Genomic DNA, 448,768 nt, shown 5'->3' on the forward strand with positions numbered 1-448,768 from the left:
ACTCGCGCGGTTACGCGTAATGTTTTGCGTTTTCTGTTATAAAAAAACTCTACGTATATATTGCACTTGTGGGGACACATCTAAAGGCGCAACATACTACCATTCTAAATATATATATATATACTTGAAAAGAAGTTTCATACAATCTAGGAAGGAATTATACAGTAATATGTTTATAAGCATTTAATTTGTGGACTTAATGAATACAGTTTTACGAAAATAACATTACTGAGTAGTTAAAATGATATGTACTCTCTTGTATATTATGTACTATAATATGTTTCCCCCCTTTCATCATTTTGTCAAAATGGACCGTGATCTCCTATTTCATTGGAGATCCTAATACCCTCATAAGGAGGGTCGACCAAAGCGTTTGGATAAAATAGTACAAAAGAAGCTCTACAATGGACCTCACGCAGTAAATTATTTTTTTTTAAAAAAGAGATATGTTACACCTATTGAATATATCCTACCAATTCATTATTCCTTTTTCACTGGTATTAGGACCACCAATGAAGTAGATCGCGACGCATTTTGACAAAATGACGAAAGAGGGGAACATATTATAGTACATATGCAAGAGATATATATATCGTTTTAACTACTTACTAATGCAATTTTCGTAAAACTGTTTTCGTTGAGTCCACAAATTAAATGCTTATAAACATAATAGTGTATAACACGGTGTAATAGACAGGTGTTCCGACTCAGCACCTTTACCCCAGCGATTTTGAGTGCCGATTTCTGTGTGGTTGCTCTGGCCGTCGCGAGAGGCGTCGTGATAAGAAATCTATGTATGCATGCATTTATGGGATTGTAGTAAGTAGTGGAGCTCTTGGTCGTATTTTGCGCAAAAAGTCAGCCTTTTCTCCTTGAGCGCCAATCTAGCGGCCGCCAGAAGAATTAGGACGAAAAAGTCACACATTCTGAACAGGAGTCAGAACACCTGTCTATTACATCGTGGTGTATAATTCCTTCCTTCACTGCGTTCCATATAAGAGCGTACCAACGCCCCTACCGATTTGCGACCGATCTGCGGAGCTCCCACGGATCTGACACTCGCAATTGGTCGTAGCACTTTCCCTGCCGGTTTACTACCAATCAACAGTGTATTCCTGCGCGAAACGAGTACGCTCTAATGTGGAACGCAGTGTAGATTGTATGAAACTTCTTTTTAAGTATACACATATTTATAATGGTAGTATTTTGAGCCTTCAGATGTACTCCCACAACTGCATTAAGGTGAATGTCCCAATTTCTGCTCATTTCGTATTTTTCTTATTATTATATGCGTTAAGTTTGTACTACAGTTGCAACAAAATAATTCTAAATTACTTAAACATTTACACGAGTCTTGCACGAGTTTGGGGCAATACATACATCGCTATTTTTCATGAGCAGAAACACGGACATTTAGAGCATTGTATATTTAATTACAAGTTACTAATAGTTAAACATCTTGAAATATCTTTGATAAATAGTTTTTGAATTGGTTGATTTATTATTAAAGAATTAATCAATTACTCTGCAAATTTTGATCACAAATTTTTTACACCATCTTTATGACGAATTACCTCATAAATGAACAGAAATTGGGACATTCACCTTATATACGTAGAACTTTTTATAACAGAAAACGTAAAACAATACTTTACGCGGAACACCGCGCGAGTGACTTACACCATTATGAATCTCGGCCCCCCAAATATTCCATGAATAGTAAAGGTATAAAACAAGCGAAACGACAAAATAACTTGTATTAACATTTTAAATACGTATAAATATTTTAAGTTTATATTATCATAATGCTTACACAAAGTAGTATACAAAATCAACTGGTTCTTAATATTACTGTTTTAACTGTACATAAGAATCCAATTAGTAGGATGATTATATGCCAATAATATTGGACTGTGTAGCAATAATGAAATATTATCTTCGTTAACAGTATTTGATATTATCATCCACTGTTCAAGCCAATTTCGCATACTTTCTATCGACATATTTGAAGGATTTAGACCTCTAAATGAAAGTGCCTAAAACATTGTATAATTGAAAGGTATAATAATTATAATATAATATATAGACATATTTAAATACGTGATCACTTTTAGAAGTAAAAATTATCAGTAAGTGATGTTTCTCATATGCATACCCAACGCATTGCATCATTAGGTATTTTTGTAATTCCACCTTCTCTTTGTATTGCTTGATCCATTCGTTTTATTAGCAAACCTCTTTCTATCAATTTCAGTTTTCTAAAGGGTTTCAAAGAAGGCATGCCATGTATAGCAAGTAATTCCTTCTAAAATGTAATCCAGAATTATTGTGGCTATTAGTTTTTTAATGTATTGTGTCAGAAACTAATGCAACTTATAATTATGTTAATGCATAGCCTATGTTCTTTACAAACTCCAACCATTATAAGCATAGAAGATTCCAGAAATAATAGAATGATACATAATAGAAATTACAATGTGTTCAACATACTATATGTCTCCTTTTAAGATTATACAACGCATATGGTTCGTCTGCAAATAATTCAGAGCAGGTAATAATATCTTTTGCATGAGGGTGTGTACCACTACCGATGCATGCGATAATATCGTTCCACTTTGCTTTCAGTGTTTGATTTTTTATATTGTGAAGCTCTGCCTGCAGACACCTGAATAATGGCCTGTTATGTTTTAATCGTTTCTTATGGTCTATCAGCATAAAATCAAGTCTTTGTTGTAGTGTCCAAAAATGTGAAGTTAAAAGGTGCCTTGGAAAATAATATGCCACGGGAAAGACGACATAGTTTGTGAAAGGGATGGCAGATATCAGTAAAACTGGGAATATTTTCACTAAATCTTTGGGCATTGTATAACTTAACTGCAGCTCTTCCCTTGTTAAACTAACAAAACCATAAATACTAATTTTTTTCATTACTAATAAGTATTCCTTTACTTCCCAGATAAAGTCTTTAGTGCCGATACTAAACACACGATACACGTGCATTGTTCGTGGAAAATTCTTCTCCAATACTCTCTCATAGTTTTTAATATAATCTATATATCTGTTGAACCAATATTTCTTGATGCTCGATACTCTGCTTTTCTCCTCCTTTTTCCCCACTTGTGTTTGGCATCGTTGTACACACATATACGTGAAAGGCAATGCATTTTGGTTTCGATAAATGAATCTTTGAGATAATAATTTATACATCTTCACAGCTTTGCTATTGTCATATTAATTGTGGTTATGTTTTATATCGTCACTTAATTCTTTGAATAACCATATCGTGATATTAAGTTCGATATATTTAAGAAGCAATTACAAAGTACTTTATAACTTTGTTGTATTATTTATGTCAATATACTCATTACTGTTATGTTCGTGTGAATGTGCTCCTTAGAGATGATAGAGGCTTTTGTAGTAGAATACATTGGGATATTCCAAAAACTACATTAAACTTATGTAATTTGTAGATCATGAGTGAAACTATTCTTAATATCTCATATGAAAATCGGTAAGTACATACATTGTAGTATTTGTAGTACACCGTGCGAAATGAATGAAAATGAATCTCGGACCGGCTCGCACTCACACAGTGAGAGAGGCACGAATTGCGACATTCCCATCTATAATGCGATGTTCTGTGGCATAAGAATCCTTACTAGAGCAGTGATTCCCAACCAGTGGGTCGCGAAGTTGTTATTACCGTGTGATAATAAATACATAAGTAAACATACGTCTTGCTTGATAAGAGTCAGAATTTATAACAACAAAAGTCAATGTACAATTAATGAACATAAAACTATTGAAGCAAATCAATATTTATAAAATAAAAGAACATTCAAATAAAATAACTCTGACAATCAAATTCACATCTTCCTTAACCCCTACAGCACTGGAACCCAGACAGCATAGGGCATTTGACGTCCATTTTGATTTGTGAGAATGGACGTCTTTAAGACGTCTTGGTTAGGTCCGAAGCAGGCGTTTTAAAGTCGTTTTTAAGACGTTCGCCGGTACTGGTTCGATTTAATAAAAATTTAAGGATGTAAATGGTTTTCAAAATAAGATCAAACTCGATAACAATTTATTTCATTTATTTAATTCAGAAATAATGTAGAATATATGCACTTACAATAGATACAAGAACACGTTAGTACGAGGTACAGAATATACAAACTATGCAGGATATACACTTAAAATAAACATGGATGTGTACTAGGGTGAAACGGTACCGTATAGGCGAAAATTTAAATTTGAATTTTCAGTCGGCCTGGTGCGGGATAGTTGTCTTTTGATTAACCAAACACAACTGTAAAAAAATTTGAAAAAAATATTCATGTCTGCAGGTTTCTTTTTCTCCTAAAAATGATTATATGATTATAGTATAATGTATATATGTAGTATTGCTCCGCCCTAATGTAAATAAATACTACATATTACTAACAAAAGTAATTGCAAATAAATATTATCAACACAGAACTTCTATACAGAAATATAACAACAGTGCTATCTCTTCAGCCGAGCGTCGCACTCGAAAAAAATTCACAAAATATAGCTTTGCAAATTTTTGCAGATCGATCGTGGGATTAAAAAAAAACTAAAAAGTCTATACTTTCCGTACATTCAACCCTTGTTGCGTGGAACGACGTGGAACATATAGTAAAACACTGTTTTAATAGCCAATTTATGTTAGGTGAGTCAACTGTGTCTCGAAATTTTTTTAAAACTCCACAGAAAACTCAGAAATTACAGGAATAAACATAATGTTGCAACTGATAATTATAGTTAAAGTACAATACTGTCGTTTTGTTCTTTTTCCTTTATTGAATTAGTCATATTTTTATTTTATTGATATTTTTAGTGAAATAATAAGCTGTGGTACGAATCAGGTTCGTTTCTAACAATTTGAACCCCATATAAACCCAATACCGCGAAAAAATAATTTTGTCCAGCTAGCATGTAGTATGCTCGAACCACTGTGCGACGTGGCGACGAGGCCCTCGCAACGTCGCAACATTGTAGAACGACAATTTACTGTAGCCAATATTCTTTCAAAAACGTTTTTTATTTGAATAATAACAGAAATATTAAAAAAAAAAAAACAGAAAGATAACAAAATTAAACAACAATTTTTTTATTGAATCGCCTTCGCGAATTGGCGACCCGGGCGGTCGCCTGCTTCACCCATATCGTCGCTGGAGTAGGCTAAACCCCACACAGAAGTAACATCCTTAACGAGCCTGGATAAGCGGCAACATCGCAAATAAGCCAGCTCCGCCCCAGGTTTTAACTCTCGAAAATCAAACTTCAAAAATACAGTGGAAGAATTAAACAATTAGAAATTGCTTTAGTAATTTGGGTAACAAAGGGTCCAGGTAAGCATAATGAAAAGTGCCCCCACACCTTAAAGAAAACTATTTCCGCCAAATATCAATCCGATACCCCTACTACTAGGATAGTTACGGGGTGATACGTAATTTGCAGCTTAAGCTCCATTACTTTTGTTCTAGTGAATAGAAACTTATAAAATAAATTAGAGACATTTTACTCATTGCTGTACATGTCTGTGATTTTTTTCGGAATTTTCACCTGCAAAACCGAATTTTAAAAAATTAAAAAATATACAATTTAGGATACATGTGATTTAGGACACATACAATTTAGGACACAGAATATAGTGCACATACAATTTAGAACACATGCAATTTAACGCACATTTTTTTAGTGCACATCAGGATAGAACACAGCAAGATTTCATGCACTACCGACTGTTTCATAGCCGACAGTATTAGTATTGGTTGGGGCTAGATTAGGGCGGGGGGTACGCGCCCGCTCCCGGGCGCGTAAAGTATGGTAGCGAACCGATGTGGGTATGTGTTAAACTCGGTAATTCTAATGTTAAGTTATGTTTTATGCGAATACCTCGTAAACCAAAGCCGACCACCAAAAAGTTTAAACGGAAATGTTCAGAATTATGACCTTGACAACAATAGCGATATTGACCCCATCGCGCGATACTTGTAACCGCAGTCTCATTTTGAACATCTCCAAAGTCACATCGGTTCGCTACCATGCTTTACGCGCCCGCGAGCGGGTGCGCGCCCCTGACCCTAATCTAGCCCTAACCAATACTAATTCCATCGGCTGTGAAACAGCCGACGGCAACGAGAAGATTGTTGTTCTGATGTGCACTAAAAAAATGTGCGTTAAATTGTATGTATTCTAAATTGTATATGCACTATATCCTGTGTCTTAAATCGCATGTGTCCTAAATTGTATGTGTCCTAAATCGCATGTGCCCTAAATGGTATGTGTCCTAAATCGTATGTGTCCTAAATTGTAGGTGCACTCTAAATCCCATGTGTTCTAAATTGTATGTGCACTATTCTGATGTGTCCTAAATTGCATGTGTATTATTGTAATGTGTAGTTTTGATATGGAGCCGTAGTAGCAGACGGCAGAAATATATATACATTGAGACATCGCGCTTGCAAATTTACTAATTTTCACGGGTGGCCTTGCCTGTTGAAAAAGATAACTACCTGCCAAAGGTCTACGCCAGGAATGGCAGGCCCAAAGGCTGAACAATTCTTTTCCGCCAGAAATGCTACTGAGGTAGGTACATCTGCGGTATCAAGAAGCGCACCGTTACTTTTATTTCGCACTTGCTTCAACGCTCGGATTGCCGGTTCTTTTGGGAGGGATGCAAGTTCAATTGGTTAGGTTAGGAGGTATGAAAGTTGCTAGACTAAATTTCAACCATAGGGAGCAGATTGTATCAGAAGCAATCGGATTTGCATCCCTCCCAAAAGAACCGGCCATCCGAGCGTAGAAGCAAGTGCGAAATAAAAGTAACGGTGCGCTTCTCGATACCGCCAGATGTACCTACCTAAGTAGCATCTCTGACGGAAAAGAATTGTCCAGCCTTTGGGCCTGCCATCCCTGGCGTAGATCTTTGGCAGGTAGGTATCCATTTCAACAGGCAGTGCCACCCGTGGCACCAGTAAGACCGTTCCCGGTCCTTGCTATTTCAGAGGGTTTTCTTCCAGTGAAAATCAGTAATTTTGCAAGCGCTATATCTTAAAAACCAGTGTAAATAAAGTGTATACATTAAAGCTTATTGAATTTGTCTTGGAACGCACTATCAACTCAGGTCTTGAAAAAAAGTAGTTCCATTTGAAAAACCGAACTTGACCATCGTATCTTTTAAAATAATAATCGAAAAAAAATCGTCTCGGCTAATAAATTAGCCCCATTGAACCATTCAATTACATATTTTTTTAAATTTTTTATCTCCAGTACTTTAGAAGATATCCAGTTGTCCAGTCTACACGCGGACACCTACCGCGCATGCGATAAATAATGCTATATATATTATTTATCGCATGCGCGGTATACCTGTGCCACTCCTTTGCGTACAGAAGGTAGGAAATATCAGTTTTTAATTTTTGTAACTGCGCCCTTTCGGAAAATCTGATACAATTACACATTAATAAGCATACAAAGACGCTAAAACTGTAAAAATATAAATGTGTTGCCTTATAATTTAAATATGAAATCGGCATTTTTAATGTTTAAATTTTTTAAAATTCAGTTTTGCAACAGACAATTCTGAAAAAATTCACAGATATGTACAGTAATGGGTAGAATGTCTCGGATTTGTTTTATAAGTTTCTATTCATTAGAACAAAAGTAATGGAGTTTAAATTGCATATTACGTTTCAACCCATAACTACCCTATATAATCATAGGTATATCGGGTTGATACTTGGCAGAAATAGTCTTCTTTGAGGAACCTACTGATTGCTGTGCACCAAGTTTAATTTGGTTTGCGGTCACTTTTCACTATGCTTACCTGACTAGACCCTTTATTGATTATAGTCTTCTATGTATAGCAACGACATATTTAAAAAAAAATAACATTGTAAAAACTACATATGTGGAATGCAAACTAACGGGGGCATATAGCGTGTTTGCCACCATCTACTAATAGACTGACACCTGTAATAAAACTAGCGGCGTCACTTGCCAAGAATGCAATTGCGTTTGCAATCTCTATAGGGTCTCCTGGTCTACCAAGTGCATGAGTCTTTTTAGCGTTCTCATAAAATGCCTCTACTTCTTTGTCTGTCATTCCACCACTCTTAAATAGTTGTGTTACTATCACACCAGGGTTTACAGCATTTACTCGTACCTATAAGTTGAAAAACAAGAAGGATAAAATTTGCGCCCAGTCTGTTAGTGGAATTAGTAACCCACAGTATTGTCTCTACCACTTTTGTCTACAAAACATACTTGTTTGGGTGCAAGTTCAAGGCACGTGCAACGTGTGAATTGGTCAACCGCAGATTTACTCATACAGTATGCTAGGATATTTGGGAATGATCGTATGCCAACAACACTCGACACATTTACAATGTTACCTTTCGTCTTCACTATATGTGGACAAGCCAACATTGTCATATAATAAAGTGAACGTACATTAACATTGAATATCCTATAATATTTAAATATGTTGATAAGCTCTTTCTTGCGAATTTTGTAATTCAAGTTTTATAAACAAACAATTCATACCTATCATATTGCTCTAAGGATGTGTTCTCGATGGTTCCGTGTTCGAATATACCAGCATTATTAACCAAAACATCTAATCTATTGTACTGTTTAATAGTAGACTCAAGAATATTTTTTACATCAGCTGGGTTAGTCATGTCTCCGCCCACAACAAATGTTTTATCAGGTTTACATTTTTCGACAACTGCATTGAAATTTTGTCCAGAACGGTCTGTTAATGCCAACGAGGCCCCCAGTTGAGAAAAATTTATAGCAGTCGCTGCTCCAATACCAACACTAGCTCCTGTTATTAAAACAACTTTTCCTGCAAATGCCATCTGAAATAAACGTACAACTGCTTTTAAGATTGTTTATAGTTTGTTATACTTTCAAAAAATTGTCTTCAATATGTTTTCATCAGAAAGACAGTATAAAACAGCGCTTTCCAGAGTAGGGGCCCCTCACACGTCTGCTCCCCCCTTCCAACCGGTCCTTCCCCGAAAAGTATGTATCGCGAGGATAAGTAGCATTGACTCGCTATGGCAACGTGTCACTAATGCACACGTAATGTGTAACGCAAGGCTGAGCAGTCGGGACCCGACGTGCGTACGCCTATGCATCATGCTACGAGCCTGTATGTTCCGCGTGCGGTTGTTACCCGGGTCCCAGAACCTAAGGAGGACTTTCTTCGGCTTCCGACTGGCCGGGCCTGATGTAGCGTCTGAACTAGAGGTGCACAAAAAGCTGCTCGGAGTCGGAGAAATCTTTGTGATTCTGGATACTGGGTCACAGCCGAGCGTAGAGTTGAGCAACGTAACATCTCCACGCTCGGCTGTGACCCAGTATCCAGAATCACAAAGATTTCTCCGACTCCGAGCGGCTCTTTGTGCACCTCTAGTTCAGACGCTATTATATTTCTAACTATTGAAACAGCAAAAAAATGTTTCATATGAAATGTTTTTTGATTTGATGGAGGAGACATAATAGAACATTAGGATTCGCGTTTGAGCTATTATTTGTAGAGATTTCAATATCAATGTAATTTTTTTTAATACAACTATATATTTTTATTATTGCCACTTTATTATGCATTTCAAGACGAGTTCAACGATGTGTATGAAGCGTATGTTTGAACAATAATTTACCATATATTTATGAATAGTCGCGGCAAATTTCAAGTCCGATTAGTGTCTTTTACTTATAACGTGTGATCTGCGAAACGAGAAACAATGGAATTTAGTCACATCTACAGGGTGTTACTCAACCTATAGTCGATACTCTGGGAGTGATTCTACAAGCGAATATAAGACGAAAAACAAGAGTGACGAAATTGTGGTAAATGTTTCATTTATTAATTACCGATGGTTAAAGTTTGGCGTCCGTAACGCCTGAATCACGGCAACTCCACGGACAACGGGACTCGCGCGGCGGGAGGCAGGCCAATCAAGGTGCGTGCATTGGCGGTACGTAAACGCATGACCAAAGTTAGGAGCGATGGGGCCGCAGTGAATGGAAGGGGGAAGCACCTACAGGAGTGGTGGTCATGCATGCACGAACTGCGCCTGCGTCAGGCAGGTACACATTACCACCACTCCTGTAGGTGTTTCCCCCTCCATCACTGCGGCCACATCGCTCCTAACTCTGCGCATGACACATTTACCTAACCCAGGCCATGTAGAGCTCATACTTACTCACTTATTTATCGGCGCGGTACTGTCCACTTTCTCTTTAATAGTAAATGGCATTATCACTAAATATCTCTCACCTCTTACTTCAATGATTAACCTGCTAAGAAATTCTTTCCTTTATTACTAAATCGCGCACGGTTCGCGCGTATCCCTGACAACGCGCCCAAGAGTTGGAACACCCCAGAGTAACCGCGGGACTTGCCTTGGACAGCCTTATTTTATAGTATAAAATCTTATCAATATAGAACTTAATACCTCAAGTGAAGAGTCAACACTATAACAATATGTTTCAATAGTTTTGGTACAATGTACTTAGTTATTATACTTCCTGTTGTTCTTATTAACGTATTACATAAAGCCAGTACTTCCCAACCACATTAGCTGGGTATAATTATTTCGAATCCACTATAGGAGCGTTATAAACAGTGTTGCCAGGGAACAAGGGGTGCGTTCCGATTCATGCATTGAGTTCATAGTTCATATATTCATATCATTCCGTTTCTTACGGAAGTTTCGTTATTGCGGTCACGGCCGTCTCTAGTAACGGGCCGGAGCACAGTGAACTTGGCAACGCTGTCATCAGTCCTATTGGAATTTTCATGAAGCCTTTCGCGCGTTTTGATCGGACCACGATGGCCGTCTCTGCTACCGGCCGGAACATAGGGTGCGCCCAAATCGCCCGCGCCCACGATCGCAGGAACTTCCCGTTCCACTTGCTTATAAGCTGTTGTGAGCGTCGCGGGCGAAAAGTATAGTGAAACGGGGTTCGTAAACGTCAGTAGGAAAGGGCGATTCTACTCGATTCTTTTTCTGAAGAGGGCGAATTCCACTTACGTCCAAATCGCCTGTTAGTTTTATTAGGTTGGGTTTCCGCATACGCGACTGGACGAATCGTCACGAATTTCAGAGTCGATTTTCTCGAAAATGAAGCGCAATATCAACAAATTGTATTCCTTTTTCTCGACTTATGTACTTGTTATAAGTCGAAAAGAATGAGTAAGTTTTTTTAATATCGCTCTTTATTTCCGAGAAAATCGACTTTGTAAATCTTGAAGTTGCGTCTAGTCGCGTACAGGGAAACCTAGCTTAACGAAAATCATGGGCGATTTAGGTGTAAGTGGAATTCGCTCAAAGTTGATTACTTTACCGATTATTAATTGTTTAGTGTAGTCGTAATTCTTTATCTTGATTGAATTATTTTTTATAAAATACTTCAATAGCTTGTGTTACAGTCAAAGCGTGTTAAATCAGCGAGTATATAATACTATGCATTCATAAATAGTCAATGTATGCACGCACTGATTTGATTGGCTGAAGTATTCACATATACATTATACTTTTTAATTAAAGTGAAGAAATATTCGTTAATTTAAATAGATCAAGAACGATTACATTGGTTCAAAATATACAACTGAGATTCTATAAGAATAGTGACGACTTGAGAATGTTTTGAGAGGAATTAGAAATTGGGGTTATGTGGGGCGTGCAAGGAGCAGGTATTCTCTCCACCAATCAGAAGCGATCAGGAAAATCGCAGTTTTCTTCAGGAGGATGAAAGATTGATATAAAATATCGCAAACGAACCCTGTACTTTAACGGAACGATTGTCTCTCACAATTAATAATCGACGTATATTGTGTTTAATTTTTTAGCAACAGAATGGGACCCATAACCGGATATGTAAATTTTAATGGAATCATCTACAACCGGCAGAATATTTTTTTGGTGTCCAATTTTTATGAGGAATAGTAACCATTTATTTTGTCTGCACTTCCTCATATTTGGGACATAAAAATATAGAATTGTAATTATTATGTTTTAAAGTACTATCGTAATTTCTCTTGCAATTGGGGTACAGCAACGCCGTGGCATTATTAATGAATATATGAAATTTATAAAAAAATATATGTAAAACAAAATGTCCAAAATTGCTGTAGATTATATTAAATAAATGTGCTACACACGCTAATAAGGATCTGTAGAATTAATATAAATAAATAAAACACCTGAATTATTGCCCCTTTTCTAATATTTAGAGGACTTCAGTACAGTAAATCCTCGTTATAATCCCGTTTTTACCATGCGTAGTACGCTCGGTGAGTATCCCCACCATTTCTTGGAATCCTTCGGTCAAGAGTGAGAGAACCCGAAAACGAGCGCGAGGGAACGAAAGAGTCGATGACAACTTCGTGTCAACTGCTTCGTTCCCTCTCGCTCGCTTTTGGGTTTTGTCACTCGCGGCAGTGGCCTTACGCGTCGTACGCCCGCCGCTAGCTCCGTTCGTCGGGTTTAATACGAGTGTTTACTGTACTACATTAATATAAATATTTGAAAAATAGACGGGAAACCGAAAGGCCAGTAGAGGGAGACTGTGCAGCCGGGAGTCCGGTGGGTAGTGAGAGGCTGGGACATGGACCTAAGAATTAAGGGCGCTATTCTCAGTCGCTTCTTATTCTTAAGCAAATGCTTAAGCATTCAGCATCCTTTACTAGCTACTCGGTTAGTAGAGGATGCCACATGCTTAAGAATAAGTAGCGACTGAGAATACCGCACTTAATGGCATTTTTAAATAATAGTAGTTCACGACGCGACCGCCAGGCGGCGACCGGGTGAGCGCTTCTTGCTTGCGAAATAGCACCGCGGCGGGAATAAGTGGCCGAGGGCTCGGTCATTCAGGGCTCTCTAGTACCGCTCGCATTTGCCGACATTTCACTGCGCAGTATATGTTTGGTGTACCCGTCTCTAAAGGCTGTATTATCAGTCGTTGCTTAAGACTAAGATCGTCTTCAGCATGCGGCATCCTCTACTAGTCTAGTAAGTTAGTAAAGGATGCCGAATGCTTAAGACGATCTTAAGAATAAGCAACGACTGATAATACCGCCCTAAGATGACTGAATGACAATAGTTTATCATTAATTCTTTTATATTTGGAAGAACTGTCTTTAAAAGTTTAAATAATTATTTTGAGCCTCCCTGGCACTCAATTGACTAACAACCTGCTAAGTAAAATATTAAAAATGTTATAATACCCGTCTAAATACATGGTTTTCCAACTTTTCTTTCTTCCATAAAATATGGTAAGAATTAGATCTTTCAAGTCGGTCTTATAAACGTGTTCTATATATTATTTACGCTTAAGACTTTCGGACTGTTTTTAAATCTATACTATTATATAAAATTGCCTAGTATGTCCGCATTAAACTATGGTTTTGCGTTCAGATTCTGACATCAGGCTCTGCTTGATTTCTGCCGCCAATCTGCGGTCGGTTTTTGTCAGCAAGATCTGATCGAAATCTGATATCCATTTGCGGTCAGACCACGGCAGCAGGATCTGCTCGGTATCTCCCGTCAATCTGATGTCAGATCCTAACATCAGGCTCTGCCCACAAAACCATAGTTAAATGCGGACATAGTAGGTCCCGAATCTGACGTCAGGATCTCCTCGAATCTGCTGGCATATTGTGGTCAGTTTGTTTACTGGGTGTCTGCGGCAGTGTTACTCCTCTATTATATTCCTCCACCCTTTTTCATACCCCTTTTTTTCACCACTGGCACCACCACTCCTATCCTCCACTCTTCCAGCCACCCATCCCCTTTCCATACCCTATTGCATACCTCCTCCCCCAACCATTCCTCCCCTCCATACTTCCAAACCTCATTTGGTATTCCGTCCCCTCCCACCGCCTTCCCGTCTTTCAACCCCCTCGGCACCCTTTAAGAAGGTTAAGATAAGTCTCCTCTTTTCTATATCCCCCTTCGCATCCTCACCTCTCCTTCTTTCTACTCCCTTTCTTACCCCCCACTCCACTCCCCCTAGCAACTCCCTGAAATATTCGTCCCATTCCTCCATTTTGATCCCCTCATTTATCTTTCTCACCCTTTTAACACCTTCCACACTTGCCCCTCCGTTCTTATCCCCTCCACCTCCTTCTCCCACCTTTCCACCTCCTTTTTCTTCTTTTCGTCACACATCCTCATGTACTCCTTTTTTCCATCTCCTCCTTCCTTTCTCCACCTCCTTAGCTCTCTCCTCAAGCTCCTTTTCTCCTCGCTGCACTCTTTGTCCCACCATCCCTCTTTCTTCCCCCTCTGCTCCCCTTCACCACCCCCTTTTACTCTTTTCTTCAATTCCGCCCATTCCTCCTCTATTCCTCTCCTTTCCCCTCCTCTTTTACCAAATTTCTTTACGAACTCCTCCCTGCCCTCCACCGTCCAGTTTCCTCACCCCCTCTCCATTCTTCCCCCTTTCCTCCTGATCCCCCTTCACCCCTCAGCCAGACTATGTTTTAGGTAAACGGTATAATGGTTGATAAATAGATGACAAAAGATTGTGTAAAATATTTTTTAATTCTGATTATAGTGTTATTGTTATAGTACCTTATCATTATGAGATTTGGAAACTGAAAGGAGCAAATTTCTTATATTTTTCCATAATATATACATATAATATATAGTTAATGAAATCACAATTTACTACCTACTAATTAACAAACCTGAAGGCACATGTAACAACACTTTATAGGAATGTAATACAAATTCTATAAATACACGTGGAAACTACACATTTGATACTATGCTGAAAAATATAATTGATTACTTGCAAAACGCATACAGAGATACAATAAATAAATATTTCAGAGTATATACAATGAAAGTTGCAAATGAAATTTACATGTAAAATTTCAAGTTCTATAATAAACTTTGAACGTTATTAATCTGATTTTACTATTTGCTTTGCATATAGGTATATTAAACATAGAAAAGGAATCTGTAATATTTAACTCTTACTCAGCGGATACCACGCCCGTTTGGTCAAACTACTTGATTTACAATCGAGAGAATATAACAACATAAACAAATAAAAGGCACGTAACAGATACTTAAAACATATTTATAACACATACACAATAAAGATATCAAATATCTTATATATTTTGTTCAAATTCACTTATCTGAATTTTGCAAATATACACTCTTGTCCTCTTAATTATTACTTATTTGTATTGCTTATCGAAACAACAATTTGCAAACATAAACAGACCAAACATTGGTAATAAATGTTTATTCTGGGACATGTATGTATAAAATTATGCGGAATCAAAATGGACATTGTATTCGCAATGCAGTTAACTAATAATAATATCCGTAACAATATAATCTAGCAAAAGTTTCTTATAAACATGTTACATACAATAGACTGCTTTATTACGTTGGAAAGGATTAAATTTACTGAAAATTCATAATTTCAAAGGAAAATGTAAAAAATTATCTTGCTTTTAGTTTGAAAACTTTTTAATTTCATCATTTAGTATACTTTTAAAATAGACTGTATGAATATGTATAGTATGTACTTGATATAAAAATATCTAAAAAGATTGTTAACCTTTAGACATATTTAATAAGTTTGAAGTTAAAGTTCAAAGTGTTGAGAATGGCACATATTTAGTAAACTAATCAATACGTTTAACATAGGGTACTGATATCAGCCTTTGAATCGGGGCTCAAGGAGCTCCAATGAGTATTAATACATTTTCGTAATTTTAGTTTTGTATCAATGTCATCATTAAAATTACACATTTGGTCAATCTCATAATGTTCCTGCACTAATTTATCTATCCATTGATCCAAATTAGAATCAAATTTATTCTCGTAATCCGTAATGTGCGCAGTTTGTTTGCGAATATTTACAGAGCTCAATAAATGTGACCATTTTTTAGTAATTTCCTCTGTAATATGGTAACTATCGTCAGATGCATTATTCACTTCTTTAGCCTTTTCTGCATCAATCTTTTTATTCTTCCAATACCCTAAAGGAGTTACTAGAAAATTCGTTTTAGCTACTAACAAAGAATTAGCAGCTAGAAACAAATGCCATGTACCCACAACCAGGTGTTCACTGAACTGTGGTTTAACATGCCCGGTCTGAAAACAAGGAATGAATTAATTATTGACAAGAATTTTGAATACAGGAAATACACTCCTCACATTAATTAAAGGATCACCTCTCCAGGAGCCCGAAAAATAGCGGCAAGTTCACATTGTCATAACTCCGGTAAAAATAGTGGTATCGATATTTTGAAAATATTGTTTGAAAGCGTGAAATCTCTACTTTCAGCCCCCTTTTTTTAAATTTTAGATGCATTGCTTTTCGGCAAACATATAGCAATATAAAGAGCACTTGATCAATTTTAAAAAAATTTCTTCAACTTTGCAATGTTCCACGGGGAGTATGATTTTTTTACACAAATTCCATTCACAGCAATCGAAAGCGGCTACTGTCCTGTGTAAGAAGAGAGTAACAAATTTCTTGTGCGATTTTTTTTGGCTGAGTTATTCAACTTTGAAGTAAAGCCCGTTTTTTTATTTTAATTGCTTCTAGTAAGCGAACGAATCATCGTAGAACGTTAATGAAAAAAACAATAGAAAGATCAGTCTTTTCTCTTTAAGACGCATCTTCGACTTTTTCGATTCTTTTAAAATTTCGGTCTCTGATGTCCTTTCCAAAATATTCTTAAAAATTGCACAAATTCCATTTTATCTTCATCTCGCTGTATCTTCGCCGACGAATGATCGGAACATCAATGTCTTCAGTTCATTTTAAAGCGGAGAGTCTGCCGATTCATTTGAGTGCCACCAGAACTCGCTGCGATAATTTCTTACCTGTGGCCTTTAAGTTTGAATTTATCGTCGCGAAGATATAGCGAGATGAAGAGAAAATGGAATTTGTGCAATTTTTAAGCATATTGATGCGTCTTAAAGAGAAAAGACTGATCTTTCTATTGCTTTTTTCATGAACGTTCTACGATGATTCGTTCGCTTACTAGAAGCAATTAAAAAAAAACGGGCTTTACTACAAAGTTGAATAACTCGGCCAAAAAAATCGCACAAGAAATTTGTTACTCTCTTCTTACACAGGAAAGTAGCCGCTTTCGATTGCTGTGAATGGAATTTGTGTAAAAAAATTCATACTCCCCGTGGAACATTGCAAAGTTGAAGAAAATTTTTTAAAATTGACCAAGTGCTCTTTATATTGCTATAAGTTTGCCGAAAAGCAATGCATCTAAAATTTAAAAAGGGGGCTGAAAGTAGAGATTCCACGCTTTCAAACAATATTTTCAAAATATCGATACCACTATTTTTACCGGAGTTATGACCATGTGAACTTGCCGCTATTTTTCGGGCTCCTGGAGAGGTGATCCTTTAATTAATGTGAGGAGTGTAGTCGATTGGAAGGTTCATATAATTACCAATGACACATCTTCAAGTTGTATGTAGTTAACATCAGCTAATCGACCATACGGATCCACCCATAGTATCGATAGGTTTTGTGGTACTGTGATTGCAGTATCAAATTCATATGATAAAATTGGATACGAGTATGGTCCTACACTTCCCATTAAATTTCTAAATATTTTCTCCTTTTGATCGTAATCAGTGTTAATAAACAAACTTTGTATCTTCCCCAACCATTCTCTGCTAGTAGAAAAGTTATGTCTTAAATATACCAAAACTTCAATTCGTTCCACGCGTTCTCGTTGAAGTAATGGCTCTTGTACTATAGCTTCTGTAAGAATTAATATCCCAATAAACTGGTTCTGTCTGAAATAGGCAGTTGTCTCCAAAACATTAACATTCTTGTAGTTTATCTGCAGTTTACGGAAACTCAATCTTGCTAAAGAGTTTGAAACAGTTAGTTGCGCATCGTCAACCAAAGGACTTAAATCCGCTGCGTGATATAAACTTTGCCAATATGCATCATAACCGTTCGCTGTAATAGTTTTATTCATTCTTTCAGGGTACAACCATTCCTCTACCCTGTCTATAATTCTTTGGTCAATTATAGATTCGAACTTTCTAGCGAAAAATAAATTCCGGTCCACTGTATTTCGAATTCTGCTAAAATTTTCAAGCTTGAAGTCATTTGGACTGCAACCGCACCAATCCACTACAGCTTTATACTGGCATTTACAACCTAACTTTCTTTTCCAGTTAGTAACATGTAAATTGTTATCTATGTAAGTGTTGCAAAACCTTGAATTGCGTAAAACTGTATGAAAAAAGGATTCAACGGGCAGTAAGGTATATTCAAATACTCTTAATAGATCAGTCACTAACGCATCTGGATTTGGGTCAGCAACATATTCCACAAATTCTCTGCTTAAGGCTACCCAATCACTGCCACCATCTATTTGAATACCTGTAAATAATTATGGGTTTTACTCAAGATACTTTGAATCACTTTAGAGCAGGCCTGCCCTTTACGGTGCAAATACTTCCTGAAGTTCTGGGACCCAGGCAACAGCCGAGCGCGGGATTGTTCTAATGTTACCCGTTGCGAGAGATGCGGGAGAACTGCATGAGTGTGCATCCATGTAGGCTCGTATCCCACGAGTGTCTACTCGTGGTACGAGCCTACATGGACGCACACTCGTGCAGTTCTCCTGCAGCCCATCCTGTGGTTAGCAACGTAACAGTCCCGCGCTCGGCTGTTGCCCGGGTCCCAGAACTTCAGGAGGTATTTGCACCGTAAAGGGCAGGCCTGCTTTAGAGTTTAGAACCACCAGAAAAGAGAAAATTTACCATCTGGTAATTTGCGGTCCCCGATTCTCCACATACGAGTCTCACATTCTACGAAAGTTTTATCCAAACCTTGTTTGGTGATAAATCGTTGGACTTCTCTTCCATGTGATTTTACAAAATTCATACCTTTGTTTAGGCCAAGAAACTGAGTTAATTGCATATTGCTTTTAATAGGAAAGTCAGATTCTGATAAATTGACAAGAAAATCCCAATGATGATTATGCGCGAGCATTTGCTGCGCAGACTTTAAGAAAGTTGTTAAAAGACTTGCACCTCCCCAAATACTTGCATGTCGCAAACCTTCCCCTCTTGCCACTTTAATATTGTTCGTTTTACAAGACTTTTCTAATTCTAACATTTCTCGGTAAAGATAATCTTGTCGCTAGAAAAATTTACAATAAATATATTATTGAGAAATACTTATATGATAAACTGGGAAAGAAAATTATTTAATTACCGCATCGACGTGAATGTAAAATAAATGTGAAGGATGGTAAAGAATCCTGATGAGTCGTTTCACTTGCCGACTAGCTCTGCCATTTACTGTTAATAGGTAAGCTATTCGAGCAGGCTTTCCTTTTTCAGTCTCTGTACTTGTATTTCGAGCTTCCTGTGCTTTGAATCCTATTACGAAAGACGTACAATTTGTCTAAATTTATAATCGTCAGATGTCATAAATGTATATACAGTAGTGTCTCGTTAGCTGACCGTCGCTATCCTTACGAGTTCTTACAATTAGAAAGCCGAAGATCCACCTGGAAGTTAAGCTAAGCTATGCTTTACTATGTTATGCTATATCTGGCTGTGCTATAAAACATAACTTACAAGGGAACATCCCGAACCCGGAAATTCGAAAAATTCTGAAACTTTGTGAATATGTAGAGAATTTCCTCCTCATTACAACGCAATTTTTGTGTGTTGCCCAAATTCACTCTAAGGGGGTGTAATTGACCCCTGAAAATCCGGTTATTTTCCGATTTTGTGTTATAACTCGTGAACTGTGAAATATTTTTTTCACCAAATGATAGATCTAATTAAAAGAAGTAACATTTGTATTGAAAATTTTTTCCTATCTCTTACAGATTGCGAGTTACAAAATAAAATCGGAAAATAGCCGAATTTTCAGGGGTTAATTCCACCCCCGTGGAGTGAATTTGGGCAGCAAACAAAAATTGCGCTGTAATTAGGAGGAAATCCCACATAAATTCACAAAGTTTCAGAATTTTTTTAATTTTCGGGATAGGGATTTTCCCTTGTTAGCTGTTGGTTGAAACGGTTTCATGAGGTTGCATTGAAGCTAATTTTTTAAAACTTAGTATAGCATAGCATAGCGTAGCATAGCTTAATTTAGCTCTTACGTGAATTCCTGGCTGAACGGAGCTAGCTTATCCCGATGCCCAGGCATGTTTGTTTTAACAACCTACCGGCTTAAGACATCGCTATCACGTACCGGGTGTCGGTATCTCACTCCGAATGTTTCTAAATCAGTCACTCGAATTCTTGGAACTCTACCTTCCCAGATAGACGTCCGGACATGATCACGGACCCCGGCCAGCTAACGGGGCACTATTGTATTGTAAACAAGTGAACTAATGTGTTTACTTCCTTACTCTGAATTCCAGTCCAAAACACATTAATAGTCAAATATCCACCACAAGAATATTTTGGATTACCAGAACATTTCATATTACAACTAGAATCTGGTAACCGCTTTAGTTGCGATGGTTTTTCCATTCCACAGAAGCATTCAACACTGAAATTAAACATTTATCTGATATACATATTCGGTATAATACATTTCAAAATATAAGTGCTATATATTCCAGTGGTAACTATGCGAATTCAAACTAGTTATTATGGTATCTTAATTGTAACACATAAGGAAAGTCATACAAGAGTTCTGTTTAACAAATTGAAAGGCAGATTGAAATATTATGAAAAAAAATTCCTTTCCTTTCTTATCAATAATAACAATATGTATTGCTTGAACTTTCATTATCATGTTGACTGGCGCACTGCCATTGGATAAAATGATTCCGAATACTAATCTTTACCCAGGACAAGTCCAAGGAGAAGGTATACTAAGAGGCGACACTCTGACGATGAAACTAGTTTTAGAGAGAGACGAAATGCACAACCAATTTAAATGTCCATTCGGTAGTCGGAAAGAAGAGGGATTAACAAGAGGCGATAGTAAGACGAAGATATACAGCTGCCAATATAACCAATTTAAAGGGACAAGCCAACGAAGAACTTCAAAGATACCGCTCGGAGTGTCGCCTCTTGTTAGTATATAGTGCCTACCCGAGATATAGTGACTTAGGTGTGAAGTCCCTTAGCGGGGACTCACCCGACACCCTGCTGGGTACTGGCCGCTAAACGTGCCCCCCTACTACCTCCTGCAGGACTGTATTTAGAGAATACCAGGACAAAACCGGGGCCCTAACAGTAAATAAAACAGAAATTGATGATACGGTTTATCATTATTAAAAGACATAAATTAAGCTTTGCTACTGGCTATTAAAAATTGTCTCATATTAAATACAAATACATTTTAGTAAGGTATATGTACTGCATTAGAACAGTAGTGGAGAATTTATGAACCAATATAATAATTAATCAAAGCTTAATTGATGTCTTTTAATAATGATAAACCGTATCTTCAATTTCTGTTTTATTTTTTGTTAGGGTCCCGGTTTTGTCCTGGTCTTCTCTAAATACAGTCCTGAAAGAGGTAGTCTGATAGGTAGGTAAGACCCCGCTGAGGGACTTCACACCTAAGTCACTATATCTCGGATAGGCACTATACCTTCTCTTTGACAAGTCTGTCCTTACAAGATAACTCATAAGTAGCGTCTGTGAACAGATTGTCAGCTACACGTTAACTTGTACTTCCCTGATAGCCAGATCTGGGCGGCAGAATCTGACATCAGAACCGTAGTCGTCTGTGTCCGCAGATGGCTGCGTTCTGAAGTGCAGAGCCTAATGTCAGTGCTTGATGTCAGATCGGCAGCAAATCCGCAGCAGATTCTGCCGTTTGCTACGGTTCTGACGTCAGACTCTGCGCTCTCATGCTAGAGCCAGACCCTGCTACCAGTCTGATGTCAGACTGGAGACTGCTGGTTATCAGGGTTAGCAGTCAACTTGTTAATCAGCGCAATAGTGGCCTTACCCACAATTTTGGGTGGATTGACATTTCATTGTCAGTCTAAACCACCTCTTATACAGCAACATTTTAATTCTATAGTGGCCTAAGCAACCTTCCAAAAACATCTACAAAATGGCAGGTCAAAAATGTGTTTTTGCACCGAGCATTTTGTTAATCTACGTCACGCAATAGTAATTCTCCAATATTCATACATTTACAGTTATATACTAATAATACACACCTTAGCAATTATATTTTTTAAAAAATCACACTTATGTGCCTAAAAATAGAAATTAAAGCAACGACTTTAGAACGTTAATAATTTCATTAGGCGCAATTTCAAAACAAAAGTTTTGGGTTTACGCCACTATTGCGCTGATAGTCACAAGTAATTGTATGTTTAAAGGTTCAAGACCAGTTTATATGCACGCGTGTGAAGAATAATTCATAATAATTTTCAAGTGCTTATGTATCATAATAAAAGTTTTTAAGTAATTAGGTTAGCTTCATACTATAAGTAATGCGGTTTTTCTGAGAGCTGAGTTTAGTCAATGGAATTAGTCGCGACCGTAAATAGGAACCTTTAGAAAATCTTTCATCCAAAATCCGCGAGTGCAGATTAAATGTTATTACAAACGTTTAAAATGCAAGTGACGAAAGGACATATTCGGCATGTTATTTTACATGAGTTTAATAAAGAAAATAATGCGACTATAGTAGTGAAAGACATATTTGAGTTATGTAGACAGATTATATTAGTGCAAGCCAGTAGTTAAAGATGGATTAAGAACTTTCGAGCTGGGGACTAGAGTCTAGAAGATGAACCTCGTGCCGGGAGCCCTGAAGAGTTCCATGAAACCGTTTTACGGGTTACTGTTGAACGAAATTCAATAATAATTAGTGACGAATTAGCCCAGATGTTGAATTCGACTCATTCTAGGGTATTTGTTTATTTCACTTATGGGACTATTACCCGCATTACTTATGAGATGACCTAATATATATATATAGAGCGTCCCAAAATTTAGGGACTTCCCGGAACATGCAATATTCTGAGACAAGAAGACATCGAAAAATCCTTTACCGTTTTTGGGTCCGAGGCTTCATTCTCGAGATATTAACAGTTGAATATTAGCAGCGGAATATCCTAGTCGCGCAGGAGACGCGTGTAGATACAGGTTCACACATAAAACTGCCGCACTGGACATTTTCACGGTTTGAACCAACATAGTGGGCTGTGCGTGGGTCTGTATCTACACGCGCCACCTGCGTGCGCTTGTCAACGTACGCTACCGCGTGCTCACCTGACTCGGCTTTAAACTTCCAGGCCCAGATGTTCAGCCTCTAATAATTCAGCTGTTAATATCTCGAGAACGAAGCCTCGGATCCCAAAAAGAGTGAAGGGCTTTTCGATGTCTCCTTGCATCAGGATATTGCATGTTCCGGGAAGTCCCTGAAGTTTGGGACACCCTGTATGCAGGATGAGGCATCTAAAACCGGTCATAACTCACCTGCTTTTAGCGCTAGAAAAAAATCCATCAGACCAATCTTACTTGGTTTCAAGGGGGGCATAATTTGATGTCAATAGTTTTTTATAGGTGGAGGTGTAGAGGAGATGCGAAGGTTATTTTTATTTTTTTTTAATGAAATAATATGTTTTTTTTAAATTACCTTCCAATAGAACGTTTTTAGATACATACAATGTATCTAATGCTAATGTGTCAATGTATGTAATCTTGAAGGTCCTTAACTACGATGGAAAAGATAAGTAGAAGATAAGTAAAAAAGCATATCATTCCACTTAAAAAAACAAAGTTGACCTTTCGCATCTCATCTGCACCTACACCTGCGGAAAAACTATTGACATCAAATTATGTCAAAAGCAGGCGAGTTATTCAGGTAGCCTGTTTTAGATGTCACCATACTCAACAGGGAAAGAGGAACATGTTTCTCAATTGTCTCGCATATTAATGATTAATAAATACACAGAGTGGAGCAATAATTTTTTCCACTTAGAACATCTCCGTTATTTTGATATATATGAAAAAATATTACTTACGAAAGTTGTATGATAGCAAGGGAATCATAATATAGCAGTAATAATTTTCTTATGGATGTAAGTGTATCAAAGGTTTTAGGGTCATCTCCATTTTTTTAGTTGGCATGCCATACTTTTTTATCCTTAATGCAACAGTAAGTGTTTAGATGATTTTAACAATGTATAGCATATGGTCGTTCTACGTTAAAGGAAAACGTAAAATAATGATTCTCAGATTATACGGAGTGCTCGACGCGACGTCCAATAACATTACCAATGTAATTATCAAATTATTGAAGCATATACACTTATCATTTCTGGAATGTGTAAACTTGTCGCATAGCACCCCCCTCATGGATTCCAATGACCTTGAAATATGTTGTCAAGGTCAACATTCTGAACAGCTTTTCCCTATACATATTTCCGCCACTCAGTCTTAGTTTCCGAAATATTCTCAAAAATATTTTTTAAATTTCTTGCTTTGGTTTTATAATTTGAGTTAGTTTTGGGTTAGATTTGCTAGATTCGTTAGACATAACTGCAAATACAGAACAGACTCGTGAAATATCTCGTCTCTGGTTGTATACAAATGGCACAGTGTCGCCGGATTGTACTATTATGGCTCAGTATCTTACGAGATATCGGTATAGGTATAGAGCTAGATTTGGGAGGGCGCTAATATGTGTATGTATATACCCAGTGGCGGATTCAAGAAAAGTGGCCCAGGTGGCAAACGTTCTGAGGGGCCCATTTTTTGGGAAAATGAAGAAGTACCTAGTTTACTAAAAATGGGCCAAGTGTAGTAGTACGAAAAAAATGTGGTGTTTGGATACCTATACCTAATCATAATATTTTTTGGGAGATGGGGCCCTGGGGGGGTCTCCTGGGCAGGGGCCCAGGCGGCAACTGCTCATCAGCATCCCTGTTAAATCCGCCACTGTATATACCATTCCATATAAGAGTAGACCTACGTGCCCGCTGATTTGCAACCGATCTGCGCAGCTCCCACTACTTCCTGCGCACGCGATTGGTCGTAGCGCTTTCTCTCCCGATTTTCTACTAATCAACAGCCTCCTCAGAGTCATCGTTGTGCGGAACGAGTCTACTCTTAAGTGTAATTCACTATAGTGTTGACTTTTTTTTTAATTACTCACGCGTCGCCGCGGTCTCACCCCAAATCTAGCTCCATACCTGTACCGATATCTAGGAAAAGATAAACACAGATGTACCTGATTCCGAATACCAAAATATTTTTATGAATATCTCGAAAACTAAAGCCGACCGCCGTTTATATGTATAGGAAAAAATTTGGCTGTGCTTCCGAAAGGGACCGGTGGCCGATCGAGATGAAACTTGGTGGGTATTACAAGGGGTGTGGAAAGACTTCAAATATAAAATTTTAGCTTCGGTAATTAATGCGTTCAAAAGATACAGGGGTAATTGTGCATAAAAGGGTACACCTCGCCGATCTTTTTTAATCACTTTATCACGGTCCCTCCTCTTAACAATATTTCTGTTGACTTAGATCGACACAACGCATTTCACTTTCCAACTTGTCCCGGGTATTAGTATTGGTTGGGGCAAGATTGGTCCGGGCGATGCGCGCCCGCGAGCGGGCGCGTAAAGCATGGGGTAGCGACCCGATGTGGGTTTGGCGATGCTTAAAATGACTGTGATTAGAAGCATCGCGCGGCGGCGTGCAACATGCAACAATTGTTGCTTGAAGAAACGCGAGACAGTGGCGGATTTAACAGGGCGGCCGATGAGCAGTTGCCGCCTGTGCCCCCGCCTAAAAGGCTCCCCACCCAGGGCCCCATCCTTAACCCTTTGACTACGAAAGGCGTATATATACGCTCTCACAAGTTTATCAATATATACGAAAGAAAAACTGAATATTTTTAATTTATTTGCAATTATTTATTTTTTTAACCCCTAAGAATGGTATCAAATCTCCGGGTGCCGTTTTAGTCAGTAGGTAGTCAGTGGATAACCAGTCGCAGCGACTGATATACGAATATCGCGCCGTCTGTATTGATGGTTCTCGCCGAGAGTGCGGCGCAGTCAAAAGGTGAAAAAAAAATTATGATTTTATCCAAACTATATTTTTTCTGTACTACTACACTAAGACTGTTTTTAGTAAACTAACTCTTCATTTTCTTGGAAAAATATATATTTTTTTATATTTTTTTTCAGTAATACTACCCTTAGCCCGCTTTTAGTAAACTATCTTTTCATTTTCCCGAAAAAATGGGCCCCAGAACGTTTGCAACCTGGGCCTTTTTCCTTAAATCCGCCACTGGCGAGACAGTTCGAATTGTATCGTGAAGCGTGCACTACCGTTTATTCGATCGTTCTAATGGCGTTAACAGACCTAAATAACTCTCTTGAGAGAAATTGGAATTTAGAAAGCCTTGTTTCAGAAGTATTAGTGTCGCGAGAGGGGTGTATCTTATGGTGTCAAAGCGTTGGACTATTACCATTCAGGCAAAAGTGCCCGAACGTAGTAACGAACTGATGTGAGTTTGGCGATGCTAAAAACGAGACTGTGGTTACAAAATTTCAAATACAAAAAATTTGGGATGCGAGGGTTCTCGGGTAAGGGGGGCCTGCACCAACATTAAAAAAAAATTTTTAAAAAAAATTAACAAAATTTTGTATTAATATTTCGGAAACTAATAAATACCCCAAGCTACAATTTTAGATTTAGGGTCCACACCTCCTCCCCCCCCTTCCCAAAAACCTCAGTCTCGATCAGTCATAGGTCCCTTTCGGAATAATATCCCCATGTTTTCCTCTCTGCTGCAAACAGCTAGACACAGCAAAGCAATTAGTAAAACAGGCACTGTCTATCAAGAAAAGCTGACCATATCAGAAAATACAGGCACTGAATCATTACAGCATGCACTGCTATGACCATCTTGGTACCACACAACTTTTGTAAGCAACATTCTTCTTAATACATCTAAAAACAGCGGAGATGTTCCAAGTGGACAAAGCTATTGCCCCGGCTTGTATATGTTTAAACTGATAATACTTACGAATATTCTGTACCAGCGTACGAATATCCTGATTGCAGGCATAGGAGCGCACAACGCTCTGGAGAATTGTTCCCTTTAAAGACATGATAATAACCAGAGAGTATTCTTACTGTTTTATCGTCTTTAAAACATCCTAAACTGACAGGCTTGTCTATAAATCCTGAAGAATGGGGGCACAGAGACTGTATTCTTTCTGGATACAATAATCCCTGTTGGTTAAGGCAAGTCACATTGACAATGCATTGTTTGCATACTTGGCTTTGTGCACGTGTCACAGCACTCACTGCTTCTCTGCCGGTAAATTCACAAGATGGTATAAAGTTTAATGATTTACGATCTAACTTTATTCTAGTAGTGTGGTTTCGCTGAGATTGTAAAACCTTATTCACATTAGTTTGTTTGTCTGGTGGAAGCTTCAATTGACGTAAGCCTTTCGGTAGACCTTTGTCTTCTTCAGGTTGCGGCGCATCATCCTGTGTAAAGCAAATAAGTTCGATGACACTACCGCCGATTAAAATTTAGAGTGTAATAAAAATTTCAACGGAACTTACTTCTTCCGAAGATAATCGGCTAGATTTCCGACTCCGAATTTCCCAGCCAAAAAACATATGAGCTAAATAAATTTGTACGCATAGTACGGTGATGCCGAATACGAATAGCATTCGATACTTTCGTAAGCAATTCGATGATCGAGTTATTGAATGATTCTTGGTTATAACCATTTCTATTGTTTCAATTTATATTAATCGTATTTTTTGAATTTTGTTCAACTTCGTACTTGTCATAACCAAAATCAAAACGTAATCTTTCATAGGAGAAGAAACACAACTACTCATACGTTATATACACGTATGGCATTATATCCAATAGTATATTCGCTGCCACATGTTTATTTATATATAAATATATGTACACGTTTGTACGTATGCAAACTTATATACAGGATTCAAATACTGAGTTATCGAAGGAACATAACACTTTACGGTTAAAGTGCAAGCTCATTAAAGTACTTCGGTGGAAATATTCAATGGCATTGCTAACACGTGCTTATCAGCTTTTCAGTTGAGTAAGGAATTACGGCATAAAAGATTGAAAAAATAATCACGCGAGAAATATTCAGGCGTGATTTTAATTGATAATATCTATTGCTATAAATTAATATGTTAAATACATATATCTATGCAAGTCACATTCTATTGCGCTCCCTAAATTCATGTGTGTAAAATACACATTCAGAAATACAGATTTATGTAGTGGTGGAGAACTATCGATGGTTTATTTTCACTATCGATAGTTATCGGTATTGAAAATTGTGGGTTGATATCCGTGCAGTTCTGATCACTTAGCTTAAGAACTACTTCTAAAGCTGATAAAGCATTAAACTTGAAAAATAATTTTTATCCTAAAGAAATGATTTCTACTCAGCATAATGATAACCAAAAACATCGAAAAACATTCATTCGATCTTTAAATATCGATTATAAAAACATCGATGTATCGTTATCATGTTGCGTACCGCTGTTGCGATTCTCGCTCTAGCGGCGTTTAGCGCAAGCTCTTGGAGCGCGAAGTTCGAACTTTAAAGAGTTAAGGATGAAGTTTATTACATTTTAAATTTGTCTTCGCCTCCTTCCTTATCGCTCGAAAACAATGCATTGATTTTAAAAGAGGAACGAACGTATGAAGAAGCCTGTTTCTTCGCCTCGCAATTCATCACCGACGTTGTAAAAGCACGGACGTGTTATAATAAAGCCCAACCTTTGATCAATCTTTAAATATCTTTGTTCGTTTCTTAATAGTTCTGGTTAATATTCAATAATTAAATTCAGTTCAGTTCAATAATCTTTATTTGGTTCAAAGTTATTCGTTACTAGTTGTCTTGTTCAATCAACTTCGCACGATTCGCGAGCAGAACCCTTTTGGGTTCCACGGACACCGGACTACATCGAGATTCCCATAAAAAATTAGAATTCCCAGCCGGCCCCGCAACACCGCGCAATCTCGAGTTGGTAACAATGCGTTTTCCACTATAAGAAAGACTTGGGGCTTCTGCTAGAAGGTTGTCTGCCATGATGATTAGCCAGAGTTTAAATTCGACTCTTTTTCTAATAAGAATGCAAATTGTATATATGAAGACGTTTTAATTATGTTCAATTTATATTTATTAAGATGCGTTAGGTTATTGTATTATTATTTATAATTCTTGTACGAGTCGTATATGTAATCATAGTGAAGCCAGCAACATGTTTGAACTTCGACTTTTGCATAACATGTATGGAAGCCGCTCCATGTACTAGCTTTTGTCACTTTCACCGTAGAAACGCAAAATAACGACTCTAAAAATCACCACTTCAATCCTGTCTGTACTAGCGATAGCAAGTTTATTTCTGAGCTCAGTTACAATTCATATTTCCATCTTTAAGTTATTGAGAACTACAATAAAACAGTTAAAATTACAAGAATACTGATTATTTGTACAATTGAAGTTCAATTTATTTAAACACGAACGCGCAACTCCGAGTAGAGCGATTCTGCGCTCTACGGGCATCGACCCAGCCCCTAGGACCAATCCCCCGGCTGCAGGACCACGCAACACATCACTATCGATGACTATCGATAACTATCGATAACTATCGATGACTATCGATAACTATCGATGACTATCGATAACTATCGATGTCTATCGATAACTATCGATGGTTGATAGTCCAACTATCGGAAACTATCGATGGTCGATAGTCCAACTATCGGAAACTATCAATAGTCGATAGTCCAACTATCGGAAACTATCAATAGTCGATAGTCCAACTATCGGAAACTATCAATAGTGCCGACTGTCGATAGTTCTACACCACTACAATTATGCAGGGTTCGGACCGATTATTCTGCAGTCACAGCCGACTCTAGTACTAGCCTAGTAGTCATGGCGGGGACAAACATAAAAAAAAATACATACGGGTCGAATCTGTATATAACCCAGATAGCACACGTCGTCTATAAGCCGTCTTTACGACGTCTTTCAGACTTTCAAGACGTCTTAAAGACGGCTTATAGACAACGTGTGCTATCTGAGACCTCCTCCTCTTTGAAGTCGGTTAAAAACGGCATTCCCGTCTATAACACAAGGTTCTATGGCGCGGACTGCAGCGCCACTGAGCGCCACGCGGTCGGTCTGTCATCTGTCAGTACTCGATTCGTTTGAATTTCTGACATCTGTTCTATCCAAATTTCTTCGACTTTTATATCAATGTTGATAATAATGTCAATGCAAATATGATGATAATGTGAATATAATACTATGAACAATATTCATAAACTACAAATACTCCTTGATTAGAAAATGTTGATTAGTAATTTTCAAACTGTACACAAATCATTTAGAATACTGTCGTATATTAAGATTAATTTATATAAATACATAAGTCTAATAATCCTGTTCAACGAAGATATATAGATCGAGTACAAAACAGAAACCTTCGCGTTTCTGTAGAATAATGTAACACGATCTCTAATCAACGATAAAAGTAAAATAAAGCATTTCGATATTTATATTTGACTTCATGTATGTACGTACACATAATTGCAATTTTCCTTTTAATTTTATACTTACGATGATTGCACGATTACGATACCTGATAACTCGAATAAGCTGCTTTATCTTTCAATTATGTACTTGTAAGATAAATTGAATAAATATTTTGGACCATTTATCGTAAAAACTGAAGGTACAATGTTGTAATCATATTTTTAAGATTTCTGTATAATCCTCCGTATGTCAGAACGAGAATGAAAAACGGAGAAACATAGAGAGAGAGGTATTGAGGAGGCGAGATAGAAAGAGATGAACGGTCGGGTTGGAGGGGGGGGGGGACAAAATGTCCGCGGGTCTCAATATGTTTACTAGCAAACGTTTACATGCAACGTGACATGGTTAACATTGCTCAAGAAATGATTGATGAAACGGTAGAAAAACCGAGGCGTAATGGCCGTATCTTTTAATCGATACCTGATTTTACCGGAAATTGAAAAAAGTGAGTTCAAAGTATCTCAAGAAAACAAATATAAATATACGGATGAGCATACTACAAGAATTTCGTCTAATGAACAAAAAACCTCCGTGACACCGGCAACCGTCCCCCTATGTGTCTTGGGCGACGTTCAGTTGCGCTTCCTCTGCCCCGATGACCTGGAGGAAGTACGGGCTCTCTGTCAGGATTGGTTCCCTATTGGTACGATGCTTTCCGTGAATATGAAATTAAATCTTAAAATTTACACCGTATAAGAAACTGCGGGTAAACTTCTCATCCGGGAAACCTTTTTTTTCACCGAACAATTTATATGGATCGAAAGCACGTACCAAACAACTTGCGAAAATAACAATTTTGAGTTTAGGAATCTATTCAGTGAAAAGTTATTAATTAAAAGGGACTGCGAAATTTTTACGAAAATATTCTAACCCCTAATGTGACTAACTATTATGCTTCAATTCGAAAGGATACTTTTTCTTAACCAATACTATACAACAGTAGGCCCAAACTCACATCGGTTCGCTACCATGCTTTACCTGCCCAAGTGGGCCCCTCCATCCCACTAATCAGGCCCCAACCAATACTAATACCCTGGACAAATTAGAAAGTGGAATGCGCACAATATACTTTATCGCTTTGTCATAAGTAGACTGCGGATGTTCATGCAAATGCATATTTTTATAGGCAAAAAGTAAAATAATGGGACGTAGACAGAAACTTGTTTTGTCATTAGAGAAATCCAAAATTGTACTTTTTATTTTGCATATCATGCATATTGCATGTTTTGCATAATGCATATTTTGTGCATATTGCATATTCTTTGTGTAGTATTTGCACATTTCTTACATATTTCTCATATGTTTTGTGGACACGCGGCTGACTTTGCATTACGTGCTGAATATAGGCACAAAAAAATTGATAAACGTTCATGGCGGAGTCAATAATTTTGTATATATGTATCCCACGCTACACGGAACTTCTGGTCAATTAGATCACGAGGGTCGCATGTATGTTGCATATATGTTGCATAAGTGTTGCATATATCTTGCATATTAAAACATATTATACATGCACAAACATCCGGAGTCTATTCATAAGGTAGGGGAGACCGGGGCTAGTTGATACGTTTTTCTGTTTTCAATGTTTTTCATTTTCGTTTGAATTAATTACTTGATAACAAATATGCTACAATATACTTTGGTCCTTCCTCTTTAATATATAGTAAGCATAAACTTGAGGAAATACATACAAAATGAATGAAAAAATGTTACTTGGACAATCAATTTGTATGTATCAAAACTATTTACTTTTTCTCTATATAAAAGAAAACAGTTAAGAAACATAGGAAAGAATTGAACAACAATCTTCACATATCTCGCTCAAATGGAGCTACATATATACGGTGTCGAGATAATTCGTCTGTATCAACTAGCCCTGGTCTCCCCTAATTGAACATCTTCAAAGAAAGAATCTACAGTTTCAGCAAACTGACGACACTTGATTTTCCCTCTTAAACAAATGAAACGTCCAGCACCATGCTGACCTGTTTCAAATAACTTCATCGGTTTGCGATGAACACCACAATTCTTACTAATTCTCAGCAACCCTTGCTGCTGCAACCGTACTAGAGCACTTTCTTCAGACTGTGATAACGAACACAAGTTCTACGTTACCATTTTAAATATATGTAATTACTTTATTTCTTTTTTAGCCTAACAAGGAACACTATTCAATTGATGATGGAATGGCGCAGATTTTTTATATACAGTGGCTCTTTAAAATCGCATAACATTTTTAAAATTGGTCCAAACGACTTGAGTTTTTTTGAGAAGCTAGAAGGATTAGTTTGCTAAGTGACGTGATTCGTCGTTTTGAAAAAAAATGCATTTGGTGGGAATAGCAAAAAAATTAGAAAAGATCGTTTTTTCAACTTTTTTTTGTGAGCCTGTAAGGAAAATTCAAAAAACCCGTTTGTAGATTTAAATAAGTTGTATATGTGTCTATAATTTCATCAAAATCGGTTAACGTTGCTCTGAGTTATAAACGCTTAAAGATTGCAGGAAATTCCCAAAATCAGCGATTCTCGACCTTATTCTGCGATCTTTAAGCGTTCATACCTCAGAGCAACGTTAACCGATTTTCATGAAATTTTAGACACGTATACAACTTACTTCGATCTACAAACGGAATTTTTTAATTTTCATTACAGGCTCACAAAAAAAAAGTTAAAAAAACGACCTTTTCTATTTTTTTGCTATTCCGACCAAATGCATTGTTGTTTCAAAACGACGAATCACGTCACTTAGCAAACTAATCCTTCTAGCTTCTAAAAAAAACTCAAGTCGTTTGGATTAATTTTAAAAAAGTTATGCAATTTTAAAGAGTGTACGATTATGGCAGTGAGCCATTGTAGATCGAAAGTATATGTCACAAAGGTCATAAAAGTGTAAACTAAAGATGCTCCCAAAAGCTGGTCTGACCTTGAAAAATCGACAAAGGTGGAACCGGGGAAAGAAGAAAAATGTGGGAAAGAGAATGACAAATCCGTGTGTTCAAATTTAATTGTCTCTATTATATGAAAATACATTATAGTAAATGAATGATAATAGATTAATGATAGATAGTAATTAGAAAAAATTAATGATAATAAATGATAATACTAATGAAATCACAACAGCGGGTAACCATTACATTTATGATAATCTTGTCGACAAGAGGGTTTAAAAAAGTGATTGAAGCAACAGTAAATTTCACAATGACTGCAACGAGCGAACACTATTTCTTTCATAGCTTTATCAACGAGACAGTTTAAACATGTCACTGACATTATTTATTATCATTAATTTTTCTAATTATTATCTATCATTAATGAATTATCATTAATTTACTATATTGTATTTTCATATAATAGAGATATTTAAAGAGTGACCAAAAAAATAGCCTCTTTTTGGTGCCACGATTTTCGAACTGAATTTTATACGAAACGATACCTTATGATGAGACATCAATCATGCAAAATTTTCAAGTTGAGGTGACAATTAGTTTCTGAGATATGGGAGGTCAAAGAAGTGAAAATTCGTTAACGCGTCAACCCATACGCTTCGATGTACGGACTTTTATGTCAGTCCGATAATTTAAACAGTTATTTCCAGGGGTTTTGCTGACTACTAACAACGAATTTGAACTTAGATTTTCAAAATTCACGAAAAAAAAATAAAAATCAAGAAATATAGATGTCTGTGTAGTGGGTGTTTTTTTTTAAATATATCGTCCACCATATTGAATCGACCATTGTGAGTTTTACTGACTGCTAACAATGAATTTGAACTTAGAATTTCATTTTTGGGTCACTCTTTGAACAGACAGATTTGTCATTCTCTTTCCCTCATTTTTCTTTTTTTCCCTTTTCCACCTTTGATGATTTTTCAAGGTCAGATCAGCCGTTGGGAGCATCTTTACTTTATATTTTTGTGACCTTTGTGACACATACTTTCGATCTATGTAAAGAAATCTGCGTGATTCCATCATCACTTGAACAGTGTTCCTTGTAAGTATTTTATGTTCTCGAAATCCCTCAATGTAACCGTTTGGAAAAACAAAGAAACTAGAAAATATATCAAAATTTTGTCAAAAGGCGTAGAAAATTGGTCAAAATTTTGCAACTTTTTCGCCTCGTAACTTTTCAACGAATAGATTCCTAAACTGAAAATTGTTGTTTTTGCATGTTGTTTGATACGTGCTTTCAATCCATATAAATTTTTGATGAAAAAAAGGTTTCCCAGAGGTAAAGTTCACATGAAACTACTTACACTTTCCTTTTCGATATAATTAATCCTTTCTGGTTCTATGTTCAGTGTCTTTGAAATTAATCTAAGATTTCACTGTTCTGTTTATGTCATTTCGGCTTCTTAAACGTTAAATTTATTTCAAAGTAATCCGATCTCAAGGAGGTATTATAGTAGGCGTTTGAGAAGATGAATCGTGGAAAAAAGGATAACGGATAATGATGTAAGATCCTCTGAGTGTTATTCGAAAGAAGAGAAAACAAACAGAAGTCGATTACTTTTTTATTGAAACATTTGTTATAAATACTCGCTGCTACATGTTCATGTATTGGTCAAACATGTTTAGGCAGAGAGGTTCCAAAATGCAGTTTCCAGATTTCAATGTATGCTGGCACATTAATGAGACTCGAAGTATTAAAACCAGTGATACTTGGTTTCGGGGGTATATGGCCAACTAGCTGTACCCAGGCCACGCGTTGCTGTGGATCACAAGGGAAGATCCCGAACCCGAAAATTCAAAAAATTCTGAAACTTTGTGAATATGTAGGGAATTTCCTCCTGATTACAACGCAATTTTTGTTTTCTGCCCAAATTCACTCTAAGGGGGTGTAATTGACCCCTGAAAATCCAGTTATTTTTCGATTTTGTGTTATAACTCGTGAACTGTAAAATAATTTTTGTTACCAAATGGTAGATCTAATTGAAAGAAGTAACTTTTGTCTGGAAACTTTTTTTCTATCTCTTATAGTTTGCAAGTTATAACACAAAATCGGAAAATAGCCGAATTTTCAGGGGTTAATTTTACTCCCTTCGAGTGAATTTGGGCAGCAAACAAAAATTGCATAGTAATCAGAAGGAAATCCCCTACGTATTCACAAAGTTTCAGAATTCTTTGAATTCTCGGGTTCAGGATGTTCCCTTGTCAGTCTGGTTAAATGGAAAAGAAAGAAAAGAGAAAGCGCACGTTTCTAATATGTTTAATTTCACAATGCTTGGTATATAAAAACGCGCGTATTCGACTGCAACGTTGTGTAAAAATTTCAAAGCAATCGGTGAAGAACTTTCGGAGATTTAAGATTTTGAACAAACGCACATGTACATTTTTATTTATATAGATTGTTTACAAGATATGTAAAGTTTTAAGGGGGTTTTTATTTTCCCTGGCAGAAGCAATGTTAGCAATTAAATGCGTGACGGTTACTCGGTGATTGATAAGCTCCTCGTAGAACGCTGTCCCTCTTGTGGCTGAATTTATCACTAAATGAAACAGTTTCTAATGGATACAATTTTGCGTCGCATATTTTTTAGAGTATAAAGCCGGGAATCCACCGGGAAGGTAAGCTAAACTATGCTATGCGATGCTATGTTTTAACGTAGCTTTTCGAGGAAACGGTTCCATAAGAATGTATTGAAGCTAATTTTTTTAAAACGTAGCATGGTATAACGTAGCATCACATAGGTTAGCTTAGCTTCCCGGTGGATTCCCGGCTTTACGATTATCTTCACTTAATACAGTAAATTTCGTGAATCCATAAATTACATTTAATTACTATTTTTATTAGTTTATTCAGATAAGTTGAGTAAGAGGAGTGTCCCAATTTCTGCTCATTTAAGGGGACTAGGCAGCCAGATCGCTCGAAAATCAAGTATTTTTTGCGAATTAATTACAAGGAGATGAATACAAATTGTGACTGGTACTTTTGGGTAATGTTTGTTAATACTATAAACAGTAAAAAAAAAATTATTTGAATAATATATGCATATGTATGACAGCGTTACAGTTGCCTGATATAAAGGTGTTTTTTTTTTGGAGCCGCTGTAATTTTGCAGTGATTCTGGCCGTAAGAAATTGAATTGTGAAATATCCTCTGAAAATGATACTTTACCCTGACTTCCATTCTGCCCTGAACCTATTGAAAAAGAAAAAAAAATCAAAATTTAAAAAATGGCGGCTGTAAAACGGCAAATTTTAAAGAAACTTGATTTTTCGCCAGGGAAAAAAGCTATTTTATTTTTTTTTGTCAAAACAGAAGTTTTCACAGACTTACGCTTAGGTTCAGGTCGCAACTAGACATGTTTCACATATACTGTTTTTTTTTTTTCAAATCGACTTCTACCTCCGTTTTTTTCGCAATCACTGCAAAACGAAGAGGAAATATGATTCCGAGAAAAACGCGTTTAAAGTTTCGAAAGAGGAATTAGTCTACTTCCGTGCGCGTAGAAATGGTTTGTGACGCGCTCGACCTTTTCGGCTGTAAAATCCTTAATTTTGCGAATTTTATCATAAACCAAACGGCATTTTACTCGGGAAGGGTGGTACTTTCGAAAAATACAAAAAATCGAGTTTCTGACTGCCTAGTCCCCTTAAGAGGTTACTCGTCAGAAAGAAGGTGTAAAAAATTTGTTTGTGATCAAAATTTGCAGAGTAATTGATTAATAATAAATCAACCAGAAAATCGAAAACTATTTAAGAAAGATATTTTAAGATGTTTAGCTACTAGTAATTAAATATAATGCTTTAAATGTCCGTATTTCTGCTCACGAAAAAATAGCGATGTACGTATTTCTACTCACCATTTGTACCAATTTCTGCTCACGTAATATGTTGCATTTTCAGGTTAAAATAAGTTACATCTTTTATGGAGATGTTTTATAACACAACAGCAAAGCATAAGATAATGATAAACAAAAAATAAAATGCCTTCGAATAGAAATAGAGGTTACAGCATGTATTGAATTGTGGGGTTATGTTATTAAAATTTTGGTGAGTAGAAATGCGGACATAACGGTGATTCAGTTGACCCTAAATCAAATCACCTGTTTTCTATTTAAAACAATTAAAAATAGTAAAAAAAATCTACACCCAGAGCACAATACGGTGTCTGGTTTTGTTATTGAATAAGAACTTTTACTGCAAAAACTATTTTCTGCCCAATTATCAAATACCAATAGTGAAGCTGTTACTTAGCACAACCAGCTAAAACAGAGTTGAAAAATCATGAGTCTCTCATTTTAAAAGTTTTTCGTTGCTTATGCTGCACTTTGATTAGCCCCAAGCTTGTACAACACTCGTGTAGATATTCTAATAATTTAGAATTACTTTGTTGCACCTATAATACAAACATAACGCTTATAATAATAAGAAAAACACGAAATGAGCAGAAATGGGGACATGAGCAGAAATTGGGACATTCACCTTAATTAGCACTTATGTATTCCTATATCCAAGGAAACTTAACTCATACGTGTTCCTATATCCAAAAAGTATCTGTTTTAAATGTCCGTAAATAAATGGTTAAATGTCTGCTCTAAAAACCATAGAGGAAGTGCAGTATATTTGGAATGCCAGTTTGATTAAGACGAATAAAAAATTACAGCAGAGGATGGGAACAAATAAAACTGCATAATATCATAGGAAAACTAATAAACTTTTATATTTTAAACTCTCAGTAATAATAAAAAACAAAAAGTAACTGAAACTTTGATCTAAATGAAAAATGACAGGAAGTATCGATTTCGTTAAGGTGCAGGTAATTTGGAATATCGCTATTCCAATTTACCTTCACTATATAAACTTAAAAAAAAACATGTAGATAATGAAATTATTTTCTTTCATGATATAATCAGGCTGAAAAATCACAATATAGGAACAATTTTAAATAAATAAAATACATAAAATGTAATATTTAAGTTAAACGATTTCATTTAAAATTTAGTAAAAACTAAAAAATGTAGTGTATTTTAAATAAAATCGTTTAAGTTCAATTTTTTTATGTATTTTTTTATTACTTACTTTTTAGGGTCGAAGTTTTATTTGTCGTTATAGGCTGATTTCAAGTCGTTTGGATTTGTGGGTATGGGTTATATTTATTGATGACCGGGTAATTTTTAAACCACTTGGGGTTATTTTTCATAATTTTGTATTGTCATCTACAGTGGCTCACAGCCATAAAATCGTGCACTCTTTAAAATCGCATAACTTTTTTAACATTAATCTAAACGACTTGAGTTTTTTTTAGAAGCTAGAAGGATTAGTTTGCTAAGTGATGTGATTCGCCGTTTTGAAAAAAATGCACTTGCTCGGAGTAGCAAAAAAATAGAATAGGTCGTTTTTTCAACTTTTTTTTGTGAGCCTGTAATGAAAATTCAAAAAACCTGTTTGTAGATTTAAGTAAGTTATATACGTGTCTAAAATTTCATGAAAATCGGTCAACGTTGCTCTGAGCTATAAACGCTTAAAGGTCGCAGGAAATTCTCAAAATCAGCGATTCTCGACCTTATTCTGCGATCTTTAAGCGCTCATAGCTCAGAACAACGTTAACCGATTTTCATGAAATTTTAGATACGTATACAACTTACTTCGATCTATAAACGGAATTTTTTAATTTTCATTACAAGCTCACAAAAAAAAGTTGAAAAAACGACCTTTTCTATTTTTTTTTTGCTATTCCGACCAAGTGCATTTTTGTTCAAAACGACGAATCACGTCACTTTGCAAACTAATTCTTCTAGCTTCTAAAAAAAACTCAAGTCGTTTGGATTAATTTAAAAAAAGTTATGCGATTTTAAAGAGTGTACTATTATGGCTGTGAGCCACTGTAAACTATGCACGCCTGCAAAGTTTCGAGCCTATTGGATAGTTGGAAGTGGGTTAAAAACCCACTTAAAATTGGGTTTTTAGATTTGAACCAAACAAACATAAAAACAAACAAACAAACAAGCAGATGATCGAAGCTGAATAAAATTGTTTAAAAATCGTTTAGGCGGTAGGCGTTACTCGTGAAACAAAAGCATTGCTAATTGTAAGCTTTGGAATATTCCAAATTACCTTCACCTTCGGTATTCCGAATTATTAGCAACACGGCATTGAAACCTAAAATTTCATGTCACACTTTGTTTTCTCGAAATTATCGTAAAACTTACAAGCAACCATAGAAGGAACATGCAGATGAGTAGATTAAGTGTTTAACTCTAAAGTTTCGACATATTTTAACCATGATTGAAACGATTGAATACTTGCTGAAAAAGTTTTGCACATTGACGTTTTCTTATTCTGCAGGTTAAGTCGAAAATGTTAAAATGCCGGTTCATCCACAAATGTTATTAGTTAACAGGTCATTAGCCCCTATTATCTACGGTGTTACAAATTAGATAGCGTCAGTGGCGGATTTAGAGGGGGGGGGGGCGCCCCTCCCTCAAGGAAAAAATACTTATTTTAATTCGCAAAATACTTATTTTAATTCGCAAAATACTTATTTTAATTCGCAAAATACTTATTTTAATTCGCAAAATACTTATTTTAATTCGCAAAATACTTATTTTAATTCGCAAAATACTTATTTTAATTCGCAAAATACTTATTTTAATTCGCAAAATACTTATTTTAACTTAGTAATATGAGAGAAAATATGATAAATTGATACAAAAAAAAAACACTTTCATTTAGCTGGAAAATATTATCGGGAAGGTCCCTGGTTTATTTCTCAGACTTACGCCTCCCCTCCTCAAGGAAATCATGGATTCGCCCCCCCCCCCTCCCGAAAATCTCAAATCCGCCCCTGGATAGCGTTAGTAGTTTATTAGATATTTCTGTATTCAAAATTACCAACAGTATTCAAAATATGCTGCACTTCCTCTACTGGGAAATTCTGGAGGAAATCTAAATAGTTTACCAGTACATTCTAGAGTTAATTTTAAACTTAAAATGTCACCATATGTCTGATTCTCAGTGGTTATCGAGATATGTGTATCCTGACATTTGGTTTCAGAAATATTGGATATTATTCCGAAAGGAACCGGTGGTTGATGGAGATGAGGTTTGGGGGGAGAGGTGGGGAGGGGGTGTGGACCCTAAATTTAAAATTGTAGCTTCGGGTATTTATTAGTTTCCGAAATATTAATAAAAAAAATATTGTTAATTTTTTTTTGAAAATTTTTTTGGACGTTGGGTACATGCTCCCCTATCCGGGAACCGTCCTGCCATTTTTTATTTTTGAAATTTTGTGACCACAGTCTCATTTTTAGCATCGCCAACCTCACATCGGTTCGCTACCACGCTTTACGCGACCTCCGCACTAATCTAGGCCCAACCAAAACTAATACCCGGGACATGTTGGAAAGTGGAATGCGTTGTGTCGGTATAAGTCAACAGAAATGTTGTTAAAAGGGGGGGGGCGTGGTAAAGTGATTAAAAAAAATCGGTAAGGTGTACCCTTTTATGCACAATTACCCCTGTATCTTTTAAACGCATTAATTACCGAAGCTAAAATTTTATATTTGAAGTCTTTCCACACCCCTCGTAATACCCACCAAGTTTCATCTCGATCGGCCACCGGTCCCTTTCGGAAGTACAGCCGAAATATTTAACAACAAATTTCATGTGATTATTTATTAATCTCTGAAGTAAATGTATATAAATTGTACTAAAATTTTCTTAAAATGGCTACGTTGCAAAATGGCTTCCATACATGCTGCAAGACGTCCAACTTTAGAGTTTTGGTAACAGGATTAGAAGCAATTCATTTTTAAAGGTGCATGCCTTATATATTTGAACTATCAATTTTCTCTTTGGTATCTGGTAGATACTATGTAAATGATACACCTGCTTGTTCACTAACCTCGCACAGAGAATACATGAGATAGGTGCAAGGTTCACATAGATAAACAACAGATTGATACTTCACATATAATAGGCCTGTATTTTCTTAGAAATGATTTTGTACAATTCTATATATATTGTGAAATGTAATTTTATATGGCGTTATGGTCTAAACTACAAATGTCACTGATTCATCACCGTCTAGCCCAAACCACTGAACCTAGTAGGTACTGGATAAGACGGGATTTTTTTAAATTCCATCCCCAAGAGGGTGCAAAAGGGGTAAAGTGTGTTTTCATGGACTCCTTAATATCTCTTAGGTCCAATTAGTTGTCAACTTGGTTTTTACTTCAAAAGATTACCCACATAAATGCCTAAAAACCAATTTCAGGATTTTACCCGAATCTACCCCTGAGGGGGTGGTGAAAAGGGGTGAAATGTGTTTTCATAGAGTCCTTAATATTTCTTAGGCCCGAAGTGAAGTGCGGGGGTATTTTGCTAGTTTAATATATAGTTCGAAATTTAGTATATGTTTACATCAAATATGTCATCCAATATTTCTTGAATCAAATGTTAAGATGTCCACATTTTGATAACTATTGATAATCAGACATATGTTAATACGATTTTTTCAGTTTAAAAGTAGCTCTAGAATCTACTGGCAAAGTATTTATGTTTCCTACTACAACACTCTTGTGTACATCATTAGTATTAATATTTCGAATCTTATAGTACTGTGCAAAAGTCTGTTAGAATTTGAAAGTTGCACTTTGTTATTTCTTATTAAATCCATAACATTTTGCTTTCTTCTAAATTATATTATGTTATTCCATAATATTGGTATCTATGGAATGAGAAACATTTAATGAACATGTTACTTTTACAATTTATAATTATATACGATGCAATATTTTTGTAAATTATTTAATATAAAAAATAGTGTATAAATTTTGCTTAGGTTGTGTAGATTGTTTCACTGTGATATTAATAGTACAGTGATTTACTATGATACACTAGTGATATTCTTTGCTGTATTAAATATAGGAGTTAACAAACTTCTATACCTTCGTATTTTTAATAAAGTATTTAATATGATTCTATATAAGTATTTGTAATTTGATTTAATGTTATGTAGTTAATTATTTCTGAAAATGATCATTCAACCTTTGTAATTACATCCTAAAAGGATTTCAATGTATTTGCTACGTAGGTTTTCATATTGTAGTTATTCATCACATGGTATAAGACAACTATAACGTGAAGCAATTACTGTTAAAAGGTAGATTAGGAGGATAGTAGTATATTCTTAAGTTCTAATGTAATAATCACTTAAGGGGAGAGCCTTGTCTAACTAGCTGAAAATCGAGGTTTTTCGAGATTTTTTTAAAAAAAAAAGTATTTAATCGATCTGTCTGAAACTTTCAGGATACTGTATAGTCAAATTAAGGTGAATAAATTTTTTTTATTAAAGAAAAGAACGACAAATAAATAATACAGTCTGCTGTATTCATGTGAGACCAAAAATGCAAAAAAAAAATTGTTTAGTTTATGCGTCCGCGCACAAAAGCAACCTGTTTGTAGGTTAAAAGATGCAAAATTTAACAAGTGGAGGTCACTTGAAAAAAAGTTTACTCTTACCAAAGAAATTTTGCCTTAAATGTGCAAAAAAGCTATTTATTTAAACAATATCATTATACCAACGAAAAAAATGTTTTCTATAAAGAAAATGTTCACAAATATGTCTGCACAAGGTAAAGTCGATTGATTGAATATTTTTTTAGTTATATTGCCCGCCAATTGAAAAAGTGTCTTTTTGAGAAAAACGCGTTAAAAGTTTTCTAGTTAAACCCGCGTCACCTCCGCAGCAAAACCGGTTATAGTCGCTTTAATTTTTCGAATTTCGTTCCGTGGCTTTGGGACTATATTTTCGTGATGTTCAAATATTAATTTGTGCAAAAAAAATTATTTTTTCGACCCACAACACCAGGCTACCCCCTTAAGAAGCTTCTGTTATGCATACATTTTCTTATTTGAGTAGATGTCCCATCCGATCTATGTTTATGTTACCAGAAAAGATTTCATTGATATTATGTATTCCATTTTTTCCTTCAGATTTTGTATTATACACATAGGATATTTTAAACCACGATTGACTAACTGGTGGCTCGCGAGCTACCAGGGGCACCCCCGCTTTGCTGCCACGCTAAAAGGCCCCCCTCTATACCGACCAGACTCTGACGATCGCAGTGGATTTCTCTTTCTTTCCTTCTCTTTTCGACTGCGATCGTCAGAGCCTGGTATTTATGGAGGGGGCAGTTCAGCGTAGCATCAAGGCGGAGACAGTGAACGGCGGAAAATACAGGAATGATCAAACTATTTCGCAGAGGGGGAATAACCAATCAACGCCAAGGTGGGAAACGAACGGCGTCACCGTCGAGCCAGACCAAGCTAGCCAAGCGGGGAAGGTGTTGTCGACGCTGGTAGTAGAGATCCCTATTTCACGTGTATTTAAATACACGTGTACACGTGTATTAAACGTATCTGTCCCTGAATCCGTGTATCTTTTAGTACATGGGTACCCGTGCACTATTTCACGTGTATTTAAATACACGTGAATTTAGATACTCGTGTATTTATAAATACACGTATATTAACGTATCCGTATTTTGATTCGTCTGATTTTTAATATCTATAGATATCCCAGAACTCTGGGGGATTGCAAAATTCATAAAAGAATTAATGTATTTAAAAATATTTACTAGAATAATATGCGGAAAGTATGGTTTTACAAATTTTCAGATTGTAACTAATAACACAATTATAAAATTAACAAGATTTATTTAATCGATTACCTATTTTGATACAAAAAATTAAGGCATTACTGGTAATAAGCGAGCTTCTTTTTAGACGCAACGACAATCCTTAAAATTGAAAAACATCACTCGGTTTTATTACACTTATTGCTTAAGTGACCGCCATTGCCCATTCTCCCGTAGTTAATGCCCAATTCTGATGAAAATACACAAATACGTTGATACACGTGTATTTAAATACACGTGAAATAGTGCACGGGTACCCGTGTACTAAAAGCTACACGGATCGAGGTACGGATATATGTAATACACGTGTACCCGTGTACACGTGTCTTTTTACTACACGTATGGTCTCTAGCTGGTAGGCTACGGCCTCATTTCCCTTGGCTAGCTTGGTTTGCGGCATAGACATATATAGACGGAGCAGAAGCTGGGACTGTTGGCGAGGGAAACGGTAGGCTTGGAGGGGAAAAGGCAGAGGTCCGATACAGGCACGTCGGGTTAGCTTCGGAAGCGTTCGGCATGCATAACCACTGCGTTACCCGATTTGCCTGTATCGCTCCCCTTACCGCGAATCTTACACCCCCCTCAGCTTACGCCCTGTCTACATATGTCTATGGTTTGCGGTGATGATGCCATGATGGGAATCGAAAGCGTGGCGTCACTTGCCTTGGCTTGGCTTGACGGTGGCGCCGTTTCGTTTCCCATCATGGTGTCATTACCGCAAACTATGGACATAGAAATATAGGGACGGAGGAATAGTGCGACTTTAGGCGGGGGAAGTGATATGCATTTGAGGGGGGGGGGTGGGGCACTACATCTGCCTGAATTTGATTGGTTGCATTCTACGCGTGCTCTGTACCGCTAATTATGAAAAAGTGTTTGCTACAGATTAGTACATACATACGTCTAATTGTAAGTATATACTAATGGAGTGATTATTCACAAATATAAATTGTAAAAATAATGAAAATTGAAGAGAAATATGCATCTATAATTATTAAAATATATCAGGCGAATTAGAGCAGAGATACTGACGTAACATCATTTATTGTTCCATTGTTCTTAATAACCTTTTCTTTAACACGCTACTGTATACCACACTCCGAGACGCGCTTCAAATATGGCTGCCACTATCCCTGCTTGCGACGCGACAAACGTTCATCATTACACATCACTGCGCTTGTGCGAAGCAGCAGCCAATAGAAAGAAGGCGTATGTTACCTCGTCGCCCCTCCCGCAAAGATATCACCCCCCGCAACTATTCCTCCGTCCCTACATTCCTATGTCCGTGCCGCAAACCAAGCTAGCCAAGGGAAATGAGGCTGTAGCCTACTAGCGTCGACAACACCTTCCCCGCTTGGCTAGCTTGGTCTGGCTCGACGGTGGCGCCGTTCGTTTCCCACCTTGGCGTTGATTGGTTATTCCCCCTCCGCGAAATAGTTTGATCATTCCTGTATTTTTCGCCGTTCACTGTCTCCGCCTTACTGCTACGCTGAACTGCCCCCCTCCATAAATACCAGGCTGTGAAGATCGCAGTCGAAAAGAGAAGGAAAGAAGGAGAAATCCACTGCGATCGTCAGAGTCTGGTAGGTATGGAGGGGGGCCGTTCAGCGTAGTAGCATGGCAGAAGAGCCCCCGGTGGCTCGCGAGCCACTAGCAACCCGCGGTTGCTCTTCGCAAGAGCAAAAGTTGGACGAGCCTGGTATAGGCATTAGGCTTAAGTACAATGTAACATAAATAGCTAAAAGTAAGGATTTAAGAACCAAACAACCTCCTTCGTACAGTAATCGCCCGTTATGAGTCCGTCGAACTAGGCTGGCGGCGGACTCATAGTGGCTTGCGGACATGATTCCGCGCGGCCAGTGGCTGTGTCGACCCTTTCGTTTCGTCTCGCTCGTTGCCCGGTTCTCTCACTGTCGTCCGTAGGCTTCCACGAAATGGTGGGGATAGTCGTGGGGCTGTCAACGGGAGGTAAAAACGGGCTCATAACGGGGATTTACTGTATAGAATTATACAATGGTCCCCGGATTATTGACATGCTTTTTTCCCCGGATCATCGGGAAAGACCTACCCTCAAATGTAGTTCTCGCTTTTGAAAATAGTGTAAGGGAAATGTACCTAAATACGAAAGCTACGTTTTTGTTTCAACTATAAAAAAAAATTTCCCGTATTCCGATTATATTCGATTAAAATCACTGGTCTTTCAATTTGCAGGGTAAACCAACCAGTGAATGACCGAATTGTTGAATTTGTGGACCTTTGACATTAATACTTGAATACATTTATGTATAACAACAAAACAACTGTTTTGGAATTGCTTTTAAATTTATTTTTCTTGAAATTTCAATAAAAATAATTATTTATTCTTATCGTAATTTTTAAAAAATCAATTATGAAATGCAAAATGTGTAGAAGTCCAGTAACTGACCGCATACACCCATTAAATGACCGGGTATGAGCTAGTGAATAACCGATCAGCTGAAATAATAAATTAGGAATCAAATATAATGCAATAATTACAGAAATATTTTTAAATTAAAATTATAGGTAATTATTAATTGCAACAATTTTTTTCTAAAACTTGGCTAAAGTTTTTATTTTAAGAAAATATTTTTACTTGAGCTTTCAAATCATACAATTTAAGTCTCGAAATTAAACAGCAGTAGTACCTACTTAGGATTTATTGCACATTAGTTTAATATTATTCGGATATGTAGTATACATGTCTCGAACTAAACAAATCGCTTTTAAAGGAAGACCACTGATTTGAAAGCATTAGTATGTGTATTGTTATAAACTTAAATTATTAAATTTAACTTTAATTACAATAATAAGTCGCTTGCATATAATGAAAAGTAAACAAACTAAAATCAGTTAACGCATTATACCTATATCACATTACTTTTACACAAACTATTAATACTTAGTTTAAACTTTTATAATCTCAAATATTATGAATAATAATACTTTTTCAGTCTTTATAAACGATAATGAAAATAAAATTTAATGACTAGAAAGACATTGAAAACTGTTATTGTTCAATATTATTTCTTTCATTTAGGTGATAATACTGGAGTTTGTAATATTTTTTAATACTCTTCTTCTTTTGGTATGAGCAATATTAGCAGCATTATTTTGTAAATTCAGAGGATCAGTCTTCTTCTTTTGAAGCAATTCTCTTTTAGCCTTTTTCTTTTTTTTATAATTTGCATTTCTGCTTGCTTTTTTAATTTTAACTCTTTTTTAGCTTTTCGTCCTTTTTTCTTAATTTCCTGTTCTTCTTGCTTGACTTTTCTCTTAGTTTCTCTTTCCAATTTTCGTAGCTGTTTCTGATTTTGTTGCTATTCTTCCATCAGTTTTTCTGCATGTTGCTTTTTCCATTCTTCAGATGTAATCGCGTAAACTTTAGGCTTTATATTTCTACCTTTTTTTTTTTAAGTTTCTATACGAGGAAAGCATAACTTTTTTAGAATTCGTCTAAACGACATGAGTTTTTTTGAGAAGCTAGAAGGATTAGTTTTCTAAGTAACGTGTTTCGTAGTTTTGAAAAAAAAAATGGAATTGATCGGAATAGCAAAAAAATAATAAAGGTAGTTTTTTAAACAATTTTTGTGAGGCTGTAATGAAAATTAAAAAAAAAACCGTTTGTGGATTTCGGGAATTTTGCGATTTTCGATCTTATTTTGCGATCGTTAAGCGTTTATAGCTCAGAGTAACGTTATCCGATTTTCATGAAATTTCAGGCACGTATACCGATAAGTTATTTCAACCTACAAACGGTTTTTCTTAATTTTCATTACGGGCTTACAAAAAAAAAATTTAAAAACGACCTTTATTATTTTTTTTACTATTCTAACCAATTGCCTTTTTTCAAAACGACGAAACACGTCACTTAAGTCGTAAACTAATCCTTCTAGCTTCTAAAAAAAAAACATGTCGTTTGGACCAATTCTAAAAAAATTATGCGATTTTAAAAATGTCCAAATACTTTTTGTACTAACTGTAAATTATAATTTATAAATGTACCTATAACCTTAAAAACGTGCTCAGCAAGGCCAGCAGGCCTCTCAGTCATTTAGTGGTTGTAATAAATTTCTAACCTGCCAATTTTTGGACCAGTCGGTCACTTACTGGCAAAACACTTGTGTTTTCAATACCAAAGAATGTCCGACAGAAAGTTTAAAACAAAGAATATTTATAATTATTTTTACTATACATAAAATTAATTTTAATAAATAACAAGATTTTCTTTTCATTGTCATTTAGTTTATAAATAAAAACACTAAATATTATTAGCACAATAGTTTTCGAGATTATGTATTTACTGCTTTCTTTCTCGAATGAGTGGCTACGGGATAAATTTTAGAAATACTTTTAATAAGAATTGTACTTATTAATGTTTGCTTGATACGCGTAACTAAAAATATGGGATATTAAATGTGCGACCGACTACACTCCATTTATAAACATACAATAATTTTTTAATTTATAATTTACATTTCTTTGCCTAACGGTCATTCATTGGTATGCGGTCAATTACTGGATGGTTTACCCTATCAAGTTTTTTTTTTCTTTGAACACCATCACTAATTATATAGGAACTTCAATTTTATAGATGAATATAAGTCGAACTGTCTTATTATCTAACCCACGAACAGCAGTGATATCATGCGTTATCTCAGTTCTTACATCGCAGAAGCCCCGCCTTTTTTTCGCTAAATTCGTATCGGAAATTAAGGTGCAATTGCCAAGTCTATTCTTACAAAGTGTGCTCACTGAGAGGATATGGGTTTGCTTCAATGCTATTCAGAGGCTAATTGAAGTGCAGCAATTGTCTAAATATAATTTAAAAATTTGATTCTTCGGTGTCGCAACAGACAAATGCATAACAATACCAGATGAGAAATCAAGATTACACTTTGGGCACGTTTTCTCTCCAATGTGTAACGAAAAACTAAAGAAAATCCGATTTGCTAGCACGACTGAATATTTTAAATCTCTATTTGTGAGGATTATTCGGCACATATTTTTTTTATACCATGCTTTCCTGCAAAATAAAAAATGGAAACAGTTTGTGCATCATAAATTTATAGTTCAATCAGTTACCTCTGAATGCAATCATCATTTATTATCACAACGTTATTATCTTGAGGACTGATGTTGCGTATGCGGAACGCTGATATTGAAGAAATTCCACCAGCTAGATTACATTATCTTTTTCTACAAAAATGACATTAAAAGAAACCTTGACATTTTCTTCTTCTAATAGACTTTTTTTTTTAATATTTTTACAATCTTTTCTTTTAATTATGTGTTTTACAAACAGCTTATACGCGACATTGAGCCAGAGATGGGCAAAAAATTATTTTAAATGAAAATTTGTGTACGAAACGTTTATTTAAAATAATTTTTTGCCCGTCTCTACATTGAGCGTGAAAGGGTTAACTTTTTTTTACATATGTTTCGCGTTTACAGCTAATCAAATATCACAAATACATACAATGAGTCCTCCGCTTTTTCGAAAATGCCCTCTCGTTCCATCTGTTGTTGTTTTCTAACTGTTCTGGCATATTTCATTGCTTTGGAGGTATATATTACAGAGTTTCTCGGCTTAAGGGGACCTTTCGGTCTAGGGCCCAAAAAATAGGTGATATTTAGGAATTAATTAAAGGAAAACTACTATATATAATTTAATGGGAGTTGTTGCATTGTGTTAAGGATGCCTTAAGCTACAGAAATATATTTTTTGTGTTATAATTAATCATTGCAGATGGCACTGGGGAGTCGTTAAATCAAGGCGTCAAAAAATTGGATCCAAATCGGTGGGACCTGTATCTCCAAAAGTTATTACCCGATTCGACTGAAACTTTTTTCATTTTGAAGAATATAGTTCTGGCTAGAACTAACTAGAACCAGAAAAAAAATACAAAAATGTTATTTTTTTTTAGAAAATAACGACACTTGAAGTGTGAAATCACTTTTTCCCAACAGTTTTCATCCTTTCAACGCTTTCGAAAATTATAAATTTTCAATTTTTTGTATTTATTTCTGGTATCCCCCCTAGCTAAAAGTATATTCTTCAAATAAAAAAAGTTTCAGTCGAATCGGATAATAACTTTTGGAAATACAGGTCCCACTGTTTTGAGAACACTGTTTCGAGAAAAACGCATTTAACGTTTCACGCGAGTGCCGAGTGGCCGGGTGTTACCCATTAGGGCGGAGCGGAAAATTTAAATTTGAATTTTCAGTTGGCCTGAGTGCGGGATAGTTGTCTTTTCATTAACCAAACACAACTGTAAAAAAAAATGGAAAAATATTCATGTCTGCAGGTTCATTTTTCTCCTAAAAATAATCATGTAATCATACTATATAGGCGAAATTTTAAATTTGAATTTTCAGTTGGCCTGGGTTCGGGATAGTCGTCTTTTGATTAACCAAGCACAACTGTAAAAAAAATTTGGAAAAATATTTTCTCCTAAAAATGATTATATGATTATATAATCATTTTTAGGAGAAAATATTTTTCCATGATTATATGATTATATAATCATTTTTAGGAGAAAAAGGAACCTGCAGATATGAATATTTTTCCAAAAAAATTTTACAGTTGTGTTTGGTTAATCAAAAGACAACTATCCCGCACCCAAGCCAACTGAAATTCAAATTTAAATATTCCCCTATATGTATAGTATCGCTCCGCCCTAACGCTCATACTATAATTATTCCAATATTAAAATTGAAATATCTATATTTTCTATTATATGTTCACGATAGTACCAATGGAAGGGCAAGGTTTTCTCGATGAAGATTATTCCAAAAACTTTTAATTATTAATTTAATTTTAATACTTAATATTATTTCACTTTTATACTTTTAAATTAAAGTTATCACACAATTATATTTTTAATTATTAATTTAATTTTAATACTTAAAATTATTCCAATATTTTTAATTATTTATACGTAATTCAAATTATGCGTGAATTTCGTAGACCAATTGTGTGATGGAAAATAATCCAAGGTGGAATTCAAACAGGTTTCGATCAGGATTTCCATTCATGAAGATCTAATAGCAGATACAGAAATTAAATTCTTCATTACTATTTGACTCATTGTAGAAGTGTCGCACAGGCGACGAAGTGCCAAGTGAATTCAGAGCTCGTGCGACTAAAATGAATTCTATTTTCAGAGTTAACATGCGAAGACCCTCGGCGTGAAAACTCGTCAACGCCACTCAAAGTGTTAAGGCATTATTTTAAGTCACCAACCTTTCCCAATTACTTGTCATCCCTATAAACTATAAACGTTTCGTGCAAACTGCTTCTAATAGTTTTCTAAGATATTTAAATCAGACAAGGACGCTAGCCAAGCTAATGTAAAAGTGGAATATTCTTGAAGTATATTCCTGAACAACTATAGTAGTATGAATGGTGCTATTATCTTGTAATATGAAGTTTGTCTGGACAGTATGCACTGCATTCTCCCTAATTTGTTTTTCTATTAACCCTTAACTGGTATCCTGGGGTCGCTCATGACCCCAAGCACCCAAAGTTCGATGTACAATTTTCGGTTGTCTAAGTTGGTAAACTGAATTTCTAATTAATTTTATAATAATAGTTTAACTTTCTACGCTTATATTATTTTCTACATTACCTAAGAACAAAATATTTATAGTGGTTGCTCTAGTGTCGACTTTACAAATTTCTGTGCCCTTTTTTATTTGGGGTCTGCCACGACCCCAGTATACCAGTCACGTTTGCCAAAAACAGTATACCAGTTAAGGGTTAAGTAAGGTGGTGTTGTTTTTTGGTCTTGAATGAATGTAATATTAATTTTTCCACCATAATCAACCAACCCCCCTTCCCGCAATTATAAGGCTGCCTTTATCCACTTGGTAACACATTTTTCTTATTTTCTCCTGTTTTACACAATAATGTATACAATAAACAAAACTGGCAGGACCATTCAAATTTTTTCTCTCCGTACAAAACAACGTTTCACGTAAAGTAGTGCCTGCATCTAGTGTTCCTGATTTCTCCATATTTTTTATTTCTCGAGAAATCAGAAATCAGATCATATTTCTTGAGAATTCTCGCGAATTGAAAAAAATATTGCAAAAATTATATCTTTGGAATAATGTTGATAATATTTATCAAAAACACAAGAAAACTTTAACTAAATGATTATTCCTGTCTAATTTATACAAAACTTGTGTAAATGAAAAAATAGATATTAAATATAATTGGTAAATTTATTTATTTAATACAAAATTTGTACAAAGCGAAACATTACTTTTTGGTTTTAAAATTTATTTTTAAATAGCACAATGCGTCTAATGTAGCGTCAGCGAATCTATTTCTTTTTGTGGCAAAATCTGTTACTGTTATATTTTCACGTTTTATATATATCTACCTTGGCTGTTAAATGAAAAAAATGCGTCTTTTGACCCTTTTGGAAGAAATTCTGGATCATGCAAAAATTGTATACGGGATACAATAGTCTTATCTCCTCTTTTCTATACTTCTTCTATAATAGCCACAGAAAACTCATTAGGTACTTAATTGAGTATACAATTTTTCTAAATTTTTAAATAAGAATTAAGAGCACCTTCAGCAGTGAATAATATCGAATCTTCTGTATTGTGATTTTCTATTGGAATTCATATAGGTTCTAATGTTATTAATAAGATGTATTATAAATTGTAGGTGTGTTTATACGTTCGCGATTAACTAGTAATACATTCATTTACGAAAATAAATAAGATTTATAATATTTTTCCTAGACTTAAGTTTCTCGAGAAATTATAGTATTTCTCGAGAAATAAGAGATAAGCAATTATAAAATTTCTCGAGAAGGAACACTACCTGCATCTTTTACGAGCAGATACTGTGGTAAACCATCAGCTATTCTTTTTTCACCGTAATTGTTAACGACCCCCAACAAATTGTAAATACTTTTCAACTCTCCTTGGCAGATACTACGACGTTGGAGATTGATAAAATTTGCTTCTTTAATACCAGACTTGTGGGAACCACGTCGCTGCTTAACTTTTTTCCACGTATCATCTTATCGATTGCCTCTAATGTCACCGTAGCATATCTACGCAACTCGACATGGAAGTAGATACTAAGAACGTTGTAAGGAAAGTTTAAGTGTGCTATCATTTTGCCTTCTCAAATTCGCGATTTTTTTTATAGGTACAAAAGATAACCGCAGGGCTCCAGTTTGCGAGCGTATATTGTGCTACTGCTATATAATATACAGTTTATATATTGATGTTTATATACAATTCAATGGATTTAACGAATTCCGAGTACATGTATCGCTGATGGACTTAAGGGGACCTTCCGGTCTAGGGCCCAAAAAATAGGTGATATTTAGGAATTATTTAAAGGAAAACTACTGTATATAATTTAATGGGACTTTTTGCATCGTTTTAAGGATGCCTTAAGCTACAGAAATATATTTTTTGTTTTATAATTAATCATTGCAGACGGCACTGGGGAGTCGTTAAAGTCGAGGCGTCAAAAAATTGATCCAAATCGGTGGGACGTATATCTCCAAAAATTATTATCCGATTCGACTGAAACTTTTTTCATTTTGAAGAATATAGTTCTGGCTAGAACTAGCTACAACCAGAAAAAATTACAAAAATGCTATTTTTTTGTAGAAAATAACGACACTTGAAGTGTGAAATCACTTTTTCCCTATATTTTTCATTCTTTCAATGCCTTTGAAAATTATAAATTTTCAATTTTTTGTATTTTTTTTCTGGTATCCCCCTAGCCAAAAGTATATTTTTCAAAATAAAAAAAGTTTCAGTCGAATCGGATAATAACTTTTGGAAATACAGGTCCCACCACAGGTCCCACATAACTTCGGGAATTTTACGAATTTCAAAAAATCCTTTTAAACACGTATTCCTAAAAGGTTGAACATTCGAAAACTGAAATGAAAAAAAAATCGACTTTTAGACCGGAACCTCCCCTTAATGATAGTACACACGTGCTATTGTACCTTTGCCCAGCCGTGTATAGGAACGGTAACAAGTAACAGTGAAATTCTTAGCACAATCTTTGGAATTGTGGCAACTTGAAAGATCGGACCATAAAGGATTAATGAGTACACGTTTGATAAATTGTTTCTTTGCGGGTAATAAAAGAGCTACTTGAGATGGGCCTAGAATCGTTTATATGTGTGGTTATATGTTGTCTTTGTAAATTACTTATCTGTAATAAAAATATTAATTTATTTTGTCGTAGATTACCCTTATACGTGGTATGAAGATATAACAAGTTCCTCACGGTTTTATGCACTCGCAGCTGTATACGGTGGAGTAATAATTGGACTTATTGTCGCAGAAATAAAGCCTTATGCCAAATTGAACACAGAGGACCGTGGTATTTTGTGTTCAAGTTTAGGAAAAGATTGTTTAGTGGGCTATATCCTTAGTTTAGGAGTGCGTCGTGCGTATAGGAGAAATGGGATTGCTTCATTGTTATTGGAACAATTGTTAGCGCATGTCACTGCTCCAGAACGTTCTTCCGTAAAAGCAGTCTTCCTACACGTATTGTCTAGCAATGCACCAGCTATTTTGTTTTATCAGAGATGTCATTTTCGATTGCATAGTTTTCTACCATATTACTACTCGATCCGGGGCAAATGTAAAGATGGGTTTACGTATGTCCTTTATGTCAATGGAGGGCATGCACCATGGGGTATATGGGACTGGTTGCGTCACATAGCAAGTGCAATGGCTAGTCTAGGACCATGCAGAGTTCCACGTTGGATCTGGCAACGACTTCTTTGGGCTACTACTATTCTTTCATATCATAGATGATACATCTTGACAAATACCAATGTTAAACCAAATACTTGTTTTTTATTCGTTTCTTAAAATATGCATGTATCTGCCAATTTAGATGTTACGTCTTGTTCGGGTAATAAATTGTAATTACTAGTTTCGCAATTGGTTCTCAAAGTTTTGCGAATTAAGTTGCAGAAATGTAATTCGTCACTGTAATGGCAATACTCGAACCAACAAGGGTCAACGCGCATTCAGTTGGTAATAATACTAGTGAACAGTTCTAACGTATTTAATCTAATCGGAAACTGTAAATCTGAAGCTTTGTAATTCTTTCACCATGGATCATATCACTAGCTAACTAATTCAATACGTAAGGTAAACAATAGAGATATTAAATATAAAACATTTAACTGCCAGAGCATTTGATCAGTTCAAAGTAGTCGTGTCTGACAAAATTCTCTTGAGTATGATACATGCATAATGAAAGGATTTATACTTTGTTGATTATATATGTAAACGTTCGTAAGGAATAGAATGTACTGTAAAAGTAAAACGAAACATCGGTGACAGGCTAAAATTTCTTTGAGATGCGTGGCTTCAAGAATGTCGTCCACTGTCCTGGTCTTTTCTCTCTGCAGTCGTGGAGCTTGTACTCTGTTGTTTGCTAAATACCACCGACGTATATTATTGACTACTGAACAGCCTCAGTGAATCTAACATTCTGAAACTTACAGCTACCGATGTAGCAGAATCTGCTGCAGGGGTGGCCTTAATACTTCCTGTTTTCACCCTTCTTTACTGCTTCTATTATCACTTCTTCTTTAACTAATGTGCCATAGTCTAGACAAGCCCCTGAACAGTTTTTTCTTTTACGTTAGTTATTAATATCTTCTTTGTCTTTTAAGAAATTTTTTTATAGATATGCCCTATGACAAGTTTGCAGTGCTACTTTTTTTTTATCTGTTTCATGCCTTCCTTTTCCACCTTGGCTTCACTACTTATTTGAATCTTAATGGAACACAATTTCTTCCAGTTTCCACCACTTGTGTTCTGCTCCTTAAACAATGTCTGATTTGCCGCTCTCTTAATAAGTGTTGATTTTAGTGGTTACATGACTATTAGGGAATCCTGCAGAATAACCCGAAAAGCTTAAGCACTGAACTTCCATATGCGGTAGGGAAGTATCAAGGAGAAAACAATGTTCAGGCTTTACAGGTGATGCTGCGAAAATGAATTCACCCCCACGAAATCACACAAATTACTCGCTATCGACTTAGACACTGCCTCTGTACACGCTGTGTAAATTCATTGGATTCGTTACTACCAATTTTGATGAAGAGGATGCACAGTTGCGATGGTATTTGATACATAGATGCTGGAATTGGTGTCACTCGCTCAAATTTTCTCGCTGTTTATCCATCAAGCAATTATTGGTGGCACAGTAATGTCGGTTTAATTGTCGTTAAACTACCCCCGCTATATTATTTTTGCAACCGCTCGAACGAGTCTTCGCATTATCTACTACTCATGATGATCCACCAGTGAAATGAGAAAAGTGAAATTTTTATATTTTTCACTTTATATCTATGAGATTTTTTTTGCTTGTATTGCTGAGGTTTTTGCGATGAAACTGATGCCAAACAGGGTCGTATCTAAATGCTTTTGGGTTACCCGGGCAATATGTAACTAACGAAACACCAGGTGGTGTGTATGTAATAGACGTTATGTTACAAAGGCTCTGCTAATTAGGTTTTACTGCCTCAAGTTCTCGTTCAGTTGCAACTCAAGTCGCTTCACGTCGCTTCGCATAACAAAAGCGCAAAGTTCCCTATTAATAAAGTCAATAATGGTTTTCACCTTTGTGTACTATTTCCTTGGAATAATAAAGAAATTTCTTAGAAATAGTGTTCGAAGTCCTAACATTTTTACTCAAGTTGCAAATGTGAACAATTTCTTCTTAGATTGTTATCGCAAAACGGCCACTCTAAACAGTAGTTACCTCCTCGCTTAATTGTCGCAGTTCGGTCGCGGTATGCAACAATTAGGTGGGCACTACTGTAATTGGAAGTGGCCATCGCCTTATCCGAGACAAACAGCTTTTGTTAAATGGCACTGGCGTGTTTAAGCTTTGTTTTTACTATTCTGAAAATAGGGACTCGTTAAATGCCTGGCCTATTTCTCCACCGGCGATCATAGTATGTAGGGTACGCTTTGTGGGAGCTGACTTCATGCTTCTGCCATGCCGAACGCAAGAGCGAGAGGATATAGCAGCGTGTCGAGGGGACTGAAGGGGACAGATGAAATATGAATAATAGGGTGTGTCAATTTTAGGGGTAAATTTAAAATTTTTTAAAAATTTAGAACGACTGGTGACAAAGTAATGCTGTTTTCAATCCTGAATCTGGAACTACTTTCAGAAATTGATTTCAGTGAGGTTTAACTACTTCAAGTCACAGTTGAAAAACGTGAAAATTAAGTAAGATTTAACTACAAACTACATATTCATATGCTGCTTAAAGTGAGTCTTGCTTACATAAAAGCATGGAAATGAAAATAAAATATGTGGAAATTAGTGTTTATTACATTCACATGAGAATGTATGGAAATGTGTATTTATTACAAAATGAAAATATTTGTAACTTTAGCAACAGCTCTAGCCATATGTCATTTATGTAGTAAATTTAATGCTATTCAACAAAGTCCACCAAAGAAGCGACATCTTGTTTGCTTCTGTTGCGGTTCATAACCTCAATTATTAATTTTTTTTTAATAATTTTAATAATTTTCGTATTTTTCTATAATTTCAAATGAAATTCCAACTAGGTAAATAATGTATTACACAAAATCTAAAGGTAGTGGTTAATTTTAAACCTGAAATTGTATCGTTTTCTCACTAGTCGTTCTTAAAATTAAAACATTCAAAAAATTGACACACCCTAATGAATAATATGATACATTGTCTCACTCAGTTTTTGGAGCACCTGCCATTCTGTTCTTCGCTTACTCGGTCCGTGTGCAAGCCTATATAGGGTCAACGTTTTATCCTGCAGCCCGCGCTCGCGCGAACAGGTAAAGTGGCAACAGCGCCTCACGGACGCATTCCACTACAATCATGCACCGTCCCGGCGTTCGGAGAGCTGCCAGCGATCGCTGGACAGCAGTGATGCCCGAGCTCCGAAAATTTTAGAATGGTCTCTTTTAAATTAACGTCGCAAAGAACTATTCAGAATTTCCCGGCCCAGGTTGAAAAATTTGGGGCCTTTTTCGTATAACTTTTGAACTATAAATAATTTTAAATATTTTACATTTACTTAATTTTTTTTCTATCAATGTTTTAACCATAAGTGTTGTGAAAAGCTTTTGCAAACTGTTTATTTGATACTGTATTTTAATGCTGTTTTTAAAATTCGTGGTGTTGGTAAACAATAGGCTAGTTGTTTCTGTATCATTACTTTCAGAAATTGAGAAATTAAATTTTTATTCAATTATGTGTTAGTTTTGCAGATCTCAGAATCTATTATTCTGGTTTTCTTTTTTATGATTTTATCCTTAATGCAGTGCATATAATGGGACGTGTCTTTGATTGTAGCGGTGTTTGAATTTTTTTCTACAATTTTTGTGTCTGAATGTTTTAGCTACTCAAGGCCACGCCTATACCAGCTTCCGTTAATGCCATTTTTTGGAACGATGCATCATTATTGTGGCTTTTACACGCAGGTGGCGAAAAATCTCTCCGTACAAGGGTATAGCGCCGCGGTCAACCCTGCTGCAGCCAAAAATTTTTAAATTGAGATGGGTACGAGATCAGTGGACATTATTTTCAAACCTCATTACAGTAATCTGGGGTGCGAGTGGTAAAGCAATCATAAAAAGCGGAGTGCGCGGTTCGATTACCTGGGCCGGGAAGTTCCCAATAGCTCTTTGCGACGTTGATTTGAAAGAGATCATTCTAAAATTTTTGAAGCTCGGGCATCACTGCTGTCCAGGCAGCTGGCAGCTCTCCGCTGGGCCGGTGCATGGTTGTAGTGGAATGCGTTCGTGAGGCGCTGTTGCCATTTTACAAGTTCGCGCGAGCACGGGTTGCAGTGTAAAACGCTGACCCTGTATGTATATGAAAAGCGCCGCTTGTCGCTAAAAGTTTGCCTCGCACTTCTCGCGTCGCAACTATTGGGGTGATTCCAGACTAGAGCGTAGCCCTGAGGCCGACACCAATTCTGATCCCATAATGCCACGTTCCTACATACAGTGGGCCAAATAAGTTTCCGTACACTTTGCTTGAACTAATTTATTACACTATAGGTTTAAAATATAACACAAATGAGTAAAAATTCTTTTGAATGTCTTTTAAAGTAACGTATTACGTGTTGATATAATAACGATAAAGAATCTTTGACAAATAATTAACATAGAAATAAAAAATAAATTACAACTGAACAAAAGTTAAACCAGAATTGTATTCTCCGTACACATTAATAAATTTAACTTAAACGGTCATAGTTTCGCAATTTTGATTACAGTTAATGATCCGTGGGTCCTCCTTTGGCCTTAAAGCCTAGTTTAGATTTGCCAAGTAAACGGTACAGTAGAGTGGCGAGTGGGAAAAAGCATATCTAACTCGACTAGTGTAAACAGTTGGTTGAGTAAAAAAGTCGAGTAAACGGGCGAGTAATAGCCGAGTCGAGTGGTAGAGCAAAGTTCACTAGGCCGAGTTACTTGACTAATGTGAACAAGGCTAAACTGCCAAAAATTCAAAGTCACTTCCAACTTTAATTGTGGCGGAATTGCATCCCTCATGTGTGTGTCCTGTTTCTGTATTTTTGCACCGACCGTACCCAAAAGAGTGGTAAATTGGTGCGGAGACATTCTTAAGCACATTCTGTACTCCTTAACGTTCTCAGCTGCAAGCTCTTTGAGCAGAAGCGCAGAGGCACCTAATCGGTTTCTCCTTCCTATCCAGGCACGTACCCACAATCGTTTTCTTCTGCTTTTTTCTTCTTCAATCAGATCACGAACCTCATTCAATAAAACATTATACACTCTTAATAAACAATTTTTGCGCAGTGTAAAAAGCCGACGACGTTGAACCGCACTCGCCATTTCTGCTACTGTCATACTAAACTAGCATCGTGTAAATACCTACACAAAAATCGAGGGCGAGTCGAGTACTGGGCTCAGTTCACTAGGCTGAGTTACTTGACTAATGTAAACTAGGCTTAAGCACTTCTCTCATAGGTTTTTTCATGGAAGCAACCAATTTTTCTGTCGATGGAGGTTCAACGTTGCTCCACTCTTCTAATGAGCTCTTGCAAAATCCACCGTTTCTTCTTATTTACTTTACTAATGCAAGGCTTTTTCCAAGCTACGCGACCATTATACCCTGTTTTTCTAATGACAGTACGAACTGTTGCAGGCACAACTTTGGCACCATAATCAGTTTCGATTGTGTTAGCCAATTTTGGAGTACTTGTTTGTAGTTCAACCCTGTCGTTCGTAAAAATGCATGTCTACGGAGAGCTTCCAGTTTTTGTGGCCGACCGCTACGTGTTTGATCTTCGAAAGGTTCCTTCGATCTTCCTTGTACCTTCAAATGATGTATTGAATCGTAGACTGGGATTTTTTACTAGGTACATCAGCAGTTTCTCAAGCTGACTTTCCTTCTTCTGTCAACTTCTCTGTCAGTTGAGTTCGCGTACCATAGGGATAGGAATTTCCTTTTTTAGAATTAATTTTACGTTTAATTAGTCTTAGATCTACTTCCTTCGTTTACGAAAAGAATGCTGACTCCAAACGAAACGACGCGTTGCTCCATTGTTTTCATATACTGTTTCTTGCGTTTATAGTTGGTGTACACAAACTTTTTTTACCTTGATTCTATGCAGTTCATCTTAAACGCTCATTTACCAGTTAACTATTAATAAAATCATAATAGTTTTTATATAATTTATAATTAAACATATACGAATACAAATAATGTAAATAAAATATCATTGCTAACTAATGCTTAAAAAAATACAGCTTCAAAATTTTTAAACTGCACCGTACGGAGACTTATTTGACCCATTGTACGTGTGAAACGTACATTTCTACAGATTTTCGCAAAATAAACAGGGTCCTGTGTGATAAAAAACAGGCATTAGCCGTGCTCGGGTTGGGGTTCGGCTCTACCTTGTTCGAACCAGAGTTGCCAGGGAAATCCTTACGCGTGGGAAGACATGATGTCACATAGACTTATGGGACTTTCTTAACACTTTGCATGCGGGCGCGATTTTCCACGTTTTTGAACGTGTTAGTGTGCAAATTCAATTTTTTCGCGTGCTAAGGTCGGCATCAGATACATTGGCCGGTGAGTTTCGGGAGGGGTATTTTCCCACTATACCGTTTGCCTGCCTCGGTGCTCCTTTTCTCGACGTTTTCTGGATCGTTCTCGCCTTCGCAGAACAAGAGTGAGCCAGAAGTGGTGGGGATAGCGCCGAGCTTCTGACGTATAAGCCAAACCGAGTTCTTTGCGTAGAAATACATACTATTACTGCGCGGAAAGAAGACTCCTGGCGGGCGGTCACGAGCGATGTAGTCCGACACTCATAAAGACAGAGCACTGTCAGAGCCTGTTACATTGTAGTAAGTAGATGTGGCCGATTCTGCCAATAACAAAAATACGTGTGCCCTATCTTTATGAGTGTGCCAGGAACCTTCCCTCCGCGCAGCAACAGCAACCGAGATTACAGTCCCCCGCTTTCAACGTTTGTTCTTTTCCGGACTGTGATCACAGTCTCCCGCCTGCAATGTGCAGTGGCGGATTTAAGAAAAAAGGCCCAGGTGCCAAACGTTCTGAGGAGCCCATTTTTTCGGGAAAATGAAGAGGTAGTTAGTAAAAAGCGGGCTATGGGTAGTATTACTGAAAAAAAAAGTTTGGATAAAATCGATTTTTTTAAGGATGGGCCCTAGGTGGCCTTCTGGAGGAGCCCATTTTTCCAAGAAAATGAAGAGTTAGTTTACTAAAAACAGTCTTAGTGTAGTAGTACAGAAAAAATATAGTTTGGATAAAATCATAATTTTTTTTAACCTTTTGACTGCGCCGCACTCTCGGCGAGCACCATCAATACAGTCAAAACAGTAAAAAAAAATAATTGCAAATAAATTAAAAATATTCAATTTTTCTTTCGTATATATTGATAAACTTGTGAGAGCGTATATATACGCCTTTCGAATTTATTGATAGACTTGTGAGAGCGTATATATACGCCTTTCGCAGTCAAAGGGTTAAGGGTAGTTTCTGGGCGGGGGCCCAGGCGGCAACTGCTCATCGGCCGCCTTTTAAATCCGCCACTGGCAATATGCTAAATTACCTAAGGCTTTTTGTGACGGGAGGGGGTCGCGTATTTCTTAAATTTTCGTATTAGGGAGAAAGGGAGTCAGGTAGCGTCCTACGTAATATTTTTTTAACCAATTTTGCAATATGAGTAGTCTAAAAAACGATGTTTTATCGCACACACGAAACGGAGTTAAATGAATTATATAAACCTTTAAAAGAATTTTAATAGTTGTAAAATGCAATGTAAAACATATTACGTAAGAAACTGTGATGGAGGAGGTTGAAATATCAAACCGTACGAATTTTTATACTGGGAATAGGAGGGGGTAAAGAAATCGCGAAAAGTTTCCCTTAAATTTCAGGACGGCCCCTATTAGAGTAATCGACTTGTGCACGCCATGAGCGAATTTTGGTGCAGTACACTCTCGCTATAGGCGCGTGCTTGGGGCTGGCACCAAACGCTCATCAAGAAAAAGTGTCTTGATTTCTCTCTTTCGTAGCCAAGGGTAACGTCGTGTCGACTCTTTCGCCCCCTCCCGCTCGCTCTCGGGTTCTCTCCTCTCGAAGGATTCCAAGGAATGGTGGGAATAGCGACGCGCGTTTAACGCATAGTTGAAATGCGCTCATAGCGAGTGTTTACTGTACGTCACCGCGTCACCAACACAAATATACCGTTATTGCTGTAGGTGCTCCCCTCCTACTACTCCGTACGTCGTTACGTCTTCATCCGTAGTTCCACGCGCGCGGCCAGCAATCGGTAGCCAAGAGGGTGAATCAAGCATGGTACTCTAAATCATTTTTAGTAATATGTCGAAGGAACCTGGTTTTTGGCTCAAAATAAGATGATCGTTATCCCCTCCACTTCTTCTATTGTTATCGCGGGAAACGAAGCAGACTGCAAACGGAAAAGACTTCCTATGTACTAATCTAAATTTGTATACTATAGAAAAATGAAATTGTCTACGTTTTCTGTTTCATTTTTGTCACAGTCTCATATTTATGAAAGTTTCCCAATGAAAAGGATGCGCTGAGCGAGTTGCAATATACAATGCGAAGTGAGCTTTCAGCGAACAAGTACACGCTTTTTCGTATAAGCTCGCACGTGAACCCAGTATACGAGTATGCTTGCGTTTGACTCGTACTGCAATCGGCCCTAATGACTACGAACGAGAGATGCAAAGCATACTAGCGTGTACAAGAGCAAATCAGTATCTATTTTATCTTAAAGAGAAAGTTTCTGTTGGATTATCGAGATCTTATAAGAATAAATCCAAGCACGGGTTCAATTAGACTAGATTTTCAGTTAAATCATATTATACTGCCGTAGTTTTCGTATGAATCTTAATACAGTAAATTCTCGTTGTAAGTTCACCACTCGGGACCGGGCAAAGACTTAAACCGTGAACAGCACGAGCGATTATTTAGCTCCTCATTTCGGCTCGAGCTGGTGTTTATTATGTTTTGCCGATAGCGGCAGTCCCCGACAGTCGAAGAAATGGACACCGAGTGAGAAAGAGTGAGAGCGAATGAGAAAAAATCGTCGGTTTTTACGCTTGACAGGTTCCGACGGTGGAGCCCCCTAGTTAGGGGGGATAGACATGATCATACAACGAACAAAGTCTGGCGATCTTACAACGAGAATTGACTGTAACTCAAAATGATTCAATCGAGACTCGAGAATTTGCTAATCCATGAAAAACTCTTTCAGTAAGATGAAGACAATTTTAGAAATTCCAGTTTTTATACATAAGAGTGCTGATTCATCGTTCGTCGATTCTGAGCGTCAAGTGCAGCTGACCCGGGGGTCACTCGCTTGAAGCAGTCCCACGAAGTGGCGAGTCTAACACCTGCGCAACTAACGGGTCCGCACGCAAGTAACGAGTCTCTACTATACTCTCTCGTTGTAAAGAGCACTCATACTTCGCCGAAAAAATGTAGCCGAATTATTTCGTATTCTGGGTCTTTATAGATATTTTACGAGAATAATTTATTACAATTGTGTTAATACTAATGATAAATAAAGTTATCATTGCTGTCCATAGAAAAGTTTTGTGTTCTATGCGTTTAAATTCGACGTTGTTATTGCTGTGCAACTTTTGCAAATATCGACCATTTTAGTCGAATTATGAATCCACTTTCAGCAGTCGACAAGTGTAGCAAATACCATTCGAAATTTTGGAGGCAGTGTTTTATACGGGTTTAGTACCTAACCTAACTACGAAATTAAAGTTAGTTGCTCCCCTGAGATGTAACGGTATGTCGTTGCATGTCATCTTTTTCTGTTTAATGATTGTTACGCTAAATACTATGTTACAAGTGTATAGAGTTATATTCATTTTATCCTCAGAAGCTTTGAAACCAGCATATTAATGATATTATATTTTAATATGAAGGTATGATTGCTCCTCTTGCAGTGAATGTTCAATCAGTTGAAAATCTTCTGAATATTAAGTGTACTAACGTGGGTGGGATTTAGTCACAGCTCAAGTAGATTGTTTATAGCGCCTAGGAAAGTGAAACAGATAAATCGTGCAGGATATTGTCCAAGTCTGATTGAATTCTTATTTTAGCCTGAAAGTATTTAACGCTTATTTATATGAACATTTTTATTAAATTAATCATTTGGGATTTTCTGGATAGTACGTATATACTAATTTACATATAATAAAAAAATGAAATTATAATAATAAGTAATATGTAAATATTTGTAATATTTTTCAATTAAGAAGCACTTGCTAATTCTCCTTGTTTTTCGACCGTTTATGACCAAATTATGTCTTCTTTTGATATTATGTATACCAGGAAAGTATTTAAAAAGATAAATTTAGATGTATTTATAGCCTTTAAATATCTTTGATAATACTGTCTTTTTTTGATGATTGTACTTTATAGTTCCAAAATAGATAAAAAAAAACGTTATTAGACATTAAACAAGGTTGGATGACATACAACATGTTTTATAATTCATCAAATTATATTATAATTCTGTATAAACAAATCTATTATAAGTAAATTGTAATGTGCAGTGTGTGCATATAATTCAATATAAATGTTGTAAAAGGTGTTATTTTTGTGTGAGAAGCTGAAGACAATTTACATAGAGACGTTAGGCCAAAGCTTTACAAGTTAAAATTCAGGAAGGAACTTAGTTTGAATGAAAGCTATATAGAAATTACAGTATTTTCCATGGTGATAGAAAAAATTGAAGTACACTTGCTTCGGTTTAAGGCTGTGCATGTATTCTTTAATTGATAATAACAGTATGTAACACCTTGTTTGCGTTTCATCTTTATCAATCTTTCAAAACCGATAGCATTGTTTACATGTTACAACATATATTCACATAAAAAAAAGCTTTTGTATTGATATATATATAAGTATATGAATGTGAGCCATGAATGTGTGTGCATATTATTTATATATAATGTACATATATATAAAATGTATCAGAGTAGTTGTACATACTAATATAATGTATTGACTTTGTTTGTAATAAATTGACATGTTATAATCTTCGTCTGCTATTTGTCATCATTTTTATTGAATACTATGAAGACTTATAAATAGGGATGGAGTGCAAAATCACTAACAGTGATTTATCACAGTGATCGCAGAATCACGATCACGGTCGTGAATGAAGTTAAATCGCGACCGTGATCGTGATTTTTTTAACTTCAGTGAATTGTTTACTGTGATCGTAATTCTTGATCTTGATTGAATTATTTTTTATAAAATACTTCAATACAGCTTGTGTTACAGTCAAAGCGTGCTAATTCAGCGAATATATACTTAGTATGTACACTAGGCGTGAAAACATCTTCCCTTCGGAAATTTGGCAACGTTGCATGTCACTAGAACCGCTGATTTATACCTAGTGACATGCAGTGTTGCCAAATTTCCGAAGGGAAGCCGATTCTGGCGCCTAGTGTACATTAGGGGTGTTCGATTCACTTCAAAGAATCGATTCAAAATCGAATTATAAGAATCGGCCCTTCTAAAAAATCCGAACCAAAGAATCGATTCTGGAAGAATCGAGATGAAAAGAATCGCTGTAAAACTTTTTTTCCAAAATTAGTACATATACATAGAAGTTGGATTTGAATAATTTTGAAAGAATCGATATAAAATATACTTTTACAAGGAACAATTTGGGATAGTTGTTGAAAGGCATTGTATTGAATGGAAGAAATATTTTGCTATTCATTTTAAAAATTTTATTCATCGTGTAATTGCCATTATTTCATTGATAAGGAATTTAAGAACAATAATTGCTGTAAATTTTCAGGTGATAAACTATTTCTCAAATAATACACAAATACACAAGGAAGGAAGAAGGAAGAATGGTAAAGAAAGATCCAGAACCGTCCAGAATTATCCAGAACATAAGAATCGTTTATAAATTTGGCGCGAATCCTGTATAAATTTCGCGGGTATCGTGTATAAATGGCGGGAAACGTATAAGACCGGGAAAACCTACGCAAAAAGCAGTTTGATTGGTCCTTTCACTAGTGGCAATTAATTCCCCCAGACGACAAAAAGTCGATTGTCGATTCTTACATCAAAGAATCGATTCTGGGGAAAGTCGGATACCAAAGAATCGATTCAAAAGATCGATCTTTTAACCAAAAGAATCGATTTTTTGAAGAATCGAATCGAAATCGAACACCCCTAGTGTACATTAAGAAATAGTCAATGTGTGCACGCACTGATTTGATTGGCTAAAGTATTCACATATACATTATACTTTTTAACTGAAGTGAAGAAATATTCTACTGAGATTCTATATGCACAGTGAGGACTTGAGAATGTTTCAAGAGAAATTAGAAATTGGGGTTATGTGGCGCGTGCAAAGAGCAGTTATGCTTTCCACCAATCAGATCACGAAAATCGTGAATCACTATTCTGCCTGCACCAGTCAGAAGCGATCACGAAAATCACGGATCACTGTGAAAAGTGACCGTGATTGGGAATGAACGTGATCGGATCACTCGTGATTCACAAACCACGGTTCTAGCCAACACTACTCATGATACGTGCAGCAACTACAGAAAATCAAACCATAGGCAGCTAATGCACATTTTGCGCGCATGCGTATTTGTCGCTTTACGTGTGCTTCTGTACTTCGAATTCGAATACTGCACACAGAGAAAATCAGGGTAATTCCGGCTACATAAGCAAGAAACGCTATAAAATTTTAGCAATTTACACATTTGCTATTTTTTTATATGAATTGATAGTTTGAAGTGTCTAATTTTTATTAGTATGACCGAGAAAACAAATTTACGTTGCAACAAAGTTGGAAGCAGTAACACAAAAATGTCCATTTGACTGAAATTACGGAATTAACGTGGGGTAATTCCGGCCATGATTTTTCTTTATAAAAGAAGTGGGAAAACTGTTAAATTAATAAAAAAAAATATAAAAAGTTCACAACTGTAGCGTAAATGAACGAAATATCAAACAAACATTTATTTTCATGTAGTATGTAAGTTATATTTTCTGTCACTTCGAGGACAGAAAATCCGCTCCTCGAAGTGGCAGAAAATATAACCTATATACTACACCCGATTTCATAAAGATACCGTTGTGGCGTAATAATAATATTTTGGAAGGATGTTAAGTCATAAAAAGTTGACAAATGTAGCGTAAAAGAACGAAATATCCAACAAACATTTATTGTCATGTAGCATATATGTAGGTTAGGTTTATTCTTTTTCTTGGTATAAATATACATTTTCCTTTACACCAAAAATGGCATTTTAAGAGTTTTCTTACATAGCCCAACGAACTCTAGTCCTATCATCTCTTCTCACTTTTTCCAGTCCTTATCTCTCTTACCTCACACATTCATCCATACATCCAAATTTCCTTAACTTTATCTTGTACCACATGATATTTGTACTTTTGAAATGTAAATGAACACACATTATAACCTATGATAAAGTAATTAGTAATAAAATAATGAACATTAAAATATAAACTCTTTTTCTCAGGACTATCCTAATCTTATATCTACTTAAACTACATTTTACTATATCACATATCAGGTACCAAATCGTACTTCAAGCGTCTGCTCATTTCACTCCTCCACTCACCACGTCGTCTTCGTGACACGTTTTAGGTACATTTTCAATTCTCCTCCTCCGCTTCCATCTCCGTCTTCCACTCCTCTTTTCCGTTTCCTCCTTAATTCTTCTCCTCGCTCTCCTCCCCTCCTTCTTCTCTTCTCCATCTTCTTCCCCATCCTATCTATCTCCTTCTTTCAGTGTTTTCCCTTCTTAAATGTCTTTCCTAATCCTTTTTAAATATTTCGTTATTATTTTCGTGTCTTCTTTCTCCTGTGATTACCTCCGCTATGTCCTCTCCCTCTCTTACTCCTAACTTTTTTAAGTCCATTTGTATTCCTCCTCTTTCACCTATATACTTGTCACAGTTCCAGAATATATAGTTTATATCCTCTCTTCCTCTTCCATATTCACACTCCGGTGAGTCTATGTAGGTTGTATTTTCTGTCACTTTGAGGAGGGGACCACATAATTTGGTGTGTTTTTCAAAGCTACGTAAAGAGTACGTTCATGCGCTAGAACTGGGAGAATTCTAGAGAATCTTATTGGTAATCCTCTAGATAGTGATCGGAAAATATGTCCGCGTTTTCTATTGGTCGACGCCATTGCTCTCCTAAACCGGAAATGGAGCAAGTAAATAAGATCTACCAATTGGATTCCACAGCATTAAGCGAAACGTGGGATCAGTAGCAAACTTCATTTAATACTGAGGCGTGTGATCTTTGAACTAAGGAGGACAGTATTCTTTTGAAATATGCCCGCCGATTTGTGAGTTCGGCTATAGGACAAAATGGTGGACCCATGTTCCGATCACTACCTAGAGGATCACTAAATCCTATGTGCCACCAACGCCACCAATGCACGCATAGGCCGGTATTCATAGATCACTACTTATTCTTAAGCAAATGCTTAAGCATTCGGCATCCTTTACTAGCTACTATGTTAGTAGAGGATACCGCACTATGAATATGGGCTTTAGACTGAAACGGAATGGTTTTCTCTGCAGTCTATGCGCATAATGCGTGAATTGAAACACACCCTGCATGTTTCGGATTGTCCCTCAATTCTGGGACACCCTGTATAGTGCAGTTGGCAACCCTCAGGGTCGAAGCGAGGATGGTTGGCACCCTTATGCAAGAAAAGTTTTGGCACCACACGGAGTACAAAAAAAAAGAAGAAGAATTACATTTATATTTTGTTTATGTGGGAGTTGGATTCCTTTATTATTAGGCTTGCGATATTGTTTTTTAGCGCCCTCTTCGGCTGGCACCCTTACGCAGCGCATAACTTGCGTAATGCGTTCCGCCGGCCCTGGCAACCCTACGTATTGAATATACTTAATCATGTATATTCAAAATGATCACAATTTAGGTATACTTTGTATTTAATTTTGAAAACGGAAGATAGTTGCTCCTTCCTACTTTCTTAGTTTGTTCTGAGTGCCTTCTCTACATCTAAAAAAACGGAGTCAAAAATCAGAGCACAGTTCGTGACATAAATATAATAGATAAATACGGTTCGTGACTTTCCCTTGTCAGTTACAGATGCATACAACACATACCTGTCCCCGTGGTCATGAAAGTTACCAAATTTTGAACAATTCAAAAGTTGACTTAAAAAGTTTAAACAGAGATTTAGAATTGTGTTTCTTGTGTTATATTGCGTCGTTGTCTTTTGATTAAGAAGTATACGTATATAAAAGTTTTCTTGTTTGAATTACAATGCTAACGCGCAGGTCACACAAGGTATCCGGTACTAATGATTCTAGAGAGGTTAATGTATGTAATTATTTATACTGTATTTGTTTACTACTTTAGCGCAGTTACACATGGTTTAATATTTTTAGCATGCAATAGAGGTTAAGGAGCGATTTACGCGGCGGTCACCTAGGAATCTTCCAGTACCATTAGAGGTTTGCTAACAAACAATTGTTACTTACAGTTTACTTCCGGACAAAAGTTACGATAATTACGAAGTATCTAGAGATGAGAGTATTTCCATTTTTACATTAAGTATACATACTTACATAACATACACATACTTATAAATTCAAGTAATTCATGTGCTGCAAAAGAAATGCAAAAGTTATATTCAGAGAGGAAACAAAAATTTTCTTTAAACTATATTTATTTCATTCAAAAACAATACATTACATTGTACAGTCTCTTCCACCTAAAAGTACCCACCTAATTCTTTTTTCTAGTTGTAACCATACAGAAAAATGGTTTAAATATAATTTTGAATGGTTCTATAATAGGGCGGAGCGATACTTTAAATTTGAATTTTCAGTTGGCCTAGGTGCAGGATAGTTATCTTTTGATTAATCAAACACAACTGTAAACAAATTTTGGAAAAATATTCATGTCCGCAGGTTCCTTTTTGTCCTAAAAATGATTATATGATTATACGATTATATACTCATTTTTAGGAGAAAAAGGAACCTGCGGACATGAATATTTATCCAAAATTTGTTTACAGTTGTGTTTGGTTAATCAAAAGATAACTATCCTGCACCCAGGCCAACTGAAAATTTAAAATTAAATTTTCCGCTCCCCCTTATTCTGTAGGGAGAATTTGGGTAGGAACCAATTTTCTTTCCAATCTTAGTTTTCTCAAAAACTTTCAAAGTCACCAATATTTTGTTTCATGTAAATATGTACTTCTTTCTTTTGCATTTTATACTTGACATTATTATACAATCATAACATTATGACCATGAAGTAACCTAGAACTCCAAAATTTGAAATCGTACGTCATGGATGTTTCATAACAAGTGTTCAAAAGGATATCTTTCGACAATGATTGATTATAGGTGTTTCAATAATATTTGGTGTAATAATAATAATAGCTAGTCATTTGTCCTTCCATGTTTTCTGAAATTGTTAATCCAATTGCTTCCTTTGCACACGTCATATTTTGCACTTTAAATGAAAATCACATTCTACCCCTTTGATTAATAAATTGTGAAACAATAATGGATGCACTGATAAGTGGCAGACTTTTTAGATATCTATAATGTGATAATATACATATTTGCTTACATTGACAAATTATATTTCCATTTTCATTAAAACATAGAAGCTTAAAGAAAATACTAATGATTTGATGTTTAAATTTAAATTCACAGTATTCAGGTCATTTTATGGCTATTATCAGTGCCGGCTTTGGGGGGGGGGGGGCAGGCAGGGCGACTGCCCGGGGTGCTACATATGTAGGGCCGCCGCTGTATGCATTTATTCATTTATATCCGTTCTGCTAATTGATTTTAGTGCCCTTGGAGGGTTGCCATGATAATCTTGCCCAAGGTGCGAAGTATGCTAAAGCCGCCCCTGGCTATTATTATACTCTTTGCATGGATATGAATGACAAGTACAACATACAAGAAAGAAAGATAAAATATCACAGAGAAATGGCATTCAAACAAAAATTCGGTAATTATTTAGAACTTTTCCGTCCTCACCGATTTCAGTGATTTTTGGATATGTTGTCGGGGACACAATTCTGAACAACTTTTTCCTATACTTGTTACCGCCGCTCGACCTTCGTTTCCGAGATATTTGCGAAAAACTTCTTTTGATTTATTCCGACGCAATGCATTCCTCCTTCCAACTTGTCCCGGGTATTAGTATTGGTTGGGGCTAGAACAGTGCGGGGGGCGCGCGCCCGCTCGCGGGCGCGTAAAGCATGCTAGCGAACCGATATGAGTTGGGGTGTTAACGGGCATCTGCAAGTTTCTGGTTCAAATCTCTAAACTCACACCAGTTCGTTATGATGCTTTACGCGCCCCCCGCACTAATCTAGCCCCAACCAATACTAATACTCGGGACAACTTGGAAAGTGGAATGCGTTGCGTCGGAATAAATCAACAGAAGTTTTTCACAAATATCTCGGAAACGAAGGTCGTCCGGCGGTAACATGTATAGAAAAAAGTTGTTCAGAATCTTGATCTTGATAACATATCCAAAAATCATTGAAATCGGTGAGGACGGAAAACTTATAAACAATTACCAAAAATTCTTGCAAGACATGTATCTCTTAAAACCATTTGAATTATGAGTGAGACATTTCTTCGTATTGTCACAACTAAATGAGAAAATTACGTGATGGCTGTGTCGAATGGGACCATCACATCTAATAGATACAAGGAAATTAAATTTAGACTGATTTTCACTTGATAAGTTTTAATTTTACATTCTTCTGTAATTGTGTATCTTCTCAATATTTTCGCTTCTTGCTCCAAATCAGGTAATAAGATTTAAATCTCGACTTCGAATAGGTAATATACCATACTCAGTCTGTTTCCATAATAATATATTCTTTAGATTACCGTAAATTTGTAAATTTTTCATATAAAATATTTAAATATTTTATTTCATATAAAGTACTATTAATAAATATCAAATCCTTATCTACATTTTCCAGCTACACAATGCAATACAAACATAAATGCTCTTGTGTGTTTCATATATTTTCAATAAAATTCCAAACTTTGTATCACCTATATTCTATAACATAGTCCAGCAATAATGTAGGGAGTAATGTTTATAAAATCAATTCATTACATATTTACATATGATTTAACTAATGAAAGAGTTCCGTCAACATACTCAACCATGAAAGTTGTTTTTCTTGACAGATTATTACATGTTGCGCGACGTATTTTTGTTGAAATTTCTTCCTGTATTATATCAGCGTCTTCATAATCTATTACTAATAAATTCGGTTATCGTGTCTGCAATTTTCCAAATGAATTATTGTTATATTTAATTATTGATCTATATCTAAAACCAATAAAAGGATTTTCCTTTGCTATGTAATTTTCAAATCAATTCTATTACTGTACTTTACAGTATTTCTTCCTCCACTTATTGATATAGACCACGGTGTAATAGACAGGTGTTCCGAATCTGTACCTTTTACCCCAGCGATTTTGTGTGCTGATTTCTGTTTAGTTCCCCTGGCCGCCGCGAGAGGCGCCGTGACTTAGAAGGCATTAGTGATCTTCTAGGGAGTGATCGGTATATCCACAGCCATCTTGGAGCAAAATCGGAAATAAACATATCTATCTTTTTCTATCAGTATTTCTGTTTCATTCTTCTTTACAGTTTCTTTCTCTGGGCGGTATTCTCAGTCGCTACTTATTCTTAAGCAAATGCTTAAACATTCGGCATCCTTTACTAGCTACTAGGTTAGTAGAGGATGCTGCATGCTTAAACATTTGCTTAAGAATAATTAGCGACTGAGAATACCGCCCTCTGTCTACTTCCGCTTTTGCTTCAAAATCGCGACAACCAATCAGCGACGATACACGTTGTTCCGATCACTTCCTAGAGGATCACTATAGTCTGATTTTCGAGAGTTGAAACCTGAGGCGAGTCCCTCGGACGGAGCGTGGTTAAGGAGGAACCAATGGGACGCTATGCCGCACGCAATCTGTAGCGTACCATTAGTTCCTCCTTAACCACGCTCCGTCCGAGGGACCCGCCTCAGGTCTCAACTCTCAAAAAGAGAGATATTTTAATGACATTACTGGGCTTGCCAGAAAAATTAAAGCACTAAGGCGGTGAGTATGCGCATCCGCCATATTGGGTCCTCTGGAGAGAAAAGATTATTGAGTACCCGCCTTTTTGAGTATTATCAAATTCGTTTTATAAACCAAATATAAACTTAAATGTAATAAAATACTCTAATAATGTGTCGTGCTACTATGCATCAATATCAACAACGCATATTTTGTTTATAAAGTGAATCCGACAATACCCATAAAGGCGAGAACTCAATAATCTTCTTTCTGTGGAGGACTCACCAGCGGCCGTAGCCGTGATGGAAAACACCGGTTCTCATTAGATCACCGAAGTTAAGCATCACGGGGCGGTGTACTGGGGAAAGATGGGAGACCACCTTTCTCCCGGTGTGCTGCTGCTGCTGGGACCCGAAGGAGAGAGGAGGGAAAAAATGAATGACTAATGTTCGTTGGGCAATATAAGCAAAAATGCTTGAAACGCCATCCTGTGTAAAAACACAGGAAAAACAAAAATACAAATACAAATTCTGGAGGACTCAATATGGTGAATGCGCATACTCACCTCTTTAGTACTCTAGAAAAATCCTACGCGTAATGGAGGGGTAACATGCCACGCATGCGCGTGACGACGCTGTCATTTGATTGAACCTTGGCGTCGATTGGTTGACGTCACGGGGTTATCATGCGCATGCGTGGCGTGTTCCCCTTCCACAAGTAGGAATTCCATACCAGGCCTGTATATATATGTAAATGCCTTTACAAAAGCCACGAAATCTGTCGGCCGCCAGAAAAACTAGGACGAAAAAGTCACATTCTGGAGGGGAGTCGTAACACCTGTCTATTACACCGTGATATAGACTAAACAGCAAATTTTAAAAAACAAAGCAGATAATTACCTTCAAATTATTTGCTCTGTTTTATTTTGAAATAAAATAAGTAAAATTTAAAAATATAGGTAACATGTAACCAGGCCCGGCGCGTGGTGCTTGTCTTCTGTGTGCGATGAATGTATAGCACCTTTCCGAAAAAGAATTTTCCCGGATAAATTGCAAATAAACCGAGCATCCTCAGAATCGTGTCTCACTTTCGATATATTGCCGCGATCCGGTACCGGCAATATATCGAGAGAAGACTATACATATAAATCATATTTGTAGCATCATAACACGCCATTCATTTTTAATTTAAAAATTTGTCTAATATTTTTTGGGGTCTTTTAGGCGCTATTTCTTTTGCGGCGCCTGTGTGCATCGTGCACTGTGCACACGCAACCCGCCGGGTCTGCATGTAAGTTACCTGCTTACCACCTTAATACTTCTCTCACATTTTACTTGCGAAGTAAAATTTTGTAAAAGATCAAAATTTGTAAAAGTCAATTAGCATTAAAAGTCTTTAAGGTACGAAAAAAAACTTTTGCAATTTTTAATATGTGACGAACATGTTTTATAATTTTACACCATTAAGCATACTTTATCAAGACCTAAATATTTAATAGGTCAAATGTATTTACTGCTAATGATAATATTTAAGCAGGAAAAGTGTAAAAAGGAATCTACTAGAGAAAAAGACGTGGATATTTCTCTTTTACCACCAATCACATTCAATGGACACATTAATTATGTCACCGAGTTTAATGATTGTGCTATGATCTGTGATGACATAATGTAAGATGTACACCATTCAAATTAAAGAGGAACGCGATATGGGGCCGTCCTTAAATCACGTAAGGGTAATTTTGGCGATTTCTTACCCCCTCCCTCCCCCAGTATAAAAATTCGTAAGATTTAATATTCCACCCTGCACCCCCCCCCCACCGCCCTTACGTAATATTTTTTACATTGCATTTTTTCAGTTATTAAAATTCTTTTAAAGGTTTATATAATTAATTTAACTCGGTTTCAGGTGTGCGATGAAACAGATTGTTTTTTGAGCCACTCATATTTAAAATTAAATGAAACAATATTACATAAGACGCTACCTGACTCACCCCTTCTTAGAAAACGTAAGAAAATCACGACCCCCCCCCCCCCAAGGCCTTGCGTAATTTAAGGACGACCCCTATGCAGATTTACATATTTATCCATTTTTAAAATCGTTTCATTATTGCTTCAGAAGAGAGGTTGAAAATTTTCAAAGTAACGTTGTACCAATAGGATTCGATTTAGAGTGGCCTTTCAATTTTCAAACGGGAAGTGGAAAAACTGCTTTAGCACAAATTTGTCTAAAGAACACTGTCTGTCATTTATTGCATATATATTCGCTGAAAAAGTTACCCGCTGCATTTGTAATACTTTTAAGTCATCCAAAGGTAAAACTTGTTGGAGTGAATATAAAGAAGTAAGTCAAATATAATATTACGCTGATAGTAAAACGCAGCAACGATATATGTTTTATGCGAAGAATACCTTTTTAATTTATAGCGACATTTGGAAGCTTGGTAGAGATTTCAAAGAATTCCCAGCTCAGAAGGTTGTGGAAAATAATTGTGTAGATAGCGGTACATTTGCAAATCGAGTATTAAATCGATCTTGTCGTTGGAGTTTAGAGAAATTAACTGCATATCTGGTTAGTTCTGGGCAAATTTCAGCTTAGAATGCAAAATTATAGTACAACTGAGTAACAAAGTGACATTAAAATACATATATATTTTTCTTTCTTATTTTAGTTAAAGAAAAGGATTAATAAAAATCCGCAAGTAAGAAGGAGTAAATGGCAAATATATCCCTTAAATCGAGAGCAAAAATTGTATGCTGCAACAGATGCCTATGTATGTCTTTCATTGTTGATTGATATATTGATTTAATTTTGATTATTAGGTTTAATCTCACTTACCATATTTTCTTGTTAGGTTTCGTGGCTCCTACACAATATTATACAGGAGAAAAATACTGAAAAAGAACTGAATTGCGAGAGTTAAAGTTACATGAATGTGTGGAGATACAAGAGACTGCGCACAAAAGAATTGTAATTACAAAAAACATATCCAGTTGATATATTTGAAGTCATAATACATTATTATGACTTCAAAAGTAGTCTATGTTTTATGGGCAGGCCGATTAAATTACGGTACTGGATTGAGATTGCAAAAAATATTGGCCAGCCAACATCATCAACAGTTAGAAACAGATACCTGTAATACATTAGTACTACTTGAACACGATCCAGTGTTTACTGTTGGTATAAGAGATAAGAGTTACACAATGCAAGATGAAGAGAAACTAAAGAGTTTGGGTGCTGAATTTTTTAGGACAAATCGCGGAGGTCTGATAACTTTTCATGGACATGGTCAGTTAGTGGCATATCCTATATTGAATTTGAAACAGTTTAAAAGTAGCGTTAAATGGTACGTCTGTCAAATAGAACAGATGATTATTCGTTTATGCGCGGAATTTGGTATTAAAGGCGAAACATCTCCAAATACCGGTGTATGGGTAAATGATAAAAAAATTTGTGCAATCGGCATTCATGGAAGTCGCTATATAACAACGCACGGTTTAGCTCTAAATTGTAATACAGACCTGAGTTGGTTCGAACATATCGTGCCTTGTGGCGTCGAAGGGAAGGGTGTAACTAGTATTAGCAAAGAACTTAACACAAATGTCACGATTCAAGATGTACTACCAAAATTTCAAACTGCTTTCCAAGATCAGTTTGAATGTTCATTAATTGAGTATCCAATAGGAGAATCTTCAGAATTACTTAGGAGTGCCAATCGAATTAATGTCTGAGATACCTGTATAAATCAATTTAAATATGTAAAGTGGTGATTTTAATAAAGCGATGTTACCTTTTAATGGGCATTTAGAGCATTTATTCTTGTATAATATAATAATTAAATTATACCTGCTTTTTTTAAAAATAGCCGCATATTAGGCACAATCAGAATGCAATGATTTAATACAGTTATTAATTAAACAGTAATGTATTAGGTTTTTTTTTAGTTTTTTTTAACTAACAAATAAATATTTTATTGAATAATGTTGCATTATAACATTTACAATGATGAAATCTTATTTTCTTTTAATGAATCCAGAAGAAAAATAAAGAAACAAATGCGGAATATTTGTACTAATTCATACTTTTTACAACAGTATTTGAAATTACAAGTTTGGTAAACGCAACATATAACATTTTAAAAGTTGTACGTTCAGATCCATTTATGCATATATTTTGTTACAATGCTTTAAATATCTATACAGTACTTATATAAAATATTTTTAAAATATTTCAATTTTGTTCTGTGATATATTTGGATAGAATAATACATAATATTAATAGGTAATACAAGAGTACGCCTCTAGTCAGTTTATATTCACAAACACAACAATATCATATTATTCTGGCCTTCGAATAAAATCTAAAGAAAATTCTGATTATTAAATGAAAGTGCAATTTAAGTTGAAAGTAGTCACTCACTTGGTTGAGTTCTCAGGGAACAGGGTGGCTAGGCAACATTTTCTTGGGCAAACTTATTTGGGAGGTGGAACACCTATAGGAGTGGTGGTAATGTGTGCGTGAGACGCAACAATTGGAGACGACCCGACTCCAGCGCCACGGCCAACCAGCGTCGACAACATATTTCCCGGCGATGCTGGTTGGCTAGCTTGGCTTGACTTGACGGTGGCGCCGTTTCATTTTGGCGTTGATTGGTTTGACGTCACTGCCAAACAGGATAAGATAGAGTAGAAGCAAAAATATGCGATGCAAGCGAAACCTGTCTGTTCAGGCTCAATATTATTCAGTTTGCGGGTAGCAGAGTGGGAGGTAAAGGAGCCAAGCCAAGCCAAACTGCCAAAGACACCTGTTTGTAGCCATTGGTAGCCATTTGTAGCTGTTTGTAGTGGGCTTGGGATATTCGTTGATTTAAAGGTGAAGAAAGTGTAAAAAATGGTTCGTTATCACGTTAAAGGATGCCATAGATCACAAGCCAAAGACAAAAATCACCACTTTTCTCAGAACCTGCAAATTTAATGATGTACGTATCATGATTTCAAGCAATGACCTAACTTTCAATGTTATTAAATAATGAAGTTTATGAAATTAGTATCAATAAAGAAATCTCTTCTCACCTTCAATTACTTCCTTATACTTATACTTTATGTATAATTTAAAAAATTAATTTAATTTTATTTATTATGTTTTATTTATATATGTATATGTAATGCAATATATGTATGTAATATGTCTGTAATATTCCAAATGTAATTCGCCCTTAATAAATTTTAACATAATATGAAATGTACAGTTCTTTTCATTATTTCTTCTTTAATTAATATTTTATTTCATTCATTTCTAACTTTAAAATCTTTAAATATTGCCGCTTTTAACGAAATTTCGAGGGCCTGAAGCACCAGAGGGCGCTGAATCTCGTATATTATTTTTTAACACGGGCTCTTATGGGATGCTTCCACTCTGTCTTATCGTCTTTGGTCACGCGTCATCGCGCGCATATCATAGACATATATAGACGGAGCGTGTGCTGAGGAGGGTTGCAAGGTTCGCGGTAAGGGGATGGTGATACAGGCAAATCGGGTAACTCCGTTCCTCCTCGGTGCTATTCGGAAATACAATGACGTTATATATCTATGAGGGATACTTACAAGGGAAGATCCCGAACCCGAAAATTCAAAAAATTCTGAAACTTTGTGAATATATAGGGGGTTTCCTCCTGATTACAACGCAATTTTTGGTTGCTGCCCAAATTCACTCTAAGCGGGTGGAATTAACCCCTGAAAATTCGGCTATTTTCCGATATTATTTTGTATCTCGCAATCTGTAAGAGATAGGAAAAAATTTTCAAGACAAAAGTTACTTCTTTTAATTAGATCTATCATTTGGTGAAAAAATTATTTTACAGTTCACGAGTTATAACACAAAATCGCAAAATAACCGGATTTTCAGCGGTCAATTACACCCCCTTAGAGTGAATTTGGGCAACAAACAAAAATGCGTTGTAATGAGGTGGAAATTCTCTACATATTCACAAAGTTTCAGAATTTCCGGGTTCGGGATGTTCCCTTGTTAGTCGAAAAGGTTAGGTATATTTATACATACATTAAAAATTTCGTATATCATGTAGAAAGTTATATATATTTAACAAAATTAGTAAATAGAATGAAGCTTTTTTTAAACTAAATCGTATTTATAGATATTTGCAATAATAGTTATATTTTTAATGATTTAAAAAGCTTAAAAAGAATGTAATGAAAATTGCTGATATAAATTCGTGCATACATAAACATAATTAGTATGCATAAATAATTATATAGTAAAATAGTATATATATATATATATATATATATATATTGCTGATATAAATTCGTGCATACATAAACATAATTAGTATGCATAAATAATTATATAGTAAAATAGTATATATATATATATATATATATATATATATATATATATATATATATATATATATATCATTATTTATATTTTCTTTCTCCAACTGTTCGTAGTTTTTATTTTTCCTGCGATGTGCACAACCGCTTACTACGTAATAAGTCATTGTTACACTCAGTTAATGTATGATTATTATATACCACGACCACTACGACAGCAACAGTGGTTATGTTTCGAACACAGCCATTAACAGCCATTAATGCTGAACCGACACGAACCGAATGCATCCGAAGCTAACCACCGAACTGCCTGTATGGTTTCTGCCTTTCTCTCCTTTCTGCCCCTCTGATCTTATGTTCCCCTCGCCCACCGTCCTCTCTTCCGCTCCGTCTATATAAGTCTATGGCCTCTTCGAGCTCGACCAGCATGCACGCCTACAATGTATCGGCGCTTTACGTATTTATAATATTGGTTCGCAACGCACCTTGCGCTTCGTTGTAATGCGTTTCGCGATAGCAGAGTGTATAGATTCGTTACCCCTTAAGCAAAGTTGTACAATGCTTCCCCGTTGCATGGGTCTGTGTAGAGTTACTGATTGAAAAACCAATGAAGAAATTGTAATTTTTATATGAACTTTTTTCAATTATTTCACCTCTTGAATATGCTGCATTAATTTGGCAGTGGGACGCCCTGTATTTAAATTCTCACCGCTGTTATAACTTTCATTCCTATCACTTGTAATGCTGCACACTTATTTCACGTTTAGTCGCTAACGTTGGATGGGACACGGAAATGGTAATGAGAGCTCATGAGCCCCAAAACCGTGGGACAGTAAATAGCGCTGGGTGACAGGTCTATTCTACACCTCGTCTGTAATAAAATCAATGTCGACTAGATTTGTATAAAACTAACTAATTTATTTAAACTTACGTGTATAAGCAAGAAAACACGTTTCATATTTGTGTAATAAAAAGTAATACACTGTACAAAATTAGAACATTAATTATTCAGTTAAAACGTGCAAATATCTTTGATTATATAGTTCCGTTGTGAGTACACCTATAACCATTACTGCATTATGTATTGAATTAGCAGAATCTCTGATTAATCGAATTGAACGTTCTATGTCTCCTTTAAGCCCCACGTATTGCTTGTTTAATAAAAGTCCTTCCAAAGTTTGCATAGCTTTAACGGCTTCTGTATTAGGTCGGATTTCCATTGTATCTGAATCAGTCGTTCTTAAAGGTGCTACCCCAGGTGAATGTGGAGTATATCTCACTAACTGCTGCTCTGACTTCGATTCAGGCAGTTGTGCCAAGCAGTATACACCTAATGCACGACTTAAGAATTTACACCTACATAAATGTGAAATACAAACTTTATAGTAAATATAGTAAGATATCATATACTAAATCTTAATGTTCATCTTATGCAAAATGTATAGATTGTGGAATAGATATAGCGACGTCTTTGGGCCATATTCAAGTGGAATATATAAAGTACTACTCTTGAGCTGAAATTTTCAATGCGCGGCGGCCGGCGGTGGTCCCACTAGTGCAGGGGAGAAAGAGATGCATACTTCTCTCTTGCACTAGCGGGACCGCCGCCAGCCGCGCATTGGAAATCCCAGCTTTAGGAATACATACCGCGAGATGTTCTTATTTACTACCTACTACTGGACCTTACAGACTTAAGACGCACACCCACCTCAGTGTTCTTAATGTTTTAACCCAAGAGGCATCAGTCTGTACTGACAATTATATGTTTATACCCATTGTCAAAAAAGAGGCAGATTGCCAATTTTAGGCACTTTCTAATATATTAAGATACTACAATATGTTACAGTTTCTAATATCTAAGGGGTAGGCTACACATACGATAGTGGTGTCGTTTATGCCAGGACGTACATAACACATGGAGGCGCGCACACAGAGACAACAGGACAACGATCAGTCAGTCAGTCGGCGGGCACCTGTGACTGCTTCGGATTTTTAAGTCGGTCGACTGTCGATGGTCAATGCATTGTATATGGGTTTGGGCACACAACCAACAAAGTGTCGTTCTGTCGTTCTGAAAGTCAGTAGGTCTGTGACGTTGAAGAGAAGCAGACATGGATTACGTTTCTCTAGCTGCGTTTTGTGCGCTTGCCATTCGACTTAAAATCACAGGGAAGAAAAATATAAAACTGAGATACAGTGAAAAACTTCAAAAAGGAAAATTATATTCTATGTTCGAAACATTAAAAAAATATCCACACAAATGCTTTGCTTACTATAGAATGAGCGTACAAAGTTACGACGAACTTTTGAGCTCGTTGTGGCCCTATATCTGGGCTCTCCAAGGTCGGTCCCGCGGGAGCTTGGGATTCTCTCACTCTCGTCCGCGTTGTCAGGGAAACCGCGCGGCGCTAACCGCGAAGACGCTAGCCGGGCTAGCCCATCATGGCAGCCTTCGTAGCGTCGCGCGGTCTCCTTGACAACGGAAGGCACGCTGCGCCAGAGGAAGATTGGAAGGGGAAGCAGGCGCGTGAGGGGCCCCTACGCTAGAGAGCCCTGCCCTATATTACTTGTCAAAACACACAAATGAGACTCGCAATCCTCCCAGAAGAAATATTAGCAACGATAGAATGTCGGCGCATCCAGCGACAAAACAGTTGAGTGGTAATGTCGGATCGACTGTCACAGGATTTTCGCAGGACTGTCGTATGTGTAGTCTAGCCTTAAATGTAATGCTGAACACATCCTTGCATTATTAACTCCTGACACCCCCTCCCCCCCCGCCAAACGCTCTAACAATGTCGCTATATCTGTTCAATCAAGTAATAGGTTCCATTGCAGATAAGAAAATTTTAAATTATAAATTATATTTTAGAAGTTAAAATAAATATAAAAACTATTATATTTAATACTCATATCAACGTTTAGGTAACACAGATGAGAATAGTAATGGAACTGTCAATGTTATATGTAACAGTAAGTACTATTAGAAATAAATTATTAAATTAATTTTCAAATCTTCGTTGTGTAGAATAAATGAATTCAAATCTGAACCACTATAATTGAAACAAGATACTGGAGTTATACATTAAGGCCTCAGATATACGGGCGCGTTGAGCGCCGCGTATGGCGTAAAACCACGCAGTGTGTAAAACGCCCGTGTAGTCAGTTGCATTAGAACACACAGTTCCTGTGAAAACACGGTGTGCAACACGGTGCATTTAAAATGCCCGTGTATCTGAGGCCTAAATAATAAAGTTTAAAACAAACGTATGTAAAATACTATTTTCAGTATACAACACTAAAGTGAATTCAAAGTTAGTTACCCATAATATTGTAATAATAGATTTTAATATTGTGATAACAATTCTCAACTTACTTAATGGAAAGTTGAGAACATTTTTTGAGGCCAATAGCTCCTAGTATACCCCAACCTTGTCCTCCATCATCAGCTACTGTCAACAAGGTGCGTGCTAAACCTTTAAGAGCTCTAGCAGCAATTATAGTATTTTCACTATATTGACACTGTCTGTATGCTAATTCGCAGGTTTTGGCCCACAGGAGAGGCAGTTTTTCTTCATTTATATCTCTAGATAAAGTATACATATATCAGGCAAGGTGATAACAAATTTTTTAACTATCAATTCTATAAGCGAGAACAATGAAAACAGTTTATACAGACATATGTCGGATGATTATTTGTTTCTTAGCAATACAAGCAAAAGTGCATACAGAATTGTAACTCGACTTATCGCTCAGATAGCAATACTAAAGAGTTTAATATTATTGTTAAAAGTGCGTGTGCTAAGTATGAGGATGATAGACCAACTAATGAATAGTACCACAGTTGCACTGTTAATTATTTTTCTTGAGTATTTTGGAGAATATTGAACAGCATATAATTGAAAAATTTGGGTATAAATACCGGATATATGTGTATATGAACTTTTATCATTGTTTTTGCATCCCCCATCCACCGCTGCAGTTGGTTCCATGTGTTATGAAACTCAGAGTTGGGTGTTATTCAAATAAATCGACGAATAAAAGTAGGACGCTAAACAGGTAATCTGCTAAATATTAATTAAAACACTATTGAAATTGTCGTCCTGGTTGTCGAATACAAATTGTTGCTGCATTATGATAACCGAAAATAACGTTTTGTATCGGGTACCCTTGTTTGTACCCAGTGGCGGATTTAACAGGGCGGCCGATGGGCAGTTGCTACCTGGGCCCATTGCCCAGAAGGCCCCATTCTTAAAAAAAATTATGATTTTATCCAAGCAATATATTTTTTTTCTACACTTTTCTGTACACTTATCCCCTTTTAGTAAACTACCTCCTCATTTTCCCGAAAAATGGGCCCCTCAGAACGTTTGCCACCTGGGCTTTTTTTCTTAAATCCGTCACTGTTTGTAACAACCAAACACAAACAGTCTGTCCTCAATGGTCGGCCTGGTCGGCCACTATCTCGAGAAGCGTATGAGCGTTCTCCTGACTGTCACGCCGCTTTATTACATTTATTCGTCGCCGAGTTCTCTCGAATGACGAATAAATCTGGCTCGAATAACGCTACAGAATTATTCGTTATTCACGAATAACGCTACAGATTTATTCGTTATTCGTGAATAACGCTACAGATTTATTCGTTATTCGCAAATAACGCTACAGATTTATTCGTTATTCGCGAATAACGCTACAGATTTATTCGTTATTCACGAATAACTCTATTCTCCTTGTCATATAAGAAGGAACCCGTTTCACGCATGTAAAATGAGCTCACTGGCTCTAGGGTTTGTCGGTGTTTAAAAACCGGTTTTTATTTATGACTTTGTAAAATTGAAAAACCGGGTTTTAAATTTAAAAAACCGGTTTTATATAGTAGAATTAATATACAGAAACGAATTAATTATTTAATTAGAAACGTTAACATTTTGACTTGAAACTCGCCTCGGACACAAGCATATTGTTATATGTAACAGTTAATTCATTACTGTAAAACTGTATTCATGAGTACATATTTTCTGAAGAAAAATACTAAATGGAATAAAGATTTATAATTTGGTACCACTGTAAAAAATTTATATTTTGTGCGGATTTTAGGTTTTTTTTTCATTTCGTTTGGTATGCAGTCTATTTTATTTTGTTATATTATATTAATTCCATAGATATTAAAGAACTGAACATTTTTAAAATAGGTACAAATATTTATTTACTATTTTAATTATATATTTTTGTGAAAATCCGAAAACCAGTATAACTGGTGTTTTGGGAATAGTAGAATTCAAAAACCGGTTTTTGTATAAACCCTAATTAGCTCCAAGGGAGCATTGGTTGGGGTATAACCAATAGTAGCTTGTTCCGGCACCAATGAGCGCCAACATGCGCAGAACAAGGCTGAACTCGTCGGTCGGCGGGTTCCTCCTTATATGACAAGGAGAATACAGATTATTCACGAATAACTCTACAGATTTATTCGAAATAAAGTTTGCCCAACTCTGATGAAACTCCCTGTATATGTTAATATAGAAAGTTCTATAATGTATCACTTACGTTGGCCTTATAGCAGAGATCCAGTCAACTAAATTTATGAGGAGCATTCCTTCTTCTCTGATATCTCGGCACGTTGGAAGTCGCTTTAGTAAAGTAGCGTACAGAGCAAGAAGCCTTCCTTCAGAAACTAAAACTAATTGTAACGGTGGCTGTCGAGGTATCACTGATTGCAAAATGGTCAACACTGAAGCCCATGTTGGTTGAACTTTATCTAATACTGTAACACATAAACATAACCACAAGTATCGTTAACACATTCTGCATAAATGAGTATTAGTAAACATTATACAAGTAACTGTAAAAAGTTCGAAAGATAAGCGGTTTAATTTTGGGATCTAATTCTACTGAACTTGACAATAATAAAAGGTTATATAATTCGACATTTTTTACGTATGATAGTGTTTTACATCTTACTTTGCAACTAAATACCGATTAACTTTTTTTTTGTACGCGTAGACTCGTTCTGGCGAGAATAGGTTCTGTTTTTGTTTATTATTAACTCGAAGAAAAATTATAATAGTATCTGCATCCCTAACATTTTCAGGCATCTTTCCGGAATTCTACCACAGGCCAAAGGCATTTAAACTAAAAATGAAACATTTTCGAACATATGGCCATATATAACTCTTTCATGCGCAAGTGTGAGAATGAGCTACCGAAGTTTGACAGCTTACTGTTAAGATACCTTTGTAATACTGTAATTATGCTTACATATACAAAGTGTATATTACTACGTAGCATTTTCAATTAAATAAATTAGTGACAGGTATGCAATAATAACACAGTTCGACAGCCATCTGGACTTGTACCATTCAATAGCCGTTTCTTATACGTTTTCGTGCGCTGCAAACGAATCCGCAAACCGTTTGTCGCCATCACCTTCAGTTTTTGAGAAATTCGATTTTGAAAAAAACTGCAAATTTTCAACTTTGAACATTTTTTGTGTCGAAACAACGATACAAGTGAATGTTGCATTATGGCCATTTAAATATGTTTAAACAACGATCAAAGGAAAAAGGACACCCGAAATGCCCCCTTCTTTGAAGACATCTTTCAATTTATTTCCAAAACTAAGCGTCTAGGAGAAAATCTGACCATTCCACGCGATGCAGCAGACATTTTTCCTTCGGAAAGCATCAACAAAAGTGGTAAGTCACGTTTTGTTTTTAATACAGAAGCGAAATAGTTTGGCGAAACGTGCGGCGTCGACAGTGGTAGTCAACCGGGGCGCGTGATCCACTGCGGCTCAGCGTAACACAATCGTTTAAGGCGGCAGACCACTGTAAAAATCGGAAAAATTGATTTTTTCTTTTCACACTTTCCGAAAGACGTATGCTTCAAGAATACTGTCTCCAAATTTTATGAAGAAATTCGCAAAATTGACGGAGATATAGTATTTCCCGTGAAGCGGTGTCAAGCGCGCGACTAAGCCGAGCGGAACTTTGAGCGCGTTTTCCTCGAAATTACATTTTTCAACCGCGTTGACGGTTTACAGAGAAAACTATACATCCAATTGACATGAGCAAAGGCATTTATTGTACGATAAACCCGTTGCTATTACGTAACGATCAGTTTTTTTCAATTAACGACCTGCTTCTATTGTTTTTATCAACATTTCCCCAATTTTGTACCCCGAAAACATGATTTTTTTCAGTGGTCCGCCATTTTGTATTTTTTTTGCGATTTAGACTTTTTTGATCGTCATGTAATAGGCGTAGGCTTCTAGTTCCTAAATATTCTTGTCTTTTTAAATTCGGATTAACCATATGGCCTGGGCACTGTCAACGCGATAAGCACGATTTTGCCGCAGCGCACATTTTGACGAAGAGTATACAGGAAACGGATTTACGAATTTGATTGAAAAAAATTTTTTCTTACCCTTCGATATGTACATTATTAACTATACTAAGCAATACATTGATTTACTTGCGTTGTTTGGTTAAAATAAATTCCCGAAAACACCCTTACATTTCGGACCGTTACAGTGGTCTGCCCCCTTATCGCGTGACTACCACTGTCGTCGCCGCACGTTTTGCCAAACTATTTCGCCTTTGAACTGAAAGCAGAACGTGACTTACCACTTCTGTTAATGCTTTCTTCAGGAAAAATGTCTGCTGCATTGCATGGAGTATTCCGAATTTCTCCTAAACCCTTAGTTTTGGAAATAAATTGAAAGATATCTGTAAAAATGGGTGCATTTCGGGTGATTCTTTTCCCTTTGATCGTTTTGTCTAAACATATTTAAACGAAAACCTACAAGAAACGGCTACTGAAATTTTGTCGAACTCTGGAATGTAGAAGGGAAACATTTTCATTATGATGACGCTATTGTTGTAGTCGATTTAGTCGATTTAGTTGCGACCTATAGCGGAGGGAGCATGCGGCACGTGCCGGGGTCCCGGGCGTCACTCGGGCCATGCGGCCAGTGAGTGTACAAACAATCGGAGAGCGGGAGTTCCCCCAGGGCTGACCGCGCCGCCCGGTGTGGCTGCATCTCTTTCCCCTGCGCTGTCACGGGGTCCAAGAGCCTCCCTTCAACGGCCGGGGCCGAGCAGGGATGGACGACTTGCCACCTGGTCCGGAGGACCACACCATCTACCTTGCACGGCCCAGGAAGATGGGCCTCCTCCCAAAGGAGGAGGAAATGGCTTTGGATAGCCGCCTCCTCATGGTACGCATTAACCCGCCAGGATTCTACCCCGTTTCTCGGGTACGCGTCCGCTTTTTATAGGCCCGGGCTAGCTTGCGGACGGACCGTACTCACGGGGGTGACCATCGACGAGGGTGGGCGATCCCTACCTAAGGCGCACGCGTAGGTGCGCCGGAGTCATTATGCGTTGCGCAAGCCACCCTCTCCGGCCTTGGCGGTACCAGCCCGTCACTAAATGAATTCGCGGTATATGAAACCGTGTCTCGACGCCGCTTTACCAGATCTCCTATCCACCCCGTGAGCTCGTCTTTACACATCGTCCTGAACCCGAAGTTGCCGGGTCCACTTCACGTCCCCGCTAAAAGCCTTCGGATTGCGCGAGCACACGCGTACGATGCCTCTGGCCTGATGGGGTGACGGCTTGTTTACCCTCATAAGGATATCTGTCCCTCCCTCTCTACCCATTGACTCGACTCTCTGGCACTCCCTCCTTTTGTTCCTGTTTCTTGAGACTTCCCACAGCTACTCTATATTGCAACTCTGCCCCATTGCCCCCCCCCCGCTATTGTTGTAGAGCTAGCGTTATTGTTTATTTAAAAACAATTTATGAGTAGCATATTATACCTATTGGAATTTGTCATATAAAATTTTATGTTACGCACCATTAAATTTAAAGTATGCTTCCAGGGCAGCCTCCATTAATTCTCCAAGTATAGATGGCGAAGTAATTGCTGTAGACATGACTTTAAGTAAACCTACGAGAAGCGGACTTGTAGCCGTCCTTTTTAGAAGCCATGATGTCCAACTAGTGCGAAGATGTTCCATAAGGAGTCCACTTTGATTCATTGCATGAAGCAGTTCAGTGATTAATAAACTTGCTTCTGTAACTTGTTGTGGTTCCGAAACAGCTAAAAAGTTTTGCTATTTTCATTAGAAATTTTATCATTCGGAATAATGTGTGGAATATAAAATGCATCGTGCTTACTATTCGTGATAACAGCTTCCATATCGTCTAACATTTTCAACAATGTATTAGTAAATGCTTTTGGATTTGTAGACAGCAGAGATTTGTACCGTGTTGTACAACTGATCAACAGTTTTACCGAAGAACGAATGTACATTTGTCGTTTCTTTAACGTAGTCGGGTGAAAGTGATTTATTACAGGGTCATAGCCTGCCGATACCTTTAATAAACTGTAGAGCAGAATTTATCAGAAAACATGTAATAAGCGTTTATAATTTTTAGACGTAAACTAATATAATGAAATTATATTTACTTATTCACAGCTGTGTCTAGAGGGTGATATTGATCGTTGTCGACGCAAAGAATAACTCTTGGATCACAACTCATCACGTGCCAATTAATTATTTGATCGTAAGCATTTGCGTCTAGCAAATGCCAAGAAAACTTTTCAGCCTCCGTTGCTAATTGAATCGCTTTATGATTCTGGAATAAACACACACTTTTAAATTTCAAGCAGTTTTAAAACTATTTTAGAATTCCAATTTAAAAACTCTTAGAAGCTCTTAGTATATTGCACAAAAAGTTAATAGAGCTGAAAAAAGTTTGTTCTGCACGAATGTATGTACTTTCAATTTACCTGTCTAACATTTGGTTCGTTGGATAACTTTACCAATAAATTTAACAAACAAACGTGCATTCTTGCTGCAACAGGCAATGGCTGTGTTGCTAGAAAATCATTTATCCAAATTGACCAATTCACATATATAAATACACTGCCGAGAAATAAATGACTATCTGGTAGGTATTGATCAATTACTTTTATCATAAATTCTACATCATTTACGCCCGGATAAAAACGGTCCCATGGTAATGATAAAAGATTGCCATGAATGACATTTAAGATATGTTCCTTAACTGAAGCGTGTGCAAAATTAGTGACGTAAAACTGCCAGACGAAGCAGAGGATCTTGCTGGATGCTGGTAATGTATCGATAATAAAACGGATACATTCAACGAACATTGCTACAATTTTGTTAGCATAAAGGCCGTCTGTAATGATCCACGGTAACAAAACGGATCTATCATCTGTAAGTTGTTGAATCCATGCGGCGGTTGGCTCCCTTAAATTTCGCGTCCAATACGGTGTAATCCAAGGTGCATACATTTCACTTAAGACAGGCCATATTTTCTCGCATACTTTAAGTGAGACAATAAAATTATTACGCGCACAAGAATCATATATAAAACGTAATATCTGTTTCATAAACTTACACTGATCGCCTAAAGAACCCCTATCAGTTTGAAGAGTGAGCACAACAAGGGTATGACCCACCATACCAAGAAATATAGTTATCGGTTCATTGTAAACTCTGTATTTTGGATATAATCCATAAAGACCATACTGTAAACGCTCTTGCATAAAATGTCTACTCAATAATATAGCAGTATCGTGCATCTGCAATGAAGTGCAAACCATATAAATTCGCGTTCAAGTTACTTACAAGGGAAGTAACGCTTTGCGAAAGAAACACAAGCAAGTAGACAAACCTCTTGCCGAGAAAGAAGCCTTTGCTCAGTAGCATAGTGGCGAATGTCGTCTCTGACTTTAGCAAATTGAATTACAAACGCATTCTTTGGTTTACCACTGAGCGTTCCTAATAAATCTCGCCAGACATCTAGTGATAAGTTTTGACTTTCACTACTTTTTAATACAGCACTTAAAACTTCGCCATAGTGTTCGGGAAATTCATGTAGCAAAACCAGTCGTAAATGATTTCTAAACAACTACGGGGAAACGTATATTATGTGAAGAGGTATTGAAAAGGGATATTATTCAAACGTTTGTAGGCTTCTGATACTGACTCAACTGAATTAAAAGTGCTTAGTCAACATATTCACAAATAAACCCTTTCATAGGAATTAGCGATCTCCATCATGCTGATTCGTCCTTTGCAGTATAAAAACAAATTATCAGAGATTGCATGGAATTATTTTATTCCTCTGCTATTTCAATTTGTTATAAAACGCATTCTATATGCAATCTTTCCATTTCAACACACATTTGATATTCTCATACTACCGAATTTTGTTTTCACGTTTGACGTCATGCCGCCGAGACGATTTAAGATCCCGATAGTACTTTAAAAACTAATGATAACATTAAATTGTAATATACAGATATTAGAACGTAATATTAGAACGTGTTAAGTGATCATTCTGGTAATCACGCCGCTAAATTCGGCAACATTCAGGCTTTTTTTTCTCAGTGAATACAATGAATAACAATGTTGAACTTTTTTTCATTTATTAAGCTACTTGTAATGTATACGGAACAATTTTTTAAATACACTTTTAGCTGTGTTTTTTCAATGTTATTTGGAGTTCAAAATCGCGTCTTTGAAAAGAAATACCTCCCTGGCGGGAGTGATTTAAGCTCACAGACTCATCTGAAACAAAAAACCAAGCTGATTCTTAATCATTATGAGTACTGCTATCACAGGTGCTAGAATTAGCCACGTAAGTCAAAATTTAACAAAATTGCGCGCATTCAAATTTCAAGTTTCGAAATTTTCCATTCTTACTTGAAATTTGAATGCGCGCAATTTTGTTAAATTTTGACTTACGTGGCTCATTCTGGCACCTGTGATAGCGGTACTCATAATGATTAAGAATCAGTTTGGTATTTTTGTTTCAGAGGAGTCTTTGAGCTGAAATCACTTCAGCCGTCTTTTCAATGGCGCGATTTTTAACTCCAGATAACATTGAAAAAACACAATTAAAAGTGTATTTAAACAATTGTTCCGTATACATTATATGTAGCTTAATAAATGAAAAAAAAGTTTGACATTGTTCTTCATTGTATTCACTGAAGTTTTACACAAAAACCTGCATGTTGCCGAATTTTGCGGCGTGATTACCAGAATGACCCCTTGAGGGAATCTTCTGGTGTAGAGCCCCAAAAAATAGGTAATCTTTATGAATTAATTAAAGGAAAACTACTGTATATAATTTAATGGGACTTTTTGTATTGTATTAAGGATGTTTTAAATTATAGAAACATATATTTTTGTTTTATAATTAATCATTGCAGACGGCACTGGGGAGTGGATAAAGTCAAGACGTCAACAAATTGATCCAAATCGGTGGGAGCTGTATCTTCAAAAGCTATTATCCGATTTGACTGAAACTTTTTTTATTTTGAAGAATATACTTCTGACTAGGAGGCATATCGGAAAAAAATACAAAAAATTGAAAATTTATAATTTTCTAAGGCGTTGAAAGGATGAAAACTATAGGGAAAAAGTGATTTCAAACTTCAAGTGTCGTTGGTTTCTAAACAAATGTCATTTTTGTAATTTTTTCTGGTTTCCCCCCTAGCCAGAAGTATATTCTTCAAAATAAGAAACGTTTCAGTCGAATCGGATAATAACTTTTGGAGGTACAGGTCCCACCGATTTGGATCAATTTTTTGACGCCTTGACTTTAACGACTCCCCAGTGCCATCTGCAATAATTAATTATAAAACAAAAAATATATTTCTCTAGTTTAAGACATCCTTAATACAATGCGACAAGTCGCATTAAATTATATATAGTAGTTTTCCTTCAATTAATTCCTAAAAAATCACCTATTTTGGGGGCTCTAGACTGGAAATTCCCCTTAAGTATCTTCACAAAAAAAAAGTTTGACGAGTCTAACTAAATCAACAGACGAGAGTGACAACGCGCAATTGGATCTGCTGTCCTATTCAATTTTCATCATAAATTTGATTTAGATATTACCTGAAAATAAGTGTAAAATAACGAGGCGGTCCAAAATACTGACACCTTTTTCCAAATGTATATTTTATAAAAGTACCAGTAAACGATGAGCAGTGGAAATAATACTCAAAAAGGATTGATTTATCAACATATGTCGATTAAGCATTTCTGATTAAGTCTAGTGAGTATTTCAACCCTGCCAAATTTTCAACCATTCTGTATGTATGGAAATTTGAACATTGAAAATGAAATCTGTCGTACATCAAGTACACAAATACCTCGTGTAAAATTAATTTCTCCTCGTCCGGATTAAGGCCTATGTTGCATAGAGCTGTAGATACTAAGTCTATGAATCTCGATCGCTCGCTCAACTTTGGACGTCTGTAATTTAACCAGCTCCCAATATCAAACTAAAATCAAAGTGAAAATACAATACTGTAAATATATACGTACTACAAAGCCCAAAAATATTTGAAAAATTACACGTCGATGTAACGTGTAAAATGTACTCCAAATAACTCACCTTTGATAGCAATACGAAGCACAGATCAACGTTAGTGCCAGTAGATAATTCGACAACAGTTTGATACATCTGTAAGAATGTTGAAGCACCACCAGCGACAGGTGTGAAATATGGCCCGAGTAAACCGCCAAGGTTTGGCCTTTGCAGTATGGTGTTTAATAAATGTGGGCCTTGACTTTCCTCGCCACTAATAAATAACTTGTAGAACGTTCGCATTAATAATGTGCCAATTAAAAGTATCCTTATGGAATCTCTATGATTATACTTACTTGCCCTAATTTTTCTAAACAAGTAGTAATAAGTTGTTTTGTTGGCAGACACAGTGCTGCTTCTTCCGAATAACATTCTATGAGGTAATAAAATAATTTAACGCCGCTTTCTTGAACTTTGTGTAATATCGTAGTATTCTCACTAGTTCGACTTATAGTTACTTCATGCTCTATCATTCTGCAAGGTATCAAAATAACAGTTAAATTCACATCGACGTCCATAAATCACTGAGACAACTGTTGTTACACATACGCAATTAAATGATCTATAAAAACACATCCTTGAGTGACTTTACTAGGTGGTGGCTGACTAGCTCTTACTAATAAATTTTCATATTCTGCTCTATTTTCAGCTATCATGAGATCGACACCATCGCTAACATGAGCTTCAGCTATCTAAATATTAAAATACCGAGTAAATAATTCAGAGTAGTTACGATATAAATTTCCTTCGTTCAAAACAAGAAAGATACAAAACTCTTACCTTAATCCTGATTACTGCTGGGCCAGCGCAATGAACGGTAGGCGGTGTTCCTGGCCGAGATCGTTTTTGATTCGCAGGTGCTGAATCGCACAGTGCGTGCAACGTTATATGATTTTCAATCTCTCGATAGAGTGTTGGCGCCAATTCCAAAAAGGTACAATCTACCGCTGTATGCTCAGAAATCATTAAATTATGTGTTTGTGCATAATCCAGTATTATCTTTAGATGTGGCTTAATTAAATTGATGGTTGCGTTAAAATTGTATAAATCCTCCCTAGGTATACAATTAAGAATTCGTTGATTTCGATTTAAGGATGGCGGTGGAGCAGGGCGTTCGTATGTAGTCAATCTTTTAAAAATTCTTCGTAATGGATCGGCTATTTCGAACAATGCGATGGAAGTGTTTGTTCCCTTTTGGCATTGAGTTTCCCGATCCCTATAACATGTACGTTCCCACTCTTGCACTGCCTTTATTTGGTTCTGTTGAGCTATCCAAAAATCAACATATTCTAACCACGGAGTCTGCTTAAACAAATATTATGAAACACGTTACTCTAACGTCTTCTGGGTACGAATGAACCACGAATGCAAGAACCTTACCCAATCATCTTGAACAAGTAGCACTAATTTCTGTGACATATATTGCGGAGGTAATGCAGGTAGATAAAGACCAGGTTCTTGTAATCTCGGTTCCTCAAGCCACAAACTTAACGTCTTATAAAATCTGCAAAGATATCATTTCTAATATGTTTCCTTCAAAATTCACGTATCGTTTATAGACTAATAATACGCACTTTGCTGCATTAAAATAAAAGGTTCGCCTTTCGTCAGTAATTGGTTTTCCATCGTCCAAATCTTTTTCTCCTTTCATTTGAAAGTACATGGTGGTATCGTGCAATCGTTTCTTCAATTTCTTTAAGTAACTTAAATTAATCATGCCCTCGAAAAACTTTTCACCAATTCCACCGTAATTAATCACTCTGAAAAGATGACAGAAGTGGCATGTAGGGGCAGGCATGTGAAACATGTACGATTATGTGACACGCAAAACAAACCCCGATATGGACGGAACTCTAGCAAGAAACAGAGCAAAAAAATTTTGCCACAAAAGAGGAAGAATAGGATGATCCATGGGGGCATCTAGTGCTTGTTGAGACCAACGATAAATAGATAATCCATTGGTCCCAAATGGTTGTATTTTCACTGCGGCACAAGCTCTCTAAAACATATATACCGCATAAAAAAAATGTATAGGTAATGTGTAATAAAAAAATAGGATTAATATATTATATTATATGCGACATACCTTGACGGCGGCATCTAATGATATTTTAGGATTTATTGACAAGTCTCGTAAGATTTCACGCCACAGCCCGGTTTTAATTTCTTTGTTATACTGTTCAATTGACAATATTTCATAAGCAACCCAAATTGATTGAGTGGATCCTCCTAAAAGACTGCTTGAATTTGAAGAACCTGTTGCCCAATTTAAAAATGATCCGAATGATGCTACTACGTTCCGGTTAGATGTTGTATTCTGAAAATGATCGTAATCAAATTTGAAAATATTTTTACACGAAAGTGTATTATGTCGTATAAATAAGACTATTGTTATAAAAACTATTATTTTCAAAAGATTTAAGAAGAACGAGAGAAACAAGGGAAATAAATATATCTTCTCTGTGAAACTTTTTGCGATGTCAATGGCATCGCCAATTTTAACTAAATTATTTCTGATAAATCTAGAGTGCTTCAATCCCGACTGATTGAAAGGAAAGAATGTATTGCACGTTGAGAAGACACGGAGCGTACTAGATTCAGAATCGACTGGTTCATGTGTTCTAATATCTAATGATATATTTTCTTCTTCATTTTAAATACTATTTCTTTAAATAATTATGGATACTAATTGTTATAGTGGTTTCCCAAATGTTAATACTGATTATATATATGCAAAAGGGTCATTTCACAAAAATCCTGGTTACATTGTTGAAATTTAAAAAGATCTTCTTAAAATATAAGAAAATTTGCTACTTTTTAGAAGATATACGTACAAAAACACTTTTTCTATGATATATTCTCCTTTTTCAGATTTTTAAAATCGCGCCCGATGTTAAAAACTTGCATTTGTTTAAAATAATTGCACAAAAATGGTTAAAAAAAATTTAAACTGAAATAATTTTTTCTTAAAACTTCAATGTCTTCTCTATAAGCACCATAAAGCTTATCTCCATCCGTTTACTATTTCCATAGTTATAATGTATTGAAAAAAAGTTAGCACTTAACTTCAAACAGCTGTAAAATCGACATTTTTCAAATTTTTGAAAAATCCTTTGAGGTACGTTTTAATATCACTAAAGACAACAAGATATTCAAATTTCAGCAATCTACGAAAACTTACTCCGAAATCTGTCCGAGTTCGCATGGAATAACTATTAAATTTATGCCAATTATACATTTTAATTATCGACAAAGATTATATGATTTCATAGTTATAGAAATCTGTAAAATATTGTTTAAGTTTTACAACAAAGACATAAACTTTTGAGTAAAAAAAAGTGCTATAGAAACTCATTCATTAGTTTATGATCAATTTTCTACTCACTAATTTTAAGTATAAAAAACGGTGTTTCTGCAAAGCAGCAGTCTGTATAAAATGTTCTTATTATTGGAGATAATTTGGTTGCCGAGTTTACTTCAGAATAGTAGCAAAAACATGATTATTAAAATAAATATTTACAACTAGCCTTGCATTCCATTATATCAGCGAAGGCCAGCTTGAGCCATTTGGGAGCCCGGGCTCCATGATGTTTACCACAGCTGCGTGGAAGGGGAGCTCGAAAGCCAATGATAACGTGGGCGCGCCACGGATAGGGAAAACTGTAAGAGTGTAACTAGTAGTGTGCGGTGCAGACTCGTACCCCTAGGCTGAAATAACTGGCCCTCTTAGGAGCCCCAGTGGCAGCGATTACTGAGGCCCTCAAGAATCCCAGTCATTCAAGCCTATCGTACGGGTATTAGGCAGCACCGCACACTACTTCAGTTTTCCCCATCCGTGGCGCGCCCACGTTATCATTGGCTTTCGAGCTCCCCTTCCACGCGGCTCCGGAAAACATCATGGAGACCGGGCTCCCAATGGCTCGAACTGGCCTTCGCTGCATTATATGTTTCGAACTGCTATAACAAACTTTTAGTATCATGACATTGCTGTATATAAATAAGTAGTAATCTTTAGAGATTATAATAATGTTAAGGGACGAAGTTTATTAAATAAAGGGTATTTAAATTTAAAAAAAAAAACTTAAAAAACTGGCCTCAGTAGGGATTTGAAATTGTATCACAAAAAGTATGACACTTTGTTTATTTTCGCTCAAGATTTAGGAGAGATATTTGGTTGAAATCAACGAAATTACTGCTGCGAACTCGCTTTGTTTGGATATTATCACAGTAATTCGTAAAAATTAATTCTAAGTAGATGCAGCTTTTATAATAATGCTGCAAAAATATATTATTATAATCTTAACAATTAATGCAATCTTGATCGTAGTAAAACATGTAAATTTAATTTGTTCTTACGGAAAAAAGACTCTGAAACATGTTGTCCACTGTTGTTTTCGCTTCCGCATGGAAAAATGCTGCACTGATCACTGTATCCATTAAATATAATACGCTTTGGTCTTTGTTCCAATCTGGTACAAGTACGAGTACATTTAGCCACAGATAAACAAAATTCTTTGGAGTTTGTAAACAATACCTACAATAGTAAATAAATGGATTTTTATTCTATAAGAGGTCTAAAACAAGCGTGATCATTTACCTCTTAAAATTATATAAATGTGAGTGTATCATGTTTGAAAACTGTTTCAGTATTGTTCCAGGAAATTCTGTGGCTATGAGACTTTTAGCGACCTTCATGTACGATCTATCAGCCGTAATTAAAGAAATAATCAGAGCAATAAATTTGTCATTTTTAACCAACGAATCAACGCAATCCAAGAATAACGGTAGAATATGATGTAAACATGTAAGCACATGCTCGTATTTGTAATAACATTGCAATATTTGTAATTGACTGAAACCTTTCGAGCATATCAATGGTATAGAGTGGCCCCATAATGTCATAACTGTTGCTACATAGCACGCGATTGGTTGCTTTTCTCGTGCTCCATTTACTAATGTCTCCAAATGGTCATCGGAATCCATGTCAGGTATATGAGCAAATGCATCCGCAAGATTCGTAAGTGCGTGACGGCACACTACGTCAGTCTGATCGAGTACATGTAATCGAAGTCTAGAAATCATTTCCCATGCCCATATCAAAAAGACATGTTCAGCATTTTGAGGCCGTATCATTGACGAAACCTGTAAATTTCAATTTAATGTAAGAACATGAAAAGAATCATTGCACGAAGAAAGCATTGAGATAATATTATAAAATCATGCCTGTTTAACACCTTCTGCTAATAAAGATGCAGTTTGAACAGGAGTATCAGGTACATACTTCATAGTAAGTTCAACAATTAATAATGCTATGCGTCTATGTAAATCAATGGGAAGGTATAAACTACCATTCCTGTAGTAAATACATAAATTAAATCCTTATTATATTAAATACACATATACATGTTTACATCGATATAACTGGTAAAATAGAGATAAATTCAGGAATGCGTTCTTACTCATCAAAATTCCAATTCAAGTGGGTAAGAACTAATCGAGCTAGATGATTCTCGGTCGATGTTAACGGATATTGATGTAGCCATCCCGAAAGAATTGCTATGTCTTCTTTGTGTGGAACCCACTTGTCAATCTTCAATTCAGTAAATAAATACAGGCTTAGCTGAAAATAATTATAGGTGAAACTAGATGTTTACTATTTATAAACGAATGTGCGTATGATAGAATTGTTATTTGTACCTTTCCAACCGATACAAAGTTGGCTTTTAGTTTATGCAAAATATCTGACAGAAGCGAGGGATATTTATTTGTTAAGTTTGACAGAAGAGATCGCGCATCTTTTGAGCAGGAATCTTGTGTCTTTTCACTGAGAAATCCAATCTATAAATTATGATTATAATTAGATAGTCATAACTCAAAAGTAATTACAAAAGATGACGCGTACTTGAAATAAATCAATCGTTGCTGCTTTCACAAAGTCATAATCTTTATCAGCTCTTGCCATAGCCATATTAGCAAATGTTGTCAGAAGGAAATACGATTCATCTCCTGGCATGCTGCTCAATTTCTCTTCAAATTGTTTACGCAGTTGTGCACAGTTTAGTTCGCTTTCCCAATCTTTAATATTATCACGATATAAAAGACCCGTGTTATTTACTGTTCACTTTCGATATCTTTTTTAACTTCTCTTAAGAGTCCTCCAGACGCTGATGCATGTTGCAGTGAAACGTTGATACATGCATCATGATGCAGTAAACAAACTGACCGCAGTATGCCAGCAGATTGGCAGCAAATTCGAGGAGATCCTGACGTCAGATATCGGGACCTACTATGTCCGCATTTAACTATGGGGTTTTGTGGTCAGAGCCTGATGTCAGGATCTGACATCAGCTTGACAGCAGATACCGAGCAGATCCTGCTGCCGTGGTCTGACCGCAGATTGGGAGCAGAAATCGAGCAGATCCTGACGTCAGATTCGGGGCCTACTATGTCCGCATTAAGCTATGGTGTTGGGGTCAGATCCTGATGTTAGGCTCTGATCGCAAAACCATAATTCAATGCGGACATAGTAGACAATTTTATATAATAGTATAGATTTAAAAACAGTCCGAAAGTCTTAAGCGTAAATAACATATAGAACACGTTTATAAGACCGACTTGAAAGATCTGATTCTTACCATATTTTATGGAAGAAACAAAAGTTGGAAAACCATGTATTTTTAGACGGGTATTATAACATTTTTAATATTTTACTTAGCAGGTTGTTGTTGGTCAATTGAATGCCAGGGAGGCTCAAAATAATTATTTAAACTTTTAAAGACAGTTCTTCCAAATATAAAAGAATTAAGGCCGTCACCCATTACGCCGTAGCGAAGCGCGGCGACCAAAGCGAAATGTTCGTTGCTGCTCTTCTGTTATATGATGCGTGGTCGCGGCGCATCGCTTCGCCGCGCTTCAGCCTAGTGGACGACGACCTTTAATGATAACTATTCCATTCAGTCATCTTAGGGCGGTATTATCATCAGTCGTTGCTTAAAACTAAGATCGCCTTAAGCATATGGCATCCTCTACTAGTCTAGTAGATTAGTAAAGGATGACGGATGCTTAAGACGATCTTAGTCTTAAGCAACGACTGATAATTTCGCCCTTAGAGACGGGTATACCAAATATATACTCCGCAGTGAAATGCCGGCAAATGCGAGCGTAACTCGAGAGCCCTGAATGATCGAGCCCTGGACCACTTATTCCCACCGCGGTGCTATTTCGCAAGCGAGAAGCGCTCGCGTCGTGAACTACTATTATTTAAAAATGCCATTAAATTGTATCAGCAGACACTCCTTACTTTCTACCGCCATTCTGCTGTCAGATCCTGCGCAGGGTCTGCTTGATTTCTGTCATTAAATTGTACCAGCAGATTCTCCGCAGTTATTGCCGCCAAACTGCTCGCAGGTTATGTCAACAGGATCTACTTGATTTCTGCTGTCTATTTGCCCCCAAATCGCTTTGTACAGAATCTGATCGATTTCTGCCATTAAATTGTACCAGCAGACCCTGCCGCCAATCTGCTCGCAGGTTAAGACAGCACAATCTGTTGGCTTTCTGCTGTCAGTCTGCTTTCATCATCGAATATAACAAATCCTGTATCAAATCTGTAGTCTTCCTGTCACAAACATTTGTACTCAGGTGTTGCGCGAAATCTACAAAACGGACGTGGCTGACTGGGTATGTTGCTACGTCTGTGGATCGGTTTCCGTGTTTCAGCATCAGAAGCGGAACTGGCATCTTGCTGATCAGCTAGACGCGTGAGCAAGATGCAAGAGTCATGAAACCTGCATCATGATGCATGCATCGGTGTTTCACTGCAGCATGTATCAGCGTCTGGATGTCCCTTTATCGTGTAACTATACTTACTTTGTACATTTATACCAGGACTGTGTATATCTGTTTGCGCCGAGTCAGTATGTAAAATATAAAATATCTGCCACAAAGTATTGGAAGATATTAAATGATATGGGATAGTAGCTAAATATTGCCATGCACCTAAGCGACGTGAAGAAAATATACAGAGAGTCGATCTAAGAAAGAAACAGTCAAATTCAACTTGAAGTTTCACTAACACTGATCCGTCAGTAACCTGTAAAAGAAAAATTAAATTTTTTTAATTAAATAGGTTTACCATTATATCACAATATTATCAAATACAACCCGATATTACCTGACTTCTATCAAATTCCTCCCACTGATCACTAGCATACTGCACGATATCTCTAATTAATGCGCATAGCCGCTTAGCTAATTGTCTATATCTTGGGGAGTCGTATGTTTTTAAGCCTTGCTTTAGAATTTTAACAATCACTGTAAAGAATGCAAACATTCGTAACATGTGATGATGAGTAATATAATTTTTGTTTTGGTAATATCCATGATTCTGATACTGGATATACAAGACATGTTCAAACACTTTATCAAAAGGAATTTGATGTAGTAAAGAAATAAGATCATTTTCATATAAGTGCGCTGGAGCATTAGCTATATCTTCATCTTCCTCTCCATCTTCATCCAACATTACCCAAACTGTATCGCTGAGGGTACATGCTGTATCTTGTAATGATATTTGTACCTAATTAACATAATAAACTTTATTGTATTCGTTAATAATGATTATTTACTTATTAAGTCTCTGAGGAAGTTCTGTTGTTTACTTTATCCTAACTGTTTGATCAGCTAAATTATCCCTGTAAATAAATCCGATGCTCATAGTGTATACAATGTCGCAAATACGCTTTGTCAAGGGGCATCTTCTAGGGTTTACACAAAAACCGACTTTTGAAAAAACCGGTTTTCGAATTCCACTATTCCCCATAAACTGGTTGAGCCGGTTTTCGAATTTTCACGAAAAATATAATTAAAATAGAAAATAAATTTGTACTTTAAAAATGTTCAGTTTTTTTAATATTTATGGAATTATAAAAATATATCAAAATAAAATATACTCTATCTATACCAAACCAAATAAATAAAAAAACTGAAATAACTAAAATCCGTACAAAATATAAATTAGAAATCATTATTTCATTTAGTATTTTTCTTCCGAAAATATAAACTCGTGAAGATTAGTTTTACAGTAAACTGTTACCTACTACAATATGCTTGTGTCCCAGGCGATTTCAAGTCAAAATGTTAACGTTCTTAATTAAATAATTAATTCATTTTTACATATTAATTCAAGTATATAAAATCGATATTTTTTTTTAAATTTAAAAACCGGTTTTCGAATTTTACAAACTTATAAAAGAAAATCGTTTTTTAAACACGGTTTTTAAAACCCGACAACCCCTAGCATCTTCATTCTACGACATTTCACAAAAAATTCCTTCTTTAAGGAGTTAGATTATTTTATACTTTAAGTTGTACACACAAAACTGGGATGAAACGATCTATGAACCAAAACAACAGAACTTCCCCACAGGATTAATATACATTGCAGTAGCAGAAGAAATACCTGTTCAAGAAATTGCTCCCTCTCCTTTATTGGTAATAAAATAACAGCCAATGTAGTTATTATGTGATCCAAATACTCATCATTCAATGGAGATGTACTTAATTTATTAAACTGTTGTGGTACTGGCATTTGAACATAACTTCGGGCCCAATTCATTATACCGCCTGGACATCTTAGAATATGATTCAGCAGGAATAAATGATCTTGCCAGGTTGCCACTCTTAATAAAATCGCCACTAGTTTCGTAAGCCATTCTCTAGTATCTGTTACAAACTTTCCATCTCTTAATACTTTCCTTTGAAAATTAAATAATATAGTTATACACATTCTAATTTCCACTAGTTGCGGTATCGTTTGGGAGGACATATAGACTGGCAATAGATTTACAGGTGCATTTTGAGAGAGATTTGTGAATTCCTTGCAACAAACACATACTCTTTGAATGTAATGCTCAATTTGCAATCTTAATAGCTCAGCTTCATAACAATACAGCGCTTGGGTATTGTGCAACATTTCTTTTATTGCCGATAAGTTTCGCGACAGGGTCACTAATGCCTGTTGATTAAAATGGGCGATAGAATATTCATGCGTAGCGGTAACTGGATTCCCATCCTGACACTCTCCTGTCTCTGTAATGCAGGTTTTGTCTAAGCACCATAATTGCTTTTGCGTTTCTCTACAAGCTTTCTTTAGAGTTTCCAACTCGTGTGAATTTGTAATGAAATGATTTCTTATGCGAAGATAATTCATTAAAAGCTCATGCAATCTATGCTGCTGCCTAGTTGTGGTACTTCTAAGTTGAGTTTCTGTAAATTCCGAAATGAACATATCAGCCAATGCTAATTCTTGGTTGTTATATAATGACGTTAATTGGCTCTCCGTAAATGGTATAACGTCTTTAAACGTAGTAGATATATCAGCTTCATTCTTTGCACACTCTGATTGTTTTTTTGCTTGCTTGTCATATACATTTTTTATGTCTTGCGTACTCAATGTAGATTGCTGTGCATTTAATGTCACAGTTTCATTATTACATTCAAGAGTATCAGGCACACTATTTACCACCTGCATCGCAGAGGCCAATGCTTTAACTTTTTCCATACTGATTGATGGATTGAAATTGAGGCCTTGATTGCTGAGGTCCTTGGCCTTTCCCATACTTTTCTCCAAGGTTTTTTCCGGCGGCGTATTAATATTTATAGTATCATCATCAATTTCATCCTATAATTTATTTAAAAATATTTGTCACTATTATTTACACCCAAATAATGGTAAAATAATCCGTAAATTTACACACCCACATGAATATTTTTGTGTAGCAGTTACAAATGGTATTATTAAAGTCATATAAATATTATTCTATTTAACTGATTTTTCAAGAATATCAAATTGTATCCTTTGCATCTTTAAGTGGAATTTTGTTCTTGTATGACAACAGTTACTATTAAAGTGAATCCCTAACTATTAACATACCGATTTGACAACAAAAATTTAGAGAAAGATGAGAATTAATATTAATTTTTCACGTAACAAGATGAAGGTAACACATTTATTACAAACAAATGGGTTTTCGCATAAAACAGATTGTATGCTACATTTTAGATATTTTATCTATGAACAATAAAATCATGGTCTTTCTAATTTCAGACTAACCATAAGTATAGAAATAAATTTCCACTTCATAGTATGATAAAAAAAATCGTCTAATTTCGTGCTGTTTTGAGCGTCTCAGGGTGGTGTAATTTCTTAAGTGTTTTCATTCTGAATTTGCTTATCTTTTACATTATGTTATAGTTTGTATGCTTCTTTCTAATTACATTCGCCGTTTGTCAATGGCGAATAAAGTATCGCTTATTTCATAGAAATAAGCATGGCCTTGGTAGTTTCATTTACTTCATCTTAAATTTAACAATATATATGACTAGTTTTACTACCCGGCTTTGCCCGGAATTTAGATTCTAATTTTATAAAAAAAAGGTTTTTGTGAAAATAGTGACATTCATCTGGATAGGCCAGGCATAATGAGCTGAGGCACCTTTCATGACTCCTGAGTTGACCGTTTGAAAATTTTTAGCCAACAAACACACAAACATATAAACTTTCTGCTTTATCTATTATTAGGATTGTATCTATGCTAGTTCATGTGACATAAATTCCTTGTAGAAAGTTATACTAGTATTATAATACATATATCGTAAAAGAGCCTGCCCAACTAGGAAATGTGCACTAAGGACACACAGTTTGAAAACCCAAGTACATGATACAATGACAAAAACTAGGAATGCAAATGGGTATTTCTACAAACAGAGGGCTAACAAAGAAAGATTCTGAACCCAGAAATTAAAAAAATTCTGAGACTTTGAGTATGTAGAGGATTTCCTCCTGATTACAACGCAATTTTTGTTTGCTGCCCAAATTCACTCTAAAGAGGTGAAATTGACCCCTTAAATTCCGGCTATTTTCTGATTTTGTGTTATAACTCGCGAACTGTAAGATCTGTAAGTTACCAAATGACAGTCCTAATTAAAAGAAGTAACTTTTGTCTTGGAACTTTGTTTCTATCTCTTCTGTAAGAGACAATCTGTATTGCGAGTTACAAAATAAAATCGGAAAATAGCTGAATTTTCAGGGGTTAATTTCACGCCTTAGGGTGAATTTAAGCAGCAAACAAAAATTGCGTTGTAATCAGGAGGAAATCCCCTATATATTCACAAAGTTTCAAATATTTTTGAATTTTCGTGTTCGGTATCTATCCTTGTATAAAAGCCACAAAGAACAAGTACTGCAAGTCACTACATCAAAGTATTCAATTAATATATTAGATGATTGAATCAGAAGTCATCACAAACGTAAACTGAATTAGGAAAAAATCAATAGGAGTAACTCTAAAGAGGTGGTTTATACAAGTTTGACAGGAGTTGACAGGTTAGCGAACCCTGAAAACAAAGTAAAATATTTTAGTAGGCAGGGAAACATGAATTCGACAGTGTCTGGAGAAACGTTTTGAAGATAGACCAGCCTAAGATGTATGCATTCAAATGTAAAAGACATGTTTTCATCCGTGGAAAGCTACGTGAGAAATTACTTCCTGCACATATTACACATGCAATCAAAGTTGCAAACTATTCTGTGACGATTTCGGGTTGTGTTAATGAAAACGCAATTGTGATAGCTTTTTTAGAAACAACAATATTTAACTTTTATGCAGTAGCAACCTGTTCTAATCACAGAACAACTTATATGGTATAACATTTCTTTTATGCAAGATATTGATAAGATGCATAGTGCGAACATTATTCAAAATAGTTACACGATAGCGAGCTCTAAGGTAGTGCTCCATAACTGGTGTGCCACGAGATGATGCTAAGTGTGCCACGGCACAATGCCTCCAAGAGGAGAGAAGCACAAGTCTTTCTTTCAACAAAGTTTTTCATAAATAAATAAATGTAATTTCTGTGTATACACTTTGTGTTCCAACTTCCATGTGTTTTATATATTTTTACTTGTGGTATAACGTGGAATTCTGGGAAGGTCTTAGGTGTGCCTTGGACGAGAAAAAGTTGCGGCGGACTGCTCTAAAGTATGTATAGTACCCGCAGAGGATATTATTCTGAAAGGGACCGGTGGCCGATCGAAATGAGGTTTGCAGGGGGGAGGGGGTGGAGCCTAAATCTAAAATTGTAGCTTCGGGTATTTATTAGTTTCCGAAATATTAATAAAAAGTTATTGTTAATTTTATTTTTGTAATTTTTTTTAACGTTGGTGCAGGCCCCTCTACCAGGGTTGCCACCTCTCCGGTTTTCGCCCGAAGACGTCGGGTTTTGAAGCAAATCTTCGGGCTCTGGTTTTATTGGAATAATCTCCGGGTTGTAGGAAAAAATGAGATAATATGAAATTGTGGTATTATACAATGCTTCAAATTTAATATACAATAGAAGTTATTAATTAAAAAACAGATTCTTTTAAATTCTGAATTGTTTGAGCTTAAAAGAATTGCACATTTGTTTTCCGAATATTCGGGAACAATTTTTTTTTGCTTTTTTTATCTCCGGGTTTATATTCGAATCTCCGGGTTGAAATGTGTGGCACTCCGGGATTTATATGGTGATAAGGTGGCAACCCTGCCACTTACCCGGGAACCCTCCCGTCCTGCCAATTTTTTATTTTTGAAATTTTGTAACCACAGTCTCATCTTTAGCATCGCCAAACTCACATCGGTTCGCTACCATGCTTTATGCGCGCCTCCGGACTAATCTAGCCCCAACCAATACTAATACCCGGGACAAGTTGGAACGTGGAATGCGTTGCGTCGGTATAAGTCAACAGAAATATTGTTTAGGGGGGGGGGGGGGTAAAGTGATTAAAAAAATCGGTAAGGTGTACCCTTTTATGCACAATTACCCCTGTGTCTCTTGAACGCATTAATTGCCGAAGCTAAAATTTTATATTTGGGGTCTTTCCACACCCCTCCTAATACCCACCGAGTTTCATCTCAATCGGCCACCGGTCCCTTTCGGAAGTACAGTGACTAACAGCCATAATCGTACACTCTTTAAAATCGCATAACTTTTTTAAAATTAATCCAAACGACTTGAGTTTTTTTTAGAAGCTAGAAGGATTAGTTTGCTAAGTGACGTGATTCGTCGTTTTGAAAAAAATGCACTTGGTTGGAATAGCAAAAAAAAATAGAAAAGGAAAAATAGAAAATGAAGTAAGATGTATACGTGTCTAAAATTTCATGAAAATCGCTTAAAGATCGCAGAATAAGGTCGAGAATCGCTGATTTTGGGAATTTCCGCGATTCTCGACCTTATTCTGCGATATTTAAGCGTTTATAGCTCAGAGCAACGTTAACCGATTTTCATGAAATTTTAGACACGTATACAACTTACTTTAATTTACAAACAGGCTTTTTGAATTTTCATTACAGGCTCACAAAAAAAAGTTGAAAAAACGACCTTTTCTATTTTTTTTTTGCTACTCCGACCAAGTGCATTTTTTTCAAAACGACGAATCACGACACTTAGCAAACTAATCCTTCTAGCTTCTAAAAAAAGCTTAAGTCGTTTGGATTAATTTTAAAAAAGTTATGTGATTTTAAAGAGTGTACGATTATGGCTGTGAGCCACTGTACAGCCCCCGCAGAGATATAGAAAGATCATAAATGAAACACTCGAGCAGCAGCGGTCTTTGAGGCCCCGGCACCCAGGGTCGTAGGTCTGGGTTAGGAGTGCTGTTGCAAGAATATCGGTAGGCTCTGAGTTTCAAGCCGCGTACCCGAGAGCCCTGATTCTGGCCCTGAGTAAGGCCAGTGCCCCTTCTCTGCCCATACATCTGCTGATTCGCTTGTTCCGACTCTCGAAACATGTAAACAGACAGCGCTTCCGCTTTTATGACCTAGCTATATCTCTGTGGGTACTATAATGACCTGCACCATCAGTAAACAGAAAAATGAGGGGTACAGGGTCATCCGCTAAAACTGCAACCTACGCGCGCGCGAACAGACGAAAATGGCAACACTGCCTCACGGATGCATTCCACTACAACCATTCACCGGCCCGGCACTCGGAGGGTTGCCAGCGACCGCTGGACAGCATGATGCCCACTGCCCAAACTTCGAAGTTTTTAGGATAGTCTCTTTCAAATTAACGTCGCAAAGAGCTATTCGATATTTCTCGAGCTGGGTTGAAGAATTTGGGGCATTTTTCGTATAACTTTTGAACTATAAAAGATATCGGAATGCAATTTGCGCCGAAAAATGAGGAAAAATTATTCCCTCTTAATGATGGATAATTTAAAATATTTTACGTTTATTTAATTTTTCTATTATTAATTTTTTAACCATAATTGTTGTGAAAAGCTTTTGGAAACTGTTTATTTGATACTGTATTTCAGAGTTGACTAACTGGTGACTCGCGAGCCACCGAGGGCTCCTACGCCTTGCTGCTACTCTGAATGGCCCGCCTCCATACCTACCAGACTGACGATCGCAGTGGATTCGTCCTTCTTTCCTTCTCTTTTCGACTACGATCGTCAGAGTCTGGTAGGTATGGAGGGGGCCGTTCAGCGTGGCAGCAAGACAGAGGTGCCCCCCGTGGCCCGTGAGCCACCAGTTGATGACCCGTGAGAGTTAGTTGACCCTGCTGTATTTTATTCTCTTTCATAAATTGAGAAATTAAATTTTTATTCAATTATGTGTTAGTTCTGCAAACTTCAGAATCTATTGTTCTGGTTTTCTTTTTTATAATTCTATCCTTAATGCAGTGCATGCATAGATTGGACGTAACGGGTAACTAATGGGACGTATCTTTGATTGTAGCGGTGTTTGAATTTTTTTCTACAATTTTTGTGTCTGAATGTTTTAGCTACTCAACGCCAAGCCTATACCGGCTTCCGTTAATGTCATTCATTGGAAGAATGCGCCATTATTGTGGCTTTTACTCGCAAGTGGCGAAAAATCTCTCCATACAAGGGTATAGCGCCGCGATCAACCCTGTTGTGGCTTAAATTTTTTAAATTGAGATGGCTACGAGACCAGTCGACATTGCTTTCAAACCTTATTACAGTAATCTGGGGTGCGAGTTAGTAAACTGATCATAAAAGCGGAGCGCACGCCTCGATTACCTAGATCGGGAAATTCCCAATAGCTCTTTGCGACGTTAATTTGAAAGAGACCATCCGAAAATTCTCGAAGCTCGGGCATCACTGCTGTCCAGCGGTCGCTGGCAGCTCTCCGAACGTGAAGCCGGTGCATGGTTGTAGTGGAATGCGTCTGTAAGGCGCTGTTGCCATTATATGTTGAAATTCAGGAGAATCATGAGAAGAAAGTTATGAAAACACAATTAAAAAGCCTTCTTATGCTATACTATAAAAACAATTCTTTATTCACTTAATGGTAATGTTATTAATGCGTAATACAACGTAATCCTTCTACAATGTACAGAATATTAATAAATATTGTTTTTGTTTGATAATGCCAATTAGTTGCCTATACTTACTCAATATATGGTGATTCATGGATGATAACACAAAAGATAGTCGTATTAGAAATTTTAAACGAAACAATGTAAATACCTTATACTCTGCTGCTCGTGTAATCTCTTCAGCAGTTCGTTGTTCATAAATCTGAGTGTCGATCGAGGCAGAATGTAATTCGCTCTCCACATTCTCGATGCTTTCGCCCTTCGGATAACTTGTAGGAGATTCTCCGAGCAGGCATTCAAATTCTTCCAGCGTCGGAACATCTGGTATTTGTTGTTCTATGGTACGATGCTTGGATTTACCTTTCCGTTTCTGGAAATAAATATACAGATGCGTTATTATGCTGTGACCGAATTTGCGAGTAATGAAAATAGAAATGCTAATAGTAAATGTGTGTGCCACCAGATACGCATAATTTAATCAGCATCATATGAGATACAAGTGAGATGAAACTTGACATTCATGCAAATGTGGAAATTCTTTGCGCGAATATAATTGTGTTGGACGACAAACAATGAATTAATGGATAACACTTATCGTAAGTTAAATGAAAAAGGAAAAACGCAGAAAATAAGTTTTCACCTGTCGTTGCTTTGGTATTTCCATATTTGATAAATACAGGTATAGAAATAGAAAATAAAGTATTTCCCAATGTTCCTTACATATGAACTTCCAATTTATTACGCAGCTTTTAAATATGAAACACAAACACAAAAAAAAACTATATCTATCTCGCAACAACAAATGTCTGTAATGCCATACTATATATTAACATTGTAGATATTCAGAAATCTATTGCCGTTCTTTCTATAGTCTACTACATATCAAGGTATATTGAATTCAAAATTTATTGACTCTCATATTGTCAAACACCACGAAATTATCTCGTTCCGCAACTGTTTAATCGAATAATATACGTCCACTGACGAGGTACAAAATAGACCTGTCACCTTATAGACTGTTATAGACTTTTGTGTCTCACGTTCTGAAATACGTTGTTACACTATCGCGTGAACGTGGCTAGAGAATTGTATGCAATCGATATGTAATGTAGGCACGAAACTTAAAGCACGGAAGCGCCTACGCGCCACCTTCATGCACAAGCGTGCAGTGTCGCGCCTGGCGCAATTTTATACCTGTGCACACGGAAAGATGCCAGCACCGTAAAAGCCGGTGCTGGGCCCATTCACGGCGCTGTTCAGTGTTGCGGTTTCCGCTGGTTAAATTGTGTGATTGCGTGAAGTTAGCTATATGACATAGAGATATTGAAACTAGATGTAGAGCGAAATTCAAAATCCTTTGTAGCGAAAATAAATATTATAGACATGTGGGTTCGAAACGAACAACACATCTGGAAGGTTTTAAACGAGATTGAAACGGAGGACGAGGAAGACTTTATTGCCAGGACTCGTAAACACGTAGAGCGCGTTGTGCTTCTCAAGGGTTTTTCCAAGACAGTTTTTCGAACGTGCTCATACAATATTAGTAGGATACCTGAACTCAGAAGGCGTACGAGAATCTGCGATAGCATTCAGTAATTTTCAAAACTACAGTTAGGCCAAGCGAGGATAATAAATAGCTTAACTTTTCCTTGCACATCTGCGTGCCAAATTTCGACGAGCAGGCAGCTGCTCGTCTCGTAAAACGACTTAAAATTCTGCCCTCGCTTTCAATAATTGCCGATGTCCTGTTAGGGTAAAAACTCAGCTCGGAAAAGTCATAAAGTCATAAACTTTGCTCCGGCGACGTCGTCTTGACCCTAAGGGTTGCTCTTACCTATCTGCTAGATATGTATGTAATGTAAATAGACTACGTAAACGGAAAGCGTACCTCGACCACCAGCCGAGAGTGGAGGGAAGCGCGAAGGAAGGGCCAAGGACGGAGAGATGGCTGAAGGACAACCCCCCGACGAAGTTTGAGGGACCACACCACCTTGATTGGACGAAAGGATCCAGGGAAGGAGACAGAGGAACACGCCGAAATTGGAGGAGTAGGGCGCTCGGAGGTTACAAACGAGGAGTGATTTTGTAAAAACATCAGATCGAACTTGTTAGCAATACAGCCAACATCTAGCTATCGATTAAAATCCAATCTTAGGAATTATCCAGAAAGTGTTTTATTTCATTTCTTTCGTTCATTGAAATTCCCGTGCAACTCGCGAGCTGAGTGCTTCAGCGCTCCACGGGCACGGACCAACCGCCTATATAGAAATCTCCAGCAGACCGCGCAACAGCCGGTGCTGGGCCCATTCACGGCGCTGTTCAGCACCAAAAGCATTCACAATGGTGCTCAGCACCGAAAATATCGATGCTGAGCACCGTTCACAACGGTGTTCTTGATGAACGCGCACTGAAATCATCGATGCATTGCTATCTTAAATCTTTGTATTCTATGTTTGCTATTGCAGACTTAAAAATGTGTTTTCTTCAAAAGAAACTGATAAAGGAGTATAATTAAACACTATTAATAATGTTGAGTCAAGTATTGTACTCAATTGAAGCACAAAAGTAGCTCAAATTTGTAGGAGTATTGTTATAGGATATAATAATTGATTATGTATTCATTTGGCAATATCAATTTTTTTAAACCTAAATAGATTTTACTGTTGCGAGTTGCGATTCTCGCTCTAGCGGCGTTCAACACAAACTTTAGAAGCGCGAAGTTCAAAACGGATCATACGAGTGTAATAGGAAAGGGAAACAAAGCGAAGTTCGCACAAGCCCGAGGGGTTTGAAAATAGTTAGAGATTCTTTTAATGAGAAAACTTCAAGATTATAAATTAATCAATACCCGCTTGGAAACGGGTGTTTGAATAAATGAACTGCACTTTAATCCCTTCTCCTAGATGTAATTCCAGAGCAATGTTGTTAAACGCTTGATTCTAAAAATCAATAACTGTGAAGGAAATAGATTCACCAATGAGAATTTAGTTAGTAAATATTTTATTGGCTCTTAGATTTTAAGGACATCTTGTAAAGAACAAAAGATGTAAAAGCGTTTGCGTTTGAAAGGTCACTTGAACCCCGAGAGCGAAAGTGAACGGACGTGCAATTATAAACCTAGCGAAATTCTTATTTGTATTGTTTAAATTCGTTGAGTTCATTAAATTTATTAATTGTTTGTGTTCAAATAGTTTCCTTACATTATTATTTTATCTCTAAAAATCCGCGTCCAGGGAGCAGAACGCCTTAGCGTTCCACGGACGTTGTCCCGCGCCTGAATTCCCCACCAGAAGGCTACTAGTCCCCTAAGGCCACGCAACAGTATTGTACTCAATTGAAGCACAAAAGTAGCTCAAATTTGTAGGAGTATTGTTATAGGATATAATACTTGATTATGTATACATTTGGCAATATCAATTTTTTGAAACCTAAATAGATTTTACATAAACTAATATTTATCTAACAAGCAGATAAAATTAAAATATCTATGTTATTAAACCTTATCACTCAAATTAAATATCATTAAATATCTATATTACTAAAATAGTAACTTTTCATGATTAATAAAGATTAATAAATATACTTAGATATGCATCACGGTATACTGGGTATTCAAGAAAGTGTATGTGTGCATATACGTACATGGATAGACCTCATAAATTATTATGATATTAAAAGTTTAAAAATGATATGAATATAGGTTAGATATAGGATATAGGTTTGCATTCGAAATTCACATTTGTTAAAAGCATATTCGGAACTGTTTTTTAGCCAGATTATAATGTGGCTTATTCTTAGCTTATTAATTGAAATATTAATATAAAGCCAACCAGATAGATGCATTAAATTTCATACACGAACTCAACGGTGTAAACCTTATTCCGTGTACCATGCGCGTGCATGCGCGTTTCGAAAACGACGAATGGCGAACATGGAAAACAAAGATGTAAGATAGCAATGCATCGATGATTTCAGTGCGCGTTCATCAAGAACACCGTTGTGAACGGTGCTCAGCCAAAGAGGAGATATAATAAGAGGCGTCACTCGACAAGGACAGAAATAATCTGGGGAAATCACTAAGACAACCAATTTAAATGCCCATTCGGCAATGATCGGTAAACTTCAATATAGCTTGTGTTACAGTCAAAGCGTGCTAATTCAGCGAATATATACCTAGTATATACATTCATAAATAGTCAATGTGTGCACGCACTGATTTGATTGGCAAAAGTATTCACATATACATTATACTTTTTAAGTAAAGTGAAGAAATATTCGTTAATTTAAATAGATCAAGAACGATTACATTGGTTCAAAATATACAACTGAGATTCTATAAGCACAGTGAGGACTTGAGAATGTTTCAAGAGAAATTAGAAATTAGGGTTATGTGGCGCGTGCAAAGAGCAGTTATGCTTTCCACCAATCAGAAACGACCACGAAAATTGCGGTTTTCTTCAGAAAGACCCCAGACAGCACAGGGCGTCTTCAAGACGTCCATTTTACGTCCACTTTAGGTCCGAACGCCTGTCGGCTTGATTTGTGAAAATGGACGTCTTAAAGACGTATTTTGCAGACGTCTTCAAGACGTCCAGAACACGCCCTGGTTACGCCCGAAACAGATGTTCAAAAGAGGCTGTGCGCCATCTAAGAAACGTGTATAGATGAGGATACATTAGTTCAAGGAAACCATGGAATTGTAACCGCTGTCTAACCCAAATCATCCACAAAAAATGGATAGATTGCACAGGTAAACCCTAATTAGATCTACATATATGTATATAAGTATACTTATATTAATGCAATTACCCAGATAACACTGCTATCTGGGTAGTTATGTTAATTACATTTCGCTGTTATTAATTATGTTGCAAATAAAAACATATTGAAAAACTGATTTTTTTATTCCTAAGTTCATTGGGCAAGTAATGTTTTGACCCGTAAAAAGTACATAGATGTTCTTTTACATTAAATATTTATAAAAAATATATTTATAACTCAATCGTGAAAATATGATGAAGAGTTTAATAATGTAATACAAAGAAATAGGCACACAGATAACCATCTGTCTGCAGTCTGACATCAGATTGGTAGCAGGGTCTGGCATGAGAGCGCAGAGTCTGACGACATAACCGTAGTCGTCTGTGTCTGTATTTGGCTGCGTTCTGAGGTGCAGAGCCTGATGTCAGTGCCTGATGTCAAATCGGCAGCATATCCGCAGCAGATTCTGCCGTCTGTTTGACACAGTCAACAGCGCCATCTGAGGGTCAGAATTACTAAACAATTCCCTACGCGTGACGTCACATGGACGACCATACGCACCAACACAAATGTACCATTATTGCTGTAGGTGTATCCCTACCCTTACATAACCAGCAAGCAGATTCGGCAGTTTATTAAATAATTAATTCTCCTTATTTCCAAAGGATTTATTCTTTAATATTACACAGACTTGGTAATTGTTACAAAATAATATAATAATATAAGTAGTACATATAAATCCGAAGAGGAATTTTCAATATTTGAATTTACAAATCCATATACAGTACGTCCCGTAACCAGTGATACCTATTAGGTGCGATATAAGAAAATTTTCTATATTTCGACTTCTTTTTTGTGTAGAATTACTATATACCGTATTGTGTTAGCGCTGAAAACAAATACAATATTAGTATAAAATTAAACGTAACGTATGAATAAAAACGATACATGCGATACTTACTTCAGCTTCATCTCCACACAGTACACACCCTACCCTAGTAGCATTTCTAGTTGGCCAACAGTATCCCCAAGTGGGGAATTAGTTGGCCATGAAAATGCCAACAATAAATGCTACTAGGGTAGGCTATCATGCATGCTCCTGCGAACATTAAAATTTATAAGAAAACATGTGTTAAATCATTATCTACGAAACAAGACGCTAAACATTCGCACTTCGCGCATAACCATACTTTTCTGTCTTGCAGATGATGTGAATTTCGATTTCCGCGACGTAAATAATTGGAAATTATTCAATTCCATAATTACGTTCGCCTTCTGAATACTTCGAGATGATATGTCTAGATATTTATGCTTGGAATTACTTGTAATATTCTTCAGTTTTGCCAGGTTTTACCGGCACCAGCCGGCCATGTGGCAGTCAGTGGCACAGAGTGGCATTGGCAGTGGCAGTCAGTGCCGGCTGGTGCCTGCAAAAAAAGGGAAGGAAAACACTACGCACAAAAGCGAACCGATTAAAGCAATTCATCGAGTGAAGAACCGCGAAAAATACAACAAAGTCGGTATACACAAAAAATATAATAAAATATAGATAAGAAATAGGGAATTTATAAATAAGTGCAGGAAGTGAGGAAAGGCTAAGTGGAGGAAAGTAAATGGGAAAGACACAGTAATTAGGCAAAATGAGAGTATACTTTCCACCAACTACAACGAAATTTGGTACAAAAACAAAGCAAATGCAAAAAAAAAGTTCTTCATAAGTACTCCAAAGCCTACAAGTCAAACTGGCCCCAGTCCTCATCCTGGAAACAGAAAATAACCCATAAGAAACGAATAGGGAAGGAAGATAGCAGAAAAATAATAAATCGGGAAACTTACTTCGACCTCCTGTGGCTCGAGGCCAAACAATCGCCTTAAGGTCTGTGTACACATATCCGTTCCGTGCCAGTTCCGTATCCGTCGGGCCAGTGGTAAGAAGAAGAGACCCTCTACGCCCCTCTTCTTCTAACTACTGGCCCAACGGATACGAAACTGACACGGAACGGATATGTGTGCGCAGACCTTTAAACAAAAAGGGTCCGTGCTGCAGGCGGCCCGTCGGAATTCTCGGTTGAGAGCGCCGGCCAGGCAGCGCGTACGGCACACGGATAGAGGGACGGGTATGCTTGTGTGGTGTGGTACAGGCGCTAGGAGGGGGTACGCTTGGTCGTAGAATGGGGGTACGCTTGGTCATAGAGTGGGGGTAGCGCCCGTGGGCGAAAACCTACGGTTCTGGCATCACTGCCTGGTACCCCGTGGCGAGGACAACCCCCCGCAGTGCCTCATCGAATTTTATGGCTTTCGACCCTCGAAGGGGTTGGATTGTCTATTAAGAAGTGAAAAATCTTTGATTTCCGTATTTTTCATCAGATCTCTGCGAAAACGAGGCCAATTGATTCCTTATTTTTTGCCGATGAAAGTGACACTAACAACGACGTAATTCTGAAAATAATGAAGGAAATTTCATGAAAAATTCATTCCTATAACTTAATTTCGTTAATAATAGTTCGATTTACATAAAATTTGGTATGATTTTCATAGGAAAAACATAAGGAATCTATCAGCATCACTTCCATATATCTATACGATAAAGAATAAATAATTATTTTTTTCTGAAACGGTCGGAACGTGTGGATGCACCATCCGGCCAGCCTGTCAGGCCGGGCGGAGCGTGTGGGGGCACAACGGCCGGAGCGTGTGTGGCCGCCTTAAAACAAGTATCGGGAATACCGAGTGACGTACCCGACAAGCGCAGAGGGTTAATCAACGGGCTAGGGTCCTTAGCGAAAACTCTATTCGGAACGATGGACGCCGACAACGTCGAGCAGATTAACTATCATCTAGCGCAACTAGACGGGACACAAACGGCATTGATGACGGCAATGAAAAAACAAATTCAAATCACGAAAAATACACCACACCACTTACACGACGTAGAAGAAACAATAGACAATAACGAAAGATTACTAGGCGAACAGACGAGACTATTGCGGGAACGTATAGGGTCAGCATTTGTTTACCAGGTTCAAAGAGCTGACCTGTTCGATCACTTCAACATATTACAATCCTTACTAACAGACCTGACACAGGACGTTGACGATATTCTGCAATTTTACACGAGCCTAAGAACAGGCATAATAAGTACGAACGTATTGTTAAGCGTACAAATAATTAACCTGCTGCACACTAACCCAGACCTACCCAACCGCAGCGTACTTCGACAAAAATGTACTCGTAGCCGTAATAACCGTCCCGCCGGTAAATACACAAACTTTCACAATCATCGAGGCGAACCCAGTCTCGATGCACATACGCGATAATACATACGCGTTATTAGTTGTAAACACACCCATAATTGTACTCGATTCAACCAATAACCAGTACATAGTCGAAAAGAACAACGACCTAAAGGAATGCAAACAAGTAGCCGCGCAATACTACTGCGAACAACCAATGATCGCGCATAACATTAACGCCGACCGCGAGTGCGAAGTAAACCTTTGGCTACAACCTTCGGACGAATCCCCACGAAATTGCGAAATTAAATACATCACGGCAAACCACACATTGTGGATAGAGACCTCGCGACCGGACACATGGATTTTTGCAGCGCGACAACCCGAAACATTGACAATTGAATGCGGTAAACGACAAACGGAACGGACCACAATAGATAAATCAGGGATTTTAAAAATCACGGACACTTGTACAGTCACAAGCAAAGATATGATATTATACAAACGAAAAAACACGTACAGCCAGGCCGTAGGACTGTTAATGGCACCCCTGTACGACATAACGACACAAACAAACACCACAAAAGGGGCGAACATAACGAAACCCCTGACACGAATACAACTACACGAAATCCTAAAAAAAAACCCATCTGAATTCACAAATCTATATAATCAACTCAATCAGGAACAAAGCGTACTAACCGAAAATACGGATCAGGAACAATTAAATAGAATTTCATGGAACATCGCGTACCCGACGACCGCAAACATTGTACAAACCATAATGTTCATAGGTTTAACTTATTTCATGTTCCGTGATTATAAACTGCGACGAAAAATACAAATACCCAAACCAGCCAAAAATCCGAGGGCACAAAAACCAGCCACCGTACACCAACCAAAGGCAAGCGAACCAACCGAACAAGAATATAATTACGTGGAAGTCGTGACGAATTAGGGCGCAGGGGACATTTCCGACAATTGTAAAAATTTCCCCTAAGCACCCTTTCCCCAACGGGGGAGTCTAACCCAGCCAACAACCGAAAGTTACAACCGCTGCGCACTCCGATGGCACGCGCGATCGCCAAAGCGCGGGCAGCAACCGCGAGCACCGTCAGTGTTTCGCCGAGAACGCCGAAAAGCGAGCCGAAGGCGGTGACCTCTCTGGTCTCCGCTTCATCTGGACATATAAACATAGCCTGATAAACACAATACCCTTCTTTGCGTGCCGCAGTCAGGTAAAAAGTAACGAAAATGTGTGATTCTAGTCCCTGCGATAATCATTTATGTAAGATTAAGGTGTAAGTATTTTAGCCCGATTGGTCATATAGTTTTTTCGCTATTGGGTCCGCAGATTGAAAAAATTATGTTCTGAGGAAAACGCGTTTACATTTCCCTTGTTATATAAACGTACTTTATTATACTTACATCTAATCGGCGATACCGGCTGCATACAACAGGCCTTCAGCTCCTTCGTAAAGCTCGTCTTGAGCCGTTTTATGATTCCGCCGAGCGATTCGAGCCTTTTTTTAGGCCTGTGCGCTTCGTTTGTCAGTTGTTGCTATGCGCGTATTATCAACACTCAGCGAAGGCGGCGGTTCGTGGCTCGATTGTCACTCCCATATTCTCTATAATTTTAAGAACAGGAGCAAATGCCGATTACACCGATGCCGAGTATTCGCATCGCAAACACGAATCGACGGTTGATTTCATACGCGTTGTCAATCATCGGGCAAGAATTTACATATGTGTCTTTACATCAACACTTTACATGCACTTTGAATCCTAAACCTCGCTGGTCATATTTCGAGAATTGTATATCACTGTTGCACTCCTTGCAACTAAATGAAATTGTATAAGACAATAGTTCATACTCGAATCAACGGCCACATCAAAAGTGGCGTCGTGATTTCGCTGCAGTTTTGCTGCCGTTGTACTCGCGAAACTTGGATCTTCTTCCTTACTATACCGATTTCCATGAAAACGTCGTTTTTGAGAATAATATCTTGAGTGCAATAGGCTGCCTCTAGATTGCTTTCTGTTCATATTTCGAGATGTTGCCTCAACGAAATACAAAGGTGTACTGAAACGTCGATTATAGCATCAAATCGGCAGTTGCTTGGAAAGAATCCTATTAACAGTACTTTAGGTAAGGGGAAATTCTTGTATAGGAATCACCCGCGCAATAAAATTACCCGCGTTTTTAAAAAACCGGTATAGATACAGGCCTAGTGAACCGAACCCTTGGCGCGCTGCATTGGCCGCTCAGCCTTCTACACAACTTTCGGCTGTAGCAACAGAAATAATTGAAATTAGGCGACGTCACTTACCCAATATATTCTTACATATATAAACTTTCGAGAAATGTGAAAAAATGTCGATTTTTCGAACCCGTCACAATGGAATGACCCCTTAAATAACTTATCGTAGTTGATGTACAGTACGCACTCGTTATAAGCCCGTTTCTACCATGCGTTGTACGCTCGGCGACTATCCCCACCATTTATTAGAATCCTTCGGACGAGAGTGAGAGAACCCGAGAACGAGCGAGAGGGAACGAAAGAGTCGTGGTAACTTCGTGTCGACTCTTTCGTTCCGTCTCGCCCGCTCTAGGGTTTTCTCACTAGGGATTGCAAACCGGTAAATCGGTTTGAAGTTTTTTTTGACTGATAACGTAGTAGATATCGACGGAATTATGCGGTACATATACGCGCTACTATTTCTCGCGATCTACCGGCAAATATCGAGAAATACTTATTTCTCACGATCTACCGGTAAATATCGAGAAATACGTAATTTACCGGTAAATATCGAGAAATACGTAATTTACCGGTAAATTTCGAGAAATACGTAATTTACCGGTAAATATCGAGAAATACGTAATGTACCGGTAAATATCGAGAAATACGTAATTTACCGGTAAATATCGAGAAATACGTAATTTACCGGTAAATATCGAGAAATACGTAATTTACCGGTAAATATCGAGAAATACGTAATTTACCGGTAAATATCGAGAAATACGTAATATACCGGTAAATATCGAGAAATACGTAATTTACCGGTAAATATCGAGAAATACGTAATGTACCGGTAAATATCGAGAAATACGTAATATATCGAATTTCCGGTAAAAATTTGGCGAATTACCGGTAAAAATTGTATGTATAGCAATGTAGCGCATATATATGTATAGCGCATAATTCCGTCGACATCTACTACGTTATCAGTGAAAAAAAACTTCAAACCGATTTACCGATTCACCGGTTTGCAATCCCTATTTCTCATTCGCGGCATTGGTCGTGCGGAATAGTGTCCACAACGCGCCGTACGCCCGCCGCCAGCCCCGTTCGTCGGGCTTATAACGACTGTGTACTGAATAACGTACATTAGTGACCCAGAAAAAAGATTTAGCTAGCTGTAGAATGGAATATATTGGACAAGGGAATCTTTCAAATATTAGGCTTAAGCTCATGGAATTCTAAAAGTTTAATAAAGCAGCGTCGAAACAAAAAGTGTGTATTAAATTTATACAATGTAGCAAATTACATTATTGTTCATATACACAAGCATCTTTTGGCTATACTTCCGAAAACCGGTCAAACCCGATTGGGCTGAAATTTTGCAAATAGCTTCATTTTGCATAAAAATAACGTTTGCGAGAAGGATTTTTGGCGACTCGAAAATTTTTTTTTTACCATTTCAATGTCATTCTCTATCTTACCGACAGAGCGGAGAATCGGATTCAACAGTTATTCAGTGCATTCTCCTTATTAATCTCCTAAAATCTATAAAACAGAGATCAACTTAGAAAGAGATATCAGCTTGATACTGGGTATTAGTATTGGTTTTGGGTTAGTTTGGGGCGGGGGGCGCGCGCCCGCTCGCGGGCGCGTAAAGCATGGTAGCGAACCGATGTGAGTTTACACGGGGCCAAGCTTCAATGCATTCTCCTTATTAAATTTGACTCAAATTTTGCAAAAATAAAGTGAATAATAAAGAGAATGTTTGAATAACTGTTGAATCCGATTCTCGACTCTGTCGGTAAGATAGAGAATGACATTGAAATGGTAAAAAAAAAATTTTCGAGTCGCCAAAAATCCTTCTCGCAAACGTTATTTTTATGCAAAATGAAGCTATTTGCAAAATTTCAGCCCAATCGGGTTTGACCGGTTTTCGGAAGTTTCGCCCATCTTTTTCTTTGGATATTCTTCCGAATCGCTCCAGTGACCGATCAGCACAAGGTTTGAGGGGAGGGGGTGTGGACCCTAAATCTAAAATTGTAGCTTCGGCTATTTATTAGTTTCCGGAATATTAATAAAAAATTATTGTTAATTTTTTTCAAATTATTTTTTTAACTGCATACAGTGTATGCCATACACGTAGCCCTAACGGGTGTGCCTCCTGCCTGCTTGCCCCCCCCCCTCAATCTGTTCTACGGACAGCTGGACGCGGTCCCCTAACCTCCGCGTGCCCCTCAAGCGCCTAAAAGGCACTCGTATTTAGCTGAAATTCCAAGCCAATTTTCTCGAAAACGAAACGCGATGTTAAAAAATTGTATTGTATATTTTCGTCTTATTTTTACCTGTACAATCATCCCCTAGAGTATTAACTATCAGTAGAGTAATAGGTACTACACCCTGTATATGATGGATCGCAACCGCAAGTTTCTGGTTTCAGATCAAGTTTCAAATCTCCAAACTCACATCGGTTCGCTACCAAGCATTACGCGCCCCCGCACGAATCTAACCGCAACCAATAATAATATCTGGAACAAGTTGGAAAGCCGAATGCGTTTTGTCGGAATAACTCAACTGAATTACTATAAGTGTATTAGTAATATCTCGGAAACTAATAAATTCCCGCAGCAACAATTTTAGGTTTATGGTCCACACACCCTCTCCTGAAACCTCGTGTCGATCGGCCACTGAGGCTATTCGGAAGTACAGCCTTTTTTCAGGTGTTTAAGGTAAGCGAAATGTTTTCTTCGTCAACTATTGCAGTTAAAAGGGGTGGTTGCAGATAAAGCTACGGCAATCGTGCAACGGTATCCGAACATTCCAAACCCGCGGATCTTGATCCAAGTATTATAACGATCTGATTGCAATTCAATTTGACGATAAAAAACGTCTACTTGGAGTAACGTTTAGTAAAACAATTTATCATATATATATTAAGAAAAAATTAAATTGATAAATGATATTTTATATAAATAAAAATATTTTACACGTGAAGAAATATTGAAGAATGGTTAGCAGTATTAAATTACTCGTATACCCTGTCTAGGAGAGTGACCAATTATTAAGAGCGAAATGCCGGACATTCCTAGGTACATAGGGAGTTTATGGTTTATGGTATCCGTTAAAAGTTAAAACACAATGGGCGGTATAATGGCAAGGTAGGAAGTGTCAGAGCGGAGATAATTTCGATGTCAATACAGTATATTTCTCCGTGTAATCTGGTGCTCGTTAAATTCTTCCTTAGATATCATATCGATTGGTTTTTATCAACATTACTAAAAGCCTGCTCTGAATTTTCTTTCCCATCTTTCAGAAAACCATTCACATTCAATTTCCATTTTTTTTTCACGGTCGTACAACAAATTGGACGATTCAACACATTCCATAATGTGCTTCTTTTTGCAGCAGCATTAGCAAGTCAATCAATTCTATTCAAACCGCACAAAACTGTGTAATTATGAGAGTCTTAAAATACGTACCTACGCTACACACTATTAAATAACTGTTGAAGATTCACAGAGTATGATAATTTTACTCGTGCACATAACAAAGATGTATATACATGTTTATCATTAACATTTTCCGAATTGAATAGCATTTGAAGTACTTGCTGTTAGTAGGCATAGTACACACTCCTTCGCCGAAATCATTGCATAGAGTAATAACGAAGACTCACTCCTTCATTGAGAGTAACATCGTAAAATACGACATGCATGTTTTAAAAGCCTTAAAATTGAAGTGTATGGTAAATTAGTTGTCACTTACGTCACGGCGCGACGTACGGGCTTGTAGACAGCCGTATTATTTCTATATTATTTTATACCGCTCCAAAATTCGCTATGCTCATCTCATAGAATCCTCCTGCAGTCAGCTGGCAGGGTTTGCTAGCCCTCAGTTGCATTATGTTCATCATTTGTTGCATTCTCGCAGACGTGTGGTACCATTTGGAGCTGTAGCTGTTACAAGATTCTCCACGAATTACACTTGCTTCGATTATAATTATTCCCATAGTTAAGTTCGGGATCGGATACTATATTGGCCGGTGAGTCGCGTGGGGGATATTCTCTCACCATACTGCTTGCCTGCCTCAGTGCTCCTTTTCTTAACGTTTTCTGACTCGCTCTCGTTCCATCTCGCTCTGGGTTTCGCAGAACAAGAGTGAGCCAGAAGTGGTGGGGTAGCGCCAAGCTCTTGACGTTGTTACGTGGTAAAGAAAACACTCTTATCTTCCAAGTAACGTTATGTAGTTTATGGAAGGATAGGCCTTTGATCTAAGAATGCAAATCGTGCTTATGGTAACTTCGTCGTGACAAGGTATGCGTCTATGGCGACGGTCTGTACTGGAGTCTCTGGTGTCGGTGAAGCTTCGGGGGTTTTATACTCCTTGAGGGCGGATAAATCAGGTGGGAAACATTTGGCGGTAATATTATCCGGGGAAATGTATCAGGAAGATGTAACGAGACGATCCAGCGGGAAGATCTATTGGGAACGGTGTAGCGTAGGCCTGCCTTTTAGGGTGCAAGTACCTCCTCAAGTTCTGGGATCCGGGCAACAGGCGAGCGCGGAACTGTTACATTGCTAACCGTTGCGCGGGTTTTGGGACAACTGCAAGAATGTGTGTGCGCGCCCATACGCGTGAGGCCCAGCTACGTACTATTACTGCACAGAAAGAAGGCTCTTGTCAGGCGGTGCAGACCGCCGCTGTGACGATTGGTTTTTGTCACTGAGTGGTGCACACTCATAAAGACAGAGCACACGTATTTTTGTTATTGGCGGAATCGGCCACACTACTTACTACACTCCATTCCATATAAGAGCGGACTTACGCCCCTACCGATTTGCGCAGGTCTTACGGATCTGGCACGCGCGATTGGTCGTAGCACTTTTGCGATTGGTTGTAGCACTTTCCCTGCTGGTTTCCTATCAACATCAGTACATCCCTGCGCGGAATGAGTCCGCTCCAAAGTGGAATGCGGTGTAGAATGTAACAGACGGAGGTTCAAGCGGAGCTAGCGGCGGACTGCACCGCCTGCCAGGAGCCTTCTTTCTGTGCAGCTTGTAATAGTAGACTCGTGGTACGAGCCAGTATGGACGCACGCACAGTCTTGCAATCTCCCGCAGCCCAAGCTGTGGTTAGCAACGTAACAGTTCCGCGCTCGGCTGTTGCCCGGGTCCCAGAACCTGAGGAGGTATTTGCACCCTAAAGGGCAGGCCTGGAATAGCGGGTGGATCTCACGAGAAGTTAGGTATTGATCCTTTGTCTGGGGCTGTTTGGGATAGTCCCGGATGATCTTTATCTGTTGCCGCCAAACAGACCGGCCTTTTAACAACGTGTAGGCCAAATCGAGTTCTTAGCGTAGAAATACATACATCAGAATAGGTGTGGGTTAGGTCCGAAAACATTCAGGAGTTCTATTTGTCAGAACATTGATTTTTTCTCGATAGCGTTCCCGTTACCCAACGATACCGTTCGGGGGCCGAGCAACTCGAACTGACAAATCCACGATCGTCCCTTGGTGGTGGCTGATTTCTCCTCGATCGCTGTTCGCGAAAACGAACTGACCGGCCAATATACATATCTGATCCTGACCTTAGTAAGTACTACGCCCTCTGCTCTGTTAGGTAGCTGAAAACGTACATATGGTCCAGTACTTCTCCGCTGTAATCCGCGAGTGTTTGCCCGGGCACACTGAGGAAGTACAAATGGAATTTCTGTGCACCGAAGAAAACAGCGTATCTGACGGCTTGTTTCAGGTCGTCTAGGTGCATCATCGTCTGTGAAAGAGAATGTCAGTGCGTTCATCGGTTCCCCGAGTCGGCATTATCCCAGCCAATCGTCTCTTACCTGAAAAGCTGTGGCGCTAACGCCGATCATGTTTAATCCGACTTGAAGCAGGAAGTTCATTCGGTTCGTTGCATCCAGGAACTCAAAGAACCTCGAAACAGAAGGGAACGAGCGAATTAGTTGAATTCTGTGGCATCGATCGCCGCCTTTCATCGTTTCAGTTTAGTATTATTCAATCAGTACAAACTGGATGGCTTTATTGTGGGCGACCACGCATTCCCTAATTTTTTCGAGTTCTTCGTCCATCGAGATGCGTCCCATTGTAGCTACATCGTTGTGTTCTGTTGCTTTGGCAATCATAGATCTGCGTTTATCACAAGTAGTCGAATGAACAAACGTTTTCTGTATTTTTTGCGAAAGTAATGAATATGATAGTCGCCCGATTTCATTTTGAAGGGACAATTACAATGAAGTTAACGATGTGCGCGGAATGAAACATCGATTACTGAATGTTAAATGCGTTGAAAGAACACTTGGGAAAGTTTCAAGACTTTCGTCTGCCTCGGTATCTCTGTTAATTTATATACGTATACAAAATTAAAAATAAAAATTAAAACCGTCTTCAAAAAAATAAAAATGCACTAAATAGTAAAAAATAATTTTTTCGCTTATTTAATCTACGACTCTCAATTTTTTTAAGTCGGCGCCAGATTTACACGGCGATCTGATGAGGCGCTGACATAAAAAATTGAGAGTCATAGATTAAATAAGGAACAAAATTATTTTTTACTTTTTAGTGCTTTTTTATTTTTTTGAAGTCGGTTATAATTTTTACTTTGTAGTTCTTTAAGTTATAGATGCACTTGTCAAAAAGCCACCTCCTCACCGATTTCAATGACAATGACTTATGTTGTCAAGGTCATCATTCTGAACAACATTTCCCTTCAAATTTTTTGGCGGTCAGGCCGACTACGATCAGAGATATTAATGAAAAACTTTCGGCATAATATATTGAAATCTGTTTCACAACCGATGGTATTAGTATTGATTGGGGCTAATTTACGGCGGGGGGCGCGCACGCTTGCGGTAGTTCTAGTGTTAACTGAAGTTTTTTGCGAATATCCCGTAAACTAAAGCCGACCACCAAAAAATTTAAAGGGAAATGTTGTGTGTCAAGGCCATTGAAATCGGTGAGTAGGTAGCTTTTCAACAACTTTACCAAGTTATATAACTACATTTATTTAAAAAAATATTGTTAGGTCTACACAAAGAGCTGCTCGTAAAAAAATAACCGTTTGCTAGAAACGGAAGATTCCAAAAATAAGCGACTTAAGAATAATGAGAATAAGGATGTTCCAAATTCGTTATAAGGGGTCTACAACTCAACGCGCGGAAATACTAAATTAAATAATAATAAATTATGTAATTTGGCGAAGTTTGAATTAACCAATACCGGCAAAGTATTGAGCCAATATTGATCTAGTTTAGGATGGGACCACCGAGGCATCACCCTCTTTTGAATAAAAAAAGGACCATCAAAATCGGCCCATATGCTGAGGAGTTATGCGCGAATAAACATAAGAAGAAAATACATACGAGTCACATCTATAACCTCCTGCTTTTTGAAGTCGGTTAAAAGTGCATGATGTATTGCCACATTGTGGTATTTTAAATTCCTATGTTATACATATTTACCCGCATATGGCGAACATCGCAGATGCATGATGAGTGATGATCATGTTTAAGGAATCCACGGCCAATATGATTGTCACAGTGACAATGGAACACCAGGCTGAATGCACGTATATCGTGAAAAAATGGTCTTCGTTGTTCACAAAGTAGTAAAGAGTAAATATCTCTTCCCGTTCTCGTGTCTCGTTCAGCGGTATAATGACATCCAGTATCGGATTGCACAGTGGGATCGTCAGGAATGGTACTAAAAATGAAAGCAGCGCACCTGAAAAGTAATAGGTACGTAGTAACTGATCCCAAAATATTTCTCAGAAATATTTAGCGCGAAGACCACCAGAATAAAATACCTACTTCTGTATAGGTACGCGATATTGCCCCCTTTCTCGGTAACATCCTCTAATATGTCCCTGGTGAACACTGGATTTGCCCAGTCATTTTCCACGGTGAGAAATACCTTTCTAAACTACAATATTTGACACTTCTATGATCCCGCGCGTTTAACAATCGCCTGTTAGTGGAGCAAGTAAATTGTACGTACGTTTTCTCGGTTGAAATGCAGGCTTAATAATTTGATGAGACCGGTAGTGGTCGTACTAAAATGTGGTAGAGTCTCGATGGCTCCGTCCAAATTCTTGTTGTATATTGATACATAGAATTGCAATAACTACCGAGTCACAGACAGCGGTCGTGCGACAATATTATCTGATTATTATTCACTTTCACATTTAGGGCTCGTTAATTCTGCTTTTTGATCTTCCATCGGTAAGATAGAGTAACGAATTCGAAAGCGTTCCACTTACCGTCGGTATAATGAGACTTATGCAACTGCACGCCATCACAGTTGCACGGCATTTGTTGTTCAAGTCCGATTGAGTCGGATATTGCCCTAGAAATACTAGGTATTTTTTCAGTGGTTTGTAATAAGAAACGTCGAACGTGCCGCTTCCTCGACGTACTCTTCTATGAACCACCGAATGCCCTGAATGCGATTAGGCTTTCGATTACATTCAAACATCGGGATAAATTATTGCAGCGTTACTATAATAAATGAAGATACGCGAGGGTCTGATTAAATAACTACTAAGAAATAACGTGACATTTAGGTACGTTTTCATCATTGGCATATCAGCACATCAATTTAAAAAATAAACAAAACCGCAGTTCCGCCCCAGTTACAGTAAGTTTACGATGAGGTCCTAACCGTGAAACAAATATGACTGTAGTACACGTGGCATGCTTTCGTCTTACTATTCATAGTTCGGGATCGTTTGCTAGCAACCCCTACACCCAGACAGAAGTGAATGCGTTTAGCAAAATTGCCCCGTCGCAACTAGAATTGGTTTTATACAGCTGAGAGGGAAAATTGTGTTCCGTCGACTGGACGAGCGTGCTTCAATTTTTAATGGAGCAAAATAAACGTGGGGAGCTTGAAACCGCAATATATGGTGTATAAATAACGGGTTGTCACGTATGACATCTTCTCTCCTCTTGCAGTAGTTATATATTGTTTACTCGTCAAAATTGAAACTGGTCCGATTAAAAGTATAGCCTGAGAAATATTTCAACCATTTCGAGTGCAGTTGCCCGGTGGAGCCAAGAAAAGTAGTTGCCAGTAGAGAGTAGAGAACGCGAAGAGTGAAGAGGAATAAAAAATGGAGAGTAACCAAGATCGGTAACCGCCTTTCTTTGTTGTTGTGATTAAAAGTATTATTGTGTACGATAGTTGTAGTTGTACTCTTCGGGGAAATCAATCGGGGCCTTTGATATTTAACGGAACATTGTCGCAAACTCAGTAGAAATGCCTTCGAAAATATTAAGTGAACATGCAAAAGTTAAGAAAAATTATGGAAATTATGATTTCACTCGTGTGCTTGTCATTAGCCGTTTCCACACATTTCCAGTACCATCTATTACTATCTGTTCATTGCTGTACTCCTTCGTATCCTTTTCAGAAAAAAGGCACCGAACATGGGGTTATATAGTATAAACCAGGCTTGGGAATTAAGTGGTCTTATCGGCCGAGTTTCAGAAGCAACGCCCTCTTTCTCCTGCCGCGCATCTTGGCCCCGCGACTGCCTAAAGCTCGAGCCACCTCGTAAAGGCGCGTACCACGTGAACCGCGCGTGGCGTGTTGACAAAACAAAAACGGGTAATTATTTAAAGTTTTTCATCCTCACCGATTTCAATGATTTTTGGATATGTTATCAAGATCAAGATTCAGAACAACTTTTTCGTATACATGTTACCGTCGCACGGCCTTCGTTTTCGAGATATAGCTAGCGGGGTAAATGCGAACGGTTGCTTAAGGGGTTATACCTATTGTAGGTCTGGGTTAGGTATTGTAGGTATTGTAGGTATAACCCCTTAAGCAACCGTTCGCATTTACATTGCAATTCAATGGTAACAACGATACATATTTGTAAAAAAAACGTGGCATCTGAAATTTTGACAACTTATCTTATTTGACACTCGCCAGGTTATAACTTGACAGTAAGCTGTCAAAATTTGGAGTAGATTGCATAATGAAGATAGCGATTGACGAATGCGTTAGTTTCTTTTTGGCCGAAAGTGTGCGTGTAACGCGTATATATGTATATAATGTTAATTATAAATTTTTTTCTCTTGAACAGGTTATGAAATTAACCAATAATTGTTTCACTGAAAAACAGAGTTTAATTTTATTTATACTATTTACATTATATTTACAGTTTGTACAATGGTCTTACCTGAAAAACAGAGAAACGGCAATAAAAGTTAATTTTCACCTCTTCTCTGTTCAGTTTATCTAACTTCTTATTAATTTTAATTTATAGTAAGTTAATTACGGATAAGTATGGATTGCACATGTGCTCTACTTCCCTATCTCTCTCTAATTTTTTATGCTCAGTCGTAATTGATGCGCCACCTGTCAATCATACTCCGAAGCGTGCGCTGAGTATCCAAAGCGCGCTCAAATTCAATTAAAGAGGATATTTTCTCTTTACATGTGTACGTATTATGTTGACGAAAGTCGACGAAAATTTGCTTGGAGAAGAAGAAGAAGAAGAATAAGAAAAACCTTACCATTTCCGACAGATCCATGAGACGATATTACGATTTCTCTGTAATGCGTGGACCGATTTTATTGAATTTGGTCTTATTCGAAAGCTTATATGCGGTTTACAGAATTTTGAGAACTTATGAAGTAATAGGATTTAGGCAATAATTTTATTGTTTAAATTTGGTGCAACTGAAAGACAAAAAGGCCGCATACAGGTCAGATTCATATACAATTGGATCAAACCTAATGTGAATATAAAGTTTATTTCTTTGTGTCTTCTAATGCTACGAACATTTAATAAAGATTTAATGACGCTATAGAACAGAATTTCGAGACTTCAAATTTTGGCCGATGTTCAAATATAAAAAGCTCTCGTTTAAATTTTAAATGTGCGTGCGAGAGCGTGTAAACATGATGACACACCGTCCGTCAGGACGGTTACGCGGTTCCCCCGTTTTTACACCCGAATTCCAGCGTTGAGCTCTTCCGGGAATCCGGTCGTTAGTTCTACAAATACTTGTATCTTGTGAGGACACATTGTGAAATCATTTGAAATAAAGTTAGTACATAATCGTTTGTTCATTATTAATAGCCGTGTTTTGTGAGTCGTCTTTGTTCGTATTGTATCTCCGTGGTGTATTCGCGTTCGTTGCAACGAAGCCCACCCGTACTTGGAGCTTGAGTGCATCTCTTCTAATCCGGGAGCCAGTGGTGTCGCGGGGGATTTATATATATCGTCATATCTTCTACAATTATTTATTAATCAGTGTGAAAATTGGTGAAAATCTTCCTTGTATATTAAGGAAAAACTTAGTCGCTGCAAGTTATATGTACCTCAAAATTGCCTCGATACTTTTCAACGGCGAACGTTGAAAAACATGGGTTATGTCCAGTATTACTTTTTAATTAAATATTATTACATTTGTTAACATAAGGGTTTTGTGCATACATTTTACGGCTTCGCTAGAGTATTCTGAAGTTATGTTTTAAGTTCCATAACGATCTGTTAATATTTACTCAAGTTATCGCCATTTATGTTTAAAAAGATAATGATTTTGGGCGATGAAAAATTTTTTGTCTATAATTTTTAGCTCGAATAGTAATGATTGGATAAACAAACTGTGAATAGAAAAAATGTCTGTCGTGACGAGCTTTACAACACTATATTTTTTAAAATTCAGTTTATCACCATTTAATTTTCCAATCTTTCTTAGTGTTTAGACAATAACTTTTGCATTTTCGAGCGCTAGTCCCCTTATTGCATCCGACCCTTCAATTATTGTAGGTGCAGATTACTGTATATGTGCATATTTTTTACAAAATCCTTATAGAAACAGGAGAAACTTTTAACTTCCTATTCTGAATAATATAGTGTGTGTGCGTGAATGTAAACAATATGTAGCTGATTTATTTATTTCAACGCTTTATTAAAAATCAATGATATGTATAAATGTTTTTCCTTTTTCTATAAGGATTTTGTAAAAAATATGCACGTATGCAGTAACCGATAATAGTTGAAAATTTCGGTTCTTCATAACAGTTATTCAGAATAAAGGATCTTCATAACCGTTTGGAGAAACGAAATCGATATTATAACAGTTTTCAAGCTCTGCTTGTAAGTTCCCCGCGAACCGCTGCCAGACTGCGATTTTCTTATTTTGTATTAAGTTGTTGATTAATGGGTGGAGATTCAGCCTTGCCCCGATGTGTCGGGGACGCTCTCAAACTTGACATGTTCGAGGGCGGGCCCTCGGGCCCTGTCCCCGGACTCGACTGCCAGACCGACCACTCGTCCGTTGACTTTCAGCATAAGGTTAATTAGAACAATGATAGAAAAACCTCGTCGCGATGAGACACTAAAAATCTTCACTGGCTCCCGGACTATTCTCTGGCCACACCAGTGGCGATCCACACCAGCCTCCCAAGGCATTGGATTAACCCGGGAGTAGGCGCATATCGGTCTTTTCGACCGACGATTTCATATGTTTTGAAACATGATCCATAGCGTTCGACTGTTTACTTTTTCCGTAGAGCTATTCCTCTTTGAAGGAGTTCTTGACTTATTTATGTTACGGAGCGACACTTAGTGCAGATATCAGATGTAGAGGAGGCGTGTACTTTGAGTGAAGGAAACGTAAGTATTTATTCTTTATTCTCAAAATGCAGTTTCTAATCCGAGAAAAATATATATATTTAATACGTTTATGAAACCATAAATTTATAAGTATATTTTTTGAAAAACAAATATAAATATAAAATATATTAGATAATTGCTATTATTGAAAATTAAAAATCAAGTGATAAATTCAAATTGATAAATAGACAATGTAATTTTATATTTTGCATTCGCACAAATTTTTATATAACATTTTATTTTTAAAATCAATCACAATGCATCATTTGTATAAAAATAAATTTTTCAGAAGTCATATTATTATAATACGATTAATCATTTTATCATAAAAAATGAAGATTATTTACGTATAACGATTCTGAAGTAAGTAAAATACAATGTTATGCATTATTTATGTTATTTTAGTCATTTTATTAAGTTATTTCTGATTACATTACCATCGGTCGAAATGACCGACGTGCACCTACTAACGTAAATTATTTGGCGCGCCTACTCTCGGGTTAAACAACCACTCAGACCATTCGGAAGTCGGTATATGGACGTCTTGTTCCGTAAGTTACGCAAAATCCATTAAGGGGTCTTATACGTTTCTCGGCGTTAAAACGTGGACAATGTTTGCGAATGATTCAGGGATAAACTATTAATCCGATTGGTTTAATTATTTTTGTGTTTTATAGGTATATGTTTACACACCTATGGTTATATACCTCAGGTATGAGAATTGGAAAATTTTTAAAAATGTGGCTTCTTCTCGAAACATCGATTTCCAAGACGGTGGGCATGATAACTGCCTCACCGTTCATCCGATTAACTTCATTATTTACACACATATTCTACATAAGATTCGTTATCCGGTGACGTTGAGCTTTTTCATTTAAATTGAACCATTTTTTAATAACAACCAAAAACGTCCGACTTTTATAGCGAAAATCACGACCCTTTTCTTCAAAGTGTTACCATTGCCGTAATTATTTTTTTTCTCGAAAAAATGGCGACGTCACCGGATAACTACCCAATTTTTTTCAAATTTAAAAAAATTTCGAAAAAAATTATTCGATTGCAAAATCCATATCCTTATCTCTGTAGTATTGTATACAAAGACTGGAAAAAAAATCAGCTCGAAAACTTAATTTTTGTCCGAGTTAAAAATTTTTTTGTTTTGGCGTAGTAACTAAAACACTCTTGCTTCGTACGTTGGACCTTCTTCTTCTTGCAATGCCTGTTCTCTTCGTGATTGTGCAGTTCGTATCATTTTTCTTGCACGTTTGTATCTTGCTGATGCTTTATCCTTATACCTGAGAACTCGTTTTTGTGACGGTGTTGAACAATTTTCAATGATTGTTCGCTCATTTGCATTTGGCATTAGGTCCTTGAATAAATGTAATATTGTTTTAGTCCATCCTTCATTATATTCGGTGACAGCTTCTACGACTGCAGCTTCAACAAGATATTTTGAAGGAAAAATATCCTTTGGGCACTTACGCCAGATCATGCTATGCAAACTTTCATTGGAATTCTGCGTAAGGCATTGTGCACAACGACGGGACAGTTTTTCATCGCTTAGCCTATTATAAATTGGTAACAATTTATCCAGAAATTTTTCTCTGATAGCTGTTCCTATATTCTTATCATGAGAACCAAGTTTTCTTCCTTTCGCAATTGCTGATTGGTAGAAACACCATGATTCTTCACCCGATGGACATTTATAATGTTGTGGTGTCGTATCCAGTTGGTGGTATATCGTCGCGTATATGGCAGCTTTCATAGCTGTAATATTGTTGTTATTTCGTAATATAGCTTTTTTTATAATAATCTGTCAATTTTCTAATTGTAACTTCTTTCAGGGTACCCTGCCCTCTACCCCCTAAAGTAATGCCTTTCGTACGCTCCTGTTTTACTAAATCGGTCTGGGTTAACTGCTCCGTCGTTGTGCACAATGCCTTACACAGAATTCCAATGAAAGTTTGCATAGCGTGATAAGTGCCCAAAGGATGTTTTTCCTTCAAAATATCTTGTTGAAGCTGCAGTCGTAGAAGCTGTCCCCGAATATAATGAAGGATGGATTAAAACAATATTACATTCATTCAAGGACCCATACCTTGTCACTGTCCTCGACACCGCTACCCAGGACGTGACAAAAGGTTTTCGCGATTTTATCGTTTCCTCTTTTTTTTCGGGGAGGCACGTTGCTCGAATCTAACTTCAGATTTGTATGAATATAATTTTCGTAGGATACCATGAACATGGAAGGAGTTGAAGAATTTGAAGATGTATTGAGTTATAATATCCTGGAAAAAGTGAGTTTTACAGTTCGTTGAGAAGACAGAAGAATAACGACACTTTTCTTTTAGATGGGTGCCACCAAAATGTTACTAGATGAGCACACCCAGTGCGCGTTTAAGGCGGCATCGTTGCTGATTCGGCAGCAGCAGCAGGCATGTGTCTAAATGAACTTAATTTTCCTCCTCTAATGAACGCGGGCACTTTATTTCGCATTGTTGGGTGAACAGATCAAGCAAAAGCAACGGAGTTGCAGCGAAGCTGTTGGGCTGCTGCTTTCACAATACTACCCGCAACTGCAGCTGCAGCTCCAGCTCCAGCTCCAGCTGCAGCCGCAACCGCAACCGCAGCCGCAGCAAAAGGAGCCGCAGCAGTAGCTCCAGGTGCCGCAACAGCAGCCGGCGCAACATTACCATGATCTGCCGCAGCGGAGTCATCAGCGGCTGCCGCAACAGCTCCAGCTGCCGCAACAGCTCCAGCCGCCGCAACAGCTCCAGGTGCCGCAACAGGAGCCGCAGCAACAGATCCAACTGCAACTGCAGCTGCAGCGAAGGCTGCAGCAGCTGGAGTAACAACTGCAGTGAAGGCTGCAGCAACTGGAGCAACCGTTGCAGCAGCAGCAGCAACTGCTTTATTCGCCCCTGGGAGTTCACGTCTACGTGACAAGCCCAGAATTATCGGAGAGTAGAATGGCAGATTTACAAAAAATCGTCGATTCAGGGGCCCTAGAATTGAATTACGTTAGACGTAAATTAAATTAGACGCATTTCGTAGAAAGTGAAAGGTTGTTTAAATTGAGTTGATTATTGCTAAAGTGCGGGTGGTCAAAAGTTAAATTTTAATGAAATTCTACTAATTTAGTTTATTAGAGGGTATGTTAAATTTGATGTATTTCGTAAAAAGTGAAAGGACAAACGTAAGATTGGAGTATGAGTGAGTGCGTACTAGTGCGTCCGAGTCAGGAATGTGTTGCGGAGCGAATGCGAATTCCTGAACGGCATGATTTTCTCTTTCAAGTTTTAAGCCGATCGGATATGTTGAAGTGGATCAAAATTAGGTTACAAGATTTCACCCTGACAAACTAACGAACTCACAACTGAAACGAAATAAAAGTTGTGAGTTTGCCGAAATATGCCGAAAGTTTTTTATTAATATCTCATAAATTAACAAATACCCGCAGTTAAAATTTTATATTAGATTAAAACAATATTACATTCATTCAAGGACCCATACCTTGTCACTGTCCTCGACACCGCTACCCAGGACGTGACAAAAGGTTTTCGCGATTTTATCGTTTCCTCTTTTTTTCGGGGAGGCACGTTGCTCGAATCTAACTTCAGATTTGTATGAATATAATTTTCGTAGGATACCATGAACATGGAAGGAGTTGAAGAATTTGAAGATGTATTGAGTTATAATATCCTGGAAAAAGTGAGTTTTACAGTTCGTTGAGAAGACAGAAGGATAACGACACTTTTCTTTTAGATGGGTGCCACCAAAATGTTACTAGATGAGCACACCCAGTGGGCGTTTAAGGCGGCATCGTTGCTGATTCGGCAGCAGCAGCAGGCATGTGTCTAAATGAACTTAATTTTCCTCCTCTAATGAACGCGGGCACTTTATTTCGCATTGTTAGGTGAACAGATCAAGCAAAAGCAACGGAGTTGCAGCGAAGCTGTTGGGCTGCTGCTTTCACACTACTACCCGCAACTGCAGCTGCAGCTCCAGCTCCAGCTCCAGCTGCAGCCGCAACCGCAACCGCAACCGCAACCGCGGCCCCAGCAAAAGGAGCCGCAGCAGTAGCTCCAGGTGCCGCAACAGCAGCCGGCGCAACATTACCATGATCTGCGGCAGCGGAGTCATCAGCGGCTGCCGCAACAGCTCCAGCTGCCGCAACAGCTCCAGCCGCCGCAACAGCTCCAGGTGCCGCAACAGGAGCCGCAGCAACAGATCCAACTGCAACTGCAGCTGCAGCGAATTCTGCAGCAGCTGGAGTAACAACTGCAGCGAAGGCTGCAGCAGCTGGAGTAACAGCTGCAGCGAAGGCTGCAGCAGCTGGAGTAACAACTGCAGCGAAGGCTGCAGCAGCTGGAGTAACAACTGCAGCGAAGGCTGCAGCAACTGGAGCAACCGTTGCAGCAGCAGCAGCAACTGCTTCATTCGCCCCTGGGAGTTCACGTCTATGTAACAAGCCCACAATTATCGGAGAGTAGAATGGCAGATTTACAAAAAATCGTCGATTCAGGGGCCCTAGAATTGAATTACGTTAGACGTAAATTAAATTAGACGCATTTCGTAGAAAGTGAAAGGTTGTTTAAATTGAGTTGATTATTGCTAAAGTGCGGGTGGTCAAAAGTTAAATTTTAATGAAATTCTACTAATTTAGTTTATTAGAGGGTATGTTAAATTTGATGTATTTCGTAAAAAGTGAAAGGACAAACGTAAGATTGGAGTATGAGTGAGTGCGTACTAGTGCGTCCGAGTCAGGAATGTGTTGCGGAGTGAATGCGAATTCCTGAACGGCATGATTTTCTCTTTCAAGTTTTAAGCCGATCAGATATGTTGAAGTGGATCAAAATTAGGTTACAAGATTTCACCCTGACAAACTAACGAACTCACAACTGAAACGAAATAAAAGTTGTGAGTTTGCCGAAATATGCCGAAAGTTTTTTATTAATATCTCAAAAATTAACAAATATCCGCAGTTAACATTTTATATTAGAGGTTCTCTCCCCCCTCCTGCCCAAACCCTCAAATTTCGGTTCATTCAGGATCTACTCGAATCTATTCCCAATCTGCTGGCATACTGCGGTCAGTTTGTTTACTGGGCAAATTGCTTTTAAAGGAAAACCACGTATTTGAAAACATTTAGTATATGTATTGTTCAGGGACCGTAACTGTTATAACCTAAATTTTAACAGTTATGGCATAAGAATTAATGTTTTTGTTTAAATGATTTTGGTTATGAATAACCATTATCGATGACCAGAATTTTTGTTTGGTTACGAATAACCAATATCTATTCTGGAAATTTTGTTTTGGTTACGGCATAACCAATATCTATTGCGGAATTTTTTTTTTTGGTTAAGGTAATAACTATTGAATTATAGAATATCTGGAATGCGAACTGGGGGTATTAGGAGCCGCGGCGCGCTGTTGAAAAAAGATAGTTGCACAGCGTGGGATACTGTTTCAGTCTTACACACAACGTTTATACCTGCCTATACTGAAATTTACTACAGGATAGAAGTACATTTACTACAGGATGGTGTATAATACAGGATAGACACCCATTCAATGCCACTATCTCTCAGCCTGGCCAGTCCGGGGTTTACCGCACCGTGTTTGCATTCCAGATATTCTACAGTTCAATAGTTATACCGTAACCAAAAAAAAATTCCCGCAATATATATTGGTTATACCGTAACCAAAAAAAAAATCCCGCAATATATATTGGTTACGCCGTAACCAAAATAAAATTACCGCAATAGATATTAGTTATACCGTAACCAAAAAAAAATCTCGTAAACTATAATGGTTATTCGTAACCGAAAACAATTTCCGTAGTCAATAATGGTTATTCGTAACCGAAAACAATTTCCGTCGTCTATAATAGTTATTAGTGACCAAAAAATATTTCCGTTGACAATAATGGTTATTAGTAACCAAAACAGATAAATCTTAATATCTTTTAATCACTTGATTTTTCGGAAAATTTATGCAGTACTTAATGAAGACTGACTTCCATTTAAATACAAATTAACTTTAAGGAGGTTCAATACCTCACTTGCGGGGCAGGCGGCGAGAGGGGTAAGCCTATCCCAGATAGCACACGACGTCTATTAGCCGTCTTTCAGACTTTCAAGACGTCTGAAGTCGTCTTAAAGACGGCTTATAGATGTCGTGTGCTATCTGGGTATGCTTATACATGGGAGTTCTACAGTGATACCAATCTTAGATAAATAAAAATTATGTAGATAAAAATGTTATTTACATGTCTATTCCTAATAAAATTATTACCACACTGTTTGTTTTGGAATTCAATTAAACAAAAAGTATGTTTAATGCAACTAGAAACACAATATTTTCATTAAAAGTAACGTAAAATATGCGAGTGAAATGCGGCAACGTCGCTTTGCGTCCATCTTTTTTTTCTCTTTCCATCTCACACTTATGGCGTCCTTTTGCGCGTTCGTACTGGTTCGCAACAAATTACTAAATGCATATTTACAGGTTGGTAGTGTTTTTACAAATCTTTACTGTATCCTTTGTACAAGTATACATTCTATAGATGACTACCCGACGTACAGCGTTGCCACGTTTCAAACAGTTCCAAAAATACGAGCACATTGCTGTCTATTTATTAAATTATCTAATAAACCGTACGGTTCATGTCCGACTTTCTTTTTTAGAATTTCATAGGAATACTTAAGCTTTCCATTGCAACATTTTTTAAGATTTTCTCACTATTTTTAAGGACTCTGTGTAACATTTTATAGAAATTGTATCGCTCCTCCTATAACAGCCTATGTATAAGAGCGCAAAGTTGATTTCAATTTTTTCAAAAACCGTGCGGTCAATCGACTTGAAATTTTGATACAATGCGGACTACACTTTGAACATTAGATTAAAACACTTTTCAAAGATTTCTCATTATTTTTTCTCCGGCATCAAACCTCCTTAAGCGTTTATAGCTTAGAGTAACGTTAACCGATTTTGATGAAATTTTAGGCATGTATACCGACAACTTACTTTAACCTACAAACGGGTTTTTTGAAATTCATTACAGGCTTACAAACAAAAGTTTAAAAAACGACCTTTATTATTTAAAACCGGTTTGCAAACATTCGGTCTGAAACATTTAAACAAATGCTTCTGTGTTTTTGGTTTTTCATTGTTTCTTTCCACAAATGCTCATAAACATTTATATGTACCAGTGTGTATATTTATCTATATATGTATATAGATTTAATTAGGCTTTACCTGTACGATCTATCCATATTTAGTGGATCCCTGGTTTCCTTCAACTAATGTATCCTAATCTATCGACATTTCTCAGATGGCGCACAGCCTCTTTTGAACGCCTGTTTCGGACGTAACCAAAGCGTACTCTGGACGTTTTGAAAACGTCTGCAAAATACGTTTTTAAAACGTATGCAAAATACGTTTTTAAAATGTCTTCTGGACGTTTTCTGGACGTTTCTAAAACGTACAGGAAACGTTTTAAAAACGTACAAAAAGTGTCCAGGAAACGTTTTAAAACCGTCCATTTTCACAAATCAAGCCATGGACGTTCAGACATAAAATGTACGTTTTCAAAATGTTCCTGTGCTATCTGGGTATACACGCGTGCTATTCTTCGTCAGATTCATTTACGTAATCACTCTGTTCTTCATCATTGCTACTGATTGATAGTACATATTTGTTAATTGCGTGTAAATTTGCAGATTTTACCTTAACCGTGTGAAGTTAAGAAGTGCATATGTGTTAACGCTTATCAACGCATATGTACTATATAATCCTCCGATTACAGCCCACGTCGAGGAGGTTGCCCGCGCCCACTGCGAGGGGCAGGTGAATCCCTGGTTGGACTACAGACCAATTAAATAATGCCCTCGGGTCACTGGAGCGGGAAGAAATGACCCTGACGGAAGCCGCTGATTTTTATAATATCCCCCGGAGAACCCTAGGGACAAAGGCGAACCAGAGGGGTATTGGGCGTGGACGTATTTAATATCTAGTATAAAATGTCTATTTCTGCTCAGCGGAAATGCTCGCATATTTTGGACAACATAAGTAAACAAAATTATTTAAAGGTTTCAATGCTAATTATTCACCATTCGGAGCTATATCAGCCAGTAAAAAAAATCAAATGAACCAAAATTTTTAGAAATCTGGCGATGACATTGTATAATACTGATAATTTATCAGTAATCTTAATAAAGTAAGTCATCTCAATAGTTTATAAATTGTTTTAATTGTTATTATGGCGTAGTTTATTAAAATATTTAAAAATTCATGATTTTTAGTTGTATTATATTAATTTTGCGATAAAATCAGTATTATAGTAAACGTATTCTAACAAGAAACAGTTTTATCGTAACATTATGTACAATACGTGTAAAAATCATGTCCTTTCAATTATTCAGATTAATTAATAAATTATAAAAAATTAAAACAATTTATAAATTAAAATAAAAGTCTTTAACCGTTGGTACCGAATACACTTCAATGCGTTCGCTGTTTGTTGCTCCTACATTCTTATCTGACATAAGCTTTCTACGTTTCAGTCAAACTGAAAATAACGCCTGATACTTTTCTTCTCCACACCATTCTCGTTCTCTAGCTTCAGTCACTTTAAAAAGATGCACTATTTTGATGTCTGTACAATTCTCTATAAATGTCTAAGTGCATTCATGGGTATTGTGTTGTGCTGTGGAGCTATTTGTATTAATATTTTTCTGCTGCAGTGCTAGATTGTGATTCAATAACTTTGCATAATTGATTGCATCTGCAGAAAGTGGTGCAAGTCCACACGCAGTAAAGCCACGTGATAAAATATTTGCCAGATTAAGAGATTGCCAAGCAGTTTGTAGAATTGGTACAGTTTTATTTTGCTACAGCTATCCACCCATTTTCCATTCTCTAATCTGTGACAGCTTTTTTCCATGCTTCGTTCAGTAGACGAAATAAGGCAACATCCATTGGCTGGGTTATATGGGTCGAATTGGGATACAATGAAATAAGTTCTATTTCATGTTCCACACAGAAATTACTTAGAGTCATTGTAGCATGTGACGAATGTCCATCTAGGTACATGACTATTGGAAATATAATTCCATTTTCAATGCACCATGGGTGCAAAACATTGACAGAATGAAGTCAGGAATATTTCTTAACACGCTTCCACATAAAAAGCACAAAATGGAGATAAAAGGAAACTAAGAAAGAATAAACTAAAATTTGAATCTTTGCATGTGGTCCATGGCCATAGGAAGAATGTTCAGAATGGAATACCCCTGAAGAATACATTTGTGACTCGTGTAGTAATTAATTTCAAAACTAAAAAATAATATTTTTTTATTAATTTAACAGTTTTCTCACTTATTTTATAAAGAAAAATCATGGCCGGAATTACCCTACATTAATTCCGTAATTCCGTAATTTTTGTGTTATTCCTTTCAACTTTGTTACAACGTAAATTTATGCTTTCTCGGTCATACTAATAAAAACTAGACAGTTGAAACTATCAATTCATATAACAAAAACTAGCAAATGTGTAAGTTGCTCAAATTTTATAGCGTTTCTTCCTTATAGAGTCGGAATTACCCTGCTTTCCCCTGTTTGCAGTATTCGAATTCGAAATACATAAGCACACGTAAAGCGACAAATACGCATGCGCGTAATATGCGCATTGACGGTACATGCTTGTTTTTCTGCATTTGCTGCACGCATTATGAGCTAGAAGTTGGAGGATTCTAGGGAATTCTACGAATCAGGTAATACCGTCTATGCACTCGCTGTATGAATCGCAACCAACGCAACGGACTCAATTTCGAAGCGAACAACACATCCCTAGAAGGTTTACGGCAGGATCGAAACGGAAGATGAGAAAGGAAGCAAATACGTGGCGCGCATTGTTATTTCTTAAAGGCTTTTACTGCTAAGTTTTTCGAACGTGTTCTTATAATGCTAACTTTGCAGCTATACTCTAATCCAGAAGACGATGAGAGCTTGTGATTGTATTCAATAGCCTTCAAAACCTTCAATTTAACCCGGGCGCGGGTAATAAATAAATTCATTTTTCATTTACACATCTGCTTACCAAATCTCACTGGGTAAGCAGCAGTTCGTCCTGTAAAACTCATAAAATATGGTTTTCGCTTTCAATAATATGGAATCGCTGTTCAAGAAGAATAGAAAAACTCGGATTGAGAAAATCCAGGAACCAATAAAGCCATCAAATTTCGTTAAGAGTCGGTCCCCGATCCTAAGGACGAAGTAACCGATGTAGTTAGGAAGCGTGCTTCGACCACCGTCCAAACGTCTCGAATTAAATTTATCGTAATCCATCCAACTGTATAGCTAATTGTAAGTAAGTTTGAACATTCCCGCGCAAGCTCACGAGCATCAAACGCATAGAAAACCGTTCCGCTTCGTTACTGCGGTTCGTGCGCTGTTGGAAACGGAACGCCATGAATGCGCGCAGCGACTGCGTTGCGGCAGGGGGACCAAGCCGTCTTTCTTTGGCTGAAGTTTTCCCGTTTAGTTAGCACCGCATTGGTAGGAGGCGCTAGGTACATCACACACAAATACCTACGTGTATCAGTGAGCACGACACACAACCTTTCGACGTTGGTGAAATGTTACCATGACGACCGTCGTCATTTAGAAATGTTGGCGCAGACACGAGGAAGTGTCCCCACTTTGCCAGGTTTACCCTTTCTAAGGCCGTCTGACCATGGATTGTCGCGTCAGTGACGCGTATGCAGCAGATAGAAGGATATACAAAGAAATTGAATATATTTTCTTTTCCTAAGAAAAGAAGAAATATTCAATTTCAATGTTTATCCTTCTATCTGCTGCATACGTGTCGCTGGCGCGACGATCCGTGGACAGGTTTTAAAGTAAACGGTGCATTACACGTATACACATACCAATACGTCCCGATTCACACCAATTCACACATTCACAGTTTAGTACGCACCTCATTGGTAGGAGGCGCTACAAACTCTGCTTCAACTTTCGTAAGAGGGAAGCTTGGCCCCCCTGCGCTGCGGTTTATGCGCATAATGCGTGAATCGGAACACCCCCTTAGATTATTCGAGTATTCGTAACAGCATTTACCATAAGGCACAGTCTTAGAGCATATAAACATGGAGGAAGCATGCAATGGGCGAAAATGTAGACGGCGGTAGAAAGAGAAAGATATACGTTGGTGTTGCGACTCCCGTCTAGCGGCGTGTAGTATAAGCTTCAGAAGCGCGAAGTTCGAATCGGATCACACGACTGTAATAGGAAAGGGAGACAAGGTGAAGTTCGCGTAAGCCTGAGGTGTTTGAAAATAGTTAGAGATTCTTTTAATGAGGAGACTTCAAGATTATAAACTAATCGATACCCACTTGGAAACGGGTGTTTGAATAAATGAATCTCACCTTCCTCCCTTCACCTAGGTGTGTAATTACAGCGCAATTTGGTTAAACGCTCGTTGTTGCAAAAATCGATAACCGGAAGGAATCGGATCGACGAATAGGAATTTAGCTAATAAATTTGTAAATTTGCAATTGGCTCTTAGAATCTAAGACATTTTGTAATTAACAAAAGGTGGAAAAGCGATGAATTTTTACTATTAAGTTCTGTTCAGATTGAAATTGTGTTTATAATCGTTTATTTTTTTCCATTACAGTTACAAATTTACTAAGTTCAAGTAGTTTCATTCCGTTCTTATTACTATTTTCATCATATTTACCATTAAAAAATCTGCGTCCAAGGAGCAGAGTGCCTAAGCACTCCACGGGCGTCGACCCTCGCCGAATTCCCTACCAAGGATCCAGAGGACCCAAACGGCCACGCAACATTTGGGACAGTCTCTCTCTTTCTAACGCCAGGGGCGACAGTGTTTTGCTTATGATGTTAGAAAGAGAGAGGGTGTCCTCAATGTATATCTTTCTCTTTCTACCGCCGTCTACATTTTCGCTTATTGCATGCTTTTGCAATTATATATATATATATATATATATATATATATATATATATGTATATATTTTTTCAGCAATAAATATACATTCATTTGAATAATCACGTTACAACTTCAACATTCACTTATAGCACATTCGGCAACCTGCACTAGTACGCGCTGAGTGCGATCACTGCCCGGAGTTTTGCCCACAGCGTTTGCCCTGGGCAATGGCGGCTGCCCTTGCCCTGAAAACGGTAGCCTGACCGGGCTGAGTTATGCTCTACGAAATAGAAACTCATGCATGACAACTGTGCGGCGGGAGCTGATAGCTGGTGCAAGTGACCCGTTGCTGAAGCGGCAGATAATAAAAATAAATTTAAGCACCACCCTCCTTTTCACCCAGACGTCCAGAAGAATCTATTGCCCATTTATAAAGATTTAGCAAAAAGAAATCTGTTCATGAGGTGCTTAAACGGGCACACGCAAAATCCCAATGAAAGTTTGTTTGTTTGACGTCAATTCATTCCTTATGTTTCGCCGATGAAACTAACACCAAGAACGGCGTAATTCGGACCATAATGAAGGAAATTTCATGAAAAATTTATTTATATCATTTCAAGTTGATTTCGTTAAATATAGTCTCGTGTGATTTAACACAACAGCGAGTCGGTCAGGCTGCATGAATTAAGAACAATGCAGGGTGTAGTGACCAAAAGAAAGACAAATTATTCAGTAAAATAGAGCTTTAAAGTCTATCATATGGTAATTGCATTATATTGTTGAAAATGTAATTTTTCGATTTTTGATTAACTGTTTATGACAATATTAGCAATGGATTAAATTCACTCACATAGATCCATCCTTCATGGTTAAAAAAAAAGACGCAAGTCCATACCTTCCATAATTTAGGTCATTAAAGTTAATTTCTGTAGGCGGGTTTCATAAAAATCGCCGAAAGCAGGTAACTTTGAAGATTTGTATTTTTTAAACAATTTCCAATCCGCAAACATGAGGACCTAACCCTCCCTAATTTCATATGAATTACCATATTGTAGCGTGCGTAGCACTGGACTTCGAGCGAAGAAGAAGACCAGGTAGGGTAATAAAGTTCAACCGAAGGTTTCGTGGCCTTTGGACATTGCCAGGCGACGAAACCTTCCCTGTCTCTGGACTCGGGGTTTTTCCTTATTTTTTCAAGCGGTACGCGTATACTTCGGATTGGGTAGGAACGCGACCGTTGGCGGCATTCGGTTTCAAGCAAACGTCTTGAGCGGTTGTGCTTTTCGTCCGCTCAATATTTTTTACTCTAGAGAATTTTTTGGTGTTGCATCCTTAAATAAACCATATTCTTTGTTGAGTTTTATTAAGACCCGTAAGTTATTACTACCCTCGCGTCTTCCACCTCAATATATATCAATATCATGAAAATCCGAGGCATCGAGGATTTTAGAAAAGTATCACATCTGTTTCTATCTTCTACGCTGAACGCAATGCACTCCAAACTCCCTTTGATGTGCGAAAGAAAACCGACAACGGTCGGCTCAGGCCATGTGCTTTCGCCGGCATTCGCGAGTCGGGTCGCATGCGCCGAGTCACCACGAATGACACGTCCGCTAGAGCGGATCAAGTATCCGGAAAAAGCAAGCCGAGCCTGGCTCGGCTTGAAAAACCGAGCCGAGCCGGGTACCCGAAAGAACCGAGCGGCTCGGACAGAACCAAGTACTTGAATTTTGTTCAAGCGGCCCGAAAGAAACCGGGCGGATTGGATGGAACCGAGCGGATTGAATTTTTCCAAGCGGCCCGAAAGAAACCGGGCGGCTTGGAAAGTAAGCGGGCGGGCCCTAAGAAACCGGGTGGCTTGGAAAGAAACGAACGGTCCGAATGAAGGTCGAGCGGACCGCTCGTTTCTTTCCAAGCCACCCGGTTTCTTTCGGGCCGCTTGGAAAAATTCAATCCTCTTCGTTCTATCCAATCCGCCCGGTTTCTTTCGGGCCGCTTGGAAATCATCAAGTACTTGGTTCTATCCGAGCCGCTCGGTTTCATCCAATCCGCCCGGTTCTTTCGGACCGCTTGGAAAACATCAAGTACTTGGTTCTATCCGAGTCGCTCGGTTCTTTCGGGTACCTGGCTCGGCTTGGAAACCGAGTCCCGGATTGGTTCGGATTTCAAGCTACCCGAATATCCAAGTACTCGTACAGCTCTAACGTCCGCACTAGCATATGCGTTCACGCTTACCCTTTCTGACGTAGAAGCATGCGGTCCTGGCTACCGTTTCACCCGTCCACATCAGAATATTCCTGCACGCTCAGCCTGCTCAGCGTATACTCATTCAGGTCTGGACCCGGCTTAAGACGTGGCGAATCGAAAATTCTACATTTCTCACCGGATCTTGGCGAAAGTGACGTGGATCGTTTCCTTATGTTTTCCCGATGAAAATGGTCCCAAAACGACACAAATCGGATTGTAATTAAGGAATCTTCATAATAAATTGATTTCCATAACTTCGTTAAAAATAGTCCGATTTACATGAAATTTGGTATAATTTTCATTTGAAAAACGTAAAGAATCCATCGGTATCACTTCCATAGCGATACGACGAAGAATAAAGAATTACTTAATACGCTGTAATGAATATTTCACCCTCGACTGTGGGTCGCCGACCTCGATTCGCTGCGGTCGGCCAAGGATTCATACCTGTTTCAGAAAAACTGTATACTTTATTCTTTATCGTATCGATATGGAAGTGATACCGATGGATTCTTTACGTTTTTCAAATGAAAATTATAACAAATTTCATGTAAATCGGACAGAGTGAAGTGACTAAAGTCTAGATATCTAATCAGAATTTTATTCTCTTTCAGGTAGGTATCATGAAAGCATGTTGTTGGAGATCCGTTTGGTTCTTGTCAAAGAGCACGCTCTCTAGCACTTCACCCTGTCTTTCTTCAATAACCATTAGAAAGCGTGAGGCTGACTTCGACCTTCGTTGCCCAAACCCAAGGCGAGTCGATGGGGGGCTCGAAGTGTCTTTTCGGTTTTTCCGCAAGGGCTACCTGCTTGTAGAACCCTTGAGGGCAGTTGGATTCATAGCTTCAGACAGTACACAGCGTCTTAGCAGTTACAAAGCTAAAATTATATTCTCCGTAAACTCCATGTACTGGAAGAGTTTTTACTTTTAAATAAAGTATCGTTTTAAGTTTTTTGGAACGAGTGTTTAATCTCCTGGTACACAACAATGTCTTCCACAAAAATAATGTTGTTGTCTTTATATAAATTTTTATGTTAAATAAATTTGCCTTAAAAACCTGATTTGCTTTAAACCTGAATAGGACAGCAAGGTTAAAAGGCGTATGTGTTCTTGTATGTATATGTGTATCTTGTTTTGTTGTGATCCTTCTTGCTCGGTCGTTGCACGGAATATGTTTATAAAATGATTTTTAAATTGTTACGCTAACGGAATCATTTGTAAATCGCGGGTTTCTAATGACCTATTTTACACTTCTTGAATTCTAATTCCTACCACACGTAACGTTACGATCTGTTTCGAGGCTTCATCGGTAATGTTGCATGCGACACAAAAATGGTAAGGGGGTTCTAGGACCCGCCAAACCGGTGACAGAAAAATGCATTGGTTGATAGGTCTATCCTATACCTCGTCTGTGCCTATACCTGGTCTATGCTGGGACATGCGTGACTCTGTCGATATACGAAAAAAAAGTGCGACCCTAGGCCCAGGTGCCTGTCGGTCAAAGCGAGCCCTCCTCGTACCAAGAAAATGCGCCGGTGGTCACGTCCCGCCGCCGTCGGGCGAGATCTTCTTTACCCTCGTCTTTTGGTTATCCCGTCAATAATTCATGTACTTGGCGTAATTTTTTTACTTTTTTGAAAACTACGAAAAGATAAGTACCATGAGCACCGCATTGCCGATTATCTTTTCGTAGTTTTCAAAAAAGTAAAAAAATTACGCAAAAACTTATATATATATATATATATATATGTTTACTTATAATATTCGAGGCGAAGACAACCAAAAACGACTGTTTCAAAATTAATAGTACATACAAAACCGATCCCGATGCACAACGGGGGATTTTGGGTCGAAACGCCGCACTAAGTCCTTTTACAAAAATATCGCCATACTGCAATTTTTTTTACAGGTAGTTGATTGCACATTTGGGTCATAATATAGCATGAGTGTTTCTCACATTTATTAATTTTTAACGCGACTAAGGTAAATGGCCCAGTGGTGGAACAGTTAAGGAGAGAGCCAGGTGTAGCGGGGCGAAAAAAAATTTTTTTTTGCATAAATCAATAGTTGACCATCACGATAATATGTTCCCAAAGCCGCAAAACGAAATTCGAAAAATTAAAGCGGATATAGCCTATGTAACTATACAACCGGTTTTGCTACGGAGCACCAGGTTACCAGAAAACTTTAAATGCGTTTTTCTCGAAACGACAGTTTTACAATTGGCGGACAATGTAACTCCAAAAATATTCAACCAATCGACTTGACCTTGTGCACGAATATTTGTGAACATTTTCTTCACAGAGCTTAGCTATTGGTATAATGATATTGTTTAAATAAATAACTTTTTTTACGCATTTAAGGCAAAATTTCGTTGGAAAAAGTGAACTTTTTTTTCAAGAGGCCGCCATTTGTGCAATTTTGCATCTTTTAAGTTATGAATTTTTACGATTTGTGCGCGCACTCATCAGCTAAACAAAAATTGTTGAATTTTTGGTTTCAGATGAATACAGTAGACGTTACGTTGCCCACCGCGGAACAATTGCGTCGCCAACGGACTAGGCAACAGCCTGTATAACTCTGTTATTTGCTGCTTCTTTTTAATCTGATAATACAATATCCTGGAAGTTTCAGAAAGATCGATTAAATACTTTTTTAAAAAAAATTCCCGAAAAATGCCTCGATTTTCAGCTAGTTACACCAGGATCCCCCCTTAAGGAAGCAGTTGAGATAATTGCAATTTCTTTTATATTTAAACAGTATAAAATTATAACTAAATATGATTATTCGAAAGCGTAAAATTTCTACTTTCAGATAAAGTCACAAGAATCTACATTTGTTAAAGGAAAAATGTTAAATTAATTAAAACTTGAAACTGTTCATATGGCCCAGTAATTAAATGAAATTCATAGCGTGTCCCAGTCATTAATTATCAGTGTCCCAATTATTGAGTATATATTTATAATTTAACTATTTCTATCAGTTAATGGAAATAAATCAATATGGTAATATTTTGGGGTAATAAAAGCATTTTATTTATAATAAATTTGTGTTAAATTCTTTATTGTTTACCCGAATGAATTAATTTGAGTTTCTTTTGTCGTTTATAAAATTGTAGGTTATGTTAATATTATGACGTGTTTAAGATTAATTATCCTAATAATTCGTAAACAGTATTATATTTGTGTATAGTTATTATCAAAGTAAATATATCAGATACAAAAAATACTTACTTTAGTACAATAAATGTTAATAATCTCAAAACTTCACTCACAAGGGAAGATCCCGAACTCGAAAATTCAAAGAATTCTGAAACTTTGTGAATATGTAGGGGATTTCCTCCTGATTACAGCGCAATTGTTGTTTGCTGCCCAAATTCACTGTAAAGGGGTGGAATTAACCCCTGAAAATTCGTTTTTTCCCGAAATCTAAGAGATAGAAATAAAGTTTCATGACAAAAGTTACTTCTTTTAATTAGATCTATCATTTGGTAAAATAATTATTTGACAGTTCACGAGTTATAAGAAAACAAAAAAACGGAAAATAACCGAATTTTCAAGGGTTAATTCCACCCCTTTACAGTGAATTTGGGCAGCAAACAGAAATAGCGTTGTAATCTGGAGGAAATCACCTACATATTCACAAAGTTTCAGAATTTTTTGAATTTCCGAGTTCGGGATGTTCCCTTGTCAGTACTGGCGTTTCTACCAGTGTTTAAACACCATTAATCCGAGAGTAGGCGCGCCAAATTATTTACGTTAGTAAACGCACGTCGGTCATTTCGACCGATGGTAATGTAATCAGAAATAACTTAATAAAATGACTAAAATAACATAAATAATGCATAACATTGTATTTTACTTACTTCAGAATCGTTATACGTAAATAATCTTCATTTTTTTTTTATTTTTAAACAAATGATGCATTGTAATTGATTTTAAAAATAAAATGTTATATTAAAATTTGTGCGAATGCAAAATATAAAATTATATTGTCTATTTATCAATTTGAATTAATCACTTGATTTTTAATTTTCAATAATAGCAATTATCTAATATATTTTATATTTATATAGTTTTTCAAAAAATATTCTTATAAATTTATGGTTTCATAAACGTATTAAATATTTATATTTTTCTCGGATTAGAAACTGCATCTTGAGAATAAAAAATAAATACTTACGTTTCCTTCACTCAAAGTACACGCCTCCTCTACATCTGATATCTCTATATCCGCAGAATCAATTTCCGAATCTGTATCGTCATCGGATTGTATAACATAATCGGAATCTTCTGCGGAATCACTGATCTCGTCTTCAATGTTTTCAATCAATAAGAAATCTCGGAAATTAGTATTAGCCATGATTGCCATACAGTACGCTTCGTACGCGACAGACGAAATGAGACTAACGTTAGCAGGCGCGCTATGGTCGAAGAGACCGACGCGTAAATATGTATGATTTAAAACCTACACGAGTGCACGAAGTGTCGCTCCGTAACATAAATAAGTCAAGAACTCCTTCAAAGAGGAATAGCTCTACGGAAAAAGTAAACAGTCGAACGCTATGGATCATGTTTCAAAACATATGAAATCGTCGGTCGAAAAGACTGACATGCGCCTACTCCCGGGTTAAACACGCGTTTAATAGCTGGTCCTGGTCATGTTTTCGTGTGCTAGTGGATAAACGCAACAATTTCGATATTAAAAACAAAAAATTAATAAGAGAGATCCAATTAATTTTCAATTCTTCAATATTTAATAAATCCAAAACAACTGTACTATTTAAAAAAATATAAAATAATAAGTAATTACAACCTTAACAAATATATTCTCTCGCTTGCTTGAGCTCATTAGGTAATAAGCGAGATTGAAACTGTTGAAGCTTTACTGTACAATAATATTTTTGCATGATATAACTATTCAGTTATGTAAGCTCATAATTGTATCTATATAATACTAAACTGGTATTATTAACAAAATTTCTTCTCAATTTTTAATTATTGGGCCTTGTTTAAGCACTGGGCCATTTACCTTACACGGTTTTAAAGAGGACAACCCCGAAATTCTTCAGAACTAAGTAGGATTGTTATTTAAAGTTTTGTTGTTTGCCTAATTTAACTAATTGTTGGTGGGATTAAGTGCTGAAGTATGTATTTAAAATGTACCAAATTTCATTTTCATATTCCTGATATATTTGGGATTATATCTTATTGAATATTCTCCGTTTTCTTTGTTTATTTTGAACGGAAGTTCAGTGGAGTTCAGTGTCCCTACTGGTCGCATTGGAAAGGACGAAACCTTACTTTTAACGCACAGGAAAAAATGGCTGCTAATAGCTGCGATTGGGGTAGTTACAGGGGCGAGAAGTGGTACAGAACTCGTTTTTTTGTTACTATGGGCGAGGTAAGTACCGCGGAGGGCGCCATCTCGCGGTCACTTTTTTGAAAATCATTTGATTAATCGAATGAATGACATGGTTGAATATAGTAGGGAAATCAATGAGGGTGAAATTAGCGGAAGTTTTAAATGTTTGAAATTAGTTGAAGGATAAACTCCGTACGAAATTCGAAATTCTGCAGAACGCATTGCGTTATTTGTAAAGAAGACTAATCGTGCACGTCGTATATGTTGCGTGGTTGGTTGTGCAAATACGGAGCATAAAAATCCAGAGTCCCAATTTTATAGATTTCACCCCGGGTGTTTCTCTTATTTTCATCGATTTCCTCTCGAACTACACTTACACGAAAACTTCGTAATAATTTTAGGCCTTTGACAAACTTTTTTGTGGAAATACACTGGTATCGACTGCTTTAAATCCAGCTTTCATTATTAGGACCATTATTTAAAACCCGTAACCACATACGACTCGATAAACAGCAAATTACAAAACGCATATTTCACGTTTGAATCTTAAGCAGTTGCCGCCCGTATACTCCCAGTATTTAAAAAAAAATCCGAGAGATGGCGCGAGCGCTCCGCGCCGAAGATATTTACCTAGCCCATAACGCCTTTCCTGCCATTGAAATTCAAAGGAATTGAAGCATTTTTACATGCGAAAGAAGCGGAGCTTTTTCGTATGTACAGTGTACGCGATATTATCGGCAATTTGTACATAGCCAGTGGAGGAAATCCTCAGAGTGAAGCTGGTGCGTGTCGTAAGTCGTAAGGATCAATAATTGCAACGAAGGTGGCTTGTCATATTTGTTAAAATTAATTAAAATATGTTTGTTAAATAGTTTTGAAGTAATATTAATAAAGATTTTATAACTATTAAATTTTATATGATTTCAAATGTTCTCCAAAAATTTATTTGCAAATGCAGTTAAATAAACAAGTTTCATTAATTATTCCGTATCAAGAAGAGCACAAATATAAGTCCTAACTGAATGAAATGAAAGAATAAGCGATAAATATATGATTTCAGTCAGAAAATATTTTGTGCCGCGTTTTGACACAAAATGCCCTACTGTGCGGTACCGCGTGGTTCACCTAACATCTCAATTTACTCGGTAATTATTAGCTGCATTAAAAAATAATTTAAACAAAAGTTGCTTGATATCAAGAGGGATATATAATGCAATAATAGTATGTTTTTTACTACGTTACATGTTTATCAAGATATAACTTCGGTTTTTTAAATGGAATGCCCAGTATTTTTTCCTGATTTCGATAAAGGATCCAACACTGCATAAAAAAGTATTATATAATGTAGGGTTTGAAGTAAACAGTTTTTGAAATACGTATTAGTAAAATACGTTTCATTTTAAATAGTTTGCGAACTGTTGCCCGTTGCACTTAATGCAACTACGTGATTGATTGAATAAGACACTTTTTTTAAGTGTATCCGTTGTTATTGCATCACGTGCAGTAATGATACGCTCTCGCATGCTGCCACGGTTGTTGGCGGCTCCCGATAGACTCCATTCTTCAGCGTCCCCTAAAGAAAATAGTCAAGCTGGGCATGAATCAGCTATTCAATGATAAAGATAACTGCATTTTGAATTTACGAATTAATATAATACTGGTCATTGGTCAATAGGAAACCCTCCTTGATTGTGTGAATTTGATTATCAACGTCGGTGGAGTTAGCCCAGCGAGACAGTTTGAATACTATGTATTTAAAATTAAATAAAACGCATTTTACTGATATCTCAGGAACTGTTCACTTTAGTATATGATATACCCTTTATGCAATATTTTATAAGTTATCGAAATTCAGGAAGAAATATTAGCCATCTTATTTAAAAAAAATTGAAGGTGACCCCCATATCTTGATAAAAATGTAACATTGTAAAAAACATATTATTGCATTATACATATATCCCCCTTGATATCATGCACCTTTAACTTTTGTTTAAAATATATTTTAACACAGCCAATAATTGAGCCGTTTATTTTCAAAGTGACCTAAGTCCATTTGTATTTAAACTTTTTTTGTATATAAATTTTTAATACTAAATTCAAGTTGCACACGTTACTACAGTCAACAAGAAACAATTGATAAATGGACTTATGCCACTTTCAAAATAAAATAAACGGTTCAATTTGTAAGTAAAGTGAGGTCGTCACGTTAGGTGAACCATCCTGCATATTCGTAGCAATTCAAAATGAAGTAAAACGAAAAATGCAGTAGGGTGTCAATCAAAGACATGAATATGTATTATGTACATGTATGACCACTTGCAATGCCTTCGAAGATTAAAAGCTGGACTATCTGGTAACAGTCTGAATATTACGACAGCGTGTAGTTTTTCTTTATAATGAAAGAGGGTGTTAATTCTAAATATACTTTCTTTTTCGAATATAAGAATGCTCATAACTTCAAAACTAAGCATTATCGGACATATGCGTATACCATTTTTTTTATTCTTTTGATGAGTAGAACAGATACTGAAAAAATGTTCCATATTTTTATAAACACCCTGTATAAAATTAAGATAAATTATTTTGATTACCAAATGAATAATATATCATGAAAAACGATTTATAGTATATTATATAAAATAAAAGAAAAAAAAAGTTGTTCCATCCCTTGTGGGGATCGAACCCACGACCTTTGGATTAGAAGTCCAACGCGCTATCCTCTGCGCCAAAGGGACATGTATGTACCATCACAAATAATAGCTTATCCATCAAACAGAATTTATCATAAAGAAAAATCTTTATGTTTGTGCATATTGTATATTTAAGATTTATAAATCTTATTATAAAATATAATAATACACAAACCTTATTAAAAATAGAAATATGAGGGGACGTCTCGAAAGCGCATACAATAAATTATGAACACAATATTTAATTATTGATCAATACTATATTACCAAGTAGAAATACGTAAATATTCACTAAACATCAATCAATACAAGATAAGAAAGACCTAGACTGCTAAACAACTTTGCTAGAGGGTTTGCAATAACGTTCGAATTTTAAATGCAAAGTTTCAGGGCCCTTGGAGCACATTTTCCTGTTATGCTATCGGTTCCATCTTTTGGAAATATTATATTTTTATGGATTTGAACCATGTTAGGCAGTGAGACCTAAGAAAGCTAACAAAACATGTGTTATCCTGTAAACAAAGAGGAGATATAATACGAGGCATCACTCCGGGCGGAACCTTTGAAGTCCTTACTTGACCTTAGCATTTAAATTGGTTGTCTATTCGAGCGGTATAGTCAAATCGACTAAATGTACCTTACCGCAATTGGCTGATTATTGCCGAAGTTTACCGTGGTTTACCGATCATTGCCGAATGAGCATTTAAATTGGTTGTCTAGTGATTTCCCTAGTTTATGCCTGTCCTTGTCGAGTGACGCCTCTTATTATATCTCCTCTTTGCTCTAAAGCTGAAGACCACCCATAGCCATATACAGACGGAGCAGAAGCTGGGACTATAGGTGGGGGGAACGGTAGGCTTGGAGGGGAAAAAGCTGAAGTCAGATGCAGGCACCTGTGATGCCAGATCGGGGACGGGTTCCCTCGAGATTTCCCCCACCTCGCGCACACTACGCCGGAGCAGCGTGTCCGTGAGCTCGACGCTTCGGAGCTGACTCACGGACACGCAGCTCCGGCGTAGTGTGCGCGAGGTGGGGGAAATCTCGAGGGAACCCGTCCCCGATCTGGCATCACAGACAGGCACGTCGGCCTGACGTCGGGTTAGCTTCGGAAGCATTCGGCATGCATATCCATTGCGTTACCCGATTTGCCTGTATCGCTCCCCTTACCGCGAATCTTACACCCCTCTCAGCTTACGCTCTGTCTATGTATGGCTATGAGACCACCCTACATACATGTACACTAGGCGTCAAAACGGCTTCCCTTCAGAAATTTGGCAACGTTGCGTGTCACTAGACATAACTCAGCGGTTCTAGTGACATGCAACGTTGCCAAATTTCCGAAGGGAAGCCGATTCTGGCGCCTAGTGTATGTAACATACATCTGGAATCTAGATTATTCTTTATTTAGATGCTGTCTTCCGGAGCGGTCCACTTCGTGGGTCATCTTCTGCTTTCTGCTTATGTCATTTACTGTAGATTTTCCAATAAATAATAAGCAATTTCACGAGAAAACTTTCTACCAATTTTGTATGATATTGTATGTAAATATTCACAGATTTTTTACAGACCTAGAATCTAAACTGGTCATAAACTTTTGAACATATAATACTAAGTGCTTACAATTTTAATAGTCCAGTAATACTGGCGGGGGTATTCTGGTGTAGGGCGTGAGTTTCATTACCATTTTTCAGAATTTGTTATGGGCAATCAAGGTAACTGTAGTACACAAAGATTTTTCTAAAATCTTAATCGTTCTTTCAACTGTATTTACAAATTTGTTTGTCGCGAAAAAATTAGTGTGAAATGTCTATACGAAGACATGAAGATTTTGCGTTTTTGAGATGTCCAATTGGCTGCCATGATTCTGTCCGTCGTAGGTATATGAAATAAATGATTAATAATAACTTTTATTCAGTACGAATATGGCTATAGTCTGATCTGGGATTATTCATTAAAATTAATTTTTCACAAAATGGCGCCATGTTAAACAGAAAAGTTCGTTTCCTTCCCTTCAATTGTGATAGAGGAAGTGCAGTATATTTGGAATACCAGTTTGTTTAAGACGAATAAAAAATTACAGCAGAGGATGGGAACAAATAAAACTGTATAATATCATAGGAAAACTAATAAACTTTTATAATTTAAACTCTCAGGAATAATAAAAAAAAAAGTAACTGAAACTTTGATCTAAATGAAAAATGACAGAAAATATCGATTTCGTTAAGGTGCAGGTAATTTGGAATACCGCTATTCCAATTTACCTTCACTTTATAAACTTAAAAAAACACGTAGGGGAAAGTGGGGCATAACCGGGTGCCTAATGTATTTTTCCTGCCAGCATAAAGTCAGACGGCAAAATAAACTTTGGACACCGCTGGAAATCTTAATTGGACCTTACAAAATCAGAAAATGAGAGTTCTTAATTGAAAAAAAATTATTTGGCTCACAGGAAAAACAAGTTTTCTCGGAAGTATGCAAGTACCCGGTTTTACCCTATAGGTGTGGGTAATATCGGGTACCTATTAAAAAATGCATAAAATATGATATAATTATAAAACTGTTAGAGAAGGAAAAAGGCACAGCAATGGGCGCTGCCATCTAGTGGCACTGCTGTGTGACTGCGTAAATTCTTGTGCAGTGCATGGTTTTTCAGCTAGTGCAAGGCTGCTATGTATGGTATAGTTTATGTTCTTTACAAGACTGAAAGCAACGTGTGTGCTACCTTGACTTTTCATTATTTCAACTGTCTGTATTATTTCTGCTATTTGTATTACCTTCTTGAAATATACATTTAACCTCAACAAACACCATTATTACTATTATTTTAGAAACCATAAAGAAAGATATTTTTACAAATATTAATTTGTACATAAATTTATTTTAATTCATCTAGTGCACAAAAATCACAAATAAAGGTCTCGTCGCCCTCCTCAATATTTGTGCAAATCTCGTGAGCCCATCCGCGATCTATACATATAATCAAGATTATTATTGGATTTTTTAAAGATTAGAAATCAGCTTCTATAAGACATTAACGCCACACATAGAAAGTATGGGTACCCGATTTTGCCCCATACTCAAATACCCGGTTTTGCCCCAAATGAGGTGATTTACTTAATATTAAATATTTACACTTCAACATGCGATAAAGAGCCGGGTAAAACGCAAAAATACTGGGTAAAGACTACAGAATACAATGCAGTACTTACCGTAATAGATTCTTTAAATCCAAGTGGTATATAAAAAAGGCAATTCACCAACGCAACACAGGAACTTTTCAACTCGAAACTTTTAAACTTCTCTGGATGAAAAACTATGACGGTCTTTGCGCTGCGATCGATCTCATACCATCGTGAGGTCCACCCGAACCATACGTTGGGTTCATATCGCAGCTCTTGTCTTAGAAAAACAATGATACCCAGTCTGACCCGCGCACCCGGTTTTGCCCCACTTTCCCCCAGATAATAAAATTATTTTCTTTTATGATCTAATCAGGCTGAAAAATCACAATATAGGAACAACCTTAGGTAAATAAAATACTAAAAAAGTAATATTTAAGTTAAACGATTCTATTTAAAATTCAGTAACAACTAAAAAATTTAGTGTATTTTAAATAAAATCGTTTAACTTACATTTTTTTAAATATTTTTTTCTTATTACTTACTTTTTAGTGTGTAAGTTTTATATGTGGTTATAGGCTGATTTCAAGTCGTTTGGATTTGTGGTTATGGGTTATATTTATTGATGACTAGGTAATTTTTTAAACCACTTGGGATTAATTTTCATAATTTTGTATTATCATCTAAACTACGTACACCTGCAAAGTTTCAAGCCTATTGGAAAAAAGATTTTTTGAGAAAAGTGTTATAGTTTTGAGTAAAAGATTTCCAAAGACCACCCTTTTTTTCGGCCTCCTGACTGAGCATGACCCTTTAATACAATGTAGGTTTTGTTTGAAACCTTTAAAACAAGTAGCTTATAAGTTATTTTAGGTTGTTCAGCTAACGTAAGTGAATCATCCTTGGCTACGATTAGTTTAACCTGTTAATTGGGTCCATTTCCTCACTAGGAACGCCTTCCGTGTGACTAATTAGGGGCGCAATCTATCCGAACAACGAATATTATAAGAACTCCTTATTAACAAGCAATATCCCCCCTGAAGCCTTTATATATCTTGATAAAACAGGTAGAATAACAGACAGGAATAATATCCCCACAATCTACCATATTAAGAGAAGGTTTGCGGACAAGAGAATCATGTACGGGCCAAACATAGATTGTTTAAATACAGACCTGGAAAAGGCCTATAATCATGGAGTTACTTAGATTGGATACCTTAAATAAATACCACTTAAACACGAATAAATACTGGTGGCGGGAAGAGATTATCCCATAAAAATTTCAATAAAGTAAAAAAATTACTCCAAGTACATGAAATCGAATAAACCACAAAAAAATAGAAGATGATAATAATTACAAAATAAAATATATGTGAAATCAAAATGAGCTGCAAGTACATAAAGGTGCTTTCAGTCAAATACTTGGCCTGGCGAGGCAAGGTATTCTCAGATCGTCAATACCCATACCTTCCCTCTCGCGGGCTTTCAGATAATTTGTTAATTTACAACTCTGACAATATGAGTACACTTTCATTATTTTGCGTTTTTAAATAATTCTTATTCATCGACACGTTGACTTTGCCTCGCCAGGCCAAGTATTTGACTGAAAGCACCTTTACATAAACTACTTGCAGCTCATTTTGATTTCACATATTTTTTTTATTTTGTACTTATTATTATCTTGTATTTTTGTGGTTTGTTCGATTTCATGTACTTGGCGTAATTTTTTTACTTTATTGAAGTTTTATGGGGATATCACTTCTTTTCACAAAGACAATTTGCATAGGGAATGACTTCAGATAATTTTTAATTATAAATTACAAATTATCACGGGACAGAATTAAGGATAAATTCTACGTAAGTTTAACAACTACGAAAAGAAACCATGTGCACCGCATTGCCGATCTGTATGTATTATATGTGTAGTTAGTACTTTGTGTACAGTACATGGTGCGCGAAGCAGCTTATGGCGCTGAACGTATTTAACATTGAACTGTATTAACAACCACAATTAACACCTTTCGAAGAAAAATATGTATGCATTTTTAGCATTCCGTGGCCAAGCTTGTTTTTCTACTCGTAAATCATCAACGGATACCCACGTTGTGGCCTTACCCCTTACCATATTCGTGTAATGACCATCGGCAATAATTTTACCGTGGTGGAAAATCGCTGCCTTCAGTTTATAACAGTGATCCCCCATGTGTATTTTAGTAGTAGGTATAACTATTACAAATAAAATATAACAAATATATATATATATTTGTTATATTTTATAAAAGTAAATAATAAAAAAAATCAAAAACATTTTTTTAATGTTACACGATTTTATTTAAATTGCAATAAAAACTAAAAAAAATCTCCATGCACGTGTTGATATTCATTATTCATGTAAAAATCCAAGTGTATTTGATTATTATCAGTAAATTTGATGTTATCTGGTAAAATATTTTTTCTTATGTGTATAATATATATATATATATATATATATATATATATATATATATATATATATATATGTATATATATCTGGTAAAATAATAAAATACACTTGGATTTTTACATGAATAATGAATATCAACACGTGCCTGGAGAATTTTTTTAGTTTTTATTGCATTTTAAATAAAATCGTGTTACATAAAAAAAATGTTTTTGATTTTTTTTATTATTTACTTTTTAGTGTCTAAGTTTTGATTTGTGGTTATATGCTGATTGCATATCTATTGAATTGATATGATTTGTGGTTACAGGCTGATTTCAAGTCGTTTGAATTTGTGGTTATGAGTTATATTTATGATATGCAAACATGACGTAATTCAAATTTGGCCAACTTACCTTGTGTTTGAGACTGCATTTTGGTTGCAATTCAATGGTACAACGATACATGTTTGTAAAAACACGTGGCATCTCAAATTTGGACAACTTACCTTATTTGACACTCGTCAGGGTATAACCTGTAAGCTGTCAAAATTTGGAGTATATTGCATAGTGAAGATAGCGATTGACGAACGAAACATGTGTTAGTTTCTTTTTAGTTTCGTATTATGTCGACGAAAATTTTGACTGGAGAAGAAGAATCGGAAGAAAAATTTCTATTTTACCGTTTCCGACTGATCCATGAGACAATATTACGATATCTCTGTTATGCGGGGACCGATTTTATTGAATTTGGTCTTATTCGAAAGCTTATATGCGGTTTACATCACAAAAATGCCTTTAAATTTAGAAAATATTGCAGGCGTGATGAGATATTAAGGAAATAAGTTTCAGGTTAGGTTGGAATGGCCGGGCGACGAGTAAGTGATAATGGTAGCGACAGTCGACATATACAGGGTGCCGAAACCAGGGCTTGAAACCGTTATTATAAAGATTTCGGTTCTTGAAAGAGTTATGCAGAACCTTTATTCGGAATAACCGTTATAAAGAACCTAAATATCAGACTATATAAGTATAAGTTACGATTCCTATATAGCTCTATAACTTTTATTTTTTAGGTTCTATAACTTTTATTTGTTAGGTTCTATATAAGTTACAAAGCGGTTATAGAACCGATGCTTGTAACGATTGTACAGAATTTTACAGTAAATGAAATCACAACATATTACAACTATAGATTACTCTGTGTAACCAAATTGTTTAAAAATTATTATAAATAAGTATACAAGTGATCCTTGCATATCGCCGAGTGTATACATATACATATGTACAAATGTGTACATAATATATATTTGCTTACTTATTTATAATAATTTTTAAACAATTTGGTTACACAGAGTAATCTATAGCTGTAATATGTTGTGATTTCAATTATTTTAAAATTCTGTACAATCGTTCCAAGAATCGGTTCTATAACCGCTTTGTAACTTATATAGAACCTAAAAAATAAAAGTTATAGAACCTAAAAAATAAAAGTTATAGAACCTAAAAAATAAAAGTTATAGAACCTAAAAAATAAAAGTTATAACGGTTATTCCGAATAACGGTTCTGCATAACTCTTTCAAGAACCGAAATCTTTATAATAACGGTTTCAAGCCCTGGTTTCGGCACCCTGTACACATATGTCGACTGTCGGTACCGTTATCATTTACTCGTCGCCTGGCTAATCCAACCTAACCTAAAACTTATTTCATTAATATCTCATCACGCCTGCAATTTTGTTTTAAATTTAAAGGCATTTTTGTGATGTAAACCGCATATAAGCTTTCGAATAAGACCAAATTCAATAAAATCAGTCCCCGCATGACAGAGATATCGTGATATTGTCTCATGGATCAGTCGGAAACGGTAAGAAAGAAATTTTTCTTCCGATTCTTCTTCTCCAGTCAAAATTTTCGTCGACATAATACGCAACTAAAAAGAAATTAACACATGTATATTCACTATGCAATATACTCCAAATTTTGACAGCTTACAGGTTATACCCTGACGAGTGTCAAATAAGCTGACAGTGTCAAATGACTCATTTAAAACATGTGAAAGTATTTAGAATTACATACAACACCCGTTTAATGAAAAAAATATATTCGTCGTACGAGTATGCCACAACTTTGCGTACGGGAAGGTAAGAAATATCAGTTTTTGATTTTTGCGACTGCGTTCCACCCTTTCGAAAAATCTGAAAAAATTAGACATTAATGACCATAAAAAGACGCCAAAACTGTAAAAATATAAATATTGTAATTTGAAATTTTTACTTTGAAATCGTGATTTTTAATATTTTTGAATTTTTTAAAATTCGGTTTTGCCACTGAAAATTCTGAAAAAAATCACAGACGCGTGTATCAATGGGCAGAGGGCCTCTGATTTTTTGTATAAGTTTCTATTCAATAGAACAAAAGTAATGGAGCTTAAACTGTAAATTACGTTTCACCCTGTAACTACCCTAGTAGTAGGGGTATCGGGTTGAAACTTGGCAGAAATAGTTTTCTTAGAGGAACCTATCGATTGTCGCAAACAAAGTTCAATTTGGTTTGGGGGCACTTTTCACTATGCTTATCCAGCTACACCCTTTTAGCGACGAATCAACTCGTCCCTTAACGCAGAAAAATGTCTAGATGACGAGTTAACTCGTCTACACTAGGACTACATTTGTAAGTAGCTTTGTTTCAGGTTTACTGTTATATGGTAGTAATTATCTATTATGAGCTGTTATCTTGCATTCAAAGAATAACCGCAGAGTTTCGTTATTGGCAAATGGGAAAAAGCACGATGGACTTTAGTCACGCGATACGCACTTTTGTTCCACGAGGGGGGGCGTAAGACCAAACGTCACGATGGAAGAAAAATAATCCATCAAAATGATTCGATTCAAATGGTTATACATTATACCATATTTTTTTAAATCCAAAAAATTGTTTCCACCCTAAACTGGGGTGACTTTGCTCACGCCGGGGTGACATCGCCCACTTTTCGGAGAAATTTTATTTTATTTTATTGCGAAGTAATTAGAACATATGGTGTTTTGTAATCGATAGCAATAATTTCTCCAATGTCAAATGAAAAAAAAACAATGGCGAATTCAATCATATGGTGATTTATCAGTCAGAGTAAAAAAAGTGGGCAAAATCACCCCAGTTTACGGTATCAAAAAGGTGTGGAAAGGACGCGTAATGTTGACTCTATAATAATAATTAACGAAATTTGACGTCTCAGAAAAACTTACGAGACATAATGAAAGAAGAAAGGGAACAGTACCTTAATAGAAACAAATTCCAAAAATTCCTAACTTGAATATCTACCTACGCTTAGAGTAAAAAAATGACCTTCACTTGTTCATTATTTTTCAAAAATATCTTCTAACTTGAAAGCTAACATTTCAAGAAGTGGAATGCAGTTTATATGATGATCAGTGATTTCGAACCGGTGTTTTTTTTTTCTCAATATTATTAAGTTAGAATTATATCCTGAAACACCTATTTTTAATGTGTTTTCTTTACCTTATTAATTTTACCTTATCTTATATGGGAAGGGGGAGGGGCAGGTTACTTGAATATAAAAAAGGAGATCGCGACTAAAAAAAAGTTGGGACACACAGTTGTACTTATATTTGAGGCAGTGAGAGCGAAAACGGACCAACCCACATTAAAAAATATTTTTCCTATTTTATATGATTAGTAAAGCCTATTGGAATAAGTTATTACTGCTAACTCAATTTCGAAAAAAAAAATGTGAGTTAGTCCGTTGTTACTCTCGCTGCCTCATTTATAAACAGTTTTGCAACGAACAACCAATTCACCATTAGGCAGGTACTGTTGGATTTTATTTCGCTTAATATAGGTAAAGATAGAAGAAAATGTTGGGAAATGTGACCAAAAGACGTTCATAAGTACAGAGTAGTGAGCGAAAAGACTTCGCGTCCTAGCAATTAGCAGGGCTACGATGAATTCAGGCCCCGTCGATATTGCAAGGATAATCCCGATTCTTTCGTGTTTGCGTGAAAATTACCTGTCGCGATTAACTCCCGGCAGGGCGGTATAACAGTAGTGGAGGCAAGAACCAATCAGGGACGAGACGGAAATCAATGTAATTAAAGATGGACCAACGGGGATTCGTCGAGCATGACGCATGCGCGTGTCCGGCTGTACGCCAAGCTGTCTCTAATTCCCTTTGTGCGATTTCTATTGTCGATATTACGATTATTCGTCTGGTAACGGGTACAATTGTCGCAACTACTGCGAGTCGCGGTCAATAAACACGTATACCTTCGTTTCCAAGCATAAGCTTCCTCTTAACACGTTTGCAACTGTAACGTCTTCTCTTCCACACCTCAGGAATTAAATGCTGACGCAAAGTAACAAGCGCGTCCTATTTTCTCTAACTTCTCACTTATCTGCGGATAAAATTTTGAACTTTTCATTTGGTCACAGTTTTTCAGACTTTATCCGCTCGATTTTGGTAAAGTTTGGGAATTTTTTTCGTTGGTAATTACTAATTGAAAGTTTAAATTTTTTTCAGAAGATATAAATGTAATTTTCAGCTGTGTCCTGCTATTTTTAAAAAGTCAAAATGTTGCAAAAAGGCGGTGTTATTCGGTAATTTCGGAACCTCTTCTGCTGGAATATCGATTGCACGGAAATTAAAAATTCTTGTTGATTTGTGGAAGAAGAGTGTATTGAAATTTTTAATAATTATAGAAGGGGTGGCAATTTGAAAAGGAAACAGCTCTTTTAACTCCAAAAAAGACAACTTTAAACGTTGATCGACGAAACGACGCTTTTCCTCTTCAAACTACTGCTATTTCTATAATTATTATAATTTTTTAAAAATCCTACACTACTCCTACAATAACTCTGCCTTTTTGGGGTATTTTCATTTTTAAAAAATAGCAGCATATAGCTCAAAGTTACATTTATATCTTCTGAAATTATCTGTGAAAAAATTCCCAAACTTTATTTTGCACGCCATTTTTGCCATTTTTGCACGCCTCAGGGTGGTGCACCCCCTTAAGTCGTTAATTCTTCTCAAATATTTTCCTTGTTGTTTGACGTATTTTTTAGTCCAACAATGCTTTAAAAGTTGATCGTCAGAGTCGGAAAAATAATATATGTGAAATTCAACCTTCAAGGCGCTATTTCTGGAATAAGATTTCGCAAAAAGATTCTACGGTTACTTCTTCGATTTCCCCAAGTATCACAAGGCGAATGAAGGCACTTTAAAATCATGCTTTCAATAAAAGGGATGACTGTCTACTAAAAAATAAATTGTGCGTTACATTAAATTTTCTAAAAAAAATACACATTTGTTATAACTAAAGTTATTTGTGACTGAAACCGATATAATCCTGTTCACTTGAATTGCATCACTCACATATTTCTTGCAAATCATGTAGGTATAAATAGAATGAAAAATGAGGACTTATACGAAAATATATTTTAAATTTAAATGACTTTGAAACTTTGGATTTGGAAATAACTTTGACTTAAAGAAAATACATTTACAATCTGAATACATTGTTTTTCAGTGCTGCTGATGTTTCCCTTAGTTCTTTATCATTTAAAAAAATCGAAAGGGAAATAAGTTGTACAGAAAAATTATTTACATATTTACATTACATTAATTGCATATTTATGCGCCTGTGATATTCCAAGCTGTCTTTGTAACACTGGTATGGGCAAAACAATGTTCTTGTTTGCCTTTTATCATTGTAAGTTTGTTCAGACAGCCGCTATAAATTTTCAATAATGTTTAAGTCAGGAGTACATATATGCAGTTTCATTTACAACATCATTATTTTACAGCACATGAAAAATGTTATTTTCTTGTTGCATAAGATCTTCGAATTTTCTACTACCTACGTTCTCAAGAACATTTAAATAGTTTGTTGGATCTTGTTCCCTTCTATGTATAATTACTGATGTATTCGAATACTGATGTATTCGAATAGTATGGTGTGAAGTGGGTCAAAATTAGCTTACAAGATTTCACCCTGACAAATCAACCTAAAGAACTTGATTTATAATTCACAGCATAATTTTCGAATATATCAGTATTCGAATACTTAAATATTCCAATAGTATTCGAATACTTAAATATTCGAATGGTATTCGAATACTTAAATATTCGAATGGTATTCGAATACTAAAATATTCGAATGGTATTCGAATACTAAAATATTCGAATGGTATTCGAATACTAAAATATTCGAATGGTATTCGAATACTAAAATATTCGAATAGTATTCGAATACTTAAATATTCGAATAGTATTCGAATACTTAAATATTCGAATAGCATTCGAATACTTAAATATTCGAATAGCATTCGAATACTTAAATATTCGAATAGTATTCGAATACTTAAATATTCGAATAGCATTCGAATACTTGGATATTCGAATAACATTCGAATACTTGGATATTCGAATTGTATTCGAATACTTAAATATTCGAATGGTATTCGAATACTTGGATATTCGAATGGTATTCGAATACTTGAATATTCGAATAGTATTCGAATACTTGAATATTCGAATTATATTCGCCAAATAATTGAGCAACTGAAGTATTCGAATATTCGAATACCGAAAAATACGACAAATAGTCTCAGCCCTAGTAGAAAGCACTGAAGTGCCAAAAATAAAATTCTATACTATAGTATTACCATTGGCACGTAGAACATAATTTTTTTTTTCTACAAGGATTTTTCAATTATTAGGTCGACTACTCTAAAGTAGGAAACCGCACCCCATAACATAATCATTCGATCCATTCAAATTAAACTTTAATTTCATCCGAAAAAATCAATTTATGCCATTGATCAATCGAAGTCACGTGCAAACGTCCAAATTGATGCTGGCTTTCAAAACGACATATCTTTAACGCAGGCTTTCGTTACATTTTTCTATATTTCCTATACGGTATATGTTTTGATATTCATCTTATGATCGAAATAGATGCTGCTGTTCCAAGTTTCTGTATAATCTTTTTCTTACAAAGGAACACCGCGAACCCGGACTCACCGATTGGAACGCAACTTTGTGAGTTTTTAGAGTGACTCAAAACAAGAAGAACGGTGTCTTTCATTTGGGCCCTATCGCCCTTTAAGGGGGTGAAAACTAACCTCAAAGTCACCTGGTACTTCCACTTTTTCGCCTATAACTCTCAAAGTACAATAGACAGAAAAAAATGTTTCAAACAAAAGTTTAATGGTGCAATAAGCGCTACAAACTTGCGTTAACAAAATTTTGAAAAGAGTTTTTTTCGTCAATTATATTTTTTTTTAACTCTTTTCAAAAATTTGTTAACGGCAGTTTGTAGCGCTTATTGCACCATTAAAATATTGTTTGAAACATTTTTTTCTGTCTGCTGTACTTTGAGAGTTACACGCGAAAAAGTGGAAGTGCCAATTTGACTTTTAGGTTAGTTTTCACCCCCTTAAAGGGCGATATAGGGTTCCAAATGAAACACACCGTTGTTCTTGTTTTGAGTCACTCTAAAAACCCACAAAGTTGCGTTCCAATCGGTGAATTCGGGTTCGCGGTGTTCTCTTGTTAGACAAGTTTGAAATCACACATAAAACTAATCTTCGTCTCTTCTTCTTTGTCGTAACTCAATCTGTTCTTCCTTTATATTTTTCCACTAATTTTCAGCGGTTTTTAACAAATTATTAATAACTTCAACCTATTCATTCATTTTTCTATCAATTTCTGGATTTGGAAGTCCATCATTTGAAAATTTTGCTTCTTCACTCTCTTTGGCATTCAACGACGTTTCGCGAACTATAATTTTATTGTACCAGCAATAGTTTTTGTATTTGTATTTTTGTTTTTCCTGTGTTTTATTAAGCAGGATGGCGGTTCAAGCTTATTTTTGCTTATATTGCCCAACGAACTATAGTCCCATTTTTTTGTTATCCCTCCTCTCTCCTTCGGGTCCCAGCAGCAGCAGTACACCGGGAGAAAGGGTGGTGTCTCCCATCTTTCCTCAGTACACCGCCTCGTGATGCTTAACTTCGGTGATCTAACGAGAACCAGTGTTTTCCATCACGGCTACGGCCGCTGGTAGCAATAGTTATGATATAAGTGCGGTGTTTGAGAGTTTCAGCGCAATTATTTGCGTCGCCGAGGCGAGGCGATCAGTTGATGGAGAGAGAGTGTGCGATGGAGAGAATGCGTGAGAGAGAGAGAATGCGTAGAGCGATGCGTTGCCACGGTTGCCAAAAAAACGGTGATTGCGATTCGCAAGGAGCGTGACGAACGAACAGTCGCATGTACGGCGTGATAGACGACACATTCCATTGTTATTCACTTCTTATATTCTTTTAATAAATATCTTTTATTTTATCTCACATAAGAAATAATGAATACAACTTCATTTCTATTCCTGCTTGCTGTTAATTGCTGACTGTTGTTAAACAAGTGAGACTATTGATGTGAACGCTCCATTTATACTACTACTTAGTAACAAGTTCACTATAACGTTACCATTTACTAAATAGTCCATATTAAGCATATATTCCCCCCATAATGTAAGAACATTGAGTAAAATGTCCTCCATTTATTCAAAATAATATAATTTTACCTGAAATTATTCAAATGAATACTACTGTGTGCACATATGTTCCAGGCGACTATACATCATAATTTACATCAACTTATTTACGTCCAATTTTTCCAATATAATGTTGAATATTATGTTTTATTATGGTTATAATAAGTTAATAACAAATCTGTTACTTTAATTGTTATACCTATCTCTTTTATAAAAAACGGTTTTTAATTTTTAATTATACAGGAGGATGGCGAATGAAAGATAAATAAATCATCAAAAAGCATTATAAATCTTCTAAACCAGTCTGGTTTAAAAATCTTCTAGTAGCCATCCAATTTCTCTATGCTTGAAAATTAATTGCATATTCGCCGAATTTTCTAATAGTATGATGCAAGTGTCATCGCAATAAATATAAACATATATATTTTTGTTAAAAAAGAATATGTACATCCACAGTGTATGGGGTAGTTAGACAATTGTTATAATTTTTTATATGCTTATTTTTTTATAACTTTTTTGTTGTTGAACATTATTACTGTAAGTTAATTTAATATACTAAATCGTAAGAAAAACCCTCTGCTTTTTATTCAATTAATTATAGACAAAATTTTACCTTTAAAAAAAGTGATCCATCACTCCCCGATTTACTGTATCTTGTAAAAACAAAATCAGAAATCTACTTTATAAAAATCTTAGATATACGGTACCCCAGTTAAAGTGTTACATGTTTATTTCATTAATACATAACAAATATTTATATCTGCGAATAATTCTCTTAAATTCGAATAAAGTAGTTGCAAAACATCCTTCTTTGTCTTACCTAGGTGACGAGTGATGAAGAAAATCATTTTTTCAAAAGAGAAGTTATAAAATATAGCGTTCTGTAAGTTACTAATCACTTTATTAATTTCACCTAATTAAAATATAAAAATATTAGGTCACATTCTGAAAAACTTATTAGTAGACTGCGGATGTTTATGCAAATGCATATATTGATATGCAAAAATTATTTTGCATATTGCATATGCTATTTCTTTTATATCTATCTCACTGTATTTGGTTGCGATGATAGATGAATTATAGAGCAGTTATGTGCCATTAGTGATAAGTAGCAATGTTGATATTATGCGATAGAATAAGTTTGTATTAGTAGAGACTTTAATTTATTAAAATGGCCCGGTTGACATAAACAATTTCGATAAAATTAAAGAGGTTCGGCCATTTCTTTCTCTTAACACCCGAAAATAGTGAAATTATTAATTTTCACTCTTTAGTTTATTTTTGCAAATAGGCAGTTGAAACTTTTAATGGAAATAATGTTGCAATTGCAGCTGGTCAGAATGTTTTCCAACAGACACAAGTTGCCAAAAATTTAACATTTATTAAAGCACATTTGCAAATTCTTCGAGCTACAATAACGAAATTGGGAACTGTCGGTCTACCCTTAACAAATTCGATAAAAATAGACATGGCATATTTGCATATATTACGTGCATAAATATCCGCAGTTTACTTATTAGGTAGGTATATACTTAAGGGGGTATTTTAGTCTAGACACTCGTTTTTGAAGGTGATATTTGGAAATTAATTCTGGAAAACCTATCGCACCTACAGGGCAGGGGTTTTGCACACATATTTAGTAGTGTCTGAACTATCAACACAAATTTTTGGAATGCATTATATTGAAATTTGTACAAGTTACACGCCGCAGCACAAGTCTTGTCATCAAAAACCGCCCCATCGGGCGCACGTTTTGCGGTCGTCCTAGTCATCTGAAACGAAAGTACCAAAGATTTCTTTAATCTATATGAGTGTAGTTATCGCCCGAACTAGATGTAACCAAGTCCGGACATTGTTACCGAATTCGCAGCTGTTTAAAAATTTATATTTGATTTTTTCGACTTTTCTTGAACTAAAACAAGGTGTGGGGGAGGTTGTATTAAAACTATTGATATAATTCTAGTCTCGGCTATAGGTACACATTCACTTTGAATGTGTGTCAAATTTTAGCTCAATCGGTCCAGTAGTTTTTGAGAAAAATGTGCGCCCGATTTAAAAAAATTGTTTCGAGAAAAACGCGTTTAAAGTTTTTCATGCAGTACGACCTATACGACTGAAGTTGCGGCAGATAACAACTAATTTCTGCAACTTATCCCTAATCTGGTATACCAGGACCGTAGAGGAAACCTTCCTCAGCCTAAAAAAAATCGTGTTGGGCAGCTCTCTCTTCTCTGCTGGCAGTCATAGCCTCTTTAGATACAAGGGTCGAGGGAAGACTGCCCGCCACGCTGCGGCCTTAAGCCCCTATAACTCTGGGAGTTTTTCGAATTTCATCTTAATATTTTAAAGACATATTTTCGAAACCCTAAAATATTTGAAAATCAAACAAAAAAAAAATTATAATTTTTGGGTAGAATACCCCCTTAAATGTGTTTGCTGAGCTGTTCACGATTTCGCGATTTTGACGATGAAAACAGCTGGCTTTAGACGGACAGTTTTTCTCACTGTACGTGTAAAGTCTCTAATAGGACTGTGGGATGCTGTTTCCATGTTGCTGCCATAATGTATTATTCAGCATATGGGCGTCACAAAAATAAAATTATTATTAATCCAGCGGAAATATTAACCGAATTATTTGATGTAACCAACATAACTGCTGTTATTGAAGACTAGAACGAAGACTAGAACCAGAAGTCGATAACGTGTAAGTTAAAAAATTACTTTTTTATTAAGGTGCAAACTACGCACAAAACTTTAAACACGTTTTTTTTCTAAAATATACAACATATTATCTATAAATGTACGAATTTTTTATTTCAGATGATCCATTTTCAGGCAGCGGCAGTCATCGCAAACAGCTTGAATAATAATTGCCGAAACTTGTTAAATATGTAATTTTTACAACGTAATGACATTTATGAATAGACATTTTCCTAAGCTTTCCTAAAAAAATCTTAAACATGCACGATTATTTGGCCTCCCTATTCGGCCGGCCCATTTATTACAATCTGCCAAGAGGTTTTAAATAGGTTTATTTTTTTTTTATATGTTGCACCAATCCGACCCCTCTGCAACTTATACAGATAATACCTAAGTAGTAATGCTTTACTATTGATTTTTTTCATTGGTGTCACTCGTGGGGTTGTTTGCAAAAACAACCCCCAAAAAATTATTTTCTTTATTTATACCCTTAACAATTGATCTGCAACTTCGAAAAAATATATGTGGTAGAGCTAAAAAGTACCTACTACCTGCATTTTGAATAATTCAAATATATTAAGTAGTTGCTGAGAAAAAAAATAGTAAAGTTTAGGGTTGTTATCCCCATATCACCCTAACGAGAGGGGGTAGAGATCTGAAAATTCTCTCAGTGGTTTTATTAAGGGGTTAGGCCACCTTGGACGGAGCAAAATTGCAGTCATTTTCGGCATTTTTTTGGGGGAAGATAATGAAATAAGCAGAAAATTTAATATGAAGCCTGTTATTGTACAACTCCCGCCGAAAAAAATCATATTTTTTTTCCTACAAAATGGCGACGGTAGAGCCGTAATTCGCAAGATCTTGAGGAGCGACGTTTTCCACGGTGTTAAATCTCATGGCTATACCGTTTGACCTAGAACAAAAAACCAAAAAGTTTTATTTTCTACATGACTAAATCTAGAGAAGTACATAGCGGTTTTGCGATATCTTGAATATATTCTTTGCAATTGACACTTTTATAAAAATAAAACCTGCACTTTTTCTCCCCATGGTCACCATTTCGAGACAAATTAATATTTCTGGATTTCCCTACGTACTTCACTAGATTTAGGCATGTAGAAAATAAAACTTTTTGATTTTTTGTTCTAGGTCAAACGGTATAGCCGTGAGATTGAACACCGTGGAAAACGTCGCTCCTCAAAATCATGGGTGTCACGGCTCTACCGCCGCCATTTTGTAGGAAAAAAAATACGATTTTTTCCGGCGACAGTTGTACAATAACAGGCTTAATATTAAATTTCCTGTTTATTTCATTATCTTCCTAAAAAAAATGGCGAAAGTGACTGCAATTTTGCTCCGTCCAAGGTGGCCTAACCCCTTAAGGCAAAGTGCATTATTTGGAACACACAAATACTAAAATTGGTGCTGGGGTCGTTTTCCCTATGCTTACCCGGCTAGACCCTTGGAGCCAGAGTTCGGAGGGATTCGGCTCCACTGATGGAGGGGGAAACACCTACAGGAGCGGTGGTAATGCGTGCGTGACTGACGCAGGCGCAGTTCATGCACACATTACCACCGCTCCTGCAGGTGTTTCCCCCTCCATCAGTGAAGCCGAATCCCACCGAACTCTGCTTGGAGCGGACGCTCTTGCGCTTTGAACATGATGCTCCAGGAGCGCGGCACGTCGAAGCGACGCGCCAAGCCCGAAGGTATTTGTATTTTTGTTTTTCCTGTGTTTTACACAGGATGGCGTTTCAAGCATTTTGCTTATATTGCCCAACGAACATTAGTCATTCATTCTTCCCTCCCCTCTCCTTCGGGTCCCAGCAGCGGCAGCGCACCGGGAGAAAGGTGGTCTCCCATCTTTCCCCAGTACACCGCCCCGTGATGCTTAACTTCGGTGATCTAACGAGAACCGGTGTTTTCCATCACGGCTACGGCCGCTGGTAAGCCCGAAGGTTCGGAGCGGCCCTGTAAATCCGGCAAATTGTCTAAAAACAATGCTACTACGAATCCTGCGAACAAATGACAAGTGCACATCGTGGTCGCGTTCAGTACCGGACTCCTGTCCCCTCTTGAAAGAAATGTACATAAATGTCGAATGTCGATCAGTTCCACAGTCCTGTTTTCTGTATAAAATAAATTATTTAATCGCGGATACTGTAATTTAATTATTTACGCTATAATATCAGATAGACATACTAAAACATAAATTAAAAGCAAATTTTGAATCTTGTAAAATAAGTTTAAAAAATGTATTTATATTCTTTATTTAGACATTTCATCCCCTCCAAGATAGATGTATTAATTATTTTTTTAATATGATATGAAACAGTCCTCAACGTCTATACGATTATAGAATCTAGCTATTTTCAAACAAGTTTGAAACACTACAGATGACATCTACTGTTCTACATATACAGTAAATCCCCGCTATGAGCCCGACGAACGGGGCTGGCGATGGGCTCACGGTGGGTTACGGACATGATTCCGCGCGGCCAGTGGTTGTGTCGACTCTTTCGTGTCCTCTCGCTCGTTGTCGGGTTCTCTCACTTTCGTCCGCAGGCTTCAGAGTTCGGAGGGATTCGGCTCCACTGATGGAGGGGGAAACAGTTACAGGAGCGGTGGTAATGTGTGCATGAACTGCGCCTGCGTCAGTCACGCACATTACCACCACTCCTGTAGGTGTTTCCCCCTCCATCAGTGGAGCCGAATCCCTCCGAACTTTGGCAGGGCTCCAAGAAATGGTGGGGATAGTCGCCGCGCTGTTAACGGGAGGAAAAAACGGGCTCATAACGGGTATTTACTGTACATGATTTGTGTGTAAATCATGGACATAGGAATATAGAGACGTAGGAATAGTTGCAGGGGGTGATCTCCTTGCGGGAGGGGCGACGAGGTAACATACGCCTTCTTTCTATCGGCTATTGCTTCGCTCAAGCGCAGTGATGCGTAAGGATGAACGTTTGTCGCGTCGCAAGCAGGGATAGTGGCAGCCATATTTGAAGCGTTTCTCGTAGTATGATATGCAGTGCATATTCACCTCGTATATTTTAATAATTATAGATGCACATTTCTCTTCAATTTTCATTATTTTTACAATTTATATTCGTGAATAATCACTCCGTTAGTATATATTTACAATTAGACGTCTCTATGTACTAATCTGTAGTCAAACACTTTTTTATAATTAGCGGTACGGAGCATGCGTATAATGCAACCAATCAAATCTAGGCAGATGTAGGTGTTCTCCCCCCCCTCTCAAATACGTATCACTCCCCTCGCTTAAAGTCGCAACTATTCCTCCGTCCCTATATTCCTATGTCCATGGTGTAAATGTGTTTATCACACTATGTTACCACCCTTATTTTCCATGCAAACATACTTTTTGTAATAAATCTTTAAATATGTAAAATAACATAAAGTTTTGGATAAAGTTAATTAGAGTTGAAGAGTGTTACTCAAAAATATAAATATGTATTTGAGTATCTACTATTTGATTTTGAAAAATTAGGGAGTCTTTTCTGTTCTTCTGAAAATATAATATCGGACATAGATCCTAATGAACTCTTAAAATAAATCACATTCCATAATTGTGTTGCATGTTCTTTCTTATAAAATAATTAATAACTTTCCAATCGAGAATACATTTCAAGAAATTCTAATTTAAGGAAAGGTTTGGTAAATACGAAAACACGGTTGAGAAACAGAAAAACTGCTAACAAATTCATAACGATGTTGCTGTGTTAATTAACTAAAACAGATGTACGCAAATTATTTTCCGCTTAAATAATCAACCAAAAATTCTGTTTTAATTAAATGTCTGTTAGAAAACGTTTGTATGAGATTTTAAATAACTATTCTACATGGTTGCATTAAACGATACACGCGTACATTTGTTTAGATAATAATAACCATCGTACATAAAATTGTTTTCCATTCAATTTTTACCATGGTAGAAATACTTCAATAAGCATTGAGTATGAATTGAGCTGCGTAAGAAAGGAAGTTCCCTTAAATGCGAGGTCACGAGATGTGAATTAAAATGAAGATTTGGGTACAATGGGGAAAAATTGGAGGATAAGAATAAAAAGAAAATGAGGATCCGTAAATCCCTTGCAGGGTCGAACAGTTCCGTTTGATGCATGAGGAAAGACTTCCACTGTAGATTGTTCAATGTGCGGCTGGCCGTAAAGGCGCAAGATATTGCGAGATTATGATGTGCGTAAGCTTGCATCTCGCCCACAAACATGCTATTTATTTTTTAGAATAAGAGCAAAGATGTAAGGACGTTGGTTTTAACTAGTGTTCCTTCTCGAGAATGCCTTCTCGAGAATTTCTCGAGAAATTTTATAATTGCTTATTTCTTATTTCTCGAGAAATACTATAATATTTTCTATTGGAATTCATATAGGTTCTAATGTTATTAATAAGATGTTTCATAAATTATAGATGTGGTTATACGTTCGTGATTAACTAGTAATACATTCATTTACGAAAATAAATCAGATTTATAATATTTTTCCTAGACTTATTTATAATATTTTTCCTAGACTTACTTATAATATTTTTCCTAGACTTATTTATAATATTTTTCCTAGACTTATTTATAATATTTTTCCTAGACTTATTTATAATATTTTTCCTAGACTTATCTATAATATTTTTCCTAGACTTATTTATAATATTTTTCCTAGACTTACTTATAATATTTTTCCTAGACTTATTTATAATATTTTTCCTAGACTTATTTATAATATTTTTCCTAGACTTATTTATAATATTTTTCCTAGACTTATTTATAATATTTTTCCTAGACTTATCTATAATATTTTTCCTAGACTTATTTATAATATTTTTCCTAGACTTATCTATAATATTTTTCCTAGACTTATTTATAATATTTTTCCTAGACTTACTTAAGTCTAGGAAAAATATTATAAATCTGATTTATTTTCGTAAATGAATATATTACTAGTTAATCGTGAACGTATAACCACATCTACAATTTATGAAACATCTTATTAATAACATTAGAACCTATATGAATTCGAATAGAAAATCACAGTACTGAAGATTCGATATTATTAACTGCTGAAGGTGCTCTAAAATTATTATTTAAAAATTTAGAAAAATTGTATACTGAATTAAGTACCTAATGAGTTCCTTGTGGCTATTAAAGAAGAAATATAGAAAAGAGGAGATAAGTCTATTGTCTCCCGTATACAATTTTTGCATGATCCAGAATTTCTTCCAAAAGGTTTAAAAGACGCATTTTTTTTCATTTAACGTGAAAATATAACAGTAATAGATTTTGCCACAAAAAATAAAATTTAAAACCAAAAAGTAATGTTTCGCTTTGTACAAATTTTGTATTAAATAAATAAATTTACCAATTATGTTTAATATCTATTTTTCATTTCCACAAGTTTTGTATAATTTAGACAGGAATAATCATTTAGTTAATGTTTTCTTGTGTGTTTTGATAAATATTATCAACATTATTCGAAAAATATAATTTTTACAATATTTTTTTCAATTTCTCGAGAATTCTCAAGAAATATGATCTCATTTCTGATTTCTCGAGAAACTAAAAATATAGAGAAATCAGGAACACTAGTTATAACTACCTGCTACATAGATTATGAAATGTTGCTGAGCACTCTTGATGAGACTTCAGGAAAAGTATCATATAAAAATGTACGAATTGATTACAATAAAATAACTAGCTACTTCGAGACGTTGGTTTACAAAAAGAAATGCGTTCTTATTATAAATTTTTACAAGCTACTGATATAATGTTAATAACTTGACCTACTGTGCTGTTATGTACTTACGTTTTGAAGATTTTGTCGTATTTATGATACATTCCAAAATTATGAACAATTTCGTCGTGTGCTTTCAACTTTCATGTGCGAATTGTGAACAAATTTGGAATGTAAATAGTTTATTTTGACGATGGGTTAATATTAGTAATAATAAAGTTGGCATTAGTTGGAGACTTTGTGTTTTTTTTCAATATTTCTTACAGAATTAGTTTTTAATTATTTTCGAACTCCATTATCAATGAAGTGAGCGACGATATACTATACAAATTATTGTATAAAATGCGGAGGTGGTCCGAAAGGTATGATTTTTTAGAAATAAAAACGTACATCTCTGATTACACAGTTCGACAAAATTTGACTTTTTCGGACTTGTAACATTCAATAACCGTTTCTTATAGGCTTTCGTGCCCTGATAACGAATCCGCAAACCGTTTGTCGCCATCACCCTCAGTTTTCGAGAAATTCGATTTTGAAAAAAAAATGCAAATTTTCAACTTTGAACATCTTTTGTGTTCAAACAATAATAGTTATTCGGTTGCATGGTCTGTCCATTTATTCTATAAACCCTAACGAACACAACGATATAAGTTATTATTCAATTATGAACATTTAAATATGTTTAAACAACCATGAAAGGAAAAAGGACACCCGAAATGCACGAATTTTTGCATATATTTTGCTATATATTTTAAAAACTAAAGGTCTAGGCGAAAATTTAACTACTCCATGCGATGCAGTAGAAAATTTTCTTTCGGAAACCACCAACAGAAGTGGAAAGTCACGTTTTGTTTTCAACACAGAAACGAAATAGTTTGGCAAAACGTGCGCCGTTGACTACCATTGTCGGCGCCGCGCGTTTTGCCAAACTATTTCGCTTCTGTGTTGAAAACAAAACGTGACTTTTAACTTCTGTTGATGCTTTCCGATGGAAAAATGTCTGCTGCATCTCGTGGAAAAGTCAGATTTCCTCCTAGACCCTTAGTTTTGGAAATAAATTGAAAGATATCTTCAAAAATGGGTGCATTTTGGGTTTCTTTTTACTTTCGATCAATGCTTAAACATACTTAAATGTTCATAACGCAATAATAACTTATATCTTTGTATTCAGGAGGGTTCATAGAATAATTTGGCTCAACAAGCAACCGAATAAGTATTACCGTTTCGACACAAAAAATGTTCAAAGTTGAAAATTTGCAGTTTTTTTTCAAAATCGAATTTCTCAAAAACTGAGGGTGATAGCGACAAACGGTTTGCGGATTCGTTTTCAGGAAACGAAAACCTACAAGAAACAGCTATTGAATGTTACAAGTCCAGAAAACTGTCCAACTGTGTTATTGTATAAAATGCGGAGGTTTTCCGAAAGGTATGGTTTTTTAGAAATAAAAACATACATCTCTGATTATTTAAGGAAATCACGCGACAATGTTTACCTATCTTTGAGGATTTTTATTAATTACCACTAAAATAATTAAGTGCTTCCTTAAGGGGGAACAACACCTCGAAGCCCGGAAAAAAGTGCAATTTTTTAAAAATTTTTGGTTGGATATCCATACTTCGTAGGAAAGTCATTGATATGGGGTTTAAATGTGCATGTAGTGGACAGTATTTTAGAATTTTTGTGTGACAAAATATACAGTTTTAATCAAGTTATAGAGGTCGCCGTTAAATTGCGACGCGTCGGACACGATTTGATGGTTTCCCACTTTATTCGCGTCGCGTTCATCTGAGAAAAAAAATGAGAGCATTTTTTCAATCTATATTAATACAGTTACAGTTAAGCGTACGGGAATTAAAAATAAATTATTTCTACTATTTTTTCCACCCCAAAATATTTTGATTGTTTCCTTAAACTGACTCGAAATTTTAGAACTTTCCCCTTTAAGCTCCGCCATTTCTCCAAAAGTTATTGTAATTAAATTTCCGTACGCTTAACTGTAACTATATTAATATACATTGAAAAAATGCTCTCCTTCTTTTTCTCAGATGAACGCGACGTGAATAAAGTGGGAAACCATCAGAACGTGTTCGACGCGGCGCGCTCTACGGCGACCTCTATAACTTGATTAACACTGTATATTTTGTCACACAAAAATTCTGAAATACTGCCCACTACATGCACATTTAAACCCCATATCAATGACTTTCCTACGAAGTATGGATATCTAACAAAAAATCCCCAAAAATTGTACTTTTTTCCGGGCTTCAAGGTATTGTTCCCCCTTAAGAACTGTATTAATGTTATGGTTGACAAGATGAGATTTTTTTAAGGTGTCTAAAGAAATAAGCTAGCCAAAGAGTGGCAAAGGGACTGCAATTATGTATTCGTTATAACTCCAAAGATTTTTGTCTACTATGAATACTACAATATATCAATACCATTCACACGAATTATCTTTTTCCCCTTTTTTTATCGTCATTCGAGTAACTTCAAATTTTCGTTGAAAATCCATTTTATCAGTTGCAGTTTAGTTCCACGCTAACAAATTTCTGATGTTATTAACAAACTCTGCTTCTCACAAACTGAATGGTACTTCATTTTCTTTTTGTCTACCCATAACTGCCGGCTTAGCAGTTCGGGGTTTCAACATCTCTCAGCGTTCCACGTTATAAATCAATAAAGTTGTAGAACATATAATGAAAATAAAAAATACGAGTACCTTATACTGTCTTATACTTGTGCATGAATGAAAGCAATTAGCACTTACCGTATAGTTTAATAAAATGCTTGCAGAGTGTTTGTGTTGGAATTTTGGAACGGAGAGAAGACGTGCTTGTAATTCTTAATATTAGTGTTCATAAGATAAGTGTCACGATACGTTTTCAGCAGTCTTAAATAAAAGTAGCGTGCGGTTCGGTGCATGTTAACAATAGAATTGTTCCATCAACACGTGAATATTGTATTTGGTAAAAAATTATTCCAGGAAAGTAATTAATTTTAATAATTCAGAAGTGATTTTACAAAAGGGCACATTTCCACGTAGAAAACATATTTAATAACCGCAATAAACAGTAATTTTTTTTTTTTATTAGTACACGTACATTTTATTCTTCCACCCGACAGCGGTAATACTTTAAATTTAACGACATTGTTTTAATAGTTATTTAAGAAAAAAAAAGGTTTGGAGACAAAACCTTTTGTATGAACCATTTGTTTTCTCTTCAATTCTTCAAAAAATAAATCGAAGGTATTTCCTAGTGTTTTGTGCCACCGGGGGATGTAATTCAATATTATTAAGGCGGTGCCATCGAAATTTGCTTCAAGGTCAGAAATAGAAATATGCCCTTTTCAAAAATCACTCCTCAATTATAGATTGCGCTAACTTTTTAACTAAATTAAATCCAGTGGCGGACGAAAGAGAGTTTACGACTTTTAAAATTGCATAACTTTTTTAGAATTGGTCCAAAAGACGTGAGTTTCTTTTTAGAAGCTGGAAGGACTAGTTTGCTAAATGATATGTTCCGTCGCTTTGATAAATTGCAATTGGTCAAAAAGCCCGTTTGTAGATTGAAGTAAGTTGTATTCATGCCTAAAATTTCATCAAAATCGGTTAACGTTGCTCTGAGCTATAAACGCTTAAGGGGTGAGTCCACTGTGACGGTTTGAAAAATTAAGATTTTTTTAAAGATTTTTTTTTTCGTAGATACAACATATAATGCAATGAATCTTTTTGGTATTTATTAATGTACTCTTATATTAAACAACAAATTTAAAAGAATTTATTTTTACCTTTTTTTGAAACTTTAAATCCGATTATCTCAAAATGACATTTTTTTCAACTGTTGCAGGTGATTGCAAAAAACTATTTGACCAATCAGTCTGAAAATTTTACACGTTATTCAGCACATCAGTGGCTATGGCCGGGACTAGGATTATATTTACTGATAAAAAATTAACAAAATGGCGGACGTTTGAATTTTAAGTGTCGAAATACGGCGAATTTTCAAGCATTTTGCGTTGTAAAAAGTATGAAATTGTTAATCAAAAAAGGTTTCCGTAGTTCCGGCCATAGCCACTTATGTGCCGAATAACGTGTACAAATTTCAGACTGATTGGTCAAATAGTTTCTTTGCAATCAGCTGCACCAGTTGAAAAAATGTCGTTTTGAGATAATCGCGTTTAAAGTTTTAAAGCATATTAAAAAACAATCTTTTAAATTGTGTTGTATAATATAAGAGTAGATTAATAAATACCAAAAAGATTTATTGCATTATATATTGTATCTACGGAGAAAAAAAACTTTAAAAAGAGCTTAATTTTTCAAACCGTCACAGTGGACTTAAGGGGACCTTTTGTTCTAAAAGTCAATTTTTTTATTTCATTTTTCGAACGTTCAACCTTTTAGGAATACGTGTTTAAAAGGATTTATTGAAATTCGTAAAATTCCCGAAGTTATCCATGGGTCCCAACCTGCCACTCGGCGCTCACGTAAAATTTTAAACGCGTTTTTCTCGAAACAGTGTTCTCAAAACGGTGTAACCTGTATTTCCAAAAGTTATTATCCGATTCGACTGAAACCTTTTTTATTTTGAAGAATATACTTCGGACTAGTGGGGATACCGGAAAAAATACAAAAAATTGAAAATTTATAATTTTCAAAGGCGTCGAAAGGATGAAAACTATAGGGAAAAAGTGATTTCAAATTTCAAGTGTCGTTGGTTTCTAAAAAAATGTAATTTTTTTAATTTTTTCTGGTTTTCTCCCTAGCCAGAAGTATATTCTTCAAAACAAATAAGTTTCAGTCAAATCGGATAATAACTTTTGGAGATACAGGTGTCACCGATTTGGATCAATTTTTTGACGCCTTGACTTTAACGACTCCCCAGCGCCGTCTGCAATGATAAATTATAAAACAAAAAATATATTTCTATAACATAAAACCTCCTTAATACAATGCAAAAAGTCCCATTAAATTATATACATCAGTTTTCCTTTAATTAATTCCTAAAGATCACCTATTTTCTTGGCGCTCTAGACCGGAAGGTCCCCTTAAAGATCGCGGAATAAGGTCGAAAATCGCGAAATTCACGAAATCAGCTCTACCAACGTCCGTTTGGATGTCGCGGCGATATTGTAAATGATAAGATCCGATTGAAAAATTTCTGTTCCACTGGCCACGAACGTCTGCAGGCGCCCTTTCACAGAGGGGCGTTACAATGATAACAACGGAATTATCTCGAAGAGAAGGGATGGGGGTGGTGGGTTCCACTCATAGTGGGGAACATCGATGGGGTAGGGAGCGCGGCCACCGAACATCCCTCCTCTCGATTTTCATACTACAACCACGCGGGGAGAGTGGACGTTGCAAGCAAACCAACTCAGATGCGCGTGCTATCTCGTATCGAGTCCTTTCATTCTCCACCTTCGAGTCATCTTGCAAACGGGCGTCGTTGGAAAGTGTTGCGACAGAATTCCCCTCGTACAGTAAACGGCACTTGTCCGTGCGGCACGCACGCACAGCCGCGGGCGCGCGCGCGCGCTCTCTCACGCGCAATTCACCTCTCGGCACCGTAGTCCGGCAGAGCTTTCGAGCCCACCTTGATTTCCAAATCGGCCAGGTTGAAACGTGACATCGACAGATTTACTTGCTGTGCGCAGAATGAGGATGTTCGAAGTGGCACGAACTACGGCGGGAATATTTCGCCGCTCGGAGATCGTGTTCACGAGAGTTCCGATCCTTATACGGTAAACGATCATCGTGCGATGAAGAATTCAACATTTATGTTGCCGACAAATAACAAGAATAGAGCCGAGAGTTTGACATGGGGAACAGTGGCGCGATGCTACTTCATTGAATTGTTGAACGCTCGACGGCGGGCTTGCCGAGTTCTTCGCTGTTTTATATTATCCTTGAAAATACGGCACGTCAGTGGCACCCGATCGCGATTAAATGTCGACAAAGGCAGAGGGACCGTCATCGCCCCGACGATTTTTCGCCCGAATCTATGGTCACCTTGAAACCAAAGAAGCGGAGGGTAACGATAACGAAGATCACGGGGGATCTGAACCGAAGTCGAGTCTTAATCTGCCTTCGGATGTCGTCTCTTGCGACAGAAGCACGTCGGGTGCAGACACCTCGAGTGACGATCCGAGTAACGATACTGCACAGGTAAGGAATCGTGTGTTTCGTGTAAAAAAAAAATAATTTTTGTTTATAATATCGTTGAGTCAATTCGCATTGTTTATTTGTGGAAAGCTGTTACAGCCTGTTTTTGTTAAAAGCATCGTGAAGCTTAATATCCGTCCTCTTTGTGAATTTTTAGTAAATATTTTGTTCTTACCATCCTTTCCATTTACTGGTTGAAAAAAAATTTAAAACTGGACGAAGTAACAGATACAAGTGCACTAATGATTATATTGTATGAGAAAACTGGCCTCGAGTTTTGATGACGTAAGAGGGGCACTCCATGCGAACTCGGACAGATTTCGGAGTAAGTTTTCGTAGATTGCTGAAATTTGAATGTTTCGTAGTCTTTAGTGATGTTTAAACGTAGCTCAAAGGATTTTTCGAAATTTTGAAAAATGTCGATTTTACAGCTGTTTCAAGTTAAGTGCTAACTTTTTTTCAATATATTATAGCTATGGAAGTAGTAAACGGATGGAGATGAGCTTTATGGTGCTTATAGAGAAGACACTGAAGTTTTAAGAAAAAATTATTTCAGTTAAAAAAAAAAATTGAAGCATTTTTGTGCAATTATTTTAAACAAATGCAAGTTTTTAACATCGGGCGCGATTTTAAAAATCTGAAAAAGGAGAATGTAGTTCTATCTTTCCCCTTGATGGAGAAATTTTCAAAAATATGGATATTTTAAAATTGGCCCTGTAAAAATTGCCGAAAGTTGACGCTGCGTCGCTCAGCACCGTGGTACGGGCAACGGCCAAGCGGCTATACCTGATATTCTTTTACAGAATTCTCGAAAATGGTAAGTATTTGAAAAAACTGAAGCAGGAAAACTCTTACTGTTTTTTATATCCAACATAATACAGTATCTCAATTTTTGGTGTTCGCAATATTTTTCTTTAAACGAGGGTGACTTTTAGTTTTTTAAATGGAATGCTATATATTTGGTGAGCCAATATGAAAGCGACTGTCGAGACAAATTCAACCATATGATATACTATGACCTTCAAGGCCACACAAGGTTAGGAATGAAAAGAAGAAACTCAATCTACTATATACTATATATATACACTTTTTAAAATCGCATAACTTTTTTAGAATTGGTCCAAACGACTTGAGTTTTTTTTTAGAAGCTAGAAGGATTAGTTTGCTAATTGACGTATTTGGTCGTTTTGAAAAAAAAATGTATTTGGTCGGAATAGCGAAAAGAATAGTAAAGGTCGATTTTTAAACTTTTTTTTGTGAGCTTGTAATGAAAATTCAAAAACAAATTTCAACCGATTTTAATGAAATTTTAGGCACGTAAAAAACTTACTGCAATCTACAAACGTTTTTTTTTTAATTTTCATTACAAGCTCACAAAAAAAGGTTAAAAATCGACCTTTACTATTCTTTTCGCTATTCCAACCAAATACATTTTTTTCAAAACGACGAAACGCGTCAGTTAGCAAACTAATCCTTCTAGCTTCTCAAAAAAACTCAAGTTGTTTGGACCAATTCTAAAAAAGTTATGCGATTTTAAAGTGTCCGAATATTAATGCGAGTCACTGTAGTTCAATATAATTTACTGCATTCCTAACGTTGTGTGGCCATGAAGGTCATAGTATATCATATGGTTGAATTTGTCTCGACAGCCCCTTTCATATTGGGTAATCAAATATATAGCATTCCATTTAAAAAAATAAAAGTCACCCTCGTTTCAAGGAAAATATTGCGAACACCAAAAATTCAAATACCGTATTATGTTGGATATAAAAAACAGTAAGAGTTTTCCTCCTTCAGTTTTTTTTCAAATACTTATCATTTTCGAGAATCCTGCATAAGAATATCAGGTATAGCCGCTTGGCCGTTGCCCGTACCACGGTGCTGAGCGACGCAGCGTCAACTTTCGGCAATTTTTACAGGACCAATTTTAAAATGTCCATATTTTTTAAAATTTGTCCATCAAGTGGAAGGATAGAACTATATTCTCCTTTTTTTTATATTTTTAAAATCGCGCCCGATGTTAAAAACCGGCATTTGTTTAAAATAATTGCACAAAAATGCTTCTTTTTTTTTTAAACTGAAATAATTTTTTTTTAAAACTTCAATGTCTTCTCTATAAGCACTGTAAAGCTCATCTCCATCCGTTTACTACTTTCATAGCTATAATATATTGAAAAAAAGTTAGCACTTAACTTGAAACAGCTGTAAAATGGACATTTTTAAAAATTTCGAAAAATCCTTTGAAAACTCCTGCTTACAAAATATTCAAATTTCAGCAATCTACGAAATCTTACCCCAAAATCTGTCCGAGCTCGCATGTAATAACCCAAGATTAAACAGAAATAATAAAAATAGCCACACAATTTTACAAAAACCGAGCTATGTTAAATTCAAAAAAATGTATTTACGTGTGCGACGTAAGGATTTGAAATTGGGCTTGAATTTTGGTTTTAATATCAACCCATTTGTTGGAGTCTGATGCACAGTTTGTCCTGATCATTTTGTTGCACAGGTGTCGAATGTAAAAGAAGTACTCTCGGAGCAAATTGAGGAGCAAAGTAACAACGGAATGAGTACGTCGATGAACGACGAAAAGGAAAAGAGTACAAATTTCCCTGCTTTAAGGCTGCCATTCTTTTACGGACTTTTGCCTAGAGTGCCCAATCACCCTTCAAACTTGACGCAGCTCACGTATCCGCCTGCACTTCCGCCACATTTTCATAATTGGCCGTACCATTCGACACCGGAACATTATTTGCAAGGATTCTCAGCGTTCTGTGAGTATCTTTCCCCTTTCGTTGCTTGCTGTGTATAGAATAGAAACTACGGAATATAAAAATTAATATGGTTTCGTTTAATCTATGTAGTAGTTAGGATTATTTATTTAGTGCGAATGTTGACTTAAAATTTAAAAACTGGCACACCACTGGTTCAGATTATAAGTTCGAATGGAATTCAGTGACTTGGAAATAATTCTTTGAAATTTGAAATGATAGTTAAGATATAATTTAGGGCTGAGAATTATAGTGATGTAAGTCCAAATTTTCGTAATTTCAGTTAATAACAGTTGTTAAATCTTAAAGGCTTGATCTGCTTACTCTCATAGTGAATTAAGTTAGAACTTCATTCTTCATTGAGAAATAAGAACGTTTCTCTTCAGCACTTAACTAACAAAAGCAGGACGTTTTGAAATATACCCACTGATGCAAGTCTGACTAACAATAAGTGTCGTTGCTGTTATCAGCACAATGCATGAACAGTATAAATTAATGTAACGTGACAATATACAAAAGATGAGTGAAAAAATACAAAAAAGGAATTAAAAATTAAAAAAAGAATTAGGTTTGGTAGGGTAGGGTGTGGCTGAATGTCCCACTTTTCATATAAACCTATGTGAAATTTAGGAATAATAACAATACGGTGTTTTTTTGTATAAACTAGAACTATTATGCTTTACTTTTACAAAGCTGTTGGTTAATAGTGTTATTTTTTGTTGAGTTATATCACAAAATGTGTGTCAATTCAATATGGACTTTTTGCTCGATGGGGTAAAAAGTCCATTGCTTGGGGTAAAAAGTCCATAATATCTTCTAACTAACTTTTCGTGTCACGTAAAACAAAATAAGTAAAAAACTCTTTTGAAATCAACAAATATTTATTGAACTCATTTTTTATATACAAGATTGAAAGAAAATACTACGGAAACATTTTTTTAAATAAATGAAAATACAACAAAAAATTGCGCAATAATCTTGGCTCAACATAAAGATACATATAACTCCCTTTTAAGGTAGTTCCTGACTATTCTACTCAATTCAAGAATTCTTTTAAATTTCGTCCAAAACTAATTTCGAATACAAGAAACCCTTGGACAAAGTTTAAAATCGATTTACCACATAGTTATCGAGAAATTGTTAATTAGAGTTGATGCATTTTAACACTGTGGTATATGGCAGAGTCGGAAAAAGGAGGTTATAAATTCAGTTTTTCTTCTAAAACAGGAAAACTATATTCAAGAAGTGTACCAAAATTGGAACAAAAGTACACCGAAATGTCACGAATGAATTTATTAATGTCTGCGAAACTGACCACATGGTTTCTTCGTAAATGGTCATAAAAAATAGGTTGACGTGCAAATATTTTAGAAATTACGTAGAGCAGTCAACGTGGCAACGTCGCACAATCGATATGTTCAGATATTTAAATAGCGAACGACGATTCAAATTCATTGAACATTTTTTCTGACATTTTGGTTATAAAAGACGCTGCGAATGTATGCGACGTTGCCAGATCTGCTGCTCCAATTCACTACGCTAACCAATTTAATATTCTATTTTCGTATTACAATTATTTATATTAACTTTGAACTTTTTACAATATATATACACGATGTTAACAATTATTATTATTATTTATATAGTACCATACTACTTTATATTTATCGTTTATTACCCAACTCTAATTTTACTAACGTAGTTGGTTAGGAACTACCTTAAACAGTTTGGCCTTATTTCTTAAACTCAAATTATTTTAATATAAAAAAACAGGAAAAAAGACAGATAATTTATGACTATACTAATTGGTTTGCTTCAACAAAGACAACCACGCTTTTTAGTATTTTAACATGAATTCTTTAACAAAATATAAAAATAGAGGAAGTACAGTATATTTGGAATACCAGTTTGTTTAAGACGAATAAAAAATTACAGTAGAGGATAGGAATAATTAAAACTGCATAATATCATAGGAAAACTAGTAAACTTTAATATTTTAACTCTCAGGAATAATAAAAAAACAAAAAGTAACTGAAACTCTGATCTAAATGAAAAATGACAGTAAGCAGCGATTTCGTTAAGGTGCAGGCAGTAAACCAACCAGTGAATGACCGAATTGTTGAATCTATGGACCTTTGAGATTAATACTTGAATATATTTATGTATAACAATAAAGCAACTGCTGAAATTGCATTTAAATTTATTTTTCTTGAAATTTCTATAAAAATAATTACTTGTTCTTATCGCAATTTAAAAAAAAAATTATAAAATGCAAACCGTGTTGGAGCCCAGTAAACGACCGCATACTTTTAATAAGAATTGTACTTATTAATGTTTGTCTAATACGCGTAACTAAAAATATAGGATATTAATAGTACAACTACAGTCCATTTATAAACATATAATAATGTTTAAATTTATATTTGACATTTCTTTGCCTAATGGTCATTCACTGGTATGCGGTCAATTACTGGTTGGTTTACCCTAATTTGGAATACCGCTATTCCAATTTACCTTCACTATATAAACTTAAAAAAACCTGTGGATGATAAAATTATTTTCTTTTATGATCTAATCTTAGGTAAATAAAACACATAAAAAGTAATATTTCAGTTAAACGATTCTATTTAAAATTCAGTAACAACTAAAAAATTTAATGTATTTTAAATAAAATCGTTTAACTTAATTTTTTTAATATTTTTTTTTATTTACCTTTTAGTGTCTAAGTTTTATTTGTGTTTATAGGCTGATTTCAAGTCGTTTGGATTTGTGGTTATGGGTTATATTTATTGATGACTAGGTAATTTTTTAAACCACTTGGGGTTACTTTTCATAATTTTGTATTGTCATCTAAGCTACGTACGCCTGCAAAGTTTCAAGCCTATTGGATAGTTGGAAGTGGGTTAAAATTGAGTTTCTAGATTTGAACCAAACAAACACAAAAGCAGAGGATCGAAGCTGAATAAAATCATTTAAAAATCTTTCAATAAATGGCCAGCTAGTGTTGTTAAAATGAGCTTCGAGCCGATCTTCCCCACTCCGAGAGCCGCACGAGTCGGGCCCCGGGTCAGCCGGTTCCCCCACTTATTTTTCTCCAGGCGTTGCACGAGACCCGGCAGGGAGAGAGCGCGGCTCCCGGAGGAGAAATTCGTCAGAGCGAAGTAGGTGTGGAGGGGGGCGTTCTCCTACGGCTCTACGGAGCAGGGCGGAGAGGAGAAGGAGCCACTGCGGCTCGGGAGCCGCTAGTTCGACACCTCTGGCTTAAAGCTTTCAAGACTCGAGCTTTACACAACACTATGGCCAGCACTGGCCTAAACCGACGCGGCGGTAGCTGTTACTCGTGAAACAAAAGCATTGCTAAGCTTTGGAATATTCCAAATTACCTTCACCTTCGGTATTCCGAATTAGAAACGCGGCATTGAAACCTAAAATTTCATGTCACATTTTGTATTCTCGAAATTATCGCAAAACTTACAGGCAATAGAAGGAAGATGCAGATGAGTAGATTAAGTGTTTAACTCTAAAGTTTCCACATATTTTAACCATGATTGGATACTTGCTGAAAAAGTTTTGCAGATTCACGTTTTCTTATTCTGCAGATTAAGTCGAAAATGTTGAAATGGGGGTTCATCCACAAATGTCATTACTTAACAGGTCATTAGCCCCTATTATTTACGGTGTTACAAATTAGATAGCGCTAGTAGTTTATTAGATACTTCAGTATTCCAAATTACCAACAGTATTCCAAAAATGCTGCACTTCTTCTGTAAGTCAAAAATATAAGTAAGGGACTTTTTGCCCCAATGGTTCCTTTATACTTTCGCCAATATATAGGTTTGAAAACATTGTCATTTAGAAATAAACAATGCCATGTACGCATTACTAAAGGAGCGTACAGTCTTGACGTATTCGCCTTAAACGCTGTTAAACTGTGGTTTACTTCGAATAACACAACAAAAACGACGTACTTCTTGATGTACATCAGGGGTGCACAGGGAGCCGTTTCTAGCGCCTAGCTGTGAGCAACCCGCCTGTCCCGTTGCTAAGGTTAGAATCGGTGAGGCGAACTGCAGTAGTGTACGTGAATTTGGTATGACTTGAACCCAGCTATATATACTTACTAGGGGTCTGCGGGTACCCGAAATTAAGGGACCCTATTTGCGATTCGGGAGCCGATTTTCTTGCTTGAAAATATTTACATCTGATCACAAAGTTATCGGGTACCCGGGACCCGATAACTTTTAAGTTGTGAATTTGCAGCGTGATCAGATGTAAGAATTTTTTACCAAGAAAATGGGATCCCGAATCGCAAATCGGGCCCTGTAATTTTGGGTACCCGCACACCCCTAATACGCTACGAGCCTACGAGCACGCACGTACACTACTGCAGTTCTCCTCACCCAGTCTAACCTTAGCAACGGGACAGGCGGGTTGCTCGCAGCTAGGCGCTGAAAACGGCTCCCTGTGCACCCCTGATGTACATAACGACAAAAGCGTCATATGAAACACGCACGAAAGCCCAAAAACGACTGGCGATTCTGCGGTCCACCCCATTACCCTTGCCATCAAAGTAGTTATAGGTAAATGTGCCTTATTTCTGCCCCTACCCAATAGTCAGCCTTTTCGGAAATAAATTGCTTCGAAATAAGAAATTAGGAATAAAATCTTATATATTTAAAGGAAGCAATGATCAGTGTACTCTCTCCTTCGAATGTGGGAAGTTTCGTGCCTCTAGCGGTAAAAATGTGAACTGCAGAAAGCTTTATTGTGTTGGCGATTGGATGGTTGACGACTGCTGAGTCAATTCGAACTAATTTAGTACTATAGGCGACATTTGGGAATAGTGTATACCAACACTAATACGAAGTTTTTTATGCTCAAATTTTGAATACGCGATTAATAGCATTCGAATGAACTTTTCGTGAAATTATAATTGCATTTAAGCTTAGGTTAGTAAGTATTTTTGAAGTGACCGACTATTGGCATTCAAAATATAAAGACAACCAATACTCAGCCGCCCCGGCTGGCTACAGGATATTGTTAAGATATCGCCAATTTGAACCGTAAGCTGAATGTCCCAATTTCTGCTCATTTAAGAGGTAACTCGTCATAAAGAAGATGTAAAAAATTTGTTTGCGATCAAAATTTGCAGAGTAATTGATTTATTCTTTAATACTAACTCAACCAATTCAAAAACTATTTAAGAATGATATTTCAAGATGTTTAACTATTAGTAATTTATAATTAAATATATAATGCTCTAAATGTCCGTATTTCAACACTCGCGTAAATGTTTAAATAACTTAGAATTATTTTGTTGCAACTATAGTACAAACGTAACGCATATAATAATAAGAAAAATACGAAATGAGCAGAAATGGGGACATGAGCAGAAATTGGGACATTCACCTTATTTCACTTTCCCGAATCATCCGTTTTTATTGTTTTCCGCCAAAATTAATGTAAAACCAGTGGTCGGTCGTCTAAAACACAAAACGAACACGAAACGGCTGACGAATAGAAGATTGGTCTAGTAGTCGGTCGTTATAATTTAAATAATTAGAATTTTCAGAAAAAAGAAATTTTTAAATTTTGAGTACACCCATCATGAATTTTGAACCACTTTACATTCTGACGATTAAGAATAACTATACTATAGGGTGGCAGATATATATATAACCTGACAGAAGAACCTGGCTGACTACTGGCATATGAAAGGCTGGAGTTAGGATTTTACTGGCTGACTATTTGTAAAAAGGACGTTTCTGGGTATTTTAGATATTTTAAATAAAAATTGTTATACTATTAAAAAAATCATCCACACATTTGAAAAATAGATACCTTAAAGAATTTAACTGTCAATAACAGTGCAGCAGGGCATAGCAGAAGGGTTATCGCTTCTGACGACAAACAAACATACGTAATACAAACAATCAAACAGAGGGTCGAAGCTGAATAAAGTCGTTTAAAAAATAATAAAAAGGTTTGTAATATTTAACATGTGAACCTGTCTCAAGTCACACTGGATCGTGTTTAAAAAAATGCATATAATTACAAGGTTAGAAACTATTGGCACTTAATAATTGCATTTATAGAATCAAAATGGTCCAACGTAAAATAGGAATGAAAATCATTGCAGGATATTATGGGATCGATAACTATTTTATGTATTGAAAATTGATTGTTATATGAAAAGGTTATTTCTAAAACACTACTTTAAAAATTGTATAAATTACTTATTAAAAACCGAAACGTAATTATTTTGAGGACAAAAAAATATCTTACGCACCCCCCGGAATTGAATCCATGCCTTGAAATTACTTTCAGATCTTTGGATAAACACAATATAAGTGTTTGAAGCAACTTGAAAATCTGGATTAATTCTTTGCGAACGGCCTAACCTCACATGAACAGCTTTGTATTAAAACATTTAACAGTAAAATTGGTGGCATTTGATACTCATATTAGTTCTTCAATTGACATTTGCATTTGTTTTGTCGAATTCAAAAAATTATTTTTGTGGCTTTGGCCATAAAATCGCGAAACTTCCCCACTGTGCCATGGTCAATGTGAGATATAGAACAAGCGCATTAATTTGTTTCGTGTCAGTGACACACAGCGCCCTGTCGCGGATCAGGCTTAAACTATCAACACTGGCCGGACTCTCCCGGTGGTCGATCTATACCGGACTTACCCTATGAGATATTATGAATTATTACGAGGAAAAGCATTTGAGAAACCTTTATGAAATAATTTGATTGAACGGTTTAAATGGAGGTAGGTACTAGTCGCTATACTGTATCGCGACGAAATCCGCTTATTGATTCGATGAACAGTGATATATAATTCATTCGTTTAAAGCAGGGACTTAATACCAGTATAACAATTATACCGATATTACGCCAGGGACTTCGTACCGGTATTAGGCTATACCGAAACCGATATATTACCGAAAACCGAAATAAATACCGGTATTTTTTCGGTTTTCCTCTTGTAGAAATGGTAGGTTAAGATTAAGACAGGTATCTACTAGAAATTATGAGGGGAAGCCACTGTGAAAATTTTTTCCCCCGATTTTTCTTTTTGTGCATTTTCATAATATGCGGAGTCTCAAAAATATACCAGCACAATTTCAAAGTGGATCTCGAAGAAACTCTGGGAGCTACGGAAGGTTTTGTAAAAATACAGCAGCGCTCAGAATCGAGTGCACGCATAGGCAGAGTTCGGAGGGAGTCGGCTCCAATGATGGAGGGGGAAACACCTACAGGAGTGGTGGTAATGTGCGTGACTGACGCAGGCGCAGTTCATGCACGCCTGTAGGTGTTTCCCCCTCCATCGTTGGAGCCGACTCCCTCCGAATTCTGCCGGCATAGGTAACTTGGTGTCAATCGCCCGAAAAGTTTATGCTCAAGAATCCAAATGTATCGAATCAGAGGGATTATGAGCTTATATATTGTTTAGAATTAGGTAGAGAGTCACTGCCCACGACTATTACAATTTTCAAGATATTTGTAAGCAGAGATGTCAAACCGGTATTATTTTGTCTATTAGGGGAGACCGGGGCAAAGTGAACCCCGGGGTAAAATGAGCTTCCTGAATTTATTCTTTAACAATAGAATATATTTACAAATTTTGGTGACGTAATAAATGTGTGTAATACCACAATGATAATTATGCACATTCAGATATCGAAAAATGGAAATTCATTTAACAAAAATTAAAAATGAAGTTTTAGAGACTTTCAATTGGTTTTCTTTTCAATTTAGCTTTTTGGATAAATGAGTCTTAAATGTGTTATTTTAACTCCAAAATTTTTCTGCGTGTTTATAACAAACTTATAAACATACACGTACACGCGTTTGAGTAAACATTAATCCTAACATTATTAAATAATTAATTTCCCACTGAGTACACATTCGGGGCAAAGTGATCGGGGTAAACTGAGCTGCAAAAAAAGATGCGCGAGTGATGTGCGCAACAACCTAACCTATCAACTAGCTGGGAAACCACGCGGCTTGATGGAACAGAATTTAACCTAAAAAAAATGAAAAATCTGCCACAGTTTTTGATAACCACGGTTAAAAAGAAACAGAAACTGACGTGCTACACACGTCATCCCAACGCAAGGGGTTAATAATTACCTATACTACCAGTCATTTAAGAAGGAACCCGTTTAGCGCATGTAGAATGAGCTCATTGGCTCCGAAAATGCGTTGGTGGGGGTACAGCCAATAGTGGCTTCTCCCGGCACCAATGAGCGTCAACCTGCGCAGAACCGGTCTAAAACTCGTCGGTCGGCAGGTTCCTTCTTAAATGACAGGGAGTATATATCCTTAATTAAAATTCGTATTTTATTTCAGCTCACTTTACCCCAGATAGTAGCAGTAGATGGTCGTTTTGGCATTTTATTTTCAAGTTGAATTTTAATATACTTCAATTTTATCTGAAGTATTGCTATTCGTCATTTATCAATAGTAATGTTCAAATTATATTATAAATCTATTTCCACACATTTTTATTGAATGGGAAAAATTTTATTCGACTTCAAACTTTTTTCACGTCACTTTGCCCCGGTCTCCCCTACAGAAAACCGAAAAAATGACCTGTAAATATAAGTAGGTAAATATATCAGTATGATCTCATACCTGTATTTTCGTATTTCGGTTTCTATAAGGGTTACGAAGGTACAACCGAAAAATAATATCGGTATAATGCCGGTATTTTACGTATCGGTAGGAGTCCCTGGTTTAAAGGCGTAAGTTGCGAGCTTACCTATCTATGAAAGTTTGAATCTCTGGACCTTTGAATACATCTGTAGCATTCAAACGAATATACACACGTGCACGCCACATTCTTATAATAAAGTCTTCGAATAGCACCATTTGTGCGTGTCCAGGTAAATCCTCCAAGAACGAGGAAGAACTGCCACAATGGTATAAGAATGCACGCGATAAGCTCAATACGTTTCGTAAACGTACGATGCTGGACAAAACTATTTAATAACGCAGAAACGAATTTATCGCTGTGAAATTGTTTTTAAACAGAGAAGTAATTTAATAAACTGCTGCAATGTATCGGTATTGTGATACTTACATTAAAAAAATTAAATAATGTTACTTGAACGCTGCTCAATAGAAACCCTGGTTAATACAGGGCGTTTAAGAATTGTGGCCAAATTTGTAGAACCTATGAAGGTGATTAAATAAAACTTGTGTCTGGACATACTTTATTACTAACAAGGGAAAATCCAGGACCCGGAAAATCAAAAAATTCTGGTACTTTGTGAATATTTAGGGAATTTATTATTAGGGAATACAGGGCGTTTAAGAATTGTGGCCAAATTTGTAGAACCTACGAAGGTGATTAAATAAAACTTATGTCTGGACATATTGTATTACTAACAAGGGAAAATCCAGGACCCGGAAAATCAAAAAATTCTGGTACTTTGTGAATATTTAGGGAATATATCTTATTTTTTTTATTTTAGATTATCTTATTTTTTCTACGTGTTTCGCACGATTTCCTAATAAATGTTAGAAGAATATTACTGTAATGTAATTTGTATGAAAAAAAAATGGATTATGTCGTTTCACAATTATTTAAACCACCAATTCAGATTTCACGTGAAAGCATGAATTATAGAAAACATTAGTAATAGTTTTGTTTATAATTATTTTCTAACTTATTATAGAATTGATCATACTTTTACCATTTCATAGATCCAATTAAAAGAAATCACTTTTGTCTTCAAACTTTTTTTCTATCTCTTACAGATTGCGATTTACAAAATGAAATCGAAAAATAGCCGAAATTTCAGGGGTTCATTTCACCCCCTTAGAGTGAATTTGGACAGCAAACAAAATTGCGTTGTACTCAGGAGGACTTCCCCTACATATTTACAGAGTTTTATAATTTTGTGAATTTCTGGAATCGGGATCTTCCCTTGTCAAATGTATGGGGGTTGAAACTTGGTAACCCAACATACATGAAAATGGTTACTCCTACGAAAAAACTCATCGGACCTTTTTTGTAGAGAATTTCCTACGCTATAATTTGTATAATAACTGTTTTTGTCGCAAAACTGCTAGATAAGGAGATATTCGCGAAAAACAGTTTTTGTTCAACCCTCTAAACTTTTCAACGGCGGTCGGATCGATGGGGACTTTTGACATATTGTTTAAAACGACCAAAATTTAGCTTGGTTAGATTTATTCCGAAGACAGATCCTCATTTCACTGGACTATTAGCCCGTATGTGCTTGCTAAGAAATCTTTTTAAAATCCAGAAACTAAAATAAAAACAAAATACAGCTGACATTTCAGAAATCAATTTTTTCCTCCGAGTAATTTTGCGCCACGTGCTACAAGTAACGATTTATTTACCATCATTTCGTAACATTTTTTTTATTAGTTTAAAAAAACGTTAATGTTGATGACAAATGAAAAAGCATTTCCACAGAATCCTGTTTTTTATTCGCGTTTCATCTATTTCGAATCGCCTTGATAATTTGCCGTTGATTTATATTTAGAACGTTCCGCTGTCCATCTAAAAGTTTGATATTGGCACGTGTTATTGCAACAAGCATACGTACACGCTCACATTTGAGTGGATTTATCCCGCTTCGCCACCTCGTAGCGATATTGTGATGAGATTACGAAACGCAGTTGGTCGCATCTCAATGTGGAATATATATCGCTACACTTCCTCAAACCCATCTCTATTCGCCTGCCCCTTAAGCCATTGTTATAGTAAAGCAGACAAAGAATCACCGGCTTGTTAAATAAAAGGTACAAATGCGAAGCTCAAAAATATAACTGGCAGGATTTGAAAACTTTGTGTATTCCTTCTTCGAGTGGGGCTTTCTTATATTGTTTTGCAATATCCAGAAAGCACGCGAAAGTAAATTGTTAACGCGATTCGTTATTCGATCGTATTGACAGATAAAGCATTTTTCAATAGGAATTGATATTCGACACTAGTAATGGAAACACTGGTATGAACAAACTAGAAATACAGAAGTGACAAAGAAGAATGTAAAGATTAAATAGGTACGCTTAAGGGGATGTTTCGGTCTAAAAATCGATTTTTCTTTTATTTCATTTTTCGAATATTCAACCTTTTAGGAATATATTTTTTAGAAGGATATTTTGAAATTCCTAAAATTTCCAAAGTTACAGGGATTTGACTAGCGGCAAATGCATGGGAAACAACCGGCCACTTGGCGCTGACGTAAAACTTTAAACGCGTTTTTCTCGAAACAGTGTTCTCAAAATCGGTGGGACCTGTATCTCCATAAGTTATTATCCGATTCGACTGAAACCTTTTTTATTTTGAAGAATATACTTCGGACTAGGGGGATACTGGAAAAAATACAAAAATTGAAAATTTATAATTTTCTGAGGCGTCGAAAGGATGAAAACTATAGGGAAAAAGTGATTTCAAACTTCAAGTGTCGTTGGTTTCTAAAAAAATGTAATTTTTGTAATTTTTCTGGTTTTCTCCCTAGCCAGAAGTATATTCTTCAAAACAAAAAAGTTTCTGTCGAATCGGATGATAACTTTTGAAGATACAGGTCCCACCGATTTGGATCAATTTTTTGACGCCTTGACTTTAACGACTTCCCAGTGCCGTGTGCAATGATTAATTATAAAACAAAAAATATATTTCTCTAGTTTAAGACATCCTTAATACAATGCGACAAGTCCCATTAAATTATATGTAGTAGTTTTCCTTTAATTAATTCCTAAAGATCACCTATTCTGATGGGTTCTAGACCGGAATCTCCCCTTAAGGGGTATGCCTACCTGCAAGGTCTGAAAACACCAGAATTTTCGGGATTTTTTTTTTTAACAAACATGTAGACTTTTTAAATAAACTTGTATGTATTCGAAAGTGTACATGTTAAACTACTTGTGGTAATTTTTCCGATGGAAAATATAAACTAAGCAACGGAAACGAAAAAGCTACGATTAAGGACAAGATAATTTAATATACTAACTAAATTTAGTCGAATGTTTTATTTCTGTTGAACCAGGTCAAAGCTACAGTGGTCACCGTAATAAAAAAAACGCTGCCGGAAGATCGCTTATAATTCCATTATTTATTTACATATCGCATTGCAAAAAAAAACTACAAGAACTTTAAAATATATACTTTCGAATATATAACCGTTTATTTAAAAACTTCTTCAAATTTAAAAAAAAAATCCCGAAAATACTTGAGTTTTCAGACCATGCAGGTAGGCATAACCCCATAACCCGAGAGTAGGCGCGCCAAATAATTTACGTTAGTAGGCGCACGTCGGTCATTTCGACCGATGGTAATGTAATCAGAAATAACTTAATAAAATGACTAAAATAATATAAATAACGCATAACATTGTATTTTACTTACTTCAGAATCGTTATACGTAAATAATCTTCATTTTTTATGATAAAATGATTAATCGTATTATAATAATATGACTTCTGAAAAATTTATTTTTATACAAATGATGCATTGTAATTGATTTTAAAAATAAAATGTTATATTAGAATTTCTGCGAATGCAAAATATAAAATTACATTGTCTATTTATCAATTTGAATTTATCACTTGATTTTTAATTTTCAATAACAGCAATTATCTAATATATTCTATATTTATATTTCTTTTTCAAAAAATATACTTATAAATTTGTGGTTTCATAAACGTATTAAATATTTACATTTTCCTCGGATTAGAAACTGCATCTTGAGAATAAAGAATAAATACTTACGTTTCCTTCACTCAAAGTACACGCCTCCTCTACATCTGATATCTCTATATCCGCAGAATCAATTTCCGAATCTGTATCGTGATCGAATTGTATAACATAATCGGAATCTTCTGCGGAATCACTGATCTCGTCTTCAATGTTTCCAATCAATAAGAAATCTCGGAAATTAGTATTAGCCATGATTGCCACGCAGTACGTGTCGCACGCGACAGACAAAATGAGACTAACGTTAGCAGGCGCGCTATGGTCGAAAAGACCGACGCGTAAATATGTACGATTTAAAACCTACACGAGTGCGCTAAGTGTCGCTCCGTAACATAAATAAGTCAAGAACTCCTTCAAAGAGGAATAGCTCTAAGGAAAAGTAAACAGTCGAACGCTACGGATCATGTTTCAAAACATATGAAATCGTCGGTCGAAAAGACCGACATGCGCCTACTCCCAGGTTAGGGTACAGCTGAAAACGTAAACATTAGTGGTGACCGCTGCGTTAAATTAGCTGGCCATACACGGTGTCGTCGAGGTAACTCCGATTTAATAACTACTGGTTCTTTATTATTATAACTGGTACAATTTAGAAGTTTTTACAGTGTCGATTCGGAACGGCGTTGTGACTTGACTAGTCTTAGGTTTACGAATGCCCTGTCCCTTCGTTTGGGACCGGTATTTAACTTGGTTTTTGGAAGGAGTGGGAGGTGAGCTAGTGTTGTATTCCGTATTTTTCGTATTACTTTTATTTTATTAAATAACTTTATACAAATAACGGAAACTAAGATGATTACAGATAAATACTAGATTATAGATTCAGAACTAGATTCTCGTGTCCAGACTATTCGGACTGAAGTGCTCGAGTGCTTCTGACTGGAAGAATTGCGTGTAATATATATATATGTACGGTTTTCGGTAAGCTGAAAAGTGGGGGTTGTCCTGAGTTTAACGGTCGTTAAGGGATGAGGCATAGAGATCGAGGTTCAAGGATGAGTAATAGGGTACGGATAAGGTCATAAAAGTGTTGTGTACCAGGAGATTAAACACTCGTTCCAAAAAACTTAAAACGATACTTTATCTAAAAGTAAAAACTCTTCCAGTACATGGAGTTTACGGAGAATATAATTTTAGCTTTGTAACTGCTAAGACGCTGTGTACTGTCTGAAGCTATGAATCCAACTGCCCTCAAGGGTCCTAAAAGCAGGTAGCCCTTGCGGAAAAACCGAAAAGACACTTCGAGCCCCCCATCGACTCGCCTTGGGTTTGGGCAACGAAGGTCGAAGTCAGCCTCACGCTTTCTAATGGTTATTGAAGAAAGACAGGGTGAAGTGCTAGAGAGCGTGCTCTTTGACAAGAACCAAACGGATCTCCAACAAAAGAAGGACTTCAGGATGCTTACTATTGCTATCTGGAAAACTAACGCGCTGACTAATACTTTATATAGATTTAAATGACGTTGGTATACAACACTAGGCGAGCCACCTGAGGAATTTGGCAAAAAGGGGGTGTTTGGGTAAGGCGATATCAGGAGGAGTCATCTTGGCGACGCTCGGAGTCTGGAAAAAGGGGTGTTTGTGAAATCTGGTATCAGGAGGAGCCACCTTGGCGACACTCGGAATTTGGAAAAAGGGACTGCTCTGGAAATCAGGATATTGTTAAAAGGGATCTATTAGCTGGCCATACACGGAGAGATTTCCCGGCGGTTTTCTCCGTCGCGTTTCAAGTCGGCGGACTTAACTGCACGTTAGTGGTGCATGTCTATGAACGATTTATACCGTCACGGTTCTCGTGACAAACTTCAACCGCGTGACAAAGTAGTTGTTCAACATTAACGTGCAGTTTTTGTCCGCAGATAAAACCGACAGGTCGAAATTGAAAGAACTGAAAAATCTTACTATTATCCACACACGGGGAGGTTTCCTCGCGGTCTTCATCCGTCGCGTTTCAAGTCTGCGGATTTAACTGCATGTTAGTGGTGCATGTCTATGAACGATTTACCGTCACAGTTCTCGTGACAAACTTCAACCCCATTCAAGTCTGTATCACAACTGAGAAAACTTTCAACAAGACGACCAGCGGCCATGGCCGTGATGGAAACACCGGTTCCCGTAAGATCACCGAAGTTAAACACACGGGGCGGCGTACTGGGGAAAGATGGGTGACCATCACCTGGTCTGTCTCCCGGTGCGTCGCTGCTGCTGGGACCCGAAGGAGAGAGGAGGGAAAAAGGAAAAAAAATGACTATCGTTCGTTGGGCAATATAAGCGAAATGCTTGAAACGCCATCCTGTGTGTTAGAAACACACAGGAAAACAAAAAATACAAAAATACAAATTCAACAAGACGAGAGTCCACAGTTTCGATGAAATCCGCGGATGAACTAGCGGTTTTCATCCATTAGCACGCAGTTTTATCTGTGACCGATTTCTCCAACGTGATTTGTCTGTGAACTTTCGTTGTATGTTAGTGGGTATTTGCATTGTTGATCCGCCGCAGACTTTGATCGCGGGTTTGTCCGCGATGGATGAAGACCGCGGAGAAACCTCTCCGTGTGTGGCCAGCTATTGTCCGGGGGGGGCAACTATCTTGGCAACACTTGGAACGTGGCTTTCTTTTACTGAGTGGTTGAATTTCCGACCGGACCCATCTCGCTGGGTCCGTACAGGGAAACCCATTCGTCTAATGGAGGGGAAGGGGGTGGTCGATTGGCGACTATCGCGATAACGGAGAGGTTTCTCCGCGGTCTTCATCCGTCGCGGACAAACCCGCGATCAAAGTCTGCGGTGGATCAACAATGCAAATACCCACTAAAATACAACGAAAGTTCAGAGACAAATCACGTTGGATAAATCGGTCACAGATAAAACTGCGTGTTAACTTTCGTCTTGTTGAAAGTTTTCTAGTTGTCATACAGACTTGAATGGGGTTGCACCAAACGAAATATGTTTAAACGTCGTAATAAAATACGTAATTTGTGCTGTGCTATGATTGGTATGCACATAATTGCTCAACATAATACAGGTGGAAATCGCAAAATGTGGATAAAGAATTATTTAATTCAAAAGGACCGTCTGAGTCATTTACAATTATTGAAAGAATTAAGGGACAATGACCTTGATGATTTAAAAAATTATTCGCGAATGGACGCAAAAACATATGATGAACTATTAACTTTGATAAAAACTAATCTGACAAAGCAAAACACTGTAATGGGGGTGTAATGTACTTACCCTTTCTTAGCGTTTTTCTCTGACTTTCTCTGTAAATATGATTCACACTAATTACCCAAATGCTGCGTAAATGTAAATACTGCGTCATCCCTGCTACCCATCGTTATCTTAGCCAATGCGTCACCTATCCAAAATCCTGCAATTCTGCCCTATCCCGTCATCCCCTCTCTTACATTCAGAAACCTTTAAAACTCATCACAGTCCCTTATCCTACAGCATTACTATTCCAAAAGCCACCAGTGTCAGTCACGGAGTCAAGTTAAAACAGTTGAATCTCCAATATTCTTACTTTAAATTGAATAAACATCTTTATAAGTATTATTCGTAAAAACGATAGTTTAAATTATCCTTGTGTCCGTTACAAGGGAAGCTATTTCGCCAGAGCAACGTTTAAATGCTACACTGCGTTTCTTGGCAACAGGAAGGGCTTACGAAGATTTAAAATATTCAGTGGGAATCGAAATCTAGTGAAATTAACAACAATGGGTCGTGGTAAAAGATTGAGCGAGTGTGAAATAGTAACAATTAAAAATCTACGTAAAGAAAATTGTTCCATTTCTAAGATTGCGAAATTGTTAAGTCGTAGTCGTAGAATTATATACAATCTTTTAAGAAATGTAGGGGAGTATGGAAAAAAGAAAAGCACAGGACGGCCGAAAGTGACAACCGACCGTCAACGACGTGCTATTTGAAGGGTTGCGTCAAATTCTGTTGCTACTTCAAAGTTAAATTATAAAATAATTATTATTATGTGTGCACTTTTTTAATACCAAATTAAAGATAAAACACAGATTTACTGAAATAACAAAAAATCCTTTAAATTTGGTTAAGTTTTCCCTTTACACGTTTAAAAACCCGCGGTAGTTACTCTTAAGTGATCAGGGACTGGGTCCTTGACGGTATGCCAAGGGAAAACAATTTCAGACCGTTGAGGAATTAAAAAATTGCATCGAACGAAACTGGATATCATTAAGCTGAAAATTTGTTAAAAAATTATTTAAATCTGTACCAAAGCGTTTAATATCAGTTACACAAGCGAAAGGTGGAACTACAAAATATTGAAATAATATTTTTCTGTACATATTAAGTATTTTAAGATAAATGTGCTATCTTTTGACGCGCCGATTTTTCGTTATTTTTCAATAAGTTGTAAAATAAAATTATTCTTTTGTAATAAATGTATTCAACTGCATTGACATAATTTGTTGTTCTTATTAAACACTGTAAACGTCAAAAGCAATGCCATATATTGTTCCAAATCTAAAGAAACTTATATTTACATAGTGTGTACTTTCGAACACTGTCAAATTCTGGTTTATAATCAAAACTAGCACTTCCTGAGTTCGGGAATTTTGCCAGTAGCCTAGACAAAGTGGTTAATTTAACATTATACTTTGCATGCGTCCCTAATTGAAATTTTAGTCGCTGGGGGAGCCATAACTGCCTGAACAGCGTTCTTCAAAACATCTGAATCAATTGCAACCCTCTTAACGCCCTATTTACCTCGTGGCATGATTATTCGAAAAAAAAACAAATAAAAAAAAAAATGGTACCGTGTACCTTGGACCATGTTCCATGGTTCAGGGTGATGTGTGTTCCAAGGAACAAGAGGGTGCACATTTATACCAATATGTCTGCAAAATTTAGATGTTCACTAACACCATTGAAGTAAGCATGCTTATTTACTCACCAGGAGATGTAGAGTGCAATGTATTTAATACTGGTCACAATTACAATTTAATGTCCGTATTAAATAATAAAATTACAGAAACGAAAAATTTACTTCTGTCGCTTAAAAAATTGTTTATCTAGAGACGCGGCAGCGTCTCGACGCCAAGTACAGGAAAGAAAGTACAGGAAAGACACCCTGTACATGTCGACTGTCATTTACTCGTCGCCGGGCTATTCCAACCTAACCTGAAACTTATTTCATTAATATCTCATCACACCTGCAATATTTCCTAAATTTAATGGTATTTTTCTTATGTAAACCACATATAAGCTTTCGAATAAGACCAAATTCAATAAAATCAGTCCACGCATGACAGAGATATCGTAATATCATGTCATGGATCTGTCAGAAATAAGATTTTTCTTCTGATTCTTCTTTTCCAGTCAAAATTTTCGTCGACATAATACGTATACGCGTTACACGCACATCTTCAGCCAAAACGGAATTAACACACGTTTCGTTCGTCAATCGTTATCTTCACTATGCAATCTACTCCAAATTTTGACAGCTTACCGTCAAGTTATAACCAAGTTATAAACGTGTTTTTACAAATATATACATAAATGAATTTCTTTTTAATTTAAATGATAAAAACCAATTTAAACCAATTCCACCAATCCAATTGTCTTGAAGCTTTGCAGGCGTGCGTAGTTTGGATGACAATACAATATATTTAAAAAAAAAACCCGAGCGGATGAAAAAATTATCCAGTCGTCAATTAATAATATAATAATAATTTATAATATTGAAATTTATCTGAAGTCATTCTCTGTGCAAATTATCTTTGTAAAAAGAAGTGAGATCTCCATAAAAAGCTTCAGAAAAGTAAAAAAATTACGCCAAGTAGGGGAAGGTGGGGTAAAACGGAACGCTTAACTTTGGAGGGTGACAACTTAAAATCGGGAGGAGAAAAAGACACGAGACTTCAACAGGAGTCTTCAGTGGACCTTAGACTATAAGAAAATCAAAGTCATTGTTAAGAAAAATCTTTGGGAACGACGGAAAATGAAATTTACCGGAGGTATTGAAATCTTCGCCTCGCTGAAATGGTGGGGTAAGACGGAACACCCACTCGAAGACCGTGTAAACGTACAAAATCTTTATTTTTACGATTTAAAATGTATTCATTTACGTTAAAATCTATAAATATATGTTTCAGGTATAACTATTGCAAATAAAATATAACAAAAATATATATTATACATATAAGAGAAAATATTTTATTAGATAACATGAAAATTACGGAAAATAATCAAATATAAATATAATATCGTGAAAGAAGGATAGATTAATACGGTTTGTTTATTATTTTATGAACAAAAATCACATACAAATGTATCATCTTCCTTTTCAGCACTGGTGCAGGCCTCATGGGCCTACCCCTTACATGCAGTCATTTAGTAAACATTTAATATTTACACTTCAGCGCGAGGTAAAGAACTTTTTATATACGTCAAAATCTAGCGTAAGGACTATAGAATCCAACGATGTACTTGCCGTTATTATTATTCCAAATCCAAGTACCGAAAAGTGGTCGAAAGTCCAACGCAATATTGAAACGTCGATATCGGAAATTTTTCCAACTCTCTTAATGGAAAAATAACGTGCGTAGGGGTCTATGGTCTATCACAAAATGCTATGAGGACCCTTTGGTTCCATGTCACGCGATACCAACTCATTCGCAGCTCTTATCTAACAGAAACATTGGTGTTCCGTTTTACCCCACTTTCCCCTACATGAAATCAAATAAATCACAAAAAATAGAAAATAATAATTATAAAATAAAAAAAGATGTGAAATCAAAATGAGCCGCACGTACATAAAGGTAATGATAAATACAAATAAATATTTTAATACGAATAAACATTTTATTCAAAATACTTGGCGCTGCGTCCCGAATTGGTGCCGCTAAACTGAATAAATATGTATAAATTGCATTAATCTTTTTTTTTCTTTCTTGTGTGTGCGTTCATGAATGTGTGTATGTGTGCGTTTGCATATGCTACGTATGACATTAGAATTAAATATATGTAGAATAAATCTGCGTTTCTAATATGTATATGTATATGTTTATGTATTTTAGATTGTAAGGAAGTTATTGTAAATTATTAATACGAGGACAATTAACATTTTTTCTGTTTCGCAGCGCCAAGTATTTTGAATAAAATGTTTATTCGTATTAAAATATTTATTTGTATTTATCATTACCTTTATGAACGTGCAGCTGATTTTGATTTCACATCTTTTTTTATATTCTAATTATTATCATCTTCTATTTTTTGTGATTTATTTGCTTTCATGTACTTGGCGTAATTTTTTTACTTTCCTGAGGTTTTTTATGGAGATTTCACTACACACACGTGTTGCATCACAGACAAATAGACCTTCCGTTAGAGTTACCTAGCGGCATTCTCTACAACCTGTGATGAGTTTCAATTGTTTATACAACATCACTACCCAGTAATAGACAATGTTTCAAGGTACACTATGCCCGAGGTAAAACAGTCTCCCTTGCATTTGCGAAACTACATTAAAATTATTAAGCATTCATCATTATAATAGATATTACATATTTATTAGTATGTACGTATATATTATAGCAGTATTGTACGAAGACTTACGACATTTACCTCTGCCAATCGTGTTTTTCGTTCCTCGCGCGCATTTCCTCTATAAAATGTGAAGATTGGGATTTACACGCGAGTGAGTTCTGCACAGGATTCAAGGGGCAATTAGGATCCTGTTTCCATTCTGAGCCAGATTGCGCTGAAGCCCCGACCATCTGATTTCCGGCACGATTTTTCCCAACGTAATAATTACACTGCAATATCGATTCCGTGTACTGCTTAATTCTCAGCATGTTCTATCGTGCCCCCCACCCCTCCCCCCCGAACATAAATAATTTATTATGCATTCTCAAAGAACAAAAAAGTGTTAAATAAATTGGATATCATCCTGATATTGTAATAGCAATGTTTGAGTCTCAATATATTCAAATTTATCATGCATTTCTGTGTAATAGCAGTGTTTGAATCCTGACGTAGGGAATCACCTATGTAGGCGCATTTTTCAAGCCTTTGAATGGGACAAAAAAAAATTTGAATAAAACAAATATCCTCCTGTCATTGTAATAACAGTGTTTAAATCTCAACGCATTCAAATTTATCAAGAATTCTGAAGGCAAATTTTTCTTACAATAGGCACTTGCTACGACATTAAACTTCCAGAAAGGAAGGGTTAATCGTAATTACGAGTACACCCCTTACAATTAGACTTTGGTTTGTTACTAAAATGAGTAAAATGTCGGGTTGACATCTAACTTATTTAAAGAAAAATTGTGTTCTGTGAGAATGTATGAAAAATTTGCCTTAAGAATTCTTGATTAATTTGAATGCGTTGAGATTGAAACACTGTTATTACAATGACAGGATGATATTTGTTTTATTCAATTTTTTTTTTGTTTTTCCAGAAAGGAAGGGTTAATCGTAATTACGAGTACACCCCTTACAACATGGTCATGTACCATGGAACACAACCTCTTGTACTTTCGAACACTGTCAAATTTTGGTTTATAATCAAAAGTTGCGCTTCCTGAGTTCCGGAATTTTGCCAGTAGTCTTGACAACAGAAACTCCGAAAGAATCTCCAACATATTAACATTCTTAAAAGAAACACTTAATTATTATTATTATAATTATAATTCTTTTCTTCCGAAAGAATCTCCAACATATTAACATTCTTGAAAGAAACACTTAATTATAATTATTAACATATTAACATATTAACATTCTTAAAAGAAACACTTAATTATAATTATTAACATATTAATATATTAACATTCTTAAAAGGAACACTTAATTATAATTATAATAATTATAATTTTTAAATATTATATTAATATGTTAAGAAACACTTAATTATAATTATAATAATTATAATTAAGTGTTCCTTTTATGAATGCTAATATGTTGAAGATTCTGTCGGAGTTTCTGTTATTCTTCCTTGAGTTTAGCCCCAAATGAAGAGTCCTTGTAGAAAACAATGTAAGTGCCAAAATTAAAAAAAAAGACGATTTCGGTAAATGTTCTACGTGCCAATGGTAATACCTATTATAATATTGGATTTAATTATTGGCACTTACAGTGCTTTCCACAAGGACTCTTTAAATCAGAAATCTCATAATTAGTCGAAAATTTAGGGCTGTTAAAGTGGAATATACAGCAGTGCCGTCTTATCGTTTTCGGAGACTCTGCGGTGAGCTCCACATGTGGCCCTCTAACTTATTCTAAATTAAATAAAATCGAAAATACCACGCTAACACACGAAGTGAATAAGTATTAAAATAATTAAATTAATAACATTAAACGTGCGGTCCATTCCACGAAACAGGGGCTTCATTTTAAAATCTAAATTCTTGGTGTATTCGTTATTTTCTTTCCATCGTAATTGGAGGGCCCATTTCCAATTTTTTCCAGCTTTTACAACCCTTTTTTTTAATTTTCCAATTTTTTGGAGCCCCCCTGAGCTTGGGGGCCTTGAGGCGACTGCCTCTTTCACCTTCAGGTGGCGCCACTGCTTCACAGTTGTGGCAACACCGCAGCGAATCATTGCTGCTCAATTGTATACTATAGTGTAGCCAATTTTTAATCGGATAATTACTGTTTATTCCATTCCCGATTATTCCCTTCGATTATCATTTGTCGAAGAATTTATCTTCAGCTTCTGAAATACGGGCCACCGCAGTTTTCTTTCGTTTCCCTTTTTCATCAACTTCGTGGCTTTTTGAAAACGTAGGTACTTAAGAAGATCAGTGATTATTAAATATGAAAAATGGTCGAGAATATTTTAATATGTAAATTGATTAGTATTCCAACATAATGTTGCAGCAAAAATAGAAAGAATCTGTATCGCTACGACTCGCAATAAAAGGAACTAGGAATCATTTTGTTGTTTGAAAATAATCGAATTTGCATATGTAACTTTTGTTTATGATATTGTTAGTACAACATTTAATTCGGATGTATATGTATATTGATGTTAATCCAGAATAAGGAGACAGTAAGAAACACAGTGGTTTCATCACTTTTACGAAAAGAAAAATGTTAAAATACTTTAGTCTGGTGTGTTGAAAAACTATTCTGTTGCTGCTTTAATTATTACCTACTTAGACTCTCGGTCAGAGTTCGGAGGGAGTCGGTTCCAAGGATGGAAGGTAGGGCGGAGTGGAAAATTTAATTTTGAATTTTCAGTTGGCCTGGGTGCGGGATAGTTGTCTTTTGATTAACCAAACACAACTGTAAAAAATTTGGGAAAATATTCATGTCTGCAGGTTCCTTTTTCTCCTATATAATCATATAATCATTTTTAGGAGAAAATATTTTTCCAAAATTTTGTTACAGTTGTGTTTGGTTAATCAAAAGACAACTATCCCGCACCCAGGCCAACTGAAAATTCAAATTTAAATTTTCGCCTATATAGTATCGCTCCGCCCTAATGGAAGGGAAAACACCTACAGGAGTGGTGGTTATGCGTGCGTGACTGACGCAGGCGCAGTTCATGCGCGCATAACCACCGCGCCTGTAGGTGTTTCCCCCTCCATCATTGGAGCCGACTCCCTCCGAACACTGCTCTCGCTCCTAGAGTGTATGTATTTAGAATCATGTAAAGTGGAGAAAAATTCTTGGTACAACCGAGCAAGAGAGGATTGTTTATACACAAATAAGTCCAAAACGTTGAATAAATTTTTTTAATGAGTTGATGTTAATATGCAAAAACATGTCATTGACCTTGGAATGACCATCAAGATTTTTTTCACATCACTAGATTCGTGTCCATAAACCATATAAATTCTTCTTATTGTTAGTCATTTTTCCTTACTTTCAATAACAGCGGAAATAATTTAGATGTTCATTATAAGTGCGAGACCATTTATATGTGTGTCGTCGTTCAATTTCATTACATAATACCTACTTAACACCTTCGTATCATGAAATTTCATACTCTTTTAAAACCATCTGCTTTATTCACGGCAGCATTGCCCCGATGGGCGGTCCGAGAGCACGAGCATCCATCGCTTTCTCCAAAGCTCGCGTGGAAGGGGGCGCTCGAAGCCAATGAAGTTGCGGGCATGTAACGGATGGGTTACATGCTGATTTCATGTCGATTAAATTGATCTGATTTGTGGTTATAGGCTGATTTCAAGTCGTTTGGATTTGTGGTTATGGGATATATTTATTGATGCCTGGGTAATTTTTTTAAACCCCTGGGCGGTTTCTTTTTCTTCATGATTTTATATTGTCATCCAAACTACGTATGCCTGCAAAGTTTCAAGTCTATTGGATAGTTGGAAGTGGATTAAAATTGTGTTTCTAGATTTGAACTAAACAAACATACATACCAACAAACAAACAAACAAACAGAGGATTGAAGCTGAATCAAAATCGTTTAATAAGAAACTTTTTGTTAATCAGAAGTGTAAATGGGACTATTCAAGTCTATTCCGTCCAATTGTATAATATTATTGTTTAATTATTAGTCAATTTTTATTTTCCCAATTTCTAAAATGTAGGACAATGGGGCTCCAAGAGTCCCAGTTATATAAGCCTACGAGGACGAGCCTACACGCACACTGCTAGAGTTTTCCCTATCCGTCACATGCCCGCAACTTCATTGGTTTCAAGCGCCCCCTTCCACGCGAGCTTTGTAAAACGCGATGGATGCTCGTGCTCTCGGACCGCCCATCGGGGCAACACTGATTTACGGATTACTTGATAGGCGTTTTCTATCCGTTCCCAGCAATCTGTTAAATTGTTTATTTTTAAATGTGTATTAATATGCACATACTGAAGCAATACAATAAGATAATCCTATAGTTTCGAAAATCGCCATTAAAATTTGAAAATTGCTGTTTATTCTGACAGGATTGATTTACGATGCTAGGTTGACTAACCATTTTTTATGCGCTTTAGTGAGTACTATAAGCCTGCAAAGTTTTGTTTTCGACCACCATTCAGAAGCACCCTGTATAGGTAATATTATAAATACATCCAGTGGCGGACTGGCCAGGGTGTCAAATGGGTCCCTGAGGAAGGACCCATGATGGATCCTTTTAAACATCAGACAATATGTTAAAAATGTTAATGACTTTTTAGTAGCTTGAAAATATAATAGAACTATTTAAAAATATCCACCATTAATTTAAAATTAAATTAAACACAATTTAAAAATTCGATTATAAGTATCTGTACTTACATGTATTACCTGCTGTACTCTGCCAATAATATGTACAATATATGTACACTGTAACCGCTAAAAATTATACATTTATTTCACAAAAATTTTAATTGCACTTTTTTGCCACTTATGTATTTTTTGAAAATTTGATTTATTTCTTATAAAAATTAAATTATAGCCTTATAGTTGTGGGTGGGCCCCACTGGTCCACTTCTGTCTTCTAGCAATCCATATTTTTAGTACATATGAATCACAAATTTATTCGTTGATAGTTATAAATTTTATGCGCAACTACGTGCACTATCTCGCACTGAAAAACCTACCATTTCAAGCACCGTTAACGTTTATTTTTGACAGTAGCTCGCAGAAGAAGGAAGGAAGGACGACCGCGGAGGCAAAGGACAACTTTCAGTGGAGAACAGACGTTGAGGCTGGAAGTTGAATATCGTAGAGGGGAATATATTTCTAGAGGGCGAAGATTCGAACTCGCTACGTCGCTACGTCTCACGGAGACGCAAATCAAAATTTGGTTCCAAAATCGACGTGCCAAAGACAAAAGGATTGAAAAGGCGCAGCTCGATCAACACTACCGGTAATTACACACACTGTGCATCAAATATCTAATTAAGAAAATGTCCGCTGAAGAACTTGCAGACTGAACAGAATAATAATGTGTATAAATGCGTAAAAATCAATGGCAAATTTGTATAAACTTGAATCTTTCGTAAGCTTCATAAACCATCATCAGTAATATTAAAAATAATAATAATTATACATTGTGAAATATCTTTAAAAAAAAACATAAACTCGTCTATTGTTTTCAAAGAAAAGAAACATTTTCTGCAATTCAGTGTTCCTGATATCTAACGAGCATTGAAATGTTTTTCAGAGGAATCCTAGTTTTTACTGCATTCCAGGGAAACGCAAAAATTAATTCAAGAAGCTTCATGAAATATTCAAAGTTAATATAATATTGACGTCAATGCCTTATATCGGGGATGAAAGGATCAATACGATTTTAATTTATAATACTTTATGATATCATGTATCTTTAACCCTTCGTTGACACTCTGGGGGTGAGCCACCCATAAACTGATATTAACGCTCTGTACATTCTATATGCAAAATAAATAGTTTTTTTCCAAAGCCGACTTACACACTATTTTTTCTCTCAAAGTATTATATCCGAACAACAACTCTGTAGATTTTTAGTTTCTAATATTGAAATTTGTAAAAGTTACAATTTTTCAAAGATTTTCTTCGTTTTTTTCGACATGTGGTAATCTAGATTTTTTTTTACAAAAACGATAATAAAATTTCAATGAAAAATCTATTGGAATACATTCTAGAGACTTCGAAATTGCCCCATGATTTTTTTCACAAAAATTGGATTTTTCAGAGGAGAATGACAGTCATTCAAAAATTGCTCTGGGTGTGAGCCACCCAGGTATGTCAAAGTTGATTGAAAAAGGAGGTGTGTCACCGAAGGGTTAAACAAAAGTTTCTTGAGCACTGATGAAATTTCATTCAGAAACTATTGTATAGAAAATGTGGCCAAACTGCGGAATAATATTTCGTCGTTTTAAACGATATGTCAAAAGTCCCCATAAAAAAGAACAGTTTTTCGCGAATATCTCCTGATTTTTCAGTTCTACGATAAAAATAGTTATAATAAAATTTGTGCCTTAGGAAATTCTCTACAAAAAAGGTTCTATGAGTGTTTTTCGTAGGAGTCACCATTTTCATGATGACTGCTTACAAAGTGTCATCCTTCTGACAAGGGAAAATTCCCAACACAGACATTAAAAAAAATATTAAACATTGGGGACATGCAATTTTTTTGCTGTCCAAACTTATTGTAAGGGGGTGAAATTGAGCTGCAAATTACCAAATGATAGTCCTAATTAAAAGAAGTAGGTAACATATGACTGGAACCTTTTTTCCTATCTCTTACAGTTCGCGAGTAGTAACACCAAATCGGAAAACTATCAGGATAACTCCTACGAACGAAACTCATACAACCTTTTTTGTACCGAATTTCCTAAGCTACAAATTTCATAATAATTATTTCTCTCTAAAATTGATACATAGCGAGATATTCGCGAAAAACTGTTTTCTTTTTTTATATTTGACCCTCTGCAAAGTTTTCAGCAGGAGTCACATCGATGGGAACTATTGACATATTGTTTAAACGGACAAAATAAAAGGCCATAACGCGCAGACAGATCCTAATTTTACTGGACTACTAATCAAATAAATTGGTACATTTTATAACAATTTAAAAATCCTATGACGATGGGCAGAAATAATAATGTAGAATTCAAGTTTACAGTTTGTAATATATGGGGTTGAGTCATAAGTAACTTTCTATTAGCAGTACTATAATGAGTATTTGCGTTATTGTTAATTCACAGTTCGATAGGTTCTTATAGGTTTTCGTGCCATGAAAACGAATCCGCAAACCGTTTGTCGCCATCACCCTCAGTTTTTGAGAAATTCGATGTTGAAAAAAACTGCAAATTTTCAACTTTAAACATCTTTTGTGTCGAAACAGTAATACTTATTCGGTTGCTCGTTGCGTCAAATTATAAGTTATAAGTTATTATTGCATTATGAACATTTAAATATGTTTAAACATCGATCAAAGGGAAAAGGACACCCGAAATGCACCCATTTTTGAAGATATTTTTCAATTTATATCCAAAACTAAGGGTCTAGGAAAAAATCTGACTATTCCACGCGATCTAGCAGATATTTTTCCATCGGATAGCATCAACAGAAGTGGAAAGTCGCGTTTTGTGTTCAACACAGAAGCGAAATAGTTTGGCAAAACGCGCGGCGCCGACAGTGGTAATCAACGGCGGCGCGCGATCCACTGCCGCTCAGCGTAACACAATCGCTTAACGCGCGTGACTACCACTGTCGGCGCCGCGCGGTTTGCCAAACTATTTCGCTTCTGTGTTGAAAACAAAACGTGACTTTCCACTTCTGTTGACGCTATCCGATGGAAAAATGTCTGCTAGATCGCGTGGAATAGTCAGATTTTCTCCTAGACCCTTAGTTTTGGAAATAAATTGAAAGATATCTTCAAAAATGGGTGCATTTCGGGTGTCCTTTTCCCTGCGATCGATGTTTAAACATATTTAAATGTTCATAATGCAATAATAACTTATATCGTTTTACCGTTTTGACACAAAAGATGTTCAAAGTTGAAAATTTACAGTTTTTTTTTCAAAATCGAATTTTCCAAAAACTTGGCGTGATGGCGACAAACGGTTTGCGGATTCGTTTTCAACGCACAAAAATCTGTAAGAAATGCCTATTGAATGTTACAAGTCCGAAAGAAGTCAAATTCTGTCGAACTGTGTTATGAGATTTCAATATGAATAACTGCAGCTGACAGACAGTGCTCGAAAATAAAAAAATCTGCACTGTATGTCGTTCTTCAATCTAAAAAAAATGGATAACAAAAAATTATTGTCCAAAACTAATCATGTAAAACAATGTACCAATCGTACAGCAATAAATTCCCGTTCAAAGTTAGAACAGCAGTTGTATACACTGAGATAGATATCAAAGTGAAACTAATTTACAATTGCGAAAACATTTCTGTAAATATTCGACAGAGTGTTTAAGGGGTTATACCTAGTCAGGCGGCCGAAAAGAGGCGAAAGTTTGTGAATTTTTTTTTAAAAAGCGGAAGCATATATTCTTACGGAACTTTTTGCACTTAAAAGAGCAACACTTAAAGAACATTTGGTAATTTTTTCGTGAAAAAATATTTAGTTTATAATAATGTAACAAACCACATTCAAGAAGCCTTTTTAAAAATTTGCTTTTGCGGTGAGCACTGTCATTCGGAACCAGATTATCTAAAATAAAAGTACAAAAAATATTTCGTTAATATATTAATGTATCCTCTGATTGGCGGAGGAAATTTCCGAAATATTAGTTTAAAACAAAATGGCGGCTATTTAAAGTTGAAATCCTGATTTCTTTCGCGTGATTTTTGCACGAAAAAATCAGGATTTCATATTTAAATAGCCGCCATTTTGTTTTAAATTAATATTTCGGAAAATTCTCTCCGTCAACCTGAGGATACATTAATATACTAACGAAATCTTTTTTGTTTTCATTTTAGTTAATCTGGTTCCGAATGGCAGTGCTCACCGCAAAAGCAAATTTTTAAAAAGGCTTCTTGGATGTGAGTTGTTACTTTATTATAAACATAAATATTTTTCTACGAAAAAATTACCAAATGTTCTTTAAATATTGCTCTTTTAAGATCAAAAAGTTCCGTAAGAATATATGCTTTCGCTTTTTCAAAAAAAATTCACAAACATTCGCCTCTTTTCGGCCGCCTGACTAGGTATAACCCCTTAATTCCAGCATGATGCTTCCGTAATTGCGAACAGTTTCGATGTCGGTGGATACACAAGGAAACCATGAAATATCCAACCCGTTCATGGGAGTTGCCATGGACGTGAAAGAATACTAGTTATCAACAAAATCCTAGAAATTAAAAATCCGATCGCATTTTCTCAGAAAACGCATTTGATTATAATAAAATTTTAGTTTACATAATAATGTTATTTTTATGAAAGAAATATTTTCCTCGATCGTACCAAGAAGTAGGTACATACCCCTCGCAATACCCACGTACGTGCGCATAATATTTTGAGGAAAACGATGATTATAATAACAGAATTTTTAAAAACTTAAACATTCAACGCAGTAACAAACAACGCACGCGTTTTAAATGATTCGTCAGTTTCGTCGTTTGGAAGTCTAAACGTCGCCTATCTGTCCTCTATGTGGGTCATAATCGCGTGGGAAAGCTCACGTGGTCGAATTGGAATTGTCACAAGTGGTTCAGAAAATCCGTTGCCGCACAGTCAATACATTTATCCGGCGTTTATCTTCAGCTTGATGTATGCTTGTGAAATGCTGTAATAGAGTTGGATGCATATTGGCTGTGTAATAGTAAGGTCTTACAATAGCAGAGGGTCGGGCATGATCGGCGAAAGGAGATGGGGAAACACGCTGACTGTAATTCGAGGGAGGGCGAGGATGATTTCTGATGTGATACACCATTAAATAGCCTTAAGTAGGATTACACTCGCGTGCCCCGCGAGTTCGTGTACCATTCCATTGTGGTTAGACGTCGGAACCTACCACGGCTCCATAAATTTCCTCCTTTGTTCAAATGCGGCGGCACGATGGAGCAGATCAGGTTACCCTATAAAGAGCTGCGAATCTTTCTTTTATGAGCAGGGCCTGGTTTCTGGGTTTTGGCCGCCCAGGTGCAAAGACAATATTGCCTATTAATTTAATATTTTTTAATCAACCCTCGAGCGGGCGCGCTTTGCGAACTCCGTTCACCGATCTGCGTATTTCCTTCATTAGGTCTCGGTAAACATTATCTCCGCGCGATCGTGGTGTGTTTCAAGAACCCTGCGATGCTTGTGCCAGTTGATTTTCATTTTTGATGCTAAAAATGTTTTACATATACTACTCTTTTAAAAAATTAAAACATATGATTTCGGCGCACAGTTTCGGTCAATTAAAAGAATAAAAGCTAATTTGCAAATATAAGAAGTATCATCTTCCGACGTTTCGGTCAATATTTAGAGCTTTATCAAGGAAAGTTTGAATAACTAAATACTGCGTATGCTTATACAGTGGCTCGCATTAATATTCAGACACTTTTTAAAATCGCACAACTTTTTTAGAATTGGTCTAAACAACTTGAGTTTTTTTGAGAAGCTAGAAGGATTAGTTTGCTAACTGACGCGTTTCGTCGTTTTGAAAAAAAATGTATTTGGTTGGAATAGCGAAAAGAATAGTAAAGGTCGATTTTTAAACTGTTTTTTGTGAGCTTGTAATGAAAATTTAAAAAAACCGTTTGTAGATTGCAGTAAGTTGTATACGTGCCTAAAATTTCATCAAAATCGGTTAACGTTGTTCCGAGCTACAAAATCGCGAAAATTCCGGAAATCAGCGATTCTCGACCTTATTCTGCGATCTTTAAACGTTTGTAGCTCGGAGCAAGGTTAACCGATTTTGATGAAATTTTAGGCACGTATACAACTTACTGCAATCTACAAACGGTTTTTTTTTAATTTTCATTACAAGCTGACAAAAAAAAAGTTTAAAAATCGACCTTTACTATTCTTTTCGCTATTCCAACCAAATACATTTTTTTTCAAAACCACGAAACGCGTCAGTTAGCAAACTAATCCTTCTAGCTTCTCAAAAAAACTCAAGTTGTTTGGACCAATTCTAAAAAAGTTATGCGATTTTAAAAAGTGTCCGAATATTAATGCGAGTCACTGTAAATGCAATTCAAATTGCTCACTTTCCAGTAACTTTTTGATTTGCGGCCCATCGACAACGACTTCCTTGATCTTGGCGTCGGAAAGTTTCAGGAAAATCGTGTTCAAATATATGAATGCATCACCTGTTTGTAATAATTTCATTTGTATCGATCATCTGCTGTAACATGCTCTTTACTTCATTATTCTCTCAATATTTCCATCGCAATATCTTCCGATTGACGGATAGAATTTTCCAAAATATTAACTTAAAACAAAATGGCGGCTATTTAAAGTCGAAATCCTGATTTTTCTTGCAAAAATCACGCGAAAAAATCAGGATTTCAACTTTAAATAGCCGCCATTTTGTTTTAAGTTAATATTTCGGAAAATTCTTTCCGTCGATCTGAGGACACATTAATATACTAAAGACATCTTTTTGGTTTTTTGATTTTAAATAATCTGGTTCCGAATGGCAATGCTCACCGCAAAACCAAATTTTTAAAAATGCTTCTTGGATGTCGGTTGTTACTTTATTATAAACCTAAATATTTTTCTACGAAAAAATTACCAAATGTTCTTTAAATGATGCTCTTCTAAGCGCAGAAAGTTTCGTAAAAATATACGCTTCCGCTTCTTCAAAAAAAATTCACAAATATTCGCCTCTTTTCGGCCGCCTGACTAAGTATAACCCCTTAAGTGTCCGTATAAATTGTTACCTTTGGGCGTGGTGAGCCCATGAAGACTTCGGTGGTGGGCCCACGAAGACTGCGGTAGGGAAGAAATAGATTTCACATGCCGACTTTATAAAAAAAGAAAGAAAAAATAAGTTTCAGGAAAAAACAGACTGGGCCTCATAGTAGGAACCCATATTTTTTATCTGCGTACTTGAATGACTTTCGTTTTCATTTTATTATGAAGAAACCGAATTATTGTTATAGTACTTTCCAGTAGGTTGTTAAAGAATACATATTCAACTTTTAAAGCGTGTATCGAATTTTAATAAAAGTATTCTCAGTCAAGAGTTATGATGTTTTTAAGAAATGGGCCTCATATTCTGCTACTTTACCCTATACATGTTCGTATTTGTTTTATTTGAAATTTCTTAACTTCTGTCCATTTGGGTTGATTACGAACAGCGTGTTTGGGGCTACAGTATTTCCTCGTTAGCGGCTCGCTGGTCGGGACGGGCGTTGAGCCCGTATCGTGAACAGAGCCCTAATTCCGAGTGATCGTTTCTCGCTTTTTTCTGGTCGAAGGGGGGAGCGAGATGGAACACTGCGTGCGCGGCGAGCGTGCGCGATGGTTGCAAGCGCTTACCGTGAACAAAGAGAAGGTATACCAAGAGGCGACACTCTGACGAAGAAACCAGTTTTAGAGAGAGACGAAATCCACAACCAATTTAAATGTCCATGCGGTAGTCGGAATGCGACGGGATTAACAAGAGGCGATACTAAGACGAAGATATACAGCTGCCTTAAGCCACGTATTCACCTGCGCATTCGCTCCGAATGTGCATTCGGCGCGCACCGATTTTTTTGCAAGTCGGAGCTCAGCGCGCGTTCGGCGCGCATTCGGCGCGCGTTCGGGGTTGAGTGAAATTTGCGGCGTCCATTTCATGGTATTGTTCGGACCCGAATGCGCGCTTTGATGGACCGCCAACAAGCGGATCGGCCCGAATGCGCGCCGCGCCCCGAACACGCGCCGAATACCGGACGAGCAAAAAATCGGTGCGCGCCGAATGCACATTCGGGGCGAATGCGCAGGTGAATACGCGGCTTTATACAACCAATTTAAAGGGACAAGCCAACGAAGAACTTCAAAGATACCGCTCGGAGTGTCGCCTCTTGGTATACCTTCTCTTTACCGTGAGCACGAAAACCGCTTCGCAAAATCTTGACGCAGGCCCGGCTCACGGTAAGCGCTTGCGACCATCGCGCAGGCCCATCGCGCACGCAAGGGACAGAGTGCCAGGCGTCCGAAAGACGGAGCGAGACAAAACATCAACGCGTCGTCTGTCTCGTACCGTCGTCGGACATCCGATCTGCTACACAACGTGGCAACGTCGCACGAAGTACGGAGCAGGCATTGGGTCTCTCCCGAGCCACGAGCGCCAGCCTACGGGCCGCCCAGGCAGTGATGCCAGAATGAGGACGGGTTTCCTCGAGAATTTCCCCCACCACGCATGCACACTACGTCGGAGCAGCGTGTCGGTGAGCTCGGCGCTTCGGAGTTCAACTCACGGACACCCAGCTCCGGCGTAGTGTGCGCGAGGTGGGGGAAATTCTCGAGGGAACCCGTCCCCGATCTGGCATCACAGCGCCCAGGTGCCTTCTTTCGTTAATTCGACTATAATCTAAACGCGAGAGAAGTAATGTCCTTGGTATATTATATATGTAACATATATATACCTGAGTCGATTTAAAAATCAAATGCCTCAATTATCATTCCAATGAAACCCACGTAATACACTATATCATTTTTATTAATCTTAAACCCCGAATTGCACATCGTTTCGACAATTCTTCGAATGCTTTCTTTATCTTCAATACTTCAGTTACAAGAATTTACATTTATTCGGCATTAAAAATAAATATGAAAATCAAATAATGAATGCTAACAAAAAAGTAAATGTTAACGCAAACATTAAAGGATTTCATTTGTTGCAGGAACTTCGCAGTTTCCAGTGGACTTGTAAATTTGCCAATTTATGGTAGGGATGGATTCTGTGAGCTCTGCTTTTATAAAGAACCACTTAGATCAGCAGCCAACCATTCCTGCGTTCCAATGAATCCTATGAGTGGAACTTTAATAAAACAGCCACAATATAATAGCAGCGGAAGTGAAACATCAGACAACACGTCAAACACGTTGCCTTCCATTTAGAGCTTTAAAAACTACTGTTGTATCAACTATATTTTTCTGCAATTCATTAATTAAAAGTTTCAATGGCAATAAATTCAACTAACTCGTTACTTGGAGAAAGACTTGTTACGTCATATTCGACGGATATTCACTTTTATTTATGAAATCTGTGGAAATATAGTTTACACTAATTACAGTGGCCCATTGACAGCCAGACATGATTATCAACCATCGTGCTTGCACACACATTTTGACCATTTGGGGATGTGTTTGAAGAATGATTGAACATGTTTGATTAAATTCTGTCAAACTCTACGTTCGCGCAATCGTGCTGACAGTGTATGCCATCGCTTGGCAGCATTTAGTTTATTTATAGGCCGGTGTTATGAGTAGCAACACGGAGGGGGCTTCAAAAGTTTATCGTGGAAGAATTTGGCACGCATTTTTTATGTGATTCTTTCATCCAAATTCTATCTCTTTCCTTAACTGAGGCTTCTTTTAGATTTGTTACACATTATCAGCACTATTGCAGAGCTTATACTAAATCTTTGACGATCTTCCCCATTTTATGCTTGAGGTATGAGCAATAGAACATGGCTCTCCGTTTACGAGCCACTTGTTCCATATGGAATTAATGTAGATGTGTTATAGTGAAACTTATATAATGTTTGATTTATGCCAATGTTTTAATTATCAAAAGGACTTGTCTAGCATGTAAAAAGAGCTAATACATGTTCAACAACAGATAATATATTAAAGAGTATACATTAGAATTGTGAAAATTTTTTGATAATATTGAAGAATATAATAAAAATAAGAATAGAATTGAATTGAAGTTAAGAAATGTTCACAATGTAAACGATACAATAAATGTAGATATATTCATATTTTTGAACTACCTTCAATTAAATTAAAGCGTACCGTCAGATCCGTTCGAATCTATTGAATTATAAAATATTAAATTTCAGCAATACGCTGGAACTTAGGATGTTTTGTTTCACGCTATATATTACAAAATTATACGATAATCTAAACTTTATCTTAAATCGTTTTGTGTTTTGCATTTTTTTTCTGTCTTAATTAAGTCATGTTAATTAAGACATGTATATATTCTATTTCCAATAATAAACCTGTAACAACAATACAATTTGTAAATTATATCCGCTTTAGTATAAATGTAAAGTACTTACATAATATAATACCTACATATCATACACCCTGATAGCCATCTGCCTGCAGTCTGCCGGCAGATTGACAGCAGGGTCTGCCAGGAGAGTGCAGGATCTGCCGGCAGCTGCGGCGCAGCCTACGTCCGCATCCAGCTACGGTTCTGCCGGCAGGGTCTGCTTGTCAGGGTCTGCCGGCAGATCGACGGCAGATCGACGGCAGGTCCTGCCGGCAGATCGACGGCAGATCGACGGCAGGTCCTGCTGCTCGCCTGACACATCCAACAGCGCCATCTGAAGGCCACAATTGCCAAAGAATTTCCTACGCGTGACGTCACATGGACTTATTTAAAAAAATATTTATTCTTTCTTTAATAATATACAGGATCAGTGATTACAATTGTTACAAAATAATATAAGCGCATATAAATCCAAAGAGGGACTTTCAACATTTACATTTACAAATCCACGTCCCGTAACCACTGGTACCTAGTAGGGGCGATATCAGGAAATTTCATTCAGTATTTTCGACTTCTTTTTTGTGTAGAATCATCATGTTCCGCGTTGTGTTAGCGCTGAAAACAAATACAATATTAGCATAAAATTAAACGTAACGTATGAATAAACAGAATACATGCGATACTTACTTCAGCTCCATCTCCACACAGTACACAGTCTAGGCGATCATACATGCTCCTGCGAACATCAAAATTTATAAGAAAATATGTCTTAAATTATTATCTACTAAACAAGACTCTGAACATTCGCACTTCGCGCATAACCCTACTTTTCTGTCTTCTAGATAATGCGAATCTCGATGTCCGCGACGTAGATAATTAGAAATTATTCAATTCCATAATTACGTTTGCCTTCTGGATACGCCGAGATGATTTGTTTGAATATTGATGGATGAGATTGCTTAGAATATTCTTTGAGCGTACGTCTTCAAGCACAACGGGCAACGGGTGCCACTTCCAGTTTTCGAGGTCTGAGGTGGCAGTCACTGGCGGTGGCAGTCAGTGCCGGCAAAATCGAAGAATATTCCAAGTAATTTCATCCATCAATATCCAGACAAAGCATCTCGTCGTATCCAGAAGGCAAACGTAATTATGGAATTGAATAATTTCTAATTATCTACGTCGCGGACATCGAGATTCGCATTATCTAGAAGACAGAAAAGTAGGGTTATGCACGAAGTGCGAATGTTCAGAGTCTTGTTTAGTAGATAATAATTTAAGACATATTTTCTTATAAATTTTGATGTTCGCAGGAGCATGTATGATCGCCTAGACTGTGTACTGTGTGGAGATGGAGCTGAAGTAAGTATCGCATGTATTCTGTTTATTCATACGTTACGTTTAATTTTATGCTAATATTGTATTTGTTTTCAGCGCTAACACAACGCGGAACATGATGATTCTACACAAAAAAGAAGTCGAAAATACTGAATGAAATTTCCTGATATCGCCCCTACTAGGTACCAGTGGTTACGGGACGTGGATTTGTAAATGTAAATGTTGAAAGTCCCTCTTTGGATTTATATGCGCTTATATTATTTTGTAACAATTGTAATCACTGATCCTGTATATTATTAAAGAAACAATAAATATTTTTTTAAATAAGTCCATGTGACGTCACGCGTAGGAAATTCTTTGGCAATTGTGGCCTTCAGATGGCGCTGTTGGATGTGTCAGGCGAGCAGCAGGACCTGCCGTCGATCTGCCGTCGATCTGCCGGCAGGACCTGCCGTCGATCTGCCGTCGATCTGCCGGCAGACCCTGACAAGCAGACCCTGCCGGCAGAACCGTAGCTGGATGCGGACGTAGGCTGCGCCGCAGCTGCCGGCAGATCCTGCCGCCCGATCTGGTTATCAGGGCATATAGTAATATTGAATGTTGAACAATTTGACAAATCAACAAAATCATTATTATTTGAAATTTATCATGCAGGACGGACCACGCAACTAGGACAAGTCGTATCTCATTTTTGTTTGATAATAAACACGAATATTACAGAAAAAAAGTTAATAAATAGCACAGGAGAAAATATTCGCTTTCGTTTACATAAATCGATTCCTCTCGACGTCCTGAGTGTAAAAATATTAGGGTTAGATGCTTGTATGTCGTGTCTGAAATCAGAAACAGTACTTTTTTCTATAAAATATGTTAATAGCTATCGACTCTCGACGCCGATTTTGAAAATTGTGAAAAATAAAAAAATGGTGATATCAAAGATAGAGTTAAATTTTTCTAAGAGAAAAATCCACTTTTTTTCTTTATAAATAATAAACGGGGATTTGGACTAAAAAGAGGCGTCGTAAGTCGATGTGGAATCTCATTACGATTCTGGAACGTAGCGTGAGTTTTTAGGGCCACCCTAGTGAAAAATGTAGTTCCGCTGCGATCCGTCGAGTCGCGCGCCGCGCCGCCACGTCACACTTACAAACGGTTATTCCCCCTTAACACATATAAGCAGAGTGTCGCGAAGAATCGATTTAGGTATGTAATAAAAAATATATGCTTCGCTTAAAAAAATTTTGCAGCCGCATATCGTAGATGTACCTACTGTTACACTTGTACAAAATGCTTGGACATAGAAAAATAGATCTTTTTAACCTATCCAACTTTTTCTTCTAATTGTAATCAACAAAAAAGTACAGCTGAACTTACAGGGAACATAACATCGTATCAACTTAAACTTCAGGAAAGTATTTGACAAGTATTTGTTTGTAGTTGCACAAATTGATATTTACGGGATGAAAACAGAAAAGTATCCTGAAAATTACCCTGCTGGAGCTGCCAGTTAGAACCGCATTAAAAATTTTAAATCCGGATTGATGCGGTTTTCTTCCCGTAAATTCCAGATTGAACCCGATAAAATATTTTCTATCGGTTTCAAACCGGATATGCATGTAAAAATCTTGACGGTATGCATCCCGTGAATTATTTGCTCTGCCAATCCGGATCGCGACGGACTCGAAAGAGCTTGTGGCATTTCCAGATTGAATCCGTAAGATTTTTGATCCGCAATTTCAGATACGAAACTTCCGGGTTTATACAAATGGCAATTCCTGATAGAAATTGATAAATTTCGCACATGCAAATCCTGTTTCATCCATCGATCTGGATATCCGCATTGAACCGGATTCGTTTTTGAACTGGCACAAATCACTGCTTGAAAATCCAGGTAGTACCGCATTGAACCAGATAGATCCAGTTCAAAATTCAACGCGGTTCTAACTGGCTGTTCCAGCAGGGTAGGGACGAAAACTACATTTTGTTGAATTTGTTACAAAGTACTGAACATAGAGCCATAACTTAGCTGCAAGAGTTGCCTATTTTTCCTATGAGGCGCTAGTATAACTCTACTGACCCTATTTTTATAAAAAAAAATTGTAACCTTATAACAGTTTTTTCTGAAAATTGGTCAATATAAACAACGAACCGAGAAGAAAGATATATTTTCCTCCCAATTTTGACACAATGCATTATGCTGGGTAAAAGTATTAGTTAAGTGCAATCGCAGTCAATACTTATCCCCACAAAATTACCATTTATATTTAGCTTTACAAAACTAAGGACATACAAAAATTGCGCCAATTATAACGACTATCTCGAGTACAAATCTCGAAATATCGAGATCTCGCCCGATTTTTTTCCCACCTGTCTCGAAGCTCCGGTTTCCGAGCTCCCGGGGACCGACGGGGTACGACCCCCCACGATCGGTGACGCGACGCGTTCCGAACGGGGCCCGAAGTGTGACCGAAGTTCGACTTTCAAACGGAGGCACCATGAAGTAAGAGTAAGGAGACTTATCTCCATATCGCAAACAGAAAAAAGTTGGTTCACGAAAAATGTTCCGTACAGCGGGATGTTCGCCAAATGGAATAACTTGGACTTTGTCGCCGCCATCTTGAATATTCGTCCCATAATCAAAAGACCCCCCGTGGTGTCTCTCCGAAGTTATGGCTTTCAACCCTCGAAGGGGTTGGAGTACCTATTAAGAAGTGAGAAATCTTCGAATTCCTCATTTCTCATCAGATCTGTGTGAAAGTGACGTCAATGGATTCCTGGCGTTCCGTCGATTAAAATCATACCAAACATCGTGCAAATCGGACTATTTTGACACAAGCTATTTGTATTCCTTAATAAAAATTTCTTCATTTCTTTATCAATCAGCAACTCTACAGACCCATACAACGGAGAAGCATTGTACAACTTCGTTTATGATGTAACGAATCTCTGTTATCTTATAAGTCCCTAAGAAATATTTACGGACATGGGTTTATATTAACTTTTTCAACATTTGCAATTTTTTCAATTGTATACCCGGGATACTCTGTGTATAGAGATACACTTTCATTTGTCATTTTGAACACTTCCTTTGAGGGGGTAGACACGTCACGTGACCTGGCCGATTTGGCAGGTCGGTATTACAGCAGTTTTTTTCTGGACAGAAATGGTAATACCAATAGATACGCGGCTGCCTGGTGCACGAGAGAGGGAGCTGTTTGCAATTTCCGTATTCTATTCTGAATAAGAAAATAAATCCTAAGCTGTTGCGTTGTATTTACTTGTAAAAATTTAAACGGAAAGTCTGCTGGTAGTGCAAACGTAGAAAATTCATTGTACATTTTAATTACTTGAAATGTGCTTATGCTACAAGATTCTACGTTGGCAGTAAGGAATTAAAAGTGAAAAGAAAAAATAGATGAGGGAATGTCCCCAGAAAACGAAATTGGCGAAACTTCCGAAAACCGGTCAAACCCGATTGGGCTGAAATTTTGCAAATAGCTTCATTTTGCATAAAAATAACGTTTGCGAGAAGGATTTTTGGCGACTCGAAAATTTTTTTTTTACCATTTCAATGTCATTCTCTATCTTACCGACAGAGTCGAGAATAGGATACAACAGTTATTCAAACATTCTCTTTATTATTCTCGAGTCACGGGCCCAGCGACCGCGACTGTCAACACCCACAAGATAGGTGTGATAAAAAATAAAACAGCGCCTTCTCATCCTGATCCAGGACCTTCGATTCGTACATGTGTTTAAAAAATCCTGTACGCAAAATTTGAGTCAAATTTAATAAGGAGAATGCATTGAAGCTTGGCCCCGTGTAAACTCACATCGGTTCGCTACCATGCTTTACGCGCCCGCGAGCGGGCGCGCGCCCCCCGCCCCAAACTAACCCAAAACCAATACTAATACCCAGTATCAAGCTGATATCTCTTTCTAAGTTGATCTCTGTTTTATAGATTTTAGGAGATTAATAAGGAGAATGCACTGAATAACTGTTGAATCCGATTCTCCGCTCTGTCGGTAAGATAGAGAATGACATTGAAATGGTAAAAAAAAAATTTTCGAGTCGCCAAAAATCCTTCTCGCAAACGTTATTTTTATGCAAAATGAAGCTATTTGCAAAATTTCAGCCCAATCGGGTTTGACCGGTTTTCGGAAGTATAGCCAATGCTTGAAACACATTATGCTTCGCGCACCCACCGCTTGAAAATCGGAGGGCGCTCGAAAACCAGTGGGTGTTTCAGAATATCGGTACTTCAGATCGGTGACACTGGAGATAATAGAGTGAAAGGTCTATTCTATACTTGGTTTGTGGTGTCACCACCCAAACTATGTTACCGACCCATAATTTCAGGACTGAATTTAGCGGCCTCTGCTCATGAACTGCGTCCATTTCAGGAACTACTCCGAAATGCGTTGCAATGATGAAAGGTGTATGCGTGCTTGCACACGTGTGACTTGCTTAGAGCAAGTGTTTGACCAGACGGCAGGCTTTCGCTACGTTACGCTTGGCTCGGTTTGTCAACGACTCACGCAGGTTTCGCATTTTTATTCGTACTTTACACGTAGCAGAATACTTAATTAAAAATATTATATATTGTCGCTGTTACTGACATACCCACAAATCTCTGGACTTCGCGCATGTCTAAAAATCATTGAAAACAACGAATCGAAACGTTTTTCTAAAATTTATATTCCTAGTTTTCGGGACCTGAACAGATTTTGCAATAGTTTGATTATTACTTAAAAACAGAAGATTAGTATTTAAAATTCAACGTTTCGTTACAAATTGAATGGCTCTTTCCTTATTAACTATTGAATGGATTTAGAAATTGTAAAAAAACATCAACGATGCAAGCAGAGTTCGGCATTATCCAAATAATTTCGAATAAGAATTGCGAAACGAACTAAGTTATTCTAAAATAACGAATGATTTATTATTCGAATAAATTTGTATTCGTTATTTGTTATACGAGGGCACCATGGTCCATGAGGCAAAGAGAACGCTTTTCGAATCTAGCACGGGGTACCGGCGGAACATCCTATCGGTGCGCGTATACGCCGCCACGCGGGTGCGTGCCATGCGAAACCCTCATTTGCAAATTTATTCGAATACAATTTTCTCGTTATTCTCAAATAACTTTTTGTAATTCAAATTTTTTTCGAAGATATTCGAATATAAATTTATTAGAATTATGCTCAACTCTGTCTGTTGGTATGCACTTTACCAATATTTAAGCCGCTCAGAATTTCAGAATCTTCGTTTCTCAGATGCATTTGTATCGAAGCTTCTGTTTGCAACACGGGGTGGAAGAAAGGAGTGGGAACTATGTGCCGGGGTGTGTGAAGAAGTCTTTCCTTGTGTAAATAAAAAATCGTCGAGTTTATTCGTGTTCTTAGAGGTTATAGTCATATTATAATATCCCGTGTTCGCGACGCGGTATTCGCGGCCGTATAAATGGTCTAAATTCTAAACGTATGCTAGTTGCATACCGATAAGAGTACAATATATATACATAAACCTATATACAGATAAGAGTATTATGCAGTCTTGGATCCTGATTAAACAAAGAATTCATCACACGTATCGTACATTGGCGAGAACTACATATGTATATCAGAAGATTCGAATCAGTTTTTAGATTAATACTTCTCGTCAGGGGAATATCTAAGATCTTTAAAATAGGGAGATGGCCCGTACACGAGGTCCGTTTGTCCATGGTGGAGGCGTGCATACAAAGGTTTTATCGAGGAATAGACCGCAACATCTTAACGATTAGTCGTTGGTGTCTGCGCTGGCCGAAGCATAGCTGGATGCTGAATTCTCGTCATCCGTTGATATTGCGCTGCTGGTTGACTGCGCCATCGCGTTCCCTGAACTGCTCGCCATGGACTTGCTGGAACTGCTCGCCGTGGACTTGCTGGAACTGCTCGCCAATCCTCCGGAAGTGTTTGAATTCGCGTTGAAAATAGCACTGGACAGACCACCAGTGCCTGATTTGATTGCCCCGACGATGGATGAGTCCGACGTTTCAGCACTGACGTTGTCTACGAAATGAAATGGAAAAGCTTCATTATGATTTGGTGATTGGTGTTGGTCTGAAGAGTGTAGATGATCGCGAGACAGTTGGAAGCTAGTTGCTTTTGGCGAGTCAAATAGTTTGCCTAAGCGTAAGCTACAATGAACATGTGCGGAATCTGATGATTTAAAGAAGTGGGAACATCTCACGCAGCTTACACTCCAAACATGAAGCATAATGAAGGAATAGGAGAGAGTTAATAATGATAAGTACCTTGTCGGTAAGCACTTGATCCATCGGAGCCATCGGTCAAGCTGCCACTAGACGCGCCAGCAGTAGGTACAGCATCAGCTTTCACATTAGAACTAAAGTCTCCATTCGATCCGTCATGTCCTTCTTGACCTGATCCAGAAGAACCACTACCACCGAAGTTAATTCCAGTATTGCTTGCGATTCCTCCAAAACCACCGACTCTACTGCTTCCAGCATTGACATCAGCTATAGTCTTAGAGTTTTCCCCTGGGACCCGACTGTTGTTTGCTGACCCAGAGCTTCTAAACGTACTTGGCCCAGCTCCACGCCCAGCATTGGTGGCTGCAAATGGAACGAGGACCCATTGTCCCGGTTGTCCGGACTGTTCTGGCACAGTGGTTTGACTTGGGAAAGGGTTTGCTTTGCTGTGGATAGCAGCGATTACACTGAGAGTATAGTTTGTTAGAAACTGCCACAGGTCTGGAGAACCCGCGTTCGTAACTCCGGTGCTGGTGGCATTTCCATTGCCGTTTATTTGGGTGGCTCCACCGTAGAACTGATACATTTCATCGACTGAAAATTAGGGAAATTGTTGTTCAAATTCAATATCCGTAGTGTCAGACGATAACTACGCTTACGTAGATTGTAAATCAATTTTACTTTCTGAATTCACACCATCCGTTCACCCGGTAGGATGGCTGAAAGTCACGGACTGATCGCTCTAACTCAACGTAACACTGCACGATTCGTGGCGCGAATATTTACAAACAAAAATTTTTTTTTAAATGTTCAATAACTGTACTTTAATAACATATGCAATACGTTTGAATAGCAAACGACATATTTCTTCTAGAAGAAATTAACTATTAAAAACACTTAAAATATACTCTTTTAAAGTAGAAAACCCCGTTTAAGTTGAAAATCTAAGAATTGCCGAAAGGAAGGACAATTTCTCTATTTCGTCGCGTTCTATTTCCTTTTCAATTTCGCTGGAAAACGAAATGGATACTCACAAGGCTTGGCGGACGAGCTTTCGACGAGTAGAAGTACCAGCACTGGCACGAGACACTTGAACAACCTCATGTTTCCGTACATTCTGTCCTCCTGTCAGCAGAAGACACACTGTATAACTTCTTCTCCTGTTAATCGCCGACGCTGCAAATGGACAAGCGAAACTCCGTGGTCGAAGATTCAAGAAGGACTGATGCTCCTGGAACGGGACACGAATTTATATACGAGACACCGGCGGATTTTATGACGGGTAGCAACTACCTACCCGTCGCTCCAGGTTACTCGTCGATTGTGCATTGTGCAAAAGAATTTAACTGTTTTTCTGGCTCGTGACATTCAATAGACGCTTCGTATAGATTTTTGTGCGCTGAATACGAATCTGCAAACCGTTTCGCGTCATCACCTTCAGTTTTCGAGAAATTCGATGTTGAAAAAAGGCTAATTTTCAAGTTTGAAGATTTTTCGTGTTGAAACAGTAACAGTTATTCGATTTCTTGCTACGTCAAATTATTCTATGAATCCTCTCGAATAAAATGATTTGGTTCTGATGGATCTCGTTTTATCTTGCGAAATCCCAACTCAGAAATGAATACGTACATTCGTCTTACTGTAAAGCACAGAGGTGGTTCCGTGATGTTGCGAGGGTGTATGGTTGCAAACGGCACTGGAAATCTCGTTTTTATAGATGGCATTTTAGATAAATATAAACTTTTCCATACTTCAAAATACTGTTTAAGAGAAAGAGCTACCAAATTTCGATTATTGGAAAATTATTATTTCCCGTAAGACAATGATCCCAGGTATTCGACCAGAATTTTACAAGAGTGGTTATTGTATGGTACACCGCATGTGTTACATACACTAAATTACGTATTTAAAAACTGAAGACCTAACTTCGAAGGACATACTAAAACATAAGATTTTAGATGTATGTAATATAACCGAAAAACTGGTACACGGAGTGCGACAACTTATGAAAAGCGTAATTGAAGCCAAAGGCGGTCCAACTTAATATTAATATTAAATAAGGTGCGTATAACTAATGCCGTTCGAATTTTTTCTGGCCCTGTTTCACTACATCTTTGCGTTGAATGTTCTATAATTTATATAAATATTATCCGATTCACTTCAAATTTGGCTCTTAAGGGGAGGTTCTGGTCTAAATGTCGATTTTTCTTTTATTCCATTTTTCGAATGTTCAACCTTTTAGGAAAACGGGTTTGAAAGGATTTGTTGAAATTCGTAAAATTCCCGAAGTTATAGGCATTTGAGTCGCGGCAAATACATGGGCAACAACCGTCCACTCCGGCGCTCACGTAAAACTTCAAATGCGTTTTTCTCGAAACAGTGTTCTCAAAACGGTGGGACCTGTATCTTCAAAAGTTATTATCCGATTTGACTGAAACTTGTTTTATTTTGAAGATTATTCTTTTGGCTAGGGGGGGGGGCTAAAAAAATTACAATAAATTAAAATTTTTATAATTTTCAAAGGCGTTGGTAGGACGAAAAATACAGGGAAAAGTGATTTCATACTTGAAGTGTCGTTATTTTCTAAAAAAATATCATTTTTGTAATTTTCTCTAGTTCCTCCCCACCGATTTGGATGAATTTTTTGACGCCTTGAATTTAACGACTCCCCAGTGCCGTCTGCACTGATTAATTATAAAACAAAAAATATATTACTATAATTTAAGACATACTTAATGCAACGCAACAAGTCCCATTAAATTATATACAGTAGTTTTCCTTTAATTAATTCCTAAATATCACCTATTTTTTTGGGCTCTAGACCAGAACCTCCCCTTAAGGGGGTATTCTGGTCTGATGAGGCGTTTTCGTCGCGTTATTTCGGAATTTTTTTACAAGGAACCCATAAATTTGACCATTACTCAGTTTATTGTTACATGCTTATTGATATTTAAACTATCTTTACAATTTATGTCAATAGAGAAAAGTGAAAATCAAACGCAGTTGACTGCCTCAAAGGAATCGTGGAAAAAACATGGGATCACTGCGGCCATCGTTCTGGTGATCTGAAACAAAAAATGTAAAGAGATTATATGTATGCCTTTGGCTATAGTCGGCACCAGAATGATATAAAAATATTGAAAATTAAACAAATGGCAAAGGTTTGAAAATTAAGTTTTGATTTTCGCACTTTTTTCAACTTTAAAGGTCTGTGAAAGTTTAAAAACAAAATATTTTTTCATAATTCTTGCAGGGGCGATAGCCAAAGGCATAGAAATAAAGGATCTCTTTACATTTTTTGTTTCAGATCACCAGATCGAGCTTAATCATGGCCGCAGTGACCACTTTTTTACCGATTACTTTACAGCAGTCAACTGCGATTGATTTTCATTTTTCTCTATTGACAAAATTTGTAATGATTGTTTAAATATCAATAAGCATGTAGCAATAAACTGAATAATAATAAAAACGATGGGTTCTATGTAAAAAAAATCCGAAATAACGAGAAGGAAACGCCTCGTCAGACCAGGATACCCCCTTAAGTCTAACATGTATATTTTTATTGTTTACAGTTTTAATAGCGAACGTTCGAATACTTTCGTGAGCCACTGTACCTAAATGCACGCCAATGCATGGGAGAATACCCCTCAAGAGTGTGTACATTGTATACCGATACCAGGATTTCATGTAGTACAAGGTTCCCTCTTTCAAATAATTTATATTTTTCACATTATTATGTAAAGTAGAGACAATAATATGAATGTAATTGTTGTTTTCTTCAAATTAATAATCATACATTGGAAACGCCGTTCCTCGAAGAGGGGGCACCTTCCCTCTGTGAATTCATTGAGGGGCGGAGAAACGCTCTCCCTCTTGACAAAGTTCGAAAGAAAAATATGTACCGCTTCCGCTTTCTAGAAATTAATTTGGCTGATCGGCCAAAGCGTCTCACCCGGGTCACGGTTTATGACCGTATTGTCCTGCGAGTTGGCGCGTCGGTTCACAACGGTACTCGAGGGTCCGACCGATGTCATCGTAGGTATGTGCTAGCCATAGGCATATGTATATTTGTGGGCGGACCGTAAGCTGAAGGGGGTGGTAAGGTTCGCGATAAAGTGGCGAATACGCGTAAGATGGGTAACTCAGAGGTTATACATGCCGGATGCATTTGAAGCTATCCGACGCACCCCTACCTGAACCTCTGCCTTTTCCCCTCCAATGCTACGTTTCCCTCGCCGATAGTTCCAGCTTACGCTCCGTCTATACCTATATATGTGTATTGTACTACCCACCGACAGAGCAATTGTATACGGATTAACTCAGGCCGAAGAATGCCTAAAATTCTTAATGACGGCATCACCATTTTTAATTGCCCTGTAAACCTGGCAAACCGATGTTGTCGCAACGGTTTTGAGAAAGCAGGTATGAAATTACCGATCGTAACGAATGAATTTTCGCTTCTCTCTGCGCCCGCTTTTGTTCCCACGTACGGTGGGCCTCAATCCTAGGAAATAGAAGAAAAATGCAATATCCTATTTTTTCCAACTACAATTCCGAATCTTATCAGACAGCAGCGCTGTCCAAGGCAGTGTACGCGTACCACACTAGTAGGCTGTTACAACATATACCTCGCGAATATTGTGTGGGGACGAAGCGTGTGGAAGGGGAAGCAAGCGTGTGAGGGGCCGCACCGCAGGACAGCGCTGCTATATGTAAAGTAGGATAACATGGATACAAGTTTACAAATATTTCTGCACTTCCCATGTTATATTTATTAAAATCTTCTCGTTTTATTGGAATTCTTGACGTTAATTTTTCAAGAATGGACGTCATTTTTTTTTTATATAACGTCAAACCTTCGTATCAGTTGTATATTCACACTTTGTTTCATGAACTTTCTTAATAATATTCGGTATTTTGAGTGGGAAGAATTGGTTGTAGAATGTTTCCCCTATTTCTTGGAATTCAGCTGCACGGTGCGAAATAAATTATTGATAACAAGTAATTACTCCATTACACTGTTCAACAGAATTTAAGATTTTTCGGACTTGCAACGTTCACTTACCGTTTAGATTTCTGTGCGCTGAATGCGAACACAGAAACCGTTTTTCGCTATCACCCTCTGTTTTCGAGAAAAACAATGTTGAAAAAAACTGCCAATTTTCAAATTTGAAATAAAATCATATCCCGAATAAAATCATATAAGTTATTATTGCATTAGGAGCATTTAAGTATTTTTAAAAACAGCTATCAAAGGGATATGGACACCCGAATTGCTTTAATTTTTGCAGATATCTCTCGATTTATATAAAAAAACTAGCAAATACACTCACGCTTCGCTTCGGACGTAAGAGATATTAAGGACTCCATGAAAACACATTTCACCCTTCTCTCCAACCCCTTAGGCGTTGATTGGGGCAAAATCCTGAAATTGGTTTTTAGGCATTTGTGTGGCCAATCTTTTTAAGTAAGAACTAAGTTGATATCTAATCGGACCTAACAAATATTGAGGAATCCGAGAAAATATATTTTACCCCTTTTCACCCCTTTGGGGACGAAATTTCCGAAAACTCTTCCTTAGTGGGCGCCTACGTCATGAAAACAATGTACCTTCCAAATTTCACGTTCCTAGATTAAACAATTTGAGCTGGGCGTTGATGAATCAGTCAGTCAGTCAGTCAGGACTTCTTCTTTTATATACATTTATAGACAAACGATTTGATCCACTAGCATCCCCCAACCAACCACTGTACGGGAACCCGTCACGCAGACCTCTTGCGCCGCAGAACGGTGGGCGCCATGTAAAATAAGATCTATCTGCCCCGCTTCACTATTTCTCTTATTACTCAGTCCCATTTAGTAATATCGAGATGATATTCTAGCCTAAAACCATCCCTGAGAATTGTACTACACGTTAAAAAAAAGCCGCATCGAAATTGATCTCTTAGTTTCTGAGTTATAAAGGAACAGGAAAACAGACGTTTTCATTTACAGTATTTCCTCGTTACAGGCTCGGTTTGGTGTAAGTAGACGATACGGACTTTTCGCTATCCCCACCACTTCTGTCTCACTCTTGTCCGGCGAAGGCGAGAGCGAGATGGAACGAGAGCGAGCGAGAGGCACTGAAAGCGAGCGAGGACGCTACGAAACAGACGACGCATTGATGTTTTGTCTCGCTCCGTCTTTCGGACACCTGACCCTCTGTCCTTTGCGTGCGCGATGGTCGCAAGCGCTACCGTGAGGCGAGCCTGCGTCAAGATTTTGCGAAGCGGTTTTCGTGCTCACGGTAAGCGCTTGTGACCATCGCGCACGCAGTGTTCCATCTCGCTCCCCCCTTCGGCCAGAAAGAAGCGAGAAACGAACACTCGGAATTAGGGCTCTGTTCACGATACGGGCTCAACGCCGGTCCCGATCAGCGAGCCGCTAACGAGGAAATACTGTACATACATATGTAGAGAAGGAGACTAAGGGTCAAGGAGAAAATATGATTCGGCATTTTGATTTGAAGAAATGACACGTTGAATTTGTTCTCTATTTTTGAGGATTGGGGAACATCGTCGGGATGAAAAGAGGCTCAGATCGAAGTGAAAATTCAATCCTTCTTAACGACCGGTAAGTTCGTACCTGTTTTCCCAAGACCGTTTCGACAACATCTCTGTTCTCCAGATTTCTAAAGGGCAATCAAGTTTATGGGGTCTTTAAGAATTTTAGACATTCTTCAGCCTGAGTTAAATCCGTATACAATTGCTCTGTCGATGGGTAGTAAGTACCTACGTAGGTACGTACCTACGATGCCTCTGAAGCCGCACGTACCGTTCTCAACCGCGGCGCCGCGCCGACTCGCGGGACAATACGGTCATAAACCGCGACCCTGTCGAGACACCCTGGCCGATCAGCCTAATAAATTTTTGGGAACCCGAAGTGATATTTTCCTCCGGTACTTCGTCAATGGATAGAGGGCTTCTCCTCCCCCGATGAATTCACAGAGGGAAGGTGCCCCCTATTCGAGGAACGTTGTTTTCAATGTATGTTCATTAATTATATTACAACAACAATTTTATTATTACTTTCATATTATTTGCTCTGCTTTGTACAGTAAAGGGAAAAATATAAAATAGTTGAAAGAAGAAAACATGTACTAGTCCGAGAGCCAGCGACACTTTTTGATGTCTCATTTGTTTAAAGTTGATTTATCTTTTCTTCTACTACATTTCTGCTACATGTACACAGAACGATCTCCTGTCATCCCGATAGTGGAACAACGCTTAACAGCAGCGTGTCAATTATGTAAGAAGATATTGTGCAAAATCCTTACATGTTTAAATTTGAAAAAAATTGTACTAATAATAGACACCATAAAGCCCCGAAAAATGATCTACTGCTACCTTACGGTACACTCTCGTTGCAGCAAAGGGCTATACTTCCGAATGGCCCCAGTGGCCGATCGACATGAGGTTTAATGGGAAGGGTGGGGAGGTTGTGTGGACCCTAAATCTAAAATTATTGCTTCGGGAATTTATTAGTTTCAGAGATATTAATAAAAAAACTTTTAGTATGTCTGTTGACTTATTCCGAAATAATGCAATCCACTTTTCAACTTTTTCCGGGTATTAGAATAGGTTGGGGCTAGATTAGTGCGGGGGGCGCGTATAGCATGGTAGCGAACCGATGTGAGTTTGGAGAACTTGATTCAAAATCAGAAACTTGCGAAAACTCGCTCCATCCTATTATACAGGGTGGATACCTATTACTCTATTGATAGTCAATATACTCTAGGGGGTGATTCTATGGGCCAAAATAAGACGAAAATGTAGAATATAATTTTTTAACATCGCGCTTCGTTTTCAAGAAAATTGGTTTTGAATTTCAGCTAAATACGCGTGCCTTTAGACGCCTGAGGGGCCCGCGGATGTGAGGGGAACGCGTCCAACTGTCCGTAGAACGAATCAGGGGGGGGGCAGGATGGATTCCCGTTAGTGCTACTTATACGCAGTTAAAAAAAATAGTTTGTAAAAAAATTAACAATAATTTGTTAATATTTCGGAAACTTATAAATACCCGAAATTACAATTTTAGATTTAGGGTCCACACCCCCTCCCGACCCCTCCTCTCAAACCTCGTGTCGATCGACCCCTGCCATTCGGAAGTATATCCCAGCAAAGTTGCAGTATGGTTGCAGTGCAAGATTGCGAGGTTGCACACAACTTTGCCGCAAGGGTGCAGCAATAATTCTATGTCCGCCTCCTGCAACGTTTCGGGCAGTAGGGCTAAAAAAATTTCAAACCTCAATACAGTAATCTGGGGTGCGTGTTGTAAACCGAAAAAGCGGAGCGCGCGGCTCGATTACCTGGGCCAGGAAATTCCCAATAGCTCTTTGCGATGTTAATTCGAAAGTGACCGTCCTTAAAATTTTCGGAGCTCGGGCATCAATGCTGTCCAGCGGTCGCTGGCAGCTCTCCGCTTGGCCGGTGCATGGTTGTAGTGGAATGCGTCCGCGAGGCGCTGTTGCCATTTTACAAGTTTGCGCGAGCGCGGGATGCAGGATAAAACGCTGACCCTGTATATATATGCAGGACGCGGACATAGAATTATTGCTGCACCCTTGCGGTATATATATATGTGTGTGTGTGTGTGTGTGTCTTTTCTTCCCCCAAGGGGATTGTGCAACAGTGCGCAGCCCCCGCCAGAGGGGGAGATGAAACATATATACAACGTATGCACAATCAAGCTCGCAGGGTGAATGGGAAGAGTGGGGAAAGTCATAACAAAAACCCCTGTAACAATTTCAGAATTAAAAAAAACAAAACTAATAAACTAAAGCTTATAATCTAGAGACTTACAACTAGAGCTATGTATAAAGAAGCCCTGATGGGACGCGATGAGTTGGGCAGAAGTCCAATGGACGTGCCGGGGCGGAGGAGCAACAGTCTGCGATCTATGAGGCTGCGGAGATTTTAACTACTGTCAGATAACCACCAGTAGGGTAAAGGACCCAATTACTGACACTTTAAGCTTTGATTCTGACATTATCTTATAGTTTTGTACTTATAGACTAAAAGTATATGTTGTTCTTGTTATTTATTATTGTTTAATATGTTTACTTGATGAAAAAAAATTGGTGGATCTTAAAACTTCGATTTTTATGTATAAATTCATCAATTTCAAAAATTTATTCCGGGATCTATTACTGACACCCTTAAAATGAATTTGACTGAATTACTGACACCCCAATTACTGCCAGCTCACCTAATACTGTTTATCTCATTTTATGGTTATGTCGTCTCATGTACATGAACAACTACTGCTATGACAGTAATGTAATGGTTTTAAGAAAAATATATAAAAAAAAAATTTATGTTAAACGATTTTTTTAAAAATGTAGTAAAAACTAAATTAAAAAGCAAGTAAAAAATAAAAAATAATTCTTTCCTTGTACTTCAATTTTGATGGTGTTAATATCACTTTAAATAAAAGCGTCGGGCACGATATTTCATAACAGGATAGAAATCACTTTAATACTTCAACTTCTGGTTGCACATGGTGCCCCATGATTTTATTTAAAGTGATATTAACACCATCTAAATTGAAGTACAAGAAAATAATTAGTTTTTAGTGCATTTTAATTTAGTTTTAACTACATTTTTAATAAAATCGTTTAACATAAATTTTTGTTATATATATTTTAATTTTCTAGTTTTTAGTGTTTGTGGATTTACATTTCACAGCTTAGACTTCTTTACAAAAATCTTGTATTGCTGTATACAGTTTAACAGTTTGCTTAAACGTTGTAGTGCTACAGTCACTAAAAGATTATTCTTTTCTTGTACCACAATTTCGATGGTGATATACTACGAACGCCTGCAAAGTTTTAGTTTTACTATTCGTACATACGTGACGGATCATTTCACGATAAATTGTGTATTTTCGGTAATCGCGATGCGACTAGCGTCCCGAACGCAGCGGCTTTTTGTCGTTTTCGTAAAGAACGCGAGTGGCTGATTTCAAGTCATTTGGATTTGCGGGTATGGGTTATATTTATTGATGAATGGGTAAATTTTTCACCCGCTCGGGGTTAATTTTTTTTTAAATATTGGATTGTCATCCAAACTACCCACGCCTGCAATTTTTCAAGACAATTAGATAGTTGGAAGTGGGTTAAATTTGAGTTGCCAGATCTGAACCATACAAACATACAAACAAACATACAAACAAACATACAAACAAACATACAAACGAACATACAAACAAACATACAAACAAACATACAAACGAACATACAAACGAACATACAAACGAACATACAAACGAACATACAAACGAACATACAAACGCACATACAAACGAACATACAAACGCACATACAAACGAACATACAAACGAACATACAAACGAACATACAAACGAACATACAAACAAACATACAAACAAACATACAAACAAACATACAAACAAACTAACATACAAACAAACATACAAACAAACATACAAACAAACATACAAACAAACATACAAACAAACAAACAAACAAACATACAAACAAACAAACATACAAACAAACATACATATAAACACACATGCGAACAAACATACATACAAACACACATGCGAACAAACAAACAAACAAACAAACATACAAACAAACATACATATAAACACACATGCGAACAAACATACATACAAACACACATGCGAACAAACAAACAGAGGATCGAAGCTGAATAAAATCGTTTAAAAAATGTTTCCAACAAAAGTTGCTTGTTTTCTAACGTAGATTACGAATATAATTGGTTCCACCCCCGCATTAAATACAAGGAGAGATGAGTGCGAACCGAAGGTGTGAAATAGTTAAAAGAGGCAAGACAGGTAGCTGAAAAACAAAGTCGCATCAAGTTCTATATAATATGTAGGGGAAACTGGGGTAAAACGGAAGGGGTGGGTAAAACGGAACACCAATGTTTCTGTTAGATAAGAGCTGCGAATGAGTTGGTATCGCGTGACATGGAACCAAAGGGTCCTCATAGCATTTTGTGATAGACCATAGACCCCTGCACGCGTTATTTTTCCAATAAGAGAGTTGGAAAAATTTCCGGTATCGACGTTTCAATATTGCGTTGGACTTTCGACCACTTTTCGGTACTTGTTTCAGAATATCGGTACTTCAGAACGGTGACTCTGAAGACAATAGACTGAAAGGTCTATTCTACAGGGTGTCCGCGGGAAGACTGAACAGCAGGATATCTCCTAATGTATTGGAGATAAAAAAAATATATAAAATATGGCGTTGCACGGTTCGAGGGGGCAAATTTATTAGCGCAGACGATTTTTTTTTCGATTATTATTTTAAAAGATACGATGGTCAAGTTCGGTTTTTCAAATGGAACTATTTTTTTTGAAGAGGTGAGTTGATTGTGCGTTCCAAGACAAATTCAATAAGCATTAATGTGTACACTTGATTTCCACTGGTTTTTGAGACATCGCGCTTGCAAATTTACTGATTTTCACGGGTGGCCTTGCCTGTTGAAACAGATAACTACCTGCCAAAGGTCTACGCCAGGAATGGTAGGCCCAAAGGCTGGACAATTCTTTCCGCCAGAAATGCTACTAAGGTAGGTACATCTACGGTATCGAGAAGCGCACCGTTACTTGTATTTCGCACTTGCTTCTACGTTCGGATGGCCGGTTCTTTTGGGAGGGATGCAAGCCCGATTGGTTAGGTTAGGAGGTGTGAAAGTTGCTAGACCAAATTTCTAAACTATAGGGAGCAGAGTATATTAGAACCAATCAGATTTGCATCCCTCCCAAAAGAACCGGCCATCCGAGCGTAGATGCAAGTGCGAAATAAAAGACTATTGAAGTTGAAAATTGAGTCTGAATGAGGAAATTGAGTAAATGTTATGACGTTTTGACACATTAACATTAGTAAGTAGCATTTCTGACGGAAAATAATTGTCCAGCCTTTGGGCCTGCCATTACTAACCCAGGCCTTTGGCAGGTAGGTATCTGTTTCAACAGTCAAGGCCACCCGTGACGCCAGCAAGACCGTCCCCGGTCCTTGCTATTTCAGCGGGTTTTCTTCCAGTGAAAATCAGTAATTTTGCAAGCGCAATATCTTAAAAACCAGTGGAAATCAAGTGCATACATTAATGCTTATTGAATTTGTCTTGGAACCCACTATCAACTCACCTCTTCAAAAAAAATAGTTCCATTTAAAAAACCGAACTTGATCATCGTATCTTTTAAAATAATAATCGAAAAAAAAATTGTCTGCGCTAATAAATTGCCCCCCTCGAACCATGCAACGCCATTTTTTTTATTTTTTTATCTCCAATACATTAGGAGATATCCAGCTGTTCAGTCTTCCCGCGGACACCCTGTATACCTGGTCTATGGTGTCACCACCCAAACTATGTTACCGACCCATAATTTCAGGACTCAATTTAGCGGCCTCTGCTCATGAACTGCGACCAACTCAGGAACTACTCCGAAATGCGTTGCAATGATGAAAGGTGTATGCGTGCTTGCACACGTGTGACTTGCTTAGAGCAAGTGTTTGACCAGACGGTAGGCTTTCGCTACGTTACGCTTTGGCTCGGTTTGTCAACGACTCACGCAGGTTTCGCATTTTTATTCGTACTTTACACGTAGCAGAATACTTAATTAAAAATATTATATATTGACGCTGTTACTGACATACCCATAAATCTCTGGACTTCGCGCATGTCTAAAAATCATTGAAAACAACGAATCGAAACGTTTTTCTAAAATTTATATTCCTAGTTTTCGGGACCTGAACAGATTTTGCAATAGTTTGTTTATTACTGGAAAACAGAAGATTAGTAGTTAAAATTCTAAATTTCGTTTCAAATTGATTAGCTCTTTCCTTATTAAATATTGAATGGATTTAGAAATTGTAAAAAAAACATCTACGATGCAAGCAGAGTTGGGCATTATCCAAATAATTTCGAATAAGATTTGTGAAAAAAAACTAAGTTATTCTAAAATAACGAATGATTTATGATTCGAATAAATTTGTATTCGTTACTTGTTATACGAGGGCACCATGGTCCATGAGGCAAAGAGAACGTTTTTCGAATCTACCACGGGGTACCGGGCGGAACATCCTATCGGTGCGCGTGTACGCCGCTACGCGGGTGCGTGCCATGCGAAACCCTCATTTAAAAATTTAATCGAATAAAATTTTCTCGTTATTCTCAAATAACTTTTTGTAATTCAAATTTTTTTCGAAGATATTCGAATATAAATTTATTAGAATTATGCTCAACTCTGTCTGTTGGTATGCACTTTACCAATATTTAAGCCGCTCAGAATTTCAGAATCTTCGTTTCTCAGATGCATTTGTATCGAAGCTTCTGTTTGCAACACGGGGTGGAAGAAAGGAGTGGGAACTATGTGCCGGGGTGTGTGAAGAAGTCTTTCCTTGTGTAGATAAAAAATCGTCGAGTTTATTCGTGTTCTTAGAGGTTATAGTCATATTATAATATCCCGTGTTCGCGACGCGGTATTCGCAGCCGATAAATGGTCTAAATTCTAAACGTATGCTAGTTGTATACCGAAAAGAGTACAATATATATACATATATCTATACACAGATGAGAGTATTATGCAGTCTTGGATCCTGATTAAACAAAGAATACATCACACGTATCGTACATTGGCAAGAACTACATATGTATATCAGAAGATTCGAATCAGTTTTTAGATTAATACGCCTTGTCAGGGGAATATCTAAGATCTTTAAAATAAGGAGATGGCCCGTACACGAGGTCCTTTTGTCAATGGTGGAGGCGTGAATACAAAGGTTTTATCGAGGAATAGACCGCAACATCTTAACGATTAGACGTTGGTGTCTGCGCTGGCCGAAGCATAGCTGGATGCTGAATTCTTGTCATCCGTTGATATTGCGCTGCTGGTTGGCTGCTAGCCGTGGACTTGCTGGAACTGCTCGCCAATCCTCCGGAAGTGTTTGAATTAGCGTTGAAAATAGCACTGGACAGACCACCAGACGAGTCTGAAAAAGGGAGAGCGATCATTTAATTAGGATCAGGCCTGATTTGATTGCCTCGACGATGGATGAGTCCGACGTTTCAGCACTGACGTTGTCAACAAAATGAAATGGAAAAGCTTCATTATGATTTGGTGATTGGTGCTGGTCTGAAGAGTGTAGATGATCGCGAGACAGTTGGAAGCTAGTTGCTTTTGGCGAGTGAAATAGTTTGCCTAAGCGTAAGCTACAATGAACATGTGCGGAATCTGATGATTTAAAGAAGTGGGAACATCTCACGCAGCTTACACTCCAAACATGAAGCATAATGAAGGAATAGGAGAGAGTTAATAAGTACCTTGTCGGTAAGCACTTGATCCATCGGAGCCATCGGTCCAGCTGCCACTAGACGCGTCAGTAGTAGGTACAGCATCAGCATTCGCATTAGAACTAAACTCTCTATTCGATGCATCATATCCTTCTTGACCTGATCCAGAAGAACCACTACCACCGAAGTTAATTCCAGTATTGCCTGCGATTCCTCCAAACCCATCGTCTCTGCTGCTTCCAGCATTGACATCAGCTATGCTCGTAGAGTTTTCCCCTGGGGCCTGAGTGGTGTATGCTGACCCAGAGCCACTAAGTGTACTTGGCCCAGCTCCACCCCCAGCATTGGTGGCTTCAAATGGAACGAGGACCCATTGTCCCGGTTGTTCGGACTGTTCTGGCACAGCGCCTTGACTTGGGGAATGGTTTGGTTTGCTCTGCATACCATCGATTACACTGAGAGTATAGTTTGTTAGAAACTGCCACAGGTCTGGAGAACCCGTGTTCGTAACTCCGGTGCTGGTGGCAGTTCCATTTCCGTTTATTTGGGTGGCTCCATGGTTGAAAATATTCATTGTACCGTTCACAGGTGGCGGGGCACTCGTGGGATCGTGTTGTTTCTGCTTGAAGTCACACGTACGATGCAGTATATTGTTTTTGTCGTGAAAGATCATAAACCGGTGCATCAAACCTACACAGAACCACACATTTATTTTTCAACAAGAAGGAAAGGAACAAATTGAAAATTCGAGTTAAGGGGGTTTCTACTTTGGACGGCTGGGAAGTTCTATTTTTTGGCGACAACTTGAAATTAGCTTAGTTAACAATAGTGAGGACTATATAAGCGGCTAATTGTAAGGTAAACTTTGAACGCGTTTTTCTCAAAACGATGTTTTAGTAAACCTCTTCCACAATTATGAAAAAAGTAATGGCGCGATTGCCTTGAAACTTGGAACATATGGATAAAAACATATAGTTGTCGTCTGAACTACTATACACCTAGGATGACAATTTCTATTTATTTCGGTGGTTGAAAGAGTAGAAATTTGGTAAAAATCGCATTACTTTGGAATGAACCGCCGCCATTTGGAAAATTGTTGTTCAAATCCGATATATACGTAGATTGTAAATTAATATAACTTTCTGAATTCAGATCATCCGTTCACCCGGTTGGATGGCAAAAAGTGAGGGGCACAAGGACCGAACACTCTCTAACTCAACGTAACACTGCACGATTCGTGGCCCGAATATTCACAAACAAAAAATGCTTTTTAAAAGATCAATAAATCTACTTTAATAGAGAACAATATATATCTTCTAGAAAAAATTATTAAAAACACCTAAAATACACGCTCCCAAAGTAGATAAACCCCTAAGTTGGAAATCGAGAAATAGCCGAAAGGCAGGACAATTTCTCCATTCCTTCTCAATATCGCTGGAAAACGAAATGGATACTCACACCACGTGGCGGACGAGCCTTCGACAAGTAGAAGTACCAGCACTGGCACGAGACATTTGAACAACCTCATGTTTCCGTGCACTCTGTCGTCCAGTCAGCAGAAGACACACTATATAACTTCTTCTCTTGTTAATCGCCGACGCTGCAAATGGACTATCGAAACTCCGTGGTCGAAGATTCAAGAAGGACTGATGCTCCTGGAACGGGACACGAATTTATATACGAGACACCGGCGGATTTTATGACGGTCAGCAACTACCTACCCGTCGCTCCAGGTTACTCGTCGATTGTGCATTGTGCAAAAGAATTTAACTGTTTTTCGGGCTTGTGACATTCATTAGCCGCTTCGTATAGATTATCTGCAAACTCTTTCACGTCATTGTCTTCAGTTTCAAATCCCGATGCGATGGATTCTAATTTTTTCATTAATTATTCTCTAATTTCTCTTTCTATATTCTCAGTAGAATAAAATCTCGAAAATTATTAATTTTTACAGCATTTTTGCAGCTAGCTAATATACAATGTTGGTCTTCTGCCTTTTTTCATACTCCTTTCTAGGATGGACTCTTTAAAATTCACGTCACAATGAACAGTTACAGAATCGGGGATTTCCGTTTCAGGTAAGCGAGCCGCCCGCTCCGCTATTACGGTCGACCCACCACCTTCTCGTGGTTTCCATCGTGCAGAGGCACAATTTTCTTAAATAATCGACGGGCAAATAAGCAGATAGTGTTCCTCGGATTATGGATAAATATTCGAGACCGGGAAATTCTCCATGATCCGAGGCAGTGGTTAGCACTAAATAGATTCATCTTTGGCAGGGCCTTCGCCCGGACCATCTGACCAGAAGACTGAGCGACGTAAACCGGGAGTGAGTGACATAGCGCACCAGCGTGTGACCCTTGATCGAAAGCGACTTGAGTTATCCAGTACAGAATATATGAAAATTTTCATATTTTTCATTACAGCTTGATCAGAGTAGTGCCGATGGATTGGTGAGTTTATGTCGACGACAATAAGCCCAAACACGAAGCAATTGGGTCTATTTTTTTCTGTACTGGGTATTTTACCTGATCCAACGGTTTAATTGCTTTCAGCAATCAACGGGTGGCCTACCTGGGACCGCAAGTCCTCGCTCGCAGCGAGGAAGCAAAACTGTGGTGTGGGTAGGTCTTTCCGGATAATCCGGGGCCAAAAGCATTTCAATAATCCGAGGAAGAGTGTATGTATGAACCTGATTAACACGAAAAGAGTGTCCTTGACCAAAAACGGGGTAGTAAAACTCTTCTGTAGGTATAATTGATATTATTGAGACTGGTACGAGACCTGTCGATATTGTTTTCAAACCTCATTACAGTAATCCGGAGTGCGAGTGGTAACCCGACCGTAATAGCGGAGCGGGCGACTCGCTTACCTCAGACGGAAATCACCGATTCTTTTAACTGTTCATTGTGAGGTGAATTTTAAAGTGTCCATTCTAGAAAGGAACTTATTTTGTAAGTAGCATTTCAAAGATTTATTTCTGTTTATGTATAAAAAAAGCAGAAGAGCAACATTAGCCATCTGCGAAAATGCTTTGTATTTACAACAGTTTTATTAACAGTGTTCAAGTTTTTATTCTACTGAGAATATAGAGAGAGAAGTTAGAGAATAATTAATGAAAAAAATAGAATCCATCGCATCGGGATTTGAACCATGGTGAAATGAATTCTCGGCGGAGAGCGCCGAGCCAGGCAGCGCGTACGGCACACGGACAGTAGGTAGGGCACGCTTGTAGTGGTGCGGTACCAGCCGGAAGGGGATCGCATCTTTAGCAGTAAATCAAGCTTCGAAAATGCTTTAAAATAACGAATAAATCTTGTGAAATGATACGTAAAAAAATTTAGCATGTATTAAAGTTGTAACTGAAACTATAATTTATACGATAGAAAAAACCGCACTTAATTTTTTCTTCGTTAATTTGAATGAAACGATCAAATATTTTAAGCGGATATGAGAGTGAAAATGATGACTTCCTTACTAGCAAAAGAGAAAACAAGACGTTAAAGAAAATGCTATGATTGTAATATTTAAGTTATTAACATAACAACATATAACGTTTTAGATAATATAAGCATCATAGAAAGTAATAACGATCGGAATTCATTAAGTCTGTTTATTTATTAATTGAGTGACAGTGATTGGTACAAGCGTTTCAAGCCTTTTGGTATTACTGGCAAAGCAGTAGTTGCTCGTGTACATGAGACGACATAACCATAAAATGAGATAAACAGTATTAGGTGAGCTGGTAGTAATTGGAGTGTCAGTAAATCAGTCAAATACATTTTAAGGGTGTCAGTAATAGATCCCGGAATAAATTTTTGAAATTGATGAATTTATACATAAAAATCGAAGTTTTAAGATCCACCAAATTTTTTTCATCAAGTAAACATATTAAACAATAATAAATAACAAGAACAACATATACTTTTAGTCTATAAGTACAAAACTATAAGATAATGTCAGAATCAAAGCTTAAAGTGTCAGTAATTGGGTCCTTTACCCTACTGGTGGTTATCCGACGGTAGCGAAAATCTCCGCAGCCTCATAGATCGCAGACTGTTGCTCCTCCGCCCCGGCACGCCCATTGGACTTCTGCCCAACTCATCGTGTCCCATCAGGGCTTCTTTATACATAGCTCTAGTTGTAAGTCTCTAGATTATAAACTTCAGTTTGTTAGTTTTCTTTTTTTTATTCTGAAATTGTTACAGGGGTTTTTGTTATGACTTTCCCCACTCTTCCCATTCACCCTGCGAGCTTGATTGTGCATACGTTATATATATATTTCATCTCCCCCTCTGGCGCGGGCAGCGCACTGTTGTGTATGTATTTATCTATGTGGGTTCATAACCGAGTGTTTGTCCGGAAGTCTTGATGGCTATCGAGCAACCGAGCACTTATGCTGAGTATCTGGTTTTTTTTTCTTAAGTTTATTGAGCTCTACTTTATTCCTTAATTGCCCATATGTTTTTCAATAAAGTTCATGATAATACAAAACTGGTTGTATTTGCGGCAGTAGAGTCTTCGCTGACGACGCTACGGGTCGGCAGTTCGATACACCCCTTGGGGGAAGATCAGAATTTTCTTTGAAAAAAATATATATATATATACCGTTAATTTATATTTTTGGCCCTACATAGAGTTATTGCTGCACCCTTGCGGCAAAGTTGCGTGCAACATCGTAATCTTGAACTGCAACCATTCTGCAACTTTGCTGGAATATACTTCCGAATGTCCCCAGTGGTCGATCGATACGAGGTTTGAGGGGAGGGGTCGAGAGGGGGTGTGGACCCTAAATCTAAAATTGTAACTTCGGGAATTTATTAGTCTCCGAAATATTAACAAATTATTGTTAATTTTTTTTAAAAACTATTTTTTTTAACTGCGTGTAAGTAGCCCTACCGGGGATCCATCCTGCCTCCCCCCCCCCTGCTTCGTTCTACGCACAGTTGGACGCGTTCCCCTCACATCCGCGGGCTCCTCAGGAGTCTAAATGGCACGCGTATTTAGCTGAAATTCAAAGCCAATTTTCTTGAAAACGAAGCGCGATATTAAAAAATTGTATTCTATATTTTCGTCTTATTTTGGCCCATGGAATCACCCCCCTCTAGTATATTGACTATCAATAGAGTAAAAGGTATCCACCCTGTATAATAGGATGGAGCGAGTTTCCGCAAGTTTCTGATTCAAATCTCCAAACTCACATCGGTTCGCTACCATGCTATACGCGACCCCCGCACTAATCTAGCCCCAACCTATTCTAATACCCGGAAAAAGTTGAAAAGTGGATTACATTATTTCGGAATAAGTCAACAGATATACTAAAAGTTTTTTTTATTAATATCTCTGAAACTAATAAATTCCCGAAGCAATAATTTTAGATTTAGGGTCCACACAGCCTTCCCACCCTTCCCATTAAACCTCATGTTGATCGGCCACTGGGGCCATTCGGAAGTATAGCCCTTTGCTTCAACGAGAGTGTACCGTAAGGTAGCAGTAGATCATTTTTCGGGGCTTTATGGTGTCTATTATTAGTACAATTTTTTTCAAATTTAAACATGTAAGGATTTTGCACAATATCTTCTTACATAATTGACACGCTGCTGTTAAGCGTTGTTCCACTATCGGGATGACAGGAGATCGTTCTGTGCACATGTAGCAGAAATGTAGTAGAAGAAAAGATAAATAAACATTAAACAAATGGGACATCAAAAAGTGTCGCTGGCTCCCGGACTAGTACAGGTATTCTTCTTTCAACTATTTTATATTTTTCCCTTTACTGTACAAAGCAGAGAAAATAATATGAAAGTAATAATAAAATTGTTGTTGTAATATAATTAATGAACATACATTGAAAACGCCGTTCCTCGAATAGGGGGCACCTTCCCTTTGTGAATTCATCGGGGGAGGAGAAGCCCTCCATCCGTTGACGAAGTACCGGAGGAAAATATCACTTCGGGTTCCCAAAAATTTATTAGGCTGATCGGCCAGGGTGTCTCGACAGGGTCGCGGTTTATGACCGTATTGTCCCGTGAGTCGGCGCGGCCCCGCGGTTGAGAACGGTACGTGCGGCTTCGAAGGCATCGTAGGTACGTACCTATGTAGGTACTTACGACCCATCGACAGAGCAATTTATACGGATTTAACTCAGACTGAAGAATGTCTAAAATTCTTAAAGGCCCCATAAACTTGATTGCCCTTTAGAAATTTGGAGAACAGAGATGTTGTCGAAACGGTCTTGGGAAAACAGGTAAGAACTTACCGGTCGTTAAGAGGGATTGAATTTTCACTTCGATCTGAGCCTCTTTTCGTCCCGACGATGTTCCCCAATCCTCAAAAATAGAGAATAAATTCAACGTGTCATTTCTTCAAATCAAAATGCCGAATCATATTTTCTCCTAGACCCTTAGTCTCCTTCTCTACATATGTATGTACAGTATTTCCTCGTTAGCGGCTCGCTGGTCGGGACCGGCGTTGAGCCCGTATTGTGAACAGAGCCATAATTCCGAGTGTTCGTTTCTCGCATCTTTCTGGACGAAGGGGGGAGCGAGATGGTCACAAGCGCTTACCGTGACCACGAAAACCGCTTCGCAAAATCTTGACGCAGGCCCGGCTCACGGTAAGCGCTTGCGACCTTCGCGCACACAAAGGACAGAGTGTCAGGTGTCCGAAGGACGGAGCGAGACAAAACATCAACGCGGCGTCTGTTTCGTCCTCGCTCTCTTTCAGTGCCTCTCGCTCGCTCTCGCCTTCGCCGGGCAAGAGTGAGACAGAAGTGGCGGGGATAGCGAAAAGTCCGTATCGTCTACTTACACCAAACCGAGCCTGTAACGGGGAAATACTGTAAATGAAAACGTCTGTTTTCCTGTTCCCTTATAACTCAGAAACTAAGAGCTCAATTTCGATGCGGCTTTTTTTTTTTAACGTGTAGTACAATTCTCAGGGATGGTTTTAGGCTAGAATATCATCTCGATATTACTAAATGGGACTGAGTAATAAGAGAAATAGTGAAGCGGGGCAGATAGATCTTATTTTACATGGCGCCCACCGTTCTCCGGCGCAAGAGGTCTGCGTGACGGGTTCCCGTACAGTGGTTGGGTGGGGGATGCTAGTGGATCAAATCGTTTGTCTATAAATGTATATAAAAGAAGAAGTCCTGACTGACTGACTGACTGATTCATCAACGCCCAGCTCAAATTGTTTAATCTAGGAACGTGAAATTTGGAAGGTACATTGATTTCATGACGTAGGCGCCCACTAAGAGTTTCCGGAAATTTCGTCCCCAAAGGGGTGAAAAGGGGTAAAATATATTTTCTCGGATTCCTTAATATTTGTTAGGTCCGATTAGATATCAACTTGGTTCTTACTTACAAAGATTGGCCACACAAATGCCTAAAAACCAATTTCAGGATTTTGCACCAATCAACGCCTAAGGGGGTGGAGAGAAGGGTGAAATGTGTTTTCATGGAGTCCTTAATATCTCTTACGTCCGAAGCGAAGCGTGAGTGTATTTGCTAGTTTTTTTATATAAATCGAGAGATATCTGCAAAAATTAAAGCAATTCGGGTGTCCATATCCCTTTGATAGCTGTTTTTAAAAATACTTAAATGCTCCTAATGCAATAATAACTTATATGATTTTATTCGGGATATGATTTTATTTCAAATTTGAAAATTGGAATTTTTTTTCAACATTGATTTTCTCGAAAACAGAGGGTGATGGCGAAAAACGGTTTCTGTGTTCGTATTCAGCGCACAGAAATCTAAACGATAACTGAACGTTGCAAGTCCGAAAAATCTTAAATTCTGTTGAACGGTGTAATGGAGTAATTACTTGTTATCAATAATTTATGTCGCACCGTGCAGCTGAATTCCAAGAAATAGGGGAAACATTCTACAACCAATTCTTCGCACTCAAAATACCGAATATTATTAAAAAAGTTCATGAAACAAAGTGTGAATATACAACTGATACGAAGGTTTGACGTTATATAAAAAAAAAAATGACGTCCATTCTTGAAAAATTAACGTCAAGAATTCCAATAAAACGAGAAGATTTTGATAAATATAACATGGAAAGTGCAGAAATATTTGTAAACTTGTATCCATGTTATCCTGCTTTACATATGCCAGCGCTGTCCTGCGGTGGGGCCCCTCACACGCTTGCTTCCCCACACAGTATTCGCGAGGTATATGTAGTAACAGCCTACTAGTGTGGCACGCGTACACTGTCTTGGACAGCGCTGCTGTCTGATAAGATTCGGAATTGTAGTTGGAAAAAATAGGATATTGCATTTTTCCTCTATTTCCTGGGATTGAGGCCCACCGTACGTGGGGACAAAAGCGGGCGTAGAACGAAGCGAAAATTCATTCGTTACAATCGGTAATTTCATACCTGCTTTCTCAAAACCGTTGCGACAACATCGGTTTGCCAGGTTTAAAGGGCAATTAAAAATGGTGATGCCGTCATTAAGAATTTTAAGGATTCTTCGGCCTGAGTTAATCCGTATACAATTGCTCTGTCGGTGGGTAGTACAATACACATATATAGGTATAGACGGAGCGTAGGCTGGGACTATCGGCGAGGGAAACGTAGCATTGGAGGGAAAAAGGCAGAGGTTCAGGTAGGGGTGCGTCGGATAGCTTCAAATGCATCCGGCATGTATAACCTCTGAGTTACCCATCTTACGCGTATTCGCCACTTTACCGCGAACCTTACCACCCCCTTCAGCTTACGGTCCGCCCACAAATATACATATGCCTATGGCTAGCACATACCTACGATGGCATCGGTTCGGACCCTCGAGTACCGTTGTGAACCGACGCGCCAACTCGCAGGACAATACGGTCATAAACCGTGACCCGGGCGAGACGCTTTGGCCGATCAGCCAAATTAATTTCTAGAAAGCGGAAGCGGTACATATTTTCCTTTCGTACTTTGTCAAGAGGGACAGCGATTCTCCGCCCCTCAATGAATTCACAGTGGGAAGGTCCCCCTCTTCGAGGAACGGCGTTTCCAATCAATATTTATTAATTATAAGAAAACAACAATTACATTCATATTATTTTCTCTACTTTACATAATAATGTGAAAAATATAAATTATTTGAAAGAGGGAACCTTGTACTACATGAAATCCTGGTATCGGTATACAATGTACGTACTCTTGAGGGGTCTTCTCCCATGCATTGGCGTGCATTTAGGTACAGTGGCTCACGAAAGTATTCGAACGTTCGCTATTAAAACTGTAAACAATAAAAATATACATGTTAGACTTAAGGGGGTATTCTGGTCTGACGAGGCGTTTCCTTCGCGTTATTTCGGATAATTTTTACATAGAACCCATCGATTTTATTATTACTCAGTTTATTGCTACATGCTTATTGATATTTAAAGAATCATTACAAATTTTGTCAGTAGAGAAAAATGAAAATCAATCGCAGTTGACTGCTTTAAAGTAATCGTGAAAAAAGGGGGTCACTGCGGCTATGATTAAGCTCGATCTGGTGATCTGAAACAAAAAATGTAAAGAGATTCTTTATTTGTATGCCTTTGGCTATGGTCCCTACTAGAATTATGAAAAAATATTTTGTTTTTAATCTTTCACAGACCTTTAAAGTTGAAAAAAAGTGCGAAAATCAAAACTTAATTTTCAAACCGTTGCCATTTGCTTAATTTTCAATATTTTTATATCATTCTGGTGCCGACTAGAGCCAAAGGCATACATGTAAAGTATCTCTTTACATGTTTTGTTTCTGATCACCAGATCGAGCCTAATCATGGCCGCAGTGATCCCATGTTTTTTTCACGATTACTTTAAAACAGTCAACTGCGATTGATTTTCATTTGTCTCTATTGACAAAATTTGTAATGATTGTTTAAATAACAATAAGCATGTAGCAATACACTGAATAATAATAAACTTGAAGGGTTCTTTGTAAAAAAATCCCGAAATAACGCGACGAAAACGTCTCGTCAGACCAGAATACCTCCTTAAGGGCCAAATTTGAAGTGAATCGGATAATATTTATAAAAATTATAGAACATTCAACGCAAATATGTAGTGAAACAGGACCAGAAAAAAATCGAACGGCACCTTATTTAATATTAATATTAAGTTGGACCGCCTTTGGCTTCAATTACGCTTTTCATACGTTGTCGCATGCCGTGTACCAGTTTTTCGGTTATATTACATACATCTAAAATCTTATGTTTTAGTATGTCCTTCGAAGTTAGGTCTTCATTTTTTAATTACGTAATTTAGTGTATGTAACACATGCGGTGTCGCATACAATAACCACTCTTGTACAATTCTGGTCGAATACCTGGGATCATTGTCTTAAGGGAAATAATAATTTTCCAATAATCGAAATTTGGTAGCTCTTTCTCTTAAATAGTATTTTGAAGTATGGAAAAGTTTATATTTATCTAAAATGCCATCTATAAAAACGAGATTTCCAGTGCCGTTTGCAACCGTACACCCTCGCAACATCACGGAACCACCTCTGTGCTTTACAGTAAGACGAATGTACGTATTCATTTCTGAGTTGGGATTTCGCAAGATAAAACGAGATCCATCAGAACCAAATCATTTTATTCGAGAGGATTCATAGAATAATTTGACGTAGCAAGAAATCGAATAACTGTTACTGTTTCAACACGAAAAATCTTTAAACTTGGAAATTAGCCTTTTTTCAACATCGAATTTCTCGAAAACTGAAGGCGATGACGTGAAACGGTTTGCAGATTCGTATTCAGCGCACAAAAATCTATACGAAGCGTCTATTGAATGCGACAAGCCCGAAAAACAGCTAAATTCTTTTGCACAATGCACAATCGACGAGTAACCTGGAGCGACGGGTAGGTAGTTGCTGACCGTCATAAAATCCGCCGGTGTCTCGTATATAAATTCGTGTCCCGTTCCAGGAGCATCAGTCCTTCTTGAATCTTCGACCACGGAGTTTCGCTTGTCCATTTGCAACGTCGGCGATTAACAGGAGAAGAAGTTTTACAGTGTGTCTTCTGCTGCCAGGAGGACAGAATGTACGGAAACATGAGGTTGTTCAAGTGTCTCGTGCCAGTGCTGGTACTTCTACTCGTCGAAAGCTCGTCCGCCAAGCCTTGTGAGTATCCATTTCGTTTTCCAGCGAAATTGAAAAGGAAATAGAACGCGACGAAATAGAGAAATTGTCCTTCCTTTCGTCAATTCCTAGATTTTCAACTTAAAGGGGGTTTTTTACTTTAAAAGAGTATATTTTAAGTGTTTTTAATAATTAATTTTTTCTAGATGAAATATGTTGTTTGCTATTCAAACGTATTGTATATCTTATTAAAGTACAGTTATTAAACATTTAAAAAACGTTTTTTGTTTGTAAATATTCGCGCCACGAATCGTGCAGTGTTACGTTGAGTTAGAGCGATCGGTCCGTGACTTTCTGCATATCCTACCGGGTGAACGGATGGTCTGAATTCAGGAAGTAAAATAGATTTACAATCTACGTAAGCGTAGTTATCGTCTGACACTACGGATATTGAATTTGAATAACAATTTCCCTAATTTTCAGTCGGTGAAACGTATCAGTTCTACGGTGGAGCCACCCAAATAAACGGCAATGGATCTGCCACCAGCACCGGAGTTACGAACGCGGGTTCTCCAGACCTGTGGCAGTTTCTAACAAACTATACTCTCAGTGTACTCACTGCTATCCACAGCAAAGCAAACCGTTTCCCAAGTCAAACCACTGTGCCAGAACAGTCCGGACAACCGGGACAATGGGTCCTCGTTCCATCTGAAGCCACCAATGCTGGGGCTGGAGCTGGGCCAAGTACACTTAGAGGCTCTGGGTCAGCATACACCACTCAGGCCCCAGGGGAAAACTCTACGAGCATAGCTGATGTCAATGCTGGAAGCAGCAGAGACGATGGGTTTGGAGGAATCGCAGGCAATACTGGAATTAACTTCGGTGGTAGTGGTTCTTCTGGATCAAGTCAAGAAGGATATGATGCATCGAATGGAGACTTTAGTTCTAATGCGAATGCTGATGCTGTACCTACTACTGACGCGTCTAGTGGCAGCTGGACCGATGGCTCCGATGGATCAAGTGCTTACCGACAAGGTACTTATCATTATTAACTCTCTCCTATTCCTTCATTATCCTTCATGTTTGGAGTGAAGCTGCGTGAGATGTTCCTACTTCTTGAAATCATCTGATTCCGCACATGTTCATTGTAGCTTACGCTTAGGCAAACTATTTCACTCGCCAAAAGCAACTAGCTTCCAACTGTCTCGCGATCATCTACACTCTTCAGACCAGCACCAATCACCAAATCATAATGAAGCTTTTCCATTTCATTTCGTAGACAACGTCAGTGCTGAAACGTCGGACTCATCCATCGTCGGGGCAATCAAATCAGGCACTGGTGGTCCGTCCAGTGATATTTTCAACGCGAATTCAAACACTTCAGGAGGATTGGCGAGCAGTTCCAGCAAGTCCACGGCTAGCAGTTCAGGGAACGCGATGGCGCAGTCAACCAGTAATGCAATATCAACGGATGACGAGAATTTAGCATTCAGCTATGCTTCGGCCAGCGCAGACACCAACGACTAATCGTTAAGATGTTGCGGTCTATTCCTCGATAAAACCTTTGTATTCACGCCTCCACCATTGACAAAAGGACCTCGTGTACGGGCCATCTCCTTATTTTAAAGATCTTAGATATTCCCCTGACAAGGAGTATTAATCTAAAAACTGATTCGAATCTTCTGATATACATATGTAGTTCTCGCCAATGTACGATACGTGAGATATATTCTTTGTTTAATCAGGATCCAAGACTGCATAATACTCTTATCTGTATATAGGTTTATGTATATATATTGTACTCTTATCGGTATGCAACTAGCATACGTTTAGAATTTATAATATGACTATAACCTCTAAGAACACGAATAAACTCGACGATTTTTTTATCTACACAAGGAAAGACTTCTTCACACACCCCAGCACATACTTCCCACTCCTTTCTTACACCCCGTGTTGCAAACAGAAGCTTCGAAACAAATGCATCTGAGAAACGAAGATTCTGAAATTCTGATCGGCTTAAATATCCTCGAAAAAAAAATGAATTACAAAAAGTTAATTGAGAATAACGAGAAAATTTTATTCGAATAAATTTGCAAATGAGGGTTTCGCATGGCACGCACCCGCGTAGCGGCGTATACGCGCACCGATAGGATCACAGACGAGGTATAGAATAGACCTATCACCTTATGGGGCTTCGTGTCGCCACCCAATCTGTGTTACCGACCCATAATTTGAGGACTGAATTTAGCGACCTCTGTTCATGAACAGCGGCCAACTCAAGAACTACTCTGAAATTGGGTGAAATACTTAAATATGTGTGCGTGCTTGTATACGTGTGACTTGTTTAGAGGGAGAGTTTAACATAGAGGGCGGGCTTTCGCTAAGCTATGCTTTGGCTCGGTTTGTCAACGACTCACGCCGGATTTCTTTCTGAAAACCTATTTCGGGGATCAGGAGCCTATATGGCGCTGAAATATGGCACTTTTTGAAAGCTTATACAACCTATAAATTGCAAGATGAAATTGATTGTTAGTATTTTTCGTGAAGTGGAACATTTAATTAATATTTTCACATGTCGTACACGGAAAAATATTAAAAATTGACGCTGCTTCTGACATTCCCACAAATTTCTGCACTTCGCGCGTGTTTAAATAGACGGTGCCCATCCTACGACACGTAAAAGTCATTGAAAATAATGAATTTAAATGTTTTTGTAAAATTTATATTCGTAGTCTTTTGGACTCGAGGCCCCTAAATCCCTACGTATCGTTACAAATTGATTGGCTCTGTCCTTATTAACTACTGAAAATTAACTATTTAAAAATTATAAAAAAAACATCTACGATGTAAATACACGAGCGTAGGTAGCGTTTACGTTAAGATCTGGGTACACATATCAGTTCCGTGTCAGTCACGGGCGTCCGGAGTGGGGTGCAAAAGCGGCAGATGTCCCCCCTGACTTTTGAGGAAAAAATCGCCTATTTTTAAGAACTTGTCTCTATTAAGTTTATACTAAAACAGTGAATAATTCGAAATTTAGAATTCTAAAATTCTGAAAGTGAATAATACTAAATCCGACAATTTCGGATTTAAAATTTTAATTAAATTGGCAATACAAAATGAGTTAAAAAAAGCAAGCGGGCTACTCGTTTTTTCATTACTATAATTTTCACCACCGTCACTTCAAAGTTACCCCACCCCGTGGAAAAAAGTCTACAGACGCCCGTGGTGTCAGTTTATTATTATATGTCTGTATTATATCGTATAGACCATCATTAATATATGCGGAAACACATGATACATTGGTGGGGTTCAGCAACAGGTGCTCTTAAAAAACATTAAAGTCCTGTTTTTACAAATTACGTTATTGCAAGGGAATGAAATTTGTTTTGCTTTAAATAAAGCGGAATAGGACAGCAAGGTTAAAAGACGAATGTGATACCGTTTTATTTTCTTCCTCCGTTCTCTTCCGTTGAACGGAATATGTTCATAAGACGATTTTTAAATTGTTACTCTAACAGAAACATTTGTAAATCGCGGGCTTTGACTCTCAAAACATAACCTAGTTTTACTCGTGCTTAATTCTAGTTCCTACCACGCGTAGCGTTACAATCTGTTTTGAGACTTTACCGGTAACGTTGCATGCGACACTAAAATGGTAAGGGGATCCTAGGACCCCCCAAACCGGCGACACAAAAATACATTGCTTGATAGGTCTATTCTATACCTCGTCTGTGGTTAAGCCGTTACTGTTATTGAAAAATGGTTGTGTATCTGCCGAGTTGCCAGCAACATTATGCAGGGCCACTTATTTAGCGGAGAGGAACACCCACAGGTGCTAACCTAACAAATTTCGTGGCTATACTTCCGAAAACCGGTCAAACCCGATTGGGCTGAAATTTTGCAAATAGCTTCATTTTGCATAAAAATAACGTTTGCGAGAAGGATTTTTGGCGACTCGAAAATTTTTTTTTTACCATTTCAATGTCATTCTCTATCTTACCGACAGAGCGGAGAATCGGATTCAACAGTTATTCAGTGCATTCTCCTTATTAATCTCCTAAAATCTATAAAACAGAGATCAACTTAGAAAGAGATATCAGCTTGATACTGGGTATTAGTATTGGTTTTGGGTTAGTTTGGGGCGGGGGGCGCGCGCCCGCTCGCGGGCGCGTAAAGCATGGTAGCGAACCGATGTGAGTTTACACGGGGCCAAGCTTCAATGCATTCTCCTTATTAAATTTGACTCAAATTTTGCGTACAGGATTTTTTAAACACATGTACGAATCGAAGGTCCTGGATCAGGATGAGAAGGCGCTGTTTTATTTTTTATCACACCTATCTTGTGGGTGTTGACAGTCGCGGTCGCTGGGCCCGTGACTCGAGAATAATAAAGAGAATGTTTGAATAACTGTTGTATCCTATTCTCGACTCTGTCGGTAAGATAGAGAATGACATTGAAATGGTAAAAAAAAAATTTTCGAGTCGCCAAAAATCCTTCTCGCAAACGTTATTTTTATGCAAAATGAAGCTATTTGCAAAATTTCAGCCCAATCGGGTTTGACCGGTTTTCGGAAGTTTCGCCCAAGCATTGACGAAGGAACCAGCATATTAAAGGAAGTGTTCAAAATGATAAATGAATTCGTTACATCTTAAGCGAAGTTGTACAATGCTTCTCCGTTGTATGGGTCTGTAGAGTTGCTGATTGATAAAGAAATGAAGAAATTTTATTTGCCTTTTAAAAATGGTATATTAATTTGACATTGGGACACCCTGTATCTAAATTCTCACCGCTATTATAACTTTCATTCCTACCGCTTATAGCGCTGCACTCTTTTTCATGCTTAGCCGTTAACATTGGATGCGACACGGAAATGGTAATAGGGCTCTAGAGCCCCAAAATCGAATGACACGGAAGACAATAGAGTGAAAGGTCTATTCTATACCTGATCTGTGGTATTACCATTTCTGTCCAGATAAAACCTGCTGTAATACCGACCTGTCAAATGAGCCAGGTCACGTGACGTGTCTACCCCCCGTTATACGAGACTCAGGGCGGTGTTCTCAGTCGCTACTTATTCTTAAGCAAATGCTTAAGCATTCGGCATCCTTTACTAGCTATTAGGCTAGTAGAGGATTTTATTGCAGCGAACTTCAAGAAAAAAATCATAATTATTTTGACACTATAAACGAAAAAAATGTAATGTCCAAAGCAAATAAATCAACGGATTTATAATCGAAGACACAAATAAATATAGCGGGATGGTGGGGTAATAAGGAAAAGAATGGAAACGAATGTTATGTATTTCGTACCCTGATAGCCAGATCTGGCAGCAGAATCTGACGTCAGAACTGCAGCAGTCTGTGTCCGCATTTGGCTGCGTTCTGATGTGCAGAGCCTGAGGTGCAGTGCCTGATGTCAGATGGACAGCAGATCGACAGCAGATTTCACCGTCTGCTAGGCACAGCAACAGCGCCATCTGTAGGCAATTGATTGGTAATTCTGGACCTCAGATGGCGCTGTTGCTGTGCCTAGCAGACGGTGAAATCTGCTGTCGATCTGCTGTCCATCTGACATCAGGCACTGCACCTCAGGCTCTGCACATCAGAACGCAGCCAAATGTGGACACAGACTGCTGCAGATCTGATGTCAGATTGGAGACAGATGGTTATCAGGGGTAGAGATGGCAAGGGTTAGGAAACCAGAATACTGAGATGAATAAAGTCTTGTGGTATTTTATTCGTAGCAGTCTTCATACATTAATATCTAAGACGCTCATTTTTAGTGGAAATGTGGAGAGCAAAAAAATACGCATTTATGTCAACATCCACTATCCGTTATTTTATGTTAGCAACGGGAAAATAAACATAACCGAAGCAATGTAAATTAAATTTTGTGTCATTTACGCTACAGCATCGCGAACAGAGCCGATCGAGCAGATTTATATAATTATGACAATCATTGGCAGATGGTGCCACAGTGATGTTTCAACATGAATTAGAAGTGTTTTAGATGGGAACCTGTGGCTTGACAGGCGAGGCGCTGTTGCCATTTTTATTTGTTCGCGCGAGCGCGTGTTGCAGGATAAAACGCTAACCCTGTATAAAGCAATTTCAATTATCGATGCTTTATCGTCCAAGACGATATGATGAAGCACGATTGTTTCTGCTAATCTTGTAGAATGTGGCGTGAGATGTCAATCAATCAGATAACATGACATTACTTCTCTATCGATTACATTCAAAAACTAATATTAATTATGATTTTACATTTGATATTCCTATTTGGAGTGTCATTTGTAAGATGATCTTTGGAATATAATATTAAAAATATTATGAGACAAAGGAATTTGAAATTTTTGTCACATTTCTTGTCAGGTTTTAAGAAAATATAAAAAATGTTTAACGCGTCTCAAGTATTGGTAAAATTATTGCCTCATTTCTGCAAGGTGTCCGAAAAAAAGTATTTTCATCGTTGCCATGATTGGTGCCATTCTGTTTAACTGTAACAGCAAATCTGGAAAAATCTTAACTTATACATATAATTTGACCAAATAGCAAGCATGTGAAGAAAGTATCGATGACTTTTCATAAAGTTTTCACCTTCTGGAGGTCGAGAAAAAAGAGGTACTGTAAATATTGACTAATTCCGATAAGAGCGATAGTACCCTGCTATTTCATTGTTTTCCCTTTTTCTTTTTCTTTGGCCTTTTCATCGTTCTTAGTGATGTTTATAATGGACGCAACACTATTATAATATGTTATAGTACTGTTGTAAACCTGTAACCCTCGCACAGTACAAATGTTCGATTCCAAGACTTCCAGAACCTATCTGTAACTCCGTGATGTCACCGAATTCCGCCATGAAATTTTAAAGACTATAATTTATTTTCATCGTGTAATATGATAACTCTGCATTTAATCGAATTTCCTGTATCCTGCTTGGAAGCTAAACACGATTATACAGTCCCGCAAATTGTATTCGGACTTTAAAACTAGTTGCTCGTTTCTGTCAATCTGTGCGGTTAATCTCGGAAATTATTCACGCGATAAGTAAATTTAGATAATATAAAATCAAATTAGTGATACGAAAGCCTGTAATCTCATAAAGTACTGTTTAGCTTTAACTTTTTGTTATCTTAACAACCTGTGACAATAATAATAAAGTGCTAAATGACATTGTCTGTTAATAAGCCTGTATAAATCGTCGGTTACCTTATATTTGTTATGATTCGGTTCTTTTCTACAATATGTACACAACAGGTGCCGCCATAACTATTAGGGTGGAGTGAAAAAAACTTTTTTTTGATAATCAAATTCTAATAGTGCGGAAAAGTTGCCTACTTGGCCCAATAAAACGTGTAGAAAATTTCAGCTCGATCGGATAATTTCTTCTGTGTGCACCAAAGGCCTTAACTTTCAAAATTTTAGTACAAAACTTAAGAAAGTTGAACTTTCTTCAGCTGGTGGATTCTACCTTTTTTTTTACCCAGGACTATATTTGCTGCGTAAATGATGCAAAGAAACATCCGTGGCTGATTTCGGAACGATAGGAATGGCCTGTCGGCCTGATCTCGACATTGTATCATGTGTTACGACCCGGGGCTGCGGCAACGCGAGAGGCCGGCGAGAGGGGTATTTCCCAAGGAATACGGTTTATGAATTTGTTAGCTAGGTGCGCGGACGAACCTGATGCGAAATCAGGGAGCCGCTAGGATTATTGACGGCGAGGACGAACCTGATGCGAAATCAGGGAGCCTCTAGGAATGGAGTCAAGCGCGGACGAACCTGATTCGAAATCAGGGAGCCGCAGGAGGGTGAAACGTCGTGAACGAACCCGATGCGAAATCGGGGAGTCACTAGGATGAAGTTCACAGACGAACTCGACGCGAAGTCGAGGAGCTGTTAGGAGGTTGGATTATTCACAGACGAACCTGGTACGAAACCAGGGAGCTATTCGGAAGTTGGTAGATTTACAGACGAACCCGATGCGAAATCGGGGAGCCACTGGGTTGGTAAAGATTCCTTGTTTTGGATAAGGTTGCGAACGAACCTGATGCTAGATCAGAGAGTCGCGGGAAATGTTAGTAATGCCTCGTAACTCTTAATTTATGTTTGATACAACTCGAGCGGTAAAGCTGTATCAGTGGGTGAGTGCTACTAATATTATAAGGATCGCTGGGTAAAAGATGGGTTAACGAATCTACTCGATTTACAAGTGAACACCATTAGTATATTCAATAATCAATTATTATACAAATGTAAGTGTCGCGATTAGTGATTAAATAATGTGGTTACCAATATTTGCACGGTGTTAACGCACTGGCGATGCGGGGCGTAAGAATGGTTATTTCAATACGTAACCCAGAATATAACCGAACTAGCGGATTCTATTAGGTTAACTATTGGTTCGTAAGGCGACTCGAGCCCGATCCTACTGAATCTAACCAACTCTGTACGAGCGTGACACGACGTGACTCTACGCGTGACTTCACTGCTTTGAACCAAAGAGGGTTGAAACTAAAGGGTTTATACAGTCCCAAAATGAGTGGGGATTCGTTAGAAATCTCCATATAAGGAAATCTGTATGGGTCGTCGTCGCGTCACGCCCGTTCCCGTGGTCGTGATCCAGATGGTCGAGATCATGACTCCCCTTAGTGGTTTGTGATAAGCGAAAGGATTTTAGGGCGTTTTCCCTTCGCAGACGCGAGCTTGAAAAATTCTTGAGAGCGGCGTATGGGAAATTCCACATACGTAACACATGTTTGCTCTCGTTATAATCAGGAAAATGTTGTCAATATCTGAAAAAAATGTTTATGCATAAAAAAACTAAAAGTAAGAAAGTTAAGCCGTTATTGTTATTGAAAAATGGTTGTGTATCTGCCGAGTTGCCAGCAACATTATGCAGGACCACTTATTTAGCGGAGAGGAACACCCACAGGTGCTAACCTAACAAATTTCGTTTTCTGGGGACATCCCCTCATCTATTTTTTCTTTTCACTTTTAATTCCTTACTGCCAACGTAGAATCTTGTAGCATAAGCACATTTCAAGTAATTAAAATGTACAATGAATTTTCTACGTTTGCACTACCAGCAGACTTTCCGTTTAAATGTTTACAAGTAAATACAACGCAACAGCTTAGGATTTATTTTCTTATTCAGAATAGAATACGGAAATTGCAAACAGCTCCCTCTCTCGTGCACCAGGCAGCCGCGTATCTATTGGTATTACCATTTCTGTCCAGAAAAAAACTGCTGTAATACCGACCTGCCAAATCGGCCAGGTCACGTGACGTGTCTACCCCCTTAATGATGGATAATTTAAAATATTTTACCTTTACTTAATACCAATTATAACAACGACTATTTGTACAAACAATCGGATTTAAATCGAATAAAAGATTCATCATTGGAATAAACAAAGAAGATAATATTAAGCAGATATATTTTTATAGAAATAAATATTTCAATACCAATAAATATTTTATTCAAAATACTTGGCGCTGCGAAACCAAAAAAATGTTAATTGCCTTGGTATAAATAACAAAATAAGACAAGACACCACTGGGACAAGAAAGAAAGAAAAATATTAATGCAATTTATGCATATTTATTCAGTTTAGCAACATCAATTCGGAGCGCAACGCCAAGTATTTTGAATAAAATATTTATTCGCATTAAAATATTTATTTCTATAAAAATATATCTGCTTAATATTATTATCTTCTTTGCTTCTTCCACTGATGAATCTTTTATTCTTTTATTTTATAATTGGCGCAATTTTTGTATATCATTAGTTTTGTAAAGCTAAATATAGCACATTAATAAATTTACGACAGTTTTTTTCGTTCGTCTGCGCGCGCGCGTATACTGGGCGCACTTGTTTTTACCTTTCCTAAAAACGGTAATTTTGTGGAGATTACATTGCTAACCACAGCATGGGCTGCGGAAGAACTGCAAGACTCTGGGTGCATCCATACTGGCTCGTACCACGAGTATATATAGCTGGGCCTCACGCGTATTGGCGCACTTTGATTAGCTCCAAGCTCGTGCAACACTCGCGTAAATGTTGAAATAATTTCGAATTATTTTGTTGCAACTATAGTAAAAACTTAACGCTTATAATAACAAGAAAAATACGAAATGAGCAGAAATGGGGACATCAGCAGAAATTCAGACATTCACCTTATGGAGCATTTAATTGTAAGAGGCAGTATACTCCAAAAATATATTTTATCTCTTGAAGTTCGTACTGTTCCAAGATAACATTTACATTTTGTAATTGCAGACAGGAAATACGGAGATTCATAGAGATAATGTTCAAACTGATAAATCAGTTCGTAGGTTCAAGTGGGTCACCTTCCATATAATTCATTCGATTTGAAAATCATCTGTATCTAAAAACAAAATAGAAACATAAATATACCTGTGTTTTGCAAATGTAGGATATGATTTTAATTTTGGATATTTGCATAGCAGGTTGCTTATGGCCACACATGTACTTATACAGGGTGCCCCACCACATCTGCCCACCTGGAATATCTCCGTTATTTTTAGAGATATGAAACAACTTTATTGACAAAAGTTGTGCAGTATATTGAAGTATTTTATAAAAAAATAATTCAATCACGATCAAGAATTACGATCACAGTAAACAATTCACTCGAGTTAAAAAAACCCACATAGCACAGACATCTTAACCCTCCGTCGTATCCTGAGCCTGGGTCAATTTTGACCCACCGCTTGAGAGCAATAACGCACACCATGACGGAGCTGTGTAACCAGGCCTTTCCGGGGACTACTTAGGTTGAGGCAACAATGGGAAGCTCGAGATTTTTTTTTCTTCAAATATGTGTTTAGTTTGCCATATAAAATACATAACAGATTATATAAATGAGAACTAGGTATAAACACAGCCGATATGGCACCTCGTCACAATAACAACTTAAGAAAAGCCTCAGTCTCACACGAGCTCTCGAGCTTAAACAATAAAGGAACTTTATTACCTAGGAACTATTTTGTACTTTGATTGCTTTCTCTACCCCTATAATGATAGAGTGATTGTATTATAATTACCCTGAAAAAATCGGCGTAAACCGGGGAGGTCACTTTGGCGTGGGAAGCTCGAGATTTTTTATTTATTTTTATTTATAGTGTTTTTATTTATAGTGTTTATTATTAATCTTTTAGTGATAGAACGATTTGAACTTTGGTATCCTAGGAAAAATCGGCTCTAAACCTAGCAGGTCACTTTGGTGGTGGGAAGCTCGAGACGACTGCGTTGCCGAGGCCCGAGGGGCAATCGCGAATGTATAGTTGACGACGCTTCGTTGTTGCTTTCTCGAAGAATATACGACACATTCGTGTTTTTGCACTCATTATTTTACAGTTTCTACTAGTTTTGTTGGCTTTGTTGTTTTTATTGTTATCATCGTTAACGTTGTTAGCGTTGTTATCGTTATTATTATTTGTAATACATGCAATAACATAAATATTGAATAAACATATTTTATTTTATAATTCTCAAGTTTGTTATTTTTTCGTAAATGTACAACAAATATTCAAACGTAATCCTAAACCCCTTCCATTCCGCTCCATATTATCTCGGCGATAGTCTCGAGCTTGGCGACTATACTACTTTACTACAGTATCGGTGAGAGTCTCGAGTGAATATGCATTAGTGAACTATGGGTGTGGGTCTGAAAAGACCCAGGCTCAAAACTCGAAGTTCCGTACTAGGAGGGTTAAAGACGTCAATTGTACGTCAGTTTTAGGTCTAGACAGCTTTGGGACGTGTTTTTGGCGTCTTTAGATTACTGTGTGTTATCTGGGAAATCACGGATGTGAAAGAAGTTAAATCACGACCGTGATCGTAATTCTGCGATCACTGTCAATGATTTCGCACTCGATCCCTAATTCCAATCGTTGAAATGCTCAAGCCCGTGCACGTCTTATTACCTTCCAGACTGATTATAGCACGTGCTGCAATGATAAATTCAAGATATCTATATATGTATTAGGTCAGCACGCTGGCACCGTGGCATCATAAAAATGTCGACTACTGTTCTCTAGTTTTAACCTAACATTTTTTACGATACTTGATGTTTCTCTTTTCTCTTATCTTAAGAGAAATTTTTTCTAAAATAATAGTCAGTAGTATCGTAACCTTGTTACTCGTACCTTATCATCAATAGATAAACACCTGTTCAATTAAACAATACGTTTGTACAGAAACGTTGGGTTTGCAAGAAATTATTTAACGACACATCAAGTGTTGATAATTACAAACATTAATTGAAGAGATAATAGAAAGGTAAGTATAGAAACATACATGCATATATGCATAGCTACGCTTTAATATGTAGAAATATTAGGTTTAGGTTTATTTTTTCCTGCAGCTTCTACAATACACTGTAAGATGGCACTTCAAGACATTCTGTGGAAATATTATATTAGTACTGTTGCGTGGCCGTCTGGGTAATGATGACTTCTTCTGGGGAATTCGAGGGCGGGACGATGCCCGTCGAACGCTAAGGCGTTCTGGTCCCTGGACGCGGATGTTTAGTGATAAAAATAATAATAAGGACAATAGTAATGTAATGGAACGATTTGAACACAAACAACTAATAAATTTCATGAACTCAATAAACGACTTTAAACGATACAAATAAGAATTTCGCTAGATTTATAATCGCACATCCGTTCACTTTCGTTATCGGGGCTCGAGTGCTTTTACAAAGGCAATCGCTTTAACATCTTTTGTTAATTACAAAATGTCCTTACAATCTAAAAGCCAATCAAATATTTATAAGCTAAATTCCTATTGGTCAATCCATTTCCGTTCGGTTATCGATTTTTAGAAACAAGAAGAACAAATTTTACACACTTAGGAGAAGGGATCAAAGTGGAGTTCATTTATTCAGACACCCGTTTTCAAGTGGGTATTCATTAATTTATAATCTTGAAGTTTACTTATTAAAAGAATCTCCAACTATTTTCAGACCACTCGGGCTTGTGCGAACTTAGCTTTGTTTCCCTTTCCTATTACATTCGTGTGATCCGATTCGAATTTCACGCTTCTAAAGTTTATACTACACGCCGCTAGACGGGAGTCGCAACAATATACCATATACGAGTCGCACGCATCATGCTCTCCCCACTTTCTACCTCGTTTCAGTTGTTGGAGCATTCTTATCAGCTCTGAATCGACCTACACAAGTATATAACGTCCGTCAGTTCGAAGCGTTCAAAGGCACTTGCTGTCATATCGCCAGCTCGTGTTTATATTTATATCCGGCACCGTTAGAGTTGCCGCGGTATTCTGGAACTACTGTTTGCTGAAAACGTTTCACGGTCAAAAATATTTTCTCAACGGTCGATATTTGTGTTGACTTAAGACATTCGACAGAACTGTTGTGTACCCCATGTACGGTGAGCAGAGTGCAGTTAATTAAATCTTTTCTTTAACCGTGTTTCCTTGCATGTTTTATCAAATTCATAATAAGTACCAATAAGTAAAACAACGAACTAACCAGCATTCAACTTTAAACGTGTTTTCCTTGAAACCTAACCCAACCCTAGCTCAAACTAACCCAAAATCAGATATGAATCTAAAATAAAGAAATATGATGGTACGAGACGCAAGGTACGCGTGTCGAGAGACAGAAATATTTATCGAACATTTGGTTGAATATCAGTGGCGTCGTGAATGCAAAAACTTAAACGTGGATACATTTGAACAATTTGAAGATCTCATAAAGTGCATTAAGCTTGTTTTTCTGGTTTTGTAATTTTTTGTCACTTCCGCCAAAAACAAACGAGTGATACATATCTAATATGTACTAAAAGTCTTGTGGGGCACTGGCAAATCACCCAAATTTACTTACAATTCAATTAAATATACAGTGGCTCATAGCCATAATCGTACACTCTTTAAAATCGCATAACTTTTTTAAAATTAATCCAAACGACTTGAGTTTTTTTAGAAGCTAGAAGGATTAGTTTGCTAAGTGGCATGATTCGTCGTTTTGAAAAAAATGTACTTAGTCGGAATATAAAAAAAAAAAAATAGAAAAGGACGTTTTTTCAATTTTTCTTTTGTGAGCCTGTAATGAAAATTCATAAAACCCGTTTGTAGATTGAAATAAGTTGTATACATGTCTAAAAATTCATTAAAATTGGTTAACGTTGCTCTGAACTATAAATGCTTAAAGATCGCAGAATAAGACCGAGAATCGCTGATTTGGGGAATTTCCGCGATGTTTAAAATTTCATGAAAATCGGTTAACGTTGCTCTGAGCTATAAACGCTTAAAGATCGCAGATAAAGGTCGAGAATCGCTGATTTTGGGAATTCCCGCGATTCTCGATCTTATTCTGCGATCTTTAAGCGTTTATAACTCAGAGCAACATTAACCGATTTTTATGAAATTTTAGACACGTATACAACTTACTTTAATTTACAAACAGGTTTTTTGAATTTTCATTACAGGCTCCCAAAAAAAGTTGAAAAAACGACCTTTTCTATTTTTTTTACTATTCCGACGAAGCGCATTTTTTTTCGAAACGCCGAATCATGTCACTTAGCAAACTAATCCTTCTAGCTTCTAAAAAAAAAGCTTAAGTCGTTTGGATTGATTTTAAAAAAGTTATGCGATTTTAAAGAGTGTACGATTATGGCTGTGAGCCATTGTAGATCCATTTGAATAATTTGAAGATCTTATAAAGTGCATTAAGCCTGCTTTTCTGGTTTTGTATTTTTTTTTCACTTCCGCCAAAAACAAACGGAATATTCGTATTCAGCACGCGAATACCAGTAGAGTGATACATATTTAATATGTACTAAAAGTCTTGCGGGGCACTGGTGAAGTTCACCCAAATTTACTTACATTTCGATTAAATATATACTTCATGGTGAATTTAACTTTCTTAGCTTCAAGATTATTATGAAAATAAATACAATTCAATTTATACTGAAATTTATTATTAAAATTAAAAGTGCTTTGTTTGTTGATCCATTGATTTAAAAAGCTTTTTTATCATTTATCTTACGCATTTTTAAATACAATGAACTATAGTCAAATCATTTTATACATAATAAGTTGTCTGTATATCATGTGCCTTCCCAAACTGCATCACCTTATTTGTGGTGTAGAATGACTAATACGATAGCTGATAGGATATTGGGGATCATAATGTTATCACGCATATAAACTATAAATATCTCAACTAACAGACAATATTCTCATTGTTTCTGTTACAGAAGCATGAAGATGCATATTTTTACAATTGCTTTCATGCCAATAGTGCTGGGTAATAATGCATTAATTGACACGTACTTGCATTTATTTCCTATACTAGCAATGTATTAATAATTTCATACCCTTTGTAGGCATCTGCGCTGAAGCTGTACAGTCCCCAACATTTAGCAATACTTATATAGTAAAAGGAACTCTGTACATTCCGTATGCTGAAATCCGAGAACCATTTTATGCATGGTACGATGGCACAAGTGGATCAAGCAGAATCGATTATTATGGAGGTAACTTAAATTACTTTTTATTATATGAGCCGTTATGTTTCTAAAGAACCTGGTAAATTATGCTGTATTCAATTAGGAATGGTGAAGACTTTTCAATTGTCACACAAAGGTTTGTATGGAAGCAGTATAAAAATCGCTCCGATCACCACAGAAACTATTAGTAATCAAGAGACATGCCTCGAAGTAAATGGCACTACCCAATTGAAAATTCAACCTCAAGCTATTGTTCCCGATGCAACTGGAATGGAGGTGATACAATAATTCCCCTTTCTTTATATGTAGTTATTAATTTGATTTCAGAGTTCTGTTAACTTTCATTTAGTGCATCGGAGAGGAAATGATTAATGGATTGTTACACGAGAAATGGCGCAAGGTACAAGAAATTGGTGAAAAAATAAATAAATATACTCTTTGGATACGATACAAGGTAACAACTATTATGCCATTAGCTTCAATGCAAATCACACACGCAGTTTGTCCAAAAAGTTCGTAGAATAGTGAAATTTTAAAGATACGTAAACATAAGTCCTTCAGATTCCACGTAATTCAATGCCAGTTCTGTTCGTGTATACGCCTTCCATCATTCCAGAAGCTTGTATGGGGTTCTGGAAAAGTTCTCTTCTGGAATGGTGTGTATGTGCTTAGTTACCACTCACTGGGTATGCAGACATCAACTCACAGGTGATTACAAAGAGTGTACAACTGTAGTCACTTGACGTTTACCCGAAAATTGATTGATAAGTAGCGACACATGAACGGGAAAGTCACTGTATGTACGACAAGAATTAATTTCTTGTGCAATAGAATTCTGGTCGAATACATCCACTTCTGCTGAGAAGGGAACACCACGGATGCGGAAATCGCTTGTGGAACGCTAGTATATGGGGGTGGTAGTACTCGTGTAGTATGAAAATACCATTTCGGCTTTCCGTCGAATGGGCCTTCCTTTTCGAGATATTGTAATTTAAAGTTTTTAACGTACATATAATCCAGATATATACCATCTATAGTAAGCTACATCCAAGTGTAGGATGGTTGTTTCTACGGGTCACTGCATGACTATACTTTTGGCATGGATGTATATATATATATATATATGTGCATTTGAAAAGAAAGAAACCGTTCTACTGGTCACAGTACAGCGGCCAGGCGACGAGTGTCGAGTCGTGCTGTCTCTCCCGGAATTCCGTTACCAGGCGGTCCTCACGATCGACGCGGCGTACGCCTCGCGACGTTGCCGTGTTGCTGATGGGATTCTACGAATCCCATCGTTGTCGGCTCTTATACAAGAAGGTTCCGTGGCCACAACGATAGCGCGTCAGATTGTCACGCGGGCTGCCGGTGTTCAAGTCCCCCCAGTGGGGCTACCACTCTCATTTGCGATTTTGGAACAATGTTTCAACTGCCACCTAGGTAGCTCCAATTTTTTCGAACTAAAATTCAATATGGCCGTGATCACGTGTTCATGATTCATCTGTAAAGGCTGAAACAGACACATTAATCCTATCGAAAAATAAGTTTTATAAAATCAGTTTGACAGTAACAGGTATGTATATAGTTGAATATATATTTGTAATGTAGTATATGTCGTGACATAGCTCCATAAAAAACATAATTTAAGAAGATATTCTACATATACTACATTAAAATATATATTCAACTATATACATACCTGTTACTGTCAAACTGATTTTATAAAACTTATTTTTCGATAGGAATGTTTGGGTTTCGTACGGTACTAGCTCGCATCAATCAACAATTCACAAATGCCATGCAATGCATATCAATGACGTGCACAGTAAAGGCTGGAACAGATACGTCTAGTAATGTAGTCGAGTAGCGAGTAGTTTAGTCATTTACCATTGTTGTATTAAACTACTCAACTAAATTTTAGTGTCCATACACGGTAAATTACTTGCTACTGGACTAAAACACTGGACGTGTCTGAACCATCATGAACACGTGATCACGGCCATATTGAATTTTAGTTCGAAGAAGTTGGAACTACCTAGGTGGCAGTTGAAACACTGTTCCAAAATCGCAAATGAGAGTGGCAGGCCCCTGAGTTCCCGCAACACTCATACTCTTCTCTTGTGTAAATATATTTTGTGGATATTACGTATTATATAGTACGTTACATATTACTCTACGCAAATTTTAAGGTTAAAAATGCATTTATAACATAACATATTATTCTAATCATCTCTTTCATCGGTGTCTTCATATTCTCGTACTGCGAAAATATTTCATTCCGAAACTTTCGACAGTGGGATAGCCGTTCTGCCCGTAAGGGTGGTCTTATACCTGCTCAAACGAATGGTCGAATACTTGGTCGTTGGGAGCAAGTCTTGACCACGATTTCTGTGTTTATACTGTATAATCAGTCTGGTAATGAATATTTCGTTTAATTAATTAATCTTTGTACAATACTTGGGATGGAAAAATTGTTAAAAAAAAAGAAAAAAAAAGGAGTATGAAAGTTGTGGGGAACTTGGAACCCCGGCCGCCCGTGTGAGAATCTGACGCGCTACCATTGCCGCCACGGCACCTTCTTGGCTGTAGGTTACTATAGATGGTATATATCGGGATTACTACTTACGTTGAAAACTTTAAATTACAATATCTCGAAAACGAAGGCCCATTCGGCGGAAAGGCAAAATGGTATTTTCATACTACATGAGTACTACCACCCCCATATACTGTCGTTCCAAAAGCGATTTCCGCATCCGTGATATCCCCTTGTGAGATGGCAATCCGTGATCTTTTTGTAAACTACCCCACTAATAGTACGAATCAGTGTAATGAACAGATTTAATATTCTCTTTGCATTTTGAAGTCGTTGGTTTAGAAAAAACTGACAAGTATCAGTAGACTCGATGAAAAACAACTCGCTAAAAAATTACTCGCTAACAGTCACACAGATCGGAACAAAAGAATCCTGTACGTTCCCAATAGTGATTAGTAAGTAGGGTAGCTGAAAGAGGTATAGCGAGGTCGTAAATTAAACCATCGAACGGCGGCATCGACTGATGTAGTGAGGCTGACTGACGCTTAAGATCGTTATCCGCTCATATTTCTGTCAATTAATTTGTGCTGACACACAAAATATGTTTAATTTAACACTCCACTGATTTCACGACCTCGCTATACCTTCTCCAGATATTATATACTATGTGCGTTCCCGGCCGATAATATTACTAGCATCGTAAAAAATCATTTCGAGAACTTTTTCAGACAAATTGTGTAGAAGAGGGCATTAGTATAGCTTTTTTTTTATAATTTTATCCTCTTATTTATTATATTATTATTTATTCTATAAATGATAATTTATTTATATATATAATGAACTACAGAAATCGCCACGTATACCACTACTGAAAGAACCAATTCCTGTAAGATATGAAATGAAAGGATTTAACAGTCTGTTGGGTTCTCACTATGATCATTACTATTTGGATTATGATTGGTATTCTTCTGAGACACCCAGTTCCAATATTTTTGAAATTGGAGAAAGTATATAGATTTTCTTTCAATTTATTAATGTTAATTTTATATGGATATATTCTAACATGAAACACATTCAAATAGATTTAACATGCGTCAGTTTCCCCGGACCTGGAGATAAGCACATATATACATTTAATCCTATGCGCGAATTCGTTCACAATTATGATGCACATGTAAACGAAGCATTTGAAGATTTCAAGAAGACTCATAACAAGGAATATGCAAGTGCGATAGATCATACGATGCGTAAAGAAGTATTCAGACAAAATTTGAGGTATATTATATTTACCTATTATTTTGATTTTTCTACTGATAATATAGAAGGTTAGATTTGGGTAGGAAGCGGGTAACAGGTGCAATTAAGCGGCCCTGTTATACAGTAAAATTAAGAGGAATTAGGTACAGATAAGTGCAGGGTGTGATACAGACACGAAAATAAGAGACTAAAGAAGGTGTTAGAAATAAGGATGGCAGAAAGAAGTGGTTAAAGTAGAGGATAGAGAGTATATAGTAAACCCAAAGAGGTTAATACACTCGGCACGTAAATAGATAAAAAGGAGAACACTATGATCAACCCAGGACGTCCTAAGACAGGGTTGACTAACTGGTGGCTCACGGGCCACCGGGGGCACGTCCGCCTTGCTGCCACGTTGAACGGCCCCCTCCATACCTACCAGACTCTGACGATCGCAGTCGAAAAGAGAAGGAAACAAAGAGGAATCCACTGCAATCGGCAAAGTCTGGTAGGTATAGAGGGGGGCCATTCAGCGTAGCAGCATGGCGGAAGAGTCCCCGGTGGCTCGCGAGCCACCAGCAACCCGCGGTTGCTCTTCGCAAGAGCAAAAGTTGGACGGGCCTGGTATAGGCATTAGGCTTAAGTACAATGTAACATAAATAGCTAAAAGTAAGGATTTAAGAACCAAACAACCTCCTTCGTACAGTAATCGCCCGTTATGAGTCCGTCAAACGGGGCTGGCGGCGGACTCATAGTGGGTTGCGGACATGATTCCGCGCGGCCAATGGCTGTGTCGACTCTTTCGTTTCGTCTCGCTCGTTGTCCAGTTCTCTCACTCTCGTCCGCAGGCTTCAAAGAAATGGTGGGGATAGTCGCCGGACTTTCAACGGGCGGAAAAAACGGACTCATAACGGGCGATTACTGTAATAGGCTGTGAGCCTGCAGTACAAATAAACTTATTATTATTATATTATTATTATTATTATACTGATAATATATAATATTATATTCGCAGGTTTATTCATTCGATCAATCGAGCCAATAAAGGTTATCAATTAGATGTAAATTATTTGGTAGATCGTACTGACTTAGAGTTAAAGGCTTTGCGTGGTAAGCAGTACAGTAAAGGCTACAATGGTGGTCAGCCTTTCCCTTACGAAGTCGCAGAAGAATTTGAGAGCATTCCAGACACCTTAGATTGGAGACTTTATGGCGCGGTTACTCCTGTTAAAGGTTTGTGCTTAGTTTATTTATAAAACGCCGATGATTTCCAATTAATTCAAAATTCTTGATATTGAGTAGATCAATCTGTTTGCGGATCTTGTTGGAGCTTTGGCACAACTGGTGCCGTCGAAGGCGCATATTATATGAAGTATGGTAAATTAGTCCGCTTATCGCAACAGGTAAGGAAATCTGAGAGGCAATTATAACGAATCATTTTTATAAATATAAAGTACTTTATTATATTGTTCCGCAATTATAGGCTCTTATCGATTGCTCATGGGGTTTCGGAAATAATGGCTGTGATGGCGGCGAAGATTTCCGCTCGTACCAGTGGATTATGAAACATGGAGGTCTACCCACTGAAGATGATTATGGTGGTTACCTTGGCCAAGTAAATAAATCTTAAATTACAAGTATAATTATAAAAATGCAATACGGACCTAAATGTGGTTATAGTTGCTAAAGATGAGTAGGAAGGCAATGAGTTCTGATATTTTTCTTCTTAGGATGGTTATTGTCATGTAAATAATGTTACTATGACAGCCAAAATTTCCGGTTTTGTTAATGTTACAACGGGAGACGCTAATGCTTTAAAACTTGCCATCGCAAAGCATGGTCCAGTTTCAGTTGCAATCGATGCTTCTCTTAAAACGTTTTCATTCTACTCCCATGGTGTATATTACGACGCAGCTTGTGGTGTGTATATATAATAGATGTATCTTACCTTAGATGTTGTTCTTAAAGTACATCTTATAAACGTGAATAATACATTACTCGCAGGTAACACGCCGGAGTCACTGGATCATGCCGTATTGGCTGTTGGCTATGGTAAACTTGATGGAAAGGACTATTGGTTGATCAAAAATTCATGGTCGAATTATTGGGGTAACGATGGTTACATTCTTATGTCTCAAGAAAATAATAATTGCGGAGTGATGACAGCCCCAACGTACGTTACTATGTAAAAAAAGGAACTTTTATGCTTTTAATGAAAACACTTATCGGAAGCTCTTAAAAGTTAAACAATCGATATTATTTTAAAAGCAATAATGAAGTGAGGTGTTGAATATTGTATTTCCTAGTTACACATGGATTTATACTGTATACAAGAAAGAAATATAAATAAAATAATTTTTTATTTGACACTAAATTGTTAGATGGGTATATCATAAAATACATAAAATATAATTTCATTTGGAAAGTATTGAAGTCGTCATTCTATAAACATGAAGAAAATGATTTTTTGTTGTTTTGAAAGTGACCTTTATCTTTCCACAATAAAGAACACAAATACATTAACACATTTTAATAAAAATTTAATAGCGTATAGCAGGGTTGACTAACTGGTGACTCGCGAGTCACCGGAGGCTCCTCCGCTTTGCTGCTACGCTGAATGGCTCCTCCCATACCTACCAGACTCTGCCGATTGCAGTGGATTCCTCCTTCTATCCTTCTCTTTTGGACTGCGATCGTCAGAGTCTGGTAGGTATGGAGGGGGGCCGTTCAGCGTATCATCAAGGCGGAGGTGCCCCGGTGGCCCGCGAGCCACCAGTTAGTCAACCCTGGCGTATAGAAACGAGTTACGCTGTAATCCGGATTCGCAAATTCGCAAAACAATGCTGTTTATTCAATATAAAAAAACAAGCAAATGCGTGAACACCTACGCAAATAGACAACGTCATATATTTTTATAGTATCATATGATATAAAAATTTAATATCAATATTGAATTCTAACTTATTACGTTTGAAAAGTCTGATAATCGAAATATAATGATACTTACTCATAAAAATATATGTGGTTTTAATAGTGACATAATAAAATTTCTTAAATCATAAAACAATACAAGTATTGAAGTAATTGCTGAATCACTGTGCAGTCGATAAAAAATTAAATATATAAATAAAAAAATATTGCATGAATCAAACTGAAAATGCTTAAATTAAAGAAACTGTATCCTTTAACTTTCATAATTTTGATATTAATGTTTTAATACGCCCGTCTATTTACTTTAGTATACATATACATTATCACGTTTGAGCATTGTAATACAATGCCAATTCAACATGAAGATATATTTGTTTGATAAAATGTATTTCTTATAAAAGTGTAAATAATATGTTATCGATACTCTTTTAAACAAATTGTATTATTTGACATGATCGTAAATATCAGTTCAATAATTTAAGTCGTTTCATTTAGCTAAATTTGATAATGAATGATACATCCAAGAGAGTAATTTTATTCAAAACTGATGTATGCATTTAGCATTAAATTTTCAATAACTTTACTACTTGTGCAAATTTTATGTTATTAAGTTTAGCAAGTAATTTTAATTATGTTACATAGGGTATCAGTACTCACTAATTTCCAAACATGTATGTAAGTAACTGTATTGCTCTTAATCATAACTTAAAATTAAAAGGAATAACCAGTATTGGTACAGCTTTGTGGACATGTAAATGTAGGAATTCAAAGAAGTAATACGAATTACATATCAAAAGAGAACTTTTTATGGAAAGTGTCACAAAACGTTTCTGTATTTTGGTCAATATTTTTTTTTCTGTAAATATTTTCTTAATGAATGTACGATACACGTTGAAAAACTGATATAAATTGATTTTACAGTTACTCAACATTAACTTTGGTTATCATTTTTTAATCTTATCTCTCCTTTTTTATTAATTAAAATTTTAATTGTACAACTTACCCTCGTACACTTTGAAAATATTATTAACGTTTCCTATTATTCTTATGAAATTATAAGTATTGATGGCATTCGCAATCTATTTAAATTGCTATTTTTGTATTCGAAATGGTTAAAATTGGAATGACATTTCTAACCATATTATGATATGGACAATTGAAAAATATATGTACCTTAAGTACCCTTATTAGTATACATGCGATACGTACGGAACAAATAAACGTAAGAAATGCATAAAAGTTGAGTCAAATAACCGTATAGTACGAGCCACGCTGTAATAGACAGGTGTTCCGACTCCTGTCCAGGATGTGTGACTTTTTCGTCCTAGTTCTTTTGGCGGCCGGCAGATTTCGTGGTTGTTGTAAAAGCATTTACATATATATACAGGCCTGGTATGGAATTCCTACTCGTAGTGGAAGGGGAACACGCACGCATGCGCGTGATGACCCCGTGACGTCAAACCAATCACGCCAAAGTTCAGTCAAATGACAGCGTCGTCACGCGCATGCGTGGCATGTTCCCCCTCCATTACGCGTAGGATTTTTCTGGCAAGCCCAGTAATACCATTAAAATCTCTCCTACCACAATCTCATTAATACATATGTATATGCCTTCTAAGTCACGACGCCTCTCGCGGCGGCCAGGGGAACTAACCAGAAATCGGCACAAAATCGCTGGAGTAAAAGGTACAGAGTCGGAACATCTGTTTATTACACCGTGGTATGAACTAACAAAAACGTAACCATGCTTTATTACATGTTTACTGGAATCATACTGCAACTACTGTGCTCCGATGAGATGTTGCCGTGAAAAACTCTAGGGTCCGAATGGTATGTATATCGATGGGCGAATTTCACTTACGCCCAAATCGGCCGCGCCCACGGCCATAGGGTTTTTTTTTCATAAATTATATATTCCTGTTTTCGAGTCGTAATTTATAGTTAAAAATCTGTATTTCCCGTAATGACTCTTTCACAGATTTCTCTTCCATACTTCAAGAGATTTTCATAAATTTTGGAATGTTAACCATGTGGGCGTTGCGGGCGATTTGGGCTTAAGTGGAATTCGCCCCCTATTGGCCGACGCGACAACGTCGACGAATACAAGCGGGACACGGGCAGCGGGAGTCAATGCGAGAGATGTAGCCCTTTACCCCTTGTGAATATGTACCGTTCAGCTGACTTCTTCTCGCCGGAGCACAGTAAATAATTGGATTGAACTGTGTAACAATATTCGTATTAAATTTCCTTAAAAGTATATCGAAATATACATTGAAATACATTATGACTAACGGCGATACGTAGAATAACTAATCAGCTCACCTGGGAATGTATATAATGGTTTTCGACCAATTCTACATATTTTCCCTATTGTATGTAATTACAAAGCAGGAAATACGATGTATTTAAGTACGCAAAAAAAAAGTTATAGCTTTCAACGAATCGATATTCACTTTGATTGCAAGTATGCCGAAATTAATTGAAAAAAGTCACGCAGAATATGAATTATTAATTCTTAATTTTTTTTCCTTCTTGTTACTTTCATTATTACTTTAATCTTTACTTTCATTTTGTATATCACTTGTGGACCCTGCTCCGATCGATCGCATTCCGTGATCGATCTATGACCATTACCGTCAATCCGCGTATGGCAATTTTAGAGAAACAGTTGATCCTCGACTCTCATATTACACTCGATAAATAGTAGGAATGTCAATAGGTTGGCTTAATGGAAGCATTGTTTCACCCTTATTATTGACAGAGTAAAGAATATAGAAATATAAATATCTCAGACCAAGTCTCGGTATAACTAAAGCGTCCCTGGATTTCACATGCAAGTGATTCACTATAGATTTTAGTACTTCAAACGACTCGTTCACTTTTTATATTACAAATAAACGACAGAGAACGAATATATTCTGATTAATGGGACACAATTAAATCTACGTGAAAGTCATGTTTTTTATAAATCGCATATATTCTTAAACTTTTAAGATTACCTTGATTTCTTTAAATGGAACACCATATTTGTTGTCGTATAGTCTTAAAGCCGAAATCAATGACCCTCGGATGGTAATCACGGTACTCTATCTAATGTAAACACGTCGGTATAAAGATATGTACATATAACATACTACACAGTAGAGACGTTTGCCGATTGGTTCCTAATATTTCACGATCAATTTGTATGATGCAACCAGACGCGATAAGAACATACTGTAACGTGCAATATGCTACAAGTTTATTGTGCATATTGGGAAAATTTAGTTAATACGTAGAAATGTGTCCCAATTTAAATCTGTTAGGGTTTTCCTTATGGGCCATATTAAAAAGGTATTGAAACGTCTCGGCTGTTGAAAACATAACGTGTGATACGTTTCGAGTCTTACATAATTCAATACATTCATTGTGTGCGGTGACTTCGTCTTTCTATTATCTATACAGGTAAGTAAGTTCTCACTATTTCTCTCCCCCCCTGCCCCGCCCAGTTTTGCTTTACTACCTGAAGTTATTAGCTAACCTCGGTTCATATTTTTGATCAGTCGTTACGAGAATTCACTGCCAGCGCGAGTGATTATTGTTTTAGCGACCAGCGAAGTCGTTCGCATTATATTCACTCGCTATACCTTGGCCTAACACAACTCGCCTCGTCTCTCTTCCTCAAAATATTCTCGAGGACTTATCCGACGAGGCGAGGCGCAGTGTGAGTTAAATTGTCAAAATGCATAATAAAAGCATAGGAAGAACAGAATGATCAGGGTGGTGTGGAAATTGACTACCAGCGGTAGCCGGTTTAGAGTGGGCCGGCTACCCACGTCCACGCATGCGCTCGATGACGTCACGACCGTCGACCCAATCAACGCCAAGATGAAAATCGCTGGAAAATTCCCCGACGCCAGCGCCACCGTCGAGCCAAGTGAGGCCACGGCCAACCAGCGTCGCCGGGGAACATAGACATGTATAGACGGAGCGTAAGCTGAGGGGGGTGTAAGATTCGCGGTAAGGGGAGCGATGCAGGCAAATCGGGTAACGCAGTGGATATGCATGCCGAATGCTTCCGAAGCTAACCCGACGTCGGGCCGCCGTGCGTGTATCTGACTTCTGCCTTTTCCCCTCCAAACCTACCCTGCTGGAACAGCCAGTTAGGACCGCGTTGAATTTTGAACTGGATCTATCTGGTTCAATGCGGTACTACCTGGATTTTCAAGCAGTGATTTGTGCCAGTTCAAAAACGAATCCGGTTCAATGCGGATATCCAGTTCGATGGATGAAACAGGATTTGCATGTGCGAAATTTATCAATTTCTATCAGGAATTGCCATTTGTATAAACCCGGAAGTTTCGTATCTGAAATTGCGGATCAAAAATCTTACGGATTCAATCTGGAAATGCCACAAGCTCTTTCGAGTCCGTCGCGATCCGGATTGGCAGAGCAAATAATTCACGGGATGCATACCGTCAAGATTTTTACATGCATATCCGGTTTGAAACCGATAGAAAATATTTCATCGGGTTCAATCTGGAATTTACGGGAAGCAAACCGCATCAATCCGGATTTAAAATTTTTTAATGCGGTTCTAACTGGCAGCTACAGCAGGGTACCGTTCCCCTCGCAGATAGTCCCAGCTTCTGCTACGTCTATATATGTCTATGCCGGGGAATCGCTTATCGACGCCGCGGCCTCACTTGGCTTGACGGTGGCGCTGGCGTCGAGGAATTTTCCAGCGATTTTCATCTTGGCGTTGATTGGTTCGATGGTCGTGACGTCATCGAGCGCATGCGTGGACGTGGATAGCCGGCCCACTCTAAACCGGCTGCCGCTGGTAGTCGGTTTCCACGCCACCCTGAGAATGATCCGCAATGATCCGAGCCGAGGCGAGGTGAGGCGACGCGTAGTCGAGAGCCTGCCTTAAGATTGTGTGATAAAAAATAATATGTATGTGCTATTAAAAAACGTCAGGCTGACTAAAATTTTTAAAATACTGAGGTTTACAAAAAAAATTACTTTCATATATTTGATATGTCCTATTAAACACAACATACTTCCCTTTTGACATCTTGTAATGTTAAAAAGAATGCCCTGAAATCGTTTGAGTCTCCACCCTTCCCCCCCCCCGTCGTCGTACATTTATTCTTATTAAAGAAATCCCATTTCTAAGGCGTTATATAGGGATTGCGTGTCCGAGTGACTGTTTATTCTCCAGAATGGAAAGTTGTGGGCACGTGCCGCTGTTTCCTCGTCAGAATCGTCGCCTATTACCACGTACGTGCATCTCCGACCAAATCGTGCGACCACTCTTCCAAAGCAGCTCTCCTTTCCTAAAAATTAATACCACAATGTTCACATTAAACATGCTTGTAATTTCATAATTTCTGTATTTTATTACATGTAGTATCACTTTAATATGTTTTTGCAATATATTATATTATTCAGTAACTCTAAAGAAATTATATTATATGAGTAGTGGAGACCGAGGCATATTTGGACAGTCTTTTTGTTTCCTTAAATATGTTCTGTGTGGCTGTAATATCAGTCATAGAGTCCTCGATACGGTTACAAATGAATGGCGATTGAGATGTGAGTGGTGAGATTAGTTTGTAAGTTAAAAAAAAATCAAGTAGTTTGTTTTTCCTAAACAAGGTAACATTAATTGAAACGATTATAAGTTGGGATGTAGGCTAAGCAGTTGATGATGCGTACTTTCATGAATTATGCTTTAAGAATATAATCATTTTAGACCCTGATAACCATCTGTCCACAATCTGACATCAGATTGGGAGCAGGGTCTGGCACGAGAGCACAGAATCTGACGTCAGAACTGCAGCAGTCTGTGTCCGCATTTGGCTGCGTTCTGATGCGCAGAGCCTGAGGTGCAGTGCCTGATGTCAGATGGACAGCAGATCGACTGCAGATCGACAGCAGATTTCGCTGTCTGCTAGGCACAGCAACAGCGCCATCTGTAGGCAATTGCTTGGTAATTCTGGACCTCAGATGGCGCTGTTGAAATCCTGATTTTTTCCTGCAAAAATCACACGAAAAAATCACGATTTCAAATTGAAATAGCCGCCATTTTGTTTTAAATTAATATTTCGGAAAAAATTCTCCGTCAACCTGAGGATACATTAATATACTAACGAAATCTTTTTTGTTTTTTGATTTTATATAATCTGGTTCCGAATGGCAATGCTCACTGCAAAACCAAATTTTTAAAAATGCTTCTTGCATGTCGCTTGTTATTTTAGTATAAACTTAAATATTTTTCTGCGAAAAAATTACCAAATGTTCTTTAAATGTTGCTCTTTTAAGCGCAAAAGGTTCTGTAAAAATATACGCTTCCGCTCCTTCAAAAAAAATTCACAAATATTCGCCACTTTTCGACCGCCTGACTAGGCATAACCCCTTAAATAGAGTGCGGCCATTCTTTCGAAACAAGCTTAGAGCGTGAGCATCCCATAAACAAACATACACACATATATTTGCCGTAATTATGGATGAAAAGTTAAGGATATTGTTCCGAATGGCCCCAGCCGCCCATCGACCTGAGGTTTGAGGGGTGGGATAGAGAGAGGGTGTGGGCCCTACCTAAAATTGTAGCTTCGGGTATTTATTAGTTTCCGAAATATTAATAAAGAATTAGTGTTCATTTTTTACAATTTTTTTTCTGAACTACATGCACGTATCTGCGGGCCCTCAAATCTGTTTGCAAACCTACTCCGGGCTATAGTTCCGAATAATAGTAATTCCGCCGAATATATATTAACCTTTATTCCAATACTATTTATAAAAGTTTTATATGAATAACCCTTTGGTTAATGTATACCATACTTGCGGTTTTGGTATTCACTTAATGTCCCTATTATTTGTTATATTAGTTACGTCAATTTATAAATATTGCACTTAGCAATAAATTCTTTTCATGAAAATGGTAAAATGTATAGGAATAAATAGTATGCTTCGCTGAAAGTGTCTGGGAAAGGCAGGGTACGGAAGAGGATGGAGGGTTTCGTTTTTGAAATTTCTCTTATCACTTAAATCGATTCTTACTAAGAATACCACATAAGTTTCATATAGAACTTACCAATTTTCGAAGCAGAATAAATATTCTCGATCGGAAATATTCCACCAATTCCGAAAAGTAGTACTTTCGACAGAGCCGGTACCAGCTGCGTAGTGGTGACCAGGATGTTAATGCAGTGATTTCTCTTATTGATGAGACTCAAACATTTCACGGCGGACGTTAACCAGTTGTCGGTCAGCACTTCGATCTCCGAACGTAGTTGGAGCCACTGTTCTTGTTTCGCTGCGCCTAACAAGCCACCAACGTTGTTACGGTAATTACTGTAGATCTCCTTTATCTTGCGGTACCGGAAAGCTAACTTTCGCATCCAATCCACTCCACCTCTAACGCCGGAAGCCAAACATATGCCATTGTTTGCGGACGCGCATTGAAAGCCATCGCTAGTGAAGTTGTAAGAAGACAGATCCTGCCCGTTATCGTCTGATGATACATCATCAATATGCACTTGGTCACAGTCCTACGGAATAAATTCGTATAACTTTCTCTTCATGCGAACCATCGCATAATTCAAAAGATTTACATTATTTTTGGTTTATGTTTCGTTGGGTATTGAGGAGCTTATTTCCAAACCGTATAAATAATATGACGATTTAAATTGTTGCAGCAAAAACACCCAATTTGGGTTGTATTACGAAACTTTTGAGACGCGTACTTTATAAATATTAAAATATTACCACTACATAATTGGGATATTCTTCCGAATGGCCCCAGTGGCCGATCGATACGAGGTTTATGGGAAGGGGTGGGAGGGGGGCCCCTAAATATAAAATTGTAGCTTAGGGGCCACACACCCATACAATTTAGAATACATGCTGTTTAATGCACATTTTTTTTAGTGCACATCAGGGTAGAGCATAGCAAGGTTTCACACACAAGATAGTACACAGAATATAGGGTAAACATGCCGATGAACTGGGCCTTCGCCGATTTCAATGACCTTCAAATATGTTGTCAAGGTCGTCATTCTGAACAACATTTCCCTTTAAACTTTTTGGCGGTCGGCCGTAGTTTCGGAGATATTAATAAAAAAACTTTTGGCATAATATACTGCAGTCTGCTACGCAGCCGACGGTATTAGTATTGGTTAGGGCCAGATGGGGCGGGGGGGGGGGGGGCGCTCGTGAGCGCGTAAAGCATGGTAGCGACTCGATGTATGTGTTAAACTCGGTAATTCTAGTGTTAAGTAAAGTGTTTTGCGAATATCTTGCAAACCAAAGCCGACCGCCAAAAAGTTTAAAGGGAAACGTTCAGAGTGATGACCTTGACAACAATAGCGACATTGACCTCATCGTGCGATACTTGTAATCGCAGTCCCATTTTGAACATCCCCAAACTCACATCGGTTCGCTACCATGCGTGGAGATATACTGCATTCCATATAAGAGCATACCGACGCCCTTACCGATTTGCGACCGATCTGCGCAGCTCCCACTATTACCCACGGTTTGAACCGCACGCGATTGGTCGCGGTGGTTTCCAAGGATTAACTGGTACATCCCAAACGCGGGACCTGACCGTTGTCAACGTAAATAACTCCCCGCACGAAAAGTTAACAGAGAGAGTAGAGGGTCGTGTGACGGAGAAAAACATAGGTGGGGAGTCGGGTGTAGCTACGCTTCCCGAGGGTCGTGCTTGCGCGAAACAGGTATGCTCTAATGTGGAATGCAGTGTAGATGGGGCGCGCGTTCCCCGCCCCATCTGGCCCCAACCAATACTAATACCATCGGCTGTGAAACAGTCGACGGCAACGAGAAGAGTCCAGTTCATCGGCAAGTTTACCGTACTATCTTGTACGTGAAATTTTTCTGTGCGTTAAATGGTATACTTTATATATTGCAAACATTCAATTAGTTAAAGACCGTTTATCGTTATGAAAATTACGGTCTACCTATAACAATTAGTCGAAGCGTTCGAACGTCACGTTTAAATGCGTTAGTTATTAGCTTTTGTTTGAGCTATGTACCTATAAGGCCCGGTGCAGACGAGCGGTTTGCGTCAGTTTGCCGCTGCGGCAACCTTCCGCGCGCGTTTTAGCAGAACATAAATTTATATGAAACAGTTCACACGGGACGTCAAGATTTGCGGCTACTAAGGTCGTGTTCAGATATATTGGCCGGTGAGTTCGGTTTCGCGAGCAGCGCGCGAGGAGAAATCAGCCACCACCAGATCCTGGATTGGCAGTTGAAGTTGTTGGGCTCCCGAAGGGTATGGTGGGGTAACGGGAACGGTGCTCGACTCGGCCTGAATGAAGCCGTGTGGCTGTTGTTTATTATTAGCGTAGTAGTTGTGTGTGTTACGAAGCTATGCATAAACCAATACGAGATGAAGCTATCGAGAAAGAATCAATGTTCTGACCAATAAAGCTCCTGAACTTTTTCGGAGCTAACGCACATCTATTCTGATGTATGTACTTCTACGTTAAGAACTCGGTTTGGCCTACACGTCAGGAGCTTGGCGCTATCCCCACCACTTCTGGAACGAGAGCAAGAAAGAAACGAGAAAGCGGTGGGGATGCTTCGCTGCGTGTTACGTACCTCACGGACACCGAATCCCCACCGCACGACGAGCAAGCCTAGCCCGAGAGGGAGTGAGAACGTTGAGAAAAGGAGGACCGAGCATGCAAGCGGTATGGTGGGAGAGTACCCCTTACAAAACTCACCGGCCAATATATCGGAACACGACCTTAGGCGGTATGTTTGCGTTCGTGTTGCTTCACCGCGAATGAACGTAGCGGAAGACTGCCGCCGCGAGACGCGCGTGAAATTTTTCTAGCAGTTCACATGAGCGGTTTTGCAACGCCACGATTCGCGTTCTGCATTTTCTTCTCAGAGGAGCATTTAGTTCTATGTTTATTGATTTGAGAGAGACATTCTCTTGCTTTAAATAAACGCAAAACGCTCGTGTGAACTGTTTGTATATAAAATAATGTTCGGCAGCGTTCATTCGCGGTGAAGCGGTACGTGTGTTCGTCAAAACAAACGCAAACATGCCGCCTGATAGCCGCTCAAATTTGCGTCCCGTGTGAACTGCTTCATATAAATCTATGTTCTGCCAAAACGCGGCGGTAAATTGCCGCGGCGGCATACTGCCGCAAGCGGCTTGTCTGCACCGGACCTAAGACGTCAAGTCACAAGGGATAGTTTAGTTGAGTGTACGGTTGAACTTCTGTTTTACTCGTTACCAATCTTCGATGGATTCACCTCCAGATTTCCCTTTTAATTATTTTAACCATTTAAGTGGTGTCGGCTTCTATTCACGCCGAGGATTTCTATCGTATGCATAATTTGGCGTATTTTCGTGTCGATATTTTCTGGAAGGCACCGAAAATATTGTCCGAAAGTTCGCGAGTGTTTACTTTGAAATCAATACAAGTTATGAGATCACTTTTCACTTTGCCGATTCAGTGATTCTTCGTTCGCTGGCAGATGGGCCTACGATGAATCATATAATAATAAAAATGTTAATTTCTACAGTGTCTATTAAATCTTCATAAAAGTATTACCAAGTGATTGGCGAGATTCTCGTGATAAAAATGAGTCTAAACTCGACTGCGCTCGGACTGTTTTTAATCATACGTGATGTATTGGCTTACGGCAATTCATACGTATACATATATGTTACACTCAAAGAGATAACTCAGCGAATGTATACATTCACTAGTCAATATATGCACTCACTGATCCGATTGGCTAAAGTGTTCTCAAGGAATGACATGTATACTTTCACTAGTGGATGTATACATTTTCATCCTAACTTAGGGAAAGTATGCAGAAACAAAAATGCTTCAATTTGAATGGATACTTTTTTTAACTGTTACTGTACAGAGGGGGGAGGGGGCGGGGCATGGTGCGGTCGCGTTGGTGGCTACAATCACACACCCTCAGACACTAAAAGCGAACCCACTTCCTACTTTCCCTGAAAAAAAAATATTTTCGGTTATGGAATGGTTAAGTCGTACCCGCAAGTAGTTGCTGGTTCAATTCCCAAACGGACTGACTTAAAGTGCGTTGGGCAATATAGGACTGGGTCCTGAAACGCCGCCTTTTGTAGAAACTAACTGTACAAGAGAGAATAAAAAACCTAACCTAATTCCCAAACGCACCAGCGGCCATGACCGTAATGGAAACACCGGTTCCCGTAAGATCACCGAAGTTAAACATCACGGGGCGGCGTACTGGGGAAAGATGGGTGACCTGTCTCCCGGTGCGTCGCTGCTGCTGGGACTCCCGAAGAAGAGAGGAGGGAAAAAAGGAAATGACTATCGTTCGTTGGGGCAATATAAGCGAAATGCTTGAAACGCCCATCCTGTGTTAAAAACACACAAGAAAAACAAAAATACAATATTTCCTGGTTAGCGGCTCGCTGGTCGGGACCGGCGTTGAGCCCGTATCGTGAACAGAGCCCTAATTCCGAGTGTTCGTTTCTCGCTTGTTTCTGGCCGAAGGGGGGAGCGAAATGGAACACTGCGTGCGCGGTGAGCGTGCGCGGTGGTCGCAAGCGCTTACTGTGAGCACGAAAACCGCTTCGCAAAATCTTGACGCAGGCCCGGCTCACGGTAAGGCCCGTTCCACACCATCCATCCAGTCACGGTCCGGTCTCGATCAAAATCATATCCGTGAGCGTCCACACTAACAAGTCGGGCGGGTGTGGACGCTCAGGGATGTGATTTTGATCGGGACCGGACCGGGACCGAACCGATAGTGTGGATCTGGCCTAAGCGCTTGCGACCATCGCGCACGCCCGTCGCGCACGCAAAGGAGAGAGTGCCAGGCGTCCGATTCGGTCAATTTTGTTGTCCAGACAGATATAGAGGTGCGACTATCGATACCGGTATCGATAAATGTCGATAATGTCAATATGTTACCAGTAATTCGATATATCGATAATATCGTCAAGATATCGGCAAGGAGAATGAAATAGAAGTAGATGTGATTGAAGTAGAGTGTAATGCATAATAAATTGATAAACTGATAACAGACAGCACGTGTGTTTGTTTCGGCTGTAGTCTGCTTCTTCTGTTCAGCTTTAGAAAATAATCGTTCACTTGGAACAGAGGTTGCTGGAATGCATAAATATAGTACCGCCATAGTCCAAAGACGTGGAAAACTTGTAGTACCTGCATTCTTCCACCACTCAACCATATCTTAACGATATTATCGATATACAGGGTGTCCCAAAAATGTTGCAGTTCCTTGAAGGGGGTGATTCGTGGGGTGATTGCAAACAACTTTTTCCTTAGCCAAAATATTACTCGAAGTATTGCTAACGAGAGATTAAGGCGGGGGGGGGGGGGGGCTGGTTTAAGGTACGATTTCTTAGACGCGATCTTGACTCCTCCAAACTGAGTCTAGCCGCGACCGCCCCGCGATCCATCGCCACAGTAGGACAGAATCTCAAGAAATAGGGAAACAAGTCGAAATCTAAAAGTTATGGGATTATGTTTTTTTTTTATATATTTCTTGTAAACTAATAACATGAGCTCCTAAAAATGGGAAATATATCATGACGGCTACTTCTGATCTGTGTATAAACACGTGTCAAAGTTTGTATGTTTTTATTTTATGCAAAATTTTAAATCGCGTCTTTTGAATTTCGGTGATATAAAAGAGAACAATTTTATGAGAACCGAAATGAGTAGTATCGTTCCCGATAAGCAATAGCAAATAATTAGTTACATATAGTTTTTTCCATAAGAAGCCCATAGAAAAAAATTCAGCAATTGTTGGCTTTATAGTTACCTTCTGGGAACTTTTAAGCAAATTTCTTTTTTTTTTATAATCAACATATTTGTCCTTGCAACTGCGGAAACATGATTTGGCAATATTTGCCAATCATGGAGTAATTACCTGTATTCTATGTCGCACAGTGGAGCTGAATCACAAGAAATAGGGGAAAAATGCAACATTCTATTTTTAGCACTGAAAATGACGAACATTATGAAGGAAGTTCATAAAGAAAGAGTTAACATGCAACTCATACGAAGGTCCGACGTTATTTAAAAAAATAACGTCAATAATTCCAATAAAACTAAAAGAATTTGTTAAATATACATACCGGGCCGTCACCCGGCCGTCTTTCGATTCACACGACCTGCCCGTGCCCGCGACGGATAAAGGTCGATTTACACTATACAGCACGGACCGACACGTACCGGCAACGGCGCGGTCCGTCATCGACACGACAAAACATTGTAACATGCGTTTTAAATGGGACTGTTTAGAGTTTTACACTATCCGACACCGACCTGCAACGTTCCGTCTACGGCAAATCCGGCGCTGGTCGTCATGGTCGCGAAGAATATTTTGCCGGTTCGTGACGGTCTGTGTCGAGACGTGTCGTCGCTGGTCTGCCAGTATGAATCAGTAGTTATGTGGGTAATTATTTAGAAGTTTTCCATCCTCACCGATTTCAAAGTTTTTGAATATGATGTCGGGGACACGATTCTGAACAACTTTTTCCTATACATGTTACCGCCGCTCGACCTTTGTTTCCGAGATATTCGCGAAAAACTGCTGCTCCTACATAGAGCTGTACGAGTACTTGAATATTCGGGTAGCTTGAAATCCGAACCAATCCGGGACTCGGTTTCCAAGCCGAGCCAGGTACCCGAAAGAACCGAGCGACTCGGATAGAACCAAGTACTTGAATGTTTTTCAAGCGGTCCGAAAGAACCGGGCGGATTGGATGAAACCGAGCGGCTCGGATAGAACGAAGTACTTGATGTTTTCCAAGCGGCCCGAAAGAAACCGGGCGAATTGGATAGAATGAAGAGGATTGAATTTTTCCAAGCGGCCCGAAAGAAACCGGGTGGCTTGGAAAGAAACGAGCGGTCCACTCGACCTTCATTCGGACCGTTCGTTTCTTTCCAAGCCACCCGGTTTCTTAGGGCCCGCCCGCTTACTTTCCAAGCCGCCCGGTTTCTTTCGGGCCGCTTGGAAAAATTCAATCCGCTCGGTTCCATCCAATCCGCCCGGTTTCTTTCGGGCCGCTTGGAAAAATTCAATCCGCTCGGTTCCATCCAATCCGCCCGGTTTCTTTCGGGTCGCTTGGAAAAATTCAATCCGCTCGGTTCCATCCAATCCGCCCGGTTTTTTTCGGGCCGCTTGAAAAAAATTCAAGTACTTGGTTCTGTCCCAGCCGCTCGGTTCTTTCGGGTACCCGGCTCGGCTCAGTTCTTTTGGGTACCCGGCTCGGCTCAGTTCTTTCGGGTACCCGGCTCGGCTTGGAAACCGAGTCCCGGATTGGTTCGGATTTCAAGCTACCCGAATATTCAAGTACTCGTACAGCTCTACTATAGTACGCGTCCGTGGCAGCATATGCGCCAGCACGGGACAAAACAAATGACGAAGCTGACCTTCGTTTCCGAGATATTTGCGAAAAACATCTTTTGACTTATTCCGACGCAACGCATTCCACTTTCTAACTTGTCCCGGGTATTAGTATTGGTTGTGGCTAGATTAACGCGGGGGCGTGCGCCCGCTCGCGGACCCGTAAAGCATGGGAGCGAACCGATATGAGTCGAAGTGTTGACGGGCACCCGCAAGTTTCTGGTTCAAATCTCTAAACTCACATCAGTTCGCTATCATGCTTTACGCGCCCCCCGTACTAATCTAGCCCCAACCAATACTAATATCCGGAACAAGTTGGAAAGTGGAATCCGTTGCGTCGGAATAAATTAATCGAAGTTTTACGCAAATATCTCGCAAACTTGAAGCTTGATCTTGATAACATATGCAAAAATCATTATGTGTGCCGTTGTAGGCAATGGACCATCCTAAATACTGCGATAGGGGGTTCAATCCATTCTAGCAATTCAAAAAATTTGCATTGCTGCATTCTAAAGTATTGGTAAAACTTATCGTCGTATTTTAGTAACTCTTTGAATAAAGTCCAATACTCCCCTTCGACTTTTCTCTTTTTTAATATTGGATGTACCCAAATTCTATCTCGCTTTTTTGCTCTTTTTGCTGCGGCATCCCCTTCGTCTAAAAGTAAGGCTAGAAGAACCAATTCCTCGTCACTGTCTGATCCGCTCATTTCGACTACTAAGCGTGAACTGCCGGACTGTTGCCGGAGCAGTATAGACGCATGCATAACATTACGTGCCGGTGATGGACCGCGCTGTTGCCGGTGCGTGTCGGTCCGTGCTGTATAGTGTAAATCGACCTTTAGTCGGGTCAGCGTTGATTTATATCCGACCGAGGCGCCCGAGACACCCGAACGCCCGAAACGTCACCAGTCATGACGTCACACGCGTATCCGACTCGCTCTTGCTCACACTGTTACTCGCTCTTACCTGTGACTGATGACTGTTCGGGCGTCTCAGGCAGATAGAAATTAACGCTGACCCGACTCATCCGACGCGGGTACGGGCGGGTTGGATAAGCGCGGGTTAGTGAATGTTCGGGTCCGGGCAGTTCTGGTGCATCGAGACATAGTCGGGTGACTGGCCGGGCGGATCAAACCCGTTCGTTGCAGACCTCTGGTTTGGACTCATTTTCATCAGGAAAACCTCAGGAACCTATTGGTAATACTTTCATGAACATTTTAGTTTCCCATACTGGATATTTTATTTGCCACGCCGGTTTTATTGCCCTGGGCTATCAACGGATGGCCTACCTGACACCGAAAGTCCTCGCTCGCAGCAAGAAAACAAAACAGTGGAGTGAGTATGTGTTTTTCGACAATCCGGGGCCAGAGTCTCTTCTTTAAAACCACGTATTCACCTGAGCATTCGCCCCTAGTGAGTATCGCAAGAGCGCCGATTTGCTCGAACGGGGCTCATTCGGGGCTCATGCAGTTCGCGCACAACAGTCCCGATTAGCATCGATCCGAACGAAAAAAAAATCATGATAAAAATATTACAGTAACTAGTGCTAGTTTTATTGTGTTGTAAGGTGACCTGTCGAGTGAATGAACACTTAAGTTGCATGGCTAATGAATGAACACCTAGCAAAATCAACAACAACAACAATAAAACTTACCTTGAACTTAATGAAAAACTTAAAAAGAACTTAGTTGAATAAAGAAATACTGTGCAAAATTTAACGTGAAAAAAGCGTGAGAGGTGTTAATTTTTCATATGATACGAGCAGCGTTCATTCACTGGGTGGGGAGGGGGGAGGGGGGTGTTCATTCAATGGACAAGTCAGTTTATACATTGCACCGAAAAAGAATACAAAAAAGAAACGTTGGTGGATGAAGAAAACTTATACTAACAGCTGAAATGAAATATTTCTACCAGATTTGAATGTTGGAGTAGGAAGTAATCAATTCAAAAACCTCACGAGAATGTCGTCAGAATGTTTGTTTGTTATATTAAATTATATTCAAGATAAAGTTACGAAGGAAGGTACTGCGGCCAGAAAAACTATTACACCTGAAGAAAGATTGACAATTACTTTCAGATTTCTTGCAGTCTGAGATTCTTATAGTAGCTTACAATATCTTTTCAAAATATCTAAACAAGTTATTTAAAAAATTATACCTGAAATGTGTGAACCAATAATTGAGAGTTTGATTCATTATATAAAGGTAAGTCACTTACTAGTCATGGTATCGTCCGAACACGTCTACAGGGTCATTCGTTAAAACTGCAACTTACGCGCGCGCGAACAGACGAAATGGCAACACCGCCTCACGGACGCATTCCACTACAACCATTCACCGGCCCGGTGTTCGGAGGGCTGCCAGCGACCGCTGGACAGCAGTGATGCCCGAGCTTCGAAACTTGTAGAATGGTCTCTTTCAAATCAACGTCGCAAAGAGCTGTGCGGAATTTCCAGGCCCAGGTAAGCGAGCCGCGCGCTCCGCTTTTATGATCGGTTTACCACTCGCACCCCAGATTACCGTAATGAGGTTTGAAAACAATATCGACTGGTCTTGTACCCGTCTTAATTTCCAAAATTTTAGATACCACAGAGTTGACCGCGGTGCTATACCCCTGACGGAAAGATTTTCGCCACCTGCGTGTAAAAGCCAGAATAATGGCGCGTGAATGGTTGTAGTGTAATGCGTCCGTGAGGCGGTGTTGCCATTTTCGTCTGTGCGCACGCGCGTAGGTTGTAGTTTTAACGGATGACCCTTTATACATTGTATCCCTTCGCGTCGAGTCACGTGCGAACCGAGCGTTCGCCGAGCTGCTCGGACCGATCCGTCCGCTGCCGGTCCATCAATAAATGACTTACCTTTACATAATGAATTGAACTCTCAATTATGGCTTGACACACTTCTAGTATAATGTTTGAAATAACTTGTTTAGATATTTTGAAAAGATATTGCAAACCACTATAAGAATCTCCGGTTGCAAGAAATCTGAAAGTAATTGCCAATCTTTCTTCAGGTGTAATGGATTTTCTGTAGGCATTATCTTCCTTTGCAACTTTATCCTTAATATAATTTAATATAACAAAAAAATCTTCTCACGGTATTCTCGTTAAGTTTTTAAGGGGTCCCTTCGATCGTAGGAGGTCATAGCATATCTTAAAAAATGTTTTTGGCTTTTTCCAATACACCCGTTGGGCTAGGCTACAAAAATTTTGTTTTATGTTTCTGGTCTTCACGGATTTTCTAATAAGTGGCGCTTATTGTGGGTGCAGCATAGTGATCCTCTAGGGAGCGATCGGTATAACCGCAACCATCTTGGAGCAAAACCGGAAATAAACATATCTATCTCTTCCTATGATTTCTCTCTCTCTTTCTGTGAGTATTTATGTCTCTTTCTATCAGTATTTCTGTCTCTTTCTTTTTTACAGTTTCTTTCTCTGTCTACTTCCGCTTTTGCTCCAAATCGCGGCAACCTATCAGCGACGATACACGTTGTTCCGATTAGTCCCTAGAGCAGGAGTGTCGAACTTCCCCACTCCGAGAGCCGCACGAGTCGGGCCCCCGGTCAGCCGGTTCCCCCACTTATTTTTCTCCAGGCGTTGCAGGAGACCCGGCAGGGAGAGAGTGCGGCACCCGGAGGAGAAATTCATCGCAGTGAAGTAGGTGTGGAGGGGGCCGTTCTCCTACGGCTCTACGGAGCAAGCGAAGAGGAGAGGGAGCCACTGCGGCTCGCGAGCCGCTAGTTCGACACCCCTGCCCTAGAGGATCACTAGTGCAGCACTACCAAAAAGAGATGCCTAAACGGTAACCACGATTTCCGAAGACCTAATGAATCGATTAAAAAAATCCTTGAAGCATTTGATTCGTAATTGGACTCGCTATCGCATCATCCGCAAACATGATTTTTTGAATCACGGGTTTATTTTTTATCTGCGCATTTTTGGGTAAAATTACCCATTCTTTGCACTATTTCATTCAAATGTGTAGTAATCATCGTAATTTTGGTGTTTTTTTTTTAACGCGACATAGGATACTGCGATAGCCATTGATATCAATTTTACAAAATGTTTTGATTTTTGATTTTACACAATCCTGTGAGTAAATTGGCATTTCCCTAAGCCCCACCTAGAAAATGCATCATCATCGAAAACATGAAACATAGATGTTTTGTACCCTAACGAGTGCATTAATAATACCCAAAAACATTTTTTAGGATGTGTTAAAAACTTTTTATTTTAAAAAAGTCTCCTTAAATTGATTATTTCCTACTTCAACTTTCAAATCTCCGATAAAATTTCATTATATCTGTTAGTGTATATTTTCTTCATGCATTAACGTTTCTTCTTTTTATTTTTTTTATTTTTTTTTAGCAATGTATACCTACAACCAGGGCTTGAAACGGTTCCGAAAATAACAGTTTAAAACTGTTATATAAAGGTTCTGATTAAAACGGTTGTGGAGAACTTTTATTTCAAATAACTGTTATGAAGAACCGAAATTTCCAACTATTATCTGTTTCGGTTACGGATCCTTTTTCCCTCTTCAGTTCCATAACCGTTATTTTTTCGGTTCTATATCGGTTCCGAAACGGTTCCAGAATCAATTCTTATATCGACTTTTCCCTAATTGATATCATTCATTATCGTAGCTGTAGATTGCTGTAGATGTTCATTTTTTTTACAAAATCATTATACAAACAGGAGAAAATTCTTATTCTGAATGATATAGTGTGTGTGAGTGTAAAAAATGTAGCTGATTTATTTATTTCAATGCTTTATTATATATATGTATAAATGTTTCTTCTTTTTCAATAAGGATTTTGTAAAGAATATGCACATATACAGTAATCTGCAGCTACAATAATTAATGATATCAATTAGGGGTAAGTCGGTACAAGAATTGATACTAAAACCGTTTCGGAACCGATATAGAACCGAAAAAATAACGGTTATGGAACCGATATGAGGAAGGAAATAGGAACCGTAACTGAAACAGATAATAGTTGGAAATTTCGGTTCTTCATAAAAGTTATTCGGAATAAAGGTTCTTCGTAACCGTTTGGAGAACCGAAATTGATGTTATAACAGTTTTCAAGCCCTGCCTACAACACAATAAAACTAGCACTAGCTGCTGCAATATTTTTATTCATGATTTTTGTTCTCGTTCGGATCGATGCTGGTGCAAATCGGCGTTCGTGCCGTGGCAAATGGTCAGGTGAATACGCGGCTTAATCCGGGGAATACTGTATCCCGTGTTCAATATTAATTGAATTTCACTCAGTTTCATAATCTAATGCGAATAGAATGGGACTTAGGACCCATCGATATGAAGTAGCATTTCTGTGCGAATAGTTACAATATTTGTGTGTATGTACTAGAGGTGTGCGGGTACCCGACTTTTCGGGCTCGGGTCGGGTCGGATAAACTCGGGCGGGCTCGGATGGGGGCCCGGGGCAGATGGGTCTACGGGTACTCCGACTGTGTCGTGTAGCCCGATTACTTCGGGTAGCGCGATCGTGTCGGGTAGTTCGATTATTTCGGGTAATGCGGTGTTTGATAAGTTGATATACGTATTCAGTTTCTTTAAACAACCGAGTACTCGACAAGCATGTACAAAATCTTTACCTACATGAAACTTCAGAATAAGATAATTTTCACGTGAAAAAATAATGCTTCTAACGAGTTTATTCAAAATGAACTTCATTTGATACAACCTGTATATTAATTTTGTATAAGGTGCATAAGTTGAATTTTTACTTAAGGAGGATTTTGAACAAATCCGTTAGAAGCTTTATTTTTTCACGTGAAAATTATCGTATTCTGAAGTTTCATATAGGTAAAGAGTTTTGTACATGCTTGTCGAGTACTCGGTTGTTTAAAAACGCTGAATACGTATATCAACTTATCAAACACCGCATTACCCGAAATAATCGAGCTACCCGACATAGTCGGACTACCCGTGGGCCCGTCTGTCCCGGGCCCCCGTCCGAGCCCGCCCGACTTAACCCGACCCGACCCGACCGCTCGGGTACCCGACACAATTGATTACCCGCACATTTCTAATATGTACGCCCGTGTGTATTACTGACAAATGTAGACCATTTAGCGTCAAATCGAATGATTTATCTCCGGTCATTATGTACTACTTAAAAACGGCTAAAACTCTAACAAAATTCATTGGACGATTAGGAAATTTGAACATATGAAAATATTTTTTTGGGGATACCGGTAAATAAATAGCGGCTAATATTTTTCGAGATATTGAACTCATTGGATTGTACAAGTCATGACCTCCCTTACAAGGTTTTAATATTACAAAGGATTAACAGAAAATTTTTCGAGAGACTGCTCGTTTACCTCGACGTCGTTGAAAAAGAAATGAGTATCGGCCAAGTTAAATATCATTTCTTCCATTCTGTACGCGACTTGGGCGAGAAGGGTGGGATCCTTACGGTGTTTCGTTGCAAATTGTCCGGTGAGCAACGAGTGAAATACAACTATAGTTTCATCAAGGTCCCAGATGAATATCCGGTCGGGGCCGGCTTCTGTCGTATCCGCAGAGCCTATACTGTTTCCACTTCCGCTCTGACGTCTTCCTCGCCTGCACGGTTTCGCCGTCGCTCCTGGAATACGTCCATGTATGAAATTGTATATACTGTTATGTCACATATTCACCCTGATGTATTTTATCGTATTGTTTACATGTAAATAATCTTCACGTAACATAAGCGTTTCACACAATTCAATTACTATTTTCTGAATTTAAGAACGTATTTCGACACGAGGTTTTCGCTCGTGAAGTAAGCTACGAAATTTGACAATTAAATTTTGGGACTGACAGGAAACATTATTCAGTTGATAATTTCCGATTTTTATGAAACTTGCAAGGAGCATCGTGCGAATTAAAAATTGCCGATTTTAAGGGCTTTTAGCACACATGTAATGATATTAGAAGATATTAGATTTTTTTATTGGCTGAAGCTGCCGTTCGGGGAGTGGAAACTGCCCTCAATATTCGGAATGGAAAACATAGTTACATTCCTCGGAAATCATTCAAGGTAGAAAAATAAAATTTAATAGGAAATATACTTACGAGGAGAGGACCAGAATTTATTGGAAATGCGCTTTTGTAATGAGTCATAGGTATCTATATGCAATTGTAGGGCTCGTCGAGCCGTTCGTGAACCCCCCCACCCCCTTGAGTGGCACTGGTCATTTGTTTCTGATATATTTGCGTTTAAAAAATCGGTTATGTTACGTATGTGGAATTTCCCATACGCCGCTCTCAAGAATTTTTCGAGCTCGCGTCTGCGAAGGGAAAACGCCCTAAAATCCTTTCGCTTATCACAAACCACTAAGGGGAGTCATGATCTCGACCATCTGGATCACGACCATGGGAACGGGCGTGACGCGACCACGACCCATACGGATTTCCTTATATGGAGATTTCTAACGAATTCCCACTCATTTTGGGACTATATAAACCCTTTAGTTTCAACCCTCTTTGGTTCAAAGCAGTGAAGTCACGCGTAGAGTCACGTCGTGTCACGCTCGTACAGAGTTGGTTAGATTCAGTAGGATCGGGCTCGAGTCGCCTTACGAACCAATAGTTAACCTAATAGAATCCGCTAGATCGGTTATATTCTGGGTTACGTATTGAAATAACCATTCTTACGCCCCGCATCGCCAGTGCGTTAACACCGTGCAAATATTGGTAACCACATTATTTAATCACTAATCGCGACACTTACATTTGTACAATAATTGATTATTGAATACACGAATGGTGTTCACGTCTAAATCGAGTAGATTCTTTAACCCATCTTTTACCCAGCGATCCTTATAATATTAGTAGCACTTACCCACTGATACAGCTTTACCGCTCGAGTTGTATCAAACATAAATTAAGAGTTACGAGGCATTACTAACATTTCCCGCGACTCCCTGATCTAGCATCAGGTTCGTTCGCAACCTTATCCAAAACAAGGAATCTTTACCAACCCAGTGGCTTCCCGATTTCGCATCGGGTTCGTCCACGAAACCTCCCCCTTCCTACGGCTCCCTGGTTTCGCATCAGGTTCGTCTGTAAATCTACCAACTTCCAAACAGCTCCCTGGTTTCGCACCAGGTTCGTCTGTGAATAATCCAACCTCCTAACAGCTCCTCGACTTCGCGTCGAATTCGTCTGTGAATTTCATCCTAGTGACTCCCCGATTTCGCATCGGGTTCGTTCACGACGTTTCACCCTCCTGCGGCTCCCTGATTTCGAATCAGGTTCGTCCGCGCTTGACTCCATTCCTAGAGGCTCCCTGATTTCGCATCAGGTTCGTCCTCGCCGTCAATAATCAAAGCGGCTCCCTGATTTCGCATCAGGTTCGTCCGCGCACCTAACTAACAAATTCATAAACCGTATTCCTTGGGAAATACCCTTCTCGCCGGCCTCTCGCGTTGCCGCAGCCCCGGCTCGTAACAGTGGGTAAAAATCCCACAAGTGGTCTGGCGTCCGCGGGGAATTCCTTCTGCAGGAGTCGGGGTGCCTTTTGATGATATTTTCATGTTAAAATTTTTTTTTTTATAATTATTTTTGTTGGAATGTGTACAACGATGGACTGTTCCTGGAGTTGGAGTGTCAGGGACTTTGGGGACCCGGTGACTTGTGAGTTTTCCTTTCTTTCGCTACAGGAGACCCAAAAGAGGGGAAAACGGTCTTCTCGACCCCTGCGCTTCTCAGTCCGAGAAAACCCTCCAAACGGTTAATTTGTATCGCGCTAAAGACTATTCTTTCTATTACTTTTAGTTTAAGTTTTACACAGTTCTTATCATTATTATACTGACGATCGACTGTGTAACTTTTATTTTCTTAAATAAATAAACATTATATTCTAACAATTTTTTTTTATAAATTCTTTTTTTTTAACTTGGGAAAATCTTCAAAAGCCACCGCGACTCCTCCAGAGGGGAATCCCCGCGGGCGCCAGGGTAGTTGTGGGGTTTTTACCCACTGAAACCCCACGGCCACTATGAAATTTTTCATAATTTACATGTAAATATCTCTATTATTAAGGCCCATTGGCAGAAACGCTCGGACACCTATTTACTTATTTTCGACATAGATCCATCGTGCCAAGGCTCATCAAAATCGATGTCTACCACATGGTGTCCTCCCCTTGTAAGTATCAAGCAAATGTCTCATGATTGCTTCCCTAACCTCTAATACATATATTTCTTGGCTTTCTGTGTTACAAGATTTTACTTTTCACACAGTTTCCTTGTAAACATGTATATACTGTATAACTTTCATTTCACTTTCCGTTCAATTATTTAAAGTAACGGGAGGTTGTTATTTTTTCATTGCTTTGCTTCAATGCACCCTGTGATTGGCGTTACATGAATACTGTTTTTAATGAAGCCATTTTTAATGACTGAAGTAATTTATTAATGACCATTTATAGATTCATTTACTGAAGAGGAGCTGCGGAAGCAATATTGCGAGAATGGCGTTGATGATATTAAATAAATTAATACACGATTCTGTGGCACGGAAATATAATTGGTACGGAAATTAGCAAAAACAATTATTCAGTACATTCAAACATATAGTAAAATTAGTAATGAGTAAGTAAATTAATTATTTATCACATTTCAACACTTAAAATTGTAAAATTGTAAAATGCATGTATTATTCTAGGTTCATTACACGCTGCATGCAGTACATTTTAAGTAAAGAGGGCAGAAGAGCCTGGAACTCCACATACGCGGGCTTCGGAAGTTCCACCAGAGCCAATACTATTATTTTTATTAAAATATATGAAAATTTAATTGTCAGTATTTATTGTAATTTAATTAATTTCCCTTACATTTTCTATCCTTTCTGTAATATCACACAAATTTTGCTGAAACATCATTGCTGCAAAATCTCCGGAAAGTTACGGGACCATTGCTGTAAAATCTGCGAACAGTTACGGGACCATTGCTATAAAATCTCCTGTGGCGAGCGAAACGCTTGGTAAGGGATTCGCGGAAAGAACGCAGACACAACAAACAGTCGCGAAGCGTAACCTTTCTTTGTCCTTTAGGGAGACGTTCGAGTAGCGACGTGGAGGGGCCCAGCGTGGCCCAGCAGTGAGTCCAACGCGAGCTGGCGACAGTAATGCTAGTCTCTACGACGCTCAAATAAACTTTCTTATTATTTTATTCTGTAAGCAAAGTGTGATCATTTTTCCTACAAGCATCCCTACACTCCGAAATGTTGGGGGACAATTGCTGTAAAATCTCCGAAACCTTGCGAAACCATTGCCTGTAAAATCTCGGAAACTTAGCGAGACCATTAGCCGGCTTTAGACGGACAGTTTTTCGCACAGTTTTGGAGCCTACGCTCCAGGCGTGGGCTCCAAAACTGTACGTGTAAAGTCTCCAACGTGATACAGGACGATCGCGCGTTCCCGGCGCGTGCGTCTGGAGTGCAGGTCTGAACTTGTCCTTTACACGTTCCGACGTGATTGACGTGCCACGCGCCAGATCGTGCCTTACGGGTATAGCAGTGAAAATGTGATCAAAAGACAGTTGGAACAATTTGTCGCAATTTACAGAAGTTTCCCCTGCCTGTGGAAACTAAAACCGTGGCGATCTCTAGACAGAGATCGCGCCATCTCTTGACCCATATTCTTATTTTATGTTGTTGCTCTTCCGCTTTAAAATAAGCATGCAATACAATGCAAGCGATCCCGCGAGTTCTTCGGTTTTTTATTAAAGACATTTTACTTGCACGATGTCAGCGATGCAGTTGGCGTAGCGTGGCGTGTCTCACTGAACTGTCCGCCCGGCGGACATGCCACGCTCTACGCGAAATCTTGCAAATTTGGAGCGAACACCAGCGTGGCACGTCGGAGCGACGCGCCAAGCCCGAAGGTTTGGAGCGCCCGTGTAAAGCCGGCTATTGCTTGTAAAATCTCTGAAACGTTGCAGGAATATTTTATGCAATGTTGCACAGGGGCGGACATAGGAAGATTCTTGCAACATCTCAGAAATATACCTGCAACGTTTCAATCTTGCACCACAACATACTTGCAACATGGTGCTGTATGGGTAATGCACTGTTCGCTAGAATTAATTTTTAATAATGGAGTACGCTTTTTTCCTGGCACTGTATGGTGATCGATTGAACAAGGTTTCAATAGACACATTGAGGTACTATTGCTTTGCCAAATCAACGCGGCTTAATAAGGCGGTGAAATTATCTACGCTTCCACTAACATATAGTGCTGCTCGCCTGCATTTATATCGGTTGTACTACCAAGAGCAAGTATTGCTCGGTAACGCACTTACAAGGAGACCGCACAGGTTATGCAATCGGTTCTGGAATGAGACTGGGTGGACATTGTAGTGCACACCTAGTGTTACAAAACCGTAAAGGGTTTTTGTACAGTGGGCCTTCGTTTTCGAGAAATTTGAGTTCAAAGTTTTGCGCGACAGTAGTATTTCAGTTGTGCAAACATTCTTAGGAAGCAACGGTCGTAGCTGCGATATTAAGATGTTTGGCTACGGTGCTGGAGGTCTTCGGTTCGATTCCTGGTACGCGCTTGTTTTTTTTTCTTTTTCTTACCGTAGTAATGCAATAGCTGCACCTAAAATTATTTTGCGCTGTAACGTTGTTAATAATATATATTATTACAATAATACTGCACACAAAGTACAAACATAATACAAGTGCAGATATAATATAAATATAATAAAACCGCAAATTACAAATAATATCAGTGCAACAATATTAATATTATTATCATTATCGATGATGTATTAAATTTACTACGTCTATAAGTGTGAGTGCTTTTATATATTTAAAAAATATGCCGAAGACGTCGCGGGCTGCAGACTATCGAATAGACTTTAACGGCAGTTAGAGCTCCGCTCATATCTGACCGTAGGGATAGTCGTATACAGTAATATTGTTGCACTGATATTATTTGTAATTTGCGGTTTTATTATATTTATATTATATCTGCACTTGTATTATGTCTGTACTTTGTGTGCAGTATTATTGTAATAATATATATTATTAACATCGTTACAGCGCAAAATAATTTTAGGTGCAGCCATTACATTACTACGGTAAGAAAAAGAAAAAGAAAAAAAAACAAGCGCGCACCAGGAATCGAACCGAAGACCTCCAGCACCGTAGCCAAACATCTTAATATCGCAGCTACAACCGTTGCTTCCTAAGAATGTTTGCACAACTGAAATACTACTGTCGCGCAAAACTTTGAACTCAAATTTCTCGAAAACGAAGGCCCACTGTACAAAAACCCTTTACGGTTTTGTAACACTAGGTGTGCACTACAATGTCCACCCAGTCTCGTTCCAGAACCGATTGCATAACCTGTGCGGTCTCCTTGTTAGACCTGCAGACTGGGAATGGATAATGAGAAATGACATTTTGGAGCTGTTGTGCCCGCGTGATGTAAGGACAGTAATGAAACTCGCGATTACACAACTAAAGCTAGTATATTGTTACATTGAATAATAGAGGTTAGAAACATTCTGCTTGCCATGCTCCGGCCGAACTGGCCATGCACGCACGTGCACGCCACATGTGCGTGCCGGTGCAGAGGCGCGCACTCGTGGCCGCACGGGCGAACTATTATTCGCCCAACAGAAGCCGATTCCAACTATGTTACCACCTGCTCCAGGCACTCTGCTAAATGTAATTTTTTGGAATTGCGCCAAACGCTGTGAAGTAAACTGTGGTTGCAGGAAAATTGGCTTGCATTGTTCAGCAGTGTATGGTTACTGTCATGACCAGTCTTATCACAACGCACCTGATGTAATTGCAGAAAGCAGTATAGACAATGATGAAGATGTAGATTCTGTCAATTTCTGAGCGGAAGCCATAGTATTTGAAGAAACTGACGCAGAAGATGAGGAAGACACGTAATTTTTGTATTTTTAATATAAAAAAAACATCGTGGATTAGGCCTACTGGGGATACCACGTTTAAGAAAAACGCGCTCAGTACTCTACCTCCGAGATGGTGTAAAAAGGTGTGTATTTCTCACAAACGAAGATCCCCACCTCGCAAATTCAAAATATTTTAAAACTTTCGGGATATGTAGAGGTTAATAGGTATGTATTTCGCAATTTTTTTGTTTGCGGCCCAAATTCACTCTAACGGGGTTAAATTGACCCGTGAAAATCCGTTTTTTGTTCGATTTTGTGTTATAACTCGCGAACCGTAAAAACTGTTGGAACTATAATTTATCAAATGATAGTTCTAATTAAAAGAAGTAACATTTTCCTGAACACTTTTTTTAAAATGGAAAAATTTTCATGGGTCAATTGCAATTGGTCAATCCTGGAGTGAATTGGGCAGTAAACAAAATTGCGTTGTACTCAGAGGGACATCCCCTACATATTTACAGTTTCATAATTTTTTGAATTTCCGGGATCGTTTTCTTCCGTTGTTAAAAGTATGGGGGTTGAAACTTGGTAACCCGATATACATGAAAATGGTTACTTCTACGAAAAAAACTCATAGGACCTTTTTTGTATAAAATTTCCTAGGCTATAAATTGTATAATAACTATTTTTGTCGCAAAACTGCTAGATAAGGAGATATTCGCGAAAAACAGTTTTTTTTCAACCCTCTGTAAAATTTTTAGCGGCGGTCGGATCGATGGGGACTTTTGACAGATTGTTTAAAACGACCAAATAAAGCCCCCTACCAAAATTTAGCTTGCTAAGATTTATTCCCAAGACGGATCCTAATTTCATTGGACTATAGCTGTAAAAGACGGAATGAATTTCGTTTTAAGAAATACGAAATTGCCCGCTGTAAACGATCAACGAATTTTTATTTCACTCCGAGCTCGTCTTTGTTCCGTAAGACGGAACAAGCATATCCTTATTAGAATAAAGTAAATGGGAAGTCAAAGGCTTCTTCCTTTGCATACGATTATTTGCGTGCACACAAGGATAATGATTTTCAATATAATAAAAAAAGAATGATAGTATAAAATCACACGTACGAATTGTATTACCTTCGATGTTTGCGGTTTCTCGTGCGGTAAGATCACTGGCATCCTGAGTTGTTGCGTCCAATGTGAGCGCAGACTTAGTTGAATCTTTTTACAAAGAAGGAAATCGTTAGTAACAAATCATAATCGCAAATAAATTATAATTATCGTAACGACGTACTCTCAAGTGAACAAGAAAATTCTAACTCTAAATTACCAGACAAAAACATAAAATAACAAAATATTTCTCATTTTGAAGTCAAAATGGCAAACAAAATTACATGAAAAAGGCAGGAAAATAAAATTGATCGTAGTTGGGCAAAAATGATATGTGAATAATTTCTTTGTTTTCCTAAGATGTTAATACGTGCTGTAAAATCACGTTTTCTTTCTACATTATTTATTATACAGGATGTTTCACCAGAACCCGAACACCTAGATATGTATATCCTTTGTTTTTAATTATAATGCAAAATGTTTGAAACATAATCAGAATGATTTCGAAGCAGAAGCACGGTGCATGAAAAATATTTCAAGGTCACTTTTTTCAATTTTTTTAACTTCACCTGAATTTCTTTGCTGGGAAGCATAGGTATAGTTTTGGTAATTATTTACAAAAGGGCAATTCTCACCGATTTCGATGACCTTGAAATATGTTGTTAAGGTCATCATTCTAAACAACATTTTCCCTATACATGTTACCGTCTCTTTAATTTTCGAGATATTCGCAAAAAACACTGATCGGGAGTTGTTTGGGATTAGATGTGTTTACCCCCCCCCCCCCCCTCCTTAAGGGAGAGTATATTTCTGAAACCCATTTTTTTATCTTGAATCTCTCAAAAGTTGACGGGGCCCTCGCGGGAGGGCGTGGGGGGGGGGCGCTAAACAGAACTGACCCCCAACTAACTACCGATTTGTGTGTGCTTGCAGGTCGTGACATATACTGAAGTACTCTACTAGAATATTGGCAACTTTATGTTTGCTTACATCAGGCTTGGGAACTATAGTCAAATTAACGAAAGAAGGCACCTTGGGACCGGGGCCAGAATTTGCGACGTTGCCGCTACTCCAGGCTCGCGATTGGTGCTTCCCCTACGCGGCTCCCTACGCCTTGGGCAATGACTTTCGACTACTTAGCTGTGGGCCTAGAATAATCGTTGTCCTGGTCGGGTGCATATTGCTATCCTCTTCCAGAGGGCGAACCCAATGTCCTTCCCATAGAGATTTGACAGAGTGTCGAATATTATCGAGACAAGTCGAAGAATACAGGCTCATAGTATTCTTATTCTATTTAACGACATTCCAGGGCAAATCGATCACTTTTTGCACTCGATGTCAGAGATTTTGTTCAAACAGAAATATTATATAGGAAAGGATTTCAGTCATCACTTTGCTGGTTTTGAATTTGTTCAATTTTTGCCTATTTCCATGAAACCGAGCTGTACTTGTGAATTTTTATCTCGGAAACTCTTTATCGTCTTGAATTCATTCTTTTTTCATTTTAATCTAGAAAGTGCGGGCTATTCTAATACTCTTTTTTATATTGAAAAATTAATTTTGTAATTTCAAAAATTATAACCAAAGTTTTATTTTGCAAATTTCACGTACGAAATATTCTGCTTTCAAGAATGGAATTTTGGAAATTAACGTCAGCGTGAGCTGTTATAAACCGATGAAGAATTTCATTAACTCTATATTTTGTAACCAAGTTCAAAACCTGTTAAACAATGACTCAAATCTTTCCATAATTTCACGTGATTCACAAAATACATATTGCATTCTGATCAAAGTCTAAAAATGTGATCGATTTGGCGTGGAGTGACTTGTAGATGAAGGAATCTGTTTTATCGAGCGAGTGAGAGAGACACAGTTGCACTTGAAGATAGAAAGGTACGTCCGATCTGCTACGCAACGTGGCAACATCGCACGAAGTACGGAGCAGGCATTGGGTCTCTCCCGAGCCACGCGCAACGGCCAACGGGCCGCCCAGGTGCCTTCTTTCGTTAATTCGACTATATTCTAAACGCGTGAGAAGTAATGTCTTTGGTATATTATATATATATAACATATGTATACCTGAGTCGATTTAAAAATCAAATGCCTCAATTATCATTCCAATCAAACCCACGTAATTTACCATATCATTTTTATTAATCTTAAACCCCGAATTGCACATCGTTTCGACAATTCTTCGAATGCTTTCTTTATTTTCAATACTTTAGTTACAAGAATTTACATTTATTCGGCATTAAAAATAAATATCATAATCAAATAATGAATGCTAACAAAAAAGTAAATGTTAACGCAAACATTAAAGGTTTTCATTTGTTGCAGGAACTTTGCAGTCTCCAGTGGACTTGTAAATTTGCCAATTTATGGTAGGGATAGATTCTGTGAGCTCTGCTTTTATAAAGAACCACTTAGATGTCGTATGTTGGGGAAACTTTGCATTTCCAAGTTATAAGGAAAAGTCGAATAGTAAAGAAAAGTAGCCGAATATCGTTTTGTTTAAATTAAAGACCAGTCATTTGAGATGAAAATCATCTTTTATTAGTAATTCATTAACTCCCGGAAACCACAGTGGGTTACACTAATTCAGTCCGTCCGGAAAACACCTGGCATTTCTGTACGGTAAAGAATAGGGAGTTCTCCATACTTCTTCTACAAATCCCCCCCCCCCCCGAGGATCGCTAGTATGCCTGAAGCAGTCGAGTACACTCATTGCAAACTTCACGCGAGGCAAAATCGCGTCTCTCCCTTGTCACGGAATGTACTATTTTTTATTAAAAGATAGAACCGTAGATATAAATAAATAACTGCATACATTTTGTCAATTTTACTACATTTATGGAATAAATTATTACTTCAACCATGTCATCCTATTATTGTACATTTTTTCCAAGATTTAAAATTCTGCACAAAAAACATACCTACAAACTTTGACACATGTTTACTCATACATCAGAAGTAGCCGCCATGGTATTTTTACCTTTTTTAAGGGCTCATATTATTAGGTTACAAAAAATGTATAAAAAAACATAAGTCCATAACTTTTGGATTCTGACTTGTTTCCTTATTTCTGGGGATTCTGTCCCATTGTGGCGATGGGCCGCGGGGCGGCCAGTCGCTAGACTGCTCCTGGAGGAGTCGAGCGACTGGCAGCCGCACGCCGCCGGGCGGCTAGGAGATTCTGCTATTATGGCGGAAAACAGACATCTCGTCCCATTGTGTTGCGTCTCCAGTAGCCTAGGTTGCGCCTGGAGCAGATGCGCATAGACTGTAGCAATCTGCCGCAGCCGCGGGCGGTCAAAATCGCAGATAGGAGTTGAGATGTATGCTTTTCCATTGCACCAGTGTACTGCGGCGTGCCGCGCATTGGAACGGCCACCTTTAGGATCCATTTCGGTTGGAATGGACAATGTCGTATATACGGTTCATTTCATGCCAAGCGGATCACTTTGAACACTCAATGTCTGAGATTTTGTTCAAATTGAAACATGTTATAGTGCATGTGAAAGTAGGAGGGGTTCAAGTTGTCACATTTTGCCACATTCAAAATTGTTTTATAAATACAGACCCTCAAAGTACACACAACTTTCATCGATTTTTTGAAAATTGCCTTTCAAATTTGGCAAAATGATTATTATATGCCCGATTTCTTCACTTCCGACTAAAGTCCCGGTCAGTGAAAGACCAATTGGATGCTATCATGTGGCAATCGTCGACCAGTTGGATGTTATCATGTGGCAGTTATGTGGAACATAACTCTAACTGCAAGATTACTGAAGGTGAAGAAATCGGCCGTAAATCCTCCTTATTTGCACATGAACTCTAACATATTTCAATTTGAACAAAATCCCAGGAGTTTATCCAGATATTATCTTTGCCCATCTCTGTTCTCCAGCCGCTTCGCCGCGATTCATTCAAGCCTCCCTGACGACAAAATAGTAATAGGGGAAATGCGGCAACAGCGCGATGCGACTCTCCATTGTGGTGGGCCGAAATACCCAAATTTGCGAAACTCGAAACGGCGTAGTGCGGAAAAGTTGTCGTTGGGGAAGACAAATCGAGGCCAAAAAAATTTTTGAAATCGATCAAAATTTGACCCTCGCGCATCGCCGTCAAAGTTTTTAATTTTTGACCGAGTTTGGCGACTTCCGTACATTTTCTTAAAATTGTCTATATTTCACTGTTGAACATCACAAAATATTATTTCAACACATAAATGCATACAATTCTTTAGCTGTGCAGCTCTTGGCTCGAGTTAAATACCTAACGCGATTCAGAACTCACCACGGGAAGGTGGTTGCACCTCGAGTTCCACCCACGCCCTTCCCAACCAGCCAACTACATTGGGCATACATACTACTTATTGTGGATATCTTTCACGACTTTTACTTCTTCACGTTGAATTATGCCTTGCTTGTGAAGGAAGGCGTGATTTCCCTGGACATCAACGTGGTCCGGATAAAACCACCCCTGTTTTTATACCCAACAACTGTTCCTGCTGCTTCCGTCACTAACTTAACACAGCGCTCAACTGATTGGGTATGGCAAGGAAAGTTCCTGATATCCCAGTCTGGAGTAAATCCAGATTCTATCAGTGATGTGTTCAGTTAAGACCAGGCGTAAAAGAGGTGGTGAAGGGTTAATGGAGCTCCAGTCGATATGTTCTGAATAATCTGTCGCAGCAAAATTGATTTTTGGGATGAAGAACTCACGAACCGGCTTTTTTGCTTCAGAAGTGATTTTCTTGCCTTGATGATTCTTTTTAGGCCAAGTCCACAGATGCAGTTAAGAATCATTAGACACTTGCAGGATGCTAATTTTTCAAGTTTTTCTTTGGGACTTTCATCTTTTATTGATGGAAGAGCTTCAAGATCACAAAATGTAGGAAGAAGTCAATACAAACTGATAAGATAAATGCTTTAAATACAAATGCAGACAATTTCTGTTATAAAAGAGCACAAGTAGTCGAGTAACGAAACAAAGAAGCTTTACTGATGCCGCTTTGCTGATTCTACCGCGATGATAGACGAAGGGAGAGGAGTGAGTCTGTTAAGCCAAGCCAAGAGGTTTGTGCCCAGAGTTGCCAGGAAAATCCTACACGTAGTGGAGGGGGAACACCTACTTTGGCGTCGATTGGTTTGACGTCACGGCATCATCACGCGCATGCGTCGCGTGTTCCCTCTCCACTACGCGTATGTCCCCCCTCTACTAGGGGTAGGACTTTCCTGGCAACCGTGTTTGTTTATGCCTAAAGAATTCTACAATATTGCGTAATTTATGTCGCGTACTGAGGTACGCCGTCGCACACCGAATTAACTTTATGCGTAACTGATTAGGTTGAACTAACTGCGTTAGTAATTTCAATGTTAAAAATTCAGTTTAATATAATTGCAATGTTGCTTTCGTAGCCCCTTACAGGATTGTGGTACGCGTCGCGTTCGCCTTACGCCTATCCACCCCCCCCCCCCCCGCAAATTGTCTTCCGTCCGCGACAATACATATATTTTACGTGTTTATGTGCTGAAATAATATTTTGTAGTGTTCAACAGTGAAATATAGACATTTTTAAGAAAACATACGGAAGTCGCCAAACTCAGTAAAAAATTAAAAACTGACGGCGATGCGCGAGGGTCAAATATTGATCGATTTCAAATTTTTTTTTACCTCGATTTGTCTTCCCCGACGGCAACTTTTCCGCACTACGCCGTTTCGAGTTTCGAAAATTTGGGTTTTTCGGCTCACCCTACTGTGCAGCCCTGGGCTAGTTCGACCCTTGTCGTCCCGATTCCCTATCATCAAGCGCCGAAAACCATAAAACTCGGTGAAGTATGAAATCGGAGATGGGAAATTCGCCTACCACCCCGGATAAGAGATACTCTTCTGAACGTGAAATTATCAGCTTATCCGGGGACCGCGTATTTCTTTTCTGAGGGGAGAGGGACACCGTGTATGATACAAGAACAATATCCAATAATTTACATGCAGCAAATAATCAGGATTCAGTAACTCCATTTGCTATATTTAATCGCAACTCATATCGAGCTTCAAAATTGATCTCTAAAAACAAAAAAAAATTGCCTTCATCTAAAGTTATAATAGCAATAAAAGCATTACCTGCAAAATTCAGGTTTCCGATGTTGAACGACGCAGGCGCCGCGTGATAACCGTGCATGGGGTAATATCCGGAATACTGTAATGGTACCCTGTCGTTTCCATATAAACTGCTACTGTATGCACTATAGTCCAGCTTCTGCAAAAAAAAATAGAGAACGACGGCGGTAACAAATCTGATGTAAATTACCGAGTAATATGTCATGAATACCTGAGAAGACGAAGATATATTCTGAGCTACGTTGGGAAAATTCGCGGTACCGCTGTTATAAGTAGCATAAGACGAGTACTGAGACATGGAGCTTGGTGCGGTGTACGAGGTCAGGTAAGAAGTTTGCAAGCCTGTGGTATTTTTCCCAGCCGTGACTGATCCATAGGTAGGCGAGTTGTACAAACTATTAACAGAAAGTTAGTGTGTTCACGCACGTTACCAGAGAATTTGTAATTGCATGTGAACTTATATTAATTCTACAATCAAAGGTTGCAAGAATTAGGTATAGGCACCACATTCAAATTTTGGGTATACTATAGTATGTGATATAGGGCAAATACTTAAAATCAAGTATCTATGCTCCCTGTCACGTAAGAAGGAACCCGTTTCGCGCATGTAGAATGAGCTCATTGGCTCCGAAAAAGCGTTGGTGGGGGTACAGCCAATAGTGGCTTCTCCCGGCACCAATGAGCGTTAACCTGCGCAGAACCGGTCTAAACTCGTCGATCGGCAGGTTCCTTCTTAAATGAAAGGGAGTATAAAATTTAAGGAATGTATTTTGTATAAGTACATTTAAGTGTGGTGTTTCTTTTAGTCAATAGCTTTTGTATTCGCAACGTTTGACTTGGTCTTAACAAAGAGAAACCCTATAATCGGAACTGAGTTCCACGAATTAATTGTACAGTTTAAACAGTAAGATAAATAATTAATATAATCAAAGTAATCGAAATAGAAAACATTTTTTATCAACGTGCAGTTATGAATATTAACACTTTGCATGCGGGCGCGGAACACTTATAACTGTGATCACAGTCTCCCGCTTGCAATGTGTTAAAGGGGTAATAAGTCAGCAACAGCTATTAAAAGCGAGTAAAAGGAAAATAGTAGAAATTGGTCAATTTTGGACCTGGCTGGCAACGAAAGTTTTTTACAGGATATGTTTCTAAAAAAAATTATTTTTTCGAAAATTCTTTCCTACATATACTTATATAGACCTTCAGAAACGTTATAACGTTTACTTAAATGTTGTTTTCGATATCTTTTGTAATTTACAAGTTACAAGCGCATAAGTAAAATGGTAGATAAGTGAGGGAAGAGAAATGCAACTCGAATCTCCACGCGCGCTGGTGTACTCGATCATTATGCCATTACACAATAAAAAATTAACTCAAACGGTGTATCTTAATATTATTATTGTTTAATGACACTGTCCCGGTACCAATATACTAAATGAGTATTCCAACGAAATTATACAATATTTGGGGGATATTCCAATCGGCTAATTGGGGGAAGGAACACAAGACGCTAGAAATAAAGATTTTAAAAAGTATAGAAAAGATTGTATATACGCTGAAAATATTCTCTTTGCAATACAAACGAAGAAGTTTTAAACTTTTTATCGACTTCTTCAGATCCAGTACTGGTTACTTTTCTAGGTATAATTGCCAAAAAAAAAACTTTTTTTTATAAAGTAGCTTGATATCATTCGGCATTTTGATTGGAAAAAATGGCATGTTGAATTTTTTCTCCACTCTTGGGATTGATGCCCACTGTGCGTCGGAACAAAGGGGGCTCAAAGCTGAGCGAGAATTCATTCGATGTTTTCGACCGGTAATTTCATGTTTTCCCAAGAACGTTTCGACAACATCTGTTTGCCAGTATTTCTAAAGGGCAATCAAGAACGTGATGCCGTCTTTAATAATTTTAGGCATTTCTCAGTCTGACAACGAGTTAATCCGTATATTGCTCTGTCGGTGGGTAGTACGTATGATGGCTTCGGACCCGCACGTACTATTGCGAAATGAGAAGAAGACCGACTACCGACAAGCTGAAATGTCACAGGGGCAAGGAGAATCGCCCGCTCGCTCCACCCAATTCCTTGCAACAAAGTCCGCCGCGTAACGCAGAACGCGAACGAAACAAATCACGACAGCCCGCGGATATGAACACCCTGTAAAGCCGGGTCCAGACCTGAATGCGTATACGCTGAGCAGGCTGAGCGCGCACGAATGACGCATGCGGAGGGGTCGAAAGTGCCATTGTATCTTTCTTCGCCAACTTCTGTGCTTAGCTTAGCCCACTCCGCAGTCGTAAAGATGGTGTGATTAGCTACATAAACATACAGCTCAACCCTCCGAGTCATCCTGTTTACCAATACAGGGTGATTCTCCAGCGACGCCTGGCAAAGAGGTGCTGCCACCTGGTACCCCGTGGCGAGGACACCCCCTCCCCCCCCTCAGTGCTTCATCACCGAATTTTATGGGATTCGACCCTCGAAACGGTGGGAATACCATTAAAAAGTCAGAAATGTCCAAGAGTTCCACATTTCTCATCAGATCTTTGCGAAAACGACGTCAATTGATTCCTTATGTTTCGCCGATGAAACTAACCCCAAGAACCACGTAATTCGGACCATAATGAAGGAAATCTCATGAAAAATTGATTTATATCATTTCAAGTTGATTTCGTTAATTATAGTCTCGTGTGATTTAACACAACAGCGAGTCGGTCAGGCTGCATGAATTAAGAACAATGCAGGGTGTAGTGACGAAAAGAAAGACAAATTATTCAGTAAAATAGAGCTTTAAAGTCTATCATATGGTAATTGCATTATATTGTTGAAAACGTAATTTTTCGATTTTTGATTAACTGTTTATGACAATATTAGCAATGGATTAAATTCATTCACATAGATCCATCTTTTATGATTAAAAAAAAGACGCAAGTTCATGCCTTCAATAATTCAGGTCATTAAAATTCATTTCTGAACGCGGGTCTCGTAAAAATCACCGAAAGCAGGGAACTTCGAAGATTTGTATTTTTTAAACAATTTCGAAACTAGAAAAATGAGTACTTAGCCCTCCCTAATTTCATATTGACTACAATATATTTCAATGTCATGAAAATCCGAGACATCGAGAATTTGAGGAAAGTATCTCATCTGCTTCTATCAGCCACGCTGAGCGCAATGCACTCCAAACTTCCTTTGATGTGCGGAAGAAAACCGACAACGGTCGGCTCAGGCGATGTGCCTTCGCCGCCATTGGCGAGTCGGGTCGCATGCGCCGAGTCACCACGAATGACACGTCCACACTAGCATATGCGTTCACGCTCACCCTTTCTGACGCCGAAGCATGCGGTCCTGGCTACCGTTTCACCCATCCACATCAGAATATTCGTGCGCGCTCAGCCTGCTCAGCGTATACTCATTCAGGTCTGGACCCGGCTTAATGTATATTGCAGTCAGATCTATTGTGAAAAGGGACGAATTCCGACAGTTGTAAATTTAATGTTTGCGTTTTGAGTTATAATCGTAGTTGTGTTATTTCATCGTTGATTCGTTGAGGGTTGGGAATGAATACGACATTGTTCATAGTGAAGAGACAAATAGACAAAACCGTGAAAAATGAAGGGAAGAATGTCCTGTCCAAGCAGGAATTTTTATTGTATTTGCGGCTGTCCAATGAATATATGTATATTGAAATGACTGCAAAGTATAAAATTTTGTATCGATGTAAGTGTAAAAATCGAGAAAATTCAACGAGCGATGGATTCAAACATGAAAGATACGTGCCTGTTATAAAATTGATTGGCTCCAGGGTACAACGAACTGTAGTCCGCCTTTTCCATGGAATCTGGATATTCTTGCTCCTTTTCTTCAGCATTCTCGTCAATGTACAATTCTCCGCTCGGTACACTCTCGTTCTCAGGACAATCTTGCACCTCGTTCTTGACTTCGGTCTCTGTCAGTATGATCAAAAACGTTTCACGTTCACATGTCTTTAGTTATTCAAGACTATAATAAACCCCCCTTTGACATTAACATAATTTATAAAAGTATACACGAAAATCACTTCGACACTGTTTCGACAGCAGGTACCTTTTAGAATCTCGACTAAGGGAGCTGACAGTGTGCTAGCCTCAAAAATTGATTTTTTTTGTATTTTTTTACGTTTCATATTCGTAGAATACGTCTCTAAAATATTAAATTAATATTCGAAAAAATTAAGAATGTTAGTTACTTTTGCTATACCGTGAATGGAGGCGGGCGCAGGTATAGACTTGATATAACCACAAACAGGGTTCATAGAATAATTTGGCGGAACAAGCAATCGAATCGCTATTACTGTTTGAACTCAAAAGATGAACAAAGTTGAAAATTTACATTATTTTTCAAAATCGAATTTCTCGAAAACAGAGGGTGATGGCGACAAACGGTTTGCGGATTCGTTTTCAGCGCACAAAAATCTATAAGAAATGGCTATTGAATGTCACAGATCAAAACATACGTTCCTCTTTCACTACAATCGCGTTACGTCCCAAAATAGAAACACATAGATACTCCGCTTCGCAACAATGCATAAAACACTATTTGACGTGTTTATGTGCTTAAATAATATTTGATATTGATGCTCAACTGTGATATACGCAAATTTTATGAAAATATACAGAAGTCGCCAAACTTGGTTAAAAATTAAAAACTCTGACCCCGTTTGGGCCCGCTCAAATCTTGACCGATTTCAAAAAAAAAATTTGCCTCAATTTTTCTTTCCCAAACGCAACTTTTCCGCACTAGGCTATTACGATTTTGGAAAAATTTGATTTATTCGGCCCACCCTACTGCACGCACTGCTGGGATCGATTTCGGAAGCTCAACATTACCCATAAAACAAGTCAACACAAGATAGTAGGGGAGACCGGGGCTAGTTGTTACACTTTTCAGTTTTTAATTTTTTTTTTTTTGTATTCTATTTTCAATACTATCAATGACTCTGACTTAAAGTACGTTTTTTCCTCTACCGTTGACCGCTATCGCATGTAATTAAACGAAAACCATGACTTTGAAACAAGCCATTTTGAAAGTCGAGACATGTTGTAACAACGTGCCCCGAGTAGGGGCTAGTTGTTACACAATACGGAGCAAGTTGTTACAGAATTAAATTTTACGAAACGAGGCTTATTATGAGTAATATAATTATATTCTAGAAGATTAATTAATATATTAAAATTTATGGATGTTTTTCAATTTTTTTTTGTATAGTCTCTTAAGACAGCGTACTAAAGGTAGGTAATAAATTTTTTCATGAAAACTGTAATTTAGTTCTGAAAAAAATTCTTAAAAATGGCTTACTTTTTTAGCCGTCACAGCGGTATTCCCCCTTAAATACAGTATCAAATAAACGGGTTTCAAAAGCTTTTCACAACAATTATGGTTAAAAAACTAATAAAAGACAAATTAAGTAAACGTAAAATATTTTAAATTATCCATCATTAAGAAGGAATAATTTTTCCTCATTTTTCGGCGCAAATTGCATTCCGATATCTTTTAATGTTCAAAAGTTATACGAAAAAGGCCCTAAGTTCTTCAACCCGGGCCGAGAAATTTCAAATAGCTCTTTGTGACGTTAATTTGAAAGAGACCATCCTAAAATTTTCGAAGCTCGAGCATCACTGCTGTTCAGCGGTCGCTGGCAACCCTCCGAACGCCGGGCCGGTGAATGGTTGCAATAGAATGCGTCAGTGAGGCGGTGTTGCCATTTTCCTCTGTTCGCGCGCGCGTAGGTTGCAGTTTTAACGGATGGCCCTATATAATACCAGCGGCGTTGAATACGCTCTCCAATGTATTTCTCCGAGACATCGTTTTTCATTTTTTATTATTATTTGAACTAATCGGCATTCTATTATAACTGTATAACAAGAGCATATAATATATAAGGTTATTTGTTTATATGAACCTTTCATCTTGTTTTCAGATTCTGAATTCATTTCTACAATACTTCCAATATATTAGTATATAGCTTATACGGACTTCGCACCGACCCCGGAGATACAGTGAACGCCTAAGTAGGGCTTCTACACTTTGTGTGCTCTCCTGCTGCAACTCTATCCTGCATTTTTTCTAGGAGACAGACAGCAGCTAGCCGTACTTGTCATTTAATTTAATCGACCTATGAAGGGACCCCGAAAAATACAGATGGAAACTTTTCAAAGCGTCGAATTTAAAGTGTTTTATTGGAGCTTCAGTTGCAGTTAGCAGTTCCAGTGGAACGCCGTTGATACCTTTTAAAAGCAAGATTTGCAATTTTTGGTAAGGGATTCCCCGGCAGGTTAGGAGGATCACGTATTATGGATGAATCAAAATAATACGTTTCGATTATAAAATTGTGCCAATACACGACAAACACGAACTTCATTTACCATTGCTTGTGGCACGCGGGTGCTGCGCCGAGGCCTCTGTTGATGAAGACACGTTGCTAGCATTATCTAAAACCCCTGCTGGTTTTGTCGGGTCATTGTCTTCGGTTAACATATCACACTTCCTGAAACAAGAGAGAATGGACTATTAAAGGGGTAATTCAGTGTACCGCTTCTAATAAATCGTTCTTTTCTGTACATTTTCTCATAGCTCGGGGCCTGAAAAATATATTTTAAAAGATTTGGCTGTACTTGCGAATGGCCCCAGTGGTCGACCGACACAAGGATTGAGGGGAGGGGAATTTATTAGTTTTCGAGATATGAATAAAAAACTTTTAGTATTTCTGTTGACTTATTTGGATACAACGCGATTTGAACTTTAACTGTAAAAAATTACAAATAAATCTTGCAAACAACGAAAATTAAGGAATGCATTAGCAACGCTCTGCATTTTTATTTTACTTTTATTGTTTCGTAGAATTGTCGTTATATGTAACGGTTATGTAAATCTTCGGGAATTAAATAAGTTATAAACGCAACATAATAAAACAGTAAAACTGTATACTTGACTTTGATATGTTACTAGGAAATACAATCCCGGTCTGGGTTAGGTTATTATTTACTATCCCGGGATTGCGGGATTTTCTAAAGTCTATCTCGGAATTTCGGGACTATTCCCGGGATTGGGTAATAGAAAATTTCAGTAATTAAAATGATTTATTATGTGCTAAAATTCTAAATCTTTATTTAAAGTAAACAAACTTACTTTCTATTATTAGTCTGAAACATAAGCTTAAATCATTTTTACAAATAAAATCAGTTGAACAATGAAGAATAATAAAGTCTCAATAAGTACGTAATATCAGTAAACCATTATGAAGATTTTTGGAAATGCGAACGTAGAAACAGCAAAGCACCTAAAGTGCATATCTACAATGTTTCGACTATTACGTGTTCAGACAAGTTGCGATTTGCAACTTGCAGATATTTTTCTATATATTTCAAAAACTAAGGGTCTAGGAAAAAATCTGACTACTCCACCTGATGCAGCGGACATTTTTCCTCGGGAAACAATCAGCAGAAGTGGTTGAACACCTTTCGTTTACAATACATAAACGAAAGAGTCTGGCAAAACGTGCTCTGCGGACAGTGCAGTGCTAATCAGCGCCTCTAGCGGCTTTTGCCAAAATCTTTCGTTTCTGTATCGCGAACTGAACGAACTGATTCCCTATTTCTCCGAATTATTCAATTGCAAATCGAATTGCCGCCACAATTACAGAAAGTCATTGTTACTAACACCAAGGTCTAGACAGTGTTAAAAGTAGAGTACACGTAAAAAATTCAGGAAGATCATTGGTACTCGAAAATAAAACACCATTCGAAAGAAATTCAGGTAACGTGTCGAGCTCTTTGGAGAGTCTATTATACATAGAAGCAACATTACAAGCTAGATTGACGAAAGTCTGATAGATTTGTAAGACTCAGGAGCGGACTTAACGGCGGGCGCAGCGGGCGCGGGGCCCGGGGCCCCGACTTCTGAGGGGCCCCACAAAGAACAACTTTCCACTTTTTTTTAATGACACCAAAGGGTCTAGCAGGGTTAGCATGGGCAAACAGCTCTCATGCCGATTCTTGGAGTTGTTATTTTTTAAACAATGCTCCTTGCCTGAAACACCATTATGTAAAGTTTTAGATCGCTACCCCCCTGATTAAGGATAATACGGGGGTAAACGCCCTTAACATTATTATTTTTTTTCTCGGTTACTACTTAAGATATTTAAATGAAAAAAAAAACGAAAAATAGCTACATACTAACTGCACTTCATATATTTTTCTAAGAATTATAAATCAATTATTAAGGGTAGAAAAAAAATAAGAATAATGCTCTATTATCGAGTTATTATATATAAAAACCTGAAGATAGTCGAGATGGTGGAACATAGTTAAATAATTTAATGAAGATCAATATATTATGAATTGGTGGGGTTTTGTGACGAGAAAGAGTATTTGTCGCGAGCCTGAGTATATTCTATCAGCTACACGGCAATACAACGCTGCGATTATTTATTATTTATCACACGGGCGTTTTAAATCCAAAATAGTTAAACCGTCCGAAATATTAACAAATATATTTGATGGAACTGACACAACGGCAGTTATTGGCGTAAATAGCGACGAGGATTAATAAATAATAATCAATAATGATATCAACCTTTGTCGTTATTACCTATGATTTTCGAACTCCCACTGATTACTCTAACGGCACGCTTCACGACTCGCTTCTTTGCCCGACACTATATATAAACAATAAATCCCGAATACTCTTCATTTTCACTTCGATCTCCCAAACGCACCGCAATCGTTTCTTCCATTCGCATTTAAATGAAACGTACTCAGGCTCGCGACAAATACTCTTTCTCGTCACAAAACCCCACCTATTTATAATATATTGATCTTCATTAAATTATTTAACTATGTTCCACCATCTCGACTATCTTCAGGTTTTTATATATAATAACTCGATAATAGAGCATTATTCTTCATTCTTTTGGAGGTGGTCACTCAAAGGGTTGTTTCCATAAACCACCCCCAAAAAATTAATTTTTTTTTCTACCCTTAATAATTGATTTATAATTTTTAGAAAAATATATGAAGTGCAGTTAGTTTGTAACTATTTTTCGTTTTTTTCCATTTAAATATCTTAAGTAGTAACCGAGAAAAAAATAATAACGTTAAGGGCGTTTACCCCCGTATTATCCTTAAACAGGGGGGTAGCGATCTAAAACTTTACATAATGGTGTTTCAGGCATGGAGCATTGTTTAAAAAATAACAACTCCAAGAATCTGCATGAGGGCCGTTTGCCCATGCTTACCCTGCTAGACCCTTTGATTTCATATTGTAAGCGGATCGTAAAATTGTAAGCGAGAAAAGTATAAAACGAAGTAACTATTGCTAAGGAGGGCGACGGAACACCTTCTCCGAAATAGCTTTTCCAAGAAGTGGTTAGGCTACGGGACGATCATTTGCGACATAACCCGGGTAACAGCCATCGAGAGTAGCCGGCCGATGCCGCGAAGGCAGTTCGGATAGGGGAGACCGGGGCAAAGTGGGGAGGAAAAAGTTTGAAGTCGAATAAAATTTTTCCCTTTCAATAAAAATGTTTGGAAATAGATTTATAATATAATTAAAACATTACTATTGATAAATGACGAATATCAATACTTAGAATAAACTTAGAGTATATTAAAAATCAACTTGAAAGAAATGATGCAAGAGGTATCACTTTACCCCATGTAAAGTGAACTCCTATCCGGGGTAAAGTGAGGTGCAACAAAATAAGAACTTTAATTAAGGATATAGGTAAATATTAACCCCTTGCGCTGGAATGACGTGTGTAGCACGGCAGCTTTTTCATTTTTTTGAGGTTAGTTTCTGTTCCACCACGCCGCGTGGTTTTCTAGCCAGCTGACAGCTTAGGATATTGCGCACATCACTTGCGCATTGGTTCTTAGCAGCCATTTGCAGCTCAGTTTACCCCGGTCACTTTACCCCGAATATGTACTCAGTGGAAAATTAATTATTTAATAACGTTAGGATTAATCTTTTCTCAAAAGCGTGTACACGTATGTTTATAAGCTTGTTATAAACACACAGAAAAAAAATGGAGTTAAAATAACACATTTAAGACTCATTTATCCAAAAAGCTAAATTGAAAAGAAAACCAATTGGAAGTCTCCAAAACTTCATTTTTAATTTTTTAAATGAATTTCCATTTTTCGATATCTGAATGTGCATAATTATCATTGTGGTATTACACGCATTTATTACGTCACAACATTTTGTAAATATATTCTATTGTTAAAGAATAAATTAAGAAAGCTCATTTTACCCCGAGGTTCACTTTGCCCCCGTCTCCCCTACCGAGTCCAAGAAACATAGTTGCGACAAATAAACGTGCCTAATTCTCCTGATACCTTGCATTGCACAGTAGACCCCGTCATTATTAATTACGCACAGGGCTACTGAAAGAAGCAGGTACTATTACTCGGAAACAGATTTGCTCCTTACGTTATTTCCCTTTCCTTACTATTACCCGCGGTACAAGTTCTTACAATACATATGTGCAATTTTAATTACGTACAAGTTTACGATCGGCGGTAAAATCTGATAGTGAGCTTATACAACCCCTGGCAGTAAGTTTGGAACCAAACGCAAAAATACGAAATTAACGAGAAACACCAATATTTTTTATGTATAATATGCAACGGTATATATATGAAACGCGTGGTAATGTTAAATTGGTCTATTTTAAAGTAAAAGCACCAAAATAATTAAGAAATTTGTTTATTATATAATACAAAATATGGAAGAAACAAAATGTGTCTGGGAAATAAGTATGGAACCGACCGATGTTCTGGAAAAAAGTATGTAACAATATAAATTTGCAAAGAGATTAACAATAATTGATTTAATATTTATATTACCTAGTATTTTGCGACGTTCCCACGTGCACGTATCACAGCTTGTATACGTTTTGGCATCGATGTAATCAAGTTTTCACACTGTGATGGCAAAATTTGTTTCCATGACAGCTTAATGGCTTCCAAAAGTTCATTTTTATTTTTTGGTTTTTTATCGCGTATAAATTGTTTCCAAAGTGCCCACAAATTTTCGACTGGACTTAAATCTGGGCTATTTGCTGGCCATTTTATGGTTCGAAAGCCTTTTTGTTGAAGGTAGTTTTGAACTATTTTGCTTCGATGACAACTTGCATTGTCATGTTGAAAATAAAAATCATCCGAATCCTCGAACCACTGATCTAAACTCGGTATTAAAAAGTGTTCTAATATATGAATATATACTTCAGAGTTCACAATTTTTATACAAAATGCATATTTGTCCAACTCCTTGAGCTGTCATACAGCTCCAGACCATATACGACTTTGGATATTTTATTTTAAAATTCAAAGAATCTTCACTAAATTTTTCAATTGGTGAAAACAACTTTACTCCAATCTTCTGTAGTCCAATGCGCATACTTCTTACACCATTCTAAACGTTTCTTTTTGTGTTCCTTAGTGAGAAATGGCTTCGTCTTTGCTTTGCAGAAAGAATACCCCATTTTTTCATTAATTTCGCGAGACGTGGCTCTTCTCATTTTCTTTACGATCTGTCTTAATCGTCTGTCATCTCTTCTTGAAGTCGAGCGCGGACGTCCGCCTCTTTTGCGATTCACCACACTGCCCGTCTCGTTAAATCTTCCTTTTATTTTACTTACTGCACTTCGGCTACGATTCAAAATTTCAGCTACTTTTTGCTGAGTATTACCTTCTTTCAATAATGCAATTATGCGTAACTTTAAATCGTTAGATAAACGTTTGCGTGGCGGCATGTTTTATTCATTCGACTTGCTTGTTTACTGTCCCAAAATACACTGACTTCGGTAGATGTCGTAGACTTACGTTTACAGTGTTGCTCCCACTTTGTGGCACATGGTCGAGACTCGCGAGTAAGCGAGTGCAGTAAACAGTGACAAAACATAAACATTAGAGTATCAACTTCACCAGTGGCTTTGTTTTGATTCGGATTTCGGGAAAAGAGTATTGAAAAGAGAATAATAAAATGAAAACCATGAAGTAACTAACTAATATGCATGTACAAATGTCAGAAAATACTAGGTAATATAAATACTGAACAAAATTATTGTTAATCTCTTTGCAAATTTATATTGTTCCATACTTATTTCCCAGACACATTTTGTTTCTTCCATATTTTGTATTATATAATAAACAAAATTCTTAATTATTTTTGGTGCTTTTACTTTAAAATACACCAATTTAACATTACCACGCGTTTCATATATATACCGTTGCATATTATACATAAAAAATATTAGTGTTTCTCGTTAATTTCGTATTTTTGCGTTTGGTTCCAAACTTATTGGCAGGGGTTGTATGTATACGCTTATTTTCATTAATTCATTACTAAGCTGCATAGGCAGTAGGCACCACGCGGCTGCGCTACCGCTCTTCAGAGCAATAGAATCGTATTTTGAAAATTTTGTTAACCATGCCAATTTCAAACGCATCGGGGGAACGCTCTTTTTCTTGTCTAAAAAGAATAAAAAATTATCTAAGAAACTCAATGTCGGAGGAAAGATTAAATAATATGGCTATTTTATATAGAGAGAGCGAGTTACTTAAAATTATTGATTGTGACGAGATAGTTAATAAGTTTGCAGAACAAAAAGCAAGAAAAAATTTATTTAAATTTTTCACTTTTGTAATTTTAATTTTAAGTAAAGTTCTATAATTTTTGTTGTTTAAACGTCTAATTATTAGTTTATTATACGTATAGTATTATTAATATTAGTTCAAAACTTTGTGATTATAATTGTATTATTAAATATATTATACATATACTTTATTAAAATTTTATTGAAATTAAAACATTATGAGATCATAATCTGTTTATGTGTTTAAAAATATGGTTAACGTGATTTTATTCTCCCTGTCTTTCCCTTTTTTGTAAGGGGCCCAATATTTTCTTTTGCGCCCGGGGCCTCAAGCGACCTTAATCCGCCTCTGGTGAAACTCGTAGCAGGCAACATAGGCGAGTCGACTGAGATTTCTCGATGTCCATTATAAATAGATCAGAATTTAATCTCGCGGATGGTGTATGCTCACGATATTTACGGTGTGAAAGCACCTTTATACAACTTCTTTTTCGCCTGCACAGCGATGGACGTGAGTATATATGGGAATAAGGGCGGAGCACGAGCAGATACTAACTTGGCTACGTAAAGAATACATAATGTAAAACGTTGTGAAAGGAAATTTCATTGGCTGCTCTCGAAGGTACCCCAGTGTACGCCTACCCATCTGGTTACTCCACCCCTTCGACACGCAAATGGCAGACAATAATGAACCCTGGCGTGAACGCTGATCCTTTTCCGTCAACCCAGGCCGGCGACCACTTTTGCAATCTTTATTCTGACGTTGCCCAACTTCGGTTGACTTCTTCTTATTATTATTATTTTAACGGGAGAACCCTTTAGTATACGAAGCTTGAACAATTCAGTACAATAAATATATATAAAATAACGTAACAGAAAAAATAAAATAAAACGGAAAATATAAAGTAACGAGAAAAACATAACAATATAAAACGACGACATCGCCAAACAACTGAGCGCAAATTAAGGAGATGGTAGTCTCCTAAGTACCAGAGTCCTAAACGAGGCGAAGGAGGTTAAGAAAATATCTAATTCAGCAGGGCACTGGTTTAGCTCCTCCATAGCACGATTAATGGGATCGGCAGAGTAATAATGATAATTTGGGACTCGGGATACAGAAAGGGGTCGCAGACGCAGTGACCGTTGCGGAGCATGAAAACATATCCTTGCAACAAGCTCTTGACAGTTAATCTGACCGTGGAAAACTTTGTAGATGAATAGTAGGTCTAAACAAGCACGACGGTCGCTAAGAGTATGAAGCCTCGTTTTTAGTAAGGCTGGGCCGTAGTCGTGGTCACTAAACCACATAGGGTGACCTGATGCCCTCATGGCTAGCCTCGGGAACTTATGCTGAACCCTTTCAATTAAGTTGGAATATTGCTCGTGTCTAGGGCCAAATCACCGACGCGTATTCAATCTGCGGCCTCACAAGTGCAACAAATAACAACTTTAATGTCCTAACATGTTTAAAGTGTTTACCAAAACGGGCGATAAAACCTAACTTATATGTTAGGTATTTGTCTTTCTTCGCAACTTATGTACCGTGACTTCGTAACTTATGTTCGCAACTTAGTCCTGGGATTAGTGATGAATCACTTTAATAAAAAAATATTAAAAAATGTTTTATTCAAGGAACTGAATGTAACATCCATATCTTCGGAAAAATTGCAGATAAAGAAACTCTGGTTTAAGGACGTAATGCGCACTTAAATATGGTCCAACCTTTGTCTAAAACAATCTTTTGTGAAGGGCAAGGAAAGTTCTAAGGTGCCGACACACTTGCGTGGAACACCTTGGGTACTTACTACAACACTACATAAGTACCTACTATTAGCACGCGGAAAGAAGACTCCTGGAAGGCGGTGCAGACCGCCGCTGTGACGATAGGTTTTAGTCACCGATTGGTGCACACTAATATAAACAGGGCACACGCGTTGGTAATTATTTACTTCAGCGATTCCTCACCGATTTTGATTAAGTTTGGATATGTTGTCGGGGACACGATTCTGAACAACTTTTTCCTATACATGTTACCGTCGCTCGGTCTTAGTTTCCGAGATATTCGCAAAAATATCTTTTAAATTTCTTGCTTTGATGTTCTAGTCTAGGTTACTGTTGGGTTAGGTTCAGTATAAATAAATATAAGTGCACTTCACATTCAACATTATTTTCAATTATTATTGAGAACCCGAGAACGGGTGAGAGGAAGCGAAAGAGTCGACACTTTGATACTTTATCTCGCTCCGTCTTTAGGGCCCTATACACTAGCGAGCCGCTCGGCGAGCCGCTCGGCAAGCCGCTCGCGAGCTGCAGGCTCCTCGATCCCACACACCAGCGAGCATGCGAGCCGAGCCTGCAGTTCACGAACGGCTCGGCGTGCGGCTCGCTCGTGTATGGGGGCCTTTTCAGCTCGAGCTTGAGCTCGATCCGCGGGTCGGGCCTACAATGCATCAGCGGAACTTTTTCCTATACAAGTTACCGCCGCTCGACCTTCGTTTCCAAGATATTTGCGAAAAACTTCGGTTGACTTATTCCGACATAACGCATTCCACTTTTCAACTTGTCTCGGGTATTAGTATTGGTTGGGGCCAGATCAGTGCTGGGGGCCCGCGCCCGCTTGCGGGCGCGTAAAGCTTGGTAGCGAACTAATGTGGGTCGGGGTGTTGACGGGAGCCCCCACACATCCAATAGGTGCTCTCGAAAGCACCTTCTTCCTAGCAAAAAATTATGTTTTAGAAACAGACGCATCCTAATATCCGGCAGAAATATCCAAACTTACATCGATTTGCTACCACGTTTTACGCGCCCGCGGGCGGGCGCGCGCCCCCGCGCTGCTAGAACCCCAACCTATACTAATATTCGGGATAAGTTGGAAAGTGGAATGCGTTGTGTCGGAATAAATCAACAGAAGTTTTTCACAAATATCTCGGAAACTAAGGCCGAGTGACGGTAACATGTATAGGAAAAAGTTGTTCAAAATGTGGAGTTTTACAACATACCCAAATTTCATCAAAATCGGTGAGGAATCACTAAAGTAAAAATTACCGAAGTATTTTTGTTGTGGCGGAACTAGCCACGACTACTTACTACAATGTATATAGACGGGGGTTCAGGCGGAGCTAGCGGCGGACTGCATCGCCTGCCAGGAGTATTCTTTCCGCGCGCTAATAGTAGGGGGAGTCCGGGAGAGTTGAACCACCTTTTACTTTAAGGTCCTTGAAATCTAGGGTACGAGATGCATCGATTTTATATTTATGCCACAGTAAAGCCTTGTTATTAGACTATAATTTGAGGGTTATATCATTTCAATAAGTTAATAAATGTAAGCACTAAATTAAATTTTATAAAAAATGAGATTTGGCTCATCTCTCCCCGAGCGCTGGGAGATATGATCCACCATGTGGGGAGATTTGACCATACTCTAGTAACTCGGGAACAAATGAAAAAAAAACAACAATTTGCTTTAGTTTATAATAAGTAGCCACAAACTTCAGACATTGCAATAATTATCTTATATACTTTAACTGAGCTTTTACTTTGTATTTCACTGTGAACACGAAGAAACACGTTTCCCTGTCTCACAGCTAAAGCGGACTACCGATCGTTATTTTGTTACATGACATGGTAACTAGGGATGGAGTGCAAAATCACTAACAGTGATTTATCACAGTGATCGCAGAATCACAATCACGGTGGTGATTGAAGTTAAATCACCACCGTGATTGTGATTTTTTCAACTTGAGTGAATTGTTTACTGTGATCGTAATTCTTCATCTTGATTGAATTATTTTTCATAAAATACTTCAATATAGCTTGTGTTACAGTCAAAGCGTGCTAATTCGGCGAATATATAGAATATACATTCATAAATAGTCAATGCATGCACGTACTGATTTGATTGGTTAAAGTATTCACATATACATTATACTTTTTAACTAAAGTGAAAAAATATTCGTTAATTTAAATAGATCAGGAACGATTACATTGGTTCAAAATATACAACTGAGATTCTATAAGAACAGTGAGGACTTGCGAATGTTTCGAAAGTAGAAATTGGGGTTATGTGGCGCGTGCAAAGAGCAGTTATGCTCTCCACCAATCAGAAGCGATCCCGAAAATCGCGAATCTCTATTCTGCCTGCACCAATCGGAAGCGATCACAAAAATCACGACTCACTGTTCTGCCTGCACCAATCAGAAGCGATCACAAAAATCACGACTCACTGTTCTGCCTGCACCAATCAGAAGCGATCACGAAAATCATGGATCACTGTGAAAAATCACCGTGATTGGGAACGAACGTGATCTGATCACTCGTGATTCACAAATCACGGTTCTAGCCAACACTAATGGTAACGGTAAAGAATTCGCACGCTATGGCTTGACAACCGCCCGCCTACCGCGAAATTTAAAACAGATATTTGAAGCGGCTCAACTCTCCCATATGGTCAAGTCTTCCGGACTCCCCCTACATAATATATGACGTAAGCAGAAGCCCAATTCTGAATGTTTACGGAGGTATACTTTACAAGATTTGGTCTGTGATCTGAGTTGAAATCTAGACGACTTACTTACTGCTATTATGAACCTTAAAAAACACTTAACGGTTGCATTCACGCAAAAGTTAAGTACCAGTGGTTTTACTTGAATGTATGAACTTTTGCATGTTTTTTACGCTGAATTTAACGGTGCTAAAATAAATTTTTGAAAAATGGTTTCTCCATTTTTAAAAACAAATTAAAAAATAATTAGATCGACAAATTCGTACCCTTATCTGTTACAAATTCTTTCAACAATATGTCATCCAAACTTCAGCTCGGTAACTTTATTTTTATGGGAATTAAAGTTTTTTATATAAGGTTTTTTCGAGAAGCGAGTTTTCATTCCTTTAGGCTAAGCGTAGATTGTCAAGAAATAACATCAAATAACTAATTGGAGGCTTTCGAACAGTGAATTTTAGGTAATTGAAATCATTTATTGTGGTATTATAAAAGAATTTTACCATTTTCAAAAATCAACAGCGCTGTACTTTGGACCTTTTTCCATACCCAAATAACAGTTTGACAATTCTAATGCTGCGGTTTTATACGAGTTAAATTTGAACCTGAATTATGTATCATTATATCATAATTATTTTTTTTTAATGTCTTATGTAGAAAAATGGCTATTTAATCGTCTGTATTTGGTTACTAACATCTAAGAATGTGTTTTGTTTTGGGTTCGAAGTTTTTGCATGGATGGAAGTACACAAACGTTGCTGGCAAAAAAAATTTTTCCGCTCTCTCAAATACAATGGAAATGATGGCAGCATCAGAAATATGGCAGAACTCTGAGTAGTATGGAATGCGAAGTACAACGTACATTTCAAAAACCGAACATTGTTTAAATAATTTACAAGAATATGGAAAAGATGTAGTAACTGAAAAAGAAGAATGTGTAAATCACGTGCGCAAAAGATTATGGGGAGCTTAACCCGACATAGCAAAGCAAGCTCATGTAAAGGGCATCAAATTACGAGGTAGAGGATTTGACATACTAAAAGAAAATAACATAAAACAATTAACAGATTATTATAAGAAAGCAATTTTAAGATAAAAATGACATAATGCCCATGGAAAATGTGTTATAGATACCCAACCATATACCTTAGTAGATACTATTCAGTGTCTACTGATACAAAATTGCAGCATGAAAAATATCCACCAGGTAAATTCTCATGCTCATGGTGTTTCAACAAAACGATACTTGTAATACTTATAAAACCTGATAGTATCTATAGATTCAACATAGAAACTAGGGTGGCCCTTATTTTTCAACATACGATTTCTATTGCTCCCCCCCCCCCCAATATAGTTAAACTAAATAAATAATAATCTCTGAAAAAAGTTATTGTAATCGGTCAGCAGGAAAGAGTGCTGACCAGGCCTTAATGTTCAGAATTCATCAATGGTTTGGATTTAAAGAATTTGAACATACAGTAAATCCCCGTTATGAGCTCGTTTTTACCTCCCGTTGACAGCCCGGCGACTATCCCCACCATTTCTTGGAAGCCTGCGGACGAGAGTGAGAGAACCTGGCAATGAGCGAGAGGAAACGAAAGAGTCAGACACGACGTTGTCAGGTACGGAAGAGAGAATCTTATCCGTAACCCACAGTGAGCGCATCGCCAGCCCCGTTCGTCGAGCTCACAACGGGGATTTACTGTAGTGAGGTCCGTACTACGCGCGCATAGGCAATACGTCACGCTCCCGTAGAGGTATGTACATAATACATATTCAAACGCTTATTATCTAAAAAACGGTTGGAAACACGAAAAAATTATATATACAGTAATTGTAGGAAATTGAATGCTCTTTGAATATTATTTGAACAAAATTTGGATATGGCTTAGCATTTCTGAGAAATTCTTTAAATCAAAATCATTGATGAATTTTAAGCTTTAAGGGGTCATGCTCAGTTAGGAAGACGAAAAAGGGTGGTCTTTGGAATTTTTTTACTCAAAAGCTATAACACATTTCTCAAAAATTCTTTTTTCCTTTTAAAGATTGCATCTAGTACCGTGCATCGTAATTTTGTTATTTAAAAATATTTATTAATAATTAAGTTATATACTTAAAAGAAAAAAAGATTTTTTGAGAAATGTGCTATAGCTTTTGAGTAAAAAATTTCCAAAGACCACCCGTTTTTCAGCCTCCTGACTGAGCATGACCCCTTAAGGCCCGGTGGGCACCCTGTCCCATTGTTCTTTTCCCATAATCTTTTCCGAGATTATTTTTTTATGAAATGAAATCATACTAGGTGATGACAGCAATATAAAATACATATAGATACATATAAGATAATACAAAAAAATTGTATGAAGAAGGGCCACTCTAATAGGAACACATAAAAAAAGAGTTCCTGGAGATAATTCTGCTAATATAGGTAACTATATAATTGACTATTCGATAAAAAAAACTGCCTCGCAGATGTTCCCAATGCCTCATGCAAAACGGAAATGGAAGCCACGGCGAATTAGAGAGGCTGCAATTGAGCATGAAGGGTTGAGTGCCATCATATTTAGTGATGGGGCCTCAAGACCGCAACTTCGAAATCGATTGGAACTAATTCAATCCTGTAAAGATTCGAATCGATTCGAATTTCATTAGTCATGGTCGCCAAGCAAAAGTTTGGAATCGCTTCGAATCCTAGCAGAAGTTTCGAATCGTTTCGAATTATGGACGAAAGATTCGAGTCGCTTCTACTATTATTCGAAACAAAAATTTCTTGAAAGTCTCGATAGGTCTTGAATAGGAGTGTGTGAATTGTCTCAAGTTTCGTGGTTCGGGAACCCGAGCTTCGGAATGGGTCGGAAAAATTCTGGCGGAGGCGGGCGAGATCTCGATACTCTCGAGTCTCGAGATTCTCTGCAAATTCCGGATGAAATTTGGACAAGTAAATGAGATTGATAGTTACATTGCGGATGCGTATTTGAATAGAATTCAAAATCCTTTGGCATATTGGAAGGAAAATAAAATTAAGTAAATATCCTTATCTTGCGCAGTTAGCAATAAGTTTTTAAGTTTGTTTATAAGCAGGAAACATAATTAGTAAATAAAAAATATATAAAAAAAATTATGTTAAACGATTTTATTAAAAATATAGTAAAAACTAAATTAAAATGCACTAAAAACTAAAAAATAATTCTTTTCTTGTACTTCAATTTTGATGGTGTTAATATCACTTTAAATAAAATCGTGGGGCACCATGTGCAACCAAATGAAGAATCGGTTGGCAAGTGGAACATCATCAACTACAGTTTATCAATTTTAAGTCTCATTACAATCTGTATCCAATAATTAAAATATTTTGTTTCATTAATGCGAATGAAAACTTTCTAACAACAAATTCATTTCGATGTTTGCTTCTGTATTAAGGTGATTCATATCCTGTTATGAAATATCGTGCCCTACGATTTTATTTAAACTGATATTAACACCCTCAAAATTTAAGTACAAGAAAAAAATTATTTTTTAGTTTTTAGTGCATTTTAATTTAGTTTTTACTACATTTTTAATACAATTTTTTATATATTTTTTATTTTCTGGTTTTTAGTGTTTGTGGATTTATATTTCACAGCTCAGACTTCTTTGCAAATATCTTTTATTGCTGTATACAGTTTAACAGTTTGCTTAAGGGGTAGACACGTCACGTGGTCTGGCTGATTTGGCAGGTCGGTATTACAGCAGGTTTTTTCTGCACAGAAATGGTAATATCCATAGATACGCTGTTGCCTGGTGCACGCGAGAGGGAGCTGTTCGCTATTTCCGTATTCTATTCTGAATACGGAACGAAATTCTCAATTGTTGCGTTGTACTTGTAAAAATTTAAATCGAAAGTCTGCTGGTACTGCAAACGTAGAAAATTCATTGTAGATTTTAATTACATAAAATGTGCTTATGCTACAATATTCTACGTTGGCAGTAAGGAATTATAAGTGAAAAAGAAAAGTAGATGAGGGGATGTCCCCTGTAAATGAAATTTGTTAGGTTAGTCATTTTTTTATTAGCATAGTACTCAAATAGACAATGAAGGTTATACACTTATTATAAGACAATTAAACGTCCTATGCAGAAAGCAGTTATGAACAAACATTACATATAAAATTGTGTTGGATGTTGAATTGGACTAGTGAAAATGCGCAGGCTGGGTGCGCGTGATTATTATATGGTCGGCTCCTCGAAGTGACCGAAAATATAACCTATGTTTATGCTATATGACAACAACCCTGATAGCCAGATCTGGGCAGCAGAATCTGACGTCAGAACTGCAGCAGTCTGTGTCCGCATTTGGCTGCGTTCTGATGTGCAGAGCCTGAGGTGCAGTGCCTGATGTCAGATGGACAGCAGATCGACAGCAGATTTCGCTGTCTGGTAGGCACAGCAACAGCGCCATCTGAGGTCCAGAATTACCAAGCAATTGCCTACAGATGGCGCTGTTGCTGTGCCTAGCAGACGGCGAAATCTGCTGTCGATCTGCTGTCGATCTGCTGTCCATCTGACATCAGGCACTGCACCTCAGGCTCTGCGCATCAGAACGCAGCCAAATGCGGACACAGACTGCTGCAGTTCTGACGTCAGATTCTGCTGCCCAGATCTGGCTATGAGGGAAATGTTTAGTGGCTATTTCGTTCTTTTACACTACATTTGTGAACCTTGTATCATCCTTCCAAAACATTATTATTACGCCGCAATAGTATCATTAGGACATCGGGTACAGCATATAGGCTATATTTTCTGTCACTTCGAGGACAGAAAATCCGCTACTGAAAATGCGCAGGCTGGATGCGCGTGTTTGTTATATGGTTGGCTCCTCAAAGTGATAGAAAATATAACCTATATGCTATTTCCTAAAGATACTGTTGTGGCGTAATAGTAATGATTTGGAAGGATGTTAAAAGGCTCACAAATGTAGCGTAAAAGAACGAAATAGCCACTAAACATTTATTGTCATATAGCATATACATAGGTTATATTTTTTGTCACTTTGAAGCATAGACATATATAGACAGAGCGTAAGCTGAGGGGGTTGTAAGAATCGCGGTAAGGGGAGCGATACAGGCAAATCGGGTAACGCAGTGGTTATGTATACCTAATGCTTCCGAAGCTAACCCGACGTCGGGCCGACGTGCCTGTATCTGACTTCTGCCTTTTCGCCTCCAAGCCTACCGTTCCCCTCGCCTATAGTCCCAGCTTCTGCTCCGTCTATATATGTCTATGCTTTGAAGAGCCAACCATATAATAATCCACGCGCATCCAGCCTGCGCATTTTCAGTAGTCCGGTCGGCGTCATGGAAGGGGTACCTCCTCCGCCCTGCATTTGTGGTACTATTGCGAGATGAGAAGAAGCCCGACTACCCACAAGCTAAAATGTCACAGGGGCAAGGAGAATCGCCCGCTCGCTCCACCCAATTCCTTGCAACAAAGTCCGCCGCGTAACGCAGAACGCGAACGAAACAAATCACGACAGCCCGCGGATATGGACAGCCGTTAAGAACCGAAAAGTAGGACTTCTTGGAGGGGGTACGGTGGAGCGAGAGGGCGATTCCCCTTGCTCCTGTAACAATTCAGCTTGTGGGTAGCGGTCTTCTTCTCATCTCGCAATAGCAGTGGAAACGATATTTCTGAGCCCAGTGAAATACGTGGGTCATTCCATACGAAATCGGATACTTTTCGGAGTAACATTTCAGATTTAGATGAAACTTGGATATGTTGTAGTCTTTAGGGATATATAAGCATATCTTGACGGATTTTTCAAAATGTCAAAAATTGTGGATCTTACAGCTCTGTGAAATATAGTGTTAACTTTTTTCAAAAAGTTTTAACTGTTGAACTAACAAACTGATCAAAATGAGCTTTTGGGTTGAAATTGTAACAATGAAGACATAAGAGTACCTAATAAAAATTATTTCACGGAAAAAAAACAAATTTTCGACCATTTATTTTGGAATTGTTCTAAACAAATGCCATGTGTTAATAGCGGGGCACTGATTAAAATTTTGAAAAGGTATTCAGTTAGGTATTCAGCGAACAGTATTCTCCGATGCTCGCGGTGGCTCGCGGTTACTTTGTCGCTGTCGATGGGTCGTAAAAGAGAAGGATAGAACGGGGATTGTAGCAGCCGAGAAATGAAGCCAGCGCCTCTGTCTGCAGAGATACACAGATACACAGCGTTGCCAACAACATTATGCAGGACCACTTACTTAGCGGAAGGGGAACACCCACAGGAGTAGTGGCAACGTGTGCGTGAAGGCGTTGCTGACGTATTACCAGGAGTGGTGGTAACGTGTGCGTCAGCAACGTCTTCACGCACACGATACCACAATTCCTGTGCGTATTCCTCTTCCGCTAAATAAAGCGGATAATAAATTGTTCGAAATGATAAATTCTTCGCCCTTGAAAGCACCGAGCTAGGCCCCTCGTGCCCCTCAAGAGCGAAAGATCCTCATGGTGGGGCACAACCGTCGCTCTTGCCTTCGCTCGCAACAACCCGTGGTTGCTCTTCGAAGCCAAAAGCAAAAGTTGGACAGGCCTGTCATAGAGATTGAAAAAAGCTGATATGAATTAATATACATGTGTTTTAACCCTTTCGCGACTAGCGTCGGTTATATACGGCTTACACTAAATGCTTCATACTAGCTGGCGCCGGTTATGTCCGGCATCCACTAAATGCGTCATACTGGCTAGCGCCGGTTATATCCGGCCGGCATCCACTAATCGCGGCGCGTTTCTGGAACGAGTAAAGTTTTTTGTTTTCTATCTTTTTGTGGATTATCATAGTTAAAAGTAAGGTCATTAATCAGCAATTCCAACAAAATCCTCTAAGATTTTATACGGACACATTGGGAGCTCCAAAAACGCCAGAAACTCTTAATGTGTACGGTGTGCGCTAATGGCACGACGACCCGCTCCCAACGGCGCATCGCGCCCCAGCCTCACCGTCGTGAAAGGGTTAAAAATGACGGTCCTGACTGGTAAACATTTTAACGTTCTTCTGTGGTTTTCAGGTAATATTGGTCTTAAAAAGTGACGTAATCCAATTTCAAGGTGTAATTCTTGTTTGTGACATCTGTAGTTTCGCGCTGAACCCACAAAAATTAAAATTAAAACAGATTCATTAAGTTGATGGCCGAAAAACGACGATTATTTCAAGACAAATTCGGTCGTGTTTGTGCGCTACTACAAATCCATGACTTTTTAATTTTTTTATGAAAATCTCGAATTTTTACGGACCATATCAGAGGCTTGGCGCGAAATGGCACATGTTTTACACATCCTGAAATTTTTTTCAAGTCGATCTGAATCTCCATTCCTTCGCAACTAGCAGAAAAACAAGAGAAAAAAAGATTCGAGAAAAACGCGTTTAAAGATTCTGGGCAAAGGCGATGCTATAAATTACCGCTTGACCTTTTTAGCTACCAAATCAACAATTTTGCGAATTTTCGTATAAACCAAGCGGCATTTTATTTAGAAAAGATAGTACTTTCGGAAAATTCAATAAAAGATCGATTTTTTGACCTAGTCCCCTTAAGGACTATATCGGACATAAAATATTAGACAAAAATATATGAAATTTGATATACTTGAATATCTACGTCTTATTCATAGTAAAATCTACGTCTTATTCATAGTAGATGTAAAGAATGACAGTTGGAGTCTTATTTTTACTTCTAGAAAGGTATTTTTCACTTTACAAATGCTTCTACAAGCATTATTTGCTAAATTTTTGCCAGTGAAAATGCCCTGAATTCACAATTTTCTCAAGTTATCCCGACCTCCGTGATGTTTACCAGAGCTGTACGGAAGGGGAGCTCGAAACCCAACGATAATGTAGGTGTGCAACGGATAGGGAAAACTACAGGGTCAGCGTTTTATCCTGCAACCTGCGCTCGCGCGAACTTGTAAAATGGCAACACCGCCTCACGGACGCATTCCACTACAACCATGCACCGATACTTCCGCCATCTATGAGCCAATGGTGAAAGTGTAGGGTCTTTTAGGTGCCAGTAGAGGGTGCTTTTGACTTTCGTCAGAGAATATTAAATTTGACGTAGCAGACGGGTAAGAAAACGGTAGCCATTTTTTTTAAGAGTGCGACTGCGCCGATCGCAGGACAGCAGTAATGCCCGAGCTTCGAAAATTTTGGGATGGTCTCTTTCAAATTAACGTCTCAAAGAGTTATTCGGAATTTCCCGGCCTGGCTTGAAGAATTTGTGGCCTCTTTCGTATAACTTTTGAACTATAAAAGATACCGGAATGCAATTTGCGCCGCAAAATGAGGAAAAATTATTCCCTCTTAATGATGGATAATTTAACATATTTTACGTTTGCTTAATTGTACGAGTCCAGTCGACACTGTTTTCAAACCTCATTGCAGTAATCTGGGGTGCGAATGGTAAACCGATCATAAAAGCGGAGCGCGCGGCTCGCTTACCTGGGCCGGGAAATTCCCAATAGCTCTTTGCCACGTTAATCTGAAAGAGACCATCCTAAAATTATCGAAGCTCGGGCATCACTGCTGTCCAGCGGTCGCTGGCAGTTCTCCGAACGCCGGGCCGGTGCATGGTTGTAGTCGAATGTTGCCATTTTACCTGTTCGCGAGAGCGCGAATTGCAAGATGAAATGCTGACCCTGTACTTACGCCACGCGCCTACGAGCACGCACCTACTCTACTGCAGTTCTTCTCACTGATTCTACCCTCAGCAACGGGACAGCTGGACGCTCAACTGGTTGCTCGCAGTTAGGCACTAAAAACGGCTTCTTGCGCAGCCCTGACTTACACTCTTACAGTTTTCCCTATCCGTTGTATACGCGCGGTATCATTGGCTTCGAGCTCCCCTTCCGCGCGGCTCTGGAGTATACCATGGAAGTCCGGGCCTCTTAATGGCTCAACTGGCCCTCGCTGGTCTATATTTACCCGATCGGTCGCCCACTATTTGTCTCTTAGGTATGTTCGAGACCTTAAATCGCAACTACATACTAAACGTTTAAACGAATGCTCTTCTATATGCCCGCTCACTGCGTCTTCTACTTCCATCTTGCATATTTTCTTTGTCGTTTCAACACTATTATACCTTTATTTCAGTATCTAATGTCTTCGCCGAGGACAATTTCACATTTCTCGATTTAAATATTTCTGTCTGTAAAAATTCAGTTGAACGACCAACGAATAGAATATACATTAGTGAAAACGAAAATACCATTCGAATATTATAACCGATTTGCAAACCACAGTCATATGAAAGTTATTATGTAGAAAAATGGTATTTACTGTATTTAATTGCATAGTCATTTTGTGGAATTACTTAAGAGGGGAAACACTGTAACGGTCTGAAAAGTAAGGATATTTTCGCGAATTTTTTGCAACCAAAAAACGCAAGTAAATCAATGTATTACTTAGTATAGTTAATACGTACATATTGAAGGGTAAAAAAAAATGTTTCAAGCAAATTCATGAATCCGTTCCCGGTATACTCTTAGTCAAAATGTGCGCTGCGGTAAAATCGTTCCTCTGGCGTTGACAGTGCTTTAGCCATACGGTTAATCTGAATTCAAAAAGACAAAAATATTTAGAAACTAGAAGCTTACGTCTATTACAGGACGTACAGAAAAGTCAATATCTTAAAAGATAACGAAATGGCGGAGCACTGAAAAAAAAATCATATTTTGGAGAGAAATGTTGATAAAAAAAAAAATAGAAGGGAGCTGTTAATTAATAAAACCTAAACGTCATGTAATGGAGATGGGATTTTTGTACAATAAATGGCCTTACTCGTGTCAATTGGATGTATAGTTATCTTTACATACTGTCAACCCGGTTCGAAAATGTAATTCTGAGAAAAGCGCATTCAAAATGCCGCTCGGTTCGATCGCACGCTTAACACCGCTTCACGGAAAACACTACATCTCGGTCAATGTTATGAATTTCTTCATAAAATTAGGGGAGACTATACTTGAAACGTATGTCTTTCAGAAAATGTAAAAAAGAAAAAATTGATTTTTCCAATTTCTTAAGTGTTTCCCCCCCTTAATAAATAACTTGCAACAAGTTTCGTAACAATTACAACATTAAATATGCATAGATAGGTAAAATAACCCTGTTCTAGTCAAATTTGAACTCAGTATAAAAAGTTAGTAAGCAGACATTTACACCTCTTCGATACATCGCCCTCGCAATTATTTAACCTCGATTTTTCCACAAATGGATGGCCGTCTACACCTATACTCCCAGTCATTTAAGAAGGAACCCGTTTCGCGCATGTAGAATGAGCTCATTGGCTCCGAAAAAGCGTTGGTGGGGGTACAACCAATAGTGGCTTCTCCCGGCACCAATGAGCGTCAACCTGCGCAGAACCGGCCTAAACTCGTCGGTCGGCAGGTTCCTTCATAAATGACACGGAGTATAGAACTCCGGCAACCGTCTACAAAGGCGTATACCTGCTATGACATATATACCATTCCACCTAAGAGTAGAAATAGCGCACCAGCGGGAGATCCTCGGTCGACGGCGAATTGAGTCATTCAGTATTGAATATGAAAATTGTCATATTACTGATTACACTTTGGTGAGAGTATTACCGATGGATTGGTGAGTTTATGGTGACGAAAATGAGTCCAAACGCGAAGCAATTCGGTCTATTTTTATGTAAACACGATTCGAATTCCAGTTCCTCAGTTTAAGGGAAAAACTCGCTTCTGGTGATTAACTCACAACATTTCTCCTGCAATTATCGAAGTAATTTACCAATCCTTGTAATACCAGATAGGTACTAAACATACAGGTAATTTCTCCTGAAGGCTGCATTTAAGTCTTCAGCAGACACGTTACAATTGGGTGAAGTTGTTGATATTCTCCATATAAATTCTTTTCTGCGGTATTACATAGTGTGTAACGGGAAGAAGTCACGTTCCAGTGTGTGAATTACAACATTTAGTGATGGTCACTACGTCGAATGGACCGAATTGCTCCGCGTTTGAACTCATTTTCATCGAGAAACCTTAAAAAATCCAGTGGTAATACTTTCATGAACATTTATCAGAAACATGAACATTTTATTTTTCTGTACTGGGTATTTTACCTGGCCCTATCGTTTTATTGCTCTTGGCAGTTAACAGGCGACCTACCCAGGACTGCAGGCCCTCGCTCGCAGCGAGGAAGCACAACTGTGAGATGGGTAGGTCTTTCCCGATAATCCGGGGAAAGAAGCATTTCAATAATCCGAGGAAGACGGGGCGCGGGCAGAAACGTGCCTCGCTATATTTTCGTAGATTCGTACCCGCGTTACTTACTGCACTTATCTTATTGTTAGCAGAGGCGGATTTGAAGATTTGGCGCGCCTAGGGTAACAAGTGTCGGCCACGATTTTCGCAAAATACCATAAAATATTTTAATTTAACAGAGTTGAGACAATTTTACGATTAATTCAATATGACAACTCACATATGAGTTATTACTAATTTGTTATATGAAAAAGAAGCCTCAAGCCTCTGTGTTTAAAGATCACCTTTCACTTTCGGCATTAGAAAATCAAATGTTAATATTGTCGATGAAAAAATAAAGAGTTACAGGCAAAAACATGTTGCTACCTTTTTCATTTTTTTTTGCCCAAAATTTGCCGCCCTAGGCTGCGACCTACTTATCCTATATACAACACCGCCCCTGATTTTTAGTCTTAATACATTAAGTTAGTAGTTAACTGTGCGAGTCTTCTGCACATTTTCTCGTCGTTTCCTCGAAACCTAGCAGGTTGCAATACACACGTTCTTAAACCAGTCTCTCGCCTCTCGTGTGGCATTATATCTCACCGGTTCCATCGTGTTCATCCCGTTCGAGTCATCTTGATTCTCGGGGAAACTGCTGGATTGCACATCTTATCCTTCCATTGCAAAAAACACTTTATCTATTGCGCCCTAATCTAGCCCCAACCAATACTAATACCATCGGCTGTGAAACAGTCGACGGCGACGAGAAGAGCGAGGGCTCAGTGCATCGGCAAGTTTACCGTACTATATTGTGCGTGAAATCTTGCTGTGCGCTATCCTGATGTGCACTAAAGAAATGTGCGTTAAACTGCATGTGTCCTAAATTATATGTGCACTATATTCTGTATCCTATTTTGATGTGCGCTAAATTGCATGTGTAATACCGTACTGTGTAGTATTGATATGGAGCTGAATAGGATATCTTTTGAGTACAACACAATTTTGTTTGCTGCCCAAATTCACTCTAAGAGAGTGAAGTTGGCCCCTGACAATTTTCCGATTTTGTGTTTATGACGTACTCTGGGAGTGCAGGAATCTGTACGGATAGACTCAGCCGGTACGCCAGGGTTCGATGGCATCGACTCTTTCGTGTAGACTTCGTTTATTACCTTCGTTCGACTATGTACGATGAACTGGGCCATCGGCTATATACAGTATTTACAATGGGTTAATGTGTTGTACGCTCCGCGTCTTCTTATCGGAACGGACTCGACCCCAGGCGTCTCTTTATGGGAATAAGGATTGCGACTGGGCAAACTCCAGGGCGTCTCGGTGGAGGAGGGCGGTAGAGACCCGGCAAACGGGTCGGGACATGGCAAAATCCAGGCGTCTCCTTATCGGAATAGGATAGAGACCGGGCAACGTCTAGGCATCTCGGTAAAGGGAGGCGGTCGAGACCGGGCAACGTCTAGGCGTCTCTGTAAAGAAAGACGGTAGAGACCGAGCAACGTCCAGGAGTCTCTGTAAAGGAAGACGGTAGTCGATCGCTTGGTTGGCTAGTTATGCGGATATTTGCGGCCAGTTTGCTTGCGCCAGGCAACTTCCAGGCAGGGGGTCTGGTAGAGTGGGAGATCCGTGCCCCCACTCGAACTGCCTGCCTTGGTCGCGCCGGGGCTTATGTCCGGTTTCCTGGTAATTAACAGCTACGAAAAATCGAGGCGATCTAGCGGCGCGGTGGGGAGTGAGCATCGGTGCTTCTGACGCGCGCGAGGCCGGCGTGATTCGACTCAGCTCGGCCGAGTTCGGTCGCGGTCACGCGGGTGCTTGGCCTCTCGCTCACTCTCGATCGCGCGGCTACGCACTCGACTTGTCGCGCTGGGACGCTACGTCACATGTTATTACAGTATTTCCTCGTTAGCGACTCGATTTTGTGTACACGATACCGACTCTTCGCTATCCCCACCACTTTTGTCTCACTCTTGCCCGGCGAAAGCTGGAGCGAGATGGAACGAGAGCGAGCGAGAGGCACTGAAAGCGAGCGAGGACGGTACGAGACCGACGACGCGTTGATGTTTTGTCTCGCTCCGTCTTTCGGACGCCTGACATTCTGTCCTTTGCGCTTGCGACCATCGCGCACGCTCGCCGCGCACGCAGTGTTCCATCTCGCTCCCCCCTCCGGCCAGAAAGAAGCGAGAAACGAACACTCGGAATTAGGGTTCTGTTCACGATACCGACTCAACGCCGGTCCCGACCAGCGAGTCGCTAACGAGACAATACTGTAGTCGCGAACTTAAAGGCTTGAAAAAAGTTTTCAGGAAAAAGTTACTTCTTTTAATTATCAGTCTATACTAAAAATATGTACGTACTGCCAATACGGTATTAGTTTCTACTTTGACGCTGCATCATTGCATAAAAATTAGTTGTATTTTGTGTTACGTAATGTAAATATAAGGTAAGTCCGGCACAGTTGCCCCTTACATAATATGGCTATGAAAACTAATGCTGATATTATTTATTTTACCAGAATAAACCTAATACGTTTAAAATTTTATGCTCATTCAAAACAGTGGCCAATATTTCCTTTAAGACAACATTTGTTGAAAATCGGGTTGAAAACTAAAATCATGACATCTGTCTGTCTCGCCCGAAATGCCGGGAGAGATGGTCCATATGATTATTCAAGAGAAATGACAAAAAAGAAATCAACATTATTTATCAATTAATACTACTAGAACTACAGATTTATCAAAAGTCAGTGAGAGTTAAAATTTAATTACAAATAAACCTGATATTAACATTTTAACTCACTAACAAAAACAGAATTCGAAACGATGAAAATTACTTGAAATGAAACACATGAAATTTATCCTTGTAGCCTTTGTGGATTGAAACAAGGATAATTGCTGGACAGACAAGGTTTATTGGGATGAGGTAGGAATACATGCTTTGGTTGATAAGACAGGGCTACAAGAAAGACGTTGCGTCTCGCTGCGTTTATACTTATTTTACGGGATTCTAATGTGCTTGCGGCACTTGACTTTATTCTAATGAGGCGTCCAGGAGATACTCTGCACTCTCCCGTTCGATTGATGTCCAGGTATTGCCGCCGAACTTTCCATATCAAACGGGCGTCCAGGAATATTCTCCCGTACTGTTAAAACTCGGACGTCTAATGAGATGCTCTATACTCTCTTGACCGACAGGCGTCCAGGTATTATCGCCGAACTCTCCATATCGGTCGAGCGTCCAGGAACAGACTCTAGTGTTCGACTCGAGCGGTTTCCCGCCGTGGCTAGCCGCGCGGCTAGGAGATTCCGCCATAATGGCGGAAAACAGACACTCATCGCATTGTGTTGCGTCTCGAGTAGCCTACGCTGCTGCTGTAGCAGACGCGCGGACGCGGCCGGTCGAAAACGCAGCTAGGAAAACGGATGCATGCTTCACCACAAGAGCTGTGCTCGGGTTTAGGCCGCCGATCGCGGCTAGGAAACTCGATCTTTAGGAGCCCCAGTAGCAGCGATCGCTGGGGCCCCCAAGCATCCCAGTCATTCAAGTCTATCGTACGGGGTATGAGGCTACACCACACACTACTACAGTTTTCCCTATCCGTTGCGTGCCCACGTGATCATTGGCTTTCGAGCTGCATTTCCGCGCGGCTCTGGTAAACATCATGGGGCCCAGGCTCCCAAATGACTCCAACTGGCCATCGCTGCTATACAGGCTTATTGTGTGTGATGTCTCCAGCCCGGGAATGTAGACTCCTCATTTCATAGAGAGCCCATCCTTTCTGTTGGATCAATCAGTATAAATGTAGGTGTAGTTCTTATAATTTAAATCAATGAGTTCTTTAAGCTCTTGATTGATCGCAGGAGAGCCTTTTATTTGTATCCAAAAGGTGGTATTACATTCAATCTCAGCCATGACTGCATTGCAATTGAATGTATTGCAAGCGTAGTTGTGATCCCGAATGTGTACATCGGCTAAGTTGTTGATCTCCCTTAGGCAACTCGTGAGTACTTTATCACAGGCCGTCTTGACCTGTACTGTGCCGGGCTGTCAATGTCCTAAGTAAACTCTCTGAGTTGTCTATTGGTGTCATGGCTATTATTTTGATATGATCTTGTTCAGGTAGTTTTTGCCCAGGAAGATGGATCTTTCTTTGATATTAGGCAGCCCTGCCTCAGATAAAACCACATTGTTCGGGTACCATTCGCATTCCAAGAACAAGTTTCAGTGCACGGGTTTGTATAGATTCATTTTTGTTGATCAGGTGTTCTTTGTTTGGGAGATACGCAAAGCATCCATAGTCAATTTTTCACCTTATTAAGGATTTATATATAGCTAGGAGCGTTTTAGGATCGCAGCCCCACCACACCCCTCTGCGATATTTAATTATATTTAGTGTCTTTAGACTGTTTTTGTACCTCGTCTATGCGAGGGCCGAAAGTAAGTCTAAGATCAAAGCATATGCCCAGAAACTTGACTCCATCTGTATTGTATCTCATGTGCTACCCTATCTGAATCGATATTTCGCCACGCTGAAGATTCCTTGTGTTAAAGACCATTATGTCAGTTTTTTCCGGTGTTAGCTTTAGTCCTATTTGGAGCAGGTTATTATTAATACTGGAGATAGCTTGCTCAATCAAGTTTCTAGCTCTCTCTCTATGAATGTGCTTCTTGTATAGACCACGATGTCATTAGCATACTGCGAAACCCGGACTTCCTCAGAGATCCCATCCAAGATGTTAGAGACATAAACATTGAAGAAAATGGGGCTTACCACCTTCTGGTATCCCTTCATACATTAGTTTGTCGTTATATTCTGTTACAAAACTGGCTGATCTGCAATATGTCAGGTTGGCTATGAACCTTATTACACCAATCGGAACGTCTAGTTTCACCAGTTTTTCCAGTAAGACGCTTCCCTGCACATTGTCGAATGCTGCGCTGACATCCAGGAAGGCAGTAACCATGAACTAACTATGGACGAAGCCTCCTTCTGCGTACAGGGTCAGGTTCATCACATTATCAACACATGAGCAACCAACTCTGAAACCCGTTTGGCTTGTGGGAATGATAGTATTCACACCACCATTATAGCCTCGTGTTGATTAATCTCTCAAAAAGCTTAGATGCATGACGTAAGAGATATGGGCCTGAAGCTGCACCCATCTGATTTCTTGATCAGGATTATCTGACTCCTGGTCCAGTCATCCGGTATGGTATGACTACTGAAAATTTAGTTGTACAAGTCCAGTAGAAGTAATATACATCGTAAGGAGAGATGCTTGATCATTCCATAATCAATTTGATCCAGTCCTGGGGCCGAGTCCTTTCTGGCTGTTTCTAGTGCATAGAGCATTTCAGTCAGACTGAAAGGAGCATCCAGGAATTCGTTCGGGAAAATCTTAAAGTCAAATACTGCACTTACAGGAATCCAAGGCGGGCATATTTTATCAATAGCCTTATTGATGCCAATATCCATTCTACCTGGATCCACATATTTGCTATTTCCAACCTTAGTCTACCTGGCTTTCATTATTTTGACTTCATTCCAGAAGAACGTCGTTGAGGTCCTATAATTTAGAGAGGAGGCTAATTGTCTAAAATATTCCTTTTTCTTTTTCTTGAGCACTTTTTGGTACTGGCCACTTTGTTTTTATACTCGATTCAGTCACCAAGTATGCCTCTGTGTTTCCACTGTTTAAAAGCTGCCATTCTAAGCCTTGTGGCCCTATTACATTCCGCATCCCACTATGCCACCGGAATTCTGTGAACCTAATCAGAAACATTGATCTTTTTAGAGGTACATTGTGTTATTGCTTCCTTCATTATATCTATGGGGAGGTTATATTTCTCTATTATGGTCTGTTCCGACTGATTTAGCATGCGGCTGTAGTGATCGTCCACCCTAGACTGATAGGCATCCCAGTCAGTTATCAAGGATGATAGTCTACTGCTTCTTTTCCTGTAAATGTGCTTCTCAATGTTAATTGTAATGTGAAGAGGAAAGTGATCTGGGCCTAATGGTTCTGCCCATTGTTTAACTGAGGATAGGCCTGTGAGTTGTGGTGGAGTGATGACGAGGCCAAGGTTGATGTGACTATTGTTTCTTACATTCAGGTGCGTTTGGGTATTAAAGTTAAGGATATCCAGTTGGTTATCCTCTATTACGTCTAGTAGTTTATCTTCATTACCTCAGAATAATTGCAGTTCCAAGCAATGTGATGGGAGTTGAAGTTCCCTACCATCACAAATGATTCCAGCTGCTTTACTTGCGCAAAGAATGCCAGTGGCGCACTCTGGATTTTATTTGGAGGGGAGGGGGCGAGACAGATGACGCGCGACGCGTTGATACTTTGTCTCGCTCCGTCTTTCCGGCGTTTGATACAACTCCGTTCCTTTCTCCTTTTTTTCTTTTTGTTTGGGGGGCAGCCCCCTCCCCCTGCGTGCGCCACTGAAGAATGTATCCTACACAACAGAATTCAAGATATGTCCCGGAGTTCTATAACATGTAGACTAAATGTAGTAGCTCATCTTTCTTCGTCATTAGGCTTCTGCAGTTCCAGTGCACTATACTAATAGATTGGGGGCAGATCCTATTTGTATTGCTGTTTAGATTATTCATTTTCTCCATGCAGCCGTCCACTTAGGACGCTAGCTCTATTATTATTGACAGCAGTTGAGTCTGTAGCTGAAGCATTCTTATTACTATTATCCTCGGCATCCTTGCGCTGAGCGAGAATTACGTACTGGGGTGCATCATAATCCATCCTCACTAGTTCCTTTGCTGACTTGTAGCACCCCCTTGTCACTTTTACGACTGATGCCATTTTGTTGCTTCTTTACTTCTTTATTGTTATTCTGTAGCGTATATTCCTTGCTATTCGTGTCCATGTCAGTTATCTTATTATTCTTGTCACTAAGTTGGTCCCTGTCAGTTTCGTTAGTTGGGGTCCATTTGGTTGCCTTATTTGACCGGTTAAGATCGTTGTATGTTTTAAGGCTGGTTTTGCCCCACGAACTTCTTTTCCAATTACCTGGGTTCGTTGACCCACCTATTCTTTTTAGTTCAAGACCACTTTTTGAACTAGGGCTCTACAATGGAGGGAATTGTTCTTTTGTTCCAATCGCTTTTGTTATTGTCAGCACATTATCTACTTTTCTGTTATTAGCATCAGGATATTCATATTTTTTCTCCATTTTTTGAACTGCTTCCCCGGCCTGATATGGGGTTACATTATTGTATGCTAGGTACATTTGAATTTCTTGGTTGACGAGGAATTCGGGACACTTGAGGTTGAATGCCAAGTGGTCCCCTTTGCAGTGTTTACATTTCCCCTTATTATCACCAGGCCATTCTTCAGGGGAATGGTTAGTCTCCCCATAGTGCATGCACCTAGGAATATTTTTGCACCATGTCTTGGTATGTCCGTATAAGTAGCAGTTGGTACATGTTCTGACGCGATCAATGTAAGATTTCACCCTCATATTGAACAGACCATATGCTTGTATGCTATCAGGAAGAACTTCACCCTCAAAAATTACAAGAACTGTCCCGCTTGTGATTCAGCTGACAGATTGGTTTTCGTTACATACTGTTCTTTTGTTTAGTCTTATTGCTCTCAGGATTGGGCACGGAGCCTTGGAACAATTTACCAATTCTTCTATATCGTATTCCATGGGAAAGCCTGTAATGTTGCCTTTTCTTTACATTCTATACCTGGGAACATAGCCTTCCAGGATTGAATGCCCCAAATTATTTCCCCGAAACATGGGTTTTTTCGCACAAAAATGTTTCGTAAAAAAAGTTGAGTGTATGAAAATTCGCAATAGAGTGTAGCACAGAAGCCAATGTAATTACGACTATAATCCCGTTTGAATTTTTAGATTCGGTCAAGAATTGCATTTTTTTATCGTGGTAATAGTACGTGAAAAATTGTTTCGAGAAAAGGGTATTTAAAGTTCGACGTCAAGCGCGTTCGTCTAGTGATGGGGACTTGCCCGTGAGCGCCCTATTTTCCATGCGTTTATTCGATTAAAACAAAAATTCATTCTTTTTTATATGAATAAGTGTATTATTAATTAAAAGAAAAATCACACATTTCTATCTATTATACCTGCGTCACAATCCATCTTGAAAAAACGCCTATTTTTAAGGTCGTCACACTGTTGATCCCCTGAACTGCGTGTAAAATCTGTACCGTTAGGAATTTCGTTCTAAAATTTTACCTCGTCATTCTTAAGATATTGTGGGATGAAAATATGCAACAAAAAAAATTTCGAATTTTTTACCGCGGGGTGCATTTAATAGGGTAAGTTGAGGACAGTCGGCTCACCTAATATAAAATGGCCATTTAAGCTAACACTGATATTACTTATTTCATCAGAATAAACAAATGACTACAAAAGTGAATAAATGAAAGAAATAAACAAAAATAATAAAAAAAAAATTAAAAATCCCTCGCAAAATATTGTACATGTATCTGATAGAATAAAAGTTTACAAAGTGAGTCATCTCTCACCCACAATTTGAAAGTAAATCATAGATCCTATTCAGAACTACGCCATCTCTCCTTTCTGCAAGGGGAGATGGGCCTCTCATTAACTTTAAAAGGAAAGGTTAATATGGCCAAATATATTCGCTGCATTGTCCATTAATATTTCTACTATGTTATTTTAAATGCGATTCTGTACACTACTGTTTTATGGAAGAAGTGAATTATAACCTCAATTTAACTTTTATAACCTATAAATTCAGAAAAACACAGAAGGAAGCGAAATAACGCCATTCATTCAACTGTTTGGTTTCTAGAGAAGATTCTATTGATCTGCACTTTAACGCGCTTTTACGTATAGAGTCTGAACTATAGCGACTACGCCAACTCTCCTGCCCCATTGAATCACCTCAACTTACCCTATGTTAATACTTTTATATAAAGAGTGGCAAGGTGCATCGAAGAATGTATTAAAAAACATATAATTCCATTTTAAAAAACATGATCTTGACCTCCACAAGACCATTTCGCAGCAACCTACCAAAAAATTAATAACATCAGAATGTGCCACCCCCCTCCCCCGCGAAGTCATGCAATTTTATCTGAAACGTTTTTCGTTACGAAAAATAATAGTGACGTAAATTAAGGTGTCAATATCAGGAAAGACACCCTGTATAAAAAAAACATTGAAGACCGTTTCAACAAACGGTTGCCTACTGTCGGCTCGATGGGTAATGAAAATTCACCTGTTCTTACACTCACGAATATTACCTTCTATCCAAATAGAGTAAAGAGCTTTAGATCCAGACAGAACGTTATGATCTTATTTGAAACTCCCCCGCTTTCCTATTACCCCGTTTTCGTCACACGTTCATGAAAATCGCAAATGAACTCGCTCAAAAAAAGTTTGTTTAACGCGCAGCCCTCTTTTCCACCTATATCAGATTACCTTACAGGATCGCTCCACCAACTTATCTGCTTACTCTCAGGCGAGCGCGGCTTGTTGCGCTAGAAAACGCTTGACTTTTCACAGCACGGCATACGCACGCTTTACTTAGAACACACAGCGGTTGACCAATTAAAATACATTACTGGTAACGAGCCGAATGAGATGCGTAAGTTACGTACGCTCAATTGGTAATGACGTGTATACGCGTGCCTTTGTGTGCAGAGACACATCCGCGTGGCGTGCGTAATGAATTTAAGAAACATATCTATGCATGTATAAACTCAGAGTACCTACATTTATTTCGAACGGAGTTTTTACTCAGTTTCGTTTCGGACCAAACACGATCATCACAAGTCAGACTCGTGATAGAAATTCTAACCAAACATGGACGTTCTGCTCATGAACGTGACATATGCACACGAATTACTATTTACAAAAATTTCGATTAAAGTGCGTTTGACGTTCGCAACAGTTCATTCCGGCGCATCACTTTGGCCCGCTCGGCGAGCGTCGTCCCAAGTCGGTTTGGCCCGGATCTTTTCCTGCTAATTGGTAGGGCAAGGGGTTGAGGGGGCCGTCTCACTGGGCCTTGAAGTGTGTGCATACGCTAACACAGCTAGGAAAAACGTGTACGTATACGCAATGTAGTAAACAAACCGTGTCTACCAACTTTCGTCCTGGAATCGTCACGAAGGAAGTTTTTGCGGGTATAGTTGCCTCCAGTAGACATTCGTGCAGGGTGGTCTGGTGCGTTTGAACGCTAATAAGCACCGTACGTTGAAATAATAATGAATTTATGAATCATGTACTGTGACAAACTCGAGAAATAACAGAATGAGGCTTCAAGGATTCTCCGTCACCGGCGCTGATGGTATATTCGTGTCATGTACCATCAGGACCGGTGGAAGTCCAAGCTAGCCGATAAATGTAGTAAAGACATAGTTGCCGATACGTATTGAGAGTCGCATCGCGCTGTTGCCGCATTTCCCCTATTACTATTTTGTCGTCAGGGAGGCTTGAATGAATCACAGCGAAGCGGCTGGAGATTAGAGATGGGTAAAGATAAAGTGACCAGATATTTTCTGTTCCCATGCGGGACAAGCAAGCAAGCAAGCAAGGAAAAAAATGGGTTAACAGATCCGTGAGGAGATCTTTTCTGTAGTTTATTAAAGCATTTACAATATATTTAAAAATACTTTACGTATAATATGTTAAAAACGATAAATAATATATTAGGTCGCCACATAAGTTCGTACCGCGATGCAAAATATTTTACTGAAAAACTAAAGAAATTTTATAGTGACAGTATAATATTTTTACCGAAAAAATGAGAAGAAGTTGTGAAATAAGAGAGTGACAACATTTTTTATAGCAGTTATAGATGTGTTTCAAAAATTGATCTAAATATCAGTACAATAATCGGCATGAACTTATGGGACAACCAAATATAATAATAATAAATATGTATTTACAGGGTGTTAAAAATGTGATGGTCACCGCTTTTAAATAATCTTCTTCCGTTTCGCTTGCCTTTACAAAATTGCTACCATTATCTGTTATGGTAACCACAAATTTTTCTATATTTAAATTAAATTCTGCATGAATATTATGTAGCATATCGGTGATTCAACTGAAACAATGAATCCCACCAAAACGGCGACAAGCTAAAGTCCTTTTCAGATATATTGGCCGGTGAGTTCGGTTTCGCGAGGAAAAATCAGCCACCACCACCTGACGATCGTGGATTGGTAGTTGAAGTTGCGGGCTCCCGAAGGGTATAGTGGGGTAACGGGAACACTGCTCGAATCCGCCTGAACGAAGCTGTGTGGCTGTTGTTTATTCATAGCGTAGTAGTTGTGTGCGTTACGAAACTATGCGTAGACCAATACAAGATGAAGCTACCGAGAAAGAATCAATGTTCTGAACAATGAAGCTCCTGAATTTTTTCGGAGCTAACGCACACCTATTCTGATGTATGTACTTCTACGCTAAGAACTCGGTTTGGCCTACACGTCAGGAGCTTGGCGCTATCCCCACCACTTCTGACTCGCTCTTGTTCTGCGAAGGCGAGAGCGAGATGGAACGAGAGCAAGAAAGAAACGAGAAAGTGGGGAGATGCTTCGCGCGAGTGTATGTACCTCACGAACACCAAGCCCCACCGCGCGACGAGCAAGCCTAGCCCGAGAGAGAGTGAGAACGTAGAGAAAAGGAGCACCGAGGCAGGCGAGCGGGGTGGTGGGAGAATACCCCTCACAAAACTCACCGGCCAATAGATCTGAAAACGACTTTAGTGCAGCGGATTTTCCTTCGTACTTGGGCGAAATCCAATGCGCTGCTATTCCCAGGAAACTGCGTCGTCTACCAGACCATATATCCGTCGTGCATACAAAATCCACATTTTTCAAATCCTCTATTAATTGCCACATTTCATCCACATATAACGTATTAATTCTATGCCCTACGGTACGGCGGCTGATAATATTGACTGTGTTGTCAAGCCCCAGATTTTTAAATATTTCATAAAAATATTTATCGTCCACCAATTTTAAAGGGATCATTGCACTGATAACATACCTTGCAATGTCCATTTCAAATAGATTTTGATCTATTTTTGTTGGAGAAGGAAAAAGCACGGTAATGGACACTGCCATCTAGTGGCACCGCTGTGTGAATGCGTGAATGCGTATGCGGTGCGTGGTTTTGGTTCATGACAAAGCTACTCTGTATGACTAACAAGGGGACCCCACAGCTGAACCCCCGTGGATTTTAATAAAAATTTAGGGGATGAATCTGGAGGTCACCTTGATTACCATCTGCTAAATATTTTATGCCAATGAGCATTATTTATAAACAATCGGTATGTGAGCCTTAAAAGTAATTCACTTCAAGCCCATTTCAAGAAAGTGAATTGGATGAGTGCGTACAGCGCTTACTTCCCACCGAAACAGCACGGGTTCTAATCCCGGTCATCCTAATTTTTTTTCGTTTCCTTCAACCCTTATTTTAAATAATTAAATTTTATACTGCTTTGTTTCATAGATATTGTAATTTTTTAACATAAATGTGATATATAAACATGGTAAAAATACATAACTTTTTATACACGTACAAACATAACTGGTACATAACGACTTGTATCAACTTGTACTATAAAGACACTGTAAATTATATATTTAATATGGAATTTTTCTTTACAATACATACATGCACGTCTATGTAACTTTACAACTATTTATCTCACATATCGATTGTTTATAAATAATGCTCATTGGCATAAAATATTTAGCAGATGGTAATCAAGGTGACCTCCAGATTCATCCCCTAAAATTTTATTAAAATCCGCGGGGGTTCAGCTGTGGTGTCCCCTTGTTAGTCTGAACTCCTCCGAATGGATGCCACCTATGTGCTAAAGTAGGGCTGCACAAGGAGCCGTTTTTAGCGCCTGGCTGCGAGCAACCAACCAAGCGTCGAGCTGTCCCATTGCTAAGGGTAGAATCGGTGAGGAGAACTGCAGTAGGTTAGGTGCGTGCTCGTAGGCGCGTATCGTTAGTATAGGGTAAGTGTGGGTATTACTGCGGACTTTTAAGATAGGTTAACTTTAGAACGTTCGATGAAGCGCTCAAATGAATGAAAATCCCTCCTTCTTTTTTTAAAAAGAAAGTTGGGACCTTAATAATTTCATAAACAAAAATGTGAGGACGGGGTAATAGGCACAGTTAATTAAAAACACAGAGATTGAAACATCAATGTCATTACAGGAGTTACTGCGGACATACATGCATTACTGCGTGCCAGTCATAGACATATATAGACGGAGCAGAAGCTGGGACTATAGGCGAAGGGAACAGTAGGCTTGGAGGGGAAAAGGCAGAAGTCAGATACAGGCACGTCGGCCCGACGTCGGGTTAGCTTCGGAAGCATTCGGTATACATAACCACTGCGTTACCCGATTTGCCTGTATCGCTCCCCTTACCGCGAATCTTACACCCCGCTCAGCTTACGCTCTGTCTATATATATCTATGGTGCCAGTTACTAACGAAATACCAATTACTGCGCTTGTATTACTGCGGACTGATGTTAGGCGAAGTACTAGTAAAACAAAGCCTATTGACTTTTCTGTTATTTTTTTTATACTTTTTTCACTTTTATCTTTTCTTGCCATTTTTACAGAGTTGTACCTGTCACTCACGCACCGCGGCTCACTTTGGAGGTTAGTTTTGACGTACGGCCGGAGAAAAGGTTAGGTTACGTACGCAGTCGTCAGTCCTAGACCAACGTAATTCATCCGCAAGCGGAGCGGCAACGGAATATCCGCAGCGGCAGCGGTAGCGGAATTCGCGTGTGTGCTCACACCGGAGCGGATATTTCGCTGCCCCTGTGAATATTTGACATTGATCCCTGATCTGTTTGCCTACTTTCGTGAAAATAGGTTGTTCTTATGAATTTTTACCCTGAAAACTATTCGTCAGATTTAGTTGATTCCTTCTTTATTTTAATCTAGAAGGATAAGTCTTCCTGAATAATTTTTTTCCGGATGAAAAATCATTTTTATGGCAGTCAAAATTATAAGAAAATTCTTGTTTTGCACATATTGACTCGTGGTCCTAATTTTAAAATTCCGAACAAATACCAGCATATTTCCTGAATTGTTTTCTATAAAGTAAGCTTATCTATTGGTAATTTGCATATTCAATGTCGCAGTAAACTGTTAAAAACAGCGGTGCTCCCCGTTTCAGGTAAGCGAGCCGCGCGCAGCGTGTGGGGAAATCCGCTTGGCCTGGCAGCTTTAAGCTACGCTGGCAGCTTATTGAACAGTGGGGGAAATCCACGCATGCGCGTGATGAGGCCGTGACGACGTACCAATCAACGCCAAGATGGGAAACGAAACGGCGCCACCGTCAAGCCATGCCAAGCTAGGCAAGCCAGGCCAACCAGCGTCGCCGGGGAATCGGTTGTCGACGCTGGTTGGCTGCGTCCTCACTTGACTTGGTAGTTGACTTAGCATGGCGCTGGCGTCGTTTCGTTTCCCATCTTGGCGTTGATTGGTTGACGTCCCGACGTGATCACCGCCAATCCTAGCGGGGCCGCAGCCAACCAGCGTCGACAACCGATTCCCCGGCGACGCTGGTTGGCCTGGCTTGCCTAGCTTAGCTTGACTTGACGGTGGCGCCGTTTCGTTTCCCATCTTGGCGTTGATTGCTTCGACGTCACGGCCTCTTCACGCACATGCGTGGATTTCCCCCACTGTTCAATAAGCTGCCAGGCCGAGCGGATTTCCCCAAAACGCTTGCCCGCGCGTTTCGCTATTACGGTCGGCTGATCGTACCACTCACAGCGCGTATTACTTCAATGCGGCCTAAAAATTCTAAAACAGGCCAGTCCAACTTTTGCTCTTGCCTTCAAAGAACAAACGCGAGTGGTTGCGAGCGAAGGTAAGAGCGACGTTTATGCCTCACCATGAGGATCTTTCGCTCTTGAGGGGCGCGAGGGGCCTAGCTCGGTGCTTTCAAGGGCGAAGAGCAAATCACGGTTGTTCGTGCGAGCAAATGCGTGGACAGGCCTGCTCTAAAACAAAGCGAGCTTCGAAAGGTGGGTTCTCACCAGCGAACAGTTTGCGAACACTGTTCGCAAACAATATTCGCAAGTTGGTCGCAAACTTTTTATAACCATTGCTCGTGTAAAGGTGCGTCCTCACCAGCGAACAGTTCGCGAACAGGAAATTCAATTCCCATACTGTTCGTGAACAGTTCGCTGGTGGAGACGCACCTTAAGCTAGCAGCACGTATTAGCTGTCTGTTCATTCTGATTTACATAATCGGAAGTACTACAGGGCGATTCTCCCGCCAGAGTCCAGAAAGACAATGCCGCCAACAAGATCGCGCCTCGCTGAGTTTCGGGGCCTTCGACGCTCGAGTCAGGTTCTACATTTCTCATCAGATCTTTACGAACATGACGTCAATCGATTCTTTATGTTTTCCCGTGAAAATAATCTAAAAAATTACAGAATTCGGGCCATAATTAGGAAAATTACATAAACTATTGATTTGCATACTGTAAAGTTAACTTATTTGTCCTGTTTCATCGCTAGGCGGTTGCCACATCGATAGGCGAGACATGGCGATTGAGATGAGCTCGATATTTGATTTACAATTTGCAGTGAAGAAGCGGCTTGGAGAGCGGAAAATTTCACCACGGAAAAAACGTCTTGGAGAGCGGATCCGCAAATGTTGCGGATCCGCAGTCGCAGCGAAAATGTTTCGCGTTAGTCTGAACAGCCCCATAAGCCGCCACGTATAGTAAATTGCCGCGAATCCAACGCGGAAAAATATTCGCGTGTCCGCGGAAAAAAAAAACACTAAAGACAGGGTCTCACTAATTAGTGCAACGGCGCGCCGCGCACGACGTTTTCGTCCACTTGAGAGGGTCTACTTTATGAGGCCGCACGAAATGGGCCGACGCACAGTGGGATGCGAGAATGCCTTATTTATTTGGACATCGGTCAAAATTTGAGGTGTCGAAATTCTGTTCTATAGCTCCATTAAATCTGTATTAAGTGTTCGTAGCATTAAAAAACACAAAGAAATAAACTTTATATTCACATTAGGTTTGTTCCAATTGTATATGAATCTGACCTGTATGAAAATTTCAGTCTTTTTGTCTTTCAGTTGCACCACTTTAAACAATTATTGCCTAAATCCTGTTACTTCATAAGTTCTCAATATTTTACATATTACTGAGTATCTTATTATTAATGATTTTGTACGAAAAACATTCTGAATTAACTTGGATTTCATCACTAAACAACTGTATAAAATAAAAATGCGTTGCACTCAATACTATAATAATTCAATTAGTGATTTAAAGTTTTGCTCAAAGTCTCTCAAGGTCTAAAATACCTGAATTTAATCCTTTAATGGTAAGGTTTTAAAAAAGTAGGAAAATTACCTGCTACTAGCTGCGATTAATAAAGTAAATCTAATGTAAACATTTTAGTTTATACGTATTTAGTCTCGGCCAGCAGACATACTCGATCGTCGCGACGCGCGTGTATAAGTTCTGGGTATGTAAATCAAGAAAGTGGAATAGAAAATCCACAAATGAAGATATCTTATAACATCTGATCCATTAGTATTGATGTAAATGTAGAAGAAGAGGAAACTCTAATGAACATTAACACATAAATAATTTTTAAATGTATATTTTTCTGTTCATATTTTTAATAAAAAAAAATTTTCTTCCAAATCTCAGTTATTCTACTTAACATGAACTAAAAGTGTGCAAATTTTTACAATGAAAGTCCCAACCGGTTGGAAGTAATTGCCATGTCCAGTTATTGTCCTTACGTCGTTCCACTGTGCGACGCTCTGCCAGGCGCACGCGGATGCTTGTTGCGCACGTCGAAGACAGTGGAATTTCCACTGTGGAAATAGGATAAAGGACCCAATTACTGTCACCCTAAACTGTTTTACTTGAAATAACGAATAAATCTTGTGAAATGATACATAAACAAAATTTACCATACAATTGAAACTGTAATTTATACGATACAAAAAACAGCATTTAATTTTTTCTTCGTTAATTTGGATGAAACGATCAAACATTTTAAGCGGATATTAGGAGAGAGAAAATGATGTCTTCCTTACTAGGAAAAGAGAAGTAAGGAAGCTGTAATTGTAATTTTAAAACATATAGAAGTCACGGAAAATAATATTTTTTACACCTACGATTTTCTTGCAGGATTAATCAATGCAATAAATTATTGTTTATGAGAAATAGAGTAATTTGAAACTGATAAAGATGGACAACTACAATTTAGTGTTACATATCTGCATATATAGTGTATTACAATTATGCAATATCTAGAAACAAGTATACCTATCGCAGCAGCATAATTGTTGCTGTTTACCGTAATAATTATCATGTTATTGCCTACTTTAATATACATATAAACTAAATAATAGATCACAAATACACGTATGCAAGTGATATGTAGGAGTACAGAGTACATTTGCGTTGAAAAACACACAATTATTCAGTCTCTTCGACGATGCGCGGCGTGCATTCGCGTACGAGCATGGCAGAGAAATGCCGGCATAGTGCGCACACGATCGCTTTCGAAGCGCGCGCCGTCGTAAAATTGCACCATTCGGGTGTATTCCGATTCACGCATTATGCGCATAGACTGCAGAGAAAACAGTTCCGTTTCAGTCTGTGCGTGCATTGGTGGCGCTAGTGGCACATAGAACTCTCTAGAATTCTCCTACTTCTAGCGCATGAAGCGTGCAGTTCATGCGCGCATGCGTATTTGTCTCTTTGAAAAACACACCAAATTATGTGGTCCCCTCCTCGAAGTAACAGAAAATATAACCTATAAGCTACATGACAATAAATGTTTATTGGAAATTTCGTTCTTTTACGCTACATTTGTGAACCTTTTATGACTTAACATCCTTCCAAAATATTATTATTACGCCACAATGCTATCCTGATGAAATCGAGTGTAGCATATAGGTTATATTTCTGTCACCTCGAGGAGCGGATTTTCTGTCCTCGAAGTGACAGAAAATATAACCTATATGCTACATGACAATAAACGTTTATTGGATATTCCGTTCTTTTACGATACATTTGTCAACTTTTTATGACTTAACATCCTTCCAAACTATTATTATCACGCCACAATGCTATCTTTATGAAATCGAGTGTAGCATATAGGTTATATTTCTGTCACCTCGAGGTGCGGATTTTCTGTCCTCGAAGTGACAGAAAATATAACCTAAATATATGCTACATGACAATAAATGTTTGTTGGATATTTCGTTCTTTTACGCTACATTTGTGAACTTTTTATATCTTTTTTTATTAATTTAACAGTTTTTCCACTTCTTTTATAAAGAAAAATCATGGCCGGAATTACCCCACGTTAATTCCGTAATTTCAGTCAAATAGTAAAATATATATATATATTAAAATAAAAAAATATATATATATATTTTACTATATAATTATTTATGCATATTAAAATAAATATATATATATATATATATTTTACTATATAATTATTTATGCATATTAATTATGTATATGTATGCACAAATTTATATCAGCAATTTTCATTATATTCTTTTTAATCTTACAAATCTTTAAAAATATAACTAGTATTGCAAATATCTATAAATACGATTTTATTTTTAAAAAAACTTCATTCTATTTACTAATTTTTTAAAATATATATAACCTACATGATATACGAAATTTTGAATACATGTATTAGGAAATATTGTGAGAGCGCCATCTACTAAAGTAAGCTCTGTAATCGGGTGAATCGCGTTACAGGACTGTTGTCACACAAGTGTTTAAATATTGCAATAATGTTTTTGTGATTAAATAGTCTGTTGAATTTTACAAAATCGATCATCAAACAGTCGAAATTCCCAATGCTGCCAATAACAGGTGACGACTAAGCCGATTAGACTGCTTTAATTTTCGCCACAAGATGGCGTAGCGGAAATAAGAAAATACCAATAAGTATACCTAACCTTTTCGACTAAGTATCCCTCATAGATATATAACGTCATTGTATTTCCGAATAGCACCGAGAAGGAACGGAGTTACCCGATTTGCCTGTATCACCATCCCCTTACCGCGAACTTTGCAAACCCCCCTCAGCACACGCTCCGTCTATATATGTCTATGGCTTTTCCCTTAGACCATATATACTTATAGAAACGGCTTCAGATAACTGCCTTGACGCAAAGATTAAATCATCTACGTGACGTCACATGTGGGCAAAGTAACGATGGAAGTTACCGCGATGTATAAATATTTCCGAAAATGCGATTTAATCATTGTCTTTTCAATTCTTTATACAACATGTTTGCACCTTTATTAATAATTATTCCAAAATTATTCACAGAAAAAGATGTAACCTCACTTGTATATATGGTATGAGGTACTATCCACCATTTTGAATTATCTTTTGCCCACAAGTGACGTCACTTTTGCCCGTTATCTTTGCTTCACTATGACTCGTGGCTTCATATAGAGCATAGTCTATAGGTATATATAGTCTAAGGTTTTTCCCTATTTGCAGTATTCGAATTCGAAATAAAAAGCACACGTAAAGCGACAAAATGCGCGCAAAATGTGCAGTAGCTGCCTGTGGTTTGGTTTTCTGTAGTTGCTGCACGCATCAAGAGCTAGAAGTTGGAGGATTCTAGGGAATTCTACGAATCAGGTTATGCCGTCTTGGCACTCATTGCATGAAACGCAACCAACGCAACGGACCCAATTTTGAAGCGAACAGTACATCTAGAAAGTTTTGAGCAGAGTCGAAACGGAAGATGAGAATGGAAGTAAATACGTGGCGCGCATTGTTATTTCTTAAGGCTTATTTCTAAGGCTTTTACTGCTAAGTTTTTCGAACGTTTTCTTATAATGCTAACGTTACAGCTATACTCTAATCCAGAAGACGTATGAGAGCTTGTGATTGTATTCAATAGCCTTGAAAACCTTCAATTTTACCAGCGGCCATGGCCGTGATGGAATCACCGGTTCCCGTAAGATCACCGAAGTTAAACATCACGGGGCGGCGTACTGGGGAAAGATGGGTGACCATCACCTGTCTCCCGGTGCGTCGCTGCTGCTGGGACCCGAAGGAGAGAGGAGGGAAAAAGGAAAAATGACTATCGTTCGTTGGGCAATATAAGCGAATTGCTTGAAACGCCATCCTGTGTGTTAGAAACACACAGGAAAACAAAAAATACAAATACCTTCAATTTAACCCGGGCGCGGATAATAAATAAATTCATTTTTCATTTACACATCTGCTTACCAAATTTCGCTGGTTAAGCAGCAGTTCGTCCTGTAAAACTCATAAAACATGGTCTTCGCTTTCAATAATTGCCGCTGTTCAAGAAGAATAGAAAAACTCGGATTGAGAGAATCCAGGAACCAATGAAGCCATCAAATTTCGTTAGGAGTCGGTCCCCGATCCTTAGGACGAAGTAACCGATGTAGTTAGAAAGCGGGCTTCGACCACCCTCCAAAAGTCTCGAATTAAATTTAACGTAATCCATCCAACTGCATAGCTAATTGTAAGTAAGTTTGAACATTCCCGCGCAACCTCACGAGCATCAAACTCATCGAAAACCGTTCCACTTCGTTACTGCGGTTCATGCGCTGTTGGAAACGCTATGAATGCGCGCAGCGACTGCGCTGCGGCCTATGCGCAGTATGCGTGAATCGGAACACACCCTTTAGGTAAATCTGACTCGCGCGCGGCGCGCAGTTGCCCCAATGGCAACGTCTTTCTGCAACAAATTGACTTTGCGCGTCGAAAAAAACGTGCGCACCGCGCCGTTGCACTAGGGGGACCCTGCCTTAAGGAGGTTCGATACCGGAGCAGAAATAATGAGAAATCTTTGAAAAGCGTTTTGATCTAATGTCCAAAGTGTAGTCCGCATTGTGTTAAAATTTCGAGTCGATCGACTGCACGGTTTATGAAAAAATTGAAATCAAAGTTGCGCTCTTATACACAGGCTGTTATGGGAGAAGCGATAAAATTTCTACAAAATGTTACACAGAGTCCTTAAAAATAGTGAGAAAGTCCTAAAAAATGTTGCAATGAAAAGCTTAAGGATTCCTATGAAATTCTAAAAAAAAAATTGGGCATTTACCGTATGGTTTATTAGATAATTGAATAAATGAATAGCAATGTGCTCGTATTTTGGAACTGCCTGAAGGAACTGTTTGAAACGTGGCAACGCTGTACGCCAGGTAGTCATCTTTACAGTGTATACTTGTACAAAGGATACAGTAAAAATTAGTAAAAACACTACCAAGCTGTAAACATGTATTTAGTAATTTGTTGCGAACCAGTACGAACGCGCAAAGGGACGCCACAAGTGTAAAGTGGAAAGAGAAAAAAAGATGGACGCAAAGCGACGTTGCCGCATTTCGCTCGCATATTTTACGCTACTTTTAATGAAAATATTATATTTCTAACTGCATTAAACATCCTTTTTGTTTAATTGAATTCCAAAACAAAATATGTAGTAATAATTTTATTAGGAATAGACATGCAAATAACGTTTTTGTCTACATAATTTTTTTTATCTAAGATTGGTATCACTGCAGAGCTCCATGTATAAGCATAGGCTTACCCCTCTCGCCGCCTGCCCCGCAAGTGAGGTATCGAACCTCCTTAAGGGGTTACCTACCGTCAAGAGGTAGAAAAAGAATCGATTCTTTGGGAATTTATTTCAGCAAGTACATGCATATTTTTATGCACTGGTTTTTTTATTCAAATGAGGGACACTTTAACAGGTTATTATATTATGTTTTGGTATAAAAATACTTAGTTATTGCAAAATTACAACTGATTTCCCGGAAGCTGTTTTTAGAACGGTGACCACGATTTCTCCAAAACCGCTTCACCAATCTTTCTGAAACTTTGTAGATTTCTTCTAGACATTCAAATCTAGTCTTTAATCGAAGCATTTGTTTTTCCAAAGCATAGTTTTTATTTTATGGATGAAGAATGTGTGCTTTCAACGAAAATCGATCATTTCACTTTAAACATCTGCCATTTTGTCCCAGATTAATATTTTATAAAACGAAACGATTAAAGACTAGATAAACTATTGTGCTAACTAAATCATCTTCATTTTTTTATTTCAGATACCCCAGTTCCGAATAATGTTGGTCACCGCGAAGCGTGATTCTAAAAACAGCTTCCGGGAAATCAGTTGTAATTTTGCAATAACTAAATATTTTTATACCAAAACATAATATAATAACCTGTTAAAGTGGCCTTCATCTGAATACAAAAGCCATTGCATAAAAATATGCATGTACTTTCTGAAATAAATTCCCAAAGATTCGATTCTTTTTCTACCTCCTGACGGTAGGTAACCCCTTAACGCATCAGTTCTCGTGCGCGCGTTCTGAGCTAAGTGGATAACCCTCTGCAATAAACCATAACAGGTTTTGTTTTCGAGGAAAACTATAATACTACCCGGTTGCGACTTACGTCTTTTTTCCCGGTTAAAGCATTTTTCGGCTGAAAATTGTGATTTCCACCACTTTTAACTGTTTGTAGCTCAGCTTAGAGCTACGTTCACCGATTTCGAAGAAATTTTTAGCATGCATACAACTTACTTAAATCTACGAACGGGATTTTTAAATTTTCATTACAGGCTCAGATAAAAATGTTTAAAAAACGACCTTCCCTATTTTCTTCGCTATTCGAACCAATTGCAAGTTTTTCAAAACGACGAAAACTCGTCATTTAGCACACTAATCCTTCTGCCTGCTAAAAAAAACTCAAGTCGTTTGCTCCAACTTTAAAAAAGTTATTTTGTGTTAAAGGGTAAACGTAAGAATATAGCCGCCACTGTATGTAGGTAGGTAGATAGTACATCAACTCTTGTATCTCGGTCTACGTCCTTTCCGACTTGCTAATTAATACGGAAAATTAGGGCCTCACTGTGGGTATTAGGTAGGTACTAAAACTTAAAAATTTTCTATTTTTCACTATATTTTGAAGAAAGTGATTTCCCGCGATTTGCTTGATCACAACGAGTCCAACGGAACCCATTATGCAAGTTATGCGCTGCATAAGGACGCCAGCCGTAGAGGGCGCTAAAAAGTATATCTTACGCTTAATAATAAAGGAATCTAACTCCTTGTATTCTCCATAAACAAAATGTAAATGTAATTCTTTTTTGTACTCCGTAATGGCAAAATATATTTAATAAAAAACAGGTGCATAAATTTGGGGCTCCCAAATTGGGGCGCCAAAAATTTTCTTGCAGAAGGGCGCCAACCCTCCTCCCGCCGGCCCTGAGGCCAACCACGACGTTATTCGGCCTACTTTTAGTAATACTCGACTGGAATAATTTCTACAATCTATAAATAATTTTGGAATTATGTGACATTATAAATAGTCCAAATAATGTAGTGTTTGGGTTCATTTTGATTAGGAAAATCTCAGGATTACATTGGTACCATTTCCATGAAGGTGCAATGAAATTTTAAAATTTCAGTAGTGCATGACTCATCCCGAAAATCCAGCTTATTCATTTCTGTTCTCGATCGCCCGGTGCGAGTTGCTCTACCTCGCTCACTTTGAATTTGGTTTTCTCATCGAAAGGTCAAACGAAAACTCAAAATCAGTCAACCGTTAAAACGCTCGTGTCCGATATTAACCATGCAAACCCTTAACGGAGCATTACTGTGCATCGAAAATCTGCCGAGCGCCTGCGTGTATGACTCAAAATATTAACATGTCATAGGAGATACTACAGTAGAACTTGACGACCCTTACCCAGTGCATGCACTGCATAGTTGCTAAATATCGACAGGTTAATAACTGTCGATCTGCCTGCGACAAAACCATGTTCAACATATGATAGGTATATAATGTTTTAAAAGTGATTTCAGCTTATTAGTAATAATACTTTCAGAAATCTTAGCGAAGATATTAAGATATTATATCGGCCTATAATTGCTGACATTTGACTTGTCGCCTAACTTAAAAATAGATGTAATTAAACTAGTTTTCATTAAACTTATCGTTACCTAACGCAGTGATCCCCAAACCGGGGGGTCGCAACCCCCAAGTAGGTCCCGAAGTTTTTTCTAGGGGGTCACCACGGTTCTTGGGTTTTTTTTCTAAATAGGATAAACTATACAATGATTGGCACCCTAAGCAGAAATCCGAATTGGAATGTCTATATTTTTTGTGAAGTTTTTATATGCTCTTCATTTTCAGTTATTATCAATGATTATGGATTTCTCATTAAAATAAAATATCTTGAGTACCTATTCAGTCTTTTATTTAAAAAATATTCAATGAAAAACAAAAATAGGCATAAAGTATAATCATTGGCACCCTTAAATTTGAGGTTATATAGAAAAACATATGTAGTTAGAAACGAAGTTTGAAGTGTTTAAACAGACTATTTCATTCACTATTAAATACCTACAACACTTAGTAAATCTGTATTTCAATCCATCACTTAGTTATAAAGCGACAAAATATACTTATCTACCCCTTATCAAAATTTTAAGAAAACACCTAAAACTCAGCCCTTTGTCCCACTTTGTGGTGTTGCCGGATGTAAAAAGTGTAGTTCAACTACTGGACTTTGCAGTGTTGTAGTGAAAGAAAAATGAGAAATTGTAAAAAAAGTACTTTCTAAGCTTGTACTTCTTAATATTTGACTTTTTACTCAGGAGTGCCAATGATAAGTGCAGTGCTAGCAACAGTGCAGTTTACCCTATTATTAAGTTCGTATTATATTCTAAAATACCTATTTTGAATGTATTTTCTTTACCTTATTAAATTTACCTTACCTTATATGGGGGCGGGGGGAGGACGAGTTTGCAGGTTATTTGAATATTACAAAAGGGGGTGACGACTCAAAAAATATTGGGAAACACTGACCTAACGATTTATTAAATATTATCCATAAGGGACGAGAAATAATATACCGACACTGCTTAATGAAAAAAGCAAGAATACCATCAACGCCCGGGCTTTTATAATATGTCGATAATATCCAGCTTTAGGTCAGATACCTATACCTATGCACATTACCTAGTGGACCATCATGTCCCTCAAGGGTTAACAATGAATTAGACGAGGTACCTATATACTGACTCAAAATACTTAGCAAAAGAATTATTAGCTATCTTTTATTAGAATTATTAGCCTGGTCCGAATCAGCGTCTTCGTCTCCGAAGTGCATACACGAGGGTGTCGGATTATTTGCTCTGCTGGGGTTCACAAAATTCTAGAAGGTTTTAGAACTATCCGATATATTATTTTCGATGTTATATAGGTAGTTAGAGTAATTGATCTTAGCTAACCAGCAGGGCCGTTCCTGGGTTTTAGCCGCTCAGGTGCAAAAACAATATTGCCGCCTTTATTAATTCAATATTCTTTAATTAAGAATTTAATATGCAGTGTTTACATATATATATAAGTAAACACTGCATATTAAATTCTTAATTAAAGAATATTGAATTAATAAAGGCGGCAATATTGTTTTTGCACCTGAGCGGCTAAAACCCATATATATATACATACTTAATTTTAAACAGTTATCATGCAAAAGAGTTTCGATTATTATTCTTATAAATCAAAATTTTACATATAATAAGCTGCCTGCGGCCGCCCCTACGTTTGTCCGCCCATGTGCGGGGGCACCTTCTGCACCCCCGCTAGGAACGGCCCTGCTAACCAGTTACATTGCGCCCTAACTTTTAAGAAACTAAAATAGCTACTCAAAGTAATAGAGGTTAACCATTTGTGATGTGCCAATTCTTTTCGTCTAGTAAGGTCTATGAGCACCATCTCGGAAACGACTAGCTGAAGACATTAATCATTGGTACATACATCGCCATAGACCTGTATACATTTTGGTACATAAAATTAACTGCATCGTCCAGAGACAAATTATTCAAACAATAATCCCAGTTAACACTGCATAAATAATTACATATGTAGAAGTAATCTAACGCGAGAGAAGTAAGTTCCTTGGTATTATATATATAGAGTCGATTTAAACGATTTAAGGAAAAAGGGCACATAGGCTTCATTAAATGCCTCAATTTTATAGTGACTGACGATAAGAACACCATCCATACAGCAAGTTAAGACGCAAATGAAATTTATGTTTTACTCAACACAATTTTGTAGCTCTTATGAATTTTGAGGGGTGGTTTCACCCCCTAAACATGCAAACGGACCAAAATAAACAGACACGTATTTATTACACTAGTTTACAGCCATTTTGCGTAGCAGATACCACTATTTTTTTCTTACGTAAAATAGCCCGCTGATTTCGAAAATAAGGTTAAAAAAATTTTCTATGCATACGTTTTCGAGATATCGACAGGTGAACTTTTTACTTGTCTATCAAAAAGGTAGTCCCACTTAATTGCGGATATCTCGTGTTGCGAATATCCGATGTGGTCGAAAATTATATCAAATTGAAGATAATTGGATCACTAACAAAATTTCCTGACAAAATTTTCAAATCGGTTCAGTAATTCGGGTGAAATCGATGGAAATATGTGAAAAAAGTCATTTTTTTCGACCGAAATTGAGATCGAAAATTCATTTAATCATCTGGGAAAAATAAAATCGCAACAATGGACCCAGTTTCTCATTTTTTACGTTGAGTTTGCACTTTTACGAAGAAAACAAGCTGCTACTGAAGGAAATCTATGGGTAAATCCCAAAACTAGAGACAATTGTGTAATAACACTAAAATTTCATTTTTTCTCGGCTTTTTTGTTTTTTTTTCAATTTTATTGTATTATATCAATTTTAATTCATTCTGTACATTTTTCAAGTATTTTGTTAACATGTTTATGTTTTAGAAATAATAAAAATGCACTAAAAAAGAATTCTTTTCTTGTACTACAATTTCGATGGTGTTTTTTCACTTTAAATAAAATCGTGGAGCATTTTTAATAAAATCGTTTAACATATCGTAATTTTTTTTTATATATTTCTACTCGTAGTTCATTTTCTATTGTATGGCTTTCATTTTTTCCAACAGGCGGAAATATGTCCCTGGAAATCCATTTCTTCTTTTCTCATTTGAATTTTTTCCTTGAAAATCTTAGTGACGTAAGTAAATGACGAACACGGAGAGAGATTCCATCAGAATATGAAGGGTATTGAGCTGCGGTATCATGGGTTTTGGGATGAGACAATGATGGGATATTATTTATTTCCTCATAAGAGGAACGAATCCCAAAGCGAACAAAAGGCAAAAAAGGGCCAGAACTATTTCTAAAACACACATATGTACACTAACAAAATACTTGAACAAATGTACAGAATGAATTAATATTGAAATAACACAATAAAATGGAAAGAAAACATCAAAACCAAAAAAAAAATGAAATTTTAGTGTTTTCACACAATTGCCTCTAGCTTCTTTATTTATCCATAGATTTCCTTCAGCAGCAGCTTGTTTTCTTCGTAAAAGTACAGACTCAACGCAAGGAATGAGAAACTCGACCCAATTTTGAGATTTCGATTTTTCCCAAATTAAATGAATTATCGATTTCAATTTCGGTAAAAAAAATGACTTTTTTCACATTTTTCCATCGATTTCACCCGAACTACTGTACCGATTTGAAAATTTTGTCAGGAACATTTGTTGGTGATTCAATTATCTTTAATTTGATATAATGTTCGACCACATCGGTCATTCCCAACACGAGATATTCGCCATTAAGTGGGACCACCTTCTTGCCAGACAGGTAAAAAGTTTACCTGTTGATATCTCGAAAACATATCCATAGAAATTTTTTTAGACCTTGTTTTGGGAATCAGCGGGCCATTTCACATAGGAAAAAAAGTGGCATCTGCTGTGCAAAAAAAAAAATTATTTCGTAAACTGGTGTTATTTTTCAGCCCTCTAAAACATATCCAAAAACCAAAGCAATCGGAGACGTACTTCTGGGAACCTCTCCTTGCCAGACCTAACCCACAGCCCCTGATCGTCCTTGTGAAGAAGAAGGACGGTTCCACGAGATTTTGTTTGGACTACCGGCGTGGTAACTAAATAGCATTACGAAGAAAGACTCGTATCCTTTACACTGTATAGACGATACACTAGATGCTCTAACCGGCTCTTCATGATTTTCCACTGTAGAAGTACATACAAAGTGAATACTGGCACATTTCCATGGAAGAGGGAGATCGGAAAACGACCGCTTTTTGTATAGGAACAAGGCTTTGGCAATTTAAAATCATGCCTTTTGGGTTATGTAACGCTCCCGCAACTATTAAAAGCTTAATGGGAAATGTGCTGAGAGGGTTAAATTGGAAGAGGTGCCTCGTTTACCTTGATGACGTAATAATTTTTGGATGACCTCGAAACAGAACTAGAACGTCTGCGTTTGATGCTTTCTCGATTAAGTCAAGCCAGACTGTTGATGAGCCCCAAGAAGTGTGCGTTCTTTTTCTGAGAACTACGGTAGAGTCATGTTGTTGAGGAACATGCAGTGAAGACTGACTCAGAAAAGATAAAAGCTATAGCTGAGTGGCCAGTCTCAAAGAATCGGACGGAGCTAAGAAGTTTTCTGTGACTGTCTTATCACTTATCACAGGAAATTTGTAAAATATTTCTTCAGCACGGCTAAACCCCCTCATCCTCTGGCGGAAGAAAAACAAGTTTACATTTGGTCTGATCAGTGTCAGACAGCCTTCTAAGAGCTACAGAGGCAACTGATGGAAGCTCCTGTGTTAGCTTATCCAGAAATGGATGAAACTTTCGTATTGGATACGGATACTTCTAATCGTGCTAAGGGTGCAGTCTTATCAAACGAAGAAGAAGGTCAAAAGAAAGTCGTCGCCTATTTCTCTCAAACTCTGCTGCGTTATCCAAAAAGAGTTATTAGCAGTTATTAGAGTTATTAGGAGTCCATAGAGCATTTTCACCATTACCTCTATGGACGAAGATGTCTACTGAGGACGGACTCTGCAGTGCTACGATCGTTGTTGTGCTTCAAGAATCCTCAAGGACAGGTCGCTCGCTGGATAGAGCTACTACAGGAATATGATTTTGAAATCCGCCATCGAGAAGGCAATGCACTCGGTAATCCTGACGGTGTTTCAAGAAGACTGTGTACTGAAGAAAACTGCAAGCGCTATAGCCGTCTTGAAGGAAAACAGACAAAAAAAAGATTTTGTCTACCAATATTCACAGAACTGTTTGTGAATCGATAAAAACCGATGAGTGGAGACTGAACCACATGGAAGATGAAGAAGTCGGGTTCATCGTTGATAAGAAAGAAAATGGAGAGAAGCCTATGGCAGGGCATCACTCGTTTCTCTCTACAAATGAAGTATTACTGGTCGATTTGGAATTCGTTGGAAATCAGGGATGAACTTTTATTCAAAAAATGGGAATCTTCCAGTGGAGAGTCAATTTCATGGTTGTTAATGGTGCCATGAAGAAAAATATCAGAGGTGCTGAGGGAGTACCACGATTCCCCAGCAGTGGAGCACTTTGGAATGAGCAATGGCGAAAATACGTGAACAGTTCTATTGGGTAACTTATCGGCAGGACGTTGAAGACTGGCGCCGCCGATGTGACACATGTACGGCAAGGAAGGGACCGCGAAAAAGAGGAGCCTTGTAGGTATGTAACGTCGGGGCGCCCGTTTGAGAGGGGTGCAATCAACGTTGTGGGTCCACTTCTGAGGTCCCGTGCCGGGAATAGATATATCGTCGGTGATACTGCAACACCGCTTATGAGCAGTTTGTAAATATCGCGGTTCTGCATTTTACCGATTTTACAGGAGGAAGAAAGAACTTAATAGTTCAGCCATTTTAAGGGATTTCTTTGACTGAACTGTTTTGGGCCAGTTTTAGCACGCCTTGTAATAAATAATAACATCAATTCATCATAAAAATGCTTGCTTTCTGTGTAAAGTCACTGTCACGCACCAAACGTGCCGTCACTTCACCTGATTTCCCTGTAAATGCGCGGTTTTGCCGCCAACTTGCTGTGAGAGACAGACTCACGGTATCCTTGAACCCCCTGGTTCCGTTGGTAAAAAGGCGGCTTCCTATTGGCTGTTTCACATGGTGTGACTTTTAAAAAAAGTGAAACAGCGCTTGGCAACCGTAGGCGCGAAATCTCAATTTTGCTACTTAGGTAGATCCGCGGTATTTACAAACTGCTCATACGCGGTGTTGCAGTATCACCGACGATATGCTGGTTGTGGCAGATTACTTCACGAAGTGGCGCGAAGTGATCGCAATGCCAAAACAGCAGGCTGTCACGGTCGCAAGGGCTCTTTTGGAGAACGTGGTATATCGACATGGGGTGCCTTTAGAAATCCATTCAGACCTAGGGAGAAATTTCGAGTCCACAGTGTTTCGAGAATTAATAAAGCTGCTCGGGACAACGAAGACTCGAACTACTCCTTTACATCCTCAATCCGACAGTTTGGTAGATCGTCTAAATAGAACATTGCTCCAATATCCTGTGGTGTTTGTTTTGGAAGATTCTTCTATTTCTTATAACGTACCGATCCTCACGGCACGAGGCTACGCAGATGACACCTTTCATGATTCTGCATGGGCAAGAACTTGGATTATCCCTGCAGTTGTAGAAAGGGCTTCCTCCTGAGGTGGAAGAAGAGAATGCCGAACAAGGATACACTATGTGGGTCAAAGAGAAAACGAAGAAGATCTACGAATTTGTTTCGAGGGATTGAGCTAGTACCAGGAGAACGGGTGTATTTCCCCCAACCACGCTGGGTAAAAAAGGGATATGCCCTAAATTCCAAGCAGATTGGGAAGGTCCACATACAGTAATGAACAAACTAAATAAGAGAATAAAAGTAAGGTGGTGCACGTGAAGCGCTCGGCGAGGTACAAAAGTCGAAGACTTCCTCAGCAGAAAGTACATGAAGAAACCAGCCGAAGAAGAAGAGAGAAGGACGCAAAAAATGTTAAGAATCAAGAAGGAATACTAAGGAATGTAGGAAAAACTTGACCTTTGGAAAGTTCACTCGACTTGTTCATCTGTACTGAGAGACTCCAATCCGGAAGACATGAGAAGAAAAGGAACGAAGAGAAGAATACATGAGCAAAGAAGACATCAAGAGAAGATACAGGAGTCATGGTGACTTGCATCGAGGGGAAAATGACGCTCAATGAATTCTGCACGCGATCTGCTGGGTGCCTCGTGTTCGCCTTTACGGGACACTGTCATATGTTTTATGCGGGGACTGTGGACTTACGGGAAAGCATTCTGCAATACCTGCGGAAGATAGGTGTCTCCGAAATGTTTAAGGTTAAGGCTTGCCTCCAGGAAGACGACGTACGTGTAGATGCTCTTGCATCAGTCGGACAGGGTTTATTCCTGGATCGGCTGGAGGAGGCTGGAGGAGCATCGAGGTGGAAGGTGTCTACGGATGTACGGAGTAATTCATCAAGACGGTTACAAGAGGGAATAGGTCGAGGTGAAGAAAGGGTATACGGAAAGGATGAAGATCAGGGGATAAAGAAGAATTCAAATAGTCAAGTGGTCCTTGTATCAAGAAATTGAATTTTGTTTTAGAGGTTTTTGCGTGATGTTCTCCTGAGACAGGCTGAGTCAAATATTGTCTGAAAAAGGCCACGCAGGATTTATCGTATCCAACACCTCTTTTTCAGACATGATTACTTAGAAGAAGATGAACTTGCCGCGGTTGAGACGCCCGCTCTCTGAAGGAGGAGGCAAGGGCGGATCCAAAGGGGGCGATAGGGGCGATCGCCCCCCAATGAATAATAAAATAGAAAAATATTATGACACTGTGTACTATTCGGTATAAATAATGAATGTGAATTTAATTATTTAGGTTATAGTATCAGATAGAGTTATTAAAATATAAATTACGAGCAAAATTTAGATCTTGTAAAAGAAGGTTAAAAAATGTACTTAGGTACTTTTACATATTTCGCCCTCTCCAAGACAGGCTCCTGAATCCGCCACTGGGAGGAGGGCAATGTTACGAGCACGAAGTATGCAAATTAGGAGCACGGAGTATGCATGGGTCATAATTATTGTACATAGAAGAAGATGCTCTCTTACCGACCGGGGTCAATAGAACAAGGCAGAAGAGATCTGAATTAGCTGTCACGCTAACAAGACGTGTGTATGTGCATGTATAACCAGATGCTAATCACTAAGCTGTAATATTCCTTTAAGTGTTACAAATAAAGTGCTGTACAGTTAGATAGTTCCTAAAGCTTTGTATAAATAAAATATGACCCAAGACGAGGCACCGAGACCCAACAATATTAATATTCACAAAGTACTTCCAAACAAACGATCTTCCTTCCTGCGAAAACAGAGTTATTCTATTATCCGAACAATGTGTGTCATGATTATTTCGAATAATTAAAGTTCTACTGTATTATTTACTTTTATTTGTGTATATATAGAACGCCAGGATTAAAGCAGGTTCCTGGTGTAATATTGCAAGTTACTATTCAGTTAGCCTTATTATTTCACTGCCAGTGTCACCTATTAACTTTTGTGAACTTATCGATGTCTCAAGAATACAGCATTTCTAGATATAATCCTTGCATTAGGAGCGCGTCGCGGTAATATTTTTGTTGCTGCAGAATTTCTGAGTTAATAACACAGAATTACTAAAATATCAATATATTGTGTCTATTATCTTATTCTTTTGTGTGTTAAATTACGTTTCGCATCAGGACAAAAGTCGCGCGCTCAGCAAATTTTCAAAATCATTTTTCTCAGAAACGAAGCTTTCTATGAAAAATACTCATTCCAGAATATCGAGTCTATCTGACTATTTTTTTTTTTTTAATAATCTCTTGTTGGGTTGCACGTATGTACTATATATAAGGCTTTAGTTGACATCCGTCGGGTGAATTTTCACATGCTGGAATCAAACTTCAAAAATACATACGCAAATCCTGTATATTACATCGTCGTAGAGTGTAATGCAGGTATGTCTAATTCACCATAACTTTTTATGTAGTTTTTCTCTTTCTGTTAGCTATAACATTCCGACGATGAAAATACGCCGCTTTATTCAGAAAAATTCTGATGATATTGAAATCTAAAAAATATGACCTTGAGACAAAGTATTCTTTTTTTATTATTATTCTCCGGGAAACAACAATATTTTACGCAGATGATTTTTTATGTCGTTGAAAGCAGCGAAAAGTATTTTAGGTTCTAATGTTAGATGAGTCATCGTGTAGGTACATAGAGGGAGCATTCATTTTCAAAGATAATTCTTTCCCTCCTGCTGATTTTAAGTCAGACTTTTATTTAAATTTTCTATTGAAACTGTCGTATGCATTTGCCTCTAATGTCAATACACAATGGAGATCTTCGTAGCAGTTAAATAAATACATTTCGGAAAACCTTTAATTCGTATCAATTAATTACAGACATTTCATACTGGCAACCTCGTTGTTAAAGAAGTGAACGTTTCGTATATCTTGACAAAAAGTAATCGAGGAGACTTAAATGAGGTCTGAAAGATCAAGAATATAGGCAAGCCACAAAATACTGTGGTTCGAGCTATGTGTCAGGACATATATTGTAATTTGTACACAACTGATTTATATATATGTATACTTATGTCGAGTAACCATTTCTACTCTATTTTCACAGGTAAAGTACGTTCCTAATTGTAAGTTCTTCGACCTCTTTTTTTAGATCATCCTGCCTACGATATGTCAATGTTCATTCAAACCTTCTATCCGGTGTTTACACTGGACCAAGCGAGGGTGCTTTGATGAGAATATTTGTGGATCAAGGATGCTGCGGTAAGTTCCCTCTCGACAATAGCATTATCATCCCTTTCCTTCTGTCCTGTGTACTTGAGTGGACGCGTGCACGGGCCGCACTTAATGGAGTTTAGGCACACTACTTTTCACTTTTCTCGCACTTTCCACGACCACGGGAACATCGTGACACTCCGCGGATGCACTTTGTCACCGACCGTTCCCAGTAGCACCGAAACTAGGGAAGAAACGAGAGAATACGCCGGTGAATGAAACGCCGCTCCACGGAACCACTTGCCAGGGCTAGAAAAACGATTAGAAATCAAACGGATAAGGTGGGAGGGCTTGACGAACGATTTCGTGAGAAAACATCTCCCGGTGTCCTAACCCCGTTTCTTGCGCGGAGGGTGAAAACCACGAAAGCCGGAGCGGTTACGGACGTGCGCGTCGACTCGGCCAGCCAAACTGATGGATTTCGGTAGGTCTGTTTCTGCGAACGTTATTCGGTACGCGCTTCTCCTCGGGGAAGCTCCTTAAACGGATTCTCTTGCGAACGGAGCCAGCACTATTGTTTCCCTGCGAAGGGTATCGCCTCGGTGTGCGATACACTGCAGCCTGTGGAGTTCTGAGCATGCGAAATGTCGCCTGCCACCCCCGCCCGGTGGTCACGTGGTTGGCCGGCTCGTCTCTCTCACTCCTCCCTGTTCTCGCTATCTCTGTCCTTCGTCCCCTCTTCGTCCTGCTGCCAGTATTCCCCTGCGTTGTCTCGTTTCGTCCGTTGGACGTGTACAGGTCGCTCGTTAATTAGAGTGAGAAGAGGTGACGGCAGCTTGGTTGACCATTCCTCTGTCGGACAGAGAGGCAGACAATAGGAGGATGGAGCGTAATGCGCGAAGAAGAAAGAGGCACAGCTGGATTACCCCGCGTTCGAATAATTGTCACCTCCTGTCACCGTTCCTTTCTATGAACCGCCGTGGACTCACGAATCCCGCTTCTTTTTGCTTACAAACCGAAGCCGATGCGCGTATTGAAATAGAGATCGCGAATGCCAGGTTTGATAAACACGAAGCAATGGTTTTCCTGCAGCGAAAACACCGGAATCGGCGGAACGGAATATTCACGGCTAAATGTAATCGCACGTATTGCCCGTGCAGCAGGATTTTAATCCGCGAAGAGACACTCAGGAGTTATGAACGGTTGCGTAGCCTCGATGATGATTCTTCATCGTTAACCTCTGATCGATAGTGTTTCTTCCCCCGTTGACTCTTGACGGCCCGTGTACACGGTTATTTCGGATATAACATCTGTTTTAGACGGGACAAGTTTCGAAATATATGCGTGGGACCAGGCGATACGACAACGATTTCTTCGGTTGCTCCTTTTGGAGTAGCGATCCTCAGCAGTGTCTGTGTCTTCGTTTTTTTCCCCCCTTTGTTTTATAATCGGAGATAGAGAATTCTTGACGGGAGGTCCAGTGGCCCCACGTCATACTCGCTGGCTTCTTGGAAGGAGACTGTTCCTGCCTTCTTTTTCGTCTCTTTATCGATTATGGCATGATAAAAGTGGCGCGAGACGTTTGTTCTGTCCTAGCGTGTTAGAATAAAACTCTTCCTCGGACAAAAGGTGAAATGATCTGCTTTGAGGGACGCGACCGATTTAATTTCCAAATTTCACGTTTCTCTTTGTCTATTTCGGAATTAAAATTGTTCGAATTAATCCTAAAACTGTATGTGTAGATACCTACTGTTTTGCGGCTAACGTCTCCGTAGATCTGTTTGCACTTTTCAGTGACATAATTTTTTACGATATTTAAACGCTATCGTTAAAAAGGGAAAAATTAATTTCCCAAAAACTGTTGAAAATGCTAAATTAAAGCATGAATTATTTTCCACAACAGATATCTATGCATTTAAATATTTACTTCGTACAGCACACGCACACACCTGATTCATTATTTTGTCTGAATGAATTAACATTTTCAATGGTGCACATACACATAAACTAGACGAGCTGATTTGCAAGATAGAAGTAATGCCGCTACATAAATTTACTAAAATAATATAGTTATTTGCACAAGTGGATACGCACTAGGTATATATGGCATATGGAAAATAAGAAAAAAAGAAGTGGAAAAAATAATTTTCTTTGTAGCAAAGTTTCTCCGAAATCGCTGTACGACGTTATGAATATTTATATGAAGCCTAAGTAAGGTTCAGAGTGATGACAGTGTTCCTATCAGGTGATGCTCATACTCTTGACTATAATGAGGAGAATAAGGTGAGACATTGGCAACAACCTAATTTTGCATAATTCCAACTACATCCGACGCGCATTTTATACTATGGATTTTAAAATTTCCTAGATCTAGATAGTGTTGGCATAAACGTTTAAAAAATTGCTTTCATCTATCATATAAAAACGATCGTCTTCCACTCTTTCGTAGTGCAATTTCTAGTTTAAGATTGTGTTTAGCATACTTTAACGTGTATATTTTTATAATGTATAGCGGATTTCTAAAAATAGCGAATTACACTGTCCAACAAAATTAATCTTTTTTTCTGTTCTTTAACATTCAATAGCCGTTTCTTATAGATTTTTGTGCGCTGAAAACGAATCCGTAAACCGTTTATCGCCATCACCCTCAGTTTTCGAGAAATTCGATTTTTAAAAAAAAAGCAATTTTCAAATTTGAGCATGTTTTGTGTTGAAACAGTAATAGTTATTCGGTTGCATGTCTGTCAAATTATTCTTTAAACCCTCCCGAATACAAAAGAATCACCCGAAATGCACCCACTTTTGCAGATATTTTTTAATTTATTTCCAAAACTAAGGTTCTAGGAGAAAATCTGACTACTCCACGCGATGCAGCAGAAAATTTTCTTTCGGAAACCACCAACAGAAGTGCTAAGTCGCGTTTTGTTTTCAATACAGAAGCGAAATAGTTTGGCAAAACGTGTGCCGTCGACAGTGGTGGTCACGCGCGTTAAGCGATTGTGTGACGCTGAGCGGCAGTGTATCGCGCGCCGCCGTTGAGTACCACTGTCGACGCCGCACGTTTTGCCAAAGTATTTCGCTTCTGTATTGAAAACAAAATGTGTCTTACCAGTTCTGTTGATGCTTTCCGAAGGAAAATTGTCTGCCGCGTCGCGTGGTGTAGTCAGATTTTCTCCTAGAACCTTAGTTTTGGAAATAAATTCAAAAATATCTGCAAAAGTGGGTGCATTTCGGGTGATTCTTTTGTATTCGGGAGGGTTTAAAGAATAATTTGACGTAACAAGCAACCGAATAACTTATTACTGTTTCGACACAAAATATATAATAATTACTGTTTCGACACAAAATATGTTGAAAGTTGAAAATTTGCAGGTTTTTTTTTCAAAATTGAATTTCTCAAAAACTGAGGGTCACAAAAATCTGTAAGACACGGCTATTGAATCTAACAGACCAAAATGGCTGTTGAACAGTGTTATCTTTTCGAATGATACCGCTTTACGTGCTATCCAGGTCAGGCACGCGGTAAACTTATTGTTATAACAATTATTCTACAAAATACTTACATTAAAATTAACGATAGCCCTATAGAACAGAATCAACGCATTATAGTTCACTTTTCAACCATCCAAATCTTCTATGAATCCTCAAAGGATTGCTTTTATTTACATTTTAAAAGAGGAAAGGAATATTGTGTTTTATATAAAAAAAATAAGGTACGGCATAATGACTTAATGCAATTTCACATAATAATAATTGCTTGTTGTGTCTAAACATTACCACTCGTTTCTAGAAATGGAGTAAAACAAATAGGTGTCCCCGAAAGGAATATAAGATTGCCAATAATTTTACTTAAATTTCGTAGTAGCAATTTCCTCACACAGTGTTCATAGAATGTACGATGTTTCGCTGATCCTGGCTAGTCATTTCGCTGCTTGAAATTGTTCAGAAATGTCCAGTTGCCTTTGATATTAATTCAGCGTAGCGTGCCAATTATCCTAAAGTTGAAGTTGATGAAAGAACGAGGTTGGATGCGAGATAAAGAAAAATGTGCTAGAATGCTGGATGGAGAAGAATGTGCAGTGGTTGCTTTATTATCTAGACTCTCAACCCTGATACATAATATTTCTCGTATCAAAGTGCACCCGCCAGCAAACGCGGTCATTGAAAATTTGTTTGGATTATGCACTACTTGCAAACGATAAATAGAAAATGCTGGGATACAAAGTAATCTGTCAATCGGGGAAGGATTTTCAGTAGGAACCGGCAAAGGGGATTAGTATTTTTACATAATGACAGGTAGGTGTACGAGGGTCGGGGATAAGTACACCTGATCCGTCCGCGCTTGTAGTTTCATGGTACAATGAATGAGAGGAATTTTTCTGAATTTCAGGAGAATTCGAAGCGTGTTTGTCTGGCAGTCTCTCAACCGAAATCCACGGAGTTTTATTTCCTTTAAAACAAATCGTTTAACGCACGCTCAAAATACCCCACCACTCTGGCTTTGCGTTATTATTATTTTATGTGGCATATTAGTGAGATGATGAATGAATATTTTGTTATTACTTTATGCAAGTTGCTTTACTTTAATTCGTGAATGAATAAATCTGGAAAAGTATGTTGAATTGAAAAATTCGAACATAAGAGGGATGAAGATAATAATTGAGCAGGAATTAATGTTTTTGAGAAAAATATCAATAAGAGGAGGTGTTAGAAATATTTCCTTGTCATTTGTGATCCTCTTCTGAATTTCCTCTTCCTCCTCTATATTTTATTTAATGCAGAAAACAAAGACAATAAACCATAAAAAAAGAATCTAAACTTCAGTACGAATGTTGTATGTACACAAGGTTATAATAATCTTGTTAGAAATTCAAAAAACTTTTATTTAGTTCAAAATGATCTGGTTTATTTTCATTGTACTAATAATAAATATCTAATTGTGTGTATTCGAAGTGAATTTATTCCATAGATAAGTACATTCTTTTTCCAAAGAATTGTTTGGCCTTTAGCTTCGAACAAGTTTTTTGTCTACATTCACATCTTTATTAGGAATTTATTGGAAGCTTCGAAAGACTCATGTCACGTGCGAACTGGAGATTTGATTATATTTTACAATATTACTAACAAAGGAACTTTTCTGTTCTACTAGGGTGGGGCTAAAAGTCCTGTTTTTTCATATAAACCTATGTAAAATTTAGTAATAACAATCTAGAGATATCTGGTGTTATTTTGTATAAACTATAACTATTATGCTTTACGTTCACCAAGTTCGTTTGTTGATATTATTATTTTCTGTCGAGTTATACCACAAAATGTTTGTCAATGCAAAATGGACTTCTTGTAATATTAAACCTTTTCCTGTAATATTAAACTGAATAAGTAAAAAACTCTTTTCAAATCAACAAATATTTATTAAACCAATTCTTTTTGGTACCTATAGATAAAATATTGAAAGCAAAGCATGACTTCTTTAACAAAAAATAAAAAATATAAGTCAGAGGCTCACTTTGAACTAAGAACTAAAAAAAAACCCTCAACTAAAACAAAAACACTACTTAAAAACGTTGGCATCATTTCTTTAAACTTTGGCCATCTCATTATGAAAACAAACAATAAAATATATGTTTTCAGTCTGAGGGACTTTTTGCCCCAATGGTACCTCTATAGTTTCTGCGATATATGCGTTAGAAAATATTATCGTTCAGCAATAAACAATATCATCCACACATTACTAAAGAAACTATACTATTACTTGACTGATACGCATTTAAACTGTGGTTTACTTCGTATAAAAGAATAAAGACGACGTGTTTCTTTTAGTTTTCGATACATAAAATAACGAAGGCGTCGTGTAATTCGCAAGAACCTCTAGGAGCAACTGGCGACTCTGTAGTCACCTCTGTTCCTCCTCGCCTTTTACATAGCATACTGCGAAACTCAATGCATTTCTTAGGAATAGAGATTTTGAATTCGGGACTTTTTACCCGCCTGACTTTAACCCCACCCTAACCTATGAAAGTATTTTTATGTACACGAAACATTTACTTTGTATGAAACCCTTTCTCCATTATTTGTCAAGTAGATTTATACTCAGGTTATTCAAACAATTTGAATAAAGGGGAAGAATCAATTATTTTTAAATGACGTAACTTTTTTTATCTACATACTTATTCTTCCCTAGATTTTATATGTGTATCATATAATAATGTATTTAATGCGTATATACGATATTTTACACATAGCGAGTTGCCAGGTAGTTACGCAGGTTTTTATCATCTGAATGACAGTATTATTTAAAGGGAAGTCCTTCGAAATGCCTCTCCAAGTCTACATAGATCGTTGCCCAGAAACTAGAAACAAATGACTGCCGTCCGTAACTCGAGGATCAGTAGAGAGAAATGAGTAGCAAAGATAAATAAATCAACGTGTCGATAGGACAATTTATCACGTTATATTTGGCAAGCGAATTTCCTGCGAGGGGTGGCAAAATAGTGAGTGGAACGCATTGCACTACACTAAAACTTATGAATAAGTTTGGTCATCAATGAGCAATACCAAAATACGCCCGATCAGAGGAGTACATAATATTATCGTAAGCAGACAAACGGCGTACATCCCGAAACATTAAAGCAAAAGCAATCATAAATACGCCGAAAACTAAGTGCAGAGGTTTCTTTACAAACTAACAGACAAATATCAGTCTGTCGACCTCCAGAAAAGAAATTCAAAAACAAGTAAACAGAAATGTTTTGCATCCGCTGAACCATTGGAATACTAGCTTTGCTACTCGGCTGCGCCCGAAATTTAGATTCTAATTTTATAAAAGAAAAAATTTTGATTAGTTTGTTTTGGCGAAAATAGTCACATTTCTCTGGATTAGCCAGGCACAATGCGTCGAGGTACATTTCGTGACCCCCGAGTTTACCGTTCCAAAGGTTTTGGACGACAAACAAACACACAAACATAAGAAACACTTTCTGCTTACCAGCGGCCGTAGCCGAGATGGAAAACACCGGTTCTCGTTAGATCACCGAAGTTAAGCATCACGGGGCGGTGTACTGGGGAAAGATGGGAGACCACCTTTCACCCGGTGCGCTGTTGCTGCTGGGACCCGAAGGAGAGAGGAGGGAACAAAAAAATGGGACTCTATAGTGTTTGTTGGGCAATATGAGCAAAAAAATAAGCTTGAAACGCCATCCTGCTTAATAAAACACAGGAAAACAATAAAAACAAACAAACAACTTTCTGCTTTATAGTATAAGATATGTGACTTATGATGAAAACTTCTGGCAAAGTGTAATTTTTCCCAATGACACAGAAATTAATTTCTTTGGACTGGATGGGGGAAAAAAATCGTATGGAGGCACAAGAATACACAGAATCAGAAAGATAATATTTGCTCGAGAATAAAGCATGGGAGTGAATGTGTGATGTTATGGGGATGTATAGGGACAAACTGTACCGGTTACAAATGCTGTGCATTTTCTATTTTCATCAGGGCAACGAGCCCAATGAGAAACAAAGAATGTTTCTTGTATAGTACAACAATGATTACCTACTCTATAACGCATAAAAATTATTTATCAAACACATCCCTCCCCCAACCCCTCCCTCCCCCAGATCGACCTTAAACCAATCAAGCATGTTTGGAAATAATAAAAATCTAAACTGTTAGATTGCGATTTAACGATCATAAACGACTTCAAAACGAAACCACGCGAAGAATAAGAAACAAATTTCACCTCCTCTTACAAGGAATTGATTGCATCTACGCCCCATTTATAGGCCCCCAATGATAACAAAGGATACACATTTTTAATACACTGAATTAAATATTAAAAATATATTAGAAACTAAAATTTATTTATCTGCACACTCAGTTTCATTTTAGCAAAATACCTTTTTCATTTTCTAATAGGTACATGTTCGCTATTATTTATGTTATATTATGATTTCCGGTTTTCACGGGCTCTACATCATAACGTGCAAGTTGTACAAATATCGTATTTTTGTTTATAAATATAGTTTTTTGTTTGCTGCCCAAAATCACTCTAAGGGGGTGACATTAACCCCCGAAGATTCGGCTACTTTTTTATTTTATTTTATAACTCGCAATCTCTAAGTGTAATGGATAGAAAAAAACAGTTTTACCACGAAAGTTACTTTTTTTAATTAGATCGATCAAATGGTAAAAGTTTTATATTAGAAAAAAGTTATAAGCAAAAATATTAATGTTTTCAATATTTCGTTTGTACCACGTGAAATGTGAATTGGTGGTAAACATTTATGAAACAGCATAATCCTTTTTGTTCCAAACAAATTCAACCTTTGCTGTATTGCTAAACTCTGTTCCTCGACAATCGAAGGACTTCTGGATCCCATTACAACTTACCTTAAGCTGCATGACGAGCAGTGTTCTTCTAACATTTATTAGGAAACAAGACGCAAAACGTAGAAAGAAAGTAAGAAAAATATAAAAATGCTTATAACTGCAAAATTAAACATTATTGTACAAATAGACATATGCGTGTACCAACTTTTTTTTATTATTATTTTGGTGAGTAGAACCAATCCTGAAAACATGTCCCACATTTTTATAAACACACTGTATGTAGGTACATATACATATAATCGGCTCATTAGATTCCGGCTGCTCTAACAAGAATGCGCGGCGGCATTTGGCTCAACTTCACATGGCTGACACCCGTTTCGTGAATATTCTACAATATTTCGTGAATGTGATCTAGGGCAAACTCACGCCACAGGCTTTCGCCTAGACCAGGACTCCCCGGTGAGGAGCAAAAGACCTCCTTAGGTTCTGGGACCCGGGTAACAACCAAGCGTGGAACTGTTACCCTGCTAACCGTTGCGTGGCTTTTAGGAGAACTGCAAGAGCGTGTGGGTCCATACGTGTGGGGCCTAGCTATGCAGACTCTTAGTACGAGCCAGCATGGACGCACGCACAGTCTTGCGATTCTCCCACAAGCCACGCAACGGTTAGCAAGATAACATTTCCGCGCTTGGTCGTCACCTGGGTTCCAGAACCTAAGGAGGTCTTTGCGCCTTACCGGACTGTCCTGGCCTAGACCATACTTACAAAATATTGTAGAAGTGTTCATGGAACATACGCCAAACACATAAAGTATGAAGTCAGACTACATACCTATTCGCCGCCGTACATTTATGTTAGAGAGGTTACAATCGAATAAGCAAAGTGTATTTGATTCTCGGACACCAACCGCACTCATACAGTGAAAGAGCCGGCCCCTCATTCGCAAGCGTCACAAGGATGATATAAGAAGCGCCTAGAAGGGGACGTTTCTATCACTGTGTGAGTGCCGCTGATGTCCGACAATCAAATGTACTCTACATACATACAGTAGCGGACAAAAAAATTACCACTTTTTCGATCCACTCTACCTCCATTATTTTTTAACATCAACTCAAAACTGCAGCATGTGCCCAATATACATATTCTGATAGAGAATTGAAAACTGCATAAAACCCAGTTAAAGTTGAATTTATTTAACTAATAAACAACATCCCTACATAACATTAAACACGACAACACCTTCTTAAAGCTGTTAAAAAGTTACCACTTTTGAAAGGTAATAAAAAATCTGATATTTCGTGTGGGCACCTTCTGCTTTTAGGACGGCCTAAAAGAATACCAAAAGTGGTAGCTCCTTTGCCGGCCCCAAAAATATGTTATCCCGTTCAATGTCATAAACTTATTTGTTTGTCAGTTACATAAATTCAATTTTAACTGGGTTTTATACAGCTTTAAATTATCTATCAGAATATGCATATTAAACACATACCACAGTTCTAAGTTGATGTTAAAAAATAACAAAGAAAAAGGCAAATCGAAAAAATGGTAACTACTTTGTCCGCTACTGTATGTACCTCCGCGACAAAATTGTCGCTCGAGAATCGCTAGTGTGAAACAGCTTTAATACAGTAACTAACTTTTGCCTAAACGTATATCTGCTAACCGTAAAAAAAAAAAATATCTATCATTGACATTTGACATTTTCTGTTGCACATCTTATCATACTGCGTAAAGTATTTCCGGGAAATGCTGGAATGTGTTGTTCCTCGTAGCGTATGCGTTTATGTATATCACGGTGTGTGTGTACGAGTTTCGTAATATTTAAAAGCGAAAGACATAACATTAATGTTTTTCTAATATGTTTTCTCAATTTATTAACACGAATCAATGCAATCCATAAACTGCTTTCGCGGAGGAAGTTAAATAGGTGACAGAAAAAGTTTGTAATGATGGAACAATTTTTTTCTATAAAAAAAAAAATTAATTCTACGTAGTCAGTGTCACTCTGACTTATGGGTATAATATAATATAGATATGTATGTAGCCTGCGGCCTGTTACGCGAAATGGATGTCGTTGAGTATCCCAAGAGTCGTTCGTTGGAGATCGAAGGTAATAAAGAGAGGCATGTGAAGGAGACATGGCGTTGACATCCTGTGGGCTGTTCGGAGTAGTGGCGTCGTCGGTGAAGAGAAAGAGGAGGCGGAACAGGGGTTACTACCATTATGATATAATGGCATGGAAGCTTACCATGAAGTTATATACGCTTCCACAAGCTAACCCTTTGTATACAGATAAATACAATGGCGTGGCGAGTAAGTACGAGTCTTCAAGTATGCGGGAGGCTTGTGGTCTATCCTTCCAGCGTATAAATGGTGTCCGCTACAACGTGGCTATGAAAGCGCTCGACCACCCAAGCGTATATACACGGAGGAGCACTCTAGGAAAACAGCGCAAGTACAGGCAAGATTATTTACCCCGTAGAGGGCCTGTATGCATCTACGTACACACCTACACTCTTCAATACCGAAACCACTGACTTTTTGCGGAAACCACTAACATTGCGGAATCGTCATTGCCCTGTTCTAGATAACAGGGTACCATTGAGCTATAAAAATACCTGGAGAGTGAACAGATCAATGGCGGCCGGTCCGAGAAAGAGGGAAGATAACGGGTGAACCTATCTCTGCCCTGCAACAGGCTATGGATGTATAGTGCGTGTGAGCGAAGTTACCCGCGCCCAACATACATGACACAGATAGTACAGATAGAGAGGGATAATAGGAAAAAGAAGGATAGGTTCACCCGTTACCTTCTATTTCCCTCGGACCGCCTCTACTTCTTCCCACTGCTGTTCACTCTCCAGGTATTTTTATAGCTCAGTGCAAGGTACACATATTCAGTTATACAAGTTACTTTTCTAACAAATTAGGGTCCAATGAATTAGAATATTTTATTTTTTTCTGTTTTGCGATTATAATGTAATAATTTCGTTTTTGCTTTCAGTTAAGTTGTAAGGGATGGTTGGACCATGGACACGAAGTGTATGTCTATATAAGTAACCTTCTCTTAATAGTAATCTTTTAATTCTCTCCAGAATTTGGAAATATTTTGTCTTTGAAATTTTTCGTCTGCGTATCTTACTGTAATAGAAACAAAAGTAAATTGTTTTTAGTCTAATTATGAGGTATTATGAACTCAAAAGTGTAACGCATTTAATGTAGGGGAAACCTGTCCAAAACCGTATACTTAAGGTTCTAGGTCCATACTTTTTAAATAACAAAACAAATTGGGTAATAACAACGGTGTTTATTAAAGGGTTACATAAACAATAAAAAATAATAAAAATATAATTGAAAAGTTTAAATAGGGTACTTAATTGAACAATAAAACAAAACCTCTTCTTTTTCCGGTTTTGCCCACCTTATGGGGCAAAACCGTGTATACTATATGCCCCGGTCTAAATTAACAACAGTAGCATTGAAAATCGTCGAGTTCTTCGGATCCCCAGCCGGTGCAACCTTCGGTGGCCATCCACCACACCTTGTACATTGGACCCAATTTTGATCCAAGCGGCTCAGGCCATATTCTTCGCGACAATATACACCAAAATTAGTTTTATCTATATTCTCTCCAGGTTTAATTGCTTGTCTCATACTGTTTTTTTATTTGCATTTTTTGTTTGTCAATTTTTGGTTTTTAGCTCTTATGGATTGTTCTATGTTCAGTGTAGGTGTTATCTTCTTGTTGCTTGAAATAGCGGGGTACGGTTTTACCCCGTTGAGCCCCAAGACGTAAGCACCTACACTTTTGGTTACAGCTAAATATGAAAATAACAACAATTGGCCACGATCTTTAAAATATAATAGAAATAGGTACTGTTAATAGATATCTTCGTGTAACTTACCTTCTAATTACCAGAACACTATGTAATCCACTTGAAGTACAGTCGAAAATAAGATCACAGCACGTAGAAATATAATAAATTTAATAATTCGCTGGAGGTTATGTATTTCGCCACGAGGATCTGCTGACCAGCAGTTCAATATGGTTCATTTGTTTTCAGAAATAAGTATGGTATACGGTTTTGCCCCAGTATATGGTTTTGGACAGGTTTCCCTTATAGGCAGACAAAACATTGCTGATAAACCAACTTTTGGGTACTCGATCCAGGTGACCAAAACTGGAGAACCCGTCTTCGGAGAATAGAAATCGTAATTCGCTTGACCAACAGTGATTTATTATAGGAGAAAACATATTTTTAACAGCTGTTAACAAATTGTACTGAAACTTAAACAATTTTTGATGATTAAGTTTCACAATTCTTGTAGCACAAATTAAGATACCGAGACTTCTCCTTTGCAGTAGTCATTTGTACGCAGCTTCTAATTTATTGTCGTTTGCTGATTGCAAAAAATTTCTAAAATAAATCCTGCTCTTCTGCTATTTTTTAAACTATAGTAACGGTTGAATTTCAAATATTATATCTTTTGCCATATTAGAAACAGTTTCACCATTCTTTAAACACCCAATAATTTTTAACTTATCTTCTCCCCCTTATTACTTACTAGCTTTGCTATTCGGTTTCGCCGGAAATGTAGATTCTGATTTTATAAAAAAAAAAAAATTTGTTTACTTTTTTGTGAAAATAGTCACATTCATCTGGATTAGCTAGGCAAAATTAGCTGGAACACCTTTCGTGACCCCAGAGTTTACCGTTCGAAAAATTTCAGGGGACAGACAACACACACAAATACTTTCTGCTTTATATATTAAGATTTCACAAGAAGTTTAGTAATGTTTCCTGTCAATACATTCACGAAATCAAGGCCGGCGGAACCCATTCTGCAAGTTATGCGCCGCATAAGGGCGCCAGCCGAAGGGGGTGCTAAAAAAACTATATCGCACACTTAATAATAAAGGAATCCAACTCCCACATAAACAAAATGTAAATGTATATTTTTTTATTGTACCTCGTAAAGACAAAACATATTAAATAGAAAACAGGTGCAAAAATTTAGGGGCGCCAAAAATTTTCTTGCATAAGGGCGCCAACCATTCTTGCGCCGGCCCTGCACGAAATTATTGGTAATTAGGCACGTAACTAGTGGGCATTATTTCATTCAGCACATAGTGTTATTTACCTAGCACTCGTGCTACGTATGCGATTCGAGATCCAATCAAATTGGGGGGATTTAACTTATAGGTACTTTCCGATAATAGACTTTCTCCTAATCGATTCAGGTAATATGTACTACTATGGTATTAATTTAAATAGATTGATGTTACATCTACATATACGCGAGATTATAAAGTAACATTGTTTATTAATTTTAATTTGCTTTTTCGAGTTTTATAGGATCCAAAATATATGCATACGTAACATTATAATCACTACTTACAAGGGAACATCCCGAACTCGGAAATTCAAAAAATTCTGAAACTTTGTGAATATGTAGGGAATTTCCTCTTGATTACAATGCAATTTTTTTTTGTTGCCCAAATTCACTCTAAGGGGGTGTAATTGACCCCTGAAAATCGGGTTATTTTCCGATTTTGTGTTATAACTCGTGAACTGTAAAATATTTTTTAACCAAATCATAGATCTAATTAATTAATTCTTTTAAAAGAAGTAACTTTTGTCTTGAAACATTTTTTCTATCTCTTGCAGTTCCGGAGTTATAACGCAAAATCGGAAAATAGTCGAATTCTCGGGGGCTAATTTCACCACCTTCGAGTGAACTATGGGGAGCAAACAAAAATTGCGTTGTAATCAGGAGGAAATCCCCTACATGTTCACAAAGTTTCAGAATTTTTTGAATTTTCGGGTTCGGGATCTTCCCTTGTTAGTCCCAGGTGAAACCATAGCTGAAACGTTAATTAGGTACTGTGTTGAAACAAACGTACCTAAGTAAATTTTTTTTATAGAGACACCAATTTTTAATTTAATAACTTTTTATTGAATAAGTATTTAAGTGCATTTATTTCACGAATAAAAAAGTTACTTGATACGACTTCTTTTCTTTTATAACGAGTGAAATGAAATTAAATTGAAGGTAACATATGGGAGAAATTAAAATATTTTTGACAGATCGTTGTCATTGCGACAAAAAATTTTGGCAAAACAATTTTTTATACATCTTGGATTACAGGTGTAAACTGTAACATCGTACGGATCGAAGCAATACTTTCGTTTTACATCCACTCAATATACATATTAGGTACATACATACATAGAATGTGGTGAATGCGTAGAATGGCTCAACACTTCTGCCTTTTCTGTTTGATTCCTACAGCATAGTATATACTTAGATATAACACTTTTGGAATGAATGTAAAATATTCCACCTCTTTTGGTAAATTAGTAAGTAAATCATGTACAAGGTAATAGACACGATGTTCTCGAACGCTCGCTGCACATACAGAAATTTACTAATCGATTCTAGAGGCGATGATGACCATAGTGCTGCTACTGCCGCTGCTGATGATGATAATGATTTTGATTATTTATTTTCCATAGAATAAAAAAGAATGAAGAAAATTTCAAATCATTACAAAAAAAGATTAAAAAAAAAAGAATAAAATCAATTGAGGATGAAGCCGGGAATCCACCGGGAAGCTCAGCTATGCTATGCTATGCTATGCTATGCTATGCCTGCCATGCTACGTTTTAAAAAAAATTAGCTTCAATACATTCTTATGGAACCGTTTCCACCAAAAGCTACGTTAAAACATATCATCGCATAGCATAGCTTAGCTTAGCTTGGCTTAACTTCCCGGTGGATTCCCGGCTTCAACCTGAAACAGTAGAAAATTGGTAAGAAGTGTTCTACAAAATATGAGGAAAAATTATCCACTTTAAACGTGGGTGGATGGACGAACATATTAATTTCATACATTAATTTCTAATCATATATTACAGTTTGGAGATTGCTTTCTTTTTACGGTGGAAACGTGGTTCTTTTCTTTCCTGTCGATCTGTACATCCGTGCGGTAAGATGCTAAAATGAATGCGCACATATGTAGAGATCCTGCGGGTGAGTTCAGCCCCGGATAAGTAAAGCGAGATATCTCTCTCTCCCTTTTTCCCCTTTCTGTGTGTGATCGTGCACGTGCGAGTGTGCGTGGGGGTGGGGATCGCACACAACACAAAGGCATTCGCCTGAGTGGGTATGTACGAACGTATGTCAATTTATACGGGGTGTACAACTCGAAAGTGTGTTTTGATTCATTGAATCGAAACTGGACAATTAGCAGCGCAGCACTTTTATAATTCTACATTATGGAAATCCCCGTACTTATATACAACACATCGGCCGCTGAATTTTGCGGATAACCAACCGACTGTTTTTCATATTAATAACGTAGTTCTGTTGACTGTATGTCGCATGGAAATTGAGTTGATTCATAGTGTTCTCTCCACTGTATAATGCTTTGAACGCAAAGGAAACTAAGGTAACAAAGCTACTTTAATCTGCAGTATCATTATAGTGTACACCAGATTGCAAGGTACGAGAAATAACATCTGCGCGAACTCGTGATTACTATTCTTGATTAACTTGCACGCTCATAAATCACAAACGCGATAGAGAGCTAATTTTCAGACACCCTATGTGCATGTAACGCAGGCGCAGGCAGCTGTCACCTTACACCCATGGAGGAGGCATGGGCTGCGGCGGCCATTCTCAACTTATCTCTAGGATCTTTGTAAACATGTCGTGAAATCCGAGTATTCAGGCAGTGGCGTAGATCGCGAGGTGGAAGGACCGGTCGGTGGAGCCTTCTCGAAGCGGGAATTAAAATCTGCCACGAATACGCTCGGGACTGCAACATTGCGCGCACACGGTTCCCTTGGCAACCAGAACTATGGTGGCAACGTCACTAAATGGAGCGCATCTTTGTTCCGTGCTAATAAAAGGACTCCAGAAGACGCCACCATCTTCTGTACCCTCTTCCTCGTCTCTTGATCTTCCAGCTTAGGGCGTTTATCCTTCCGTTACTTTTCTCCGCTATAAAAATGCCCACGGTATTGCGGTAATTTGATCACAGTAAATCATTCAACATCTTCTTACGACATTAATATTCTTTAAGCGTTCAAAATATGTATGTAATAAACTCACATATTTGTCTTCATTCTTTACCACCGTTTTATTATTTACGATTTCTTTTCGGGGACAAAAACCGGAAGTCACACGACGAACACGATCAATTTTTAATGCCCTTCGAATCTTGGAAAAGTTTTCTGATCTACATGTAAATATAGTCAATGTCAGAATGGTGAGAAATATATGTATATTAATAATTAGATTTTTACGATTTACAGTTCGATACGATTTCGAAATGAGTCAATAAGTTTCAATATATTCAGTATTACGTGACATTTCGAGCCTGTTAAAGGCTTCGAGTTCGAGACTTGCCAGACAAGAACCGCAGCAACGTGAAACATAATACAAGTTGCACCAGCCAGTCCTAAGCTCAGCCATGCGAAGCAGCCAGCGGTTAAGGAAGGCGACGTACGAATCAGATTACATGTTGCGTTGGCTGCTTATCTTTACTCTTGATTTTACCTCGCTTCAATTCACTTCATTTCACTTCAGTGACAACCCTTCAATCGGTATCTTATAACTCGCCCAGGATATACGTTCGTCCTCGAAAACGGCTCTCAAGGACTAAACAACTAAATAAACGTTATTTTGGCCAGTAACTCTGCATTTGTTTATTTTGGCATAAAAGTATACGTCCGCTAACGGTAATAGATAATTCGACATTGCCCGCTATACCGTACAATTTCGTAACCACACCAAACAAGGAATACATAACTGAATAAAATTTCTAGCATCATTTCTACGGTATTGTCGTATTAACAGGGGGTAAAAGTTGTGAACAATGTATTTATTTTAGGAATAATTAAAAAAAACTTTTATTCCTTACCATACAAGCTTATACTTAGTATTTTATCCTCCGTTTTGTGTCTGTTTAGGACTGTTACACTAGATATTAAATATTTCTTACAATTAATTAACATTTACTCATTGTCGGTTCCACTGGTTTGTAAAAAGACAGGTGCTTGAGCACCTTGCGCAACTTGTATCAATTGAGGTTGAGCTTGTATAGGGGCAGTTTGAATTATGATTGGCTGATTACTTCCACCCTGTACTTGCATACGAATCATTTGAAGTTGCTGAGGTGTTAGTTGTATCTGAAATACAGCGTAAATTTGAATACACAGGTAGATAATAAAGGTTCCTCTTCAATTTTCGATTATAAACGCGCATACAGGTATTTGCTGGATTTCTCCACTAGGTGTCACGATTTGTTGCACAATTTGTATTCCTCCTGTTTGGGTGGTGGGGGTTTGCTGAGCCTGCTGTAATTGTATTATTTGTTGCCCTGACGACTGCTGTGGACTCTGCACCGTCACCGTTTGCGTTGTACTTGCGCTAGTATTTTCCTATAATAAGAATGTGACATTAATAAATAAGTCAGCAGTAAACCACTTTGCAACAGTAATATACCTGTTCCACTGGACTACCAATATTAATTGTCTGAATCTGGCCAGTAGAAGGCTGTACAATCTGTATAGGTTGCGTGGTAGCATTACCACTTTGTACATTTTGGTTGGCAGAAGCTTGTTGCTGGGCTAATTGGAAGTAATAATGTACTTGATCTGAGTTCATAGACGTACGTACAGTACTTTCAGTTTGTGCTTTACTCTGTTTCAATTCATCTCTAGGCACTATATCTATGAGAAAATCAAACTGATCGTACTTAGTTATTGCCATCGCGATATCATTTCGTTGAAGTGTACGTCTTTTATTATCCTCTGTATGAACCCATGCCCTTAGTGTCAGTTCATGTATAAATATCTCTGCCGCTTTAGAGAACAGCATAGGCGCTTCTGCACTTATCATTTTTACATCGCCATCTAGCTTCATTATCTTCTTTATCCTGGCCAGTGGTAATGATTGCGTTTTCAAGTCCATCTATAAAAGTATTAGAATCGTTAACAGTTGTGAAAGACGCATTATCTATTTGCTCACTCACAGTGGTAATTTTTTTAATTTCCTCTGTGACTTTTGGCCAGAACTGAGCCAAAGCTTGTTGAGCTTCGGAATTACCAGGTGATGCAATTTGCAGGTCTCCATTAGAATCTCCTTCGACTTCACTGTCTTGGTTACTGAATAGTTTGTAACAATAATAAATAATTTTTTTATTTTGATAAAATTAAATATTTCCGACATTTCTACAAATTAATGTGTAATGTGTCTCATAAATTAATGAGTAACGTCTTTGTTGACAGTATAAACTATTTAAAGAAAACGAATACATAACCTAATACATGGAGGAGTAAACACTTTTACTTACGTATTCACAAAGAATACCGACATCTTTTTTGAGTCACGTTTGAAACAACATAAAATGAATTTGTTTAAATGATAAAAATCATCATGCTGCTCATAATTGACTACCAGTTAAATGATAAATACTTAATTCACTATGAATGAAATTTACGAGAGAATTATATTTGCACCAGTGATAGCGGCCGTATCATGATTGTAGTCAAATTTACTTTACTTCGAAATTCGTCATATTCACGGAAGATGGCAGCGTTATACTGTTCATGTGTGGGGTTTCGTGTTTGTGTGTGGTATGCCTGTTTGCGCGCGACTTTATAATTTAGGGTTTTAATGTTTATAATTAATTGTTCTTCTGTTTATTAGTTGCTAAGGTTTTTGTTACTTTTTCTGTATAAATTCAATATATATTCTGTTCCCCGACCTAACGGACGTGTTTTTGAATTCCTCGATTAGTCACGTAGTCTTTCTAATCGGATATCCCCTACACATGTTAGGGTGTGTTCCGATTCACGCATACTGCGCATAGACTGCAGGCAATGGTGATTGGTGGTTCATACAGTGAGTGAATAGACTGCATAACCTAATTCGTAGAATTCCCTAGAATCCTCCAACTTCTAGCATATGATGCGTGCAGCAACTACAGAAAATCAAACCATAGGCAGCCAATGCACATAATGCGCGCATGCGTAGTTGTTCGAATTCGAATACTCCAATCAGGTTATGCAGTCTATACACTCACCTTATGTACCACCAATCACCATTGCCTGCAGTCTATGCAGTCAATGCGCGAAACGGAACACACCCTTAGTGATCCTCTAGGGATATATACTCTCCATGTGATATGCAATAGTAATTTCTGCTTTACCTGTAATATGTTAAATATCTTTGTTCGTTTCTTAACAGTTCCGGTTAATATTCAATAATTAAATTTAGTTCAGTTCAATAATCTTTATTTCGTTCACAGTTATTCGTTACAAATTGTCTTGTTCAATCAACTTCGCACGATTCGCGAGCAGAACCCTTTTGAGTTCCACGGACACCGGACCACATTGAAATTCCCTCAAACAGTCAGAATTCCCAGCCGGCCCCGCAACAAAACTGGTGACGGCGGTGGGATAAATATCGGAGAAGTCTTCGCCATCAAGGAGTGCAGCTCCTCTTTCCTGGGTTTCAGAATTCCCAGCCGGCCCCGCAACATTGCGAGTTGCGATCCTCGCCCTAGTGGCGTTTAGCGCAAGCTCTTTAAGCGCGAAGTTCGAACTTTAAAAAGTTAAAGATGAAGTTTAGGACATTAGAAATTTGTCTTCGCCTCCTTATCGCTCGGAAAACAATGCATTGATTTAAAAAAGAGGAACGAACGTACGAAGAAGCCTGTTTCTTCGCCTCGCAATTCATCACCGACGTTGTAAAAGTACGAACGTTTTACAATAAAGCCCAACCTTTGATCAATCTTTAAATATCTTTGTTCGTTACTTAATAGTTCCGGTTAATATTCAATAATTAAATTCAGTTCAGTTCAATAATCTTTATTTGGTTCAAAGTTATTCGTTACTAGTTGTATTGTTCAATCAACTTCGCATGATTCGCGAGCAGAACCCTTTTGTATTCCACGGACACCGGACCACATCGAGATTCCCATAAATAGTCAGGATTCCCAGCCGGCCCCGCTACAGTATAACCGCAGCCATTTTGAAGCAAAACCGGAAATAACATAACCTAAACGTTTATTTATCTCTTTCTATCAGTATTTCTCTCTCTTTCTGTCAGTATTTCTGTCTCTTTCTATCAGTATTTCTGTCTCTTTCTTTTTTACAGTTTCTTGCTCTCTCTACTTCCGGTTTAGACCCCAATTGCGTCGACCAATAGAAAACGCGGAACACATTTTCCGATCACTACCTAGAGGATCACTAGTGGTGTACTGTTGTGACTCCCGTCTAGCGGCGTGCAGTATAAACTTTAGAAGCGCGAAGTTCGAATCGGATCACACGAATGCAATAGGAAAGGAAAACAAAGCGAAGTTCGCACAAGCCGGAGGGGTTTGAAAATAGTTGGAGATTCTTTTACTAAGTAAACTTTAAGATTATAAATTACCCACTTGGAAACGGGTGTTTGAATAAATGAACTCCACTTTGATCCCTTCTCCTAAGTGTGTAAAATCAGCGCAATGTTGTTAAACCCTTGTTTTTACGAAAATCGATAACCGAAAGGGAATGGATCGACGAATAGGAATTTAGCTAACTAATTAGTAAATTTGCGATTGGCTCTTAGAAACTAAAGACATTTTGTAATTAACAAAAGGTGTAAAACCGATAAACCTTGTAAAACGACACTCGAGCTCCGAGAACGAAAGTGAACGGACGTGCAATTATAAATCTGGCGAAATTCTTATTTGTATCGTTTAAATTCGTTTATTGAGTTCATTAAATTTATTAGTTGTTTGTGTTCAAATCGTTTCATTACATTAGTATTATCATTATTATTATTTTTATCTCTAAAAATCCGCACCCAGGGAGCAGAACGCCTTAGCGTTCCACCAATAGCGATTTCCCCAAGAGAAGACTACATTTCCCAGACGGCCACGCAACAGTACAAACCGTCGGATTTAAATTGAATAAAAGATTCATCATTGGAAGAAACAAAGAAGATAATAATATTAAGCAGATATATTTTTATAGGAATAAATATTTCAATACCAATAAATATTTTATTCAAAATACTTGGCGCTGCACCCCGAATTAGTGTTGCTAAACTGAATAAATATGTATAAATTGCATTAATCTTTTTCTTTCTTTCTTATCCCAATAGTGTCTTGTCTTGTTTTATACCAAGACAGTTAAAATTTGTATGGTTTCGCAGCGCCAAGTATTTTGAATAAACTATTTATTCGTATTGAAATATTTATTTCTATAAAAATATATCTGCTTAATATTATTATCTTCTTTGTTTCTTCCAATGATGTATCTTTTATTCAATTTAAATCCGATTGTTTGTACAAATAGCCGTTGTTAAATTTGGCGCCATTTTTTTTATATCATTAGTTTTGTAAAGATATTAATTTACGACAATGTTTTTAAATGGGATTCTTATTGATGGCATTATTAATTTACCGCTCTTTGCGCGCGTATACTCGGCGCTCTTTTTTTGTACCTTTTTTTAAAATAGGTAATTTTGTGGGGATACTACACACGTCCCTGACGAATATTACACCGTTCACCAATTACGCTTCGCGGTTTGATATGTCATAGTTGCTATTAGCAACGTCGAACTGTATACGTATAACTGTACTATGCGAGGCATATCCGTACCAATCCAGACATATCTTTGGCAGTATATACATTTGTATCTACGTACTGTAATATAAAAGCACGAAGCAATTACCAAGAACCGTTTCACAATTAATTTAATTCTAATAATTATCCAATTTGTAGTAATAAAGTGATAGCCATTATGACCTCGGTTGTTGGTGGCGGTGATAGCAACAATAACTCGAATATCATTATTCTCGACGCATCAAAAAACGAGCGAAAACCGAATGAAGAATTTAAAGTGTTGCAACGGAAATTAAAATCTAAATGGAAATTCATTGAGTACGTGGAAGCGTTTTAGGGTGGTTTAAATTGCATTTCAAATGTAACATTTTGTTTATCTTGTTTCAGAAATAACGACGTTCTGACGGAAGAATTATTATCTACTGGTAAAGTGTTAATATTGCCAGGACCACGAAATAAATTCACCGAATTAGAAATGAATGCCATTAGGACGTTTTTAAATACCGGCGGACACGTCTTGGTCATGCTTGGGGAAGGTGGTGAAAAAAAATCGAATACAAACGTAAATTTCTTATTAGAAGAATTTGGAATAATGGTGAACAATGGTACAATTTGCGCTACATATAATTACTTAAATATATGCGAAACTAAAATTTCTACACAACTTTGATTATTATTACATTTACAGATAGTGTAATACGTATCAGCTACAGTCAGACGATGCACCCAAAGGAATGCTTAATTTCACAAGGAATGTCCAACAAATCAATATTTTCGAAATATCACAACGAATACATGTACATTAATTAGGTTTAAAATACTAGTCACTTAATTAAATCACATATTAAAAGTAACATGAGCATTCTTTACATTTAATTTCTTTCTTTTCAGAGACATGAATTTTTTGTATCCATATGGTGCAACTTTAAACGTAGCACAACCATCCATAGTTGCATTGTCCAGTGGATCAATTGCTGTTCCGACAAACAGGCCCATTTGTGCCTACTACTACAATGAAGTCAATGGTGGTAAATTACTTGTTTTAGGTTCGTCGAGAATTTTAACTGACGCATACATCGAAAGAGAAAAAAATGATACATTGCGAGAAATGATATTTGATTTCTTTGAATCTAAAGAAATTATAGCCAAAGAATCTCAACTGGATGATGTAGATGTAAGGTTCGCAATTGTAAAAATTGCGTGTACAGAGTGAGTCACAAATTATGTAGGTCATATTTTGTATAGTGGACAGTAGAAAATTGTGGGAATGGAACAAGTTGAGTGATCTAACAATGTCTATTTTTCTATGTCTCCATTTCTTTTAACTGCGACAATGCAATAAGGGGTTATACCCAGTCAGGCGGCCAAAAAGAGGCGAATGTTTGTGATTTTTTTTTGAAAAAGCGGAAGAATATATTCTTACAGACATTTTGCGCTTAAAAAAGCGACATTTAAAGAACATTTGGTAATTTTTTCGTAGAAAAATATTTACGTTTGTAATAAAGTAACAACTGACATCCAAGAAGCATTTTTAAAAATTTGGTTTTGCTAAAATCAAAAAACAAAAAAGATTTCGTTAGTATATTAATGTATCTTCCGATTGACGGAGAGAATTTTCCGAAATATTAATTTAAAACAAAGTGGCGGCTATTTAAAGTTGAAATTCACATTTCTCGTGCAAAAATCACGCGAAAAAATCAGGTTTTCAACTTTAAATAGCCGCCACTTTGTTTTAAATTAATATTTCGGAAAATTCTCTCCGTCAATCGGAAGATACTTTAATAGACTAACGAAATCTTTTTTTGTTTTTTGATTTTAGATAATCTAGCTCCGAATGGCAGTGCTCACCGCAAAACCAAATTTTTAAAAATGCTTCTTGGACGTCGGTTGTTAGTTTATTATAAACGTAAATATTTTTCTACGAAAAAATTACCAAATGTTCTTTAAATGTTGCTCTTTTAAGCGCAAAAAGTTTTGAAAAAATATACGCTTCCGCTTCTTCAAAGAAATTCACAAATATTCGCCTTTTTTCGGCCACCTGACTAGGTATAACCCCTTAAGGGGACCTACCGGTCTAAAAGTTGATTTTTTTATTTCATTTTTCAAATGTTCGACCTTTTAGGAATACGTGTTTAAAAAGATTTGTTGAAATTCGTAAAATTCCCGAAGTTATAGGCATTTGAGTAGCGGCAAATGCATGGGCAACAACCGGCCACTCGGCGCCCACGTGAAACTTTAAACATGTTTTTCTCGAAACAGTGTTCTTAAAACGGTGGGACCTGTATCTCCAAAAGTTATTATCCGATTCGATTGAAACTTTTTTTATTTTGAAGAATATACTTCTGGCTAGAGGGGGGGGCGGTGATACCAGAAAAAAATACAAAAAATTGAAAATTTATAATTTTCAAAGGCATTGAAAGAATGAAAAATATATGGAAAAAGTGATTTCACACTTCAAGTGTCGTTATTTTCTAAAAAAATAACATTTTTTAATTTTGTTTCGTTCGCCCCCCCCCCCCCCTAGTCAGAAGTATATTCTTCAAAATATAAAAAGTTTCAGTCGAATCAGATAATAACTTTTGGAGATACAGGTCCCACCGATTTGGATCAATTTTTTGACGCCTTGTCTTTAACGACTCTCCAGTGTCGTCTGCAATGATTAATTATAAAACAAAACATATATTTCTATAACTTAAGACATCCTTAATGCAATGCAAAAAGTCCCATTAAATTATATATAGTAGTTTTCCTTTAATTAATTCCTAATGATCACCTAGTTTCTTGGGCTCTAGACCTGGAAGGTCCCCTTAAGGAAGTGGAATTTTATACATACATTGATTCTTCTGAATGTGTCATCAGTACCGGTTTTAACATATTGGCAGCCCCGGGCAAGATTATCATGGTGCCCTTCCAAGGGCACAAAAAATCAATTAGCAGCTTTCTGCTTAACGAATCTCAATAGATGTAAATGAATGAACGCATACAGCAGCGCCCCTACAGATTTGGTACCCCGGGCAGTCGCCTTACCTACCCTACTTTAAAATTAGCTCTCTGTATCATCTATAAAAGTATTTGGGTAAAGTGATCAAAAAATGAATGCTAAATCAATGAATGTATATCCTTTACGCAAGAAGATGCTGATGTATTCCACACAAAATGTATTCCACTCAGGAATACATTTACTAATATGGTTACTGATTACAAACAATTCATGATTTAAAATACTTAATCTATTACAAACCACTTGACAGGATAGATAAAATTGAGAGTTTATTATACGAACAACTTTAAACTTGTTAAGAAACTTATCGTAATTGTGTTGTCATTCACAAATAATGAAAACTAGTTTCGAATGACTCAAATAGTATAATAAAAAAAGTTAATGTGTTCAGTATTTATGCATTATATAATAGTTTCATTCAAATACTTCAGAATGAAAATTTACCAAAAAATACAAGGTAGAATTTCACTGGACAAATTTTAAATGCTCAAAAACCTCGTATGTGCAAATAGTGAAGTTAAATTTATCGATAATGTGCAGTATTTTAACTCGTTGACTGCCGAGCAAAATTTCTTACAATTTTCCGACTTCTTAACAGCGCTGTGTAGACTTTCATTCGATAAGTACAAAAGGCGAGAATCGGTCCACATAACCCGGCGTGGCGCTTTGCGAAGTTCTTGCCCCGGTTTACATAATCCGGTGTGGCAGACAACGTGTTAAACAGTTGTATTAATTTTTTGTTTTATTTCGTAAAAAGACTATAATTACAGATATATACTGACACTTTTTATTATTTCTGTTACCTGCTTTTAAAGAAGAAGTTCTTTTACAACTCTAAATGAAATTAATGTACCATCGACAAAATATAATTTGTTACAAATTATCTAAGTAAATACATATAGCAGAACATGATTTAGTGCACAGAGAAGGAACACTTACTTATTTCTTACTGTAGGTTTTCACTTATTGTGGCGAGAAGTGTTCGTAGTATCGTTCGAAGTAGTTCGAAGTATCCGTTGTACATCCGCGATATCATTGGCTCCGAGCTTCCCTTCCGCGCGAATTTGAAAAACACCATGGAGCTCGTGCTCCTTAATGGCTCAATCAACTGGCCCGAACTGCCCTACATCAATATGCCCCTTGGGTGCAAAATTCAAAGTTAATTTTTCTGGAGACCTAAGCGAGTTATGACGAAATTTTATTATATATATTTTACTTATTTTCTCATGTAAAAACCCTTTCGCTTGCGTCACCCGTTACGAAGCACCCTGTATAATTGACCAAAGTTAAAATATTCACACACAAGCTATTTGGGTAAAGTAATTCGTTTAAAAAATTATATTCTTCATAGAAAAGTACATATTGTTATGCTATTTAACTTTCTTCTTCCTTGCCATTTTCTATTGTCAGCCATGTAAAAGAACTGCGCAAAATGCGTGACTCACCATATATTTAATTTGGTGTAATTTATTATTATTATTAATATCATTCGTTTCTAGTTTTGGGAATATAATTTTGTACCAGATGTAACTCAACAAGCAGATACTCCAAAGGTTTGCACTCAGGATATGGATATGATGGATAATCCTCACGAATATACTCAGCTGTTTAAACATCAATTATATTCAATAAATTTAAACATGGTACCAGCTTGTATAAAGGCGTATGAGATTTTGGGTGTGAAGCATGAACCGCTTACTTTAATTCCGCCATATTTTGAAGCTCCACTGCCACCCACACAAGCATCAGTAAAAATATTTATTGTTTATATTATATTAATTCTATCAGGCATATTATATGTTTTGTTCCACAAGTATGATCTACCTAATTTGTTTAAAGGTTTTCCCACCAAGTTTTCAAGAACTACCCCCACCAGCCTTGGAATTATTTGACCTGGATGAAGCTTTTAGTTCTGACATACTAAAACTATCACACTTAACAAATAAATACATAGCAACAAAAGATATATCGAAAGACATGGAATTGGACCACTATATTAGGGAATTTGGAAATATCATAAAAATTAGTAATTCTAATGCTCATACAGCTAAAGAAGTATTAAACTCTGTCTTTCAGAGTATCAGCATTTATAAAGCTATACATGAATGACGAGGTTGTAAAATTGTAAATATGCTTTTATTTTATACTTATTTATCATATTAGTTTTACATAAATGTACACATATATTGCACGTATAAATAAGATAGTTTTTATTTGTTACAAACATTTGATTGTATCTCAACAATGTATAAGACGATACTTCTTGACAACATTTAAAAATTGCTTCATAAATGTGTTCCTAATAGTTCTAAATGTAGTTATATTTGTGGGACTATTAATTATTGCAGCTTCTTGTTACATGTTTTATATTCGCTCCATTTTGGTTATCCGCATACATTAGGATAGTCCTTAAAATACAATTTTTAAAATGTTGCTGGGCACTCTAAAATTTTGTTCTCTATACTGAAAAACGGGCTTGGTTAAAATGTTATTACATTTCATGATATTTTAAAGGTTGCTACCCGCTTATTAATATTTTAAATAAAATTGAATTTCTTACTGAAGCTGAATTCGTTGACCAGGCCCTGTCCAGAATAGTACATGGCAATGCCATGGTCAACTTACCAGCTTTGGCTATATATAGTAAACATTACTACTAGACATTTATAAATATGAATTGGCTATTTTCAAAAGTTGTTGATTCCTAAATTTACTGTATAATAATATTCCAACGTTAACTAAATGTGTTTAAGAAATATAATATGTCGATAAGAAAATTGCATTTTTCTTTTAAGAAACACAAAATTCAATGCCTGGTAGCATCCCTTAACAAGTGAAAAAATCAAATAAATACTATATTACTCATCAGGGTGAACACATTGAGATGGCACCCTGTGAAAAATTACAAAAATGTTTTTTGGAATCAAATAAACACCACCTTAGTATTAGGGCTGGGACTATTCAAATAATTTAATATTCAAATATTTTACAAGTATTTGAATGCTAAGAATAAACTTCGAATATTTGAGTATTTGAATGTTATTATTCAAATACTATTCGAATACTGATGTATTCAAATAATATGGTGTGAAGTGGGTCAAAATTAGCATACAAGATTTCACCTTGACAAATGAACCTAAAGAGCTGGATTTATAATTCATACCATACTATTCGAATACATCAGTATTCGAATACTTCAATATTCGAAAAGTATTCGAATACTTAAATATTCGAATAGTATTCAAATACTTAAATATTTGAGTAGTATTCAAATACTTGAATATACAAATTATATTCACCAAATAATGGAGCAACTGAAGTATTCAAATATTCGAATACCGAAAAATTCGACAAATAGTGCCAGCGCTACTTATTATACATACATACATGCGTGGATACTGCAATGGCATGTATGTAAATAGGAAATTTAACGTTGTCATCTTGTAGTTATTAAATGAACATTACAAGTAAATATTTAATATACTATATTAATCATACCAAACCGAATTGCTTAAGTTTAAATTTCATTCAGATTTTAAACCTATCGATTTTATTATTTAGAACATATAACCTATGTGCTACATGACAATAAATGTTTATTGGCTATTTCGTTCTTTTACGCTACAATTATGAACCTTTTATCATTCTTCCAAAACATTATTATTACGCGGCAATAGTATCTTTAGGAAATCGGGTATAGCATATGGGTTATATTTTCTGTCACTTCGATGACAGAAAATCCGTTCATGAAATCCGCTACTGAAAATGCGCAGGCTGGATGCGCGTGATTATTATGTGGTCGGCTCCTCGAAGTGACAGAAAATATAACCTATATGATATACCCGATTTCATAAAGATACCGTTGCGGCGCAACAATAATATTTTGGAAGGATGTTAAGTCATATAAAGTTGACAAATGTAGCGTAAAAGAACGAAATATCCAATAAACATTTATTGTCATGTAGCATATGTGTAGGTTATATTTTCTGTCACTTCGAGGAGGGGACCACATAATTTGGTGCATATTTTTTAAAGCGTACGTGAAGAGACAAATACGCATGCGCGCATAAACTGCACGCTTCATGCGTTAGAAGTGGGAGAATTCTAGAGAATCCTATGTGCCACCAACGCCACCAATGCACGCATAGACTGAAACGGAACGTTTTTCTCCGCAGTCTATGGGCGGTATTTTCAGTCGCTACTTATTCTTAAGCAAATGCTTAAGCACTCGACATCCTTTACTAGCTACTAGGTTAGTAGAGGATGCCGCGACAGGTAAGAAAGTTTTATGTACGGTTTGAGTTACATTTGAGACACTTGTTTATTTGAATATTCGTGATGTTTTTGAATATTTAGGTTATAAACTCTATTATCAAAAACTTTCAATTTAGTGTAAAAAATAATAAAAATGATTTCCTAAATTTAAAACTTGTATTTTTGAAATGCACTCGTTAAATGCTATTAAAAGACAGGGAGAGGACGGAGAGGACCAACAGTACATTGGCGATGCGTAGTGCCAAGTTGTACTTCGAACAGCAGTATAAACAGACACAGCTTTCCTAAGAACGTGATAAGGAGTGAACTTAGGGGTATTCGATTCCGATTCGATTCTTTAGAAAATCGATTCTTTTGGTTAAAGAATCGATCTTTAGAAAATCGATTCTTTTGCTTAAAGAATCGATCTTTTGAATCGATTCTTTGGTATCCGATTTTCCCTAGAATCGATTCTTTGATGTAAGAATCGACAATCGATTTTTTGCCGTCTGGGGGAATTAATTGCCACTAGTGAAAGGACCAATCAAACTGCTTTTTGCGTAGGTTTTCCTGGTCTTATACGTTTCCCGCCATTTATACACGATTCCCGCCAAATTTATAAATGATTCTTATGTTGTGGATGATTCTGGACGGTTCTGGATCTTTCTTTACCATTCTTCCTTTTTCCTTCCTTGTGTATTTTCTAAAGCCAGAAATATTTTAACTGATCACAGAAATAATTTATCACCTGAACATTTACAGCAATTATTGTTTTTAAATTTCGTATCAATGAAAGAATGCTAATTACATGATGAATAAAATATTTAAAATGAATAGCAAAATATTTCTTCTATTCAATATAATGCCCTTCAACAACTATCCCAAGTTGTTCCTTGTAAAAGTATTTTTTATATCGATTCTTTCAAAATTATTCAAATTCGACTTCTATGTATATGTACTAATTTTGGAAAAATGTTTTATGACGACTCTTTTCATCTCTATTCTTTGGTTCAGATTTTTTAGAAAGATCGATTCTTATAATTCGATTTTGAATCGATTTTTTTAGGTGAATCGAACACCCGTAGAGTGAACAATGGTAGCAGGCAATTAATAATCCGAACCTGGATGGTCTTACATCTGATGAATTGCGCAACTACAGAGTTTGTCAACTACACTTTCCCGTCAGTGCCTACAAAATTACACGCATTCGCCAAATATTACAAGACGATACCGTACCGCAATTAACGTTGAATTCTAGGTCATCTACTGGATCCCCCCATGTATTGACCATAGGTAGAGGAACACCATGTTATGGAGGTTGCATACGAAGGAATATATATGTACATACATGAACAATGTAATATAAGTAATTAATATAATTACTTAACACTCTAGCGTTTAAGCAAACTGTTAAACTGAATACAAAGAATATTTTACAAAGAAAAATCTGAGCCACTCACTAATCCTTATCTCTACTTGTATTTTGTACAATTAAGTATCTTATACAAAATGTAGGGTAAGAGATACATTTGTTGGCATTATCCAAATCTTCTTAACGTGTCAACAAATGTATTTCTTATTCTACATATTACAGTACGCAGATCCTGAGTGTATTTAATTTTTCCGGCATGAGCCGCCATATTGAATTTTAGTTCAAACAGAAACTTTCATAGCTTAGAGGGCGCGCAAATACTGATCCAAAAGTTTTGCTGGAGTTTCCACCCCCTGGTTAATTATATACTGATATAGTAGATATTGCTGTTCATCACTGTCAGGGGGCTGCCACTCTTATTTACGATTTTGGAACAGTGTTTCAACTGTCACTTAGACAGTTCCAACTTTTTCGAACTAAAATTCAATATGGCCGTGATCACGTGTTCATGATGGTTTAAACACGTCCAGTGTTTTAGTCGACTAGCAAGTAATTTACCGTGTGTGGACACTAAAATTTAGTTGAGTAGTTTAATAAAACAATGGTAAATTACTAAATTACTCGCTACTCGACTAAATTACTGGACGTGTCTGTTCCAGCCTTTACTGTGCACGCCATTGATATGCATTGCATGGCATTTGTGAATTGTTGATTGACGCCAGCTAGTAGCGTACGAAACTTAAACATTCCTATCGAAAAACAAGTTTTATAAAATCAGTTTGACAGTAACAGGTATATATATATATATATAGTTGAATATATATTTTTAATGTAGGATATGTAGAATATCTTTTTAACTTATGTTTTTTATACAGCTATGTCACGACATATACTACATTAAAAATATATATTCAACTATCCACATACCTGTTACTGTCAAACTGGTTTTATATAACTTATTTTTCGATAAGATTGTTGATAGGATTGATGTGTCTGTTCCAGCCTTTACAGATGAATTATGAACACGTGATCACGGCCATATTGAATTTTAGTTCGAAAAAATTGGAACTGCCTAGGTGGCAGTTGAAACACTGTTCCAAAATCGCAAATGAGAGTGGTAGCCCTCTGATCACTGTTCATGTTGATTCATGTTGTGGATGCCGTGTTAGCCGCTATCGTTGAATGTGATACGGAAATGATAGTGAGACTTATGAGCCCCAAAACCTACCAAAACCGTGTGACAGAAAATAGCATTGGTTGATAGGTTTATTCTATGTTCCTATATCTCGCTGTGTCTTTTCTTCCGTGATGTGATTTGGAGTTTGTTTATTGCATACACGAATGCATATCAAAACTAACAGCTGATGCAACTTAAGTACATGGTGTTATGGCTGACAGATATGTACATTGAGAGTGATGCTCGAAATAGTCAGTAATCTGTGTGACTAGAAAAATTTTATAATTACTTAATAGTGGATTCGCATAAAATGACTGCGTCCGTACAAGAGGACAACGAGTTAAAAAGGTTGCTTGGTAATCCTACGAAAAATGCCAGCGAGGATAGTTCTATGGCTCCGCCACAGTCGGTAATATGTTGATGAGGTATACACACATATATTTCCACACGGACTTTTTACTTTACATGTGCATTTCATTTTTAGACTAATGTTCCACGGCTCAGTACATCGCAAAATGTTAATCCACAATCCATGATAAGTTGTATGACCCCAGCTAATAGTACAAAAGAAGTTATAGAACCGTGTTTACAGTAAGTGCGGATACGATTTAAATTTCCATAAATGGAACTTTGAATTAAAACTACGGTTGAATCGGCTTTGTGTTTGAAGAAACATTTATGGTATGCCGAGTGATCTGTTCTTTTAGGAATGTAGTCTCTACGGTAAATTTAGGCATGGAATTAGCACTTATGTACATTAATACACGGACAAGGAACTCGGAATATAATCCAGCACGATTTACGGGTTTGATTATGAGAATTCGAAACCCTAGAGCCACTGCTTTAATCTTTCATTCTGGGAAAGTAGTATGCACAGGGGCCAGATGTGAGGAGGATTCATATTTAGCAACAAGGAAGTTTGCTCGCATAATTCAGAAGCTAGGATTTCCAGTAAGCAATGTCTATTGTATTTTATTTCGTCCAACATCCATTGTTGGATATACTTTCGAATGGCCCCAGTGGTCGATCGACACGAGGTTTGAGGGGAGGGGGTGTGGACCCTAATTCTAAAATTGTAACTTCGGGTATTTATTAGTTTCCGAAATATTAATAACAATTTATTGTTAACTTTTTCACAAACTATTTTTTTTAACTGCGCATACGTAGCCTTAACAGGGATCCATCCTGTCCCCCCTATTCGTTCTACGGACAGTTGGACGCGTTCCTCTCACATCCGCGTGCCCCTCAGGCGTCTAAATGGCACGCGTATTTAGCCGAAATTTAAAGCCAATTTTCTCGAAAACGAAGCGCGATATTAAAAAATTCTATTCTATATTTTCATCTTATTTTAATCCATAGAATTACCCCCTAGAGTATTGACTATCAATAGAGTAATAGGAATCCACCCTGTATAATAGGATGGAGCGAGTTTCCGCAAGTTTCTGATTCAAATCTCCAAACTCACATCGGTTCGCTACCATGCTTTACGCGCCCGCAAGAGGGCGCGCGCTCACTGTACTAATCTAGCCCCAACCAATACTAATACCCGGAACAAGTTGAAAAGTGGAATGCGTTATGTCGGAATAAGTCAACAGACATACTAAAAGCTTTTTTAACTAATATCTCTGAAACTAATAAATTTCCGAAGCAATAATTTTAGATTTAGGGTCCACACACCCTCCCCACCCTTCCCATTAAACCTCATGTCGATCGGCCAATGGGGCCATTCGGAAGTATAGCCCCATTGTTACTTATGTTTCTAATTATATTAATATTAAAATTTTGTTGGAATAGGTTAAATTCTATAATTTCAAAATACAAAATATAGTTGCCACATGCGACTTAAAGTTTCCAATTAAACTGGAAAATTTAAATCATATACATGGACAGTTTTCTAGTTATGAGCCTGAGCTTTATCCAGGTCTTATATATAGGATGGTATCGCCGAGAGTAGTGTTACTTATATTTGTAAATGGAAAAATTGTATTGACAGGTGAGATTCAATTATAATAAAAGTAGTCTTATTTGTAACTTTTTAAATAAATGTACATAAGTATTTCTGATGTTTTAGGAGCAAAAAATCGGACTGAATTGCAAGATGCACTAAACAATATATATCCAATTCTAAAAAGTTTTAGAAAACAATAACAGTATTTTCATTATATTAATGAATTAGGTGTTTCAATGTATTGTTTGAATGTTTTATTTAAATTATTAATACTGCAAACTTTATTTATTAATAAAGAAGAGCGTTTTACATAAAAGCATCTTACATTAAATGAAACGAAATGCATCGTAATTTTCATCGACAATTTTATATAAATATTGTGAAAATCTTAATATATAAAGCAGAAAGTGTTTATGTGTTTGTCTGTCGCCTAAAGACTTTCGAACGGTGAACTTTGGGATCACAAAATGTGTTCTAGCTCATTATGCCTAACTAATTCAGAAAATGTGACCACAGACGAGGCGTTGACGAAAAAAGGTATGCACCGTTGGGAACGGTGCTGAGCCCATTCACGGCGCCATTCAGCACCAAAAGCATTCACAATGGTGTCTGTGATGAACGCGCACTGAAATCATCGATGCATTGCCAGTGGCAGTGGTGGGTCCGCATTTTACCTAACGTAGAAAAATGAATTCTCTACGTGTAGAATAACTCGTAGTAAATTGCTTAACTTTGTTATATTCTTGTATATTACTGTATAAAATTATATTGTTTAAAAAAGCCGTACAAACTGTGAAACATCATAACCTATATGTGCATCGTATTTATTAATAACGTACAAATAGGGACTAGGGCCGGTAGTCATAGTCGCTACTTATTCTTAAGCAAATGCTTAAGCATTCGGCATCCTTTACTAGCTACTAGGTTAGTAGAGGATGTTGCACATAGACATATATAGACGGAGTAGAAGCTGGGACTAGGGGGGCCACGCTTCCCTCTTACGAAAGTTGAAGCAGAGTTTGTAGCGCCTCCTACCAATGAGGTGCGTACTAAACTGTGAATGTGTGAATTGGTGTGAATCGGGACGTATGTGTATGTGTATTTCTTAGGAAAAGAAAATATATTCAATGTCAATGTTTATCCTTCTATCTGCTGCATACGTGTCGCTGGCGCGACGATCCGTGGACAGGTTTTAAAGTAAACGGTGCATTACACGTATACACATACACATACGTCCCGATTCACACCAATTCACACATTCACAGTTTAGTACGCACCTCATTGGTAGGAGGCGCTACAAACTCTGCTTCAACTTTCGTAAGAGGGAAGCTTGGCCCCCCTGATTCGAGCTACTCGCTTTATTCGAGCCGCTCGGTTCTTTCGAGCGCTCGGATCAGATCGGAAACCGAGTCTCGGCTCGAATCGAATTTCGAGTTACTCGAATATTCGAGTACCCGAACAGCTCTAACACAAGCTAGGAAAAGCGTGTACGAAACCGTTTCAACCAACTTTCGTCCTGGAATCGGTAAGAAGGAAGTTTTTGAGGGTATAATTGCGCCCAGTAGACATCACTGCAGGGTGGTCTGGTGCGTTTGAATGCTAATAAGCACCGTACGTTGAAATAATGAATTTATGAATCGTGTACTGAGACAGACTCGAGAAATGACAGAATGAGGCTTCAAGGATTCTCCGTCCCGGCGCTGATGGTATATTCGCGTCATGTACCATCAGAACCGGTGGAATCCAAGCTAGCCGATAAATGTAGGAAAGACATAGTTGCCGATACGTGTGGAGAGTCGCATCGTGCTGTTGCCGCATTTCCCCTATTACTATTTTGTCGTCAGGGAGGCTTGAATGAATCACGGCGAAGCGGCTCACAGTAGGCCGGATTTATGATTTGCCGCCTTTTGGGTCTTTGTTGTAAGATAGCGGAAAAAATAGGAAACAATTATTCCTTCCCAATGATGTATAAATTAATATTTTTTACATGATAATTTCTATGTCCTCCAGGTTATGTACTGAATTATCGAATTCAATTTCAGCCCCAAAACATTACATTTTTCTTAAGTTTCGTTCGATTCCGCCCAAACTATTGGTCCGATTGGAAAACTCTGTGGAAAAGAATTGTATACAATTTAATTACCTTTTATTTAAGAACCGTCGCGATCAAATCGGTCAATTCTAACGCGAAATATGGCCAAAAACGTCGGGTCGTCTTCTTAAAAAATTACCGAAATATTCATCGGGCGATATCTCGAAAACGTATCCATACAGACCACCTTACATAAGAATTTCATAGTAGAGTCTCGATCAAAAGTAATTTTTTGGGTTTTGTAAACTAGTGATATCACTGCAATGTTTCCACCATGTCTTCAATACAACATTACATGGCAATATGTGCATGATATTGTACAAAAGTTGTCACTGCAATATTGCACGGCAATGTTTCCATAATATTGCAGAAATATTGCAATGAAACCTGCAATATTGCCGCAACATTTCTGCAACAAAAAGTGCTGCATGGGGTATGTAATTTAATACGATAGCATTTTTATATAATTTATAAATATACACTTTTAATGTACAAGGACATAAATATCAGGTATCGTTTCAAAATATTTATTTCTCAATCCTGTTAATAATACAAACAGTAGTCGGTAGTATATGGTTTTAGGAAAATAAAAATTAAACTCTTTATAATAGAATATACATCGTTTTTAAACACATGATAAATTTTATTGGATGCTCTCTTTTAATTATGTTAATACTAATTTTGATTAGTACTTGCCCTGATAGCAACCTGCCGGCAGTCTGTCGGTAGATTGGCAGCAGATGTGCAGCAGATCCTGCTGCCCGTCTGACACATCCAACAGCGCCATCTGAAAGCCACAATTGCCAAACAATTCCCTACGCGTGTATCCCTACCCTTACTTAACCAGCAAGCAGATTCTGCAGTTTAGTAAATAATTAATTATATTTTTTTCAAAAAGTATTAATTCCTTTTTTAATAATATACAGGAGTGATAATTACAATTGTTACATAATAATATAAATAGCGCATATAAATCCGAAGAGGAATTTTCAATATTTACATTTACAAATCCATGTACAGTACGTCGCGTAACCAGTGGTACCTATTAGGGGCGATATCAGAAAATGTTATTGAATATTTTCGACTTCTATTCTGTGTAGAATCATCATATACCCTGTTGTGTTAGTGCTGAAAAGAAATACAATATTAGTATAAAATTAAATGTAACGTATGAATAAACAGGATGCATGCGATACTTACATCAGCTCCATCTCCACACAGTGCACACCATGCATGCCCCTGTGAAAATTAACATTTATAAGAAAATATGTGTTACATTATTATATACGAAACAAGACGCTAAACATTCGCACTTCGCGCATAACCTTACTTTTCTGTCTTGCACATAGTGTGCATCTCGATTTCCGCGACGTAGATAATTGGAAATTATTCAATTCCATAATTACGTTCACTTTCTGGATACTTCGAGATGATATGTCTGGATATTGATACTTAGAATCGTGTGATACCCGGACCCTTTAAAGGTGTGTTTCACGTTATCTGTAAGTCAGAAAAGTAGGGTTATGCGCGAAGTGCGAATGTTTAGCGTCTTGTTTCGTATATAATAATTTAACACATATTTTTTTATAAATGTTAATTTTCACAGGAGCATGCATGGTGTGCACTGTGTGGAGATGGAGCTTATGTAAGTATCGCATGCATCCTGTTTATTCATACGTTACATTTAATTTTATACTAATATTGTATTTCTTTTCAGCACTAACACAACAGGAAATATGATGATTCTACACAGAATAGAAGTCGAAAATATTCAATAAAATTTTCTGATATCGCCCCTAATACGTACCACTGGTTACGCGACGTACTGTACATGGATTCGTAAATGTAAATATTGAAAATTCCTCTTCGGATTTATATGCGCTATTTATATTATTTTGTAACAATTGTAATTATCACTCCTGTATATTATTAAAAAAGGAATAAATACTTTTTGAAATAAGTAGAATTAATTACTTAGTAAACTGCAGAATCTACTTGCTGGTTAAGTAAGGGTAGGGATACATGCGTAGGGAATTGTTTGGCAATTGTGGCTTTCAGATGGCGCTGCTGGATGTGACACACGGGCAGCAGGATCTGCTGGGGATCTGCTGCCAGCAGAACCGTACACTAATGCGGACACAGATCCAACCGGATCTGCCGGTACACTCTGCTGCCAGATTCGGTTATCAGGGTGGTTTCTAGATTATTCAAAACCTTTAAAATGTTTTGTCAATAATAACTTTTTTATCCATAATATTTTTTACTTGTTTACAGCATCAAATAAATAGGCTGTGGATATTGATTTATTGTATACTTTGAAATATTTTAATACAATATTCTTGGTTTATGTCTTCAAATTGTTAGTATGATATGCCAGACGTTTTAGTAGATAATGTTTATGCCTTTTTTGGCCGCAATGGGCAACTTTTCCCCCCGAAAGAACGGGTTTTCCTCCTGAAATAAATAATGAAATAATGTATACTCAGTGTTCATAATTGACGAGAAGAATTGATTCAAGTGCATTTTACCGCTTGGAATTGGTCGACGATCTGATTGAAATTAGAATTTGGATTGTTCATTCTTGGTAGATTGTTGCTACTCGCAGAATCAACAGAACAATCCAACATGTGTTCCGTGTCGCACATACAATCCTGCGCACTTTGATAGTCTCGACTGAACGCTGCTGTATTCTCGAAATTCACGATGCAGTTGTTTTCACCTAGAAGGACAGCATAACAGATTATTTTTGTATGAAATGGACAAGTAATTTACATCCCTGATAATCAAATCTGGCAGCAGAGTCTGCCGGCAGATCTGGGGTGATCCGTGTCCGCATTAAGCTACGGCGCTGCCGGCAGACCCTGCTTGTCGGGGGGATATATTCAGACGTATCATCTCGAAGTATCCAGAAAGCGAACGTAATTATGGAATTGAATAATTTTCAATTATCTACGTCGCGGAAATAAAGATTCACGTTATCAGTAAGTAAAAAAAGGAGGGTTATGCACAAATTGCGAATGTTTAGGGTCTTGTTTCGTATTAATAATTTAACTCATGTTTTCTTATAAATGTTAATGTTCGCAGGAGCATGCATGATCGCCTAAGGTGTCTACTGTGTGGAGATGGAGCTGAAGTAAGTATCGCATGTATCCTGTTTATTCGCACGTTACATTTAATTTTATATCAATATTGTATTTGTTTTCAGCGCTAACACAACAGGGAATATGAGGATTCTACAGAGAAAAAAAGTCGAAAATATTGAATAAAATTTTCTGATACCACCCCTAATAGGTACCACTGGTTACGTGACGTACTGTACATGGATTTGTAAATGTAAATATTGAAAGTTCCTCTTCGGATTTATATGCGCTATTTATATTATTTTGTAACAATTGTAATTACCAATCCTGTATATTATTAAAGAAAGAATAAATACTTTTTGAAATAAGTAGAATTAATAATTTACTAAACTGCAGAATCTACTTGTTGGTTATGTAAGAGTAGGAATACACGCGTAGGGAATTGTTTGGCAATTGTCGCTTTCAGATGGCGCTGTTGGAGGTTTCAGACGGGCAGCAGAATCTGCTGTGGATCTGCTGCCCATCTGCCGGCAGAACCATAGTCTAATGCGGACACAGATTACACCGGATCTGCCGACAGACTCTGCGCTCTCCTGGCAGACCTTGCTGCCAATCTGCTGGCAGACTGTCGGCAGGTTGCTATCAGGGATAGAGATGGTTTTGGGAAAAATCTTAAGGGGACCCTCCGGTCACCACGCTCAGTAAATAGGTGATCTTTATGAACTTTTTGTTATGCGTTTTTCTCCCTCCCATTTTCGCCTTCTCTTCCCCCTTTTTCTCTCCCTTTACTCCGTGTTCCCCTCCTTCTCCCTCACTCTCACTTTTCACTCCCTACTCCCCTATGAACACCTTTTCTGCTTCTTTCTCACACCTGCTCACTCACACCTCTCGACTCTTTCAAACCGGAAATGGCAATCCACCGAATACGTAGCGCGGAAGGCGCGGAAAAGACTGAACATGTTATATATATTAGTCACATTAGGAAGCGAGCCATCCCGGAAACTATGATAATATTGTTGAAGTCTCTGGTAAGGTCAGTTATAAAATATGGGATACCAATTTACCATACGAGTAATAGTAAGTCACATCATAAAATAAGTAACCTGCAGAATGCGGGAATTAAGATAACCATGGGGTACAGAGTGTCAACGCCGATATGTGTCATGATGGTGGAGGCAGGGGTAATGGACAGGGATAATATAATTAAACTAGTTTCCAACATATACGTGGCGAAACTCAGAGGGAAGGGGTCTAGCAAGGCGTTAGACGCTATAAGGAATCTCAATGGAGTTTTGAGGGAGGAAGCGGGCAGAAAGCGGCACAAATTGGTAAGAGCGCTCAGAGAGACGGAGGCAGCGAAGGAGGTGTTGGAGAAGAAGAGGAGCAATGACAATGCGGTGATCGAGGAGGACGAAGAAGAAGAGGAAATGGAGGAGGAGAAGATATGGGAGAGGATAATGGAATGGAACTTGGGCATAATGAGGAAGGAGATCGACATAGATGGTCCCTTCCTTATAAGGGAAATCAAGGGAAAAAATGGAAATCAACGAGACCAGCACGGTAGAAATGTACACGAATGGATCAAAGAAACGGAATACAAGAGCCGATGGAGTAGGAATAACAATTAGGAAAACACCCGCTCAAGATTGGTAGGACAGGGGGTTCAATGTAAGCAACAGGGCAACTGTATAGTTACCCACCGAAGCGGTGGCTATACAAAAAGCGATAAGTATAGCTATGGAGGAGATGTATGGACCCCGGCTCACGTGGGGATAGAAGGAAATGAGACGGCAGACAGAAGAGCGAAGAAACATACGGATGGAGAACCGGACGTGAATGTAAAGATCCCGTGGGGAGATATAAAGACGGATTTCGAGGAGAGATCATGGGAAAAATCAGCAGAGGATATGAAAGAGAGTGGAAGAGAAAAGGGGGTAAATATTTTTCAAGGGCGGAAAATAATGTAGGAAAAAGAAAGCCAAGGTTAAAAAAATATGGCAAAGATGGAGAGAAACGCAATCACTACACTTAATAGGATAAGGGCTGATCACTACAACCTGGCGGAATCTCTGCACAGGAAGGAGATGATGGAATCGCCCGAATGCGAATGCGGAGAAGGAATAGAGGACATAAACCATGTTACAATGTGGAGGAAAGAAGAAGGTTGGCAACGGAGCTGAAGAGGGCTAATCAAGGGCAACGAGATGGAGGTCGCCGGACTGATCACTGGAAACCTCAATAAAATTAAAAGAAATCTATACGACTGAGGGAAGAGACCGAGTGGGAGAAGAGGAAGAGAGGGAGATGAGAGAGATGTGGGAGATGGGAAGGAGTGCCGGGAAGAACGTCGGAAAAAAAGAAAGGACGGAACCAATTGAATATGAGTTGCGAGATGGTATGACACCAGCTTGTTAAAAGACTGAATAGTATGGACCAAAAGCTAACCAAGAGTACAAAGTAACATAAGAAATAGAAATAAGATTAACCATAAGGAAATAAAAAACGTAAGAAATACAGGAAATAAGAGAAATACGACACCGGAGTTGCATTTCTGTATAGTTTAAGAGATATAGTTTAGTACATGTTATGCGATCAGAGATTTATATTTGTACATAAGGTATAATGTAAGAAACGCCAAAGAACAAATATGCGAGCGGAAAGAAGAAAGCCGCATAAGTCTCAGGCCACAGAAATAGTATAAGGGAATTGATTACAGTTCGTTGGGTAATGTAGGAAACTTCTTGGAACGTCATCTTTGGTATAGGATGTATATAAAAGAGAAAAATAAACCTAATCTAACTTAGCTGTCTACTTTGGGCCACTGTACTAGCTACCCGGGCCCTGTAAAGGTTAAGAATACTGTTTTTACCAGAGATGGGTATTATCTAAATAAAAAGGTAAACTTATCGCAAAGCTACTTCCTCACCGATTTCAATGACCTTGACATATGTGCCAAAGTCATCATTCTGAACAACATTTCCCTTTAAACTTTTTAGGCGGTCGGCCTTAGTTTCAGAAATATTCGCAAAAAGTTTGCAAAACTTATTCTCATGAATTCGAACGGAAGTACTCTCAATCACTTTGTTATAATGCACGTTCCACTAGGGGCAGGTGGTTCTTCTAACCCCTGTACGGGCGGTTGCGTTCCCGGTGTACCCGATTCGCATGAGGACTGGCATGCGATTTTATGCACGGCCGTCCCCGGCCACCAGAGCGTCCCTGGTGGTCCTGGGTGAGTGCATGCGCCCCAAAGAGAGCAGAAGATAGCCAGGGACTTAGTCTGGTTGCGAATGTATTATATTCCTCGTGACCTGGCATCCTGCTCAGAGAGTAAAATTCCTACAGTGGACGCCGTGGAGTCAAGCGTGGTCCTTCTCTGCTTTTTCCGACCCGGCCCTGGTGGGGTCGCTAGTTATGTACTGCTAATACCACCTTGCAAGCCAAATGCTCGTATAGGCGAAAGCCTGAGGAAGAGCGCGCCCCTTTTGGGCCAAGACGGCTATACTAGATGTTATAATGCACGTAGGTATAGTGGGCAAAATACCTTTTGCCCAACCATCATAATGAACTGAAGTTTTGACGCCACGGCCAACCAGCGTCGCCGGGAAATAGGTTGTCGACGCTGATTGACACAAAAGAACTTTAAGATGTCTTCAGACGTCTTGAAAGTCTGAAATGCGTCTTAAAGACGGCTTATAGACGTCGTGTGCTATCTGGGTTATTAAGATATCTTTAAGACGTCTGTATCAAGACGTCTTTGGACGCCTGCGTTAAGACGTCTTTAAGGCGTCTGTGCATAGACGTTTTTTAGATGTCTTTGCATAGACGTTTTTTAGATGTCGTTAAGACGAAGTTAAAACGTCTGGTTTAAGATGAATGTGAAATTTGTAAGGTGTTACATGGGCCCTTCAGGTCCATCCCGTGCTTGCTGTCCTCGCGTCGCTTTCTTTCGCATCGTCGATTCAGCGGAATCGCCTCGCGCGTGGCAGTCACGTTGTGCCGAACCGATCGTAAGGATAACGTCGCAACTCCACGCACTCCTAGCGCCTCCACGTTGTTTCGTTGGTGCCCGTGCTCCTGGGGACACCGCTCACCAGCAACTCAACTGCATGGATCCCTGACTGCCACCCAGCAGTGATGCCAGAACTGTGGGTTTCGCATACGGGCGCCGCGCTACTCCCACTCTATGACCATGCGTACCCCCATTCTACGACCAAGCGTACCCCCTCCTAACGCCTGTACCGCACCACTACAAGCGTACCCTACCTTCTGTCCGTGTGCCGTACGTGCTGCCTGGCCCGGCGCTCTCCGCCAAGAATTCATTTCACCGAGATCCTAGAGCTTGGATCGCAAACAGAAAATCCGAGGTTCAAATCGCGGTGCGAAGAGTCTACCTTTTTCATTAATTATTCTCTAACTTCTCTTTCTATATTCTCAGTAGAACAAAAACATGAAAACTGTTAATTTACAAAGCATTTTCGCCAATAGCTAATGCACGATGTTGCTCTTCTGCCTTTTTTTTATACATAAACATAAATAAATCTTATTTGTGTATAATATTAAATCTCTGTTTATGTATAAAAAAGGCAGAAGACCAACATCGTCATTAGCCAGCTGCGAAAATGCTTTGTAAATTAATAGTTTTTAAGTTTTTATTCTACTGAGAATGTAGAAAGAGAAATTAGAGAATAATTAATGAAAAAAGTAAAATATCCGCGCCGGGATTTGCAATCTGGACTTTTTACTTGTGACCCAAGCGCTTCGATATCGGTAAAACGAATTCTCGCCGGAGAGCGCCGGCCAGATAGCGCGTACGGCACACGGATAGAGGGACGGGTATGCTTGTGTGGTGCGGTACAGGCGCTAGAGGGAGTACGCTTGGTCATAGAGTGGGGGTATCGCCCGTGGGCGAAACCCACGGTTCTGGCATCACTGCTGCCACCCAGGGCCGTACACCCACCAATCCTTGGTGTGGTCCGTGCACTCCAGGACGTCCCTGCGTCCCTGACGGAGTCGCACCCCCACCACCAACACTCCGACGCTCCCTCTATAGCGTCCTATCTCGACCTCTTCTGATGACGATTCCCCGAACCCGACGAGCCCCTCGATTCTTTTTGCAGCTCCAAGTCGAATCGGCATTGTTGCACGTTTTATTTGGATGGCGTTCGACGACTCATACCGCCCTCGCGGAAAACCGTTCTCCCCGTCCCAGGAGAATTCGAAATGTCAAAACGTCAATGTGTCAAAACGTCAATCTTGCTCGATACTCGCGAAAGAGCCAACTTCAGTGCGTACTCATTTCCATTTGACGTACGTTCGCATTACTTTTAACGGCAACCGTTTCTTGCCATTTTCTACGTTATACAATGAGAACGATACAACCAGAATCCGGATTCCCTTTTCGTAGGTCAGCTTCCTGAGTTCCCAGAGCCTACCCAGCAATGGCTAGTTCCCCTCTCCGGCCGTATCCTCGCCGAAGCCTCGAAACCGCTCCGAAGTCGGCGGTCCTCGACCGCTGTCGCCGCTCCCGCTACTCCTGCGTCCATCCCTCGATGTCGGCGGGCTTCGACCGGCCGCTGCTCCTGTGGCTGTCCCTCGTTGCTCAGCTGCAGGCTGAATCGCACGCAACGGCTCCTTGCGTATCGCACGCAACAGCTCCTTGCGTATCGCACGCAACAGCTCCTTGCGTTTCTTCGGGATCCGTGGCCACGGATCTCACTTCTAACACCAATGTTGCTCCGGGGCGTTTTCATTACCAGCCACCCCGACGCAAAAGGTAGAATAATGATTACACGGGCGTAAACACGACTGAACTATATTGTTACATAGGGCAATATCGGTTACAAAAGTACAACCCGCAATGGCGTTCCGTGCAAGCAGTCTTACGCTCGCGCGTAAAGCATGATAGCGAACCGATGTGAGTATGATGTGTTAAATTCGGTAGAACTCTGGTGTTAACTAAAGTTTTTTGCGAATATCTCGTAAACCAAAGCCGAGCGCCAAAAAGTTTAGAGGGAAATGTTGTTCAGAATGATGACCTTGACAACATATGTCAAGAACAATGAAGTCGGAGAATCCTTCCCTAAAGTAAACATTTACCACATTTTGTTGTCGCTGAGGTTTTTGTCTCATGATAGAAAAGTCACATGCAAAATCTCATCGTGGATTGGCACCTTAAGAATAGACTGAAGGGATAAAAAGGAATCCTGCGTTAACTAAATATGTGATGTTAAATGTTAAGAGAGGAATTGACTATTGTTCGTTGCCATTTCTGAAGCAACCACAAATGTACTCTGAGAAAAAATAAATACCTTAACCTTAACCTATATATCACTTATTTTTTGGTAATCACAAATTACAATTTGCAGCATACTGTTCTCCGATGAAAAGAAGTCGACGAGAAACTTTGGGGTTCGAATGACCTATCCCCATAAGCCCGCGTAGGGTACACGTATTGTTGCTATTGGCCAGCGCGACAATGTCGACGAATACAAAGTAAGCAAACGGGACACGGACGGCGGGAGCCAATGCAAGCGAAGAACCTCTCTTGCCCTTGTGACATTTCGACCGACTTCTTTTCATCGGGGTACAGTACCTACCCTGATAGCCAGATCTGGGCAGCAGAATCTGACGTCAGAACTGCAGCAGTTTGTGTCCGCATTTGGCTGCGTTCTGATGTGCAGAGCCTGAGGTGCAGTGCCTGATGTCAGATGGACAGCAGATCGACAACAGATTTCGCCGTCTGCTAGGCACAGCAACAGCGCCATCTGAGATCCAGAATTACCAAGCAATTGCCTACAGATGGCGCTGTTGCTGTGCCTAGCAGACGGCGAAATCTGCTGTCGATCTGCTGTCCATTTGACATCAGGCACTGCACCTCAGGCTCTGCACACCAGAACGCAGCCAAATGCGGACACAGACTGCTGCAGTTCTGACGTCAGATTCTGCTGCCCAGATCTGGCTATCAGGGTATGTGATCAAAGTTAATTTGAGGTTATATTTCATGTTTCATATTACACCTATATTATATTTTTGACATTACATGCGTGAAAAAATATCTCTTTCACATACTTGTAAAAAAACTTTACTACTTTAATTGTTCAAACCTTGAAATAATGAATATTTTTATTTACTACATTTGCGACAAGTGACACGTATGAAATGGGATTAAAAACGACATATTATACATATATTTACGACGCGGTGAATAACCGACCCACCATTGCACGCTGGTATCGAAACGCTACGCAAGTATTCATTTCCCATTCAATACCAGAGCGTAAAAGTGGGCCTGGTCAACCTATTGGGATCTGACATCCGTCACCATGACATCTGGTGGCGAAAGTAGGAGCGCTTGATGGGTACACATCAATTTCTGTCCGTTCTCGTGCTGTTGTATAAAATTCCGCTGGGCATGATATGAACCTGCCCAATCACATATACTTTGCATAGAAAGTAACATTTTCGCAGAAAACTACATTATCGCATATACAACAGATGTATCTTGTACCCATATCGGTGCCATCTTGGCTAGGCCCCGCCCCTCATTTCAGATCCCAATACGGTGATCTCCGCTTGGACGTGTAGGATATATGTGTCAAATTTGAACGAAATCCGCGCAGCGGTGTAAATTTATATTACGAATAAACAAACAAACAAAAAATGAATTTAATATATATAGAAGATACAATTACTGTTATATTGTTAAAATACATTATTTTTGTTAGAAAAGACTGTTTAATTACTTTTGAATATCACGTCCTATATTTACGTGCGACTCTGATTGGTCGATTCCCACAGAACCAACAAATCATATCTTCGTTTCTACCAGATCAACCAATCAGAATCATATGACGCAACTTCGACCCATCACTGCTGTGAATTATTGTTATCTGGCTGATAACACTTAAGTAGTGGAAAACTAACCGGAGCTTTGTTCAGAGGTGAACAAATCGGCCGTTTGATCAAAAAATTGTCAGTCAAAATCACTTTGACGGGTAACAATTACAAGTAACGCGTACCATGACCGTCAGGCTTGGAGCTACAACTTTAAGAGAATTGGAAAGACAATCTCAACTAACATAATCGTTCAATTATTCAATCCTCAAATACCAAATTTTTTTTACCGCAAAATATAAGAGATCGTACTACACTCAGCTCAAACAATTGTGGCCGATCGAGATTCGATTGTATTCGATCTTATTAGGGTTGGCTTTTTTTCATCGCTAACATTCTACAGTATTTCATGAATATGGTGAAGGCACTGCCAAGCCACAGGTTCCCCTCTAGAACACTTCTAATTCATGTTGAAACACCACTGTGGCACCATCTGCCTATGATTGTCATAATTATATAAATCTGCGCGATCGGCTTTGTTCGTGATGCTGTAGCATAAATGCCACCAAGAATAAATGTTAAATGACTTTTATTTCAATGAACCTCAAGAAAAATCATAATAATTTTTACACTATAAACGATAAACATGTAATGTCCAAAGTAAATAAATCAACGGATTTATAATGGAATACACAAATAAATAACGCGGGGTGGTGGGGTAATAAGGAAAATAATGGAAACGAATGTTGTGTATTTCGTAGAGACAGCAAGGGTTAGGAAACCAGAATACTGAGATGAATAAAGTCTTGTGGTATTTTATTCGTAGCAATCTTCATAGATTAAAATCTAAGACGCTCATTATTAGTGGAAATGTGTAGAGCAAAGAAATAAGCATTTACTTTAAAATCTACTATCCGTTATTTTATTTTATCAATGGGAAAATAAACGTAACCGTCACTTACGCTACAGCATCGCGAACAGAGTCGATTGCGCATATTTATATAAATACTAGTATCCCCAGTCTCGGCTTCGCCCGAAATATTAGCGTGACTGATTCATAATCTGTAATCTGTAAACTCGAGAGCCCTCGGCTATTTATTCCCGCCGCGTTGCTGTTTTGCAAGCGAGAAGCGCTCGCCCGGTCGCCGCCTGGCGGTCGCGTCCCGATATACTATTATTTAAAAATCAGTATTTGAAAAAAATAAAAACGTTAGAACCTTCCTCTCGTCAAGGCGAACAAAGCGATGTAACACACTTGTGCGTACAGTTCATATTTACTGAGAAACCGCATTTCAAAGTATGCAATCTCAATTTTATATAATAGTATAGTTGACAATCAAAGGCAGATGGTGCCACAGTGGTGTTTCCATGAATTAGAAGTGTTCTAGATGGGAACCTGTGGCTTGGCAGTGCCCTCACCATATTCATGAAATACTGTAGAATGTCAGCGATGAAAAAAAACCAACCGTGGTAAGCTCGAATACAATCGAATCTTGATCGGCCACAATCCTTTGAGCTGAGTGTACAACTATAACATCTAATTATCTCTTCTGTTTCTGATGATAAAAGGAAATTTTGATGACATAGGTGTACATTTATGAATACGGCATAATAAACTTTTTTCAAGATCAGCTTTTTCGAATTCTTTGGCATGAATGTACTACATATTCTTTCTTTTCCATTCCCATTTAATGTTAATATACATTCTATCATATCTGAATTATGTCCTTCAAGTGACTACGAATTCCAAAAATATAAGTGTTCCGTCGTTTTCTGCTATTCAATTAGTGAAATGTGTAAACCATATATTCCAGAATAAAAAATATTCAAGTTAGGTACTTTTCTTATCCTTTTATTCTAACTCTCTTTATTTAGTTTTTGTTTAAGCCTATACATAATTTGTAAGTCACCATATATTATCCTAGAAATTATTTTTCTTTAAAAATATAGTCTTCAACTTGACACCAATAACTCAATTGTGTTACAATCAAGTTGGTATATTATGTATTAGATACAAGGGTGCAATGCTTATTACTTATAAAATATTTTAAATTACAAGGAAAGGATAGATCTTCTCATGCCTTAATTAATACCACACAGCAATAGTAGTAAGATTTACGAGAAAAATATAATTTATGAAATTATAATTTATGATTTACTTACTCGTATATCCAACTGGACACGGATTCGGTGGTGTGCAATATGCTGGCAACGTGTTCTCAGTTTTCTCGTCCTTACTATTCGGCATACTTCCAAACTTTCCTTTCTGCTTATACGCCTCTTTATTGTTATTGTTCATACGCTGGTGACTCCAAAGTGTGCTATGCCGTAAGTACTCCTGGTCGCGAATGCTAGGATTAGGGTTTAAGGTGTCAATGCCATCATAATCAGCTGGTAATTCAAGGGGAATCTCTTTTGGTTTGTCTTGATATTCCAAATATGAATCAGCAGCGTCCACAAGTTCATTCCCCATCTGATTGATCAATTCACGTAGGAGGGTGTCAGTCAACAATTGCTCCTCCTGGAACCAGAGGTGGAATGAAAGGATTGTTTTAGTTGGGGATACGTAAACTTGAAATATCATGGTTACCTTCATGGGAGGAGATAAGTATGCTGTTGCTTGGGCAGCAACAACCATCAGGAGGAACAGGATCCAATACATGATTTCCAATATATTTATCTACAAACTAGCAATAAATGGTATATTGTAAATGGTGTATGGTAATTGTATATATTTTAAAATAAAGCATAATTCACGTACCATTATACGTATGTGCGGTAAAATAAAATTTGTTCTTTATTAGATGTTGTGTGTTAGATAAGTAGACGAGTTGGAGTTATTACATATTAAATATTTTCTTTTGGCTTCTAAGTAAACATTATGCTTACAGTTATTTAACGAACTTTTGTTGCATGTTTGGCAGGAGATTTTGTAACAAAAATGTTATATACATAATGGATCTACTTCCATTCGTTATTCGCACATGCATTATTTTTTCTTGATATTAAGTTTGCTAACTGTTAAAAAAGTTATATAGTATATCTAATACTCATCTGTTTCTACATTTGGACTAGTATATTTTTATTCATTATGCAGAGTGCCTTGTTTGCTTTCAGAGACTGCTGCATTAGTGATTATTTTTTAATGGTAGAGTTCCTAATTATTTTACATTTCGAAATGTACAGAATGTTAAGGAATTAGTGGTTTCTTTCCATTACCAAATGTGAAGCAATATACTCATTGATTTACATATTGGGATATGTTCTCGTACATCGTCATCATAAATAAAGTTTGAATGTGCAGTCTGGGATAATAGATGAGTATTTTGGGTCCATTAACAGTCAGCATATTTGAGTAGTCTATAATTTATATGATCTTTTGTTTCAACATGACGTGTCAAACATTTTGGTAAAGTTCATTGATTGTATAGCGAGACACCTTCTATAATAATCATATGTATCAATACCTATCAATATCTGCTATCTGAAGCTATTAATATTATATAGCTTAATTTTAACTATCACGTGATGTTATTACATAATATCAGAATAATTCCAATCAAACCGTCATTAATCACAATTTGCGGCAAACAAAAAGTTAAATAAAGTATAGCAGAAAGAAATCATCCTCGCTGTAAAACGCACTAACAATACCACATTTCGAATATATCATTTACTCTTCTAAGTACAATAATCTTGGTATTGAACGCTCTCGTATTTTTCATCATGATTTTAAAAATATGTTTCTCGAAATTACCAATTTGTGGTGACGTAAGCGTCAGAAAGGTCAAAAGACGCGTTTAAAATTAGAGCAGGACTTACCAAGTCTGTCAAGTGGTCGCAAGAAACAACGACGGAAAGGCACCCCGAAGATCTGGTCTCGGAGCCACAGTTCTAGGCTTGAACCGCACACGCGTGTTTGGCGACCGGAAGCGGCGCTCTGCTCTTCCAGAATCGAAGTATTGATCCGTGTTTTCCAAGCCGCCTTTTCTCCCCGTTTCAGTGACCACTATATCACCTACGCTTGTTTCTGCAACCCACATTCGTAAACTCCAGTTAAGCTAGCTATACGTACACTGGTTTTGGCTTGTAGCCGTTAGCAATGAGACAAAACCCGTGGACAAACATTCCGCAAACCTCTACGTGTGTGAATTATACGAATAAAAATCGTTTCACAGCTGAGCCTCAGCTTCGTTGAGATCATTTCTGTGATGAAGAATAAGTATCGGGCTCACGAGCTTTGTGGTAATTTCTGGTCACTTCGAGTTCTTTATCGTCGCGGGTACGAGCTGGTAATCCAAGTCTTTCTTACAAGGGAACATCCCGAACCCGGAAATTCAGAAACTTCTGAAACTTTGTGAATATGTAGGGAATTTCCTCTTGATTACAATGCAATTTTTGTTTGTTGCCCAAATTCACTCTAAGGGGGTGTGATTGACCCCTGAAAATCGGGTATTTTCCGATTTTGTGTTATAACTCGTGAACTGTAAAATATTTTTTAACCAAATGATAGATCTAATTAATTAATTCTTTTAAAAGAAGTAACTTTTGTCTTGAAACTTTTTTCTATCTCTTGCAGTTCCCGAGTTATAACACAAAATCGGAAAATAGCCGAATTTTCAGGGGTTAATTTCATCCCCTTCGAGTGAATTTGGGCAGCAAACAAAAATTGCGTTCTAATCAGGAGGAAATTCCCTATATATTCACAAAGTTTCAGAATTTTTTGAATTTTCGGGTTCGGGATCTTCCCTTGTTAGTGAGATTGGGGTATGGAATCGAAAGTTCTGGACTTTGGTCAAATCCGACGAATAGTTATAGTAATGACCCATGTTTCTTGTATTCATTTGGATGTAAATATTTTATTACAAATTTTTCTTGTACTTGTATGTATCTCTTCATACTTTTCCTGTTAGGGGAACGCTGAATTAATGTTGAACGAGCATTTGATCTTGAACGGGTTATAAATCAATGAGAAAATAACGACAGGACTGGATATTGTAGGGTTCCAGGAAATGGAACGTTCGCGAGAAAATAGTATGCATAATATATATTGTACATATATATATATATATATATATATATATATATATTGAATATATATATATTTAATACATATATATATATATATATATATTGAATATATATATATTTAATACATATATTATAATATATATTGTATATATATATTTTGAATATATATTTAATATATATTATATAATATATATTGTATATACATTATATGTGGAAACTTAACGAAGGGGTGAAGGAACAGACAAGCATATAATGGATACGAATGTATATTTTGTAACAAATTTTATGAGGATAATTATTCTTTTAACCCAGCGGGAGGCGCACCCCATATTGTAACACAGGTTGTCGCTACCGGGTCAAAAATACCCAAAATTGAAATGTAAAAAAACACGGTTACAGAATTTTTTTTTAACTTTGTAATTTTTATGTTATAGTACAGTGTTTTAAGAATCAAACAAAATCATTGAAATATCTTAAAATCTTTATTAAAGTTCTTTAAAAAAATTGTAACAAAAACTCAAGCAGTCTTCATATTTTCGCAACTAGCGCCTCTGTGGTAAATTTTACCCAGTAGCGCCTCCCGCCGAGTTAAAAAAAACAGATCGACGTCATAGTATCAACCCCGAAAGCAAACTGACCGCAGTGTGCCAGCAGATTGGCAGCAGATTCGTGCAAATGTGGCGACAGATAGATACCTACCATCTGCGTCCGCATTAGGCTATGGTTTTGCGGGTAGAGCCTGTTGCCATGGTCTGACAGCAGATTGGCGGCAAAAACTAAGCAGATCCTGTTGCCATGGTTTGACAGCAGGTTGTCGGCAGAAATGGAGCAGATTCTGCGCAGCGCGGTCTGAGGGTAGCATAGGCAGCAGAAATCGAGCAGATCCTGCTGTACCATTTAGTCACATCGATTGATGCACGCGCGCATTTAAATGCTTTTAAATAACTTTTCTACTTTTTCCAAAAATATTTATATTTTCATTGTCAATGTACAATATAATACACACTTACAACATAATTTACAATATAATTTACAATACAATACACATTTACAATGTAATTTAAATTTGATTTGTGTTTACAATTTTTACAAAATATAAATAGCACATATAAATTATAAAAAGAACATACGTACATTTAGAAGAAAGTAGGCAAATATAGAATACCATTTTGTTTTTCGAATCGTTAGGAATTGAAAGTCATCGTACAGGATGTATAAAAAGTAATGGTCACTGCTTTCAGGGGTGAATCTACACGCCTGGATCGGTGAACGTTTGTAAAAAAACTTGCCGCATAATTGTTTATAAAATTGGAAATGAATGTTAAAGTTCAAAAGAAACCATGTACCGCAAACGCTCCGTTCCGACGCAAAAAGCTGTTAAAGTAAATTCTTGTTGACCCATGTATTCGTTAGAGTCTCCCGATACAAATTTCTTTAGTTGCATTACAACACTGTTTCCATATACATCAAGAATATCTTCGTCGGGTTCGGATATAGGTAATGGATTGATAAGACGATTTTAAATCATCTACCACACGAAATATTTCTTTGACTCTCTTTCTGGGTCGACATGTAACTAATCCATCCTGCCGGAGTCCCTACTGCTGTCCGAGAATGGCCGATGGTCATACCTTGTTCTCTTTCTCAGAACAGCGAAGAAGAAAATGCCTTTGCGGGCTTCTAATTTATGCCCGATTGTTGCTATCCGCGGTCGCAGAAAGCAACAGACGCGTGAGCCGCAGTTCTGCGCTCGCACGTCTCTGCTCAGTGGCCGCTTACAAGCTTGGTCGGGAAACTTCTCCTTGGTCGGCGTTTCCCGAAGCTTCCTTTTCAACATGCTACAACACAGTATTTTTCTTACCATGGGGCAGTTCCATGGTAAAATAGAATGATTTACTGAGGTTTGTAGTAATTTTCGATGTATATTTTCTTAATTTAAATCAGAGGAACAGATTGTAAAAAGACATAATTAAATAAAGTAATAAACTATACTAACATTATCGTGTGCTTTACTTTTGTCAGTATCTTTGTAGATAGACTCAAATTCTTTGAGCCATGCTATGTTAGATTCGTAGATATTTATTTTGTTTTTCACTTCTGGAATTCTAAACCTCGGCATATTCATTGCCTGAACAATGTCGATATATGCCGCTTCACGCATATATGTTTATTTTTATACTGCCTTGATTTAAAATTCCATAAACACTCATATGATTTATATAAATCAATAAATTTAATTGTTTTTTTTTCACAGTTCCACTGCATCTCCATTATTTTTTTTTATAAAATAAAAAACATGAAGTGTAACAACTTAATTAACAACATTTTGAAGACCAAAAAAGCGCGTTCTTTGTGAATTATTTTTGAGACGCACATACTTCTTTGAAGTGTTATTGCTTGGCGGTTTAAATGTGCATATATTGGACAATATTAGAGAATTTTTTTTATCGCCAAATACACATATTTAATCGCAATAGAGAAGTCGCTGTAGAATGCTGCGCGCCGAATAGAGTCTCATGGTTTCACACTTTACTCACAGCTCATCTGAAAAAGTACCTACATGCAAGTTTTACAACATTCAAAGGAAGAGTAAACGTCTATGACTTTGCACAACTTCCTAATTCAAATAACAGTCGAGCGATTCGAAACTTTCGTCCAGAATTAGAGGTGATTCGAAAATTCTGTCCAGGATTCGAAGCGATTTGAAACTTATGTCATAGATTCAAAGCGATTTAATCAGTCTTGAGCCCATCACTAGCGACGGGCCTTTACTCTTTACCGACATGGCATCAGCTGCAAACAGCTGACAACTGCAGTCAAGATTTTGAAATAGAATATTTGTGGGGTAGACGACAGAGAAAAACAACCATTTGAGATTAAAAATATATTTAATATATGATATGATATAATACACACTAAGAAAACATAACCTCTAGCTACAGCTAGTCTCTAGAACGCACGCAACTGCGACGAAGCGCTTCTCCTCGCATGCCACCGCGGTGGCCTCCACCCATACCAACACCCAACAACCAAAAACAACCTCACAATATTAAGGGGGTAGGCACGTCACGTGACCTGGCCGATTTGGCAGGTCGGTATTACAGCAAGTTTGTTTTCTGGACAGAAATGGTAATATCAATAGATACGCGGCTGCCTGGGGCACGAGAGAGGGAGCTGTTTGCAATTTCCGCATTCTATTCTGAATAAGAAAATAAATCCTAAGCTGTTCCGTTATACTTATACAAATTTAAACGGAAAGTCGGCTGGTACTGTAAACGTAGAAAATTCATTGTACATTTTAATTACTCGAAATGTGCTTATGCTACAATATTCTACGTTAGCAGTAAGGAATTCTAAGTGAAAAGGGAAAATAAATGAGGGAATGTCCCCAGAAGATGAAATTTGTTAGGTTAGACATTTTTTTACTAGCAAAGCACCGAAACAGAACATGAAATACACTTATTACACGTCCTCTGCAGAAAGCAGTTATCAACAAACATTATATATACAAAATTGTATTGAAAGTCGAATTGGGCTAGTGAAAATGCGCAGACTGGATGCGCGTGATTATTATGTGGTCGGCTCCTCGAAGTGACAGAAAATATAACCTAATTGCTATACCCGATTTCCTAAAGATACTGTTGTGACGTAATAATAATATTTTGAAAGGATGATAAAAAGTTCACAAATGTTTCGTAAAAGCACAAAATAGCCACTAAACATTTGTTGTCATATAGCATATATTTAGGTTATATTTTCTGTCACTTCGAGGAGCCGACCACATAATAATCACGCGCATCCAGCCTGTGAATTTTCAGTAGCGGATTTCATGAACGAATTCTGAACTGGACTAATTATGAAACACAATGTTTACGGGGTTTATTACTATTTTATGATGCTTCAATTCCTTTAATGTTCCTGTCCATATAACCGTTGGCTATTAACAAATAATATAAAAAAGGTACTCAAAAATATTGGGATGGCTTAGTGCACACATATTGTATGTCTACTTTTTATGAAATTTGAGTTTTTATATGCAAGAAATAGTACTTGACTGTTTATGCTGCATAAAAATTACATTTTTATCTTTTTTATAAATTCATCAAAAAGTATATTTTTGTTTATTGTATGTCCTTGAATTTATTATGCTGAGTGCACAAATGTTGTGTGTCCATGCCAGAGGATGAAAATAGTCTTGGAAAAATGTGACAATAAATAAAAAAATTTTAAAGTCTTCCTATATCTACCGCGAATTACTTTTTTATTCCTGTTACTTTAAAAATAAATATAATACTGAAGTGAGATTATTTCCAGTATTATTCCTTTCATTCATTTTTATATAATATCATTCAGTATAGTATGTCCTTCTCTGTACTTGGTTACAATAGCATGTCCAACTTCCAAGCATTATTGTCGAGTTATTATTATAATTTTACAGATTCGAACTTATACTACTAATTACATACTTTCAGTGATACCTATATTACAATAATGCAAAAAGTATTTATGTAATTATACCGTACCATTGAATGTTTGAACCTGTTTTTCTCAAAAACGCTAAAAGTGGACATACAATATGTGTGCACTAATTGTAAGCCATCGATGTACAATAGGAAATTTTTTTTTAATGTAGGTTAGTCCGTTGTTGTTCTAACTGCCTGAATTACTATGACATAAATACGACAGCGAGTTCAAGTGATGTATATGTAACGATAAAAGCGTTAATTTAGTAAATGTATACAATTCCCAGCAGTTCCTATGTTAATGTATGCCTAAAATGAATATAACCTAACCTACAATCGTCCGAAAATGCATACATTGGCTCCATCATGCTTTTATTGTGGCTCGTATATCCAGCTATCGCTTCAGTTTTGCTATGAATCCGCGTTGGCAGTCTGTGGGGTACTTTCCTATGGAGGCACTGGTGCCGAAGCAGGTCCACAAAAAATGAAATATTCTATGAGTAATAAAACGAACAATAAAAGTTTAATATATCAACTCAGGTACAGAGAAAAACCTCGTGTCAGCCTTGCACGTGGAAAAAGCTGAATGCCACGAGGAGAGATCCAATGCTTAAAACTAAAGTTCCGAGCGACACTAACGCGGTGTCGCCGTTCTCGCCGCTGATTGGCTTGTCAGCCTACAATCCCCTAGCGTGGCGAACACGCGTTCTTTCAGCGCGTTTGTGCTAAATGGCGCGCTTGCGGCGCCACAAGTCCTCCCGAGTAGGCGCCATCTCGTATCTACTACCTCAACTAAATTTGTCACGTGACTTGCTATGTATTATCGCCAATATGGCGGAACTCTGATTTGGGAATGTAGTCACGATTTTTCGTTTTTCGTTCTTATATGAGCAGATTTTGGCCTGGGAGAGGTCTCATTCGAAAGAAGAAGTTTCAATGCGGAGCGCTCTGCTCACCGTTTGAGTCACAAAACTCTTTTAGTGACCTAAAAATGCTTGGATTCTGCGGGTATATTTTGTCGACTTTTGCTTTACTTTGGACACTGATATAATTACATATCAACACAATCTCGTTGAACCATGAGCAGAGCGCTCCGCATTGAACCTTCCTCTTTCGAATGAGACCTCGCCCAGCCCCAAATCTGCTCATATAAGGACGAAAAACGAAAAATCCCGAACCCATGTTTCGGGCCAGATTGTGTCGGTATACAGCGCGCTGCATTACCCGTGTCTACCCCCTTAAGTAGTAAGATGAGTAAGTGGTTAATAAAAATTATGTTAGTTACCTTTAGCTATCCCAAGTAATAAGTATAACTCACATAAATTGATTAAATAAATATTTTGGACATATTCTTACCTTGTTATTTATTAAGAACAAGTATGTTATCTGCTCCCTTGCGTTTCGTATTTTTATCATAATCATTTAAAGAAACATTCATGGCCTTATATGTTCATGATATTTTTTGTTCTGTTTGCTCATAGAATATACTGGCACAGTTTGATCAGAAAATCCTGGAACAATTACTGGTGGTTACAATAATAAATACTGTTAAATGCTTTTGCTAATTTCATTTACTAGAATATGTCTATTTTATTGACTATATTTGCTACATAATTTCCCTGGGAAAAAGAGCCGGTCTTCGTTAGGGGTGTAAGTACCTACATACCGTAGATGGAAGGATTAAAGCACGAAATGGAATTGGCGACTTTCAGGAGGGTTGAAAGATCAAAAGACCCTCAACTCTCATTACGGTCATATATAAACGCCCATTAATAACCGCCCCACGTTATGTACTTCTAACTCTATTTCAGAAATCTAATTACTACCCCTGTTATCCCGAACCAACGAAATCGATAGTCTATTTGTTGGGTCGTGTTCGCGTGCAAGAAACACAGTCCTTCAAACATTGTGATATAAATTTTTACCCTTTATAAAAATCTTGGGCCATCCACCCGATTTGTTACCAAAGATTTTGTTCCCGAAACCGTTTCAAAGAACCGAAATTCATGGAGATATCGGTTTCAGTTACGGTTCTGGTATCAGTTCTATATCGGTTCGGATCGGTTCTATTTCAGTTTTATACCGGTTACGGTTACAGTCAGAGATCGAAAAAGTTCTGAAACTCTTATTTTTAAAAAAATTCTGTTAGGCCGGGTAGAGACTTGAGGCACGAACGCAAACGAGGCAAGCCGAGGCAGAATGAGCGTGTGAAGTTTACAAACGTGGAACACTTGCATGCTCATTCTGCCTCGGCTTGCCTCGTTCGCGTTCGTGCCTCAAGTCTGTACCCGGCCTTAGAACTTATATGTTTCGTTTAAGAAAATATCTGTTCATGTGGAATTTTGATTAAAAGAAATGTTACCCTTAGGAACTTCTTTAGAAAGTGTTCTCATGGAACAGATATTTTAGAACTTATAAGGTAAGTGCGGGTAATAAGGCCCAACAAGTAATAAGGTCCACCTGTAGTTTATCCTTGGTAGGTCAATCTACAATACTGGTAGTGCCATTTATTGCTTTTATTACATAGGAAATGTTATTTGAAGAGTTACCGCGCGATTAATATAACATTTTCCGTCTGTAAATTCAACAAATGTTTCCCCGGCATCTAACGTTGCTGCAATTATAAGAATTACTTCGGTTTCTTGGTTTTGTATTGGGAGTACTCATTATCCAATTACTGTACAACTATAGGTATGTATGTTGGCAGCATATTCCCAAAAATTGATGATTTCGTAAAATGCACGCTTAACATGTAACCTCGGCAATGAGGAAGTAACAAAACAGATAATAAGGCCCACCAAGATATTAAGTGGGCTCTAAGACTCAGGAAGTAACCAGAGACCTCTTCTAAAGCAGAAATGATATTCAGAAGAGCTCCAAAGCACGTGTCACTTCAACCGGAAAAAAGACAAGAGTGTGTGAACAAGAGCCCATACCATCCACCTCCAGAGAAACCGTGGAAGGCAACTCTGCAGACAATTGGTTTTGCAAATTATGCAGAACTGCATTCAAGAGTGATATGCGACAGTGTGTCATGTGTCTCACCTGGATACACGAGGATTGTGATGGGCTCACACCTGAGGACGAACATGACTTTGTTTACCCGAACTGTACGTACTAAATAGGTGGGCCTTATTACCTGCTCTACACGAAACAAAGCCCGTTTACCAGATTTTTAAAAACCTATTAATTTTCGTATTTGTTGTGTTCATATATTGTTACAAATATTACAGTTTATAGTTTAATGTTCATGGATTTCTATAAAAAAAAGTTTTCAAAAATATGTAGAAATTTTTTTTAAAAAATTATGGATCCTTAGGTGGGCCTTATTACCCATACTTTCCTTATAATAAAAGTTCCATGGAAACAGTTATATTAGAACATTTATTACAAAATGTTCCATAAGATAAAGGAAAGTACTAATAAACTATTAAGTACTAATTTCATTTAACAATATAATATCATATTTTTCGTGTTTATTTAATAAAAGGTATAAAATCATAACATAAGTAATTAAGATTTTCATAAGATGTATTGAACAAAAAAGAGAACTTGTCAAGAATAATACCTAAATAATATTTTTTTATAACTTACATGAACCAAAATACACAAAAATTCTATAATATCTGCGTAGAAATTATCTACGTAGGTAAATATTACAAATAAATAACACATTCAGGATATCAATTTAACTGTAATAATGATTTATTATTGTTGTAGTACTATTCATTGAATAGTATTCAGTATTTGTTACAACGATTGAGAACTTTTTTAATATTGATGAACAAAATATCTGTTTCATTTCAACTAGAATCTTTATTTGCAAGAACTTTTACTTTATCAGTTCTCATGGGAACTTATAATGTGAGAATATTTTTAAAAACGTTCCACGATCCATGTTTCAAATAGAACCTATTGAAAAGTTTCAGAACTCTTTCGAACCCTGGTTACAGTTCGAATAGTATTCATTCTTATATCGATTCTATTTCGATTCTACGTAATAATGGTTAGGTTATAATATAATGTCCATTTTTATTCATTTTAGAATTTAATAGGTATACTAATTATATTTTGGTTTTATATTTGTTTCATAAATATGTTACGTTTGTATCTTAAAACTTAATATACCTATAACAAAAGTATGAAAGACGATTTCGTGGAAAAGAAAATAAACGAAGGTAATTATTTACTTAAGCGATTCCTCGCCGATTTTGATGAAATTTGGATATGTTGTAAAACTCCACATTTTGAACAACTTTTTCCTATACATGTTACTGCCGCTCGGCCTTAGTTTCCGAGATATTTGCGACAAACTTCTGTTGATTTATTCCGACACAACATATTCCACTTTCCAACTTGTCCCGGATATTAGTATAGGTTGGGGTTAGATTAGTGCGGGGGCGCGTAAAGCGTGGTAGCAAATCGATGTAAGTTTGGAGATTTCAACCAGAAACTTGTGCATGTCTGTCAACCTCGACTCTGTTCGACGGCGCCGGCGCCGCCGGATATTAGGATGCCTCTGGTTCTAAAACAAAAATTTTTTGCTAGGAAGGGGGTGCTTTCGAGAGCACCTATTGGATGTGTGGGGGCTCGCGTCAACACCCCCACTTACATCGGTTCGCCACCGTGCTTTATGCGCCCGCGAGCGGGCGCGCGTCCCCCACCTTAATCTAGCACCAACCAATACTAATACCCGAGATAAGTTGAAAAGTGGAATGCGTTGTGTCGGAAGTCAACCGAAGTTTTTCGCAAATATTCTATTTTTTGCGATTTATTTGATTTCATGTACTTGGCGTAATTTTTTTACTTTTTTTTAAGTTTTTTATGAGGATCTCACTTCCTTTTACGAAGATAATTTCCATAGGGAATGATTTCAGATAATTTTTAATATTATATTATTATTATCTTCTATAAAACATGTACAGCAGTTTACAATGTTCTTTCTTTTAAACTATTTTTTTAGAAATCTCCAAAGAACAAATCTAAATAAATTGTATTGTATTCAAGTGCTAATCCATACTCTAATGTAGAGAAATACATATTTTTATCAGTAAATATGGTGTACCTTGGTTTCTAAGTTTATTGAATATTTTCTAATTAATCCTACCTTTAACATTGATTAAATATGTAAATTATGTTATACGTATTCAGTCGATTAGTGGAATTGGTTTAAATTTGAGTTTTCAGATATGAAGCAAACATATAAGAAGAAAACAGAGCATTGAAGCTGAATAAAATCGTGTAATTAATATAATACTATGTCCCAATTTATTTTTTTTTCTCCTCTGAATTATACATTTTTCCACATTCATAATAAAATTTGATTTTGTACATACATATTTCTTAAAACTCTAAAATAATAAGATTATACATGAAAATGTGCTTATTGCATTTGTTCGTGCAGCAGGGTAGGTTCTCTTTCTCTTCTGCTTCGATTATCTGTAAATATATAAAAGCCACATTTTAGTTACAACTTAACGTAGAATTTATATAGAAATAGAGTGGCATTTTGCTATAGTAAGTGCATAGACTACAAAATGTATGGCAGAAAGTCTTGTTGCAGGAAATTTAAATGCTAATGGTAATAATTCAGCAAAAACGAACAAAGAGATCCAATATTTTTAACGCACAATTTATGGTGTTGGAATAAAATTAATTTAGTATGTTTATTGGTGAATTGAAATATTGTTAATGGGAAACTAGTAAAATTAATGAATAGCATAGCAACTACTGTGGATTTTATATTAAAGTATTACGAATGTCTCACAAAGGATTGAAAAGTATCAAGAGAGATGTGTTTTCAGCGTACTTTCTTCACTAATGTGACCTGCTCTACACTGCCAACAGTCCGCCATAATTTTCTTAATTCTTAATGCTATGCTATTTTGACAAATTTAGTCAATTTACCTTATTTCACAAATCCAGAATCTTGTGCAAATGAATCTAACCTTCTCTGGACAACTTGCAAGTCTCTGAATTCCCTTCATTTTTATCAAAGTCCTGTGCATCCCCTTCATTTGTATAAGCTTTACATAAAAACTCTAAATTGCTGATATAAAAATATCTGGCAATTTAAATGCAATGCAATTTGTTACAATATATTATTTTGTACAAATTTCCAAAAACTTATGCAAAAGAAGATGCTTCTCTGTCAAACCTACTCCGGAGAACCTCCAAGTCTGGGACTCTATACAAGAAATCTATTAAAAAATTTTGCAGACTTACCTTGTAAATTGAGACAATAATTAAGACTCCTATTTAGTGTAAAAACTTGTGACATTTCAGAAAATTTTGACAACTTTCCTTATTTGACACTTGATAGGTTATAAAATTCAATAGTGTACATAGGTATATAGGTATATGTATAATGACGGACGATGATCCCTGCTGAATGGTCCCGAGAGTCGACGAATCGACGAACGAAACATGTGTTAGTCTTTCTTTTGACTGAAGGTGTCCGTGTAAAGCGTATACGTATTATGTTTGAAGAAAATTTGGTTGGAGAACGGGGTGGCGAGGAAAGTCGCTACCAGCGGTAGCAGGTTTAGAGTGGGGCCGGCTACCCACGTCCATGCATGCGCGCGATAACGTCACCACCGTCGAACCAATCAACGCCAAGATGAGAACGCTGGAAAATTCGCCGACGCCAGCGCCAAGCCAAGCCAAGTGGCGTGAACGCGAACCAATCAACGCCAAGATGAGAAACGAAACGATACTAGCGCCAAGCCAAGTGAGGCCGCAGCCAACCAGTGTTGACAACCGATTCCCCGGCGACGCTGGTTGGCCGCGGCGTCACTTGGCTTCAGCCACTTGGCTTGACTTGGCGCTGGCGTCGGCGAATTTTCCAGCGTTTTCATCTTGGCGTTGATTGTTTCGACGGTCGTGACGTCATCGCGCGCATGCGTGAACGTGCGTAGCCGGCCCCACTCTAAAGTCGGTACCGCTGGTAGCGACTTTCCTCGCCACCCTGTTGGAGAAGAAGAATCAGAAGAAAAATCTTACCGTTTCCGACTGATCCATGAGACGATATTACGATATCTCTGTCATGCGTGGACCGATTTTATTGAATTTGGTCTTATTCGAAAGCTTATATGCGGTTTACATGAGAAAAGTGCCTTTAAATTTAGAAAATATTGCAGGCGTGATGAGATATTAATGAAATAAGTTTCAGGTTAGGTTGGATTATCCGGGCGATTAGTAAATGATAGCGGTAGCGACAGTCGACATATACAGGGTGTCGACACATGTACTTGGTGGCGAGACGCTACTGCGTCTCTAGATATTGTGTTACTTTTTCTCCAGCGACAAACGGTTTTCGAAAACGGTCCGAGAAATTAAAAAAAAAATTATTTTTCAAATTTTAAAATTTAAATCCTTCTGGAACACTTTTTATTTGTGAAGGCGAAATTTTTTTTAAAAATTTAAGGAAGGCATATACCGAGATAAAGATTCCCAAAAAGATACCATTTTTTTTCATATTCTCAGTGTTTGATGTGTCACGAATGTTTCCTGAAAATTTCGGACCAAAATACCCAAAACTATCGAAAATATAGACAACAGAAGCGAGGTATTCAAATGCATTTTTCTCGAAATCATGATTTTCAAACATGTTACCCGCGATTACTCAAAAACTATTCAACCGATTTACTTCAAAGTTTGCTTGGCTTTATTGGGCGGTATTCTCAGTCGCTACTTATTCTTAAGCAAATGCTTAAGCATGCGGCATCCTCTACTAACCTAGTAGCTAGTAAAGGATGCCGAATGCTTAAGCATTTGCGTAAAAATAAGTAGCGACTGAAAATACCGCCGTCGGATACTGTAATGCGAGTATAAAAGGTAGGCATGGGACGCGGGTATTCGGTATTTAAAAATCGATCCCGCTGGAAAGGCTATGCGCGTTACAGTACGAATTATTAATTGATTGGTTAGAGAATTTTGATATTGATCGTGGGCCCAAGTTTCATGGGTTTGAAAGGGCTCTCCACGTCTACCGTGACCAGCTGGACGATTTCACGCCTATTAGAAGGGTCATTTGTTAGCGAACACTGTTCTTTGACGTCCACACCGAGGCGACCAGCGTATTAGCTAACATGTTCGCCAGAAAATGTTTTTGTTCATCTTCGCCTTGGTGTGGACCCGGGGTAAGTCTGCCGTAAGGCAGTCGGTGCGCCCTCGAGCTCGACCGTGGTATGCTCTCTCCCCACTCGTCGGTATAAGTTCTCGTGGCTGGGAACTATGACTACAGAGACCGTATGCCCGTTACAACTATAAGCATACTCGGGATAGATATACAAGATCAAACGAAAACGTACAGAATTTTATAATATATTCAGAAAGTTAATGTTAATAAATTCCCATACGTAAATTTGAGTATTTTCATTTGAAGATATCTAAAAATATACATATATACATATACAGTGGGCCACAAAAGTATTCGGATACCCTTTAAAACAGAATAACTTTTATAAAATTGGTTCAAATGACTTGAGTTCTTTCTTACTACTACCAGTATAACTTTGAACCGAATTACTATTATTGCATACAAAAAATTTGAACGTATTTTTCAAATCTCAATTATTACTACTTACAAAGTTTGGAATTATAATGATCAATACTTTATTTTAAAAAAATTCCCCAAAATGTGCCTTATTTTCGGAGCGTCAAACTGTGTAAACCTCAGGGGTAGAAACTCCAGCAGAAGTTACGGATCCCTATTTTGGCGCCATCTAAATTAGTAGGGATTCTGCTTGGAACTAAAATTCAATATGGCGACCCAATGCCGGGAAAATTAAAATACGTTCAGAATCTGTGTTGATCTGCGTACTGCAATGTAGAATAAGAGATACATTTGTTGACATGTTAAGAAGATTTGGGTACGAAATTCAGGTGTTAGAGAAAAATATTTAATTAAATTTGCAATAATTGAATGTAATTAAATATTTCTCATTCGCCTGAAGTTTCTTACCTAAATCTTCCCCATTTCTTAAATTATTATTGGCATAATTGGGCTTTATTTTGCCAACAATAATTGACAATCCCAACAAATGTATCTCTTACTCTACATTTTGTATAATATACTTAATTGTAAAAATACAAGTATAGGTAAGGGATAGTTAGTGGCACAGATTTTTCCTTTTAAAATGTTCCCTTTATTTATCTTATATCTAGTTAAATATAACATATAATGTAAAATAGACCTATGAAAATTATTTATCTAGTTTTTTTTATAATTCTCAGTGTACGTACTGGCTGCAAGCTTGCTACGCTAAGTACGCTTGAGCTCTAGCACCCGAGTCATTACCTTTTTACTGTCTGTTAATATTCCTGCACCAACGTGTAACATCACCAATAAAGTTGTTGTCCTCTCCTTGCAAAACCAAAAATTCATTTTTGGTACGATCCAAAACTACAAGTTTTAAGTTTAGGAAATGACTTTTAATATTTTTTCTTCTGAATTTAGTAAATACAGTAAATTGAAAGTTTTTGATAATATAATTTATAACGTTAAACTAAAAAAACCTCACGTGTTCAAATAAACAAATTCTCTCAATTCTAACCTCAAACCGTACATGAAACTTTCTTACCTGCCATTCTCTTTGTAGTTGCTCCATTCTTCTGCACATTCATTTTAAGTTATTATATACTATTATCTTCCTACTTCAGAATATCACTATAATCATGTAATAGCAACTAAAAAGCACACTTATTTAGATTTCGTTTCACCTGCTGTTACTCATAAGACTGTTTAAGACTGAAAGTCTCAGCCGACCATGTACCTACAGAAACAAACACAACTATAACGCGACATCAACGCCATCTAAATCATGAAAGCCTGCTGCTTCCGGCCTAAACGCTTTTTCGGAGGTTCCTATCTTAGTTTCCACCCCCTGGTAAACGTAAAATCTCCGCTCTCACTCCAGCCGCTGCCCATTCAGTTGGCGGACTCGCTTGCCCTTGAATGTGCTCGGAGCTCGAGCACGAATGTACGCCTGCGCTCGAAAACGGGGGTCCTGGGCATGCCTGATCTACGCGAGGAAAAAATGTAATATCTCTAAAAGTGGCGAAGTTTCTTTTTGGATTATTAAAGTTTGATATTTACCTATTATAACCCCACACAAATTTATACTGGGAAGTGCTGGGAACTAACCTAAAACTTTAACAACGTACAGAAACTGAATTTCACTCCAGTGTTACCAGCAGCCACGAAATAGAAAAATGACGTTTGATGTATTCTGTTATTTATTCGTCGTCCCCGATGTCCTGAATTCGTGGTCCACGGGGTGCCGATAGTCCATCGTCGCTGTCCTATGATCTTTGATTGTCTCGTTTTTGGATTGTGTGATCTCCTTGGTTCTTGGTCCGTCTGACGCCTTCAGGCCCCGTTTCTATTCTGGTTCAGGCGGAGTGGAAGGGATGTCGTTTCGAAGGAGGGGAACAGGGAAGGTGTGCGATGGGGGCATATGATGGTCAATGCTTAGCTGGAGCATGTGTGGTGGTTGAAGCCGCTAGAAAAGTTCTCTTATGCTGAAGTAATTAAGAAGAAGCAATTAGAAAGAATGGTAGAAAATGGCTATTTTTGGCCCCACTTAGAAACGAAAAATTCATGCAGGACATTTAAACATACGTCCAAAGGCATTAGGAAAACATGATTTGTTCGAAATATGATGACAAAGATATAAAAAGCGAGTGCAACTGTGAAAATGTGACGATCTACATAGGCGTTACATTTCGTCTTTATCTTCTTGAGATACTGATCCATCTTCGAAATCAGTTGGCAGATGGTATCAGGCAAAATCGAAATACCATAACATCGTTACTACATGAAAGCAGCAACGTATGTGGATGCAAAGTTGGCGGATGCGTTGTTGGTTGTTGTCGATCACTTTCACATTTGCACTTACTTTTTTATAATTTTCCCATCACATTTCGGATAAATGATTATGCTCTTTTCATTCCTTAGAACGTACCTATTCTTTAATATCCTGCATGAATTTTTTATTTCCAAGTGAAGTCAGATATGCCCATGTTCTGCTATCCTCCTATAACGAAGTTTATTGGTAGCAGAATAAGAAGGGTATTAGCACTACAAATGTGATTAAACTCCTTCTTAGCTGAGAATTTTTCAGTTTCGAATTGATTGAACTGAATGGCATTCAAGAATTCACTCATATCCACATTCCTACGTCTTCTTCGCAGGATCTCGTTTGTAACATTGCGTGGTGGATTATTGAGTAACTAGTGATCGAATGCTACTCGAGACCTACGAACGCGAGATCATCAAACTTCCACATTCACCGAGCGCTCCCTCCCTAGGATTGGATATTCCATTCCCTCTTCCGTGGTACGAAATTCATTATAGTATTCCGTCGACACGAATCCAGTAATTTGCGCGTAATTATTGGATTATCCGTCGGCTCATATTTTCCCTTCCATTGGTAGCAGATATTCGTCTCCTTCTTCCCGAAAACTGATCCAAGTCGAACGCATTCGATTCTGTCCTTTTAAATTTCGCCCTGATCATTCTGGCTTTCTGTAGTAAACCGGGACCTTCTCCGACGTGACAGCTTCTTGAATCACATGCGGAGTGGGGTTGTTACGCTGTGTCTTGGCGTCACAAGTATTGATCTCCGCTGAGCGACTGTGTGTGAATGAGGCTGCACCTATCTCACCCTGGGTCCTGGAAACGTTGATCTCCGTGCTTTTTATGCTCACCAGGCCTTCCATCTTTCCTTGCTCGTTTGGTGTGTTCGTGCGTCTTCATCCTTGGTACTTTTCCTCATCTCCGAATTTACTTTTCTTTTTCTATCTGTGATTCTTCTTCTTCCTTTTTCACCCAATTCCCCTTTCATTTTAGCTTCCTCTTTTCATTTGATCAGTTATTTTTAGCTAGATCATTTCTGCCTCGGCCCCCTCTTGTATTTAATTTAGCTTCGTTCTATTTAGATTCTTTTCTCATATCGTTTAATTCCTTTCTTCTCCGGATCTGATTGTTTTCCTATTTTTTTACTTGCTCTCACTGTTCTGCCTATTTTATTTTCTTCCATAACGTCATCTCTTTTTCATCTTTATCGTTTTAATTTCCTTTCTGCCTTCCCTGTCTGTGTTTTCTTCTAAGATCCTTCTGTGTTTAGCTCGTGTTTCCCTCTTCCCAACTACATAATACATGTATTGCTCTTCTGTTTAACCTACTTTTTTCTTTGACTTTCAGCTCACTTCACTTCATTTCCTCTTTAGATTTGCTGGTGTGTTGCCAGTTAGTTGTCCTTTCTTATGCAAATCCTCTCTTCGTCTCGACTACTTCTCAACCAGTTTCACTTTTCACTTTCGTCATTGCACACTTAATTTCCCCTTTTCTCATCTTTAATTATCTTTTCTTTTATCGGTCCCTTCGTCTTCCTAACTTCCATTTACTTTACATTTACATTTTATTTATTGGTAGGTAATTACATTCGCTTCATTTTTATCTATTCCATTAGAGCCTCGGCTGTTTTGCTAGTCTGCGCGGTTCTTTTTGACAATAGCAACCCTTCATTCTCTCGTCCTTGGTCTCCCCTTTTGATAGAACCCTCGGCCATGTGACACACCGCACTTAAGTTAAGTTAAAACGCATTAGCATATTTGCTGGACCCTCAGTTTTGTTATCCAACCTTCGTCTGAAGTTAACGATATTAGCTCCTACAGCCAGGTTCAATTTGACGGAAAATTCTCCTAACAATTAATTTCCGTCTCGGTTTTCACGTTTGCCGCACGAGTGGCTCGAATTGCATCATGCAGCACCGATGTCGTTGTTGCGAAAAATGCATTAATAACGACAGGAATCCTTAGGATAACGAAAAGATGGCTAAAATAATATAATCTTCGTTAAGGAGAATATGCTAATAACTTATATTTATGACACATTTTTATTCGATAAATAAAAGTAAATGTTCTGTCTATTTAAATGCGCGACATATCAGTTGCTCATATCGTTTTTTGCGTCTTCGATAATTCGGAGTATTTTGGTATCCGCAAAATTTTGTAGTGGATGAAACGATCCAAAATCCATTGGTTCAGAAAGTATAGTACGTGTGTCAAAATTTCTCAAGCAAATCGAATGTTTTCTTTGTAGCACCCTTGTAACTTGCGTTCACGCACTGTCATAATGAAAGGCAACATACATATGGCTCATGAGCCAGATATGGCTCGCTCGATACTTGAAGCAGATTTGTAATCACAATGGTTTTGACGTATCGCATGCTTGTTGTGTATTTGGTCCATCTGCGCTGGCTGTCGTTATCCCCACCAAAGAGTGTGGTGGAATAATATTATAATAAATATTTTTATATTATTAATAATATTTTTATATTATTACATTTTGATGGTTTTTCTAAAAGTAAAGAATGTGTATTTTACGACTTTTTGGGCCTTCTCAAGTCCCGAGTTTCCGACTCCTGGATTAACCATATAAGGACGTTTATTTCTTAGAGTTTAATTCAATGTTTACAATTACATTCGTTATTTCATCTGGTTTTAATGATGAACACTACACAATAACAATTCGGATTATTTCTTGGTATTTAAATGTCTCATATTAAAAGTCTTATTTTATGTGCGATACTTTTGTAAAAGACTTATTTCTTATCTGCAGAAATTACCTATACGCTCCCAGAACGAATCAGAGTTCTGTCGCAGAAGCAAAGTAGATCATATGGAAGCTCTCTTGGCAAAGTTCTTTGACAATCCATATGACAACCATGCATACATACATACATACACATATGTAAGTACATATTGTAGATATTTAACTTTGAGATCATTCCAAACTTATGATGTTTTCGAAACGCTGTAGTTCGATGAACTAATAATGTGAAATAGATTCTGGATAATTCTGTGTTATTTGATATGGACCAAACCCAATAATATTTAACTTCAATTCTGCATTGGCAATTTCTGACGTATATTCGAAATAGGGTTAACATTCAATCAATATAGTACCACTACGAAGTTTTACTAATCAACATCGACGTTATCATCTCTGAAGGTGCGTTTTGACGTGATAGTAAAAGTCATGATGTAAGGATATAAGGTGTGCTCCCTCAGCAAATCATTTTCGTCTTCTACTGCGCATTCCTACTTTCCGCCATATTAAAATATGTATGTATATGAATGCATATGGAAGTGTACGGACGCGTTATAAAAATGTTGAGAAATTAATTCTATACTATTGGTTGACAATCCAATATGGGGGATCTTCGGAAGGGCATGTTATTAGTTAATCTGGAAGGATGCGCAAGGGCACACCTTATATCCTTACATCATGGTAAAAGTCATGACTTTTAATGTCACGTCAAGATGCACCTTAAAAGTTATGACTTTCGCTGTCGTGACATTGTAAGGCAGCGCGAATCAAATGTTACGATATCGTGAGATCTAAGGTCGTGTTCAGATATATTGGCCGGTGAGTTTCGTGAGGGGTATTCTCCCACCATACCGCGTACCTGCCTCGGTGCTCCTTTTCTCTACGTTCTCTCTCTTTCTCGGGCTAGGCCTGCTCGTCGCGCGGTGGGGATTCGGTGCCCGAGAGGCAGTGATGCCAGAACGGTGGATTTTGTCCCACGGCCGCTACCACCACTCCACGACCAAGCGTACCCCCTCCTAGCGTCCGTACCGCACCACACAAGCATACCCATCCCTCCATCCGTGTGCCGTACGCGCTCCCTGGCCACCGCTCTCCGGCGAGAATGCGTTTTCCCGACATCGAAGCGCTTGGCGCGCAAGCGAAAAATCAAGACTTCAAATCCCGGTGCGGATATTACTTTTTTTTTTTAATTATTCACTAATTTCTCTTTCTATATTCTCAGCAGACTAACGGCTTAAAAACTATTAATTTACTAAGCATTTTCGAAGCTTGATTTGCTGCTAAAGTGCGATCCTCTTTTGGCTTGTATCGCACCACTCCAAGCGTAAGTACCCTACCTTCTGTCAGTGTGCCGTACGCGCTGCCTGGCCGGCGCTCTCCGCCCAGAATTCATTTCATCGAGGTTTGAACCTCAATGCGAAGATTCTACTTTTTTCATTAATTATTTTCTAACTTCTCTTTCTATATTCTCAGTAGAATAAAAACTTGAAAACTGTTAATTTACAAAGAATTTTCGCAGCAGGCTAATGTACGATGTTGGTCTTCTGCCTTTTGTATACATAAACAGAAATAATTCCTTGAAATGCTACTTACAAAATAAGCGCCGTTCTAGGATGGACTCCTTAAAATTCACGTCACAATGAGCAGTTACAAGCCAAAAGAGGATCGCACTTTAGCAGCAAATCAAGCTTCGAAAATGCTTAGTAAATTAATAGTTTTTAAGCCTTTAGTCTGCTGAGAATATAGAAAGAGAAATTAGTGAATAATTAAAAAAAAAAAGTAATATCCGCACCGGGATTTGAAGTCTTGATTTTTCGCTTGCGCGCCAAGCGCTTCGATGTCGGGAAAACGAATGCTCGCCGGAGAGCGGTGGCCAGGCAGCGCGTACGGCACACGGGTGGAGGGACGGGTATGCTTGTGTGGTGCGGTACGGACGCTAGGAGAGGGTACGCTTGGTCGTGGAGTGGTGGTAGCGGCCGTGGGACAAAACCCACCGTTCTGGCACCACTGCCGAGAGGTATGTGCAGGGTTATTCGTTAAAACTGCAACTTACGCGCGCGCGAACAGACGAAAATGGCAACACCGCCTCACGGACGCATTCGATTACAACCATGCACCGGCCCGGCGTTCGGAGGGCAGCAAGCGACCGCTGGACAGCAGTGATGCCCGAGCTTCGAAAATTTTAGGATGGTCTCTTTCAAATTAACTTCGCAAAAAGCTGTGCGGAATTCCCCGACCCAGGTAAGCGAGCCGCGCGCTCCGCTTTTATGATCGGTTTACTACTCGCACCCCAAATTACTGTAATAAGGTTTGAAAACAATGTCGACTGGTCTCGTACCCGTCTCAATTTAAAAATTTTTAGCTACGACAGGTTTGACCGCGGCGCTATACCCCTGTACGGAGAGATTTTTCGCCACCTGCGTGTAAAAGCCATAGTAATGGCGCAACGTTCCAAAACATGACATTAACGGAAGCCGGTATAGGCGTGGCGTTGAGTAGCTAAAACATTCAGACATAAAAATTCTAGAAAAAAAAATCAAACACCGCTGTACAATCAAAGACACGTCCCATTAGTTACCTCTTACGTCTGATCTAGGTATGCACTGCATTAAGGATAAAATCAGAAAAAAGAAAACCAGAACAATAGATTCTGAGGTCTGCAGAAATAATTAAATAAAAATTGAATCACTCAATTTCTGAAAGTAATGATACAGAAACAACTAGCCTATTGTTTATCAACACCGCAAATTTTAAAAAGAGCATTAAGTACAGTATGAAATAAATGGTTTGCAAAAGCTTTTCACAACAATTATGGTTAAAAATTTGATAAAAGAAAAATTAAGTAAACGTAAAATATTTTAAATTATCCATCATTAAGAGGAAATACTTTTTTCTCATTTTTCGGCGCAAATTGCATTCCCATATCTTTTATAGTTCAAAAGTTATACGAAAAAGCTCTTTACGACGTTCATTCCTAAAATTTTAGAAGCTTGTGCATTACTGCTGTCCAGCGGTCGCTGGCAACCCTCCGGGTGCCGAGCCGATGCATGGTTGTAGTGGAATGTGTCCGTGAGGCGCTATTGCCATTTTACCTATTCGCGCGCGCGTAGGTTGCAGCGTTAACGGATGACTCTGTATACACGCAGCGAAGCATCCCCACCACTTTCTCGTTTCTTTCTTGCCTTCGTTCCATCTCGCTCTTGCCTTTGCAGAACAAGAGCGAGTCAGAAGTGGTGGGGATAGCGCCAAGCTCCTGACGTGTAGGCCAAACCGAGTTCTTAGCGTAGAAATTCATACATCAGAATAGGTTTGCGTTAGCTCCGAAAAAATTCAGGAGCTTTATTGGTCAGAAGATTGATTCTTTCTCGATAGCTTCATCTCGTATTGGTTTACGCATAGCTTCGTAACACACGCAACTACTACGCTAATAATAAACAACAGCCACACGGCTTCGTTCAGGCGGAACCGAGCAGCGTTCCCGTTACCCCACCATACCCTTCGGGTCTCAGCAACTTCAACTGCCAATCCACGATCGTCAGGTGGTGGTGGCTGATTTCTCTTCGCGCGCTGCTCGCGAAACCGAACGCACCGGCCAATATATCTGAACACGACCTTAGTCCCCTTAAGAGGTTATACCTAGTCAGGCGGCCGAAAAGAGGCGAATGTTTGTGATTTTTTTTGAAAAAGCGGAAGCATATATTTCTACAGAACTTTTTGCACTAAAAAAACAACATTTAAAGAACATTCGGTAATTTTTTCGTAGAAAAATATTTAAGTTTATAATAAAGTAACAGCCGACATCCAAGAAGCATATTTAAACATTTGGTTTTGCGGTGAGCACTGCCATTCGGAACCAGATTATTTAAAATAAAAAAACAAATAAGATTTCGTTAATATATTAATGTATCATCCGATTAATGGAGGGAATTTCCGAAATATTAATTTGAAATAAAATGGCGGCTGTTTAAAGTTTGAAGTCCTGATTTTCGCGCGAAGAATGGCCATTTTTCGTTGATAAAATCGAAACTATACATTGAAAAGTTTCATATAAAAAATAAGCCCACAAAAATTCAGAAAAATTGGTGCAGTGGTTGTTGAGATATCTTAATAAACCATGCTCATTAAATACTGTAGAATGTTAGTGACGAAAAAAGGTCAACCGTGCTAAGCTATCTCACAATCGAATCTCGATCGGCCACAATCGTTTGAGTCGTCTGTACGTTGCTGTCAATATAAAGTGTATACCGTACGTAACCTGAATTTGGGATAATCAACTGGGGTAGAAAGATAGTAAACATTTTATAGAAATGTGTACACATACCGTGACATGATTGAGGAACACACGCATGCACGATTTAGAGTGGGCCAAACATTCGTGGTAACCTGAAAAGACATATTAATTCAGTACCTACTTAACCTTCGCGTTAACCCTAGACTTCAGGAAATGTTCATCGCAAACCCTGTGTTCAGTTGATACTGTAACATTATGGAATTGCAATAAAATTATGCACAGACTTGATCACGAGAACCGCCCGATCCTGCTTAGATTTAAGTTCTTGGGTATGGCTATTCAACAGCGCCTACTCGTAGCTGACTTATGTCTCTCTTTAAAATTCTCAACGGTCGTGTTAATTGCTCGCAACAATTGGGGTTAATTAATTTCTATCGTGTGCTTAGACTTTGCGCTACACTCCTATTTGTCTTCTTAAATTTTACCGACCTAATCTCCGATGATTGACCCTATCACCAAAATCTAGTTGTATGTTCGAAAATGAAGTAGCCTACGGAGTTAATATTTTTTACTTTTCTACTGAGCCTCTTAAGTGGACTTAAAAGTAATCTCTGCTATTCGAGCTTCGTTGCAACAATGGATATTTATTGCTGTAATGATATCTGCCTTTTCTGCTTCTTATTTTTTGTAAATGGGGATCATTATATGTATTTGTATTCGGCTGCACTTCCGAATGGCTCCAGTGACCGATCGATACGAGGTTTGAGGGGTGGGATGGGGAGGGTCTGTGGACCCTAAATCTAAAATTGTTGTT

At 37.8% G+C, this 448,768-nt stretch overlaps 17 protein-coding genes, 5 long non-coding RNA genes and 1 other non-coding gene across 43 annotated transcripts; 11 read left to right on the top strand and 12 right to left on the bottom strand.

Moving 5' to 3' along the window:
• Positions 1-1,765: 1,765 nt before the first annotated feature.
• On the bottom strand, positions 1,766-3,595 carry LOC143369826 (LETM1 domain-containing protein 1). The gene is made up of 4 exons (XM_076814197.1): positions 3,327-3,595; positions 2,491-3,220; positions 2,156-2,305; positions 1,766-2,036 (listed from the first exon to the last, which is right to left on the bottom strand). The coding sequence occupies exons 2-4, from the start codon at positions 3,205-3,207 to the stop codon at positions 1,857-1,859; spliced, it is 1,047 nt and encodes a 348-aa protein (XP_076670312.1). The 5' UTR covers positions 3,208-3,220; positions 3,327-3,595; the 3' UTR covers positions 1,766-1,856.
• A 1,576-nt stretch (positions 3,596-5,171) lies between these two features.
• LOC143369779 (3-oxoacyl-[acyl-carrier-protein] reductase FabG-like) lies at positions 5,172-10,625 on the bottom strand. 3 transcript variants are annotated; one of them, XM_076814153.1, is made up of 5 exons: positions 10,523-10,623; positions 8,575-8,908; positions 8,296-8,497; positions 7,957-8,194; positions 5,172-5,305 (listed from the first exon to the last, which is right to left on the bottom strand). In XM_076814153.1, exons 2-5 carry the CDS (start codon positions 8,889-8,891, stop codon positions 5,301-5,303), a joined length of 762 nt encoding a protein of 253 aa, XP_076670268.1. In that variant the 5' UTR covers positions 8,892-8,908; positions 10,523-10,623; the 3' UTR covers positions 5,172-5,300. The 3 variants fall into 3 exon arrangements, with proteins under 3 accessions (XP_076670268.1, XP_076670266.1, XP_076670267.1); XM_076814151.1 differs by having other exon boundaries at positions 5,174-5,305; positions 8,575-8,891; positions 10,497-10,625; XM_076814152.1 differs by lacking the exon at positions 5,172-5,305 and having other exon boundaries at positions 7,952-8,194; positions 8,575-8,891; positions 10,497-10,625.
• Positions 10,626-14,805: 4,180 nt separating this feature from the next.
• Positions 14,806-28,269, bottom strand: Oxt (Xylosyltransferase oxt). Its single transcript, XM_076814044.1, has 7 exons — positions 27,597-28,269; positions 27,046-27,518; positions 20,432-20,574; positions 19,279-19,445; positions 18,822-19,203; positions 17,489-18,438; positions 14,806-16,163 (listed from the first exon to the last, which is right to left on the bottom strand). The coding sequence occupies exons 1-7, from the start codon at positions 27,765-27,767 to the stop codon at positions 15,705-15,707; spliced, it is 2,745 nt and encodes a 914-aa protein (XP_076670159.1). The 5' UTR covers positions 27,768-28,269; the 3' UTR covers positions 14,806-15,704.
• A 2,629-nt stretch (positions 28,270-30,898) lies between these two features.
• On the top strand, positions 30,899-57,598 carry Naa60 (N-alpha-acetyltransferase 60). The gene is made up of 2 exons (XM_076814140.1): positions 30,899-31,274; positions 54,534-57,598. Exons 1-2 carry the CDS (start codon positions 31,028-31,030, stop codon positions 55,109-55,111), a joined length of 825 nt encoding a protein of 274 aa, XP_076670255.1. The 5' UTR covers positions 30,899-31,027; the 3' UTR covers positions 55,112-57,598.
• A 12,425-nt stretch (positions 57,599-70,023) lies between these two features.
• On the top strand, positions 70,024-76,967 carry Wrnexo (WRN RecQ like helicase). Of its 6 annotated transcripts, none has more exons than XM_076814144.1 (7): positions 70,024-70,233; positions 70,302-70,367; positions 75,510-75,643; positions 76,092-76,316; positions 76,400-76,544; positions 76,645-76,746; positions 76,828-76,967. In XM_076814144.1, exons 1-7 carry the CDS (start codon positions 70,177-70,179, stop codon positions 76,894-76,896), a joined length of 798 nt encoding a protein of 265 aa, XP_076670259.1. In that variant the 5' UTR covers positions 70,024-70,176; the 3' UTR covers positions 76,897-76,967. The 6 variants fall into 6 exon arrangements, with proteins under 6 accessions (XP_076670259.1, XP_076670262.1, XP_076670263.1 ...); XM_076814147.1 differs by having other exon boundaries at positions 70,024-70,227; XM_076814148.1 differs by having other exon boundaries at positions 70,024-70,227; positions 75,513-75,643.
• A 29-nt stretch (positions 76,968-76,996) lies between these two features.
• Lipt2 (Lipoyl(octanoyl) transferase 2) lies at positions 76,997-77,779 on the top strand. The gene has a single exon (XM_076814158.1). It carries the CDS (start codon positions 76,997-76,999, stop codon positions 77,705-77,707), a length of 711 nt encoding a protein of 236 aa, XP_076670273.1. The 3' UTR covers positions 77,708-77,779.
• A 3,444-nt stretch (positions 77,780-81,223) lies between these two features.
• On the bottom strand, positions 81,224-111,161 carry Epg5 (ectopic P-granules autophagy protein 5). Of its 3 annotated transcripts, XM_076814012.1 has the most exons (29): positions 110,768-111,158; positions 110,279-110,497; positions 103,205-104,425; positions 101,918-102,322; positions 101,614-101,836; positions 99,647-99,819; positions 99,442-99,582; positions 99,204-99,364; positions 98,968-99,097; positions 98,342-98,886; positions 98,101-98,278; positions 95,831-96,061; positions 95,580-95,743; positions 95,319-95,504; positions 95,125-95,248; positions 94,525-95,046; positions 94,294-94,436; positions 94,041-94,218; positions 93,772-93,969; positions 93,527-93,658; positions 91,036-91,272; positions 90,760-90,943; positions 90,125-90,684; positions 89,801-89,970; positions 89,509-89,717; positions 89,186-89,431; positions 85,874-86,090; positions 83,703-83,912; positions 81,224-81,682 (listed from the first exon to the last, which is right to left on the bottom strand). In XM_076814012.1, the coding sequence occupies exons 1-29, from the start codon at positions 110,789-110,791 to the stop codon at positions 81,331-81,333; spliced, it is 7,683 nt and encodes a 2,560-aa protein (XP_076670127.1). In that variant the 5' UTR covers positions 110,792-111,158; the 3' UTR covers positions 81,224-81,330. The 3 variants fall into 3 exon arrangements, with proteins under 3 accessions (XP_076670127.1, XP_076670128.1, XP_076670129.1); XM_076814013.1 differs by lacking the exons at positions 81,224-81,682; positions 83,703-83,912; positions 85,874-86,090 and having other exon boundaries at positions 89,244-89,444; positions 110,768-111,161; XM_076814014.1 differs by lacking the exons at positions 81,224-81,682; positions 83,703-83,912; positions 85,874-86,090; positions 89,186-89,431; positions 89,509-89,717 and having other exon boundaries at positions 89,831-89,970; positions 90,125-90,213; positions 90,305-90,684; positions 110,768-111,161.
• A 1,633-nt stretch (positions 111,162-112,794) lies between these two features.
• LOC143369820 (uncharacterized) lies at positions 112,795-144,615 on the top strand. The gene is made up of 2 exons (XR_013085503.1): positions 112,795-112,924; positions 144,361-144,615. It is a non-coding gene; the product is annotated as an uncharacterized LOC143369820 (long non-coding RNA).
• On the bottom strand, positions 123,939-128,857 carry LOC143370028 (odorant receptor 9a-like). The gene is made up of 9 exons (XM_076814624.1): positions 128,639-128,857; positions 128,377-128,502; positions 128,190-128,301; positions 127,842-128,145; positions 126,394-126,510; positions 126,207-126,297; positions 126,014-126,136; positions 124,185-124,391; positions 123,939-124,087 (listed from the first exon to the last, which is right to left on the bottom strand). Exons 1-9 carry the CDS (start codon positions 128,672-128,674, stop codon positions 124,034-124,036), a joined length of 1,170 nt encoding a protein of 389 aa, XP_076670739.1. The 5' UTR covers positions 128,675-128,857; the 3' UTR covers positions 123,939-124,033.
• A 10,630-nt stretch (positions 144,616-155,245) lies between the features above and the next one.
• Trnar-ucu (transfer RNA arginine (anticodon UCU)) lies at positions 155,246-155,318 on the bottom strand. Its single transcript has one exon. It is a non-coding gene; the product is annotated as a tRNA-Arg (tRNA).
• A 28,478-nt stretch (positions 155,319-183,796) lies between these two features.
• Positions 183,797-221,968, top strand: LOC143369769 (homeobox protein rough). The gene is made up of 4 exons (XM_076814125.1): positions 183,797-184,015; positions 186,525-186,789; positions 212,082-212,316; positions 220,708-221,968. Exons 1-4 carry the CDS (start codon positions 183,797-183,799, stop codon positions 220,922-220,924), a joined length of 936 nt encoding a protein of 311 aa, XP_076670240.1. The 3' UTR covers positions 220,925-221,968.
• Positions 221,969-222,428: 460 nt separating this feature from the next.
• Positions 222,429-222,995, bottom strand: LOC143369817 (uncharacterized). Its single transcript, XR_013085500.1, has 3 exons — positions 222,933-222,995; positions 222,717-222,765; positions 222,429-222,644 (listed from the first exon to the last, which is right to left on the bottom strand). It is a non-coding gene; the product is annotated as an uncharacterized LOC143369817 (long non-coding RNA).
• Positions 222,979-413,156, top strand: LOC143369805 (uncharacterized). 3 transcript variants are annotated; one of them, XR_013085489.1, is made up of 3 exons: positions 222,979-223,172; positions 223,340-223,388; positions 412,901-413,156. It is a non-coding gene; the product is annotated as an uncharacterized LOC143369805 (long non-coding RNA). The 3 variants fall into 3 exon arrangements; XR_013085488.1 differs by lacking the exon at positions 223,340-223,388 and adding an exon at positions 412,780-412,828; XR_013085487.1 differs by lacking the exon at positions 412,901-413,156 and adding an exon at positions 223,461-223,643.
• Positions 243,257-244,393, bottom strand: LOC143370029 (uncharacterized). The gene is made up of 2 exons (XM_076814625.1): positions 243,982-244,393; positions 243,257-243,650 (listed from the first exon to the last, which is right to left on the bottom strand). Exons 1-2 carry the CDS (start codon positions 244,391-244,393, stop codon positions 243,469-243,471), a joined length of 594 nt encoding a protein of 197 aa, XP_076670740.1. The 3' UTR covers positions 243,257-243,468.
• On the top strand, positions 268,279-276,680 carry 26-29-p (C1 family peptidase 26-29-p). The gene is made up of 12 exons (XM_076814080.1): positions 268,279-268,462; positions 270,293-270,342; positions 270,422-270,571; positions 270,648-270,820; positions 270,894-270,998; positions 273,925-274,084; positions 274,160-274,352; positions 275,329-275,546; positions 275,616-275,716; positions 275,797-275,928; positions 276,044-276,233; positions 276,318-276,680. The coding sequence occupies exons 2-12, from the start codon at positions 270,297-270,299 to the stop codon at positions 276,500-276,502; spliced, it is 1,653 nt and encodes a 550-aa protein (XP_076670195.1). The 5' UTR covers positions 268,279-268,462; positions 270,293-270,296; the 3' UTR covers positions 276,503-276,680.
• Eya (eya transcriptional coactivator and phosphatase 2) lies at positions 276,655-374,120 on the bottom strand. Of its 4 annotated transcripts, none has more exons than XM_076814087.1 (10): positions 373,870-374,120; positions 318,186-318,307; positions 315,562-315,730; positions 311,988-312,171; positions 311,780-311,915; positions 305,669-305,764; positions 298,005-298,270; positions 284,323-284,779; positions 278,977-282,562; positions 276,655-278,516 (listed from the first exon to the last, which is right to left on the bottom strand). In XM_076814087.1, exons 2-9 carry the CDS (start codon positions 318,295-318,297, stop codon positions 282,381-282,383), a joined length of 1,602 nt encoding a protein of 533 aa, XP_076670202.1. In that variant the 5' UTR covers positions 318,298-318,307; positions 373,870-374,120; the 3' UTR covers positions 276,655-278,516; positions 278,977-282,380. The 4 variants fall into 4 exon arrangements, with proteins under 4 accessions (XP_076670202.1, XP_076670201.1, XP_076670200.1 ...); XM_076814086.1 differs by lacking the exon at positions 373,870-374,120 and adding an exon at positions 338,372-338,388 and having other exon boundaries at positions 305,681-305,764; XM_076814085.1 differs by lacking the exon at positions 373,870-374,120 and adding an exon at positions 338,372-338,388.
• LOC143370463 (uncharacterized) lies at positions 371,186-371,825 on the top strand. The gene is made up of 2 exons (XM_076815614.1): positions 371,186-371,624; positions 371,712-371,825. The coding sequence occupies exons 1-2, from the start codon at positions 371,271-371,273 to the stop codon at positions 371,760-371,762; spliced, it is 405 nt and encodes a 134-aa protein (XP_076671729.1). The 5' UTR covers positions 371,186-371,270; the 3' UTR covers positions 371,763-371,825.
• On the bottom strand, positions 391,116-392,791 carry Nf-yc (nuclear factor Y-box C). Of its 2 annotated transcripts, none has more exons than XM_076814228.1 (5): positions 392,590-392,791; positions 392,343-392,401; positions 391,740-392,207; positions 391,502-391,675; positions 391,116-391,423 (listed from the first exon to the last, which is right to left on the bottom strand). In XM_076814228.1, exons 2-5 carry the CDS (start codon positions 392,367-392,369, stop codon positions 391,250-391,252), a joined length of 843 nt encoding a protein of 280 aa, XP_076670343.1. In that variant the 5' UTR covers positions 392,370-392,401; positions 392,590-392,791; the 3' UTR covers positions 391,116-391,249. The 2 variants fall into 2 exon arrangements, with proteins under 2 accessions (XP_076670343.1, XP_076670342.1); XM_076814227.1 differs by having other exon boundaries at positions 392,269-392,401; positions 392,590-392,789.
• On the top strand, positions 395,854-400,991 carry Ift52 (intraflagellar transport 52). Its single transcript, XM_076814098.1, has 7 exons — positions 395,854-395,921; positions 396,011-396,169; positions 396,239-396,456; positions 396,540-396,648; positions 396,743-397,025; positions 400,352-400,600; positions 400,692-400,991. The coding sequence occupies exons 1-7, from the start codon at positions 395,869-395,871 to the stop codon at positions 400,959-400,961; spliced, it is 1,341 nt and encodes a 446-aa protein (XP_076670213.1). The 5' UTR covers positions 395,854-395,868; the 3' UTR covers positions 400,962-400,991.
• On the bottom strand, positions 400,967-402,063 carry LOC143369821 (uncharacterized). Its single transcript, XR_013085504.1, has 2 exons — positions 401,715-402,063; positions 400,967-401,315 (listed from the first exon to the last, which is right to left on the bottom strand). It is a non-coding gene; the product is annotated as an uncharacterized LOC143369821 (long non-coding RNA).
• On the top strand, positions 405,604-407,909 carry Trf (TATA-box binding protein-related factor). Of its 3 annotated transcripts, none has more exons than XM_076814279.1 (6): positions 405,604-405,880; positions 405,952-406,064; positions 406,140-406,246; positions 406,363-406,606; positions 407,450-407,648; positions 407,727-407,909. In XM_076814279.1, the coding sequence occupies exons 2-6, from the start codon at positions 405,966-405,968 to the stop codon at positions 407,801-407,803; spliced, it is 726 nt and encodes a 241-aa protein (XP_076670394.1). In that variant the 5' UTR covers positions 405,604-405,880; positions 405,952-405,965; the 3' UTR covers positions 407,804-407,909. The 3 variants fall into 3 exon arrangements, with proteins under 3 accessions (XP_076670394.1, XP_076670392.1, XP_076670393.1); XM_076814278.1 differs by having other exon boundaries at positions 405,640-405,734; positions 405,951-406,064; XM_076814277.1 differs by having other exon boundaries at positions 405,605-406,064.
• Positions 410,202-424,614, bottom strand: 7b2 (Secretogranin_V domain-containing protein 7B2). Of its 4 annotated transcripts, none has more exons than XR_013085483.1 (5): positions 423,202-423,291; positions 422,775-423,132; positions 412,224-412,414; positions 410,896-412,149; positions 410,202-410,823 (listed from the first exon to the last, which is right to left on the bottom strand). XR_013085483.1 is itself a non-coding variant. In XM_076814157.1 (5 exons), the coding sequence occupies exons 2-5, from the start codon at positions 423,271-423,273 to the stop codon at positions 412,078-412,080; spliced, it is 693 nt and encodes a 230-aa protein (XP_076670272.1). In that variant the 5' UTR covers positions 423,274-423,291; positions 424,434-424,614; the 3' UTR covers positions 410,202-412,077. The 4 variants fall into 4 exon arrangements, 3 of the variants coding, with proteins under 3 accessions (XP_076670272.1, XP_076670270.1, XP_076670271.1); XM_076814157.1 differs by adding an exon at positions 424,434-424,614 and having other exon boundaries at positions 410,202-412,149; XM_076814155.1 differs by adding an exon at positions 424,434-424,609 and having other exon boundaries at positions 410,202-412,149; positions 423,202-423,298.
• LOC143369819 (uncharacterized) lies at positions 418,010-419,937 on the top strand. The gene is made up of 2 exons (XR_013085502.1): positions 418,010-419,149; positions 419,744-419,937. It is a non-coding gene; the product is annotated as an uncharacterized LOC143369819 (long non-coding RNA).
• Positions 424,615-448,768: the final 24,154 nt, after the last annotated feature.

The sequence above is a fragment of the Andrena cerasifolii genome, chromosome 6, assembly GCF_050908995.1.
Source record: "Andrena cerasifolii isolate SP2316 chromosome 6, iyAndCera1_principal, whole genome shotgun sequence".
Classification (NCBI taxonomy): Eukaryota; Metazoa; Arthropoda; class Insecta; order Hymenoptera; family Andrenidae; genus Andrena; species Andrena cerasifolii.

What these genes read in the sequence shown, in the direction of transcription:
- LOC143369826 (XM_076814197.1), bottom strand. Translation starts at nt 3,207, where the DNA reads ATGTATAAATTATTATCTCAAAGATTCATTTATCGAAACCAAAATGCA. An exon ending in ATCTTAAAAGGAGACATATA is followed by an intron (nt 2,306 to 2,490) that starts GTATGTTGAACA and finishes ATTACATTTTAG; the next exon opens with AAGGAATTACTTGCTATACA. An exon ending in CTAATGATGCAATGCGTTGG is followed by an intron (nt 2,037 to 2,155) that starts GTATGCATATGA and finishes ACAATGTTTTAG; the next exon opens with GCACTTTCATTTAGAGGTCT.
- LOC143369779 (XM_076814153.1), bottom strand. Translation starts at nt 8,891, where the DNA reads ATGGCATTTGCAGGAAAAGTTGTTTTAATAACAGGAGCTAGTGTTGGT. An exon ending in TCCTTAGAGCAATATGATAG is followed by an intron (nt 8,498 to 8,574) that starts GTATGAATTGTT and finishes TAAATATTATAG; the next exon opens with GATATTCAATGTTAATGTAC. An exon ending in TTGAACTTGCACCCAAACAA is followed by an intron (nt 8,195 to 8,295) that starts GTATGTTTTGTA and finishes TTCAACTTATAG; the next exon opens with GTACGAGTAAATGCTGTAAA.
- Oxt (XM_076814044.1), bottom strand. Translation starts at nt 27,767, where the DNA reads ATGGTTATAACCAAGAATCATTCAATAACTCGATCATCGAATTGCTTA. An exon ending in GTTTTGGACTGGAATTCAGA is followed by an intron (nt 19,446 to 20,431) that starts GTAAGGAAGTAA and finishes CTTTCGTAATAG; the next exon opens with GATTCAAAGCACAGGAAGCT. An exon ending in GGACCGCAAATTACCAGATG is followed by an intron (nt 18,439 to 18,821) that starts GTAAATTTTCTC and finishes AATTATTTACAG; the next exon opens with GTATTCAAATAGATGGTGGC.
- Naa60 (XM_076814140.1), top strand. Translation starts at nt 31,028, where the DNA reads ATGGCCGTATCTTTTAATCGATACCTGATTTTACCGGAAATTGAAAAA. An exon ending in TCAGGATTGGTTCCCTATTG is followed by an intron (nt 31,275 to 54,533) that starts GTACGATGCTTT and finishes ATTTTGTCGTAG; the next exon opens with ATTACCCTTATACGTGGTAT.
- Wrnexo (XM_076814144.1), top strand. Translation starts at nt 70,177, where the DNA reads ATGCTAACGCGCAGGTCACACAAGGTATCCGGTACTAATGATTCTAGA. An exon ending in ATGATTCTAGAGAGGTTAAT is followed by an intron (nt 70,234 to 70,301) that starts GTATGTAATTAT and finishes TAATATTTTTAG; the next exon opens with CATGCAATAGAGGTTAAGGA. An exon ending in AGAAATTAACTGCATATCTG is followed by an intron (nt 76,545 to 76,644) that starts GTTAGTTCTGGG and finishes TTCTTATTTTAG; the next exon opens with TTAAAGAAAAGGATTAATAA.
- Lipt2 (XM_076814158.1), top strand. Translation starts at nt 76,997, where the DNA reads ATGACTTCAAAAGTAGTCTATGTTTTATGGGCAGGCCGATTAAATTAC.
- Epg5 (XM_076814012.1), bottom strand. Translation starts at nt 110,791, where the DNA reads ATGGAAATACCAAAGCAACGACAG. An exon ending in CACGAGCAGCAGAGTATAAG is followed by an intron (nt 104,426 to 110,278) that starts GTATTTACATTG and finishes AATAAATTATAG; the next exon opens with GATGAAATTGATGATGATAC. An exon ending in CATTAGATGCCGCCGTCAAG is followed by an intron (nt 95,744 to 95,830) that starts GTATGTCGCATA and finishes TATATGTTTTAG; the next exon opens with AGAGCTTGTGCCGCAGTGAA.
- LOC143370028 (XM_076814624.1), bottom strand. Translation starts at nt 128,674, where the DNA reads ATGGCGTGCAGTTGCATAAGTCTCATTATACCGACG. An exon ending in GCGATGTTCGCCATATGCGG is followed by an intron (nt 126,511 to 127,841) that starts GTAAATATGTAT and finishes TGATAAACGCAG; the next exon opens with ATCTATGATTGCCAAAGCAA. An exon ending in TCGCGGATTACAGCGGAGAA is followed by an intron (nt 124,392 to 126,013) that starts GTACTGGACCAT and finishes CGGCCAATATAG; the next exon opens with TATCCGATCCCGAACTTAAC.
- LOC143369769 (XM_076814125.1), top strand. Translation starts at nt 183,797, where the DNA reads ATGTCGACAAAGGCAGAGGGACCGTCATCGCCCCGACGATTTTTCGCC. An exon ending in CGAGTAACGATACTGCACAG is followed by an intron (nt 184,016 to 186,524) that starts GTAAGGAATCGT and finishes TTTGTTGCACAG; the next exon opens with GTGTCGAATGTAAAAGAAGT. An exon ending in GCAAGGATTCTCAGCGTTCT is followed by an intron (nt 186,790 to 212,081) that starts GTGAGTATCTTT and finishes TATTTTTGACAG; the next exon opens with TAGCTCGCAGAAGAAGGAAG.
- LOC143370029 (XM_076814625.1), bottom strand. Translation starts at nt 244,393, where the DNA reads ATGCAGAGCAAACCAAACCATTCCCCAAGTCAAGGCGCTGTGCCAGAA. An exon ending in ATCAAGTGCTTACCGACAAG is followed by an intron (nt 243,651 to 243,981) that starts GTACTTATTAAC and finishes TCCCTTTTTCAG; the next exon opens with ACTCGTCTGGTGGTCTGTCC.
- 26-29-p (XM_076814080.1), top strand. Translation starts at nt 270,297, where the DNA reads ATGAAGATGCATATTTTTACAATTGCTTTCATGCCAATAGTGCTGG. An exon ending in CCGATGCAACTGGAATGGAG is followed by an intron (nt 270,821 to 270,893) that starts GTGATACAATAA and finishes ACTTTCATTTAG; the next exon opens with TGCATCGGAGAGGAAATGAT. An exon ending in TAGTCCGCTTATCGCAACAG is followed by an intron (nt 275,717 to 275,796) that starts GTAAGGAAATCT and finishes CCGCAATTATAG; the next exon opens with GCTCTTATCGATTGCTCATG.
- Eya (XM_076814085.1), bottom strand. An exon ending in CCCGCGTGCCACAAGCAATG is followed by an intron (nt 315,731 to 318,185) that starts GTAAATGAAGTT and finishes TCATACTGACAG; the next exon opens with AGACCGAAGTCAAGAACGAG. An exon ending in GCCAATCAATTTTATAACAG is followed by an intron (nt 312,172 to 315,561) that starts GCACGTATCTTT and finishes TTCTGTTAATAG; the next exon opens with TTTGTACAACTCGCCTACCT.
- LOC143370463 (XM_076815614.1), top strand. Translation starts at nt 371,271, where the DNA reads ATGGTGACTTGCATCGAGGGGAAAATGACGCTCAATGAATTCTGCACG. An exon ending in TAGGTCGAGGTGAAGAAAGG is followed by an intron (nt 371,625 to 371,711) that starts GTATACGGAAAG and finishes ATTTTGTTTTAG; the next exon opens with AGGTTTTTGCGTGATGTTCT.
- Nf-yc (XM_076814227.1), bottom strand. Translation starts at nt 392,612, where the DNA reads ATGTCGGTATTCTTTGTGAATAC. An exon ending in TTGGTAGTCCAGTGGAACAG is followed by an intron (nt 391,676 to 391,739) that starts GTATATTACTGT and finishes TTCTTATTATAG; the next exon opens with GAAAATACTAGCGCAAGTAC. An exon ending in GAGAAATCCAGCAAATACCT is followed by an intron (nt 391,424 to 391,501) that starts GTATGCGCGTTT and finishes GCTGTATTTCAG; the next exon opens with ATACAACTAACACCTCAGCA.
- Ift52 (XM_076814098.1), top strand. Translation starts at nt 395,869, where the DNA reads ATGCGAGGCATATCCGTACCAATCCAGACATATCTTTGGCAGTATATA. An exon ending in TCTAAATGGAAATTCATTGA is followed by an intron (nt 396,170 to 396,238) that starts GTACGTGGAAGC and finishes ATCTTGTTTCAG; the next exon opens with AAATAACGACGTTCTGACGG. An exon ending in CTCAACTGGATGATGTAGAT is followed by an intron (nt 397,026 to 400,351) that starts GTAAGGTTCGCA and finishes ATTCGTTTCTAG; the next exon opens with TTTTGGGAATATAATTTTGT.
- Trf (XM_076814279.1), top strand. Translation starts at nt 405,966, where the DNA reads ATGACTGCGTCCGTACAAGAGGACAACGAGTTAAAAAGGTTGCTTGGT. An exon ending in CTATGGCTCCGCCACAGTCG is followed by an intron (nt 406,065 to 406,139) that starts GTAATATGTTGA and finishes TTTCATTTTTAG; the next exon opens with ACTAATGTTCCACGGCTCAG. An exon ending in GTTATAGAACCGTGTTTACA is followed by an intron (nt 406,247 to 406,362) that starts GTAAGTGCGGAT and finishes CTGTTCTTTTAG; the next exon opens with GAATGTAGTCTCTACGGTAA.
- 7b2 (XM_076814157.1), bottom strand. Translation starts at nt 423,273, where the DNA reads ATGTATTGGATCCTGTTCCTCCTGATGGTTGTTGCTGCCCAAGCAACA. An exon ending in ACTTATCTCCTCCCATGAAG is followed by an intron (nt 423,133 to 423,201) that starts GTAACCATGATA and finishes CTCTGGTTCCAG; the next exon opens with GAGGAGCAATTGTTGACTGA. An exon ending in GTGTCCAGTTGGATATACGA is followed by an intron (nt 412,415 to 422,774) that starts GTAAGTAAATCA and finishes CTGTCCTTCTAG; the next exon opens with GTGAAAACAACTGCATCGTG.